Genomic DNA, 502,705 nt, shown 5'->3' on the forward strand with positions numbered 1-502,705 from the left:
ACCTCTTAGGTTTGGCTTACTTGCTCTGCAGTCTGTGACAAAGAAGAATACATGCAGGTATTCTCATTTGCTGTGCCCCTGAACTTGTGAATTCTCTGGTCTTTCCTAAGGCATCTGTCAGGTTTCACAGGTTCAAAATGAATTACAACTAGAGCAGAAAAAGAAGAAAAATATTTTTCCACCACTCTGAGTTTCTCAGAAGTCAATTACCAGTAAAAATCTGAAATTAGGAATGAGATGGAAAAAATAGCATCTTGTTTCTTAGTGAACCATATACAAAGACTGAATTTTATTATGATACAAAAGGAAAGAATTGGTCATCATTAACTGTAATATTTTTGGGAAGGAGGTTAGATGGGAGACTTAGCATCATTAGATGTTTTTATCTAAAGATTTCCTGCTTTAAGTCATTGTTCTGAAGAAGTAAGCACACAGAAATTATACAGTTTGTTCTCTTTATTGAAGCTCTATGGTGTTTTTTTATAGGCTCTCTTGAAGGATTATAACAGAACATCTGGGGTTTTATTTATTTACTTATTTTGCAGATGTTTTGCAAAACTGGGACTAAATAATATATATTTAGTGTTCATTGCATTGCTACTAGCTCAGTCCTTTGAAATTTAGTTGCAAATATACTTCTTTTGTAATGTTAATTTCCATGCCTAAGTGGCTTGTCAACTGATAGCTGTATCTCTATGCTGCTATACTCTGTGATCTATACAAAGTATTTATAATGGACTATCTGGTCAAATACAACCAGAATTGGTTATCTTGTTATTCTAAATACTCTTCCTGTTCTCTGTTCTTTAGTGTTACACCATCCTGCATTCTGCAAGAAGCGGAATTAAAACCAAAAGCATATGAGCTTTTTTTTTTTATAAGAATGTATAAAATGGGAACTATATTTTAGGTAAATACATAGACATTTGTGCACACACCTGAGCAGGTGAGCACTATTTTGGGAACTAATAACAACATTCAACTATTCTTATAAGAAAAGTCCATTTTCAACTGTTTATACTTCTATTAAATTTGAATTGTTAAAATAGCCCCTGTGGAAAATGTTTTTGATATTAACAAAATTAGGATTTTTTTTTTTTTTTTTTTTTTTTTTTTTTTTTTTTTTTTTTTTTGCAAGTCCTACTCATCTCTCCACTTACGTTATGGCCTAAGGGCTTAAATTACTCTCTGAAATTGAGCCTTCTGCTTTCCATACAAATACTTATTCACTCAGTTTTAGGTATCATACAGGCAGTTGCCAAAGACACTTCTGGCCTCAAAACAGGTAGAGCATGGATCCCATAAGGCACCTTATGAAACAACCCCAGCTCTTCTCTGGGTCGTGCTGAAAAGGCAACGTAAGTCTTTCTGATGGAAGAATGGATTGCTGCATACGTGTTTTGAGGAACTGAACTGAAGCTATGCTGATGGTACCTTTCGCATTTCATTGGCAGAGCATAGCTTTCCAGTCTCTGCTTGTTCTGAGAGTTTGTGAAGGTTTTACACTCAGCCATAAGGAAATTTCTATAGGTACTCTTCTATCAGTTAAGCCAGTATTTTTCTCTTTGTCTTACCCGGTTGTACAAAATTCTATTTGTGAATGGAATTTTAAAGAGTTTTCCCAAACCATTTTCTCCTTCAGTATCCTTCAGTAAGACATTTCTCTAGAAGAACCTTATGAGAATTTATCTGTTCTTATACGTCAGGCATGGTCTATTAGAAATTAATGTTAAACTTACTTTCCTGTTTGGAGAAGCATTTTAGCAGCTATTAGGGTGCAAATAAGAATTTTGCCACCAACTAATTGTCTGATTACAGAATTTGAGTCGTTCACAACTGGAAAAAATCACAAACACCAGAAGGTGTGCATTGCTGATGTTTTCAAAACATCTTGCTGTACTCACAGAGGCTTATTCTGCTGGGGAGATAGTGCCTCGCAACACAAATTAACCAACAAAGGAATTTCATGTGCATTATCTGTATTTCCTGCTGTTCTCCGTTCTTGTAGTATTAGTACTTTTCAATGCTATCTGATAATTTACCTTTCTAAGCTTACCCTATTCACCGTGAGCCCTGAATACCTTGCAGGATCTTTAAGTCTCCATTTTCTAATCTGTTTTTCAGCACATTTGTTTGCTTCCTGTATGATTAATCTCTGGTCAATAAATTAAATCTATTTTTCTTTTCTGTCCTAAGGCTAGAACTTTATCTTCCAAAAAAGATTTGGTCCTCCCTATTCTGCAGAGTAGTACAAGACTAATTTTTACTGCCTTTATTATATTACTTCTCACCCATAGCTCTCATCCGAGTTTGACAACCAGAAAAGTGCGGGAAAGTAATCTGCCACTTGCTTTCTCACTAAGAGATTTTAATCTGGTTTGGTGTCCAGACAAGCCATAGAGGAACTGCTGGAAAGGAATCTAATAGTTTGTGAATCATTTTGACCACGCTTCCACCTTCTTCAAAATTTTCGTTGAATGCTTTTTCTTTTTCCACATTTACATCTGTGGCAAACTGCAGAAAACTTGGTGAAAGAAACTATAAAATCTTTTACAACTTAGGAAAGTATATATTTTCCAGTATGCTACTACAGAACTTGAAAATAAAATCTTGTTAAACTTAAAAAAAAAAAATAATAGCAATGTAACCTCCTGCTAGAATTCAGTGTGATGCAGTTCAGCACAAAAAACATTCTTTCCCCCTTGGAAATTTACACATGCCTTAGGGGAATAACACCAGAAAATGACTTTCCTGATCATTTTCAGCTGATTCTGCAATAAATATGAGGACTCGGTGCAATACACAGAAACTGATGCCTTCAGAAGATTCCTGGTTTCCAGTATAAGCAGTGAAGATTTAATCCACAGCATAGGAATGCATGCTGGTGTGGCACTGGAATGTGAAACACTTTGCCATTTTACTCCTGCTCTAAAATGCCTGTGTCAGACCTGTGCCACTCCAGAAGAGAGGGCAGCAGAAAGGAAAGCTGTGTGAGGATGGCAGAAGAAGCACTGTTCTTCCTTTTTGAAGAGCTTCCTTCATCATTCCTCCCTTTTGAAGATCCTAGGATCCTCTGCTTCCAATCTGTCTACTTCCCTACTTCATTGGGAATGGCACATTATAGAAAAGGGAGTGTTCTGTGTCTGTTCCTTTCTGAACAGTGAACAATTCTTTCTACTACACCATACAAACTTAAGGAAAATATTATTTAGTGTTGAATACCTCAGATAACACAGGTGCTTGACAGTATGTTTTGGGAAAACTACCTCAAATATTGCATCTGTGGGCATGTGAAGGTCAGTAATAGTGGTTCTGGGCACAAGTATTCTCAAGATAAAACCCATTGCTTGTGCAGTATCTTGGGATTATGTTTGCAGAAGCCAAAAAACTACAGGTCCCTGATCTCTGAGATAACACTGCTTTGGAAAAATACAGTACTCTACTTGAGGTTTCTTTTTTAATAGCATCAAAGCACACAGGTGGGATGTATCTCTCCTCCTACAAAGCAAAAATACACAAATGATTAATAAAAGGTCTAGAATTCGGGGGATTATTCTGCCTGTGACTTAAGCCTGAGGAGGATCATTATCACCAACAAGCAGAGGATCTAAAAATAACCCATGGGGCTGAGTTTAAAGCAGTAGATTAGCCTTCAGTGGAAATTCAGTGCATTCTGTTAGTATGGTTAGAGGCAAATATTATCTTAAAGCAACTTATTGTTTTACTTCACAGTGGTAAGAAAACAAGCGTTTCTTATTATTGGGACAACTGATGTTATTTCAACCCGTCCTTAAGACTCATGACAGAAGAAGAAGAAAGAATGAGGGAAAGCTGCTATTCCCCAGCAAGAACTTTTTCTTGGAAATGGGAAGAAGTAGATGAATTAATTCTGAAAGGCCTGACTAGTAGCGCTGGAAATCAATTCACTCTACCCACACATGGGCAGGTAGAGCAGAATCATCAGCTATGCAGGCGGCCCCACACTGCTGTGAGCTGCCAGCAAGGTGCCCAGAAGTAGTGCTGGGAGAAGAGCTCACACTCCGTCACTCAGCTACTTCTGCAGGGCTGCCAGCAGATCTGCTGGGCAGTGCAAGACTGGGTTTTTTGTCAGGTGGGCATTCTGCAATAGAGAGCTGAACTCACTGCTGCCTATTTTTGCACAGAGAATTAAACAGCTTCCTGTCACCGATGTCTTTAGCCAAACTGGAGCAGGGACAGCCATCGTATGCCTGCATCTTTATGAATCTGGCTATCAAGGCAGACAGTCTCCTCCCCTACTTTAGATTCTGAAGCAATGTTTTCTTAAAATAAGTTCCTTTTAATATGTTTCTATAAAGGATGTGCATACATTCTATCTGACCAGATATACTGCGTTTCATTCATCTAGCTGGTTATCATGTAATGTAAGTGCTTGTGAGCTTTATCAGATGGTAAGTTCTACTGTTGATAGTTTTACATGTTACTCTCTCATGAATACTGAGAAACATTGGACAAAATTCTATTATTAGGTGATTGTTGAAAGCTCATACTCAAAAGAGTTTCAAAGTTGCATCTTGACTGTGCCATATCTGGATGTGGGCTTATTTAGTATTTTAATTAACAGCTTAAAAGCATAAGGAATGCATTTATGTAACACTCTTTCCAAAATAAAGGTAGAATCTAAGTGAGATACACTGTTGTACTTGAAAATTGATGTAAGCTAGTTTGGAACACAATACTTACATATTTGAATACCAATCTCAGTCTGAAAAAGGACTAGGATGGATTAGACTGGTGGACAAGTGAAAATATGGCCTATGCAGAAGAGTTGAAAAAACTGACTATTTATTTTTAGAATGGAGAAGTGAAGATGCAGAGAAAGTAAGATGTCACAGAATGGAGAAAAAAAAAGTATAAAGAGTATGGTGACCAACTGGTCACCATAAGTATCCTCTATTCTCCATGCCTTCAAGAGCAGAACAAGAATTAATCTACTCTCTTTATAGCAAAGGAAAAATCCATCTTGAATAATAACTTTCTAATTGTATGTTATCACTAAGAGGGAATATTTACACACTTTGTAGAATTTGTGGATCCCTATTTCCTGACATGCTCAAGAAGAGATTACAAGTATCTGTGGCAGATACATTCCCAGGGAATGGAAGCCCTGGTACTTCATTCCTGAGGTTATGAGAACTCTGTTACTGAAGCGGTGTCCTCTATATTGCACCTTCTAGCAACACAGTGACCCACAGATATCATCAACCCCAGCTATACCTTATTACCTTAAATTGGTCATTGAATATTTTGTTAGGTAAGGAAGTTTAATGCATAACTGACAAGTTATGCTGCACACTAGTAACGGATGTACACGGACATGCATTTTCTACAGTCAGGCTGAGAAACTCTTATCACATTTGGCAAACCTATTTACCTTGCTGCCTAAAAACACAGGGAAGAAAATGCATTTACAAAGTGGCAAGCACTAAGTGGGGTGAGCTGTACACATGCTGTATTTCATAATCAGAAAGAACAGTTGTATTTACTGTTATTGCAATCACAAGACAAAAACACATTCCCAGAAGTGTTCCCTGGAATAGAGCAGGGTCTGTTAATACAGCCGCAAGACGGCCAATCCAAATTCAGGGCAGAAGGAGCTGGGCAACGACCCAAATAGATCTTCCTGAGCTGTGAATTAGTGAACGAGAAACGCATGTTATGGTTGTTTGAGATCAGCTCTCACACAGAATGTTTTATTTGCCTTATCCCCAGCCTGCTCTGATTTTAAATGTATGTTGAATTTGTTTTTTAATCCTTAAAAATTAATTAAAATAGTTTAATTTCTCATGCAGATATTAAGATACATATTTTATATCAGCTTATATAGAAATATTTGCAAATGCTTTATTAAACAGCTCAGTTAATTAATGTTTTTGTTCCAATAAACAGGAAAGAACAAGGCATAAATCCTCTGAGACATCATATTCCCTGTCTGCTCAGAAATGCACAGCTGTGGGCAAGCCCTCACATCAATTTCTGTAACCTGAAAACTGTAGTAAACCTTAGGTTTAACTGTGTTCTGGAAGACAGAAGGAGTTTATGGGCATATGCAGCTTCAAGGGATGTATCTCTGCTTGCCCACATGCTCCATAGAGACAGATTCAGAAAGCAGAAGGCATTAGGTCAGGCAATTTGGGAATCAACCTCTACATGTAACTGTCTTGGCTCATTATTCACAGCCTCCTTTGTTATCCCCACTTTCATCATCAGAGGTTTCTGAAATGACTCAGGTTTGTGCCCAAGCTGTCAGTGGGAAAAGTTATTGTTTTGCTCATTGTTTTCTGCCTCTCCAAAATCTTACAGCTGTAACATCTGTACAAAGAACTCTGCAAGCGTGGAACATGAATTGCAACGACAAAAGAAAAACAAAAGCCAAAAAACAAACAAACAGAAGTCTTCTCATCTTCCTTTTGGATTAGTCAATACAATCTAGGTGACTTTTTTTTTTTTTTTTTTTTTTTTCACTGAGTCCCCCTACAAAAGGAAGGTCTCAAAAGTTTTTCTCTACTATTTGGGTCTTAGAAGAAAAAACTGACAGCTGTTACACTGCAAAAACTTCAGCAATTGGGTGGCCTGGAGCTCCACATACAGAAGTATTATACAAAGAACACCTCATAGCAGTGTAAAAAAGCTTATGATGTTGGTATGCATTCTGTAAAGAAAATGAGTGTTGCCGCTGCATTCAAAAGAATAAATTCCCAGCTTTCAAATCATGGTACCTAAAGTGATTTCCCAATGGAGCTGTTGAAAGGGGAAAACAAAAAGAATCTATTTGTTACCTCTCAGCTGGCTGTGAAACTGTTTCTATCCTCATTCAACACACTGAGACATGTAACAGTTAACACCCTGAGTGCAGGCTAGCAGAGTGATTCTATCAGGGCAGTTTTCTCCTGCCTAAATGCCATCCGGCTACGTTATCTCTGCTTTTCTTAACAGCATCAGCCCGATAACTAGTAGTATAGATTGCAGTTCTTAATGTCCAGAGGAGAGGGAAAGTGTCCGAATATAGTTTTAGTTTTCAAATATACTGTATAATTTTATACTGGAAAGAAGCCACATATTGAAACAATAAAGATGCTTTTGAGTGGTCTGATCGAAACTGACACTTATAGAGTGTCAGTGGAGAGCTCATAAAGCAATACAAAACCAGAATTTTCATGCAGTTTCCAAACTGATCACTGGAAGCTTACCTTTATTATTAGATGTAATGAGAAATGACCAACACATTATTGAATCTTTCACTAATACAAAACCAAAAGAATTCCATGTAGGGATCACAACGCTGTAGGAAAGTATCCTGACAGATAACCTGCTCAAATGCAAATGTTGAAGCAGATGCCATCAGCATTTTCCTGACATTTCTGTCAAATGATGACTATCTCAAATACTCTTTCTAGGACACATTTCTTTTTCATCTCCTCTATTTTGTTCTCTTTACTTCCTTCTCCCAAGATAGTATCCAAGTGTGCCAAAAGGCAGAACAAATCACGGCTAACTTTGTGGCATCTGAAAATCAACTTCCAGAAATGGATTGTAGAATGGCTGGTGTCAATATAATTAGTCTCAGATTGTACAAAAGAACTTAGATAAAGCTAGAAAAACAAAACTTCTTTTCCTGTTTTCTATGATTTAACAACGGATGGAGTGCAAGCACCACTGACATAACACTTTTTTTTCTTCACTTCTGATAGCTTTTGGCTTATTTCTTTCTGGTTTTGTAATTTTTTTTTCAATTGAAAGACAAACAAGCAATCTTAAAACAAAACAAAACAAAAACAACAAGAACTGAGCTTGAAAAGAAAGAAAGAAAGAAAGAAAGAAAGAAAGAAAGAAAGAAAGAAAGAAAGAAAGAAAGAAAGAAAGAAAGAAAGAAAGAAAGAAAGAAAGAAAGAAAGAAAGAAAGGAGGAAAGAGAAATTTTGAAGCTGAACTGCTCCCTTTCCCAGCAAAAGGTGTTTGATACCAACTCTGAGGCTGTCAGACAAGATTGTTCTTTTAAAACCTCTGCTTAATTATATATATACAGTACATATAGAATAATTGTATATATAGTTTTTTTCTTTTTCAAAAAAAGGAGAACAGCACAAGCAAAAAAGAATTATTGAGAATAACACACACATTTGATCTGTACATTTCTTTCTTTCTTTTCATATCACTCAAATTAAGGCATGATTGACAACGTACATATTGGAGAAAAGAAACCAAGAGGTTGGAAAGTGAGCTCTGGACCCAAATAATTTCCTTTGTGTTTCAGCTCTGGCTTCAATTCTGTCCATATTTCAAGATTTTAAAATATGATTTGTTATTGAAAAGGGACAAGGCATAATCATAAGTTGACAGCATTTATTCATTATTCACATCAAATCACATGGTTCATTTATTATATCACATCAAATCCATATTAAAATACAGTAACTTCGGCACTTCTTGTTTCACAGAATTCTAGAATTTCTCCATCTTTTTTTTTTCTTTCTTTTTTTGCCAGTGCAAAGCTATATTCACTGTCACGGCAAAGATTTACAACTTCTTTAAGAGCTTCCACTTCATGAATACAATGCCCCAACAATCTTCAGGGACCAAATACAGATGGTTAAATTAGAAAGCTCTTGCTAGTCTTCCTAATGTAGGCATTTAGAATGAGTGTTCAGAGGAGTGTCTCTTCACTGACATGTAATGAAGCAAGGAAGACAGAGTCTCAATAACTCAGTTAAATTAGATAGCACAAGTTAGGCAGTGTGATATTCTCCTTCACTCCTATTACTGTTCGCTTGGAAGGTGCTCACCTGAGCTCTGAAGTAATTTGATCATTATGATGTAAAGAACTTGGAGGCAGATAGATTTTAAAGGCTCTTTGCATTTATTACTGTGATTGCTTTGTAATATGTGCTCCCTTAAAAAATGATGCGCTCAGATTAGCCATACACTGCAGTGTTACTTCACTGAGAGCTGTAGTCACTGGACTACAATGGCAGTGCTCAGCAGGGATCTGGCCATGGCAAATGATAAAGAGGTAATATTCTACAACAGCTTTCTAACAGAGGAGGAGAGAGATGTGGGTAAAACATCCAATTACTTTCAAGGCAAGTCCTTGTAAATGTAGGGAGGGGATTTTCTATCACTAAGCAGCAGATGGGCAGTCACACTGCATGTCCTGCCTTGGCCTTCTTCTAGTGTGGACTCTCCTCAAAGAAGACAGGAGAATTATGTAATTCTGAGATATTTATCTAATGCATACCTGCCTTTACCTGTAAAAAGGTTTGCATGGTTTTTATGTCTTAATGCTTGGTTCATTCTGAGAAGCTTTACGGCTGTGAGGTAAATATGTGGCATTATATTCCTGAATAATGGAGACAGATTGAACTGCATCTCTACTTTCCCAAGACTACTCCCTTCATATTACCCACAAGCACTTTCTACATCACTGAAACATCTCTCAGCTACATGGATCTTAAGACCTCATTTGCTTTTTTAACATGGCCATTTAGAAAAGCCACCTCGACCAACCCCATTCAAGCAAACCAAGTCAGAAATGCAACTCAGATAAAATAACTCATCATCAGTGGAACTTTTTCCTTTTAGATTGCAGAAGAGTTCTTTATCTTCATATTCAGTCTCAGTAATAAATCATTGTTATTCTGAGGTCATCTGTAAAGCAGACTGTTTCACTGAAACCACAAGGATACACAGAATAAATATCCTTTAACATAAATCTTATAACTTAAATATAGGGAAGTTCAGAAGGACACGTACATTTGTTTTAATACCAAATTAGAATTTGGAACAGTGCCCTCCTCCAGTCAGTTTTAATTGGAACATAGAATCTGCCACAGCACATTAAGCCAATGAGCCAGCAAGTCCAATATTCTCTACTCTGCTTGGCAAATGCAAGATGCTTCACAGGAAGGCAAATTTCTCATCATGCTCTTGGCCAATTTTTCAATTTGAATAGTCCATTGTGCAAAAAAAAAACTCCATTCTTCATGTTAAGGCCTTGTTCCATACAGCTACAAAAGTTGAAGTAATCAAATGATATGCATGACCCAACGTACAATTACAATAACTTTTAAGCCTATGTTTATGCTCGGATCCAGCCTGTTTCTCTTGAACTGTCAATTGCTTTTGTGTACAAAGTTGCTCACATTCATTCTCATTACATCTCCGGTTTCTACTATACTTCAATTTAGCAGTAAAGCATATCAAGTGTATTCACAAATCTTCACAAATTTGCCTCTGTTAAAAAATCAGCTGTGGTTCGTAAATAGCCATTCAGGGATATTTCTGTTAGAGTTACTTGGTGTAACACAACATCATGCACCAATCAGAACATTACAAAAATACATAACTTACATTCTGCATTCCATGCTGATTTGCTTCATTACTCTGCAGTAGAGGAAAACAGTCTCTATGGCACAGCCACTGTAATGCATTTGAAAAAACAGAACCCAAAATTTTTCGGTGTAAGTACATGAAAAGAGATGATGCATCAATTCAAATAACATGCAGGTTTTTCTTTTCTAATCTAGGCTATTTCGGGGTGCAGCAGTGAATGACAGAGAATATCTGAGGGACTTGATGACTCTAAGGGGACCAGGGGAGACAAAAATGTAGGAATAAAATACTAGGGGAAGGGAAAGCTAGAGGAGACAAATGAAGAAAATATTCATACATGCATACAGTTAGCTGAGAACACAGAAGAGAATAACCACAATTTTGACTGCAGTCCATAAAAACAGTGTAAAATCTAGCAAGGACTGATCAAAATGGCCTGGTGGCATTTCTCTTGACATCTCTTCCCACAGTCTCAGAAAGAATTTATGGCAGTTACAGGCATTTGCTGTCAGGGCTTTGCTGCTGAACTGAGATTTAAATGCCTGGGCTAATAGTTGTTTCTTTGCTACATGGGGATGGCAGAGTAGGGGGGGGGAGAAAAAGGATGGGTAAAGTAAAGGACTGTCAGTAGGAAACTTACACGAATACAGGAAGCGTTATGTGACTTTGTACACAACATTTCCCACTTCTTTTTCTTCTGGGATGAAGAGTCAGGCTTAAAATCTAATGTATCTTGTAGATCTTTCAGATCCTGTAGAAATCAAAGGCAACCTCATGCCATTTAGCTGGATATCATTTGTGGTTTCCTCAAAACTGAATGCTGATTATTGAACTGACATGGCATAATCAGACAATGAGGAATGCAATAGATCTACAGAGGGACACTGTTAAGGAAAGTGTCTAGCAGTCCTTTCAGATCTAATGAGTTGCAGAGTAATAACTGTGGGGTTTTTCATGGGAAGAAGATGCCCAGACACTCGTGCTTTCTCCCCTTCATTCCATCTCAATATCTACTTAAATTGGTTAAACAAAAATATTGCGTCTTCCTCAAATATTTTTCATTTTTCCTTATGTATCTCACTGTTTCGGACAGGACAATAATTGGCTTTTTTAGAACTCTGCTTGTATTCACAATTCTTTTCACCCTCCTCTTTAAAAAATGCATAGGTATCATTTGGGGTAATTTTTGTCTGATACAAGTATCTTCATTACAAAGCATCCAGAAGAAGCAGCAGGTAAGCCAAGACACGTTTCTGTCACTCATGTATTCCTGAGACACCATTTTCATTAGACAGTCATGTGGTCATTTGCAACCAATCTTTCCATTTTTGAGTGTCGTACAGAACAAGTAACACAAAAGATTTGCTCTCATTAAAAGGTTTGCTCAAATTATCCTGAATTATGTTCAGCACTAAAGTTGAACCCCAAAACAGACTGCTCAACAAGGACAAAATCAAGTTTCTTTTAAATGAAAGTGACTCAACTGTTATGAAATTAGAGGGTCCCTGTTTGACAGATTATGATGCAACTTCAAAACATAATTGCATCCAATACTAATAGGTTAGATGTTTTTTGATGACTACATGTGTAAAAGTGAATTTATTAATTTCAGAATCCATCATTAGCCAGATCCTTATCTCTGCAATTAAAAAAAATACTCCCTCATGCCTTTTAACAGTTTTACACCTTGGAGGATATTTGAATTTTTCACAAGCCCCTGTAAGAAGCCTTTGGATCTCCCCACATGAATTCCATGGCTTTCACAAGATGCCCACATGTAAGTCCCATTTATGCAGATTCCTAGTTTTTCAAAATCTCTGATTTGCCAGACTTACATTTCTATCAGTAGCTATTTCATCTCATAGAGAAACCATTTATATCAGCATTTGCTCATAGGCTAATATTAATGCTCAATATTCTGTTTTTGTTTTGTTTTGTTTTGTTTTGTTTTCCCAGTGTTTGCCTCTTTCTTTTAAGAAGAAATGGTATTTAAGCACTCTACAAATCCCTTTTAGTTGAATCTATAAGGCTTGCAGGGAGGTATTCCTAGACATAGAGTTCATTGTTGCATGCTGCTTCCACACAGAAGTTGTGTCAGCGTAGTGAAAAATAATGTGGGAGGTGGAAATACCTCTGCCGTGATCAAATAAATGCTTTCTATGTGAAAGATACTTCTTTATGTCTGACACATTATTGCAAAATAGTCTGCATTCTACTGCTCTTCTGGTGAATAAGCATCTCTGGTTTCATTTCTAACAGGAACCGGATTTGCTATTTACTCCTAAAAACCAGGACGTGGGTATTTTAAAAATTAATGTGACCTGACCTGCATGGATCTTCCGAGATTTCCTTTTTCTCCTTTATTTATCTGAGGTACCAATCCAGCTGAATTCAGGGGTGAAAACCCTAGGAAAATGTCTTCCATGTTTTCATGAACTTGGGATATTTTTTCTATGAGAAGCAAAATAGGAAATTCAAACTCCATTGACAGTGACTGCAACATTTCCATTGATCTGAACTCATCGAAAACTGATGAGATCCTTCTAGATTTTGTTTTCTAAATAATTCCTGAAGTTCCGAAGTGAAGTCCTGAGAACAGAACGCCAGGGGGAAATCAAAACTCCATCTCTGTGTCAGCACGTGGCCATCTGTGGGGGGGTACACAGGGCCTGCAGAAAGTCTGCAGTGCTCTCTAACCCTACTGTCACCTTTCCAACCATCTTCCTCCCCAAAATATGTACTAACTGACAGGACATCCATCTGTTACTGACAGCAGTGGAGTTTTTCCAATTTTCATGGCAAAATATATTGCATTTTCAAAGTATTTTAAATATGCTTCTGGGAATTCTTTATAAATAGTCCTATCTCCCTTTTTTCACACTTTCCCTGTCAGTCCCTTTGAAGATTGTTGCCACCAAATAATTTGTTTACACTGTAATATCCTGTTTCTTTTTTTTTTTTAATAATTGAGCACCTCTCAGCTACCAGAAACTTTTGCATCACTCCAGTTTCCAAAAAATGTGTTCTCTCATGTACAAGGCAGGAAGGCTGTAACAATGATGGTTACAGGAACTTCTTTTATTTCATAAAACACAATACATAGATGCAACCTTGCCTTGTAGGACACCTGAACTTGGAGGGAACTAAAGATGTTGTGTGCTGTACTGCCAAAGCAGGCAGCTGGTATCTGGTGGCTGCTTTGATCAGAGAAGTATGCAGCTTCATATGTCATCTCACACGGATTCTCACTGCTTCCTGTTGAGCGTCTCAGAGCACATATTACTTCTGAGATAAGATTTGGCCTTTTCATACTAAGTTTATTACCAGTAGGTTTAAGACTAATCCACCAGTTGCCAAAATTATCTCCCAGCAAGCTGGGAATAATTATATTCAAAGTGGTCCTTATCCACTGAACAGTAAAACATTTCAAGAATAAGAATTATTTGGAAGAGCAAATGTAATTTTTGCCTTACCAGACACTGAACAATTTTTTACTTAGTCACAGATGACCATGAAGGAGTATATACACCCATTCACTGTGTGCTACAGTACTTGCCAGGATCCTTTAACCTACTCCCCACTCCTCAAATATAGGAGCTAGCAGGTTTCAGGAGACCCATGGAGTTGCTGTCACTCAGACAGCAGCAGAGTCTGAATGTTATCGCCTGTTCCACAGCTCACGGAAGGAAGGATTATATTTGCAATCAGCATAGTGTGCTGTGGTATTTTCTCCTCTTCCACCAAGAGAAATTTGATGCTTTGCAGTATGTTCAGTAGTCAGTACCAGTCAGCATTCATCCCAAGTTCTGAAGCAGTTTAGGAAAACCATGCTCTGAACTACGACAGTCAGGTAGTTTTTCCATTACAATTGCCAGCCACCCTGAGCAAAAGAGTTTTGAATAGTAGAAACCAGGAGGAAGGACATTTTCCTTCTCAGGAATCTAAAAACCACTGCAACCTGTTTTTATTTGTTATGTGGCCTGCTTGTCTTTTGCTATTAGTTTTAATATGTCCTGCTTCTCCTGTTCTCATCCCCACAATGACTCAAATCCTTCCCTCCAACCAGAGAAAGATCAAATTGTGTTCGAATATATTCAGACTTAATTCCTTGCACTAGACAGAAATCGTTGCTAATTTGCTAACAGAGGAGCTGCTCTGCACTCCATACATCCGCTAGGATACTCCATCTCAGTAGCAGTTATATAATATATCCTGCAAAAAAAATACACACTGTTCAAAAAAAAAAAAAAATACACTGTTCAAAAAAACCCCACATTCAGCTGTTGTCCTGTGACATGAATTTTGCCTATCGTCTGGTTGCCAGCATTCACTTAGTGATAGAGTAACACTCTTTTTATTTTCAGGAAATACTAAATGAGACGAAAAAAGAAACTAATTTAAGGAAGAAAATCCAGCTTTACATAAAAATGATAAGTAAAGCAAATCTTACAAGAGATGGAAGTATGCTTTTCTTAAGTTTATAAGTAGAGTTCTCAGGGCATTGTACAGATAAGAGAATTGATCTGTAATCCCTTTCATAGTAGCCCAGCCATTAACTTCTAATTTCCCCTCGCAGGAAAGAAAGAGGGAACAAAATTTTACTGGTTTAGGCTCAGAATCCTGTGGACTTCTTCAAAAGTGTGCAAACACACTGGATTTGTTTAAAGAAATATCCATCTTGCCTTAGAGAAATGGAAATAATGAGTGCAAATACGTAAATGTACACACAATTGCCACTTAATGTATAAAGAAAGAAAGAAACATAATTGTGTATTTTGTGTGAACAGCCAATTTGCAGACCTTTGAAAATGTAGCTAGTATCTATCTAATGGTTGTATTGGCAGGAGACTTCAGAAGCCTTTATAACATCACGAGGTACAACTGCAGTGCACAGCTCTGAGGCTTGGTGTCCACCAGGAGATCTGACAGCATTTTATAGCCCTTCACGTCGCCTGGGCCTGAATGGCTGCACAGTGTGTGTGAAAGCACAGCCTCGAGTGTCAGGAATTTATTTTTTCATCTACTTTAAAAACATTAAATCGCAATATTAGTTCTGAGGCTGAGATCTGCTTACAGATCAGTGACATCACATCACTCTTTTCTTCATGCTGATTAACCTGTTTAGACTTCCATAGAAGTCCTTGGTGTAGGAACTAAATGTCCTTGAAAACGCCGGGTTCTTGGCAAGTAGGCAAATTCCCAGTATGAGGCAAAGAAGGCCAATTTTGCTTTCATTACACTGTTGCTATTCCCACCAACTTCCCAATTTTCATGAAAGTAGTACAGACACGTTAGACAAGGGTTGGGCGCACTGCACGACCTGGATTCTATTTCTAGCCTTACTGTGCCTCTCTTTACTCGTCTCTTCAAGCAAATAAAAACCGCTGTTTTGTCTCCTGAGAGAATATTCTCCCACTTTTTAATAAAGCTCCAAAATAATCATTTGACATAATTGTATGACATGCAAGGTTACTCTGTAGGGGAAACTGTTGCTACAAGTTCCTTGTACCTTGCTTATTCCTGTATCTACATCACTTCGTTTCAACAAGGGGATCTTACTATCGACAATCGCACCCTCAATAAGTAGGGTATGTTTATTTTAAAATTAACACTTTTTAATTACCTCTCAGAACAATTCTGCTAAATGAAAAACCCGGAGTATATTCATTAAATGACCCTTTCCCCTATCCCTTGTCACATTGCTGACATGCTAGTTCAGCCTAAAATTCTGAACGTATTTCCTGATCACTTCAGATATCAAATGCCAACTGTGGTAACTGCTTTTGTATTTCAGAGCTTTACTCCATTCAACTGCCTACTTTAAAGAAACTAACTAACTAACTAACTAAATAAAGGAAAGATAAATATGGAACTCATGTTTTCAACAATAAATTTCAAGGAAATTTATTACTGTAGGCTGACACCTTACTTCAATATAGAAATGCTATTTTTGATGACTTATTTCCAGCTGAAGAACACTGCAGCAGCTATTTTTAAATCAAAGTTGTACATTTTTTGTAATTTTGAGGTCAGAAGAATTCCATCACAGATCAGTTGATCCATACAAACAAAACGCCACTCCAATCTCACTCCAACCTGACATGAACAAATCAGCCTGGTTAAAAAAACGGAGGGATTATATACTGGCTGTGGATCCAATGGGAACATGAAACACTGACGGATTTGTACTGTGGATTTAATGTTCCAAACAAACAGGAGCATGGGGAATAACCTACCAAACAGCACCTCCAGTAATACCATATTGTGTCTGCTATGCTTCACTATGTTCTGTAAATATTTCCAGCCTTTCCACTCAGTCTCAGTCCTTACAATAGCATAACTTTTTTTTTCTTTTTTTTTTTTTTTCCTGTCTAAGGAATTTCCAAGAATCGGTTTTCTAAATTACAGCATCATCATTCCAGAACTCCATAAATTCAAGTCAGCTTTCACAAAATGTATTAGACTGGAAGCCACTGACTGTAGTCTTCAACCAGCTAAAGAACAGAAACTTGGACAGAACAAGCCTCCCTGTGCTGGCCTGCCTGGTACTTCACTCACTGTTAACATCTACCCGATACTTTAATAGTATTGAATATTTTGGGAAAGAACGATGACTTCAGAACATTACGGCTACCGGAATTATTAACATTTTCAAAAATGTGTAAATGATTCATGAAACAAAAAAATCCTTTTTTGGATTTGGCCGTGTCTGGATCTAAGGTGTGTTTTCAGTAGACTCAGATTCTTCGCTCGTTCTGGTGATTCCAAAATATCATTTAATGCATTTTATTTGTTTGACTCTGGAACTTTGGAGCCTCAACCACAATTCTTACATTCCTGCCATCAAAGAGGCAGTGATGGCTGAAGTCTAATCAAGAATTCTCATATCCTTGTTCTGATACTGTGTTCTGGTAGCAGCTATTTCAGACTGTGTCTGAATGTATTATGATGACTGAGATTGTTTTCTTACATGTTTCTGTGGGAAAGACAAAATATTTCTAAAGCTACAACCATACAAAGTACACCCGAAATGTATAATATGTTCTTTTGCTGCTATCCCAATTGTTTTTCAGGTAGGATTTCCTCCAAAAAAGCAAAAAAAAAAAAACCAAAACAAAACCAAAATCCTTCTCCATTGTTACTGGAGAGCTCAGATGCAAGGAAGTGCTGGCCAAAAGTGGCCAGACAGCAAGTAAAGCAGGATGGGCAGGATGAAGAAGAGTACTTAATCTAACTGTACATTAGGAACATTCTTTCTTGGCTTGGTGGCTTTGGAACACTATGATGAGAAAGATTATTTGTTTGCTCAGTTCTTTTTTTATTATCTTTTTCCTTCAGAATCAAGACAAAAAGCTTCCCTCTCTAAAAAAAACTTGACAATCATTTCCCCTGCAACACTGGCAGTGAGGAGAATACAGTCACAGCAGTGAGGTGACAGATCTGTCACAAGTCCCTTTTGCTGGGGAATTGTGTAGTGGAGAAAGTGGCTTTCTACACAGTGGTCACAGTGCTGAAACAGGTCTTTTGAAAGCCACTATCTCACATGGCATTCTCAAAAGCAAACTGCAGACACAGTTCAGGTGTAAGTTCTATGAGATCAAATATATACTGTTATAAATAGGATTGTAATTGCTTGGAGAGTTATGGGCCTATTAGCCCTTAAAATGGAGGGATGTGTCAAGATGGCTTCTGCACTTCCAAGCTCAGTATCGTAGTAGCTTGGATAATGCAATAGATTGTAGTCATTAACCATGATTGTAGAAACAGCGAACCAATTTCTATTTAGATAACACTCATACCATGAAAAGTACAGCTCATGGAACACCTGATACAAATCAGCAATACAGAGAGCAACAGAAGAAGCAGGAATGCGCCTTTCTTACAGCTAAGAGCTGATATTAAATAACTCTTTTATTCATTTCTGAAAAGAAAATAAGCTGTGATAATGTGGAGGCCTTGCTTTGAGCTTACATTTGGCAAGCAAGCATTCCTCATCTACTTTCAGCTCTACTTTTATATTTTGATCTTAGGGGGAAATTCTAGAGGCAAAAGAATGCCCATTCATGCAACCCACTGTGATAACAGAGGATTTCTTCTTTTTTTTTTTTTTTGTGAAATGGAATACAATATGGGCAGTATTATTATAATTATTAAGCCAAAGGGGCCCTTCAAGAATACAAATTTTGATGCAAATGGATTGTTGCATTCTTATGCTTTAAAATATTTAATACTGTTATGATATATATATATATATCATATATGCTGTACACCTATATATATACATATATATATCATATATGCTGTACACCTAGATTGTCCTAAATGGGGGACTCCCAGCAGCTCAAAGCTACAGTAGCTACATGATACCATCAGCTTCCTAGAAAGCAAAATTTGCTCAACCATGCATGTAATTCCACTGAAACTAAATGGGATTTTCAAATGACAAAAGACACAAGAAAGCACCTCCCTAAATAGTTAAGATGCAAACAAAACAGACAAAAACAGCCTTTCAAAGCTGCAGCAGTAATTTATCTCTGTGAACCTCTTGGTCAGTTGTTGGTTGTTTTTTTTTTTTTTCTTTTCCTGGGCTTCATCAGTACAAATTTTAGATGTATGGAAAAATTAAAGGCAGAACCTTGGCTGACACCAAAAGCATGAGGTAATGAGCACCTTGTATGGACAGCCCGCATTGCTGGCTCAGCAGTGAGAGCTCTATCTAGGCACTTGTATTACGAGTTAGAGCCCACTTCCTCTGCAGCAATTGGAACACCTCAAAAATTTCAATTTCGGTAGGATCCAAGTTTTGGAATTCGGGCAAATTCACCACATAATGCTTAGGAAAAGTTTAAAGCAAGAGAATAACATCACCTCAGTTGGATGTAGACAAAGGAATAGATGTATTGCATACGTAAACCAACACACAGTCCCTGCATACCTACTGTTCTGCATATTCTGCATGTAAAAATGTATGTTCTGCCTTCATTTTGTTGTGGCTGCAGTTTTGTGATGGAGTATTTTCCCTATCGCACTACAAAATCTCTCAGCACAAGAAGATGCAATGCATCTCTGTACAGCAAGAATCGTTGTGGCTGTTATCTATAGAGTGTAATTACTTCTGATTACACGCAATAGGCATCTCAACATCCTCCCACTGCTTTTAGCTCGACACCACGCAGCATTAAACCAGCCGTTCTCAGGTACTGACACCTGGAACCCTTTGGGAACTTGGACGCCTTCATCCTTGGTAAGCCACTCAAAATACACTTTTTTTATTTTTCTTCACTTTAAAATCTTCATCAAACTGCTCCCAGAGCAGAGGGAAGCTGTTTCCGAATGCCATGCATGAGCTGTCCGTGGCTGCGACGGGGCCGGGCACCGAGGCCAGCTGACCCCGCGCCCCACGGCCCGCCTCACGCCGCCGGCCCCGTCCCGACCCCCAGAGTCGGCCGCTGCCCTCGGGGACCGCGTGCCCAAGGCGGCCGGCCGCGTGCTCCCCCCGAGGAGCGCAGGCGGACGGCGGTTGGCATCCCCGCCCATCCCCTGCCTCCCTTTTCCTTCTCCCCCTCCTTTCTCTTCCCCCTGAGCCGAGGCTGCCGCCGGGCGGGGGCGGTCCCGATGCCGGCAGGTGGGAGCGGCGGCCCCTCCTCGGCGGGGTGCCCGCGGCGGCAGGCGGCCGCCCCGCTCCGCCGCGATGCTGCCCTAGCGAGGGATAATGACAAGGAGAGGCGAGGGGCAGAGCCGCCGCCGAGAGCCCCGTCTCTCGCTCGCCTCCCCGCTCGCCGGCGCTCCCCGGCTCCCGCTGTCGGGCCGCCTCGCTGACGGGCGGCGGGCGGAGAGGGCAGAGGGGCGGCGAGGGGATCGCGGTGCGGCCGCCGTTCCCTCCGGGCGCTCCGTGCCCGGCCGGGCAGCGCCGCCCGCCTCTTCCTCCTCCTCCCGCCTCCTTTGCCGCGCGCGCTGCCCGACGAGGCCGGCCGGGAGCAGCAGCGGCCGCCGCCGCCGGCGGAGGAGACCCCGACCATGTCCAGCAAGAGCCGGAAGAGCAAGGAGCAGGGGAGAGTGACCTTCCCGCCGCAGCAGCAGCAGCAGCAGCAGCAAGAGGAGGAGGAGGAGGAGGCAGAGGAAGAAGAGCGGCAGCGCCGGCGCCGCGGCTGGAGAGGCGTCAACGGTGGGCTGGAGCCCCCGCCGCCGCCGCTGCGCGCCGTGAAGACCCTCCGGGAGCCCTACGGCTACTACCCGCCGCCGCCCTTCGCCAGCACCATGTAAGTCAGGCCCGGGGGCCGCCAACTTCCCCAAGACGGCCGCGGGGCGGGCTGCGGCACCCGGCCTCCGGCTGCCGGACCGTCTCCGCCCCGTCGAGCCGAGCTCAGGTGCGGGGCAGGGCTCGGAGGGGCCGGGCGCCGCGCGCCACTTGTCCGGCCGTCGTTTTGCAGCCGGGGCTGGCCGAAGGGAGAGGCGGGGCCCGAGCCGGGGCTGGCGGGAGCTTCTGCCGCCGGGACCCTGCGGGCTGCGCACCGTCGGGCTGCGGGGCTGAAGCCGAGGGTGAAGCCGGAGCCCCTCGTCCCCCCGCGCCCCCTGGCGGTCCCCGCCGCGCCGCCCGGCCTTTCGTCTCCGCTTGCGGTAGGACGTGCGGCTGAGATCCCCGCAGGCTGAGGCTTCGCCAAACTTTATTAGTTGCTCGGTAGGGCTTTGAGACATTAGTCCGCTCGTAGTCAGAAGCGTGCCTGATGCGCTTTGTGTGTTGAGTTGTTCCCTGCCTGCTGATATAGGTGCCGAGAAAACCCAGTCACTGATATAGGTATGGTTTGCTGAACCCGGTGTGCCCTTTTTTCCCTTAGTGTCTTCAGAGTCCTCGGGGTGGTGCCTGAAGGCAGCCACTCGCAGAGATCTGAGACACCTGCACTGGGACATCCGTGCGTGAGGTCCTGCTCCTCCATTTACGTGTCATGTCTTGGAGAGTTGCTGTTCCTCGTTCTTAAAGACACCGTCATGTCTCTGAGTCCCAGCTCTGCCTGGTGTTTGCTGCAGGATAAAAAATGCAGTTTTACTGATAGGAATATTAATTTTCATTTCTCTGATTGACTGAGTGTGTCATGTCCGTGACATCACTCCTCGTGTATCACTCTCCGTGGTTATTTCTTGAGCATTTGATACTTAGGGGCAATAGTTGATTATTAATTAAATAACTTGTTTACTAAATGACAAACACATTGAGTTTTAAGTTAACGCATTCAGCATTTACGGAAGAAGCCTTGAATAAAATCACCTCAGAGACAGCGGTGAAGTACAGGAGTAACGATCACAATCAAAGCCCTGCTTTAATCAGAAATAATGCTTTCTGCCATCCCAGTGCAGAATTTCTTTGCAAACGTTTGTACCCAGCAATCCAGGCTCTGAGTGAAAGGATCATTCTCTTCTTTGAGCTGCCTGAAACTCATGCTGAAGTTGTTTGCCTGAGCTGCGTGTGGAGTCAGTGAGATGAGAGAGGACATGGCAGTGGGCTTGCCAGCCTCAGTCATCAGTCTTCTTGAGGTGCTCATCTCTCCTCATTCCCCACAAAAAGAGCCTGGAAGATTAGTTCAGGCTCATACATTCGCTTTTTAGACAGGTCAAGCTAGGCAGATGAATTGAATTTGGTAGCTCTTCTGGGTTCCTGCCCTTGGAACTGCTTTCTTTAGCAAACTGATGTTACACCAACGTGGACTAAAACTGAGTTCAGTTTGCACAGCAATATGCTTTTGGACCTGTGGAAGCTCTTTGAACTGGCAGGACATTGGGTCTGCCTTGGGGCTGTCTATCTTCATATACAGTGGGCTTTTCTGGAGTAACACTGTGATTCTTGCTAGAGCCTAAAACTGTAGCATCTACGAACAAGATAAGTGAGCATCAGATTGCTCGTAATGTACTTAGATGGATATGCATAAGGCTTTGGCTTGCATGCAGTAGTCATGAGAATCCTTGCCTGAAAAAATTCATGATCTAAACTACAAGGATATAGAGGCGAAAGGATGTGGAGAGGTTTGCAGAGGGAGGTGCACTTGGTATTTGAGAAGTATTCTTTCTAAAAGCATGTAACCCATGCAAGGTACCTGTCAGTGTGTGTCTCCTCCTGTGCAAATATTGCTGGAAAAATTAATTAACCTGGGATTTCCAGCAGGACAGAAGGCCAGAGGTAATACTTCTGTTTCACATGGCCCCGTATGTCCTTCTGGTGAAGGAAAAAAAGGGCTAACATTGCACATTAATGTGGTGGGCACTGTGTGCCTGATTTCCTGGGGCCCTCTGAAAGCCCAGCTGTTTTTCCTGAGTAGAACACCAGGGCACAAATGAAAGGCAGTGTAAAAGCAGCTTTACAATTCCGTGCGCGTTGCTGCAGCCCTATGAGCTTGGTTCTCTCCTGGTGAGACCCCTTTGCCTTTTTCTCTGTGTGCACCAATATGATCCTCTCATCAAAACATGGTGCTTTAATTCCACTGGGATTCAGACAGGTGGTATTTCATTTGTTAGTGATGTGCAGTGGTAGGGAAAAGCTCTGTGTAGTTTTGGGGTTTTTTTTAGGAGGCTGGAACGAACAAACAAAGTGTGTATATACCTCCTCCTGATGCCTTGTGGTGTTTTGCTCCTTTTTTGACTGTAGTTCTTTCCAGCTCTGTGCCAGAACTTCTGTGAGCTGACATGAGGGCATTTTGGATGATGGATTATGTCATTTCAGAGCAGTGGGAGAGCACAGACCGGGGTCAGATGTTGCAGCTGGCCTGATTTATGTTCTGTGTTGGGCTGAATCTGTCTCCATCTGATACGAACTACTGCCTAGGCTCTCCAGAAGGGAGAAGGAAGCTGTCATTTCATACGTTTTAGCTTTGGTGCAGATTCCTACATTGTGTGAAGTACATGTGGGCTTCCTCAAGATGCAGTATGCATGCATGCATGTAACACCATTTCTTTCGGGGGAAAAAACAAAGCAGGCATTTAGTAGTGGCCTCTTTTGGCCCATGCCCATAGCTGAGCTTGGAGGGCAGGCACAGATTTTGCTTGAGAGAGGTCAGGGAAGAATCACCTGTCCAGCACTGTATGGCCCTGCCTGAGATGGGAACAAAGCAAATGTTTGAGATTGCTTGGTTTAAGAGATCTTGGGAGTCACGGGCTAAAATGCTGCACGTACATATGTGTGTGTTTGAGCACATTCTGGGTGTAAGGCAATGTGTCATTCTGTAATTTCAGAGCAGGACCTCAGAGGTTACTTTTGGCAGCACTGGAGGCACAGTGTGTGAGTGCTGCATGGCAGACTACAGCATGGCTGCCTTGGAGGTGGGCATGCTGCTGCTCTGTGATGTACTTGTCTGATCTGCCTGTAATCACCGGGCTGCATTTCAGGGCTGCCATAGGTTCAAGACTGCTCTTGTACTGCAGTTTATTAGTGGGGTGCTTGTAAATTGTGGGTGCCATCCTTTATTGCAATTAATAGTTCAGGAAGAGTAACTGCTTATTCTTCAGCATGAAAGGTGTAAAATTACTCTATAGGTTTGGGGAGTCTGAGAATGAAACTTCTTTTTTTTAAACTCCTCTCTAGTTTTAATTATTTCATACGTAATTTTCAGAAATAAATATATATTAAATAAAAGACTTGGGAGATGTGATTACAGATCTTCTCAAATGCATCATCCCATATTTCTGTCCTTCTATGACAATTCTGAAAGCCAGAATGTGAAGAGATTTAGCAGAGGTTAGCACGGCAGATTGAAGTAATTCATGGTAGAAGCAGAGGATTTGTACTGCATACTCTGGTCCTTAGGAGCTGTTGCTCTGCTGAAGTTTCTAGTATTGTACTTAGAAATAACTCTGCCCGAGGGAAGTAAAGTCAATTTCAAGAATACTCTCCAGTGACAGGCAGCACTGCAGTGTAGTACGAGGTCACAGCGTATGTGATGTATGCAGGACACAAGGGACACACAAGGGCATTGCTTGCTTAACAGGAAAAGAAATACGTTTTTTAAAGCACATATGAAAGTCAGACTTGTATTTTACATGTTTACTTGTATTTTACAACTGCTTTGTGGAGTTTTCTTAAGGCTGGGGAAACATGCCCTGATGGGGTGAGGGCTATTTCACTTAAAGTGACTGCTCTTTTCCAGTTCCATCTTTCTTATTTGTGCTGAGCAACGCACAGAGGCTTGAGGCTTTATCAGCTCCCTCCCTGTTTTCCTGCTGTGAATTGTGAATAGTACTGGTGCAGAATGATGGAGGGGCTCAGCTTCACACAATGTTGTGGCGCACCGCTGATGCAACATTAACATGTAGTAAGTCTACATTTTTCTTGTTTGGCATTTTTCTGTATTTTTTCACCTTACATTCTCTGGATTCTTTTTATTTTATTTTATTTTATTTTATTTTATTTTATTTTATTTTATTTTATTTTATTTATTTTTATTTTTTAACTATTGGGAACAAAGGTGAAGAAGAACATCATAATTTTCATCTCTTCTTCCCTCTGTTAATATAGGTTGTCACCTCCTTATGGAGCCAAGGATGAGAAGATAAACTTTAAGGCTCTAGGAAACAGAGCATGATACAAATTTGCTTTTATTTTAGTCACATTTTTAAGACAGTCTAACAATGATCAGAGAGCTGGAGCACCTCCCCTATGAGGACAGGCTGAGAGAGCTGGGGTTCTTCAGCCTGGAGAAGAGAAGGCTCCAAGGAGACCTTATAGCAGCCTTCCAGTACCTGATGGGGACCTACAGAAAAGCTGGGGGTGGACTTTTTGCAAGGGCATGGAGTAACAGGATGAGGGGAAATGGTTTTAAACTGGAAGAGAGTAGATTCAGACTAGGTATCAGGCAGAAATTCATCACTGTGAGGGTGGTGAGACGCTGCAACAGGTGGGCCCAGAGAGGCTGCGAATGTCCCCTCCCTGGAACCATTCAAGGCTAGGCTGGATGGGGCTTTGAGCAACCTGGTCTAGTGGGAGGTGTCCCAGCCTTATAGCAGGGGGCTGGAACTAGATAATCTTAAAGGTGCCTTCCAACCCAAGCCATTCTATGATTCTATGTTTAGAGATAGGACTTGAGATTGTTTTGATTACTTAAGTTGACAAATATGGCATATAAATTTTACCAAAAAAGTTTGTGTTTGTTTTGAGCCATTTAGACCATTTTCTTGATGGTTTGGGACAGCTTAAACATCTTAGTTATAGGAAAAGGGGAGCAAAGAATGGCACAGTGGCCTTGTACTTGACCCTTCCTGCTTACAACGCTCTGACTGGAGCTGCTCAGCCTTCAGGGCCTTGCTGCGCCATGAGGGGAGGAGGAGCGCAGGGAGGTACGGGTGACCCTGACAGAGCAGCACGTTGTCAGCACACTACAAGACTTTTTGCACTTTATTTTTTCAGAAGGCCTTGACAATATTTTAGTCATGAAAATACCAAGCAACTTTCATCTTTGTTTAGAGAAGATATTGCAGTCACTTCAAATACATCATTTCTGTAACAAGATTTATAGCGAAGGAAATTTTCCTTATTGAGTATGGACATTCTAGTGTAACACCTTTGGAAAGATATATTCCTTTTTACAGAAGTCAAATGAGTCACCTCAGTCACACAGTGTGTTTTGAAACAAGTAGATAAAACAGAAAATAAAAGTGACATGTTTCAAATTATACTGAAAAATTGCCCCGAATATATGGGGGAAAATGTGGTATGTATTTCATAAAAAGATAAATGAGATTCAAGGTGACTGTTTAGAATCTTCTTTAATCAAGAAGTCAGCACGAGTCAATCTGTTCTGTCTTTCATTTTGGTATACTTGATTTTTTTTTCTTTATACTATTACAGTGAACAATTACATTTCTGTACCTGTATGTTTTAAGATGTGGAAGAGGAACAGAAGCCTAATAGCACAGCAGACAATAAGATCTTGTTATCTTGTTTAAAAGGTAACAATAAGATGGCAGTATTTCTTGCTTTATGTCTGATTATTTTGGGAATAAGGCAGTTGCGTAGTGTGGCTGTTCACTGTGTTCTCTGGGCCAAAGTCATCATATCTGAGTATTTCCAAACATGAAACATGTTTATGCTTTACATGGTAAATCAATCCCGTGGTTAATGCAGTTGCAAATTTCATCTCCTACACAAACATTTTCATAGATAGAAGGAAGGTTGTATGGGATTGAAAAGCAATGGACGTGTCGTGTGTAGCAAAGCAGCTTTGGCACATATTTCAAGAAGTACCAGACAGCATAACGTATGCTCCAGTGCCACCCAGGTCACTTCTAGCAGTACAGAAATACCGATCCCACATGAAAATATCAGAGAGTTCAGATGCTACGGACAGTCCTGCCTTTGGTAATGAGTCACTTCATTCAGTTTTCCGTCTCCAGTGAAACTTCTCGTCTGTGTCACCTGCAACTCCCTATGTGCAAACCAGCTTTTACAGTGCTTGTAGCTTTGATAAAGTGAGTAAGATTTAATGTTCTGCTGAATGTATTACAACTGATGCAGACAGCTGGAAAACCAGGCGTATTCTTGTAATCTGAATAGGATTAGGTCTGCCAAGTGAAAACCAGTAGGGCTGACATGGCAATGTATGGGGAAATCCAGGGATATCAACCATTACATTTTGTGTAGTAGCAGCATAGCTGAGCTCTTTGCTGGAAGGTCACGCACAAAAATAAAAAAGATTGCATTTAAGGGAAGGTTGCTCACATTGTGGATTTGGTCCTGCAGCACTTAGGATTTGTAACTTTTGGAGCTGCCCTTCAGCTTCCACTGCATTTCCCTGAATGGTGGTTATGCATGCCCAAGGTGTCATTTCTTCCCTTGGTTCTGTTCTGTTGCAGAGTGACAGGGTCTGCTTAAAAAGAACCTTTAACTATTTAGTTATGCCCTCCATCTCTTCAGGTGCACCTTACTTGGCTTTTGCAATGAGGGCAGATGAATTAATTTTCTCTGTAGCTGTTTATTCTCATGTCTGAATTTTTCATTGAGATGAATGAATTAATTTTCACAGTGCTCCTGTAAAATTGGAGGCAATTGTTCTTTTTTCAGTAGATGAGAAATGGAGACACAGAGGACTTATTTTACCAGCTTATAATTTCAGTGTGTGTTTCTTCAGTTAGCTAGTTCACTCATTCTTTTCTCCTGTGCCCTTCTTGTTTGTCCCTCTTTCTGCTTTTACAGCCAGTGTTGCAGGGACTTCACAACTTCTCCAGTTAGTTTCTTGTTTCCTTTCCCAGACAATCTTGTCCTCCTACACCCAAGTTTCTTCTTCACTGTATGCCTGCCATCCCATTTTTCATTAATTAAATATTTGGCTTTTATACTGTTTTGCTGATATTACAAGAAGGCACAGGTGTGGTTTTTTTGTTTTGTTTTGTTTTTTAAACATGACTCAGTGATACTCCTTTCAGCTCCTGGAATGGCAGGGTGTATAGTAGAGGTAGGCTCAGCACAGCGCACAGCATTGCAGAACTCCAGTTACAGGGAGAGCTCATCCCAGTCTAGACTGAATCATGTCTGTTGTCAGGAATCTGAGTAGCTTAGCTACTAGTATCCAGAAAGTCTGCTGAACACATATGCACTTGTGTTTTTCAAAGACGTGCAATGTGACCAGATTCACTTGTGAGTAGACCCTCCCACATTTGGTTAGTGTTCTTCATAGTGAGCACTAATGGGCATGAGATCAGGCTTCACTCTATACTGTACGCAGTCTATGGGGCACTCCCAGGTTCAATTCCAGAGGCCCTTTCTGTTTTGCTGGCGTGTTTTTTTTTCCCCTTAATATCAGGTGTCACTTCTCTTCAGAAATCCCTCCCAGCACACTATTACGTATAAAATGAAAATCCATCTACAGTATCAATGGCAATTAAATACCATCCACCACAGGGACTCAATCTGATTGTTCAAAGAAGGCAATATTTACACTTACAGTATCATACTTTCCATAAGTCAAAGATGAAGGAAAATTTTCTTTGCATTGCCTGCCGTAAGGGCAGAAAGATCCTAAGAAAGAATGCTTCTAGGTAATAGATGGGCAAATGGTAAGGATCAGAATGAGGTAAGTGCTCATTTTTGTAGCCACAGGAGAGCTTGAAACTACGAATAACCAAGACTGAAATTTTGTTACTTTTTTATTTTTGTCCCCATCAGGTACATTGAAGAAAGTCCGTCTCTGAGGCGTATGACTATGATGAGGGAAAAGGGAAGGCGCCAGGCCATTAGAGGCCCAGCATTCATGTTCAACAACAGAGGCACTAGTCTCACTGCTGAGGAAGAGCGCTTTCTAGATGCAGCAGAGTATGGGAACATACCTGTGGTGCGCAAAATGCTGGAAGAGTCAAAAACACTGAATGTCAACTGTGTTGACTACATGGGCCAAAACGCCTTGCAGCTTGCTGTAGGGAATGAACATTTGGAAGTGACAGAACTTCTGTTAAAAAAAGAGAACTTGGCACGGATTGGAGATGCCCTGCTGCTTGCAATCAGCAAGGGCTACATTAGGATAGTGGAAGCAATTTTAAATCATCCTGGGTTTTCAGTAAATAAGCGACTGACTCTGAGCCCTTGTGAGCAGGAGCTCCAGGATGACGATTTTTATTCCTATGACGAAGACGGCACCCGCTTTTCTCCAGATATCACTCCCATCATTTTAGCTGCTCACTGCCAAAAGTACGAAGTCGTGCATATGCTGTTGATGAAAGGAGCAAGGATAGAAAGGCCTCATGATTATTTCTGCAAATGTAATGACTGTACAGAGAAACAAAAGCATGATTCCTTCAGTCACTCCAGGTCAAGAATAAATGCCTACAAAGGACTGGCCAGTCCAGCTTACCTGTCCCTCTCCAGTGAAGATCCTGTGCTCACTGCGCTGGAACTCAGCAATGAGCTTGCCAAATTGGCTAACATTGAAAAAGAATTCAAGGTAATGGTAGTTTTCTATTTCTTACTGTCTTTGTTGTTTGTTTTAATGTTGATGCTACCTTATAATGTCCTTAGATACTTGAAATTATTTCCTGTGTCAACTTTTTCAATTGCAAATGCTTTTATATTTATCCTCTGTAGCTCTTGATTTTGCATTCTGAATACTTAAGTCTTTGAAAAGGATTTTTAAAGTGAAATGGAAATGCTTCAGTACCTGCTGCATATGGAGAAAACTGGAAAAAGAGGTGGTGTGTATTCTGCTAAACTTGAAGAAGATTAAAAACAGCTCAATTTGCTGTAGCAAATAGTGTTTTAGTTACAGATGCTTTGTAGCACAGGTGTAGAAAGCAGAAACATTAAGCCTACTGCAGCAGTGACCTTATTCGCATTTTGTTATTCATACTAATTTTGAATAATGTCTCCAAATTGTTAAGAATGCAGGCAGTGTTCTTTTAATGCACCTTTTAGAACTGTCGCTTGTTCGGAACTGTCTGTTAAGCTGATTACGGATGTCTGCTGTTACCTGCATCCGAGATATATCTGGTTTAGTTTGTCAGTATCTCAACTTTTCTGCGCATTTCAGCTTCTCCATTGGACAGCTAATGACTTAGTTAACTGTTGTACAGTGGTGGTTCGTGGACCTGCATTTTTTTTTAATGCCTTGAAAAGTATATCCTCTCTGTGCACCTCTCTCAAAAAAAAACCTCACCACCAACAAATTGGAACCAAACACACAAACCTCAATGCCAGTAGCAGCAGAGTACTATACGTGCTAAGATAAGCTTGTCCTGGGGAATGTGACAGGTTATTCTCAGTGGGTGGTGATGTTAATAGTACCATGTCTAGTCATAGCAAAGTCAGTGTTGGATGCCACTTTTTTTCATTAATATCTTCATAAGCGATCTGAGAGAGGCAAGAGATGTATTCATCTTTTAAAACAACAGCAAGCATTGCTAATGCAAGGTCTTCTTCCCAGAAGAAATATGCAACAACTTGCAGGAGAATAGGCAGAAATGCAAAAAGTGAACCTTATCACAGGAGAACAAATGATTCCAGATATAGCTAAGTGGGTTAAAATACAATTTAAAAAGAAAGCTGCTGCGCTGAGGAAGATTCAAGTATTATATCGCTCACTAATAAAGTACAAAAGTCAGCTTAAACCTTTTCTCTCCCTCCTTTGCTAAAGGAACCTTCTCATACTGTGCAATTTTGCAAATGGATTGAGAATTTACTGAAATGTATTTATTCAGTACAGAAAAAATGTCAGATTTTTCTTATCCTCTGCTGAGGAACCTCTTAGTGAACATAAAATTGAGGAATTTGAGATTTTCATCAGATGTGTTGAACTTGTTGGCTTCTGTGCTTCCCACAGTGAATCAATCATAGTTACATGCCTCATTTAGAGATCATTACAGAAGGTTGTATTTCTGGTGTGTGCAGCTCAGTCTGGTTTAGTATTGATTTCTTTTCAACAAGGCCAACTTCTGAAGAGCCACAAAGTGTCCCAGAATCATGCACCTAAGATGGAGATGTGTGAATTTTCTGAGTAATGCTTTGGTGGTCGAGGATGCAGCCTCTGTCTGTCTATCTATCTTATTGATAATGCTTGCAACGTGTGTTATTAAAACTGTGCACAGAAACACTGTTGGATTCAGGGCCTAAATTTAAGCATCATGCAACTTGTAAGGCCCACAACGGCCTCAAAAGGTAAATTATGGAAAGCCTCTATTTATTTATGTATGTATGTATTTATTTATTTATTTAATGGGGATGATGTAGATTATTAGAACTGAACAGAAGAGTCTCAGTAGTTACAAAATTCTGGTAAGCTCCCATGTCCCAGGCCCTAATATCATAAACACGACTTCAGTCTAACAAATAGCTCAACCTTTTGGAGGTGGTGAAGATGCATGTTTGGGTTGGGCTTATTTCAAAGTAAAACTTAAAGAATTAACTTTTCAAACATTAAGTTGTCATACAATAAAGGCATTCTGGTCTTCAGTAATTTTTTGTTTTGTTTTGTATTGTTTTTTTCCTGAACTGTTCAGCCTCTGTTGGCGTTTTTGGGATGCATAAGAACCCAAGAAATCCACTACATGCACAATTTTCTCTTTTTGTAAGTAGTATTTACATGTCAGCTAGCCTTCATAGGTGTACATGATAATTCAGTTTTGGATCCTGCTGTAGGAACTGATGTTGGCTCTTGTCTAGCCTGGAAATTCCATCTTCTCATCAAAGCCACAATATTCCAGTGAGGTTTTCCTCATTAACCTCACATTGCTCCCTTTTCATTCTTTCTTGTGAGAGTCCAAGCATTCATTCTTTTCTCTCAGGCTGGGTAGCAGAGGCGCGTCTTTTTCTCTGACATCTTTTGTTGGTTGACTTTCTTGGGGGGAGAGGAAATAGGAAAGGAGGAAGGAGGAAGGAGGAAAATGAGGCGAGGAATTTTTTAGCATCACTGTCAAACTGAGGTTCCAGAAAGGGACAACTGACAGCAAGGCTGTGTGCTCCAGTGGGGCTGTGCATGGGTGTCTTGGACTGCTGGCAGCATGAACGTTGCACAAGATGCTGCACTGACAGCCTCGCATGGAGGTAGGTTTAGGAGAAAGTGCTTCTGTGGCTGATGGAAGTTAGTTGTGAGATCTGCTTAAAAGGATTTTTAATGATATTAATTATTTATTTGTAAAACCTATGGGACATTAAGGCCCATAGCATTTCCTCTGCATGCTTACAGCAATGCACTTCTTAGGTGCAGAGCAGGAAATACCTCTCTAGGTATTTCCCACAGAGAATGAATGTGGGATGAAGCTGCATTAAAATGCCTGAGGACAAAGCTTCTGAGTATATGCTTGCTGAACTGAACTTTACATCTTCTGCATATGCAAAGTCCAGTCTGCCCCTATCTCTTAGCATTTACACTAACAAATTCACTAACCAGAGTTTGCACAAAAGCACTGAAGATGTGGGAAAATTACTTAGGACATTCATTCATGACAGTCAGCTCTGCATTAAGTTCTCTAGTGTAATTAAAAAACTATTCTATTTTTTCCTCAGAACTAACGAGACAGGATTCGAAGAAACAAATGAACTCACATTTTGCTAGGAAGATGCAAGACATAGACAAAGGAAAGTTACTGAAAATGAGTAAATAAAAAGAGAAGAAGGGGAAACTAGAACCCTGAAGGCCACTGTACTCATTCTCTTACTCTCTTGTGAAATCCATTTTCCAAGCTCCAGTTGCTTCCTTTGCTATTCTTCACCTATTTCACTGTAGTTCTTGATCGTGTTACTCCCTTTTGTTCTTTGCTTCTGCTCATCTCCTTTTCAGTTATTCATTTACCTCTTCAGATTTCCTTCTTTTCACCTCTTTTCTTAATTGCTCTTCTATATATATATATTTGTTATTCTCTAATCTCTCTTTCTTTTTTTTTTTTTTTTTTCTTATTAATTTCTATCATCCTCCCATTAGATTCATGATTTATTCTTGCATTTTCTAATCCTAGTAAAGCCTGGTTGGCTTGTGTGTATCTGCAGGTGGCTCTTCTTTAGATCTGGGAACTGGCAAAGGGAACATCAGAGGTGGTCGGTGCTTGGCAGTCAAAGCAGCAAGGTACTATTTTAGTGCAGCATATCACCCCTTTGGCCAGGGCAGGAACTGCAGTGTTTCTTTTCTTTAGTGATTCTAATCCTCATTAAAGGAGTTGACAGCAGGATGTCAGATCGAGTCACGAATTTTGGTTTGTTTTGTCCAAGTCAAGGCTGCTACCAAAGCCTAAAAAACCCACCCTTTGTTCTAATTTACCTACTGCTTTCACATTAAATATTGGTCTATGAAAGGAGCTGATTAGATTCTCAGATGTTATGTTTTCAGATTGTTTTATGTGTGATAGAGATGATTAGAAAGAAATCAGCATGAATTTCTGTGTTTAAGATGCAAGACTAGGATTCTACATCACTCTGCTGATGTAGAAGTTCGTAAGTAACTTTATAATGAACGTGCTCGTTTAGGGAATGTTTTTAAGGTTTATTAAAACTGCTGGTTTGATTATTTTCTTAGATAGGTCAAGGCCCACTCTACTGTAATCTCTGAATCTCTGTAATGTCTCTGGCTGGAGACTGCAGGATGTGCTGTGTTGCGTCTGATAGCCTGGCTAGAGAAGCTCAGTCTGGAACCGTATCTTCTCTAACGTAAAGAAGTATTCATTACTACAGTTTGACAATTGCATTTTCTAATCCCAGCAGCGCTACAAATCACTTTGCAATACAAATATTCCCAATTTTTGTGTGTTCTTACTCTGTTTTTAGCAAATCTGGCCACTGCAGCTGCCATGAGCTATTGAAGTAAATTGTTACTTACGATCTTCCTTGAGACCTCTGAAAATGTCACTGCACAGTGATGGGAGAGTTTCTAGTGGATAGAACAGCTGATGGAACTTCTCTTTGGAGTGAGCAGAGAGAGAAACAGGACAAGGGAACATGAATGGCGTGTGTCCCCCCCTCTCAGCTGAATAGAGTTTTGTGTGAGAGAACTGTGTGAGCGAGAATTGCAGAAGCTCATGTCACATCAGAATTTGGTCCATTGGAGCAAGTATCCAAAAGGTCCTCGTCTTGCTTTATATAGGATAAATCCCCATTCTCAGCTTTGCTAAAACTCCTACTGAAAGCAGTGGAAGGCATGGACGTGCATCTAAAAGCAGCATTTGTCACTGATCCAAGTAAATTTACATAGTGTTATCTCAGCTGAACTAACAAAGAGCATTCAAGCTTGAGCTACGTTTAGGTCCAGCTTTTAAACAACAGAGCTCAGATCCATGATTGTTAGTGCAATTATCTGCTTGATTTGCATATACAGTTCCTACAGTTCTGTATGCAAACTGTCTAGCTATATTTGATCTCAAAGCAGCCATTTAATACTTAATGCATGTGTGATTGTGTGCAATGCCTTTGAAGTAGTGATGCCGGTGAGTATAGTCATGAATTGTGGAGCTTATGGAAATGCAGCTCCTGTTTAATAGGAAACAGATTCATATGTTTTGCCTAACTATATGTAATTACTTGTTATAACATTTCTTCAGAATAGTTAGATGTTATTGATTAAATCATTGCAATATTTTCATTCATAAACTTCATTCTTTACACACAGATGGCTATTTTCTTTGTCCATAATCCTGCATAAGCTCATGAGATAGCCTCTAATATTCTCTTCTTGCTAAGAATAGGCAGGCTTGGACAGGCTGAGATATAGCAGCCAATGTGTGATGGGACTACTGGAGAGGCACTGCAGTCCCACTCCTCATCAGTTGTCTGTTACCTTCTGGTGTCAACTGTCTGTGGGCTGATGTTTTCGATGGGATAAAGATGCCTATGCAGCCATTAGGGGCTTTTGAAAGAGATGGTTTAATATGGTATAGCAAGGAAAACCGGCTGAGTCAGGCTGTGAATTAATTGAAGAGGCACTTTGATCAGGGCGGCAGAGTGCCTGTGTTATCATGAGAAACAGGCTGAGAGCCCCACTGTGTAAGCAGGTCTGTTGGTGCCTCATTCTTTGTTTGGCATTCCCCTGAAAAATAGCTTCACCTTATTAAATTGGCAGCGTGTGCAGGATGTAGCAGGGTTTTTCTATGTGGAGTTGGATGTATCAGACAGAGTTCTGATGGCATTTCTTAGGGCAGGGAAGAGATAAGTGATCTGGTGGCTTTATTTGCTCTCAGTGTCTTCTCAAGAAAGCAAAGACGTGTGTGGGTGACTGAGACCATGGATCTGGTTTCTGCTACTCATGCAATGCCCTAGAGACAGAAGATTGCTAGAGAATTGGATCCCGTGATTACAGTACGGGTAGCATTTGGCTGTTTAATTCTATCAAGCAATCAAATATCCTGAGAGAAATTTGATTTTACTAATATGTAAGTAAGGACCCGGAGATGGAAATCTGATGTGCTCTCCCAGCCTAAGATTCAAAACCTGAATCAGATATTAGCAATGCACAGACTGTTCTTCACTTCTCAAAAACAGCATCCATAAGCAATACAGCCTATATTTAATCCTTGGCTTTGCAGAATTAAGCTTAATCCATCATATATCCAGTGTTGCTTAGCAATAAGCATAGCTGTTATAGGAAAGTGGTCTATCCACCTATGAAGAAATGTTGCAGCACTGTTAACTTCTCAGTAGAAATTCAGGTAACTCCTCATAGTGGGCAAGTTGTCCCTGCAAAGCAGTCTGTCCTTCAGCAACTAGCGGGGCTGCTCACAGAGAAAACAAGTGTACTTCTGTGTGAATAGTGTTATTCCCTCACTCTCAGAAGCACACTACTTCTCCTGATGTTTCTTCGCAGTTAGCAAAGGAACGAGAAGGAGCATTTTAAGTGAAGGTGATTTCCTGTGAATGGACAGTACGCTCATCCATGTGGGGACTAAATTTGGGTTGTGATATAAAACACTTGAATAATATCAAGCCATCTAAACTAAATTTCATTAAACCTTAATGAGATGTCACCTTTGAGCCTAGGATAGATAAACATAATACTAAAACAGGGAGTTATTTTTCTCGCGTAAATTTATGAATGACTGCAAATTCAGGTGAAAATGAACATTGTTTATTTTAGCTGAATAAAACTTTAGCTGAGTAAAACTGAAGTCATGTGAATTGGCAACAGCAACTTCCAAGTGTTAAAGAAAAAGTTGATTATCAGTCTTATTCCCGTTGAACTGACATTATGCTATATCTGATAATTAGTCTGCTGTTAGTCTGATAATTTGCTTGTCTCCAGCCGTGTTTCGTTTGGATTCTTATCTGAATCTGACCTATGGGATTGTTGGCTGATTCCCACAGTTGTCCTTTTTTCCCATCTTTCCCCAAGATAATTGGATACTTCTGAGTGTGTATTTGTACCTCTATCCCATTTTGTAGATGCTAAGTGAAAAAACAACAAAACTAGCAGTAAAAGCAGGGAAAAGTAATATACTTAGGCAAAGGTGAGGAAGGTAAGTTTTACAGGAAAAAAAAAAAAAGGAAATGTAGAGATGATAAAGACAGGGAAGTAGAGCAGTAGAGAAACATTTTTGAGAAAGTGAGAGCCATAAAGGAAAAATTTTAATAGCCAGAAAATTATTTTAAAAAGATAATGTATGAAAATGAACAGTTCACTGAGGAACAGGGAATGTAGGAAAAACAGAGGCGGAGGACTCAGACTGGCATTTTGATGGCTGGGGCAGGGGAGAGAACATTGAGAAGAGCTATAGAATAAATGAAAAAGGAGGCTACGGAAATGGAGTTGGACACTGGAACACTTGATGCAACAAGGTAAGACAAGCAGATGCAGTAAAACTTCCTCTTCCACCTATAGCTTGTTGTGGGGAAATTGAAGGCTGCATCTCAGATAAAGTCATAGAGACCTGTCTGAGAGGTCATGGACAGATGAATGAAGACATTCCATTGATGACAGACCAAGGTAAATAGCAGATATGAGTTTGCAGGTAACAGCGCAGAGGTGATGGAAGACATAGAAGCATAAACAGAAGTGTGAACAAAAACTCAGATTTAAGTGCTTGACGGTTGGCTAAAATTTTTGAAGTGTAGCCACAAATGTTTTGTCAGTAGAGACAGGAGATAAATTAAAGTCTTTGCAATATTGACAGATGCAAACAACCAAGAAGATTAAAGGTCGTGCTTGAAAAACATGCATAATCTTGCTTATAGGGAGACAGCCCGAAGCTACATGTTCTTTTTTTCCTGTATTGTTAACTCTTAAGCCTGTTCCTCACATGTCATTTTCTCTAACCCTTCTGTTTCAGAATGACTATCGTAAGCTGTCTATGCAATGCAAAGATTTTGTGGTTGGAGTTCTTGATCTCTGCCGAGACTCAGAAGAAGTGGAGGCCATCCTTAATGGGGATTTGAATTCAGAGCCAGTTGAAACGCAGAGACACAGAGCATCACTGAGCCGTGTGAAACTGGCCATTAAGTATGAAGTCAAAAAGGTAAGTAAGCGCTTTTGGGTGATGTAATCTGAACAGTGTCATCTCACTGTGCCATGGGTATTATGAACTGATGCTCAGTTGTGCATTAATGAGATGGTGCATGTAATTGAAACACTCACAAGGTGGAAGCTGGCAGAAGGGAGCTGCAGCGAAGAAGTTCTGTTTAATCTGTTTTACGCTTTTGAGAATTGGCAGGAGATTTTAATTACATAAATCAGTTATGCTAGCAAGACTATACACGGTTGTTCAGATCTTTCTCTTGATTAAATAAATTAAAAAAAAAAAAAGAAAAAAAAAAGGGTGGAGCCAGATTTCCACTTAGTGAAAGTAAAGGATGTGCCTTCCTGCCAGCCTGTGATAGCCTTCTCTTTTGAGTAGGCATTGTTTTTATGAACAGTTGGCTTCAGCAAACAAATGGACTGATTTATCCCTTATTTTTTCTCTTACCTTTGCTTTCTGCCTCAAATAACTGAATAGGGAAAGTAAATTCTGGAAAGTAAATTTTTGAAAGTCTGGCAGCTTTCTACTAGTGAGCACACACACATCTTTTTTTGAAAGAGAAGTGTTTTTTTTCCTACTTTGAAAGGAAAAGCGAACATTTCAGTTGCCATCAAATGTATGGTTCTTTCATTGATTCTAAAATACGACAGTAACATAAACAGCTTATCTGCAACTGTGTGGATATAATAAAAAGTGGTATTGTAGTGAGAAATCTTAAATGATTTACTTTCCTGTTCCTTCTAGAAGATTTTTAAAAATCAGTCCTGAAAATGTTGGGGATGTGTTTGTAGGTGGTTAATCTGTTATTTTCGGTTCTGCATTTATACACCTGTATCTGTCAGTAGTTTGTAAAGTGCAATGTATTTCCTATTGGTGCCTGTAGGTATTTTTAATGAACAGTTACTTTTGTGAATGAATGCTACACTTGAAAAATGAAGCTCAGTATCAAACATTCAACATAATTATATCCATTTGCTGTGGCAATTTTCGCTATATGGCCATGCTGTTCTTTTCCACAGCACTAGCACAGAAAGTAGTTATCATTGTGTCCTGCTGTGATAAGACTCAAGAAATACTGTAACACCTATGTATTATTTACATGGATACGTCATTTCTGTTCTTAATAGCCATTACAGGTTCATCATCTCTGCCAAGAAGTCAGGTGTCTTTCAGAATAAATAACACTCTATTACATGGCCACCTGTTGAGCCAATCTGCCATATACAATGAATTGTAAGCAACCTGCTAGAACATCTGGGGAATATTTATGTTTATCATATCCCCAGAATGCAGTGACAGAAATGGTAAACAGATTTCAAACAACAAATTTCTGTTTCCAGTATAGAATTATTCTATAGCAGATAGATACATATCAATTGCCAAAATTTGAAGTAAATATTTGAAATTAATTAAAAGAATGGAATGGGGGAAAATCAAAGCATATGGACGTGTAATCATATCTAAATAACATATGGATTCTTTATGCTTTTGCATTTCAAAATTCAAAATCTCAGCAAACCTTTGCTGAGAACTCACGGCTCTGCTTTCCTACTGAGAACTGTGGTTTTCTTCTAAGAGTTGTCATCAGTGAAATTTATTTCTGAGCAAAGGACCACACAGATCTGCTAAGAATAACAGTGCAAAAAAGACAATTTCATGTAGCAAACTTGTTCTCTTCTTCTGTGAGAGATTAGTTATTTGTAGATGAACTCAAGCTTTTGGCTTCAGTTCCTGACAAATGCAGTTCAGAACCTATGAGACTAATGATCTTGGTGGGAGGACATAAACAGATGGTGCAGAGTTGTTACCATATACATACATGTTCTGTACTGTGTAAGTGTCCATTGCAGAGGGCGTGACAAAGGTTGAGCCAGAACATTTCTCTGCTGTGGTGGTCTTTTGATGCTGGGGTTGGCTCTATCCAACTGTGGCAGATGGCTGTGATATTCTGACTTCAGAACAGAATCACATGTGGGAACTTCACAAGGGTTACTCTGAATGCTAAAACTTCAGAAAGCAGGCAAGGATGTGGCTTACATTTCTTAGCTTTTGGAATTTCTAGCTATGCTTCCAGACCAGGTACGCTAAGGTCAGTACACTGTTGTAAGAATGATAATACAGCAAAACAGAGCAGCAATTCTGTGAATTGATTAATGACCCGTATGTCCTTTGTGGGGAGAGGAGAGACAGGAGAGAGCGCATGATAAGTGAGCAAATCAGAAGTTCACTGTTGGGAAAGGGAGATTTTGCTTCTATTACTAAGGAAACTCTTGCACTTAATACCTAGGCTCTGGATCAAAGGGCAGCCCATCCTTGTAAACAGGACTTAATTTTTGAGATAAGGTTCAGACTAAAACTGCAGGCCCAAAAGTGAATGTCTAAGGGGATCACAAGCCCAGAAAAGGTGATTACAAGTATTCTTGCTTTCTCTGCTGAATTGTTGCTGTCGTATTGCTTTTAGTATTGCATCTTAACTCTGTCTGCAGACTGCCAGCAAAATTTGAGAGGACTTGCTGACAAGTTGCTGACAAGAGCCAAATTCTGCAGCTCTGCTGAAATGAGAATCAAAATGGAATTTCTAAGTGAAATCAATAAGGTTTGAGTAAAATCACATGACTTAATTCTCAAATATTGAAGTTTCTAATAGATATGAAAGAGGATTCAAAATTCTCTGTGTTGTGTGCTTGTGAATCAGATTACGCCAGGATCAGCTTCTGCCAGATCTGAACTCAGTCATTAGGATGTTAGGAATAAAGAACATTCTAATTACTCGTAGTCATACAGAAAAATAATTCCATGCTGATCACTTGATTCATGGTCATGGAACTGAATGCCTCTGAAAAGCCATAGTCAGTTATGTGCTGTAAAGCAGATAAATTACATTTTGGAATTCCTTAGTAATCGGATGTGGTCCTTGTGCATCTCTTTGTGTGCTTGGGTTTGGGCTGTGTCCTAATATGTTAGACAAATGTGATAATAATGTGAAATCAGCATATGTAATGAGAAGCTAGAGACTGCATGGAAAGTAGGTTGAGAGAAGAGAAATATGGAAGGAAAGGAAGAAGTTGTAGGATGGTGTGATTGGTAGGTGAAAGATAGTGTGTTTTCTTAGGAGATGATGCTGGGAACAGGTGGATATACAGGAAAAGTACCAGAATAGGCTGGAGATGCATTAAAAAAAAATAAAAAATCAAGTATTTCAGCAATGCCAAAGAGAAGGATAAGTTGCAGAGTTTTCTGGATGAGACAAATGCCATGAGTTGCTGTGAGGGATTGGAAGTGGTGCGTATTGTGCAATTACCAGCAATTAAATAAATTACTAAGATCTTAAAAGCCCTCAGACTTATTGCCAAAGAACTTGCCATAACAATTGGCATTTCACTTGCTAACTCCCCCTTTGGCTGGGGAAAGTAGCAGCACGGACTGATGCCCTCTTAGCATTGCTGCAGAATGTTGATGGACCCAGAGAAATAAAGGAGTGCACAGCTTTGGGTGAGAAGTAAGGGGGCCCTCAGGCTGATTCCTAGCCTTGGGCGAGCTCCCTGACAACTCCTTTGCCATTTTTTTTTGCAGCCCTCTGGCAATAGGAGATATGATGCATGTGTTCCTTTCTTCTCGTCTTCCCTACAGGTTTAAGCCTGTTTTTTAAAAAAGTCTTTGTAATTTTGAAATGATTACTTTCCTATCTTTATCTGCTGAGTTTATCTGCTGAGATGTTTGTCCTTTGGCCTGACTTGAGGATGAAATATATGCTATAAAAGAAGAGACAGGGGCATATGTCAGAATGCATAGTTTACATAAACACACAGAGCTTCTTTTTCCTCTGAGCCAGCCTGGCAGTTTTTATGGTGCACAAGCTCAAAAAGTGACAGCCTATTAGAGAGAATAAAAATATTATTTTAATTGTCACTAATTTCTGAAAGGTTTTTGAGACCTTTTTTATTTATTGCTGTAGGCCATTCCATCATATCAACAAACTGTGCCAGTGTGTGATCTAACTAGCTAAGAAATAGCACATCAAAATACTTAGGGATTTTTGTTTTAAAGAAAAGTGGATTAGAATATGAAGATACTTCCCACTTTAGAGTTAATGCAACAGCTTCAGATCCTTCCTCCTGAGAGATTTAAGGTTCCCTGTTTTCATTCCCAATGATTCAATTTGGTTTTTTTTGAAGAAGTCTGCCCTCTTGTACTACTGTATGCTCATATTAATGATTTTGGGAGTATAAATAGAGTTTTGCAGGCAAGACCTGGCATACAGCAGTGTATATGGTACATTGTGATCTCAGCAGAGTACAAAGCCTAATAAAATTGATACACAACATTTACAGTATTTTTTTAACTGTGAGTAACTCAAATCTCTCTTAAACCAACATACATTTATCAGAATTATTTTCTAAACCTTTTTGTGAAACCAGCTAACATTCTTCACTCCAATTTACCAGTAATTGTTGATTCATTTGAGAAACATGTTATCCAATTGCTTCAAATGGCTGTGATTTACTAGGTTCCTTACCCTGCTGCTCAACCAAGACCCCATGTGCTCTTGTAATGCAGCAGTCTTGTGGAACACGGGGTAATTACAGTAATAGCAATAATGATGAGTGTGACAGTACTTTGGAAATGGACTTGACCAGAAATGTAAATATAATGAGAAGGGAGCAGAGGGAGCTGCAGCATTCTCCCCTCCAACCTCTTATGTTTCTTCTGCACTCTCTTGGTTACATGACATGATCCTAACAGCAGTGGCTGTACAATCTTTGTCCATGTAGCAGATGGCTTCATTCTACGGAAATACAACAGTGCTTTAAGAATGGGGCAAGACATATTTTCAGCCTATGCAACCCTGTCCTCGAAGTGCTTATTTTAGTGAACTCAGCAGTTTCTTCTTTATTAACATTTCTTTTAAAAGAAAGGAGAAGGCATGTTTTTAAGGTCTACATTAACCACGAACGTTTAAGATTTGCTGATCATCTATGCAGCAGTCATGTCACTCATTAAAAATGTTAAATTTTTACTTGTTTTCTTTGCAGTTTGTGGCTCATCCAAACTGTCAGCAACAGCTACTGACTATCTGGTATGAAAATCTCTCAGGACTGCGGGAGCAAACCATAGCCATCAAGTGTCTGGTTGTGCTGGTTGTGGCGTTGGGCCTTCCGTTTCTAGCCATCGGTTATTGGATTGCACCATGTAGCAGGGTACTGACTTTTAAACATTACAGATCTTGTACTGTTCTGGGTACTGTTTTTCTGGCATTCCAAGCATAATAATGTGCCTCTAATTCTGCTGCTTCCAAATTTAACTAATTAATGATATTTTTAGTTATCTGTGGTCTCGAGCCAAATTATGCTACTTGTTTCATTCACGCTGTAAAGAGAGGACCATGTGAGGAAGCATGAAAATACTGTTAAGTTTATAGAAAGAAAGAAAAAAGCCCTTCTCTGTGAGGTGAATGATCTACAGAAATTTAAAGAAAGAAAACACAAAATTCCATCTGTGCTGTGTAATTACATTCTCGTATTTGTGGTAGTATGGTGCATTTTGTTTTTTAATCTCCACCCAGTTGGCCAGAAGATTCTGTAGTTGGTCTCCTTTGGTAGCAACTGAAGATCTGATGCTGCTTCCATATAAACAAATAGCAGAACATCTGTTGATTTTATTCATGCAGAATTTAATCTTAAGTAAAATATTTGTTATTAGTCTGTTTGCCAGGTGAACCATATAATAGAAATCAAATTAAACAGTTTTTCAACCATGTGCTAGAGCATATTCATAAGAGCCTGTAAATGTAAAGACTTACCTTCGAAAATGATAGGAGAATGTGGCTTTCTTGGTGATATCAAAATGAAATCCTTACATTCTTTTGCATGTCAAGTGTTTGAAAATTAAGTACATTAATATCTCTTATTGAATCAGAAGGAAAAATATTTTTCCAAGTTACATAAACGTTATTTTTCTAATTTTTTTTTTTTTAAATAATTTTTTTTTGCAGAATGTTGGTCTTTTAGTTTTCTTTCCTTAGCGAGACTGCTAAATGAGAGAAATGTGTTCGGCTCATTTATACTTTTTTTAGCTTATCTCGAAAAGGAAAATAATCTGCCCCTCTCCTGCATATTTCAAGGGAAGCTGTATTTCTTCTTGGTTCAATATTTATTTACTTCTAAGATAAACCTTCATGATACAATATAATTATTATTCTAATTATTTTCTGAAATCACTTTGTGATTATCTTTAGTGAAGATATTCCTCACATCTCCATGTTATAGAAATATATTAGTATTTTTTTAGGTAGTGTCTAATATGAAGAAGTGACAATTGTCCTTGAGCTTTAGTTCTCAGTACCAGAAACGCCTGACATTTTTCACAGTGCCCGTGTCAAATAAATGTGCTGTACATTCAGATCAGTTATTTGATATTGTAATTTCAAAATGCTTTATAAAGGTCAGGAACAGGAAAGGAACCTGGGATTGTTTGCACAGGTAGCAAATGCAGTTCAGTGTGTGCTGGTCTTAGTTCACAGCGTGTGCTTAGTTCACAGTAGTTGACCCCGGTTTCAGGAAAACCATTCCTTGAAATAAGAAAGCTACTTACAGTTCCCCATCTGCTGAACTCAGTCTTTTTCTTCTAACACAATACACAACGCTGCTGATAATGCAGCACTTCACATGTGGTTTTAGGATGCTGCGTAATGTTTGTTAATGTATGTGATAATGTATCACATCAGAACTGGATATTAACATCAACAAAGATGGGACATTATGTGTGCAGCAGCATGTTCTGCTCATGGGGGAGATGGGAGAGACCTTTAACATTAAGAGATGTGCTGCAGCTAAATCGAAGAAGTCTGTCTGGCATCCAGCTTGCCACACATAGACTAGAGGTGGAACGAGCCTTGCATTCTGAAACAGTAGTATAACAGGGAGTAAACAGGGAGTATATTCTGAAGATGTAACTCCTTCCTTCCAAAGAGAAGTAGTCTGAAAGGGACAGTTAAACTCAACTGTGCAATCCTACCCAGAGATCTCCAAACAGGGCCTTTGGAGAACCTCAGTACAGTCATAGAATCATAGAATCACCAAGGTTGGAAAAGACCTTCAAGATCACCCAGTCCAACCGTTCACCTATTCCCAGTAGCTCCCACTAAACCATGTCCCTCAACACAACATCCAGCCTTTCCTTGAACACCCCCAGGCTCGGTGATTCCACCACCTCCCTGGGCAGTCCATTCCAGTGCCTGACCACCCTTTCTGAAAAGTAATACTTCCTCATGTCCAGCCTGAATCTCCCCTGCCGTAGCTTGAAGCCATTCCCTCTGGTCCTATCACTAATGACACGAGAGAAGAGGCCGACCCCCAGCTCACTACAACCTCCCTTCAGGTAGTTATAGAGAGCAATGAGGTCTCCCCTGAGCCTCCTCTTCTCCTACAGTCTCCAAATAGTGAGTAACAGCAACAGGCTCATTGCTCTTTCCAGTGTAGTCTTCTAGAGGTAATTGTTCCTCTCGTGAGCTGTGGAAAAACTGCCTGTACATATGCTGTTCTGTCTTTCTGCCAGGTGCAGACTTTGAATGCATCAGCTTAATTTATTTGAAAAAGCATTTTTTTTCTGTTATTTTCATTCTTAGTCCACTGTGATGGAATAGTCATTAGTTTTAGTAGACATTTACAGGTTATTTATCTGGGACTGTCTTCTCTGAAAATACGTTCTCCAGCCTGTCATTGGCAAATCTGTGGGCATTAGAGATTATTTTCTGTGACTGCCATTGTACAGTCGTAATTCCTTGGGGCTTCTCGATAAGTATTGCCATCTAGAGTTTGTTGACTAGCATAAATGTTCATTAACAGGGCAACACGTCCCATGTGACTGCCTTTGGGAGAGTTTTGTCTGAAATGCCAAACCATCACAATTCAGTGCATTTGGAAGAGTACCCTTTGATAGCAGCGTTTGACTGTCCTGAGCACTGAGCGCAATGCTTCTGAAATACTTGACGTAAGAGTTTGTTACTTCGAACAAAAAAAATATGTCTGCTGTCATTCTGTCTCTGCAGCTTGGAAGAATTCTTCGAAGCCCATTTATGAAATTTGTGGCACATGCAGCATCCTTCATCATTTTCCTAGGCCTGCTGGTGTTCAATGCTTCTGATAGATTTGAAGGTATAACAACGCTACCGAATGTCACTGTTACTGATTACCCTAAGCAGATCTTTAGGGTGAAGACTACTCAGTTCACTTGGACAGAAATGCTGATCATGGTATGGGTACTTGGTAGGTATATTGCCCCTTTGTCTGTATGTCACTGTTTATCTGCAGTTGTTAAGAAATAACTTAAAAGAAAGGAGAGAAGCCCAGGTCCTAAACCTTCACTCCAGCTGTTGCGTTGTTCCAGTGAGCCTGCACAGCAGAGCAACACATCAGAACCAGTGAAAGCATCTCTGTGCCTGCCCCCTCTTGTGCAGAGCAAAACCCTTGATTTGCAATGACTTCGCTGCGCTATTTGGTAATTCTGACGTTTGTAGCAGGAACACAGACTTGCTGAAGAGAACACAATAGAAATTTTGCTTTGAAGTGGTTTACTTAAGTAGGATTAAGAAGTCTACTGTGTTGCTGTATGTATGAGAAGATCAGGAGTTCTCACTGCTCGGAGTTACTGTGCTGATACATCAGTGCTTATGTACCATTGCTGCTTAGGTAGCATTTGGAGAAATCACTGTTTCTACCAAGGGACTAATGAGTCAGTTCTCATTATTTAGTATTCATCACATAACCTGATTAAATATCAGCCTGTTAGAAACTGTGTGGCAGAAAGTGCCATCTTCTAACTTTCCATCAGTCAGATTCTTTATGTAGGAAAACATCAGGTAGCCACATAATAACGTAGCATTCTCAGCTTTTACAGGCTGCAAAAGAGAAAAGTGTAACTGTGGCTGGACACAAAGGTGCCTCACTTTGCCTTTTGAATCACCTGTATGTCCTGGCTTAAGCACTCTCTTTTTGTCAGACTCCGTTGGAGCAGGGAGATCATTGCACCTGATGTGGTGCCTTGCTGTCATCCCTAACAGGGATAACAAAACGAGGGAGTTTTTTTTTTCCACATTTAACTTTTTTATTCTTTTAAACAGAGCATCTTAGGCCATAAAGCTTTCAGAACAAAGTTATGACTCTCTACTTTCCTGTATGGAGATGTTTGAACTCTGTCCTTGTGTGTTTATTTCTGTCTTGCCGTTTGATCAATCCTGTTGAAACCAAGTCAGCCTTGCTCAAGGTGTATCACAACCCTGTGACACTGCAAATCATGGAATTTAAATGAAAGTATTCTGGCTGACTTAGCTATAGTTTTAAATTTCTTGTTGCAGGTATGATGTGGTCAGAATGCAAAGAGCTGTGGCTGGAAGGACCCAGGGAATATATTTTGCAGTTATGGAATGTTTTGGATTTTGGGATGTTGTCCATTTTCATTGCTGCTTTCACAGCGAGGCTTCTAGCATTCCTGCAGGCAACAAAAGCACAACAGTATGTGGACAACTACATTGAAGAGAGTGACCTCTCTGAGGTCACACTTCCTCCAGAAATAGAATATTTTACCTATGGTGAGTTTAAATTTTCTGCAACACAAATCTTATAATGAAGAAACTGGTAAGATGCCAGTAGCATTTGAAGACTTAAAATGAGTATTTTCATGTGTTTGTATTCATAGCATTATTTAGTCAGTTCTGCATCTGTATTTTTCATTCTCATTCGCTTAGCTATAATCATTACAATGCTAATTTGGCAAATGTTTGCCAATGTATTAAAACCAAGCAATGGGCCTAAGTAAGGACAAAAGTTCAAATAACTGCATGCTATTTAACTGCCTTTTGTTGTAACTGTTTATACAGAGCTAAATTTCGCTGTCATGATATTAAACATTTGTGAGCTATATTTTGCTCTCAATGTTCTGTGCAACAGATACAATTATGATGAGAATCTCTTTTCTGCTTACTTCACTTGTTCAGTACCGTCATTCGTAGTGTGAAGAGCTGTCAATATTTCATGCTAAAGGAAGGGTGCCAGACTCAGAAATCTGTTCAAATAGAGTGAAAGTACTAAATAGTTGTTGCAGTGCAGAAACTGTAACCAGAGATGTGATGAGGCTGTTTGCAATGTCAGTAAAGACTGCATTTGCTCCTGACAGTATGTTTTAGTATATGCTTTTTTAATGCCTATATAGTACAGTAGTAGAAGTGGCTTTGTTTACTTCAAGTGCTATATAATTGATTTGAATTTGGACATATGGAAATACATACTTAGAAATACTTGGTATTTTGATATCAAATACTAAGATAGCAGTGTTGTGCTAAAATACTGCAATTAAAAAATTATGAATCTATAAGTAACAATTGTTTCTGTGAATATTATGGGTAAAAAATCATTGTCCTCCTTCCACTGAGGTCAGTGGCAAAATTCTCCATGACCTCAGAAGGAACTAGGTTATATCCTAGATTTTCAGCATGGCAAAATTTTGGTTGTTAGTAAGTGGTAATTACTCATCAGCCAACACTGTTCACTTTTCATTAACATTACTTAAAATATGGATAAATTTCTGGCATAGTGTTTACTAACATAGCTAATATTGTAATCATGCTAAGAAAAGCACTTAGAATTGCTTATTGTTATGTAGTTCAGGCTGAAGTACAAATTGTAGAAGATGATGCCTTTTTTTTTTTTCCCAAGTATAATTTTTCTCCTAGCAAAAAGTAAGGTAATTTACATCCATCATTTGTGACTTGCAGGAAATAGGAATAGACTCTCCAAATATTTGCTTTAACTAAATTCAGACATGTTCATGGCAAGTCTTATCAAGATTTATTTTTAACCACAGTGATAAATGAGTAACACTTCATGTTTGCCCCTCTATTTTGTATCTTCCAGCTAGAGATAAATGGCTTCCATCTGATCCTCAGATAATATCTGAAGGCCTTTATGCAATTGCTGTTGTTCTTAGCTTTTCTCGGATTGCGTATATCCTGCCTGCGAATGAGAGTTTTGGACCCTTGCAGATTTCTCTTGGAAGGACTGTTAAAGACATCTTCAAGTTTATGGTCCTTTTTATTATGGTATTTCTTGCATTTATGATTGGAATGTTCATACTGTATTCCTACTATCTTGGAGCTAAGCTAAACCCAGCCTTTACAACGTAAGTATGAAGTTATGTTTAAGTAAAAAGCAGCTATGAAACTCAGTTTTCCACTGTGGTAACAGTCTGTCAAACTACATACCCTCTTCCTAGTGTTAAGATAAAACCTTAGAAAAGGAATACAAAGAACCAATTCTTTCCTACTTGTACATCGGAAACTGTTGTCTCACTATAAAATAATTTTACCTGTATTTTGTGATAATCAAACAGGCTTGTGAACAACTGATGGCGAGGAAATACTACTGATTTCTCCTAAATTACATTAAAGCTGTTTCTAGAATTGTAATCCTCAGCTGAGCTCTGTCGAGTTAATATGGTAAACTGAGAGATTGAGCCTAGGTGTCAGTAACAGGTCTCCAAACAACACTTCTGTTTTTCAAGAAAGGGACTTACAGGTTATGTAGATGGCATATTTCTTTCTTAGTTCTGTATTGAACAACTCATGAGCTGCACTGGATTCTTTCAGATCAGACTTACAGTGTATGTGCTAACTTCTTTTGTTTTATTTGGATGAATACAGAACGATGGCACTTAAACCTGTTTTCACACAATGTGATGGTTTGCCATGATCTCTGAAGCTTCCATTTTTTCTTTTCTTTATTCATTTTACTTCCTGAAACAAAATAGTGCAGGAAGTGATAATTATTAAGGGCATTTCAAACTGGAGGTAGTTGCACAGGATGGTGAAATTTAGAAGTCTTCCTTTCCTTCCATCTTCCTGTAGGAGACATGACCTCGCTTCCATATTTTTCTGTGGCCAATTCCATGACTTTTTCTTAAACTGAATATGTCTTTTCCTCTAGCTCATTGTCTTTTCTTTGGATAAGTAAGTTATGAAATACTGCAACAAAAATATCATTGTATCAGATGTCTAATATGCTTAACGTTTGAATGCTTATTAGCATAGTTAATTGTTTTAACAGCAATGTGATTCTACTAAACAATATACCCGTTCATATATTATTTTTATATAAAATTATTTAGCAGTGTTAAAACAGGTAACTCAATATATGCATACTGGCTTGTTTTTGTTATGCTGCCTGGGACACAGCAGTCAGTTTGCTTTCTAGTGACCCAGAGTAAGAAGTCATTTACAATAACTTATGTAGAGTACAATAAAAAGCACATTTTAAAGGGAGGGTCAGCATTTTAATGAATATCTGTCTCTTAGCTTGCGTTTGTAAGTCTAGTTCTCAGGGAGGTGGACTGTGTATTGCAGTGAGCTGCATCCCCATGGTGTGACAAGTCAACCTGCAGCAAAATTACGCTGATGGAAAGCCGAACTCAGTTGTCTGTCCTTCGATGCCAGCAGCAGATCTGTCTGACCTATCTGATAGAAGCAAGGGCTAAACATCTGACCTGTGGGCCAAGCACAACAGTCATTTTCCAACACGATTCAGAAGGTTTCGTGATGCCGAGTCACAGTAATCTGCTCTCAGACTCCCTGAAGGTCTGCAGAGCTGTCTGGCAGCTGTCCCAGAGCCTTGGCAGCTCAGGAGTTGCCCTGACCAAGACAGGAGTATAGAGGCACTGTGTCCTGGACCCAGAGCCTTGAGTATTTAGGTGTCTGCATCCTATTGAGTGTCTGATTTCCACTGATTTCAATAGCAGTCTTGAACAAATCCCATTAAAATCTGTTTGGATTCTGAGTTTTGTTGCTGAACTTTGTGCTACCTGTTTTTGAATGTACCATTCCTCATATTAGGCTTAATCAGAAGCTGTCAAAAGAAGCGCAGTAGTTTTCTTCCTATTAGCCCCACTGTTAGAGTAGGGAAGGTCTGCCCCCTGCAGAATTAGATCGGAAAATAATGAGAATATCCTTTATCTCGAAACCTGAAAATATGATAGCTTTATAATTCCTGGACCATTCTTTTGCATGCTTTACTGGTGTTTGCACCTATGTTATCTACAATGTATAGTTGCAGCACGGTGGGGAAACTGAGCATGCCACGAAAAATACTTCCTTATATCTTTGCTTTAATCATCTCTCTACAAAGCTGATTCATGAACCAATTGCTTGAGATTTTTTATCACTTGCTGTAAGCACAGATTATGTATTTGCTTGTGTAGTTAGTAATAATGGCTTCCTTATTTATTTATTTATGTTCTCTCACTTCCTCAGAGTTGAAGAAAGTTTCAAAACCTTATTTTGGTCAATATTTGGCTTGTCTGAAGTAACCTCTGTTGTCCTGAAATATGATCATAAATTCATTGAGAACATTGGATATGTTCTCTATGGCATATACAATGTCACAATGGTGGTAGTTCTGCTCAACATGCTGATTGCTATGATCAACAGTTCATATCAAGAAATCGAGGTAGGACTCTGTTCTCAAATGGTTCTCGTTTGCTGTCATAGAATCAAAGAATCATAGAATTGCTCAGGTTGGAAAACATCTTAAAGATCACTGAGTCACAACCTAACCATACTGCCCTAACTCTTACTACCCTAAATCATGTCCCTGAGTTCCAATATCTGAAAGGTGCTTACAGCGAGAGCGGGGTTGGTCTCTTCTCACTGGTGACAGGTGACAGGATGAGGGGAAATGACCTCAAGTTGTGCAACGGCAAGTTTAGGTTGGAAAAACTGCTTTACAGAAAGGGTTGTTAAGCACTGGAATAGGCTCCCCAGGGAGGAGGTTGAGTCACCATCCCTGGATGTGTTTAAAAACTGGATGTAGTGCTATGTTGAAACAGGGCAACGTTATTACGAATTATTTTAATGATTGCACCTAGATGTGCAGAAGTACGATCAAGGTATTGATTCTCAGTAAAGGAGATCACAAAAAATACCGTGTTCTACAACTAACAGAAAATCTCTGCAAAATCTTACAGAGTCTGTATTACATCTTAAGGCAGATGTATGCATCTGATGAGGCGCTATCCATCCAGAAATCTTAAAATCTAAAGTTATGTTCAAATGAAGACTGCTGTGAAACAGAAAACAAAGCTACTGAGCTTAAGATCTTAGACGTGGCTACATTCCTAGCTTCATTAAAGTGCATGCTGCATGTTTTCTTTATGTAGCACACTTCAATCTTTGATGGACCACTCAGATATGGTTTAAATGTATTTTGATGTGTTCTTTAATGGAAACCTGGCTTTCAGTTCCACTTGTTAAGCTTTTTAGCTAACTGTGCAGGAGTTAGACACTTTGGTCCTTACTCTACTGCTGTGCACACTTTATTACATTTATTTGCATCTGTACTTGGAGTATGATATAGGTGTTTATCTTCAGGACTTAGGACTGACTTGCACTTTGCAGTGTTTAAAAGATTTGATTGTAACGTGTTGGGTTCTTTTTTTCTGCTTTAAGTACGTTATTAGAACTTGATTGTAGGTTTCCTGCGCTTTGCCATATGCCCTGAAAACACTGATGCAGATTTCTCCAAATCTGGCAAATGGCTTGGTCAAATGAATGTTTGAATGTCACACAGTGTTCTTGGCTGCACTGCTGATTAAAGAGAGATATTTTATTTGAATTGCATAAGGGTGACAAAGTGTCTTGAAAATTGAAGATAATCAGGGTGTTTATTGGACCTGAATGCTAAAAATTTGGGAAAACTCAAACTGGGGAAGATAACTGCTTTTATAAATCAAACACAGGTTACAAACTGCACACACCCCAACACACACACACACACACAGCAGGTTACAGGATATGGTGTACAGTTGGTTATGATACTTCACTGACTTTTGGATGTCAGGGACTTCAGCAGGAGAAAGCTACTTATGTTAAAGCAACTTTTTGCCCTTTAAATTAACCCAATTAAGCCTTTCAGTACAATTTGTCAGTTTGTAATGTGATTTCTTCATGACAGCGAAGCTTCTGTTTCATGTATTCCTTTATAAATCAGTTACTTCTCATGGTTATGTAAAAAGCTGTGAATACTAATGCTATAATCCATGTCTGCTTGGAAGCCAGTGAGTACTTCATCACTTTTTTGAGTACCATGTTCATGTGACCGACTAAATTTAAAAAAACTTCCACTTTAAATAACAAGTTTATATGTTAGCCTTCACGTGGTGCAAAAATAGCATTTGTTTAAATTGTTCACGTGCTTGAACTAAGTACTGACAATGAGATGTTGACATAAAGTGACAGCTGAAATTTGTTTAAAATAGTCTTGATAGAATAGTCACATTTTTGCACAACTATTTTGCAGCCTTCATAGCAAACAAATAATATTTATATAAAAACAGAAAGGGTAGTTATTTCTTTTGGAGGAAGTTTTTACATTTCTATAAATGAAGTATATATCTGTTTTTATGCCTTAAAACAGGACGACAGTGATGTGGAGTGGAAGTTTGCTCGTTCAAAACTTTGGTTATCATATTTTGATGACGGAAAAACATTACCTCCACCATTTAGTCTTGTACCAAGCCCTAAATCATTTTTCTATTTCATCATGAGGATCATTAACTTTTCTAAGTGCAGGAGGAGACGGCTACAGAAGGACATTGAAATGGGAATGGGCAATTCCAAATCGAGGGTAGGTACTGAAATTTTTTGTTGTTTTCAAGAATAGTTTCCATTCCAGCAGTTTACTTTTGTTTAAACGTTAGGGTATAATCTGTACGTCTGGAGATAGTACAGTAATAAATCAAGTACTTGTATTTACAGATCCATAATTCAGATTGGTTTTATGCAGTACATTTAGGCAAATAATAGCAATAAATTTTATGAAGACAACAAGGTCCAATGACTGGAAAAACACAGGTAAAACAAAAATAACTGACTGTTCAAAGATGCAGATAATTCCCACAAGCGATGACCTAAATACTGAATGCTTTCAGCCTCAACTAGAAAGACTTCTAGTTGACGATTAAAAAGAAAAAGAAAATCGCAACAACAACTGAGGGTATGGAGAGAGGTTTTTGTTTTATTAGGCAGGTAAGGGAAAAATGTGGCCAGTATGATGCCTTACTTCCTACTGTCAAAAGTGTGTTCGCAACAAAAGACAACATAAAGAGGGGGGAAGATTGGTGGTCATAATCTTTAGCATTTGCACAACATTCTCAATTTGGGTATCAAAATATTCCTTACAAAAATTAATTAATGCAGTGTCACCTCATTCTTATGAGGATTAGGTAACAATTTCTCTGTTTTCCTGATATGGCAACTGGGGCACTAACAGATGAAAGAAGAAGCACATGGCCCTTTTCTCCACATCCTCTTTTTTTTTTTTTTTTAAATCAGGTCTTGTATATTACAAAGACTGAAAAAAAAAAAAATTATTTGCTTTACTGTAAATTCCCAGAAATGGCAAGTCCAGTTATCTTTCCTGTAAGTGTTTTCTAGAGCCTAGGATGTTTTGAGCTGTTTCTGCTACTGATTTTTATGCAAAGAAAATATTTTCTCTAATTTTCTGTAGGCAGTGAAAGAAGATAAATGTTTTTAAAATGTCAGGTTCAAACAGTTTAGCTAAAAGCAATATTCTGGTATTAACTACTCACTTTTTGTTAGGATACACTTTCAGAACAAAGCATTTAGTGCTTACAGATAGTACAGCAGCAGCTTAGAATGTTACTCAGTAAAGAACAAAAGTTCTGTCTGGGTCTCTGGTGGCAGATTAGGTGGAGCTAGGTTTTTGTTTGTTCATTTTTTAACTACAAACCAAATTATTTTTCTGTGGGAAAAGCAGCCCAGAGCCTTGTCTGAGTCAGGCTGAGCAGGCGCACTCTTCTGCACAGTGCACAAAGATAGACTGTGGCCTAATCCATAGCCAAAAGTATGTCTGATTGCCTGCAGGAAAGCAGCAGCCTGGAGTAGGCAGAAATCCCCTACCTAGGGACCAGCTGAAGTGACAGGCTGTGTGTAGAGGCGCAATACATGTATCAGTTACAGAAAGCGTCCCACTGACTACATAGATGCAGGCTGACTTCAGTTAGCTCCCTTTGCTCACCAGAGAGATCAGCCATCATCAATTCAATGACTAACTGAAAACAACTGTGAACTAATGACAGATTCACATGAGGAGGCTATGCCTTTACTTCACTCACACTAGGTATATCTGAGGGAAGTGGGTCTCTGATTTGGTAGTAGCAAACCTTTGGCCTTAGTCAAAAAGCATCTTGTCCAAAGTAGCTCTTTTCCCTTCTGTTTCTGGCCTGCTAGTACAAAGATGGTGAATTATTTGGGACCTAATAAATTTATGGTGGAATCTGCTGATCCAGAGCAATATTTCCAACTGTATTGCGATTCCTGAAAACTGTACTTAAGCAAAACACTTTTTACTTAAAAGGAATGGCTTTGAGCATGTATTTGTAATTAAATATATGCCTACGAGTGCAGAAGTGCAGCAGCTCTGTTAAACCCTCTCCTTGTTGTGGCCACTTATCCCCACCACCAAGGTGTAACTCATCTCCTCAGCTGTGTGAGCGCAACTGTTTTGGAGCTGTAAAGTGACAAGTGCACTTTTCACATGGCTAAAATAATCAGCTTTTCAAATAAATAAAAATCAGGCCTATCTTGGTGTTTTTTTGGAAATAGTATTCTGATTTAGTGACTATGGAGACATCCAAAGGGGGAAAAAAACTGAACTGATTTCTGAATGTGAATTCTATCATGTGTGAACTTCTTATTGCTTCCTAGTTAAACCTTTTCACTCAGTCGAACTCCCGAGTTTTTGAATCGCACAGTTTTAACAGCATTCTCAATCAGCCGACACGCTATCAGGTAAGTACATCCCTGGTCTCTGTTCTGAGCCATAGAAGTGTGTGAATGTACTAGCAGAATCTTTTCTCAGGAACACATTGCCTTCTCCAGATGAACAAAACCTCCTGTAGAAAACAAACTCTGGGATGCTACTGAGAAAAAAAAAAAGGCTGCTCTTGTTCAGGCCTGATTTTTGGAAGCATTTAAAGAAGCGAACCCAAATAAAACGTAGTTGTTGCCTTGATATCCCAGTTCTGAAAATCCAAGAAGCACACTTTGAAAACTGATTTCTAGAGATGTGAAAGCTCAGTGGGCTGACGAAATTAGCATCCTTTTTCCTTCCTTTCTTCTTGTGCTGTGACATTTGAAACTCCTACAGACGAGAATTTTCCTCTCTTTTAAGAGGAGCCTGTCAGATATTACCTTCATGACTTCTTTTCTGTTCAGAAATAAGAGTAAATAGGAGCTTTTGTTCCTGTAGTGAAAATATGAAAGCTACGTAATCCACCTGTACAAATTCTGTAAGGCAAGTTGCATTAATTTTGATAACACTATGTTTTAGAAAGTAGATATGTATTGCTATTACAGACGAATCCTCACATGTGTGCTGAGTTTATCAAAGAGTAGACCTATTTTTGTAGCTACTTAATGCCTAAATTACTTGTGCTTAGACACCAGGCTTCTGGCATCGGTTCTGACAGATACTTATGTACATAGCTGTCTGCAGCAAATTTGAATAATTTGATAGTTTGGTCTGCATCAGAAAGGGCTTAGTGCAAAATTACATTATTTTGCATTTGCTTTGCTGACAGTTTGCGTGAAGATTACTTTAGTGCAGGTGACATGAGGTAACATGTTGAATTGCAATACTCTATATGTGTGGAACCTCAGAAGTTAGGAATTCATTATACTAGAAATTCATTACAAGCTTTAACAGCCTGACAGCATCAACGTTATTTCACTGCCAATCACTTTGATGTACAGAATCAATAGTGATGTTTAAAGGGCAAAAAAAACCCCTTTGTCCCTGGGGATAGTGGGTAGAGGATGCTTGTGAGGTAGAGAGAAATGAGAAGAGAGGAGGAAAAGGAAGAGAATTAAGGAAAAGGAACAGAAATAAGCTAAAGAAGGTACTGTCTTTCAAATGGAATATATTTCAGTATGTAATGATGCTGACTGATAGAAAGGTGATAAAATAATAAAAGATTAAAGCTTAAAGGCTGTGCTTGCACTTTGTCTTGAAAAGCCTTGTAGGAAGGCTACGTGCATAACAAGTAAAATGGAAATTTTGTCCCCTTATTAATGAGTTGAGCCCACTGCTGCCTGTCCAGTATCTTCTCATGCACTTGAATAGTGGAAGTATTATGGTAGTGGTGGCACAAAATATTTTTGCTGTTTTTGTTTAGCTCTCCAGCAGTAGTTGAAGAAAATGGCAAAACAAGGTAACAAGCGAGGGACAGCATGGGAATCTCTTAGAAAACTGTTAGAAAAGTGAGATTAATGATGGTCCTAGTGTAACTGTTCCAAATACGAAATTGTGAAACAGAACTGACATTGGTTAACACTTTGAGTACTAAACAATGATAATACCTGAAGCTAAATGTTGTTTTTTCTATGGTTAAAATGTCTGAGCCTGTGGTTTTTATACATGTTGCCACAGCCTTATGAGTAATTACTTTCAAACACCTTTTGATGTTTTTATAGAATCATAGAATACTGAGGTTGAAAGGGTCTCACGTGGGTAGTCTGGTCCAACCTCCTGCTTAACTTAGGTGAGGATGGCCTGGGGTCTGGCAGGTGCAAGTTTGAAGAGCTCCGGAGATGGTGATACTACAGCCTCTCTAGGCAGCCTGTTCCATAGAAACTGCAGGAATAAAGACACCAAAGCCTATGCCAAAAAAGGACAGACACAGCTAATACTCAGCCAAGCTGCAGCATTCTTTCTTGGTTTGTTACGCAGAGTGGGCTCCTTATCAGCATAACTGTACCAGACTGAGCAGCATTTTCTAGGTATAGCTTTGTGTCTTTAGGGGCTTTGCTTAGGTAATAGTTCTGTGTTGTGTTAATAACTGTCATTATACAGGTGGCTGCATAAGTGCCAAAGGCATTTTGAAGTCATGGCATCAAAGCACTGGAGAGAAAACACAGAGTCCTTAACTAATGCAATTTTGTCTTAATTTTGATGGGGGTAATAAATCTTGAGATTGGGTGTGCGTATGCCTCTAAATCCTGATGGTGCGTCTGACGACTTCTCACAAAGCTAATTGGTGACAGGAAGCCAACCTTTCTTGTCTACACCTGCTAGCTGTATAAAAAGAAACAAAATAACATTCTATATTTCCCTGTTGTCCTATTCTCTCCTAACAGCAGCAGTGTTCTGTAAATTAAGAGGTAATTGGGTGAGAGAGATGCTTTGTTGTAATGATGAATCCCTGCGTGCCACCAAAAAAAGCCCATATGAGGCAACTACTTGATCTGGGGCTGCTCTTTCACTTGCTTATATATTTTCTGTCCTTGTAAGAAGTGAATAAAGTTTTACTATACGTGCTAACCATGTCACTGTTTTAATCTGACAGCAAATAATGAAAAGACTGATAAAACGTTATGTTCTGAAAGCACAAGTGGACAAAGAAAATGATGAAGTAAATGAAGGTAAGAAGCTGTACTTTTTCACATTTCAGAGAGAATTTTTGTCATATTTATTAGAAATTGGTATTACAGTGGTGCATGGGGCCTTCAATTAAAATGAGTTTATTTCTACTTCATGTGCATTGAAGTCAGATAGCAATGGAAGTATGCACAATAAAACTGCACAAGTAGGACCAAAAAAGAGGAACTGAGAAAGTTTATGGGCCCCATTTACAGAAGGAGAGTTGGGATGCAGACATGATGCACCCGCAGGCACAGAGGAAGTTTGTGAGGAAGCCACTAACTGTATTGATGCTTTCGGAGTCCTAGTCAGAGCTGCAGGGTGTCTTTCTGTTTCATTCAGTTGAACACACAGTTTGCACTCAACAGAATGAACCACTTGTATTCCCTTCTTTGATAAATCTGTGTGGAATACTAATCTGCAAAGTTGCATATCATTTAAAACAAACAAACAAACAAAAACCAGCCTAGTTAACTGTATGGTGAAAAAAAAGGTGAGAACTGTAGCCACTGTTCTAGTGTACAACCAGAGGTCATTTCAGGGATGATGCACCTGAGCACTGTGTCCACATCAGGACTGGTGGGCTCTTAGGAGCATCTCTAATTGCAGTGAGAGGTGCATGCTCCAGGCACAGAACCCCACCTCCCCACTGTGGGTTGTGTACAGGTCTTTCCAGTTCCCTGATACCTGTTTGGGTATTTGCAACATGTGTTTAGGTAAGTGCAGAGGAATCATGATTCACGTACTTCACAGTTCTTGCTTATCACCAATCTTCCTGGTGTCCACTTGGGACAAGGTGGCGAGCCCCTGAACCTGTCTGCATCAATCGTTAGATAATATAGGTATTCTTTCATATTTTTCGTATGTGACAGCTGATTTCCTGCAGTGGGTTCTGTGCAAGAACTAAAATGCCTTATACTTGCAGAAGTAGTATTTGAGTATTTTTAAAAGCTTATACTCTTGATCTGGGTATCTTATACTGGGAAATGTGATGTATCTTGTTACAAGGCTGACCTTGCCTATTGTTTCCATTTAAATGTTGCTGTTGTCCTTGTGTCAAACTGTACCAATTTTAAATTGGCTGACTCTTTCTGATTCAAAGGATGTTGGTAAGGAAGAGGAGAGAGACTCAGAAGCTGTGAGTTTTGTTGCCAGCTCTACCACATTTTCCCTGTGTGACCTTGGCATATCACTTCAGAAACAAATCTCTTTTGCCTTTTCTCTCTCCAAGGGGGTACTAACATTTACCAGCTGTTTAGCAGTGTTGCCTTGATTAATTCATTAACCTATGTGGAGGGCTTTTTGAGTCTTTGATGTTCTGTGTACGTGTGAAGCACAACACTGGAGTTTGTTGGATTCTTACAACACCTTTGGTTCTGTCCAGGGGTGGACACACTCGCATCTTATAGAGAATGAGGAACAGATAAAGCCTTCTGCCCCCTTCCCCAGCTCTCATGAATGTTCTGAATGATCAGGGGATCATCTGAAATAGGCACTAATGTGACTTGTTACTTAATAAACGTTTAACAGACTTTGCTAATAGTATTTCTTTCCATGGTTAATACAGGTGAATTAAAAGAAATCAAACAAGATATCTCCAGTCTTCGCTATGAACTTTTGGAGGACAAGTCCCAGGCGACAGAAGAATTAGCGATTTTAATACATAAACTCAGCGAGAAACTCAATCCCAATATGTTGAGATGTGAATGATGCAACAAAGGAACCGTGGCTTCGACTACAGCACAACTATTTATTGGCAATAATATTTCAGTATCTCATACTTGAAAAATGTATTGTAGATTTTTAGCACTAAATAACTTTATGTACAGCTTCTCTGGAATTTAGTCATAGGAAATTTTATTAACTCATCACCAAAACATTGTTGTCTTCATCTTAAACATCTGAAAGTTAAGAACTATCAAACATTTTTTTTTTTTTTGCATTGATGCATTAAGAGGGTATAGTGATACAAATTACTGATATTTTAACAGGTTTATGAATACATGCTGAAAATTCTTTGAACTGAATTTGCAAGAAGAAATGAACAGATACAATGTAGTATTCTGCTCCTTGCAGCAGCGAGGTGGGAACAGGATCTTTCAGAGTGTGGTGAATCAGGTAGAGTGGCGGGGGATTGCCTGTGATCCAGATCCTCTCTAGTGATGCTGATCCCAGGCAGGAGCTGAGGAGGGGCAGGTGAGGGTGAATGCAGCTCACAGGTACGTCCACACGCTTCCCCACAGCTGCTGTTTCACAATTCAGCATATTGATTTCCTCTGGCAAGGTTTGGTGGTTGGCTGTTCTTTTTCTAACAACTTTTGAAGGTAACGTGATCTCAGTCCAAAGCTCCTCTTTATGTGGTAGAAATGATTTTTTAAAATTCAGACTCTGTGCAGGGCCGGTATTTTGTTACTCGATGCCTCAGATGCTTCATTGTTAAATAAAATATTCCGACTTTACTGATACTTCGCCTCATCCTGATAGCGCGGCGCCGACTAGCCCGTCTGGGGGCGGCCCCGCGGTCGTTGCTCACGGCACTAACGACGCCGCAGCTCCGCCCTGCAGCGCCGCCCAATGGCGGCGCGCAGATCGCCTCTGTCCCGCCCTCTCACCGTCGAGCTCGGCCAATGGGAAGTGGGCTGGGAGCGCCGCCGTCCGCGGGCGACGGTTGCCGCGGTGACGGGTAACGGCAGCTCGGAGCCGCGCTCGGCCGAGCTCGCGCCGCGGGGCGGCTGCCGGCTGAGCCATGGAAGTCAGCCTGGCCCGCGTGGACTACCTGCAGGTAACGGGCCGCGCCGCTCCCGGCCGCGCTCGGGGCCGAGGGGCCGGACGAGGTGACTGAGGGCCGTGCTTTCCTCTGCAGGTGGGCGTCACGGCGCAGAAGACCATGAGGCTGCTCCCCGCGTCGGGCCGCAGGGCCACCCAGAAGGTACGGGGCGGCGGGGCGCGCGCGGCCCTCGCGGCTCCTCTGGCGGAACGTGACGTACCGACGTACGGAACTGCGCTCAGTGGTGTTTGAAACCCGTGCGATGACGTAACGCTGTGTCTGCTTTCGAAGGTGGTGGTGGGCGATCAGGACGGAGTGATTACCTGTTTCGGCATGAAAAAGGGGGAACCTGTGGTAAGTGAGAACGTGCCGCTTCAAAACGGGCTTTTTAAAGCTTTTTTCCTTAGGAGTGCGGAAGGCGTGCAGTCAGTGTCGCTTTCTGTCCCTACACGCTCTGTAGCACCCTTAGTTTTGCCGGAGATTGTAAAGCAGATTTAGTATCCTTTGCGCGAAAAGTTGACTGTAAACACAAAACATTATTGCGACTGCTTTTCTTCTTTACAGACGGTGTTCAAAACACTGCCTGGCCCCAAAATCGCACGCCTGGAGTTGGGAGGAGCTCTTAACACACCCCAAGAGAAAGTCTTTGTGGCCACGGGATCAGAAGTCAGAGGTTTCACAAAAAGAGGGAAGCAGTTCCTCTCCTTTGAAACTAACCTCACCGAAGACATCAAAGCTATGTGTGTACAGTGCTTGGTGTTTGTCATCTCCCTGAAGTTATTCTCAATCTATACTTTTATGGTTTGGGTGGGTTTTTTTTTTGAACCTTATTGTATGCATGTAGGCAGTGTTCAGTGCTGCTCTAACTTAAGATTGTGCCTTGGCATGTAGTAAGGAATCTAGAAAGGAACAGTGCGATTGGAAGAGTGTGTGTGGGGGGGGGGGGGGCTTGGGGGAAACCTGGAGGCCTTCCCAGCAGTGCATGTGCAGGTGAGTGTAACTGGGGTTATTGGGTTTTTAGTAGTGTATTCTGTCCCTCTGTCCTTCCTGTAGGAGATCAGGAAGATTTTTCTGTGTTTTTTTTTTTTTTGTATGGTCTTGGTTTAAGGTGTTTGCCTTACAAAAGCTGATGTGTGGAATCTGCAAGCAATAGCGCACATGTATACTAACCTAAAAAAGATGTGACTGAAATATTCTGGCAAAATGCTACAGTGTTTTCTTTTTCTCAGGCACATTTCAGGAGCAGATCTCTTTCTTTGTGCAAGTTATATCTATAACCACTACTGCGACTGCAAAGACAAACACTACTACCTATCAAGAGATAAAATCAATGATGTTCTCTGCCTTCCTGTAGATAAAGTGAATTGCATTACCCCAGTGCTTGCGTGTCAGGATAGAGTCCTCAGAGTTTTACAGGTTAAAATATTTGCTTGTTTTATGTGTTGATGCCATAGCATTAGATTAATTCTTATGGAATAAGCATAAGCATAGTGTATCTCATTTGTCAGTGTTACTGTCTACAGTGCTGGTACTTTTTTTAAATTAGAAAATCATGATTGTGAACTTGCAAAACTAGTATCGATAACACTACTACTACTACAAATAGACTTTGGATTTCATGGATAGAGGAAGTAAAGAAATTCTTCCATTTTCCACTTCAAATTAAAAATGCTTACATAAGGAAATGAAATATCTAAGTCATCATATGTTTGAAAATTTGCATATTATTTTTGTAGCAATACTGAATGATATCAAATGTTTTAGCACAATTGTTTCTTAGTGTCAGATTATTTTGTCATAACTTTTTAAAGTGGTAACACATGGCAAGATTTGTTTAAGTCATGTTTTAGTTACATAAAATTTCTTCTGGCTTAGAAGTGATTTTATGCAAGAAAATCTGTGTAAATGAAGCATGTCCATATTAAAAAAACCAATTTTGTCTTTATTCTTGATTTCTCCTTTTGAACAAGAACTCATTCAAGGTAATTCTATTTGTCTCTAGGGATCTGATCTACTGTATGAAGTAGAAGTTCCTGGACCACCTACTGTTCTTGCTTTAAACAATGGAGATGGAGGTAACAGAATTTTGTATATACACATAGCTAAGTAGTGTACTTCTGCTGCATTTTGAGATTTCAACACTCATATTTGTTAACTACATTTCATCTTGATTTTGAAACTGATTAAAAAAATGTAGTAGAAAACTCTGTGAAGCCATATCTTACTACCCATTCTATTTATAGAGTACAGATACAGAATATCTGTATTATGGTGGGAATGGTAGTTTGTTGTACATATACTGAATTAATGAACAACCAGTAACTCTGTAAGGGGGGGGAAGAGGGGGGAAGGCTAAATGTTGAAGATATTTGCTTAAATTATTCCTATCTAGAAAATTGGAGGGAAAAAAACCCAACACTTTTAGCAGTATTAAGGGATTTTGCTGCTAGTTTTCTGGTAGAAAAGGTTTGTATGTGGATAACTGGATAAAAAGCCTGTTGGCAGTAACAGAAATAACACAAAATCTGTTTCTGAGACAGAGATTACGGGTGAGGCAAGAGTAAGAGGCTAGTAGGATTTCAGGTGAAAGTTGGGGAGAGGGCAACCATGGGAGTGTTAGGTTGGGATAGCATAGGGGTTATTAGCTTTGTTTTTAAACTGCTTCGGATTTTCATTTATATGCATTTAGAGGTGTTATTTGTTTACAAACATACAGTATATACATGTATGCACTTAACTGTTTTAGTTCTAAATAATGTTTACATTGGATGAAAGCCTCGTACATAGCAGTGAGTTGTGAGGTGATCTTGTGTGTAAATGAGAGCTGGACTGTTGGGGGTCCCATTCAGGTGCTGGGTTGGGTTTCTCTTGTGTCTGGATTTCTGTAAGTAGAATCACTACTTCCATCCATCCATGGATTGATGAGAATATTGAGTAGAGCTCAAGTCAGAAGACTGTGGAAGGATCCAACTTAAAATAGTTTGATAATCCTTTTTGCTAATCTCTTCTAACCTGATATAAATCCCTTTAGTATGTGCTTAATTTAGTTTCTGTTAGATTATTTGACAGTTCTCAGATCTAGTTTCAAGAAGCAGTTCTTATTTGCTTAAGGTGCAGTACAGCATTCACAATTAGATGTGTGTTCTGAATAAATAATAATGAATGATTTCTTCTGTAAAGACCGTTAAATAACCTGCCTTTTCCTAAATTTAAAGTACTGGAAAAGTTTGCAAGCAGAGCTCCAGAGCAAGAAGGCATTTGTTGCGAAGCCTGACAGTTCTGTTATACAGCTCTAACGTTAGGATTTTCTTTTTCCTCTGGTGGGATGAATATTTTCAAGACTTTTAAATATGTCTGTTTTTATTATTCTGAATTTGCTGAATATTTTTTTTTTTAGGTGATTCTGGAGAAGAAATTGTATATGGAACTTCTGATGGCAAACTGGGGCTTATCCAGATTACTGGTTCTGCTTCTGTACCTAAGTGGGAAATTGACAATGAAAAAAAGAGAGGAGGTACGTGTCCCAGTATCTCCCTCTTTAGTTTTTGAGCACAGCTGAGGCTTTGTTGCAATGTAATCATTAGGAAATAAATTTCTTGGGTATTTTAATATTGTCGATACGTGATATTAATGTGTTAATTCTCTTCCATTCTTAAAAGTGATTCTAATCAGTTTGCCCTGTATGTTGTTGCCTGTACATTTTCATTTTTACAGTACAATGTTAAAGTGCCATTTGTAAAGCAGTTTCTTTGTACATCATCGCTTGGGATTTTTATAATTTTGGTGATTTTAAAATGCAAACATACATGCTAGATGTTTTCAGATGTGCAGTGACCTTAAAGCCCCTTCAAATTAAAGTCAGGCATCTACACTGCAAGACAAAAAAAGAAACAAACAAAAAAACAACAAAAAAAACAGAGTAAGGAATTTTTTCTGAAGATGGAATAATGCTCTCCTTATTGCTCCATAATATGGTGTAACTTGTTTGGGCATAGTACAGTATTTTTCCCTGCTATAGCCTTGGTATGCTGTTTCTGCAGCATGTATTAGTACTTACTTTTGTGTAAAGGAGAAGAGCAGTGATGTATGTTTTTTTTTCTAAGCTTTCATGAGGTAATTAGATTACTTAATTCTTTTGTTAAAAATCCTCTTGGTATGTCTAAACTCCAAATATGAAATGTGAAGGAGTTTAATTCTTTTGCAGGTTCTCTTGCTTCCTTCTCCATCTTCCATACTGTAACTCTGTGTCCAGTCTAGCCATGGTTAGCTGTTAGATCATCTGGGGAATCTTAATCAACGGGTGGGTTTGTCCATTAAGGTGTTGTGTAGCAGCACAAACCTAAGGCAGGTCTGGTGCAAATCAGGGTCCTGCGTCTGCCACATCAGCTGAAATTCACAGCAGTCCAGTTGGCTTTCTGTCAGCTATAGGAGATAAAATGTGCTTGCCTCTTCAGCTGGCAGAGCTGGTCAGACAAATAGTCTGGGAAAAAAAAGTGGACTTCAGTCACGGGAGAGACACTTCAGCCCTCTAGAGGACTCTTCCAGAAATAGCATCAATAAAATCATAAAATCCCAGCAAAAATCTCTTCCTATGCAATTTAATGTGGCCTTCGTATTAATGTGTCATGAACAACCAAAGATGTAGTAGACAGTTTGTTTTCTTTTTCATTAGGTATCTTATGCATTGATAGTTTTGACATTCTGAGAGATGGAGTTAAAGAGTTACTCGTTGGGCGAGATGATGGAGTGCTGGAAATCTACAGCTTTGAGAGCGCAGATGATCCCGTCCTTCGGTATGATTATGTAAGCCCACATCCAGTATCATCTTCTTTGCTGGACAGATGAATTTAAAAACTCCGTATTTCAAAGTAACAAATGTTCACATGATTATTACAGCTAAAATATATTTTTTGGCTTTGTTTTTAACTTTATATGCTCTGTAATGTTGATAACACAAACGTCAAAGTGGTATCTAAGTATTTAAGAACGAGGCATTACAGAGGTCTTGATTAGAGCAAAAAATCAAAACAGTGCAGAGAGTATGTTAAAGCTCTGACTCTGCTCTTACTAAGGTCTCTCCTGGATCAAACCTAATGCAGTGCTTCTCTCTCAGGAAAAAGAAAACAAGGCAAAAAACCCACCATCACATTGTGTGAGGTTTGTTTTGCACGTAAAATTTTAAGTGTAGCTTTTACGACTTTAAGAACTGATAGACAAAGTAATTATGCTCAGTAAGGAAGTGGATTTGATCCGTAGTAATGATCATCCTTCAGACAGACTGTAAATCTGGCTGGAAGAGTGTTTTCCTTTAAGCCACATTTTACTGTCTGTATTACTCAGGGTTAATTCAGAGTGCATTGGTTAAAAGATCTTGCTTTAGCTGTGGTAGTCATCAACTAGCTTACTCTTGTGGATCTAGATATTTTGCATCTATGTAGATACATTGTGATGTAGGTAACAGTCCCCTCCCCCTTTCCCCACTGCCCCCCAAGCAAAAATAACAACATAAAAAACCCCAAAACAGGTATTTAAAACAAGTGCAGTAATATTTTCCTCTGCTTGAATGTGTTTTGAAGGTTTTATCAGAGAGCATTTCATCAATCCAGGGTGGCTGTGTAGGAAAAGATGGTTATGATGAAGTTTTAGCATGCACATATTCAGGTAAACTTTGTATTATTTACTCAATAAGGTCTAAATAGGTAGATACTGATAGCATACTGATAGATAGAACTGAAGCAGGCTCCATTGATAGCACAGCTCATTTCTTCAAAGTTTTGCTATGATTGGAATTAGGGTGCTTTGTTGAAAATATTTGTTTGAATATGGTATTTACTCGTCAGGATACAATCAAGTGGTTTTTGCTTTTATAAGTAAATGGAATTAAGAAGTTTTAAAAATATATATCTATATATATATATAAATAATATATATATATATAATTTAATAATTTTATAAATTTATAAAATTTATAAAATTAATATATTAAATTATATATATATATAATTTAATATATATGAATATATATACATATATATATATGTTCAGCCAGAGCATTCTGTCTCAAAACGCACCGTGCAATTTGTACTGTGCTGCATACACATCACACATCTTTTTTTGTTTTCAACTGTAGTACTGGTTGGCAATCACAAACTATTCAAGGTATTTATAGAACTTATTTGTCAGAAGCAGAGGTAGAAAAAACGAAACTCATAAAAAAAATGATACAGAGGTGTTTATTGCACAAAGTGCTTCATACAAAAGTAACATTTTCCAATTTGTAAAACAAGAATGACCGCCTACTCATAGAATTTTATGCCTGTTGTCTAGCTTAGTCCTCCAAGATAGGGTAAAATTAAGTCTTAAATCTTAAATTAGTACCTGAAACAAACATCGTTGCACACATACAAATACTGAGGGAAGATTTTTACTTATAGCTTGTAATGAATATGAATTTCATATGTTGGTTTAGGCTGGCTGACAGGACTGACTACAGAACTTGCCTATAGAGAAGGTGGATCAGGTGAAGAGCTAAAACTAAGTCAAGAAATGCAGAGCAAGATTTCATCCTTGAGGTAATTTCACTAGATAGAAATTGAATTGGAAGAATTGAAGCGTTACAAACTGAAATGCCATCTTTCCTTCCTCTGTCATTAGATTTTCTGTATCATTAGTGTATACAGAAGGACATATGAGAACAGCGTTCTCATTCCATAATCCTTTCCTATATTGCCTTCTAGTGGTTATGTTTTATTTCCTTCTTCCTTGGCTTCATCAAGATAAGATTCCCTTCTCCTGTGCTACCTATAGCTTCTGAATGATGACAGGCAAGTTTTTCACCAGCATGTCTTTAAAAATACATGGTGCTCTTGAGGGAAAAAGTTGCCCCCTCCTGTAACTCATGGATATTTCCTTTGTGAAAGTACAGTAAAATCTACATTTTCATGTGATACAGTTTGTATTTTATCCTTGATGTGTTGGGTATGGAAGGGGAATTAACAGTCACTTCTTGTTGGAAAATCCTGAACAGAAGTGAAGAAAGATTGCCTTGAAGCATCATTGACTTATTTCCTATGGTAGCTGTTACTGTTAATTTTATGGTGACATTATACCTGGTTTGTCTTTTCTAGGAATGAAGTGGAACACTTACAGATGAAAGTACTTGGAGAACGTGAAAAGTATCAGCAGTCTTCTCAGTCCAGTTCTGCTGTTTCGTCAGTACCTGCATTCAGTGTGAATGATAAGTTTACATTAAATAAAGATGATGCTAGCTACAGTCTCATCTTGGAGGTGCAAGCAGCTATAGATATTATCCTGGTGCAGGTGAGATAAATGACAGGTAATTTGCAGCTCTGTAGTATCTGTGGTTTCTTTAGCGAAGTGAGGAATAATGAAGTTGGTTGGTCTAGGCTTGAATTTAATGTAGAGTTCAGAACAAATGGCTTTTTCTGTAAAGAAAAAGGCCTGGCTTCCTTCTGTTGTTGGAGAAGGCAATAAAACCATCTATAAACTTCTTATTTTTGTTTTTAGAAAGCGTGCTTAATTTTTATCAGTGTTTCCTTCCACTGCTGTGAAATTAAAAGCAGTACCATATCAAGTAATTAATCATTCAGAAGCCTTTTAATTTTGTTTTCATAACAATCTTAGATTTAATTACACAAAAAACACATCTATGTAAGAAGTAGTCTGTGTCAGAAGCGTAAATTTTAGTAAAGGAATCATTAATAGACCTCTAACTTGATCCTTGGTTTCATGAATGAGCATTGTAATCCCCTTGTTACAATAGAGAAATGCTTCAGTCGTGAATATACTTCATGCATGTCTGAAAGACAAAGTTGCATATCTTACATTAAAGTTGTTGTAAGCCACCTGCACAGGAGTTCAGGACACTGCATGAGAATAAGAGAAAGATCACAGTGTTAATCTGGGATTAAATGTTCAGGTGTAAGATGCTTATCTACTAGGATTTTATCACTTGAATATAAATGATGAAGCAGTCTTTGCTTCTCACTTATTAAAACAATTGGTGACAGTAGTTGAATGCATTAGAAGCTGCTCAGGAACTTAAGCTCTACGTTTTTCCTTCTGTTCTGCAGAGTGATGTCCCTGTAGACTTGCTGGATGTGGATAAAAATTCTGCTGTTGTTAGTTTTAGCAACTGCGATTCTGATGTAAGTGAAACAAAAGATATAATGATGTTTCTGGAGACTGCATGATGAAAAGCTCTCAATGCAGTATATGCAAAATAGAATTTGGATTTATATGTTTGTAATTTGAAATGCATAGAACTAAACTATTTGGCAATCTTTAGAGCTCAGATTCAATAGAGTTTACAGAATTAGGTATCAGTGACAAGTCATGGCATAGGGCAAAGCCAACTGTGCATAAAGGGATTTGGGAGATACTGCTGTAGGGCTTTTTTCTTGACCAATTAGGAATGTTGCAGGCACGCTCAGTGATGTTCTCTAGTTTGAATTTGTCAGTATCTCTTTACTTCAATGTAATTTAGGTGAAGAACATCGTATCCTTTCCTTAGTGTATCTCAGGAAAATCAGACCATTAAAAAATTCTGTTGCCTGGAAAGTCATATGTTTGCATTTTTTAATATAGTGTTTATAAACTTAACTACTTGTAGAATTACTCATGGTGCTTCTTTGGGAAGGGCAGGTAGGATGGGAGACTTGAAACTACTTTAGCACTGTGAAAATATTTATAATGTCTTCTTAGCGGTCCTCAGAGTATTTTAGTCTTAAAAACTAAATTTGCACATCATTTCTGAAAGCTTCAGCATATATCAGTTGCCATTCATGATCACTAATTTAATTAAAAAAAAATCTGCTTGTATTTTCTTAACAATTTCCTTTTTGTTTCTGGATGTCAGGCTATTTTTGCAGATAAATGAGCAAGGCTGATAGATGCGTTCTTGAGGTGAAAAGTTTCTATCTGTGTAATTTTAATGATGGTATTAAGGAAAACAAGAATCTTAGTTGATTTCTATTTATGTAGAGAATTGTTTTTAAGTTCTGACACAGTTAACAATAATTGGAACATTGCAGGGAACTGATGGCTGCATTTTTGTTTTGTTTTGTTTTTTTTTAACTTCTGTGAAGGAGCTGTGCATAAATACTAACAACTTTACAGTGCATGTCTTCAGTTAAAAACGGCCTGTTCTGTATTATTTTTCCTCTTTTATTGCTGTTCACAGCCAAATGGCAACTGTCTTCTTGCCACTTACAGATGCCAAGCAAATACTACAAGACTTGAACTTAAGGTAAAGTGCTCTAAGTTATTTTCCATAAGAAATTGTAACATGGATGTTTGCTGCAACGTGAAGGAATCTTGCTTGACCTAGAGCTAGTATTCCTTTCTCACTGGTGTAAGGTTTCTAAAGGCTTCTAAAATCGTGTTACATCAGAGGTGAGCTTGGGATCCTTCCTCGAGTTCCCCTAAAATGAAAGCAGTTGAGAAATCGTCAGTAGTGAATGTACTTGATTCTGGTGGCTGTGCGTGGAACTGAAATTGGAGAAATGTGGGAAGGAAAGCACTGGCACTTTTTGCCCTGAGAAGTGTTTGAAAAAAGTTACACTGATGAGGGAATGTGGCACGTATTTATATTTTGGAGGAAGCAAATCCTGTAATTTTATGCTTATGCTAAATAAATGCACATGGCTATTCTCAGTTTTGTGGTCTCTTGTTAACAGTCTAACACATTCAGGCATTTTTGTAATTACCACTGGGGAAAATAAGAAAAGAAATCAAGATTATTGAAGTCAATCCTCAAGATAAATTGGACTCTAGATTTTCTTTTCATGCAATCACCTCACACTGCAGCCTCCTACCCTGGTATCTGTTGACTGCACATTTTAAAGGAAAAGATTATGGTTAGATATTTAAGCCTGAATAAAATGCATCAAATGTGGGGAAATTTGTGTTTTTTTGTTGTTGTTTTTTTTGTATGAGGGCAGTTATGGACCTAGTGGGCAAGGGTAAGACTCTTATTTCCTGGGTCCCCTTCCTAAGCATTTCTATTGGTGTCCATTTTGACTCTTGAGGAGGTTGCTTACTCTGACTCTATCTTTGTTTTTTATTTAGGGATATGTCCCTGGTTGCTATCTAATGTATTTTTATTATAAAAAAAAAGTAACAGTAATGGGGTCCTGAAGAGTTAGACTTCTTATTTTAACTAATCAGAAAGTAAGTTAGTGGCTTTTTTAAATTAATTCTACATTCATCTATTATTACAGCATTTCATTAGGCAGCATTTCCCCTAGTTTTAAAACATCTTGATCTGCTCTTTTTACAGTGGTTCTATCAAATAAATATAGTACTCTAAATACTTCTGTAGTACCGCAGAAAATCTACAGATTTGTTTATTATATTTTGAATAATAACAAGTTCTCCAAATCTCAGTAAATCATTCAGTTCACTCTTGTTCTTTTTTGTGGCTTCTACGTTTTCTTCTTCAGATTCGATCAATTGAAGGACGGTATGGGACACTTCAAGCATATGTAACTCCAAGAATTCAACCAAAAACCTGCCAAGTTTATCAATACCAAATTAAACCCCTTTCTCTGCATCAGAGAACTCATGCTATTGACCATGACAGGTATTTGCAACAACAACAAAAGCCTATTTCTTTTCAAAAAACTGACACAATCCAGTAAAAAAATTTACTCTATAGACTTAAGCATGTCATTCCTAACCTATATTTTTGAGCCTGTATGAGTTTATGGGCTTTGTAGGTTTGACATAAAATGCACATTTAACAGGTTCCCACATCCCTTGCTGCTCTTTACCTGTTTTCAAAGCCCATGTATTTTTCACTTTACAGACCTTGGCTACAGAGCAGTCCAACGTATTACCAGAGCTGAGGGTGTGGTAGAAAGGAAACTCTGCTGTGGTAGTAACCGCAGCCTTTTCAGTTTCAGCCTCAGTCCCTCCTTTACCCCTTTAATGTAATTCTTTCCCACAACTAATTTGACTCTAAAATGGAGCCAAGATTTTTCTTCCTTATCTCTGAATTTGAAATCTATTTTATGCAATTTCTACTGGATTACTCTGTCCTTAATTAACATGTTATGTTGCTTGCATTGAAACAAAACTGAAGAGTTGAAGGAATTGAAGGCCAAATGCAAATGTGTTCTATTCTTTTATGCCTCATTCTTGAAATGAGGCCTGAAATGAGGCTTGAAATGAAAACCTGTTTGTGGTTTACAGGAGGGGAAACTGTTCAAGCTTAGGCATATTTCCTGTGTTTTTAGCTACTATTCAGGTTTAACAACTTGAAATGGTATTTGTCAAACACCTTCAGTTACTTACCCATTTCTGACACACCTGCTATAAGATAAAAGTGGAATGTACAAATAAGTTTTTGTTCAGAAATATGGAAAACTAACAGTAATCTGTGCTGCACAACTACTTAGCGGGATACCTAATTCATGCACAGAGTTAATGAAAAAAAGACTACTTGGAACTCAATATTTTTTTCTCATATGGGTTACCAGTGCACTATCAGTGTCCATCCTTTGGAACTAATACTGATTTTTATATTTTTTATGTTTTAACTTTCATCCTGTCATAGGCCAATGAATACACTGATGCTCAAAGGACAATTCAGTTTCGCTGAAATTCACTCTTGGGTTGTCTTTTGCTTGCCTGAAGTCCCTGAAAGGACTCCACCTGGAGAGAGTGTCACCTTTTATTTTCAAAACACCTTCCTGGGTACCCAGCTTGAAAGTACTTACAGGTGAAATACCATTACTAAAGCACTGTGTTTTGATGATTTTTTTTTTTCTTTTTCATTCTCAACTGCTCTGTGAATATCTTTTCATGCACATACTACTGTTCCTCTCCAATTTGTTTCTAGAGTTTGAAGAACATAAATAATACAGTCAAATTACTTTGTGACAAGCATTAGTTTCTACTTTCCAATGTTTGTTGTTTTTTTTTTTTTGTACTGAGAAATGGAAACAACTTGAAAAGCATTTAATATTCATGCAGACAAAATGTGAATAAGCATTTTTCTGAAAACCTATTGCTGCAACTTAGATTAAATGTGTCTAAGATCAGTACTCTGTTTATGACTTAATTAGTTATATCTTCCTTCAGCAAAGAAGGCATTAATTTGTAGGTCTTATCTCTTAAAACATGGACACATCTAATGCTTGCATGTGCTCATAACTTAACTTTTGTTCAACAAAGTTTTTTTCCCTTTATAGAATAGGTGAGGGATGTTTCAAGTCTGACAATATTTCTACAATATCCATCCTAAAAGATGTACTTTCCAAAGAGGCTACTAAAAGGAAGATCAATCTCAACATATCATTTGGTAAATTTTTTTCTATTTTATTGTCCTTTGCATCATTTTATATTCTCATAAATGGAATACGTATTGCTCATTCATTTGTTGGGGTGTGTTGTTTTGTTTTCTGCTACTAGATATAAATGAAGAATCTGTGAGGCATACGTTAAAGCTCATCCACCCCAAATTAGAGTATCAGCAGCTGTTGGCCAAGAAGGTTCATTTAATAGATGCTTTGAGAGTAAGTATCTGAGCTCCCCTGGAAGGATTTTGTTAGGGATTGTGCTGTCAGATATCAGACTCATGTTGTGGCTCAAGTCAGAGGCATGTCACACCGGTATGCGTATCTCTGTTCCCAGGACATGTACTTCAGTTACCTAGGAGACAGCTTCCTTGAAGAAAATTCCTATTGGTGCTGTATCATTATTGTATAACGTGGGATTACTGACAGATGTTGAGGATGCATAAGTCAAACAGTATAAGGCAGCCAGCTTTGCCATTTTACGTTCTTTTTGCTACTGTTATTTTCCAGTTCCATCTTCATCTCTCTGCACTAACCTTTTAAAGTGTTTTAGCTCTAGATATGATGGTCCATGCCAGATGAGACTTCTTGCTTTGGACTGTCATCCCAGTGTGTCATCGTTTCTGAAGCTTCTCTATTCATAATTAATCTCTGCCTAATCTCTTCAATGGTTAATCTCTGAGAGATGTCACTTTGTCAGCTTGTCTGAGTTTTTGAATTTCTCCAACAGCCAGGATTTTATAATCCAGAACCTGCTGTAATCTTTTGTTGTGTTTTCTGGAGGGAAGAGGGGGGATATAAATGTACTCCTTGCCCTTTTGTGGAATCAAATGCTGGTTTTAGACCTCTTTCATCAGCAGAAAAACTTCCAGTGAGCACAGTGATCTGACAATTGTTGGGAGCACTTTAGGAGTGTGTAGAACATTTTGCTAAGTATAGCGATGCCTTTTATGTTCAGACTGTTAACGTGTTATGCTTTCTAGGAATTTCCTTATTCTAAAGCTGAAGTGTGGTGAAGGCTTTTAGCCTTCATTAGGCTTCGTTCTGTAAGGGCTGAGCTGTGGAGGATTTTGTAAATCTAATGTATGAAGTGACAAGCAGCATCTGATGTTCTGTTAGAAGACCTAAAAGAGGCTCTTTGAAAATAGCTCTTCCTAGTTTAGAAGGGGATTGTCTTGCTTCTGAAATGCTTCCTCCTGTCAAACCCAAGCTTAATTTCTTTATACTTCTATGTTCTTAAGCTACCTAACTGCCTTTGATTTTTATGATGTAAAATATCTTTGAGGAATTACAAGTTCAAGAAGGAAACGTGGACTTCTTGGTGCCAGAATACCGCAGTATTTTGGAAGAGGCAGATCAACTGCTTGAGGAATACAAGAAACAACCTGCACATCTTGAGAGACTTTATGGTTTGTTGATTGATTAAACTTCTTGTCCTAACTGCAAATTAATGCTCAGAGAGTGCACCCTGGATGCCACTGAAGTAGTTATGAAATCAGCGTTAGTAGATCTGAAATGATTTGATAGGTAGGTACACCTCAGTAGCTTCAGAACTTCTGTACATTTTACTCTAGCTTTTTAGATCTGTACAATGCTTGTCTTTTTTGGCAAGATTAAGGGACATGATTCAGAGTGGAATTTAAGAATGTATGGGTGACTGATGAGGTTCCCAGTGGTGAAGTGTTACACAATAACAGGAAAATGAACATGGGGTAGACGGAGAGAATCTTAGGAGAAGATCTGATTTAGCGAAGGAAATTCTGTAACCTCCAGTGTTCCCCATATAGCTTTCAGCTCAGGGATTCCCTGCCAGTCACCAACTTTAACATACAGTGCCTACTCTGTGAGGTCAGTTCCTTTCTCAGTTCAGAGATAGGTACATGTCAAGCAGAAATAACCACGTGGAAATTAAGCTGGTTGCTGGGCTGTTGTAACATGACACCAGTTTAAGAAGTCTTGTCTCTAAAACCCAAACCAGCTGGAAGAGTTGGTACACAAGGAGGAGCTCAAAGCAGAGATACTCCTGAAAATAGGGCCAAGTGTAAGTCTTGGAATTTTAACTTTGCAGGTATGATCACAGATCTCTTCATAGATAAATTTAAATTTCGAGGCACCAACGTGAAGAGCAGAGTTCCTCTCCTGCTGGAGCTGCTGGATGGCTGTGAGCAGGACCGGCTGATCGCATTCTTTGAGGCTGCATCCTGAGCGGGAAGCGATGAGCAGAGAGCGTACACTGCTGCTTGTCCTCCTTTGGCTCCTTTCTTTGGTTACATCGAAGTGGTTACATGCAGGTTTTGTTGGAAGGAAAAGTCCTCTTTTTTTGTAAAGCCAGTTTGTTCCTCTGTGTGCTCTGTATTGCTGTTCTGAATGCAGTAGTCACTTGCAGTTCGTGCAGATTGCTCCCGGGTGAAGCCTGCACACACGTTCCTATGCACGCAGCTGATCTTTGCACCTCCAGCGAATACACAGAAACAGCCGTAACCACCTGCTTTTTTTCAAAATGTATTTTCAGTACTGTTAAAAGTTATGCACGGAGAGCAAGGGGGCAGGAATGTAAGAACGATGTTTTTATAAAAGCATGTTTAGAAGCCTGTATGCCTGAAATTCCGAGCTGTAAGTTTTTAATTAAAGCTTAATTGAAGTTTTAACCCAACTTGTGCTGGAGGAGCGCGGTGCGCCTGCGCGGTAACGGGGGCGGGGGACCGGTGGGGCGGGGCCAAATGGTGCGCGGGGGGCGCGGCGCAGGAGCGGCGCGACGCTCTGGCTCCGCCCGCCGCGTCGCATGGAACCGCGTGACGCGCCGCGGGCCGCCGCCGCTCATTGGGCGATTCAATAGTCGCGGGCTGCTCGAACGGAGAGAGCGGCGCCGCGGCGCGAGACTCCGCGGCGGCGGGACGCCGGCACGAGCCGCCCATCCGCGTCCCCGCGCTCCGCGGCCGCCCCCGGCTCTTTCCCCTTCCCCTCTTCTCTTCCCCCCCCAACCCCGGCCGCCACCATGCTGGCGGAGCAGGAGAACCAGGAGAACGTCCCTCCGGCCGCCAAAGCCCCGCCGCCAGCCGCCGGCACCCGCGTGGCGCTGGGGCTGCTGCGGGGCGGCCCGGCGCGGCCGGGGCTGGCGCCGCAGGTGAGCGGCGAGGCGCGGGGGGCGGCGGACGGGCGGGCGCCATCTTGGGGCGGCGGGCGGCTGTCAGGGCGGCTGTCACGGCGCGCTGACGGACCGCTTCCGCAGGCGGCGCGGAACGGAGAGGGCCGCGGCGCGGCGGCGGGGCAGCAGCAGCAGCTGCAGCAGCAACCCTTCAGCGTCTACGTGGACGAGCCCGACGGGGAGCGGCGGCGGCCCCAGAGGAAGAAGGAGCGGGATGAGGACGCGGCGGCGGACGCGCCGGGGCTGCGGGCCGCTCTCGGGACCCTGGGGGAGCGGCGGCCCCTGGCGCCCCTGGGCAACGCCATGGAGCTCAGCCTCGGTAAGCGGCGGCCCTGCCCCCCTCGGCGCCCGGGGCGAGCGCCCGGCTTGCGGAATGCGGCGCCGGCAGCGGGCCGGCCTGCGGCTGCGGGACGGAACTGGGGAGTCGGGATGGGACTGGGGAGCGGGACGAGACTGTGGAGCGCGGCGTGCGTCAGGCGGCTGGGGAAGGGCCGCTTAGTGGGGAGAGTGGGCCGCTTCCTGCTCTTGAGCCGTGCCTCGGCTTCCCCACGGCCTGCTCGGCTCCCGGATGGCCGCCCGCCGGCCAGCAGCATCGCCCCAGCCGGTGGGGGGTTCTGCCGGGCCCCGTGTTATCGCGGCCCTTGCCTTCCTCCTAGATTCCCCGAGTATCATGGATATCTCCATCACTTCAGAAGCAGAAGAGAGACCAAACGTTAACAATGTACCAGACTACGTCAGCGATATCCACACATACCTCAGGGAAATGGAGGTGAGGTACCACATGTTCTCGTGTTTGCTTATTTGGGCTGAGTGCATCTGAGGATAAGTTACTGCTGCAGTGACTGAGGTAAAGCTAGGAATAAGTCAGTCCTCCTGCTTCCTGTTGGGAGGTTGGCTGTGCTCTGCACGGAGTGCAAGCTGCGAAGAAGATGATGAGAATGTAGCTTTCTGAGTCCAGATTTACTGTTGCTTATTTGTGACCAGTTAAAAATAATCTAGATATGGCAAATTGAGCGTGAGTGACTGCTTCCCTACAGGCATCCAGTCCAAACTCAGTCTTGTCTGTCATCTGAACCTGCAGGTAAAATGCAAGCCTAAAATAGGCTACATGAAGAAGCAGCCTGACATCACCAACAACATGCGGGCTATTCTGGTGGACTGGCTGGTGGAAGTTGGAGAAGAGTACAAGCTCCAGAATGAAACTCTGCACTTAGCTGTAAATTACATTGACAGGTTTCTTTCTTCAATGTCTGTTTTGAGAGGAAAGCTTCAGCTTGTGGGTACCGCAGCCATGTTGCTTGCATCGTAAGTGAAATTTCTTGATTGAAAATTCCACCTGCTGGTTTCATACTATTGGAAATCACATAGCTTTCATAAGATAAGTCTGTAGTTGTATTGTCTAGCAAGGGCTTCATAATAGGTTAAAAAATATAAAAGTGTGGCAGTCCACATGAAACTTTGCAGGTGAGATTGCAGGCTGTCTTTCTAGATTGGCTTAACGTGAAGATTTCCAGATGCAGGAGTGAAAGGCTTCTCAACAGTAATTAAGGCAATAGTAAGAAAGTGTATGAAAAGACAACTTGGTTTTCTTCTGGAATTTCAGCAACTCTTAAGTCCTAAATTACTTAATCCCCAAATAACAGAATGTTGAAACTCTAACTTCAAATTCAGCTGATTCAAAACCTACCAAACTGAGTGCAGCAAACTTGCTTGGTCACTGTATCCAGTTACTTTGGGAGTCAGAAGATAATTTAGCACAGTGGTTTTCATGAAGTGTTGCTGGCTACGTGATTCTCTAGTCCCTAACTGTTTCTGTTTCTCATGGCAGGAAGTTTGAGGAAATCTACCCCCCTGAAGTAGCAGAGTTTGTGTACATTACAGATGACACCTACAACAAGAAGCAAGTTCTGAGGATGGAGCACTTAATTTTGAAGGTTTTGTCATTTGATTTGGCAGCTCCAACAATCAACCAGTTCCTCACTCAGTATTTCCTGCACCAGCAGACAAATGCTAAAGTTGAGAGCTTATCAATGGTAAGGCTTGCTAGCTCTGTCTGTGGAACTGTAGAGTTCTGTCGTTAATACGCTTTACAAGAGCTGTATTTGTACAGACAAGAAGTAACGGACTTTTTAGACTGGACTTTTCAATCTCCTAATATGTTTAAGCATGTAATCTCTCTGGGAGACATCTGAAAAGTGCACATGATATGCCGCGGGCTCCTCCAGAAGCAGTTCTGTACTGCTGGAAGCAAAGTGCTGTTGCTGCTGTTTGAGATATTCCATTACTATTACAGTCTTGTGCTCCACCTGGCTCCATATGAGTGCTTACTCGAAGCAGGCCAAGACTGCTGAATTGTAGTTTGGGATTTGTTTCCCTGCTACATATTTCTCATGTTCCTGTCTAAAATTGCCATACATGCACCTGCCCTCTCGCTTGGGCAGAAAGGATTTTTATTTTTCCCCTCAAGCACTGAGCTGTACATCCAGAGGCCTGTTTCTCAGCAGAGCACAGGCAGTGCCTCAGCTGATGTTATCTTAAAGCCTAACCGCATTGCAGGTACCGGAGTTCCTATATGAATGCCTTTGTCGCATTGTGCAAAGGTCAGACCAAAGATTCTTCTTGACTTCAGGTGCCTCTAAGGATGAAATACATTGAAAAAGCTTGTATGAGAACAGTGTTGGACACTAGCTAACAGTAGATGCTATAAGATAAATATTTGGGGGTATACTCCTTGTGTTCTGCTGCTGTTCTGTGACTCTCAGAATCACAAGTGGTAGTATAGCGTACTCTCAAATTTTCTGCGTCATTGCCTGTTTAATATGACAATGAGTCATATTAAATGACTTATGAGTAAGCTTTTTCTCAAAGAGTATCAGCAGTAATCCAATGGAACAAATCTGTGGGCTAAGAGTAAGTGGGAACTGGTAGAAACTGTTCCTCCATTTCATGGCAAGATTTAGAAGCTTAAATTCCTATCTAAATGAAGCTGCTTAAATGCTCTTCTACATCTTTTTGGAAGCGGATGATTCACTTTCCCTTGTCTCCCTTGCAGTATCTTGGAGAGTTGACTCTAATTGATGCTGATCCTTACTTGAAATACTTGCCATCAGTAATTGCTGCTGCAGCATTTCATCTAGCAAGCTATACGATCACTGGACAAACTTGGGTATGTAACACTAAGACTTGAGCCTTCACATACCTTTATGCATGCTTAGTGTAATTGAAGGAAGTTTTGAGTGCTGGGGCCTACACTGTTGAGTTTTGGGCTGCTGCAGCTGGCAGCCCTTCCATACGAGTAACCTGTTAATGAAGGACTGTGGTATTTGAAAGATAGGGATGTACCTTTTTTGGGAAGGCAGGAGGCGTCTATGATTGCACTGTGTTCTGTTCATCCTCCTCAAAGCTGTAAACAGCTTCCTTGGGATGAGGGAGCGGGCAGAAAGCCTAAGTAATGGAGACAAGGAATACTTGTGCCCTGCAAAGAATACAGTAGTTCTCAGGATTCCTGTAGACCCACAGGAACGCTTCAAATCTTGGCAGTGATTATTGAGCTGCTTTGTTCTTGAGATAATAACACTGCCAGTATACTGGGACAACACTGTTTCAACAGGGAAGCTTGAAAACCTCCACCAGAGTGACATGAACATATTTCAGTGTTCCTCCTTTTTCCTCAGCCTGAATCTCTGTGCAAGGTGACGGGCTACACCCTTGAACACATTAAGCCTTGCCTCATGGACCTTCACAAGACCTACCTCAAAGCAGCACAGCACACACAACAGTCCATAAGGGAAAAGTACAAGAGCACAAAGTAAGTATCTGCAGAGACGTGTGGTAAGCCAGTCTGCTCTGCCTGAGCTTAACTGGGGCTCTGGGTGGGTTAACTTGGGGAGTCTAAAGTCACACCAAAGTGGTGTAAGTGAAATGGTTGAAGAGACCCTCAAGGTCTTGCACAGTGCTTTGTTGAGCAGTGTTTCATGTTCACCAGGCCTAGTGCCACTACTCAAACCGCTGCCTGAACTGGGTAGGTAGAAACTAGAAGACTTGACTTGGAAATTCCTACCATTGCTAGGCAGGAGAGCGTATGTAATGCTTCAAAAAATCCATGCTGGTGTGGTGGCTGACATGCTCCGAAATGTCTCCAGCTGGCTGTGCCTTGTAAGCAATGTGCTTTACTGCAGTATCCATGTTATCTTTTACAGCAGAGAGCACTTCAGCAAGATTCCATCTTGCATCTCTTTGTGTTTTTTTTTTTCCCTTCTCTAGGTACCATGCAGTATCGCTTATTGACCCACCAGAGACACTAGATTTGTAATAATCAAGAGACTTATCTTTTAAATACGTAGATGTATATTACAAGAAAATGATGTACAGTTTTTAAACGTGGTTCAAAGTTCTAGGTATGATTACTCAGAATATTAATGCAGGTTTTGATGAGCTTAATTCTGAAGTTTGTTTTATGTGGTTTTAATGTAAATCTTTTGTACATGCAGTCTTCTTAAAATATGTAGCTATGTTTTTATAAGAATGTTCTCTTGAAGCACAGAAGTAACCATGAAGACCAAGTCAAGTCTGAGACTTACCTAATTATAGACTTAACAGTAATACTAGCAGTGCATTATTATTACAGGACTTTTTCTCCTTCCAAGTAAGAGAGACTTGAACTCCACAGAGGTATTTGTAGCATTTTTATACTCCCTAATCTAAGCTGAGACTTACTATGACTAAACAGCTACAGTACTGGAAGAAACTGTATTGCTATGAGGAGAACACCTTGCTGAAATTGACTTTTGTGAGGCTCTCTGGGATGTGCCGGTTACTGGAAGCCCTGATTTGTCTTTAATGGATTACCTGCTCTTCATCATTAAAGGTTCAGTACTCTGCTGCAGGAACTGCACAGCTGAAACTAGTGAACTGCATATAGAAAGTGGTCTTACTATAGTTATTTTCTAGTTAAAGTGTAAAACTGATACTAATTTTAAACCTGTGGAGTTCCCACTAATCCTTTAGCTTTCCCAATAGCCCATCAATGTAGTAAATAGACCTGCAGCCTGCTGACCTCTTTAGGGGTGGTGGAACGATTATACTGCAGGAGAGTGAATTCCTGCTCTATGCCCGGGAGAGGAGGCAATGTCTTCTAGGGTGTGTGGGCTGTGTGCAGAATGGCACTAATTCTGTACATCCCTCTCAACTGGGAAGGATTCCTTCTGAGGCACGCAGCAAAAATGTAAACCAAGTGATCTTACTTTTCCTTAGTTACTGGAACGGCTACATGAACAATCTAGCGTGTGTCATTGGATAGAAATGAACATCTACCTTCAACCTGTATAAATGGAGTGATGCTCCTTGTACCTACTGTTCTTTGTGTATGTAAAGAAGTGAGCGCAAGGAGGTGTTGGATTTAACTGAGCCATTTCTAGGTTGGCAAATAAACAAGTTTTATACCTGCTCTTAGCAGTCTTGCCCAATACCTTAAAGTCACTACCTCCTAGTAATACCATCTTAAATCAGCATTGTTTTTGATTCTTTTTGGCAAGGGCTGCCCCTTGCCAAACGTGCCCCTTAAACTTCAAGTTGATTCAACGCTGGTTATCTGCACACCTAGCAGTATAAATTCTATGTGTGTGTGAAGCAGTGGGTGTGAGCTATTTAAAAAAAAAGAAAAAGGAGATAAAATCAGCAGCCATCTATCAAGCTACCATCTATGCATTACTGTGAGACCATTCACAACACGTCTAGATTCAGTTACTGAACGCTTGCTGTTCTGTCCCACCCTACTCTGTGGTTCAAGCCCTACATGAACCAATTCAGTTACTAAACTGCTCTAGCCAAGTGAATCATCCAGTCAAGGCAAAAGTATGCAACAGAGGCTGCTCTTTAGCTAAATGTAAGCTTTTAGGATGTACTTTAACTCTTCCACATATTCTAAAGTTTAACAAAGCCGTATTCTGCTGGTCGACCATGTTCTTCAGTAGTCTTCAGTTAGTTTAATTTCAATATCTTGCCACTGGAAAAGCTAAAATCAGTTGGGGAAGACCGCAGTATATCATGTCTACTGCTTAGTATTAGAAATGCTCTACCCTTGCAGGACAGGGAATATGTATATACAGGAACATGTGTGCCACAGTTGTGATATGAGCTTGTGACCTTGGAAGGTTAAATCAAAAAGCTGCATTGGTCAGTATCCCTTGAAGATCACAGTGCTCTTTGTGAGAAACAGGCTTCTGCTTTCACCCTCCTGTGGCTTCTACTGGGTAACTTTCAAGACCGCTAAGAAGCATGAACAGTGGAAGAGGAGTTAATTTTAGAGAAGCATATGAATTACTTTCTGCAAATAAAAGGTATCACTGAAGTGAATAGACATCAGTATTATAGTGTTAATTTACTGCTTAATGAAATGTCACCTTTTTGGTGACATTTGAATGGAAGCCATTCTCTTACTGTTCCCATAGCACTGAAAAAATTTCTCCTTTGCTCCCTCAACTTTGCTTTCAGCAGCCAGTATCTGATACGACTTCCTTTACAGCCTTAATAATGCCTTAGTCACAGGCTGCCATCTCTGCCTGGTATGCCTGTGTTCCTCTATGCTCGCTGACAGATGCAGTAATGTTCTTTTCCCTCTTTTCATTCTCTAAAGCTAACATGGGGGAATATTCTAGCTCTCACTTCCACATTTTGATTTAAAAAAAAATAAAAAATCCCAGGTTGTGCTGTATTACTGTTTTGCCTATCCCCTGTACTTTCTCCCATTCTGAAATAAAGCTTCTTGGAATAGAGGATGTCAGCTGTTAAATAGGAAAAGAAGATAAGTAGTAGTGGCAAAGTATACTACTTGTGTTCTTTAAAAAGCTTAGGGGCTTGTTGGAGAAAAAGAAACAACTGGTGTGCAGAATATGTTGCAGAAGAACAACCAACCTTCACTCGCATCTGTGCTCTACAGTAACTTCGGTAGGGAAGAATTTACACTAAGAAAATGCACTGATTTAGCTCCTGCAGGGACAGGGCTTTCTGTGTTTGTCTCTTCCTACATCTTATTACAGCTTTGGTGGGGAGCAGTATTTTTTTTCTTCCACTATTCATTTCTAAAAGTGATGCTGAGAAGTAACATCTGTGACAGCTACTTCTCTCCTGTTCATGTCATATAAAACTGAAAAAATAGTCCTACATTACTCTTGTACATATGTGCATGTTTCTAATTTACTTGGTTTTCAAAACAAAGCAGGCAGGTTTGAGACATCCACTGTTTTGCCAGATATTAAATTCAGAGCCTAATTCTTTGAATATAATTCAAGAAAAATTCATGTCTGTGCATGTAATATTTAATTAAACTTTTTAAAAAACTACTGAGGTATGAGCTGCCTCTGTGTGGAAGTTCTACAGCCTCTCTTCTGACCAGAACTATGCATCGTGTATGAGTGATTCACGTTGGAATGGTGAGTAGTCTGTGCTGCAGATGGACACTACCACACTTTCACTTACATTAACTTTTTATTTTAAGCTGTATACAATTACATAAAATATACAAAGATGCAGGATGAGAGTTGGGGTGGGAGGAAATAAAATTATCTACAACTATAAGTTCAGTAATAAAAAAAATGTCACATTCTATGGCATTACTGAAGGGGATGGCTTCAACGTGAAGCTCTCTTCTTTCTCCTCTTTTTGTTAAATGCTTTCTTACTTGCATTTTCTTGTTTCAAGTTGGTCTGTGGTCTGAGAGTAAACAACACTGTTTATCAAATGTCTGTACTATGGCATTCCATCTCAAAAGAACGGGCTTGTCATCTTTAACAGGACAACCACTCACTGTACTCAGTGCAAAGTTCAGTTTCTAGAAAGCACTCTAAATACAAGGAGGGTTACCATGGCTAAAGTAAGGATACAACAGTAAAACTAACTTACTTGAGATAAAACTTAAGATTAGTTATAACGTAGCAGCTCAAATTCACCTTTAAGCTGTGGTTCCTTTTGGAGTGATTAAGACAAGTCAAATATCTGAAGAGCACAGGAGGCTGTGTGCCCCTGTGGTACCGCCATGCTCAGGCAGGCCCAGGTCACACAAGTGCTCAGTGTGGTGGGGCTGTGCCCCAGCCAGCAGTGCTGCTATGGAGCTGGGCCAGCGTATTTTTAAGAGAAACACACACTAACTTCTTACCCCGTCACTCCTTATTTTATTCAAAGATGACTGCCTGAACTGGAGGTTGCCAGGTTGGATGGGACCCCAGGCAACTTCATGTAATGAGTGGCAACCCTGCCCCAGGCAGGGGGTTGGAACTAAATGATTTTTAAGGTCCCTTCTGACCTAAGCCTTTCTAGGAGTCTGTGATCCACAATCATCTCAGACTGCAGATCAGCCACAATGACTGGTCACCTAGGAGAGGAGCAAACTAGCACAGCTTTTAACTTCCTCACTCTGCTACATAATCTCCTTGATCAACCAAAACCTCTCTTGGCATGGGCAAAGTTCTGAGCATAGGCCGTGAACATCCTGTTGCCAAGTATCCCTTACCAACTCCTTCCCCCTCTTAATTTCATATGGTGTTTACCTTGTTTTCTTTGGTTGTTCCTGTGGTTCCAGAATGACAACTTCTTCCTCTTCACTGTCAGACAGTACAATAGGTTCATCTAGAAGAAAAAATAATTAAAAACTGATCCAATATGTACAAACACCTTCTGTGACCATTAACTCCTGTGCTTTTTAAAGTGATACTCAGAAGTGGAAAAACAGGCTTACAACTACCAGTGCTTATTCTGGAGCTCTTCAATATACTACAGAAAACAAGCTTTCTTTTCAAGAAAGCAGATGTACAGGTGAAGTGAAAGTACCAAACAAGTATAACTTCCAAAAAGAAGGTGACTACAATGGTTCTTTCTTCACAAGGGCATCTTGCACTTTTTAATAATTTACACTTGAAGTGATATAAATAAATGCATGTGGTATCACGATAAATAAATACCTTTAACTTCACTCATCATACTTGTATCCTCTGTTTCTGTTCTCTGGCATTCAAAAGCAGTAGCGCTGCTTTCACCTTCCTCTTCTGCTGCTTCTTCCCTCTCAGATTCTTCAAGGTCTCCCCATGCATTCTCTATTCCTTCCCCAATTTGGGCTGTGCCGGCAGTGTGCAATATTGGTTTGGCAAAACTGAAGCAGTTAAGAAAATCTTGGAGTTAGTAATTTCACTGTATAAAGGCAAAATAGCAGGTTTTCAGCTATAACTTTTCTCCCCAGGCCTTCAGTGAAAGTTAAGAAAGAGTACTCTTTCTCCAGATAGTGTGACAACTAGTCACTTCAGCCCTGTTTTGCACTTTATGTTAAGAATTAATTTAACTAAAAGCAGTCAGAACTAAAATCAGTGTAAGGTTAATGTTTCCTCTGAAGGCTATGAGGCTACCCTCAGATAGAACCATCAGATAGCTTGGTTGTTATACTAGCTTCTAGAAGTGCTAATGCAGATAACAGGAAAGAGTGTTTTGGTTTTTTTGTTTTTTTCTCCTGGAATAATAAATAGAAAACATACACTTCTGAAGGAGGGTCAGCTTTAGTTATGATCTCTTCTGCTTGTTCTTCCACATCGTTGGTATCTACAGCAGCACTGTCCATTTTGAAGGCAGTGATCTTTTGATTTGGTATAGATTCTGCAAAGCCAAACTTCCCACCTTCTTTCCTAGTCATTCAACAACAGACAGTATTTCAGGATATTTCACATTTATGAACATTTTTCAGGTAAGGAAATACTTGCTATTTTAAATGATTACAAACAGAAACAACTTGCTGTGTTATTACAAACTGGCATTAACTTTTAAATTATTTCTTAAAAACATTTATCTCCATTTCTTCCCAAAAAAACTCACCTAACTTTCTGGTCGTTTTCCAAAGCTTTCTGAATTAATTCTGTTATTTCTGCAACCTTAACAGCTGTTATTTTGCTGCATCTCAGAACCTGTAGTACGTTACATATACAATAACAGTTTAGAATCATGAAAACAAGACTTTTAAAATAGAGCCATAGAACAGATCCTAAGAGTAACAGATACTTAAATGTTTTCCTTGACTTTTACCTGATCTTTTAATAGCATAATCCCTCCACTAGACTGGATGGTACAAATTTCACGATGTTTATTCATGGCAATTACAAGGAGGCCATCCATTACACGTTCCTCTCGTTCATTTGGATCCACCAACAAATAAGTCCTAGAATCAAGTTTTTAGCATAAGATGACAACAGAAGTTTGAGGCTGACCTTGACTCCCCCATTACAATTTTCCGCCTATCTCTGGAAGCTGTTGAAGAACAGCAGAACACATACAAATGTGTTAAGAAATCTGTCTGTCAACATGAGTATTTTCACAATGTTATTGTCAGTTCTGTGAAATTGTTGTTACATAGGTTGTTTCTGTCAAGAAAGGCGTTAAAAAAAAATAAATCTTACCCCTGCTGGAAGAAGGCAAAACTGACACAAATAGGCATGTGGTGGATGCTCAGGGGCACAGGGTCACGCTCCTCAGGAGAGTACTTAGAAAAGAATTGGTCCAGAAGACAGTTACTTATGACATTCTATTTTAAAAGGATGTATTGTACAAGAGAGATTTAAAGAAACAGAAAGAAAACCTAAATATTAATAAAAAAACCTTTTTTGTTCTTGCATAATACTTTCTGTTTACTACTTATGGAGATAAACAGAATATTGCCATAAATTGAAACCGAAATAGTCTTACACTCAGCAGGCTTGCTTCACTATCCTTTTACATTTTGAATAGGAACACATTTATCCTACAGCTCTTTAAGCATCTTGAGTTTATCTGATTACATCAGTATATAATTCCTCCCTTTTATAAACCAACAGCTACCGGCAGTACGAGGCTTACTGCAACCTGGTATGACTTACCACTGTTACTTCTTTTCCTTGCACAGAAACATCTGGTCTGCGAAAATGGCACAGGGCCACGATTCCTGCTATGCTGGCAGCATCAATAATGTTACCATCATGATTTAACAGGTGCAGGTCCACACGAATTTGCCAGACCTGAGGGAAAACACGCATAACTGCTTGGTAATGTGTAACATGATTCCACAGAAGCTATTGCTTTTCCAAGCCACTTCCAGTTTTTGAATACAAAAAGGAGCAGTTTACATTCCTCAAGTATTTGCTTAAGAAGTTAGGATGAAAAACCTTGGTATACTCAAGGTACGAGTCTGCTAGATTTAAAATGCTGGTTAATTTTGACAAAATAAACAACAGTTAAGTACAATTTAAGCTTTGTTTTACAAAGAAATACGTTCAAGTATGCACATCCCAACTATTCCAAAAGCACGTGTAGATCGTTAAGTTAAAAATACCCATGAAGCAAGAAAAAAATATTCAAGTCAAAAGTCCAGTATTCAAAACAAGATAGAGCACCTGAAAAAGTGACTTATGTTTAAAGTCATGAAATACAGTTACACATTATTAAATTCAAGAAGTGCTTAGATGTTGTACTAAGGGACGTGGCTTAGTGGGCAAATATTGGTGATATGTGGAAGGTTGGACTGGGTTATCTTGGAAGTCTTCTCCAACCTTGGTGATTCTATGAAATGATCTGAAACTGGTAGTTTTTTTCCCCTACCTTTTCACCAGCAACAACGCAGAGGGATTCAGTATCTATACATTTGGAATTTCTCAGACATCGTTCTATAAGTCTGTTCACTTTCACCAATAACTCAGATTGCCTGTTCAAACAAAATTAAACATAATTATGCTATGCACTTGTGTGTGTCAGAACAGTGGTTCATATGTCATTCTCACCTGGACTTTTTAAGAAAGCTACATACCTGCCAGGTTCAAAGCCAGGCGCAGCCATCGGTGAGAGCTCAAGGTTACAGAAGAGTATACCTTCTGTAGCCCGATTTGGCTTCGGGGGAACAAGTTCACATGAGACTTGCCCAAGAACCCTGCAGAAGAAATAAACAGCTAGGCTACAAAGTTTAGCAGGAAAACACCTTACAGTGAAAACAAAATAGATACAAAAGGAAAACACAAGTGGATGTTTTCCCAACACATTTCTCATTGCTCAACTCAAGTTTCTCACTCAAACACTGTATTTGAACACTAGTCAAAGATGAAAATAACTACATCTAGAAATCAGAACATTCTTCTAACATCTAGAATTAAAGCAAGCCTCAAAATACTGGAGAACTGGAGTACTGCACCCAGACCTGGGGCCCCAGCATAGAGAGGATGTAGTTGCTGCAGTGGGTCTAGCAGAGGACCACGAAGATGATCATTGTACTGGAGCACCTCTCTTACAAAGACAGGCCGAGGGGAGAAGAGAAGGCTCCACGGAGCCCTCGCTATAGCCTTCAACTACTTGATAGAAACATAAACAGTTGTTTATGTTTATTGTTTATTGTTTATGTTTAAAAATTGTTTACACAGTCTGATAGCGACAGTCAAGAGGAACAGCTTTAAACTAAAAGTGGGGAGACCGACGTTATTTGTCAGAAGTAAATTCCTCACTCCAAGAGTTGCAAGGCGCCGGCACGGGCTGCCCATGGACAGTGGATGCCCTACCCCCGGAGACCGCAAGGCGCGGACTTCCCGCCAGCCGGCCGCTCCCACCTGGTCTTCCCCAGCTCCACCACGCAGCAGCCGTTCTCGGGCCCGAAGGAGATGCGCACATTGCGGTAGTCGTAGCACTGCCGCCCGTCCAGCCGCTGCGGGGACACACACACACACAACACGGGGCGGTCACCGCATCACGCCGGGCCGGATGCGGCCGCAACGAGAGGCCGCGCCGCCTCGCACATGAGGCGAGAAAGGACCGGGGCAGAGTACAGGGAGGAGAGCCCGGCACCGCACCTTCCTCTCCTGGATGGCGCGCAGCAGGAAGCGCCGCTCGCAGTTCGACAGCGGCGTCTCCTTCATGGCGGAACGCGACCACACATACAGCGCGAGCTCGGCCCGTCTCCCGCGCGCTGTGATTACGTCATCAGCACGCGGCGGCTGAAAGGCGGCAGCGCGCAAGCGCGGGACTTCAACCTCCCGCCTCGAGCCGCCTCGCGGCAGTGTGCGGCCAACGGACCTACCAACGGGCGCCCCCTGGCGGTGAGCGGGCTCGCGGTACTTCGGTGAAGGCGTCCACAAAAGGGCCGATCATCAGGGAAATCAGCCGGAATCAAAAAACCTGCATGTCAGAACCCAGGCAATCAGATTTTTCTCACGCAGAATTGTGGAGACATCTTAATTATGCTAGCTTGTATCTTTTAAAATCTTACTAACACACTTAAGAAATCTTAGTGTGAACAAAAACACGAGGGATGCTTCAGAAAGATCAAGTTTTGGTGAGCAGGGACACGTGTTGCCAATTTCTGTGCTGGTTTTAAATTTGCAGAGTAGGATACACGAGTAGCATAAAAACGTTTAGTCAAAAAGAATAGGAGAATCTTGGCATAAGATTGCAAAGGCCATCTTTCTCTGATGACAAATGTAAGTAGTTTTATCAAACGGTACAACATGCGAAGCAATACAAAGGAACAAAGTGATTTAACACTTGCAACTTTCCCTATAGCCAAAAATACGGTAACATTTTGAGTGTCTCATTGCGGCTATATTTCTGATTATCATAGACCCATTAAGGTTGGAAGAACCTCTGAGATCATTTAGTCCAACCACCAATCCATGCCTGTGACAGCTCTAGAGCACAGCCCTCAGTGCCACATCCGTCCTTTTCTTGAACAACTCTGGGGATGATGACTCCACCACCTCCCTGGGCAGCCTGTGCCAATGCGTCACTACTCTTTCTGAGAGAAAATGTTTTCCTCATACCCAACCTGAACCTCCCCCTGTGCAACTTGAGGACATTCCTTCTTGTCGTATCACTGTTACCCAGAAGAGGCTCACTCCACCTCACCACAACCTCCCTAGAGGCAATTGTAGAGAGCCATAAGGTCTCCTGAGCATCCTCCAGATGAACACCCCCAGTTCCCTTAGCTGCTCCTCATAAGACTTGTGCTTCAGATCCCTCACCAGCTCCATTGCCCTTCTTTGGGCATGCTCTAGAGCCCCAGTGTCTTTCTTGTAGTGAGGGCCCTAAGACTGAACAGAATACTCAAGGTGCAGCCTCACCAGGACTGAGAGAGAGGGTCGATCACCTCCCTGTTCCCATTGGCTGCACTATTTTGGATACAAACCAGGTTGCTGTTGGTACACCGCTGGCTGTCAACTAACATCCCCAAGTCTTCTTTCTTCCATGCAGCTTTCTAGCATCTCCACCTCCAAGCCTGTAGTGTAACGTAGAGTTGTTGTAACTGAAACTCAGGATGTGGCACTTGGGCTTGTTGGAGCTCTTAGCATTGGTCACAGCCACTGACTCAGCCCATCCAGATCCCTCTGTAGAACCTTCCTACTGCCAGGCAGATCGACATTGAAATAAACACTTCTCTTCAGTGAGAAATCTTCACTTTTATTGGAGTAGCCCACGTTAAAGTCAACCTACCCTGCTATTTCTTTCCACGTTTTCAGTGAATCATAGAATGGCCTGGGTTGAAAAGGACCACAGTGATCATCAAGTTTCAACCCCCCTGCTGTGTGCAGGGTCACCAACCACCAGAGCAGGCTGCCCAGAGCCACATCCAGCCTGGCCTTGAATGCCTCCGGGGACGGGGCAATGGGGCATCCACAACCTCCTTGGGCAATCTGTTTCAGTGTGTCACCTCCCTCTGTGTGAAAAACTAAACTTCCTCCTAATACCTAACCTAAACCTCCCCCTCTCAGTTTAAGACCTTGTCCTTTGTGTTTTGTTGCAATAAGTGGTTGCTCAGTAGGGCACCCAAATGAAAACCAGTTTTGTGAAGCATTTTCATTTCAAAATAAAATACCTTTTCACAAAACTGTCTTCAGCTATTAGCATACTAAAAATAGCATTAAAAGGGTTTATTGGATATTTCTAGATCATGCTACTCTAGTTATAGAAATATCAACCCAGACATACACTTAGAATTGCACCTCAAAGGAAAGTAAGAAAAATTCTGATCCTGGGCTTCCATGCTAACTGCCTTGCTCTGCCAGGCTGCAGGCAAAGTGCCTTCTGCTTTTGTGTCTCTTAACAACAGAGATGAGCAACTAACTGGATGCGAGAGGGAGGAGTTGCAATCTTGTTTCTTAGCAAATCACAACAATAACTTTCTTTCCCCCTCAAAGTAGCTGCTATACTCAGAGAGATTAATGCAGTAGAAAGGTGATACAGTAGTGTAATGGCAAAAGTAACAAACAGGAAAGGAATGCTCTCCTGTCTCCAAGGATCCAGGTTTGCAAGGGAAAACTCTACAAGCAAAGAATCTCCAACCAGAGATCCTTCCCCAGTGGCAGTCAGCCCTTAAATGAGGTCTAAGAGAGGTGAAGCCAGGCTCCACCTCTTCTGGTCACACAGCTGAATTGCCTTCACCTGTGCTCCCAGGGCTGACTGGTAGTTCTTTCCCCAAGTGTTCAATCAGTGGTTCAAGCCGTGACTCAACAGTTACTATATAATAGTTTATAACAATTTAAATAAAACAGCTTTTTTTTTTTTTTTTTTTTTTTTTTTAAAAAAAAAAAAAAGAAATTGCATTTGTGGCACAAAGACAGTCAACAGTACTGCGAATCTTTTGTATTAGGTTTTCTTGCACTAATGCATGTTCTGTCAGAAACATTTCCAAAAGCGTTAATTACCTCTGTTGCCTGGGAATAGCAAGGTAGATTTTTTGCTTCCAATATTGATCTTGCTCAAGGTTACTACACTACGGCATTAATAGTGAACTTTAGGAGGAGCTAGATGCGGTTCCATGGGTTTGGTGTTCCTTCCATGCAGAAATCGAGATGTGTGTGGGATGAAAATAAGTTTTGTCATTTGACTCACACCATATTCTTTGCATGAAGTCTACTGTGTAGATTTTATGCCTGTATTTTATGCAAGGAAGGGTGAAGAATTTCTTATGCATTAAGGAGGTATAAAATCCTATAGCACAGGAAACATGAAGCAAGCCACAAAGGAAATAAGGTTACCATCATAGCTTAATGAAATAGAAGTTGAGCTAGTGCACAATTTCTGCAACATTTCTGTGCAATAAAAAGCAGAGTTACAATTGTAATCAGACAATAGAAATACTTTAGTTCTTTGAAGCCAGGAAGAAAAGTCATGAGTGTATTACACTGCAGAGTAAATAAATGAGTGAATAAATCACAGGTGCTCAGGCTGAACAGGAATTTTTAATAAGAAGAGCTTAATGATCTATTGTGCTCACATAGAAATGATTCTTCATTTGAGATGAATGCTCTGTAGACAGAAATGCTTGAATTGGATTATCTTATCAAACTGAACCATGAGTGAAAATCACATTTGAAGACTGATGAAAAGAAAACAAGCCGCATCTGAATCTCGGAATCTTGACTGCAAGCCTCCAGCAGCTGCATTTTCTGGCCTTACAAAAAAACATAAATACTTTATCTTCTCTTTTCATGGTATCCTTAGCTGTCATGTGCCCACACTGCTCAGCTGCAAGCTCTGCTCTCTTGTGTCTCCAGATACATGTTTACACACGAATGAACAACATGATGGATATGGTATTTCAGCACATAAAATTGCTTGGGAGCAATAATTTGCTTTTCTAAGAACCTCAGAGAGCTTGAAATAGATACAGTTTCACTGGAATGGGAAGGTCGGTAACCACTGCGTGCAATCAGCATGCAGGAATAAAACCTGAGCAGTACTGCCTGCTGCCCACAGTGGTGAACCAGGAACTGAGTGTGCTGGCCTTGCTCCAGGAAAACACTTAAATAAGCTCTTTATCTGAAGCACAGCTGTAAGCACATTTGTTCTTTAGTTCTTAGATGGGAGGTATCATAACTTGTGCACAACTAAGATTTAGGAATGTAGTTATATGCTGAAGTCATTTTATTTCAAAAGAGGACCTGGAACAGTCACCAAACTATCTAAGTACCAGGTGAATGCAAGTTGGTAAAAACCTCTAGGCCATCTACTCACTGGATTTTCACTTTAATCATCTTTCATAGGCTAGATATCTCTGAGCACACCCCAGAATATTCTTGCTGTTTCTGCCCATCCTGTAGCCTTCACATGATCTGCTGATTTATGAAGAGTTTTTTTGCACCTAAGAATGAGTCCCACCCGAAATTTAGACCCTGGAGCTCTTGCAATCCCTTTGGGAAAGCAGGAAGTATTTGCAGGGTTGGATTCTAGATCAGCCATGGAGTTGGAGCAAAGAAATGAGATCCCCTTTTTCTTGCTGTTGCTGCCTGTATCTCTGCACTTTTCAAAGACTGACCTGAAATGGCTGAACTGCTGTCCTGTCACTGTGTGAGTGTGCTTAATTAATCTGCAGTGTCGAGTCTCAGCACAATAGCTAAATACCAAGAGGTCTGCCATCTCTACATCACGCGATTTGTCACTGAGCCACAGAAGTAAGCACTTCAGTTTGGCACTGCAAGCAAATTGCACTCTGGAATGTATTGATAAAATTCATAGTGGAAAGCAGTAAGTTTAAAGAGTCATGTTAAGCTGAAATTGTTATAGCCAGCATGGAAGGCTCTGAACAAATAAAAATAAGTCTGCATTAGGATTTTAGTGTTGTTCAAGATTTTAGAAGCATCTTTGAATTCAAAGGAGTCTGACACTTCTTTACACCAAATCTGAATGGGAGCAATTTTCAATCATTTTGGAAAATAACAAATGTCTGTGAAGTAGAAGCTATTGTATACTTTTACATAGAGTAGGCAAAAGTCAATTTAAATGGTTTTTAAAAGAGCACTTGCTCATAACCTGGTCTCGAATATTGCTTGTCAGAAACGTTGAGTTAAACACCGGGTTCTTAGCTTCAACAAGATAAACAACAAGGAGCGAGACTATTGATTTGGATTTTATTTTCCTATGGGAAAAGAAGACAAAATGTTTACTGATATTATGTGTGTTCTTACCCACAGATCAACACTCCCTCAACATAGAGGAAATCCTCTTCTGAAAACACTGCAAGTCACAGCTGATCTGTGAGAGATGGCAGCATTTTTTGTAATACCTAGGGTCATTTTTCTCTTTGGAAAGCTGGATTATTTTGAATAATCAAGTTCAGTGTTGTGCTACCCTTCTCATAATCCACAGTGCTTTCAGGTACGAGTGCCGAATCACACTGCTGATGGAGTATCTGCAAGGTGCTCAGATACTTTAGCCTGGATTTCTGCTGCCAATTAATTGAATGTGCCCACCTTTGCAGCTCCAACCAATCAGTCTCATCCCCATTCCCATATTCTCCAAAATGCTGCTGTGACTCAGACTGATAATTGAATGAATAGGTGTGTTTGGTTACAAATACATGAGGAAAATCTCACTATGCTCTTGTTGCATTGCTGGCTGTGACCAGGCTAGAATAGTGTGTCTTGATGCAGTTACAGGAGAGGTGCTATCTGTCCCAGTTTAAGTAGGATAAATAATAAATAAGCAATTTAAATCATTAAATAAAAGCTGATTTTTTTAAAATTAGTTCTCCTGCTTATTCAGCTTCCCTGTATCTGTTACAAACCAGAAATTAATCTTGATCACATGTTCACTTGAAGCACTGAAAGTCATTGCTTTTTTTCAAGCCACAACAGCTTTCTGTTCTGTCTGGACAGCCTGTTCTGACAGTAATCAATCTTTATACTAAAGTCACAGAATGATAGGATAACCCAAGTTGGAAGGGACCCATAAAGATCACTGATTCCTGGCTCCACATGGGACCAGCCTAAATCCTTCACTCAAATCAGAAGATGTGTTTTTGGAAATGTATGGATATGCCCCTCATATTTACAAATGTATCTTAAAGCATGGTCATTACTGAAGTGTAAAAGCATGATTCAGAAGTACTTGCTGCTGTGCATCACAGCCACCTGGAAGGCATCGTATCACCAGGGTCTGTCATACAGGAACTCCCGTTGGCCTGATCAAATGGTCTGTGCATATTAAATACAAGTATTAGTTCTGCCCTATTTCCCAAAGATACTGATTCTCAATTCCTTGTGAAGAAATGCTGATAAGAAAATTGTGTTTTGAGTAGCTTGGTTCCTCACTGATAATACAAGCGAAAAGGGAGGGTTTGGGTTATTGAGGCTGAGAATGCAGAGCAGGGATGTGTGAGCACTGGGGAATGATGGACTCCGGTGGCTCTCCTTGTTATACCAGGTAATATTTGTTTCAGTATTAATGATGTTAGAGTGAAGTTTTGCTACTTCAAGAAAAGGTAATCATTTTCTCAAATTACTTCAAACTGTTTACTAAACACTGTTATTAACTATAGCGACTAAGATCCAATGAAGATTGAGTATGAAATGGTAACTCAGTGCAAGGTTACCTGCTTGGTTCTAATTTACACTGATGACATACGCATATTGAAGATTTTGGGATGCTTTGTAAAGTAGAATTTATGCATTTATCTTACATCTTACTTCAGGAACTCACACCCTCACTGTGGTCTTGACAAAATACGGAATATACACAGCAATGCCCATATTCACTCTGTTAATTTTCAGATCTGATTGTTGTAAATCCACAGAAGTGTTGGGGATGTGACTTCAGCTGAGATCAGTTGTGTAAGCAAGCAGACAGATGGTGCCCAAAATGTGCATAAGGGGTTTTCTCTGAGGAGCACGGCAAACTGACAGCCCTCCACCCTTTCACCTCCCCTGTGTTCCTGCAGCTTCAGTGCTGGAGAGGAGGTAAAAGAGAGGCCTGATGCACTAGGCTGACAGCTTGGGATGTTTGATTTGGGAGGTATCTGGTTATTTCTCACTTGGTGCCGCTGTCCCTAAAGGAACCTGTGCCACATGCAAGGGTCACCTGAGCTGCTCGGCACAAAGGCAGGCAGGGGAGGGAAATGGTGGTGGAGCCAGCCGAGGCCGTGCTGTAGCAGCTCCTCAGTGATCTGCTCTGGGTGGCTCCTGCTCTCATCTCCGACCTAACTGCTGTGTCCTTGGCTCTAGGGGCAGCACCTCTGGCATCTGACTGACACGTGGTAGTGATACAAGGCAGCAAAGAACAGCTGATTTTGTTTGTTTGTTTGTTTGTTTTTTAATCAGGAGTTGGGTTGAGGCCGTTACAATTATACCAGTCATCAAAATCAGACGGAGCAGTCAAAATTCAGAGGACCCTTTCTACTTCTGTGTTAGCGCTTTTGCTCCTGGCCCAGTGGCTGGCTCTCACACGTTTTCAAGGGGAGAGGTTTTCAGACACCAAGCAAGTTCGGAGCCGGGGTGGCTCAGCGCCTGGGACGCCCGGCCTGGCAGCGGGTCCCTGTGCTACTCCAGGAGCAGGCAGCGAGCGTCGCTCCCGCAACGGACCCCGCGGCGCAGTCCGCAACGCCGGGCCGCCCGCTGGCTACGGGACCCCGCCGGCAGCCCCTCTCCGCCCAGGGGAGGAGGCTCCGGGCGCGGGCAGCCGAGAAGCGACCAGCCCCGGCCCGCCGAGCGAGCCAAGGGCGGCATGGAGCGGGAGCTCGATCTGCTGCTCTACCTGGCGCTCTTCTTCCTCCTCCTTCTCCTGCTGCTGCTGTTGCTCTGCCTGCTCATCCGGCAGCTGCGGAGCTGGCCGCGCGGTGTTCCCTCCGCTCCGCCTCCTCGCAGCCCGCGGGCGGATGCCGGCAGCCGCCTCCGTGAGCCGCGGGAGCCGCCCGCCGCCGCCGCGCAGGTGAGTCCGGGGCTCTGCGGCGTTCCGCTCTGCCGGGGGCTGCCCGCCGTCCCCCGTCCCCTATTGCGGCACGCGCGCTGCGAGCCGCGAACTTTCTCCGCTGAAACTCTGCCCGCCGGTCCACGGCTGAAGTGGCTTCGGCTGCTGGAGAAATTGAGGGGAAATAAGCAGGCTAGCATGGCCCGGTGCCGTTACTCCGTAACAAAGTATCAGAGAAATCCATTCAGACCCTCTTAGCAATAGAGATTATTTAGGTTTGCCTTGGCGAACTGAGATCTGAATTTAACCTGATTCGAGCTTCTTAAAAATGCAGTGTTTTCCTACACTCTCGTGTTTTTAAGACTTCTTATTTTTCTTTGACAGCGTGTAACCCAGTTGTCCTCCACTTGTTCCGCAGGAGTTATTCCCCACAAGTGACCAGAACGCCAAGCCGGTGTCACACCTAGGAGGGGACAGCCTTATCACCATCGCCCCGCTCACCCCCCACTGAGCCCCTGCCTTGTAGTGCTCAGATAGGTGCTGCTCCATGGCCACAGGTGGACAGTTTTGTCCTTCGAGGAGGGGTACACAAGGAGAAGTTAAGGCTAGGTGCCAACAGCTGTGCAGTGAGCTTGGCAAAAGAAAATACACTAGTTACTTAGCCAGTGTTCTGTTCAGGTGCATAAGTTTTATTTTGGACTTCTGTCAGGTCACGTTAGGTGGCAGTGGGGTGTTTTCTGAATGGCACGATGCTGCTGATTCAAATAGGTGCCTTTTGTTGATTCAAACAGGATGCTCTGGTTCACACTTGCTGTGCATTTCTCTTGTGTGTGGTGACATGCTGTGAGGACAAGGCTACTGTTGGAGGCTGCAGCACCTATGCCACATTCCATGAAGTGGACTATTCCCCAGCTCCTCTCTGTCAGTGTATCCTTCCACTTCTTTTTCTGTGCACTGCTGCGTAGTTTGGCATGGAAACCTCCGGTGCGTGGCCTCTGTGTCCATGAGCTAAAGCAGCATGGGGGAAAGAACCTGGTGAGGGTGCAGAAATGATGTTAAAAACAAGAGGAAGAGGCCGTCCTCTGGTCTGCAATGGCTTTGCTGTTATTCCATTTTATTCCAGCCCTGAATTTCAAATAATGTAAATGATTGGGGGCACTTTTCAGAATCATAGGGGTTGAAAGAAACCAATGAAAGCCATCTGGTCTATCTCCCCTGCAATGAACAGGAACACCTACAGCTACATCAGGTGCTCAGAGCCCCCATGCAGTCTGACCTTGAGGTATCTCCAAGGATATGGGCATCCACCACCTCAAGGCAGTCTGTTCCAGTGTCTCACCACCACAACTGTAAAACAAACAAACAAACCTTCTTCCTTATATCCAAGTGTATGGAAACTGTTGAGTCATGGCCTGAACCACTGATTGATCACCTGAGGAAAGGACCTGGTCAGCTCTGGGAGCCCATGCTTTTAATAACTTGGTTTGCTGAAGCTCTTCATGTTTCTATTGCACAGAGTAGAGATAACCTTTTAATTACACTTCAGAAGCATTATAGAGAAGACATAGGCTGTTACATTTATTTGGATGTAGAAAACTTATAGGTGGCATTTCTCTGACACGTATTTTACGCCAATGTGGAAAAGTATGTGGGGTTATTTAGTTAAGCATTTGGAAGCCAGAGAATTAACACACTTTTTGTTTTGTGTTAGTATAGCATCTCAAATGTCCTGGTTTCACGAGTACCTAGGGTGTAGGAATAAATACTCCAAATGTTCAGTGCTGGTCAAATGAGTGCTCCTTGAGAGTTATCTCTGTATTTCAGTCCTATTGCTCACAGCGTAACTTGTAGGGATATCCAGGCATCCAAGGAATTTGTTTGACATCCCTCATACAGAGAGTGCCTCTTCCACTGTCCAGAGCTCTTACTGGAAGTATCTATACCTCCAGTGTCCAACTTTACAACAAAGGATGTGTCTTTTTTTTTTTTTTTAAGCAGTAATGTCAGAAGTAAGTCAAAGACTTGAAAAATATTGTCAGATGAATCATCCTTGGGGATGTAACTAAACTGCAGGATGAGAGAAACGCAAGATATGACCATAAGCAGTAAATTAATCAGGGGTTTGCAAAGCAGCTAAAGTGTCCTGTGTGTTGTTGTACTGCACGCACCTAGATATGCTGTCATGGGGATGGCTACATCTCCTTTTTTTAAGCCCTGATGTGCCAGGAAGTATCTGGACCCTCCATTGTTAGGCTGTTCTTGACTACTGGTGGGAATTCAGATAGAGTATTTTGGGAATTTTGAAGGAAAAATTAAAATAGTTAAATATATCTGCTTTTATTAGCTGGTGGCTAAAGAGGAACATGAGTGCCTACAAACAGAGAAGCCCTGAGGCAGAAGACGACAGCGTAATCTGTAACTAAGCATAATGACACAGAGTGCAGGCAGGGACTAGTAAAACTAATGACAGGAGAATCTACTTGATGATGGTGAAATGTGTTGAATCAAGAAATAATCTCCCAAGGAAAACACATAGAGTTCATTATTTGTGTGTTGAAAACTGGTGTACAAGAGGGAATCAGCCTGTGTTTTATGAAGATGTGCTAACTACGGAGTCAGCTCTTCTCGCATCTTTAGATTATAGGATACAAAGACTCAGTGGACTGAATCTTTTCTCATGAAGCCTGAAGATTTACAGCAGAAATGTCCTACTTCTGGGAAATTCACAAATCCTGTAAAATGAGTAGAATAACCTATTTCTATTCAGATGTTTAATTTGGCATGGGTATTTTCATATTGATGAATAGCATAGCTCTACTTTCAGCCACAGCTGTGCAAGACCTGTGAAGCAGCTTTAATTTCTTAGCATTCCCAAGAAACTCATTCTCTTGCTTCCTTTCAGATATCATTGCATCTTTCAAGTTTTACTTCAGAAATGTACCCCTTTGGAGGGCTATCAGAACTGCAGTCATTTAAGAACTGTGCTGATGCACATTGGTGGGACTTTAGCCAGATGGTTTTTCTGTTCAGGCATGCTGGCACATCTGAACTGTGTGCCTGCTCCTGTGACTAGTGTCATGCTTGGAAAACAAGGTCCTGGCTCAAGAATCCAGGCTCTTGGACTCAGGTAGGTGGATAGAAATCCACTTCCACTTTAGGGAGTTTCTAGATTGAAAAGGTAGAATGTAGTCAGTCAATGTTCTGTGGTTGCATCTTACTGAGAAGACTTGATCCAGTTTTCAGGTATCCAGAAAGGAATTTGACTGCAGAGTGATTTAAATATAGAATATAATGGTCCATAGGATTTAGGCTTACTGGTTGTTGTTGTTAGATTGATTTGTTAGCTTCCTTCACAATAATGACCAGAAACTTTAGAAAACAGGTGATGCTACTTCAAGTAGTTAGAAAAAATTCACTGCCTGTGTTCCACATCCTTCTTGATGCTTTGAATTGGTCTCATCCAAAGGTTTTTCCTCTCATCTGAGTATCTTCTAGCTTTGTACAATTCCAGACTGTGTCTGGCCTGAGACATGAGTGTTCTCTGCTGAAAGTGGAACCTTGCATATACTGAGGTAGTGTGAGTTGCTGTGCTGGGATGTGAGACGCCTGTCATGCCTGCAGTGCTGGGAGGCCACCCTCTTCTAGTATATTTGCAGTCATACAAAGGCAGCTGGAAGATCATCTGAGGGTGCAGACAGTCCTTGAAATGACAGTAATCAAAAGCCATGGACCTTATTTTTGGTTTGTTGAACTGGAGCTCTGTTACTGTAAAGCAGTGTTGACTCACTAAGGTGATATGTTGGTGTTACTCAGACTTAAGTATCTCCTTTCCATTTTTAACTTAGACTTTATTGTGTTTTCTTTCCAGATGAAGTGAGCCTTTTCTTGGGCATCCATATGGACTATATGCCTCTATCAGCTGTTTCTTTATCAGTATTATCCAGGTATCAGAATTCAGTAATCTATATTCCTGATGATAGAGTATAAATTCTAATTTTACAATTGGTACAGGGTTCGTATTTGTAGAAAACTTACAAGGAAGCATGCCAGCCATATCAAAACTTCAACAAGTGATCCATAAGAGACAATACATGGAGATAAAAAGGAAAGACAATTGTAATGCCAGAAATCCATGCGTTCCATGGCTTGGCTGCAATATCAGCCCATATTGATCTAGAAAGCATGGGATGATTTAGGTTTATTTTCCTTATCTCCAAGTACCTGCAAAAAAAAAAAAAAATAAAAATAAAAATCCATTGTTTCTGACCTTAAAACTGTCCCTTTTCAATAGTGTTTTGAGTACTCAGTCAATGACACAAAAACACAATTTGTATTATCTAAGTGACTTCTGTAGCTACTGGTTTGAAACAAGTGATGGATGTAAATTGAAAACCACACCCACATATGCTGCTGTTTCTGTTGCATGTGATTAGCAGCAGAGATTTTCAGCCATATCAGGAGAAGAGGTGGGAAAGTGAGCACTGTTTTTTCCTAGAGACTGGCAGTGCCTGCAAGCTACACTGTATCTGATCAGTGGTGTGTGCCTTATTAATATTTATGCTGCATTGAAGAGATATTAAGAGGCAACTCTTTGTCTTAACGAATGGTAATGAAATGTTCAGAGGTATCCATTTCTTCACAAGAGATCAGCTAGCTATCTGGGCTGGAATGGGTTTTGTTGCTGCCTTGATTGATTACTGAAGCCAAGTTAAGCTGTTCTGTTCTGCAGGAAAGGTTTGCTGGCATATACTTCTCCTGTTTGGTTTTCTCTTTCTTTGAGGTGATTGTACTAAAACCAGTCCTTTCCACATGATGCAAATGCTATGTAAGTTCAAACCTGAGATGAAAACTTAATATTCTCCTGTCAAAATTGAAAAAGCCCAGCTCAGTTTTTGGTATTATGCCTTGCTGACTTCTTGATGGTACAGGCTGGTGCTGCTGGCAGACTTGGCCAAAAGGAGCTGTGTTGGGAGGGGGAAGCAGGCTGGGGTCAGCAGGGAGTGGGGCACAGCACATGCCCTCAGCAGACAGAAGGGAAGAGAAGCTGGCTCCTTTAGCTCATTGCACAAGAGGGTGGAAACTCAGAAAGTAAAAAGCAGTGAGACAGCTATTGGGATGGGTTCCTGAAGTGGGTTGGAAACTGGGAGTGGTGGGTTTTTCTGGTTGACCTGGGTGGTAGGGATGTCCTCTCAAGTGTCGTGGAGTGCATGAACTGGGAGGAGGTGAGGTGGAGGGAGCTCAGGGCAGAGGAGCTGAAGAAGAGATCCAGGAAAAGCAGAAGGATGTATACAGACTTACCACACTTAGTATTGGGTATATAGAAAAAGCAGAAGCCGTCAATTGTGAGGTACCTCTGTGGAAGGAAGGGAAATGCACCTGCGGGATATGTGCCTGATTCAGCCATTTTCCAGGAAACTACTTTACAAGGTGCTAGATCATGAGGCTTCTTTTGCTCTTCTATGAAATACCTGGGCATGAGGCAGATCCTGGGGCCTCACAGGAGACTTGCAGTCTTTCTCTTCAGCTCTAGACCCTCCAACAGGAATTGGCTACCTTGTGCTGGGCACTTGGGGATGCCCCCAACATCCCTGCGTAGCAGGAAGAGCTGAACCAGTGCACATGTTGCTATGAACATGTGAAGGTATGAAGGGGTCTGTTAATGAGCTGCCCAGCACTTCTATAGAACTTTTGGTGTCTGCACAGAGGCTTTGTCTGGCTGTGAGTGCAGCTTAGCACACCGTAAGGCATGTCTTGCCTTACAGGAAGCACCATGTGCTCTTTCTTCCTTGATTTTTTTTTTATTTTTTTTTTTTAAAGCAAGTCTTCGTGGTCTTTTTATAAGCCCCTAATGAAATGATCTTGCCATGAGTCACTTATGGTAATTTGTCAGAAGCTGAAATGATGTAACCTACTTCTGTATCAAAATGCACAATATGCTTAAAATTGAAGTCTTTAAACTTTGTAACTGACTTGGTGAAGTCAGACCTTGTTGGAGACCTCTCTGTGTGCGTTGCCCTGATTCAGATGTGGAATTACTGAAGACTCTTCAGTTGTCAGAAGATTATGGATGATATTTAGGAGAGGAGTTAGAGGATCACAATAAATTATTGCATAAAGAATAAGCGTGGTGGAAAAGGTGATTCATCACTGCTCTATACTGGTCCTATTCTCATATAATTTGTTCAAACTCAGCTGAATTCAATTACCTTGTACAAGGCTAAAGCTGGGAGGGAAATATGCTGCACCTGATCCATGTGTGCCCTCTTCTGAGGGTGGTGGTTAGCTCAACCCCACTGCCTTAATTCCTCAGATGGAAAACATTGGCACAACTGGCTCTGAGAATGCAGGAAGTCAAGGTTACTGGTAGGGATACAAGGCAGGTGAGTGATGGGTTTGTGAGCCTCCCAGGCAGTAGGAGATAGCTTGAGGTGAATGCCTGCCTTCAACCATTTTGCTGGCTGAGGCCAAAATGCTGGAGCAGGACCTGTGAATAAGCTCTAAGTGACTCCTGCATGTACTGTATTTACTGCTTAAACAGTGGTCAGAAAACTAGCAGACTGCCTCGAGTGTGTTTAGAGGGACAGATAAATAAAGTTTGTGATTTGTTCTTCTGAACTGTGGAGACTCAGTATTTATTTTCCTGTGTTCTGTTGCTGCTTGAAAAACAGGTGAAACTGTCTGGGGAAGGGAGTGTTTGCCATGGTGTAGGTTTGTTTTGCCATGTGGGTGGTTGGTTCCTAGGAGATGTGTTGAGCAGACGTGCTCGATGAACCCAGAAGTTTTCTTCCTTCAATAGCATGTTACTAGCTTATGCTGATAGCAATAAGCCCCCACATAAATTCCCTTTCAACCTCCTGTTTTTGCTGCCAGCCCCAGTGTCAGGCTCCATGAAAATCTGAAGGCAGTAGTGCTTCAGAAGATGAAAGATCTCAAGCATAAACAAGTACCTGTGTTAGAGGCAGAGCCACTTGATGCGAGAAGACATAGAACAAATTGATCTGCTTGCTTGTATCAACTTGCAGTCTTGAGAAATGAAGTATTGCTTGTGACCTTCTGTAGGAAACATATCAGCTTTCAAAGTAAATGAATAATTCTGTAACTGCAGTGTTAACTTAAGGAGAAATTGCATTCAAATTAGTTTTTTAAGTTTGGTATCTTTTGGTTTAGTCCAGTTCTTTGAGGATATTCAGTGCATGACCTGATTTCTCACTGACTGCTTGGAAGCTGTTTTGCTTGATGTTCTTTATGAATATCGAAGTTAAAAAGCTTTGCCTGACTGAAATCTGCCTCAACTATACAGAGTTCACAGATGTGAAAATCCTTTCCCCTTTTGCTGTCCCCTGAGGAGGAAGTTATTTGAATGTTAGGAAGTACTGAAAACATACCCATTGCTAGTGCAGCAGGATAAACCAAAGGTTTTCATGAATTGCAATGGTTTTAGTTGCAATCTGCTCTTAAGTAACCAGGCTTATCTATGGGCTTTAGCGTTTTCTCCTTGTTTGTTCATTTTTTTTCCTCATTGCTGTAGGATTTGCTAGTGTATTGTTTCTCTGGCATGAAATCTAATTCCTCAGTGTGTAACATAACAAGACTTTGCATACAAGTTTAGCTCTTAAGGATTGATGACAAAGAACCTAAAACAACTGGACCTTTCATTATTTATCTCCATTTACTGTGCTGTATTTATCTCAGGCCCGCTTCCAACTCAGAAGTCAACTTTCCTAATTCAAATACAAACAGTTTGCTTGAGATGATCTACCAGAACATTTTACTTAGCAATTACTATCAGGATCCTGCTGATGGTTTCATACGGAAAAGATCAGAGCTAGCCTGTGGGCCTGCCTACAGCTGTTGGAAGTAATCAGAAGTTGTGGGATCAATTGCCAGCATGATGTGGGGATGGTGAAAGTCAACAACCCTGTTCTTTTTCTACTCAGTGCCAGAGCTAGCAGCTTTAACTTCCTACAAATGATGTCAGAATCACACTGAGTGTGGATCTGTTACACAGATAATGGTTGAATAGCACTGGTCTTCTCTGTTTTTATAAGAGATGGGATACAAGGTAACAACCAGTAAGTGTATGGTGAAAGAAAAACCATTGAGTATCTATCTGTTTGCATGGGTGCTATTTTATTTCTTTTAATTAATTATTCTGAAAGGGAAATTGTATGCACTTCTGGAATAAAATTTTACCCTAGTGCAGCATTTTAGAGGACTCTTTCATATCATTAGTGTTATTCCTCTATTTCATAACAGACTTAATTTGGGCTCAGAAGTTTTGGATAGCTTCTACTCTGTAGTTTCACTTCCCGGGCGTTGCCACTAGATGTCCCATTTTCCATGCACTTCCTACTGCTTTAAAGTCACTTCCGTTCTTTGTTTGGCATATGGGAAGGTGATTTCAGTATGTCAGCATTTGCATCATATTTTCACTTCCCCTTTGACCATTACTGCAGCTATTTTTGAACAAAATCGATGCTAAGAGTGATTTAACATGGTTTAATAAGCTTCCTACAGGGGTTGGAAGTGAGAATGCAGGTCTGACACAAAATGCAGGCATTTTTCTGTCACCGTATAGTGTACAGTAACTTGCTTCTGAATTACTGTCTAGCAGAGCTGCTATACTGGGATATGTATTTTAGTGAAACCTTGCATAAAGCTCATGCTTTTTGCTCCGTAGCTACTAACAGTGGCAAGTATTCAGCATAAACTATTTCTTTGCTGGTTCCTTTAAAAACAAAAATAAATCTCAAGTAAAGATTTTTGAGTCAAAGTTATATGTGAATTATGCTGTATGCTGCATCTGTATGCAGGTCTGAGCGGAGGGCTTGTGCCTCAGAGATCTGTGAGTTGCACTGTAAAACACAGCCAGTGTACTCTTTGTGCAAGTTATATGCATGTTGGCTCCAAAACTGTGTGTTGATAGCCAGAGTGGCTTCTGGCCTCTGGATCCCAGAGGTCTGTTTTATGACCCTCTTCCATTGATCTGTGGACACTTGTCCTGAGCCTCCTTGCAGTGTGTGGGGAAGCACCTCCATAGTGCAGAGCTGTGATGGGGATTCCTTCCATTAATGACTGTGCAGATGGCGGCTGGTGTTGCTGTGGTGTCTGCATGTTTGCTGGCTTCCTCCTGTGGCTAGAGCTGCTCTCCATTTCCAGAGCCTTGTTCTGCTCACCCTCTCTGAACAGCTGCCCTCTGAAGCAGGAAAGTAGCAAGGTGAAAGCTCACAACTAGAAAGAGAAGTCCTAATTAGCCACAAATATCTATTTATTTTGACTGGTGGAAAGAGGTAATTTGTTTGCAGCTGTCTCTAGCAGATAATATAGTACTGGGAAGTAAACATTTGGTATTAAGAGTAGAATACATCTGCTTCTGTTCATTAGTCTGAATGCATCACACAAGTGTGAACACAATACCTTTTTCAAAAGCTCACAGTGTAACTTTCCCAGATATATAGATATTATCCTCTCATTAGAAGAAGTCAGTGACACTGCCATTTAGGTTCATTAATTACCGCAGCTGTTTCTGGTGATAGCATTTAATATGCATCTCTAGATGTGAACTCTCCTTAATGTTCCTTCTGGTTGTAGGAGCGCTATATGTTCCGTGCTAGGAAGTAGATGAGAAGTTAGGGAAATAAAAGGTGGGAGTAAAGTTCAAGAGAACAGATGGAAGCTCTTTAAGACGCTAGTGTTTCCTGATAAAGCCATTGGGTCATTGAGTGATGTTGGCTGTATGCAGACCAAAACTGAAGTACTGTGTTCTGATGAAAAATAGCTTGGAAGACTGAGATCAACATGTTTTAGAAATGAAATGACAGGCTGAAGAGAAAACAAGTCAATGTGGGCATTGTTTAGTTTTGCCTTCAGACTTATTGGCTCACAAAGTAAGATTCTGTGGGCCTGTTTTTGCTTATTTATGGGAGGCAGTTTGTGCTGTTTCAAGGGAGCATAACCATGCAGAAATGGGAGGGTGTTTCTTATCCTGACACCTTTAAAATAATTTCTGGTTTCTTTTTCTTTGTCAGAGAATACATAAACTAAGGAGGTAGTTTTCAATAACAGAGGCCCTTCAGCAGTGTAAAGGAAGAACAGAGCAGTGCAAATTGGTGGCTTGTGACCTGAAACCTGGCTTCAGTTACCTGTCACCAGTTGTGGCTGTAGCAAAGCCACTGATATTGAGCTTACTTTTATTCTCCATTTGAAAATGGAGGTAAGTGATGCTGCACCTCATGACTCTCATGGGGATGCTAATGGTAGGTCCTTAGATAAGAAAGAAGACTCACTACAGGATCTCGCCCAGAACTGAAAGTAATAAATGCAAAAGCTGCATTTACTTTGTGATGTCAGTTCTTTTCAGCTGAACTCTCATGCTTCTCTTCCCCACAGTGAGGGATACATGTGCTCATGGCTGATTTCTTTTTTTCTTTGGTCAGATTTGTTTGAATTTGCACTAAGCTACACCTCCACTGAATACAACTGAGTGCTTTTGTCTCTGCTCCTCCTTTCAAAGTATAACTAATGGCTTAACTGGCTAAAGGAATTATCTTTTGGACTTGCATTTGTTACTGAGAGGTATCTTCAAGTTATGTAGTTACATTTAAATTCTTTACACAATACTTTAAATGCCTGCAAGGGGAATAAAAAGCAGTGCTCTCTTATGGAAATAGGATACACATCCTGTGTGTGTGTCTCAAAGCATGTAATTTGCTCCAGATAAAGTGTTGTGCAGAACAGCCAGAAATACAGCAATACAACCAAAGCACCTGCCTCCTTTTCTCTCAGTTGCTGGAGGCAAGTCTGTGCTCCCAGCCATCAAGGAGGAATGTTCTGCTTCTTGGGGAGAAGTGGGCAGCCTGGAGAGCAAAGCTTGCCTTAGAATAATGTTGTGGGGCTGTGCTAGTAATGAACATAAGGGTCTGAGATAGGTGTTGGAGCCTGGCTCAAGTGATTTCTTTGTTTGAATTTGGATTATTACATTGATGACATCCTTGTGCTATGTCCTTATATAAAGATAACTTCAAAGAAATCTGCACCTCCTCTGCCTAAAAGAAAATGAAACATTTTTCTGGTGAGATGAATTCAGCTGGCTGATGCTATAATGGCTATTAGTACTCCTAGCTCCCATTAACCTTTTCATATTGTTCCTGGTGTCCCAAGAGAAATCAAGAATCTGTCAGAGCACTGCTCTGTAATGGGCTGTGGATTAAAAGTAATGATTCACTTACAGGATACTGTCTTTGCTGGAATGTAAACCAACATGCAATCTCCAAAGCAAGTCTCAGAGTGCTTTGAAAAAATAAATAAATGCATCTTCCTCTACTTTGTGCTCATAACCTGCCCTTCAGCAACCACTTTGTGCCAGTGCATGCAGCATGAAGTAATTTTATAAACTTTCTGTCAGTATTAGATCAGAACCTTTTCACCCTGCCTGTAAACCAGTATCAGCCTCCCTTCCTCTTATTTTAACAGCATTACTGCTCAGCCTCTGCCTTGTCTCTTCCATCTCAGGTGCCCAAGTGCAGTATAAAGCTCTCTTCATTTGTGCTAGCAACTGAGCAATTTGCTGTGCTCGTGAAAGAGTGGGGTGAAATGAGACACTGAGAAATGGCACTCTTCTGGCTCTCACTTTGAAACAGAACTGTTTCTCCTGTTGGTATTAATCATAACACCAATATGAAATTGCTCTTTTTTTCCTTCCCTTACTTTTCCTCTGGGTTGTGGTTCATCAAGAAATTTTTACTGTTTCCTTTTTGAAGAGACATATAAATGTGAAAAGTACGCAGGATTCATCTTCAGTTACAATATCATAACAAAACTGTGACCACGAGTGTTAGTGCCTGCTTCCTGAAGTTTCCCAGGCCTGAAAATCCTCATTGGTAAGGCTGTTGCTTTTCAGTGATTCTCCAATAGGGTTTTGAAATATTCTGTAATGCTTTTTTTTTTTTTTTTTTTTTTAAGAGCAAATATTACTCTTGATACAGGGTGTCATGGACATTCCTGTATCATGTGAAAGTGTCTCTAATCTGATCACTGTGCTCTGATTTTCGATACGTTGAAGGACCTTTTCCTCTTAGCAGCAATCTGGCATATGGCAAAAAAACAAACTTTCTTTTAATCCTTGATTTTTTTTTTTTTTTTTTTTTGGTGTGTGTGTGTGTGTGTGCTTATGTTTTTGTGATGCTATGTTGCATGTATCTCAGAAATATTATTGGTAGCACAATTATGTACAGTGCTTTTGGGCAGGAGATGACATGGGGTGGAGGACTGCACTAATACAGCAAACGGTCAACTCTTTTATTTAAAACAAGAAACTTGAAGCTCTTGGTCTTTTTGCAGTCCAGCACCGTGCTCTTCACAGCAGCTGTGAGAGGCCATGCTTTTAAAAGTAACTGCTTTTGTGCTAACTTTTCATCCAGTAAGACTTTCACTTTGTTTCTGAGAATAGTAAAAACAAGAACAAAGAAACAAACAAAAAAATCCATGTAGATGTATTTAATATTATAACCAGTCTTTGAAGACTCTTTTCAGTCTGTCAGAATTCCCTAAGTTAATTATTTCACATACCTAGTTATTGTTTTATTGATGCTCTGCTTCCCTTTTACAGCTACGTTGGCAATTTTGAGTAATTGATACGATGGTCGTTGGCCAAGGGAAATCTGCTTGCTTATTTATTTTGAATAAATATGTCTAGGCTGACTTGCACATCTGAATTTCATACAGAAGCCAGAAGGTTTACTGAACTCATGCTTATTTGGGTAGTGTTCTGCAGCCCTGCCTGCAGGTTCTTGATCCTTGGAAGTGTAGGTTACATTGAAGCGGCTCTTGGTTTTGTTTGTTTACTTGTTTTTCTTTAAGAAGAAAAGAGAACTTTGGAGAACAAAAGGTGACTTTTGAAGCCAGAATACAATTACACAATCACAGTGACCAGCTGCCTCAGATTGCCTTGATGCTGATGTTCTTTCAGCTGCCCACCTTGAAGCTGAGCATATCTTTGGGAGGATACAGAGCCCATCTTCTTCCAGTAGGGAATGAGCCTCATCGTAGCCTTCTGTCCTCTTCTGCCACCTCCTCTGCAGGAAGATGTTGTGAATAAAGTGGGCTTTCAAACCAGTCAATGTACTCCACAGGTCCTCACTTTGTAGGAATGGAAATGGGCAGCAAGCAAGAGTTGGTCTGCTTTAGTCACCTGACTTGTTGTTGTTATTGTGCTGTTTTGCATTAATACATAGCTTTTAAAATCCCTTTTCAAGAGCTCAGGTCATGGAAGTGCTAAAGTCTGACAGAGCAGCCAATGTATCTCCAGAATGAAAAATTCAGAATATGTCCCTATATTGATTCATTCCCATCTTTTACTTCTGAAGAAATGTGAGGTTGCAAATATGGTCTGCGCTTCTGAGGTTACTTTGGTTTACAGGCTGCTGAGCACTTGGTTGTTTAACCAAAGCACATGCCACCTCAGACAGGTAGTCCAGCATTTTGTTGCACTTTGAAAGCATGATTTTGAGACCAACTCCAGAATTTCACTCTGTATTGGTAAGACCATACTTAGAAGCACATTATTTTGATTGTTTTGTTTCATTCCAGGTGTTTACAGCTCTGTGCTAAGGGTGGATTGGAATTACCTTGTGCCAGCAGCAGCAGCACTGGGGAGCAGACTGCTACATCCTGGTAAGGTGCTCTAGTGGTTGAAGGAGGGGGAAAGACTGCTTTCTCCTAATATGGTTTTTGGTCATGTGAAAAACAGACTTTATTAAAAAAAAACAAAACAAAAAACAACCAAATCTTATTTGTGGTTTATAGGTGAATGTTATTTATACTAGAGTAGCAGCTAATAGTGTTAAATACTTGCCCATGGTAGCCATAAATGTTCTGATGCTGGGAGTCACCATCTGTTACTCTTCCAGCCTGACTTTTTTTTTCTACTGAAGGTAGTCAGTGTGATTTGCATTCTCTTCTAGCTGTATGTTCATATCTTATGTTCATTCAGGATTTGTTGATACTGCTATTTTCACCTCTTCACTTTGCATTCAAATCAACACAAAGAGAAGAAATCTGTAATTAGGAGAGTTTTTCAGAAATCTGCTCTTGGCAAATAGACTGGCAAATCATTAATAATTTTGTTGCAAAACCCACTAGGCCCAATCACTCCGTGAAGTTATGCAAATATTTACTTGCTTAATCAAATCTTGCTAACATTTTAGTTTTAACTAAAGAAGGTTTTATTCTTAACTTTGTCTCTTGGCAACATTTCTTTATGTTTAGTTTAACCTTTTCCATGGTTGGAGTCACAGTTCATCTTGCAGCATGTATTTCAGACCCTCCAGAGAGGGAAATTGCTCTGCTCTTGCATCCAAGATTCTTTTTCTTGTTCTTCATTAATTTGAAAGTCAGAGGTTATCTCTGTTTGGCTGAACAATACCTCATCTTTGGCTGTGGGTGAGACTGCACAGCAGAACAGAACAACAAGGTACTTTGTGTAAGCTGCTCAAAGGTAGAAGAGATGAAAACTGTTTCCCATAGCTTGAAAAGAATGGTGGTGAACTTCCTCCATGATACGTGATAAGCAAAGTATACACACTTCAGAACAAACAATGTCTTAATTTGTTCCCAGATCCACAGCCTCGAACATGATGTTTATGGATGAAATAGAATGGGAGCATGAATTAGTAAAGGTATTAAATAAGGTACAGGAAACAAAAGACACATAATTAAAAAAAATAAATCTATCCTCCCAAGTTCAGAATACATGAGAAAAGTTGGGAAGTACCATCTTTTGTCTTTTTAAAAAATGTATTATTCCAGGCATAGCAATTTTGCAGCTCCTTCATTAGTCTAGCAGAAATTTGGTGTCATATTGCCTAGTCTAAACCATGCTTGGTGTTATGGAAAGCCAGGAATTCCAAGTGTGCATTGCAGCTCTGTGGGAGCCAGGAGGGGCTTGCTGCAGCATGGGGGTGGGACTGCTGTCTTTCTGAGGTCGTGTGGTGACTTTGTTAGGTGGTCAGATGCTATTGCTAAATTACGTGTTAGACCTACATGCAACTTTTCCTAAATTATTTAGAAGCTGCTTTTATTACTTGTAAAGCTTAATAGATGCATTTATGCCATGAAGGACACTGTATCTGTGCATTGCTGAAACAGAGATTTTACTAACCTATTTCAAAGTGGACTAGAGCTTTATTAGCTTCTAGATACCTGACTAATAGTTCAAATAATACTGATAGAACCTTTAAAAAATGTCTCATTACCCAATAGCTGCTCCTTATCTCATGTCTGAGTCACCAACGAAGTTTGAATTCCTTTTGGCTGTGCTCACATCTGTAGTTTTTGGCACTCAGAATGCAATTAGCTCTGCTCACATGCTTCCGTCTCATTAGCAGGATTGTGGAGTGCATTAAAGAGGGCCCATTTACACCTTTTTGTGCCTGCACATGTGCACTTTCTAGATAGTAAAGCTTGAAATGTGATCCAAGTGTGACCTGTGTCTGCTCTGGATATAATGTGGAGGGAGAAAAGGACTTCTGCTTTCCCAAAAAGGGATGGGTGTGTGCAAGCTCTGTTGTGCTTAACCTGAAAGCAACAAGTCTGAACTTTAGCTATGATTTTTGAAACCATTTCGTAACTCAGTGTTTCCTTGAAAACCCTGATCCCACTTCTAATCTATGTGTACATTTTTAGACGTATGTAATGAGCAACTCACTATTCCCTTCATGCATCTTGCAGCATGTGTAGTGCCACTTCAGTCAGAAAGAAAATCAGGCTCCAGTTAGAAAATCAGGGCATTTTCTCCAACTATTTGGCTTCTGGTTTCTGCAAATAAAGCCAGCTGGGTGGTTTTCATGTTTTTCCTGAACCTTATGTTGCTGGAACAAGAAATGAGAGACAAAAGGTTTAAATTTACCCCGCGATCAGTAAAGTCGGTGTTTTGTGAAGAAAAACACGACCACGGCACGTTAGAAACCTCACATAATGAGATAATAGCGTCTTATTTTGGCAAAGGCGCTAGATTCCATTTGCGTACTTTATTTTTCCTCCCTGCGCCTAACGCCCAGCTGGATCGCATCGGTGCGGGTGAGGGAGCAGCTAATGGAACAGCCGCGCAGCCCGCTTCCTCTATGGGGAAACGTTCAGGCCTCCGAAACACTCCCTCTGTAAGACGTTGCAAAACTAAAAGCCCTTACAGGGAGTTCCACGTCCAAGCTCACGGTATTACCGAATCCGGGGCGATCCCCGCCTTTGTGGCCGCAGTTCGCGGGGCCTCGGGCCGGGCACACGGCGGTCACCGCCCGCTGGAGGCGGCCACGGCTCTCCGCCCGCCTGGGGCGGTCCCTGGCTCGGCCCCCGGGTGGAGCAGGCAGCGGCGGGGCCAGAGCTCGCTGCTGCTTCTGCGTCTCACTCGGCGCTCTGTGCGGCGACTCGACGAACGCTCGCGGTGAGAGAGCTGTCCGCTGTGCGAGGCTCGCAGCCGCTCTGCGGACCGGGCGGCGGCCGGGCGCTCACTGTCGCGTTTCTCTTTGCAGACTCGGACTCGGCTCCAGCCCCGACCCGGCGAACTGCGGAGATGGCGAAGGTGAGACGGGAGGCGTCGCGGAACGGCCGCCCCTGAGCGGCTCCCGTTCCTGGCCGCGGGAACGGCTCTCCTGCAGTCTCTGTTTTTTTTTTTTCTGGTCTTCCTTAAATCATTCCATCCACGAGCCTGGCGGGGGATGTGGAGAGAAGGAGGAGGACGGGGAAAGTGGCCGATCATGTGAGGAACACGTCATACACAGCTTACTCTTTTTTTTTCCGCCAGTTTCCACTAATTTGGCCAACTTTTCGGGGCCGCGGGTTTATGCAGTGCCTGGGCGGAGGCGCTTTCCGCTGAAGGAGGGAGGAGAAAAGTCCCGGGGCGTCCCTTATTCGCTCCGTTCTTCTGCAAGCTTTGCAGCCACGAGTACGGCTCTGCTTTAGCTCTGCCTTCCTTGAACATGCGCTTGAGCCTGGAGCGGGGCTTGCGATACGAGTCAGTCGCATCGGTTTTCTATGCCCCTCGTGCTCTGAGCAGCAAAAGAGAAACTTAGTTGCTCATCTGTGGGCTTTGTACGGCTGTAGAAAGTGTAAGGCACTTCCCCAAGGTCGCGGTGACTGCGGTGCTGTACCGTAGCTCCGTGGCAGTTGGACTGGGTGCTCCGCGAGGTCCCTTTCAACAGAGCTGTTCTATTCCTAAGCAGTAAAATTTTAGCTAGGACAAAGTTAGGTTTAGTTTAGGACAGAGTTTTGAATTTCGTGAATAATGACATCTCATAGGAGTATCGTTAAATGAAAGTGAGCTGAGTCAGTTCTTTATTGTTCATAAAATGATTTATGTTTGGGATTAGGTGCTCTCAGATGAATGTTGAGCTAATTTGATAGAAAGGCTAGCACCTGTTCACAGACACTGAAATGTGTATTTGTGCTCTGATTTGTCTCACTTTTTGAAGGGTTGTTGCATTTAGAGAAGGGAACTTCATAATTTGTTACTTTGCATCCAGTGCATGAACTGAGTATGTGGTGATGAGGATTGCTGGCATTTGATTAAGTGCTTAATGTATGAATAGACAGTTAAGAACTGCTTGATAACATTGAGAAAGAAGGTTCAAAAGTAACTTCCTCTTAGTAAAAGCATGCAAATTTGCAGTTCATTTGTAGTCTGTTCCACCACAGTATTAATTCTTGATCTTTGTTGATGCCCTTGGAGCTCACTGTTCCCACTGGTGTTTGAGAGGTGTCTGGATGAGGCTCTGCAAAATACGGTTTAGTAGCTTAGAGGTAGTAATGGTAATAGGAGGACTGTTGGACCAGATGCTCTTGTAGTTCCTTTCCAACCCTGTGATTCTATGATTCTATTAAGTCTTGTACCAGGGAGGTCTTGCCCTCCAGTTCCCACATTCAGATGACTGCTTCCCCCAACTTCTGTGACACTGCCTGTGAGGTGATGCAGCCAAAAAAGAAAGAGTTTTGAAGCTTTCCAGCCTATCATTCCTTTAAAAAAAAAACAAACAACAAACAAATGAAATATGCTCTGATCCTCATGGCAGATATCTGTTTTTAAATTTGTTGCACCATGGATTAATGCTAAGAAATGAAAATAGACATTAATTAATAACAAAATGTAGAAGGTCAATTATCTGTAGTTATTTATATGTGAAACCAAAGGTTCAACATTTGAAAAGATTGCACAGCACAGTGTACTGAAGTCCCATATAGTCTGGATATATCAACGAAGAATAAAAGCTGAAGAAGGTGAGCTGTCTTTGGAGTATCTTCACGGTAATACTCTTTCTAGCTCAGGAATGGCAACAGTTCTTTTCTTTTTCCGTGTTGTTGAGGGATTTTCCATGATCCGTGTCCAGGAGAAAAAGGTTCATTTATTTTGTGGAAAACTGAAGCGTGCCGTACAGACTGGTCTCTCCATGCCTCTGTATTTTCCCTTTCTTTGGAGGAATAGTGCAGTCCTAAGGCACAATTCTTTTCTTACATATCTCTATGCATAGTGGTCTTTGTTTAATGTGTAGACATGTATGAGGCGGTCCCTTCCCGCTTGATAATCTGCCTTGGAAGTGCTACTTTGTGCTTGCTTACTGAGAAATCTTGTAAGAAGGCTACAAGAATATTTTCTGGACTGGTCTGTTTTGGCCTGTAACTCCCCAGCTTTTTGTACAGACCATTTTCCATCTCCATTTGTAAGCTGCCAGGAAAGGACTGCTTGCAGTAGGTGCAGGTGTGGCTGCTGTGTGCTGTACAACGGTTCCTGTTCTGCCAACCTGTGTGTGACTTGGTCTAGCGGTTGGTGACCCTGCACATAGCAGGGGAGTTGAAACTAGGTGATCACTGTGGTCAACCTGGACCATTCTGTGATTCCATGCTTCTATGATAGTTGGACTTGATCTCAGAGGTGTTTTCTAACCTTAATGTTTCAATAACTTAGAGCATAAGAGTAGTATCGCTAACTTCGTTGTTGGAATGTGGGAAATAATCCTCTAAAGCAAAGTCCAAACACTTTTCCAAGGCTGGATTCTGAGCAGCTTGTTGGCTTTGCTGGGGTTCTTTGTGAGGACAAGTTCTCTAACTGTTTTTGCACATGTCCCTGCGCTGGTTCCCATGTTTCTGTTGCTTGATCTTATCTTTTCTGCTCTCTCTCTTTTCTGCTGTCTCTATCCTCTCTCCCCATCCCCAGCCTTTTTGTGTCTTCCCTGTCCTTGATACCTCTGTGGTATGCTGACTCAGAGTTCAACACAGATGTTGAGTAATTCCCTTTTGTTGTCTAAAGTTTAAATATAGTAGGACAGATGTGAATGCAGCCCGCTGCCCAGAGCTTATTCCTTCCATTCAAGTGGATGATATGAAGCATCACTAAACTTGGAGAAGTGTTTTGTAGAAGTGACTTGGTTGTGGACTGGTACTAGCTATGTGTCTGTATGCATCCACTCATGGCATCGTTTCTGTCCTTACTGCCATTGAAATTTTGGTAGGCACATATAATCTTATTCTTATGTAGTGTTGGCTTTCAAGTATGGTTTTAACAGGTATTTATGTCTGGTCTTCAGTAAGCCCAAAGGCTTTCAATTTACTGATGGGCACTTTGTTGTGCTTTGTCTGCAAGATGAGTATATTTATGTGAAAAAAATCTTGAGTTAGTCTTTCATTTATTCAAGCACATGACATTTCTGGGCTATTTTGGTGTCCTGAAATAGCATGCCCTTTTTGTTTGTTTGGAAGACATTCTCCATTTCCATTCTCACCTCTTCACAGTTCTCCTGTGCTACCTTGTAAACAGATGGAAAGATACAGTAAGAATGCTGCTGCATACCAGCTCCTCTTACTACATGCTGGGCTTTCCAGTAGGAAATTGGTCAGGATCTACTTCTGTAGCTGCTGTGTAACATTGTGAAAGACAGTTAGCTCTTCATGTGTGGGAAACATGGCTATGAGTGGGTTTGGGGCAAGAATAGCTGGAAATAAATCTGGATCTGTTCAAGTATGTTTTTTTGTTTGCTGATAATGACTACTTTTTATTGAATAGTAGGTAAGCACTGTGAATGGGAAATCGTGTGCTTGGTTGGAAAAAAAAAAAAGGGAACCTCATTAGGTGGCTATTGTTGATGTTACAGATAATGCTGTTACCAGGATATGTGGCCACATGGTGCCAAATTGTGAAGTAAGGTTGTCTGTTGGGAAAAATAAAAATAGCTCTGAGGTGCTGCTCAGGAGCAACTTGCCTGATGAATTTGTAACTTTTTGACCTTCTGCAGAGCAGAGTAAACAAAGATGTGAAGAAGCATGGATTTCCTTGCTGGAGGGGTGTGAGCTAGATCTTCTCTTACTTGAATCTTTTGTTTTCTTTCCATCTCTGCCATTTCTTTTCATGCCAACTTTCATTCCAAATATCTAGAAGCTTCACCAGTCCTGCTGGCAAGTGTCTTGAGAACATGGAGGTTGCTTTTCATTTCTAGTGTACCATCTCAAATTGTCTTCTTGCTATCCACGACCGCTTAAAAGTCAGTGCAGTGGGGCATGTAGAAAGAAAAATGTGGTTAGGCTTTGGGTGTTACAATCCTTCAATGTTCTTTCTGTCAAGGTCTTCCCTGTTGTCTTTCCCTTTGTTTTACTGCCCTCTGTATAGAATGCTGATTTTTACTAAGTGATCCAGATTACAGATGGATTTGTATAAAAGTTGATTTGTGTTTTCCTTTCCGTTGTTCTCTGGGTGGAGAGAGGAACTGTCCTGAGGGAGGAAATTACTGACCACAACAATAGTGTCCTATGAGGCTGTAGTGTTACAGTGCATCTAATTTGCACAAAGAGCAAGCTGCTTTCTTAGAGATACTGGAAGGTATGATCATTTATTTATTTCTGTTAAAAGTTGCAAAGTTTGTAAATAAATCTATGGTAGTCTTTCAGTTCACTATTTTTCATGCTATGCCACTAAAGATGGCATAGCAGTTGTGAAGCTGTGATCCATCTGCAAAAATGAGTCTGTTTTTGATAAGGATGAAACTAAGTGTTAACACTAGCTTGGATGTCTGACAAATGAGTCTGGTCTCTGTCAGAAACTCTCTTGTATTGATTTATTATTTTGTTGGAAACATGTGGTTCACAGCTCCTGCTGCTGATTCTCCATGACTGCAAGTTGATTTCAATAGTTCAGACAGTGACGATGGTTGTGAACTGGTGCTTTTTCTTTCTGTGACCCCAAAGTGCTGCATTTGGGAAGGAAGATGCAGCTTTTCTCTTCTTGAGCTCAGTTTCTTGTCAGTGCTGATCTTTCTGCCCCTTCCCATTGATTTTTGCAAATAAGAAGCTGGGACCAGGATAAGTGATGCGGCACTCCTTGGACAGCGGAGTGTTTTGGATGGATTTGCAATTGTTAAACATAACATGAGATCTGCTGCCGTATCTTGACTGCTGAGTCATGTACTGCTCTAAAAAGCTAGGTGAGTGGTTTCTTGACAGGCAGGTTAGCTCAACACTTTCTCAGTGCTGGGGCATGTATTGTCAGCATCAGGCCCGCCCATAGGTGGATTCTGAACGTGCTTTTAGAACTCAGGTCTGACTAGGACCTATAAAGCTATGTTCAAGGTTGTCTTATATGAAATCTCCCTGCTGGTGGTTGTGCTCGATGTGCACTGATGTACAGTATTAAGGTCAGCACATGTAACTGGAGGTTCTGCCACTACAGATGCTGTGTCTGTGGTGCCCAACTGATGAACGTTTCTGTTATCCTGAATGGCAGAGCTGCAGCAGGATTTCTGATTAACAAGTGCCTCTCAAGTATTGCTTAAGGGTGATAGTGTAGCCAAAATCCAGTAAATAATGTGTGCTTGAAGAAAGTGTGTGGAATGCCGATGACATCCAGGCATCAAGATAACATCTATTTTACAGCTGCACCAACAACTGTTCATCAGATTTTGTGTATAGTAAAGTTTTCCCCAGTGTGTTTTGAAAGAGAATTATGGAAGATTGCTTGGTTAATAAAAACAAGAAAGGTAATGCAGAGTGATTTGTAATCTAATGTTTAGTATTTGTACAAACTTTCTCTAGAACAGCCAAAGAGAGATTCTGAGCCATTGTCTCAAGACTAAGGGAATCACTAAGAGTCACAAGACTAAGAATCACTAAGGGAAATGCCACTTGTTTGTAACAACATAAGCCAAGGAAAACTTTAACATAAAAACCATTTTATCTGAGATAGATTGACCTGACAGGGATTTCCAAAGGAGGTAGTTGCATAATGTTGTCTTTATAAGCTGGTATGAGGCAAAGCATCAGGAAATATGCTTTTGAATAACCCCGTGTTGGCTGGTATAGTAATAATGGAGGAGGAGGAAAATATACGCTTTTCAATCTTTGTTCTAGCAGATTAAATTCAATTTTATGAAATTGACACCTAAATCCTTGGGATTTCTTCATGAAAATTTTTGGAGTTATCTAGGAAAAAGACAGTAAGTACAGACTGATGCACCTAAATTTGAAATAGCACCTAAAAACATGCTTGTAATGTTTTTGTTGTAATGTTTTGTTATTGTTGTGATGCTGAAAAAGAGAACACTTGGGGGGAATTGACATTTCTTTGATGTAGGCTGGCTGCTGGAGAGCATTTACCAGAAAGAAGTTTGCTGTTGCTCTCAAACACGGTAATGCTTTGTGTTCTGAATTTCTGATATAGAGTGGGGTAATCCCAACCTATTACTACTTCTGCTCTGGGAGTTCTAAGGATTCTTGGATAATAACACACAGATGGCCTGAGAGGCAGTAGTGATTCAGGGCAGTTTCTGATTAGTGCTTTCCAGTTCTTTTTTCTCTGTGCTTTTCTGCTGACCTACCCTAGATGAGTACATTTACTTGAAACCAAAGCACTGCGAGGCTGAACTTGCTAACTCAAGGGAAAGGGAAAGACTGTGTCACAGAGGCCAGATGGTGGTTCTGCCCGAGAAATAACCTGGCCTCAATTCAGTGGATTTCTTTGCGTTTCTTTTTGCGCACTTTCTTGAGAGTAGGAAAAATGTTCTTCCTATGCTAATTGCTACTTCAGTATGACTACACCTACAATGAAAGTTTTCTCCTTCTGCTGTTAGAGAGCTTCCCTGTTCATAAAAGCCATCTGTTTCCCCTTTTGGCTGTTTCTTGACCTCTGTAGTTCTTTAAATTACCTATATACCTAGAGCACAGTAGATTCTTGAACTGTCACATTTAAATAAAGGCAAGACTTTTCTGTAAGAGTGATAAATATCTTTCTGTGTTTGGCCCAAGCACTAACTCCCTGAAGAATCATTTTCCATGGAAACCTAGTGGAGTTATGTTTGTGTTTGGATGGGCTGATCTTTTCTCTTTCATTTGAATTGTTTTTTTTTCTTTGAATCTGAGTAAAAAGGAGCTCATGCCAAAAGGAACAGGATGAAGAAATTGAATGACATTGCACAGTTTGATGGATCACATTTGCAGCAGGATGGAAGGAATCAGTCTGATACTGACTGAAAGCTCCAGTAGGCTTTGCGTGAGGAAAATAAGTTCTTATTTCCAAACATGTCTTGGATCATTGTGCAGCTTTTCTGGCCCACATGGTTTGTGCAATTTATTTCCCAAATTGTTTTAAGTTATGATAATTTCAGTCATTTTTCTGCATTAAGGCTCCAGTGTTGTCAGAACAAATTCTGCAAACTACCTTTATGCAAATAAACCTGAATTTAGCTGGTCTACTGCTGGATGAAAATACGACAGAACCTTTAGTGAGAACTGCGTTTAAATGCCCACAAATTGCTACTTAGACAGACAAACACATGGAAAATGCTATTTGCTTCTGAGTCTTGGATTCAAATTTAATCTGAGCTCACATGTGAAGAGTTGAAAGGCACTTTATCTTCTATTTCACGGCTTTTTCCCTTTTTCTCACTCTCTTTTTTCTCTAGTATACAAGAGGCACTGTGACAGCATTCTCTCCTTTTGATGCCAGATCTGATGCAGAAGCCCTTCGCAAGGCCATGAAGGGAATGGGTAAGAAGAATTTAATATTTTAGGAAAAGGAAAGGGCTCTCACTCCTGCTTTGAAAACATCCTTTCTGAACTCATTTTTTATACTAGCAGAAAAGGATAAGGCATGTGTCCACATGCTACAAATGATAGACTCAGAACTGCAGAAATCCGGACATGTCCTAGTTCTAACTGTACTGCTCTCAATAACATTTATTTTTAGATCAACACAAGGAAAAAAGATAGCTTGGATAGACCTTATTTAAAACTTAATACTCCACAGGCTTCTCTACACGTGGGATTTTATTGCACAGTTGGACTATAAATTGAAAGGGTATAACTGGAAACTTACTGCAGTGTAATAAAAGCTCTGTGCTTGGAAAACATGTGAGTGTTCCCTTGGTCTGGAAGTAAGTGTGTTACGATTGTGGTTAAATACAAAGCACACAGAATAGAGATAGACTAAGGAGTGGTCTATTAACTCAGGCTGTAGCTTTGTGCCCCAAATCTTTGCCATGACAACAAATCCTAATCAATACTTTAGAAGCCACCTGTATCCGGGAATAAGCAGGAAAGGGGAGAATGGAATGCAGTAAACCTCAGGTGTTGCCAAATTCAGTACAGCTAGCAAGGTGCTGTGCTGCGGGGATCACTTTGTAACCCTATTGTATATAAAATGGATAATAGCTCCATACTTTCCTACCCTGGGACTCCTAGGGGTACTGGACTGAATTTTTCTCAGAGTTGACTGAGCAAACAGTCTTAAATACACATTATGTATACGATGTCTTGATACACTCTTAAGTCTCTTGGAAAGCCTGAAAACAGGGCTCTTCTATAAGCTACAGCCTGAGTCTAAATGTTTTTTACCTGATAGCTGGAGTGCTGGGTGCACTGTTTGGAACTGGGCTCTGATGGAAAGCAATAAATAGCAATACTTAGGTCCTCTGCCACATTTTTGCTGTAGCAAAGCTCCAGACACGGTGGCTCAGCTAGAGGTCTGGTGACACTTGTTGTTTATATGATTATGCTGTTTGTCAGTAGGTTTTTTATTTTCAGAGCATCTTTTATTTCTGAGTTTGTGCTACTTCTGTGTTTGTTTGTTGGGTTTTTTTTTTTTCCTGTTTATTTTCTTTGGAGTTTGTTTATAACTGTTTCTTGTTCTTTCTAACTTCAGGGACTGATGAAGAGACTATTCTGAAGATCCTTACCAGCAGAAATAATGCTCAACGTCAAGAAATTGCATCTGCTTTTAAAACACTATTTGGCAGGGTGAGAAAAAGAAAAAAGAACTGTAGAAATTAGCTGTATGTGTCCTTTGATGATTAGTTACAATAGGGAGGCACATCCATCATGGTTTTTGTAAAAGATTCCTTTGAAGAAAATCTAGTTTCCCCTTCTTCATATCCTTAATGGCTAGCTAGGTTAGAATACTCCATTTAGATTATTAAAAGAAAAAGATGGTTTTTTTCATGTACACTTTTACAGTATGTTTTAGGTTTTAGTGCAAAAGTTTGCATAGTTTCCTGTTAGTATGCTTCTAGTATTGACCTTATCCTCAGTATAGAAAGAATTATCAAATATTTTGACTTAATATGTGTCATATAAATTGACAGCAGGAATATATTTTTTTAGAGCTAGAAAATGTGATAGAAACACATTACTTAAAATAATTAGTGCAGTTAGTTAGTAGCGTTAAATGAATTTCAATGTTAAATAACAATTAAAAAACAAAAAACAAAACAAAAAACCCCCCCCACAACCCAAAGCATAATATCATGCCCCACAAAATCCTTCTCACCAAATTGGAAAGATACAGATTTGGAGGGTGGACTTTCTGGTGGACAAAGCACTGGCTGCACGATTGAGTCCAGAGAGTGGTGGTCAGTGGTTCAGTGTCTGGATGGATATCAGTAACAAGTGGTGTCCCCCAGGGGTCAGTGCTGGAGCAGATACTCATTTAATGTCTTCATCAGTGACATTGACAGTGGGGTGAAGTGCACCCTCAGCAAGTTTGCAGATGACACCCAGCTGTAGGGCGCTGTTGATACACCTGAGGGATGGGATGCTGTTCAGAGGGACCTAGACAGGCTTGAGCAGTGACCCCTCATGAGGTTCAACAAATCCAAGTGCAAGGTCTTGCTCCTTGGCTCCCTACTGCCAAAGTTGGGGGGATGTAAAAGTTGGGGGATGTAAGGATGGAGCACAGCCCTGTTGAAAAGGACCTGGGGGCACTGGTGAGTGGGAGGCTGGATGTGAGCCAGCAATGTGCCCTTGCAGCCCAGAAAGCCATCTGTATCCTTGGGCTGCATCAAAAGAAGTGGCATGGAAGGTGATCCTGCTCCTCTGCTTTGTGCTGGTGAGGCCACACCTGGAGTACTGTGTCCAGATCTGGAGTTCTCAGTAAAGCAGAGATATGGACTTGTTGGTGTGTGTCCAGAGGAGGGCCACAAAAACGGTCTGAGGAACGAAACACCTCTCTCCTATGAGAGCCTGGAGAAAAGAAGCCTCTGAGGCCACCGAAGAGGGGCCTTTTAGTATCTAAAGGGGGACTGTAAGAAAGAAGTGGACTGACTCTTTAGCAGGGTCTGTGGTGAGAGAAGAAGGGGAAATGGATTTAAACTTAAATAGGGTAGACTTAGGTTAGATATAAGGAAAAAGTGTTTTACAGTGAGGGTAGTAGGGCACTGGAACACGTTTCCTGGAGATACAATGGCTACTCCATTCCTACAGACGTTCAAGGCCAGGCTGAGCAGGGCTCTGGGCAGCCTGATTGAGCTGTGGATGTCACTGTTCGTTGCAGGAGAGTTGGACAAGATGACCTTGAAAGGTCCTTTCCAACACTAAGGATTCTATGATTCTGTGATTCAGGTTTGCCAAGTGAACAAGCATCTTTTTCTTTTTTTTTTTTTTTTTTTTTTTTTTTTTTTAAGTCTTTATCTGGTTACGTGTGTTTAGGTCATGTAGCAGTTAAAACAAAAAGAACCCTATCCTGTGTCATTTTCGATGCATCTCCAGAGTCTTCTAACTTGCAGGCACGTGTGGTGTCCATTTGAAGTCTTTAGTCATTATTCATTATGGTGCTTTTGTTCTGCACTAGGATCTTGTGGATGACCTGAAATCAGAACTTACTGGCAAGTTTGAAACATTGATGGTATCTTTGATGAGACCAGCACGTATTTTTGATGCTCATGCACTGAAGCATGCAATCAAGGTAAGAGGGAAAGGACTGAATACGTTTTATAAAATCTTTGTTGGTATTTTTCTGTGTATTGGAATGCACGTTTAGTTGGTAAAGGAAAAGCTGATAAAGTTCTTTTTAAATTCTAGGAAGAATTGTAAATAATATGCTGCAGTAACAAAAATTACAGTATTGTAATCAAGTGTTGCTTTTGTGAAGTCATTCTTTTTGAAGTGTAAACAGCAGTGGCTTTTCTTACAGGCAAAGCAGACTCAGACGTGGTAACAAGATATTTGGCTTTTGTAAATTTTATCCTTGTGACAGGGAGGAATTCCTCTTTTAGCTACATGTAATGAGAGGGCAGCAACTATTTGAGGGTCTGAGTTTACAATTCTGTTGTAAAATGCGCTTATTTGTGGTGGGAAAAGGGGAAGGTTTAAACAGCGCAACTGATAGAAGGGTAAAGATCAATGAAGGACAGCATATGAGCTACAGCTAGGATGGAAACCATTCAGTTACCTTCATGTCATTGATGGTGACAGTGAAGAGCTGAGATGTCTCAGATGGGCTGCAGCAATGCTGCAGCAGTGAGCTTCTTGTAAGTATTGGGTTGGCTTTGCATGTAATCATGCCAGAATTGAAATGAGAAGTTCCCACCTCTCTACTCCCAGTATATGAGATAATAATAAGAAAAAAATTCTGTTTGGTCCAAGTGTATAAAGTAATGCTTGCCTTTTGATTGTCAAAGGGAATAGTTGTTTTCCTATTCTTATCAAATCAGCTGTTTCTACTTGCACCCTAGGGAGCAGGAACCAACGAGAAAGTGTTGACTGAAATTCTTGCCTCCAGAACACCTGCTGAAGTGCAGAATATTAAACAGGTTTATATGCAAGGTAAAATCCAGAATAAAATAAAATTCTGGGCTCTTCTATCAAGTCTTTCAATATGGCTTTAACATGTTTCTTCCAATGAGACCTATCTGTGAATGGAGGTGTGTGCAGCAAGTCTAATTTTGTTCTGCTGAGCTGGGAAACTTCATATTGCTAGAAACTAGTGTTTGGGCTGTAAACAAAAAATCCTTTTTATTTTGGGCCTGTGGCTAGCATATGCAAGGTCTTTTGTGCCTTGTATTTAGAATTCATTCAGATGTATTTCTTTGTTCTACCCAGAAATTTTTGCTTGAAAATTAGAAACCTGGTATTTTTTTAAATTATTTTTTCCTTTATTTATTTATTTAATTATTTTTAACTTATCATTTTGGTAAAATGGATTTATGTTAAAGCAGGTCCAACTTTTTGGTTTTCCACAAGGGTATGAATATGTGTATTCACCCAATGACTGTGGGGATTTATCTTTCTAAGGCAGGCAGTGTTTAATTCAGCACATTATATCTGTCCTGGTTCCCAGCACAGAAGAAATTCTCATGTTTTAATAAAGTGTAGGGTAAAACAGAGTTTTCAAGAACAAAACGTATGGACACAAGATTTTTCTGGGCTTACGCTTGTTGAATAGACTGGCGTATTTCAGTATAATCCCAGAAGTGCGTGGTCTTCAGTTCCTTGAAGAGGAACTGTGTGTGTCATCCTTTATTTCAAAATACTTTTAGCAATTTGCTGGTAACAGGTGTGAGGTACTATCTTTTTATCTTTTTACAATAATGTTATGTTGTAAGGCAGAATACACCCAGGTGTTAAAGCTGTTTCTGATGCGCAATTCCATAAGAGTATTGCTCTTTGGCAGAGTATGAGGCCAACTTGGAGGATAAGATTACAGGAGAGACATCAGGCCATTTCCAGAGACTACTGGTGGTCCTGCTGCAGGTGTGTATCTCTTTGCACGCATGCATGTGTGTATGATTTTCTTTCTGCTTTGACGCCTGACACATGCTAGTTGTTTTCTGCTTACTGACTAGGGTTCATAGGCCAAATGATGGACACGACGGGTACTGAAACTGATTTATTTCCTCTGAACCTAGAATCTTGAGCTCCGTTCCAGGCCATTTCTACAACTCTGGCTTGAAAAGCTTCTGGGGTGTTTATGATATGGATACAGCAGAATGTCTGCTGTGTGGGTTTTTTTTGAAGGTAACAAGCAGAAGGGAGAAATGAAGTTGATTTTGAAGAAGGTACATTATGAATTGACTTCTCACAACAACTTTTACAGGTTTAATGTAACAGTTTGGCTTTTGATTCAACTATAAGTTTAACAGTTTGTAAATTTTTTTTTTTTTTTTTTTTTTAGGGAAATAGAGATCCTGATGGCGGAGTTGATGAGTCTCTTGTTGAGAAGGATGCTCAGGTGGGTGAATGACTTTTTTTGAGGAGAGGAGGGAGTATTTCTACCAGTTCTCTTGTAAAGACCCTATGCAAATATAGTTTGAATGTCAGAGATAATTTTTTAGGATTCTGTGTGTGTTGTTTTGTTGTGGCTTTTTTTTTTTATACATTTTGCTGTGATTTTATGTGTTGTAGGGAAAAGAAGTGAAAAAACTGGAATGTTGGGATCAAATCTTTTGTGTTTCAGTGTAAAGTAAAGTATGACTTGTTTTGATGATTAAGTCACTAGAAGAGAGAATTATGATTGCTGAGACTTTGTAATACTGAGACCCCACTGCTGGAAGACTCAGATGTGTTAACAGTTTATTCTTTAATGTTCAATTTGGGCTTCTTTCTATTTAATCATTTTTTATCAAGTGTTATGTCCTTGTTATGGGGAAATGCTAATGCTAATCAGTGAAGGATGCCTCCAGGGAGTGTGAAACAATAAAAAGAGAAAGTATTCCAAATACCCTATGCTACTGTAACAAAATGGCAATCCAATATTTTTCCTCTATAGAGTTTCTAGGGACACACCTGTTGCCATTTGCGCGTATGTTCCTTTACTGGATTGCTGATCATTAAATTGTGCTGTAAATGGGAAAAGGAATACTGGCAGTAAGCAATATCCTTGAAGTCTTTTGCTAGTTTCTGGCTTTGCTGTAGGTATAGGCACTATTTCAGCAACTGGAGTACAGAATGAATTTAATGCATGTTTCTTCTCAACAGTTTCAAATAGCTCTGGGTTACAGATTTTCTTTCATAAATTGTCAGCTAGGATGGAAGAAAATATATGGATTGTTCAAGATGACAAGGAGGAAAAGCAACATACCAGATCAATTAAACATTCTTTTGATAGTAGAGCACGATGCACAGAGACATTGGCAAAATATCTTCTTGGCACAGGCCTATATTTTCTTATGTAAAATAAGAAAGCATCTTCCTCCTGTTAAAATTTGTCTGGGCCAACCAGAGCCTGGCAATTAGTGAAGCAAATATTTAAATCACTGAAATGACTCTTTCATGAAACTGTGTCAATTTTATCTTTAGTTGGGTTTATGTAGCTGAAGAAAGTCATGAACCACAGTCCTTGCTAGATAGATGCCTTTTTTTGGCTGTCTAAACTTAGTAGGCATCATACCTAAATACAGAAAAATTCCTTCTTTTTTAAAATATTCTTTGTGGTCTGCTGTGTGCATTTGGCTTGAGCTGGGTCCTATACAGAGAGGTATTCTGTCACATTTCTCTGAATGATATCTTTGTGTTCAACAGCTAATGTAGCTGGAATGGATTCAGAGCATTTTCTAATGATTATTGCCAGGTACAGATGGTCAGAACTGAAGTACGTGACTGCAAATGCAAGACTCTTTCTGGCTTCCAGATGTTTCCATTGATTACTATGACATTTTGGGAAGGATATGAAATATTCTACTGTAACATTTTAAATGCAGTGGTAATTTTCTGTTATCTCAGACAAAATTAAAAACAAACAAACAATTTAATTAAAAGTGGTTGGGGAAAGGGTATTTGAGATGTTATGAATATGTAGGGAACTATTAATTTTTTTTTCTGAGAATCCTTAGAGGAGAAAGTTTAACTTTTTGGAAGACGTTTTGTATTGCTTTTTTAATACTAAACTATGCAGTTGAGGCATGTTTTGAGTATTGTGCAGTAGCAAGGCACATGAAAACTTAGTAGTGCAGTTGTAAAAAATTATTTAAGACTTTTTTCTTATTTATGAACTGTTGCTTCTGGCAATGATAAGATCAATAGGAGTAGTACCTGGATATCACCTGTTTTCAGTTTCTTTGTAAATGAGTGGACATATCCCTGGTTGTTGGACTCTGATCTGATTTAGTGGGTATTTGAACCATTATTCAGAGTACTTCTTGGGATAGCTATTAGACCCATTGCTGACTCAACTAAGGGGAAGAGATTTTTTATTTGTGTATCGTGATGGGAGAACGTATTGAGGTCCATGACTTGTAATTAAGAAAACATTTATAGGAGTCTGTGAAATCAGGCTTGATGAGTGTGCTCCAGCTATAAGACATTATTTCTAGAACTTGACATTTGTAACATTGTCTTTACTCCATGGGAAACTAAGGCAGTCTAGTTGTTAACAACCATTAGAGCTAACATAAAATGTCATTCACAACTTCTAGTACCTCTAAACAAATGTATTTTTGGAATTTCAAAATGCTGTAGTGAGACTTCACATTTGCTACTGGATAAAGAGCTTAACATGTTATTTTGAACTGGATATCCTTGCAGTGCTTAAATAACCCTTTTTTTCCCATCCTTTTCCACTCTGTATCAAGTTTAAAATCAGCATTCAGCCGTCACTAATGCACTTTGAATAGGATTGTGGCACAAAGAGAAATAGGAAATTCATAATGTCACATTCAGATTTTACTGTGTGAGCAGACGGTTGGCATACAGTATGGCTAAGGAACAGATGTGGTTCTGTGGGTTTTTCTAGGAGATATTTGATCGCCTTAGTACAGGTGGTAACTGTTTGCCCCTCTGAGGAGGGAGGAAAAAAGCTATATACTCTGATATGCAAAACCTTTTTCCTTACATCCAGTTGAGCGCACAATTTGGAGAAAGGCTTCTGAGTTTGAGACAAAAGAATTAATTTCTTTTTCTGATTTTTTTTTTCTGATTTTTTTTTTTTTCTTCTTCTGTTGCTTATTTGAATTTCTGGAAACATTCTACTTTACTATAGGCTGCTAATAGCATTCAGACATAGCTGAAGAGCAATCGCTGTGCTCTAACACAATTAAAACCTGTTACCAATGTAATTTTATATTGCTTAAGAATTTAGCATCTCACAAATACTGTTTCTGAGAGCTTTTTAATCCATTTTGGCCCCTCTAGTTTGAAAGCTCCTGAGCCAAGTAAACATAGTTGTCCCATTGAGATGAGTCATATTATAATGATGTTTTGCCAGTTTGATTTGAAAAAGGGAAGAGAGAAAACAATATTAGGAAAGGACTTTATCTCTTAGATGATGACAGTTTCAGAAAACTTGAGGCTTATGAAAGGGGCCATGCACACATTCAATTTTAGGGCCTTAAGCAGAATTATTCATGTAAATGCTTTCACAGTCAATTTCAGAACTTATCATTTGTTTCCAAAGTCACGTTAGTATTTTATCTCATCTTTTTCCCTCCAGCTATTGCTTCTCAGATTAAGACAAATGGAACTTTTCAACAAGATGTGTGAACACATTAAAAATTCTGCTGTTTTGTTCTCTTCAATTTACAACAGGTCTTGTTTAGAGCTGGGGAGCTAAAATGGGGTACAGATGAAGAAACATTCATCACCATCTTGGGAACTCGAAGTGTTTCTCATTTAAGGAGGGGTAGGTGATATGGTTCAGGTATGACTGAAAACTTCTGACTGAAGTCCTGGCATTACCCTGATGATGGTAAAAGTGGTAGTTGTTTCTGGTACTACTTCTCCCCTCTTTCAGTTTTGTTTCCTCTAATTTTCCTTCCCTGTAGCAAGAAGCAGAGCTGACCTGCTGCTTGAGGGAGTGGTGCAGTAGATCTGAGGGACAGCTGGAGTGCTTCTTGCTGGATGCATGTTTACATTTTCTTTTGAAAGAGGTCATGGCAATAAAGTGATGATAAGAGTCTGTTATGAGTCACCGTAATCTGAAACGATCAACCATTTCCTAGGTGCCTGTTTTATTAGCTCATAATAAATAAACAATATTTTTTTTCCTGCTACTCACCTGTTTATAAGTCTGTTTTACCAAGCTGCCTAGGCCGCTGGAATTAATGACCAGTAAATTTTTCTTTGGTTCCCCAGTCTTTGTTTTCTCTTTATCTTGGATTCATGGGATTTTCAAAGCTGATTTTATTTGCAGTCTTATTTTTATTTTTTAAACTGCTGTTGCCAATCCTAAAGTTTGTTTACCTAATGCGATGGGAATATAATATTTTTTAACTACTGATAAGACAGCAGTTTTCTTTGAACGCAGAACAGACTGCCAACAGGACAGTTTGGGTGAAGCTAAGTGGATGTAGTAGCCTAGCATAGAAGAGGGCTCAGATTCAACATGATAATAGCATTGCCCTGGGAAAAATGTTTAAGGATTCCTTCAGCTTCTCATCTTCCCTCTTTCTGCACTGTCACTGGGTATGTTCACAGACTCCCAGTATGGCTGAGTTGGAAGGGTCTGCTGGAGGTTATCTTGTCTAAACCCATGCTCAAGCAGGGCCATCTGGAGGAGGCTGCTGAGGCCCCTGTCTAGGTGACTTCTGAAGATCTCCATGGAGATTCCACAGCCTCCCTGAGCAGCCTGTGCCAGCACTCCAGCACCTGCACAATGAAAAAGTATTTCCCAGTGTTGAGATGGAACCCCATGTGTTCTAATTTGTCCTCCCTGACTCTTGTCCTATCACTGGGTGCTACTGAAAAGAGCCTATCTTCTGTGCACCTCCCCTTTAGGTATTTATACACATTGATAAGATTCCCTTGAGGCTTCTTGTTTTTAAGTTGAACAGCTATGTCTCTTTCATACTTTCCTCATAGGAGAGAAGCTCCAAGTCCCTTAATCAGCCAGCATTTCCTTTGCTGGAATCTCTCCAGTATATCTATGTCTGTCTTGTACTGGAGAGCCCAGAATTGGACACAGTACTTCAGGTAGCCCTGAGGAGAGGGAAAGAATCACCTCCCTCTCTTCTGGCAATACTTGTCCTGATGCAGCTTATGATACCGTTGTCTTTCTTTGCAGCCCGGGCACACTGCTGGCTCACATTCAATTTGGTTCTTGGTTTATTAGAACCCCTTGGTCCTTTTCACAAAGCTGCTTTTCCGCTAGGATTCCCCCAGCATGTTCTGGTACACGGCCTTGCTCCTCTCAAAATGTAGGAATGTGCTGTATAACAGCAATCCAGTAAGAAATAAGTAATTAAAATATTTTAGAGCAAAGAAGGAGTGAACAACAGCATTTGAGCAGTGGATAATGAGATACAGATGACATTAACCTGTACTGAGGAGAATTCTGGGAAAAATGCTGACAATATTTGTGACTGTAAGCACGCTTTCTATTTTCCAGTGTTTGACAAATACATGACTATTTCTGGCTTTCAAATTGAAGAAACCATTGACCGTGAAACCTCTGGTGATTTGGAGAAGTTGCTTTTGGCAGTTGGTAATTACAGTCTTAACAGATCTAGAACTGGCCTTCTTGCGTTTACTCCCAAGCCTTCTTAAATTGCAGTTGTTACAGGATTTGGCATGAAAACATGGTTCTATGTTAAGTTACTCACCTGGGGTCTATTTCTGTATTCAGAGAATAAGCTTTTACTCTTCATGAGATGGAAGCAAGGAGGGAGGGTGGGAAAAAGTGGAAACAGTGGAGTTGCTGTGTTCTGTTCAGTAATGCACAGAAATTGAGAAACCACAAAGTGAGACAGAGCTCTGCCTTTGGTTGAATTCTTGGCATTCCGCTTACAATGCCGTAGTAGGTTTGTAACTGGGAGTAGAATTTGGCTAGTGATATTTCTTTTCTATTATAACTTCTAGAACCCAAAGAGTTGTAGTAGGGGAACAGTCTAACTGTATACTTAATAGCCCACATGGGAGAGAATGATACAGAAATGCACAACTTGTCTTGCCAGTTAAAGATTGCGTTGTGATTTAATAACATTCAGTAATTTAATTCTTTGCCCTTTTCCAGTGAAATGCATCCGAAGTGTGCCTGCCTATTTTGCTGAAACCTTATATTATTCCATGAAAGTATGTATGTGTATTTTCATATGTCACTTTCCATCTCCCCTGGCTATTGTTCTCTGTTTCATTTGTTCATCATTTCTTTTTCATTGCAAATGCCAACTGGGTACTGTATCACTAAGCATCTACAAAAGCTTTGGGGTATGCAGATCTGGGGTAGACCAATTCATATGCTGCTTCTTTTTTTTCCCCCTCTAAGTTCCCTGTAAATTTCTCAGACCATATGTATTTTTCAGAAAACATCAGTTTCATCAGCTGCTTTTGCCCTTGATCTTGTTATAAAGGAAAATTTCTGGCTAGATTCACTGAGCACCTTCAGCTAAATAAATAAAGCTAAATAAATAAATTGCCTTCACTTAGGTGGTGGATCTATTTAGGAAGCAAAGATGACCAAAGCTGAACTGCCATTTGTGCAGATCTATTGCTCTTTGCTTTGGACGTATTTAGAGACTAAAGGTGCAGTTAACTTTGAAACACAAACATAATGACTATCCTATTTTGAAAAGGAAAAGGAACTTGTAAGAGAAAAACAAAATTTATCTAAACAGCTATAAAAGCTTTAGCAGGGGAACCCCATCAGTCACATAGTTGTGTTTTTCTTCACCTTATCTTAGATAGAAAGAGATAAGCAGGGAATCTGTGTTACTAACTTAAATTGGTCAATAATAATTAAAACCCTGGGAAAGATGAAGTTGGTGATCTTTTGTTTTCAAGCATGTGATCAGCTTCTCTGAAGAAATCCTTCCTTCCCTTTGCTGAAAAGCACCAAGGTGTGTTTGTTACAAATGGTTGTGGCTGTGAGGTGTCAACATGAGAATTAATGAAAACAGAAGAAATGGTAGCTCAATTTTTAAAAGCTGCTTTACTGCTTTTACCACCATCAGCATAAAATAAGGTTTAGATAGAAAATACAACATATGCTAACAATATGCTGATTACTTTTTCTTATGTTTATTTATTTATTTTTTTTCAAGGAATACAGTAGAAAACTTTTTTTTTTCCTATGGGTTTAATAATCTTTTTAATTTCTATGATGAGATGCTTTACTAAAGCCTACAGATGAGATCCCATATATATATATATTTATATATTATTTATTATATATATTATATATATATTTATATATTATATATATATTATTTATATATAATATAAATAAAATGGTTAACCTCTTTCCGTAAGAAAGAACTTCATTGTTAGTAGATTTGGCAGAAGAATTTATGACTGCAATTTAGCAGTTTGATATGACAAAGTTCTACAATGTCTGCTTTCATGATAAGGTGGGGCAGAGCCTAGCTTTTACCAGATTTTACTATTAAATCCTACTGAGAAACAACTGGACTCATAACATAACTTCTGAGCAGCTTTAGGGCACTTTTAGATGTAAACCAAGAATGTTACACCCAGTCGAAGGATTGAGTGGCCCTGGACATTAGGCTGAAGATGATCGTGGGGACTCTGCCAAGTCCTTCCTTGAGGTGCACTAGCAGGTCAGCATGTGACAATCTGTATTGCTTCAGCTTGCGTGAAGTCTGACATGTCTGAGCAGGAGGGGTCAGGATGTTGGTCTGGCAGTGCTTGCTAGTGCAGAAACTTGGAATATTGGAAACCAGATGAATAAAAGAAATGCATGGTTGGGAAAGGCATAGGAAGTTTGCCTTCTAATAAACAGCTGGATAACTTGTGGAATGGATTGGTCTGCCTGTGCTTGCTGTACAATGTTACATGCTTCCATTTAGCATTGTTGAGATTTATGTACCCACTTCCAGAACTCACTGCAGGTCTACTGCAGTGACCTGAGACTTCACTGAAAAGATGATTTGTGTGTGATTCTGGTTGTAGTGATCAGACGTACTACTGTACAATCTTGGAGCTGGAGGGTTTAAAATTTATCTGGGCATTCACAGTTGGAGTCTGAAGATAAAACACAAAATAAGAGGGCTGATCATATGGCACTTCATAGACTTCTGGGGCTTAGAGCACCTCGCGTTGCTGGTCCTCTGTTCTACACACTGCAGTGTGGATGTCTGTGGTACTGTCCCATAAATCCTGTTTTGGTATAAAAATGTAATGCAGGAGTGTTTTGAGATACCACTTGTTTTTATTTATTTTTTGTTTTGTTTTATTACAATATTTCTCTAGAACAAACGTATAGGGTAATATTTAAACTCTTCTCTTTAGGGGGCTGGCACTGATGATGATACCCTGATCAGAGTCATGGTTTCAAGAAGTGAAATCGATCTGTTGGATATTAGACAAGAATTCAGAAAGAATTTTGCAAAATCGTTGCATCAGGCGATTCAGGTAAAACCACTGTTTTGTTGTCAGGGGAAGCACGGGTACTTAAGAAGTAATTGTTTCTGCTGTAAATGGGAGGGTAGCATTAATGCAGAATAGCCTAGGGCACTCTGGGGACAGCAGAGGTTGGCCTGCAGTTCTGTGAAGTACCAAGCAGCATCATTTAAGTGAGAAGCATTTGTTATGAAAAGCTGAAGTGTGGTTTTTTTTTTTTTTTTTTTTTTTTTTTTTTTTTTTTTTTTTTCCCTCAGTGTTCACTAGGAGAATAGATGTGGTCTTCCCTAGTTACAATTTTTACCACTACAAAATTACAATTGCTCATTTTTTTCCCTACCTTTAGTTACTGCATTTCCTTCTTCTCTGAATTCCCTCTGCTTTTTAGTGCTTTAGAAAGGATGCTGGCTCCAGAGGAATAGCACAGGGGGTTGGAGAGGAAATCTATGATTGTGATGTGGAACCATTAGCACCACTCAAAAGTAGGAAAAAATCTCACAGTGGAATCACTGTCTGTGTCGAAATCTCCTCTGAGTGGATGTGAAGGAGTAGGAAGCGTAGGAGCAAGCAGGAAGTCCAGAGCCAGCTGTGGGAGAATTGTCATGGATTTGCTGCAAAGTTAGATCCCAAATGCTTTTTTTCCTAGTAATGTTTTGGGGAATATTTGCTCTTGCCGCTCCTGAGGTGCTGCTTTATCAATTAGGCTGGGTTACAACATAAAGACTGTTGCTCTTGGTGCTGCTTCCAGATTCTTCTTTGCTCTTCCTCATTTGCAGTTGAATGCTTTCTCACATGCAGTAAGTAGCCCACTTCTGCTAAAGGTTTCAGGAGCATTTATTGTTTCTGAACTTCTTTCTCTGTAAATATAACTCTGACAGAAGAGTCAGAGAATTTCCTTCTGCCGTTCCCAAGTGGAGAGTCATCCACTGATTGGATTTCCTGTGGATGGGACAAGTGTGTAATCTGTTTAGTCTTTCCTTGGCAGCTGCTTTTCCTTGCATTTCTGTGGCTGTGACTCATGGTGACTGGTTTGTTGTATTAACAGAAAGATACATCTGGGGACTACAGGAAGGCACTCCTGCTCCTCTGTGGTGGAGATGATGAGTAATGGTGGCAGAAACATGAAGGATTTCTTGTGCTCCAGCTTTGCAGCCCTTTAGTTAGCATGCCTAGCTAAGATTTTGCATCTTAATGCTTTATGGCTGTTTGAATTTATATTCATATCGCACTTATTAAAAACAAACGTTACTACCCAGCTGATAAATAGTCCCTCCTCCTCCGACATCCCAACCTCTGGGAATTTCAAGTGCCTTCTGAGTGTATGTGAAAGTCTTCGTGGAAGATGAGTACTGAGCACAGAGCCCAGTTATTTGCAAGTGTTTTGCTGAAACGTGGAAAAAAAAAATAATCATGTATTTCTACTAATACTGTATTTTCATTAATAATTTAAAAACTCTTTTTTTGCATTTATTCCTTACATTTCCACTGAATCTTAAACCAGTTCTAACACTGCAAAGAAGAGAAGGTATCCTTTGTATGTAATATTTGAATGAATTTGTAGAACATAATGCAAGCAGTCATTGGAAATCTAAAGAACCAATAAATTTTTTCCCTCTTGGCGCTGTTGTATGTGGTTTTCAATGGGCGAAGATCCATTTTCATTTAATAACACTGCTTGAAAGAGTTGATGTATTTTTCCTACTAGTTTGCAGGTTTGTAAGGATATATAATGCTTTCCAGCTGCACATCATGATTTCCTGCCTAGTAGCAGGCAGTATATTGTTTCTGTAGTGATGCTGCTATTTGGTATAGCTACAATACCGAATTATTGATACCTACTGAGCACTGTATTCTCATGTTGTGCTTTCTTTTCTTCCAAAGCTGAGAAAGGAGGAGAGCTGTTAGCATCAGTGTCAGAGTAGGGCTGATACGCTGCATTTGTAGGATGAGTTGAAGATTTCTGTGATAGGTTCACTGAAGAAGATGGGAGGAAAGTGTTCAGTACTTCAGGGATCTTGCATGAAAAAAGGATCTTGCAACACCATGCTCTCATCGGGTTAGCAGGGAGCAGAGCACAGTTGCTACAGAAACACTAGTCTGCTATTTAAGCTGCTTTAAAATCACTGCTTTCATTTACTGTTTATTAATGGCTCTGAAAATTAAATTGACACGTGTGAAGAAGAATCAGGAGACTGTTTCGTGCATTATGAAGTCTAAACACCGTGGTTTAGCTTAGCTTATCAGTTAGTCACATACAACAGCTGGAGAATCTCCACATTTTAATAGTCCTGATGAAATTGATTCTTTGCAGATTTAGCTTTTAAACTTCCATATTGAATAAATGCGAAGTTTGAAGTTTGGGAAATTATAATTTTGAGTTATTACTGTTGTATCTTGCTAATAAGCACTTGGTTAATCAAGTAAAATATGAAGAATTCTTATAAGTAAATATGTTAACTAAAGCCTAATCCACTCTAAAACCTTTGCTTTCTGTTCTCTTGCAAGTATACACTCTCACTCAATGTCCCACTCACACTGTCTCTATATTCCCTATTTTTTGGGGGTCCAAATTTGGTACTTACGGGCTTAAAACCAACACAAATTATTTTCTAATGGGCAATTAAGTGCTTATTTCAACTCTTCTTGGAAGGTTTGCTGAATTTTCCCTGTCACTGCCTGTACATGAGGATGGCAAGAGGTGTGGTTTGTATCGATGAGATGATCTTAGAGGTCTTTTCCAACTGTAATGATTCTATGATTCCATCTCCACCATAGCTTAAACTGATGTATAATGCTGCTGCTGTAATCCTGCCCTGCCCTGTTTGTCAGCCTGCATGTTCCACTGACCCTGTGGTGAACTACTGCAGGGCTCTGGAATCCAGCCACAGAAATACAGCTGGATGCAAACGGTTCAAAAGCATTTAAAATTCCATTTTGAATTGAGAAACAGAGTCTGAAAACTTGAGCTTTCTCAAAGAAGTGGAAAAACAGTTTATTGATTTATGTTTCCAATATTTGCTACTTAACTTCCCTTTAGGAATACAAAATATAGATTGTTCAGTATACTGCAATTGTAAGACAACCTTGAACTACAACCACCTGAGAATTAATTACTCTCTTTATGTCAATTGCTTATCATAGCTGTGCTTGTTTTTCGCCTCTACATCTTCTGATGTTGATTCATGAAAATTTGTGTTCAGTTTCTGGCGTGGTTGTGAAGTGCTCAGAAGTTGATAGTCCTATCTATTTTTTAGTTAAGTCAAGAGCCAATTATCAGATGAGTAGTAGAATCAAACCTCTTACCTATGGAATTCTATTTCAAAGCTAATTTAAGATTTTGTTGTTTGTGCCTGAAGAGCCTACTGTCCCTCCTTCTTTATCTCTTCCCACCACAAAAAGGTTTTTCTGTTTTCATTGCAGTGTTGTACTGTTGCATATGGTGTATTGGACAATTTTATGTGTATGGAATTTGTTGTCTTATTCACTTGATTTTTTTTCTTCTTCCTTTTTTGTTGATGCATATAGAAATATTATTTTTCTTCACGACAAATGCTTTGTAAAATAAATGGAGCTGTTTAATTTCTTGTTAAATATATAACTCAGTCATTTAGATAAAATATTCTGGTTGAATTCATCAAAGATAAATTAAAATAACAAAAAGGACTTGTGCTGAGATGGAGCTAGTTTTAAACATGAAAGGATTTTGTGGGCCTATATCACCAAATCTCCCACTTTGGTGCTGTTCATATCATTGCTTCTTTATCTTCTTACTCCTTTATGACAGCTGGAAAGAAATGGTTTGACATTTACTCTGAAACTCATCTTGAGAGCAGTAATTTATGAAGAAGGCAATGCTACAAGTGAAAGCCTAACTGATAACATTTTTTAATGTAAAAGCATTTAGAAGTCACGGATCAGCAAAATACACTCAGTGCATTGGTGTATGAGACATTGTACTGAAGAGTATGAATGATAACTTTTGCATTCTGTGTAGGTGTTTTGATCCCCTTTTGAAGGGCACCTTGGCATCTTTCAAAGCTGGTGCTTCATTCCCATTCCCCTGACCTTTGAGGGAGGAGAGGTGGGGACCAGAAACAAGGCAACAGCTTTTGAACTCTACCTTGTTTTCAAGTCAGAGGATGACTGAATCTGAAGAAATGATATTTCATCTGTCCTTAAGTCAGATACAGTTTTTTCTGCTGAAGCTGCTAATAGAAATGCTGATTTCGACCATTTTTTTTTTCTTCTCAGGTATGTAATGAAGTCTCTCAGAAATGGGATGTATTCAGAACTCATATTTTCCTTAATGTCATTGCTATGACCATAGCTATGCATTTATCTGTTCTTTAGATAAATTAATATCTGTTCATAGAAAATCTGTAGTTGGGTGCTCAGATCAGGCAGAACAGTCAGGCACTTACCTTCCTCCTTTTGGCATTCAGAGTGAGGTAAGGTGACCGGTGCAGAACATGCAGCTTCTCTGGGTTGCTATCATCAAAATCAGTGCCTTTCTCCTCTGAAATGAACAGTGGTGGTTTGGTTTAACCTACAGCAGGCAGCTCAGCACCACCCAGCTGCTTTCCTATGCTCCCCAGTTGGTACTGCAGAAAGAACTGGAAAGGGGTAGAAGTGGGGGGAGCTTGTGGGTTGAGACAGTAAAGCAAGAGCTTTGCTGGTAAAGCAAAAGCCGTGCTTGCAGGCAAAGCAAATGCATTCGCTGCTTCTCAGTAGCAGGCAGATGTTCAGCCACTCCCAGAAAAGTAGGGCTCATTACACATAGCTGTTTCTTGGCAAGGCAGGTGGTGTCGCTCTGAACAACCCCCCCTTCCCCCCCCCTCCACTTTTACAGCTGAGCACGTTGCCCTATGGTGCGGGTATGGAATATCGCTTTGGTCAACCTGGGTCAGCCATCCTGGCTGTGTCCTCTCCCAGCTCCTCTCTGCCAGGGCAGCACCAGGAGCAATAAGTATGTACAACTTACACTCTGTGTAAGCCCTGCTCAGCAACTGCTATAACGTGGGGGTGTTAGCATCAATTCTTTTCACCCCAAACCTGAAGCACAGCACCATGCTGCTGGTAAGAAGACACTGAGTTCTATTCTAGCCCAAACAGGATGTGTCTCTCAAGTTTTAAATACAGCAGATGAGGAGAACCTCTTCAAAAAAAGTGCTCTGAAATGTGTTGTTATTGAACAGAATCCAAAGCGCTGAACAGGTCAGTGGGCTGTGACGAAAAAACACTTTGGAGGTAATGTAACTGTCAAGCACTTGTAGTTCATTTCTATCGATGCTGCTTTCCCGGCTTCTAACGAAAGGCTTCACCTTCTGGGCTCAGCGATGCTGTTACTCGTGCTCGCTTCGGGGCCGGCTTACGCAGCGGGTGCGGGCCGGGCCAGGCTGCAGCCGCATCGTTGGTGCCGAGCACGGGGTGGTGCTGCTGCACAAGCGATGGCGGGAGGATAGCGGTGCTGTTTCTCACTTGACTTACTGCTGGCTTTTTTGGTTTCGTTTTGTTTGGGTTTTTGTTTTATTTGCTTGTTCGATTGTTTTGCGCGCCTTCAAGATTGCTTTCTCTGGTGTCCTCAACCTGAAGCGTCGGTTGGACAAACATTCCTGTTTGTTGTTGTTCCTCTGTTTCCAGAATGCTACAGGTTGTTCTTGTTTTCAATAGAAAACAAGTGCGCCTTAGTGTTTCTTGATGAACAAAAATACAGAAGAAATAGTAGCTGGATTTAGGTATAACGTAATTTTTGATGTTGAATGTTGACCTTCTGCAGTGTGAGCCAAACAAAACATCTGCTGCTCCTCCTCAGTCATCATCATGAGAAATAAGAAAACTTTTGTTGAACTCATTCATTTTTCAACTCATTGCTGTGCAGTGCTTCATATACACGCACATTTCTGATTTCTGCTCCCTGAATCACTAACGTGTTTCATGGATCTGTGGTATTCTTTTCTATCTTTCAAGCCCTGATGTAATTGCCCTGCTCTGTGTGTAGAAACTTAGACCTTTAAGGGTCTAATCATGGGATCATAGACTCATAGAATGGCCTGGGTTGATAAGGACCACAATGATCATCTAGTTTCAACACCCCTGCTATGTGCAGGGTCATTAACCATCAGATCAGGTTGCCCAGAGCCACATCCAGCCTGGCCTTGAATGCCTCCGGGAATGGGACATCCACAACCTCCTTGGGCAACTTGTTCCAGTGTGTCACCACCCTCTGTGTGAAAAACTTCCTCCCAGTATCTAACCTAAACCTCCCCATCCCAGTTTAAAACCATTCCTCCTTGTCCTATCACTATCCACCCATGTAGACAGCCGTTCCCCCTCCTGTTTCTATGCTCTCTTCAAGTATTGGAATGCCACAATGAGGTCTCCCTGGAGCCTTCTCTTCTTCATTGCAAGATAACACAATATAATACAATATAATTTAAGCTAATAAACCAAATATAATGAGAGAGAGTGCCTGAGAGCCAAAGGTCTTACTCTATTGCTGAGGCGAGATGTGAGGTCAGGATGAGAAGGGAGGAATGCTAGGCTAAGCAACATAGGTTACATTTATTTTTATTGCTCATTGTTACTACTATTGTTGTTCTGACCAGGGTTCTGTGACTGCCCTGTGATCTTGCTGCTTCAGAAAATAAAATGGATGAAAAGTGGGATTAGTGCTAAAAGTCAGGAGAACATTTGCGTGGGAATTGTGACTTTAAATGCAAGAAGAGAAATAGCTGAGGTAAAGGAGTCATGATCATATTAAAACCTCAGACTGACTTTGGATTTCTAAATCCAAGTGGATAACAATGTTGGGAATTAGTGAAATAGGGAAGCAATTTGGATACTGGTAGGTTTGAGAAAGTTTTAATCGTGTGTATGAATTGTGGCCTGATCCCGTCCTGATTCACTCCTGTGCTTGTGGGTGGAAAATCCACTGACAGTCCCTGGTGTTATCTTGTGATACACTGGTGCAAATGTGCATTGGTTCTTTAGCTTTCTGTATTTCCTTCTAACGACTGGCTACCTGCATAATGACTCTTTCCTCCTGGTTTGTGTGCAGCACTTGCTGTGTTTCAGGAACAGACACCCTTTAAGGAAGGAATAAAGACAAAGAACATTGTGTTGGTAACACTGTTTATAATTAATAGAACTTTAAACTTCAGTGCTGTTGTCATCATTGCTTTAGAAATATGTTGCTAGTTTCTGAGTGTGATGTCACTGGAAGGGAACCTGTAAGTTATAGATACTCAAGCTCAGAAAATCTTGATCTTCTCTAAGCAGAAGCATTAAAAAAAAAAAAAAAAAAAAAAAAAAAAGCAAATACAGAAAATCTACAAAGAAGGTTGTTCAATACTTAATATTTATATTCTGTCATGCCCGTGTAACTTCTCTTTCCAAAACTCAACTGGGGTTTGCAATGGAAGCGTTTCTGTCTCCGCAACCCATGAGAGAATCTTTTGCAAGTGAAAATTGAATCAAACCCTTTCTCTTGTTAGCAAAAAGGAAGCAAAACCCCAGGGATCCTGTCCAAGTCAGTGAGAGTTTCCCCTTTCTGGCATCATGGTTAGTAAACCAACCAGATGCTCAGAACGCTGCACAAATGTTAACTGATAACACATGAGGTGTCAGTATTGCATGTGAGTTGCTAATGGTCATCACGAGGGAACTCTGATTGGAAGCAGAGAAATGGTCAAGGTTTGTCATCCTAGCTATCATTTTAATAGTAACAAATGATAAATAACTACTGAGCTGGAAAATGTATCAAATTGGTACTGATTCATGACATTTTATTCAGCTGTTGACTCACTTAAGCATTAGTTAATCTGATTTTATTCTATGAAATGTAGATAAGTGTAGTATGCTTAGTAGAGCTTGATTGAGCTAAATGGATATTCTACTTCATGGATCTCTGCTGTATGTAATTGGAAAAAATATTAGTAAAGTGTTGAAGAAAATTGTACATCACCAAGTAGAAAATGGAAATGCTGTTTTTGTCATGTGTTTGCCAGCAGAGGGGGGTCTTGAAAATACAATGCTAACATAAAGACAAAATTTCCTGAAAGAGTTGATCATTCTTAGAAGCCATTCAGTGCAAGAAGTGGTAAAAATAGCACGGAGATAGAGGAAAATTTCCAGCAGGGCCCTGCACTTGGAGTAGGTATCACCACCTGCACAATGGGTCAAAATTCTCCTTGTTTTTGATATTGATGACAAGCTCTGAAGCTGTGTAAACAGATGGAACTGATCCAACAAGAAACCATGTAATTTAAACTATTTGGACTTCAGAACTTGCCTGAGTATCTTACAGGAAAAATCAATAGCACATCAATTGGTAGAAATCAGATCTTGACAAACTACCGTTTCTGTTACACCAATACCGTGTATTACACATTTTCATGCATGAACTCTGATAGATCACATATAACAAAATGAGGGAACTAGGATTGTTCAGTCTGGAGAAGAGGAGGCTAAAGGGAGACCTTATCACTCCCTACAACTGCCTGAAAGGAGTTTGTATCTAGGTGGGAGTTGTCCTCTTCTCCCATTTAAGTAGTGATGGAAGAGAAGGATTGGCCTCAAGTTGCACCAGGGGAGATTCAGGTTGGACATTAGAAAACATTTCCACTCTGAAAGAGTGGTGATGCAGTGGCACAGTCTGCCCAGGGAGGTGGTGTCACAGTCCCTGGAGATGTTCACGGGAGGTTTAGATATTGTACTGAGGGACATGGTTTGGTGGGGAAATATTGGTGGTAGGTGAATGGTTGGACTAGATGATCTTGGAGGTCTTTTCCAGCTGTAGTGATTCTATGATTCTGTGATTCTAAGATGGTACAATTTTTTAATGAGATGGAGATTAGTGAGAACTTGGGATCACATGTGCTGAATGCCTAACTTCTATCAAACCTGTACAGGCCGTTTGAACAAAATATTTTTGTAGACACAGTTACTGTTTGGGTATCAATTTTTATAATGAAGCTAAAACTATCTGCTACTCTTCTTTCCCTTCCTCTGGACTGGAGAGGCAAGGCTGGGGTTCTTCCTGCCTCGAGGTTCCTGCCTCTGGCAGTCCTGGCTGCAGGGCCTGAGGGTTCTTTCAGCCTGCCAGTCCCACCAAGACCCCTTAGATCTGTTGTGGGGCCTTCTCCTGGTTAGCTCCTTTAGGATTGCAGGCTTTTCACTGCAACAAATCTCCCAGACTTGCCCCTCCCATTCTGGGGGTAATCTCTATCCCTGTTTTCTGTGCTGTAGAGATGCTCAACCTTCCTCTCTGTTCAAAATTGCATGCTGGTTTTAGTGCTCAAGCTACTGTGAGTCTAGAGATAGCACTTGGGTTTCTGTTTCCTATAATAGCCAGCATCAGAACACTGACTAGCTGGACAAAATGTTCTCAGATATGATGATGACTTTTAAAATCCATGAGAATCTATAGCTAGTTCTATGGCAGTGATTTCATCCCTGTAAGTGAGAGCAGAGATCTAGCCTGCAGCAGCTGCAGTTCCTTATAACTGCTATGATTGGGATGCCTTGAGCTAATTCTGATTTAAATGATCGCATGAAATACAAAAGTGGCTTTTCTTGAAAAGATAAGTGCAGATAATCAATATGGCTTTGCCTGACTTATGGTTGAATTTAATTTCTTTTTTTCCTCTCTATTCTAATATGCAGTCACAATTTATATTTTAAAGCGATTTTTATTCCCTAATGCATAACTCTTGTTCAGATATACAGCCACTTTCAGGGCCTTCAAAGAAGAAAGAGGAAAAGACACAACAGAAAAGATGGGAAGTCATAAAGTAGGTGGAAGAAAAGTGGAGTCCTGGAACACATTGACTTTCATGTCAGGTTGGCAGTCAGACACTAAGGAGTATCAGGCACATCTGTTATCTGAGGGAGCGTGTCCACTTAGCCAGAAGAATTCTTGTTCCTCTAGGCTAGTCAGCTTGACAATCATGTCCTGAGGCCACATAGATGAGGTACAAACACAGAATACACTGTAGCACGACCCAGAACAGCTGCAGGGAGGGGAGTATGCAGCATCAGGACTTGGTATTTGGTCACTGTGGTGCAGGTCAGAAGGGTACACAGAGCAATCTCCCTCACTGTTTACATCGCAGAAGGAGGATCTAAGTGAGAAAAGTGGCTAAGGTTTCTCACCTGGCCCCCCAAGTACTTCAGATATCTTTTGAACAAGCATCTACTTCTAAGGGGCTGCTCTCTATCTTAGATACCTCTGTGCACCTACTGCAAAACTGGCTAAACATAGCATTGCAAGCATAGCAGCCATGAAAGGGGTGCACCTTTCAGAAAGCACCTCTTTTTTGGATATGCTTAAGTCTGGTCTCAGAGTTCCTATGACATCCTTGGATTTGGGATGAGGCTCCTACCTTGCCGTTTTGACAATGAAAAGTTTTCTGGATGGAAGATACAAAAACATCAAAGCACACCATTACTTAATAGTCTGAAAAAATGTGGTAGAATAATGAGTCAAAGCAGGCTTTTTTGTTGTGATGATTGCAACGTATTTTCTGTGCTAGTAATTTGTGCTGTTTTCAGTGAAATACATCAGGGTGTACAGTGGTGCCACAAGCAATGTGTATTCTGTAGCTTTCACCCTTCTGAAATTTTGAATAAGATTTAATTTAATGGATGACATATTTAGCTTGTTTTGTGAAACTTGGCTCAACAAATAAGAACATAGAAAAATGTGAGGGAGACTTCAGTGGAGATTAAGGAAACGTGATGTTGCATAGAATGAAGTGTTAGGGAGGTGATAGGAGGTCTGTGTGTGTCTAGATTGTTATTCTAATATAAAAACAGCTGAAAAACACGAAGTAAAATGCTAACATGCTGGTATGATGCACAATAAGCAAGACCTAAGTATACTTTATGATTAAATATATATGACCTGATATGGTAAATATTAAGAAAATACTTGAAAATCACTTATTGAGGTTTTCCTTCACAATGTTTATTGAGGAAAAACAAAAAGAAAGGCAAACAGTATTATTTGGCTAATTAATTCCTTCAGCATGCCATGCTAAGAATTAGGAAGGCTTCTTCCATTGTAAATATTTGGTTGTTCTAATTTACATTCTTTCTAAAAGTTATGTGTTTTTCATTATAAACTCTCAGAATTTGGATAATTTGGATGAAGCAAATGGATGCGTAATGGAAATAAAAGCAAGAGGCTGAGCAATACCTGTTGCTGGCTCAAATTAGTCCAAACCAGACTCTGACTTGTGAGTTAGTCACTCAGGAGCCCAGAGCAGGTTAATTTGGATACATCTGAACATATTTCTTCAGCTGATTTTATGATAAACTTATTCATAGTTAATTGATTGTTACTGTTTATTACAGAGTGAGTTCATGATCTCTGAAGGAGGAGGCTTGAGGCAATGATTTTGCACTATTATAATCTCTAGCAGAGTTATCAGATGTCAATTGATTCACAGAACTACAACTTCAGAATCCAAAGGGCTGAAAATAGAATAATTATACAGAAAAGCTGTAAGGTCCTGCATTTAACATCACTTGAGTCATGTCATGTCATATTTCTTGAAGGCAGGCAATTTGAATCACGGAGCTAATTGGCACTCAGAACTCTGTTCCCTGCAGGATACATCAGTGGTCCCACAGAGTAGGAATGTAGCAACAGATCAATAGAAAAATCCAAGCTCTTATTTGATGGACAGGTCTGCAGCTGTGTCTTCGGGCACTAAGAATGATTTCTTATATTAAATAAACACCAAAATCTATTGATCCTACTTTATGGATCTGATAAGTTTGAGCTAGGCTCACAAAGAGACCCGTGACAAGAACAATATTCACATCTGCTGAGATGTGGGTGTGACTCTTGTGCACGTCCATGTGGGAAAGGTCAGGGGAGACTCAAATTTGTATTAGGAACAAATTTTTCTCCAAAAGAGTTGCTGGATACTGGAGGAGCTGCCCAGGGAGGTGGTGGAGTAGCCATCCTTGAAGGTGTGCAAGAAAAGGGTGAATATGGCACTGAGAGACATGGTCTAGTGCTGTCACAGGCATGGATAGATGGCTGGATTAGATGATCTTCGTGGTCGTTTCAACCCTTATGATTCTATGCGATCCTCAGCTGATGGCAGGCTGCAGTTAGCTATTGGGATGGAATCCCAAGGAGGGCCACGTGTCTGAAATCTTGCTGTGTTAAGGGTGTCTTTAGTCCCTGACTTGTGTCTGGAGGCCTGGCGCTTCTTGCAGAAAGGATTGAAATGCATGGCCTGGAATCCTAGGAGTCTTCCAAGCGGGAAACCAATTTTTTTCATTAAAAATGTTCCAGACAGATCCCTGCTTTAAAGCTACCTCATGTTTATGTAGTCCTGAAGCAGTTAAATCTGTATGTAGCTGGGGGAAAACCTTTATCAATTCTCTGTACTGTGCAGATGTATTTATGCTTATAAAGTCTGAGTGCAAAAGCTTCTCCTTTCTCAACAGCAGTGAAATGGATTTCTCTACTTGATTTTTATGAGACTTTATTTAGTGTGGAAAGCTGTATGTAGAAGCTATATGGCTTCCTTGCAATAAACTGGGGCTAACAGCTTTCCAGGTCTTCTGTGTTTCACCACTACATTCTAGACTATGTTATATGTCAAATTACAGCATCAGATGCAATGTAAAGCTCTGCTGCACTTTAAAAGGCAAAACCACAATAAATGCCCTTGTGTGTCTGTGTCTCTTGTTTCCCTAAAATGATTTCCCTCTGATCTGCTTCTCAGCAATTTTTGCAGTAATTTGGATTGTGGGTTTCTATTCAGTAAATTGGTTTCTCACTAAGGAGTAGAAACCTTGAAGATTAACCTTGAAGATTTTATTTTAGATGTCTTGTTGAAAATACCATTTCTGTCTGCAATATAGACCAAATGAAAGCTGACGAAAGCATCACCTCAGTCTGGCACACTGCTCATGCTGATGCCACCTTCCTGATGGCAGTGGGGGACCTGCCCTGCTGGTTTGTTCCATCATACAGAGCATGTGTCTTTCTGAAGCTGCTTTTATTCTGTTTTATGAAATGTTAGCCATTTCCCAACACAAAGGGAGACATAACGGGAACAGGCATAGCAGCACATATCAATGGATTAAGTGCCCAGTCTTGTGCCTCATTTTATTTCTTGGACTCTTTTCATACCTCTCAGGTACTCTCATCTCTTCTTTGTCTTGTACCATGCCTCAGTATTGCAGCTAATTGCACTGTTATGCTTCTTTTTCATCAGGATGAAGCCCTCCGGCAGGGAGATGGGTATGTTGGAAAATGTTTGGTGAAAGAGCCCCCCAGCCCCACACATGCTGTGGTGTTCTGGGCACACAATACTTGGCAAGCGCTCGCCTGCACCGGATGTTAGCTGTGGCTGCAGCTGTCATCTGCACAGCGGAGAGGAGATGCTCTGTTACCTACCCATCACAAACATAATCTCTCAATTTGCCCATCTATTTCCTGCTGGACATTTTCATGCAGCAGTCATGGCTTCGTTGCTTTTTCATTTGCTCTTTTTAAGCGGATCTCAGCAGGCTCCATCTCTGCAGAATTTACAGCCTTCCCCTTCGGTGTCCATCCTATCTGTGTACATGGCTAAATTCTTAAAGAGCTAAGGCACTTTTCACCCACCTGGATGACAAGGATGTGGGAAGAACGACTCAGACACCTGACCCTTGTACTGTAAGCGGGATTTGAATCCTGCATGACACATAGATTGGAGGGGAACTCTGGGATCATATCATTGAACACAGGACTAGCTTTACAATTAGGCTGGGTTGGTAGGGGTCATGTCCAGGTTGGTTTTGAACATCTCCAAGGACATCCTGCAGCCATCCTGAGCAGCCTGCTCCTGTGCTTAATTGCTGTCACTGTGAATATTTTCCTATGCCTTATCAGAATTTTCTTGCTGCAGCTTGTGCATCTTAATACTGACTTCTGTTTTTAAATCTTTTACTTCAGAAATCCAAGATCCGCATTCATGTTTTTTGTTAAACGGTGCTCAAGAATGGTTCATGTTATGTTTTTATATCTGCAAAGCACGGCTGCTGTGGAAACCCCAGGACATCATGTTCTCTTGCAGTGTTCCCAGATGGTTTCTGTTGCCCCTGCCCTGCTTGTGCCAGGTCTGTCACACACTGCACCACAACTATGCCACAGTATGACAGAACCTCATGGTGTGAGCAAAATGAGTGGTTCAGGGTTGTCTTCCTTTCTCAGTGTAGGCAGATAGGTTTAATTAAAGAGAAAAAGAAATTATTATTGTTCATTTTGACTCTAATCTTTCTGAAACTGAACAAATTCTAGGAAAAGCTTAGAAGAAGCATTCTGGGTAATTCTGGAGTTTGAAACAGGTAGGACACTATGCAGAAGGTGAGAATTTCAATCAATCCCTTTTCTCCAATCTCCTCCCTGCTGTTTTGTGGTAACATAATTCAGGATTTTATTATATGAGTTTGCAGATGCCTAGAGGAAGGAAAGGTACTTCATACTTTTTACTGGAATAAATTAACTCGAGCTTTCTTAGCTGTCACCATTTTATGGATACCACATAAGGGTATGAGTAATATTGTAATAATGGCACAGTTGGAGAAAGTGGTGAGAAGTGTGATGGTGACAATATAATGTATACTTTGAAAATGCTTCTGCTGTAAGGAGGAAAAACTTGCTTTTTTACCCCCATAAAAGCGTCTGACACCTTCAGACAGGTCTGGCTGGGTTTTTGTTTTTTTTTCTTTGTTTTTTCTTTATTTTTAAGCTGTCAAACGCAAGAGTGCCAATAATTCTTCCTGGTGCCTCGTAGTGGCAATTAGTCATAATCATGTGCCAAGTGTCAGCAAGCATTATTGATGAACAGAGAGAAATTGCTTTCTGCTTGGTGCGTCTCTCAAGCAGATTGCAAATAATGACAACAAATTTCTTTCATTTTCTCCCCAACTTGAATTTCATGGAGTAACTTTTCATGAATTCACGCAGCTTCCATCAATGGAACGGAATAGAAATGGTAAGAATTCTGAATGACTTAATGACTGAATGACACTCCCCAACTTAAAATGCTGATTTGAATGCTGATTCTTAAAGGGACCTCACCAATATACTGCTTTACGTGATAGACACTGTATTCCAGTGACAAATTGCAAAGCATTTGAAGACCTACAGGACTTTATCTCCTGGGATATTGAACTGACATCTGACACCTGACTGTACTGAGCTCTGTGTCCCTGGGATCACCACAGAAGGGCTGTTGGCTGTTTGTCTTTTCTGTAGGTGCCCTCCATTTCTGTGCTGTGCTCATTGTTCTTTTGGTTGGTGTTCTGTCTCCCATCACTGCCTGAGCTGTACTGAATTTAAAAAAAAAAAAAAAAAAAAAGTGGTTACCACTGCAGTTCATTTCATTCAGACAATATAAGGAAATACATTGTGGATTGGCTGACTGGCACAGAATGGGCACAAAGGGATCAGGACAGAAAAGATCTTGGGGAACCTGGCGGATATAAGGCTTTTAGTCTGAAAGGATGTCCTGCAACTGCAAACATTTCACAGAGCAATGGACAGCTTGGTAGGTTCTGCTTCCTTTTATCCACCATGAAAAGCACAGAGTCCTGCTTGATCTCCTCTCCCTTGTGTCAGCTTTGAGCATGGGTTGCCTAGGTTTTGCACTGAACCGAGACCTGCATTTCTGATTTCTGAGTTTCTTTGTGTTTGTTTGTTTGTTTCAATCAGCAAAACCTTGTATTTCTAGGTGTTGGGTTTTTTTTCCCCCCCAGTACTTGTATTCTGGTGTGTAATTTTAGGGAAAGATTGTCTGGAGCCTTTTTATTGAAGCAAAGCAATTTCCTAGTGAGCACACTCTGTGACACTTCATAGTTTACTGAAAATGCCATACTTGCTGGTGTGAAAGTACCAAGGCTTTGTTCTCCCCATCTTCCAGATATTTGCTTTATCCTGTGCCTGTCCAGTCTGAAGAGGCCCTCAGATTTGTGGCAAGTCTCTGTTTTCCCTATGACTTGAGCTAAGGTTGCAATCCAGTATTTAGTGGCTGGATCAGTTTTGCATGCATGTGCTAGGGTTTTTTTTTGTTTTTTTGTTTTTTATTTAGGGGATTTCTTAATAATGTAGGAAGTTGCAATCAAATATTCAGAGATAATTTGTTTGCCAGCCCTACCGAGGAGGCAATGGAGGAAGTCTGCTCTTTAAAATTAGCCCCTGGAGTTTGCATCAGAGACCTTTTGAACTCATTCTGTAATTCAAGACAAACAGAGAGCTGTAGGTGGGAACTGTTGTTTCATGAAAAGCTGCCAGTCTTCTAAGGTGACTGTTATAAAGATGCAGGGTATCTGAGAGTTTTGAGGGCAAGCAAGGGTTGCAAAGACAGCGGTAGAAATTAAGAAATTATATGTATTATAAGCTCTATTTTACTACAACTTTCTAGTGTACTGATTCTCAAATGCTGGCTATCTCAGAGAACATAGTGCAGACCCGTGGTGATGAGGTGTGCTGTGAAGGAAAGCTGACATCACCTAAGACCTTTTTGGGAATCATATCCTGGCTGAGATCCTTTTGCCAATGAGAGCGGTGGCACAGTGTCATGGTTTAGTGGGAACAAAGTCACAGGATTTCTTGTGACTGTGATTAATTAAAAACGCTCCGTGGATATAACTTTACAACACAGGATAAAATGTGGGCTCTTGACATATCAACATAATGGAAAGTGTGAACGTTGGCACATTTGGATTTTTTTGTTCCTTATAGGCACTGGCAGCAATGCATAGAATTAGAGGCCAAACTTGAGACTCATGTATACAAATCCTTATGCTGTCAAGAAGCAATTATAAGGTAGGAAAAACAGACTTCAATTTCACTGCTTATATATCTCTCTAGGATTTCTCAAATTACCTTCTCCAAAGCATCTGTCGGAGCAAAATCCTAATGATTGTGCAAATCACTCATTCTCTGGGTGTGATTGGAGCTGCAAGCAGTTTGCATAGTAAACAAAGTTTTTGCCTTACCCTGTGGCTCTAATTATCTGCTCTGATGCATAAAGTAATGCAACTGTTTGGGTGAAAAATGCTATTTCCATTCTGTGCTGGCTTTTATGGGGGGGGGAGAAAAAAAAAGAGTTCTTATCTTTGTTTTTAGCCTTCCTTTTGTTTGCAACAAGACGTAAGCCATCTGACTTCTCTCTGCATAGAGTAGAAATGGCTGGCCTAGAAACATAGAATCATGGAAAGGCCTGGGTTGAAGAAAGTTTTTGGCTGCTGGCAAAAGGAATTCTTTATACTGGAGCTGTATTACATTCTTTGAAAATGTTAAAAAGTTGCACGTCCACATCTGGAATGATGTGTAGATGTTCAAATTAAATTTTTGGATTTTACTGTGACTAAACTCTTGTGCAAGAGGTGACATTTGTCTTTCACTTGAAATTAAAATGTGACACTGAAGGTATGCCCAGTGCTTGAATACTGAGGAATGCTTGCAAAGCAAAAGGCAGATATGCTAATCTATCTTTTAACTTAGCTTGCAAACTAGTAATGGTAATGAAGATGGCACAGTATGGGCATCCTGGTAAATACTCTAATTTGCCATTTCTATTCATCCAGCAGCGCACACTGAGATCAAGAAAGATAGTGGCTGGTGACTTTTGATTCTCTGGTTATTGTTGCATGGCAGCATTCAGAATCCAGTATACGAAAGCTTCAGAAAAGCTCTGCATAGGATAATGCTAAAAGCAAGATTACAAAGTATTATCCTAACCAATTATCCACTGTGTTTTTTCAGCTTTCATTCTGGCTCTTCAAGACTGACCTGCAGTCTGCTTTGAGAATCTCTCCAGGCATTGGAAAGCAAAGTGCAGTGCATTTGGGATTGGGGAGGGGTAAGACTCTGCAGAGCGAGCTGAGAGAGCTGTGCTTGTCAAGAGGATGTGCAGCCTGGTGAGGTGCAGCCTGGTGAGCTGCAGTCTGCTAGCAGCCCTGCTTTCCTCCCTCACTGTGCTCTGCTATGCAATGCCCACTGTTGAAGTACACTCTGGCTCTGTGCTCCTGCATGTGTGATGAGGTCCCAAGGCTTTAGGGCAGGCCGACCTAGAGCTTGCCCTTAACGGGAGTGAACTGAAGTTTTTAGATTAGGAAGTCACTTTGCATATAGCTAAATGCACATAAACTGGAGCCTTTTAAACTAAGTCTGACTGGCAGAGGTGTGATGTGGAGAACATGCTATCCCACAGAATGGATAGGCAGGTCATAGGCAATACACGACGAGGTTTTCGGGTGAGGTTAGAGCATAACAGAAAGGAGACATTTGAGCTGGTTTTTCCAGAAGGAATGTGCTGACTTCATAAGCTCTTTCTCAGGATTATCTTCATTATCTCTGAAAGTCTGTGATTGCAATAAATGACTGTTTCATAAATCCAGTGTCCCAAAGGCAAATAAACTTCATAATGTGCAGAGGAAATGTGTAAGTATAAACAAATTTATTTTCCCTACAGCTATTGTGATGCAGACAGATTTTGTTCTTTTGTTCTTGTGTAACTAAAGCCATTTCCTTGTGTTTAGCAATGTCTTTGGGCTCCCGGCAGTCCTAGTGGGAGAGAGAATGAGCTTACTGTCTGTTCTGAGCTATTCTCTTCAAAGAACATATCTCTGATTGTTGTACTGCACAAGTACGGACTCCTCAGTCCTCTGAACCTTTCAAGGTCAGATGAGTGACTTTCTTCACTTCAGAAAAGAAATAGTGATGTACTTCAAAGTCTGGTGAGCAGCTTGCTTCTGTGTAAGGATCAGAGCAGTGATATGCAATAACACAACATCCCATTTCCTGAGAAGAGGTGAGGCCGGTAGCCTTTTGCACCCAACACACAGACAGGGCACTTCAGACTATAAGCATGCATGACAATGAGGATCCTACCTAAGCTTGCGTAGCACTGGGAATGCAAACCAAGCTTGAGATGCACAGGTCAGGTTAAAGCTGCTTGTTGAAGAGTGGCAGTGCAGTCTGACAGGTAGTGAGTGAGGAGTTGTGTGTCACCACTCTGGGATAGATGTGTGCTGTACTTCTGCTTGGAGGAACTATTTGGTAAGTGGAAAAGGAATTTTCCAGTCTCTACTCATGTATGCTCAGGTGGCAAAGTGATGGAAAATATTGAGAGTTTTCTTGTTGTTGGAGTCTTCTTATCCCATTTGATCATCTCATTTGGTGTGCTAGAGGAAACTTGAGGAACTCTGTAATAAAAGAAGTAAGCTGGTAAGAAGTACACTGTTTTTCCATGGTAGTTTTGTTTTGATTAATGAAGCAATGAAATAAACAAAAAGTCTTCCCCTTCTTTTTGAACATTCACTAAAATAAAAAAACGATGTTGGAAATATGAAACTTTTGACTACTTTATGACTTACTGATAAGAAATGAAGATGTACTGCTGGATCTCAGAGCCGCTATCTGCTTAGGAGGATCACTCTGAGACAGGGGTAACTGGACTTACTGAAAGAGATCTAGCTATGCAGCCAGAATAGGTATGATATTTAACTGGAAATGTGCAAAGTAGCATGTGAAAAGAATAGTTTAAGTGAGGATATAAAATTGAAGAAAAGTGACATGAAAAGAAGCCTAAGGACAAACCAGAAGACGGTAACTGGTGATGCATCACAGCAATAGGCATCTCATTGGCTTAATCCAGGAGCTTGGTTACTAAGCAGGGAGAAAATCCTTTTCCTAGTAGATGGCAGTTATTTAGAAGATGTCATGGTAGGTGTTTAATAGAAAGATTTTTGAAAATGGGATAGAACAGACAAGATGGTAATGAAAAAATTTATGGATCACAAAGATTAAGCACAGCAGAGATGAAAGTATTTGTAGAGTCTGAAATGATGAGAGATACGGTGTTTAGGTTGAATGTTCGGGATGGTATTTCCTTGTGATGAGAACTACTATATACATGAATGACTTCCTGGGAAGAGCTGACACATCGTTGCTCAGCCTCTTTTAGGATCAGTCTGGATGAGAAGCTGGTAGAGATACTATGAGGAAAACCAAACTCTATTGAGAGAAGGGTGCTATAAGTTCATTATGGGGACTTTTCTCTGATTAGAGTCAGTGAAACAGCCTGAATAAGAGCTTTATTACTGCAGCATAAGCACTTTACTGATCCACCAGCTCCTTCTTTTTCTCTAACTTTTCCTACCTTTTATAAGTTTGCATTAGGAGCAGTTTCAGCTTTTGGAACTCTCCAGTGTGTCTGGAAATCAGCACTGGAGCAGCAGATCTAGACCATCCTGCTGGGCACCTTTCTTGACCATTCTTCCTTCTTAGGTTATCAGTGTTTTCCTCTCAAATACTCTATCACAAAAGTAATGTTTTCTTTTGTAGCTGTATCCCTAAAGCCTGTATCTGGTGCAAGAATGTATCAATCCCTCTGTTCCAGTTCTGCAAGCTGGTACATTTTCCCAGTGCTGTAGTAATGTAATTTGGACAGTCAACAGGATGATACATCCTTTTACCTTCACTTTCTAACCATGATCCAGAAATCTCTTGAAAAGACCCGTGAATCTGTGGATACGGCTCCTGTTGCATCTCATGCTGTGTTTTGTTGAGGATGTTATACCTTTTTTGTTTAAAACGAAATTCCCGACTTGTGTGTGTAATCACATTTTGTGATATTCCATCCTTGAGGGAGAACCCTGGGATTTCAATTATTTGGCAGATGAATGACAAATAAGTGGTTTTAATTCAAGTCACGTGTTTAATTTAATTCTGCAATCATATTAGCTCCCAAGATTAAAAAATAATAATATTTTCCCCAAAGCTATTCTAGGTATACCTTTGTTATTTTGCTTCCTCCTCACACCTCTATTCCTTGTTACTTCTCTTTTCTGATATTGCCTCTTATACACTGGGGCTTAGCAAAGAAACTGTCTGATTGGTTTGATATATTTAAGCAGGTTTTGTAGTAATTTCTCAGAGGATTCAGTCTGCTCTACAGGATTTTTGAGCTGGGCCTACAGCTGCTAAATGTTTACACCTTCCTGTAAAGCTAATGGAGTCCAATGCTTCAGGTTTGGCTGTGTAAAAATACCCAAATGCCTGAAAGGTTCCTCTGTCATGGGCTATTGTCATGGGGCATTATCAATTCAGCCTTGCGGGGGAATTAAGAGACAGTGCTTGGGAATTTAAAGTGAAGAAAATCAAAATCAAAAACTAAGGAATGAGAATTCCCCTAAGAGCTGACAAACTCTGGAAGAAGAGGGGGAGTTTTAGGAATACGAACCATACAGATATTTAGATAAGAATGCAAAATTTATGTAAAAATAAAATAAGCAATCACAAATAGAATTGGGTGTTTGCTTCTAGTAGCTAAAATCCCTCCAAGTCCTCAAAGAGTCTGTTGGATGCTGCCTCATGAGTGAGGACAACACCTTAATTGGCACGGAGTGTTTGGGCTGTGTGGGGAAAACCAAAGGGATTTCAGAGCAGCCTGTGTGCAGCAGCCTGGCTTTGCAGTGGAACAGGATCAGCTCTGCTTTTTCCCCTGTGCCAGAGACAGCTTCCTTTTAGAGGTTTTCAAGGGGCAGGAGGAGACAAAAGCAAGCTTTATGTACAACTTTCTTTGACTAAAGAAAGGAAACCATCAAGTATTCATGAAAGCAGGCCCAGGGTTAGACATACCCCGCTTTCAAAACATCTGCACAAGTTTTGTTCTATTCTTTCAAATCAATCCACAAGTTGCTGGGATTAATCCCAGGGTTTTTGCTCCTCTAAATTCCAATATAAACATATAAATCAGTTCATTCTCAAAGTGTTCTTTCATTAGCAATGAGTTCAATTAAATAGCAAATATCATAACATGTTCTCTGCTCACTCAGGGCTCACTCTGGGGGCAGCTGAACTCTCTGATGTGAGACTGGAGTTGCTCTGTATCTACTGTGATGTGGCTGACACCAGGATCTGGAGCCTGCAGCTTGCAATTGCCTTTAATTTGTTTGTTTGCTGTTTAATTTATGCTTAGTTAATAATTATCTTGTATTTTTTCTAGTGATTTATGTTTGTGCAATGTGGCTGTAAATATTGCAGCTGTTTATGGAACACAGTTGTGCCCCTGTGAATATTATGGCGGGTGTAAAGCAGTGGAGAGTCAGGACAAAATATGTCCCATTCCATCCACTGTGCTGTTGCTTCACATCTGGTTATATGATCCTGAGTTAAACTTGCTGAAGATGAGTGCAGAAACAATGACTCTCAGCTGTGCAATATTTTTCTGCAATAATTAACACAGTTTGATGCTTGCATTCTTCACTTGAATTTAATTTGCATACTTCTATTGGTGCTTTGTGGCTTTTTGTACTGTTTAGCTCAGGTGCAATGTGTTTAGTGGAACATGAAGGGGAAATGAATCAGTGGAGGAGACACTCTTTTAGTGGTTACCATTATAAAAAAGAAAATATTTTGTAGAACTTGTCAATCTTGGAAAAGGTCTGGCTGGGAGAAAGTCCAGTAAACCTGGTCCCATCTGAACTGCATCAAAGAAGTCTCCTGTTCTACGGTTTCAGTGGTGTTCTGATTTATTTTCAGTGTTTTTGTTTCCATTTCTGTAAGGCATTTTCCCTCTCTAGTGAAATGAAGTGCATTTGCAGTTCTGATTTTCAGGAGTTCTGTATTTCAGGAGTTCTGAAAAAAAGAATTGGGTTTTTTTTTTTTTTTTTGGTTGTTTCATTTGCCTGGGGGTGAGGCTGCAGTTGGAGACATTTTCATTTAGAACAAGAAGAGTTTCTGTTGAAATTTCCCATATAGCACAGGATGCAGCCTTTACACAGCTCAAGTAATTATTTAATCTTTCCATGAAGACACTTGTATTATTTGGTAGGTATCAACTATAAATCCTAGCTGTCATGATGGTGTATTTTCTTTAAATGGATAATTGGCATCTTAGCCACATTTTACATGGAATTTGTTTGGGAGTGTCTACACAAGAGACTCGGTAATAGCCAAACAGGGATTAGCAAGGAATGCATGGAACTCATTAGCAGTAGTTGTGTGACTGTCAGAGGCGCAGTAGCTCTCTCCCTGCATATGGGTGCTGCTGTTCCTCTTCTTTTTTTCACTTTGATCATGTGGCAGTTTTCATCTTTGCTCTAGGTTACAGTCAAGACAAGACCTTTTGCAATCACAGCTGTGCTGTCAAGTGGAGGATTGCATTAACAAATACATATTTCATGGCATATTTTATAAAATCTCATGCTTGTCTGGAATGTACAGGGACCACTGTGTACTGACCTGCCATCCAGAGTGTAAGTTTTAATTGCCATTGCTGCTTTATTTTAAAATTCTGCAGAACTGGGGCTTGACAGAAATGCAACTCAAGTTCTGGTTATTATATTATTATATTATTGTAGAATCACCAAGGTTGGAAACAACAATCATCCAGTCCAACTGTCCACCCACCACCTATATTTCCCACTGAACTGCGTCCCCCAGTACAACATCCAAATGGTTCTTGAACATCTCCAGGGATTAAGATTATGATAGTAAACACATGGATTTTTCTTGTTCCAGGTAGCAGAGTAGTTGAGAAAATTGTTCTAGACTGATAACACCTCTCCTTCAGTCAAGACCTCTCTGAATATTTATAGAATGTCAAAAATATAACAAAAAAAAAGGACTTGTATCTTCCTCATTCATCACTATAAATACATCCTAGTCACTGTATCTAAGATACACTTTTACTGAGAACAGAGGCCATTTTTTTTCAGTCGGGAATGCTGAGTCCTATTAAGTTCATACCCACAGATAAAAAGATCTCTGGAGCCTGGTAGGAGTGCAGAAAGCACATAATCTTTGCTTCCTTCCTCACTCCCTGCCTCATGCTGTCAGCAGGCAGTGCTGGGCGATGGTTTTGTCATTAGTCTGGAGTCCTCTGGGCTCCCTGTGTGACCTGAGCATGGGGCCACCTATTAGTTGTTCTGGACAGAACAATCTATCCGTGTGGCTGCTGATGGCAACCCTGATGGGGACAATGACCGTGGATTGCTGGGCCCACACAGAAGTTTATGGGGGACCCAGGTGGAGAGTGAGAAGTTCACTTGACCTTTAATTTTGTTCTCTGCGTGTGAAAGTATTGTTTCTTGCTGTTTTCAATCTTTTTTTTTTTTCCTATTTTTTTTTTTTTTTAATAGAGCTTTCTGTTTCCCCAGTGTTTTATTCCAAGTAGAGAATTTTATTTGGGCAGGCTGTTCCTTCAAAGAAGGGCTGAAGAGCCCAATTCGCCATTATTTTACGACATACAGTCATTTCCATTTGTGACATTAGGATGATACCTAATGCAAATGCAGTGGGCTACACAATTTTGGCCTAAGTATAAACATGTAATGTGAAAGGAAAATTGAAATCCAGCCAGTGCCTGCAACCTTAATGCCTTAATGCATGCTGTGCTTTCTCTTTATGGCAGCTTTAACCTTTGCCTTCAGCAACATGCAAGTATACAGCAGAATGTGATAGCAGTAAGTTGGAACGCCTGATATAGTCTCTATTTGTATTTAATTCTGAAAGTTAGTCCATTATCTATTTAACTAGATATGCAGTGTTTGAAGCTCACATTATGAAGAAGACAAATTGTCCTGGTTTTGTTAATACTTCTGCTATTATGTGAGCCTGTATGGTATTTTTTTGCATGATTGATTAGCTGTGTGGATAGAAGTTTAAAATTTATCCTTTTCTTTCCATTAGCTTTTAAAATTTTACACTGACAGTATGTTCTTTTCACTGCCATTATATTCTTACTGAAAAATTACATACTGTGTTCAGCAGGAAAATGTTTTACTGGTTACTTGTTTTCAGGGGAGGAGTGGTTACTTGTGACAGTGGTACTTAATGTAATGCTTACTCTGTATGAATTAATAGGAACAGTGAGCTGGACAAGCTTTTTGCAGAGGTGGATGGTTAACTGCTGACAGAGTTCTGGAGTGAAAATCTGTTCCAGCAAACTGCAGCAGAAGATGAAGTTGCTTTAGAGCCTTTTGCTGTACTGAATGATGTCTTGACTTGTGAGCAGTGTTGGGGTGGTGGATAGAGCTCTCAATCTGATTGTGAATTGGGACAAATGATTTGTAGCTTAAATGTGGTGAGTTTAGGGGTCACAAAATTTTATCTGGGTCAAGTCAGAGGTGGAAGTGGTTGGACACCAAGTTTGTTGTGGGATCTTGAAAGGTGAGCAGAAGTAGAATGGGGATTTGTGAAGGCCAGACTTTCCAGTTTGTTGTGGTACAGCTGAGGTTGTGTGGTTGTAAAGGTAGGGTTGAGTGAGGGTATGGGTTAAAGTTTTGGGCAGCAGTAACCAGAGCAAGATTTACTGGTGCATTACATACCTCCTGTAAAGTCTGGGGACAAAATGAAGGCCACTGGCAGGTAGTTCAAGGCTCAAAACAGAGCTTGATAGGTGATGACGGTGGAGTTCTAAGGGGTGGAGAAGAGTAGGGGGATGTTGCTTCCCTAAAGTGTCTGTACACTAATGTGCACAGTATGGGAAATAAACAGGAAGAGTTGGAGATCTGCGTGTTGTCACACGGCCATGATCTCACTGCAATCACAGAGACGTGGTGGGACAGCTCACATGACTGGAATGCTGTCATGGAGGGCTATTTGCTTTTTAGGAAAGATCGGCCAGCGAGGTGGGGTGGTGGGGTTGCTCTTTATGTGAGAGAGCAGCTAGAATGTATTGAATTCCACGTGGGGGAGAGTGGCGTAGCAGTAGGGAGTTTGTGGGTGAGAATCAAGTGGCAGGCTGGTATGGGTGGCACTATTGTGGGTGTGTACTTCCGGCCCCCTGATCAGGAGGAGGAGGTTGATGAGGCCTTCCACAAGCAACTGGAAGTAGCGTCACGATCCCAGGCTCTGGTGTTTATGGGGGGCTTCAGTTATCCAGATATTTGCTGGATAAGCAACATGGCCAGGCATGCGCAGTTCAGATGGTTCCTGCAATGTGCTGAAGACAACTTTCTGATGCAGGTGGTGGAGGAACCGATGCGGAGAGGGGTGTTGCTGGACCTTATTCTCACTAATAAGGAAAGGCTTGTCAAAGAAGTAAAAGTTGGGGGCAACTTGGGTTGTAGTGACCACGAGATGGTGGAGTTCAAGATCCTGAGTGGAAGAAGCAAAGCAAAAAAGTAAGATTGCTACCCTGGACTTTAGGAGAGCCAACTTTGATCTCTTCCAGGACCTACTTGGAGCTATCCCATGGGCTAGAGCCTTAGAAGGTAATGGGGCCTGTGAGAGCTGGTCAGCATTTAAAGAACTCTTCCAAGCTCAGGATCAGTGCGTCCCTGTGAGCAAGAGATCAGGAAAGGGTGGCAGGAGACCTGTGTGAATGAGCAAGGAGCTAATGCACAAACTCAAAGGGAAGAAGAAGGTCCATGAAATATGGAAAAAGGGTCTGGCAACTTGGGAAGAATATAGAAATGTTGTCAGGGCCTGCAGGGATGTGACAAGGAAAGCTAAAGCCCGCGTGGAATTAAATCTGGCAAAAGTAATAAAGGATAATAGAAAAGGCTTTTTAAGTATGTTAACAGTAAAAGAAAGCACCTCCCTGTTAAGTGAGGGGCATGTTATGGTAATGAGGGATGCTGAGAAGGTGGAGATACTGAATGCCTTCTTTGTTTCTGTCTTCAGTGAAAAAGCTCTCCCTCAGGAATCCCAGACCCTGGAGGTTAGTGAGAGGGTCTGGAGAATGGAAGACTTCCCTTTAGTCAGGGAAGAGGTGGTCCAAGAGTGCCTAGGCATCACCAATGTTCACAAATCCATGGGACCCAATGGGATGCATCCATGGGTGCTGAAGGAGCTGGCAGAGGTGATTGCTGAACTGCTCTCTATCATCTTTGAGAGGTCTTGGAGAATGAGGGAGGTGCCTGAAGACTGGAGGATAGCCAATGTCACTCCAGTCTTCAAAAAGGGCAAAAAGGAATATCCAGGTAATTACAGGCCAGTCAGTCTCACCTCTGTCCCTGGAAAGGTGATTGAACAGTTTGTACTGGATGCCATCTCCAGACAACTGGGAGAAAAGGAGGTTATCAGGAGTAGTCAGCATGGATTCACCAGGGGGAAGTCATGCTTGACCAACCTGGTAGCCTTCTATGATGTTGTTTCTGGCTGGGTGGATGGGGGGAGAGCAGTGGATGTAGTCTGCCTTGATTTCAGCAGGGTGTTCGATACTATTTCCCACGACATCCTGATAACAAAGCTGAGGAAGTGTGGGAGAGGTGAGTGGAAAGTGAAGTAGGTTGAGAGCTGGCTGACTGGCAGAGCGCAGAGGGTTGTTGTTGGCAGTGCAGATTCTGGTTGGAGACCTGTAACTAGCGGTGTTCCTCACGGGTTGGTACTGGGTCCGGTCTTGTTCAACATCTTCATCAGTGATCATGATGAGAGGATAGTAGCCACCCTCAGCAAGTTTGCTGATGATACAAAGTTGGGAGGATTGGCTGACACGCCTGAAGGCTGTGTTGCCATTCAGCAAGATCTGGACAGGCTGGAGAGCTGGGCAGTAAGAAACCAGATGAGGTTTAACAAAAGCAAGTGTAGAGTTTCGCATCTAGGAAGGAATAATTGCATGCACTGGTACAGATTGGGGGATGAGCTGCTGGAGAGGAGCTTTGCAGAGAGGGACCTGGGTGTCCTGGTGGATGACAGGTTGGCCATAAGCCAGCAGTATGCCCTGGTGGCCAAAAAGGCCAATGACTTTCTGGGGTGCATTAAAAAGAGCGTGGCCAGCAGGTTGAGGGAGGTGATCCTCCCCCTCTACTCTGCCCTGGTAAGACCTCATCTGGAGTACTGCGTCCAGTTCTGGGCTCCCCAGTACAAAAAAGACAGGGATCTCTTGGAAAGAGTCCAGCGGAGGGCCACGAAGATGGTGAAGGGCCTGGAGCATCTCCCCTATGAGGAAAGGCTGAGTGAAATGGGTCTGTTCAGCCTTGAGAAAAGAAGACTGAGAGGGGACCTGATCCAGGTCTATAAATATCTAAGGTGTGGGGGGCAGAATGGGGAGGCCAGACACTTTTCAGCAGTGTGTGGAGACAGGACAAGGGGAAACGACCAGAAACTGGAGCATAGGAAGATTCGCGAAAATGTGTGCAAGAACTTCTTTACAGTGAGGGTGACGGAGCACTGGAACAGGCTGCCCAGTGAGGTTGTGGAGTCTCCTTCTCTGGAGGTATTCAAGACACCTACTTGTGCGACCTGGTGTAGGGAACTGCTTTGGCAGGGGGGTTGGACTTGATGATCTCTGGAGGTCCCTTCCAACCCCTACAATTCTGTGATTCTGTGATTTAGATCACCTGGCAATTCATTGCTGGTTATGTCATTAGGGTTTGTGAAAGCTTGATTGAGACCAAATCAAGGGTGCTACAAAGAACCAGGCTGATGTCTTCAGACTGCATTAAATCCAAATGTCCTAATCAGTTTTTTTACAGGAAAGGATCATGATGGTTTTGCTGAGTGTGGGCTTGGGGGTTTGAGTTTGGCTGTATGTTAGGATCTGAAGAGCTACACTTATTGTTTGTCTTCCAAGCCTACAAGATGAGAATAGTGGTGATCCTGGTCAGCCTGCTAGCAAATGATTAAGAGCTGACAGGTTTGTGTAAGGATGAATATTGTGTTAGGGTTAGAGTGGGGCCTGGAATACCTAACACCTGAAGAGCTTGTTTTTTTTCCTTGAGAGGTATTTTTCAGCAGTAAGATGGGGAGTGTTAACATCCTCTAGGACATGTACAGGTAAGGCTTGGATGCATATGGATGTAAGATTAAAGCTGATGTTAAGGACTGGGACAAGAGTGGCTGAAAAGCTGCATTTGTTGTTGAACTCTCAGGGCTAGGGTAGTGGCTGAGAAGGCAGTTTATTTATGATTTATTATTGAAGTTGAATACTTTGCCTCACTGGTTTGAATGTGAACAGTGGAGTCAGAGCTGGACTTCGAGTAGAGTTCCACCTAGCATTTTATGTAGCTACCAGATTAACTTGATGATTGGCCAAGTATTCTTAGAGGCACAGAGCTGAATCCATACACTCAATTTCGGAGACTCTTGTGAATAGTTGAAGTAAGGTTAAAATACAGACAGATTTAGTGCTAGTTGTCCTTTTGTATAGGCAAAATCAGCAATTTGGGAATTCAAGAAATCCTACTTGCTGAAAATAAAACATCTCAGACAAAATACATTGTATCCTAGTTCCATATGCTTGTGGGAGGGGAATTTGGTAGAATACAGATTTATGTATGAATACTTCAATTTTAAACTGGTACAAATTTTAGCTTCATTTCAGATAGTTTCTCTCTCTTATAATTAGAACTGCCTTGTGAAATGTCTGTGGGAAGGAGCTGGGTAGATAAATAGGAATGAGAGTGAGGGCTGTACAAATGAGACCAAGTGTTATTGCACTGATGAAAGAAAGTAACACTTTCTGTGCTTCCCAAGGTTATATTTTGTTTTTTTAATCTGTTTTCTAGTGGATTAAATCAAAGTTGTATCTTTCTGAAAGCATAGGTAAAAATCAGATTTGCTAGCATGGGCTGTTATTTCAAGAAGATGATGTAACAGAAAATTTTCATTGCTCGGTGCAGCAAAAAAACTAGTGACCATAGTGTCCTTAGTTTCACTACAAATAGGAGCCATTAATTATTTTTGTATGCTTGCTTTCATGCTGCTATTTGAGCACAGGACGGATTTGTACCATGATTTCTTGGCTGTTTCTACCTATTTCAATATAACAACTCCTCTCTTTGGGGTAGTCCTGTTTAGCCTCATGCAGAAACAAACAGCCAGCTTCATCTTTTGCCAAACAGGCATGGATTTTATGATCTTAATAATAATATCAGCAATATGCATCTGTGTAAGGTGTAGTCCTGTGAGTACTGCAGAAAAGGGAATTGCCTCTTCAGTTCAATCTAAGTGCCTTTGGCACAGGTACATGCAGGCCTTCAAAATGTACAGTAATGGGGACCTACTACTCCTTCCAAGCTTTGGGATCAAGGGGAACAAATGCAACAAAAGACAAAGGTGAATTTGTAGGGTTTAGAGGGATGTATATGTTTTTTAATTGTTCAGGCCTACCCTGAAATGTATTCCTAAGGACTCTGTGCAAAACTTGTGCCTACTTAATTGAAACACTTAGAAACACTTAGAAAGTTAGTATCGAGCTTCCAGTAGGAAGAGTGCCATGACCAATCTGAAAATAGGAAACTAGAATAATTTCTAGTTGGTACCTTATGGCAACTCTGTGAGTATCCCCAGCTACTATTTACTGACAGGCTCATTTTTATTGGCTAATAGCAAACTTGAAAAAACAGGCTTTTTCATTTCACCTCTGAGAAGGAATGGAATAAGATACTCGTAACTAAGTAACAGATATTGAAACATGTTTTGTACATATGACTTGAACTGATTCCTCAGGGCAGAGCAACACATTTGTAGAATCAGTTCCAGTCAGCTAATTCTTGTTTTCTAGAAACCAATCATTGACTGATGAACGATGAATGATGAACGATGGGAAGCACTATATAAGGGGGCAGTGCAAACAAGGCTTTTGGTATCGTGGAATACTAGCATCTCTTCCGAGAGAATAAAGTGCAAGGTGAAATGATAGCATGAGGATGTAGAGGTAGAGAAATTATAAATTTCAATAGAATTAAATCATTTTTTTTTTTCTGATACATTTTAACATTTTCAAGAGGATGCATAATTTGAAATTGAGAATTTGTTTCAAGACATAATAACTCAGATGCATTGTGATTCAATGAATTCATTTCTAACCACACTGCCGGCTGCCATTAAACATATTCAGTACTTCTTGTTTCCATTCTGTATAGCTGTTGTTGCTTAACACTGATATACTGAACAAAAGGTGGCGTTATGAGATTAAAGTATTTTGGTATGGAGGGGCTGAAGAAGACAACATCCAGAAATCAGTCCTCCTGCAAAGATCAGAAAAAGCCTTTGAACTCTATTGGGGTTGCTTGATTCCTTTTCCTCTGTAGAAATCTTCTTTATTACTCCAAGCCGTTCAGTACTAAAAAATGGAACAACAGGACTTTGTTTTCTTGCCCCACCTGCATATAAAATCATAGAATCACTCAGATTGGAAAAGACCTTAAAGATCATCAAGTCCAGCCATGACCTAACCATACCACCCTAACAGCCCTCTGCTAAATCATGTCCCTGAGCACCACATCCACATGGTTTTTAAACACATCCAGGGATGGTGACTCAACCACCTCCCAGTGTTGTACAAATTTGTCATTTGCTTAAACATTCAGATGGTCAAACCTGGAAGTGTATGAGACACTACATAACAGAGAGTGATTTCCTGATGTTTGACACCTGATTGTAAGTGTTCATCTCCTGGACTGCACGGATCCAGGCATGGTAAGGAACTCCCTACTGGTTGTGAGAGCTGAAGCAGTGGAGAAGCTGAATGAGTTTGTATTACCAGAGCATGGTTTGTATGGGACTGATATGTCTGAATTGGATTTCCCAGGTATCTATCATCACACTGTTTGAGCAGGAGATTAGAAACCAGCTAGCCTGTTACATAAAGTAGGGTATTATCTGCCTGATCGACCTTGCTTGAACGTAGTTGCCATGGATATACTGGGTAACAGCTGAAGGAGTGTGGTTCAGCTTACGGATGGGAAAGGGCTGGATCTGCACAGAGGTAGGCACTAGTTGTAAGGTGCATAAGTACACAAACTGTCAGGTTTTCCTTTACATACAAAGGGAATTAAGAATACTTAGCAAACCACTTGCATTCTATTAGTTAAGCATCTAATTAGAACTTAAATTTTAATTTGTCAACAGTCGGGGCTAACATCCACTTAGGATTTAAAAAAGAAAAGAAAATAGTTTGTTGGAGTATTTTACTTCTTGGCTGATGTTAATATGCCCTAAGTTCAACAACCATGTGTAGGAAAAAGATGCTTCTTACACTCTGAAAAAAACAACGAGATCTTAAATGCAAATTAAGAAGACCACTACCAGTGAATATGTTTAGTTGCTGTTGACAATCTTGCAGGACGCACGAGGAATAACAGGCACTTTAAAGATAGGTAGCAGGTGCTGAGATAATTAATTGCAGAGAGAGCAGTCTTTCTCGTTGCCTTTGTTGAGTGGAGTGTTCTCTCCTGTTGATTTTTTTTTTCCTTATTCATCATGTAAATTTTTATATTGAGTTCTCAAGAAATGTTGCTGCTTACTTTTTCAGATGTTGGCAAATTTTTTACCCTCACTTTAGAGGAGGAAGGCATTTGCATCAGACTTGACCATCAATATTGTGGCATATTACTTATCAGCTCTTGCAATGTGTCCTTCACTTAGTTCAGGCTTTGGTTGCCCTTCCTGAGCTCCTCACCTTGTGCTGCTGTTGTATTTCATGGAGAGAAATCTGTATGTTTAGGGCATGACTAGGTGTATGCTTCAGGGTGAGATGAACTTCAGTCTAGAAACTGTACTAAAAATATCTTGAGCTCAAGAAAAGCACCTTCAGCCAATCCGAACCACTCTTCCTTTGCAGGCTGGGGTTGCCATAGATTGTGCTGCTCAAGAGCCTCTTGTTCAAGAGAAACCCTGTAGCCTTTATGGTAGTTAAGGAGGTTGTGGGGAAGGCTGCACCAAGTACGTTGAATGTGACCCTTTGATTTTGTGGGTGGGACTCTCCACAGCTGACAAATTCACTTGTCCTGGAAGCTCAGCCATTTTTTGGATGATACAGAACTTTGCTTTTTTTTTTTTTTTTTTTTTTAATTTGCAAATTGTTTATTATCAGGAAACCAGGAATAATTAAATGTGAATTATTTTCATTGTTCAGAGGCATGTTTTTTAAGCTGTTTGAAATACCTAATCTTCCTGATTCACCACAGCCTCTCTAATCACTTGGGAGTGATAATGACTATGAGGAAATACATACCTTTAATCTTGCAATTGGAAATCTGCTATCCTGCTTGCAGGCTGTGGGAACAGTGAGACTGACTGCTGTCAGGGCTGATATCTGCACTTCCAGACAAAGTGAGTTGAAATTGTCCTTCATTATGATGGGCTGGTTTTGTAATTTCCTGACTGACACTTAAAATGCTGTTTATTTCTTAAAATAAAGCATAGCAGAAGAGACAGGGAGGCATGAAACACGAATTGAGATTATGAGCGTTGCACAGACATTAATAGGAATAGATAGCTTGCTGTTCTGATGCAGCTAATTGGTATTTCTGGAAGGTATTTCTACACTGATTGAAATGTTTAAGGTGAAACCTTAAATTATGACTTCTTTTTTAAGCAGACTCACTGTAGGTTTGCAGTCTTTTACTGGAAAAATATTGCAGCTATTTGTGTAGGAAACCTTTTATTTGTACTATATCTAAGCAGGAGGGAGAAACAATTTCTTCTAGTTTTATTTCTATTTGAGAACATGGGATTGGAGAAAAAAAAAAAAATCTTCAGTGACCAAGTCCTATTGCTTGCTGTCACAACCACCACATCATAAAATTCCCTTTGGAAATGTATTCTACTTCACCTTAAAAGTGGTTTACTTGTTTCCATTATCTTCTGTCTCATCTTTCCTGGGACATCATTGCTCTGCTGCTGAGGGATTTCCTGTTTGTTTGTTTTTTTTTATTCAAAATCAACCACTGTGCTCCCGTTTCTTTGGCCAGCACTGTGTTTCAGCTTGAGCAGCCCCTCTTCCCCCCAGTATTTTATTAGTGGGAAGCAGTCACACTGTGCCTCCCACTCTCTAATTTACTGGCCTGATTGCACAAAGGCAATCTCTTACTCTCTAGTAGATGAGATGTTCTGCTTCCCTCTTTGCCATTCCAGTTCTGTTCATCTTTTCTAGCTTGGGTTCATGTTCTCAGGTAAGGATGACCAGAATTGCACATGAGAAGCCAACTTTGAAAGTACTCTGATGAACAAATCACCTTTTATTTCTACAGTGCCTGAGGGCGGTGGTATGTCAGCAGCCATTAGCATATCTGTGCAATCGTACTTGAGTAAATTAGACAAGATCACGCTCCTCAGTGAATGAGTGAGGGTAGAAGAAACAAGCAGAAACTCTCACGTTGGTTTGGATACTTGCTCTGAGATGCTTGAAAAAGGCATGATTATAAAGTAAGCCTTTAGTGTGCCAGGTGCTTTGTACGTGTTGTCTTGTTTGCCAATGTTGCTAGATTTGAGAGCTGCTGCTGCAGAAAAATGCACACATCATGGGAAATAGTTGCATGGCTCGTTGATTCAGACAGTGTAATTGAATTTGCACAAGCATTTCTCACTGCTGGTTGCTGAGAGGGGGATAGTTTTCCCTTTTCATATCAGAGGTGTTGAGTACCAGCTGCCAAGCAGAAAAGGCTGCCCTTGCTGAATAGGAGATAGATTTGAACCATCAGTTAGCTTTCCAATGGCAATTGTAGCAATTAAACCAGATAACATAGACTGTCTTGAAATTAAATTTAAGAAATGAATGCATGGTTTTATCTCCTTGCTGCCAGATTGAGCTTCCCTGCAATTCCTGTTTCCAGAAATGTTATCTGGGTTTTCAGCTGTGCCTTTTGCAGAAGTGCTGAGGAAAGGCACAATCTGATCTTCCCAGGTCCGAAGGTGACTCAAGAGCTCAGCCCAGACCCCAGAAAGGAGCAGCTACCGAGTGTTGCTTGAGTCTGGCTGGCAGGGCCCTGTCTCCAACCTGCCACTGCTCCTCAGCAATGGGAAGAGCTCAGATAAATGATGAATTCATCTGTTATAAAAGCAGATGAGGGTAGTCATTTTGGAATTAAAGTAGAATTAGTTTCCTAGTGCTAGAATTGGGTAGGATGAACTGTTACCTAATCCAGCTGTAGCTCTAGGCTTTAGGCACACTGCCTGAGGGGCAGTCATTGCTCACCCTTTCTTTCCCTTCAAGTGAGCTCAGGCCCAGCAGCTCAGTGATGTCACCAATGCACTGGGGTCGCTGCCATCTTACAGCAGATTGTGTGTGTTTTTTTGGCTAAGCCCTCTATTAAATCAGTGATGTTTAGCTGGAATTTTATCCTGCTGTCCTGTAAGCCCAAACTCCAAGACTACTCCTCATATAAAAAAACAAGACAGTATTTTGCATCAGTTAAATCATGTCAAAGAAATACTTTTTTCCTCCTCTTTGCAACTAAAACTCTTCAGCAGCAGGAGTTTTATTTTACCTATAAAACAAACTCTTTCTCAATCCTGCTAGGATTAGGACAAGAAGTTTGATTTTTTTCAAAGAACAGTGATCCTAATTGGCTGTAGATCGCTTCATATTTTGCATTCTTTCATCAGTTATGCTTCCATTTAGGATTTTGGGATCAGCTCAGAATATCTGACTTTTTTTAAACTAAAGTAAAGATTTCCTTCCTGTAGCTATAAAATTGAAATGATAGGTCAAATAGGCTAAAAAAGAACTTGAAAAAACAAGCAAATGATACAAAGGAACAGAAATCTAAGAGTAGGATAGAACCTAGAATATAGGTGTAGGCAAGCAGGATTTTTGTGTGGTTTTGACAGAGGCCATGAGCATTCACGGGCTGGTAGAAACATGACACAAATTTTGTAGCCAGGTTCCCACAGAAGGACAATCTGTGGGTCTGCTTCTGCAATGTGTTTCCCTTGAAGGGCGGGGGGGGAATTGCAAGAACAGATGTGGTATTTAGCCTACTTCTGCCTTGAGCAGCAGGGCCTGGTAGTCCTGCTTTGGATGTCATATTTACATATGTATGTGAATTGCGTTTAGGACATGGATTTGTTTTTCACTTCTGGTGGCATCTGTTGTATGAATTAGGAAAATTGTCCCTCTCAGTGGCAGTCTACAAATAAGCCGAGAGCTAAATGCAGGAATGAGACCTTTGCTGAGATGGAAATCACTGTCAGCATAACGGCAGTCAGTGAAAGCAGAAGTACTTGCCATTTTCATTACAAACTTATTTCTTCATTTGAATCATCCTTGTGCCAATTTTGCATTAAATTCAGTGAAACTAATTCTAATTTATACAGTTCTGTATAGTATATAATGTACTTTTCTTAAATGGTAGTGAGAATCATAAAGCACCTAAAATCTGAATTGGCTCATCTCTGCATTGCAATTGATTTCTTTTTCTCATTTTTTGTTACATCATCTCACCTAAAAAACATACATTATGCCATAAACTTTATTTAAAAGTTTTTCAGGCTTATGCATGAAAGTAATTTAGTTTGGGAGAAGGCATTAATGCACATTTCTGGATGCTCTTGGCATTATTTAAACTAGATGCAGCATTCATTGTGCAGCACTGGGAAGCGAGCAGTGGAACTGCAGTGGAATTTTCTATTGCATAAAGCTGTGTTTTGGGTGAGATTTTGAAATATAGATGAGGAACCATCTTTCAGAAGTTATTCGTAATTTATATTTTTGTTTGACTGTAAAAATCTTTAATTACTTCTGTCAAGCTTTGGGTTTTAAGAAAGATTATTTCCAAAATTTTAATAGAATAAATTTCATAAAATTAGAATCAACAGCATTATTTTACAATAGTTTTTATTTTCAAATACGGGAGAAATGTCTGAGTTAATTTTCAAGATCAAAATTTAATTAAAGCTCTAAATTTATAGACATCTGGAATGGTTGACTTCTCTGTGTACTGCAAGTAATTATGAATTATGCTTTAATGTGTTTGCTGATATAATCTTAAAAAAAACAAACTGCACACATACAAAATACCACCTCTCCCAAACAACAACATTACACTTATAAAGCATTATACATACAAGCCACCATAAATTTTATTATAAGGCCAAATTCTTTCAGACTGCTTTTAAGTAGAGAGAATAAGGCACAATGTGCTGAAACCATGTTTTTATTATACGAGTATCGTTGTGATACTTATTTGTGACAGTGCTTTATAAAATTTAACACCTTCTGAGAATGGCCACGTGTGTTTAATTCGTGCATGTCGTTTGTGAAAAGATAGTGTTAACCCACAGCAAAGAATTTTGTAACCAACTTGAAAGTAGACCAGCGTTACCTTGAGACTGACCACTGATCTTTCTTGGGGAAATATCTTTGTGTTCTCTATATTGGAGCTATCTATAGCTCCAATATAGAAAGAGCTATCTATATACCAACCACTGTGGTCTTTCTAAAGATTATTTCCTGTCTGGTTTAGAATTTGAGCTATATTATGTTTGACAACTGATTCTTGTCTCAGCATTACGCACACAAGAAAAGCATGGGAACCAAAAATCTCAATTTTTTAAATTGTGGTTGGGTCATTACTCAGCAGCTTGGGTGATCTTTTGGGTGGTTTCAGTAGCTTGGGTAGATTACTTTTGTCAAGTCAAATCAATCTGCTGTAGAGTTTCTGTATTTAATGACAGATGTTTTCATTGGAGTATCTCTTGAGAAAATAGTCCAAAAAATGGTTGTAGACTTGCAAGAAGATCTTGATAGATTCCAATGTGGACATTTCACTTGGGATCTTGACCTCCTTATATTTCTACTGGCTTCAGATTTTAATGGATGGCAGCAGCAAAAGTATGTAATTGAATCTATTACTAGCTACTGTTTTTCACCGCCTGCAAGTTGTGCTTCTTGTCTGTTGGATCATTTCAGATAATCCAATTGTATGGACTGGTGGTAAGCAGCAAGACATGGGCTTCAGTGAGTTATAAAAAGTACTAACTAGCCATAGTAGGAGTTATTATAAAACTACCTGCAACTGCAGTGGTGTGAGTAGGTTCTTATGCATACATTAATGATGCGTTTGTAACAGCAGATGTAAAGCGTTGACTGATGGAACCAAAACATCAAAGGATGTATTAGTCACTGGCCCACAGGTGGGATAAGATAGGAAAGCAAGAAAAGCCAAAATTGGGGTTTTCATGCAAAATAGAGATCAGGAACTTTTTACACACATAATGTTCTCTACTCTTGGGGAGTCTTCAAGCTTTGCAGCGTTAAGCTTGGCATTGTTCTTCATGATTAATATTTACATAAGAAATAGGCATCTTCCCTCTCTGTAAACTGAGGCTCAAGTATCAGCCATGCTGGGGCACTCAGCAGTTAATCAATGGAATGGGAAGATAAAGCAGTGAGACTGCAGAAGAAATGACTAGACAGCAAGATGAAGTTCTGTGCCACAAAAGAGAAAGCCTATCAGTTTTTAAACAAGTATTTTACTGAGACAGATATTGACTTCCTGACTGACTTAAGTTTAAAATCCTTCATCCACCCTGATTTTGAGGGTTAAAATACATTTGATTCTGCAAATGCAGGTACACGAGTACACACACTTGAGCTTGCAACCAGAAGACAGTATTCAATCCTAATTTTTCAATCTTTTGAAAGTAATGCTAAAGCAAGTCAGAGAGATTAAGTACTTGCTCTCTGTCAGTCAGATGTCCAGAAAATGCTCTAAAATCTAGTATCTGTAACCTGAAATAAATAACTTCAAAAGAAAGACTTGCCAAGTACTTACGGATAAGAAGTAATGTAACAGTAACATTAAAAATGTTGGGGAAAAATCCTTTAGGCTGCTAAGACCCTTAGTTACTCTTCTTAAGCCGTACTTGCTTCCCTTTGCACTGGAAAATGTAATAAGAATTGCTTTCAGGTGCAAAGTCTTCCAAATGCCTTTCACAAAGATGAAATCCTACCTACCTACTTCACTGTTACTGCACCATGAATTTTAATTATCTTGACTTCTAATCTGTTAAATACAGGTAAGATTAAAAATATTCTCTACCTTTTAGGGTTTTGTTGTTGTTTTTGTTGTTTTTTTCTGTTTGTTTGTTTTTTACAGTTTCTTCTTGATTAGCTTTGTTCAGTTATTGAATGAATGGAATAATTCATTATATCCATAAAATGTCAACCTATGTGGCATAATGATGCTGAATGAAATTCTGCTGAGAGGCTCATATAAATACTGGAAAAAAAAAACAACCGAGATATAATTTTTCATTCCATTAGTTCATAGATCCATGGAAATAAATTTCAGATTTGTAGCTTCCGTTTTTGATTACAAGAACTCGTCATTCTCACCATGTTAAAATTTCAAGAAAATGTGTGTTAATTTCTTTTCAGTAAAGCTTTTGTAATATCACAAAATAAGTTCAGGGTTGCTTGCATATTGCTTGATGTGTGGACAAAATTTTTGCATAAAACTTGTTTTAATGAGATTGACACAAAGCCCCTTGCAAGTTTGCATGTGTACTACCACTCACAACACAATATTTTGGAGAGTAATATATTGCTAAGTGAAGATAATATTTTTGGACCCTATTTTTATAGCACAGAAATGCTATTAATATTCCTTTGGTCTTTGTGTTTGAAATGTATATTTGATGGAGTCAGTTGATGCAGGTTGAACCTCAACTGGGAGAAGGAAGAATGTCTGGCACAAGCATAGAACAAGTGATTCAAGACCTCTTCTTGAGATGTTCTTGGGATGGGGCACCTAATGCTATACTAGATTTCTGATAAGAGATGTGAAAGAGATGATGCTTGCTTGAAATGTTTTAAAGGGGTATAATCACCTTGGGAAAAACACTTGTGATCCCATGAAGGAAAAATTTTACTTAGACTGAAAATTTTATTTGTGACATTTAGGAGAGTGGATAATGAACTGTACATCTTCAACGAGGAAAATGTTGTAGGAGAATCAGTGATTGAATGTTGATGTTAGGACTTTCAGTTACTGGAAAGTACCAAATACCATGAAAATAAACCTTGAAGTTTTATCAGATTTATTTGATAATAAATTAGATCTTAGTTTGCCATGGTTAGAAAAAGATAAATCAATGATGTTTGAAGCAGTAACCAAAGAGCAATGCAATGCTTACCATGATCCAGATGTATGTATTTGCCTTTCCTTGAGTTGGTACAATCTTCATGTTTCCTATACCATATGGGTGTACATATTTTACAATACTATTTCTGATTCCTTTATTTCTATCTTGAGATTATACTGCAAAACATCAGCCAGCAGTCAAAAACTTCATTTATTGTATGTCACATTGCATGCACAGTATCTCAGTGCTGGCACTAACCACCCACTGAAATGTTTACCTTTAATTACCTTAACAATATAATGTGCTGAAATTCAGGGCACTGTTGAATGTTAAATGCTGCACTTTACTTGCTGGAGCTGATATGGCTCAGGGCAACACTGTAACTTAAAACTAAAGATAATGAGCTTTGCAGCCATTGTGAATGGGTGTGAAGCTAAGTGTTTTGCAGAGGGTGCTGAGATATTAAATATTTGATGTGGTGCAATCAGCCATTGGGGCTCACATTCTGCATCATCAAGAGACAAATTGGGTTCTAAAGATTTCCTCCTTTTTGACTTTAGCTAACATAAAATGCATTTATATGTTTACCATATCTACTGGCAGCCATAGCAGCTTTGGCAAATGTGTGCGACGTGGTCAAACGGTGTGAGCATAAGGTGAATCCACAAGGCAAATATACACTCCTGGCTCAGTCTGCAAAGCAAATTGGTATAAGTTTTTCATAGATAAATTGGACATCAAACAGGACTGTGGGTAGATAAGGCGACTGGAGAAACAGAATCAAGTGAGGAAAAAACCTTATAAATGATGAAAGACTTTCCAAGTGGAAATCAGAGAAGAGTTTTGTGGTTTGGAGTTATGGAAATATGAAATCTAGACTGGTAGAACAAATGGTTGAAAACCTGATGACATTGTACTGCTGGGGGGGAAAATAAGAACAACGCACCTCAGAAATATTGAAATTCAACTAGCGTTGAGCAAAATGGTAAGGGTTTTTAAAGGTTTCAAATGTATGTTGTTGTCTGCAAAATCATGAAGGCTTTCAGACAAACTTTTTTTGTTGTTGTTGTTGGGAATAATGTAGTAATATTCTCCTTCAAAACAGTTTTTTGCCCACGGTTAGAAAAAGATAGAAAAAGATACTGTAGAAAAGTGACTTACTGAATGGAAAAGGAGTGAAGATTTTCTTTACCACGTTGTATGGGAACTGCTGAATCACGGCCTGAACCTCTGATTGATCAGCTGAGGCAAGCAATGAGTCAGCCATGGGAGCACAGGTGAAGGCAATTCACCTGTGCTGCTGGAAGGGGTGGAGCCTGGCTCCACCTCTCCTAGACCCATTTAAGAGCTGACTATGAGTTGAAAGTGATCTCTTCTGGAGATCCTTCCTCTGGAGTTTTGTAGTGAGCCCAGGATGCAGGTAAGCTATCTATTCTCTTTTTGTTATTATAATCTGATTTATCGAACTCTCTTCTTTATTTCATAATTATAACATCTGTATATTAATTGATTATACACGTGTAAAAGTACTGCATGTCAGTCTGATGATGTCAAAGCTTCATTATTACACTGGAGAACATGATTATCTTGAGTAGAAAAAAAAGGAAAAGCAGACTAACAATACAGAATGTGGTGCTTCACAAGAAATACTTCCTCTAGTTGATACTCAGGCTATTCTTTTGAAAGCATCAATTGTCTTCTGCCAAATTCTAAAAATTTTCAAGGTTATGGAATGGGTTATCTTGGAAACCATCATGGACCAATTAAAGGTCAACCAGGGGATCAGGCCCAGTCAGCGTGGGTTTAAAAATGATAGATCCTGTCTGACAAACCTGATTTCATTCTATGACAAGGTGACCTGCTTAGTGGATGAGGGTATGGCTGTTGATGTGGTCTACCTGGACTTCAGTAAAGCCTTTGACCCTCCCCCACAACAATCTTGTGGAAAAGCTATGGTTTGCATGGGTGTACACTCTGCTGGGTGGAACACTGGCTGGATGGCTGGTCCCAAAGGTTTGTGGTCAATAGAGTTAAATCTAATTGGCAGCCAGTCACAAGTGGTGTCCCCCAGAGCTCGGTACTGGGGCCGCTTCTATTTAACATAGAAATCATAGAATGGCCTGGATTGAAAAGGACCATAGTCTAGTTTCAACCCCCCCTGCTACGTGCAGGGTCACTAACCACCAGACCAGGCTGCCCAGAGCCACATCCAGCCTGGCCTGAAGTGCCTCCAGGGATGGGGCATTCACAACCTCCTTAGGCAACCTGTTTTCATGTCCTTATACTACACTGCATAGATGAATGAGTAGCAAAATCCTTCTTTCTTGATGAGGGGGTTGAATGTATCCTTGTAAGTTTGCAGATGTCACCAAGTTGGGAGGGAGTGTTGATCTGCCTGAGGGGAGAAGGGCATTATAGAGGGCCCTGGATAGACTGGATTGATGGGCCAATGTTAACTGCATGAGTTTCAATAGGGCTAAATGTTGGGTCCTCTGTTTTGATCACAAAAACTCCAGGCAACCCTACAGACTTGTGGAGGAGTGGCTGGAAATCTGCCTGATGGAAACAGACCTTGGTGTGCTGATGGACAGTTGGCTGAATATGAGCCAGCATTTTGCCCAGGTGGTTAAGTAGGCCAACGGCATCCTGGCTTGTATCAGGAATGGTGTGGTGAGCAGGACTATGTACAGCATAGGTGAGGCCTCACCTTGAGTACTGTGTTCAGTTTTGGGCACCTCACCTCAGAAAGGACATTAAGGTGCTGGAGCAGGTCCAAAGAAGGGCAACAAGGCGAAGGGTGAAGGGCTTGGAGAATATGCTCTATTGCAGAATCTTCTCTATGAGGAGAGACTGAGGGAACTGGGGTTGTTTAGTTTGGGGAAAAGGAGGCTGAGGGGAAACCTTATTGTAAGAGCCTTTCAGATATTTGAAGAGAGCAATGAGAGCAGGAGTGGTCTCTTCTCACTGGTGACAGGACGAAGGAAAATGGCCTCAAGTTGCACCAGAGTAAGTTTAGATTGCATATCAGGAAAAACTTCTTAACAGAAAGGGTTGTTAAGCACTGGAATAGGCTCCCCAGGGAGGTGGTTGAGTCACCATCCCTGGATATGTTTAAAAACTGTTTGGATGTGGTGTTCAGGGACATGATTTAGTGGAGGGTTGTTAGGGTAGTTTGGTTAGGTTGTGGTTGAACTTGATGACCTTTAAGGTCTTTTCCAATCTGAGTGATTCTGTGATTCTAAATAACAAGCAACTGTGATGAGCAATGCTGAAGATAGACCTTGATACAACATAAAGATTCTCCCTTGAGAACAGAATAGATGTGTTTTATATGGGAACCAAACTCAGTGGTTTCAGATGTGTCATGTGCTAATGATATCTTTCTCATAAAATGATGGAAATTGAATTCCTTTCAAAATTTAGGTCTAGGTTCATTTTTCAGTACTTGTTTATTAGTGTAGAATGACCCAACTCAGAATAGCCAAAAGGCTATCAGTAACCAAGTGTATGGATCTGTGTGTAGAACGTTCAGAGTGCAGCTCTGAAAAATTGCATGTACTTTAAAATATTAGTTAAAATAGTTGGTTGCCCTTTGTTGGTGAGCCAGGTACAGAGACAAAAACTTGGGTAGATACTGTAGCAGATTAGAAGCAACACACATGAAATGAGCAACCAGAATAGCTTTGCTGGCATGGAGCTTCACTGTCCGAGTTTTGCTTTTAAAAAATGTTGGAGACTTAAAACAATATAAAGGAATCCTGGATGTGGGGAAGCTGATGGGAAGAATGTATTTAATTAAGTGATGGCACATGGCTGGGAATGGGATGGGTCAGGCTGTTAATTCCAACTTAATTCCGACAGGCCAGCACAACTTTGGATACAATCACCATTTGTTAATTGGCACAGACTTTGGAAAGCACTATAAAATTCCTTGGTGACTTGCCAGCCTGCTGTGCCTCCAAAAGGAAGAAAACAGAGGCCTGTATTTTATTAATAATTGCAGGCTATGCAAGTAAGAGCCAATTGAATTAAACTGTAAGTAATCAGCTCTCTGTGCTCCGTGTGCCCAAAGGAGCAGGAGAAACCCATTTATAGTACAGTTTGGAAAGTAAAAAGGAAGTTTCTAAGCTGAGTTTGGACTTTTGGGATTTTCCTGGCTTGTCAGCCGTCACAAACATTAGCTTTCATATTGACTTAAATATTTTTTACATTTACTTATTTTGGAGTTACACAGTTCTGTTTTTCACAACCAGTGCTTTAGGAGGAATAAATGTGTGGTAGGACCAGTTGGTGGCAGAGAACTCTAAGGCAGATGTGCTAACAGTTAAAGAAAACGATGTACACTGGGTCCTTTTGAGCAGTTTTCAGTTATTCTTAGCACCCTAGGCAGCTCAGATGAAACAGACGAGGTTCAATGCTTCCCAGTACTGATGCTCAATAAAATGGGATTACAGGACTAGTTTTACAAATAACTTGCTTTGGTCTTTTCATTGGCTTGGAAATATCTCAGGGAAGTTTTATGGTTGCAGTGCCTGTGAAAGCTCATCTGGGGAATTCAGGGAAATAAATGTACTTCGGGGTGTCACCTTGTTAAATGAATGACTTGCGTTTGGTAGTCCAAAAAAACAGTGGGTCAGAAACAATATCTGAATTTTAACAATTAGAAAAAAACATCCATTTAAAAGTGTTTCTAAATCGTTGGGGGTTGTTTTAATATAAAAGCAAGATACTTGAGTAAAAATTAGTACTATCTGTAAGGCTCTATTCAGCTTGGAAAAATGCGACAGATGCAAGGTGAGGTCTTAGCAAACTTCCTTTCAAGCTCAAACTGCCTGGGGCTGACTGATGTATGTGATTCAGCTTTGCCAAGGTTGACCTAAACTGACACTGGGTAAATTGTTCAGGCTGGCAGCCAAAGCATAAATAGAGGAAAATTTATTCAAGGCAAACTGGATAAGTTTAGGTATTTTTCTTTACCACTGTGGTCTTGAAACATGGGGAAGAAGGAGTGGGTAAAGGAGGGATGTGTAACTGTGAGGGATTGTGGTGAGAACTTTTTAGTATATAGCCTGCATTAAGCTACAGTTCTCAGACATCCAACAAACTAAAATTTCTAAATCTGGGTAATTTTTATTTGGGCCTCGTAGTTCCTGAAGCTTTGTCATTTAACTTTCACATGTTTTGTCTTTTTAACCTTACGAGTCACAATGGTACATGTTTGGCATCTGTGGAAGAAACCTTCTTTTTTCCCAACTGCAGTTTTCCCCAGTTCTCCATTCCCTCCTTTTCTTCCCCAATGAAACAGCAGTACCATACAGTCTTACTTTGTTTTTCCTCCTGAGAAGATTTTGGAGATGGGCCTATATTTACTTGGTTGTAGGACTGCCTGGGGTCTTCTGTGTCCAGAAGCAGCTTGTAGATCTGATTTATATTTCACTGTTTGGACATAAAGTGCTAGCAATAAGTTCCTGTGATGTTGATTGATCTGTTTATTACAGGCTTAGTATTGCCTGGCCACTTTGGGCTGGTGTTGCCAAATAGCAGTGTTAGACATCTGCTACCCCTCTCATCAGAAGCAACTGGTAGATAGTTGAAGTTGTGGATGTATTTGGCTTGACTTCACACACTGTGAAGGTCCTCCAGTGTTGCCTTGTCATAAATATTTGTGTCATAAATACTCTAAAATACTCTTCACCTAGGCGAAGGACTGTTGAGCAGTCTTGTTAACTCTCCTCCCTGTACATAGCTGCTGCCTGAGGAGTAAGCAGACTGTGAAATGTCCTGGAAATGCATTCTTCTACTGGGAAACTACTATATCTGTTTCTCCCTGCATGAAAGAGATTATGATTTAGCTGCAATTTATAAACCACCTTGAGAGTCAAAGCTTTCTCTGTTTTGTCATGGCTGTCTTGCAGTAATTTCTAAGCATCTGTAAGACAGCCTTGAGAGAGATTTGGATAAACAGAAAGATTCTTGACAAAGTGCTCTAAGGTGAAATAAAAAAAAAAATCTGAGATGAGAAGAATCTTCAGGAGATGCTTTTCTTACTCTTAAAAAATTGGTGCCATTGTCAGTGAGAAGCTAGCTTCTCCAAACAAATACATATTTGTTTATTAATAGCTATTAGAACTACAGTGTACCAGTGAGGTATTTTTCCAGATAGGGGGTTATACAATAAGGCAGCAGTTCAGTAAGTGGAATGAGAAAGAATAAACATAGAAGTGGAAATGATAAATCATTAAAGGGAGAAATTTTCATAATGAAATATTTGTTTAGTTTTGAAGGAGCTATAATTTCACTGCTGCTGAGAATACCTGAACAAAAGCCTTACAGATTTTAATTTAGAATTCTCAATACAATTACGCATAGGAAAGAGGATCTAAATTCATGTTCAGCTGATCCTGCCTCAATCTGAAAGAACATGGCATAGATGGGAGGATAAAAGAATGAGAACTAGTCAGCGCTTTTGTTAATTACTTGGACAAGGAGCAGAAGAATGGCCTTTTAAAATCCTCAGAGCAGACCAAGCAGAGAGGGAGCCATGAATGTGCTGGAGGACAAGCTTAGGATTTGAAATGGTCTTGATAAACTAGAGGCTTAGTCTGGAATGAATTAAATTTCATCAGAAAGAAGAAATATGAAGACTGGTACTTACGAATAACAATGGCATGGTGAGAGCTGGCTGGGTGACATTTGCACAGAAAGACATGACAGTTTCAGGTGGAAGACTGTAAAAAGTGACATCCCACTAGGGGATATAAATGAGATGTATATTTTGTGAGGAAGATGAATGAGTTCTTCTGCATAAAGGGGGAGCTATAAGAAAGAAAAAGACAGATTCTTTAGCAGGGTCTGCTATGACAGGACAAGGGTAAATGATTTCAAATTAAAAGAAGGGAGATTAGGATTGAATATAAAGAAGTTTTTTACAGTAAGTGTGGTGAGGTACTGGAACATGTTCCCAGATGTGTTGTGAATGCCCCATCCTTGGAGACACTCAAGGTCAGGCTGGAGATCTGAGCACCTGATGTAGGTGCTTCATTGCAGGGGAGTTGTACTAGATGGCCTTTAAAGGTCCCTTCCAAGTCAAAGCAGCTCTGTGATTTTATGTCTTATTCTGGCTACTGCTAGAGCAGTGGAAGGAAGGAAAGAAGGGTGGTGTGGCCTTTTCTATTAAAGACTGTTTTGATGTTGAAGAGCTTTGGGTTGGGAATGAGAAAGTTGAGTGTCTGTGGGTAAGTATCAGGGGGAAGGCCTTCAGGGGTGACATCTTGGTGGGGATCTGTTATAGATCGCCTAATCAGGATGAGGACATGGATGAGGCATTCTGTGAGCAGCTTGTGGAAGTTATATGATCGCCAGCACTCATTCTCATGGGAGACTTCAATTTTCCTGATATATGTTGGAAATATACTACGACACAGAGGAAGCAGTCCAAGAGTTTCTAGAGAGGTTTCTATCTTCTAGTGTGGAAGATAGCTTCCTTACACAGCAGGTAGGAGAGCCTACCAGGCGTGATGCTCTGCTAGACCTGCTCTTCACTAACAGAGAAGGACTGGTGGGAATCTGAAGGCTGGGGGCTGTCTTGGGCAGAGCGATCATGAAATTGTAGAATTCCCTATTCTTGGCGATGTCAGAAGAGTGACTAGCAAAACTGCTATCTTGAACTTCAAGATGATGGACTTTGACATGTTCAGGATGCTTGTATCACGGGTCTTTTGGGAATCACTCCTTAAGGGTAAAGGGGTCCAGGAAGCTTAGATGCTCGTCAAGGTGGAAATCTTAAAGGCACAAGAACAGGTTGCCCCTGAATGCTGTAAGGTGAACCTAGGGGAAGGGGGTGTGGATGAGCTGAGAACTGTTGTTGAAACTCCAGAACAAAAAGAGAGTCTATGTCCTCTGGAAGAAGGGATAAGCCATTTGGGGAGATTACAAGCAAGTTGCCAAGGTATGCAGGGAGGAAGTTAGGAGGGCAAAAGTCCAACTTGAACTCAGATTGGCCACTGCAATAAGAGAGGATAAGAAATCCTTTTATAAATATATCAACGGTAAGAGAAGAACCAGGAGAATTTCCATTCTTTACTTGATGCAGCAGGAAACGTGACCACTGAGGATAAGGAAAAGACTGTGGTCCTCAACGCCTTCTTTACATCTGCCTTTAATAGACAGATCAGTTATCCTCAGGACATTTTATTCCCTGATCTGGAAGTCTGGTATGCTATGCAGAATACACCCCTGGTGACTCAGGTGGAGACGGTTAGAGAGCTCCTCCTCCATCTGGACTGTCACAAGTCCATGGGGCCGGACGGGCTTCATCCTAGGATGCTGAGGGAGCTGATGGGGGTGATTGCTGAGCTGCTCTTGGCTATTAGTGCTCCTGGTTATCTGGAGAGGTGCCAGAGGATTGAAGGCTTGCTGATGTGACTCCAATCTACAAGAAGGGCTGTAAGGAGGATCCAGGGAACTACAGGCCTGTCATCCTGACCTTGGTACCAGAGGAAGTTATGGAACAAATCATCTTGGGTGAGATCTTGGGTCATGTGCATGGCATCCAGGGCATCAGGCCCAGATAGCATGGATTCATGAAAGGCAGGTTGTACTTGACCAACCTCATCTCCTTCTACAACTGTGTGACCAGCCTGGTAGATGAGGAAAAGGCTGGGATTGTTCAGTCTGAAGAAGAGGAGGCTCAGGGGAGACCTCACTGCACTCTACGACTTCCTGAAGGGAGGTTGTGATAACGAGGGGTTTGGCCTCTTCTCCCAGGCAACAAACAGGACCCAGGGAAATGGCTACAAGTTGTACCAGGGGAGGTTTAGGTTAGACATGAGGAAGAACTTTTTCTCTCAGAGAGTGGTCAGGTGCTGGAATGGCTGCCCAGGGAGGTGGTGGAGTCGCCATCCCTGGCAGTGTTCAAGAGGTGTCTGGATGAGGAGCTACAAGATATGGTTTAATTTGTGGTAGCAATGGTAATGAGAAGACTGTTAGACTAGATGATCTTGCAGGTTGTTTCCAACCTTGCAATTCTATGATTCTATGAAATCAAATCCAAGAAATCAGTATAGAGAGAGGAAAAAGAGTTACTGGAAATGTGGAAACACATGTAAAGAAGATGAAGCAAATGATTTTCTTTAGCCTGAAGAAGAGAGGATTAAGTGGATCTTTTGCATCTGTTTTAACATCTGTTGTAGGGTTGGAGGAAACAGCCTGTTCTGTCTGTCTGCAGTTGGTAAACTGAGAATGAACAAGCTTAAGCTGAACATTAAAAAGTTCAGATACATATCAGGACTTTTCAACAAAGATACTGAAGTGCTAGTCTACATTAGGAAGGCAGTAAATTCTCTGTCACTTTAAGTCTTCAAGACTAGCCTGGAGAAACACATCAGGAACGTATGGCTGGTCTTGCTGTAGGACACAACTCTGTCTTTGGCCCTGTAGTGTGGTTACTTTTCTGTCCGTAGCTTTCATGTATATTAAGCAACAGTGTAATAACCATACCTTTCCAACCCAAATTACATTACAAGAGTGAATAAAATCAGTGGTGTTTGAGAGGCTTATAGAAAATGCAGGGCAAGCAAGTAGAGGTTGAACAGAAGCTTTGTTCCGTCTGTAGGTGCTTGGTGTTTAGTTTTGATCAGCAGTCTTTCCCATTTTAATCAGCTGGAGTGGTGAAGAGAGGAACAAGGAGGCCAGGCATCACTGTGTGTAGGTGGCAGAATTTATAGTCTCCTGCCACAGAATAATCTTTCTAGCACTGCATAAACACACCTTTGATCCCCTCCTCAAAACCTGCTCTTTTCCACACGTCTTGGCTTTTTGCATTTTTACCTACTTTCACATGAGGAAACTCAAATTGCTTGCATTGTCAGCGACCAGACATTCCAAATGGATTTTCTAATTTGTCTCATAAAACCAAGATGGTGATGGTGACTCATTAAAAATAAAGATTAAAAACAACGTGTGAATGGGAAAGCTGAGAAAGGGTTAAAAATCAGTTTGCAACAGAGCAATCATTATGGCCCTTTCCACCTTTCCTGTTGAAACAAGTTAAATCTTGTGTTTGAATTGAAAATTTTAAAGATGTTCCCAAGCTTCTTACACGGGAAGTGTAAAGACTGGAACAAACAAGTGGACTGGTGTAGTTTGTGTGCTGTCTGCTTGCTGCTGGCAGCTGCTTGCCAGTTAGTTGAAGGAACAAAGGTGCTATGTTCCCAAAGATGTGCATTTTCTTTGAATCAAATTAAATGGCTTCTGTTGTTCTTGTAGTTTTATTCCTTGCTAAAATGCCAATTACTTCCTCTTTGTCTACCTACCTACTAGGTGTGGGATTTCCAATTTCATTAGTTGAGAATCTTTTGAAAGTTACTTTCTAGTGGTACAGTGAATTTAATGTGAATATTTGCTGGAATAAACAAATCTACTGGGTAGTGCTTTCCATTTGATAGATAAAGTGTCTTTCTTCAGGCATTTGGTATTAGAAATTTTCTTTTGTTGTCTTTTTATTTAAGCTTTACAGTACTTCAAGCTTCTTAGCTTCAAGCTCTGTGCAAGAACTGTCGATCAGTTTCTATATTTAGAATTTATTATAAAATATGTGCATGGCCTTAAAATGCAGAGTAAGTGTCGGACAAGTCATTCACTAAAATACCAAATTGTTAATGCTTTACTATTTAGATGTATTTTGGTCATGTGTTAAAAGCATACATAGCCCATATTTAGTTACCCACATTGTAAATTCATTAAAACACAAAGACTCACGATTTTCAAAACAGAACCTTAACAGTGTGGGATTCATGGGTCACCAGAAAGGGTACATGAAAATCAGGCTGTATTTTCACTCTGCGGTTGGCCAAACCCCTGCAAATTGTGCCCTAGTTGGTTCAAGGTTTTGTGTGGAAGTTTGTCACCTATTTGGATTCCATCAGGTTGAAGGAATCAAGGAATGAACTGAGAAGCATCCATTCTAATTGTTGCAGAAATACAGGCCTGGGATAAACAAAGCCCTGACTTGGAAGGAGACACAACTGGTCATCTCAAAGTGTGTTGCATCACAGAATTTTGCCTCTTGTATGAAAACATCCCCTTTGTGAATAAACATTTCTGGCAAGTATCTGTTCACTCAGCCTTCATGTTCTGCAGAGAAATAGTTGGAGAAAAGGATAATGAAGTCAGGTAGAGAGTAGCTCTGTAATTACTACTGTGAAGTAGGCTATGTATCAAAGTAATTTGTTTCTTATTCTAAGTTTATTCAGACCAGGAGTTCTCTAAATAGAGAAAGGGAAGCAGTGCAATCACTTACAAAGCCTTCTGTTTTGGAGCTTGAAAAGACTGCTAAATTCAGTGGCTTATGGTGGGTGAGGAGTCACCTATCCAGGGAGAAGAAAAAGCTGAAATTGAAAGGAGTAACTTTGTCTTTCTTAAACCAGCGGTAAAACTGATACAGGTTTTTGACTTGCCAAAACCAGTTCATCTGCCTTGAAGTTAAATCTTCATCTCTGAACACCTGATGAAATCACATGTCAGAAGGTGAGCTGAATCTTGACATAAGAACTTCTTTCCTCTGTCAGCTTGCTTTTGAGTTATCTTGCCTAGCCTTGTTTCGTGACACTTGCATAAAGTTCACATACGCTTTATTCTAGCACTGCTGTTACTCTAAGCAGTACACAGGACTTCAGAAGGCTTGAATATTTTTCTCCTCTGGTGCTCAGCAAGATGCCTGCTAGTTCTTTTCATGATTTCGTGACAGATAATAGCTAGCGTTCCCTTTTTTTTAATACCCGTCGAAGCTTATTAAATGCTGTTTCTTTATAACAGATATTGCTTTCACAGAGGAAATGGTTTCAGACTCCTTTGAAAAGCTGACTTTCAACATGAGGCTTCACCCCAGCCACAACTTCAATTTTGACTCGTTTTTAGTATCAAATTTACCTGAAACTTCTCCTGAGGTTCTAAAATGCTCCAAAAAATTATGTACCCTGCCTACAAATCTGCTATCAGTGCTGAACAAAGTAGATGTAGTGCAATATCATGAAGGACTGCTTTTGCAAGATTCACTTAGATCAGAAGTGAAAGTTTCTGAAAGAGTGACTAGGAAGCTGTCAAGAGCTTTTAGTCAAGTACTGAAAACAGAGGCAACTGAGTAACAGAACAGGTGCTTACACTTGTCAGTACTGAGTTGGTTTCTAATTTTCTCTAAAAGAGGATTAGAAGAAGTTTGATTTTAATATTTTCAAAATGTTGGCATTTTATGCGTGGTTAACAACCTGAATTAGCAGGCCTCCTATTGCCTTTCTCTGAATAGTGCCTCACTTCAATCTGCATTTTCCAGTTGCTTACACCTTTCTACCTTTGTCAGGATGAGGTGTCCCACACGCCTCTGTGTGGCAGCTGATGGGAAAAGACTAGTTTGCAAAAATCACACCCTCCTCCCTGAGGAAGAAAATACTAGTTGAATGTCTTTCTGTGCTGAAATATAGTTTTCTCTCTAGCAGCATCATGGTTTTAAACCAGTCACTGTTTTTCTAGCCACAGTAATGTAACACAAATGCCAACGGTGCAATAACAATACAAATATGATTGACACCACTGAAAGAATTAGGGTAAATATAACAATTTACTACTTGCATACTACTTGCAGAATGAACTATTTGATAACTTCTCAGCAACAGTTAAACTAAGGCATTTCTATAGCTTTTATGGACTACTATTAAGAAAGTATCCTAATCTGTACTCCTTCATTCCCTGTGTATTGTTGATTCTATAATTAAAACAAATGAAAATTAAGCACTAAACCAACCATAGCCTGTCTCTAAAAAAGGCAGGCTATCCATGGTGACATTTACAGAGGATGTTCACAGCATCTCATTTACTGGCTTTTCCTCTTTTTAATAGGAATCTTTTGCTTTACCTTCTGGGGGCACTGGGACATACAGATAAGCTATGACATAGCTAAAGTGATATTGTTTCCTCCTGCCCAGCACTTTGACTGTTGAATTTAAATATTTTTCTAGGACTTTAAACAGGAATAAAACATGAGGGAGTGGTGTCATATTGCCCTGAGGGCTTCAGGTTGGATATTAGGAACTCTTTCAGCTCTGAAAGAGTGGTGATATGTTGGCATGGGCTGCCGAGGGAGGTGGTGGCTGGAATCACCATCCCTGGAGGTGTTCAAGAACCGTGGAGATGTGGCACTGAGGTACATGCTTTAGAGGGCAGTATTGGTGGTACATAGATGCTTGGAGATGATGATCTTAAAGGTCTTTCCAATATTAATGATTCTATCATTCTAAAAAAATCCAAAGTATTGCTTCTGGTACTTATTTCAGGAGAATGTTGTTGTTTTAAGGAAGAACAGTTACTTTTTTTTTCTTGATAATAAATTCATACACAAGCTGTAGTATATTTTGTATCACTACACTGCATGATCACTGGTTCAAAAATGAAATTGCTTCTTTGTTAATTATTGTTCAAATTTGATATTATTTAAATGAAAGATTAAGGAACTGTTTCAGGAAAAAAAAAAAACACCAACTTGAAAGTGAATTAAAGCCTTAGATTTTGATTAAATAAATGTCGTTAAACATCTCAGAATCTTGTAGAAGGGGAATGTTCATAGCCAAATATTTTGAAATTTGCATTTTTTCCATGGCAGAGTGAAATGAGTGGAAAAAACCCAATTATTGGTGTTTATTTTCAGGGTTGTTATCTCATGTTGATTGAAAACATTTTTGTTCTGGGTTAAAAGAGCCTTGGCAAAGCTTCCTATTATATTTTTCAAAAGAGAAATGAAAGGGTGACATTGAAACAACAACCATATAAAATATTCGTCTCATGTGAAACACAGATGGAAAATATTTCTGCTTGGATGGCTGAGCTGTGTGTGCTGCAGGATTTCTGAGTGACATGATTTTACCTTTTCCTCTCCCTAATATCGGAATTTTCCAAGAATTTGTGTGCTTCACATGTTACAGTTGGGGTAGCTCCACAATTGCTAGCATACGCTTGGCTGTCCAAGGTATCTATAGTGGTGAATAATGGCTGGAGAATGCATTTCCCAGGTTGGTCTTAAAGTCGTGGGTATTTTTTTGACAGGGTCAGAAATAAAAATATTACCTGCTGTCTAGAAGGCGGCAGCAACCAGGGGCAGTTTGGAAAGTTATTCCAGTTGCTCTGAACAGTAGAAGCAGTGTAAAGTGATCAGCGATAGAGACTGAGGAGTGGAGAGGAATATGCAAGAAAATTTAAGCAAAGACTTCTTTGTCAACAAAAGGAACTGTATATTTTTATCATAATGCTATCTTCTATGCTCTTTATTTTCCCCAGCAATAGAAAAAGCTTGAAGAAAGGATTGAACGACTCTCAAGGTAACTTTTTCATCAGGTAATACAAATTGCCATGAAAGCTGGAGAAGTACAGCTGACAATAAAGGAACTAAGATTCCTTCAACCCACACAGAGATATAAAACTGAATTTTGAAGTGTGGATAAAAATATATACAGAAGGAATGAAAAACAATGAGTGCTAACACTTCCTACATTATTTCCCACATTGTTTTTCTTTTTGTTGATTGCAGCTGTGATCTTTTCTTTACAATTTTGAAGTCAAACTCTAAGAAAAACGTAACAACTTTTTTTTTTTTTTTGCTTGTTTGTTTTGAACTCACTAGGCTTCTAAGCTGAAGGTGTTACTGCTGGGCACTACAGTAAGTTTGCAATGGTAACTTCTCAGTCAGTGTGTACCTTTGTGCTTTTACAGAAAAACATGTACCTCAGAGAGTAGAAAATACATTTTTAAATCATTTTTTGATGCATTTTCACTTGCTTGCAATTCATTCTTGCACTTTCTTGATTGAATTATTTATTAATCTCTGGCTGTTTTGTTGATGGGATTATACAGGCATCACTGAAGACATTCTATGAAGAAACTGAACAAAGCTATCCTGGAGAGACAAGGCTCCACAAATCAATTAGCTCTTTGTTGCCAGTAGTGATAGAGAGGGAAAGCCTGTCTTGAGCTTGCATGCTTGGTAATGGTGCCAGCTGTTGCTTATAAGCGGTGTGATGATGATTGCTGATTGCCTTGTGTTGCTGCCTGTGGAATTATGTGAGAGTGGTGGGAAGGGAAAAAGATGTGGCTCTTCTCCTTGAGAGTGGTAGCTCATGTTACAGATTGTTATTAACCAGTCCCTGCTGGTATGTTTTTTATTTAGATTTAATATTAAACAAAACACCTGTGCAAAAGCCCAAGATCCACTTTAGAAGTAATTAGATTTGCAATTGCTGCCCAGCAGCACAAGGATGAATGTACCAATAAATAAACTCTGGCAGCCTATGCCAGTGAAAACAGCAATTTAGCCCAGCAGATGAAAATGGGAGAATTGCAATGAAGCCTCTCATTTCCAAAGCCATCTAGGAAGAGGCATTCAGCCTTTTTCAAATGCCTTGGCCAAGGTAGGTGTTGTTCCTGGCAAAGGATCTGCACTGGATTGTTTCAGGTGAGTGGAGGATGCCCCATGTTTCTGGGGCTCTCCTGGAGAGCGTCCTGCAGGCCAAACTTGCTCTTCTTTCTCCAGAGATCTCTGCTGAGCTCAGCTATGGCTGGGGCAGTAATAGAGGGAAATAACCTGCTGAGCTGTTTGTCTCTTGAAAGCACTCTGAGTGCCAGCATCCAGAGACATATACGGTCCTGTATCATACACAGTGTTCCCTTTACTTGGTGCATTTTCTGCTCTATAATGTAGTTATCTTCATTGCTGAGGCCAAGAAATGGAGTGATCTCCTTTAGATTTCAGCACAGTTGTACTTCTGACAGCCAAAGGACTGGAGGGGTGACAGACATGCCAAGCTCTACAGCAGTTTCTAAAGTTTTGGGCTTGAACTATGCTAACTGAAGTTCAGATGTCATCCAACAAACACGTTGGAAGGCTCTCATGTGCTTTTATTGTCACTATCTATCAATAAATGTGAAAGGATACTACTTTTTAGGCCTTGGAATTACTTGTGTTTTACAAACCACACCTTCTCTAAAAAATGGCAGGGGTAATGTATATGTGTGTGAGAGATTTTTGCAGACTCCAAATGCAGAGAAGTATCTGAATTCATTGAAGTGTGAATACTTCATGTTTTATGAAGGCTATCAGCAGGAAAAAAAAACCAAACAACCACATCATTGGCATTCTTAAAAGTAGTAATATGAAGAAATTCATTTTGGCAAAAAGAAAAATAAGTACCTTGAAGTTGAATGTAAATATAGACAGTTATTTTTCAACTGGTTTTCCTAACAATTACCTTGTTTATATGCAAATGTAGTATTTATACAAACTGGGGTAAGATCTCCTTGAGAGCAGCCCTGTAGAGAAGGACTTCGGTGTCCTGGAGGATGAGAAGCTGGACATGAGCCAGCAGTGTACGCTTGCAGCCTGGATGCCCAACTGTGTTCTGGGCTGCATTAAAAAAGAGGTGGCCAGCAGGGAGAGGGAGGTGACTGTCCCCCTGTACTCGGCTCTTGTGAGGCCCCATCTGCAGTACTGCATCTAGGTCTGGGGCTTCCAGTACAGGAAGGATGTGGAGCTCTTGGAGCGGGTCCAGAGGAGGGCTACTAAGATGATCAGAGGGCTGGAGCACCTCTCCTATGAGGAAAGGTTGAGGGAACTGAGCTTGTTTATCTTGGAAAAGAGAAGGCTCCAGGGAGACCTCATTGCAGCCTTCCAGTACTTGAAGGGAGCACATAAACAGGAAGGAGAACAGCTGTTCATGAGGGTGGATAGTGATAGGACAAGAGGGAATGGTTTTAAACTGAGACAGTGGAGGTTTAGTTTAGAAATTAGTTTAGAACAGGTTGCCCAAGGAGGTTGTGGATGCCCCATCCCTGGAGGCATTCAAGGCCAGGCTGGATGTGGCTCTGGGCAGCCTGGTCTGGTGGTTGGAGACCCTGCATGTAGCAGGGGGTTGAAACTAGGTGATCATTGTGGTCCTTTCCAACCCAGGCCATTCTATGATTCTATGAAATGAACTACATAATTTATACGTGGATTATTTACATAGATTGGAGAGTGGATGGGTGGCTTGTAGGCATGGAATAACTCTGGAAAACGTATCTTACATTTTAAAAGCTGGTTTATATCTTGGATTCCTTCCTCCCCTTTTCCTTCCTTTCTTCCTTTCATCTTGTAGTCTGAAAATAAATGAGGTACAGGGGATGCACAGTGGCTGCTTGTGTGCTCTCTTAACCCGAGGCAAATATGAGGTAACTGAGTTACCTCAGGCCTCAATAAAAGCAAGCTGAGATGATCCAGGTGACCTTGTAGCTGATGAGGGCTGCGAGTGAGTCCATATGAAGTATGTGCTCATTTAGAAAGAGCAGCAAGAAAGCAAGCTTAAGAACAGATTGCTGGAGAGTTGTGTAAGCAGTTGTGTCTTCTGAAATAAGATATCACCTAATTGCACAGTAAATAAGTATTGAGTTTCATGATTAATTTTGTTATGCAGCCTGCTCTGCTTTTTGGGGGAGAAATAGCATTGATTTTAATGAAGTGGCTATATATTCTACACGCAAATCCAAATGGTTTCCATGAAAATTGAAAACAAAAAAAAAAAAGCTAAACAGCACAAAGATTGGAATTCATTATTTGAATCAAACACTTATGATTGAAAAATATCATTAAATCTGGTAATTGGAGTTGCTTCCACTGTCTGCCTGCTCTTCACTTTGGTCAGTGTAGTGTTGTAGTAAGACAAACTCTTCTACAAGGTCTCCTGCTGTGGCTAGGAAGGATTCATTCCTCAGCCCTCGTTTGTACAAAATCCGTTTTACTCCCTTCCTCTGATGCATCAGGACTGATGTGAGGCTGTAAGTGAGGCTCAAGAATTGTAAGGGCCAGTCCTTTGATCTGGCAGAAAGGATAGTTTTTCTGATTTTTTGCCTGATGTTTTTGCTTCATTTGTATTTGGTTTGGAGATGTAAATGAGTTTGCTCAGCAGGGATCTTACAGATTTCCACCTTTCTCTGTAGCCTGGGGGATGTTTTTCCTGTCTGGATTGTCAAGGCTCATCTCACTCAACCACTTCCCTGCTACTACCAACATCTCAGAATAATTGTCTCTCTGGTAAGTCTTGTTCTCTCTGGGCAGCAGATGTAACCTGGTAACTGCAGCCTCTTAGATTGACTAAATTCTCTGGACTTTGTAAGGGGGTGCAAATATAAAGGCAACTTTTGTGAGAGGACGTGACTGAAATAAAAATTTTGCAGCAGAAAAGATTTTTAAAACTCCTTTTCCTAAAGGCAACCAGTACGCTGTCACTGAGCACTCTTTCTACAGAATCCTCCCCAGGAAGGTTATCCATAGCCTGTAGTCTACCGCTGCAACCTCCTCCTCTGTTCCAGCAGTGGTAGGTCTGCTCCATATAGCAGCCATACCTCTTTCAGTGCAGCAGCTGAGCATGATAAGCCAGCAGATCTAGTTAAAGTGAAAGTAGCAATCCCCACCTCACCTCAGACCTGCTGACAACTTACAGGGGTTGATGTGTTGCTCTTACAATGTCACATACTGGTGCAGTGGAAATGTCACTTACGGGTGAATGCAAGTGGTGGTTAGCAGAGGAAAGCAATCAGAAATTAATGTTTCCATGAGTTTTACTGGGATTGCATTTGAAGTGACATCTAATTATTTTGAGCAGCTGTTAAGTCTTTTCCAAAATTTGATAATTCTACACATCCTCTTTACAGTATGATGAATAACTACAGTTGAATTTTTAAAAGGGTATAGAGATTAGACTGATCTGTGGGCCACGTTGAACATCCCCCATTAGGATGTATTCTAAAATGTAAGAAAAATGGCCTCATATCTAGCACTAACTTTCCCTTTTAAAAAGTTCTTAATGAAATTGTATTCCTAATTAATATTTCAAATTAAGAAACAAGTGATTTTTTTTTCCTTGATGGAAACCTTTTTTCTTTTTTTTTTTTTTTTTTCTTTACAACAGAGATGGATGACTAAAAGTAAACTTATTTGTTCTATTTTCTTTTCATTTGGCCCTTGGTTGCCTTTTCTTGTTGCTCTTAACCCAATAATATCTATTTTCTCTGCTTTTAACAATCCATTCTTGGTCTTCACAGTGGATTCCTATTTTATCACATACCTCTTTTTTTTTTTTTCTTAAGCATCAAAATCTAGCTGGATACATATGCATGCATTTCTATGTGTGCTGAATTATAATTATCGTGGAAAAATGTTTTTTGTCATTACGTCTATCTAATCAAGGCTTTTTAAACATGGGTTAGAGTGTATACAGTAATTACAAAGATGGTGCCTCTCATCGTCTTCGTGGCCCTCTGCTGAGCTCTCTCTAGAAGTTCCCTGTCTAGAAAGACAATGAATCAAGAATGATCTGAGGAGCCCAGAACAGGACATGGTACTCCAAATGCAACCTCACCAGGGCAGAGTAAAGGGGGGGAAGAACTTGTCTCAACCTGCTGACCATGCTATTTATAATGCACTCCAGGATACCGTTGGCCTTCTTGGCCACAGGGGCATACTGCTGACTAGTAGTCAACTTGTTGAACACCAGGACACACAGGTCCTTCTCTGCAAAGCTCCTTTTCAGCAGGTCAGCCTCTAATCTGTACTGGTGCAAGTTATTTCTTCATAGCCACAAATATTCTCAGGCTCCTCACCCCATCCCTATCTGCCCAGTAGCATTTCTTCCCCCTCCTGATACAGATGAGCAGATATGGGAAGAAGCCATGGCGCTACACATCTGCTGGGCAACGTGTTTCTCTGCAGGCCAATATGTATGCTATAATGGGATGTGGGAAACTTTCCCTTTCATGTGACTCAAGGCAGACTCAAACGGGACAAGATATCTGTGGCGTTCCCACTCTTTTTATACCATATATTTTAAGCTAGTTCAAGCTGAACATGATTTATTTTTACAGTTGTGAAAATATGTGCTGTTTATGAACCTTAATTTTCACCTACTTGTATTGATGGTGGTTTTCTGCTACTTGGTCTATATAAGAATATTGCAAGTGCCAACTCTCTGACAAGATAGGTCTGGTGCTTTTAGTACTCTAGTGGGCAGACCAGCATGCTCACGTTGATAAAGGGCATTTCCTGACTGGGATTTAGCTGGGATAGAGATCAAGGAATATTGTAGGGGGTATCATGCTCAAATTGCAAATATGATGTTGTACATCAACTCTAGACAGTAAAACTGAAAGAGTACAACAACTTTTTTTTTTTTTTTTGGCTCAGTGATCTGGGCAAGCCAGGATATTGAATGCTATGGTCACAGTTTATAATAAATCCTTCATTCTAAAGCTCATTATTGTCAGTTGATTGGCAATACAGTGTCTACACTGATTCTGTGAACATAATAATTACATAATGCCCTGACATTCTTTGTCTGTAAGGCTACTTCATGTGTTGCTTGATCACTATTGTTTGGTTCTTTTGGTGAGAATTATGTATTAGACAGTAGGGTAATGCAAGACAGTCGATGTGTTGCTTTTGTGTATAACAGCAGTGGGACAGTTAGAACCAATTCCACATACCACTTCCCAAGTGTTGCACTTAATCCATGCCTGACAAGTTAAAACATGTCTTGTTCTCTGGTTTTATTGAGGTGTATGTTCTTAAACACAGATGAAATTTTGATTGAAGCCGTCTGAGGCTGAAACAATTTTATATTTCTGATGTATTCGTAGTCATACCCCATAAGCAGAAAAAGTTTTCAGACTTACTTTGATCTGCTGAGTCCTGTTGCTTGTGCTGACTGGGATGTTGGCAAAGAGCTATGACACTTTGCTATATTCTGATAATACTTGCATTTAATGATTGTTTCCAACTCAACTTCTTCTGACTGGATCAAATACTAGTACACAGAGCTTTCCATAAGATGATACAATACAGAAAAAACTTCATTAGAGTCTCCTTTAAGCAGGAGAGAGACATTAATCTCATACATTTCCCGAGAAGTTCTTTATCCCAGTCAGCTGGCGTGAAGGTGGAATGGCCTTCATTCCACCATTCCAGTTTGGCAGGGGCATGCACCCAATAGGGTTGTGGGCAAATCAGAGCTGTTGGAATATGTTAACAACCAAATGTCGAAGAGAAGATGAGGTCTGGGTATGGTGGCCCTCTGAGCTGAAGGAGTCCGCTCCAGGCAACGCTGCTGTCTGGAGTCTGGTACTACACTGAGGTGTCCAAGCCAAGGAAGTTCTCTGCTGTACAAAAGAGGGCTAAGCAAAAGTATTGCTGCAACTTCTGCCTGAGCAGGAGTGAGTGAAAGGTTTCTGAAGCTTGTTGCAGTTTCATTTTTCTCACTTATTCCTGGAGTAAAAGTGTCTGCAATTCCAGAGTGAGTAGCTGTTGAATGTCAGGATAATCTTTTAGTGCACAGATTAGAGAAGAAGTGCTTCTTTTTTGATAGGCTGGTTTGAATTGTTTTAAGACATATATTTCCTAATGCTCCATTAGTGACTTAAAATATACAGATGTGGTCATAAAGCAGGATAGCCCTGTTAATTTATCCGTTATTTGGGGAAAAAGGAACACTTCATTGGGATGGAAGATATTCTTTTAACAGTTCAGAAATCACTCTGCCATTTTGTGACTGAAATTTTGAGAAATAGCTGGTAAAGTCTTCCCTTTCAGGAATCTATCAGCACCTAATAATCTCAAAAGTAAAAGTGCTGATCTTTGAACTCAGCAGAAAGAAGGATGGAATCTGGTTCAAAATGAAAAGAGCTCCATGTTAAAATTAAATGCCTTTTTCAGGAAAAGGAATCTTTCCTGAAATAAGTAAGTTCATTGGAATATGAGATTACCGTAGCAGGAGTAACCTGGTCTGTCACATTATGTGATGGCAAACTTTATTTACTGTCTTGTACCTTACCCTTCATACTCTGCCATTGCCCTCTTCATGTACAGGATCAGGAACCAACGCTTTCTAAAACATGCATGGCCAAAATTCTGTTGGGAACCCTTCAGAGCAAGTACCCAAACTCGGCAACTTTTCTGCACTTTCACAGCCACTGAGCGAATTAGATCACTGTGATCTCTTGGGCAGCTTTGTAACCTGTTGCTGTAGAGATAAACAAGGGAATTAATCAGCAGGGGAGTTAATTGTAGCCATGTCAGAGCAATGCTTCATCTGAGAAATGAACTTGACTTTACAAAAAGCCCTCTGACATTTCAGCTCTAGGAATAATCTCTGCTTGTTGATGCAAACAGTTCCTTGTTAGAGGGGGTTGGTGTTTCTCTGAGGTGTAATATGAAACACGAATTGCTTAGGCTCTGTGAGGTTAACTCAGTGGTGCCTTTTTCTGCTGCATAATTCTGCTGAAGCAGAGTAAAGGAGTTGCTCTTGAAATGAAATAAATTCAAAGAGTAGGAAACTGGAAGCCCTGAGAAATGTCCATGTCTTAGTTGAGGATTGCTCTTTCACATGAGGGACATGATCTGTGACAGTGGTGTGGAGTGGTACAGGGCAGTGGTAAGAAGGTTTGGCTGTGAAAGCTTGCTCTTCTCTATCAGGTCAACTGTTCTGTGGCCCTTCCTCTTTTCAGAGCTTCTCCATGCCTGCCCCCGAGAAACAGTGCTTCTCAGAATGCAATTTCCCCAATGTGTGCTTGACAAAAGTAGCAGATCCCCTTTTAAATATGTTCTGGATTTGTTTATTTTTAAGTATTTAAGTATAAGTATTAAGGAAGATGTATTCCTGCTTGTAATGATGCTTTTCTTCTGTAGAATGTGTTTTCGTATTATTCTTCAGCTTTCTTCCTCCTACTGTTTTAGCTGTTAGTGCTATGCAAAAAAGCTTGAAAAAGCCCCAGCAAACCAAAAACTAGAGAGGATGCAGCCTTTCTAAACTTCCTTTGCCCTCACAATCAATTTAAGTACTTTTGTCTAACTGTTCAAAACCAGTTTGATTCAGTAAAGCAAGAAAAAAAATCATCTAGAATAATGCAAATACAGTGCTCTGTGTTGTTCCTGCTCCTGCTGACAAGTGAAAGCATGAAGAGTTATAATAATTCATGATATTTTCCCCTTTTCAGTTCATCTTCGTTTCCCTCAGTAGGGATCATTCTAAGCTCAGAAGCATTTAAGATAGCTTATCTCCTGTGTTCTTTATCTTTGGCTGGATGACTTTTCATATGTGGACTTCTGCAACTGAGGCTTGCTTTCACAGAATCACTAATGTTGGAAAAGGTCTTCAAGATCACCCAGTCCAACCATCCATCATCACTAGCATCTCCCACTACTGTCATCCCTCAGTACATCTAAATGTTTCTTGAACATCTTCAGGGTTAGTGACTCCAACACTTCCCTGGGCAGCCCGTTCCAGTGCCTGACTGCTCCTTTGGAGAAAAAGTATTTCCTAATGTCCAACCTATCCTCAGTTTCAGATATTGCTTTGGGAGTTGATGCAGCAGGGTTATTAATCAGCTCAGAGGTGAGGACGGCACTTTGCTGAGCTGTGAGGTTAACAGTGGCTGATTGCTTCCTTTTAGATCCTTTCTGCTACCTAGCCCTGAGTAGGCTTCGATGCCAAACAGTCAAGTGAAACATTTCTGAAAAACTGGCATATCAATCCTACACTATATGAACGTTAAAAGCCTATCTGGTGGAGAACATGTGACTGCCCCAGCTGGCTGGGAAGATGGAAAGTCATCCTTTCACAGGTTAAACTGGATTTCAGCTTGTGGAAATTGGCATGGCTCTGACTGCTTTAGCCATTGGTCTTGGACAGATATCAGCCAATTCTGGCAACCTGCATGCAAGGTGACCCATTTCTGAGGTACTTCATGTTGAAATGATTGCTCCATGGGGACAATAGGATGATGTGAAACAAAAACATTTTTTAATGAACTCATAAATCCATATGTGCCCATTATTTTTATTCTGTGTGCTTAGATTCAGAGAAATTTGTTTCAGTACCTGCGCTATTTTGGCAGCCTTCAGCCTGCAAACACATAATGTAAGGAAAGGATTACAGATTAGGAATGCCAGTGAAGGTGTACACCCTTTTTTCAATTTTTTTTGTCCAAACTACCTCTCAAGATTTATGATGAATTTACTAAAAACAAAACAAACAAACAAACAAAAAAACAGCCAAAACAAACAAACAAAAAGCAAAAACAAACAAACAAAAAAAAGCCAAAAAAAAAGAAACAAAGAAAACACCCTATCCAACAACACCTAAAATAACCCACTAGAAATTCCTTCTTTTTTTCCTAGTAATTAGGAGAAAAATCTCTGGCAATGCAAACTGTTGTTGTACTTAGTTACAATTTTTATTTATTTATTTATTTACTAATCTGTGGCTATTTTTTGGATATGAAAGGCTGCATGCATGCTTTCAGTATGTCAGGGACTTCCCTGGGAGCTGTAGATAGCCTGCTCTTCACAATGACAGAAGTGAAGATATCAGATCTGTGGAAATGGAGCCTGTGCACTAATCCGATTGTTATATTTTAGAGTTATAAATGTCCAGCTGACCTAAATGAGGCACTAACAATACTGTTAAATTGATAATTTTAGCTGTGGGTCTTTAATTTTATCTAGAAACTTTATGTTGTTTTTGAAGACTTTTATTTATGTTGTCACTGCTTAAATGTAATTTAAAATGTTGGGCACTTTGCCTAATATAATAGTCCAGTAGCCACAGATCTGCAGAAACACACCACTTTGGGCAGTGAACTCTTCTAATTAGCAAAGAGTAATAGTTTATCAAATTAATTACTAATTAACAGTCTTTCTAGCAATAGCAGCTTTTAATGTGCTGTGATAATGCACAGACTCAAATCACGTTTTCAAGGATCTGTTATATAGTATTTTGACCATACAGTCCTTCGTAATTTTTAATTATAGTCAAAGCTTTTTATTATGATGGCTTTTCTTTTGAATCTTCTATTTTCTTACGGATGTTGTCTCTCTCACTTGAGAGGATGAGTGTAAATACAAAGGAGGGCAAAATGTTTTCATGGATATTCTTTAAATTATTTTATCATAAAAAAAAAAAAAAGAAAAATGTGTAAAAGCATGGGACAGATGCTGAAATTAAAGGTTGTTATCCTCTGTGTCTATAGACAGATTTATCTGCTTTGAATTCAGTACAAATACAAAGCACAAACAAGTTCTGCTGACTGCCTTTTAAGCGAGTTCAAACACTTACTGAATGCATAAAACTCTTCTGCTTTCTAAGGAGATTATTTTGGTATACATAAAATCAGCGTTAAGGGGAACAAGCATAGATAATACACACCTGAAAAATGTGAGTGTAGTGTGAGGAAAATCTTCCAGTGAAGAACAGAACAACAATTAGTTCTAGAAGCAGTTGCTTTTGGGTACATACAAGCAAGTGCAGAATAAGAAGCCTGTTTTTTAACGAAATGATATCCACTAAAATCAAATCAAGGAATACCTCCAAATAAGCCTGTAATAATGATTTTTGTTAGCTGTTTTCAAAAGTTTGAAAACTTGTACATCGCCTCAAGGATCATGTTGCTACTGAGAAACTGGTCTATGAAACCCCTGCAAGCCACACCAAACACTTAAAGCTTTCATTAAAGAAGTTGTTGCTGAGAGTAAAAGCAGGAATGATTTTCTCTTGGGGCACATATTATCCAAGTCTGCTCTCTAATTTATTCTAAACTGCTTTCTCTTAGTGAAAAATAATAACGTGAAGCTTGGAAGAAAAGGTATTATGGAAATGGAAAGGTTTCACATTTACGAAACGGTTATTTCCAGTTTCCATACAGAAATGGCGTCTGCACATACACAAATAAGAAAATGTTTTCTTTTTTTTCATCTTCCAATTCTGATTGTAACATTTCTGGATCTAATTGTGACACTCCTTTAATTCCTGTTGAGTTCACTGCTAGCCACAGGTGATCAGCTACCCTTGCTCTTCCCTGATTTCTGCACTCTAGGAATCCTCACTGTTTGGACCTGACAGCCATCATACAGCTATTTGTCACCTCCAGTTGCATTACTAGACTTCTTTAGGAAAAATGAAGTCCCTTGTCCACTGGAACAAAACAAAACTGTCTGACTCTTTCACCTCTGTCTCCCAAGAGCATATCACTGCCATATACACAGTCCTGGTCAGCTTCTAATGCTCCTAGCCATTAACAAAACTGGTAACTCGAGACAAAGATTACTCAGGTAAAGACAAACTTAAAGTTATGAACCTTTCCCACAGCTATGTGCATTGAAAAGTGCAGACTACAAACCTCAGAAGTCAAGGGTGTGAAGGTGTAGCTTAGTAAATAATGGCTTCAGGCAGGCTCCATCCTGATCATTTAAATCTTTGTTCTTTTGCTCACTCTTTGGCAGGTGGCGGGTTATTTCTCAAGTGTGTTGTTTCAGTGGTAAGGTTTGTAGTGTGAAGTCAGAAGCTCTTTTACTGCTACAAATGAGAGGATGGTAAACTGAAATCAAGAGGAAAGATCAAGAATGCCTTATGCTAAGTTTGCCACCAAGGCAATTGGTTTTTGAAAGCTAAAGAGAAAGTGATCTTGAATTGCCTGTCAACAAACGTTACCAAATCTTTTTGATATGTAAAATGGAAATGTTGTTGAGGTTTGTTTTTGTTGTTGATTTTATCTCTTGAGTGTTTTTCATGTCTTCTTGACAATAACACAAATTACCACATGGTAATTTAGGTAGAGTTTTGAGAGGCTTTAGAAGTTTATGCATACAGTTGTTACCCATAAAGGTGCCTAAGTATTTTTGAATTGGCTTGAAAGATAAGCCAGTATTGTAGTGGTTACATGGCACTTGAATACATGTATGTTCATGTGAGTTTTATCTTAAAGCTTCCATGTGAATCCCATTCAAAATTAGATTTTCTCTTTAAGTGCTATTTTTTCACTTAAAAAATTCATGAAGAACCTAAGAAATAAAATCAATATCATTTTCAAGGCTGGTTGGAAAACAGCCTTGGATCAAAATTGATCAATCCTATCACTCTTTGTAACCCATAGGAAAAAGCTTGAAGTGAGAATGAAATCCATCTGGCATTAGAAACTAGTAATGAGCTGTAAGAACAATTTTTTCCAAATCTTGGGTGAAATATTCACTGTTAGATAGCTAGAGTTGCTTCCACTGTTCCCTAAGAATATTCTACTGATAAGTACAGATTGTGTATTTTGGGCAATTATACGAGATCATAATCATTAGTTCTGGAGTTATAAACAAGATGACTGAGACAATTTTGATTATTTAGAAAAGGGCTTCTAGCACAGCTACTGAAATCGAACCATGTTCTGCAACCAGCAGTTTCTGGCACACAGAATCATAGAGTAATTTGGGTTGGAAGGAACTTTTAAGATCATCTAGTTCCAACCCCCTGCTATAGGCAGGGGCACCTCACATTAGACCAGACTGCTCAAAGCCCTGTCTAGCCTGGCCTTGAATGCCTCCAGGATAGGGGGCATTCACAGCCCCTGTGGGTAACCTGTTCTAGTGTCTCACCACTCTTACAGTAAAGAATTTCTACCTAATATCTAGTCTAAATCTACCCTCTTCCAGTTTAAAGCCATTCCCCTTCATTCTGTTGATACATGTTCTTATAAGAAGTCCCTCTTTAGTTTTCTGTAGACGCCCTTCAGGTATTGGAAAGCTGCTCTAAGTTTCCCCCAGAGCCTTCTCTTTTCCACCCTGAAGAGCCCCAAGTCTCTCAGCCTGTCCCCCCCAGGGAGGTGCTCTCCTCTGATAATCTACATGGCCCTCCTCTGGACCTGCTCTGACAGCTTGATGTCCTTCTTGTTTTGGGAGCCCTAGAATTAGATGCAATACTTCTGGTGGGGTCTCACAAGAGCAGAATAGCGAGGCAGAATCACCTCTCTTGACCAGCTGTCACACTTCTTCTGATGCAACCCAGGATATGGTTGATCTTCTGAGCTGCAAACTCACATTGCCAGCTTATGTTTAGGCTTTCATCTACCGATACCCCCAAAATCATTCTTGTTAGGGCTGCTTTCCAGCCATTCTCACCCCAGCATGTATTTGTACTTGAGATTGCCCACACTCAGTTGCAAGACCTTGCACTTGACCTTGTTGAACGTCATGAGGTTGACATGGGCCCACCTCTCACACCTGTCTGGCTCCTTCTGGATCTCTTCCTTCTAGTATATTATCTGCATCACTCAGCTTGGTGCCATCAGAGACGTAGAAGAACCCAGTGGCTCCTGAAGAGACGTTGCATTCAAAATTGCCCAAAGAAAGTGTCTGTTGAAAATGTACTAATTTTGAAGCATTACAAGCTTTCAGTGAAGCTCCTATCCCCTTCAAATCTCCTTCTGCTTGATGTCATATGGTATGGAGTATCTCTTTGGCCAGTTTTAGTCAGGTGCCTTAATTCTGTTCCCTCCCAGCTCCTTGAGCCCTTCGCTGTGTGTGTCCTTTTCTCTGTACAACACTGCTTAGCAGACAACTATAGACACTGGTGTGTTATCAACATTGTTGATTTTGATAACCAAAACAGAGCACCATGCCAGACACTCGGAAGAAAACCACTATGTCCCTGCTGAAATGAAGACAGAGATAATTCAAGTTTTAGGCATTCTTTTCTCTTGTGCCTTTGCCATTACTGACTGCAACACCTGATTCTAGCACTCAAATGGGGCAGCCTGTGCAATAGAAACCAGCTAGCTTGTGGTCTGGGGGCAGCCTGTGCAATAGAAACCAGCTAGCTTGTGGTCTGGGGGCAGCCTGTGCAATAGAAACCAGCTAGCTTGTGGTCTGGGGGCTGCCTGTTAGATGTCTGCAAAAGAACAACAGGACTATTGTTGCTCTTCCACTATTTATGTATGCCAAGTTCCCAAAGGGCTGCAGTTCTTCTGGAAAATGTTCAAGGGCTCTCTAATTCCCTGAAGGCTGAAAGCTGCCCTGTGGTCAGAACAAAGTAAGACTTCTGTGATTTAAGTGTCAGGAAGAAAAGGACAAAAAGGATGCCCAGCCAACCTACCACCTGACATGCCATTTATTCATGTTTTGTACCTCAGCTGAATGACTCATGACATTAAATAATAAGAAAAAGAGAACTGACAAATGATAGATGTGACATTCCCCTTGGAGTTGACTTTCCCACAAATAACCAGCAAAACAATGGCTGAGGAAGTGATTGCTCTTCTAACATCCAAAGAACAATAACTTGTAAAGGAAATAAGTTATTTTAAGGTGGGAAAATAATGTGGACCATGAGCAATCCAAACAGGTACTGCTTTCTCCTGGAATGTTTCTAATGTATCTACTTGTCCTCTGTATTTCAGATTTTCTGCTTATTATAGTAGTGTTTCCAGAGAAAAACATTAAAGTGGAAAAGAGTTCTTGGAAAAGACTGTGTGAGATCATCACGTATGGTAAGAAAAAATCATACATGTTTGTCTAAAATTTTCTGCTGTATTCTTCTCAGGCAGTGTGCCTGGCAAGAATGGATAATCTGTGAAGTTAGCAGAGTTTGGTATAGCTAAGAAAAGAGAGGAATGTTCCTCTCGAAAGAAATCTCAAAATCTAACAATTTGTTCTCTGAGGGTCTCCAATATTATTATCAAATACTAAACATTGAGTATTAATTTTCATAGTACACATATTTCCTCTTTAAAACATAGTACGCGTATTTCCTCATTAAAAACATGAGTGTTCTGGAAAAAAAATTTGGCATGGAAATAAAAAAAGGCCACAATAATATTTTCCAAAGGGCAAAATACGGGAATAAATAATCACGACTGACATAAACCAGTGTGATTCAAAGTGAGAAGCAAGCAATCATATCTTAATAATTGAATTTACTTTCGTTTTACATTCATACTTCATTATTCTCTAAAGAAAGTCTGATCCCATGGAATGATCGCTGTTATGGTAAGTTGATTTGCGAAGCTCAGCTGAATACTATTCATTTTGACAGCTATAAAAAAACTCAATTAGCAATTCCTCAGTTAGAAACTTTCCCCATTCAGTGGGTTTCCTTCTCTACAACTTTGGTGCTAAGTATGCAATTCTGAAAAGTCTAAGTTATTTTTGTAAAATGAAATATAATTCATATATAATTCATAATTCATAATAATTCAATTCATATATAATTTTAAAATTGTTTCAAAGGTGATATCACGTAGAAAATGTATTAAGGAAACACCAGCTAAGATGCTTTTTTCTTTTTTTTTTTTTTTTCAAATGCAATAACTTACATTCTTCCAGTTAAGCAGAAACAAGTGTGGGTTAAAAAATAATTTTGTTTGAGTTGTGCACTGAAACATCTTGACTGCCATTAACTCAGGGACATTAAAGACAGAGAAATTGGAAAATGTCATGTTCATCTTGAACATAGTAAAAAATTAGCTAGAAAAGTATGATTTCAGCTGTGTCATATATAATCAGCAATAATTTAAAATCGTTTTTCCATGCTGGTAACTACTTTTTGCTCACTCTCTTACCCATTCCCATCCTGCCCTGACCAGGGAATCCAAGGTCAGGAAGGCTTCTGCTATTGCTGAGGTAATGCATAAATGGCTCTCCAGTCTGCCTTGAGCCTTAGACCATGAAAGAAGTTCAGCTGGAACTGACACAGGTGAAAAGGCTACTTTAGGTGTTCAGCTTTTCCTTCAGTCTTCCTCTCTTTGAATGGTTAATATACCTTTTCAATCTGTTTTCCAGTAGTTGATCTGTATCCATTTCCATAGATGTTATCTAGTGGACAAATCTTTCTCAGTTTGCTGTGCTAGACTCTCAGAATAAGGTGGAAGCTGATGTCAGGTGGGTTAGCCAATGACATGAAAGAGGAAGCAATTATGGTGATGGCACTCTGTCCTCACTTTACCCTGAGCCTCTGGAGAAGGGTGATGAGTACTTGTGCATATTCATAGCCTGTCACTCCTCTCTGTCCCTCCTGAGGTCACTGGATCTACTTCTTTTTCATGTCCTTCTCTTTAGGTGAGGTTGTGCTTCCTTTCACTGTTTCTTTGCAGATTGCCCAGATCACTATTTCTGGTAATAGAGAAATGTCCCACAAATGATGGGACAGGAGAAGAGTTTGGCAGCTGGGGTACACTGCTGCTGCTCTGGACCCTGTCTAAAGGGCACCTTGCCCCCAAGCACTCCATGGCACCTAAGGAGTTTGGCTTCTGTTGTGGGGAACAGAACCACCTCTGAGTTGAACATAGTGATGTTCTAAGCTTTTATTCTGAATTTAGTGACTGTCATAGGAAGCAGAAAGCTTTTTTACAGCTCCTGGTTTGGGTTAATTTTTACTTTTCTGTTGTGGGAAAGCAATTTCCAAAGTTTGTCAAGCGTGGTCAGCCTGGAACCTGGAGTTTGAAGTGAGTGAATACTGGATTGAACAGAATTTGGCAGCTTTCCAGAGAAGTGAATGAATTTTACAAACAACCATTTCTATTTTCTGATATGTGTCATGTTATTTATTTTTTTGCTGATACATTTAATATTTCAACACAATAGACTTAATAATAACCTAGGAAACTAAACACTGTCTTCTCAGAATTGTGTTGTTTTTTTTTTTTTTTTAATGCCTTTGCCTGCTTCAAAATAGAAAATATAACTAGGAAAATTTTTCAGAAAAAAGACCGAGCTTTGTGAATAGTATAATTGCTGGTGAGGTGTTACACTATTCAAACATGCAGGCAAATAAGCAAGGTACCTGTTGAATCAATGATAGAATTAATCAGAAGATATAGATGTATATAATTGGAAGAAATTGGGACAACGATCTTTACATTGTAGCATGTCTGGGATTCTGTATCTGCCACATTAAATAATTCCTTAAAGATGCTCCCGCATTCCTATTTTTGAAGGTTCCCATCAGGAAGATTTTGGGACCATTGCTTTGAGAAATGTTATAAGTGGAGAATGGCCATAGTGCGTGAAATTGAAATTCCATCCAGATTATTAGTTCTATGTGAGAGCAGCCTAGGCAAAAGCATGGTGAATTAGAGCAAACATGGCCAGGTGAAGTCCCTGGTGACTGGAAAAAAGGCAATGTCACACCTATTTTTAAGAAGGGTAGAAAAGATGACCCAGAGAACTATTGACCTGTCAGCCTCACCTCTATGCCAAGGAAAATCCTTGAGCAAATTTTCCTGAAAGCTATACTAAAGCTAATGGAAGAGAGGGAGGTGATCTGGGAGAACCAGTGTGACTTTACCAAGGGCAGGTCCTGTCTGACCAACCTTGTCTCTTTTTATGATGGTGTAACTGTGTCAGTGGAGAAAGGAATTGCTACTTATGTCATCTGGCTGAACATCAGTAAAGCCTTCTGCATGGTGCTCCATAACGTCCTTCTCTCCCAATTGGAAAGATATGGATTTGACAGCTGGACTATCCAATGGATCAGGAGCTGGTTATGAGATCATACCCAGAGAGTGGTTGTCAGTAGCTCAATGTCCAGATGGAAATCTGTGACAAGCTGTGTCCCTCAGGAGTCAGTACTGGAACTGGTGCTCTTTAATGTTTTCATCAATGACGCTGACAGTGGGATCCAGTGAACTCTCAGCAAGTTTGTGGAAGGCACCAAGCTGTGTGGTGTGTCAGTACAGCCAATGGACAGGATGTCATCCAGAGGGACCTTGGCAGGCTGAGCAATGGACCGAGGTGAACCTCATGAGGTTCAACAAATCCAAGTGCAAGATCTTGTACCTGGGTCAAGACAACTCCCACTACCAGAACAAGCTGGGGGATGGCCTGCCAATAAAGATTTGGGAATACTGGCAGATGGCAAGCTTAACAGGAGGCAAGAATGTGCCTGCTCACAGGCTCAGAAAGACAACTGTACCCTGGGCTGAATCAAAAGAAGTGTGGTCAGCAGGGCAAGGGAGGTGATCCTGCCCCCCTGCTCTGTGCTGGGAAGATCTCACCTGCAGTATTGTGACCAGACGTGGAATCCTCAGTACAGAGAGATGTGGACCTGTTGGAGTGTGGTCAGAGGATGGCCACAAAAATGATCCCAGGGATGGAACACCTTTCCAATAAGGACAGGTTGAATGAGCTGGGGCTGTGCTGCTTGGCAAAGAAGAGGCAGCAAGGAGATCTCAGAGCAGCCTTCCAGTATCTAAATGGGAGCTATAAGAAAGAAGTGGACAGACTCTTTAAAAGGTCTGCTGTGATAGGACAAGGGGAGATGTTTTCAAACTAAAAGAAGGGAGATTGAGACTGGATATAAAGAAGTTTGTTACAGTAAGAGTGTGAGGAACTAGCACATGTTGCCCAAATATATAGTCGATGCCCTGTTCCTGGAGACACTCAAGGTCAGGCTGGAGCTCTGACCATCTGATATAGTTGTAGGTGTCCCTGTTCACTGCAGGGGAGTTGGAGTAGATGACCTTTAAGGGTCCCTTCCAACTCAAAAGTTTCTATCTATGAAATATATCCTGATACTATCTTAAATGAATTTTCCACTCCAGTAATAAGCACTTCAAGTAATAACTTTAAGCACAGTGAAGCTCTTATCTCCACGGTTGCTCTGGTCACCCTTGGAACTAGTGTAAATGTGTCACAGAAAAGGTTTTTTTTTTGTTTGTTTGTTTTTTCACTTAGTGTTCTTTTCTTCCGTTGTTTTTTATTTATTTATTTATTTTTTCTTATTGCTTAGTGGTCGCTTCATTATTTTTGTTTGTTTGTTTTAAGGAATAAACACACTCACCTCTCTCACTCAGCATTCCTCTTTCAGACTTCTGTTTTTTTCATCACTTATTTATTACTTTCCAAATCGAACAGTTTTGGACATGACAGAACTGTTCAGTATTGTCAGTCATCCTTCTCTTTGCCTTTTCCTCATTGGCTCGACTCCTTTTTTAACTGAGAGGAGTCAGAACTGCATGACGTGGTCAAGACACCAGCGTAGCATAAGCTGATGCAGTGGCAAGATTTTATAAAGCTGCTGATTACTCTTGACTCTTAAAGTTGTTAAATTTTTTTTGGCTCAGGTGAGTTTTCCAGCCTAAATAACTGTTCCTCCACTGTCATAATCTGGTGGAAAAACTACTGACATAACACTGGTTTTGGTTACATAACAATCCTTAGCAAATCATATCTCTGTGTACTTCCTCTCTCTCCTCAGTAAGATTTTAATGGTCTCTTGCTTCAAGCATTTGAATGTCAGGAGGTGATTAAGTTTGTGGGCTGTGCTGTATTGCATTCTGCAGCTGTCCCAAGCACTTGCACAGGGAAATAATAACTGCTGCTATGATTTTGTCTTCCTTAATCAAGAAGGTTGCCTTATTAAAAACATTCTAAGCACATATATCTGCAGCCTTGTTCACTGAAGTTGCTCTTGCCAGTTGTGTGTTCTGGATATGGGAGAAATAGGAAATCTCTATCCTTAGGAAACCTTGCCTGTTGTGCCTGACTGCACCTCTACATGGCAGCATAATTTGCTGCATCACCTGTGGTCCATTGTATTTATCTTGATTAAAATGGATTGATGAATGGTATGCTTATAAACACTGACTATAAATTTGATTTTCTTGAGTGTGTATGAAAATGCAGTAACACTTAAAGGAAAAAATTAACATAATGAGTTTTCCTGGGGACCAATTCTGCTTATCTCCCCACTCCTAGGGAATATGCTTTGGTAGTGCATATGAATAGGGAGCCAGTGATATGGTGAAGTCACCTTCCCTGGAAGCATTTAAGATTCATACGGATACAGTACTTTAGGGCTTGGTTTTGATGATCTTAAGAGTCTTTTCCAGCCTAAATATCTCTACGATTTTAAACAGGATTAACTAGAAAATTGTCTAAGGCTGCTATACATCAGTTTTTCTAGAAAACTCTGCACTGGCAGAGGAAGAGGTACTTAATAGTTGGGTGATTTACCTTTTGAGGATTTGGGAAACCTCAAACTTGTGTTTAGATGTAAGACTTTCTGATTTAGTGGATTTTTTGACAAAACGTCTTTACCTGTTTCAGCTAAGTACTTCCTTCACGAAATAAAGAATGAGAACAGTGCGTGGAGCCATGGTCGAAACAACATGTGAAAAACTGCAAATTTCTCTGCCCTTAATTCCTCAATAGGCAGAATATTTTCTGAACATATTTCTTTTTCATAGCTAAAATCATCCAAAATCACATAAACCATATAAAAAGCCATGTTGAGCAACCCACAATATAATGACATCTGTGAAATATGGAGTGGTGAAGATTTGACTCACTGCTCCATTTTTCTTGTCTCCATTAATTTAGAAAAAAAAAAAATTCATTTTGTGGTGCTTACTCTATAAACTTTGCTTGTTTGTGGTCCTCGGTGAATGCATCTGCCTAAGACAGGTTTTTGGCTTTTCAGCCTTAGGCTGAAATTCTGTAACAATGGAAATGCTACATCCCTCTTCCTAGTTAATTATGGCATGTAGTTATTTAATCATTTAGTATTATTTGTAATTCTGTTGGAACTAGATCCACTTATAACCTATTATGCAAAACTGAAGTATAAAAGAGTGCTCAGGTGGTGCTTGATGAGGGGAAATTTCTCACTTACAAGGACCTTGAGAGTGAGACTCCTGTCTCTTTCTGTGCCTATCCTTTCCATGCTGCCTCATTTTTAACACTTCATTAGTCTCATATGACTAATTGCTCCTACTCCTCTTCCATATCCGTTTCCTAAAGAAAGTGATAACTGGTAGCCTCTTCATGTCTGGACATCTTTATTTTTCTACCTCCCAGTTCATAACCCTTAGGATGGTAACAAATCCTTATTTGAACAATAACCCATATTTTATGAATTATTGTGTACTCTTGCAGATGTAGATCCACACATACATTGGTTCCTATTTCATTGGCTAATGATGACATGTATGTGTTGACATTGTATGTTGTGACACTCAATTCATGGGGATACATTTCCTGAAAAAACATATGTACATAGCAGAAAACCTGTCACAGAAGTGATCATCATCTTTTAGACAAGACCAAAAATTACCCCAAACCCCTAAGAGCACAAAATTCGATTGTTTCTCTACGTTGTTGGTCCTGGCATTTTCTGTTATATAGCCTAAGACAATTTATTCGTAAGTACTATATCCTGGAACATGCCTCTACCTTGAAATCTGTGTTTCTGTAGATATATACACTTCTGAAATATTTTAGCGGTGAACAGTTGGTGGTAGCAGGAATAAAAATGGTAGAAATGTTCAAAAACGAGCCCCTTGCTGCTAAGCACATTGTGCTACCCTGTCTAGCTGAAGTTATGAAAAATACTGAAAAAGGAGAATGATTTAATATACTAATTGAAAGAAAGAAATGACTCCTTCAGAGCAAGTTAACCTAATTTGCAATAATGTGCATTTGATTAAATTAATCATGCATAAAAATCTTGTGGTGCAGCCGTATCTTAGCAGGGTCACCAGTCACTATAGAATACTTCAAAGATACAGAAGTTACAGCCAAGAACCCAATTACCATTCACATGTACTTCACACTGCTTGTTCTGACCATATTCAAGGGGCCTGTAATTTTTCCCTATTTAGATAATGTCTGCATTGTTTAAAATAGAGGTGTATAATGTGTGGTTTTTCATAAACTGATTTTTTCTTCCTTCTGAAATATTTTGATTATCTTTAAGATAGAAAACTGCAGCTAATCAGGCCAAACATCCAAGAGACAGAACATGTTTTGTTGTAATGAAGTCTTTTGGAGTTTAGAGGGACTGATCCAGCTGCTACTGAAATCATAGCAAAGTAACAAACACACAGATCAAAAAGTGTAGGTTTAGCCACTTCCTGATATTTTTGAAAGTGGCTGTGCACACTGACCTTCATGGAGACTTTTGCTCATTATATCATCAGATGTTTTTTGACCGTCTAGTTCATGTCTTCCATAGAAGTATGATTGTTTTAATTACCTCCTCAAAGAAAAGTGAAGATTAATCACAGTAGGGAGAGACTAACATGAAAAAAAAAAAAAAGGCCATGAATGAGTCTAAATCTAAATTTCAAAAAGGATAAGAAATATCTGCAGGTGAGCAGCTTCCATTTCACTCCATCTGCAAATTTGCTCTGGAAGCTCTATTGTGGGAGGGAAATATGTAGCCAAGCAATACTACCAATTGCAGTTCATGCTTTCATGCTGGTTTCCCCTAGTTACTTCTGTTGCAGTCTCTCTTTCCAGTGTTTCGTGCTCTGTGCGTTAGCTTTATTCCCCGAGATGTTTTTCAGCAACCATGTCTTGTATTTATAGTGATTTTTTCCTTTGTAATTCCTTAGTCATTTACCAAAGGATTTCTGAGGATTTGAAGTGTCAGTGTTATATAGAAAAGTTCATCAAATAGAAGTAGATAGAGCACCTGTGGTTTGTTACTGCTTCCATTTGGTGTAACAGTGGCTATGACTTTAAAAAATTGAGTGAGGTTTAGACTGGTGTTTTTCCAAGATGCTAAGGGTAAAAAGGCAGTTGTTCAATTGATTTGTTCCACAATATCCATCCTTTAAAGCTTGTGAAATGTCAGAATAGACAATATTTTTCAAGCATCTTTTTCAGAGAGCAGAAGATGTTCTACAAGATGTAGCACTATAAAGTATGAAATGCTCTGTCCTAAAGTGAAGCGTGGATCATTGTAAAGACCTGTGACATAAATTGTTCTGAATTCCTTCAGGGAGTAAGTAAGGCTTTCCTAAGTGCATGTGGGCATGAGTAGACTATTCTCTACTGTTCACTGTCAGTATGGAATGGCTTCAGGTCACTACTACTAGTATCAGAATACAAAAGCCAGAATAGTCTGCCAGTTGCTGAGCCCATGCTGCAGATCTCAACCTTTTTGGTGAACTGAGCATGTGTACTGCAGTATGACCTCCTGGAAGCCAGCCATAAGCTATTGGCTTGAGGTTTTAAGTTAAAAATAGTGCTTTTTCAACCACTGGTTCTTTCCATATACTGAACAGGACAGATTGTCTCTCCTCTCTGGAAATCACTGAATTATATGGAGTAGAGCTCCATTCTGTTGCACATGAAAAAGTGGAAAAATTTATGTTTGTCACTGGTTGTCATTAAGTGATTCCCCTGCAGAGCGCAGACTTATTGGAGAAGCTACCTAAAGCCAATGATTACCAGTGCCCAGTATGAGGTGAATTCCAGAGGTTGAGCTCTACAGGCTGTGTTGAATATTGCTTCCACCAGCTGTGCTGATACTTAATGGAACCAGGGAGAAGAGCTGAGGGAGAGAAAACACTAACATTAATATTTTCTTCCTTGTCCACTTCTGGTGGCAGAGTTTGTATTGCAAAGAGAGACTGATATATCATGTGGAAGAGAAAGTAGATTTTGAGTTTTGAGTCAGTGCTCTCACTGGAGGTGGCAGAAGGCAGGGCTACAGTTTTTACCATGTGCTTCTTCTGAATCATCTACTGCCTGCAATTTGTGGTTTCTGCAGTAGCAAAAGAAATAATTAACATGTCTAAGGCAAGTTACAGGATGACTTTAACCTGTATTTGAATTTTTGAAACTATGTCCCTGTGCAGTTCTTTGATAACCTGAGGTGATCAAACAAACAAAACAACTGCATTTTTGCTTTCAGAGACTGGCATTTGTCCATGCAACTGGACCAACCCCAGTAAGATTTTCTCTCAAGCTGATGTATATGTAATTTTGAGAACTCTGTCCTTTAGAATAATTCTGAGGGACTTTGACTTTCTTGTACAGCTCAGACATGGGAGGCAGGGTTGGTAGGAAAATATAAGTACTCTTATGGACTCAGAATATGGCATCTGACACTTCTTTTCAGTGCAGTTGTAGTTAATTTGAAATGGCTTGTGCCTTCCACACAGAAATGCTGTGGATTTAATAATCTTTCATTAGTTGTGTGGTTAATCTTGGCTGGATCACAAGCTGACTTGTTTTCTATTGTGAAGTTAATGGAAGCTTCCACCTGTAGACCATCAGCAATTGAGAAACAATTGAGCTCTTAGAAGAGTGAATGCTCTTTGATGCCAGGGCTGCTACCAAAATTGCAACTATGTTTGGTAATGATTTTCAGTGCTCCACTTAGCCAACACTATTGATGTTGATATTAACACCGAGGTCACCCGCTGTAAGATCACCACACCAGGACTGATACTCATGCTTATATTAACACTGATACTATTCAGCATAGCAATTACCTGACTATCAACAGATGTTTTAGAACTTGTTTTGTGACTCTGTTTCTCAAACCAGACAGTGGACCATCAGTAACATTTGTGTCTTGTAATTCCTCACAGGAAATACAGGCAACATGGGCACCTTTGCATCATGTTGGCAGCTGCCTGTTAAAGAAAATTAGTGTATGAGTTGGACCCAGTGATGCACAGTTCTGAGGCTGGGGAGGTTGCTTGACTGCAGGCATGGTTTAGAGTTTGCACAAAAGCTTTCTCCTTCTTGTTTATCAACATATTGTGTTTATTACTTTTTTTTTCTTATAGCTTAAGCGATTATCTGGTGATACCTGATACAAATGCAAAAATTGAGAAAATTGTCCTACTTTCCAGTAAGATTTTCAAAAGATGACTGATGAATAAGTTTTCACTTGGAAAAAAAGAAGGATCATAGGATCTCAATTGCAGATGAGGAGTGAGCTCGTTTCACTTTTTAAAGTACATTTTCTAATAGAAATCTCTCTTTCAGAAAAAAATCTAGGGCAACTTATGTAACTGAATATGTGAGAAGAAATAAAATTATAGCATTACATTATTTAGGAAGGAACTTTCTCTGAGGTGTATGTGATACTTGAATATGAGTGACAGAATTTTTGTTGGATAGTCACTGAAAGTCAAACAGTTCAAATTCCTACTTGACAACATCAAACTAATTGTGATAAACAGAAATATTTAAAGTGTCTGAGAGTTTTACATTATGATAATCCTCATATCAAAGCACTTTAATAATATTCAATGCACAAAACTATCAGTTTAACTTAAATTTAAATCCAAAGATTCACTCTGCTTTTGGTTTTGCTAGCCATGTAGTAGTTTTGTCACAGATGTCGCTTTCTTCAAGAAGGAAAAGAGAGAAGATACTGGAGTACAGACATTATATTATAAATGTTTTGCAAATAACAAGGCTGAATATTAGTGCCAATAGAAAGAAAGAGAGAAAGAGAGAAAGGAAGAAAATGAGAATTTGACTATCAGGAAATGAAACAACTTCTATATTTTATATCCTGAATGAAAGCATGGAAATTACTCTGACTGCTTCTAGATGGAGAATTCAGTGTAGTGCAAGCTGAATAGAGGGCTAACTACTAAAAATGCTACAAGTTAATAAGTCTTTTACACTTAAATAAAGCTTTGTGTAATAGTTAAACCAAAGTCCCAAAAATGGATACAAATCTCATCATTTCAAATGAAAGGAGTGGCAAGAGGCATTTGGGATTTTTGTTGTATTTGCAGCTAACCAGGCAGCTAGCTGAAACATTTCTGATCAAAGACAATGTTTCCTATTGAAACCCTTTGCCTTTAATTGTAAATGAGGTTTACATGAAGGTTTGAACTGATTTTTGGATACATGTTTTCTGGAAATCATTGAAAGAAATGAAAAGGGCAAGGATGTCTGCATCACAGGGCTCTCCCTGTTGCTTTCTGACATTCGTTACAACCGATCAAAGGATAACAGAAACAGATTTGTGACTGACCTTGGCAAAAATGGTTAGCTGAGGAATGTGTGAGAGTTTCCAATGAATGGGACATGGTTTAGACTTGATATTGAATTGGAAGATGAGGAAATTTAATGTCACATTGGAGGGAACTGTGGCATTTGACAACTATCTGCAAAAGGTAGCTCACTTTATGCATATGTGAATAAAACAGAATACTGATTAGAGCTGCCACTGAAAAAGAAAAGATTCAGAGAAATGAAGACAGGTGAACTGCTTCTCAGCACAAGTGTAGAAGGAACTGGAGAAATGTATGTGGTAGCAGGTAGGAAAGAAAGAAAAAGAAGTATCTAAAGGAAAATGTAAAGTGATACAACTACTTCAAATGCTAATCAAGGCCCTAGGGATTCTGCATTTATACTTGCACATATGAACGTAATGGCTATTTAGTATTTTAGAATAAACCCAATCTTCAAATAAAAATGAAAAAAAAGAAACACACCAGTTGAAAAATTGTACTTTTTTTTAATCGGTGGAGCGGCGTTTGCTTGTTTGTTTGTTTGTTTTGTGTGTGTCCTCATTCCTACAACAAGATAGGATAGGGGAGGAAAGGAAGGAATAAAGCAATCCCACAGTCATTTTTTTCGTTGAGTATTCTGCTTGCTGCAGCTTAGTTCTGATTCCTTAAGTTCCTCATTAAACGTTTCTGGTAACAAATGGTAAGACAAGTCAAATACATATCAGGAAGACTGCTGGAAACATCTTCATCTGTGGTAGGAAGAAAGGTCAAGAAGGAGCCTAAGGGGAGGCTGACAGAAAGTGAGGTAAAAAGTAAATCTAAGTATTATATGTACTGGGGCTTGTTAGACATGTGCTGTTTTGAGGGAGAGAAACTCAACTTCTCAAGAAGATTTTACAAGTTTCTTGCTCAATAAAACAATTTCTGTGCCACCTGTAAAGTTTGAGGGGGTGGGATGCAGCACAGAGCATAGAAGCTATAAAGCAAGTAATGTCAAAACAGCTCTAGTAACAAAGTCTTTGTTTAAATAAGGAACTATAATGGGGATGGTTGTTATTTTTTTCTGTAATAAATAAACTTTGTCTCTATGTTAAGATGTATTGGTGTTACCTATCTCCCTTGCCTGCATTAGAGAATGTGAGTAAAGATTTGAGAAAAAAAAGGGTTCTTTTAAAATTTCTATTTAAGAATTACACAATAAATATCTGTTTGTTCACCTGTTCAAAATATTTGCTAATCATAGTTTTAAGTCACAAACTTAAGATATGCAAATCCTTTTTTTATTCCACAGCAGCCACGTACTTAGCTTTTTGCTTGCTATTACAAGTAGAAAAGTTACAGTGCAATTATAGCTTCTTCTGGCATCAGCTGGCATTCACCTGTGCATCAGCTGAGTGACAGTATTTCTCACTCTGCCAAAAAGTCACTGTCCTTTTTGAATGAGAAGGAAGTGTCATGCGGATGGATTCTCTGGGGAAAAAACAAAGCATATGGCAGCATGAAGTGAGTGTTTTTGAAAGAGAGCAATCTTACTTCAGTTCTTTCTATGCTTTATCAATATGTAGGTTTGTGACAAAGGAATATGTAACTTACTACTTATAATTAGTTAAATAAAAACTGTTGGAAAACTCAAGACTTGACCTTTGCTCAAGTAGCAAGGCTGTGGCACCAGGACGCAGATACAGAACTAAAATATTTCTAGCCTTTTTTTTTTTTTTTTTCGGTAGGAGGATTAATTTTTTCAGTTAAGTGTAATGAAAAATGTGCTGTTTCTGTATAGCCAATTATTTGTTAGAATATTTGTTTTCAATACCTGATTTATATTTGTAAACATCAGTTTCGTGAGTGATAATCAGAGGAACAGAGAAGTACCTTGTAAATTACAATAATATGCAAAGGTATGTACATGCTAGCAATGGCTTTTATGCTACATCATTGTACAGCTTACATCATTGTACAGCTTCTCACAGTATGTAGACATGAATGTATTAAGCAGAAAGAAGGTCATGTAGTGACAGGATCTATGTTCCATAGAAGTAAAAAGCAAAATTCCATAGATTTCAGTGGAACCAGAAGCAGATTTGGAGGCAGAAGATAAAAGGTATAGAGAATGATCGGTAAATCTGGGAAACGTTATGTAGCAGAGTGTAAGATACATGCATATCTGTATTTGGCAAGTGAGGCAGCAGTTAAGTTACCGAAAAGTGAGAAAGCCAATTAAGGAAAAAGAAATCAGGTTTCTAGAAAAGGCTGTCTTACTCCTCTTCTATTAAGAACTGAAGTAGTACTGCCTCCTTACACAAGCATACACTATTTTCAGTTCTGGAGAAAAGCCATTGTATGACAGGATGTTATACTGAGGAGCTGAATGTCAGGGGAGAGAATCAGAGCACCCCACACCTGAAGAGACCTATGGCTGAGGGAGCTAAGCCATGGGGTGCAGGATAAGGCAGAACACTGAGATGCAGTACTTCTCCCTACCTATAAATCATTTATAGCTCAGAGAAGCAGAGAAGTCATTTCAGTAATTTCAGCAGGTTTTAGAGGAGGTCACCTTTTGTAACTCAGCCCTATTTACTCCAAATATAATTTAATTCAGGTCAAGGAGCTGGGTAATACTATTACTAGTGATTTGCCATATCACTCTTTTGATGTCCATGCTGCTATTGCTTCAGCCAGGAAGATCAATAATGCTCACAGAGAATGAAAATGTCTCTAAATCCTACATTTATCTTCTTCTCCTACTAAATACTCACCACCAATCTTATCTGAAAAATTACCTGTATCACAACGTTGGGTGTTTTTTTTTTAATTTTTAAAAAATTTTTATTTTATTCAGAAAGCAGCTAAATCTACAGCAGTTGTACCAGCACACTTCTATGGCCTCCAGCTTCAAGATTTGTTTATATTAGACAGAATAACCATTCAGATGTTTTTCATTTTTAATGCAACTCTTTATTACTTGTAATGAGCACCCATAGTAATTACATTAGGATAGATGGGAAACAAATGTCCGAGTTAACCATAAAAAAGGATTATTTGCAGTAGTTAGGTGAGAGCTTATTCTTGTGTGTTTGTTAAGTTCCTGATACACTCGGATGCTTTTGCAATCAATAATAAAACACTGCAATCTGCAAACACAAAGACTGCTCTTCTCTAAGTTTGGCCCTTCTTTATTTGTAATTGAAATGACATCTGCTGAAATGCATCGAGTTTGTTTGTTAATAGAAGAGCTTCTAAATGAGGTTTCTGATGCTAATGCAATGAGTGGAAATTGGAAAGGGAAAAGAGGTGTGGGAAAGGATGTATGAGTGATGTAAAGAACAATTTGCTACCTAGCTTAAGGCTGGAATGATTGTATAAGCACCAACAGAAAGGCTGGCTGGAAGAAGCTGGTTTTAGGCTATACCTGTTAGTGTATAGACCAGGGAAAAGTGCTGAGAAAATTGAATTTTGGGAACAGAGTCTGTCTAATGAGCATTTCTCCTCCAGAACAAGCCTTAGAAAGTCAGTGTGGGAACCTTTTTAAGTACATTGGTCTCAAGAGGAAAATGCACCAATGACTGGTGGCAGGGACCTTTCACACTGGGCTAATGAAGAGAATCTTAATTCTTTGCTGTGAAGGTATTATCACAAAAGATTTTCGTAGCAATTTGGAGGATAGAATTCCGCAATAAAGAATTGGAAACTTTTCTCCACTAATTAACACTTAAGCATTTTTTCAAATACAACACAAAACATGTTTGCTATTGTTGAGAACATTCATATCACTAAGAGCCACCTGGTGATGAACTCCTTCGTCTTGATTGTTTCTTAGCACACCAACAACCTAATACCTAATAGATGGCTTTTGCTAGGCTTCTCTTAGTACTGTTTTATATTTCCCTGGCACAGGCACCAAGGGCAAGGAACACCCCTTCAGCAACAAAGCTGATTTTGCAGCTCTCTCCCAGGCAATGCTGTCTCTTCGTGAAACACCTACCACTACAGCGAGAGAGATGCGTATCTGGAAATATTCTCTGCAATTACTGCCCACACCTTGATAATTCATGGTGTGACTGGTGAAAAACAAACTCTTGATACTAAATATATTGTCATATGGTACTGGGTAAGGTGTACTAGGCAATGTGAAAAAGGCTGTAAGACAAATCAATGCAGTTTTCCATCTATGCTCTCCACTGTTCTCTACATTTGAACAACAGTGGCATTTTCTTGAGCACTGTTGCAGCCATTTAACTGAAGTGCATTTTTATAGACCATGCAGCCCCACCTAAGTAAGCTACTAGCTAGCTGGACTGCTTTCTGAGCAGACAGATGGGATTTTGCAAAGTTTGAGTGGTTTCGGTGCTAAACGACTCCCTGGGCCAGCTATCCCCAGGAGTCTCTTGCGTTTCGGTGAGCTTCTTATCCAAAAGCTTGGAAAATGTTATTGTTGCCACATGAGAGTCAGGCAGCTGAATGCCAAGAGTGGATAAACTGCCCACATTGCCTATCCATTATCCATGCTGGGCTCCAGCCATCAGCAACGGAACCAACCGAGGCAGCAGCAGATGAGGCCCGACCAGCGCCGTAAGCTCTTTTATTTCTCTGTCAGCCTGATACGGATGCGCCAGGAGGCTGAGCGGGCGCTTCAGCTCCCACCCGGGGCAGCCGGAGCCTTTGGGGCAGACGGGACCAGCGCCTGCTTCAGAGCAGCCCCGCTCAGGGGAGCAGCGCGTGGAGCAGCCGGGGGGCGGGGGCGGCCGCGAGCTGCGCGCTGATTGGTAGCCGCGCCTCCCCCCGCCCCGGGGCGCTGGCCGCGGCGGAGCCTGCAGGCGGCGCCTCCGCCTCAAAGTTTGTCCCCGCGGGCAGCGCCCGTCTCTGCGCGCTTCTCCGGGCGCCCGGGCGGAGCGGTGGGGGGCGGTGATGGCGGGGCGCGACCGGGCGCGCTGATGAACGAGCGGACGGAGAGCGAGGGGAGGAGGGCACCATGCGCTCTCTGAACATCACCCCGGAGCAGTTCGCGCAGCTCCTGCGGAACAACAACGTGACGCGAGAGCAGTTCATCGCCCTGTACGGGCTGCAGCCGCTGGTGTACGTCCCGGAGCTGCCGGGCCGCACCAAGGTGGCCTTCGTCCTCATCTGCGCGCTCATCTTCGCCCTGGCGCTTTTCGGCAACTGCTTGGTGCTCTACGTGGTGACCCGCAGCAGGGCCATGAGGACCGTCACCAACATCTTCATCTGCTCCCTGGCGCTCAGCGACCTCCTCATCGCCTTCTTCTGCGTCCCCTTCACCATGCTGCAGAACATCTCCTCCGAGTGGCTGGGCGGTGCGTGCCGGGCGGGTGCGGCGGTCCCCTCGGGTTGGATGCCGCCCGGCTGAGAAGCTCCCTGGGGCGGACAGCGGTCTGCCGCTCCCGAGCCCTGGGCGGTGTGCTGCTCGAAGCCCTGGGCACGCTCAGGGTGGAGGGGGTTGCGCTCCACAACTTGCGCTGCTGGTCGCGTTCGGGTGCTTGCACGCTTTGCGCGGTCGGGGTTTGATCTGTGAGCGCTGAATGCGGCAACTTCAAACTAATGCACATTAAGTGGAGTTAAGTAATGGCTACGCCGTTCCCTCGGGTTGTGTTAAAAGCGCTGCGCTTTCATGCTGGTGTTCGTTAAAAGTTGTGGTGGTTTGTAAGTTCGTGGAGTAGTCTTGCAGTGGTGTTATTTTTTCTTTCTTCGAAACCTGAAGTTAGAACTCTTTAACCCTTGATGGGGAAAAGGAACATCTCCTCAGAGAGCACAGGCAGAATTTACCTTTGTAGTAACGTGCCATTTCAAGATACGATTTTTTCTTGGGAATTTTGTTATCTGGAGTCTTACACGGGGCGGTTGAAGGAGCTTGGGATTGTTCAGCCGGGAGAAGAGAAGGCTCAGGGCAGACCTCAGGCTCTCTGCAACTGCCTGAAAAGAGGTTGTGGTGAGATGGGGTCTGCCTCTGCCCCCAGGTAACAGTGCACCAGGGGAGCTTCAGGTTGGGGATTAGGAAGCATTTATTCTCAGAAAGGGAGGTGATGCACTGCTACAGGCTGCTCAGGGAGGTGGTGGAATCACCATCCTTGGAGTTGTTCAAGAAACATGTAGGTACGGCACCGAGGGTCATGAGCAGTAGGCATGGTGGGGTGGGTTAGAGGTTGGACTGCATGATCTCAGTGGTCTTTTCTGACATAAATGATTCTGTGTTGTGTTGCCATTAGTCTGAAAGACTTGTGTATAAGGCCTCTGATACCTAGCAAGCACTTTAAAATGCATCCCAGGTCCAAAGAAGTATAGTGACGAAAAGACAGAGGTGATGTAATGTTAGTTAAAGGGCATTTACCTTCCTTTTCTTGCTCCTAAAACGCGGTGTTGAATGAATACAATAAAAGGGATGGTTTTGCAACAAGGAGCAGGTAAGGTCTTTGTACAACAGCAGATTGAACTGTTTCTTAAAAAAAAAAAAAAAAAAAAAAAAGTGTCCATAAAGTGACTCCATTAATTTCAGTTCCCGAGGCTTGCTGTGCTGCTGGGAGGTACTGAACTGAAGCTATCTTCAGAGCATTAAGATTTAATTTCAGTACATTTGATGGATGAGAATGCAGGATAAGAATTGGCAGATCAGAGGAGACTTGAAAAGCAGAGATTTGAAACATGGATACCTAACACAGTGAGAAGTAGGTTTGATTTTTTTTTTTTCTTTTTTTTTTTTTTGTCTCAAAATCAAGAAGTTCCTAGGAAAAGTGATAAATATGAAACTACAGGAGCAACTAATAAGTTAAATGAGAAAAACTGTTTTTGCAGCTGTTTTATTTTCTTACAAGATGACTTTGGGGAAGGAACTATTGTTTTTAAGATGGTGCACCTTAATATTGATATTGAGCCCCCAGATTAACATGGGTATGTCATAAAAATAATAGGGAAACTGTTAGCTATACAACTGTTCCTTCTTTTGTACTACTACTTCTCCTTGCTCAGAGAAGAATACAGCAGTAAGAAACACCAAGAGATCCCACACAAAAGGGAAAGGACTGAACTGATGTACCTTCCCCTGAATGTTAGAGTTGTGAATCTTCTCTCTTGATGGGGAGAATACCTATCTGTCAGTTTGAGACTGAACATTTGATCAGAGCCATCTGAAAGCTTGGTGGCATGAAGCTTCTGCCCGAGGTGGAATTGCAGCAGACATGCCAGAGATGTGCTTTATCCCAATTGTTCTGCACACACATCTTCATTTATCTTATTGAGGATGCTTGACAAAATCTAGAAGTCAGTATACAATTACAGCATAGTTGAAACATGTATCTTCACTATTTGGATATTTTGAGGTATACTGTTGTATGAGTTTTACTGTATTTTTTGTTGATGCTCTGATGTCTTAGAGCTTCTTTACTACAAGTCGGATTCATAGTTTCTATGATTTTGATGTTGATATTAATTGTCCTGTTAGGATAATTGGATTTAACTAACATTATAATGTTGGAAGTGCATAATAAGTAACATAATTGATGAATGTTTGCCTTGACTGGGAATGGAAGAGAAGGAAGGGAAACAAATGAAATGTAAAATGATGGTACCCCAGGGGTATCTGGTTCCTGAGGATCATACTGTAAAGCATGAATGGTTATTACATTTATATATTATCTGAGGCTGCCAGACTGGGAGGGCTTTTCCTTGCTAGTTTTATTGGTTCAGTTTTCCTTTTGCCTTCCATTTTCTAGCCTGAGAAAGTTTAGTTCATCCATCTTAATGCAACATGTCTGTTCTGGGTTGTTCTAACTCCCATCTACTGAGAAGAAGGTGACTTGACTATGTAGTATATTTCTGCTGGGAGAAGTACTTTGTCCTGAAGTGCTTGATACTAGAAATATCATTGAGTTTCTGGACATCTGATCTCTTCCCTTCTTGATCTAGCTGCATTTGAATCACTAAAATGAGCACTAGGTATACTAGGTATACTGAAATGCAAGTATGTTTCGTACTGACCTTTGTGTTGGAATTATTTATTTCCATTTTTGTATATATGTGTTTTATTTATCTTCTTTCCCCCCACAAAAATCAAGAGGAAGAGGTGAGGGCAGAACTGCAGTCACTCCAGGCTGTAGATACCGAAGTACAAATGTAATAACAGCCGCGGCTTTAATGTAGCCATTAACATTTTAGCCATTCAGTGTTATCTCTATGATTGGATGCTATCAGGAAAGAATCGTTCCTGTTTTGTTTCTTCTGAAATGAAGGGTGAAGTACTTCCACTGAAAAAGCCTCCAGGTGTACATAGTTTAAAGTAGGACCTCAAGGAAAATGTTCATAATTGACAGTGTAAAATAATTCAAATTGTCAATGGTAGAGTCACTCCTTTGTAATAGGTAGCATTCCATTGTTACAAATCTGAAAGGCACTGGCATGACTTTTTCCACAATACATTCTTCAACAATTTCTAACTTCACCTACAATTCAGCGATTGAAATCTCAAGAAACTGAGTGTGTAGTGCTTTGCCTGATTATTATGTAGTTCTAACACATATGCAGCAACTGGGAGGAGCACCATCTTGACCCAAAATGGGTGAATCTGTCTTGCTTTTGATTCTTAGATCTGTTAAGAATCTATTCAACTGCATGAGACTGTGGAAGTGACAGTGTAACCCATTTCTTGTTTATAATTTGCTACTGAAAAGGCTGTAACATTCTAGAAGACCTTTAAGTAGAAATTCTGCAATCTCTCAGTAATATGAAAGAAAACTAAAATTGCAGCTTTGGTGTAAGTGATCACTGATAATATATTTAGTTGTAAGAAGGCGATGTAACTGGGGCTTGACTAAAAGATGAATTGATGCATACAGCAAGGAGTGGTTTTGGCAAAGAGTGGCACAATTGAGGATTTGCTTTCTTCTGGTCGTAGGTGGGAGATAGCAGTGGGGTCTTGTGATCACACCGATGGCCAGCACTATGAAGGGTAAATCTGTGCTTTCATCTGCTGGCCAAATTTTACAGGATTTGTTTTATTTTCCAAAAACTGGTAGTTAGCTGTTAGCTAACTGGATGCTGGTGTTAGCTAACACCAGCATCTTTGCTGAACTGGAGAACTACTGTTTTATTTTGTGCAACACAATACCCCTAGTAAAAGATAAGGCAAAAAACAAAAAAAAACAAAAAAACAAAAACAAAAACAAACAAACAAAAAAAACAGGTTACCAGAGACCTAGTATTATGCTTTGTCTGTCTTTTTGATCTTGTGGATTTTGATCTTATCAGATATGCAAAAGGCATCAGAATGCATCTTACGGCTGGTGTCAGAAGCAGTTTTTTTCTCATCATCTAGGGAGTGCTGGGTCACCTAAAGCACTACTGAATGCACAGTGGCATTTGGGATGGCTGTGCTCAGTTGCATCCAAGCTGCTGGCCGCATGCAGCCCAATGCAGCTTACAGTGCAGCAGCTCCCTGCTCCATGGTAGCTCTGCCCCACTGTGTGACCCGGCCCACCCCCTCAGCACCAAACGCCATCTGGGCTGAAACCAGAGTGCAATTAATTGCTAATTCAAGTTGTGGCAGGTAAGTTTATGGAGTTTGATACATTGGCTGAACAGAGTCCTGTGAACAGCAAAACATATGCAGCCATGCTTTCTATTTTGATAAAGGAATCTGAAAGTAAGTTTCAGGATTAGCAAAAAATTGCTGTCTTTACCCTGCATATATACTACTCCATTTTCAGTTGACATTAATAGATTACATGAGAATTTTCAAATGGAATGTATAGAGTTACAACCCAGAATTTGATTATGTCTCTTTACCAGTCTTTTATAAGCCCTATATTTCCAGACAGAAATATCCATCAGTATACAGTCACATTTTATTCACTACACCACCTTTTGGTAGTATGACTATTTGTGAGCAACAGTTTTTAAGGTTGAAGCACAGGAATAGTAAAATTTCAGCAAAGATCTTTACTGAACAGCTTGAGAGCTCATTGAGAATTGCAACCACTGCAGCTGAACTAGCCTGGTATGTTTGTTTCAGAAAAGCAAGGTCACATATTCCACTAGTTTTATGTTTTAATTGCACTTTTTTTTTTTTTTAATTAAAAAACAACATTTAAAGACTTGTTTTTGTTACTTGTATACATTAACTATGTAGTATAATTTATGAAGGATGTTCTGAAAGTAATGCCTCCTATTTTATTATGTTGGCCCATGATATCAGAGGCAGATGTTGGAGGTATGGCAGTAGAGATTGAACCTTCCCACCATTATTCCATCAAGTTTTGTTGTCGTGCAACAGATGGCAGCAGAGAGGCAGTCTGACAGAATGGTGTCTGATATGGAAGTGCAAATGAAGCAAAAGTGTAGAATTAATTCTTTCATGTGGAAACAGTGGCACCCACTGACATTAGTTGACTCTTGTTGAACATTTATGAAAACCAAACAGTGGATGTGAGCACAGGGAGGCAGTGGGTGATGCATTTCAGCAGTGGCAACAGTGGGTCACCTTTGCTGGAGCAGATTTTTACAAGTGTGGCATGCAGACTCTCATTCATCACTGATGAAAATACACAGCTAATGCTGGTGATGGATGAAAAATAGTGTTTTGTAGCTGAGGATTTACTCTATCAAATAGTGTATTGTGTTCTTTTATCTGTTGTTTTTTTTCATGGAAGTAATTAGGAGGCATTACTTCAGGAGCAACCTTCACAGATACAGCCCTGGACAATTCCTCTTGACTCCATGTGGCCCAGGCCCAACAGATTGGACACCCATGCCTTTAGTTATCTCGTCTGTCCTACCTCTACCATTTCAGAAAGGTGTGGGTCTTCTGTACATATCTTCAGATATTCAGACATTTTGTAACAAGTAGTATTAATACTTTTTTTTTGTATGAGTATGGATAAACATTCCTTTCTGACAAAATGTTACTGAATAAAATCAGTGGGCCCTTTGTGTCTGATACTTGGAGATACCTCTGTAAGCTCTCGTTCCTGTTCTTCAGTGTAACTTAAGAAACTTCTTCATTCTGTCTCACTTTAATAATGCTCTCATACTCTGCTTACTGGGATAATACTCGACAGTGTGAAACCTGGAGTGAAACCAGGCAGTTATCAGAGGCTTTTTTTTTTTTTTTTTTTTTTAGCTTTTTGTTGAAATTTCCAATTTAAGTTTTATCTAGACTTACTGTAAAGATGACTAGAGAAAGGGTTATCCTAAGTACAGGGAATAATGGGCTTAGGGTTTTTTATTATGTAATATATTGATGGGATGACATTTGAAGAAAGCAGTAAAAGAATGCTGATATAAGGAAGCTTCTAGTTACATTTTCAGGGAATTTCTGCAAGCTGTGCATCACATTAATTTGTATGAACATTCAACAGAGTGACTGATGTGAAGTGTTCGTTGCATTGATTAAGCAAAGTAAGCAAGTTTGAAGGATATGGATGGATTGGTTAGAGCAATTTAAAATTATTTCATTATTATTATTATTATTATTAGTATTATTAGTATTATTAGTATTATTATTATTATTATTTGTGAGGTCATTATTGTATTCTTGGTAGAAGTACTTGACAATTTCTGTCTTATATTGTGTGAATTGAGACTCTTTACCATGTCTCATTTGCTCCCTGCTAGCAAGTCCCATTTGTCTCTTCAGTAGAGATCTGTATCCTTGATCTCTATCCCTGCCCAAACACCCCAAACTGAATTACTTTCTACCACAATAGCAAGTGAAATGGTATCCTGTGGTGGTTTGGTGTTCTTGTAGCAATGTTTTGCTGCACAGTTTTAATGCAACCTTGCATGTTTGTATTTGTTTTTATTCATTGATTGCTTTGTTTTGAAATAGACTGCTTTTTTTTTTTTTTAATTGCCTGAAGATTGCAATGCCTGTTTGGGAGGCTTTGCCAAACTGTGGGCGAAGCTGAATACGAGCCTTGGTAGGGAAGGAGAGCGGACAGTGTGCAGACAGAATTCTTTGGTCTACCTACTGTAGTTTGTGTTCACACTTTCCAATCACAGCACAGATTTAATTCTGTGGACTCCGGTATTCATTGATAAATCATGTATGGCTATTCAAGGCATGTGGTCTAAATGAGCTCACACCATACAATTTCCTCAGTGGCTGTAATTGACCGTAAATAGTCAGACTTACTGCAGACCTACTATCATCTGCTAGACTTGTACATTTTTGGTCAGAGCAATATATATGTTTGTTGTCTTCTCTAGGTAATAGGTGAGAGACAATTACCTTTCTCTTAGTAGTTTAATTACTAAGGCTACAAAATACTTATATGCCCAAGAATTGATTTAAAATGTACTTTGTTCAGTCTAGTCTGAAGTACCTTTAAGGATATTTTCTGTATAATTGCAGCAGACTTGTTTTCTGCAGTGAGGTTACGAAATACAAGGAAACAGGACATGCTTGCATCAAGCAAGCTGAAGAGAGCTATTTTACAAGCTGAGATAAAGACTTTCAGTGGAAGGGCTTAGTCAATAACACTTCAACAGAGGAAGGAGCAATTTAACTTTTATCAGAGAATAGTTTTAGAATTTTGCCTTTCTTTTATTAAGGAAATATTGATGTTTGAAACGGGGGATGAAACAGCAAACTCATCGGAACAATGATCGTGATAATGAAGACATGAAGAATTGTTTAAGGACATACAGTTCATATTTACAGACTTCCGAATATGCTGTTGTTTGGGAGCACTCATAATGGATTGAATAAACCATGCAGTTTTCATCAGTGCATAAGGGGATACTTTTGGGGGCCTCTTAATGTCTTGAGAAGAAGAAACAATTAGTTATTTTCATTCCCAGTAATCCTCTGGAAATTTTCTTTCTCCATTGGAAATGATTGGCATTTAAATGCTTCAGTGTTGTCTTCAGTAACAAGCTATTGGAAGGTTTCCTGGAAATTTTTTAGAAAGTTTTGCGTTTTGATAATTTAAAGATACTGATATTATCTTAAATATGTATGTTTTAAAGTATTCAAAAATAGTTTCATCTTTCTGTATAGCAGGAAAACTAATTGTAAAATGAGGAGGTAGGAAGGGAGATACTTTCCTAGCAGTTTTCTCTTTAAAAATTAATGATTGAATGGCCTTTAAAAAATCCTCGAAAAATATTTATCAGATTATTTCTGCTGCATATGAGATTAGTAAGGCCTCTTGACGGTTTGCAGAAGACCGAAAAGAAAACGGCTCTGGAAGATTTAGTATAGGCACAGCTAAAACAAAACGAACGAAACAAAAGCAGAAACCTCTGAGAATCTAATAAATAGGGATAAGTTTTCTGTGCTTCTCAGTTATAGCAGAAAACTATTTCAGTGCCTGGAATCATATCAAAACATTTGATGTATAGGAGCAGATATCATGTTATCCAATATAATTTACTAATGTTCCTGGTGCTTTTAAGACCTGAAATAGGTCTAGCTGTGTACAGAAGGTAGTCAATGCCAATCTTTTTATTGAGTTCTGACTTTATAGAACCTTAGCTTGGCTTATTTTGTGTTAATAACCTCAGGTAGCTAATGTTTGCACAGGTTTTGGAGTCAGGCTTAAGTGTCTTCAGTTTAATTAGCTTCAGTTTAAGTGAGTGTCTAGCCAGGCTTCTAATATGGATCAGAGGAAGAAGTGGAAAATGCCTTCCTCGTCCTCTGAAAATAGCTAGAAATCTCCTTAATTCAAGGATGTGATGCACACAAGCAGAAAATAGATGATTTTCTCTTTTAAAGTTTTTCCTTCTTTGCTCTCTTTTCCTGTGTTTACCAGATGATCTATCAGTATAAGGCCTGATAGAAAGTAGCCAATTTTGGTCAGTTAACAGAATAAATACACAGGGAAGCAAAGCAGTTTGTGTAGATGGATGAGGATGTGAGGTTGCTATGTCAAGTAGGCCTTTATTTCCAGAATTCTGCTGTAACATTATATTCTGTCTGCGTTGTCTACTTTTTTCGTACTTCACATATTTGAAAGGCAAATAATGACATCTTAGTGAGTTTTGTTTTCAATGATTTAAAGGCTTCAGGTAAACATTTAGTAATAACAGTGATGCTTAGCTTGGAAATAAGGTGAATGATGGAGCTTTTCATAAACTTACTAAAGTTACCTTTGGTGCCAAGTGAAATTAATGACAATCTCAGAGAGTCCCCAAAACTGTTGTACTTGGGTGTATTTGGGACCCTTGTGATAAGACTTTCTTCTTGAAGTTGGAAAGCAAGGATTCCAGGCACCTTTTTTTTGCATTTCAATTGTTCAGTGATTACATCTGTTAGTCAGTGAAGGGTAAGGAGTAAGAGGCATCATCTGCATTATGAGGAGACTTAGATGCTGCAAAATCTACCTCACCTGTCTTGGCCCATCAAGTCAATGTGTTCAGAATGTTCACTTCTGAATATAGTGTAACAAATATAAGAAAGCTATTCTGATATGAATTCAGCGGAGGGCCATTTAAATGTCAGTGTGGGGAGCACCTCTCCTGGGTGGGTGGAAAAGCTGAGGGAGTAGGACTTCTTCAGCCTGAAGAAGAGAGTTTTGTAGTGACCTGGCTGCCATTCTCTGTACATTCAAATATATTACTGAGAAGATGCATTCAGGCTCTTTACAACATTGCATGAAAACAGCCTTTGGCTTAAAGAAGGAAGGCAATCTGAATATAAGGAAGATTTTTCCCTGTGACTGCAGTCAAACAGAGGAAGAGATCCTTCCAGAGATGGTTGTGCTGTCTTCAGCCTTGGAAGTTTTCAAGATTGGAATCTTCTGGGTTTTTATCTAATTTGGTTTGGCTTTGTTCCTAATTCTGCTGTGAGTCAGGAGGCCAGAGTAGAGACCTGCTGAGTTTGTTTTCAACCAGCATTATTCCCTGATTCTCTGATTCTCTTCTGTGCTTATCAAAAACTGCCTGAGACCTACGGCCTATTTCCAGACTACATACAATGCTTGAGATATTAGGCAGCTAAATCTCCCCCGAATTAAATCACACCTGGACTTCAATAGCTGTGCAAACTCCTTTCAGTAATTTACTTGAAACTCAACAGCAGCAAAATTTCTGTTAAGAAAAAAAAGATTGATTTAGGGTTTATGGGTTTGAAAACAGTATTTTAGAAAGATCTACTGAAGAGTTTATCTCCATGTAGATACTCTATTTCGGAATATTCCTGGAGTAACTGGTGTTGCACTGAGATATCTAGTGCCCTGAAATAATGGTTCCAGACTGTCTTTCTCTTTTTAATTTATTACCAGCCATTGTAATCCAACTGCCACTGTTCTGAAATAATTACCTTATTTAAAAGTGAATAATCGTCATTTTTCTTGCATACGAAAGCTGTTATTGTCTATAACATGAAAACATAAGCTATATAATTTGATGTATTAAAAGACTTGCATAAAATCTTCATCTATCATCAAGCAATTTGGAATGTCTTATATCTATTTGTAAATAATATAATGGAACATTAGAAAAATAAGAACAGGCTTAATGTGGAAACACACTGGGGACATTAAATTTGACGGAATAGGTTATCTAACAAAGGATTGAATCCAATTCAAACATAATCAAGGATACTGGAGCTGGATCTCAGTTCTGACATCAGATTTCCATTGAAGTTGATGACTCTAATGCTGGTTGTGACATTCAAAGTGCTTTTTTTCCTTTTCTTTCTGTTGAACAATTTCAAATGCTTCTGCATACTAGAAAGGATTTCCTTGTTACTGTTACTTAAATCTGGTGAAGTTTTATATGTGAAACGCTGGAGTATCTAATAGCTTCTGAAGGTAGGAAGCTTTTGTATAGCAAGCAACAATTCAAGGCATGCAGAAGAGCTGTAAAATGATATGGTAGTGTTAGTGCAAGTTGGTGTTTAGAGACCCATGCCTTAATGGTATGAGAAGCCTTGGAGTTGATACACTGTTCTATTTTCACTGTTGATATGCAGAGGCTTTTCTAGTAGTTTTTAACTACTGTGCATTGGAAAACTGTGGGTGTTTTTGTTTTTTTTTTGTTTTGTTTTGTTTTGTTTTTTGTTACTGAGGTGCATATGGCTGCTGTTTTGCTTTGGTTGCAAAGACTGAATCCATCAAGGACTTGAAATGTGTCCCATGTGGCTGAGCAAGTGTTTCTATTTCAGCTGTTTATCTGCCATGAGAAGTATATTTTTACTACTTTTTAAGATTTAGTTACATTAGTTTAGTTCATCTGTTCCTGTGAATTTTTCTTCAGAGACAAGAAATCAGAAAATTCAGCTTTTTTTTTTTTTTTATCTTGAACTTTCAACTGAAAGTATGACGATAGCCTGCGTTCTTTCCCAGTTAGTCAGTGGGAAGAAAATGAGAATGTATCAGTAAAGGCAAGGAAAATCTGATTTTAGTGAAATTCTTTTTCTACTCTCAATATGGAAGTTGCCACTCATTGAACTCAGGTTTTCTGTTTCCTCTATGAATAGACACGAGCTGAAAATTTTATGTCTCATAACTTTAGTGAATGTCACTGTTTCACCTTGTTACCATAAAGTAATACACTGATGCCTCTTTGCTTCCTAAGAATATTTTGGTGTTCTGGGACTTTGGTGAAAGGGCGGTATATGACAGTAAAGCCGATACAGTGGAGTATGGTTCAAGTGATTGACAATTCTAACATGCAAACTTGGGCTTATCTTGTGAAAGAGGAGCTTAAACATTTTTCTTTCCTTCAAAATTTTGCTTTTCTGCTTGTATGGTTTCCTTTTTTTTTTTTTTTAAATGAGTGTCTTCTACCTTAACTTTGTTACTGAGAGGGAAAGAAAACTAAATAGTGAAAGCTGTTGAAACCAACCAAAAATGAAAAACTTCATTTTGATTCAAGGGATTTGGATCTGACTGAAGATCCTTTTAGCTCTGTTTTACTCATGACAGCAGGCTGAGTTTTAGAAGAAATCAGGGATTGTAAGCTGTAACTTCTTATTTGGTTATATTTAGCATTTAACATGTGTGAAGATGTGACATGAGCTTTCTTCTTATCATCCCAGTGTGGAAGTTTTAATGCACTCTGGTTGAAGGGCTCTGAATTTTACAGACTAGGTCTGGTGATTGTATGTGTAGTGCATCCTGTATTGTTCTGGGTCTAGTAAGAAACTGATAAGATGTCAAATTTGTGTAAGAATGACCTTTATACATGTGGGACTTTCTTTGTGCTTATTTTGCCAGCACCTTGGCAACGTACTTAAATCAGAAACTATTATGAGTAACAAACAGGCAGCCTAGAACATAGTGCATTTCCTGCTGAGCACGCTAGGATTTCCTCCAGATAGCTTGAAACTAGCCTTCGCTTCATATATGTATATGTGTATGTGTGTGTATGTGTATATATGTGTATATATAGCAGAATAGGAGAGCTGATGTAGAGCAGGTGAACGTAGAATTGTAGAATATCCTGAGTTGGAAAGGACCCACAGAGTTCAACAAGTCCAACTCCAAGGACCAGTCAAAGCCACTCAGAGTTCAAATGTTATATCTGAGAGCATTGCCCAAATGTTTTTTGAACCCTGGCAGAATTGGGGCTGTGACTACTGCCCTGGGCAGCCTGCTCCAGTGTGCAGTCACCCTCTGGCAAAGAACCTTTTCCTAACACCCAACCTGACCCTCCCCTGATGCAGCTGCATGCCATTCCCTTGGGTGCTGTCACTGTCACCAGAGAGCAGAGATCAGCACCTGTCCCTCTGTTCCCTTCTAGAGGAGCTGTAGACTGCCATGAGGCTGCCCCTCAGTCTCACTGCCCTCTTGTCTGAGCTGAACAAACCAAGGAACCTCAGCCGCTCTTCAAATGTCTTGCCCTCCAAATCCTTCCCCATCTTTGTAGCCCTCCTTACGTTAATCCCTAGGTTATGTCCTACTGTCATTACATCCAAAAGGACACATAGTGCTCAAGGTGAGGCTGCACCAGTGCAGAGTGGGAACAATAGGCATTAAAATGTCCTTAGAATGCTTGTTTTCACAGGTGTAGCACACAACACTATGACTATTGAAAACTGCACTTGATGAGTTGTTTTGCTTGATAGTACTTTAGTGACAAGACTACTGTAAACTATTATTTTACCATGATCTGCAACAGTTGCATGTTTTACCTTCTGACTATTATAGGTGCCTTCGCTTGCAAGATGGTACCATTTGTTCAATCCACTGCCATTGTAACTGAGATTCTTACAATGACCTGCATCGCTGTGGAAAGACACCAGGGAATTGTGCATCCACTAAAAATGAAATGGCAGTACACCAATAAAAGGGCTTTCACGATGCTTGGTAAGATCTTAGGTGTCTCCAGTAACTGTGCGTGTAGTTGGTGCAGATGGCACGATGAGCAGAATGCATTGATAAGGCAAGTGATTTTGAGATAGAGATGATATATATGTTTATAAGACAGGGAAAGTGCCTATGCATAGAGTAACTACTTGCCAAAATCCTGGCAATAAATCTAGAATGTGAAGTTAAATATTTACTTAACTGAGACTCTAAAACATCTGGCAGCCATTTTTTTTTTTTGTGAGAAGAGGTTCAAAATGTGCAAGCGCTGCTAAAGGATTGTCATGGGAGTAAATAATCCTTCTGTTTTAATATTAAAAGAATACAGATAACACTGCTCTTACAAATTAATTTTTGTTTGTATGTGGATGCTGATAAATGAAGACATTTTTGAGAAAAATTGAACTGGTAATGAAAGGTCATGCTGTTACACATCTGATTGTTGACTGTTATATATCGTATACTGAAAACTGCTATTTAATAGTCTACTTTGACTTTTAAAGATGAAGCTGTAGAACTATTAATTCTAAAACTTATGCTTCATGTTAAAAGATGTATTTGTTTACAGGCATAGTCTGGTTGCTGGCTGTTATTGTTGGGTCACCTATGTGGCATGTGCAACGGCTTGAGGTACGTTAGGTGAAATGGCAATTCATGTTTTCAACTCAGTAATTCCTGGATCTTTTTGCACATCTAACTATGAAATTGACTAAGCTCCTGAGAAACATAAGAGGGAAATAACAAAAATTGGAGCTTTTTTTCTGTGTGCCTGCATGAGAAAGAGGAATAATTAAGTCTTGCATTTGCTGCAAGAAAGACTGCCAGCAGGGACTAGTCATGTCCCTGTTTCTATAAAAAAGCATTATTTGCATTTGAGATTTGCCCAGTAGCTGACTTTTTTTTTTTTTTTTTTTTTTAGGGGATGCAGACGCAGCAGTTGTAGGGCTTAGGTTGTATTTCAGTATGGCATAGTCTTCTCCAAGATTTTGAAGAATTGTGTCTAGATGAAAGTGTAATTCACTGCCCATCATAGTTTAAGATGATACTGTACTTTTTTTTTTAGGGAAAAAAGTGGCTTATCAGAATCTGCTACTTGTGAGTCTGAATGTTTACCAATTCATTTTGTTGTTATTTTTTAAAATGGAACAATATGTGAAGTGTCTAGATACTTGTCTCTACTTGAAAAATACATAGCAAAGATTTCTTTTGAAAATCGTGATGCAAAAAAGCTTTGAGGAGGAGTGCAAATCAGCATCTCCTGACCTCTCTCTGCCAACTTGGTTCAACACAACACTTGGTGTGAAAAAGTGCTTGGAAGAATTTTCTCACTTCAGAAAAATTCTCTGATGAATTCCAGTTGCTGTAATAAGAGCAAGGAATATTTGAATATTATATATTCAATATACAATGCAATAATATGAATGTGCTTTGTTTTTATGTTTGGGATTATTATTATTGTGGTGACTCATCTCCTTTACACTTGTTACAGGTTAAATATGACTTCCTGTATGAAAAAGTGCACATCTGTTGCTTGGAAGAATGGGCCAGTCCAACTTATCAGAAGATATATACCACTTTTATACTTGTTATACTCTTTCTTTTTCCATTGATATTGATGCTTTTCTTGTACACTAAAATTGGTTATGAACTCTGGATTAAGAAACGAGTGGGAGATGCTTCAGTTCTTCAAACCATTCATGGGAGTGAAATGTCTAAAATATCGAGGTTTGTAAAGTGAAATGCACTTGAAACTTTGACTTTTAGAAAGCTATTTTTTCTGTTGTATTTTGAGAACCAGTGCAGAGAAATATTTCTTAGGAAAGTCTGCAGGCATAGCCCAGATTTCTAATGCTAGCTAGTTACTTAAACAAGATACTGAAAAGAAGGCAACTTAAACATTTTTCATCAAAATGCAGAATTGCCATACTGTGAATGTCAAGTCTCAATAAATCTGATACTACACATGATGTAGTGTTTGAAATTCTTGTGTTTGGAAGAAGTAGGCCACGAATTGGAAAATAACTTCTACGTTATTTCCATATGGTCTGTGGAGAATTCTTTATATAATTTTAAAATTATGAATGCTGCTTTATGATCCCTTTATAAATTAGATCGGTACTTGGGGGGAAGGGGGGGAAGGGGGAACAGAGTTCTGAAAAGTTATAAATACCCAATAATTATCAATTGAAGAGAAAGGTAAATTGGTTTACATTTATAACAACTTCATTATTTAATAGTGTACATGGGCTACCTTTTTATGTTACTTCACATCTTTGCCCTTAATTGACAGATCAAGCTGATTCAAGCTGATGATGTGATAGAAACCTCGAATAGGTCTGCTCATTGAGGAGTTTATCACCTTAAGAAAGGAGAAGACTGGCAAGCAGCTTGGAACTAAATGATTCATTAGACATTTATATAACAAAGTACCTAAGGAAGTGAGCCATTATCAGTCAAAACTGGAAGAGGGTGCAATCTTACATGAGTTATGTTGAGATGAACTTTGGGCTACTCCCTAGCTTAGCAAGCGTTTCCCATAGTGAAGATCCTATAACTCCTACCAGTCAAGTGTTAACTTTTCAGTTTAAGTGAGAGATCTATCTTGCAATCTATAAATCTAGTTATATGAATAAAATGTGATTTTGAGAACAATGAGAATTTAATTAATACCTTGAGTTTTGAGGAAGTGCATTTCATGCTCTCATTCCAGCATTTAACCTACCAGTGAAGTCTGAACGTTGCTCTGCCAACTCTGTCAACTAATTTTTTTCCCCCTTTATAATCGGGTGCTGCAGCCACAAGATCCCTTGCTTTCCTGACAGAGAAATAAAAGATGTTATTTATTTACTACATTTATATGCTGCTGCAGTTCTTGTTTCAAAAGGAATTATGTACTTCTGATAATTTTTCCAGGGTTTTATTTGCATCTGCAACCATCAGAACATCTTGGCAAATCTAACTTAATGAGACATATATAAACTACAAATCAATTCATAGTGATTCAGTATGAAATGTCTTGATGCAATTTCAGGAAGAAGAAGCGAGCAATTGTTATGATGGTGACAGTGGTGTTTCTCTTTGCAGTCTGTTGGGCCCCTTTCCACATTATTCACATGATGATGGAATACAGTGAGTATTTGCAATGTGTCATAAAATAAAGCCTTTCCTAGGTTGGTTGTGTTTTTTTTTTTTATAATGAAACTAGAGATGATGAAAGGCTAGTGCTGCTCAGATATAATATAATCCTGCTAGCAAAGGTTAACATTCTGCTTCTAAATCCTGGGTCACTGTCTTGTAAGAGTTGCATAATCAACAACAGATGGATTACTCCAAAATCTGGATTGTACACAGTTCTGCAGTGCTCACAGAAAATTTAAATACATTAGAAGTATTATTGGATGTAGTGTTGTCTTGTATCTTAGATACACTTGTGTGTCAGCCACATCTGGTCTTTCCTACTTTACGAATTAAGAAAAGAAAAATGTCTCTACCAAGCTTTATTGCTGAAAGAGTGAAAGGGAACTTGAAATCTCTACAGCTCTTTTAGAATGTGTAAGTTCTTAGAGAGAAGATGGCTTTTTTTTTTTTTTTCTTCTGAATTTGTGCTGCAGATAATCCAGCTTTGAAAAGGAGTTTTATGAGGTATAACAAGATTCCAGAAATGGCAGACTTGAATACTGGGGTGGTGAACGTATCACTGTGGATTATTTTGTCTGTTACACTATTCTCATTCACCTCAAGGTGAAAGTTATTTCCAAGTAGAAAAATCTCTTGAACAAGTAATTTTGAATAAGGACTTCTACTTGCATCAACGTACGTTCTCATACTGGTTTGAGTGAAGCCAATGTGAAATATTTATCCTTGCACTTGCCCTGGTTTTAGTGATGTAGGTATGTATTTTGAAAGTATAAATACTTGGACAACAGGGATTAATATCCCCATTTTATCTGCTAATCCATTTGAACTTGCCCAGTGCTCTGGGTTAGATGCTGTTTTTTGAAGCACCATCTTGTCTTTTGCTTTTTGCTGTTTGCCTAAATTCACTTGGGTCTTGCATTGTTTGTCTCCCATCTTCTACATGAGTACTGTGACAACATGTGGAGCTATGCAGTTGGCTATTTGTAGGAGCAGTAACTGTTGTACTCTACTTTCCAAATGCAGCAGGCATTTATTTGCGTTGTGTTGCAGGTAAGATAATAGCAGATAACTCAGCAGTCTATAACCAGTTGGCCAAAAGAAAAAATGTTTGTATTTGGGCAGAATAAAAGATGCAAAGATGTAACTATTAAAATGGTCTGGATTGTCTCATGATAAGGTCACCCATAATGCTTGGTGTACTAGGTTCTCTGAAATAATCTTGTGGATTATTTCAGCTGCTGAAAGGGCTTTACTTGCCATATGCCTTTGTACTTGTTATTCCATAGTTTGGTAGCCAAGTATTTGAAATCAAGGAATTCAGAGTCCTGTATGATTTAATAATTTAAGAAATATGAGATGTATCCAGATGATGTATTTTAACTCCATAAGATGATCTCCATAAAGTGAAGAATCCATTTCTGGTCTAGTGACAAGACAGGGATTTGTGTTATGTTGTAGTACTTACTTGGATATGGATGTGAATGGCAGAGCCAGCTGAACAATAAACATGGCATGTATTTAAGGAACAGGAAGCTTTCTGCTTCTTGGCTATCAAGTGAGTTTTTCGGCTGGTAGTTTTCCTCTTCTGGACTAGTCTGTCTTTCACTACTTCTATACACTGCATATGCATGGGTTGGGTAAGATAGACTGTGATATTTGCTTGCTGATTAATTCCTATTACTAATATGAATAAGTTCTACCGAGGTCTTTTATTGACATTAAACAAAAGTTTCTGATGCTGGACTGCATGTATACGGGTTAAGTAGTAGGTGCTGTTCTGTGCTTTTAGCATGTTTTGTTTTTCCTTTCAGGTAACTTTGAAAAGCAGTATGATGATGTGACAATCAAAATGATCTTTGCAATCGTTCAAATCGTGGGATTCTTCAATTCTATTTGCAACCCTATTGTGTATGCTTTCATGAACGAGAACTTCAAGAAAAATTTTCTATCTGCCATTTGCTTCTGCATTGTCAAAGAAAATGCATCACCAACAAGGCAAGTTGGGAACTCAGGGATTACTATGAGGCGGCAAAAGGCAAGTGATTCTCAGAGAGTTCCCACTGACTCGGATGAGGCTAGGAGAGAGGCATTCAGTGATGGCAACATTGAAGTGAAGTTCTGTGATCAACCGTCTTCAAAAAGAAATTTGAAAAGGCACCTCACTTTATTCAGCTCTGAGCTTCCTGTGCATTCTGCAAGCGTACAGTAGCATCACAAAGGCTTTGAGAATGGAATAAAATATTCTCTTTATGAAACATTGAAAAAGCCATTTAAAATAGTTTTCTAATTTGAATGCTGAAAATGAAAGGGGGAAAATATTTTGATTATAGTAATGTTGGAATAGTAGTTCAGAAAATGTAATATATTTTATAAGGATGAAGAATAAAACTTTGGAAAAATGTTACTGTGTGATTTCAAGGAAAATATTTTTCTTTCTAAGCTAATTTAGGGCTTGCCTTGCTCTTTGCTTTAAGTAGAACAAAAACCAATTGCTTGCCAGTTTATTCTGTCCAGATGTTGGCACACTGCTGGACTGTATTCAGGTGAATGCCAGAAGAGAAGCACTATGGAGAGTGTGCACACTTCCTTTGGACAGCTTGGGAAGCTCACATGGGTCTAACATTGTCTGCATGATCTACTGTCTGTGTAGCTCTGAGGACCGAGAGACTTCAGATTTGAGTTCAGAGAAAATGTAGACTGAGATGAAATTCGGTTTGCAGAGACAGAGAGAGAGAGACAGAGAGAGAGAGACAGAGAGAGAGAGACAGAGAGAGTCAGCAATAATTTGGTTGTGATGAGATTTAGATGCATTTGTGTGTGAATGTTATTAACAGGAAACATATTAGAAATTAACAATGCATGCATAACTAATGTGCTGTTTTTACAGGTTACTTAGTGGATACAAAATTAAATGCCAGTGTACTGCCCTGTAAAATGCATTATTCCTGCTGAAAAATGTGGAACTTTAAAGTGCCGTACAAATCAAGGGTCTACAGAAGAGTAATCTGTAGATAAACTCAGTGTTTACTCTTAGTCATGCTTTGACAAATAGCTTATGGGTTGGAATTGTTGCCACTTCCTGGAAGTATATAAGGGCCAGTCCCAGAACTTGTTGGACTCTAGATAAGACTTTCAGTTGAGTATTATTGTCTTCTGACTAGATGCTTATCTGAAGATAATCTGAAGACAAACTGTGTCCGTCTTCTAAGTGTGTTAATCACTGTGGAAGAACAGGGCTGGTATTACAGAATTGAAATCCATATAAATTATTAAACAAAAACAAAGGAAAAGCAACAACAACCCTCCCCCCCAAAACAAACAAACCAAAACAAGAACAACAAAAAGCAAAAACAAAAAAACCCCACCAAGCTTGCTATCACTGGGTCAAGCTGAGAGACTGGAAAATCAAAGGTTTCTTATGAACATGGGAATGGAGAAAGAGTGTGATCTATTATGGTATACTGTGATCTGACCCCATAAATGATGCTTTGAAATATATAATTTGCAGCTCCAGATGAGATTAGGCTGGATCCTTTAATAGCCTGTGAGATATGGGTGCTTTTTTGTTATCTCTCACTTTCTATAATAGACCTTGGTGTTCCCTTGATGGTGACCTTTAAGTTTCTTTGATATTGCTGCTTATGTTTTGTTGTCAATTAAGATTTAAATTATTCATGAATAAATTGGAACTAAACTGATCCTTACCTAATATTTACAAATACTTGGATAATTTATTCTGATGCTGGCTTATGATGTACTCATTATTTAATTTTCTATTTATTATTATTTTTACTGTATATGACATAATTTATTATAATTATAGAGGAAGATTCCCAGCTTGACCTGGCAGCCAGGAATTAAGAGCACTCTTAGTCAATCTAGCTTATGTATTAGATAAAATGCTGATTTCAGAGAGCTATGTCTGGCTAAAACAGAATGAGTGAAGTCAGTTACTGTTTTAGTCATACAAAGGTGCCCTTTTGCATTACCTTTGAATAATGCTGGCAAACAGCTGCAGCAATTTTTGCCTGCAATTACAGCTGTGATTGCCTTTGCTTTTCTGTCTTAGTTTGTCTTTCTGGAAACAGGTCTGTAGTTAAGTTCCCTGCCCTGAAGAAAAGGGCCTCAGAAAGGTCAGTTATGACAGCTTTCCTCAGATGACACACAGTTTATCCAGCTGATGTAACCATATGGCTTGACAGATCCGTAAAAAGCACTTTATTTTAAGCTTTTTTGTACTGCTAATTTTAGTAACATACTTCAGCAAAGGTGATAGCTTTTTTAAAAAGCTTCCAAACGTTGTATGTGTTTTTGTCTTACCTGCTTGTTGTCTCATGTCCACAAGTGACTGTATTAACTTTTTTCATTAAAATTGCATTTTGACATTTCTTGGAGCATCTACTATGAACTTGGAGTCTATTTTTGTTTAAAGACTTGTGTAACTTTATATGTGCATTTCTAGTGATTAATTTCCAGTCATGTTAGAAGTACCAGCTGCTACTGTAATCCTGAGAAATGTGATTTAAAAGGCATTTTTTTTAACAGAAAAGTTAAGAGAAAAGAAATAAACAATATAGTAAAAGAGAAGTGATATTTCAACATAATTTATGCTTACAGTTAAGTATAAATAAAACAAAGATGGTTATGGTACATCTTTGTAAACTATATTATTAGTGCCTTTTGAATCAACAGTTTTCTCAATGTGTTAAGAACAGCTGTGCTCTCCTCCTGGCTTGCTTGCTTTTTCCTTTTGGTGTTACTAGAATTGCATAATGAATCTCATCAGAAGACATTCTGGATAGTGATTTACTGGTCAACAGAGAAGATAACTGACTTCCCTGAACTGAGAGTATTTATCAGTGGATTTGTTCTTCAAGAAAAAATGCTCCTGAAAAGATCCTTTCTGTTAACTTCAGATCAGTTACATTGTGAAACAGCTTGAAGAAACTTAGTTTGACTGCTCAAAGTATTTATTTTTTTTTATTCTCAGCTGTGTTATGCCTTTAAAGTTACCATGCAATTATGCCAGCAACTGGTACAGAAGTGAAGCCATGAATCTGAAAGGATGCATTCAAGAGAATGAAGTCTGGTAATATGAATGGACTAGAAAAAAAAACATCAGATGTATGTTGTCTGAATTCAGAGGGTGTAAACATGAAGAACAGTGAGTAGAAGGGAATGATTGCAGTTGTGCAGCTGTTACAGAAATTTTTGGGGTTGAGGGTGAGGTTTGGGGGAGGGCAGATATTGCATAAAATTGCTTCCTAGGAGAATTTTAATGTTATTTCTGGGGAAGAGTTTCAAAGAAGATCAGATGGATTCATTTGTGGCTGTATTTCTAAGCTGTAGCAATATATACTGGGCTGTGCTTTGAAGGAGCTATACTTTTACTGCAGACATGGATTCTGTTATGGACTAGCATAATGGTTTGTAGGCACAAAAAAAATCTGAATGTAATGAGCAGTTGAACAGAGAGCACTTACAGCTCCTTGCAATACAAACAGCTTGTCATGATATATTAGTGGTACTGAGCACAGGGATCATCTAGGTGCAGACCATGAGATGTCCATTTAGAGCCTCATGGTAGAAGATCTGAGCACGTGGCACGATGCTTGAGGGCACACATTTGTGTGGGACAATGAACTGATGCAGCTTAGCACAGTACTTACTGATGAGGACATACGGTCTGTTTTATGAGGTGCTGGTATTTAAATGGATACAGGAGAGCCACAGGTTGACCTCTTCATTTAGGGTGTCTGGTCTGCTCTGTTTGCAGTTCAGTTACTAGTAGACATCTGTTTTGAGTTTGTGTCAAGGTGCTGGAGGGGGCTGCTGGGCTGCTTTGAGAGGAGAGGCCAGAACTGTTATGCTGAATATGGCTGATTCCAATGGCACAGCCAGCTGGCATGGCTGAACCCCTCAGCAGGACTTGGCAGTGCCTCAGGCACATTTAAGAAAGAGTGGAAAACACCAGAGGAGAGAGGAGGAGAAAACAATGAATAAGGAGCAGAGGAGGGAACACCAGGGTCAGAAGGAGGTGGTCTCTGTAGCCCTTGGAAAGCCTTGGCTGTTACTTTTCTGAACGACTGCTCTTGTGGAGGAGACACAGCATAGCAGGGAAAGAGAGAGGGGAGTGATAGGGATGAACTGCTGTGTGCTGACCACATGCTGCAGCTCATTACCTAAATCTATTGGCAATAAAGTAACTGACCCACAAAACCAATGGGTAAGCACTCTTCCTGTTTTCATCTTGACCCCTGGGCTTTCTCATTCATGTTTGTTTGCCTTGTTTTGTATTCTCCTCATCTCCTGCAGAGAGTAGAAAGTAAATGAAGATTAATTTAGTTATTTGATGGAGATAAGCAGTCATTTATCAGGTGATCTTAATAAAGGAATCTGAGGAGTCTTATCTAATGTTGAGATGAGGTTATTTGGGCTGCGGAGTCTTGTCCCTGAAAAGGATAGATGGAGAAACTGACTCTGAGGTACTTGGCCCTTGTGGGGCAAGCAACACAGGCTGGAATGCTAGTAGAGGCAGTGCTTAGGGTAACAGGGCAGGATGCAGAACCTGGAAGAGGCAGCCAGCAGCTGGTATCTTAGGAGTATGGCTTGTGGGAAGGGAAGTGAGAACAATGTTTGTATGTGCATCTGTTCTTAATAGTTTCTTTTTGAAGCGAGTCACCTGTTGCTTTGCAGTCAGATGGAGATAAATACTCCTTTTGTGGAAGACCATGTAATACAAGTACCTAATTCTGCAAAGATGCACACTGGAAACATTTTCCTCATTGAAACAGTGCCTGTGAGAGTGGCTTAGTTTAGAAGTAATAGTTCAACTAAGGGAAGTCATAAAAAAACTGATGGACAGGATTTATTTAGCTGTGTTTTGGGAAGGAAGACTTAAGTAGCAATTAAGCAATGATCTCATTTTTAGAGGGATATCTAGGGTGACTGAGACAGCTCAGTAAAATCAAACACTGCATTTCATTATTCCTTCTGAGTTCACTTAGGTTTTTCTCAGATACTATTTTAAGTGGTGATTGCTGTTTATTAGTTATTGTTGTATGACACTGGTATTGGAACTACTTTGAGAAATGGTTTAATATATTGCAGTTTGGTGTTTACCCCCTTTCAGAAGTGCTATAGACTTCTGACAGTAGAGTTTGCACTTGAATATATTAGCCATAATTTATGTAATCTATATCTTAACACATACTCTACTAAAGAGAGAAAATACCACAATTAGTGCTTTGACTTTAAGGTTCTATTTGTGCTAAATATCAAAATGAGAAAAATCTGTTCATAGCAGCATCATCCAATTATAGCATTGCTTGTATTAAAGAAGCATCCAAGTGTGCTTGTTTGGGATTTCCTTGGTCAAGCTGATCTGGAAACACAACCTGAGGGTAAAATTCCTGTTTCTAGGTTCCTATCTTAACTTAGTGGCCAAACTTCTCATGGTTTATGTCCAAGTTTCCTGATCATGTTGCAATCAGATTTGTAACTGTGTGGTAAAAGCTGGAATCAGTTCTTGTTAAACATGAACTTTTTTTTTTTTTTTTTTTTTTCAAGTAGGCTTTGATTATTATAGTAGGCAAGCATTACAAATGGTAACAGAGAAGATGGCATGCCTTAGTTTGGCACTGTATGCTTGCAGCATCTCAGGCCAAATTCTCAAAAAGAAACCGAAACAAACACATCAACAAAAACCAAGCAACCAACGCATCAATCTACAACCCTGAAAGAAAATGCAAAAAAAAAACCAACAACAAAAAAAAACTCTTAAAACTCTCAAACCAATAGCAACAAAGAAGTGAACAAATAAAAACAGCCCTGAAGATGATAATGTAAGGCATTGGATTATGGTTAGTGTTTTGGGGAGTGCTGCCTGGATATTTATTGAGATTTTGCAAGACAAGTTTGTATAATAAAGTTTGTAGGTAGAAAGTAAACCTGCAAGTTGCTTGTCTTCAGTCAAGAAGGAAAAACTTAAGTTGAAATTACATAGCTAATAATATAACTGTCTCTTGCTGAAGCTGTATTGCTCTGGTAGAATACCCATTAGAAATCTGTTTTGAGAGGGTAATAATAGGGATAGGGGTTTTAAAGGGAAGCATGCCCCAAATGTTGGATTGCTGGGCTGAGGTGAATGGGATGAGGTTCAAAAAGACCAAGTGTGGGGTCCTGCACTTTGGCCACAACACCCCCATGCAGCACTATAGGCTTGGGGATAAGTGGCTGGATGACTGTGAAGAGGAAAGGGACCTGGGGGTGTTGGTTGATGCTCGGCTGAACATGAGCCAACAGTGTGCCCAGGTGGCCAAGAGGGCCAATGGCATCCTGGCCTGCATCAGAAACAGTGTGGACAGCAGGAGCAGGGAGGTGATCATCCCCCTGTACTCAGCACTGGTGAAGCTGCACCTGGAGTATTGTGTGCAGTTTGGGGCCCCTCACTACAAAAAAGACATTGAGGCCCTGGAGCGTGTCCAGAGAAGGGCAACGAAACTGGTGAGGGGTCTGGAGCACAAGTCTTATGAGGAGCAGTTGAGGGAGCTGGGATTGTTCAGTCTGGAGAAGAGGAGGCTTCTTCAGTTGTAGCTGCACTCTACAACTTCCTGAAGGGAGGTTGTGGTGAGGAGGGGTTTCCTCTTCTCCCAGGCAACAAACAGGACCTGGGGAAACGGCCACAAATTGTACCAGAGAAGATTTAGATTGGACATAAGGAAGAACTTTTTCTCTCAGAGAGTGGTCAGGTGCTGGAATGGCTGCCCAGGGAGGTGGTGGAGTCGCCATCCCTGGCAGTGTTCAAGAGGTGTCTGGATGAGGAGCTACAAGATATGGTTTAATTTGTGGTAGCAATGGTAATGAGAAGACTGTTAGACTAGATGATCTAACAGGTTATTTCCAACCTTGTGATTCTATGATTCTATAAAATGAAAGGGAGCTGTCAGAGCAGAAAGTGGATGAATGCTGACGTGAGCAAAGCAGAGATGGTCAGCTGAAAGATGCTCTTAAGTACATATAAACCTTGTCCAGAATTCAGCTGTCCAAGGCTTAGTTCCATGAAGTATGAATATAAGCATTTGGCTTAGCTTTAAAAAATCACTGAGCTGAGAGTGTCTGGCAAAGCCATGAAGAAAAATGTCCACAATTTTGTTTGGATTTGTTTCTTACTATGATAGAAATAGCAACTCATGAACATGAAGGAAAAATCAAATTATGAGGTATGAGGAGGAAAAAATTGAGATTTAAAAGACAGCAATTAGAAAATATTGAGTATTGGCTTGGTCCAAGGAGTAACAGGAGGCAGCCTCCCTTTTCACATTTCATGATTGCCATGCCAGTAGGGACGAGAAATGTTTGACCTTTCTGTATACTGATTAAATTTTTAACAAATATATAAAAGTCATCTGTTATGCTGCTTGCAAAATGGTAGAAGCTGTTTAAACAGTAGGGAGGAGGGGATACATAAGATGTGGGAGGAAAATGAAAAGAGCTTTGAGATAGGGAACTAGATTATTATTGTCTGGAAAACAAAGGACCAAGTAGGTGAAAGGAGGAGACCTAAAAGCTCTATTTTATGTATGTATGTGTGTGTGAATATATAAAAAGGGTAGACTGAGTGTTAACTGAGTCTACCCTTTTTATATATTCACATACACACACATATAACCAAGAAAATTCAGAAATGTATTAGAGAGCAATTCTGGAAACCAGCAGCATCTAAAGGAACAGGACAAAGAGCTAGGAAGGGTGCAAGATGCCCTTTGATGTTCTTTAGAAAGGAAGTGGTGGAGTGTAGTGGGAGCTCAGGATGAAAGCAGGGCATCAACAGCAGCCACCCAAGTGGATTGTGTTACATTTGCCCAGTGAGAACAGGAGAAGGCTTTCCTGAAACAAATGGAGAAGGAGAGAGAGAGAATTCTCTGCGTTGTTCTTAGCTCGTTGCATCAGGCTTGTTTTAAGGTTTTGCAAGGCACGTTTTCATTTAATATCATAAGTGGGGTGTTCTTGTAGATTCTGTTTAATAGCAGTGTTTTAAAGCTTATGTCTTTGACAAACAGATTTAATCCACAAACAAAGCAGGCTTAAACTGCTTATGGCCCTTCAGAGATGTCTAATTTTTAATTTTATTTATTTATTCTGTCTATACCAGAAGTCCTGCTTTGGATGCTTTAAAACTGGCTTTTGGAGATCTTGCTGGAAGTTCTGGGCATCATTATTTTACTCTGTTGAAGCTCCAGTGGAGTTAACAGTTTGAAGTTATTTTAGAAGTGCCTTTGGTGACTTGAGGCAAGAAGGAATATATGCTATTACTATTCAGTTAATAATCTATTACAAGTGACTCTAGTTCTTGAAATCACTAATACATGAAGACCTGTTGAAAACATATGTAGATGTTCTCCAATGCCGTGATAAATTCTGGTCTGATTGGCTATCTCTAGTTCTGTTGTTAGGAAGTGATAATGTCTTTACCAGTTTGTGAATACTGCTGCTTGCAGGGGATTGTTATGGGATTTCTGGTCTTTTTTGCTTGTTTGTTTCTCCCCTCTGTCTTGCCAAGAGTGGAAGTTTTCCCCTTTCTGACTTGTTTGCAAGCAGCTGCAGTGATCAAAACTACCTCTCCAAGCCTTCATTTTTATAGAGTTGTGAATGTCTGCTTAAAAAATATTAAATGCAGGCATAAATATATAAATATAAGTAGCAATATCAAAAATTAAATCTGGAATAAATTAATGTTTAAGGTATTTGATATCATGTATGTGTAGATGAAGCTGTACATCAGAACTAATGGTGAAAATGCTTAATTTAGATTCACTGACTGCATTGTAATTCTGTAATAGGAACATCTGCAGGAATAAATTACAAATGTAGTAGGCTACTCTCCTCCAGAGTCGCTTAATAGTTTGTCATGAGAGCTTAAACACATATCCCTCCACAGCTTTCCAGCTGCAACAGGGAGTACAACAAAAACACTGTCAATCCAAAGCAGTAAAACTTGGTTTCTCTCACTCATAGAAATACAGATGAACAGTTCTGCAAATCAAGCTGATTTGCAGCAGAAATGCTACCCTGTAAGCCAGGATTGTTTTTGAGAAAGTCTAAAGGTATCTACAGCTAACATATGCATGCATAATAAGCTTCTAGAAATTTAGTAGAGATGCAAACAAACTTCTAGACTTGGGTCTGTGCACTGTGGGGTGCTTGAAGATCAAATGAAATCTTGGAAGAGATCTGCTGCATGGAGAAGATTCAAGTAATCTTACTGACACATCAGCCTCTTCCATTTCTAAGACAACATCTTGTCTTGCTGATTGTGGTCAGATATTTTAACAGGTGTTCTCTTGTTAGACATCCTGTTTCTTACATGCACTGACCACAACTTTTCCCTCTTCGTCCAAAATATATCCCTTTAGTTATGAATTACACTAGCTTTCTGGTCCCAATCCATCTTACCCTTACCAATTTTTCATTACTTTTTGGTGAGGCATAATCAAGTTAACCCCAAGTTACCAAGTAGCATCATGAGTAGCATTGCAGATCTATATACATATCTTTTTTTTAGTTTGTATGTATTTTTTATTTTCCATTGAACAAAGTCTTAATGTTATAAGTTAAAATTGAAGGTATAATGTTAACCATTTTGTTATGTGTGGTCTAAACAAAAAGGCTGTCAGGCATTTACTTGTATATCACTATAATTTTCCCTCTTGAAATTGGTATCCTGGCTATCACAGAACCACAGAATGGCCTGGATTGGAAGGGACCTTGAGGATCATGAGTCTCCAACCCCCCTGCCACATGCAGGGCCACCAACCTCCACATTTAATACTAGACAAGGGCCCCATCCAACCTGGCCTTGAACGCCTCCAGGGACGGGGATCCACAACCTCTCTGGGCAGCCTGTTCCAGCACCTCACCATTCTCATAGTAAAGAACTTCCCCCTGACATCCAACCTAAATCTCCCATCCCTCAACTTAAAACCATTTCCCCTTGTCCTGCAGTTATCTACCCTTTCAAAGAGTTGATTCCCCTCCTGTCTGTAAGCTCCCTTTAGGTACTAAAAGGCCACAATAAAGTCATCTCACAGCCTTCTTTTCTCCATTCTCCAGCTCCCTCAGCCTGTCTTTGTAGGAGAGGTGCTCCAGTCCCCTGATTATCTTCAGCTACTTCTGTTTATGCTACTTCCATAAATATTCTACTGTTACATATATATAACCTACTGCAGAATCAGACTTAGTTTTCCTGTAGTATCATGGATGTACTGTTTTAATTTAACTTTTTGCTTCAACAGTTCATTGAAGCAAAAATTAGTCAAGGTTAAACTGCATTTTCCAGAAAGAAATGATGAACTCTTTGCTGTATAAATGAAGCAGAAGTGCATCGACTTTCACATCCATCTCACATGAGGGGAAAAAGACTTTGAGGTGCTTTATTTTAAATGTTGTGCAAGCCAGTTGTTTTGCAGGCAAATACTTGCTGATGAAATTATGTTAGTAAACTTGCCTGCAATTTTAGGGAAAAAAAGTTCTGCTTGTAAAAGGAAAACATCAATAGCTTTTTAATTTATTTACTCTAACATTACTTTGCTTCTTCGTTATCATTTTTGACTGTACTCCACTGGGACTCTTCCAGATGAACTCCATGAAGTCTATCTAACAAAATTTGTCTTGAAGGTATATTTAACTTGGTTCATAACTCCTCGGCTTTGCTGATTTAAATACTCTTCAGTGGTTACCGTGAATAAGATTTTGCTTCTGAGATCGCATTTGGGAAGGTGAGAAAGCAGCCTGAAGGGTTCTTAAACCTTTACAAAAAGGCAACTTGCAGACTTGTCCCTCTGTTTACTGGTACTCAGCTGCTAGTGTACAATGTCAGTACCAAAATCCCTGCTGATTTCAGAGCAATAAGTAGAATTTGAGATAAACTCCACCATAAACCAAACCTGAATGATCACTATTTGCAGCGAAGTCTGAAGTAGAGCGTTTGGTGGTGTGATGAAGGGCTCCCATTGTGAATGCTGGGAAGGTTATTGGCTAGGCTGCAGCTTATGTGCTTTCTGCTGTGGAATGGATTTGTTTGCAGAACATGTGGTGGAAGGGATACAGCTGTGTTTACTAAATGTCCTAAGAAGTATATACTAAGATTGTATTTAGATGGAGGCAATCTTTTGGCATGAAAATGTGCAGCCATGTTAAAATTCTGAGGTAGACAAATAGAAATAGGTAATAAAACAAATTAAAAAATACCAAGTTATATGAAAAGTTCTCCCCTCGGGAAAGTATATATAGCTGTCAGATACGTTTGATATCAAGGCTGGATGTGGCCATCATATCATGAATGGCTTAGGTTGGAAGGGACTTTAAAGATCAGCTAGTTCCAACTGCTTGCCATGGGCAGGGTTGCCAGCCATTAGGTCAGACTGCTCAGAAACCTTGAATGCCTCATCGTAACAGGGAAGGGGGTGAGATGGGGGTAACATGGAGAAATGTGCAGTAATTTATGTCATGGACCAAGTCAGGCAGCACTGATGAACTTGTTGAGGCCGCTGTGGTAAAATAGATCATCTGCGTTTGACATTATTGGGCTAAACAGAAGATATTTCATCCCTTTCTACCTGGCCTTGAATTAGCTTAAGCTTCCAGGTGCTTATCAATGTTCTCAAGGTAGCTTGCTTGTACTATATGTTGTTATTTCTGAATCTGACTTTGCATACTTACAGTTTGTAGGAATTTAGATAGAGGTTTCTCAGAAATGTGCCAATTGACCTGGAACTGATGATTTTCTTGCTTCAAATAACAAGTGCTAATGTCTGCCTTGACTGTAAAAATAACATCTGAACTATGACTTATAAAAAGGACAGTAATTTTCTTCTGTGAGTCTTGTGTATGTGTGACAATGGAAATCTCTTGTTCATATATTTCTCACCTCTTGCCTCAAACGTGGCTTTCATAGATGCATCTGCTAGGCACCAAAACTCCCCCTAAAATGTAAGTATCATTGTTTCTTTCATAACTGAAGAGACTTAGAGACCATGCAGTCTATAGCAAGAAAATATGAAGAGTCTCCATGACTAAAGTATTACAAGATGTCCTACTAAATGTCATTTTAAAGCTGCGTCCTCGCTCAGGCTTGATTTGTAGCAGAAACGTTCAAAAAAGTCCCGTCCATCTGCAGAACTCCGAATGGCTGTGTTGTGGCACAAATCAGGCTGTAGATGGCAGCGTTGCTGCATGCCAAAGGCCATCCCCTGCTCGCTCAGCTCTGAAAGGGTTTGATCGGAGCTTTTGAAAACATGTATTTGGTATAGGATATGGCAAGGGTTTGATAGCGCTCATTTCTCCATAGAATTGAATATCAGGAAGATACAACGTGAGAAGGGTTAAAATGTGCATGCAATGGTGCTTCCAAATGCATTGGTTGCGTGGTTTCCTCTCTTGTAGGAACAGTAAAAGCTGGGTCTCTTTCAGCTCCCTATGAGACCTGCACTGACAAATAATTTCTTAAAGAATTTCCTTATTTTCATCTTTGGGGGGTTTGGATATCTTCTAAGAGATTTCTAAAAATACTACTACAGCAATGATGTTCTGGAAGACACTGAAAAACCACAGAAGCTGGTAGAAATAAGTCTGGATTTGTAGCCTCCTGGCCTTATGTGGAAGACATCCCTATACAGGGATACAGGCCAGCAGTTTGACTTTGTGTAGTGGATACGCTTGTTATTTTTATGGTAGTCCTACTGAAAGACATGACAGTAAATAAAAGCAGGTTTTTGAGGTAGTGTTTTCCTTTCCTTTATTAATTGTTTGGCTGTTTCTGATAGTAATTACACCTTGAATAATTCCAGGAATTAGGGTTGAGGTGAAAAACAGATGGGATGAGCTTGATGTGACAGCTAAATTGCAGAGACTGATAGAAGCATTCGTGTAAGGCAAGGCAGGCTGTGCATCACTTCTTTAGCTGTCCTGCCTGGCTTGGCTACCTTCCAGATCGGAAGCCAAGTACAATAAGATTTAAAAAATGATAATAATTAAGAAAGTATCCAGTGACTATGCTGGGAGGTTTTAATTACAAATTTACAGGGATTATCGGCCATAGTCTCTGTAATACAGTCTTTTCTTGGTACTGCCAGCTGCACTGAGGCCACTGGTCAGGTCTGCAGTTTGCAAAGAATCATTATACTGTCCCTTGCCTGCACATAGGTGTACTAACAAGGTTTCCATCTTTCCAGTCAACATTGTTTTTGCATCTTGATCAGGTAATGGTCTAGCTCGGTATGCCTGTCTAAGACATGAATTAAACCATATTGCTGAAGTAAGTCTGAAACAAAGTCCTTGGCCCATACTTCTGTAGCTCTTGTAGGCAGCTGTTCATTTGGCACATTGCCCCACAGTCCTCTTCCCATGCTGGATGCTTGTTTATATTCTCTGTCCCCCGCTGTGTGAGGCTGGCCTGTTCCCTGCGCATCTAAGTCACAAGAAAGATGAGGACCATGGTGCCTTCAGGGTCGAATTGTGTATGAGATGGACCTTGAAGGAGTAACTAAAAGGACATCTTTGAGCCACAGGTATGTAGTGGAACAGCCAATTCTCAGTGAGGTTTTGGCCCAGTTTCTGGAGATGGTCCAGAGCAAAGCAGATTCTGATAATTACGCTATTTCTAAGGTAGCAGCAAGTGGAGGCTGCTTTTAAGCCTCAGATCTACAGAGAAGTTTAGCTCTCTGACTGAAATTCTGTGGAAGTGAAATATATCTGAAGGAAAGAGAGCTCAAGGAGCAGCAAGATGGAAGAATGTGTTTGAGAATGTGTTTGAGGGGTGTAAGGGAATGAGAAGTTCTACTCTTGAGAATGTATAACTTTTTAAAAATCTTGAGTGGTATGGCACAGGAAAGAAGTATATTTATTAAAATTAAAACACATGAAAAATGTTTCATGAATATGTAAAGTAAAAAGGCAGATAAACTTGCTGAGTTTACAGTAATCAATCAGCTATTTTGAAAAGACTTAGGTGGCAGTCATGTGAAAGAGAAGGCAAAGCACTCTTTTAAGAGGCATATTACTGAACTACCGAACTACTGAATTTTTCTTAGCATATCATGTTTCATTTTTTTCACTTTACACGGTGCTGAGCTTGGAAAGGAAAATATCAAGAAAGCATCATTAATTCATCAGCTAGAAACAGAGACTGAAATATAGCTGGCAGTAAAAGCATCTTCAGTCTTATTAGGACAAATTTTGATTGACTGTTCTTGGAAAGGAGTGCTATTTCAGTTTGTCACAGTTATTCTGGGTAAATGGTTATGGGCAATACTGCTTTCACTTCATGTTTTTGATTCCACAAAATTATGTCTACTGCTTTTGCAGTAACCATCTTATAACTTCCTGGGTTTTTTGTTTTTAATAATACATTTTAGCAATTACAAATGCTCCTAGAGCTTTTGTTCTTAGAAATTGTACTGCAGTTACTGTTATCTGCTTTATTTCTCCGATAGATGACCCTAAGCCATTGTGAAATTACTTCTGCATGAAATACAAAAACCTTAGAATAAATATTCTTATTTATACTTAGCCATGCAGAATAATTTCTTTGCTTATTCTGGGAAATGTAAGATGGCTACTTCTTATGGATTGCATTTGAACCTACTAGTGCCAGCATTCTAATGTACAAATCAAGCAGATAAAACACTTGAACTCCAATTGGGACCAGTTGTATTTTGTGCTCTTGTATTAACTGTGTACAGGCTAATAGAAACAGTATTGATATTTTATACTTGCTGTATTTTTTGTTTTTATTATATACTTTCTATGTTATAATAACATGTGTACTCAACTTTTTGTTCCTTAAAGCCAGTAACTGGATGTTTCTCATACCTAAACTAGTTAGAACTGTGTTCCAAATTCTGATGAATTTTTTTTTAAGGCTAAGAAATCCACTTTGTGGTTTCACTTTTAAGAGTCTCTCTGCCTCAGCTGGTCTCTGTAATGAGGACAGGGTTCATTAGCAGCTGCATTGAATGCTATTGCTCTGAAAAGATTTGATAGATCGTCTCAGCCTTGCTGGTTCTTGTGGAGAATGAAATAAGGGAGATGTGATCATTTACAAGATTCTCTCAAAAAATAAGGAACAGTCCCTATTACAAATAAATTTGGATGAATCCTACAGATAGCCTGAGCACATGGGATTTGATTGCTTGTATTTCTGGGAGTGCCCTTTGGAATTTGGCCATTGGCATGCAGATATAGGAAGTTGAGTAATTTCTGCAATAATTAGCTAATCACCATGCATTGGCTGCTAGGCAATAAGCAATGTAAGTCATTAAACCTGGTGTTCATTAAATCTGGTCTTTCTGGAGCAAGTGAGTAGATCAATGATACATCTCTGCGCTGTTCAGTTGTGAGTAAATATAGCATCTGCTAAGATGTAAACTATTGTTTACATACTGTAAACTATTATTTTTCATATAATAATAAAAAAAAGGCACTGGAATGTAACCTTCAGTGATAGGCATTGAGTTAAAAGATGGGTTTAAAACTGAGTGATGAAAATGAAATGAGACATTATCATTAGCACTAATGTGGGACTGTGGCAGATCTGATAGTTGATTTTTCTTTTTTTTCCCCTCTTTCTATATTAGGAGTCTTAAAAGGGGGGCAACACAGCTTCTTTTGATTCTTCTGTAAAACACAAAACCTGCTGCAAACTTCTGAGCTATTTCCTTGTAAGTTGTTGCCTAATTACACTCCCTGTTAATCAGCGTTTACTTGGTTCATTCGCTGTTTGAATTATTGCTTAATAGGCCACATCTTAAGTGACAGAGGTGTGCAAGTAAGTATGTTTTTGTCCAGTTGTCTTTGTTTTTATGATTTCCAATCTGTCTGTAACATCTTCGAGGAACAGGAAGCAAAGGTAGGGAAGGGTGTTTCAGGAGGCTTTTGGCTGCTGCATCTCTAGTGACACCTTGTGGGATGTTTTGCAGGATCTTCAATTTCTCTTCAAGGAATAAATAAACTGAAATACTTATTTGACAAAAACTTGTCCAGACACTCCACAGTGGGATATGGTTAAGTTTTTACACCGGTCTGGAGTGTTGCTCTCCCCAACCTCAGGAATGGCATTTTAACTGGGAGTTGGTAGGATGAAATGCAAAACCAAGATGCTATTTGGCAACTAAGGACAGCAAAGAACTGAAAGATGGTACTTGGTTCATCATATTCTGATTATGTTGGATTTTCCTTCACAACATTTTTTAGGTTTGCTACGCTCTAGGTCAGATCTTCACCCAAGTGATGACACCAAGCTGAGTGATGTGGTAGACACATTTAGAAGGAGGAGATGCCATACAGATGGATGGATCTTGACAAACTTGAAAGATTGGCCTGTGTGAACCCCATGAGGCTCTGCATAGCAAAGTGCAAGTTTTTGTACTTAAGTTGGAGTAATCCCAGATATGCAAACAGACTGGGAGAAGAACTCCTTGAGAGTAGCCTTGTTGAGAAGGACCCAGGGGTCCTGGTGGATGAAAAACTGAACAAGAGCTGTGCTTTTGCAGCTCAGGAGGCCAGTGGTACCATTGGCTCTATCAGAAGAGGGGTAGCCAGCAGGGGCAGGGAGGTGATTGTCGTTCTCTACTCTGCCCTTGTGAGGCCCCATCTGCATCCAAGTCTGGGCCCCCAATACAGAAAAGACAGAGAGTTGTTGGAGAGGGTCCAGAGGAGCCACAGAGATGATCAGGAGGCTGGAGCACCTCCCCTATGAGGACAATCTGAGGGAGCTGGGCTTGTTCAGCCTGGAGAAGACTGCTGGGTGACCTTATTGCAGCCTTCCAGTACCTAAAAGGAGCCTCTAAACAGGAGGGAAGCCAACTCTTTACAAGGGTAGATAATGGCAGAACAAGTGGAAGTGGTTTTCAGTTGAAGCAGGGAAGATTTAGGCTGGATGTCAGGGGGAAGTTCTTTACAGAGTGAGTGGTGAGGTGCTGGAACAGGCTGCCCAGAGAGGTTGTGGATGCCCCATTCCCGGAGGTGTTCAATGCCAGGTTGGATGGGGCCCTGGGCAACCTGGTCTAGAACCAGATCTGAGATTGGTGGCCCTGCCTGTGGCAGGGCAGTTGGAACTTAGTGATCCTTGGGGTCCCTTCCAACCCAAACCATTCTATGATGATTCTGTGATTCAGGTTTAGAGCTGAGGTTTCAGAACTGAGATAGCAAATTAACTGAAGTATCTTTTCTCAGCATACTGTATGTGTTTCTCTGTTTGTTTGTTTGTTTGTTTTAACTGATATATAAGTGGTCTTTACTTGAAAATAATTGCTAATCTTTCTGAATTATTTGGCAGTATAATCAGACTTTTAGTCCTGCTTCTGGAACAAGAAACAAGTACCACAGCACTCTAGCTGATCTTTTGCAAACAGCAGTTAAAATGGAATCTCCATTAACAGAGTCCTGGCTTATGATTTTTGTTTTGCTAGTTTTTCCCCAGTGTGAAAGGATGAAGCCTATTGAAGTAACCTCACCTTGCTGACTCAGCTAGTCATAAATGCAACAGAGCTTCACATCAGACTGTTCCTCTGAACTACTCTAGGCAAAAAGGGATGGAGGTAATGCACTTGAAATAAGCAGGTCCTTTGGGCTATAACTAACACCTTAGCTTATTTTTTTTCTTGAAACATTAATCACACTACAAACAACACCTTCCTCCCCCCCTCCTCCCACCCCCATAACCTATTTGACTATTTGGCATGCTTTTAACATTCCATTTTGTGTTGCACCAGGTAAGACAGTAACTTCTTTATTTAGCTTTGAGTTCTGGGTATGTAGCAGCTTTAAAAGTAACATCTATACAGTTTCACATTCTGTGGCTACATGCCACTAAGAGTTGTTCCTGGAACTTGAGGACTTCCAGTGATATGTAGTCTATATGAAGGTTCCAGGGTGAAAGTTGTCATTTTCATCAGTGAGATTTGTGAATGTCATGAAAAATAAGTATTGGATGTTTTTTCTTCTGCTCCATTGAAGGCATCAAGACCTTTCAGTTCAGTGAGTTCAGAACCTTACTGTAGATGCAGGGCAGATGTAAGGTGAAAGGAGAGAGCTGGGGAAGACCTTTCCCAAAGGTGCTCAGAACCCAAGTATGAGTAGGCGGTGAGGTGAGCTGAGGCAGTGGAGAGAACTAAGTGGTTTTTTTCTTCAGATGTATGACTTGTTATTTTCAACAGAATTTTGAAGCCAGTAGCGATGATTTTCCAGAAGTGAAGTAGTAATATTAGGCTGGAGAAGAACGACCAAGCAGAGTCTGTTCTACATCAGCACTCTAAAGCAGATAGACTACTGGGAATACAAGGTGTGATGCTGCCTGAAGGACAGGCACATAGACATTCAGGCCATACATCTGATGTGTGTCCAGCATAAAGTCCAGGGTACTGATCTTTAGTGTGTCAGCAACTGCTTGTGATACAAACACAGCACAAGCACCAATGCTTGCGGAGTAGGCTGTTCCTCTATGACATTTGTCTTTCCTTGTGCTTGTGGGTGAGGCCAGGGTGTCCAGCTGTGCAGAGGGTGGAATGGAGAGCAAATGGGCAACGGATTTTGGTAATCCTCTGTGTCTCGCCTTGCCTGAAAGCATAGGCTCCATTCTACAAGGAGGACTCCTCTGCAAATGAGGATGAAGCTGAAGTTTTTGCCCAGTGCCTGGGAACAGTGGCAAAGGGAAGACAAGCTGTTGCTGAAGTTGGATATTGATTGATTGAGGGGCAGTAATTACACATCCTTCTCCTTTCCTTTGGTGCACAGTATTTTTACTCTTGTCATTTTCATCAGAAACTTAATTTTGCAATTAATATGACTGTTGTAACTAGTGGTTTTAATTAACTATTATTTTCAAATGGGTCACTTCTTAGAAAATTTCTAACCAGATTCATTGCTGTGCTTATAAGGGAGGAGACTATAATGTGAGAAATGTAGCAAAATAAATCTCTTGAAAAGTGGTTGGAAAACAATACCAATATTTAAAAAAAGATTTACTGTTGCTGCCTTGCCTAGCAGAATGTTTTATCTGTGTTTTTATAAATACCATGAACATAAATTTAACTTTGTCCTTTACTGACTGCAAAGGAGGAATCAGAGACTTGTCTTCAAGAAACTGTTATGAATTCTCTTCCAATAAGGCAGAGCTGAGTTGATTTTTGCTTTGTCTAAACACATAGCTTCTCCTTCCTTTGAGTGCTATTTTTCATTCTCCTTGTCCACCCCAAGGCATTCTGCTTTTGTGGAGTTGCATGATTAGGCCTTCAACTGATGTGCTTGATTCTATTACTAGTGTTTTTGTTTCCTGTGTCACTGCAGACACATGAGCATGAGGAAAGTAAATGGGTCACTGAGACATGAGCATGAGGAAAGTAAACAGGGGTCTCTAATATCTGGAAAGAATCTCTAGCATCTAGAAGAAAAATCTGGTAATTCCCATTCCAATAAAAAGCCATTCATAAAATCAATTTATGAATGAAAAACAGTTTTGCAAAGAGGAGTACTAATTTAATAGTCTAATTTTACTAATTTTTCACAAGCAAGTTGGTGGAAGTGTTGTACAGCAACTTATCTGGAGAAAGGAAGCTATTGATGCGCTCCATATTTCTTTCACCTCGACTGTCATACTCTGTACCAATAAAACCTCTGTTGTCAGAGGACGGAATTCACTATGAGCAGTAAGCTGTACAAGTTTCTTATGCCTCTTGCATGGAAGTAGACAGCATGACTTGGTGAGGAAGCAGTGTGATTCAATGGCAGATCAGCCTCCAGTTTTATCCTGCAGATTTCTACCTCGGATTTCTACCTTTCTACCTCTACCTGCAGATTTCTACCTCGGTGGGAATCTTGCAGTCAGTTACTAAAAACCCTATCTCCTGGTGTTTCACATTCAAGGCAGAAGGTGTCCCGTGTTCTCACAGCCTACATACGAAACATCCTACGTAGTTCCTAACCACCCTCCTACTTTCACTCTGCGGGGGAGTTTGTCTTTACTAGAAACAGTAATTGCAAACGTGAACTTCATATTTACTGAAAGCGGTAGACTGCTTCACCCTGACTCATGGAAAGGAGCCCAGGTATTGGGTAATGGCTCGCTTCTTGATAATCCATTTCTCATCTTGCACAATCTTTGAAACGAAGGCCAGACTTCTGTGCCAGATTCAATGGTAGAGGTGATGCATAGGGCTGCTCCGTCTTCGCCAGGATATAGGATGGAGCGATGAACTGCAGGAGTGTTGCTGACTGGTGAAAGCAGCCTAGTATTGGCTCAGCTGGGTTTCAGAGTGAAGGCTCAAATATCAGCATGTCTTCTAGTTTCAGTTTTAGAATAACAAATCCAGTTTGCTTCTTGTACCTCCAGCTGAAATAAAAACTGTTACTTTTGTGCTCTCCTTGTTTCACCTCCCTAATGAATCTTTGGCTCCCTTTTTATTTTTTTCTTACCTACTATTTTTAATTTTTTTTTTTAATGTACATTGATGTTTTACTTCAGCAGGAAATCCCCTTTTTTAATGCAATGTAATGAGTCATAACTGCTGTTTGCTTCAAGCTGTTTGCTTCAAGCTGAAGGGGATTCCAACTATTTAGTTGTATTACTGCTATATATAATCCTGTTCCACTGTGTAGGTTGTAGCTTTGCAAGAGAGAAAGGTTTGACAGAGCTGTAGGTTGAACAAGCCATGTTGCCACCAGTTTTGTTTAATAAATTGGAGATTAATAGTTATTCCAGTGAGTAGTAAGCAGCTTAGGAATTCAATAGGTCAAAATACATCTCAAATTGAAAAAAGATGCTGAGCATTTTAGTATCTTGAAAGGTCTGTAGGGGTGCAGGGAGGTTGGAGGTTGGGGGAGGGGGGGAATAGGGGAACAATACATGATAGCTTGTGAGTCCAGTAACAAATATTATTATTTCTTCAGCAAGAAGCGCAGTCTGGTTTGACTTTTTGTGTGTGCTTGGAATCAAAAGTGAATTGCTCAAATTTTTTTTTTTTTTTTTCTGGTATGGAAGAACGGTTTGAAATTCTTTCACTATAAATGTGTTGATCTTTGTGTCAGCATTACTGTTGTTTTAGCACATGTTACTTTAAGCTGCTGTCTTCTGAAACCTCCCTCTACCATATTCTGTTATCTGGAGTGACTGTACTGATACTGTGTGCCAGAGTATTAATCACCTTTCAAAACTTCGTGTGCCTGCAGGAGATGGAAATTTTTGTTTGCAATAGCCTTTGGTCCTTTGCTTTTCTCTGCTATTTAAACAGAATTCAGCAACACCAGTTATCTAGGAACAAAATGAAATATAACCTGAAGTCACCATTTAAAAGCAAGCTGTGGCAGTATCTTCAGTATTAAGATGTGTAAGGGAGTGGTTGTATGTTGAGATATGGTGGTTATTAACCATTGAAAGGGACCACGAGATTGCTGAAGGTACCACAGTAACACTCTTGAGTTTAGAAAGAGTCATATTACTGGTTTTACAGCATATTGCTGTAAAGGAAATAAGTTAATAAAAGCCACAGAGATGTACAATTTCCCATTGCCTTTGACTAATGTTTTTAGAGAAAGAACGTATAAAAATGATCTTAGTTGAAGATGAGGGGATTTCCTTAGGAAGAACACTTCTAAAATGCATTCAAGAAGGTCTTGCTCCAATCCAGTGACCTCAGGTTGTTTTCTAAGAGTGAGAAATGTCAGCCCAGATGAATGGGAGACCAGAGAGCAAAATGCCCAAGCCACTTCTGGGACTTAATGTTTTGTGGGTTTTTATTTATTTATTTATTTTTTGAAGGAATTCAATTGCTAAAGATTCTGAATCTCATAGCAATGCTCACAGATAATTACTTAGCTTAGCTGCAGCCCACTTGAGGTAGCTGGACCCAAAAGAGCTGGGCTACCCAGCAGGACAGAAAAACTCAAACTGCACAACTTGCACCAGGGTGATGTGGTGAGGAGGCCGTTGGGTGAGTCTGTCTCAAATCACTCTAGGTCTGGGAACTGACTAGAATGGCTTCACCACTGCACTGGTGAAGGTAATGCTATCTGAGTAACACTTGGCTTCCCATTTAGCAAGTGCAGGTGAGGTTGTCTTAGGGCCCAATGTCATAACCATATGATGCTGAACAGAAACTGCTAAGCCCCCCACAGCATAACACCCACACGGATCTAGAGCACAAACTTTGAAAATACTCCATTTCTGTCTTGTCTGGATAGTCCTCTCATACAGGTTGCATTTTCCTTCACTATTTCTCTCTGATTTGCAGAAGCTGGATACGTCTTTTCAGGAACATAGGGTGAGCTAAACTTGAATGTCTGCTAGCACTTGAAAAACTAATAGTGATGGGACATCTATTAGACTAACTGGCTGTCTGCTGTGATTTAAGGCAGCTTGAAAAGTAAGATGCACAGAAATGTATTGCACAGAGTAAGATTGTAATTCATAGGTAGATACATACACCTAGGTTATAAACTAATCTTCAGTACTTAATGCTTTTGTTTGTTTGTTTTCTTTTTAAGGTTATTATTGCAGGGGAAGCACACAAGGGAAGTAAAGCTATTTGCTATAGCCTCCTACTGCTCCAAGCACTTGTCTCTTTTTTTTCCCTTAATAAAAAAAAGAATAAAAAGAGCAACCTTATCTCCACTACAGCAAATGGCTTTTCCTTGCATCATTTAAAACATTTAACAACCTTTTCCTTTACCATTCAATGAATTTTTACATTTTTTTTATTGTTCCCCAGTGCCTATACATTGCCTCTGTCTATGTTTTATGAGTAAAATCTGAATAACACAAAGGTGCTTTTTCCATAAAATTAAGGTCATATGAGGTGGAAATAGCAGCCTTAGATCAGGAGAGCCTTCATTTTTATTACCCTTTCTTTTGGTAACAGGAAACAGTTCTAAGGTGGTTTTCTTAAAGGATGTTGTATGGGAATTCTTGCCTTTACAAATTTTTGTTGATGTTGTCCGATTGCTTATGTAATAGGGAACTGTATTAGAAATGATTGGATCTAGCTTCTAATGGTGAACTCCCTCTCCATTGTGGGTTTTAACTTTGCCACACTCACTTCTATGTCTTGCACAATCATACAGTGAAGTAGATATTATTCTTGATTTTACAAAGAGGGAAAATTCATATATCTTATAGTAGAAGGGGGTGATTGTTTTGACTGTTATGATGTTATGTTATGTACTGGGAGAAGAACTCTTTGAGGAGTATCCCTGCTGAGAAGGACCTAGGGGTTCTGGTAGATGAAAAATTTAACATGAGCCAGCAGCATGCTCTCACAGACTGGAAGGCCAATGGTATTCTGGGTTCCATCAGAAGAGGGGTGGCCAGCAGGGACAGTGAGTTGATTGTCCCTCTCTGTTCTGCCCTCATGAGATCCTGGCTGGAGTAATGCATCCAAGTCTGGGCCCCGACACAAGAAAGATGTGGAGCTATTGGAGAGGGTCCAGAGAACGGTATTAGTGGTGGTGAAAAAAAGATCATCAGATTATCCAGAGAGCCTAGAAAATACATTTATCTTCTGAAATGCAGTGGAGGCGTCACCCTTCACTGTCTTTTTCTCCTATAAGATACATTTTTTTCCTTGTCCACTGACAATCAGGATAGCTCCTATGAAATATCTGCATTTCCACTGTTTTCCCTTGGTCACCTGCAAGCGTGACCCAGGAGAAGGGATCTCTCTATATTCAACTCAGTGCCAATAGCAAAGCAGTTCTTACTGGGTACATTAGGTCTTACTTTGTGTTTTCTTCCATTTTTTAAATCCAGGACCTCTTGTGTCTTGTGCTTAGTTGGCTATTTACAGTCCACAGTTGAGGTGTTAGTTGACAATGACATTGATAAGCTTACTTATCAATGGAGGGAGGGGCATTTTTACACAATACTGTTTGATATCATTCGGTTTTCCTCTATTCGGTATCATTTGCCACCATGATCATCCAGTTCCAATAATGCTTTAGGTAATGTAGCCTAACATTTGCTGTACTTGAATTCCACTCCCTATACAGAGGGACAAGTAACTGTAGTGAAGAGTGGTTACTTTCTGTGAATTTTTCTTTATATTTTAAAACATTTTAGCATGATTTATTTTAAAAACATAGGGAAATGTCATGCATATGCCTTATGGACAGCAACTATAGTCTTTGTGATGATCCTTCATTTTTTCCACAATATTCAGCTCATCCTTGAATCTTGGAATTTTTCCTTGGCCTTAACTATAGAGATGTTCAATGTTTCAGGTGAACTTGCAGTTTTTGGCAGTCCTTGAATCTGGAAGAAATATGCTTTGTCTCGTCCAAAAAAACCCTAACTGTCTCTATTGTATAAAGGTCATTTTTCCAACAAATTATTAGATGTTTCCTTAAGACTTCATTGTCATATAGTGTGGGAAACATATTATGACTGCAGGGTTTACTTTTTCCTCTTGTTAACTGACAAACACATTAAACTATGTATGGATAGGAAAGAATTCTTTCTGAAGCTAATGCAGAAAGAAAAAATCCTTTCATGGAGGATTCAGACACTGCCAAAATTAGATTTAATTCCAGTTCAGGACAAAACTCAGAATTTAGAGCCTGAAATATTTCAGTAAGTATAACTATAATGGCAGAAACCAATGGGTGGGCAGACAGCTGGGGTACGGGGTGGACTTTTTGGCCAGTAAAAGAGTTTCTATTCAGACTTCATTGACATTAAACTGTGTGCTTAATGTTCATTGAATTGACAAACATCAAGGAAGCACTGTTGTGTTGAAACTTGTTTTAAACTGCTTTAAAACCCGTTTTCAAATTCTGGCTTCTGTTCTCTGTGCTGTGGAGGTAGTAATGAAAAGCCAGGTCCACTGAAATATGTGACAGCATGCTAACTGATTTCAAAAGGGCTAGGCAGCAGTGGAAGTTGATAGGAAGAATGTTGGATGAGAATGGTGGGCTGGGGAGGAGGACCACTAACAATTCTGCCTGACCAGAATCTGAGGTAGTAATAGGAAGTGGTGGAAGTTAATAGATTTGTGATTGGATGGAGGCGAGATCATTGCCTTTTCTTTCCTTACTTTGATACCACATTGACTTCATAAACATCTTGGTGAAAATCCAGTGAAAATACATAAAAATGTGTTTTAGTTATAATAAAAAATTAATTGAATTGCTGTACAAGACCTCATAAAGTTGCTGTGGCATTTCCAGATTTTCTGTAAGGGAGGGAGAATTTCTTTTGTGTGATCTTTCATTTGTGTCTAAGCAGTAAGCCACACAGTGAGCAGGAACAGAATGGGTAGGAAGTGCCTTGACTTCTCATACATCTCAGGCCCAACTGAGTCCAAACTTCAATCAAAGTTCATAAAATTAAGAGCAGAAGTGGGTAACAGTATCTTCCCCTTGCAAAAGCCATTTCTGTGAGCGCAAAAATGTGTTTCAACTCTGTATCAAGCGTAGTCAAGATATGGACTGCATCATAGCTGTTTACATCAAAAAACATGACAGTTTGAACCAACTGCTTTGTACAACTACTTCTTGATCTGGACCAGTTGAGACTGTAAAAAATGTGGTAATGAAAACAAAAATAGTGGCCATTCTGTTTCTGTGAGAGAAGCAGAAGAGCATTTCAGCTTGGCAAACATGTAAGTGCGTAGGTGGGCTTCTCACTCATGCAGCAAAAAGAGAACAGCTGTAGGTAGCCAGTGAGTTACTTCTGCGTCGACAATGGCAGGCTTCTTTTTTTTTCCAATGGGATGAAATCATTCATAATGCCCTAAGTGTGGTATCAAAGTATAACCTTGAAACTAAGTCTCAGAAACTTCCCGAACAGCAAAAATATATCTTCAACTTCCTCTCCAGAATACTGGAGTTGTGAACTGTTTTGAGCACTTCCAAAATTGCCTTTTATTTCCCTGTTTCCTTTCTTCCTTGTAGTGGTCTTTTCTCTCCTCAATAATACTTACATGGCAATTAAGCCCTTCACAAGTCACCAAGGATCCGGTACTTTAAGCTGCTGTCTTTACATTATATTAAATTTTCTCTAACTCATTTCCTTATTTTTCCCTTATGGAAAAACCCTATACAAACAATTCTTAAGTGAACAATAAAACGATTTGAATGGCAGCCATCCAATTTGGTCCTTCTATAGATAAGTGCCTTGGATATGCATGAGAAGCAATGAAATTTTTATTATTCAGACATGTTATGGTGTAGCCAAAGGGGTTTTCCTCTTGTGAATGGGGGGAGTGGGTAGGTCAGGTGAAAAGATGTATGTGTGACTTCTGCTGTACCCCTACAAATTTCCACTGAAGGCTAAGAAAAAGGATTCCCCCCCTTCAATTTTTCCATTGACTACATCTATCTACCTCCACAGCATTTTTCTTATGCCTGCCTTGCTGTGATGAAAATGGCATTACATGAATGTCGCTAACGTTTGCAAGGGTTCAAAATGAAACAGTATGATTGCTTGATTTAAGGTGGCTGGCAAACTGGAAGAGCATGGGCAGTCTGATGTAATGACTGGCAACCCTGCCTATGGCAGAGGGGATAGAACCGGATGATCATTGAGGTCCCTTTCTACCCAAGCCACTCTATGTTTTCACTGCCAATTCTTAAGAATCATCAATGATCCTGTTCCATATTAGAGTTTTTTAAGCAAGTAGCTGGTCCTGCAGTGAGCAGAGCAATGCACCCCTACCTGTGCCTGCTTTGGGCTTAGTCGTTAAAAGGCTCTGTAAACAGCCCAGTACTTCAGTGAATGTGTGTGATTCAAAATGACTTAGAGGTGTTTGTAAACGTTTTACCTTTAGTCTGGGGGAATGCTTCGCAGAACATACGTATTTTGTTTGCTACTCATGGGATGTCATGCAGCCTTACAGATAAGAAGGGATGTGATCTTAAAGGTTTAGCAATGCTGGCTTTGCCTGGTCCTGGATTAGGAAAAATCTTATTATTCCTGGTTTCCTTGGCAGAAATCATGATAGTGTTGAACAGGTGATGGATATTAAACTCAGGAACAGCACACATGGAAAGATTTAATTTAGCTCCTTCATTGCTGCTGAGCTGACAGATGACAACAACATAACAACAAACTGCTGAACTGTTTCCAGTCCCAAAGAAATTAAGCTTGTTGGTGAGTCCAAATTCAAAAGCTGTGTGTTAGTGAGGTGAAAGCCAAAAATATAGAAAGCTGTATTCACTGTACTTCTTGTGAATGCATTACAGGGGAAGAAGTGATGTTATTCCCTTGTTACTTGTCTGTCCAGTGGAAAAAGTATTTCTCCTCAGATGCGCATCTCTTGGCTTCAGTTTCTTTTGCTGCTTGGAAGGATTTGAGTACATGGCATTTGTCTCCCAAGATGGTGCTCTAACAGTTTGCTACTGAGCTGGTAGATTGCTATCAGCTTCTCCTGTCCAGAACGTTCTGCTTTTTTATTAGCACTTAGATAGGACTAAACAAGAGATCAGAACTAGAGATTGTAAGGGGTCTGATGTAGAGCTGAGTGAATACAAAGCGTTGTTCTGAAAAGGAGATGATGTTTCTGCCTTTTATTCATTTTAATCAGGCAGACAGTAATTCTGAGCTCCATAGGTAATAGTTTGAACCATCAAGCTGAAGTCATTAATGTTTTCTTTAACAAAGAGAGAGTAAATACTTAATATGCAGTGGAATAGATATGTATTGCAAAAGACTGGAGAAATCACCATGCAAATCCAGCAGTGAAATGCTTGTCCTGGAGATACAAACACAGTTAAGCTCCCTTCAGGCAGGAGAGACATTTGAGCCTTGGTCTCCCACATCCTGACCCTGGCCTGTTGCCTTCTGTGCTATTATTGCAAGTGTTTCCAGAATAGTTTTGTTTAAACAAAACCACAGTGAATTAGATGTGAATTTGCAGATGATTACTGTGTGAGTGTGAGAGGCAGAGGCTAAAATGGTGTGATAAACAAAGATCTACCCTGCTCTACTGAGCAGCTCTGATATTTCTACTAGGAGCATGAAAATATTTCCAGGGCACCTGAATCACTGGTATTTCCAGTACAGAAGACAACAGGAGCTTCATAAACATGTTTTAACTGCTGCTTCTCCTTGGTGGAAAGCTGCGCAGGTTTTGTTGTTATCAAAACTGAAACCAATACAAGAGTCAGGCTGAAAGATCTTAATGTGCCTAGAAATGAGATTCGTAGTAAGTAACATAATGACAGCGTTAACTTTTATCGACTGTGAAACTTGATTAACGAGCTATTATGTGCAGTGGAATGCAGCCTGAGATGAACAGTGTGTCCTGAAACTGCTGCATCACTTCTTGTCTGGGTGAAGGGGAAGATGTTTCTGCAGACTCCTCCTCTGTACACCCCCTTCCTCAAAAGAAAATCCGAAACGATAACGTGATATTTCTTGCCTGGGTAGAGCACTGAAAGTCACTTCTGATGAAGGGACTTTGACAGGTTGGGCTGAGTGCTATTTCTGTAGGGAAACCTTTAAAACAAATTCTAATTAAAAAGCATTCCTAGAAATGGTTCCCTGACCTATCTACTCCTTACAGTAAATTATTCTACTTCTAGATTAAAACTTGCGTTTCGTACCCTTTGAGTTGATACAACTTTTCCACCATGCTCGACCACCACTTTTCCCATCACGCACCTCTTGCTGGTGAGTGGGTGTGCCATTGTGTTCCATGGCCATTAGAAGAGTGAGAGGGAATCCTCTGTGGTCTCTGATAAGCAGTGCTTTCAAGTAGATCTGTGTGGGCTGTGTTTATTCGTGAGAGATGAGTGTGTCCTAAACGCTACAGTGACTTTAAGAAAGGGGTTTCCCTAAGACTGGTGTGTAGGTTAAATCTTGAGATAGGTATATATTTGCTTCCAAACCACTTAGTTCTTATTTGATTCAGAGAGCCTTGATTGAGACAAGTGCATACCAGCCCAGCAGCACAGAGATGAGCACCTTGCCTAAAATGGTGAGTAACTGTTGCGTTTGAAGCTGTCATCTCTAGGTCTCTGTCTAGCCTCAGGGTGAAGTCATGTGCCTCTTTGCCCTTTTCATTTGCCAAAAAGATCTCAAATCCCAAGCCTGATGTCTTAATAGCTTTTTTTTTTTTTTTTTAATTACATCTTAATTTTTTAATAATTATTGTGTATAAATCATGTAATTTATGAACATTTATACTCTGTTATAGCAGAGCTTCTACACTTTTTCTGCACGAAGATGGACAGTGAAAGGTAAAGGATTATTGCCAGGTAGAGGATTAGGGCTATGTCAAACATTTAAGTAAATCTAATGATACAAAGATTCAGTGCATGTCTGTTGGTTGCACCTGGACTTCCTTGGATAGCATTTCTGCTGAAACCTTTGCACGTTTTACAAGATCTGTAGACCATGATATATCTGTGCAGTGTCCCTGCACTACTGCTGAGACTTGTTGAGCAGGCAGAGCATTCCTGTGGTTGGATTTGTGACTAGATGGAGGAGGGACTTTATCCAGATTTGCTATTGTTTTTTCCATCATGTGTAGCCTTTGAGAGAGGTCCATGTCCCTGGCTTTGTAGCATTCCAGCCCTGAAAAAGGAATGTTTGTATCCACATAGCTAGAAATTTCAAGTGGTAAGTTTGGGGTTAACAAGCATAAGCAGGACGAACTATGAGACGAGATTTGTATAGGGAGAGAAGGAAGCAAAAATTTTTTAACTACTTGTCTGACAAAAGGCAAAGCTGCAGCACTTCTGTCTGCTGCAGTGAGAATTAGCCCTTTTGTTTTCAGAGCCAAAGGTGCTCGCTACCAGAGGACCTGCACACTCCTTGCACTGGGGCAGCTGTAGGAAACTCCCTGCTCTTGTTCCCCCATTTTGAAATAAAGTAGAAGTTGTAGATATACCTGTGATAATGAGAAAATACTCACAGTACCCCACTAAGATGCCTGGGGAAAGAGATTTTCTTAAAGGGCCATCTTTCCTAGACTTGCTGCTGGATCTGCATTATGCCAAGATGTACAACTAGCAAAGTCCTAATTTCTAGTAGCAACAGCAGTTTTCAGGAGGGTGGGTACACTGAGTGTACCCAAGGCAACATGCGTTTCATGGGTTTCTGAGTTGCTCAGCACTGGTTCTCCTTCCAGTTAAGAAACACTGAGCTTTTTTGGGCGACTGTTTTTTCAGATTGTTCCTATCTTACTATGTACTCCTCTCCTTTCTCATTATTTTGTCCTGATATTTTGAAGCTTACTTGGAAAATACAAAATTTAAATATATTGGAGCTGAACTCCTAATCCAAATCAGATTTTTTTTTACCTTCTCAACATTAGACTTTTGCTCCCACAGCTGTACATCTTTTTTTGTGGGTAGGTCTGCCTCTATCTAGAATGCTTTTATCATAAACTCCTTCCCAGTCACATGGGCCCTGCCCTTGGAGTGATCTCCTTTCTGTTACTATGGCAAGTTACCTATTTGTACTCCAGAGTACAATTTCCAAAGTCATTGAGCTTAATAGATCTTTAATATTTTTCTTCTTGGCATGAATTGCACAAGGAAGTTCCATTGTTTCTTTCTCCTTTCTTAACGTTACGGTTGCACTGTAGTGAGAGCTCCATTGGAAATCCTTCAGGAAAAAAACAAAGCCATTTATATAAAATATGTACTTAATTTTGCTTTTACCTTACAGCACACTTCCTTTCTAGCTCTGTATGCTTTGTAATGACTGCTGTCTCTACTTTAGTGATTAGTATTCACAAAAAAATCTATTTTTTCACTGCATTGTTTAAAGCTGACATTTAACAACCAGTAGTTCTGTCCCATCCTGCCCACCCGCAAGTAAATTGTCATGCTAATTGAATTTAGATAGAGATACTGAGAGCAACTGGAAAGCCTTCACAATGTGCTCTTGCGGGAAGGATGCTTCGTTTATAAATGTTCTTCCAAAGAACTGTCTGTTTGGCAGATTTTTGTTTCACTTATCTATGGTTTCTTGACTAAAAATACAAAACAAAAACTTTTAAACAAATCAAATATATTTATTGTTGAAGACTTTATTTTATTTCAACAGTGTATTTTTGGAACTAAACCTTATTCTTTTAATAACAATTTGCTTCCGTAGACTTTGACTACAGTAAGTATCTTCAGAGTATCACTGACAGCCACCAACTCTGCTGTGCAGTGACAGGCTTACATTAAACAAACCTACCGTTTTCTAGAAATGATCTAACAGCATTAAACATGAGGAGTGGTGTCTGAAAATCAGTGACAGGTTGCATATAAATATCAGAGAGTCTTAAATAAATGGAAGTTAAATTTTGTTTTGAAACACAGAAAAATTTGTGATGTTTTGGGTTGCAGTTGCCATACATCTTCTAGCACTTTCCAAGTGTGTTGTAAAGCTCTCCAAATCGAAAAAGCTCAGCTGCCCACCCCCTTCAGCTGCCCACCCCCTTCACCAATCTCCCAACCTTATAATAATTACAAATTAGTCTTTTTTTTTTTTTTTTTTTTTTACTTTTATGGCTTCCAATGAGGGTAGGGAAACAGAGAATGACTTTGCAGAATTTTAAGAAAACACTGAGGTCATTTTGAGGCATACTGTGTATGGCTATGGCAGCTTGGTGATGTTTGACTTCTACTGGTCACTTCTTAGGTGGCTCTTGCACATTAGAAGCATAGTCATAATATTCTTAGCATGGAATGTATCTTTTGAAGCCTTTCAAATAATATTCTGTGCTTCAGATTCATCTGTGCAGATGCACACACCCTGGGCAAGACACTGTCTGGTTTTGGTAGCTTTTGTGCCTTGATTTCTGCTTGGTGTGGTTTATGTTCACCTGGGAATGTTTTTCTCACTTTAAAGACCTTGAGAAACTGCATTTAAATCTGAAAATGTTTGGAAATAGCAAAATGGACCAGTTTTCAAACAAATAAACACGTCTAACAGTTTTTCTTCTCTTTTAATGCACTGTAAAAGTGATACATTGATACATTTTTTATTATTTTTATTTATTTATTTTAGCCAAGTCATGTACTTAGAAACAGCAATCTGTACTCCCCGCTTCAACTCATTTGTGTGTATGGCAGTGGAAACATTTTCAGACCCCCTGATGTGGAAAGCCAGTACTCGTAAGACCAAATAACTAAACAGCAAATACTGCCTATCAGTGCAAAGTCATTGCCCCATATCACGTATGAGAAAGCCAATGCAGAGATTACGCTGTGCGTTTTATTTCCTGGACAAGTGCTAAACAGCTTACAGTGCAGAGCTTCTCCAGAATCACACTGACTTGATGCTGAAATCCAGACATTTATTTCTGGGTAGAAATAGCATAGTCAGCCTTTAATTGCTTCATTCCTCAGTCAGGTCCACTGCAATGGCTTTCTGCTGTTTAGGGTTTTAATTTATCTTTCTGCTGTTTGGGGTTTACTTTATTTTGTTTACTGAATAATTTGTGATTATTTCAGGAAATGTAAATAGGCTACTTACTAAGTTCTGGCTATCATGGATTTGTGGGACAGCATCTACAAATTAGGGTATTTTGCATATTTATCATTCTTATGCTGTGCTACCCTAACCAAGAATAACTGCACTTAATGGTGAGATCACATTTAACTATTACATTTTCCTGCATCACATATTGCAGGTACCAGCTTCATTGTATCAGAGTCAAGCTGAGCAAAACAGAGCTGAGAAACCTAGGAACTTGTCATTTTTGACACAGATGAAGCATCAGATTTATTTTTTTTTTTAGTTACAAGCTGTCTAATATTGAATTTTCAGTACTTTACAAGGGAATGACCAGGAAGGAGGAAAGAGGACTGGGAGATGTTGGGGCTTTTTATGCTGTGCTTGTATGGCTGAAGCTGCATTTTCAGCAGTGGATACAGAAGCAGAAAGACATACAGTGTCTGGTTCGGGGCTGACTGCACTGAACATTACTGCTGTTGACAAGTATTAAACCTGGAGCAATCCAGGGAGGAAGGCATTGCAGAAATATTATTTCATATTTTACTTCTTCAGAGCTACAGGGCAAACAAACAAATTTGAAGGCTTTATTCATTTTTTAGATTAGTTTCAGTTTGGATGTCTTTCATGAAATTTTGTTGGACTTTTTTTCCCCCTGGTTGCTCTGCCATTTTGATCATGTTTACAGTAACGATCTCTTTCTTTCCCCCCTACTCCTCCCACACAGCAGCCATGCACTGATAATGTGTAACCTGCCAGTTGTTTATCTGTGGGCTTGTTTGTGATTACATATGTTCCATTTTGTTTTGGAGCTATTTTGCAATCTGGGTATTACTTAAAGGTGGTGATTTTGCTTAGTCTGTCTATGACAGCTAGCCCTAGGTCTTCTACAGTACAAAAAGTACAAATCAGTGAGAAGGTAACATATCCATCAGTTTGTTCCTCGGGTGTAATTTGCTAGCATGTGCTTCTGTTTATTTTTGTGTGTGTGTTTTCTGCTCCCTGCAGCACTGTGACAATGCCAGTTTATGGTGGTGTTTTCTATAACTGAATCAGTGAGCCAACCCAGACAAGGTGTGCAGAGGGAACACAAAATCCCTTTCCCTTCTCTGCCTCCTTTCAGCCAGTTCATTTCTGGGAGCCATCTTGCATTGCATCCCCACAGAATGCTGCTTTGGTACAACAGAAGAATAAGTTAGTTACGGCATGTGTTTGGGGAAAATGAGGAAAGGTTCAGGAAAATAGGATGCTCTTAAGATAGTGGTAGGCTTGGAGGGCAAAAGAGAATGTGGCAGGAGGCAAAGCAAAAATGCAGATGTTTGTGAAATGCATTTTAATTAACGGTTTGAAATCCTAGATTGATAAATGCCTGGGTGGCTGTTATTATTTTTATAATTAATATTTTACAGGAATTAGTGAGTCTTGTCCCTCTTTGGGGAGCTTTTTCTCTCAAAGTGCATTTTACACATGGAAATCTTCCTTGTTAATGCATGTTAGTACTCCAAACAAAAAAGTCTCTTACAGCCTGTTCAGGTATATTAAGGAAGTACTTAGGTCTTGAGTTATTCTTGGAGGGCTGATAAACTTTTGTATGCTTTTTACTAAACATTTTCAATTACAGCTAGAACACAAATATGTGAGAAAAATGATCCTCTTTTTCTTCATCGTGTTCCTATTTATTTTTTAATAGCCTTGACAGAAAGCAGAAAATTTATGTAATTCTGAGCAATCCTTGCCATGACAATTATAACCCCCTATTTTCTACAGAGCCTTAATTCTTTGAAGTAGCTGAATTTTTATCCAACTCAACTTCAATTTGTCTGATCTACTAAAAGCCTTACAGCATTAAATTTCATGGTATCACTGAAAAAGCTTCTAGTTCCTTTCGCAACAAAAATGTGCATGTTTTGTGCAATTGTCCAGATGACTCTTGCTCAGATATGTAACTGTAGATTTAGATGTAGGACAATTAGTGCTGTCAACACGGATTGGACTCATTTTGTCAAGAAGAACCAAATTGATTAAAAAAAAAAAAAAATTAAAAGCCATTCAGAACTGACATACTGATATTACTGGCAACTGGTAATATCAAAAAGCCATGAGAAATGAAAGGCAAAGACATTACCCTGCATCAACACAGTCATCCATTCATTTGGAGGTCAAGGGAAACAGATCAAAGCAGGTGGCCACGCTGCACTGTTGTTTGGTTGGCAGCAGCCTGGCCATGATTTGCAGTGTAGATCACGCTGCTCTTAGCAGTATTGAACTGTCTGCTGCTTTTATGCCAGAGCCTCTGCTGTTTAGGTGAACAGGTCTGTCACTGCAAAATCATGCAACAATCTTTTCCTTTATTCTTCATTCCTTCTGCCCACACCCCCAAACATGCTTTATTTTCTGCTGCATACATTTTACCAACATTGGTCAGTAACTTTTAACTTTTATCTCTTTAACATGGCATATTTATTTAGTATGTGGGCTGTCCTACTGTGTCTAACTTTGCATGTGGATCTGAGACTTGATCTAAGTCCATAGAATGAATTAAGGAAGGAATGGTAGTTTGAATTATGGCACTAGTTTGTTTGTTTGTTTGTTTGTGCATGTTCATTTTACTTTTTGTTGGGACTGTTTATTCCAGGTCAACATTTTTTCAAAATTGGTATCTTATTAAACACCTAAATGCCAAGTATTATAGTCACAGATTTGCAGGCGTTGGAAGGGACCTCTGGTGGTCATAGAGCCAAGATAAAATCTAATCCCCTAGTATTCCAATTACAACTACAATAATGCTATTCTTCTGTCACTTTCTCCTAAAGAAAAGAATAAGACTCATGAACTCCTTTCCTGGTGAAATAGAGGTGTCCCGCATACCGTGAAGAAACATATTCTGGGATGATGTTGGCCTGCAGTACAGGCACTGGGATGACTTCTAGGGATGAGGTGGCATGACTTGGTCCCTCTGTACTATCTGTTCTCTCATTTGTAATGGAGAGGTGATTGTACTTCCAATATCTGTCCTTTCCTCTGGGAACAATGTTTTTTCTTCTCTTTGGAAATACAATGCTAGACAGCAGCTAGCCCTGACCAGAGGGAAGCTTATGGAAGCTTGTATAGTTTGTGAACAGTGCATTTGTGCACATTAACTTAAGCAAGGCTCCTACTCTTTTCTCTCCAAGTTATTTATATCAGGCCCCTCTTAAACTTGAGAGTAGTAGTTTTACTTTATAATTCCATGAAATGTTAATTTTCTGGTTAATCTGAGGATATACATGAACTCCAAGCATTTAAAACAATTGATTACTTTAGGATGAATAATAATAGTCGCAAAAATACCTTTCCCATCATTTCCAATATTTGCGTGAGTACTGGCAGCTTTGCTTCTTGGGAGATACCCGCTACCACAGCTGGAGAATGCTGTTGCTTCTGCTGTTGCAAAACTGCTCCTGTTACAATGATGGATTTAAGAGATTATAATGGTGAGCTAGGAGAAAGTAGATTCCTGGCCTACGTTAGCTCTTTATGGGACACAAAGAGAAAACAGGAATGCAGACAATGCGTGATTATGTCTTCTTGTGATTGGACAATTGAATTTCTTCTGAGATTATTAACCTGTTTATTTCCACTCTGAATACACTCTTTTTGTTCTTTTTCCTTCTCCCTAATAGATTCACTGTGAAAAGTTCAAAATGAAGAATAAAGAGGCAGAGAATCTTCTAGAATTGTGTTCCCATCAGCATGTTGAGATGGAAAGGTATGACCAGTTTCATATCTTTATTTTTCTTGTGGAGAAACTTCTCCTTTTATTTTATTTTTATTTTTTACTTTTTGTCATTTGTATTATGCTACTAGAACTGTATAATCAAGCTTTTCCTGCATTTTTCAGTCTATTTTTCTTTCAGAAACTCAGCCTAATACAATAATTTTTTCTCACATTAATCTGTCCAGTGGAGATCTGAGTCATTTCTGTTTAAACGAGTAAAACATGGGCATATTATGTACTGAAAGAATCATAAAATAGTGTAGGTTGGAAATGACTTGAATATTGTCTGGACCAGTGGGTTTAGTCTGATCAGATGGCTTAGAGCCTATCTAGGCAAGTTTTTAGTATTTCTGACTACAGAGATTTTGTGGCTTCTTGGGTCTGCTTGCTTCTTTGTGAAGTAAAACTAGTTCTACTGATAATGGCAGGAAAAGAGGTTGTACGGTAGGATGGAGAGATACTTCATTCAGATAAGGAGGTCACAGTATGGTTAAGAGTGAGGCTGTGATGATGACAACCCATTTCTAAGATTCAGTGAGTCATTAGGAGATTAAAGAAAACAAATAGTGCTGAGAATTTAAATGAATAGCTGTAACCGGTAAGGTAAGTTCTGACAATAATGATGATAATAAATATTTCAGGTAGTTGAGGATGGTTAATACCTTTTAAAGCTACCTTTTAATCGTAACATGCAAGTGTGAGAGAGGAAAATAAGCAAAATGAAAGGAAAGTGTAGATGTTTTTGTAACGTTTAGGAAATACATAGTCCTGTATCCATCTGTTCTTCTGGAAAGAAACGCTTTTTTCTTCAAGTTAGTTTGTGAAATAAGTGGATTTTGAAATTGCTTGGGATTTCTCATTTGCTGAAGACACTGTGTGCTACTGCTAATGTAGTTTGACTCTAATCCATCTGCGATGGCAGGGATGTGTCAGATTCCTTTCAGACAGTGGCATCCCTGGTGAAAGCAGATGCCAGGTGCTGGCAGTTCAAGCACTGGATCTGTGACACAGACAGCTGTGCAATGAGCTTCCTCTGTGTTTCATTTGGCTGCCTAACAGCTACCACAGGCAAGAAGTTGACTTGAGTCAACAGAGCTGATTATCCTCCTCAGCTACTGTAAGTTAATTTCCTGCTGAAATTCCAAGTGGTGCTCTGTTTATTTTGCTTGCATTGTTAGTAGACAATGGGAAATACATAAGATCTATGGGGGGGAAACTGACCCAAATGAATTCTGGGCTTGTTTTGCTCCAAAGGTGCCCTGATTAGTGAGGGTTTTGGTGATGCATCTACATCCTGACTGAGGGTGAGCTAGGAGGCAGAACAGGCAGCGCGTAGGTCTTGTTTGGTTTGCAGTGATGCCTGATTGAGGAAGAGAGAGAGCAGAGGTGTAAAACACCAGTTAAAATCATCATCCATACAATTGCACCAGGGTGACAGTTTTCCAGGGAAACGTGTGCCTGTGAGGCCTGAATGTACACCTGGTGCTTATGGTGTGGCTGTGGAGCAAGCAGGCAGTGCAGAAAGTACTGCTGGAGGGTAACTGTTTCAAAAAGGTGCCTGCCGAGGCCAGGAATGTGCCCTAACAGGGGCTCCAGCTTTTACTGCTATTGGTCTTCACAGAAAGAGAGCACTGAAAACATTAATTTTTGCTCTGCTGTAGATTTTTCTCCCTTTTTGTTGTTAACTCTTAGTTTTCGACTCTTTCAACACTTTCCTGCTGTCTCCCACCAGCTTTCTGCAGGTGTGAGTTTCAGCAGAGTAAGGAGTTGATCTACTCAGAAAGCACACACTTGGCTGAGCTTTCTGCTTCGGGTGAATTTCAGAGAAAAACTTCAATTCCCTTTCAATTCCCTCTCCCTTCCCCCCCATGGTCCACATACAGCTGCATGAGCCCTGCGAGGGGAGTCTGGGTGACAGTGCTCCATGTGCTGCTTCTCCTGGGGTCTTCTGTCACTCGAGGCTTGCGTGAAACCTGACAAACTTAGTGAAACTCAGTCCATGACTTCCCAGGGGTTTGAATTTCTCCCAAATTCTGTCCATTGTGAAGAACTTGAATTACGGTTTTGATATTGTAATTAAGGAGAAGATCCTAGTAAAAGGGGAATGATGCAACCAGTTTAGCTGTTGTCTTCTTGCATGTCCCATATTTGTTGAAGGGAACAGCCAACCACTGGAAAATACGGAGTGCCTGCATATCGGTAGCTTTGCTTCTCTCTTCATTGAGGAGGGACAGATTACGTGAGCAGCTTCAGTTAATCACCAGACCAATTTTTTGGCTTCTTTTCAGAGAAACCAGATGTGTTTCCATTAAGAACATGCACCTCTTTTGTTGTTGCGATTTGTGTAATTCTTAAAATTAAGCAAAACTATTAAAGAATAATTGTTTCTGTTCACATTTATGGCACAGCTTCTCCAGATGTGGCATTTGACAGCCAAACAGCTGCTGGCTATTAAATGTTCCTTAAAAGCTCCATTCCTTTGTCGTAAAGGGAACAGAAGTGTAGGGACGTTTATGGGGTGACAGGCAGATGTTTTGGCTGAATCGCATTTGAGCAAAAGTTTAAGTGGTTTCTCTGCTGTAGTCTCAGTGTACACACTCGTTATAATCCATATCATACAGCTTGCCTTGTGGAGCTCTCTCCTTGGGAGTGGAGCAAGATTAGGTATAATCTTGTACTTAGCTCCCAAGTACCAGTGCCAGCCCCTTTTTCCCAGCATCTGCGACCTCTCACTCTAAAGACAGTACAGTTCTGTGAGGTGGAGCTCAGCTGCTGCTGGTGCCTGGCTTTCCAGGCATAGCAAAAGCTACACTTTTGAAATACCAGATGAACTTTGTTGTTCCTTTTCTCTCCCTCTTTCTTGTTTATTTATATCCTCACATTCAACAAAGGCAGGGTCTTTCTGCACGCTTGCACTGGTGCAGAGCGCTTCATGTCTAATAGATGTCTCTTATGGTGGTGTGTGAGAAGAGAAATGCAGAATGCGTGCAGTTCCATCCCAGGAGATGAGGCTTGGATTCCCAGCCCTAAGCTCCAACTGGAGATTTGCTTGCTGGGTGTTGAGTACTGGAATAGCACCGCTGATTCTTAGGGAGCTGCACTACATTGTAACTATTGTTTATCAGCTCAGGAACCCATGGTTTGCTAATGGCTTACTAAAGCTCTAAGAGTTCATGAGGTTATGAAAGAGAACAAAAACAACAATAATGAAAAACACACCCAGTTCTATAGCAAAAGTCTTGTTTTCTTGGCGAAAGATTTTTCTCTCTGTTGTTTATTAGATTGGCAATTCTTTGTCATTTAGTCTTGGGTGGGTAAGATGTTAATATAAAAATCTTAAGATATGTGCATGGAAAAAAGCCTAGAAATTATTATACAAAACTGAATTAAGAGAACAAAAAGCTTTCAAAATTGCAGAACATAAGATAATAGCATAGTTCTATGAATAAACTGTCATTGTGAAGAAGTATATGCCTGATGAGCACTGTATCAAAAATAGGGGAAATATTAGTTGAAATTGTTTGCCTTGAAATTTGCTGCCAATTTTAACTTATCAGAACCAGTTTGTCCTTCGTAATTCAAATTCAGATGTTTACATCTTTCTAAGGATCAGCTCTCTAGACTTGGTCTGAAATGTCTGAAAATGTCTGAAATGCCCACCCAAGGGGATATAGCATGTGTTTAACCCCTACACTCTGGAATTCATTTCCTGTCAAAATAGGGCTCTGTGCTGTTGGTGTCTGGCTGTAAATCCTGGCTTAAAAACTTTTCTCACAACTGCTTATGGTGTTTATTTTTGCTTTTGCCAATACAGGAGAATGACCCCAGCACACCAACCTATAAATTATTATTACAAATAGTTATATAGTTAATTTAATGAAAGAACGCATAATTCTGGTCAAATAATCAAACAGTCAATTCAGAATTTTGCAGTTTATTCCCTGAGACTCATTGTATTTATGTCACCGTTTCCACGTAGCCATTAGTAACTAATAATACTAATAACGTTAGCATATAATAACACTGGAAAAGACAATAATACTACCTAGTCTTTCCCAGTGAAAACCAGACAAGAGCTCACAAAAGATACCAGCAGCAACACTGGGACTCTTCCCAGGATTCATGCCCAACTATTTAAATAAAGTATGTATTTCTTAGCTATGAATCTATGCAATCTATTGCAAGATGGCTCATGAAATGACCATGGAGCAGGCCATCAGGAGCTGGATATGGTTGCTACTCCATTAGAGAAATGGGAGTTAATGAGGAGCTGTGCTGCTGCTTTTGACCAGAAGAAGCTTGACTACAAAGAAGTGCACTTGACTCTATTAGCTGTTCATTTCCACACCTTATGTTTTCTTTCTGCTGCCATAACTTTCCAACTTTAGTAGTTTTGGGCCAAAACTTTGCTCTGATTATACTACATGTATAATTTAATAAAACTGTGCATGCATAATCAGCACTTCATAGCATAACTCTTTGAGGATATAATTGAATAGTTTATTTGATTGAATGGCTTTGATCTAGCTAGGAATTTTAGTTCCAGTCACAGACAAAGCATGTGTCGGTCACATTTTTATGCTGACTCTCAGCTGAGAAACTGAGTCGCTATAAAAAGTATGCAGCAATTTATAAGAAATTAACCACAAAAGGCGTTTAAGTCCTGGATTTAAAATAGCATAAAGATACGTCATGAAGCAAAAAGAGAAAAACATTTTAAGACAGTAAGGAAATACAAAGGGGGAATGAAAACATCTTTGTTACACAGCTCTAGCAGCGAAATTCTGCATGGAGATGGTAACTTTCAAAAGGAAGAAAACACATCTGAGGAATTTCTTGTTTTTGGAGATCACACCTGGAAGGATATTGACTACTACTTCACGTGTTCATGACATGGAAATTATGAGTAAAGTTGTGCTCTCTCCTTTTCTCCTGTAAGTTGCTAAAACTTACAGTGAACCACCACCTGGCTTTGTATATCTGTCAGTGCTGCTTCCATCTCAAATGTTTTAATTTTCCCATCAAACAAAATTGAGCACGTAACTCACAATTTACAGAGAGGATTTACCATAATACCTTACTATTGTCTTCTTTAACCGTAACATGCCATGTAAATGGGATAGGTTTTATATTTTTTATCTTCCTATTTTTACATTTCAGAAAGCTTTTATACCCAGAAGAGATATACTTTGCCCTCTACTGCAGCATGAAAATATTTTTAACATTTTCCGATGGTCTGCCCAGGAAGGTGGTTGAGTCACTGTCCCTGGAGGTGTTCAAGAAATGTTTAGTTGTGGTACTGAGGGACATGGTTTAGTAGGGAAATATTGGTGATAGGTAGACAGTTGAACTGAGTGATCTTGGAGGTCTTTTCCAGCCTTGGTGATTTTATGATTCTACGATGACTGATTTTACACAACATGCATCTCTAAAATTTGAATTTCTGTTCTGTTTTTTTGTTCTTCTAGTGGATTGTCTATTTTCTCTCCTTACAAGAAACATTATTAATGAAAAACAAAATACCCAACTTTAGGAAATGTTGATAGTGATGTAACGTAATAAAGATGCTAATGGTGCACAGATATGTCTGCAAACTCCGCGATACCAAAAGTAGTTGAGGAAGAATTGCTTTCTGTGGCAGCTCTGTGCTGTGTGCCCTCTGCTGCTCACCAAGGGAAGCTCATGTTATCATCCAAAGCTGCCTTGTGCTGTGGTACTTCTAATCATGTCTTGGAGAGGTATTCAAACGCTTTGGTCATCTGTGTGCTCTGAAAGTATGGTCTGTAAAATGCATCTACATCACAGATATGGTTAATTAACATTTTACATAATTCATGATAAATATACCCTTCCAAGTACTGAAGTGGCTAGTGATCTTTTGAAATGCACATAAACAGAGGGATAGTTTCTGGTCAAAATACCCTAGTTTAAAGGCTGAGAGGAGAAATAAGTGCACTGAGAAACATGTCCAAAGAAATAGTTTTCTAACTTTCATGGTGGTGTTGAAACACATGGATATTACAGAGCAGCAACATTTGCAAGGGTTTGAGTCTTTCCCAGCCTTTTTCACTAGCATTGCTGGATCTTAATCCTTCTCTTGCCTAGACTCTGCTAAGCCTAAGAAGGAGAATGCAGAGTGAGAAAGGGAATTGCAGGAAGTATCAGGAACAGCACTCTGTCAGGCAAGCTGCAGGAAACAGAGCAGAGTGATGTGAGCTTCCTGACTGAGAAGAAGTACTTAAAGCCAACCCCCATCTTTACAGGGGATTTCCCAGGTCTATTCATGCTCTGATCTCAGGAGGCTGTGGTCAGACATCTCTTGCTGTTGCTGAGCAGCGGAGATGTGTGCAGCCTACCTCAGTGCACACTGCTGCCAGGCTGCTCCTCTTTTGGTTTCTTTGGAGCTGCCCCTGGAAATTGCCCTTTGCCTTTTAGCAGTTGTTTTATTCTGAGTTGCTTTATTTCACTTGAAGGAAACACTGACTGCACTGACCCAGCCAGAGAGGTGGGTTGCGCCAGCAGTGAAGGGTGGCCATTTGCAGCAGAGTGGTTATGAGAGGTGAAAAGTGATGTGCATGTGACTGCAACCCTGGGCAACGAGCAGAACAGTCTTTGCGAGAAGCTACATATAGGCAAGAGGTTTTTTCTCTCAGCTCTGTAAGCTAAGTGGAGCAACAAAGGAGAGCAGCTCTCACCTTCATTTGGTTGTCCAAGCACAGAATAGAAACAGAAGTTCTGACAGCTCAGCCTGAAAGTGTTGGTCAGTGGTTTTAACAGCTGTCCTAAATCCCTCAGTGCTGCTCAGTTACATTTCCCTTCGCTGTACTTAACCTCTTCTCGACTCTTCCCACATTGTTAGGGCTTCTGAGGAGGCTATAATAGCAATTTCTCCCCTATTATGTAAATATCATATAATGCATTTTTCCTAAAACTGCACCGTGAGTGTTTGCTTCAATGCCATAATTTCTCAGTTCTCTCAAGCACCCTTAAGTGCACTCAGCCCTCTGCATGGCATAAATCCGAGCTCTTAGATAAAGCAAGTCCCGTGTTAGGCCAGGTGTGGAATTCCTAATGAGTTGAAGCTGCTGTTTTTCAGGGAGGTGCACTTAGACGAAAGGGGGGTACTGATGGGCAGAGCTGGTTTTGTGTAGCTGCTTGAAAGCAAAGCCTCCAAAGAGAACTGTTGGTTGTGCCACCACCCCTCAACTTATTGTCTGAGAAGCTTAGCAAACAGTTGCTTAAAAAGGAGGAAAATGCCACTTGCACTGCTATCTGGGATTTTGCAACTTTTTAGCAGTACAGAAAAGGGCTGGTTTTCTTTCTCCAGGTTCCTTGTTTTCCTCCTGAGGTTTTCTTCTTGATTTACATGCGTTTGTGCTGACAAGGCTTTGTGGGTCCTTCCCTGTGAGCACTAAAAGCCCTGCACATCTCCTCAGACCAGAAGTGGAAGGGAAGCTAAGGAGTGCCAGGTTGTGTGCTTGCTCTGTGGAGCTGACTTTGCTCACAAAGCCAGCTCATGTGCCCATGTCGCCAGGGCTGGCTGTGCCACCCATGCAGCAGGGAGGCTTTGAAAACCGCAGGCATTTGGAGCAGCTTATGAAAATGTGTGCCAAGAAAGCCCTCCTTTTGTTCATTGTGACTTTAGCTGGCCACAATTCCCTTTCCAAGCGGTCTAACAAAATGCAGGGACTCTTTTCTGTCGGGTAGTCTCTTCCTTTGAACTCACTCTAGCTACCGTATTGGTTTAATACAAACAACAAAGAAGTCAGTACAAGGAAATATCTTTCTGTATAAGAGAAAAGTCATGTGATGTGTTCTAGTGAATGAGAACGTTCCATGATTGAAATGAAATATCGTGGTTCTGTTCCCTGTGCAAAAGTCTAATTGCCTACTGTGGAAGTCTAGCTCTCAAATTACACCCAAATATCCTGACATTACATTTGGTTTTTTTTCTTCCTCCATGCTGTGGCTCTACAAAAGTAAGACAGTTTGAAGAGGCTGGATTATAAAGAGGAGGGAAATGAACTTTATGCATAGTGAGATAGTGATAGGACAAGGGAAAATGGTTTAAAACTAAAGGAGGAGAGATTTAGGTTAGATACTGGAGGAAGTTTTTCACAGAGAGGCTGATGAGGTGCTGGAACAGGCTAACCAGAAAGGTTGTGGATGCCCCATCCCTGGAGGTGTTCAAGGCCAGGCTGGATGGGGCCCTGGGCAGCCTGAGCTGGTAGGGGATGACCAGCCCATCATGGCTGGGGGTTGGAACTAGATGATCTTTGAGGTCCATTCCAACCCAACCCATTTTGTGATTACATACATTTAGAGTTGGTTTAATCTGCTCAGGAAATGAAGAAAATATGTCCCGAAAGCTTGGCTTGGAGGTAGGTTTTTAGGGGGGTCTTCTTTTGCTTATGGCCAGGTCAGTCCTCTGAAAGTTGTGTTCCACCACTGCAACCCTAATTGCTAGCTCTCAGGACTTAAGTCCTGAGTGTCCTTAGTAGAGACTGAAAGAGAACGATTTTCCCACAAATATTTTTGCATTAAGAACAGATCTTTTTTTTCCTATTTTTTGCAAGTTACATTTGGGGGGGGGGGGAGACAGGGAAGAGGAGGGGGAGGGAATGGAAGGGCCTGTTGGGAATTTATTATGAAGTATTACAGAAAACAAAGTGTGCAATTTAAAAAAAAAAAAAACAAAAAAAAAACACCAAACCAAAACAAAAAACAAAACAAACAAACAAAAAAAACACCTGAAGATTTGGTTTTGGAATTCAAATCCAATTTTAACTATTTTGAGAACACTTGCGCTATATTTTAACATTCTTGCAGCTGGAGGTGGGGGTGAGGGTGCATGGTAGCAATCAGACAGCACCCAGGAGGGCTTGCTTGGTTTTTCTATATACAAAGTAATACAATTGGTCAAGAGCACTGGCTTAAATATTTTGCATGAATTTCTGTCACAAAGCACAACATGTGTGAGGCTGCCCGAGTGCTCTCTGACTGTATTCCTGGAAGGAAGGCAGCAGGAGCTTGTGGCTCTGCTCTGTCTGTTTTCATGTTCAGAAGACAACAGACAGATCTCCCTTCTCTGTGCTTTAAGTCTTTCTGCAATTTCTTTTTAAGCAGGTGTGAAAGTAAAGAGCTTGATGTTGAAATAAGGAACCTGATAGAGAGGAGTGGTGTTTCCAAGTCGTGTGAGGACTCTGAACTTATTGCCCAAGGGAGTCTGAACCACCAGAGGACTTCATGTTCCCCTAAGGTAAACACACTTTCGCAATTGTTATCTGTGAGAGCAGAACGTTCCAGGCACGTTCCCTGCGTTGGTTATGCAGGAAACTGCTTGATTTCTGAAATGATGCACTGAACACGCTCTGTATTTTTTTTTTCTGATACTGCTACTTTGTGCAATGAAGAAGTTAAAATGAGAAGGTGCTTTTCATGTTTTAGAAGGTCAGCTATAGCTGCTGGTTCTGTGAAGAGCCATCCCGTGTAGCCAGCTGTACCTCTTTGGTATCATGGATCCATGAGACCTCGTGCATGCAGAGCACTGATAGTTGTAGATAGAGCCCTTTTAGTTGTTGTGATTGGTAGCTCTGATTTAACCTAGAATGTAAAGAGATGTGAGGAAGAGAGAGCTCTGGGAGGATCAAAGGCATTTAGATAAACAGGAAGAAGATGCTGAAGAGGGAAAATGATTATTTAAGCCTGCATTTCTGTGATTTTATAAACAGAAACATAAAGCCACCTGCCAGAGCAGTCTTTGCTGCTTGTAGCTGAAGCAGCAGTTAACAAACAGGGCAAACATGTTTCCTTCCTCTCCCCTTGAACAGCAAGCTGCTTTTACCATTCAGGAGGAGTAGAAAAGGAAATCCCTGCTTTCTGCTAACTGGGAAAGGAAGGAGAGGTAGGTGTGAAGGAGAGCAGTGCTGAAGGTGTGAATGCCAGTGCTCTGCTGGAGGGAGGGATGGCACGCTTACCCACCGGTGCAGGTGCGCCAGGAGGAAAAAGAGATCTCTGAAGGCAGTTCCTCTTGGTGTGATACAGGAACTTCACGAGGAGGTGAAGGAGAGATAACTCTTCTATGAAATACAGGATTACACACAGCTCTTTTCACATGTGAACTGCTATTTCCAAAATGACTCATGACTTTGGGGCATGCACCAGGGCTAAGCCTGAGGAGATGCTGCAGCATTGGGCCAGTGGGATTAGAAACAGAGAGAGAGAGAAACTACATGGAGAAATGGGGATTCCCAGTCCAGGGCTGGAACAAGAAGGTAAAGCAGAAGTCAGTACCAAACTGAGTAGTAATCAGGCTGTGGAACTGCTGGTCTGAACAGCATGCACAGCTGGTCTGTGGGAATGCATAGCTCCCATGTTATTCTCTGTGACAGAAGGAGATGCAGGAAAGGATTTATGGGGTGTGTGGGAGAAAAAAAAGTGGTTGCACTCACTTCAATCACTTCTATGGGGTGCTTCAGTGCTTCACTCAGAACACTGTGGCAACATTCCATCTGTCGTATTTTTATACTTTTTGCATTTATAGGACCTTTTCCCACTTGTGACTCTTTTCCCACTCATGTAGCTTAAAGAACAAAGTTTTATGATATTTTCACGGTAGCAATACATTGGCTGTTTATTCTTTGTACTTATAAGTCAAAGAGGTTTTCACTAGGCTGGTTACTGACTTCAAGTGAGTGAGGCTCCAGTAATGTCAGATGAACTGATTCCATGAAATATATTGTAATACAGGAGAATTAAACTGCTAAAGCATCTGAATTCTTTTGAGTGGAAAGTCAGAAAAAGTTTAATGTAAAGACTCTCCACACTTGTAGCAACTTTGTTTTAAACGTCAAAATGGTCTACTTGCTACAGGGAAAAATTATTAACCAATTGTTGTAACATGAAATTGGCATTTTCACCTTTAGAACTGAGTTTGCAAATGCTTAGGTACCTGAGTAGCCGTGCCTCTGTGGTTAGCCTCACTGCTGATGACAGAAAATAGTGAATAAAAGGAGATCCTTTTATTCTATTCTAAAACAGAAGCCTATGCTTCTGTGTTTTGCTTGCTCTGAAGACACATCTTGCTCTAATTTTGTTTCCTGTGCATTAGGGAACTTATATGAATCTACAAGTGTTAGAGGGAGTACCTATCTGAATAATGAAAAATGTTGAGGCTGACATGCTTATTTAAGGGAAAATCCCTTTCTAGTGCATTTCTCCTGGTGAAGCACATGGACCAGCTTGAGACAGGAAGAGATTCTTCTGGTTTAAGAGCCAATTTTATTCTTCAACTAAAATTCCTTAATTTCTATCCTTTCATTATGTGCACGAGAATGGAGGAAAAAGGGCTACAAAAGGGTTGCAATAATGTGCCAAACGTTGCTGATTAAGTAACAGCTTCCAGAATAAAGCATTTATTTTAGACAGTTTTGCCCAAAGCAGAGTAGAAGATGTCAGAATGCTTTTAGAAGTGATTCAGATACAAAAGAAAAGCTTGACCCAAACGTAAGCAAACAGAAGATTTCTCAGAAGCCACCAAATTTTAGCCAAAGTTCATCTCAAAGTAAATGTCACGTCTACCATTCTGAAGCAGTACAATTTAAAAGAATCTCAGCATATATCTGATTGATAGAGTAGGAAGGAAAAAAGGGAGATAATTTTACTGTTTTCTTACAGTCAAGGGAAGGTTTGCTTTAGCTTGACTGGAGCAATTTAATGGTTTTTGGTTTCACTGCAGTGACTGAACAGAGTTTTCAGAAGTGACGAGGCTTTCATTACCTTAATTTGTGTGCCTATTTTGTAATACTTTTCCCAGAATAAAGATCCAGCACTCTCCAAAAATGAGAACTTCTAACTTCTTCTAGTGCTGATGCTTTCAAGAGGACTCAGCAGTGGCCAGAGTTCCAAGGTTCCTATTTAAATCTTGTTGCAAGATTCCTACTGATGACTAAAAGGCTTTTATAATCAGAAATGTTGGATGTTGCTAGAATAAGAACTACAAATAATCCTTAATTCAAAATGGGGGTGAGGAAGATGCCTTAAGGCTGTTAATAACAGAAAGTACATCATTTCCTAGAAACAGAATAGTCATTAGTAGAGGACTCCTGAGCAGATCAGCCCTTTCTGTAACTCTGGGGGTCAGCAGATTCTGCCCACCCCATTTGGTCACTGGAAAGCTTTTTCCACACATGGTAGATAGCAGGATTATTCCTGCTCCACACAGCTGTTGGTTTGCAGGAGCTTCTGGCTTCCACCTCACTGCCAGCCATTCCTGGCAGCTGTGCTCTGAAGTCTCTGAGAATGGGGAAATACCCTTTCCCCATTCACCTTAGCTCTTAAAATAAGGCAGCTGTGACCAAACATGGAGATGAGACGAGCGCTGGCTATCACATTCATCAGGGCTGCTAAGTGGTTTTTGAGGAATAGAGGGCCAGTTGTGGTTGTTGCCATTGCTTGTAGCACAGACAATATTCATAAGTGCCAAGGATAAGCACATGGGTGTGGATGGAGAGGAGAACAGGAGTGTGAAGGGAGGGAGAAAGAAGGGCAAAGGTCTTACTAAGAATTCTTGCTGATTCGGAGAACATAAACATTTTAAATTATGATTCACTAACCTTACAGAAGGTTTCAGGCTTACTCAAGCACCCTGCAGGGGGAGGTTCCCTCACTACTTTGTTTTCTTAGTATGTTTCATCATGTTCTGGTCTGTCATTTTAAGGGAGTTATAGTGGGGGAGGGGAGGGATTCAAGAAGCAGAATGGCATGTGTGGGCATGAAGAAAGCATTCCTACTATATGCATAGGCAGAGAGGAAACTACCAGCTCTCTGCAGAAAGAAAATGACCATTCTTGCACCCAATTCTTAAGCCACTGCACTGACTGTTTTGAAGAGCAAAACCTGCACCAATTCTGTTTTCCATATTTTCTTGAACTATATTTAAATGTAAGGAAAAGATTATTTGTATTCGGTCTCAGCCCAGCAGCAGGAATAGTGACATTTTGTTTTCTTATGTGGGTCAGGTGTAAGAAATGTGCAAAGGGACTGCCTTTCTGGAAAGAGTGGGTATAGAAGGAAAGGGTGAAACAGGTGAAAGAAGCATGCAATTCTAGAGGAGGTTCTTTCTCTAGAACCTGTCAATCAACCTGGCTAGATAAAGGCCTGTATGGCATACTGTAGGGAGGTTGTAAGAAGTAACATGACGCTGACTGCTGCGGATGGGGACGTGGATTTGCGCATATGTGGAGAAGTCAGAGGTAGTAATACTGTAAGAGGTTACTAAATTTGGACTTCTGCACTCACAGACTATTCCCTGCAGCCTGCTTACTGGAGGTTTTTAAAGTGTAGCCAGTAAAGGGCATGACAAAAGCTTCAGAGGAAGAGAAGAAATAGGGAAATTAAGGTTTGTGTAAGCATTAGACAGGGATTTGTTGCACTTGCTGACCAGTTTGTTACTGCTGTTATGTCACATTTAGTGAATTAAGTTTTTGCATGTCAGTGGCTGAAGTACAAATGATTTTGCCACAGTAAAATCTGATTTTTGTTAGTCTCTATTCCAAGGGACTTGTTTTCTCTGCAAGCCCTTTACTGCAGTGCTGCACAGAGTGCTGATTTGCACGCTGTTGCCCATGTGTATGTGGCCTGATGTCCTGTCCGTGTCTGAAGTCCTATTCCAGTCCTCACTGTGAGAGTTGCTCGGGCAGCCTCCAAAATTTACTCTCACAGTATTTTGTGCAGATGTGCTTACACTTTGCAGACCCCCTCTTCAGCTGTCATTTTCTGCTGCCTCTGAGCTTCTTGTGGCTGTGTTGCATGAAGTCAAATTTCACCCCCAACTCTTTAACTGCTCTGAGTGTATTGTGCAGGCTGGCAAATTTGAACAGCGTATTTAAAACATTGCTTGAATCTATGAACACTCTGCTTTTGTTTTAGCTTTGTTACTGCATTTACTGTCTGGTCTTGAACTAGAATTTTCCAGGCGATCAACAATAGCTTATTTGACTCAACAGTTTCAAGCTGCTTGTAAATATGTTAAAAATTTATTGGGGTTTTGTTTTGTTTTGGTTTTTTTATACTCCTAAAGTCCCATAGCTCTCAAGAGCCTTTCTTTCAAGGAGTTTTATAAATACATCTCAAATTTCTGCAGTGCTATCATGTAATTAGGTTGTTTTACATTGACTGATTGCAATAGACTGATAAACAAATTTAGTAGCTTTCTCTCAGCAAAAGAAGATGAATGTCATCCCCTCATCTTTTTTTCCAGAGCCATTAAATGTTTTCAAGGAGAGAAAAATACTTTGCTTCAACTTCTCCCAAGTTTTGCTGGAATAAAACCAGTACCTCCGAAGGGCTGAACTTCTGTTCCCTATTCACTGGCTTTTCTTCTGTTCTTACAGATTCCAGAGACACTTCTCTTTCCAATGCCCACTACTGTTCTTATGTGGTAATGGGAGCAGAAGAGCATTTGTGAGGGAGGGGCCAAGACACCTATCATCTCCCATCAAACCACTTGCACCACTGACCAGAACCATTGCCTTTCAGCAGCGCCTTGGGCTGGTTTTGGCCCCTGAGTTGGATTTCCTATCATGTCTTTTAAAAGGCCAGTTGGCTTAAAGCAGTGCCTGAAGGGGCACTGGCATTATCCATAAGAATGCTGTGCTTGCCTAGCTACGTACTAAAGAAAACTTAATGTCATTTCTATTCTGTCATGTATTGAATGAAATCCCTGCAGTGGAAAGTGATAGCTAAGAGTAAGATGGTACAAGTACAATTGGAAACATTTTTAATATGTATGCACAGGCTGCAAAATCTATAGATTTCTGCTTGCATGAAGATGTTTCTTGTTCCACTGAAATCTGCATTTTTCACAAAGTAATACTAAAAAAATATTAACTTTGGACAGATTTTCATTAGTTGAGGCAGAAGAGGACTTTAAAAGAATGAAAATTATATGAGCTTTCCCATAGCCTCCATGAGGTCACAGCCCTGCACTATGATATAACACGGCAGACTCTGAAAAGCTTCGAATCCTCCAGTCTAAGAGATAACCAATCACTTTCAGTGGTCATTAATGAGATCACTGTGGTATTAACAATTAAGGATTTAGGGCCCTAATGTCCACCCAGCTTTCCACATAACTGTTTTGAATTAATCAGTGGTAACAACAACCGTGTGAACTCCAGGGTCTTAGCCTCACCCTCTCTTTGGAATGATTTGAGCCCCAGCATTTTTCAAGTGGGAGCTGTGATTCACAAGCAGGTCTATGCCCTCAGTTTGCTCTTCTGTCCCCACGGCAGGAAATGCTTAGCACCTCACCTGGCACTTTGCAGGTTGTTTTTCCATGAGTTTATAATGTTTGGCTGTGGCAGGCACACTAGAAGGTACTGGGACATGATGAGGAGATGAGAGGTAGTGGCTGTTCATGTCATTTGTGTTGAGTGACATTACTCTCTCAGTCAGCAGCTAACTTTTGACTATTCATGTGCAGTAATTTCAGTCTGGAAAATTGTTTTCCTCTGTCTTGGGTGTGAGAACACAAAATTATACAGATACCCAATTAATGGATGCTGCAGAAGTGACTGGGACAGCCCCAGACTGTGGGTGAAAGGGAGATATTATTCACTCGCCAATCTGACACCACCATCTGCCTTATCTTTAGAGCTCAGTTGGTCTGTTTCCCCTCATGTATGATAGGGCTATTACCTAGGCTTTTGCTTCGAAATCCTAAGCTTTGATATGACATAAATGTCTGACAGTGCTATTGCAATACTGGGTCTTGTTCTAAAAATGTGTGATGCTTCCTTCCTCTTCCTACCTCACTGTGGGCATTTTACAGTTTTACTATTACTACTTTACTCATGTAGTGCGGTGTGTTTATTCATTTTAGAAGCTGGCCTTGTCACAAACCTGTTTCCAGAGGATAACATTCTTGTTTCCCTTAATTTGGCTTTGGACTAAATTTTGCTTAGATGGTGGAGAGATTTACTTTGTTTGGCAGCCTGAAAATTACTGGCATATATCAATTACATTATATGGATTATAGGAGAAATTTCAAGAACCACAATTGTGGAAATTGCTGCTGTGTTATTCATCATACCTAGTTTTTCCTTTTTTTAAACCAGCGCTGTACGTGGAAGGGATATGTACTCAAAAGCTGGTTTTGCCAAATGTACAGATGAAATGCTTTTGTTTTTTGATGGGTAGAAGTGCTTCCATGTATAATCTAAAGTATCTTTACTAAAATAAAATGTGTCTTTTAACTTCTTTATTTTATAACCCACAAGTTTTGCAGCCACTCCACAAAAGAGAAGACTTGAGAACTACGTCAGAGTTGGGAGGATATATTTCATGTGCAAATGTTTTCAAACAGTAGTTCTCTCCCAGATTGGGTTTTGTATTTTGGAAAACAGAATTTGCCTAGTCACACATTATGAACCAGAAAGCTGGAATGTGGCTAGCAAATTCTACCAATTCACAGGATTACTTGAGTTTGATTAATGCTGTTTTCCAAATTCAAAGATCTCCTGAAGAATTATATTATTCTGTGTCACATTTCACAGGCCAGTCTTTGTTTATTTGCTTTTCAAGCAATGGAATGACTTCTGTCCTCACTGAAAAGAGACTTCAGGTCTGGGGATCTATCCACAATAAGGAGAACTATTTTTCTTTCATCTTTCCTTCTTGAATTCATAACCAGTCAGAATTCCAAGACTAGAGACAGTGATGCTTTGTGCTTTTATATTTTCTCTTCACTTTGCATGTGAAGTCTGTGGAAACTTTTTTCATTGTTGATCTTTTCTGTGAGTTTAACTTCGTAATATCAGCTGCTTTTCCCAAATGGGAAACTAAGACCTAAGTTCAAACTATTAAGACTTGAGTACCTTGACTCTAGAACCATGCTTAGAGTTACTGACTAAAACTACAAGTCCTTGTGATGAGAACAAAATCTGCTGCCCTTCTTCATCTTTGTGCCACCCTTCTTCAAGGAATGTAAATCAGTTTTCCAGTTAAGATGCTCCCCCTGACATCCTGGTATTTGTATGGATGTCCTCTTCCTCATAGCTGTTAACATCACAGCCTTTCTAAGCATGATTCACTAATTTTAGCTATCGTGATAGTTCACGCTGTCTTACTGTCACTTAATATTTACCGTACTTACGTAAGTGCTTTGTTACACCTGGAAGCAGGGATAGAAAACCCTGCTGTCCTACTTGCTGAGAAAAATGTACCCTTCTTTCCCTTACACATGTAACTTCCTCTCAGGGGGCAAACTGTCCGGTCAATTGCAATTTATGTACGGAGCATTCAGTGCTGCCTTGCCTGGTGCATTAGTCATAGGCAGTGTGCTTGAACCATTCTGGGAAGTCCCAGATAGGAAGGAGGAAAAGCTTAAAATCAAAATTCCACCACCTAGTGCTTAGTCCCCACTGCTTCCACAGGCAGCACTCGTGTTTCTGTGCATTTCTGTGCATTTTCCATCATCTTTCATTGCCCTTATTTCAAAGATCTGCTGTGAGACGAATGCTCAAGGCCGTCTTGGAAGCACATGGGCAGACATGAGTGAGATGGAAGCTCCAGGAGACCTGCCAGAAGTAAGTGAATGTTTTGGCTCCTTCTGAAGTGCTGTTTGAATTGAAAAACAATTGAAAACAATTCAACGCATGAATAACTCAATTGATGGACATGTAATTGTTTTAGATGCTTTAATTTAAACATGTTGGTGAGTTTCTACAGGAAGAGGGAGAAATCGTTTTCTTGAAGTCAAGTGCTCCAATGTTAGAATTCAGCAGGACTGGCCATGGGGTAAATACATGGTCAGGATTTGTACTATGAAAAAAATCTACAGAGATATTCTATAATTTTCTTCATTGGCATTAGCATTAAATTCTCTAAATGAAGAAAATAAATTTACTTCAGGAGCCATAATATCTCAGAAGTGCTCTACTTTTATTCTACATTTTGCTCATTTATTGATTAGAATTCAGACTAGGGAGAGAAAAATATCCCTGATCTGATGTAGTATATTTATATGAACATGAACATTTTTTCCAGGCCAATTGTCTTATACATATATATCACATGTATACCTTTGTAAAAACCCATGGAAGCTTCTTGAAAATTAAATTGGGCATTGCCATTACAGAAATGAGGACATAGCTGCTGTTGTCCTGCATGGGTACGAGATTTATGGAAGAACCGCAGATTGGACTGATTTCCCTAATTTCTTCAAATAGCCAATTCATTTTCTGTGTTGCCTGTTTTGAACCATTGTTTTAAAGATTATTGCTCCAGGCCTGCAAACACTTACCGGGTGCAACATTACTTAATATTCTAGTTCTTGTAAATGAAGGAATCGCTTGCACCCACTTATGCTCAACTTCCCTGGCTCACACTGTTTGTTTGTAGTACCATCTGTAAGATGATTAAAAGCCTTTTTTGTGTTCTGCATCTGAGATGGTGTGAATAGTCATAATTCTGTTTATTTTGGGATCCATTTGCAAAATAGCTGTAAAGCACAGGCCAAGCAGGGTTAAAGCAGATGCATACTTTAGAATCCACTGCCAGAGAGTGTTGAGGTACCGAAATCAAATACAGTGAAAGAAAATGTTGCTGCTTCAAATTCTTTACATGAACGTAGCAGGGTGGATGGGAGTTTTATTTGATAATATTGACTTGAAGAGAGGATGCTGAAAACATTCATTTTAAGCACTTTTTTCCTCCAGTCAAAGCAAGGATTACCAAACAAACAGAAGACTCTATTAGCCAACTCTCAGGAACGACATATCCTCTCACTGGAAAGACAGAGACAAGAGGTAATCTTGAATTTACCTATCCTTTACCTTTACAGTTATAATCTTTATAGTATAATACTTTGAGTACCGCCTCCAAAATCAAATTATCATCTATTATAACATAAATACGAATCCAGAAGAGCAAAGATTTTTATGTCATAAAGGGCAGATTTTCTTAATTTGGTGAAGGCCTAAGAATCACTATGAGTACTAGCAAATGGAGTCTTATTCACAGGTAGCAGCAAACTGGGCAAACTCTAGCTGAGCATCCCAAAGTGCGATCCTGTATCCTAAAAATCAAAATTTCTGAGACCTATTTGGCTTTCTTCAATAAAAATGCACACATGCTGATTTCAGTTGTAATACTTGCATTAAAGTTGTTTGCTAGGGTTCCCTGTCTTGCATGCCTGCTATTTTTCAGTTTAGTGGTAATGAGAAAGGCAAGAAAGCTCTGCACTCAGTAGTAATTGCAGTTAATAGACATGTTCTTTCACTTCTTGAAGCCAGTGACCTTCTAATTGCAAATACATTTATGTAACTTAAAGCAGACTAACAAAAAGTCCTTGGTCATGTAGGAACTGCATCTTGGGGGTTTGTTCAGTCTTGCTAGTGATTCACCTGTAATTTATTGTATATTTGCATGTTTTCTGATTTCCACTTCCTGAACATTCATGTTCTGTAACTGAAATAGCAAATAACTGACAGATGGGCCATAAAGCTTGCAAAACTTTCCATTTGCTTTCTTGGATATGAACTGGCCAGATAACAAGGAGACTGTGAACACACAGTTTGAGTACCAGAATGCCAGTCTTTTTTTATGTATTGACAGTGTTGAAATAAGACTTATTTACAGTAACTTCCTGATCATTACAGCTTCTGGAGGTGAACAAGCAATGGGATCATCAATTTAGAACCATGAAACAGCTTTATGAAAAACAGGTAACGATGCTGATTACTTCTATTGGAATATGAATGTCACCTGCTGCTAGTTAGTTAATTCAGCTTAAAAACTAGGTGCCATATCTGTAGTGAGTATCTTTTGAGTGGATGGGGGCAGGAAGCATAATATTTACTTTGTCTTTAGCTTACATAGGTAAAAATACTTCATCGCATACAAGTAAAGATAATGCATGCACAATCTTCAGTGGGATAAAATAACAAGAGAGTACAGAAGTAGCCCATCTCTCCAAGTAGGGAACCGGGCTGGACATGACAGCAGAGAACATCATATCCTCCAAAAGGGCACACTTCAGAGCACAGATGACTGAAAAGTAACTTGTGGTGTCTGATGCATCCAGCCACTGATCCACATCACTATGTGTCTTTTGGTTCTTGTCCCACCTTTCATGGTACTTACCACTCTGGTTTATTAATGGAGTGCTAGCAATTTCTTTTGATACTCCAAAAACCAAATCTCTTTGTAAGCTGACACTTCTCATCTCTTATTTCCTTCTACGGGAAGGAAGTTGGATGAGTGACCTCATGTACTTATCAGGAAAATTTTCTCTCTAATATGTTCCAGTAAGTTTTACTGAGATCCAGATAATTTCTTCCTTGATTTTTCTTCCCCCTCTCCCTCCAAAGGAGGAGAATTCAAATGACTCTTCCTCATTTAATATAACACATTTTTGTGCCTCTGTCTACATTGCTTTGGATGTGTACTAGAGCAGACCTGGTCCATGTTGCAAAGAGAAAAGAGAAAAGAACATTAAAATGAATTCATACAGAGTAACAACCCCTTAGTAGCTGTGCTTTGGCAGCAAAATCAGTGCAAGAGTCAGCTGATTGAGCACCATGAAAGCAATTGCCCAGAGTTACTAAGACTTCAAACAGAGCAGCAAAGCTTGGAGTCAGGGAGGTGGGGGGAGAAATAAGCAATTGGGAACTTTACAGCCAAACAGACCCACTCCTTTACACCAGTCTACTGAGAGCTGAAGGGATGCCATGGCGCTTTTGGTGTGCTGAGCCCCTTAGGATGGACAGGCAGCCCACCATGGTATGTTACTTGCCTTTCAGCTGGCAGAAGTGAAAGCAAAACTGCACGTGTCAGAGAAGAGAGTCAGTGAGCTGGAGGAAGAAAGACATCGACATCCTCCAGAGAAGGAGAGATTGCAGATCCTGGACAGAGACACACCATCACAGGAAATGGTAGGAGGGTGCATTCTCTTACCCAGCGCTGAACGCTGTCCTGCCTTTTCTCTCTTCTAGCGAGGTGCATGGCGTGGGTTGTTGTACAACCAGTAGATGGAGTTGTGGTGTTGGGCTCTTCAGTACTGGACTCAAGGCAGTGTCTGATCAGAGAACTACGTGGTGAGACAGTCGTTTGCATAAAGATTGTCAGACTGCACAGCAGTAGTCTGTGTGTGGGAATAAAGGACGGATTGATGTGCGCAGTGCAGAGGTGTTCTGCCTAAGTGTTAATTTCAGGGTAAATTTCTTTGAGCGCTCAGTGAAAGAAAGTACTACAGAGACTTTCAGTGGAAAAGCTGCAGGTTTATTTAAAATGCTTGGCAGTAATGAACTGAACTCCATACCCCACTTTTTGATACATATTTTTACATGTGGGCTAGCGTCAACAGTTTACAACTAGCTGTCTTAGGTCCCCTTAAAGATTAAGGTATTAAGTGCTGAAAGCAATGGGGCTGATCGGTTGTAGCTCTCTGTTCTAGAGAAGCATTCACCTTACCCTGAGAATAGTCAGGCACCTCTCTCAGGAGTCCTTAGGCAGTGGCATAGAGATGCACACTGGCAGTCAGATCCCTGAAGCGTTCCCTCTAAAGTAAATCCACAAACCATTTCCAGGCTTTAAAGCAAACTGTGCCATAATGAATGTGCTGAATCACTGCCTGTGTTTACCCTCAGTGTGCAGACAAGGTGAGACAGTTCATCTTCTTCCTTGTATTACTACAGCTTTTATTGCCCACCCTTTACAATGTGATAGCTGTGAAAAATACCTAGCTTTCTAAAAGGGTGTGCTCTCCATTTATATTTTTATTTTTCTAACTACATACGCAAATAATGAACAAAATAACTCTGTACTCCAGAAACCTCTTACATGTGCCAGTCTCAGTTCAGCAGTTTCTTTACAAATTATACAGTCAACCAGAAAGTGCTTCTCTTCCCTTTGAATTTCTTTACCTGCTGGACGAGCTGCAGGGATGCAGAAGATCTGTACCCTTGCAGATGTAGCTGATAAAAGCAGTGGATTTTGAATGAGCGACATGATTTTTAATACCCACATCAACCCAGGCTGCCCATGGGGTTAGATGAAGAAAAAGCAATTCCAGGGGATGATCCAAAGAAATGCTTAAAGTTATTCAGCTTGAAAGCACATGAACAAGATCTGTCTTTATTGTTCAGCAGTCTGAAGGGACCCAGGCTGATAAATTTACCAAGGTTAGATTTGTAGGGCTATATATTTTTTTTCTAAAGCATCTAACATTCTTCATAACAGCATTTATATTTTGTTAAATGCATGCATGCATACATACATATATATATATATATAAATAATATATATGTACATGTAAAATTTCTTAGAAGTTAGCAGTAGTTTCTTTTTCAAAGGTTCCACATCCCATCCCATAGCCACAGAGCTGGGAGAAGCTGCAGAAAGCTATTGCCAGGGAAGAGTGTTGTTTGCTCTCTAATTGCTTATCTAATCCCACAGCCATAGTAGAGTAGCAGCAGAGAAGCCATTCTCTGCATGCTTTCCTGACCCATTTAAGAAAGCCAGCAGCAGCTAATAGTCCCGGGGTAGATTATCCACTACTGCTGTCTTAGAGGGCTGTTTCCTTTTTTGATGAATCTGAAAGTATGTCTCAGAAAGACAACGTTGTGAACTTAGCTATCTGTTCCCATGACCTCTGTGGCCCACAGAGGAAAACCGATTCTTTTGGAAATGCACATTTTTTGGCTCCTTTTGGGCTTGACTATATGGCCATAGGCAGCGACCAAAGACTTATGGTAAAATCTAGGTGCCAGAACGCCTAAAATTCAGAGTTGAATAAGAAGAATGTGAATGGTTCAAAAACCTCAACAAACTGGAAATCTTTACTTGCAAATAGCCATTTCTCTAAGCTATCAATCCTGGAGAAGAATGTGTGCCAGGAGCTAGGGAAAGAGGGTGGTAATGGTGAAGCATAGAATATAATAAAAGCCTATCAGAAATTTAATTTTTGCCATTGTTTTTTATTTTAATATCTTCAAGCATACCAACTTGAGCAAGCTCCTGAGTTCCTATGCGGAACAAAGAAAAATAAAGCTACCTCGTGCATAAGTGGCAGTTTCTCAAGGGTGTTTCTCAATGACTTGATATGTACACTGCGATTCATATCTCATGAGCTCAAACATGAATGCCTCGTAGCTGCACAGAGGTATGCCTATTGCACAGAGCATTCATATAATATCACGTGTGTGATTGTTGGATTTCATTTCTTTATTACATAAGGCAACTGCAGAGGTATATTTGAAATATTTGTTTTTAGTAGAACAGACAGTTCTGTTCAATGCATGTAACCAGCAGACAACGCGATAAAAGCAGGTTAGCAAGGAAGCTTTTCCCTTGGAGAGAAAGGAGGAAATCTTAAACGTCACCAGCTACTTCAGGCTGTGATCTGAATCTTAGCTCCCTTCACTGTAAACTGAAAATTATTGAAAGCAATAGGAAAAGGGAATCAAACTTAATTTGGCAAATCTGTCCTAATAATTCCTACGATACTATCTTGAAAGGCTACTGTAGGCCTTGTTGCAAATAGGAACATCTTCATGGTAGCTTACTTGAAGGAAACAGTGTGGACAGACATACCAAGAAGGGTCAAGTTCAAGGCACCAACAACTGTGATGGGGTGAAAAAGTGGGTTTCTGTAAGCCTTCGTTGGTAGCATGGTAATTTTTGAGCAGGGTTAGGCTTGCTTGCCTTAATTTCTCAAGCCCTCAGACTATTTAACACTGAGAAGTGGTTTTATCTTCAATGTTACATAATACTGAGAATGACTGGGACTCCACAAGCCTCTATCCCTGGTATGGGTAGATGAGCCTGAAGCAGGATTGGGATGGTCATTTGTATGCAACTGTTTGCCTTGGCCTGCCAGCTTTTTCATGCCTTTGTGCAACAGCAGATCGTAGAGAATTTAGTCTGCTATTTTGCCTCTATCTCATCATATGGTGAGTGGTCAAAATGGTTTCAACAGACTTTATCATATTTGGGTTTTACTAACCACCCGTCTTCCTGTTGCTTTCCTTCACAGCTATGTTTGGGACACCAGAAATTCAGCACATCTGCCAGACAGCAGATATTCTGAAAACTGTTCTTGAAAAATGATTCCATCTGCATTTCAACAGCATTTCTCTGTGTTTTTGCATCCCAGAAAGAAACAAAGGTCCTCAGTGAAGCCCTGCATGAAATGAAGGAAGAAAACAAGCTCCTGAAGCAGAAGAATGCATCAATGATAAGAAAACAAGAGCACTATGAGTGTGAAATAAGTCGTCTCAACAAGGTAGGAACAAAAATGAGGCACTGGTCAGAAAATCACTTCTCCCTTTAATTCTAGGGCCTCTACTATCAAGCACTGACGCTACCTGATGATCTTCTTCTCAATCCTGAGTGGACAGTCTGTTCATGGCAGCAAACTAATCTCTGTTAATCTGTAAATGGCTGATTCAGGGAGCTGGGGAAACAAGCATGAACTGAATTTAGCAAATACCTGGGCATGCTGCTTTGGCAGGCAGCAGAGTTTGCACTGCAAAGATTAAAGAAAGAAAATCTCTGGCTTCATCTGTGAAACTTCTCTGTACCACACTTAAGCTCTTTCTAGGTTTCTCCTTGTTAGAACAGAAGAGAAGTAGGAAATTGCTTTCGTATGCATCTAATGAAACACTGCTTTAAAAAAGTTAGTTTATAAACTTGTTTTACATATGTTTTGTTAGAGAATGGCTTCTCTTTACAAGACAAATGCTCCTGTTCTTGTGTGCATACATATACACATGTGTATGCATATTCTCATGTACGTGTGTATATATTTTTGAAGAAATTGCCATAATATAACTCAAGGTTTTTTGTTTTTTGTTTTTTGTTTAAATTTTCCACTGGAGGGAAACTAATAAATGTAACTTAGTTTGATCAGAAGATCGTGTGAAGCAGTGGGTGTTTCCTAACAATTCTATATTTCATGGTGAACCACAAACGCTTCCTGAGGAAATGCACTGCAGTAACCATTGCTGTGTGTCTTTAAGTGCAGCATAAGCTAGAGGACCTGCAAAAGTCAGGGTAAAAAAGCAACGCTGTCATATTAAAATCTGACAGAATTCATGATTTCTAACTCATTCTGAAATGCTTTAGCAAGACTTGCTCAAAACCTTACTGTATTTTCATTTTTTTTTTTTGGTAAAAACAGCTCACTTCAATGTTTTGTTTTGCTTTCTTATCTTATAATGTTATTGGAACTAAGATGTAGGTGAGTAAAGCGTACTTTTAAATGAAACATCAATTTCATGCAATGTGTTTTCTAACATGAGTGATGCTGATTTCCTGTGTAACTGCATCCTTCACACCTCATGTCGTGAATGTATATAAAACTGTGCTATTGCAATTTCAGTGACATGAAGTTCTTACAAATTCTAATCAAACTTCTGTATTAAAAGTACTTGAAACTCCTTCCACTGCATCTTTTGGAAGGTTGTTCTGGAACTCTGTCTCTGTTTTCATTAGACACTTCATCTCTTTCAATTGGGAGGAGTATATTCTGGCCAATTGATACTCATTTGTTCTTATGGTACCAGATCTCCTTCACTCCTACTGTTACCCCTACTTTTACATTTAGCTACACAGGGCAGTCATATTTTCACTAGAGGACAGTTTAGTTAAGCTGACCCAGTTCTTTTGATCTCTTAATACGCAGCTATACTTGCTCATTTGTATGATTTTGCACCTCAGTCATTTCAGTTGCTTAGTTCCCTTTTTATTGAAGACATTAGTACTGTGTCCAAGTACATTTACTTCGGGCTTCATGTTGATCCAGTCATCTGGAGAGCCCATGGTGCAGGGTTTGGTCTGATCCTGCTTTGATGTTTGTATTATGAAACTGATTCTGTAATGCCAGAATAGTTTGCAATACCATGTCCCAGTATTGACTTTCCTGTTCACCATACAGTAAAAGTATTAGACCAATTTCTCTCTAACTTAATGGATAATTTTGCTGTATTACCATCTCAGTTATGTTTTTCAACCATAGACTGGAATGTATTTCCCCATTAAGAAAATCTGTGAATTTTTGTATTTTTTATTTTGTATTTTTATTTGTATTTTGTATTTTATTTTGTATTTTTTATTTATTTACTTATTTTTAATGAAAGATATCAGGTTAAACTGTGCTTTGCTTCATCCCTTTTTTCTTGTCTCTATGACTACTCTCTTCAGAATTTATTCTCAGGCCTAAAAATGCATTCTGGTTTGATTAAGGTATTTCTAGATGCATGGACTATTTATCCTTCTCATAACTATGAGAATAAAGTTAGATATTTTTTGGTCACACATTTCCCTTTTTGACATAGAAAATTTCAGGAGAACTCTGTGTGGCTAATTTTGCAATTTCAGGTTGTGGTTTTCAGTATTTCTGAATGAACAATATTTGACACTGCATGAAGTTAAGCTGAATTTAACTCAGTGAGCCGTGAGATCGTCCTCATTTTAGGTGTTCCTTGCATGGAGCTGGTCTCTGTTATTCTTCTTCTTGGGTAATATGATCTTTAGTCTTGCTCAGAGCATCACTGCGTAATACTTTTGTCCTTATTTTTATGATGAAAGAAGCTTTTATGATTTAGTTTATTGTGCAACATACAGCTCACGATACATTCTATCTTCCATTCCTTGTGGCTGCTAGTGAACAACTTCCAGTCTAAATGCCAATGTGAAGTTTGTTTTTATTTGTTTTGCTATTTGTGCAGAATGCTGAAGTGTCATATGCTGAGAGAGATTAGCAGAGGCCAGAATAGACAAAAGGAAGATCAACCAGTGAGCTATTAGTATCTTTATCCTCCCATATCTATGTTCAATCTTATTCACGTATGACACGGTACACAAACTTTACCATTATATGCCTATTTATCTTCTGCAGTATCCCTTTGATACTAGCTCATCAAATGAAAGGCCTCCCTTTTCTCTTCTGCATTCTTTGCAGGAAGCGCTGTTGTTGTTGTTGTTGTTCTCCTTTTGGTACTTCATTGAAAATGAAGTCCGTAATGCTACTAATCCTTGTGTTACATTATATGCTGTTGATTTTTTTTTCCCTGCCTATTTCTTCTTCCTCTTCCAAAATGATCTTCCCCCTTCTCTTAAGACACGAATAGTATGTGGCCAGCCATGAGGAGCTGGGGAACATAAGCAAGAATGGAGCCTTCTGAAATGAATGAAATTAGCCGAGTCTATACGTCCTGAGAGAGACGTGGAAAAGTACTGAAACTGCAGTATTTGTGCTACAGTAAACAAATACATGAGCATAGTGTGTGGTTATAGACAAAAAGTGGTAAGAGTAGTTTAAAAACTATTCCAGTCCAAGGGACTGCTGTGGAATACTACTAAATAAAACATTCTAAGTAGCAGAATTTGACTGAAAAATAGCATGTAAGAACATTCTGTGCAGTGTGCGTATACATAACTCCCTCTAGTGACAAATTACAGAGACTACATAACTTCCTTTCAAAAGGAGTTTTCCCTTTGGTTCTAGTTGGAAGAAGTCTGGGCTCCTTCTGCAGAGGGTGTTTTGATCAGGCTTTACTATAGTTACATGTATAGGAGGATATGGCAGAATGCTTCTTTATACAGTCTTGGGTTGTTTGTTTTTGGACCCAGATGAATTTAGACACCTCCCTTGGTTTTCCCAAATTCTGATTTACACAGGTAAAATGACATTTCTGGATGAGAATTGCAGCTGTGATGTTCACTGTTATTTGTTGGTTATAGCTGTAAGTAAGAACACAGTCTTCTAAACTGTGCTGTCTCAGATTCATGAATGCAGTGTGGGCACTTGGAAAATTTGGACTTAGGCATGCATACACGTTATTGTTAGTGAGTTAACATTGTGTGTATAACTGAAGCAACTGTAAGTGAAGGAAAATGCTGTGACTCACTCTAATCTGTTTATTTAAAGAGAAAACATTATAATGGATTGAAATAACTTTTTCTGATGTGGTGAGTCTCAGTAGTAAGTGTCATGTTTTATGTTGCAGGCCCTTCTGGATGTGTTGAAAAAGAACTCGTCTGTTCTTAGGACTCCTTCAGAGACTGGTGACAAGAACAGCTTTGGTGACATGAGAACCCAACTTGAAGTTCTCAGACAACAGGTAAGAATGGCTAAGAGAAAGCCTGGCAGAATTTCATGCTATGTGGTTTTGCCTTCACTCCCAAGAGCAGTGTCTAGTTGACTCATTATATAGTACTTTTGGAAGGAAGCTGTAGGAGCTCTACGCTATTAAAACTGGTTTTTCCTAAAATGCTGTCATCACAGCAGAGTCCATAAAGTGAAACTGAGTCCTTGCAAAGATCTGGAGCAAAGCCTTGTCTTGGACCTCAGGCGGCAAAATGGCGTTTGTGGTTCTTGGAGCTGTCCTGGCAGCCTCTTGCTATGGGCTGAATTCATCCAGAGAGACTGATGTACTTCATCAGTTACTGATGGATTGGTCACTTGTGTCTTCTGTTTCTTATTTTGTTGAAGTTGAAAGCTTAATTTGCTAAGACCAGGATTCTCAAAACAATTCATTAGTGCTGGTCTTGCAGTGTTTTCAAGTATGAGGCAAAACATTTGCATCCATAACTTGTATGCCTGTGACTATAGGGAAGTGTATTTATTTTTTTTAATGTTCATTTTAAGCTATTCAAGTGCTTTGTGCACTCTCTGTCTGCACATGAAAGAATCTCGTTAAAGCATGATACTTTACAGATAGTTCTGCAGTTTAGGTCAGTCATTCTGGACAGTGTTAAGGTTAACATTATTGACACACAAATGGATATGATCAGAATGGAAATTTTATTCAATAGAAATAAAATACTTGTTTCTGTCACGTTTGACAGCAGAGCCAGAGTTTGCTCTCTAATGTAATGCTTGCCACATGCTGGAAAATAAAATCCTGTACTTGATTGTACAGTAATGAGTTATTTCATTCTCCACAATAAAATAGAGTAAACCAAATTTTTTCAGAATTCTCATGGGGTAACCATTTTATGAATTTATTTTTCTGGTTCTATAAATCAGTACAGTGAATCCAAACTTCCTTTTGCACAGAGTGGAGCAGGAGGCTTTAGCTTTACAGGGAAAGGCATCCTTGGGATGAAAAGTGATGTGACAGTCTCACCAGATCTTGGCTGTCATCAGCCAAGATGGCCATTACGGACGAGTTGAAGGCATTCATTCCTTGGGAGGTGTCCCTCCCTTTCTCTGTGCAAGAGAATATTGACAAAACCGTGACAAAGTTTGCTCTCTTGCAGCTTCAACAGATCCCTACAGCTGAGAGGGAAGTGTGAGAGCAGAGAGCAAAGCAGGAAAGAAGAAATGAGGAAACGCTGAGATGTGTGTAGATGGACAGGGATACAGGAAACCTACACGTCAGTAGCTGACAGCTTTGCATCTGTTTCAGGGGATCACAGCACTCATACCTCCTTCAGCCACAGGCAGTGGAGCTGAGACTCCACGTGGCCACACAGAAAGCCTTTGTTCGTTTTTACACCGTGTTATTCAGGAAAGGGATTATATCTAGTGGGGGGCCTCTGGGCCCTAAAAACCTTGCAAAAATTAGCTGCAACAGGCAAGTCATGAAAATAATTTATGGAGCCCTATGTTGACTTTTTTTGTTCCCTGAGGCATTAACATTTCTTTAGTCTTCCTGTGAAGTCATAATACTGCTGCCAGCAAAAAGCAAACTAGGTCTGTGCTGTGGGCAGAGCTTGACCTGCAGCAAAGAAACTCTGCAAGTAGACTGTTAGCAGACTTTAGTGGCCAACTGCAAGGACACAAAAGGACTCCTGGAAGCTCTGATGGTCATTCCCACTCCAGTGTATTTCTGCTGTATTTCTGTATTGTCTGTGGAAGTACCACCGACCTCTAAGTTCACACCAGGTGGATGTCTGTCCATTAGCTGAGGAACTAAAGTCAGCCAGCTTGATATCAATTAACTTATGGACTTGTATTTTGCTTCTGAATACGTTTGCTGTCTGTGCCCTGGGAGGTCGGATGTTTTTTAAACAGGATGCGGAGCTATGACCCCATATGACATAAGAAGAGAAAAGATATTGTATTCCTCAGTATCAAAAGACAGTTTGTCTTCTAGGAACTGGGTCAAACCCCCATGTTTGCATTCTGAATTATGTGTCAATGATCCCCTCTGCCTCTTTGCTGAGATGGGTAGGTTCTTTGGGCAGCTGTTTGAGAGGGGGGATCAGAGGTCCCATATCACAGACAAAAGGTACACTGGCCAATTATTTTTTCTCATCCCTTTTCAAGCTTCTAGGGCAAGGCATCCTCCTACAGATTTCTTCCTACAGTGTTTCAGGCAAGGTCTAAACTTCTTGACAGTCCTGACTTGTCCAGGTCTTCTGGTCACAGCTCTAAATAGTACCAGTATTTCTGTGCAGCTTAATCCTTTGATCTGCACCAATGTTAGATGGTTAGAGCAACATATAAAGTAAAACTACAGGGCGTAAAACAAGACAGGCACAAGGCTGATCTTGTCATGTGGTGTTCAGTGGTGTTTAATGGCTATGGAAAAGGCAGGACATTATTTAATCATAGCTGTTCATTGATAGGTTGAATAAAATGATAATGTTATGTCGGACTGTGTGCTGGAAGTTGTTTTTTTGTGCTATGCCGACACCTTTTGCCTCCACCATGATACTCACTGAGGTACAAGGGGGAGTTGCAAGGGCTTGTAATTGAAAAGAAGATTGATGGAAAAAAGGGATTTTTTTTTTTTTTGAACTACTGTTTATTCCCTAAAAATATCCATGTCTTTAATCATTGCAATCCTATTTATAGTCTTTAAAATGGATATTCCCCAGTAATTACATGTGTCTATGAACAATGAAGCTGTGGACTGTTTCAGTTGATATGTGCCACTGGAGACTCTTCATTTGCTATTTTTAATTTAAAAAAAAAGATGGGGGAAAGTATTTTGGTTGCAGGATTGTAAGGATCCTTTTCGGATGCAACCCTCTGGTTGACAAGTGTTTAAAAAGCAACCACACACACACAAAAAAAGTGGATTAAAATTTCTGTGTGGCTCTGCTGAAATTCACAGACTTGGTCATAATGATTGCAGGTACAAATATATGAAGAGGACTTCAGAAAGGAGAGATCTGACAGAGAAAGACTTAATGAGGAGAAAGAAGCATTGCAGAAGGCTAATGAGAGATTACAGACTCAACTGAATAAACTAAACTCACAGGTATGAGTCAAAAGAAAGATGCTCTTGCCAACACATGCGTATTTTATTTTTATTTTCTCACTCTCCACACAACCCAAGGCTTTCTGGCTCCTATTAATTGACATTGAATTTTATGTGAGGTCACCACCTGGGATGAAATCATTCTGAAGTAATGAGTTAAGAAGATGAGAAATGATTAGAGACAACTTCCAAATTAAGCAGATGAGGGGAGTGTTTACTGCAAAAAATCCTCAAACATATCTTAAAATGGAGAGGAAAATCGAAAACAAATCCAGAGGGCTCCTGATTGTTTTTCTGGCACTTGATATTAGAGTCATGACATTGAACCAGCTTTTGAAATGAGAAATGTCTGTAAAGTGTCCTGACCTCTGTCTTGGAATTACGGAGTAATATTAATATCACTGAGGAAAAAAAATAAATGTCTCCATGCAAATTATCTGAGCAGCCTCTAGAATAATTTGTTATTGCAACATCCTTTTTATCTCTTCGGAGTAGTGTCAGTATTCTGTTCACAGACATTCAGGAAGCCAAGGCGAAGTCATGGCATGTAAAACTTTAAGCTTTCTCAACCCCATTTAAAAATGATGAAATGCTGAGGTTTCCTCTCTCAACAAAATTGTGCAATAGCTTAAAAGAACGGCTGATTACCAAAATGTTCTGTGATGATTTTTTTGTCTGCCCCAACTTTGTTGTGAAACAGAAACTGCAACATTGCCTTGTTCTCAGCCCAGGCATGAGCCAGCATTAGTATTAGGGCCTCTGGCTAGTGAATGCTTTTATAGGTGCTTCAAAGCACTTCATGCAAGTGTGGAAAAAAAAAAAAAAAGAAATCCTCCTAGGCATGCAGAAAGACCTAGGACAAATCTGTTAGTATTGCATGCAAACACATTTTAATTACATTTCTCCCACTCCAGCCTACTCCTGGATGGTTTGATAAAGTAATTATTATTATTTTTTTTGGTAGAACGCACTCAGACACATTCTTCCTATGTATTTTCGCTTTGTCTGGAGACCATAAATACATAACTTGCATGGCCCCAGCTGGTCAGTGGATGCTGTGAAAATAGGGAACTACAAACAATGCTGCATGGGCTCTTCCACCCTCCCCAGCTCTCTGAGCAAGAAGTGTTTCCACAGTGCACACGTGAACATACTCTATGGGTGGTGCATGTGCTTGCATGGTGTTTGTGTAAAACTTGGTTGTTGCTGCATTGCAATGACAGGAACAGCTTTGGATGTGGCTTTTAGAGAGTTGGTTTATTAGGGTGAATATTTCATTTCTTCACAGATGAAGACCTGTCTGAAAGGAAAGGAACCACAAGAAAGGCAGTTACAGCAGCAGGTACGCTCTCTTTTCCTGTTCCTTATTGCTGGATGTAACTGAAATGCTGGCCCTTGGGCTCACTGAGGAGTATCTCCATTTCTTAAGAGCCTAGCCTCTCCCTTTGCTTGCCAGCCACAACAGCTAGTGGCATTGCACATGGCAAGACAGCCTGAAGGGTTCAGGTTCTTTACACTGGGAGAACAAGTGCACTCCTTCCTTCTTCCTCTCTCCCCCTGCCAGAAGGTCAGATCTGCTGTAGCTGGGGATTACCTGTGGCTCACTGGTGTGTTCTAGAGGAAACAGAGGCTAGTGGAGGATTACTTGAGGCTTGCCCACATAAAAAGGCTTGGTACCGAGCTTTAAACTATCCCCCTCGTGTGATCAGCTGCAGTTGCTTACAAAAATCCATTCCACATGTTATCTGTGGCTATGAGCAGATGAGAGGGACCAGGTAGGGTGTGAAATTTCCAGTGCATTGGCTCCTCCATATTTGCCCTTGCACAACTCTTCCTTTTGCACTTGGCTTTTCACATTTCCACAGGAAATTTTTGAGGCAGATAGGTAGTGGGAACTTACACTTGGATTCATCTTGTTTGTCTCTTTCTGCCTTGGGATATGATTAAACAGAGCTTGTGAAGGACTTTAAATATGGGAACAGTCATACAGTCATGCAGCATATTTATTAGTTTATTTTCTGAAGTCAAAATATTTAGTTCTGACTCATCTGTCATTCCTCCTTGTTCTGTCCCTTGGTGAATTCCTATTGATTCTACTGACACGCAGCCTGAAATAAGACTCAACCAAATCTCAATACCACAGACTTCAGTTCATTATCAAAGGACCAGAAGTTGATTTTTTTCTCATTGCATGAGTACCTGTCTGTGTAGGTTTACTTCAAGCTATTGAAAGCTATGGCATGAGATGAAAAACTCTTGAAGACAGAAGACACCCAGAAATGTGCTTGCCATATATAGGAGAAAAATTCTAATATAAAAAGTGTCAAAACGTGTCATGGCAAAGATCAAATTTCTTCATTTATTTTTTTAATCATAAACAGACTTGAGAGAATAAACTGAACATTGTGACACACACTGAGAGAGGTTTTTTTCTTTCCTGTTCCTTTTCACCAAGGCATTTGGAATGTGGATATTCTACTGTTTGTCGTATGCTGTTAGTAATGCATTTCTTCTTGTTTTGTTTATTTTTTGACAGACAAAAGATATTCCGGTACAGTCCGAGAGGCTCACCTACCCACCTCCGCTATTTCTCTCCCCGTGTGTTAATTATGGGAGTTGTGGGTTGCTTCTTCACTATCAAGATCCTCGAGTCCACCGAGTGTCTCGCAGAGCACAAGAACAGCAGCAGCACTCGGTAAGGTTTCCACCTTCTCCAGTTTCACAAAGGTGCTGATTTTCTCACAGCGTGGTGACCATGGAAGAATTAACACAGTGCTGCCATACTGCTATCCTCACCAGTATCCAAATTTGTTGGTTTTCCATTTGTTTTTGGCACCAGATCAAGATTTCATGCAGGTTTTAGAATTACCTCAAGATTCTGAAGAGTCTGAGTTCTGCACAGTCTCTCTTCCATAATTGTCTTTCTCAACATGCTGGTTTCCTTTTATGAGCATGTTCTGTTCTTCCTTTTTGTTCCAGCATCTTTGGTACTAAATTGCACAGATTGCTGCCATGTCTCATTTGAAGCATAGCCAACTGAAATCTGTGTGTAGAGGAAAAAAATTACAGCAATTTAAGCCTGTAAATAATTATATACCTTAAGTATATATCCTTGTAAATTTTAAAATAATTTTAGCAAATACTAATTATTTTTAAATTGCTGAGAAGAAAAAGGGGACTATTATCCATTTGATTTCAGTCATAATGGTGGTCATCCTATAATTAAAAAAAAAAAAAAAAAAAGATTGTCTGATTAAGCTCTTGCTGGTTTCTCAGATTAATTTACATCCATGTAAATTCAGAGCCTTTTCTAGCTGGATCCCAGTTCTGGGCATTCAGAATAAATCATAGTGACAACAATAAGTATTTAGCTGCAGCCAATATTATTTTGTTCTCTTCTGTCTAGTCTGCCTAAGAAAGCTTGTTGGCTAATGGCTTATTTCCATGTCCTACCCTGAGTATTTCTTTCTTTGGCCTTGTCACTGGAAAATAACTTCTGTGCTTCACTTACGATTTCTGCATTCGTGGATAATACAGCTGTCCTACCTTCAGGCAATACTCCTGTAGACAGATGCACAGTCACACATTCCCCGTCCCCATTCCCACACGCTGACAAGCCAGCTGTAGGATTCACAGAGCTGCTGTTAAACTGTAAGGGTGAAATTCCAGATGCTATCTCTTGTACCAAGTAGTACCTTCCTTCTGGTCCTCTGATGTAAAGTAGGATTATGTGAGGAATGAGGTTCTACTAGAGTTGAGCCACTCTGACCATGAATGCTCTAGGAATGCAGTTTTCCCAAGCAAGCCTGTGTACTGGGAGAAGAGAGGGGAAAAAAAAGAAGTATAAGTGGGAGTTACATTTGTATGTAGATAACACAGCAGGAAATTGGCCTTTTTCCTGTAATCCTCAGCATGAAGTGAAATCTTTTTCTTTAGGCCAGATTATGTCAGGTGGAGTTGTCTATTTCAATGAAAATACTGCTTCAAAGACTGATATTTTTGAAGTGCTCTGGGTTATCTAAAAAGAAGGCTGTACCCCTTCAAAACCAGTGAAGATCCATTTAAACATGGTTAATGTCATTTTAGATATACAGTATCTGTTTCTGCCTATAAAGCTATCGCCTACTAAAGATGTTCATTTATTTGAGAAATTCAAGCTTAGTTCTTGCAAAATACATATAAGGCTGCAGAAACAAGCAGAAGGCTGTGGTCAAACCTCATTTCCATACTTCAGGAGTGTGCTCATCTACCTGCTTATCAGAATTTGAAGCATTGGGGAATGTTTTTCACTTCAATTTGGACACTGTCCCAGATTATTTTGGCTCTTCTCCCTGAACTTTCATCATCTGGATTTCTAATTCTGTAAAGGATCACTGGGTTTACAGTTTAACCGTTCCTGCCGGAGCACTGGGGTCACTTTGACTGGTCACTTTGTAACTCCTTGTTTCATTCTGAGCTTTCTTTGAAATTCTCTGCCTGTGTGAGTGCAGCGTTACTGCTCTGAGCTTTTGATAGCTCCCTGAGCAATTTGTTAGCAATGAGGAAAGGTGTTAGAATTTAATGGGTGTCCTGAGTTAACGTATGTAACCCTGTGTGTTTAGTCTGTGCTTTTGCTTTTTCAGTCTTTTTATATCTTGTGCCTTTTTGTTCATTTTACTTGTCAATAGAAAAAATCTGTTTAGTCTAACATGAAATACATCTCTTTTCTCTGAAATGCATTCCACTCTGCATTGTGTACGCGTGAAAGAAAACAGTAAATCAGAGAACAAAAAAGGGAGTAGAAATTCAGAAGAGCAATGCAGATAAATACATTTTGAACCATTAGAGGGGAAAACTAACGGTGCATAAAGTAAAGCACAGTCTTGCATTGTATCAAAGCCTGTTTGTTTGTCCTCAAACACAGAATTAGTTAATTCCTGTGAACGATGTTCTTCAAGTGAAAATAGGATACTTCCTTTTCCCTGGCAACATATGATAATGATCACTGCTATGTGACTGAATGAAAGCACACATAGAAGCTGAATCTCTTTTCTGTATCTGCAGCTTCATCTTGCCATCTTAATTGAGGCAAAACTTCTTGAGACATTAATGGCATTTCTCTCTACAAGTTGAAGTCTGTAAGAGTCTCCTTGGACTACTCAGGGTTTTGTTAGAGTAATTTCTGCAAAACAGCAATTATTTAACTAATTTGAAGCCTGGAAGTAATTTGATGAGCTTGAATGCAGTGCTCAAATCACACTGCTGGTTTAACAGAGCTTCAGATAAACAGCCTGGTCCCTGGATTGTTTTCTCTAGTTGTAACACTCACTTACCACAGTGCACAATATAAACTACGACACAATTTTGCTTTCTTCATTACTGTTCCTTACCATGAAGAATTTCCATGTACTATGCTTGTAGGCACACAACCTTCTCAATAGTGCTTCTTATAAGAAAGATGGGGAATCTTCTCATCCCACAGTATTTTCAATAGATTATCAAACAACAGCTAATGTGATTGCAGCAGAAATGCTAATTTGTGGGAAAGGGAAAAGGGAGAGAACTTTATTCAAAAGGATTTTCCTGTTGTGCAAAGCAATGTGTTACCTGTACTGAAAGTAGAACAGGTTCACCTGTCATGTCACAGTGCACACCAGGCTTCTCTGGCTTGCTAAGTATAGAGGATGGAGCCAGTCATATCTTCTGATATGTTTTATTTCTTTATTCCTAGCTGTAGTGTACTATAAAGTCCATTTAAATTTGAACTAGCTTCTGTTAATGTTTTTTGATTTGAAGGATCTAGAAAGGTTTACAACAATGTTTCTAATTGGTGCAGCAACTAAACCATACATCACAAAGATGGAAGCAAGCAGAAAGTCTCAACTGGTAGAAAATCAAGCTAGATAGAAGATTTTTGTAAGCTACTTCTGTATGACTAATAAAAAGCTTCACAGCACAATTATGTTTTTAACATGCCACTATTCTCTTGTTTGAAGTGTCTGTGAAGTCCATATTGCTGTAATAATGTTTTATTGTTCTGTGCAGCCAGACTATCAGTGGTATGTTCCTGACCAGTTTCCTCCAGATGTTCAGCACAAGGCAAAGGGTAAGACAACAGCTGTACTATTTTTTTAAAATGGGGGCTTTCGAGGGATATATAGTAAACTTTCCTATTTATCTGTTGAGTGCTTACATGACAGCTTTGCTTCAGCAAGATGAGATTGGTGTATGTGCAACACAGGTGATGTTTCTAATGTAATATCATCTATGTCACAGCTTTCGACTTTGTTGCAATCGGTAAAATATCTCTGTTACACATTATGGGATCATGGATTTGCCTCATTAAATGCCTGTGAAGTCCTAAAGAGTAGATATCCTCAGAATTGTCTTTAGAGGTTCTGCTGCTTCAGCTAAAACTAAATTCAATGATGAGCCGAACTTGGGAGCCAAGATGGGGCAGGTTTTAGGAGTCCTTGATAACAAAGTGCAGGATTTAGAACGTTATTTCACTTTAAAGTGAAAATGCCTGTTCTTGATCAGTTCTGGTAGTTTAGTGTGCTGGGTCTAAAAATAAAACTATTTAAACAGACCAAATTAATTGCTTGCTGAAGTGTTGATGTAAGCTATCTGTTGGAAACCAGGAGGATCATTTAATATTTGTAGCTGCATTTGAAGTCATGCAAAGTTCCTTGGAATTTTGAAGTGCTTGGCGGCCTCTTAAAAGACCGCCAGGGAGCACAAAGAAAGGACTTTGTTCTGGGTGCAAATCCAGAATTTCCCCAGTCCACTGCTTTTCTCTCTTAAGTTTCATGTTTTTCTCTGTTCTCATGTCTAAATGGTCCTTTTATATCAATACTGTCTCAAACAAATGATGCATCATCCAGTGCACCACTAGGGGAGTGACCAGGTTAGCTGGTGTACACTGCCGGAGTATGTACACTCCATCTGAGCACCATTTCATGGGGTGAGTGGGTTCCATATGGACTGGGAGGGAGTCACCAGCAAAAACTGCATAGTAACATCTGGAAGAAGATGGCTGCAGAGTAACTCTTCTGTTGTTTATAGTCCCCCACATTTGTACAGAAGAGAGGGTGCGGTGGGAACATAGCTTGCCAAAACAGAGGACAAGCTTCCCATAATTACATGGCAACTGCTTGGAGGGTTCTGATGTGGTTGCAGGGAAAGTAGTGCTGTGACTGCAAGAGAGGACAGGAGATTAATTTTGTAGTTCCTCCCACTTAAACTCAGAGTGATTTATTGCACCAGAGAATACTGAGAGGATGTTTATACCAGTGTATGAAACGTCCGGCCACCAACTGCAGCTGTGGTCCAGGGCAGTACACTTAGGGGATCTGAAGAAAAGCAAATTATTTTTCACTGTTTGATTATAATGACTTCTGCCTCCTTGAAAATCTTTTTTAAACCCCATGTTCTGTCTTTCTTTAACTGTTCCTTGTCCAGAACATCCAAATGCCACCTCCTCAGTGAAACAGTGAGTAGGAAACTCACAGACTTTTCCCTTTCTTTTTTTAGTGTCCATAATGAAGAATTCTCAGCTAGTACCATCATGGTGCTATGTAGGGTATGTCTGTAGTGTATCTTCAGGGCTCTTTTTATCTTTGCTAATAAAACAGTGTTTTATTAGCCATTGGTCACAGAGAAGTCCAATGTCTACTATCAATTAAAATGCACTAGCCTGGATTTATATGTTATATATAGTCACTTAAATTAAATCTGTATTTAAGCCATTTGTTTTAAGAAATGTTTCAAATTTAGAATCTCCAAGAATATATGATGAAAGTGTTCTTAATGTTTTCCAATTTCTTTGTTCTCTTTTTGACTACTTCTAATTGCAATTCTGAGTTTAAATGAGTTAGTATGTGTGGCAGCATTCCTGAGTCTCATTTCTCAGCTTTCATTTCCTCATTAGGTGATAAACTGACCAATAAATCTCATCTCTTCTGAGCTAGTGCTTCATTATAGAAAAACCAAACACCAGTGCAGCAACTCTGAGCATGAGGCAGTTGCCTTTAGAAATGCTGTTTTGGTAGATTGATGTTTCTAGGGCAAACCTTTAGATTTTCCCTATCTGAACGTAGTTTCCTTCAATACTGGTATTTTTTCTTTGAGAAATAATTACTAAGTATGTTTCACAGATTGTGGCATTAGAACTGAAGACAAATGAGGTGAATCAGAAGACAGATCTTTTCAATGACATGCTGTAAAAAAAAACTCCAACCCAGTTTTAAACGCCTCTCAAATCTGAGAGTGTCTGTGCTGGCAGTAACTAGCTCTGTGATACAGAATAGATAGAGGTGCTCCTATCTGTGCACCATTTATGGATTTAATCTGGGTGAAAAGAAGGGTCTGTAGGCTTTGCAGTAAGATGAAGTTACTGTACAGTGAGAGTGGGTGCTGCGGCTTGGGAGACTAGTTCTCAGCCTTGAAATGACAGCAGTGTGACCTTGAACACAGAGTTCAAAGCCTAATGCAACAGTGTTCTCAAGTGTCTTGCACCTGCCTTTGTTTGTGTAGAGCATGAGAATTTGAAGGCTGGCGTGTGTGCAAGCAGGTATGAGTATCTGGATGTGACCAAGCACAACTAGTAATCTTGGTATACATTTATGAGTACTTAAAATTTTGATCTCCCTATGTGTCTGAATAGGTAAAACAAAAGCTATTGACTGTTATAGACATGATGTTGTCCAAGACTAGCTACTGAGAATAATATGTGGCCTCTCTATATTTTTGATTCAGTAATCAGGATTTAAATTACTTAATCCATTTTTATTCACAGATGCCCACGGCTATTTTTGAAATGCTTTCTTTAATAAAAGTTAATGCTTCCCCAAGGAAAATGACAGTCAATCTGAAAGGACAAAGCAATGAATGTTTCAAACTATAGTGATTGTAGCCATAAAGAGCTCTTAAAGTAGCAAGAGACAATATATGTGCATCTCCTGGCTGAGGAAATGAATCAGGGGAAATGGAAGACTTTAAAGAAAAACAACTAAAATCTAGAACTCCCAGATAAGAAAGGGAGGGTGGAAAAACCTCAAGACCTCAGGAATTTAAGGGCAGAAATCGATATGGGGTAGGAAGAGGAAGCCCAAGTGAGGCAAGCTGCAATTGAACTGCATTTGCTATGTTGAAATGAGAGAAATGAGACATCCTACAGTAAAGTCAGAAAGAGGAGGAAGAACTTCTTGGGATAAATTGTCCTGCAAAAAAGAGTAAGAAAGAGTCCTGGCTAGTAATACTTGTAGTGGTCTACCAAAAACAAACAAACAAACAAACAAAAAAGCCTAAAGACACTGCCAAACAAAGGTAGAGGAAGAGGTGGTTTATGTTAGCTTTGGTGTCTCTAAAAGCTGTCTGCTTAGTGGATCAGAAATAGTTGCATTAGGGTGCAAATCTGTCCTGAAATGAATTTACCTTTTCTGCAAGTATTTGTGATAGAGGCATCTGTGCTGTTGTAAGCTGACATTTTTTTTCTTTAGACTACTTTGTATTGACTACTAAACTTGCTTCATATAAATAAATTTCTGGCAATAGAGCATTTAGTTAAATATTATCAAAGTACCATTCAGGCCTTTGAGACCTTAGAAACAGTTTCAGTGGGCCTCATATATTAAGAAAGATGGTACTGCCATTGGTAATCATAGGAGCTTGGAGACTCTTTGACCTGTGAGGGGTTGCGTGGAACAGTGAAGATTTACTTACCACATAAAATATAACTTCCAGAAAGGTTGGGATCCAAGCCGAATCCAGAAATATTCAACAGACATTTGCAAAGAGGAGCATGTGGACTGTATCCAAACTTACAGATCTGATTTCCTTGCTTTTTCTTCCTACTAGTATCCCAGAAGTTTCACGTTGCACGTGTTGTTGAACAGCTCAAAACAAGTCAGATGACTCATATCAGAGCACAGCTTGTCTGTAAGAACAAAGATGTCTTCTCCTTCTCTTCCCAAACATGAAACACTCCATCTGAAGGCAGGCTGCATGGGGAATTAGGCAGGAGCACTCTGTGCCTTGCCATGCCCCATAGATGGGTGGTAGTAGAGACTAGGCTATTAAGTAATGGGCGTTCATGGTTTGCAGGGCAGGGTTAGGACAAATCACTTCGCTTCCAAAAATGTGAGGCTATTTGCTTGAGGGTCACAATAAAGAGAGAAGGGCAGTGTGTAATGATAAATGGTAGGAGGTGGGTAGAGGTTAAGGAAGAGGCTAAGGAAGAAGAGAGATGACTCATTGCATGAGCAATGGGTTTCTGAGAAGTTAACTTCTCCTGTCTGCCTCTGGGATGATCCCATCCCCAGTTCTTCACTCTTTGGAAATCCTGCTCTTACAGCGTGCTTAAATCCTTCCAGCTCAGCCTTGTTCTGCCAGCTGTGCTGCTTTCAGAGGGACATTAGCTCCTAAATATCTGTGCTTTGTCACTCAGAATTGTTGGAACAAGTTTCCCCTTTTTTTTCCCCTCCTTTCTAGGGAGCAAGGCAGAAAGAATTCCAGCAAGTGCATTTAATGTCACTTTTTTTGGCAAATAGTGTTGACTTCCTTCCTTATCCAACTGCGTAACATTGAAAAGGCAGTTTAGGGAAGAAAAAAAAAAAAAAAAAAAGACTAATATTTGGACATTTTCCCCGAACTCAGTTTTTAATGGAAAATTGTCTGGAAAAGAGGTTTATAGCACAAAGCCTACTCTGAGCAATGCCACAACTGCTGGCACATACTGATTTCTTCACATCCAAAGTTAATGTTACTGTATTTGTTTTCTTGGCAGAAAGAGTCTCAATACATGTTTGAGAACCCCAATTGCCCCCGTTTGATACAACTACTGGATTTCTTTCACCTAAACTGTACATTTTAGTTTTGGATCCAGTTATGCTGGGCACAGGCAGCTCTTAGCGAGGCAACTGGCATTCCTTGGAAAGCAGAAACCAACCTGTGAAGCCCTAGTGATGCCCAAAAGAGTACGTGTAGCAGCTTGATATGTCCACTTACTTTCATTATAATATCATCTCCTGTTCCCCTCTGCACTGCGCTGCTTTCCAGATTTTGGCCTCAAGGGTACCTACTTTGCGGCTAATGTTGTTATAATTACAGCTAATTGGAAGAAGAGGGGGGAAGTGTGGGGTTTTCCATTGAAAATAATGGCATCTGCAGGGAGGGGAAAAATGTGAAATGGAAAAATTTATTTGCGGAGATCTTCAACGAAAAACAGAACAAAAGTCAATTAACTGACATCTTAATTTTCCTGGAGAGGGAAAAAAAAAAAAAAAAAGAAAGAAACACTGTTGGTATTTACCCTGTCTTCAGTGCATACATTTCATTAGAAAAGTCAAGACAGTTATTTAATTAACAGCTTGCCCTCCCTCGGGTGTGTATACGTGATTATTTCCAGGATTTTCACTGATACAACTTGAGTTTTGCTGCTGCAATATAAAGAAAAGACCACTCTGTACCCCTCTAAGATTTAACATCAAAAACATGAGAAGTATTTCTTTTTGAAGTCAGTTTGAGATAGAGATCACAGAAAAATTTTTAATTTTCTACAGTACAATCCGAAAGTGTCTAATGTGAAGAGAAACAGTATATATATCTGTATATCTCTGGATATAATTTCATTTCTATTGAACACCATATTGTGATTTATCTAGATCTTGTTTTGCTTTCAGTGGACGTTGGATATTAAATTTGGTGTGAAGTTTTTGAAAGATGGTGCTTGGTAGAAAAGTTGTGTTTCATCATCCTTGCTGTTGCAGGGGGCTATGTGTATGAAATTACTCCGCTGCATATCTGTAAGGTTTATTTGCATCTCTGCCCAGAGATACTACCTGACCCTGTTCTGACTGGGGAAGGATTTGTGTTCTATCTTCATGGAGTCATGTGAGCAGAAAAGAGGATGCTGGAAAAGTAGGACCAGACTGGACATCTTGCTCTTGCTGCCGAATCATGGAAGCTTTTGGTCTTCCTCTACACTCATTTCTATGGCAGACTGTTGGTGCCATGCTGTTATGTGACCTTGGGGCTGGGAGCAGAAGAGGCTTTTGTGCAGTGATGGACCAGAGCTGCCTGGAACTCTCAAAATGCAAGTCAGAGGCTCAAGGCCAAAGAGTCAGTGTTTCACATTTTCATCAAATTGTTTTCTTTGGAAAAGGTTTTGCTTCAAAAGCTGAGGTGTTCCCTATGTGGTAGAAGAGTACAATATTCCACTGGATGGATGAACTGTAAATTATTGATTTATCTTACGTGCACATAATGCACAAATATTTATATTTATATATTTGTATTTCTTTCTGTCTACCTTAAATATGTACAAAGAACCAATCTGCTAATGGTTGCATTTCCTGGCTTTTCTGAACAAGGAACGTGAATTTTAGCTCTGATAATACCTGAAAGGAAAAATTTAGCCAAAATCAATGATTTGTGTGGTGCTGTGCCTTGTCACAGATGTGGATACTTTGGTTAACTTTCTTTCATCTGCATTTGGATATCATCAACCCCATGTGTTCAGACATGAAAGATGGGGTTACTGCATAGTAGCTGCAGAGCAATTCTCCTAGGCAAATTCAAATCCCTGTTAGAGGTATTTCACTCCTAATATTTCTCTTGTAAGCGAAGTGGTGTGAGCACCAGTGTATGTGCTACTAGCAACAAGTTACAGCATTTCAAGAATCTTTTGAAGCTTCAGGAAGGAAGGACATATTACATTGGCCATAGTACATTTCCTTTCTCTGATCATTTTTTGTTTTCCTAGCTTGAATGAGTTACTGATAAACACATCCAAAGTGCAGACACCTACTTAACAGTTGTATTATTACTGAATTCTTCTCTCTGTTGTACTTTTGTACTTACCTACTCTCTTGGGTGCACCTACTGTTAATGTACACCTAATGAGCACTGCTGAATGTCAGTTGCTCTTTTTAGAGATCTAGAAGGGTTTTATATAGGGAATGGAGGTTAATAGAACCTCCGAATTGCACTGTACCATGATTATTCAGGACTAGATAGAGAATGCTGGTGCACTGCAGTATGTCCCCACACTCCTTTGCTTCTTCATGCTCACTATTATTTGTATTGGGTTGATTACTGGCTTGTAAGGATGTGTGATATTGGCTCCAAGGGAAGGGGAGGAGAGAAAACATTGAGATAAATGAATCATTAGCAGATTGGATTTCTCAGTGTCAGAATCATGCTATTGATTTACTTTTGCAGATTCATCATCAGAGAAAGGAGCCCATCACTGACAGCCTTTGACCTGAAGATGTGTACACCCAAGACTGCAAGCTAGTCTTGCAATTTCATTATTTGGTTTTGTTCTGTTTTTCTTTTGGTGTTTTTTTTTTTTTGGGTCCCAGCTCCTTATCTCTTCAGGCATGTTATTTATGCCTTGTGAAATCCCTGTGAGGACAATAGAAAAGCTGATTGTTCAGGCTAGAGATCCTCACGATCCACTTAAAACTCCACTGGGAAGCGTTAATGCCCTTTGTTCTGAAAATGCTGTTTGTGCAGGCTATTTGTTAAGAAGCCTTGTGATAAAAGATGGAGCTGTTGCTGGGGCTTTGGAAGACAGTTGCATCTGGTTTGAATTCAAGAGTTTCCAGCTCTATAGCGTTGTGATTCTTTCTGTTTAACGATTGTAATTGTTTTTATTTGATTCCTGGGAATGATTTGTTTATGGTACCATCTTGAATTCTGTAGGTTTTCTTGGTTGTGTGTAAAAAAGGAAATGCACTTCACTGTTTTAACATGTGCAATTGGAATCAGGTGCCATTGATGTAAGGCCAGGCACATGGTGCCTATTCCCATTCTGAGTCCAGGCCAGCCCTCCTTTCAAAACAATAATTCTTTTTCTATTCATACTTATTTGTATCTGTATAGTTTTTGTGTAAGTATTTCATGAGCTTAACTTCACAGTGAAAGCAGATTTATATTTCCAAAGACTTCTTGCAAAGAATCCCCCTGCAATGAATCTGAACATTGTCATGTGACTTCCAATCAGAGAATAAAGCCTGGATTTCTAAACAAAATTGTATTACGACTATGAGACTTTTCTAAAACTCCGGTCAATGCCTGTTCATCAAGTACTGCCTCGTAACCCACTTGCCAGACTGCCTCTTCCCTTCAGGCTCTTGGTGAAGGAGGTACCCCAAGCTGCTGGGACCCCATCTAAAGGAATAAGTGGGGACTTAGTGCCAGGAGCCATATGAGATGTCCTGTGTGCTTTCCTGCTATCAAGAAGTAGTTAATATGAGTTGAAATTCTTACTCAAGCAGATTATTGATCTATATGTAGACAGAGAGGAATCAGCTAGAGAAGGTTTGTGTGTCATTTCTGCATTTAGAACAGATACTTTAATTCCCATCAACATACACAGGCATTTAAATAATAACCATATAGGATGAAACATGTTGCGAGTTTGATTTTAGACACACTAGGGAAGAGTCCATGGGAAAGAACTTTTCTATTGTTAAATTTTACTGCAATGCTGCTCTTGCCTATGCTGATTAAAGAAAAGCTTTCCTAACTTACAGTAAAGAACTGGGAAGAGCCTAAGCGAAGCGCCAAGTGAACTGAGCACTGGAGAGAAATTGCTTTTTCACGATCTATTGAAAATTAGAGTTTTAATTGCAAGACTAGCCCCAGAACAAACTCCCTGCCTGCTAGATAAAGAGGAGTTTTTATCGCTGTGTGAATTTGCAGTTGGCTTGCAGACAGTATAGCAGTGGATCGCTTAACTAGCAAACAGTGTAAGAGCGCGACTCCGATTAGCTATTTGGCTAATAAGGGTGAGATCATGGAAAATGCTAATGCAGTGCCTTCGGAAAATCCAATTATAATGTAGCCCGGCTCAATGCAGGCTCCCAGCAGGTGACCAGTGTTGTGGGCAGGGCACCCTGCACTCAAAGGCGCCGTGCCTTCCCCAAACAGACCAGCTTCTGTGTAGCTGCTGTGGGAGGCAACAAACCTCGCTTCATTCATTTCGATGTTTTCCCCAACACACTTCGAAGGTTTGTGCCTTCCATTGGTGGAGCTTAACTCATTATCTTGCAACTTGTGCAGGCATTATTTGGCCCAAGCAGATGATTCAACGCGAGCCATTCACCGTAAGAAAATAGAGCTTGCAGGGCTACCTTTTTCTCAGTTTAGTCACAGGCTTTTAGTGTCTGGCTGGCTTGGGCACAAGGCGATAAACCTTGACTCAAGCAGATCCCAATCACGCTAAGTGTGAGGTAGTCTTTGTGTTATATGGTAGAAAAACCACATATTTTTGGATGTGCCTAAAATGTCCATAGAGTTCTTTCTTATTTTCTGGTACAGATGCATGTTTCCTAAATGCAGGCCCTGTTCTCTATTTGAGTTAGTGTTATCAGGTTCAGGTACCCCCAATGGATATGCTTTCTTCAGTGGCCTGGACAAATTTGGGGAGGTGAGTTATTCTAGTTGAAGATCAACCAAAACTGCTCATAGCAAGCAATTGTTCCTTCCTCTAGTTTTGCCAAAACTGGGCACCAGCACCTTTAAAAAAAAATTCTGCCAGTCCCCAATCTCTCTTTCATGTTTTATTTTCCAGACACCTGCCAGATTTTCCATCTGAGCCTTTCAATTGAACTTTCTCCAATATTTTTGTGTACTGGTGGTGAGCGTATTTTTGCAGTTAAGAGCTCATGTCTTGTATTTGTGAAAGGCCTTTTCTTTTTACCTCCCTTTTTCTGTAGGAACTGCTGAGGGTTTGGGAATGCTGGAATTACTATGCAAATTGCCAAAGGAGCAATTCGCACAGACAGAGTAACTCTATTTAATAATGGACCCGAAACTTATTTGAATACCTGAATCTTTAATGAGCTCTGCTAAGGTTTGTAGGCCCTCTTTTCCTCTCTTTCATGCTGGCTTGGGAAAACAAGGCAAGCACAGAGTGAGCTCCTGTCAAAACCCTTCAGCCATTTAAAGGGATGTTTACTAGCCTTTGCACTTCCTCTTTTACTGCAGGACTCTGACTTGCAGCCTGCATGCTTCTTCTTGTTTGTCTAGCAGAGCCACTGCCGTGCCTTGTTCAATCTCCGTCCATGCTGCCCACCACTCAGCTGCACTGTTAAAAGTGGTAAACTTTGATGGTTACGATGAGGAACTGACCCGTGGTGAAACTGATTACTCACTGAGTTAACATGATGGGGCTCCCAGATGTCTCCTTGCTGGTTGTGGCCAGCTCACCATCTTCCTTCTGCTGGGCATGCTCCAGCTGTCATCACAGAACTGTGCAGATTCTGAGTGGCAAGCCGTGGAATCTAATGGACACACAATTTTACTAAATAACACTAAATAATTTAGTAAAAAAAAAAAATCTAATTTACTGAAATCTAAAAATGTGCTTTTTGGCATAGGTTTCTATAGATTTTTTTTTCAAAACTGAACTTTTTCCATACAGCTACAGTGTTACATACTTAACATGCTGTGAAGAAATTTTCATTTCAATGAATGAGAGCAAGTCTTCATATGTCAGGTTAAATTATCCGCTTCTAATATTATCCTTATGTTATTTACAACATGATATGCTGGGTTCACTAAATGATGTTTTGATTATCATAACAGTAATTATCCAACATTAAAGTAGGAGCACATGTTTGAATGCATGGAGTGATTAATGCAAATGAGACACTGGAAAGCTTGAGGTCTTTGGGGAATTTTCGTCCTTTTGTGTGTGTGTGTGTGCTTGTGTGTGTGGAGCCAGCAGATGTGACACCAGCATTTTGCTTGCATGAAATTTTAGGTTTGGGTTTACTTACCAGGTATTTAAAACACCATGTTTGTCTAAAATAATGTAGTTCTAAAAGCGCTTTTCTTTTCTGAAAGAATTAGGTGCAATCGGGGACAGTCATGCTAATGATTATTCCATTCTGTTTCTATAGATATATTTTTCTACTTTCTTACATAGATACTCTGTGGCACACTATGAGGATTTAATTGATGATAAGTAAGTTGTTACATAAGTGTTTATAAATCACTAAATAGTATCCCTCCTTAGTCTCTCTCAGTCTTAAATTTCATTTCTTTCAAGAAGGAAAAATTGCCAGTAGAAGCTGGGAGCTGTTCTAATTGCCTTGCGAGCCCTGGATAAAAGAAAAAGTGGGCAAACTATGCAGGGTTTCCCAGATAAACATATATCCTATCCTATAAAAGGGAGGCTAGGTATTCCAGCTCAGAATGATTTGAGAGAATACAAGCAAAATTTTTGATCAACTTACCTTCCCTGAATCCATAATTTTTGATCTTTTGCTGCATTGATATTTAATTTCTTGTCCAAACAATGAATCTTTATCTCATTCTATTTCCCTTATAATGTTTCACTGTTTCTCCTAGCTTCTTACCTTTCTTTCGCTTTCCAGAGTATGACTTTTCATCCTATATGATAAGATGTTTCTATTGTAGCCTTCATTATTTGCCTGTCAGAAATATTTCTGTTATTGTTCAAACTCCTTAACCTCATTTCCCATCTTCTCTGTGTGATTGATTTCTAAATCCTTCTATACATGCTATGGCCTTTCAAACTGTGGTGTACCATCCTTGTTTGTTTTTAATAATTGCTAAGAAGTTCAGTGCTTTGTTTTCTAGATCTCTTGGCAAGGAATGTTATCCCTGTAGGAGAGATTAGTCTGTTATCCTCTGCAATGCAAAGTGTTCTATTGTTATACATAATCCTACGAATTATAATAAGAACATTTTCAAAACAAAATATTTTCTTCTTAGATAAAATGAATATAAACAGTAAAACTAGAAGTGCATTATTAATGCTAGGGATAGCAGGACCCTTTGCCTCTGTTTGTCCACACCCGACTGCAGTAGCTCTGTGTCATACTTTCAGTCTCCTTCCCTGTGTTGTTGCTCTGTTTGCTTTCATTTCTTTATGTTTTGGAGGAATTAGGATTATGAGATGCCCAAAAGTTCTTGTCATTGTCCTCCTCTTTCTCTGCAGTTTGGAATAGGAATAGAAGCTAGTGTTGTATGACAAAAACTTTTGATCAGACTCATCTCAGCTCTCCATCCGCCCCAGAACATCCTGGAAATGCAGCTTTACCCTAATGAGATGAAATTCTGCTACAGCCATTCCTGTAGCACTCTGTGCTGAACTGAGAGAGCATTTCTACTCACGCTAGAGTACTCTCCCTTGTTTAAAAAAAAAAAAGCAAAACAACAACAACAAAAACCCCTCAAGATTTAAAAACAATTTCTGTATTTTGACTTTGTTATGAGAATGACAGGAGAATTTCTCTGTGTTTTGCAGATGCGAGTGTAAAGGTCTGTGAGACACCGCAGGGTGGAAAGTATTGTTCTGATTAGTGAAACACTTTCCCACCAGGAGCCAGGATACGGGCTAATTCTGCATTTCCACTTAGGGCAGCAGCAACCCCTCTCCACCATCCCTGCAGGTGGGAACCCCCAGGTGCTTCCTGCCTCAGGGCTGCTCGTGCAAAGGGCCCACACCAGCTGCAGGGCATGCAACACGGCTTAGGACAACGAGGGCAGGCAGATAGGGTGTATAACAGAGTATGTTCACTGATGCTAGATCGTTGCAAAAGCTGAGATCTGGTGAGGCTGAGACTGTAGGTTACAGCATTGTTGATCTAGTGGAAGGCATCAGAATAGGGAGCTTTGCAGCTCTCTCCACCGCTAAAGAAGGATTTGGAGAAGGGAATTGTTGTGGACTGGGAAGCAGAATGTATGCTACTGGTATTTATATGGCATAACCTGATTGAGAGATTACTTACAGCTTTGATGAAAACTAGAACACTTTGGTTGGCATTTTCATCTTCAGGTTGCTTTATTTCATTTAGTTGCTTGGTTTAATTGAGGAGACAGAGGGAAATGCTTTAATTATCTTGGAGGAAATTTTCATTTTGTTCCTACCTGTTCTGGCATCCTGAGCCTCAGCTCTTAGCAGCATAAATACCAAATTAATCCATTTAATGGAGGCACACAGAACTGGCATGTACTTAGGTCCACTGCAAGTTACTCACAAAATCACCTCTCGTTGACTAAGTATGCTGCTCACTTAGCAATGATACTGAAGGCAAGGCATAAAGCATCAGCCAGATTATTTCATTATGATTAAAACTTATAAAGAACTTTACTGAAACTTGAAATATGAGCTGGTCTGTCCCTTCTAATTGTGATCCAGCAGGGAACCTGTTGTAACAAAATATCAGAAGAAACTCTCTTGGTTTTGCTGAAGAGCTGATAATGAGAGCAGAAAACATGGTCAACAACCAAAGAATGGAATACTTCAAATAATATTCTTTTTGCATAAATGACAGGGCAAACACCAAATCAACTTTGGAAGAACAATTTGCCCCATATTTTCAGTCTTCATGTGGAAGTCAGCACTTTGATACACTCAAAGAACAAGCTCCAAAAGCAGAACACCTCACCATAAAGGCAAGCCTGCTGCTGTCGAATGACCCCCGTGAGTTGCAGCTCTGCATTACAAGGTACCTGTTGGGTGGCTGGGAGGAAAATTTCCAGAATAAAACAGTGATTAATCGGAATGTGCTGTTAATTTAATCGCATTCCCACGGGGAACCTCAGACAGTGCTACCATTCACAGGCTTGCCATAACTTCCTACTGTTCCACAGATGCCTGTGGCAGGCTCCACTTTTCATGCTCGTTGCTCTGAAGTCCTTTACTCCTGAGTCGCACAAACCATCTATTTTGTGTTTTATGAGCCAAATGAGGTATGTGGATAGTAAAATTTCTGCTGGATGAGAACTGAGGAGGTTAATGCTCAACAAGCAGGAAGCTTTTCCAAATAATTGAATTCTTATTAATGAAAGTTCTCTCCCTGATGAATGCAAATATTCAAGCGATAGCATATTGTGAGACACTTCGTATCTGGATGCACAGATAAGAGACGTGGGAAAGGCAAACAAAAACCTTTGAGCAGCACCAGGGAGGAGTAGGATGCTGAAGAAGGAAGAAACATTCTCTATAGCTTCCACTTTGGTTCTGACTCACCCAGCTTGCTCAGTTTTGTTTGATTTCTATATGTAAACTCTGTAACTGCTGATGAGGATAATTTAATTTTGTTTTAAAACAGCTTAATTTTATGAAGACCATAAGCCTTTCTTCATCTGAATAGAAACTGATGCAAGCATTGCACCTTGATTTATGTATCCTAGACAGTGCTCAGGCTCAAATGTGTTAGGACTGCTCAGCAGCTGTCTTTCATCCTGGCCCCTCTTTCTCAAGAAAGAGCACAGTCGCACTCCCGTTGCATTGCAGTCATATAAATCTCCATTAACTTCTTTGGGCTGCTTTGAATTGCTGCAGATCATTCCATGAAATTCTGCAGACATTCCACCTCTGGAGTCCACAGACACCTGGTGGGGATCTGCAGAGCCATGTCAATTCTGTCTCTGTTAAACTGCATGGGTGTTCCATGATCTACGGGAAAAATGCATGCAGTCAACCCACGTGCTTCCAGGTGGCTGAGGGATGGCGTGTGAGCTGTGAAGCTCCTGCACGTGTGAACACATCCACTTTGTGCTCTAAAAGCTTGGTCTCAGCTTGAGAGCAGAGACTTACTGCTATAACTTCCAGACAGGTTATGCAGCAAGGGTCAGGGTGCCATGTCCCCAGGGCAGAGATTTAAAGTAACAGAAAATGAAGGCTTCTTTTTAACCAGGTCTGTCCAGTCCGGGAAACTTTACCTGTGCTGAGAAGGCTTTATATGAATCTGGGTGGCAGAAGAGAGTTTCCTGCCACCAGCTTTTTGAAAATCTGCCACCATGCTGGTGCTTCCTTAGCGCTTACTTTTTGTTTATACACTGGTAGGGCGAAAGTGCATTTCCATTTATTTTATTTACTCTTTTATAAGGGCACTTTGAGTTTACTAGGACAGTTTAATTGGGCTCCAAAGCAGCCTGTCCTGCTTACACAAGTTGTGCTGTTTTTTCCATTGCTGTTTTTCCTGTTGGGATCAGGGGCCTCTGAAGCTAAACGTTGTCTCTTTTTTGCCTTCAGGCTGCAGAAAGGCTTATTGTGCCTTTTGGCATTGCTCATATGCTGCCAGGTGATGGCTGTTGGACATCTATTTCTTCCTTAGACGCCTTTACTGAGCCAGAGTGGGGTGTTTCAGCAGGACGGAGAAGGTCAGTGCCCCTTTAGCAGAATTAGCTCGAAGAAATCTCAGTATGCAAGATCAGAGAATCGACTCATGCCCTCATCCAGGTGAGATCTACCCCGTAAACCTGATTTTAAAGACTCAAGTCTGCTGCTCATGTCAGAGCCTCTTTAATCTCCACCCTGACTCCTCAGCTAACAGAGCTATGGGGCTTTCTGAGGGATGGTGGCAAGCCACAAAGAATAAAAACAGGACATTTGGACAGACAATGTTGTCAGTGCTGTACAACGTTGGCATTTAGATAATGTTTTTCCTTGCTAGTACAGTCTGCATGATCTGAACTTTGGAATGTTAGCCATGTGATGAACTGCTGTCTGAGTGGTTATACTGCAGACTATGCAGATATTTTGCTGATGTTACCATAAGTGTGCTGTTTCATATTTCTCATTTTTAGTAGGAGCAATTGTCTTTCAGAAAGTTGTTTGATAAAGCCATAACAGGTAGAAATGTAGTTGAGAGTGACCAGCTTGGATTTCCTTTATGATCATACTCACATATCTCTGAAAGAATGTTCCACCTTTATTCACTACTTTGGAAAATACCTCTAAGATTATCCAGTCTAACTGTCCACCCAAGCTCACCATGCCTTCTATCCACATCCGTCAGTACCCCATCTTCATGTTTTTTGAACACCTTCAGGGACAGTAACTCCACCACCTTCTGGGGTTGCCCATTCCAATGCAATGTACTTTTATTGGAGAAGAATTTTTCCCCAGTATCTGACCTGAACATCCCCTAGCATAATATATGACCGTTACCTCTTGTTCTACTTTGCCTTAATAAGAATATCAAAATATGGTCAATGGTGTACAGTCATCCAACTTGGTGCTGCGGTAGGGTCAGCTATGGCTCTGCCCTCTCTGCCTATATGCTCTGTCTAATGCACCACATAAAGTTTGGAGTAATGGTTTCCTCTTCAAGGAAATGCATTTGCCACAGGGATCACTGTTCCAATGTTTGGATTCTGATCATCCCCAGAAAGCTGAGAAAAAGTGCTACCTGTGGAGCCTAGAAGAATGTAGATTTCAGTGAGAAACTGGGGTCTTGTGAAATTTTTGCCTGCATGTTTCTTGTATTTAGTTTAGGTGTTTTCCAAGCAGTAATCTTGGTAAAAATTCCTCAGAGTCCTCTGGCACAGTGGGTAGTGGTGTTTACAGACAATAAATGTTGATTCTGTGTGGAGGGATGGGAAGTGAAACTGCGGTTGGAGAATGCTTGTTGGCTTGTACAATAGCCTTAAAGCTGGTGTTGAGAAAAAATAATTATCTTCAAGCAAACAACTCCATTTGGAACAGTAATACCCCAAATGTATTTCCAGCCACTTAATCCAGAGATGCTCTTTCCACTCTGAATCTCTGGCTTAGCTGGCTCCCTGTGTTCCTCCAGCTGGTGTTGTAAAAATGAGAGGCAAGATTAAATAAATGTATCCAGTCAATTCCTCCTTGGCTCTTATGGCTTTAGAAGTAAGCTCATCTGCACAGATTTCTTAATGTCTTGAGGCAAACTCTCCCATGGACTTTCGTTAGGACCACACACAAACATTCAGTTCTCTCATTTTTCTCGTAATTGCCCATCTTCTAATGAGCAGTCCTTGCTCTTATCAAGGGTTGCAAATAACTTCTTTTGAATAGCTCTGATGTACTTAGCTACAAGGAAATTGTAAACAGTGAGCATCTCCGCTGTGCCTTTTGCTCTTCACAACATATGAATAGTGTGAAAAAACAGACCAGCTAGCTGGGCTTGTTGGGTGTCTGCAGAACTGTGCAAGCCATTCACGCAGCCGTGTGAGTCCTGCTACCTCCTGAGTTGTGGAAGCTCCTCTTTGTGCCAGAGGGAGCATGGAGAGTGCTCTGGAAGGCAGACAAGTTAGTTATGTGCGTTCCCACATGCGGCATTCCTTAATCACAGACAAATTTCTGCTGTTACAGAAGATGTTGGTTTTTAAGCTTTGCATAATTGTATTTAATATCATTTCAATCTCAAATGTTTTTAAATTTTGCTTTCCTAGCCAATGCAGTTTATTACGGTTAGCTTTTAATCTTCCACAGTGGTCTCTATTATCAGTTCACTTGAGATGGGAAGCAATTAATAGATCTTTGAAACAGATGTTCTACTTAGACTGAGTGAAATATCTTTACATGATCCAGTATTTAGTAACAAAGGATTCAAAATGATGATAACACCCTTAGAAGAGGGAACCGTGTGGCTCTGGAGCTGTGCTGTCTCCCATCAATACACCCATAAATCCACTACAGTTTCCATCCAGATGTCCCCAGCATGCGTGCGCGAGGAGGACCGCAGAACGTCCAGACCCAGAGGCGAGCCCTGCCAGCCCTGAGGGCCCCAGTCTGTCTCTGGGATGCAGAAACGGCCATTTGCCCTCGGAGCAGCCGGGTTGAACCGTGCTGGCGTTCCGGGCAGGCCCACGAGATGGCGCTCGTGTGTGAAGGATGGGGCTCCTCGGGCCGCGGCCGGGGCCAGGAGGGGACATCGGCCTCGCTTTTAGCGCATTTTTTGTTTGTATTGAGCAAGCCTGGCTTCCCGAGCGCTTGCTGCTAACTGGCAACGCTCAGCAGGAAAGGTGGGGGAAATGGGAATGTGTTCTTGCGGCTAGAAGTGCTTGAAACTTCCCTTGGTGTGTTCGTTGTCCTGTCGCTCGCTTGTCTGGCGAAGCTGTTCCAGCTCTCGCTCTCTCCGATCTTTCTATCCCCTAGCATGCTTCCCATGTGTAATTACAACTCTTCCATCCCTTAGCTATTAAACCCAAATAAAATCACGGCACTGGAAAACTTGCTTAATGGTTTAGAGGAAAATATGTGCAATGGGGGTGTGAGGAGGAAAAGCATTCAACCTGACACATAGTTACCCAGTGTAAAGCTGATCGAACTTCCCAGTGAGGCAAAGAAAGCAGCATTAGCTGTGTCTTACGCTCTGTGCACTTCGCCTCACAGATTTCGTGTCTCAAATGCTTTAAAAAAAATCCATTTATAGAAGTGCATTAGTTACTCGTGTAACCAAACAAGTACACTAATTCATCACATAATGGCAGCATAAGGCAGCATAATAAAGGGCAGCATAAACACTCCACCCTGCAGGACGTTGTGCTTCTCTTCAACATGGGTGGTACGAGCAGCAAAGAGGTTTGGGTTCCGCTTCTCGTGGTGTAATGCAACCATGTTCCACCTTCTTTGGGGAAGGCAGAATGAATGATCATCACTAATTCCACTTTCTAATAAGTTAAGTAATCATGACCCACCTTTGTTAAGCAGCATGGCCATCCGGACTGTGCTGAGAATCTTACTGGGCAATGTAAACCTGAGATTGGTTTGCTATCAGATTCATTTTAATCTTCATCAACCAACCAACAAGTGCAGTCACACCGAACGGCCACTGGCTTCAAACAATGCAAAGATGGCCTACTGCCCCGTAGTGTGTGTGTTTGTGAGAAGGGAAAAACCTACAGTCAGGTGGGCTTTTATTCTAAGCCATGTAGGATGAGATTCTTTTCTATCATGCTTTTAGCAGAAGCAGAAGCATTACTATACTACTCTGCCATTATCAGATCTCTTTTCCATAGAAGTGGATGTGAGATCACAAAGCGTTGGTGCCAGCTGCAGGGTGCTACTGGGTACACTTAGATAAGAGCTAATATATCTGGATTTATGCTTCTAATGCTGTATGACTAGTTGTGCCAGGTGTTCTAGCTTAATGTGATCTCTTTCTGCATTGTTAAAGCCCACAGTGTGGGCTTTGAAAATGGATCAAATCAGAACCTGTGCCTCCCCAGTTCGTTTCCTCATTGGTCTATGTCAGTAATTATGGGGAATCAAACCCTAGCTCAGATGTGTTTCCGTTTCTCCCAGCTATGGTGTATTTCTGCTTCCCATGATTGGGCTTATGACCAACAGTTCCTTTTTAATCTCTTCCTTTTTCCTGTCTATTAAATAAATTACATGTTCACATTTCCTAGGAATAACAAGTGTTTGCCAGTTATATACACACAGTGAGATGGGCCATCGTGTTCACAGAGGTAGCCATATCTAAAACACAGCAATATTATATGCTACAGATATACACAGATATTAAGGATTCTGAACATCTTCGTATCAAACTCTCAGCTGGGGATCCTGGATCTTCTGGGAAAGGGGTAAAGGAAGAAATATAATCATCATACGTGCAGTTGGGGTATTTCTGTGGAGTCTGCAATTTTGTTTTCTTCTTATCACTGGTTATCCAAAAGGGAAATCTCAAGTCTTGAAATGGGAGAGGAGGAGGATATCAAAGGCCGCTCATCCCCTTGAGGTAAGAAGGAGAGGAAGAGGAGGAAGAGGCTGATGCCATGGACTTTTCAGTGGCCTGGAGGGAACTGCGTAGGGCATCTCCAAGCTGCCTTTCATGAAAATGAATCCTTCTCAGTGAGGCGTCACCACATTAAACCCAAATCAGTTTGTCAAATCTGTTCTGATTTGCTGCCAAGCAAGTTGAAATCTTTTGCGTTTTACAGATGAATGCTTTAGGAGTCACCAAGTTGGCCATCAGAATCACAATTACTGTTTACAGTTTTGCACTGAGGTTTTATAGTGAGCAGAATGTCCTGTTTCTCGATAAGAGCTGCTTGCAAAAACTGTATGTGCAGCTGAATCTTGCTGCTCAGACAAGAATTTGTGGCTCTGTGGTGTGAGTTTGTAATGCTGTGATTGAAAACAGCAACTTGAACAAACACTGCAGTAACGTGTTGAAAACAATTTTTTTTTTAAAGACAGGAATATAATGAGAATTTAGAGCTGGGATGTGTCTGTGGGAACACCTAGCCACATAAGAATTAAAGAGTGCATGTTCTAGATCAAAGCAGCCTGTAGTTTGTATTACTTCTAATTATTGTACCATTCTCTTTTATTAAATTCATTTGTTTTAATTAGCAGAATAGATAATTTGCATCAGAGTTTAAGAGGTCTATTGGACACTTGAGATTAAATCAATGATTTGTTAACAATTTTATCTGGGAAGTAGATTAGATTATTTAAATTATGTGAAATAGCACCAATTTTCTTTTCTCAGTGGAATAAAATCATGATTAAGAAATAATGCTTGGAGCATGAGAGCTCTGCTCATCATTATTTTGAACATGCAGATGTGGGACTTTACAGTAAAATTGTCATCTTTAATTTGTTTTTCTAATATTATATAAAATTTGACAAAATCAAACAAGTGGTGTTTAATGGCAAATGATTTCCAGCAACAGTATGGGAAACTCTGGTGTTTGCCACTTGACTCAATACAACTGTATTTTAGGTTTTTGCTTTGGATTTGTGGTCTTGGAGCAAAAAGTCTTATTAATCAGTTCATAAAACAGTAGGATTAAGAAGAATGTACCGGAGGTGTAAAACAGTCGACACTAAGAGATTTTAAAATTAGCTTAATAAATAAATCATAATTGGATAAAATAGGTGAGTAATGAGTTCAGAGCGGCCCAAATGTGCAATTTCTCAAGCTCAGTGGCAGCGTGGCAGCTCGCACCACAGCTGGGCAAAGCCTGGAGGGCGCGTGGCAGGGGGCTGCAATGTTGCATTAGCTGCACTTTGCCATCGAGGTGTCTCAGTTGGTCCCTCTCACAGCAGTGCTTTTAAGTGATGCGGAAGAAGCTGAGCTAACTCGCAAGATGCATGCCAACTGCTGCGTTTGCTTTTGATTTTTCTTCCTCTTGAGATGGGGTAAAGGAAATGTCCTTCATTACAGCAAGAAGCCAGGAAGGGAGGCAGGTCCCTGCGGCTCTGACTCTCTGTGGGTGTGTGTGGGACACCCACTGGCAAGTGCTGTCCCTCAGAGCCCTGCTGCCCTGCCCATCCACGACCCTGCAGGGCTGGGAGCTGAAGCCATCGCAGCCTTATCACTGATCAATATGTCCAGCATAACGTTGCGCTTTCTGAGGTTAATAGATAACAATACCCTTTCCCTACCAGCAAACATAAATCGATTACTGAGGGCAGATCTTCAGATCTGCACCACAATGAGAGTCACATAATCGGGTGAAAAAAAAGATAGATACACACAATTAAACACGCACATGCAGGCACACAGTGTCATCTGTCCTCTATTCTGAATGCGCAGCAGTGCTGGGTGCTAAAATTTGCAATGAATTATTTATACGATGAATTAGCCCTCTTCTCTGCTTCTAGAATATCCAATTGCAGGTTTCCATTTTGGTTCCAGAAAGATTTATTATTCAGATTTATTCATGGGACAGATTATTAAACATTTCCTCCCCTTTTCCCTCTGTAATGCATAACATACATCTTGTTTCTGGTAGCACCTCTCTGCTCAGGCAGGGGCTCCCAGCATGGAGAAACAGCACACAACGCAGAGAATTTGCTGCCTTTCTTGTGAACCAATTACAGATGTTCCAAATTTTGGATATTGGTTTGCTCAACTTAAGTCAAAACAGTTTCAGTCCCTAAGTAAATGAACCATGGCTGCATGAAAGATCACAGCTAGATGTGAGTGAGTGATTTGGCTCTCATCACTATTTTGACATTCGGTTTTGTGCTCATTCTTTTTTTCCTGGTAAAACTCCATTCTTCGGAATTCTTTGATAGATGGAAAAGAGAAGCCAATGGCTGAAGTCATCTGCTCAGAAGTTTCCTGATCTCCTTCCCCTGGAGTGTCTCAGTTTTGCTGCCTTGGCACAAGAAGCTGCCCTTTACCACCTTCCCTCTTGCTATGGGCGCTGTGAGCTGCTCAGCCTGCTGGTGGCTGCTCGCACAGAAGCCCGAGCTCGGAGCTCTGCACTAAGTGTAAGTCTCCCCTGTGCTTTGACAGTGCCCATGACAGCCAAGTGGATTCAAGTGGAAATCGCCAGCTTTCTTTCAAATACCCCTGGCTGCCTTAGTACCTCCCAGACTGCTCCCCTGGCTCAGCGTGGTTCTCAGCCATGCCCTAAATCGCAGCAGGGATCTACACTTCTGACAGAGATTAATCTGTAGCATCCAAGCACGAGTGACCCACACACAGAAGCATTGCTGCTTGCATGGCTCGGTAAATAACATTAAGGGGATGTGGTTCTGCTTGTACTGAAATCACATGCAGCAGTACCCTGTAAGAACAATAGCACTAAAGCTGTCCTCAGGTTAGAAATAATCTGTGTGCCTGTGTGCAAAGTGCACGCTCTCACAAGCTCTTGGCTGGGCAGCAATATTTTACCTCTAATGACCTCACGCCAGAGCCAGCCATTTTTGCTGGCTTTCCAGAGCAATATTTTGCCACGAGGTGACCCTAAATGTAAACACATCCCCTAAACCAAGTGCAGAACTCCCCACTGGCTCCTGCATGTTACGAAGGCTTGGGAAAAAGCTAATTTCCCTTGTTTTTCTTCACTAATTTGGACTTATTTCGTTAGTTTCTCGCATTTGATATCGAGTGCCTGCGTCTTCTGCAGGAGAGGAGAAACGTGCCGTGAGCAGAGCTTTTGTTTGTACTTCTTCCCGAAGTGTTGCAGTTGGAGGCAAGCATTCCTCTTGGAAGGAAGAAGCAGGGATGCTGCATGCGAGCACCAGGTATTTGTAAGTTCTCCCCTGATATGCATACATTAATTCTAAACTTCCACATCTTTCCTCTCTGCCCCATGCTCCTACCCTCGAACCTGTTTGAAAATGAGGAATACCGTTGCACAATGTGTAAAAATAAGGGCATGAGAGCAGAACAATGTCTGAACTTGGCTGCCGTGGGGTTCTTTCTCTTGATTCTGGGCTTCTTTGGGTAAACTTATATTTCGAGCAGTCTGTCCGGCAGTGTTTGCCGTGTTGTGGCGAGAAACTGCCGCTCCGTACTGGAAGAAGCAGCGCCGATGGCCCTCAGCAGCTCCGGGCAGCTGCGTGTCCGCAGACGGGAGCTCTTCTGGGCTCTTTGCCTTCGCAAAGCGAAGCTGATTGCTGCCTACAGCCGAGGGCAATTTGTGTCCCTTCCCCAGGGTATTGCTGTCAGTTTTGCTCAGCAGTTTTGCTGGGGAAAAGGAGGTTTTATTTTATTTTTGCCCTCGAGGTCTCCGGAAGATAGGATGTGGCGTGCAGGGAGGGAACGGGTACTTCCAGGAGAATTGCCGAGCGGCTGCTGTCGGTGATCACTTGTTTAATGCTTGTGGAGTGCTTGACATCTTTATGAGTTATGTGCCAAAAACAGAAACAGAAAGAGGCTGGCTCCCCGATGACAAATACTTTCTACCTTTTCGTCGCAGGTAAGGGTAGAAACATCTGTCACTGCCCAAACCCGAGAGCCGCTTCCGAGCGAAACGTGGCGAGGAAGAAGGTGAGGGACAGCATACATTACGCGGGGCTGTCCGCAGAGCTGCAGGAGCCGCGATAAACCCCATCCATTGCCCTCTCCCCGCCGGGACGCCGCTGCCCCGTCGCCGCCGGGGAACAGCCCGGACCCATCCCGCTGCATACAGCCATTCCCGCGCCCCCCCTCTCCCCCGGGGGCCGGGGCTCCCGGTACCGCCCCTCGGCCCGGAGCGGCGCGGCGGGGCGGGGCGGCCGCGGGGCTCCCCTGCCGCCCGCCCCGGCGGCAGCAGCGAGACACGCCGGGCGCCGCCGGTCCGCGCCCTCCGCGCCCCAAACTTTGCCCTCCGCTCCCCCCTCATACCCCCGGTTCTGGCACCCCCTTTTAAGTGTTTGGGTTTTTTTTGGGTTTTTTTTTTTTTTTTTTTTTTTTCCTCGCAGGAGGGGTGGGAGGGGAAGGGGCTATAAAGCGCGGAGGGACGGGCAGGACGCAGTCCCCGCTGCAGCCCGTCCCTGCCAGAGAGGGGGTTCGCCAAACACCTCCCCCCCTCCCGAAAAAGCCGGGCCCCGAGGGAGCTCCGTGACGGGACGCAGCAAGGTAAGGCACCGGCACCGGCCACCGGGAGGGAAGGAGGGAGCACCGATCGCCGGCCCCGCCGCCGGCCCCGCCGCCGGCCCCGCCGCCCTCGGCTCCTCCGGGCTCTGCCGCCCTCCCCGCCCGCTGCCAGCCCGGTGCCGCTGCAGCCCCGCCGGGCGGAGCGCATCGGGAGCGCGGCGTTGGAGCGAAAAAGGGAGTTGGGAGGGAACAAAAAAAAGTGACGACCGAAAAAAGTGAGCGCTGGGATGTGAGCTCGAGGATTTGCGTGGATTGCGTTTTTATTTCGGCAGCGCCCAGACAATAGCTACAAAGCGTCGTTTAATCACTTGCAGATACCATTTTGATGCTTCAAACCGCTAAAGCCCGGCACGGCTCCGTGCTCTCTCCGTGTCCCGCTCCCGCCGCCTCCGAGGGGCTCCCGAGCGTCCGCTGCCTCCCCACGAGGGCTTCGTTGTAACACTGCAGGGTATCGCTGCTGTGCGGCGGCCGGGGGAGGGAGCAGTCACAGCCCGCGTCCCGCTGGCAGGCAGAGCGGGTGGTACTGGGCGAGCAGCCGGGCAGCGCGCTGCCGTTCTGCACTGGGCTGCACTGTAGCACCGCTCAGGGCTTCGTGACTCGGTTTGTGTTAGGCGGAGCCGGCAGAATTATGCGTATGTAAAAGAAGCGTGAGGTGTGGGGTTGAAGTTTTCCCTACCCCAAGTGATTTGTGTGCTCGCAGGGCCCGGCTGGCTGGGGCATAGCCCGGTTCCCATGAGGATAGTGCAGGAGTGTGGGACGTGGGCGGCCCGCACCGCGCTGCGAGGAAGCGGGAGACAGCTCAGAGGGTCCGGTTTGCCTGCTAGGAACTCGCTGCTCCCAGCTTTCAGAAAAATGGCATTTTGCAGCACTCCTCATCAGGAGTCTTGTCCTGTGCTGCTGCCATGCAGCAATCAGAGCTGTGGGAGAGGGCTGCCTCCTGCACCACCAAACTCTGGAGCACATAGTGGTGTGGTCAGGGTTCAAAACTTCTTCCTGTTCAAGAAGGAGAAAGCTTTTAAAAGCAGATTTTATGTTCTATTTTCAACATTACCAATCAGAAGTGCTGTTTTGCATGTCCCGCACATAGTGTGCGGGTGTATTTGGGATCCCACAGTTGCAGTTCCTCCCCCATTATCAGCTCCTCACATGCTGGATCTCACCTCTCACAGATGAGAAGCCCCTCTTAATTTAAGAGACCTTTGTAATGCTGCCGATAAAACCTTTCCCACTGCAGCCCAGCCGAACCCTCCCGCTCCCAACATCCCTGTGGCACCTGGCAGCCAGCAGCCTGTGACAAGCACTGGGTGCCACTGGCTCCTGTCACCCCACAGTGCCTCCCCCGCGGAGGTGCCATCGGTCCCGTCATGCCAGGAATGCAGGTCTGGGTGGCAGCAGGCGTGATGTGCCGGGCAGTCCTACGCCACGTGGAATCCCAAGCAATTACTTGCCTGAGCGACCCCGCTGAAATTAATAGGGCCTCTTTTTTTAATTGGAGCCGGCTTTGCGCTGGGATCACCCTGCAGGACTGTTGTGTTGTGGATTGCTCCTTTGGAAGCACAGAGGAGAAGCATTTCACGTTCCTCAGTGTTTATAAATACAATATGGTGCGAGCTGTCAAGCAAGCTGCTCCGAATCACGCAACGCCTGCGCCCTGCCGGGCTCCACGGCCTGTGCAAGGCCTCGCTCTGTGTCTGACAATCAGTGCTGCCCTGCAGCCCTGCTCAGTTCAGCCCGGCTCATTGGCCACAGTTGGTGGGACTCATGCTCTCAGCAGAAAGCTCATCCCAGTCTTGGGGGGGTCCTGGCCCTGGAACGAGGAGATCAGGGCCTCTGGAGTGTGAAGGCTCTGTGAGGCACGGGGGCTGCCTGGCTCCATGGTGTGCCAGGGTTGCCAGTATGGCAGGATGAGATGTTTATTAAACTCAGCCCCTGCTTTGTCTTCTGCAATTTATGTTCCGAAAGGCTCGTAATAAACAGTTTATTAAAGAGAAATCCTGATTTATTTCTGCAAGTGGTTACACCTCGAGGTGGTATCAAACGGTTTTGCAGGAGACCGGCTTGTATGCTTCCTCTGGCAGTTTCAAAGATTGCTAGGAAAATAACCCAGAGCCTACGTGGGTTTGGACAAAGCCAGCCACAATCAGATGTCAGGGTGCATGGGGCTGTCCTGCGGTGGGGCAGTGGGTTCTGTTGCAGAACATCTGTGCACAGGCACAGGTTATGGTATGGCTTTCAGGGATAGCACGTCGTGTTTGGTCTCGTCTCTGTCTTGAAGTCACTAAACTTTATGTGAATAATAAAACCGTAAGCCCATTACTTCACTATTTTCAGGGGGCTATTTTATGGCCTTCTTCGGTATCTTGCCTCTTTCTAGAGCTGGTTTTATTTTGTGTGCTGGGTATTTGTCTTTTCACTCCCCAACTTTTTCTATTTTCATTTCTGCGGGAGGCAATTTGCTCATTCATGCCGACAGACACCCTCTGGGTGCCAGCTCTCTGTGCAACCCCGCTGCATATTTTCTGCATTGTAGGTCTAATGAGGGCTGCACACCTCTCATTCAGCCCACTCAGACATTCAGCCCATGTCATTAGTGTGGGGCACTATGGAGCTGCTGCCATTCGGCCACTAATAGTTAACGTGACAGCAGAGCTTGGCTCTCTTTTTTCTGCTTGCTTATAAGCTGTAGAGAAGAAGGGAATGGTGCTCAACAGGAGCACACAGAGAGCCCTAAGTGTGATGTTTCCAGCCAGTACAGTGCTGTGAGGCACTGCACTTTGCTGTCCATTGGGGCATGGTTCTGTGGAATGAAGGGGAAGGAGAAAACCGAGTTATGTCCAAGCGATGCAAATTTTTGGGGTATGACTCGAGTTGTGCTGGAGCTCTATCATGGAGAAGTGAGCATCCTCCTGGAGAAAAGGCAAAAGCCCCACAGAAACTATCCCCAAACTTCGTTTTGCATTGTGACTGAGAATACATTGCTTCCATGGCAGAAATCCTTGTTAGGTCCAGCAGCGATCGTGTCTGTCCAAGAAAACTGCTCCACGGAGTTAATGCTGCTGAGAGAAGCTGGAGGGTCAGGAGAGGTTGCGGCTGAAAATTTCAGTGAGGTGTCATCAGGAGAGGAAGCATTTGCCTTTCGATCAAGAAAAGGGTCAGGAAAATAAATCTGAACTCCGAGAGATCGTGTCTGAAGGCAGAGGTAAATTGAGAAGAACCGGGATGGTAAATATTAAAAACAAGTTTTCTCCTTCAGAATTCATTTTCTGATGTGCAGCATACAGAGACGGCTGCTATGCTGACGAGAGCTGAACGTGAGCACTGAGCTGTGACAGGGGCTGCCAGAAAATCCGCATGGATGGCTTTCGGCAGGGCATGGCAGTCTGTGCAAGATGGCTAATGTTGTGACTCCAGCCTAAAATGTGTTGGTTTTACTGGGCTGGTCTGGGGATTGTGCTTATCCTGTGAGTGCTGTGCAAGCAGGCAGCAGGCAAAGTGCTCTGAATGCCCAGGTCTGCCAGTCCAGAAAGTGTCTGTGCTGTTGGGCTGTTAGAGGGATGCACTCATGGGATGCTCAAGGGCATGTGGGGCTGACTGTTCTTGGGACGTGGAGCTGTATGGCTGCACTGCCTGTGGGCTAATTAAACCGTGTCATGGGAGAGACGTTTGCTGATTGTGTGACAGCTGAGATAAGGAGCCATGGTCCTTGCTGAGAGCACCTGGAAGGCGAGAAGCAATAATTTCTCCTTCCCACGTCATTCCCTACTCTGCAGGTCCGGATATGAGTGCCCCTCCATATGACCCCTGCGCGCCCACGAGGTGACACACCACGAGAGCTGCGCTTCTGCTGCAACTTACAGGGGGAGAGCATTGTGCATCTAATTAAGTGAAGTGCATTGGTACCTGGCTTTTTTTTTTTTAATTATTTTTATTTTTATTTAAGGAAAGGTAGTGTTAGAGGGGTTGTAACTTTATTAGGGTGAGAAGAATGATACTTTGCAGCTTCCTCACTTCTACCCTTGTCAGTGCCAAAGCACTTCTGCCACAGAGCCTGGTGATGAGAATTGCGGGTTTGGATTACAGAGATTGGGCAGAGTGATGTCCTGGCTGCTGCCTTTTTTTTTAGGGTACGTGGGGAAGCAGCGTTCCTGCTGCTCCTTGTGCTGTTATAGCTGCAGTCAGTTCTCTGTGAGCTTTACCCCCTGAGTAATACTTAACTTGAATATGATTTGTAGGGCTAATAGGATCTCCTTCTTTGGGAAAGACCCTAGGGGCTCTCTCTGACTGATTTTTTCAGTAATGAAGAATAATCATTTAAAACTTACCATTTTGCAGGGAAGATTTAATGTCAGCCCATTAAAACTTTTTAAGACCATTAGAGCACAATTGTTGAAATAATACGTCCTGTGAAAAATAAGCAGTTTCTAAGACCGTTTCACACCATGTGAACAAAGCAGAGCTCGAGTTTAAAGTCCTCTAACTTACAGTTTGAACTGAGCAAGAATAAACATTTTAAAGCAAGATGCAAACACTCCTTGCAGGCACATGGAGCAGGGCTGCAGGCTCAAGGTGGGAGCTGTGCTGCCTTAATTCATGGTGCACACTCCCATCCTCACTGACTTAAGAAAAAGCATTTGCAGGGCTATAAGAAAATGCCTACAATTAGCACTTCAATTCCAGATGCATTCTGTTCCTTCTTTCTCCTATTCTTTCCTGCCAGGCGAGGAGGGACGCTGACCCCAAGAGGGTCTGAGGGCCAGTGTCTGTTTGGACGTCTGCTCATCCGTGGCAGCCTGGCCTGCCACGTGCTCCCTGGGCGGTTGTGGGATGAAGGGCCAGCCTTTGGCCTGCCGGCTGCACAAACAGCCTCTGCTGAGCTGGGATGTGGGACTGAGGCCTGCCTATCAGTAAGCTGTTCCCAAAACCCTGCATCACAGCTCTGCAGCTGACCCAGGTGGGGCCGTGGTGGTAATGAAGCAGGGTGCAGGGATCTCTGGGAGCCAGAGCCCAAGATGATGGAGAGCCATCTGTGTCCCATGGGTCCTTAGCCGTTGGAGGTGCTAAATGATGATTATGAGCTATGCCGTGGTGTATGTCTGCTCTTCTTCCTGAGGGGCCCTGCTTCCTCCTGAGCATCGGGTGCCTTTGCTGCTCACATTTGTCCCAGTAGTTGATGAGAGAATGGGGAAATCAGGGCTGGTGTCTTCCTGCTTCTCTCTGGGCAAAATTAACCTCACCTGATGGACACTGCATGAAGGTTGGACATATAGGGGAAGCAAAGATCAGGTTTTTTCTGGAATTGTTGGATTGACAGAACAAAGTGACTGCAGGTAGTTGAGTTGGGTGACTCAGAGCTGTTGGCTTCCTGGACCAGCAATTTTCAGAAGTTCACTGAGCTACCTTCTATAGAAACCTGCCTTTTCATTTTCTTTCTTTCTTCCTTCTTTTTTTTTTTTTTTTTAAAAAAAAAAAAAAAAGCAAGATCCTAGTGAAATAAACATTAGCCCCTGAAAGAAGACAGCAGAGCTGATGAAGCTGTGCCCATGTAGCCATGTGTGAGGTCTGCCAGCTCCTATTTCGCGTCACTGTAGAAATACGTCAATACATCAATATCCATCCCCATAGCACTACATTTCATACTTTCCATTTTCAAACATTATACAAATGTTTACACATTAGCAGCAAGCTTTCTCCAGCTAGGGAAAATTGGACACAGGATGTGAGTGTTGATGTGCTATGTAGCAAGTCCTTGTGAGAGCACCTGAATGGTGCAGCATTCAGGATTTCTACTGTTCTCTTTGCTTGCCTTTAAAGCAGATGATATTAAAAAGGAATTCAATTTTGGCCAGTAAATCCCACTGGAAAACTTGGATTCTGATGTTATTTAAGGAGCTGGAAATTTTAGGGGTTCAGCATAATCTATGTCACTGCAACTATGGAGTTGGCTTTTGCCACGCCATCACTCTGAGGCACCACTCTGAGGCATCACTCTGTGCCAGCACCACAGATGATCATGGTTGCCTGCTGGGCTCGAGCGTCACAGCAGCTGTCCAGCTGTGCGCTCACAGCCGCACTGGGTGTTTGGGAAGCTGCTGCAGCATTTTGTGCCGCTTCAGGTATCTGTAGGGGCAGTTGTTAGCTGAGAACCCTAGTCAGTAAGAAGGAGTACATGGTGTACCTGAAAATGAGGTTTTCTGAGAAGATCTCACAGGAAAACTGTATTTGTGGAGGTCAGGAAGCTGGCATGAAAACTGGCTGTGGCTCGTAACCGTGTGTATACATTTGCTGTTCTCGATGCTGAAGAAACTGTGTTTCTAGTGAAAGGAACTGCAAAGCAATGAGTGATTTTTCCCTTTTGTTAATCATCTACCAAAAAGCAGAAAGAAAAGAACACACAAACAATTCCAGTGTCCTCCCCTGACGCTCCAGTCATCCTTGTCCCGTGTGGATTTTGGCAGGAGCTGCAGCTTGTAATGTCATTTGGGGCTATTATAGGGAAGCAGTGGGAAACATGGTACCAAACGGCAATGTGCTGGCGTTGGTTGTCATCTGTAATTGTGTGAGTGTGCTCCTCCCCGCTAATCCTCTTGCTGAAATCCATTACAGGGCGGCAGCAGCACCCACGCACAGAGCCCTGCTGCAGGCAGAGGGAATTGGCCCCGGGAAGTGGCTATTGTGTTGTGATTAAAGGGAAGGATTAGATTGGGATTTCCTCGAACAAGGAATTCAGTGCCCCACTTTTATTGCTTGTAATAAGGGGATAGTAATTGCTCTCCATTACAAAACACCTCAGGATCTTGTGATGGAAGATTTGTTGTAGAGCTAGGTAGTGTTTAGAGTCAGTTATCTTCAATGGGCTAGAGGCGTACAAACTCAAGTTTCTCTGCCCCATTTGATTCTTCCTACTAGAGCTCAAAACCTGCTGAGATGATAGAAAAATTCCCTGAGTTTAGCTTTGAGTCTGGGGCCTAATATTGGTGCTTCGTATTGAAGATGCTGTAGTGGTGTCATTCTATGAGAGTGACGTGTGGTCCCACTGGAAGACATTCAGCCACATGGGCACACTGGGAGGGCTGGGGAGGTTGAACAGGAGTGGTGCCAGTCACAAGGCCTGCTGATACTGGAACTATGAGGGGAAGAAAGAGTTGTGTTGGAGCAGCCAGCAGGCTTCAGCCACTGGACCAAAGGGAACAACTGGACGTTGTGCCAGAGGTCTCTAGGACTCGTATTTTGTTCTTTATGCTCACCCATGGATTGTGTGGAGGGAAGTGGCTGTAAAGGAGAGAGGAGCTGTTTAGTGGGCAGTGGATGGCAGGAGGAGGGGAACTGCCAAGCCTCTCCCTAGACTGGGATCTCCTGGCCCTGCTGGGTTTTTGAAGCATCCCGCTTCCATGTGCTGCATGACAGAGATTTCAAGCTCGAATCTGTTTCCACTAAAAGTGGAAAAATAAATATGGCTCAGTTTGGAAACAGAATATTCCATGTAAAATTTGATTTTTGATACCATATCTCCCTAGTATGTTTGCTTTTCAACATGTCTAATTTGAGACAGCTCCACGTTTCACAGTATTCCCCCTTCGGAGTTAACCTCTCCCACAAGTTGCGATTCGTCACCACTGTTGTTCATTAAGAGTTGGTGGAAACATACCCTTAACTTCTTAATACAGCCCTATTTCTGCAGAGCTGAACAGTTTCCCATGCTACTGCCATTTGCTTTACTGCCACAATATTTCAAGTGAAGGGGAACTGTGGTTTGAATTGGGATTGCAAGGGGTAATCAGCGAACCCCCAGGTTATCAACAGGTTGGGCCCTAACAGCTTCAGAGGCATCATCACGCCATGTCTTTGCATGCTGAGCGATAAGGGCACAATGGAGCATGGATATTTCCTCTCAGGGTGGGCAATGGGCCCAGCCCCCTCCTAGGTGAGGTCTGCAGGCACAAGGCTGCAGCCAGCAATGGGCCCGCCAGATCGCAGCTTGTTCTTTCTAAAGAAAAACAAACAGACAAAAAAAAAAAGCAACAAAACCAACAAATGAAAGGCATACCAAACGTTTTCCAGATCCTTCAGGGAATCCTGAGTATTAAATGCAGTGCCTTCGCTGCTCCCCTCGGGTCTCCATTTGAAAAAACAAATTGACCCACTTCCAGTAAATACTTAAAATTTCTAAGGCGTTGTTGTTTATCCTTTGCACATTAAATATGATTAATTATATTACAATTGAAATTGGTAGGTGGTTTTAAATTGCTTTGTGTCTGTGGTGATAACTCTACATGCCAAGGCACATGCATTTGTGTTGTTTATCTCTGGAAATGAAGGCTATAATGGCAAAGCTCGCAAACTTGCAGTGTTCCTATAATAAGTCAGAGAAGTTTGGCAGTGCACTTTCGTTTTCAAAGCTAGACCTGAATCAAGTCAATAAATCTGCAGACTTATTACGAGATACAGTGTGGGTTATGCAAACAACCAAAAAAAACCCAAAACCCAGAATTTAAAAATAGGGAATAAGGAGGAAAAAAAGTTAACCAACCATATAAGAAAAAGAAATGCAACACAAAGCTACTGTGGCAGATGGTGCCTTGAAATGTTCCTCACTAAATTGCAGTCGTGCATTTTCCACTCTTTCTAATTAAACATTAGGTTTCATTTATTCCAGATGTGTTTGCTTCAAATAAACTCAGATCTCTTGTTTTGTTTTGGTATTGCAAATTCTTCTTGGGTTCCTGTGATCTGCAGACAGTGGTAAGGACGTGTAGTGGGGGCCATGATGATCTCTCTCCGTTCTGGCTTATGGTTGCAGTCTCCCTAGATATTCACAGTTCTTTGTACAGATGGAGTTAGGTGTGCAGATGTCTTAGGGACCATGCAGAGAGTGAGTGAATGGGATATGGGGAGGGCTGGGAAGCTGCTTGAACGTGATGTGCTCAGAAGGAAGGAGGAAATGGGAATTACTGTGAAATCTCTGATACAATGTAATGATTTTCATCTATGTGCTCACAGCTCAAGTTTATAAAATGGCCAGACTGCAGCCTTGATTTATTTGTACTTTCAGAAAGAAAAACCACACCTATGTCAAGGCTGAAGCACTTGAGGTCATCACATCCCACTCCCAGCTCACTGCCTGTGCTTCTGCTCTCCTGATCCTTTTGCATAACCATGTGTGCCTGTGGCTGTCTCCTTGGGCTGGTGGCTGGGGCTGGGGAGGGGGCCAGCGGGAAGGACGGGCCATCAGAGGGCAGTTGTGCACTCTGGAGAAGGCAAGCGATGCTTATTATTTCACTTAGGACTGTTTGCTTTGGCTCACTCTTAAATTCAGTGATAAACAGCAAGCAAATCCCTCCAGTCAGCGGGAATATATCAATAAAATATTGACTCCGAGTTGAAAAGAAAAGAAGGCGAACTTATGGAAAAGGGAACAAAAGGCATGTGGAAAGCGGCACAGTCTGGAGAATGAAAATCACAAAGCATACTTCACATCATTCGTGTGGTGTTGGAGGGCAGGGTGCTGGCCTCATCCTGTGCATGCGGTTAGAAAATAAAACAGGCTTGGGCTGCAAGGCACCGCGAAAGCAGAAACATTTGCGGGAGAGGGATGGGAGAGCACGTGTACATGTGCCCACAGGCACAGTGTGCAAATCTGGGGAGACGCCATGAGAGTGAGCTCAGACGGGAGCTTGTCCAGGAGAAAACATGGAGTGACAAATTCTTTTTGCTTTTCTCCTGGTGTTTGGTATGAGCGAACTGTAGGGATTTTAACTTTAAAATTGTGCCAAATTAACCAATGCACTGAAAAAAAAAAGAAAAAGAAAGAAAATCTGTTTATTAACTCATGTGAAGAAGCGCTGTAAGGCTGACAAAAGGTTTTTCCAAAACCGCTAGTGAATTTTTAGTGTCTCTGCTACTTAGATGTTCCACTTTTAAAAGTGTCATGCATAAAAATTGGGCCTGTTTTAGGCCTGTAAGGTTGGATATGTGAAAATGAAGGCACTCAAAGCGCCATTTGCTTGTAAAGTAACAAAGCTTATAAAACATTTATCTTTTATTAACAGTTAACAGCTTTGCAAGCTATTTCATGTATAAAATGGTCTGGTGCTGGCCTGAGTAGGGAGTATGGAACTAACCTTGAAGTCTCTTGTTATTTTTAAGCTGAAATGATTTTCCAATTAGATACAGAAATCACAGACAAATCCCTACCTTTCTACTACACCACAGTAGTTCATGGGGACACAAATGCTGTCTACCAAAGTTTTTAAAGTGGATTAGCTAGTGGAATTATTTAAGAACTGAAGCTTAGCCTGGGTAGTCCTATAATCAAAAGTAGTTTATTTTGGTAACGGTTGCACTGCAGTGGAGTGGGCTACAAGAATATATGATACTGCAGTTTCAGGGGGTTCACGCAGAGGACGCTGTCTGTAGAAAGTGTCCGTGTTTCTTACCTAACCAAATAATCTGCTGTAGCTGCATGATTAAGTTAGAAAGAATTTCTTCACTGTTGGCCAACGATAATACATGAAAAGTCAATAAACAGCACGGCATAGCACACAGAGCTCATCCTGCATCCTGAGAGAAGGGATTTCTGCTGACTTGGGTGGCTCGAGTCAGCCAGTATTTTGAGTTAGGATCTTTGCTCCCAAAGGCCAAATGTCATTAGCTGTGATGATAAGCATCAACGCTTTGGTCTGAATTCAAGAAAATGTGTCTGCTGTTGTCAAAACCTAGGCAAGGAATCTGGTTGGGATAAACTTTGACAAACCCTGGGAGAGCCAGCTCATAACTAAGATTGCAAGTTGCAGCTCCATATCCTAGATAAAGCCAGGTACACTGAAGTAAGCTCTCAAATAATAACAAAATAGCAATTTAAAATCTGCAAGTGATGGAGATGAAGCATTACATGCCCTGCAAATGGGGAATTGCTTCCACGGAACCTCCCTGCCCTGGGGACCTGCATTGCTGTTGTGAGGTTATCACTGAATAAATAACGGGGCTGCAGCTCTTTTTGAGTTTTCAGAAGGTAACTGCAGGAGGGAGAAGGAGGCAGACACTGACGCTTCCCTTGGGGATGTGCTTATATTTTTGTTAAGAGCTTGAAAGGGAAAAGTGATTTTATTATGGCTTAAACTACATCATGCCACTTCTCAGTGAGCCCTGTATTTACTGTTTTTGTGTAAAAGCCTGGAGAAGGTTCATGGTGAGGGAAAGAAAAATCAACAGGAATTTGTTATGAAGCAGTAATCAGCTTATCCTGCAGTGTAAGGACCAGGGCATGCCCTCACATTCGAAGAAATAATAAGAAGAAAAGTACTATAAAACTGTTCCATCCAGCTTAGTGTTTTTATTGTGCTTTTCCCCAAAGCTGGTGGCTAACACGGCTTAGGTAATGGCCTAACACTCTTTTTCCTAATTTTAGGAATGTAATCATCTAGCGGTTTAAACTCACTGTACTCATACCAGAAATGGGCTGCATTTCCCCCCACCCTATACCAGAGCCATTATGTGTGAGATCATCTGCTGTACTGAGAGGAGATTTGCAGTCCATCCTGCTGTATATGTTAGTGTAGTCATTACTGACCTAGTTGTAGACATAATAATGAAAGGCTGAGATTATGAATTATTATGCCTAATTTGTAAGGGATTCACTGCTTTTGTGTTTTGCAATTCCCATCAGGCTTGAGGATTAAGGCCTGCTGAATTGCATGTTAATACCAATGTGCTTCAAATATATGTGGGCTTATATCACATATTTTCCTAATTCACTATTTTTATAAACAGCAATTTTACTGGAAATATTTACTTTTCAAAGACTTGTTGGAAGCCCAACCAAACTCTGCTGAGCAAAGTGAGCTTGCTGTACCCTCCATTTGCTCTGATCCCACATTCAGCAAGCTCTCCTATGGCAGAACACCAACCTGTAGCTCTACCAAAAGATGTGCAAGGCTTTTGCTCTTTGTTAAAAGGAGGGAGATACACCAATTTCAAACCACTGTGTGGGCTTGCTTTCAATTACAGCTTGAGATGAAAACAACTTATTTACGTATTTCATCCAAATGCTCTGAAGGTGCAAGCTTGGTCCTAACAACACACATTCCCAGTGCTTGCGTGGTAATACTGTGAAGGTTCCTATAAAATATAAAGGGCATGCAACATCATTGTGTGTATGCATGAGCTTCAGTGGCAGAATAAGCCTTTCAAAATCATTTCTCTTAGTTGCCTTCTGCAACTAAGGGTTCGCAGAAGACTGTACTAAGCTCCTTGGCAGCCTTAAATCAATGTGTAGGATCTACATGAGTTGGCAACTTGCTGAGTTTGTGAACAAATAGGTCACTACTAGACCCTGTTCGTGCCTTGCTGCAGTCTCTTGAGCAGCTCCTGTTGAGTGCATGGCTCAGTCCTCGCCAATCTGGAATCCGTGTCATTCCTGCAGGATGCTCCTGCTCCACTGCCCGCTGATCTTGCTGCTGCTGCCACTCAGCTCCAGGATGCAGAAGCTGCCTACCAGAGATGAGGAGCTCTTCCAGATGCAGATCCGGGACAAAGCGTTTTTTCATGATTCATCAGTCATCCCAGATGGAGCCGAAATTAGCAGCTACCTCTTCAGAGACACACCTAAAAGGTATTGCTGCCCAGATTAAGTGAGAACTTAATTGGTCTGGGAAAGACCTTATTTGTTGTTTTGAATCAAAGCTGGATCTGAGTAAGAGAAATGCAAATGCCAGCACCCTGTCTGGTGAAGTAAGTAACGATGTGAGCTGCATCCCAGTCTGGCCTCCCAGCTGAAGGTCCATGCAGTTTGTGTGATTTCTGCTACAATGCCAGTGCCCCCACAGAGCACAGAAGTTCCCTGAAGCAGGGTCACTACCATGTCTGCAGGAAAAGGGAGGGGAAGGAAAAACTACAAGCTGACACCACCATACTTACTTCTCTTTTTTATTTCATAGTGTGCTTTAAAGAAGCAGCTCAAGCCGGTCTGGCCTGATCACCCACTTCCCAGCCTCAACCTTGGGGTTAGAAAATACTGAGGCTAGGTAGGAGAAGGAATTGAGTCAAAGAATTTAGGGAAGAGTAGCACTGCCACCATCCTCCGTGAGTACGTGAATGTATGTGCTTCTAGGGCCTTCATCTGGACACACTGAAAAGCATACCCTGCTTTGAAGAGCATAAACCTAAATCCCAGGAAAGGCCCTGTTTCCCTCATTTGTACTTTCGTGACAATTTTGTTACCATTTATACTGTCTGTGGTTAGTGTAGCGGCAAAAGGTGAAGCTGATGGAGGGGAGGGCAGGTGGCCAAAACCTCCTGTGCTATGATGTCTTGGCAGCACTGTGCAGCTGGAGGTTTTAGCCCCTCATCTCCTTAGCTCATGCCAACTAGCCTTTCGGCATTTCCTCTTATTCCCTGTAAGTTACATTTTTGTCTCTGCTGCCCCATACGGTCAAACACAATAATGTAAATTCAGTCCCTGACAGTTGGTGCCAATAGAATTTATTGATGATGAAGGTCTGTTAACCTTCCTCTAGGTACTTTTTTGTGGTGGAAGAGGACAACACACCCCTAGCAGTAACAGTGACACCCTGTGATGCTCCCCTGGAGTGGAAACTGAGTGTGCAGGAGCTCCCAGAGGAAGCCAGTGGAGAAGGTTCAGGTAACAACTCATCCAAGGCTTTCCTTACCCCTCCAGCTTTCACTTTTCTCCTGGATTCAAAGTTCCTCAAGCCACTGTCAACACAGTGCTGAGTCTCTCAGCAGTCCCATTGCTATGACCTTTGGATCTTCAGCCTAGTCCTGCCTTTGTGTACAAATGTGGCAGTAGGTAGCAACATAAGAAGGAAAAGAGATGTAAAAAGTGAAAACAAAACCTAAAGTGAATAGGAGAGGCAAGATTTGCTTTCCTGTAGGGCTCAGTTGGCCCCTTTGTGAGCCCATCTATTGACAAGGAATTTATTTGGAGACTGCAATATAATTCCTTCTCAGAAGAGGAACAGTCTCTGATTCCCAGAGGTTCTTACACAAGTTCCAAATGTCATCTACGCTGGACTGGGGGATAGTCACATTTGGGCCTCATTGTATTTAGGCAGGCAGCTTTAGAGTGACTCAATAGGGCCAAATGTGAGGACCCAAGCCTGAAAACAGGGAGCAGAGTCAGTTTCTCTGGGAGCAGTATGGCATATCCAAACTAGGTGTTGGGCATAGTCTGGTGAAGGGTATAGCTGCCATCTGCCAGACTCTGGTAACACTGGTCAGGTGTGGTTCCTATTGCCTTTGTTAACCTGAGTGCCAAGCCCTGCTTTATTTGACAGAACTATTGGTAATACCTTCCTAAGAAGGTAAAACCTTTCTTTTTTCACCTCACATTTGCATTTTATGTAGAAGTGCAGTTTTCTTTTCTCATATTCTTGGATCGTGTATGTACAAATGTTTTTCTTTGCTTATAATTTAGGTGAACCTGAACCTCTCGAGCAACAGAAACAGCAGATTACTAATGAAGAAGGCACAGAGCTGTTCTCTTACAAAGGCAACGATGTTGAGTATTTTGTGTCCTCTAGTTCTCCTTCTGGTTTGTACCAATTAGATTTGCTGTCAACAGAGAAGGATACACATTTTAAAGTGTATGCAACTACTACTCCAGAATCCGACCAACCTTACCCTGAATTACCTTATGATCCAAGAATTGATGTTACTTCTCTGGGACGTACAACAATAACACTGGCATGGAAGCCAAGTCCCACGGCCTCATTGCTGAAACAGCCAATTCAGTATTGCATAGTCATCAATAAAGAGCACAATTTCAAAAGCCTCTGTGCTGTTGAAGCCAAGCTTAGTTCTGATGATGCCTTCATGATGGCTCCAAAACCAGGTCTGGATTTCAGTCCATTTGACTTCGCCCATTTTGGCTTCCCCTCGGACAACAATGCTGGCAAAGAACGTGGTTTCCTAAAATCACCATCAAAATTTGGGCGCCAAGCATCCTCAAAGCCAAGAGTTGACCTGCATAAAGTTTGTATTGGGAACAAGAACATCTTCACAGTGTCTGACCTGAAGCCTGACACGCAGTACTACTTTGACATGTTTGCAGTCAACACTAACACGAACCTGAGCACCGCATATGTTGGCACCTTTGCCAGAACGAAGGAGGAGGCCAAGCAGAAAACAGTTGAGCTGAAGGATGGCAAAGTTACAGATGTGTTCATCAAGAGAAAGGGAGCCAAATTTCTGCGGTTTGCTCCTGTTTCATCTCATCAGAAGGTCACCTTTTCTGTTCATTCGTGCCTAGATGCTGTTCAGATCCAAGTTAGAAGAGATGGCAAACTACTCTTGTCTCAAAATGTGGAAGGAGTACGGCAGTTCCAGCTGCGAGGGAAAGCAAAAGCTAAGTATCTGATTAGGCTGAAAGGGAACAAAAAAGGTGCTTCTATGCTGAAGATTCTGGCAACAACGAGGCCAAACAAGCAGTTATTTCCTTCTCTTCCTGAAGATACAAGAATCAAAGCTTTTGACAAACTCCGCACATGTTCTTCAGTCACAGTGGCATGGCTTGGCACACAGGAGAGAAACAAATTCTGCATCTACAAAAAGGAGGTGGATGACAACTACAATGAGGAACAGAAGAAAAGAGAACAGAACCAGTGCTTAGGTCCAGATACAAGGAAGAAATCAGAAAAGGTTCTCTGTAAATACTTTCACAGCCAGAATATACAGAAAGCAGTTACCACAGAAACAGTTCGGGGCCTGCAGTCTGGCAAGTCCTACTTGCTGGATGTGTATGTTATTGGGCATGGAGGGCACTCTGTCAAATACCAGAGCAAATTGGTGAAAACAAGGAAGTTCTGTTAGTGCACCTGTAAATAGAGATGTATGGAACTCCACTCTGAACATTATCCTACTTCCCGGTATACAGTTTGACTACTTGCACAGCTGAGAAGTTGTGGCCTGTATTTGTACTGTGTAGAAAAGATATCAACTTGTATATTTATGTTTACATAAATGATTGTTTGGAGAAACTGAGGCTGGTGCTCTCTGGCAGCATCTGATAGCTGTACTATCATGTGTCTGGTGAACCACATTCGATGCTCAGTAGATGTCTGAGGCAGCAGTAAACCTTGCAGGAACTGACACTCCTTTGCTTCCACATTGCATGAACTGCTTCTAAATTATTTTATACTTAAAAGGCTGAGATAAATCATTCATTCACCTTGTTACTCACACACAAAAACAAACAGGAGTACACCCTTTCTCTGAGTGTAGATGGTAGAGTTTCTGTAAATTATTTTATAGAGTCTTGTTTTAAATGTTTATGTTTCTATGATTGTAAACTATTAAAATCTTTCCCAATAAAAATACAGATCTAAACTAAATATTAACTGAGCTGCACATGAATCAGTTTCATTGCTAATGTAAATTCTTACCTAGCTGATTTTTGCATTTAAATACTGTATGTATTTCATGTACAAAATTGCCATAACATTATATTCCTGTACAGAAAATTAAAAATAATATTAGATTATATATTGTTTCTTTTTTTTTTTTTTGGTCATTTTAAGGGAGAAAACAGAGTTAGAGACAGAAGATGCAGGCTGCAACTTGAACTGAATTCAGTTAGCGCACACTTATTTTTTATGTTCTTCATCTTTTGGAGAAAGGTGTCCAAAGTTCAGGAGAAGGAATTACTGATGTTACAGAGAGAGAGATTAAAATATATAAGGGAGCCATTGGAAGAGGGGCATTTGTGACATGTTCTGCATCTGCTCTGATAAGAGCGCTAAAGGAACAGGACAGCATGGAAACATTTTGTCCCAGATAAAAAAAGGATTCTGCTTTGTCATGGTTGCAAGTACTTCTGATGTATAGTGTTCCTTAGAAGTTCACAGTCTGAGTTAGAGCAAGCATACAATTCAAAACAATAACTCTTCAGAGAGCTAGACGTTATTTTTGTTAGATTATCATTGAAAATATTTGCTTTCTGAATGCTGCTGATTTTGACCACGGCAATTGTAAATGGAGAGAATTTTTTCCATTGACAAGAATGGTAGTGCTAAAGAAAAAAAAAGAGTAATTTAAAAGGCAGTTATTTCCATTGTGTAAATTTCTTTTAGATATTAAGTGTCTGGATCTCATCTTTTCTAAATTTTCTTATTTCTTTGTTTTTGCACGTGTCACCTTCACTGACTCAGAAACTTGTATAGAGCTGCTTAATGGGAAACACACTTCTCAAAAGCAGCTAAAGCAACCCTGTTTCAAGTGGCTAAGAGCAGGATACACACTGCATCACTCTTGATACTGTAGTGTGCTTCAGGGCCTCAGGGCGGGTAACCAAGACTTTTTTTCTCAGTCTCATTTATACATCAGTGCAAACTGCAGGGTGCAGTACCTAGGCAGTGAATGTTGGGTCTCTTCCTTAGGTGTCCATCAGACTCCTGGTGTTTATAGTCCCCTTGGGAATCTGATAATACACTTAAAGAAACTGGGGAATGAGAAGGAAAATCAAAGAGAAAGAGGCCCAAGCCTGCAGAAAACAGGGTTCTCTTAGACTTCTCACAGGGGAGACAAAAGCTCGATCCCTGTGTAAATGCTCTCCTGTTTCCTTTGGCTTCTTAGTGCTGAGCTCTTCAAGGTTTCCCTTCTGCTGCTCCCAGCAATTTCAATCTGCAGACTGAGAGGTAGCAGCAAGGTTTCGTAGCTGTACAAGCTCCTGCCTCATTCCATACGTAGTTTGTTTTGCAATTCTTGAAGATGCAAATACTCTATTATGAAGTCTAACAAGAAAAAAGCTGTTGTGTTTGATTATATAGTAAACCTAATAATTGAAATTTAGATTTTCCTGGAGATGATCCCTCCTCCTCATTCAAAAACATCTGTGATCTCTTAAGCTGGATGACTTTGGTAACACAGGGTAAACCTGCTGGATTATGGTAACAGGGCACAGGTGAGAAGTCACTACAGGTAGGAATCCCTCAAGGACCAGTCTGATACCAGCGTTGACTCAGTGGTTGCAAAGGATATATATTTCCCACTTTCCCCTACCCAAAAAGCCACTGAATCCTGTAGGTAAAGGTGATGCTTGCTCTTCTGTAAGCTTTACATTAGTGATATTATTTATTTATTTGTTTAGTTACTTATTTATGTCAGGGAATGGTATTCCTTCCACTGATATGTTACATTATTTGCTTCAAAATGTGCATTTTGCAGCCATTCCAGCTCTATTTGTTCTGTTTTTCCACGTTTCTCTGTTGGTTATTCATCCAGTTTGCTTGGCTTTTCTGCCTTTAGTCACTTCTGTTCACATGAGGTAACAAAATGAAAAAATTCCCCAAAATGCATTCATCTTCTATATCTGAATGCTGAATGAATTCAAAGAAAAAGGTCACATCTAGCTTTTCTCCTACAGGAATTCTTTTCCCTTTCTAGCTTTATTTTTTCTGGATGAAACTGAGGTCATACTAGTATCACATTTACTGATAATGCTATTATCATTCAGGTCTTAACAAAGTCAATTGGATCTGAGAGAGGCCTGAGGGATGCAGTTCTTTTAGAGGATGGAATGGAAGGGCACCAGGATCTGTATGGAAAAAACAGCCACTACCCTTAAGCAGGAAGTGTCTAAAGTGGATTTTAAAGTTAAACGGGTACCTAAAAGGTAAGTTTTAGGCTGGGTGTTTGTGGTTTTTTTAAGCACAAGGTTTGAGAAGTGATAAAACTGAAACACGAGCTTGGAAATAGAGGGTTAAGTGGAGTTTGGTGTGTATGTCTCACTGAGAACAAATGCTGTGCTGCGGTCTGCAGCTGAGGAACGTGCGGGAAGCAGTGCATGGTGGCCCACACTGATGGTAGCTCCTCGTAAATGCATATCAGATTACTGTGACTTCAGAGTTATTTGAGAACTTAAGACACATTTAAGAACTAAAGACACATTTCAATAAAGCAAATTGCTTACACTTGATTGTGCTGAGAACTCTTGAAGCTGAAGGCTGGTCTACACTATAAAAAGCCCTTACTACAGGTTAAAGGACCAGCACTGTCAAATATGGTGGCGCTATTGGTCTTTGACAGAGCCCTAGGCATGGTTATTTCCCACCTGCCATCGCATCCTGCATGTGGCAGCGTTACAGACATCGGCTTCTCTGTTTTCCACAAGTGGTACTCATTTTTATCTTATCTTGTAAAAAAAAAAAATACTGCTACTAATAAAATCAGCAACAGACTTTGTACTAGTGAGTGCAGCATTTAGTTCCAAATCCAGACTGTCACACAGTGATGCTAATCTGGTCAACAGTCCTGCTCAGTTTTAAAGCCACTTTCAACAAGCACTTCAGGTTACAGAGTTACTCCAGGGGAACTTCCTTTTACTTCTCAGATAACAGAATTCAAACTCCCCAGTTTAGATACAGGTGTGTATTTCATTGTCCTGCTTGTCCAGTTCCAGTAATGTAATGGTTGAAAAGTGTGATGTCTGCTTGCTGTGTTTTTGTCTGCTTTAGAAGCGCAAGCCTATTTCCCAGAGAAATAAACTCAATCTTGTCAGTGAATGAAATTAGTAAACAAAGAAACTATGCTGCTGATGGGTTTCGGTCCAGAGGGCTATTCTCATAGCAGTTTGGTATATCCCCTGGTGCTTGCATTGACTTTATTAGTAGCTACCTGGTGCAGTTTGTGTCAGCTGGTTCCCTGTCTATAATGCAATGCTCTGTGTCTGCAGAGGGACCTGCTGTGGCTGGAAGTTAGCAGAGGGTTCTTCAAAGCAGATCACATTTCAGGGCCCGGGCTTTAAAATATGGTGCTCTCTAGAGAGTACAAGGACAATGTGGATTGACAGCATTTGATAAATAATGTGCGCAGTAAATTAAAGTTGTTTCTTTGTCCAATAATTTATTTTAATATTTGGGAAAGGGAGGGTGTTTGGCTTTTTTTTTTCCCTCCCAGTTGTAATCTGCATTCTTCTTAACCACAAACTAATTGCTTACAATGGAGTAAGGCAAACCATTTCACTCTATTTTGATTCATTTCCCTTTTGCAATTTCACTGTACAAGCATTCTTGCAGGTCCAAGCTAAAAAGTACAGATAAAGTCTCAGCACATACAAAGAAAATATTTGGTAAGATTCTGGATGCCAGAGTGCACATAAAGTTCTTGCCCTGGTGCAGAAAGTTAGGAAGGAGTATTTAGAGATATTAACATTTTTCTTATGTCCTCTTTCATTTCACAATGTTTACTATTAATAAAAAGGCCTCCTAGCAATTCAGTGATTGTAGGAGTTTAGAGGAATGTGAAAGTTTTTTCTTGCCTGTTATACACCTTTTATTTTTCTTACTCTTAACTTCTTGCCCCTTGTTTTCACTCAAACACTCCTGCTTAGAAAGCACAACAGAATAGGCTGTACAGTTTTGGCTAGTGAACCAACTGACCAATTTAACTTCCTCTTCTGGGAAACAAGCAATGATATTGCTAAAATACACAGGGCTATGGCATGTCAACACAGTCACTGATGAGGCTATGGAAACCTGAGAAATACCCATAAGAACTCTTTTCTCTGCCAGCCTTCCCTCTTGCATAGTTGTTTTATAGCAGTATGGGTACAAAATAAAACTACACTGAAGAAGATGACTTTTTTTCCCATCTGCTTTTACCTCACTGAATTTCACTGATTTGAGCATCTGCATCAAGTGCAAGCCCATAGGGATAAGTCAGTGTCTTCCTCAGGTGTGCAGCTCCATCTCAGCTCTGAGAGCATGCAGCTGAGCTCCATTACTAGCCCACTGCTGCAGCCAAGTGACCCTGCTTCCTTTAACAAGCCTTCTAACATGAGCTGTAAAGTGCACCACTCCTGCCTTGGAGGTAAGATAAGAGTGAGTTTGTACAAGTACTTCTCCTTGCTTGTGTCTGACACAAAAGTTTTTTAATTTATGAAGGTTAAACTATGATGCTTGCTTAATACTAGTCAGGAGGAGAAGTCTTCCTCTGCTCTCTGAGGAAGCAGTGAATAAGCCATTATTACAAGCATGCCTTAATGATGTAGTGGTAAAGATAAAAATACAGTTAATTACTGGCTTTCTGGGTACTAATGCAGTGTTGATGTATATGTTGATCTCATTACCTGTTTTGTCCATTTCTGCTATGCCTTTATTTTAAGACTGGTTTAATATGGCAGTTTGTGCTGTTTTTATGTGGTAGCATGGATTGACTGTAAGCTGCTTCAAGCTACAGGTATTCAGAGTCTTTAATGTTCTGATCTTAATGGATGCTCTACACCTGTGTGCTAGTATTCATATTACTTGCTTAATTACAACACTAGCTACATACTTAGTGCTTGAAATATGATAGAAAAATCTGAAATAAATTTTCTTAAATGTAAAATTTGCCTTAGCTTTTGCTGTATCATCAGGGAGAACATTTGCACCTGTATGTGATAGCGCCTCTATGCATCACTGGGAAACAATCTCAAGCAACTGAAGTGGAATCTTCCTCCTTTTGAAGTCAACAAATTTCTGTTTTGACTCAGTCAATACTTCTGTAAATGAGTTAAATGCAGGCAATTTAAGAGAAGGCCATATCCTAAATTTTGCGTGTGCTAATTCATCTTTCAATTACAATAAGCAAAGCTTGGTATTATGTGGATAAGCTTCAGGTGATGATTTTCCAGAAGGCAGTAATTCTCATCAAGCTTACTCCTATTAATTTAAGGGACAGGAGGGTCTAGCCATCCCTGAGCACTCTTGAAGAACCTACACTAGGCACTCTGTTTGCCAGGCAACTGATGCAGGCACAGAATTTGATGGAGTGATTCTCATGTTGTATGGGGCGCTTTCAGTTCTTAGTAATATCTAATATAACACCTACTAGAAATATTTGGTAGTGCTTAGTTGTCTTACTTTATTGAGAGAAGCATATGTAGCAACAGGCAGCTGAAGTAACTGTACCTTTCTGCTCCAAGGGCTTAGTTTTAATAAACTATTGTCTGTTAATCTTATAATGAATACCTTTCTACCAAACTTGAATTCTCATTTTAATTGTCAAAACTTCTCAGTTTTGTAAGTCTGTCAATGAGGAGTCTGACTGACTGGAAGATAAAAGTAGGACCGCCTAACATTTAATCACAAATCCGAAATACTGTATTATCTTGCTTTGCTTCTAAATTGAGAGACAAGTAATTTTCTGCGCACCCTTTAAGAAAAATGATGGGCATTTTGGATGAGAGGTCAGGGAGGTCAGAGTCCAGGTTAGAAAGCGATCAGATGTTTAGTTATTAGTGGTTCAACTTAGTTGCTGACCTGTTCATGCCTATTTGATACTTGTGCTGTTCTAAACCTGAGATTGCTCAGTACTTTGGGTGAAACAGAGTGTTGCAGAATTAAAAATAAGATTATGAAGTTTTTGTAGAGTATAAGATTTTAGTTGTTTTTTTTTTTTTTTTTTTTTTTCTCCCCCCCATACTTTGTTGATGCTTACAGTACTCTAATCTCTGCTTGATTTCCCTATCTCCCCTGCTTTCAAAATGCTCTCTGGCAAAAATTGCATTCTTCTGTTGAACTGCTGCAGCTGTTTCTGGCTGTGTAGGTTCTACCTGTATGTCTGTACATGTAGAGGAGAAGCTGGGCTTCATGTGTCACTTCCATACTACATTTTTTTTCCCCAGTAGTGTTTTTTTGAGGAGAGCCTTTCATTTGTTGTCTTTGAGTATGGTATGGATTTTGGAGCCTGTTTAGAGTGAAGCAGTGAAAATTTAAGATAGCAACTGGTAGAATTCAGAGATGGGTTAGTCTTCTAAACAAGTGTCTAGACTGGTTTATAAGCTTGTGTTATTAATTCTGTTAGAAATGCAAATTCTCCATTTAAGCTGTTCAGTAGTTTCAAATTCTTCTTTTTAGAAGAATGCTTTTATGACTTGTCTAAGGTCTGCATAGTTGGTTAGCTTACATGAGCAACTAATGCTGACATCAGAGTATGTAGGACATTTTCCCTCCCCTACTGCACTACTTCTTTAAAACCTTGTATTTTAACGGAAAAATGTTTTAAAATGCAAGTTCAGGTGAACAGATAACTGGCATTTGAAAACCTATTTGTGTCATTTCTTTTCAGTACAACTTGCTCTTTAATGATAAATCTCTGCCCATTTAACAAAAAGACTAATTTATCTCATATTGCAATCATGATTAAATAATGGGTGTATAGTTGGCGTTCTGATCTTGTAATCAGTGTATAATGAAAATCTACTGATTTAGGGTATGTTTCTGCCTGCTGAAAATTGTACAGTTAAGATTTGCTTTGAGATAGATGAATGTTTATCATGCACTTCGAAAAGGTGCTCTTTCCTCCTCTGAAAACTTCTCTTCCTGAGCAAATCTACTATGAAAAACTGGAAAAGAACATGTGTGAATCTTGGGTGAATAGTCGCTCTTAATAGCCATACTGTTTGCCTATAAAGAGGGAAATTTAATCTCAAAGCCAGGTAACTTACTATCTCACTAGGGTGTGGTGATGTTGGTGGATGTTTCAAGTAATTAAGAGTGGTCCGTCCTTTTGTTCTTTCTTGGAATTAGATCTTATTCCCCAGGATAGAGAAGATGAGTTAATGTTTTGAGGACTCAAGGAAGAAAACTCTGCTGGTGTAAGCAGGACTTGTGTGTGGGCTGTCGGCACTCTGGCTACTTTTTCCTCTCACACAACCACGCATATGCCAGCTGCAGTCTGCCCCTATCATTATTACTGTGCTCATTCTCCTCAACTGCCTATCACACATCTGGGAAGCTGAATGGGAAATAAATACAAATACATTACTTCAAGGTCTTTTTTTTTTCCATGGCGTTATAATTAGAAGCTGGAGGCATAAATTTCTCGCCGGAGTTTAACATTGAGGCATTGTTCCTCTTCTTTTCTCTTTTCATGAGTTCTGTATCTTTGTAGCCATTCTTCTACAGAACAAAAGATTGTTTTAATGGGTGACATATTTAAAACTAATGGGTAGGTACACTGAGCTAGCGTATTTATTGTGCTGTTCTAAAGAGCTGGTATTGCCTGCCTTTAGAGCAGGAGAGGCTGCAGGCTGCCTGCAGATGTTGACTGGACAGACAAGTTGCTCATGAGTGATTCCATTATGTTTCCTCACATCCCTTTCTGAGTAATGTTGGGCAACTGCTCCTAACCTCTAATGGCTTCCTTATGTTCTTTCACCCTCCTTTGTTCAAATGGTGTAGCTGGCTGCTGAGGAGGACAGCACATGACAATGGCCAGTGCAATACAGTTAGCAGGCACATGGCACGTGACAGTTTATAGACAATGCACTGGTTCTGTTTCTTCTGTAATTGTTGACTGAGTGCTGGGTAATTTGGCTCATGCCCTCATCACAGAGGGTGGAACAAGCCCAAATGACATGAAGAAAATACAATGCCTGATTGAAGTGAGTTACAAGTTTCCGGATCCTATTCAGTTGCAGGTTACTTGTTGTTATTGATAGTCAGTCCCCTTCTGTCATTGTGCTTGGGATGTTTGATCGCTTTCCTCCAGCCTTGTGCACTCAGCGTTACAGATGATTGTATAATTACTCAGTCTAGCAGTCACAGCAAGTTTTGCTGTGCCTGGAAGTTTTGATCAGCAGCTCCTACTTTGGGTGAAGAATGAGAGAAGTGGGAAAGACTGGAAAGTTATGACATGCTTTTTACCAGATCCTCATGTTGATTTTTTTATACCAAAGTGTGAGGGAAACGCTTTTGAGATCATTGCTGTTTCTGGTATAAGTATGTGTACATAGCACATGAAATTGTCACTTGACCTCCCTTCTCCAAGAAGTACAGCATGATAAATGCACTACTAATATGCTGCACGTAGTAAATTAGTGTTGTCATGATTAAGTGAAATACTAAAATACCTTCATTAGTGGAAAAAAGTAATGAGCCCTGGCCAGGGCTCTGAGGTAAGTTGATCTGGACCTCTTTCCTCAGTTGATATGTCCTGGCAGCTAAAAAGGCTGACAGTACCCTGGGATGCATCAGGCAAAATTAGAGAGCATCCAAAGGAGGGCCATGAATATGGGGAAAAGTCTGAAGGGCAAAGTGGCTGAAGTCCCTCAGTTTGTTCATATCAGAGCAGAGGCTGAGAGGAGGCTTCATGGCAGCCTACAGTTTATCACAGGAAATGGAGGGGCAGCGCGGAGCTCTGCTTGCTGGTGGCAGTGACAGGACTTGAGGGAACAGCATGGAGCTGCATCAAGGGGAAGACAGGCTGGGTGTTAGGAAAAGGTTCTTCACCAGACGGCAGTGGGCATGGCCCTGAACTGCCAGTGTTCAACCAGTGATTGAACAGCGCTCTCAAACATAGGGTTTGAGTTTTGGGTGGTCCTTTGTGGAGGTAGGATTTGGCCTTGATGATCCTTCTGGACCATATCCACTTGGGATATTCTCTGAAACCTCAGGTTTTCACTGAACAAAGCCTACATCAGACAAACCTCTTACTGCAGAGACGAGAGAAAAGACAAACTAGACATGGGGAAGGGCTTGTAAACAAATCTCCTGCTGCTCCCTTTGTCATTGCTTCCAGCTTTGGTTTCAGTCAGATCTGTGGCTTTTGTAATTGAAGCAGACTGGGTTTGCTTTGGTCCCTATCATTTTTTTTCCTTTGCTACTGGGGCTTGTTTCTATATTCTCCCACAGCTCTCAGCCATCTTGAAAGCCTGCACTGCAACTCACACACTCTCTGGGAGATTAATACAGTACAAATGTCTGCTGCTTGGACAAGGCCAGTGGGTATATGTGAGTGAGCAAGTATACGCTTGCAGGTTACTCAGGCTAGTCACAATATCTGGAGATGATTTATGTTTCTTCTCTCCATTTGAATGTGAATTTTGTTCACTTGACATTTTCTATATCCTTGTCTTCATTTCTGTTGGGAGAAGAAATGTGGAAGAAAGATTTTTAGTATGTGATCTATGTCATAAAACTTAGAGTTGGCTAAGAATGTGTTGCCTTTGAATTTTGCTCATGCTATCTCTAGTCCTACTGACCCTGGGCTGCTGTAGCACTCAGTATCATATTGTGTTTGAAAACCATAAATGTCTTTATTTATGATTATTAGAATTCTGTTTGTTTTGTGCAATTACTATGACCTGGAAATGGTGGGGGAGTACTGTGAGATGATACTACAGATGCCATAATCAGTAGCTACTGGTTCTTAAATTTCTCAAAGTGTACATTTCTTACGCAGAAAGTACTTCAGGTTTACTTTTATTAGTTTATTGAAACCTTTTTAATTAGCACTTCTTGCTAATAGCTTTCATCATAGGCATATATTGGGTCAAATAGCCATCTGGTTATTGCGTGAGGGAGTTATGTGACTTTAATCTGATATAACAGTAACTATTAATAATAAATTTTCAAAAGCCAACCCAAGAGTATTAGTTAGATTAATTGCATTCAACCAAGCGTAGGCTATTAAGAGTTGAAATCTTTGCAATGAACAAACGCAACATGTCTGCTTAATGTTTTGCTCCCAATCTTTTAGGTTTTTCATTTTTTTTCTTATCATTGTTCAAGGTTAGTTATTATACACATCTACCCAATAACTTTTACTTCAGTTTCTAAACTAAACTAACTGGAAGCAAAGCACTGTTAAATACTATCTCACAAATGACTAGATAGAATGACTCCATCTTGAGAAATGATAGTTTCTTTCTAAGAAAGCATGAGAAGGGAAATGGAGACTGTGCTTGTGCTGTTATTTGCTGAGAGCTCAGTGAATAAATGTGTGCCTGTACCTATGTGAGGAGTGGGATGGATGGGTTCCAAAAGCCACTGGTTAGACAGGGAGGACCTCAGGAGCTGCGTACTGAGTGCTCTGCATAGAGTGTCTCCTCTCTCCTGCTCCTTGTTTAGAGTATCTTCATACTGTAAGAATAATCTTAGGTCAGGTAAAACCATGTTAGTCACTCTGTAGCCTGTGACTGTGCAGGTTGCTTTGCCCAAATGAAGTGTATTCAGCATGCAGGTTGACCACAGCCATATTGTACAACAATGGCTAACTGTGGCGACAGCATTTCATTCAGCTTTTCTGTGATGAATTATTATAGCTTGGACAGACTTCAATATAATATTGTAAAGGCATGTTAATGTCTTGTACTTCTTGAAAGACACGCTTTTTAAATAAGATGCAGCTGCATTGTATTTTCAGTCTGTTCTCTTGCTGCTTTATGACAAAAGATGACTAACTCATTTACGGCAATACTGAGCAGTAATAACCTTGAATGTATAAAGCATCCAATAAATAGATGTCTAGATGCCTTAGGGTGCCTGACAGGCTATAACTTAAAACATAGCTTCTAAAAAAGTGGTATGATGTAACACAATGGAACTGATGGAGAAACAGCAATCCTATTGTGTGATAAACAGAGTCGTGTCCCACAAACAATATCAAATCCAAACTCTTTGCAGCCTGACCCAGGAGGGTGCCATTGTTTCCTCTGAAATGTCAGAAGAGTGTACACTTGAGCTTAGAGAAAGCATTTTCATAGATGCGCATGGTAAAAGAAAACCAGCCACAGCTGTAGGATTTGTTGGTCTTGTTAACCCAAGATGAGTACTTTGGAAAGGAAGCAACGCAGAGGCTGACTTAGTTTCAAAATACGCTTGTCTTATGTCTATAAGTGTACAAATTAGTCTAACAATTTTTCAGTTTGTTTCTCTTTACCAACTTCATGTAGTTACACCTCTTTAAGTCAGTAAGCAGTTCTTAAACTGCTCTTGAAATTGACTAATGTCCCAACGTGTGGGTTTACAAGGCTGTATCAGGTTCTGTGTCAGGTTCTCGGTGAAGAGCAAAAGTAGTTCCTGAAAGTGTGTTGCATGAAATTCTTTTCCCCAATTATTCCAGACGTCTCTGCTTTGTGAAGCCAAGTAGACTCATGAAGGTTTAGACAAGACAAGGCTTTGTTTAAGAGTTGTTTGGCTCATTTTACCATTGCATGTAGAGAACACAAAAGTATTTATTCTTTCCCAGTTTTGGGAGTAAAAAAACATATTATTATCTTAAATCCTTCCAATCCTTTCAAGATTGAGTAACTCGACTAAGCAACATTGAGCCACATAAGATATTTGTAATCATATAACTTAATCTTTGAGATAACTATGGGTTTTCTTAATTTTTCTTATTTTCTTTTCTTACTAGTTATTCTGCAGTTGATCCTTATACACCTCGGAAACAATATCTGAAAATTGTTTGAATTGTGTACTTGATTACTGAATCTTGTTACATCTTTTATAGTTGGAAAGGATTGTACTGAAGATCTAGCCTTCCATCTTGTGTAAAGAAGATTTGGAAATATGACTCCTAAAGTTAAACAAATTATCCTATTAAGTATAGTGAAAGACCACTTTGTGTACCTTTTCTTACTAATAACAATACAATGGCCTGTGTTCGTAGTTCTCTTATTTGATGTTGTGACTGTCAAAAGGGGAAGAAATGGGCAATTAAGTATTCTCTGGAGACGGGCAGTTTGGCCAATTTCCAAAACAGCACATTTCAGACTTGTATCTGTCATGTCGTCCTAGCTAAATAATGCAAGAATACAGTGCCCCCAGAAGCACACTAGCCAGAAATTTACACATCAGAGCAACAAAAAATTTGTTTGTCAAAAGGACTTTGAATTTTTTTTTTTTTTTTTTAGATTGTGGCTATTTAAAAATGAGCATTTCTCATAAAGATTAGTAGAGCATATGAGAAAGCACAACTTAATTTATGGAAATTGATGCTATTCAGTAGATGTTCATAACTCAGAATATTAGTTATTGAAATGCAATGCTGCAAAAGTTGTTGACAACACAATCTAGTTTTTAAGATGCAAAAAGAGAAATGGAAACATTAATTCCAGTGAGCATTGGGTTGGTGTAAAGCCTCCAGATTGTGTTGTTTTTTTTTTTTTAAGCTTATATCAACAGGCACCTTGCAGTTCTTTTTGTCTCTGATTGTACATTTTCAGCAGACTTTACTTCGAATTCTGAACATCTGAGAGAGAATTATTAAGTACCCCTGGTGTCAGATGGAAAATAATGGAGGATTACAGTTTTCAAATGGAAGCACTCAGATGAAAAGCTATTTATTTACAAACATTCATCCTGCCTAGTATAATGAAAAACTAATTCCTGACATTTGTTGGTGTGTGTAGTAGCTTAAGTCTGAATATCCTGCACCACATGGCAGACCTCAAATGTAGAGGTTTGTGATGAAATATATCATCCATCTGCTATGAAAATATTAACAAGTCACTGCAAGTTCATAGTACAGTATGGTCAGCTGTCTTCTGGCTACAGGAAAACTCAGCACGATGTTCCATGGCCATGTTCCTTTTTCCGTGATGGGAAAAATACCTTACAACATTCAAGGATCAATAAAGAATTTATGGCATGGTTGAACTGCTATATATAATAAGCTAAATGATAAAGCATAAGACAGGTATGGAGAGGGAGCCCCAACTTCTGGTGAGTTTTGTTTGTTTTTCAACAAATAAAAATAATTGTATAGAGTAGGAATTGGCTTGGGGACAAAATTTGTTACAAGAAAATCTCTCAATATTAGCTTGCAAGTAGGAGAGGAAGTATGTAAATGTAAGACTTAATGCTCCCAGAAAGAGTATATGATCAGCTCAACGCAAGGCCTAATGAGAAGTAGGGTCTAACTAAGTCTGGCCTCTAAGCAGTAGGGCATGTATGTGAATGGTTAGTGTTGAAAGAAGTAGTTTAGTAGAGAGAAGCTGAATCTGGAATGTGATTTACCATTAATGAAGAGAGAAAAGTGGATCAGAATGTGAAGGGGCTGAAAGGGGAAAAAAACAGGGTGGGTGAGATCAGTTTAGGAAGTCACACTTAAACTGAAATAGTATGCTAACGAAATAATTAGCTGAGGAAGACATTTTTAGGATGCTTAAGGATGTGGCCCAGAACTTCATTTACTATTGGAAAAAATGATTCTGACAGTTCTTATTACTAAAGAAAATAGTGGCTTACACTAAATGTTTTTGTTGTTGTTTTCCTGAGTGGAAGAAGGATTTGACAGGGAAGTAATTTCTAGGTTGAAATGTTTACCGAATTAAAAAAATACTGAACTAGAAGAATTAGCGTAGAAGAAGTAAAAAAAGAAAGCGGTCCCTAAAAATAGCTTTGAAAGGAATCTTTCTCAGCAAATCAAAATACATTAGGGAAAGAATAACTTTGGTTTTTCAGAGACAAGCAAACAGACAAAACGCTGTCGGAACTGGGGAGAAAAACAGACACTGAGTAGATGGGGCTTGTCATACTCTCAATAACCAAGTTTAATTGCTTAGGAAAGTATATTATTCCATCTAAGAGTTTGAGGTTTTAAGTGGTAATACAATATATGCCTTAAGCTGACTCTGTGTCAACACAATTTGTTCTAGGTACTTTCAGTGGCCCTACCTGGTGATTACTCATAGAAAGGGTGCCATTGTCCCCAAAGCAAGGAGAGCTGTAAAGGCATACACAACTCTTGCTAAGCTCTGCTCTTTGATTCTAATGGTTTAATTTGATGGTACTACACTTCTCATGCCTGCATACACCAGTATGTCGTGTGGACTAAAGCAATATGGTTTCACATTCGGCTTCTTAATATTGCATACCAAAATCACAGTTTTTGGTTTTAAAATGCCACATGCATTTGGTTTCTTTGGGAAAGAGAGTAGTGGAAGAAAAAATAGCAAGTCTTTTTTTTTTTTTTTTTTTTTTTTAGCCTGAACTCTGTAGAACTCAGAAATAGAACAAGAAACCTGACTAGTCAGTATGCTATTCCTCTAGCCATTTTCTCCTTAAATAATGTGATTACTTGAGCTGAAAGCTCCCTGAGAACTCCAATGCAAAATATGAACAGGCAAAGGTCTTTTTCAAGCTGGTTTGGATACTGCAGTGTAGAAAGGTTGGGAAGTCATTTGCAATGAACCCATACAAAGTTAATGACATTGTACCTAGTCAGAGAAACTGTCTTGGCAAACTAGGAATATCTGACAAAAATTCTTGCTCTCTGATCAAAACTAAACCCTACTGGCATGCTGGAAAAGTGTGGACATACATGAACAAAGAAGAGAGAGGCTGACAATGTTGCAAGCATTCTGCAAATGGTCTACTATCTACACTAGTCAAAGACTACTCTTAAAATGCTGGTCCTATTCTAACTGCATTGAAGGGAAGTGGATGAGGTTGGAAAAGAGATGTATAGATCCAGGAGGCAAGTTTTCAAAACGGTGCAAACTTGATTAAACTTCAGTGACAAAACCTTTTGTGGAAGAGTGAATGTACAAACTGGGAATGAAGAATCATTATCATGAGTAGCAACCCTTCTAGGATCTCTGTCAGCTACCAGAACCAAATTCTGATATTGCTAAGGGTGCTGCAACAGGCTAATATTCTAATACTTAGGATGCAAGAACTACTAAAAGGAGAAAATAGTATTTGCCTTTCTGATTTCAGTTGGCTGCGAGAGGGAAGAAGGAGGAGAGGAAAGAAATGTCAAGTAAACTTTTAAGGATAATGGCATACCATCTAATCCAAGAGTGTCCAACCTGCTGGTTTTATGATTTTATTGCCCTCATTTTTATGTTTTAATAAGGAGTATTAAAAGTAGTTTGTTACTTAAAGGCATAAACCACAGTATGTATTTTATATGTGACCTAAGACAATACTTCACACAATATGGCCAAGCCAAGCCAAGATGTTGGATGCTCATAATTCTAAACAAAGAATTACCAATTAAAAACCATTCTGTTTTCTGGAGAACAGATTTTTTTCTCCTCTAAGCTGTGGCATGCTTCAGGGGTTGGCATGCACACTTCAGGAATCTTGAAGATCATTTTGTCCTTAAATCTTTCTATTTTGTCTTAGAATATGACATATTAACTTATTAAGTCTGACCCTTAATTAACTGTTCCTTGGGTGGAGAGAGCATCTTAACATGCTTCGGGTGTGATGTTGCAATAAGTATTAGAACTCCAGATGAGGAACTTGTAATTGTTTTGTTTGTTGCAACACATGGATTTCTTCCATGGAATTCCATTTGGGACACACCAGCTTCCATGACTGTGTTAAAGCTTTCTCCTGAAAATACCTCATGCCTTTACAACGAAGTTATGTAAGTTCCTGACGCTATCAGACATCAAATCTGGAGGCTGTTAGATATCTTAGTGTTTTTCAATGCTTCACATAGTTCTAAACAAGTAACTACAGTCTAACGTAGAAACATATTTAGTTTCTCTTTGTGCTAGATTGCCAATGAGTTAACACCTACTATTTGCATTTTGGGGTTGGGGTGAAGAGTGAAGTGTTGTTGGTTTTTTTTTTTTTTTTTTGTTTCCTTTTTTCAAATAGCTCAGCTTTGAATAGACTACGGGTATGCCCTAGAATAGGCCATAGGAAACACATTAGAAAGAAAACACCTGACAGTATCTACCTTGGTGTGTGCACAAGCAATTCAGAAAGTAAAAAACAGAGCAACAGGAATACAAAATATATGAAAGGCACCTCCTGTTCAGTCAATCTGAAGTAGTTTGGCTGCAAGAGAACATCTATTTAGCTATTATATAAAAAGCATAGTTACCCTTATGTAAAAGTAAGACAATGAAAGATGAAATTAAGAATAGGAAACTTTAAAAGAATTATCATTTGTGTTATAACAGTCCAAATTTGAATGTTATCCCTTTTATATAACTTAATAGATTACTTGTCCTTCATTATTCACTGCGTTATGTGTTGCAGGTTAAAACTAAATATGTGGATTTGATTTACTTCATTTTATTTGTAATGTATTACTTCAGAATGAATTATTATACTTCGAGATATATTCCTCAGACTGTTTTGGTCCACAACAATTAATTTGAATTACTCGGTTGAAATTAACGCCAGAAGTTTCAAAACATTCTTCTTGAAAGTATTAGGCCAATGAAAATGGAACACAGCTGCCATTTTGTATTTCTTTCCATATTTTTTTGCAAGTACATTTTGTGAATAGCAACCAAAGTATTCATAGCTGGTTAAAAATGTAAAGCAAAAATGACGAAGTTATGACAATACTAGGAAACAAAACATAAAGTAACTGTACATGTGTTAATTAAAACTGTGGTGAATCAGATAAAGCAGAAACACTGCAAATTATAATAGCAACTGGGAAAGAATAATGGAACTTATCTCAAAGTCTTTTCCGCAAATCCTATCCTGGTTGTGATACAAATGTGTGTGTGGGGAGTGGGAACAAACCATGAGCCCTCAGTGCTAAAAGCTTGTTTAGGGGGTGGTGCTAAGCTTGATATGTCCTTTTTGTAATTTTTTCCCTATCTTTAAACTTCCTTGTTGGGTTGATTTAAATAAAAATTATGCTCATGTACATGCTAGTGTAGTCTCACTATTGCAATCAAGTATGTTCCGTGCAGTGGAGCAGAAAACATGAATCTCATTTACACTTCCTTATAAACTCAGTGCTCCCTCAGGAAGAGGAAGGGACTGACTGAGCTTTCCTACACCTGGATCGTTGTGAAAGAAAGTAAAGTTTTCAATTATTTATATATAGTTTTATACTGCCATTTCAACAGTGTTATCTTCTTTTTTCAATGCTCTGATTAATTAAAGTTCTCAACTTTAGGTAAAGCCAGCATGTTTCATATTCAGACTCCACTCTACTCTTCAACCTCTCTGTAGTCCTTTTTTTCCAGGACTCTTACTAAAGAGAGCTGTTATTTGAAATCTCATGGGATCCTTTTGATACACCTTTTCTTAATTATATGAGCAAATAATTTCATATTGTGTACATAGTGTAACTGTTTTCTTCTTATTCTTCGAGCGTCATGTACTGCTGTTTAGCCCAGCTGTGGCAGATCAACTTTCTTGAGTAATAACAGTATTGCCATTAATCTGGGCTGAGGACTTTCATACAAGCCACTTATTTTCTCTGGGTGACTGTGGTTTTCTGCATGTGATCTTTGTTCGAGTTGTGCACGCAAACCAGTTTCTCAGGCATGGTTTTAGAACACGAGTGCCACTCATTAGTTCAGTTAAGCCATCTAGACAACACTGAATAGTTCTTGGCAATGGAGTTGTTTCTGTGAACGCAAACATTCCTGGACTGATTGTTACCCTCCCCTCAATTGCACCTGTCTTAGTGCAAGTGCCAAGAAAAACTATCTGAATACAAAGTAAAGAGAGAAACACCTTGGCAGGTGTTTCTGAGGGAGTGGAGAACTTGAAGATAGCAAATCATTATGTGTGGTGATTTCTCTGTAAAAACAGATAACACTTTCTGAAATATCAAGTGCAGCGAATGTTTGGTAGTGACTTTCTAAGAAGAAATCAGTTGATCTAAGAAGAGATCAATGCAGATCACAGTACATAGGCTTGTTGGTAAGAGGCTTTGGGAAGTGGACACAAAAGCATAGTTCTCAGTCTCAGAAAATGGCCTTAACAATGGACTAACACAAATGTTTTCCATGCTTGTTTGTTAGTGCCTTAACTCAGAAAGATATCTGATCGTTCTGCACTTTCTTTTATTTGGTGGTTGCTTGTATATGTGGACGGGGCCTCGGAGGCATCCCTGCCTGACTGCTGCAGACTGATGGTTCATGAGACTGAGACAGCGAAGTTAATTCTGTCACTGTAGTTATATAACATGGTATGAATGCTTCATGCCTTCAAACTGCTTCCAGTTATCCCAGCAAAACCTACTGTACACGTAGCTTTTGTGGAAGTGTTCTTTTATTTGTTCAATTGGTCATTTTGGAGATGACTTTGCTGTGCCAGCAAGAAAATTCCTTTCTCTGGTGTATTCAGCATTCTCAGTCGAATAGTGTTCATGTCAGAGGACAACAGCAGGCTATATGCACCCACGTTACATATGCATCAAATACAAAACAGTAACTCAAAAACATAATGCTCCACTCTTATTGCTGATTAATGATGAACAAGCATGCATCTTGATATGAGCCTTTCATCATATGAGCCTTTCATCATTCTTGTCTAATCTGAGTCATTTGGAGTTTTGAGATCTCACCCTCCTTGCATATAGGACAAAATAGAAGAGCTGTAACACATCTCTGCATGAATTACAGTGTTACTTTTATGTTCAACAAGGCTGACTTTATCCCTTGCAACGTCCTTTCTATGAACCATTAAGGGTAATATCAACAGCAGATGAAACTTATATATATGGATGACTAATTAAACTCTGAAATCTGTAATGGTGCCAGGGCAGTTGTGAATATCCAATTCACATGATAACATGCATAGTGCTACAAAAGGAGAGATTGTTTCGGCATCAGTTTTGTGCAAAAGCTTCTCTCTTATTTTTCTTAAACTGAAGGAGGCGCAACCAGCTGTACTTCATGCTAGAATAATAATGGATGGAGTTTATAAATGAAAGCAACTATACCTGCTTCTGGAGCTTAAAAGCAAAAGATGTAAGCACATAGCAAGTTATGTTGCAGTATTTCTATAAAGTTATTTTAAGGTGAAATATGGTGTATCACTAAGTCTTTTTATTTTATTTTATTTTATTTTATTTTATTTTTGTTTTTGTTTTGGTGGAGAAAAATACTGAGGACTTCCTAAAGTGAAAATTACTTTTAAAATATTCATAGTCCTTGGAAAATGTCAGAAAATTATGCTAATATTTTAATTTTATATGAACTAAGACAGATTGGCCTCAATTCCATAAAGTGTTATAGTCTAGGAAGGTGTTCAGTTACGCATGTTGCTTTGACACTGGATCTTAATTAAAAGATTAGTTAAGTTTTGCTGTTATTCTTAACGCTGCAACTGTAGGCCCAGACAACTTGTTTCCTCTCTGTTCAATGTAATTGTTTTTAAGGTGTTACAGTTCTTATTTACATATATACCTTTTAAAAATTGTTAATTGTTTAGTTAATCAAATCTAGGTTTTAAAGCTGCATGCCCAATTATTCTTTTCATTCCCAAAGTCATTCTTGCAACAATGTTTTTTGACTCTTGGGACATTTTTCATACCAGTACAGGATTTTTTTCTCTACTTTTTTGAGAATTAGAAACTTTGAATACTGAACTTCTACTACTTATCCATTTGTTAATGTCTCTGGAAGAATACCAAGCAGAGGACCACCATGCTCCAGGGGTCTGCTTTTGAGTACTGAAGCATCTTTAACTGTTTATAAATGTACCTTTTTTTTTTCTTCTGATGTTTTCCCTGTGCTTGCCACACAAGCCTTTGTACTTGCTTCTAACTGCATAATCAGATGCAAACAAATCCCTTTTCTAATACAGCAGTCTCTACTTCAACTTATTGTATGAGCATGGCAATGTGTATGATGTGGACAGAAATCCCAACTGAAATTAATCAGCTTTCTAGAAAAAAAAAATCAGTGCTGGGCATTGTGGCTTTTGAAAAGGAAGCACTCTGGTGAGATCAGAGCAAACAACTGAAGTGCAACAACTTTTTCCCTGTTCAAACTAGATTGTGCGTAGCGCTGGTCAGCACACAATACCCCTGCTGGATATGTCACCAGATATTGGAAAGTTTGCTTTCTCAACAGAAAACAGTGTTACTTTTGGGTTCCTTTAGGGTTGCTAAATTTCTGGCATTCATTGAAAACTATCTGCCTAAGTGAAGAATTACATGATTTCCAAAGTCTGCATTCCTAAGCTAAGGCGAGAGGTGGTGAGGGTAAACCCGAGTGATATTGAACAAATGCAGTGCTTGCGGAAAGTACTTCGTAGCAAGGAAGATCTTTGGGCCCTAGGCCCAGAGAGAATACTTCTGACCTGCTCAGAACAGCCGAGCCCCGACCCAGAAGGCTGCACCAGTCGCTGCGGAAGCGGAGCCAGCCCCTCGACGGCGCGAATCCCTCGAATGGTTCCCAACGACCGCTGCCCCGCCGGGCGCGCGCGCCCCCTGCCGGCGCCCCGCCGCCTCTGCCAGGTCGTGGCGGGTAGGCTCCTCCCTCCTCCTCCTCGGGAGCGGGACGAGCCCCGCACCCAGCCCCTCTTCCTGCCCCCTCCCCCGGTGCAATGGAAGTCCCCGGGAATCTTCCTCCTCCCCGCTAACAGGCGGCGGCCCGGCCCGGTGCAAAATGCTGGGCATGTACGTGCCGGACAGGTTTGCCCTGAAGTCGTCCAAAGTGCAGGACGGGATGGGGCTCTACACGGCCCGCAAAGTGAAGAAGGTGGGTGACGGCCTGGGAGCGGCGGCGCGGCCCGGCGGGGAGCCGCTGCCACGTATCCCGGCAGAGCGGGGCGGCTCAGCCCTGTTCGCTCGGCGCTCGCCCCACTTCCGCCCGGCCAGGCTCCCTCTGCCCGGAGCCGGCCGGTGCCCAGCGGGGCGGCGTGCCTGGGCGGGAATGGGGAGCGGGACGGCCGGCCCGGCTACCTGTGGCGGTTGTGCTCTGCGGGCTGCTGCTTTCCCAGCTTGTCACGACTTTATTTCGTGCTTCTGGGTTCGCCTAGTCCTCCCGGGGACGGACGTGCCCGTCTGTCGTGCGCAGGCTCCTGCCTCATCCGAGTCGCTGCAGCCCGGCGGGCTAAGGGTTAATTCCTCACTACGGGGCCGCGTCCCCAGAACTGGGGAGGGTGTGATCCCCCTGACTGCAGCTACCCGAAATCCCTCCTGTCCCAAACAGGACGTGGCTCCTTGTGCTCAATGACTGAAGGGAAAACCTCTTAATCGTTTGGAGTCCCTATTAAAACTGTTCAGTTGACACGTTTAACAACTTGTTTCAACCGCTAGAGGCATACCTGAAGTTGTGAACCCTGCATTTCTGTGCACTTCTACTTACTGTAAATGTCTTGCTTTACATCTTTGGCCAGGTTTTGGTGCTGACTTGGTTGGGAGGACTGCCAGGTGTTGCAGTGTCCACCGGGCATAAACACCGTAGGGTAGATGTGCCTCATCTCTGAGGCCTCCTTTAGGGATAAAAGGAGGAGAAGGGGATCGAGGTTTTTATCAGTTGGCTTAATGGCTTTTTTTTCCACTGACGGTCTGAACGCTCATATTAAACCTTTGGGAATTCACACATGAAGGAAAGTTGTAGACTGCTATCACACATGCATCCCTGGACTCTGAAATGGAATGAACTTGAGAGTGAAAGTGACCAAAATTAATATCTGCGTGTCAGTATCAGCTGAAAGTCTGAATCCTCTTCCTTTATACTGTTCTAAATCAAGCCCTTAGATCTGCATGCTAGGAAAAATAGATCTTTTTTCTTGCTAGAACTGCTCCATATCGTTTCTGAATTGTTTTTTTTTTTTTTTTTTACAGAGCAGGTATATGCTGTCAGAGCTCTGCCTGCACAGCTGTGTCAGTGTGAGCTCCTTGTTCAGGACGTCCTAGCAAAACCCACAAGTTGCCAGTGGGACGTGTACTGCATGTGAAAAGCAGAAAGGAAAGGCAGAGACACTGACTGTAAGATCTTTCAGAGTTTTAGGAGCATGTTGTGAAGTGCTTATTGTGGATTTGGTTTTTGTTTGGCATTGAATCCTCTGTGCTTTTAGCACCAACAGATGTGGTATGCAAAGCCCTGGTCAGAACTATGTGCCTGACTTTGCTTCTCAGCAAGATGAGGAATCAGCTTCTGAGTCGCCCTATGAAAACTGGGCGTTGTTTAGAACAAGAATTCCTAAAAATGGTTAAAGAGCTAAGCACAATGTGTGGCCTCAGCTGTTCAGAGAACAGTAGATGTATAAAAAGCACAAATAATACACTGGATATTACCAGGCTATGTGTTACTTTTTTCCCATGGAAAAAAAATCACATCTGAAGTGCTTTCAACTTTCCCCCTGCCCAGTCATGAGTGAGGCAGCAGTACTATGCTTCATGGCTTTGATACAGAGTAGTTAACAGCTGTCAAACAAGTAATTAATTGGTAATTAATTCTTCGGAACTCTGAGACTGAGAGTAGTTGCTGAATATGACGCTGATTGAAAAATAAAATCTGTGTTCTTGAGCTGCACCCCAGCCTGGATAAAAGAAGGCTGTGGAGTGACCTCATTGCAGCCTTTCAGTGCCTAAAGGGAGCTTATAAGCAGGAAGGGAGTCAGCTCTTTACAAGGGTAGATAATGGAGGGACAAGGGAAAGTGGTTTTAAGTTGAGGGAGGGAAGATTTTGGTTGGATGTCAGGGGAAAGTTCTTTACAGAGAGAGTGGTGAGGTGCTGGAACAGGCTGCCCAGAGAGGTTGTGGATGCCCCGTCCCTTGGAGAAGTTCAAGGCCAGATTGGATGGGGCCCTGAGCAGCCTGGTCTGGTATTAAATGTGGAGGTTGGTGGCCCTGCCTGTGGCGGGGAGGTCGGAGATTCATGATCCTTGAAGTCTCTTCCAACCTGGGCCATTCTGTAATTCTGTAATTCTGGGCCTGGAGCATCTCCCCTATGAGGAAAGGCTGAGTGAACTGGGTCTGTTCAGCCTTGAGAAAAGGAGACTGAGAGGGAACCTGATCCAGGTCTATAAATATCTAAGGTATGGGGGGCAGAATGGCGAGGCCGGACTCTTTTCAGTGGTGAGTGGAGACAGGACAAGGGGAAACGGCCAGAAACTGGAGCATAGGAAGTTCCGCACAAACATGCGCAAGAACTTCTTTACAGTGAGGGTGACGGAGCACTGGAACAGGCTGCCCAGGGAGGTGGTGGAGTCTCCTTCTCTGGAGATGTTCAAGACCTGCCTGGATGCCTACCTGTGCGACCTGGTGTAGGGAACCTGCTTTGGCAGGGGGGTTGGACTCGATGATCTCTGGAGGTCCCTTCCAACCCCTACAATTCTGTGATTTTGTGATTCTGTGATTCTTTTATTTCCCATGAATAGGATATAATACACAGCTGTATTTGAAAGTCAAACACACTTCAGATGATCTTATATCAGAAATTGCAGTAACAACTGTCCAAATGTTAAATACTCATGAAGAATGCTCTGAATATTAAAGTGTTTGCAAAATTTTGGAAATGGTATGTTTTGAACTGCTGTTACCTACCATCTGCCTTTGTGCCTTCAGGCATTATGCTATGTTTCCAATTTTTAAATTTTTTTTTTTTTTGTCTGAAGGTGTAAAAGTGAAATCTGTTTGGTTTGTTTTGTGACCTTTATAAAAGCTGTCATTTTCTTGTAATTTTTTTTTCTCCAGCATCTGGAGTTTGGTTGCAGCACCAGTATGATAAGACCCCTGGTATAATAATGAGAGCTATTGCATTTCTCAGTGTTCTGCTGAGATCGGAACAAGATTTGTCACGTTCTGAAAAGCAGCTTTTTTTGAATGATGTGCCTTTCATAACTTCAGACTGCTTTATTGATCTGTGAGGAAGTCTTACTATGTTTCTGATCTATATGTTCAGTATGACAGTGCGCTTATTGGCTAGGACTAATTGATGTATTGGAAAAAAAGATCATCTTTAAGGCTGAATTAATAATGGTGCTTATCCCCATGGGCCTTTGTGTTGTTAGATCCCAGGTTTTGTGTTTCTAATTTCTGCTTTCTGTCCAAGTTTGAGGAGCTGTAAAAAGCACTTGGAAGTTTGAATCATCTCCAGTTCACGTTATGTTCTCTTTATATTAGAGGTGGGCATCTTGCCTTTTGCTTTCTCTATTGTTCTGAGCTTCCAGAAGGGCTCAAACATATTGCAGTAGAGGTTTATTACCTTGGAGTAGTTGAGCTAGGAATGACATATGGTGTTTCATGTTTTCAGTCAGCATGCACTACTAAGCTGTTGCTGTGTTTCACCCCAGAGGCGATGCAGGGTTCAGCGATGGGTAAAATTAATCCTGTAGGTGCTTTATCTGGTAGCTAGGCATCTTTTCGGTTATGAGGATGAAAGTATTACTGAGGTGAGGGTTGTGGAAACTTCCAAAGTAGCTAAGGAATTAATTCATCACTTTCTGCTCACTGAAGTGTTATTCTGCTGCTGAAGTGAGTCTGGGAGACCAGTTATTGAAAGTTCTGTATTCATTATGTGCTTAAATTATTTCTGTATTAAATTTATGGAGAATTTATCTTTTTCTTTCCATAGAAGAGAAGTAATCCATATTATAGTCAAACAATAGTTCTTTTCATCTTGATAATTGCTACAAGTAACCGGAGATTCTGCAGATGCAATTTTGCCCTTCTTCAGAGCTCAGCAGTTGTAGTGAGCTATTTTCCTTTCTGCACTAAAACTACTTGATGCTTTGTAAAAAAGTGGGAAAAGCAAGTTCAGCTTGGCATGAGGTATCTTCTCCAGAAGGGCCTACCTTATCTTCACTGACCCTAGAAAGGACCATACAGCTCTAGAACAGAATTACTCTGCTCTCATCTTGACTTCTTCCTTAACCTAAGTGAACAACACAGCAAATTGCCCCCCTTGTAACATCTGCATGGCCTCTGTTAGACAGTGCTGTGCTTCTGGAGGGCATTCAGGAGAAGATGAGGACATTGGTGTCTGTGCACAGGTAATTGTAGTGACCAAATTTCACCTTCATTGCAAATAGAGTGAAAGAAGAAGGGAATATCAGTTTGAACGTTAAATCCTAGGATTTGTGAGCTGACAGGAGAGACCATTGACTTCTTATGATTAGCTGGAATGGAAAACACAGGGAAGTGAAGGAGCTGAAGCCTCGCAGTGCCAATATTTGCTATCCCTGCTAATATTTGCTAACCCTGCCCATGTTTGCGTCCCCATTCATGATTTGGGCTCCAATTGTTCTCTGGTGCTCTTGTCTTTTTAGCTCCTTTATTTGCTGGTCTTTCTAATGATATCTTTGTTGAGCACATTTCAAACTATTGCTTCTCAATTCTGTGTCATTAGTATTCAATGCCTATTTTGTTTTTCTTTGTTACCTCCTCAGATTATTATTATTATTATTATTTTAAATTTAATTGGTTGTTTCTAGGAGGAATTATCCTGTAGGTCTTCCATGCCACTTCTTCATTGACACTGTATGCACTGGCAAGGAAGGAAGAGGGCAAATGTGCAGCAGACTGTTCCTAGGATTGTGGAATGTGCCTGCGGGAGGATATTTTCAGAGAAGACCGATCCTTTTATTAGCCAAAATGTTGTAAAGATGAAACAAATTTGTTTCTTATTGTGTAGTTATAACTTGTAATGCCTTAAAGTATATTAGAGCCTTTCTATTTCAATACTGCCTAAAGGAAAGTAGTATTCTGCATTCCAGTTTGTATGGTTTATGATTGCAAATAAGAACGAGTGGAAAAAAAAACGTTAGACCTATATAAGCCCTGGGTATAGAATTTACCCTGCTGCTGACATGACATCTGGAAAGGAAAAAAGAAAAAAACCAAAACACTGAACACCAAACCCCAAGACATTTGGAAGGACATATCAGTGGATGTTTTCACAGTATGTGTTAGCGCTAGCAGGTGTTAGAATATTTTAATTCTGTTTTTGAAGGCTTGAATTAATTCACAGAAGTGTGCATACTCCTACTTTTAAAAATAAATCCCTCTGTGTGTTCAAAACCTCAAAACTATTTAGTGATTTGATTTGTGGCACTTCAAAAAGTAGTGTTGCAAATAATCCTGCAAATAAATCTAATGAAAGCTTTGTGCTTACCAGATGTCAGATACTTTGCATTTAGTAGGATGTCTACTGCAAGGTGATTCCTGAGAATCCTAGAAGAAATCTGACTTGTAAATATAACCCTTATTTAATATCTGAAAAAATGCTATTTGCAAAATTGGAAATTAAGTGTGAAGAAGAAATATGGTTTCAGGAGATTCACCAAGCTGTAAAAAGTGTGAATGAGCTTGAAGTTGAACTCACAGTGTGTTTCTGTCAGATAGTGGGTTTCCAAAGGAAAACTGCCCTTTTCCACTTGAAGCTAAAATTGAGACCTCTGCTGGAGCTTGGAAATTCACTGGCTATTTATTTTATTTTATTTTTTTGTGTGTGTGCGTCCACTGATTCATTTTCTTTAATAATCATTTCTTAGGGTGAAAAATTTGGCCCCTTTGCAGGGGAGAAGCGAATGCCTCAGGAACTGGATGAGAACACAGACTGCAGGCTCATGTGGGAGGTGAGTAGTCCACAGTGACATCATCACACTTAGGAAAAACTGCTCCCAGAATTAATTTTTAATCTAACTTTTTTTTTTTTTTTTTTTTTTTTTGAAGTTAAGGATACTTAAGGATACTGTAACTAGTCTTTGTACTTACTGCCAATGTTCATGGACTTTATTTTGAGAATGAGAAATTGCTTCTTTTAAGAAGAAAATGGCAAATAGTAATTTCTTATCAGTGAAATGTGAAGATATGAAAGCATAACTGTGCTGTGAAAAATTGTTGAATAATGTGAAAGAAAATGAAAATGATTCAAGTCATTTGAATATGGGAAGGTGGTTGTCAGTTACGAGATACTGATGTATGCTTACCAACAGCTGCCAGCTCATATAGCACACTGTCTACTGTGATGCTTTTAGTAGCATTTGGTAATTCTATGATAATTGCAAGATAAATAGTATGATGAAAGTTTTTGTATTTACCAGCATTTGTAATTCTTTGTGTAGGTATGAGATCTTTAGCAAAATAAAAACCTGGTGCTATGCGCAAATGAAGGTACAGGGGTTTTCAGGGCTATTCTAAACTTGTTTGAAGCACCTGCTTTTGTACTTCTGTTCCATCCTTATAATCTTTCTTTTCTGCTGTAGTTCTTTGAGCCTAATTTCACTCCCTCCTCCCCCCCCCCGTTTTAATTTTTTTCTTTCTGGATGAACACTTTGAACTGAAAGCACATTTAGTCCTCACTGATACCTGAAAAGATACTCATTTTCAAGGTTCTTGAAGCTTCTTGGTTTTCAGTGGTTAGGCATGGAAGAATGATGGTTATTTGGATGTTGTATGGTGTTGTATGGCATGGTGCAAAAACTTAGGCTTGACATCTGCCTTAGAGGATTATCCATGCATTTATTGAAAAAAAAAAATATCAACCCACATTACAGCAAACCAAACTTATTTATAAAAACCAAACAAAAAAAACCAAAACCATTAACATCATTGAGAACCTTGTAAGAGAGCACAGTGTTGTTACAGTCTTAGCAGAGCTATAAATAGATTCAATGCAGTAGAATGACATGTGAAAGAATACTAAGAGCTGAATGCACATTTTGTTAAACACAGTCTCAGCTTAAATCCAGTGATGGAGTGGCAAAAATATCCCTAGATGAGTATTAACTCAAGTCTATGAATTCCTGTACCTTTGTTTATCTCTCTCTCTTTTTTTTTTTATTTTTTATTATTTTTTTTTACTTTAGGGACTTACCCAAAATATCTGTTCCCATAGAGGTGTGGGACAATTCATTCCCCTGATTCCTTTGGTTATGTATCAAGAGCAACTGTTCTTATCTTGTTTGTTCTCAGCTGAAAAAACAACAATAATACATGTGCTTTTATTACAGATGTTTGCTGAATATGTGTTAATAGGCCATGGCTTACTTGCCTTTTCATAATGTTTCTGCAGTTGATTTTAAATTAATAAAATATTTGAGCTAGAACAAGGTTTTTAGAAGGGATGGTATAGGTGGATTATGGGAGCTTTCTAGCTCCTATAGGTTTTTAAGTTGGTTGGAAAGCCATATGAGTTTCCAGATGTCTCATTGCTGATGATTAAATGAGATTTATCTGTTTCTGTAAGTCAGAAAATAAAAGGGAAATACATGTATTTATTGATGACACTAATATGACCCCATTGACAGCAAACCAGAAAATAAGATTTTTATGAGCTGTTCTAAAACCGTTCCATAATATCTTGTTGTAACCTAGTTTTGAAAGCCTTGAAAAGATTCCTGCATACCAAATTTTATGACTTCCTGAATGTTTGAGCCTAAGTTGTTCATGTTTACTGAAGTTGATCTGAACACGAACTTTATATTATAATTTGAATCATGCTGGGAGTAGTCTTAAGTTGAAAATTGAGACCAGGAATGCAGAAAGTAAAAAGTAAAACAGTCCAAGTAAATGGTTATTCCAGAGACTGTGGGAGGCAGTCATAGCAACCAGCCAAGTTTGTGTGTAGTCAGCTGTACCAAATATATTAAAAATAATTAAGTTGATGAGTATTGGATGAAGGAACTTTAAGGCCTGAACTTGTGGTCCGACTGCATTAAAAAAAAATATACTTTCAGAGAGGGCACCTTAAGAAAGAAAGCTAAATAGCAGAATCTTTTCAAAGCTCAACTGAAAATGAACCTTAAAGGAGCATTTAAAAGCTGGTCTTATGAGGAGTGGCTGAAGGAGCTGGGATTGTTCAGTCTGGAGAAGAGGAGGCTTGGAGGAGACCTTATTGCTCTCTATAACTATCTGAAGGGAGGTTGCAGTGAGCTGGGGGTCGGCCTCTTCTCTCATGTAACTAGTGATAGGACTAGAGGAATGGCTTCAAGCTGCACCAGAGGAGATTTAGGCTGGACGTTAGGAAATACTACTTCTCTCAAAGAGTGGTCAAGCACTGGAATGGGCTGCCCAGGGAGGTGGTGGAGTCACCAACCCTGGAGGTGTTCAAGGAACGTTTGGATTTTGTGTTGAGGGACATGGTTTAGTGAGAACTATTGGTGATAGGTGGATGGTTGGACTGGATGATCTTGAAGGTCTTTTCCAACCTTGTTGATTCTGTGATTCTGTGATTTTTTTTTCTTGGTATGTGATTTTTGAGTTCTTCAACATTGTGAAATGATTTTCTGTAAGGAAGTTTACTGCATGCATTTCTAGTGGTGTAGAATAGTGGTCTATTCAGGTGACGTGACCTGTCTTGAGCAAGCTCTTTCTCCAAGACCAGTATTGTGAGTTGGCATCTTTAAGACATCATGTTGAGATGGAATTCATGAATCATAGAATCCTTTTAGTTGGAAGGGACCTTCAAAGGTCATCTTGCCCAACCTCTCTGCAGGGACACCTGCAGATACATCAGCTTGCCCCATCCAGCCTGAATTGTTTGTGTTATGCTTTTCTTTGGTCTTTGGGAAAACATGGAACCTGAAGGAATTGATTGAGTCAAATGATTTTAAAAACGGTTCTAAAAACAGTAAGATTTGTGTTTAAATAAAATGTAGCATAGTGGTACTTGTCTGCCCCTGAGCTGTCCATTCAAAAGGCTGCAGAAGATTGGGGTGGGATTGAGGGATCATACATGGTGTTACTGCTACCTTTGTAAATAGTTACTTGCTGAAATATTTTATTTACAGGTTGATGGACAAATGAAAACCATTTGATGCTGCAGTAACCATTTAGTTAGGAATAATAAAAAAGACCAGAAAATGTTTGGATGACTTTGTGCTTTTTCTTTCTTGCTGTTGATAAGCCACCTTCCGACTGTGCTTCAGCCCCTGTGCAACTATATCTGAATGGAATTGCATGTTGTACTAGTTAGAAGTGTAGCTAGTTACAACTGATGATTTGTGAGTTTTGTGAGATTTCTTAGCATCCCACTAGTGCCTTGATTAAGTACTTCTTTGTTGGTCTTTATTAGTGTAACTGAAGAGCAATTTGAAATTATGTGCATTTGCTTGAAGATAAAGTTCTCTGGGGCAAGAACAGAATAATCTTTAGGTATTAAATTTCATGGAGGTTTTTATCTCTGGAGGATCAAATGTCCTTTTTAATATTTATTGTTCCCTTCAGGATGGAAAGGGAGGATATCTACTCAGTTTATTTTGTTTACTATTCCTAACTGAGAAAGTGGTATTCTTTTCAAAACTGTTGGATTGTGACGAACATAACTTTTTGGTTTGGTAAATGTTAAAACAGGAAAGACTGGAAAGACCTAGTCCTTCTTCAGATACTCTGACTTTCTGAGAAGGAATGTTCAGGATAGGGGTGGCACTTAACACATCGTGTAACACTGAGTGATACACATCTCACATTTGGTTATTGTGTATCTGCCAAGATGGTTGTCTTCATTGGTACATCGAATCCAAGAGCAGAAAAATGCAAGCAAAAAGATTTTCCAGGGAAACTAATACTTATGTTTATTTATATTAAAAAGTGAAATGAAGGTATGTTTCTGCTACTTCCAATTGCAGTGACAGTTAACAACTTTTCAGTTAATAGCAACAACAAAAACCACCAGACTACTATGAAGGTAGCATAAAGCCTTCTATTAACTGCAACTAGCTTTTGGTCGAAGCTTTAATATTTGCTACTTGAGGTATGAGAAATCGAGTGATTGAAACTAATGACATTGCTTTTTTCTTTCATATCTGGGTAGTAGAGTGTGGTTCTGGCATATGAAAGCTTTTACATATAGGGCATTAAGTTGAATTTGCTCAAAATTTCATGGCAAAGTAAATAATAATTTGAAGATTTTTGAATTTACTCTCAAGATTAATGTTGTTTGGAAATCTAGTTCCTAGCAATATGGTCTTTATTTTTTTTTCAGTGTGAAGACTAGCTTCCCGGTAAATATTTTTAAAGTTGTTTGCTTTTAGTACTTTTTGGGGGATCTTGAAAGTAAGTTAATTTAAGACAACTTCTGCCAAACAAAAGTAGGACATGGATGTTGGGATTTCCAGAGATATTTCCCCTCTATCAGTTGCGATTTTGTGTCATAGATTCTTGGTATTATTGAATTAATACCAATTGAGATAGATGGGTATCTAAAAATAGTCATTAATATTTTTACTAGTTTGTTTATGTAGCTAGATTTCATAAATGACCTATTTTAAACCTTACTGTAGTCATCTTTATCATTGTTAAGTGTGTGACTTTGAAGTCTTTATAGTGATTTTTGAAACAAGCCCATTGTAGGACCTTAATGGTCAAAATAGGACCTTAGTGATCTTTTTGTGATGAGAAGCTCTGAAAGTGTCTGAGAATGTTAGGATCACTGCTTCAGTTAAGTGATGTCTTCAACTTCTTAGAAAGTCCATTTTGATAGTTTGAGGTGCTAGCACTCAGATTTGAATTCATAATAGAAGGTCAGACCAAAATTGCTTCAGGAGACTTGGATATCTTCACAGTAAGCGTGAAGCTCAACCCTTGTGAAAGTCTAAGAGTGAAAACTTGTGAACCATTCTGTCTTTTTCAAAAGTCAAATAATGTCATGAACCAGCAGGAGATTCATTAGTATGAAAAAAATGTTGCTCTGTGTTTTGGTTGGAGGAAAACGTGTATCACCTATGAGCCAATATTTCTTCATCACATCACAGCAGCTGCTGTGTTAAGTTTCTCTTTCAATTATTACTTCAATACTTTCAATAGTGACATTAAAATGTGAGTTTCTATTCCGTGAAGTAGGTCTGAAACTCAGGATGCAGAAGCATTGCAACTAGCTGTTTCACACCATTAACAATAAAAATAATGTTTTCATTATTATTAACAAAAAAAAAAAAAAAAAAAAAAAAAAAAAAAACCAAAAAATGAGAATACAGAACTTGAGTGAACATAGATTTTTTTTTTTTAATTTATAAACATTTAGAAAATGGTTTCCCAGAAAGCAGGTAACATGTTAACTGCCTTCAGCAAGGATGACCATCTGCTTATTTTCAATGAAGTTTTTTTTCTTCTTTTCTTGACAGATGTGCATAATATGGTGCAATTGCACTCACGAACATTTCTACATAGCACATGTAACACCTTGAATGCATTTTGAAAGTCTGTAGATAATTCCAGTGCATCATGAAATACTGGCAGATGGAGTAGTGATGGTGTGGATGGGCACTACAAGCATCTTAGGCATTACTGAGATGTTTGTAGGGTTTCATCTGGTAGCTTATACAATTTTTGTTCCCCCTAATGCTTTTATAGTGATACAGTATTTGCTATTGCAGTATAGTCTGGTGCTATCCTTGTTGATCTTGAGGTAAACCCACCTGTATGGTAGCAGTGAATGTCAGATATTTCATCTTACTGTAAAGATATTTGACTGAACTGACATCTTATGTGTTAATTGTCAAGGGGACAATTCTCAAATACATCCTATTTAGGTGTTTTGTTGGGTGCTTTTGTAACGTGAATGCAGTTTAGATGCTGAATTGTAGTGGTGACCAAATTTTAGTAAATTGTAAAGTGTTGTAGTAAAACAGATATCTTGCCATGAATTGAGTCATGAAATTTGAACCTTGTTCTGGATTCATGCCACTTTGCCTGTACTTAAATTTGAAGGGAATTGCTACTTAATTATTTGGCCTGTGAAACGAAGGATGACTGCATGTCTGTTAACATTACTCCCTGGTAGTAAATGGAACCTCCAACTTATCTCCATTGGCTACAGAAATCTCAGGAACATCTTGACCAAGATTGTCAAAAGGGCCTTAGAATTAAATGGATCCTAGAATAGGGTGGTCTACTGAACTACAGCAGACATGATCAACCTTTTTGGATTTATACCTCTTCATTTAGAGGAATGAAGGATAAGGTCCTGTTTCTATATAAAAATGAAACAACCAAGAAACAAACAAACAAAAGACCACAGAACAAAGTGCCATCATCTGTTTGTGCCCAGGCTTTTCAGTTCTATTTCTAGCTCTTTTAACAGCTTTCACATGTTGATCATCAGCATATTATATACTTCTAGGTCTTTGTCAACCTATGAAGATGGCTAAATTCTCTATTATTTAGAAGCTGTCTAATATAGACAGGTGGCAGGTTCAAATATAACAATATTAAAATAGGAATATGTTCACAAGCATTAAAAAATCAATCCTACTTAAGAAAAATTTCAGGGAACCTCAATGTTGTAAAAATCTTGTGCCTCTTTTCTAAATTTTTGATAGCCATTAAGAAAGAAACACTATAATCGTTCAGATTTCTGGGGAAAATGCAGCTATTTGCTTGGAGATTATTTAAGAAAAGACTCCTTAAAACATTTTCTGCTTTAGTTTGTGATATACAAAAGTGTTTTTCACTTCCTTCCCCAGTAAGGTATCCTTTGTTTTCCAACAGTTTCCTACAAGAAATAGTTGTGGTAGGGAAGTAGCCCTGAAGATTCTTGGAGTGGTTCAGTGATGGGAAAGGAGATTGGGAGCAGACTGGAGTTCTGTGGCAGAATGATTTCTGTTTAGTTCTTCAGGTCTCATGAGCAGTAAGTGGTAAGGATATGCGTCTGAATACTTGTAAAAGAGGGTTAACAGATATAAACAAGGCCAAGAAAGCTTATTTATAATGGAGAGTTGGCTTGTTGTGTTCTGGAAAATTAATTGCTGAGTCTTTATTCTGTGGGAGTAGAGAGAGAAATTGCAGTATCTTTAAGTTTCTTGTGGAGCACATAAGCAGCTTGACAGTCTTCCTATTTTCTTTTTCTCTTGCTGTTACAGCTTGCATAACTGCCAGGATTGTGGTGATAAACTGAAGCTATTATCATACATGCTTTTCAGTGCTTCTGATGGGGAATGCAGAAAGAAATTTCCAGTCACTGTGGCTAGCAGAATTTTGTGGTCCAGTAGAGCAATAACTGTCTTTAGTGACAGCCATTTTTGATCCTGTCTCCTTCTAAGTATGAAAAAGTATGAAAAAGTATGAGCCAAGTGAAAGTGTTTTATTTTTTTATTTGTTTGTCTGATTTCACTAGTCTGATTTTTCTTGTTTGGTGGTTGTGTCACAAAGCAAAAGGCTGGCTGAGGACTCAAGTGAGCTGCTGTTGGAGAGTGCGTCCTTTGGGACATACTCCAGTTGTCATTGCAATTCATTAATAGTTCAGTATGGATAATATTTAAGTACACTTACTTTCAACTGAATATATTATAGAGTCTAACTATTTATTTTGTTTAACCACCATGATTAGTTTGTACTGCCTTTTAGTTTGAAGAGTATACTTGCAAAGCAGGAGCTAGTCTGTTTGTTGGATTTTAAAAAATAAATAGATAAAGTTTGATATTCTCTGCTGTGGTGCTCAAAGACCATTTACACATTTTAAAACACACACTTGTCCATCTAATTGGTGAGGAAAGGAATGGTAAATATCACCAATCCAGTCTGTGTTAAGTATGATGTTTTGACTGTGTTTATTTTTTTTTCCCTTCCTCACCTTTGTGCATTTAATGCAATATTTCTTTATGAGGTGGAAAAAAAGCTATAGAAAATATAGCATGTTTTTGAAGAATTTATTGTATTCTTTTATCAATAGTTTCCTTCTGTGTTAAGTCTTTTTGTATTTGGCATCTCTTCATGGATTGGCAGAGATGACTACATATCGCTGCTGTGAATGTAAGTCATTGCTACATAGTTTAAGAATCAAGCTAATGCAGGAGAATGGATGAAAAGCTAGTTGTGTAACGTATGCTTTTCATAATAGGATCTTGATTGTTTTTCTAATCCCAAGATCTGATGGAAACCTTTATAGGACATGCATGGTGGGCCTCCCTAATGCAGTCTTTAGTAGCTGTAGTTAAGTCATAGAGCCATTAGCTTGACTTCAATTGCTCACAGATGTTCATCTTCACTGTTAACCAGGCCAAGTGAAATTTTGCTCTGTGGGTGCTTCGAAGAGGGTGGTTATTACAATATAATTGGTGCAATACTTCTGTGAGGAAGGGGGTGGGAACTTTTCAAAAGGTAAATACACCATTTACATGTATTTTTGTGTAAAGTTGGGACTCACTTTTATGGTTTGCAGTTATTCTGCCCAAATTACTGGTGAACCCAAGAGTTTCAGCAAGGAGCAGATATTATTTCCTAGTGGAATAATCAGCAAATTGCAGAATAGCTAAGCCAGGAAAGGACCTCTGGAGGTTATCTGGTCCAACTCCCTTTTTCTGGCAGATCCACTTAGAGCCAGTTTTCTAGGACTGTGTCTAGACAACTCTTGACTAGTTTCAAGAAAGATGATCCAGCAGCCTCTCTAGAGAAGGTGTTCTACCACTTAGTGTTAAATAATATTGTTTCCAGGTGTGTTTAAGTCTGTAGATTTGACACTTTTGGCTTTGGTTAATCTGTGCATTTGAAAGTTGAATAACTTTTAAAATTTAAAATATTGGCACCTTTTCATGATATGTGCTTCTTAAGATACGTCTTCCTTTAAAACAACAGTAATATATTTCAAAGACTTATATTTGTTTGCAGAGCCACAGTAGGTTTCTTGTATTAATATGAGAACAACATGCTGTCATCAGCAATTATGATAATTAAATACAGTTCTTTTTTCTAACGATATCTTAAAAGTGTAGGTAACTTAAGCAGACATACTGAAGACATATTGCATCTGTAAAAAACAAATACAGCAAGAATGTGAACAATTTAAATACAAAGCCATGATGACAATCTAATTTTGATCTTGCATAGCTGAAATCCCTAGCTCTTAGGAAATACTTACTCTGGAAACTTCTTGTTGATGGATGAAAATATGTTCCTCATATAAATAAATCATATGGAATTTTTGTAGTTCCTGTGACCTTTCTTCATGGCTTTCTGTCTTCTGTTTCAGAGAGATTCAAGTGATACACTATTTAAAAGAAAACAAGGAAGCCATTTTTAAATGTCATAAATGGAGCTGTATTATTTCAGCAGTATTTCTTTGTGTTTTAAGAGCAAAGAATCGATTAAAATTAGGTGTCTTTCTATTCCTAGTTTTGACAATGCAAACTAGTATTTTGTCACAATCATAGAAATTCTGTGGGTCTGTGATGATATGCAAAAGCTCCTGATGTGGAGATTGTGTCTTAAGTAATTCTTTCTTTAAAACATTTGCTAACAGAAATACCAGATAATTTGTTAGATTTGGTGTTACGATTATTAGTAAATATTATTTGAAGACATTGGTTCTACTACTGCTGATGCTCTGGAGTGGGAACAGTGCAATGACTCATTCATCTGTTAAAGCTGTTGTGCTTACATGTGCCTTCAGTTCTACAGCGCTACTTTTAAAAGTTGATTCTTCACTTAGTGAACAAAATCTGAGCGTGTTTGTTTGCCATACCAAATAATTTATGCCCCTTCACCTATTTAGTATGTCAGTTTGTTGTTACTGAAATCGTTATTTCAGGCCAGCATATAATCATAGAATGCTTTGGTTTAGAAGGAGCCTTAAAAATCATCTAGTTGCAATCCTTATGCTGTTGATTGCCATCCATTAGATCGGGCTACCCAGGGCTCCATCCAACCTGGCTTTGAACACCTCCAGACATCCACAGATTCTCTGGGTCTCACTACCCTCATCGTGAAGGATTTATTTCTAATATCTAATCTAAATCAACCATCTTTTAGTGTTAAGCTTGTCCTTAACCCTTGTCCTGTTGCTACACTCTGCAAAAAGAATTTCTTTCTAGCTTTCCTGTAGGCCCCCCTTAGGTACCAGATGGCTGGTACAAGGTGTTCTTGGAGCTCTCTCTTCTCTGACTGAAAAAATTAAGACTGACTGATAATCACTGGGGCTACATATTTATATTTCTCTTGAATAGGTGTATATGAAAGATGTTCAGCTGAATTGTAAAATAGGGTATGCGAAATGGTTAAATGCATTTGTACTGTTCTGAAGATAGTTTTTCTGATGTGTGTAAGAAAAAAAAAAACAACTGAAAAAACACTATGGGAGACTTAGGAGGGAAGTTCACATCACAAAATACAGTTTCGAAAAAATAAGAGTTTCTGGGATATTTAGTATTTATGTGGTACAGTTATGTTAGCAGTAGTGCTGACAACACTGAAATGGTATTTTCTGGATTTGGAATTACACACAACCACGGGGGTTGGAAAGGACCTCAATAGATATTGAATTCAATCCCCATGCTGAAGAAGGTACTGCATAATAAGTTGTATAGATAAGTATCCAGATGGGTCTTGAATATCTCCATAGAAGGAGATTCCACGATCTCTCTGGGCAATCTGTTCCAGTGCTCCATTGCTCTTCTTATTGTGAAAAGCTCTTCCACACGTTACTACAGAACTTCCTATGTTCAATTTTAGGCCATTGTTCCTTGTCATATTGCTATGCACCACTGAGAAGAGCTTGGCCTCATCTATTTGCCTCCCATCTCTCTTTAGATAATCATGAATATTTCTCAGCTCCCCTCCCAGTCTTCTTTTTCCCTAGCAGAACAGACCTCATAGGGGAGATACTCCAGGCCACTTATCATCCTTGTGGCCCTCTGCTGGACTTCTTCTTGGAGATCCCTTTTCTTTTTGAATTGAGAAGCCCAGAACTGGACACAGTACTCCAGATGTGACCTCACCAGGGCAGAAGAAAGGGGGAGGATCGCTTCCCTCAACCTACTGGCTCCGCTCTTCTTAACTCACCCCAGAATACCATTAGCCTTCTTGGGTACAAGGCTACACTGCTGGCTTAAGGCCAACCTGTTGACCACCAGGACCCCAAGGCCTTTCTCCATGGAGCTCATCTCCAGCAGATTATTTCTTATCCACGAGGTTATTCCTTCTTAGGCTCAAGACACTACACTTGCTCTTGTTAATTCTCATCTGGTTTTTCCCTGCCAACTCTCCAGTCCGTTCAAGTCTTGTTGAATGGTAGCACAACCTTCCATAGTGTCAGCAACTCCTCCCAGTTTTGTATCATCAGCAGACTTGCTGAGGGAGGACTCAATCAACAACCTGGATGAAGGGATAAAAATGTTGAACAAGACCAGACCCAGAACCCCGCTGGGGAACACCGCTAGTTACAGGCCTCCAACCAGACTCTATGCTGCTGATAACAACTCTCTGAGCTCTGCCAGTCAGCCATTTCACAGTCCACCTCACTGTCCAGTTATCTATTCCACACTTATATATATATATACTCTATATAACACTTATATATATATACTCTATATTTCATAACAAGGATGTTGTGGGAGATGATGTCAAATGCCTTGCTGAAGTCAAGGTACACAACATTCTTTGCTCTCTTCCCATCTACCTACCCAATGATGATGTCATAGATGGCTACCAGGTTGGTCAAGCATAATTTCCCCTTGTTGAATCTATGTTGACTCCTCCTGATAAGTTTCTTTTCTTTCAATTGCTTGGAGGTGGCATCTGAAACAGGTTGCTCTGTCGCTTTTCCAGGGATGCAGGTGATACTAACTGCCCTGTAGTTTCCCAAATTCTCCTTCTTGCCCATTTTGAAGACTAGAGTGATGTTGGCTGTTCTCCAGTCTTCAGGCACCGATCCTGTTTGCCAAGATCTTTCAAAGATGATAGAAGGTGGCTCAGCAATCACCTCTGCCAATACACATACTCTCTCAGTACATGTGGGTGCATCCCATTGAGGCCCATGAGTTTCTTGTATGAGGAATAATTGTATTTGGTATAAAGAAGCATAAAGAGGAATACTTGTTTTATGCGAGATTCATTTGCTGAATACCAGCAAGCCTTAATATTTTGTATGTTAGTGTGTTTGGTAGATGTGCTAGATGTTAATTTTCCTTATTTTGAAATGTTTCAGGTTCGTGGCAGTAAAGGTGAAGTCCTTTATATCCTGGATGCAAGCAATCCACGCCATTCTAACTGGCTGCGTTTTGTCCATGAAGCTCCATCACAGGAACAAAAGAATCTGGCTGCAATCCAGGTAGATTTCGTACATTCCTACCCTTTGCTTTCTAACTTGATCTCCTGTTCAATCTTTATCTTGTGCAGAAAAAAGATTTGAGAAACATAACTTTCCTTTTCTTATCTTTCCTCTTTGGAGGTGAACACTTGTGCTTAAATATGGTACCATAAATAAAAGATATAAAGACTGAAGGGGTTGTTAGTTCAAATCTGATATTCTTTGAAAGATTTATATTAATCCACTGAGATGAAAGTGCACTAAGTAAATTATATGAGCTATTTCTCATTTATAGTAAAATGAACAGTTTACATTTAGAAAAAGTCATTTCCGGAGTAGTTCGTACACTTCTATAATGACAGCCTAATTTTCTCACTACAGCCTTTCTCAGTCCAATTAAGTTTTTGCCTGAATGCAGTTGTTTCTTCTCATGATGGAAATTAGAAACGTAACTATGTAGCTCTATGGCTGTCTAAATCAAGATTAGTGATTCAGAGATCTTTTGTGCTGAATTCAGGTATGGACTTAGATGTGAGAAAAGCAAAATCTTACCTTTGCTTTATAGTTAGTTTAAAACATAATGCAGCTTTTGGCAAAATTGATAGCAAGCATGATGCTTAAATTATTCCAGTAGAAAACAGAGAATTCAAGAATCTAATTATCTGATAGGATGATCATCCAGTGCTTGAGGATAAGTTAATAAAAGCAGATCATTTTCTTTTTCTAGTCTTGGCAGCAGATCTGAATTTATCCAGCTTATTTTTTATTTTTATATTTCTCATTTGCAACGTTGTGTGGTAATGAGTTCCATTGTTTTAATTACATATTATGTGAAACATGCTTATGCTTTTCTTTTAGCAACTTTTTAATTTCACTTGATTTCTCTTCATCCATGTGTGACAGTGAATAGTCACTTTGTTCCTTATCCCGTGCCATCCCTGATTTTATAGAACACTATTATATCCTTTCCATTTTATTTGACAACTCTTTTCTCAAGCTGAAGAATCTTAATCTGTAAATTTTTGGAAGCATTCTGTGACTTTGCAGAATGATAACAAAGGCAGCCATATTTTTCTAGTTATAGCTATTGTCCTCTTAGAGATCATGAAGTAAACAAGCTCTTGGAGCTTTTTTTTTTTTTTTTTTTTGCACAGCTCAGTAAAATAATTTTCAATCCCCCGTAAGCAAAAATTACTATGCTGTTATTTTTTTTTTTGTCTCAAGACATATTCTTGCCAAAAAGCTGTTCCAAGTTAAAACAACTTGTACTCTAATGTAATCAAAATCTGCATGTGTATATGCATATATATATATTTATGCAGATTTTTTATATATACATATATAACAAAGGAGCCTCAAAGACCATCCAATTCCAACCTCCTTACTGTGGACAGAGTTCCCACTGTCAAGGTAAGGCTTTCCAAGGCCCCATCCAACCTGTCTTGAACGCCTCCAGATATGGGGCATCCAAAGCTTCTCTGGGCAACTTGTTCTAATGGCTCCCCACCCTCTGAATAAAGAACATCTCCCTAACGTGCAATCTAAATCTTCCTTTTAGTTTAAAAACATTCCCCCTTGTTATATCACTATATGCCTGTGTAAAAATCAGTAAAAAGGAGAAACATTAGAAAAACAGTATAAATGTTTATCAGCATTTCTTAAAATTATAGTTCTGCTTTTTTGTCTTGAAATGATTTTTTTTTTTTCTCCAGGATTTCCCGGCAGATCCCTGAGAAAATGATTAAAAAGAAGTTTATTCTGAAGCCAATCAGAAATATTTTTAGATACCTTTATTTGCTGAGAAACAAATGAAGTAAAACAAGAAAAGTGTTTAATAATAATAATAATAAAAGATTAGTTAAGTTCCAGGATGTAGTTTTGTGGAAGGTGCACACTGATGGCACTCAGTACTGGTTACTTCAATTTTTGTGCTGAAGATCTGATGCTTCCTTGAATATCATGTTCTCTAGAGGGGCTCTTTGCTTGTTTGGTTTTTAAGCAAGCACTGTCCAGTGAGATTTCTGCTGCCAGTTCTTAGAGACTTCATACGTCCTTCCTCTTTTTGTTTCAGCAGTGAGCCTTTCTACGATTTCCTTTCTGCTGTTCTACTGCATCTCTTCTCCCTAGCAATTTGATTTGTTATCTGCCTTCACTTGATTTGCACCTCCTACTTTCTAAAGCTCTAGTTCTACTGAATGGCAGTCTGCAGTTTACATCTGCAGCTTTTTTTCATGGTGATCCTGTGTAAATGAAAATTCAAGGATGATCTCTCTAGAAACTAAAGGTATATCTACTGCTGTCTTCCAGACCAATTTGTTTCTCTCCAAGTAATAATCTTCACATATCTCTGGCATACCATTGCTAGCTGAAAATATCTGCAATTTTGCTTCTGATATTGTTTCTTTGTACTTTGTTATTGTTCCTGTTTTACTTTGCTACTGACAGCTTTATCATCAGTTTATCCTTTGGATCTGTATGCTTTAATCTTTGGATCAGACTTCTTTAGGTCTTTACGTCCAGGCTGCAGTTTAGTTTTGAGTAGTGTTAAGGGTGTTCACTATTCGCCCATTCAGCAAAACCTCTTGTCAATAATTGACTGAGTGAGTGCTTTGCTATGATTTTTCATGATGTTTGTGGCAAGTCAATGGGTAATTCAGCATGATCACTGTCTGTGAAATTATTTCTGTATTTTTTTCCTTCTGTCTTGTTCTTTCTGTTATATCAAGACTTCAAACTTGAAGATTTCTGGCATGACCTGTTGTCCTGCTTACAGCACTAACTATGAAAGACCCTCATATGTGGTCATCAGTCCTCAGCATTAGTCAAGTATGTATTATAATCACTGAATAGTCAGTGTGATATTAATTACAGTCAGTGTTGGCAAATGTGAGGTAAGCTTCACAAGAGGGAGCAGTGTGAACAATTAATGTTTGTTATTACATTTTAAATAAAACATTCAGTAAAATAACCTGAATTTCTGAACAAGTCTTAATAGAATGTCACATCCAGTGTTTTCATTAATGAAAATGGTCATTTAAAGAAAGGAAAAGTATCATGAACACAAATTAATGAACACAAACAAAAATTTACTGAGTCATCACTTTTTTAGTGCCATTGATTAACAACTGACAACACTTGTATATTCTTTATGAGTGAAATTTTGTGTGTGTGTATATATATATACATGCATTTAACTACAGGTAGCATGATTAGGTACAGCTTATGTTAAGTAAAGCTAAATATGCACATATTTCCTTTCAGGGTTTTGTTTCACTTTAGCAGATGGAGGTGCAAATCCCAAAGCACCTCTATTTCTCTTGGGAAGAAAAAAGCCCACAAATCCATGAGTATTTTAATTCCATAATCTTTGTATCTTTGTACTTAATAATAGGCAGTAGCACTTTGCTTTGTGAAATCAGAGGACAATATGCAAGTGGAAAATTTCCAGTATTCTTTATTTGGAATTGTGAGTTGCCTGCTTGCCACAAAGACAACATGTTTTACAAAGAGGGGAAAGGTATAAACTTTGTTAAAATGCTTCATTACAACTACGTTGTGAAGTTGCATTTCAAAACAAATACCTAGATAATTAAAAGGTTAAAAGAATTCAAAATAGAGATTACTACATCAAACAAAATAAAAGCTTTATCTTAAAGAATGATTATGCTTTATATAATAAAGTAGAATATGTCTGCGTAATTACAGAAAACCAATTATCTAACTAAGAAAAGAAAATAGAATAGTTAGAAGTGGTTAAAGAAATTGTGTTCTCAGCAGCACGTTATAATTACCCTGGAGAAATGTAAAACTCTTCAAGATGCTTTTATTAGTGAAGAATTTTTATGAGTTTGGTGGGGAGTTTTAAGGGAGTATTTGACTTCTCTCTTTTAGTTTTGCTTACTTTTTGAGGTGAATTTTTACTAGTGAATCTCACAAATCAACAATGATTACTTAAAAATAATTGACCATTTATGCTACTAGCCTATAAAATGAGAAAATAAAGCTTGTACGCTTCACAGGTCCCCTTTCAAAATTTCCTAGGAGACTTTGTATGAACTAACAAATGTGCGAATGGAAGCCAAATGAGTCCTTTTGTTTTTGAATTCCCTCTACAGCTAATTTTCACTAATTCTCTTTCCCACTAGTTTTCTTTAGCAGTCTCCAAACACTCCAACAGGAGCTTTTTGGTCTGCTGTGAAAACACATTGTTTCACTCCAGTATTGATAAACGTTATAACCTTATATTCAAAATAAAGTTATCAGTTCACTGTTTGCTGCTTAGTGCTTGGTATTCTGTTTAAAGGAAAAAAAAAAAATGGAATCCTATGCCTCTGTATACAAATAAGGTAAACCACACCCTTAGGTTGACTGGAAAATATGATTAATTCATCACAGGTTAATAGTATGCAGTGATTAAATTTAGATCTTGTACGAAATGCTTACTCTGTGGTAAAAAGGCATGGGAATTACTTTATATAATGGTGCTTTTTTTTTTTTAATGCAATACTTAGTGAAACATGTAGTAAAATGTTCTGGAGAAATCTTCTGGTGACACTGTGGGGTGTGTGTTGGTCTGACTTCTGGCATTGCTCGATGGTGGAGCAGTGATGTTTAAGTATTCTTTGACTAGAAACATCCAGCATGTATCATTAACAGCTCTTTTGTCAGTTGTGCCAATATGCTGCTAGAAAATAACAAAAGAGATTGGAGGGCAGCAGCATGGATTGTTTTTCTAGGCATTTTGCGGTTGAATTGCTGCAGGGCTCTCTAACTTGTTTCAAGTATTTATTAAATGAATTAATTCCTTATTATATTTAAAATAGCTTCAGGTTTACAACTTCTGCATTAACAGAAACTGTACTATTTGTAATCTTTTTTTGCCTTGGGTTACTCCTTATCTATTTACTTACAAATATGACTTCTGATATGTAGCAAAAAATACATTGTAATTATAATAATCTAAGGAAAATGGCTCCTATGAAAAAAAAAAAAATCTGTATTTTTTCCCCCATTTTTTGGAGTGATTAGTATTACATCTTCATTATTCTTTTATACTGAATGCATAAACTTATCTGTTTTTCAGTTGTATTTTTATTAAACGCTCTGTGCTAGAGATTACTTTGCGAAAAAGATTCTGTTGTTAACACAAAAACTGTTTTACTAACAGAATCGCAGACAGAATTTTAAATTCAAATATTATTTCATTAATAAGCAAGCAATGAGTCGGTCTAATGTAGCTCAGAAAATAATGAGTTAGTTGCAGGTCCCCAGCAGCAACTTTGCAAGGCTCTTGATTCACCCAAGCACTTTCAGAGGCAGCTGATCCACTCTTTCTACTGGAAGGTGTTGTTATTTTGATTGTGCTTTCCTAGTACTTTTTTGACCTTTCCTGTGTCTGAACATGTGGCTTTGTCTTCCTCTGCTAATCTCTCCATAAAATCACCTCCACCCATTTGCTGTCTTGGAGTTTCTGCCCTCACAGACCTTGCCTGGTTGTACTCTGGCAAGCATAAAGCCTTGAATCTGCTTGAACCTGCTCAAGGAAGAGGGTGTGCGAGTTTTTTAATTTAATTTAATTTTATTTTATTTATTTTATTTTATTTATTTTTCTTTTTTGAAGAGCTACCAAAGGAGAACTGGCATTACAAGGAGGCTGAAGAGCTTCCATGCAGGAAATTGGGTGTGGAGGAAAGCCAACTCCAACTAACACTGCTTTAAGAGCAGTGATTGTGGTCACTGTGTTTTCAGCTTTGAGGAAGTGATCATATATGCAGACTTGAGAAGTGAGTCCATGTGAATCTAATGAGACTCACTAAGGCTAAGTGCAAGGTTGCAGCAATTGCAGATTTGTGTACAGACTGGGAGAAGAATTCACTGAAAGAAGACCTGTGGACTTGGGGGTCCTGCTGGAAAAAAGCTGAACATGAGCCAGGAGTGTGTTCTTGCAGCCCCAAAGGCCCACTGTATTTCGGGCTGCATCAACAAAGAGTGGTGGCAGCAGGGAGAGAGATAGATGATTGTCCCCCTCTACTCTGCCCTCTTCTCATCTGGAGTAATATGTTTAGATTTGGGGCCCCCAGTGCAAGAAAAATGTACAGTTGTTGGAGTGGGTACAGAGGAGGATCATGAAAATGATCAGAGGGCTGGAGCACCTCTGTTATGAAAAAAGGTTAGGGGAGCTGAGCTTGTTTAGCTTGGAGTATAAAAGACTCCAAGGAGACCTCATTGCAGCCTTCCAGTACTTGAGGATAAGCAAAAGGAAGACATGAACAGATAGTGATAGTAAAGGCAGAATTGCTTTAAACTAAAAGATGGGAGATTTAGGTTAGTTGTTAGGAGGAAATTCTTTACTCAGAGAGCAGTGATACACTGGAATATGTTACCCAGAAGAGAAGCTGTAGATGCCCCATCCCTGGAGTGTTCAAAGCCAAGTTGGTTGGGACCCTGAGCAACCTGATCTACTGCTTGATATAGTAGTTGGCAACCCTGCCTATGGCATGGGAGGTAGAATCAGATGATTTTTAAGGTCCCTTAAAGCTTAAGTCAATCTATGATTCTATTATGTATTCTGTGATGCAACTGTCTTATGCTTCTTGCATGAAACAGTATGGTGCGCTGTCAGTGCTTGCTGGGCCTTGTTTCCTGCCAGCTTCCTCTACTACAAAACACAGATGTTGTTAGTAAATTGAAGAGCTATTAACAGTTTTTTAATGATTTTTTAACTTCTTCCACCCTATATTTGTGCATATAGATAAATATGCTGGTGGAGGGAGAGATTTAAATTCCTTTTTGGTTTCTGGAGAACTCTCACTGCAGCCTGAGGAGCTTCTACAGTGGGGATACGTCTATTAAGTAGCACTCCAAATACATGACACTTAGCATAGATTGAAAAGCTGAACAAATTAGCTTTGGAGGAAGAATGAGAATGAACTTGAGCTGTGATTTAGGTTGGGTTAGAACTGAAGCTGATTGAGAGTCCTTAATACTTCTTTGTTATATTTTTTAATTGACCAAAGGTACGCCAACAGGACAGAACCATGATGCCTTTTGATATACTGTAAAAGATGTCCCAGATGTACACTGGGGAGGTAGAGAGATGGTGAGGATGCAGCAATATTGATAAGGTCTTGATTGCTAGGATTCATGCACTTGGTATAGATTATCAAAAAATCCTTAGTTCTGGTTGCTATACTTCTAGATTTACTTTGTGGTGTAAGATGTGTCATGTGATGTAACTGAAAGGTGCACTATTGCTTCTGTAATTCATAAGTTCTAGGACACTATTTTTGCCTGTGATACGTATCAAAAAATTAAAAATAAAAATTTAAGAGAAGTTAATAATTGATGTAAGCTTATGCATGCATTTATAAGATTGTCTTGATTTCTAATATGATTGGCATGGACAGGGATGCTTATCCTCTATGGAGGCTGAGTATAGGCAGACCTTTTCTCTTTCCCCACATTAGAGTTGCAGGAGATTATTTGTAAATTTAAGTATTTAAGTATTCTGACATTATTGACAGTCGTGGAAAACAGCCACTCTTAGATGTACAAATAAGTTAGTAATGTGCTGTTAGATACGTGGACTGTGCAATGTATCTTTAAAAAGCACATAATTAGTTTTGATTTCAAATGTGATTGGTGAGATGAGAAAAGAAGTGGTGAATCCTGGAAGGCAGCAGCACCTATGAGTCCATTGAATTAAATAGGTTTCACTGTTGTGTGACAATAACATCTGTAATATTTAACAGACCTTCTAAATAAGAGGAACCCTACATCTCTGTTGACAGTTTAAATTAATCTTAATATATTATGAGAATTAAAAATCATTATCTTGTGTGCTGTGAGGCTTGTTATAAAGTCTACAGCTAATGTACATTAAAGAAGCTGCAATTAACTTCCCTGGATGTAAATCAAATAAACTTTAAGATTTATGGTACTATTGGAAAATTTTATTGCATAAACATGGTTCTACTTTTGGTGCTTTGAGTAACACCCAACACAGTTGGTTCATATACACCAAAAAAAGCAGCTCTATATATCAGCTTAGGAATACAACTGTTTTTGCTACTGCTTCCATCCCAATCTACCTTGGTAACATTAATTACACACTGTTGAACAATAAAGATGTTGGGTTATGTATCTGTTTGAAAGCTTATTTGTTCATTTTGGTGAAGATTTTGCATCTTATTATTATGTAGTTTGTTCTTTCATGTGGAATCTGGGCTTGTCTTCTGTAATTTAAACCAGCAGAGGGTTTTGATGAGATGGTTTAAAGTACATTATTTTAATAGATGTTCTTGCTAAACTGATAGTGAGGATAACTGACAAGGGTTGAAGATCTGTTCACGAAGTGAGCTGGGAATCTTGGAAATACCATAAAAAGCAGTAGGTAAACATGCTCCTGAAAGCTGGATTCTAACTCACGTATCCTATCCAACAGAGGACCTAGCTAAAGCTTATTCATTATTCAAATTGAATTATTTTTCTAATATTTGGACTTTTCATTTTCAAACTCTGAAGTTCTTGTTAGGTAGAGTGTGGCAAGAGAGGGCAATTTCAGCACCAGCTTTTTTACCTTGGTCAAGACTACAGTCCTAATTGAAAAAGCTTCCTAGGTGAGACAGAACATATTTCTGAATCACGAAAGCACCTTATCCATGCAACCATGCTGGGAAAGAAATCCTAGGTGGGTGTTCCAGCTTTGTGCCCTCTGGGGAATGGAGCCAGTCCTGTCATAGTTCTAGGGTCCCAGACTTGACTTTAAATTTTACTTTTTCTAAAGTAATTATTTATTCTTGTTCTACTTATGGTTTGCAACAGGAAGGAGAAAATATTTTCTATCTTGCTGTGGACGATATTGAAACAGACACAGAACTTCTGATTGGTTACTTGGACAGTGACATGGAAGAAGAGGAGGAGGATGAGGAGGAAGTAACTGTTATTCAGGAAGATGAAGACAGTGGCAACAATAAAGAAGTGCAACCAGCTAGTGAAAAGATTGCAGGTGAGCAATATGTGAAAACTAGTATAGCTTGGGAGCTTAAAATATAGTCATAGGTAGTGTAATGTTGCAGATTGGCTAATAAGATTAAAAATCTAAGAAGCCCTTGATAATAAATATTGAGTATAATACCACTATTAATACTAGTATGCAAGAAAGGAGGCAAGATGGTTTCAAAAATGTGCAAGGCTGTAACTCTGAAGTATTCTTGTACTGAAGACTAGCTCAAAAAGTAGACAGTGTAAACGAGCTGAGATTTTACATAGCTGATTTGCTATAATCTGTATTCAGTTAACTAAGCATCTTCCTTTTGGAAGAAGAAAATCTTGTTAGGTAATGTAAATCTGTACAGATTTGGAGAGTTGAAAATAAGTGGTATCTGTGGCAGGAGGAGTTATAAGCAGTTTCATTCATGATGCCGAGAAGTTGATGGGATATGATGACCCTGAATTTGCTTGATAGAGGAAGGGCAGGTAGGTCTGTTGCCTATTGTGTCACATGAGTGTCATACTGAAAAGAGTATGGGCAAACGTTGTCCATCAGTGATTGATTCTGTCCTCTTGCAACTAACATCAGCTAAGATGCATTAGATTATGCAAGTTTTCCTCTTAACACAGAACTAATATAGTGCAATTATTTCTTATGTCACTTTCACAGATGGCTTTGTAAGATGTCTTGTGCTAATTGTAAAACTTTTATAAACTTTTTAAATATTATGGTAACTGCAAGCTTGTCTTTTTAATATTTTGAATCAGTCTCACTTGGAACTTTGATGTAGTCATAGTATGCCAGGATTAGAAGTGATAATGTTTGTTCCAAGCTACATAGATTTGTATTCTGTATTTGCTCACAAAAATTATGGGAGAGGATGTGAGACAGTTCCCTGTAAGGAAAAGGTTGTTAATGTGAAGTCTTTTTGTTTTCTTTAAACGGAATTTGCTTAAAATAGATTTGTCTTGCATCCTGGTTCAAAGTGAATCTAGAATCACTAACTCAGAAAAGTATGTCTGCATTGTATCTAAGCAGTCTACAGAGATGGTATTCTCTGCCCCTCCTAGAGCCTGCATAACAGGAGAATCAACTCGTATTAGACCTTTATTTTGTAATATGAAGAAGTCTTTAAACAACTGCTGAAGTGAATAAGGGTGCACAGCTAAACCTGTGGTCAAAATCTTTACTGTTGTCAGATGCCTTAAGTAGGAAAGAGCATAATTTGCTTAAGTATTGGCATTAAATGCCTATTCTTTTTTTTATTTTCTTTTTTTCTGGCATTTTGGTTTTTCAGTCCGTTGAAAGACATAGTCTCTTGTGAATTTCATGACGCTGTTGTGCATAATCAGTTTCTATAAAGGAGTATCTCTTAACATAACCAAAATATTCTTGAAAGTATTACTGTTTTCTCCTCCAATCATTCAGATCCCCTCACTTGTAAAGAGGATCATGCATGCCCAAACTGTGAGTCCAGTTTTGCAAGCCAGGAGATTCTAGCTGAACATCTTCAGACATTGCACCAAAAACCCAGTGAGGAAAAGGAATTTAAGTGCCGAAACTGTGGAAAGAAGTTCCCTGTTAAACAAGCTCTACAAAGACAGTAAGTAGAAACAAGAATGTTTTTCAGAGTTCCTTTTCATTCAATTGTTTATATCCCTTGGCTTAATCACAACAATTTTTATGCCTTTGTATTTGTATTCTCATTCTTCTAATAAATTCCTGATATGTTAGTTTCTTGTATTTGTTGAAGACTTCAATTTGAATAAAAAAATGTCACTACTTTTTAATATTTTCAAATCATATACTGTAAGCCCAATTAAAGCTACTGATTGGTGCAAAGCCCTTGATCTCCATCTCGAGTGGGTTATTTAATAGTGTAGGAGGTCTATTATAGCTGGAATTGCCATTACTGAATTAGAATGAGATTTAGAAAAAAAAAAAGAACGATATTCTAAAAAGAAATAGAAAGGAAAAGCAATACTTTATTTTGATTTAATTAAATATTTGGATGAAAAAAAAAAATAGAAGATAGCAGATAGGTAGTCTGACATGCTTTTATACAAAAATATAACCATTTTTTTTTCTTTTCTTGTTTATGTATATAAATTTGCTTGCAATTAAATAGTTATATTACTTTTTATTATATATTCAATTATAGTAGTACATTGGATGTCCAAATATCTTGTTATAAGTAGTTAATTTAATCTAATTCATGTCAGAAAGAGACTCATATTGCATTGTGCATTACAAGACTTTTTCTTATGTCTGAATAGCAATAATGTTTGTTAAACTGCTAGTTCTTTATGCGCTCTATGTTCCTTCATGGAAATAGTTAAAAAAAACATAGTAGAGAAATATTTAAGTTATCTAATAGATATTTAAATAATTTTTTTAATTGAATATAGACATGTTTTGCCCAGTCTGAAGTGGGAGTTGGATTTGTATTGTGTAGTTGGTTAAATAAATCACAGAATCACAGAATCACAGAATTGTAGGGGTTGGAAGGGACCTCCAGAGATCATCGAGTCCAACCCCCCTGCCAAAGCAGGTTCCCTACAGCAGGTCGCACAGGTAGGCATCCAGGCAGGTCTTGAACATCTCCAGAGAAGGAGACTCCACCACCTCCCTGGGCAGCCTGTTCCAGTGCTCCGTCACCTCACTGTAAAGAAGTTCTTGTGCATGTTTGTGCGGAACTTCCTATGCTCCAGTTTCTGGCCGTTTCCCCTTGTCCTGTCTCCACTCACCACTGAAAAGAGTCCGGCCTCGCCATTCTGCCCCCCACACCTTAGATATTTATAGACCTGGATCAGGTCCCCTCTCAGTCTCCTTTTCTCAAGGCTGAACAGACCCAGTTCACTCAGCCTTTCCTCATAGGGGAGATGCTCCAGGCCCTTCACCATCTTTGTGGCCCTCCGCTGGACTCTTTCCAAGAGATCCCTGTCTTTTTTGTACTGGGGAGCCCAGAACTGGACGCAGTACTCCAGATGAGGTCTTACCAGGGCAGAGTAGAGGGGGAGGATCACCTCCTTTGACCTGCTGGCCACGCTCTTTTTAATGCACCCCAGTAAGCCATTGGCCTTTTTGGCCACCAGGGCACACTGCTGGCTCATGGCCAACCTGTCGTCCACCAGGAAATCTTTATATTATGCAGAGTAAAATTATAAGGATACAGCAATAGGACTACAACTCTTGATGTTCATGCATTTGATTAGTCTCCCTAAATTCCAGGATACCTCTCATGTTGCACTGGTTACTCACATACCAAAATGTTTGTATTTTGATCTATTGCTGCTTCAATTCTGTGTAAGTTGTAAAATGGTCACCTTACTTTTATTTTATTTATTTTTTTCTTTAGTGTACTTCAGTGCACAGAGAATATCAACCCAGGAGACTCTTCAAGAAGTTTTCAGTGTTCTGTTTGCAATACTTCCTTCAGCTCAGAATCGAGGTTTTGTGTCCAAGTTACTGGACTGCTGTCATACCATTGCTGGCCTTCCTTTGCATGTTAGCTTTCAAGCTTGTTAGTGTATGTGAATCCTAACAATGAAAGAAGTCAAATGCTTTCATTCTTATTTGCTGTAAGTAATGCATGAGGTGGCCTTGGAACTCTGCAGTGTAGCATGTCTAGAGCTCAGAGTACTTACTATATGTCTAGTTTCTGCATATACTGCTTCATGTGTTGTTTTTATTTGCTGGTTATCCCATATAGTTATGAACAGCACAAGGAGGCATGCAGAGGGGATGCCAGATTCATATGCAAGGCAGATAGCTGCGGGAAGAGGTTCAAGAGTAAGGATGCCCTGAAAAAACATAAAGAAAATGTTCATAGTGGTAAGAAAGAATTTAATGTTTCTTTGGCAAAAAAATAAAAACCAAAAAAGTTCTAACACATTGCTAGCCTTAAATGTGCAAATCCAAATCACCATTGTCTTTGGTTTCTTTTTTAATGGATTCATTTGTATCAGAAAGAAAATTAAGTAGTAACTAATTGCAAGGGTAAAGTATTCCTTCTCACCCAGGGAGAAATTACTGTATACCAGATGAATCATTAGTTGGTGCAGGAAACGTAAGGGAATCTGGGTAAGTTTGAATTAGACAAGTGTCAGATGAAGCGCAACATTTCAGTAGTGAGGAAAATCAAAATCAGTGGTGCAAATGACTACAGGAAGCTGTGAGTTCTTGATCTTTTGCTATTTTCAGGACACAATGGGATGTCTTTCTGGAAGACATGCTTCACAAATGGTTAGACTTGATGAGGATATTGCAGGAAATTCTATAGCCTCTGTTGTACAGGAAGCCAAATCAGGCAATTGGCTAGTCCCTCTAGGCCCTAGCTGTTTTATATCTGTGCACTGTGAATCAATACTTTTCAATCAAACACCAGTCTGTTTTCATGAAAGGGCAAAATGCTTCTTTCAGGTCCACAATGCAGATCTCAACTGTCACTCTGCTCTCTCTGCATGTCCCCTCTCAGTGTCACTGGCAGATCAGTATGTATGGGGACAGTAGAATACTACAGTGCAGAGAAAACAGTCTTTACTTGATGAGAACACTGAGATGCTTTGTAAGATTTTCATTACATGAAGTCTCTTTCTTCTGCCAAACTCTTACAGTGTACGGAAGCCCTTCCATAACAATTTTTATAGAAGTTTATCTACTTTTTTTTTTAATTTATTGTTGTCAATAAGGTATTTTTTCAGCTGTGAATGTTATGTTTAGGCTCAACTTCGGTTAGTTATATACAGGTATACAAATCCCACAATTACTCTCTTGTATGATCAGTCCAGACATGACTGAGGTCAGGCGCCTGGAGGATATTTTATTTCCACCTATATAGTGAGCAGAGCTTTTATTTTACCATTTGGGAGTCATAGAAATCACAACTGGTGTCAATACAGGAGGGAAAATAGCCTACTATTGTTGAGGGAGATTTCTAGTATTCCTTCACGCCTTGCAAAACCTGGAGGCAAGGGAAAGTAGAAAGGACTGCTACATATGTAGTTCATTATGCAAAGCTATGAACAGAGACATAGATATTCATTATCACCTTCCTCTTCTGAATGCTCTTGTAAGTTAAGGTATTAAGTTCCCATATTTATATGTGCATCAGCATATGCCAATACTTAAATTTTACAATAGCAAATGTAGTTATGAGATGAAGTACTTATGTAATACTATGAGTCAAAGTGTTGAACTGATTGACATGGTATAATGAAGTGAGAAACATACCTTGTATTATGTTTTCACAGTCTGCTCACTATGCATAGGCAGCTTTGCTCATGATTATTTCTCTTTCAGTCCTCTGATCCATTGTGGTAGTATGACCTGAGCTAGGCATACTGAGTTTACATTCAAAGTCTTTGAAATCCTATATGTTCTTGAAGCCTGCTATTAGATTCTTTCATTTCTTTGTACAAATATTTGTTGGAAATAAAATTCTTTACTTGGAAATAAAACTGTGGGCAGTAAAATAGTTTAGCAATGAATAACATTCTATCCAAATTCCTCCATTAACAGCAGGCTATGATATATCAAGATGAAATACATAACCTTTGTTTTCCAGTTTAGCTGCTTTAGTTTTAATCTTATCAATCATCAACAGTATGGAAACAATGAAGACTGAGACACGTTTTGCTAGTCTCAGAGGGCTTAGAAATGCTAATGTTTCTAGTTACAGCCCCAATGGGCCATTTGAGATTAGAAGTCATTTCAACATGTTTTAGCAAAATGCTGTGTGTGTGTTTGCATTGAATTTTCAAAAAGTAGTTTTATTTTAACAACATACATAATAAATATGTCTTGTTATCAGTGTCATTTGAAAGTCTGTACTTTTGCATGAGAAATTACTTTTCCTGAAGTGGTATGAGATGTTCCTTTTAAATTTGCCGTGTTTACATTCATGCACACTGTTGGCATCAATGGATGGAAAAAATGCCAGTTAGGAAGATATGTTATAGTTTCAGTTAGACAAAAGACCTTCTTTTTAACCTCTCATGTTAGTAAACAAAAGGAGTAATTTATCTGCTTGTATTGTGTGCCAACTAAGCGGATGTAGTTAACTATGGCATCATTGTTTTTAAGTGAACTCAAGAAGAAGAGTTCCTTTATTCAGGGGCAATTCCTGGTGTCCTGGGTGATTTATTCTTTGGCCATTTCAGCAAAAATAAGTGATTTCCTTTTGATTGCATTTGAAAGTAGAAATTCGGTGTACACACTGCTCTGCAGCCACAGACTACTGGTGTTCTTGCCTCATTTACTTAATACACAAAATTTTGAGTGCCCCACATGCATCTTGAGGTGAGGGATTTTTACTAACCATCTTTAATTGACTATTTTGTTTGTATGTAGGCTTTAATATATAGTCTAGAGCAGTACATGTGATCTTATAGAGCTGTTTTTTAGTACTAAAATAGATGGGGAGAGAGATTATAATTATTTATTAAAACTTACTACTTTGGAAGGGAAGACAAAAGTAAGGTGAAGCTTAATGTTTTCTTTCTGAAAATTCCTCCCAAGAAATAAAGTGGAAAAGCAAGTCATATCATATTAATTCTTTAGGACAGCAAGATTGGGAAAGATACACAATACCAAGAGTCTGAAAAGTAGAGCTGAAAACCATCGATGATTTTGATTAGGATCCAGTTCCTCTGTGCTTGAATAAACAATGCTTGCCTTTCTTTGGTTCTGAGTTCATTCTTTTTAGTGTTCAATGCAGTTTCAACATTTTTTCATATAAGCTGTGAAATATCTTGCATGAACGTATAATTATAAACAAATAATCAGGTTTGTGGTGTCTTTGCTTTGTAATAACATAACTTTGTAGGTTACTAATATAAATTTTAAATCATAGAGAAACCCAATTAAATGCTCTGTCAATTTTTAAAGCAACTGTGAAAAAGGAAGGAAAATATATTTGGTAGCTGACCACTTGTAGTTTGAACTGTGATTTATATTACAAATTACACTTGAATTCATGATCTGGTATAATACAAATTTCCTATCTTGTTCAGTTAAACACCATTAATGTATGTTATTTTATTCAGTAGCAATCTTAATGCTTTTTGAATAAAGAAAATTGGGAAATAGTTGTTTGGGATTTTTTTTTTTTTTTTTTTTGTCATTGTTGCACTAACTCCTTTCAGGAACACTTCTATTAAAATTATAGTATACAGTTCTTGAAGATATTAGTTGTATTGGCTTCTGGAAGGATACAGCTCTTCAGTTCTAAAGTGAAATGCTCTTAGTTGTGAATTGTGCTCTTCATTCTTCGTACTGATCTACATTCCTTTAGTAACTGACTAGTTGGACACCCACAGAGAACTCCTGATACTGAATACTTTCAAGATGGGGTACAAATGTAAAGATCTTATGTCAGTGAAATGACCCATGAAAAGTCACAAGCTCAGTAGAAATATTTAGGTTCTTTCTTAGCACTTCCTTTTTAAGATGTTGGTGGTATTTTGTTTCTGTTTCAGGAAATTCTAGGAAAAAGCTGACGTGTTCAGTGTGCAATAAGAAATGTTCCTCAACAACAAATCTCCAAGAGCATCGAAAGGTCAGTAAGATGAAGGCTAACCCACAGCAGGCTTTGACTTCCCTGAGATGTAATAGTGTGGTGCTTAGGTCACTTAAAAGATGCTGTAATGCAAACCTTTGGCAAGTATCTGTCGTGGTTAGAAAATCAATGTGTTTTGTGGTGGGTATTTATTTTTGTAATCACAGTTGATTACATCAAAAGTCTTCCTAGTGTTGCAGTGCATCTTTTACCAAATACAAAAATGTTTGTGCTTGTATTTTCTGTGGTTTTCAACATAAAGTCAAGTGTGCATGCTGTTCTTTAACACTAAGCTAAATGTAAATGTGTTATATAACTTTATGATACACACAGGCCTTAAAATAGGTTTGTGAGCCTTCAGTTTTTTCTGCAAAATGCATTCAGTCTTTCTTATTACCTTCTGACACAACAGTAAGGTTATTATTTGTAATTTAGTTATGAGGTAGTTTAAAAAAAAAAAAAAATTGCAGTGGTTTTTTGTTTTGTGTATTACCAGATCAGGAAGAGTTAACAGTTTTAAAAGCATCAATTGGAAATAAGGGGTTTCATACAGAAATGCAGATGGTCTAAGAATATGAGATTCTGAATCCATTATACCCAAAGGAAGTCCATGCAAGATTAATTTGATAAATCGCTAAAACCCAGGAGATCCTGTTTTTGCAAAAAGCTGCATTTTACTGTTTATCAGATTAACTGTAAGTCTTTAATAATGTCTTGGGTACAACCTGAGTCCATTGAGGATATAGGTTATATCAATTAAAATATGTTGTTGCACAGGAAATGATGGGGCCTCTCCTTTTTTTCTTTAATTTCTCTATTTATTTATTTACTTATTTTCCTTTTCCTGCTGCCCCCTTAGTTGTGTTAACGTGCCTTGCATTTCTTGGCTAACAGAACTTCAATTTGTTCCTCCCCATACAAACTGTGATATGCCACGCCACTCATAATTACAGATTTTATGTGTCATTGTGCCTTTTGATGGCCTCTGGGAATGTAAAACATCATGGGCAATGTGTTCATTTTATGAAAAGGTTTACTTTGGTTCTGCATAGTGCAGGCACTAGGACACAAGCTTCTCTTTTAAGACATCCAGAAAATAGATATTACAGTTTCACACATTTGTATTACATAGTGAAGGAAACTGCATGTAGGACTCATACCTTCTGTTGTTTGAACTACTTTGCTTTTGTATGAAGTATGTGTTATCAAAGATAGTTAGGTAAGAAAACAGTAATTGAAATGGAGAGGAAACACTTTTTTCACCCAATTTCCTCTCAATGTAGAGAAATAAAAATAGGAAGGAGGTAAAATGTAACAGGAAATAAGTCTGAACCACTGATAGTTCTGACTGTCACAGAAAAAGAAGATAAAAAGGATGACTGGAGGGGAGAGTGAGATCAATTCACTCTGTGAAGGCTTGGTCAGTCACTTCTGTAGCTTTCATGTCATTGTTGATTTAAACTTATTTTAGCTTTGTGTGATTTCCCATTTGTTTCTGCCTTAAATGTCTAAAGATAAGACCTTTCTTAGCCATTCACAATTAAACTCTGGTGTCATGTTCAGTCCCTTAGTCTTACCATTTTGTTTTCCAGACTGTTGCTTGTGCCACACTAATCTTTGGTGGCATCACTTTTTTCTTTTTTTTTTTTTTTTTTTTTTAAATCACAATGCATTCAATGAAAGGTCAGGCTGAAAGAGATCCTAGAAAGTTTTTGTACCCTTTCTGCTCTGATGAAAAATTTACCACATCTGTTGTCATCTTTTTTAATTCTGTCTCGCAACTTAGGTGCCGTGAACTTTCTTGAAATGTGTCAAGTGTTTGGTTTCTTTCTTTTTTTTTTTTCAGATAACTTTCTTAAATCTTCTTTGATACAAATTGATTTAATAACTTTTTCCACAATTTCCTGACAATTTCCACAATTATCTGAACCTTTATTCATGCATCTGTTCTCCTGAACTATTTAGTTTTTGTAAGTGTTCTCATCTTCTGCCCAAGGAAGTTGGGATGCCACAAAGGAGTCGTGATGCTTAGTTGAGCCCTTACAATTCCAGGTAGAGGGGAATGATTATCCTGAGATCATCCCTACTAAGAACATGTCCATTAATACATCTCAAAATGGCAGTGCTTTTTGAACAGCAGAATCAAACTGTTTTTTCATTTTTGGGGGGGAATTAATTATTATTCTCTTTAAGGTGCTAGGTAAACTCATTATTGTATGGCTTTCATTTCTTTGATTTCTCCACCCAAACATTTGAGTGTATTAGAGCTTCATTCAGAGCGTAGAAATAGTTTTGGACTCTTACCTTGAATTAGTGGTTACTGTCCTACCGAGAACAGTCTCATATCATGTTTTTACTTCATATATGTTTTCCAAAACTACGTATGCTACTACAGCACTCATCCTGCATGGTGCTTGCAAATCTTTAACAACACTTATTATATCAATCCACCAATATTACTGCTTGTTGAGGTCATCCTTATCTTCTTATTTTCTTATTTTCCTTTTTGTCTATATCTACTTGTTTTCTTTTTGTATTGTCCTCCAATTGAAAAGTGGTGACCTTCTACCTGATATTTATTTTAGTCCATGATTTGGACTGCTGAATTACATAATAATGTTAAAAAAAAAAAAAAAAAAAAAAAAAAAAGAAAAAAAGAATCCCAGCAACATTTGACTCAGCAAATGCACTACAGGAACTTACAGTACACTGAGTAATGGAAGTGTTATAAAACACTATGTGAGATGCAGGACTGTACTTGACTGCTAAGACTTGTTGTGGTGTAGTGTCTTGGAGATAAATTGAGAGAAACAAGGAAAAGCCACTAGTTTTGTTCTAAGAAATTATATGGAAAAAAAACACCAAACCTTGACTCCTTCTTACCTTAGTGCTCTTTCTGTCTTACAGAGAGGGATTTCCTGCAAAAGTGTGCCAGGGAAAGTTGCATCTAAACATTCTCTGTGATTTTCTTTTTCATGCCTGTTTTTCTGTCTTTCTTCACCTGGCAGTTTCATATGCCTCCCATTATTTTTTTCTATCCTTTTTCATTTGAACACCAGCCAACACACTGTTTTTACTGTGTAGTCTTTGTTGTGATCACTGTAAAGTCACAGAAATGTAGTGAAAATCAAATGTCAAACACTATTTTAAAAATGTTGAATCATGGAGTAATTTCAGTTGAATGTAATACGCTGGTATCTTTTGCTCTTTTAAAACTCTGTTTTCCAGTGCAGAGTCTTATCCAGTTCTTGGATTGGTAGACTGAAATTCAGATTAGTTTTTGGAAATGTTTATCATGGGTGACTTGTACCTTGAAAGTTTTACTTCATTTGCTTCCCCAAAGCTCCTTTGAATAACCTTTTGCTTTTCAGTTACCTTGTGAAAAGTTTAAGGTTGTTGGTCTTGTTAATGAAAGCATATATTTTTCTGAATAAACAGTAATTTTGTTCACATGCTTGCTAGTTCCTGTAGCACCTAGCAAGCTGTTGTCTGAAGAGGAAGCTCTTCAAAGCTATGTGAAACAATTTGTAAGGATGTTCTGACTGTAATTAAACTGATGTTTACGGTGATAGCTGTTACAGTCCCCTAATGGGAGTAATTTTGTTATACTAATAAATCTTTGTGCAATCACTTGTCTATAATATTACAGGCTGACTGAATTTGCATAGTGTACTCATAAATACTTTACTTCACAAGTTTTCTTAATGAAAATTTGGTTGAACATTTTTATTCATAACAATATTTGCTGTATTTATATTTATATTATCTTTTACTGTTTTACTATGAATTTGAGTAGTTTTTTAAATAATTGATTGAAGAGTGACAGCTATAGATATATGCTTGATAACTGCAGCTATTTAATGCATATGCACATCAGACTGTGCCTGATTTCTGAAGAATTGATTAGAGTACTAGCTATAGAATATATATTTGATAGCTGTAGCTTTTTAATGTGTGCACACAAGCCTCTGTCTGAACACAGATATGTTCAGTGCGGCTATTTATAAAACTGGTCATAAATTAAAATCAGACAGCTGGATAGAAGTACAGCACAACCTTAGGTTCTGATCTGTTAAATAATAGATTTTAAGGTGCCTTACAAGTCGTTTTGAATAGCACCAAAACATTGCTGTGCTATTAACACTTGCTAAGCTGAAACCAGGAGACTCTAGCAGGATTCTGATAGTACTTGGTTGCAGAGTTAGTGTAAGCTTCAGTCAACAATCTGAGTCAAAATTGAGATAATTTTGGAAAAGGTAGAATAGTGGACTGTATATATCAACCTGTGATGCAGGTGGGTAGACAGGGTATTTCAAATGACTGATTGTTATTTGAGTTTACCACCTGGTTCTGGGTAAGTATTTGGTTGAACATCGCTGTCCAAGGTATGCAAGTTTGTAGAGATTGGAGGAAACAGCACAACTACTTGTTAGAGCAAAATTTTTAATAAACTAATGTTATGTTAGCATAGAACACAAGAGGTTCTTATGGAGAATTTCGTTGGTTTTTTGTTTGTTTTTTTCCTATGTTTGTTTTAAGTGGAAGTCATTACTGTGCTGTCTGAACTGTGCTAATGTTTTTTTCCTCCAAATGTTGTGTTGAAGCTTTAATGTTTGTTATTTTTAGCTGCTAGATTCTTCTACAGAAAGTTTAGAGATCTTCAAAAGTGCTTCATGAAATGTGATCTCTGCCTGGAAGTTTTGCTGTCTAAGGCTGCAGTTGTGAAAAGCTGAAATGAATGTTCAGTTGCACTGTGACTAGGTTAAGATGAGGCTGCTGAAAGGAAGTGTAACGCAGAGGGGAGAGTGAATTGTTATCTGAATAGTTGGAGAACTGGTGTATATCTTGTGATTTTGGTAAACAAAAGCACAGGTTTAATTTTTATGTAGTTGAGTATCAGAGATTGCAGCTCTCAACTGCAACTTCTAATTTTTTTTCCAGCATGTAGTCCTTGATGACAGTATGTGCTGTGATGTTGAAATCCTGCTCAGGCTTACTATGTTTACAACTTAAGAACTACTGCTGCCCCTCCACTGTCTTGCCCTTAAAGCTCTTAAGACAAGCAGTATCACCTTTTGCCTCAACTTGGAAGAGACTTTGGTGTTGTAAAGAGTGCTGCAGGAGTTGCCTCAGCTCCCCCAGATTAAATAAGAAAGAGAGTAAAATAATTTATTTTGCCCGTGTGGTTACTTCAGTTTTTGTTTGTTTGTTTGTTTTGTTTTTGTTTTTGTTTTTCCTTAAAGAGCTTGATTTTTGCCATGTTCTTGAGCAGACAGCACATATTGCCAACAAAAAGGGTAGATGATTGCTAGTTATGTCTGTGTATATCTTTTGTGCATGCATTATGTGTACGTTATAGAAGTGGAAATGCACTGTGCTGTGTGAATCTAAGAACTGTTAAATTCTCAACAGAAGTGTCTCTAAGCAATTTGACGAAGTGCAGTCATTTTTAAACCACACCTGTATTTAATGAGATTACAAGTAGAGATAAGTCCTAATAGAGTTTGATTGTACTGGTATTTTAAAACTATTATGGTAGTTAGTAAGTAGTTATTGTGTTATTTTTACTTATGTTTAGTTCATTACAAGGAAATATTCTGAAAAGATATTCTGCATCTGTTGTTTTATTCTTTCACATTAATGATATTTTAAATGGATCCAATATTGTGATTTTGCATAGTCTTTGTTTCTGAATATTGTTTCAGGGATTTTTTTGTTCCTAGTTCTGAATATTAGTTTTGAGAGATTTTGTTCCTTAGGGGACTAACAAAGGGAAAATCACAGAATAACCCCGCGTATTAGTGTAACTAGTGAATTAGAAATAGCCACAGTCTGTTGGAGAACTTAGATGTATGTAAGATATGTGATCTTGTTTGAGACAGGTATTTAATTATCATTAAACACTCATTTTGCAGGTTCATGAGACCTTTGAGTGTCAGGAATGTGACAAGAGATTTATTTCAGCTAACCAGCTAAAACGCCATATGATAACTCATTCAGGTAACATATTAAAATGACACAAACCTATGTATGTGTGGGTGATATATTTAGCATATATTCAGTTTTACATTAATCACTTAGAAATAGAATGTTTGGCGAATTCTATGTTGTCCTGGGCTGTTCAAGCAAATCTCATGTTCCAAGGAAAACATCTAAGTTATTGTTTGTAAGCCTTTCAAAATTCCAAGTGTAATGCTGTATACTTTCTTCTATTGCTGCTTTGTCAAGATTCTATTTCGTGCTATCTGGGGTACGTGATTTCAACTATCTGGGATGGGGAAAAAGATTGTTGCTTGGCATATAGAGGCTGTGAAGAACTGCTGAGTGGGATTTTATGTTAAAAAAAAAAGAGGATGGGAGCTGGGTTATGCTGTCAGCCAGAGATCTGTGATAAAAGGGCAGATATGCGTATATATATATGTGGGCTCATGTGCACAGAATTATCATTCAGAGGAAAATGTATCATTCCCCACACCATTTTGTAGATGACACAAGTACCTCATTATGCCTGTCCTCCTCTGCCAGAACAGATCACTGTGAGCAGGGAGTTCCCTGTTCATAAGCTTGGCAGCAGGACACAAACTGGCTCTGCCAGAATTTCTGATCACTGCAAATCTAGTGTTTCTATTCTTTCATCAGTGGTTAGAAACATCAGCTGACACAATGGAAACACAGGCATTGTTGTCTCATACGTTGACATTTAAAAATGCAGGTTTTTGCAACTGCACAGGCTTGTAAATAAATATATATATTTTTTTGTATCAGTCCACACCAAAAGTTCTTTTCTCATAACGTAATCTATATTTCAGGGCTCTTAGCTTGCTTTTGACACTTTTGGATGAGTGTTAATGTAGTTAAGTTGCAGTCACCAGTTGAAACACAAAGGCTTTTTGCATAGCAACTTTTAGTTTTGGAAGCTAATATGTATATTGTTAATTAAGTTTTAAAACATTTAAAAACTGTCATGCCCTCCTTCACATTTCTAATCTGGAAACAGTGTTTTCCTCTTTGAAGTCATTCTCTTTTGATTTAAGCTAATTAATCAGAATTTAGTTTTAGCAATGATTATTGCAAAGAATGTGCCAATTTCTTTAGATACACCATGGCTCATCTTTTGTGAAGTGACTTAACTGTCTAACATAAAGGGCATTAGATGTCTTTCTAATTGGTTTAATCTTAATTGGGTTGACTTAATTGCAGAAATCTCTCTGAGGAGATGACTGTCTCTGCCTTTCATCTTCTCCCCCTGTATAAACAGGAGATTAAATGTCCCCCACTCATTTTCTGCAGAAAAACGCCCCTACACCTGCGAGGTTTGCAATAAGTCCTTCAAACGACTTGATCAAGTGACTGCACACAAAATAATACACAGTGAAGATAAACCTTATAAATGCAAGCTTTGTGGAAAGGGATTTGCCCACAGAAATGTTTACAAGAATCACAAGAAGGTAAAGCACTCTGCTGTTGTTGTTTACAGATCTGCCAGCCTCAGATTTGCAGATTTTTTTCTTTTAAAATGTTGATCATTAAGCTCTGGCATGCTTATAAACATGGGAGTAAAGTATTGAAAAATGTATATATATATATATATATATTTATATATATATATATATATTCTAGTGAATGTTGTTATAACCAAAATCTCAAGATAAGATATGAGTTCCAGATAAAGCAAAACAAGCAAACAAAAAAAGGGAAATTAGAGGGAAATCACAGTTGCTTGGTTAAAAGCATTAAATACTTTTCCATTTTGACTTTCCCAGTATTTTTATTTTTTTACATTAAGATATCAAATTAAATTTTTATCTAATCTAAAATGTCTTCAATTTTAAATTAAAGAAAAAAAAGATAGTATTTGAACAAAACAAATTTTAGTCTTGTTGTAATCATTTCTCACTGTTGGACTATTTGACCAAATTTTCATAGTGCCTGCCATTAATTTTAACTCGAACTTACGTTTTTAATGGCAAGTCTGTATCCATGACTGCTGTTTCAGAATTAATAGACAGAATAAACCCCTCTAGTTTTATGCCCAGTATTTGGCACTATTTTTATTTTTATATTTTTTTATACTCCCACTTTTTTTTTACCCCTCTTGCTGAAACTGATATACCCTTACTTAGAAGTCTTTTTCAGTTTGGCTCATGTTGTATTCCATCTGGGATTTTGGCACAGGATCTTTACACCATCTTTTGCACTTTCAGCCATAAATCATGTAAGAATAATAATAATGCCTCTCATAGGGTGAAATGGTGATGATGGTCTAAAAGAGAAAGCATGGAGAAATCTGCTGAAAGACAAGATTAGCTCCCATATATGCCATGGTATATGCTATCTTGTTTTAGAGTTATTAATAAAATGTGGCAGAATCTCACAAATTGGATATGTTCTAAGGAAATACATAGAATATTATCTGGAAAGATAGTGCTATATCTTCAATGAATACTTGTAACATATTTCCTTAGGTTAATTTGCAGTTGATGACTGATACAGAATTTTGGCTGAGAACAGACTTCAGGCTTAAGTATGAATAATGAGCAAACATTTTGACCCAGTTCAGTATTCAAAACAGCTTCACCACTAATATAAGCAAGGACTGCATACGAGAATGTTGCAGAATTGGTTCTTGTGTCTGACAAGGATTAGAGGCTTCACTTAATGGAAGAAATAGTAAAATTTATACAAATGTAGCAAGTACCCAATTTTGACAGAATTCTTCAAAGCATGTTGGAATACTTATTTCCTGAACCTATCTGCCCATGGTACTGGCTGTGAATCAACCCTGAAAGAAACTTTTACCTGCGTTTATATACCCAAACAGCTGTGCATATTCACCCATCCACAATTAGTTCTTTGATTGTGCTTGCTGAACAAAGAGATGAGCCTGAGAGATGAGAGATGGATGTAGATTTCCTGAAATGCTTTTCTGAAACGCCTGTCTCTATACTCAGTATCAAGATTTTAAAGATATCAACTAGCATAACTATGCACCTAGATTTGGGCTAATCTGGCTCTCCCGTTTTCAGTCCCCAGATTACCTTTAACAAAGTAATCAAGGAGAGATAGTAGATAATGGAGGACATTATGTATATATGTATGTGTATATATATATATATATATACACACACAAATAAAGCTTAAGGTGCAAGTCAAGTATGTGGAGTTTGAGATGCAAAAACAGTTTAAAGTGCCGTGATTTTGGGAGGGCTATACTACTGCAAGGGGTACAGAACAAGAGTTCTGTTGCTTGGTCACAGATAAGTCGAATGAGTAAGAGCAGAAATTTAATTCTTTATTGATTATCTTTCTTCCATGTATTTCTGCTACTCAGGTTTTTAATGAATCTTTAGATGTGTATTCCTTTAAGCCCACACTCTGTGGTTTTTTTTTTCTTTTGGAGGAAGAAAAAATCAGACTGAATAATTAGACTACTTTCAGAATACAGTGACTGTGCTGGTAACGGAACTTTGCAGTAGGAATGGTGGGTATTGTAGTTAAAAACAGTTAAATCAACAGTGTTTGACAGAAGACAAATTTTCAAGTTTGATAGCATCACACTTGTAAGATCTCTTAAGATATTACATTGGTTTTTATATTTTATTCATAATAAGAAACAGGATATGCATTTTGTACCTTTGAATTCTTGTTGTTTGAGATGGAAACTTGTTGCTGTTGTTTGCTACTCCTTTATGGAAGCTAATTTGATTTTTTTTTTACTTTGGAAGTATCAGAATCAAAATGAAATTTGGCTCTCACAACATGTATTTTTAAATCTCTCTCAAAGTGCAGAGGAGATTAGATCCTTGCATTTCACAGGATCTTGCTGGAGGATAGACAGTGGGTTAGCTATGAGAGCATCTAGTCTTTCAGTAGAGCACTGAAATGTAAACCCTAACTTGGTACTCATTGCAGCCTTGCAGGTGTGGATCTGAGAGGCAGGAACTGTTATTGCCTTTGTGGTAGTTCTCCGGTGTACTGCTGCTGCAGACAAGTACTACACTGCTCTGTGTAGGTGCATGTGCAAGTTTGCTTTGTCACTTGCTTGAAGATGTCAGTGCTGAGAATTGTTATGCAGGATGGAACTAGTTCAGATGTGTTTTGAAAAAGCTCAGACTAAATGTCTGAGTGAACATGGGAAGAAAATTATTTCATTTTTTCTGGAAATAATAGTATAAATAGCATTATACAATAATAGCTGAAATTAGGAGATGGGCATTGTGTTACAGATAGAGTCGTTTTTCATCCAGGTCAGGCTGAATGAAGGTACATCTTCTATGCCGTATAATTCAGGTTACTTCTGTACAGGACAATGCTAAGTTCTTCTTCCATCTGCTCCTTTGCTATGTATAGAGAATGAATTCAGAGAATAAAATATGAGCTATGACAGTGAGAAGAAGTATGTCACCAGACACGGGATTTTAAAGGGTTTACTGTTAATCCAAGGTTATTTGTTCTTGGAGTGCATGATGAATTGAAACAATTGCACTCCCTCATCTTCTCTATTGGGAATGGGTAGCCTTGGGCTGGGTTTAAACTTTTACAGATGCTATTATAGAAAAGGCTGCCATGAGATATTCCATAACAACCCATTCATAGTTACTTCGATCATACAACTGTCCAAAAAGTGCACATGACCTCTTAGTTTAGTACAGTTTCTCATGATAGATGTCAGTGTCTGCACTGTTTCCGAGTGAGCATAATCCAGCAACTACAATTTCTATACCTTTCAAAATACTGTAATCACTGTCCAAGAGAAAACAAGGAAATTTAAAAAGAAATCATTACTCTATTTTCAAGTATTTAAGTGGAATTCAAAAATTATGTTTTTCTTCTGCCTAATGAATATTCAAGTAGAGGGAAATGTGTAAATTAATGTTGTTTTCTTTTTTGGCTTTATACTGTTGTTCATAGTCCTGCTGGTATTTTAACAGTGAAAAGATTTATTCAACAATTTGGACCTGCTGTAAAGGAGATACATCAATTTTTGTTTTGTGCTTTATTTTCCTTTCCCCAGCTTGATCAAAAGGTCTGATGAAATAGTAGCAGAAGATAATGGTATTTTTGTGGTGTAGATATAATCTTTCCCATCACACTATGATTATAAGGAGTTGCAGTACTGCATCCAAACATTTAATTCATTGCAAGACTCAGCTTGCTACTGATTTACAGTAAAAGCTTTAGACAGTTTTGAAAGCTGTCTAAAGTTGGTTTTCAGTTGTAGAACATCAAGTTACTGAAACTAAGTGCAATATTGGCAACATGTACTGCTTATATTCCGCTCTGAATCAGGTCATAAAATGAGAGTTCAACTCAGATTGTTTAGTATGACCACCTTTCTTTATGAATTCTGATGCTGTAGACTTTAGCAAATCTTATTTGAGTGGAAGACCATTCTAGAATACTTCTTATATGAGAACAGTCTTTTTTGTATTCAAAGCCAGATCAATCTACTGCATTTTACAAGCTGCTAGTAGGGCCCTTTTCTGAAAATAAAATCACATATATAATTGTATAAGTGTGGACTAGTCTATTGCTTTGTATTGCTATGTACATATTAATTATGTAACTTAGACCCAAGCTAATCTGTGTGTGCACTGTATGCCTGCTTCCCAGATATATACATATCCTATTATATAGAAAATTATATGTATATATTTAGTGTATGATGACTCTTCAAGCAGCTTTTAGTGAAATTGTTAGCTGTATTTTGAGATCTAATGTAAGCTTGACAAGTATACTTAGCCCACCTTGTAGTTTCTATAGTTGATCGCAAACTTGCATAACTGAATGAAGAGTGAAGAGCTGTGGTGTTACGCATCTCAAGATTTGCCTTGAACATAGAATCATAGAATATCTTGAGTTGGAAGGGAACCATGCAAGGATCATCGAGTCTAACTCCTGGCTCCTGAATTTTTCCCACCATACTCTTACTGGAAGCCATCTCTTTTCTGGAACCTGTCAGTAGGAAAAAGGTGGATAGTATCAGAATTAATATGCTTGTTTGCTGATATACCTCTGCTCATTAAGATTTTCATTGCTTTTTGTGATATATGTAGCTTGTTTCTGGACTGGTCATAAGTAGAGCAAATGAGTTTCACCTTTTTTGTGGGTATGACTAGTTAAACATTTGAAGTTCAGAAATATGGATGAATTCTTTTATTTTGGTCAAAAGACTAGAACTGGCAAGAGAATGCTAAGAATTTATATACAAATGACTGCACTCTTCAGAACTATCACTCAAGTGGTGAGTGTTCTAAAATAGGGCATTTTTTTAAGTAAATGACATGAACTTTGCGCTCGTGAAAGGTGCCAGATTGACAGCCCTAGAGACTGAACCCTTCTATTTATCCACAGAACAGGTACAGCACAGACATCAGCACTGCGAGCTTCCCCACAGTGTCTCGTCAATATGTCTCAACCCTGTTCTGGAGGAACCACCTGTTGAGGTGAGAAGGTAGTTCAGTCTCTTCATGTCCTGTCAATCCTTGGTCTGACCGCTGAGACTGCCAATCAGGGTGTCAACTAATGCAGATTGTGATGTAAACCTCCAAGAGCTGGACTGAAACTTTCAGCATATTTTTTATAATGCATAATATATTCCACACATTTGACAGTGCTCCATTTGATTTTTTGTTTTAAGTAACATCGACTGGACTCAAGTAATTTACTTTGAATCTAAAACCTCTGTATAACATTGCAAGTACTCTAATGTTTTTCTACTTCTGTTTACGTGAGAGGACATTTGTGTTAAAATCAGTCTGAGTTTGAGGCCAGGAGTCTACATCTAAATATTTGTGCTGGCTTCTCATAGTCCTTTTTTCTCCTTATTTTAAAGGATATCTCCATATGTCTTATGGTATTACGAATTTTTCTGCCATAAGCAGAAATGTATAATGTACATATGTATTACATCAATATTTACTCTTAACCTACAAAATGAATTTGTTTAATATCATGCATATTATAAAACACTGTCCATCCCCATTTGCCCTTGGCACTATAGTTGCCCCCTCAAGGTTCTTGTTAGCTAAAACAATGTTCAGACATGGATGCTTTAAAAACATTATTCCCTTAATGAAAAATTGTAGCAAATTAAGTAGATAAGAGATTGTACAGATGAATTTACTATCTGAACTTACTATGGGGATAGAACCAGGGAAATAAGGAGTGGAAAAGAAAAATTTACAACAGTAGGTTGAAGCTGGATGTTTCCCAAGCTCCAGAAAAGAAATGTGCTTCAGCAACTCTGCTGTTTGTGAGATTCATCCAATCTTAGCCTTTTCTTTTATTTATGGCTTTGAAGGCTATTTCTACTTATCTCTTTTTGAAGTCTATTGATGCTGCTTCTTAGCTATGGTATATTTTTACTACAGCAAACAAAAATCAATTCTGATGCTTCTGTGCGCTTTTTATTTCTTTTTAAACATGAAGCTGAAATAAAGATAAGCAAGAGTAGTCATATAATTTAAGAAATTTTTGCTAAATTTTAGACTACTGTCCTGAGGTAGATCAGTTCTACTGTTAAGTGAAAAAAATGCAGGGTTTTGTGTACATGTATTTTTATATGTTTTTTCACGTTAGAAAGTATTTAAGGTCAATATTAGTTCTGATACAGAAATGAAACTGAACTTTAAAGTTTTCCTCCTGGTTATTCCTTAATTTTATTTCTATTTGCATACAACATTTCTGAGGTGGTACATTAATTCAGAGGCAGCTTTGTTGGCTTTTAGGGTTCAGGATAATGGCATAAAGATTGTTTTAATTTTCTGTCCCCTGATATTTCAAATTGTTAATATATCCCCCTCCTGAATTCAGTTTGGAAAATTAAGTATAATTACTGTAATGACAGCTAATTGATTTCTCTGAGCCTTTCTTCTGACATGTTGTCTTTCATCTGCAGACCCATTCTGAAGAGAGACCATTCCAGTGTGAGGAATGCAAAGCTTTGTTCCGAACTCCATTCTCTCTACAAAGACATCTACTAATTCATAACAGTAAGTGCTAAGTCACAGAGGAAAAAGAGCAGTTCTCTTGTCTGACAGAGAAAAAATAGACCCCTAGCACCTTGTTCCAATACACAACTTGCTATATTAAATGAGACTTAAAATTCAACTCTATTCACTAGGAATTAGAAAATTCAGAGCAAATTCAAACCTTGCCTTTGAATGCACTTAAATGCAAATACAAATGCACTGTGGAAAATTGACCGTGGTTTGAGATTATAAGATTTTCTTCTGCGTTAAATGTGTTAGTATCCTTCATTTTAAGAAATGGAAATTGGGAGCAAATATAAGTAGGTATCTTACTCAGCTTTTGTAGGTGATCCATTTCAGAGCTTGAAAATGAAATTGAAAATGAAATCCAGTGCCAGTCCCGACTTCACTATATGCTAGTGTTTCCTGCCAATACTGTAGAATTAGCAGCCCAGAAAAAATTCTGTGGCCGTTTTCCATTTTGACTAATGTGTTCATGGCATACTGTACTGTTGTGTGCAGATTTATTTTTTGTGGAATTTTCTCAATATTTACAGAGCTCTGAATGACCATTCAGCCATGTTAGCGTTAGTAATTGAAATTAAAAAAAAATATTACTGATCTAAAATCCTGGTAGCATAGAAGACAGTGCTTTGATTTGAGGAATATTTACATTGGTTGAATTAAAAAAAAAGAAACTTACATTTTTTGATCCAGTAGAACTTTAATTCTAGAATTAAAGAAGAATGGAGAGAGAGAGAGAGAGAGAGAGAGAGAGAGAGAGAGAGAACCATCTCCTGCAGTAATTGGAGGAAGACACCAATGCCAAGTACAGGGGAGGATGACTTCCCTAGTCCTGCTCACCACACCATTTCTGATACAAGCCAGGATACCATTGGCCTTCTTGGCCATGTGGATACACTGCTGGCTCATACTCAGCCGACTGTCCACCAAGGTCCATTTCTATCAGGCAGCTTTCCAGCCACTCCTCCCCAAGCCCGTAGAGTTGCCTGGTGTTGTTGTGGCCAAAATGCAGGACAAGACATTTGGCCTTATTGAAACTCATTTGGTTTACTTTGGCCCATCGCTATCTAGGCTCTTCCGTAATGCCTTTCTACCCTCTAGCAGATAAGACGTAATTTCCTTTAATGGAAATTACTTCGATATTTTCTTTTGTTAAAGCACTAAAAAATTTAATGTTATTTAGTAAAAATAGTAATGACTTCACTTCGTTTGCAAAGTAGTTTCATATTTCCAAGACGAGAACTGAAGAGGTTCACTAGAAACTTAGAAGTGTTAATCCTCCACATAGCAGCATATTAAATTCTATCTCTGTTGACCTTAAAAATTTTTCTGGATTGCTAGACTGCAAGTACTTTAGGGCGAGACAACTTATTCTAGCATCTTTTAGCATATTTCAGTGTCATCAAAGACAAAACAGCTTTTGTTACCAAAGTGAAAGGGAGTAAGTGTTTTGAGAGTTGGAGAGAAGAGGGCAATTTTGGCTGATTTATAGTGGACAGAAATAATTTTTCTAGGCTTTATAATGTCTGTGGGCATTTGTTGCACCACTGTGTTGGTAAGCCTTACTTATAGGTATTACATCTATAAATTGTGATAAAGAAATAATGTTTTTGAATGCCTCAACATGCAGCATCAGATGGGCTTTAATATGCAGCATACTGATATCAATTTGCATTCATTTTGGACTAGAACTATGATTATTTTAGGATCTGTGGATCTGTATCAAGAAAATAAGTTATCTTTCTCCATATATCATCGCTACTGGAAAAATTAGTTAATGCATATGCAAGTCTGTGTCTTACTCGGATCTGGAGGCTGCAAGTCAGAGCTCTGTCTTGAAAAGTAAGAAGCGAGCAACAGTCCTGAGATTATGGTTGTCTTTTTTTTTTCTTTTTTTTTTTTTTTGTATTAGAATTGCTGCCTGGCAAGTTTTTTGGGATATAAAAAGCCAATTTCAAGTTTAGACTGTTACTCTGGTTATAACCCTAAGCACATTGATTTCTGAATGTGTGCCACATTGCAGATAATTTAATCTTTAATTCTTTAATTCTTCCTTTCTCAGAGGTATTTAATTTAATTTACAAAGTAATATTAACTTTCTGTCATAATCTTAACCTTATAGTTTGAACAGTAACATGGCTATAGCATTTTTCATCTTTTTTATGTGAGTTTGTTTATATTGACATGAATGAGAAGCAAGTATTTCTTATTTTGAGAATTCCTCTGTATTCAGAAAGATCTTTCTTAGCATTTAAGTTTCAAATGAAGTCTATTACTCCTTTATTTTTTTTTCATACAGTTTATTACTGGAGGTGCTGGAGAATAAAACCATGTTCCTTTTCACTCGTAGCCATTTCATCCTTAGCTATACTTAATCTCACATTTCTGGCTATCTTATTGTCAGAGCTACTTTCTACTTTCATAATTTCCCTATGGTATTTTTACCTGATTTGAGATTATCTTTCTGTTCTCAGGATGAAGCTCTTCAATTCCATTAATTTTATGAAATGATAAGCATTAATGTACTTACACAGAAAGCTAGTATGTTCAAACCTGATTTTCTTCTTCATAAGGTGAGAGGACCTTCAAGTGTGATCACTGTGATGCTACTTTCAAAAGAAAGGACACCTTAAATGTTCATATTCAAGTTGTACATGATGGACATAAGAAATACAAGTGCGATCTCTGTGACAAAGCTTTTGTGACACCTTCAGTCCTGAAAAGTCATAAAAAAGTGAGTAAAATCAATTATTTCATACTTATTCCTTCCATGGCCTTAAGTGTAGTAGAGTAACTAGTACATTATATTCAGTGCACGATTAAGACAAATACTACGTATTATTCCACCAATCTGTTTTCAGAATTGAGGGTAAAATGTAGAGGAGTCTTGACTTGCCCCTCCAACTTTACCATATCTTATAGATGTGGGAACTAATGCTTATCTTTGTATAAATCTTCCTTCAACTGCAGCAATAACATGTACCATGTGAAAGAAGGGTTTTATAATCTAATGAAGAACTTTGTATCAGTTCCTTTTGTTAAATAAAAAAATATGTATATATATTCTTTCTATGAGAAGGTCATTAAAAACCTCTAAAAAGCTGTCGTGACTATAAGGAGAAATTATTCAATAGGCTGATAAATCTTCAATTTAGAATTGGGAAGTATTGCATAAAAAGTAAGGAGAATCTTTGCATATAACTTACTTGAAGGTGGTCTTGCTTTTGACTGTAGAAAGTGGATGGGAGAATTTGAAATAATTCTTTTTATAAAAGGCAGTTTAGCCCTAAAAGGTTGATTTGAAAAGACAGGCTCAGTTTATGAGCTTTTTTATTAGCTTATTTAGTGACAAGCACAATATCCTTCTTATGATTAGTTCTGTAAATACAATCTGATTCTAGCATTTATTATAAACCAGACAGGATCCAATATGCAGTGTGTATTGACTGAAATCAATGAGAACTTGCACTTTGGAGCATTGCTGTCTATCATGTTTCAGATGAACTGATGTCTGTGATTCATTCGTATGAAAGTGTCACAAATCATTTACACAAATCTCCATAGAGACATTTTGAAGCTCCTGTTCAAGTTGTCAGTGGAAAAAGCTGTACTACATTTGGCAAAATTCTGAACTACGTTTAATAATGAAGTAAAATTCAGAGAAATTACAAGCTTTTAAAAATAGTCCCATTTCAGTTAATTTTATTTAGGTGATCAAGTTTCTGTTTTCTAGTTTATAAACTGCTATCAGAGAAATTAATCTGAAAAATGGGTTTATTATTATTTTAATGATGAAAATATACGAGGATGAATTAGAAATTTGTTATAACTATTGAGGAAATTGTAAACTTATGAACTATGAAAACATTTTTTAAATATTAATAATGAGATTAGTTTAGAAATTTAAGAAGAAAATAAAAAGAACATTCTAATTTCTTTAAATCTCTATCTGATATGATGGAATGACATGACTAATGGTTGTTGGAGAGAATAGTGGTCAATGTGAAATACAGTTAAACTGTTCCATATTCTACTAATTGAAGGCAATGCTGTAACTTTCTTTCTCATCTTTCGTCACTTCATGTAGACTCACACCGGCGAAAAAGAAAAAATTTGCCCATATTGTGGACAGAAATTTGCAAGCAATGGAACACTGAGAGTTCATATTCGAAGCCATACAGGTACAGTGATACTTACTATAAGGAACTGGAAAAAAATGTCTAAATTGAATACCAAGATATTTGTAAGTTTGTCTAGAAATGCTTAGCTTATCTAGAAACAGATATTTATAGGTAGGCCCAACAGCCCTTTTTTCAGACATTTTGCTTGCATAATGTGTAAAACCAGGTTCTGTTTTGAACTGTGATTATATATACACATATATGTGTTTATTTATATGAACATTCAGTGTGAATTCATTCATTTCTATGACTTCTGAGGTGTTTTGAAACTCCAGACTCAAGTTATTGTATCTTCTGACTTTATTACAGCCTACATGTTAGCCAAATTAGAATGTTTTACTTTTAGAACACTTTAGCTCCAAATTTATTTTCAGTTGCAACATCTGAATCATTCTGCTGTTCTGTTAGTATTCCTAAGTTTGAGTTATGTAACTTGTTTTATATTGTCACCCAGATTGTGCTGCTGTTTCCTTATGTGCTTCTGTAAACACACTGAAAACAAATTAGTCGTGTCATTTACATAGGTTTCACTTTCTGAGCTTATGTTTTCATTTCATATAATTGGCAGGCAAATGAAAGGAGCCGCTTTGTGATAATTTGTTTCCAACATAAAATTGTGTAGATTTGCTTTTCGCAGCCAAAGCATCTATTAACAAGTAGTCTTTCTGTGACATTCCATTTACTTCATATAAGCATATTTGGTTTGCAGGAAAATGACAGAATTGGTGTTTCTAATAACTCAGCTTCATGTGATTTTTGTCATAAGTATTAATCACTTCAGTGTATCAGGACCACCTGTTGGGATTACAGGTTTTTATTAGTTTGATGTATTTCATGATTTTGGATTTGAGTACCACTAACAAATTTTGTGATCCTGTAGTCAATTTAAAAGACTAAACTTCAGTTTAATAGTTACCTCTTCATCTTTGCTAAATTTCATGCTAGGAACATTTTTCACTCATGAAAACTTTATAAAACATGCTTATGAGCCTGCATATAAGCTCAGGTGGTTAGTGTATAATGTAATCATAGACACAAAAGACCCTGAAAGTCAAAGCTGATAAGACAGAACCACTGTGCAACAGTTCTCTCTTCTGTCTATTCCTCTTCCTTACGCTTGTTCTTTCTTCTAGAACTGCACTTCCGCGACCTCTTTCAAAGTCCTCCCTTCATGTTGTGTCTTTTCTGTCTTCTATCACATAAGCTGTTATTTGTTCTTTTTTTTTTTTTTTTTGACTTCCTCAAGATGCACAGAAGAGGAAAGAGAAGAAAAACAAACATGAAAACACAAAATACCATTCATGGAGCATATGATATGAGAACTGAGAGAATTCTTGGGTACTGTGCAATCAGAAGGACCAGCCACTTACTCACTTGGGCTGTGTATACATTAAAGAACCACGTTTTCAGGAGTGAAAGGAAGCAATCTGATAGCGCTGGTAGTCACTCTGCCCATCAGTCCAGATTTCTAGGATCACAACTGCCTCAATTCCAATTATCTGAGTTTTTTTGTTTGTTTGTTTTGTTTTGCTTTTTGTTTGTTTGTTTGTTTTTTTGAGGATTATTTTGTTACTTTATTTATGGATGTTTCTTACCATCTCATGAGCAAACCATTAGCCTTTAATTTTCTTGTTTTTATGTACTAGACTTCCATGGAAATTAGAACTTATATTTTTTTTGTTCTGTTTTGTTTTCTTTCTCATTTCATAGGTCCTTTTCTGAAACCTTAGGTACGGTTTCTGTGTACTGTGCATGTTACACATCAGTTTGCACAGTAGAGAGGCTATAGTTTTACAAGCTGATAGTGCAGATAGATCTCGGGAAAAGTATTATAGATGTCCAAGTGAAAATGCTTTTCACACCTATTCTCCTACCAGTTGCATTTAATGTTTCGCTGCTCTCAAGCAGATTTTTCCAAAATTTGGAGTTATGCTATGGTGAGTTTAATGAAACATCACACCGGAGAACTCTAATCTTGGGGATAGAGGCTTGCAATATTTTTAACCACTATTATACCAGAAGCTGTAAACAACGATGTTTTAAACTTTGGAGAAGTTGAAAGGCACTGAGGTTTTTTATTATGTTTGTGGATTAAATATGGTGGGAGGAAGTTCTGTGTCAGGAGATGGTGCATATTTCAGTTAGTGGAATATCCATTCAGTGTGATAGTACCTCATGAAGAATCTCACTGCAGATAAAAATGAGGAAAACTTTCAAGTCCCCTATATAAAAAGCTTAAAGTACTACTTTTAAAGAGAACTACAAATTAAAGAAAATATCTTGCTGAATTAATTTATAACGACCTGCAACTGATCCTTTCCTCTTCCAGTCCAGTTCCTATATTGATGTCAATGGGATTTTTGTTAGAGGGATTTTTTATTTGCATCCTTCACTCTAAAACTGATATGCATTTTCACATATATGTATTGTGACGTCATTCTCATACAGCTCCTGATCATTTCATGGTAATTATGATGAAAGGTGGAAAAAAGGGAGCAGGAGGAAATTGCCTCTAAGTTTTGACTTCCCAGTGGTTAAAAAAATAGTAATCAGTAAGTTATACAGTGCAGTACTTTATACTAAGTTTAGTGAGAAAATGCCTCTGTAGATTTGTGTTTCACTTCAGAAGGAGAGGTTTTGACTTGTCTTGTGGCTGAAGACTTCAGCTAACTTGTTTGAGATCATAATGTATGCAGATAATTTGCTTTGTATGCAGACACTTTGCTTTGGTGTGAGAAAACTGTGCTGTATTCAGGGGATCTGAGTGCAGCACAGCTTTCTGAAGGATATTTTGCATCATTTCAAAAGAATGTCAGGATAGTTGGTAAAAGAAATTAATCTTATCTGGAAACAGTACAAAGAATACTCATTTGAAGGCTTTTAGTAATAAAGTTATCAATATTGTGGAAATTGTTGACAACTTGTCAGGCTTTTTCAGAAAACTCTTCATTTCACCAGAAGAGAGCCACAAACTTGTTAAATTTAGGGGAATATTTGGTTTTGAAACGTCGCTGTGTTGAGTACCTCATACTCTTGGTATCTGTTAAAATTATCGACTTTAAATTACTGAATTCAAAACTGTGGACTCCTTTTTTTAGCCAGACTTCAAAGAATCACTTTTCATTCTTAGTTAGAAGTGAGTCAGCCACTGTCCATTTGCAAGAGATTATTTGTAAATAAGTCTGGGGATAAGTTCTCAGTGCAGCTGAACAGCACATTCTAAGTGTAAAGACTGCAAAGAGCTTCATGTCTTAGAGATTAGTTTTGAGGTCCTACTGCAGATATTTGTATTATCGCATTTGCTGTGCATGTGGTCAGCTAGACTTTATTAGCTACTTTATATAAGAGGCTTTGTTCTGTGTTTACCAAATGAAACTAGGCAGAAGTCTTTTAAAAAGAGTTGTGTATCTTTTTTTTTTTTTTTTTTTTTTTTTTTTGATAAGGCTGTTTGAGCTAAGTTTCTTGGAATCCTGCTCATTCTGCTTTGGACTTGTGCTTTTGTCATACTTAATAATCTATGTACAAAAAACCAAGCTTTTATTCAATACGCAGCACGCGTTCCTAAATACTGTTAATCACAGATGGATGCATGCTTCTTCAATAAGCAATTTTCTTCCCTCTTTTATCTTAGAATAAGACTCTGTAAATGAGCCCTAACAGTACTTGGCCTTTTGCAGAAACTGAGATGGTTTGGGGTGAGTGAACATGTCTGCATGTGCATGTGTGGAGGGAAGTGGTCGATGTTTGCATCTGAACCTAGCATTTTGCTCTGTAATTCATCATCTCAATTTCCAGCCTTGGAATGACAGAGACAGCTCTCTGTAGGTCAGCTGAAACACTATAGCACATTCTCCCTCTGCTGTATCCTGTTGGTTTATGGCTTCTTAGGGTCAGAGGGAGATGGGGTTAATTCAGCAAAAGAATCCTCTGACTGTGATGTAAATTCCTTGGCTTGTTCATAACTTGTAGAAAAAATTCAATGGACTGCTCCTTGGGCTGGAAGGCTGTGAGCTGGGAGGTTAATTATATGCTTAAATTTTCAAGCAGCTTTCAGTGCTAAAAGTTACTGACTGGTTTGTGCAGTTTTGCAGTTCCTTATGCATAGGTATTAAAGTCCTGTTAATTGCTGTCTTACATGTGTTTCTATGTGTGTGTATATATGTATTTGTGTATGTGTCTGTGCTATTTGTATACATACATTTTATCTGCCTGATACCAGCACTTGCCTCATTAGTTGCATCCTAATCCCTTCCATCTTTGGGATGTAGCACATCAAGTTGTGGAACAGTGAAAGTTGCAGTAAAGTAGTCAATATTTGCAGGTTCATTTATTTTTGATCAAAGATAACTGAGTCTATTTAAACTGTAACTATCCTCTCCATGATATGTTTTTTCTATTCCATTACACAGGGACTAGTGAGGGATAGCTAACGATCATACATGTATTTCAGAAAATGCTTGAGCATTAAAATGTACGTGGCTATGCAGCCTTATTCTGTTTAGTTTTTTTTTGTTTTTTTTTTTCCCATGGTATTTGTTCAAAGTCTGTTAAGACAGTTAAAATAATGATTTCACGTATCCTAAATGTTTTCTGAAAGGATTAATGTTTTCATTCTATACCTTTTTAGAAGTTACTTGATGTGTCATTCTTCCATATAGTATTCTCTGATATTTGAAAAAAAGTTGCTTTGTTTTTTTAAGAGTTGAGGTGATTGTTGGAAATTAATTTCCATGTGCATGAATTAAAGGTAATACCACAAATCTACATGAAAGTATAAAAAATGATTCAGGCCATCAACTTCACTGTCCTTTGTGTCAACACAGCTAAGCTTACTTTTTAAAATTTCCATCCCCTTTATAAAAACTGTTTTAAAAACTCTTTGAAACATTTTATCATAATTGTCCCTTATAACTTTAGGTGCTTATTTGTTCTTGGAATATCTCTTGCTCTGCACTGACAGCGTGAAACAATCCAAACTTTACCATGGTAGTCACACTTCTGCAATTTGATTAATTAGACCATGGGAGCATATTTCAAATCATGTTTAATGTACAACTGTATAAAAGTCTAGGTCCAAATTTTGCACTCACATGTCAAAATTCCTGAGTAACCATACCAAACTTTAATTATGGAATTACAATAAATTTTTTGCTTATTAACAGTTATTCGGACATCTCTGAAAACCAAGTCTTCAAAATATTTGAGGAAAATAGAGTCCAAGCACATTGTGACTACCGCTTGTGTCTCCAAAATTTTAATAGCTAAGCAGGAACTATTTATACATAAGAAAAGATGTACAGCGAGGATCATCATTATAGCAAATTGTCAGGCAGATTGCCATTGAGTTATATATAATTTCTCACATCAAAAAATAAAAAGGTAGAAGAGGGGATTGAAGGAACTCTCATATCTGAATCAAGTATTTGAAAAAATGCATCTGTATCTAGTCTGCAAACAGCTTGCGAATGTCTGCAGATAGGTTTCTATTCAGTAAGTTATAGATGATCTCTCTTTTATCTACTGAATTTAAAAAGAAGCTTGCAGAAGGCCTCAAAGGTAAGGATTCTGCATTTCTAAGCCTTTCAGTTTATACATCATTGTCCCATTTATTTCCAGACAACAGTTAAATCTTCAAAAGTACCTATAAAGTTTTATGCAGCTGTCAGCTTCTTCTTGTCTTCATGAGTGAAGAAATGTTCTTATAAAAGATAGATTATTTGGATGGTAGTGACATCTTTAGATCAAATGAATTATACCACCTGATATACTTGAAAAGATTTCGTTGACCTGAAGTCATAGATGTTAATGCTCCATTCACAGTGAAACCAAATTGCTTACATCTGCTGACAGATGCAAATAATCAAACTGCTTTACTCTTTAAAGTAATGGTATAGGGTTTTTGTGATTAAGAATCCCTATACCACTAAAAGTGTTAAGAGTGTAAGTAATTAATATTGGTAGTTCTATTGTCTCTCTGCAGGTAACAGTTATATTTAGGAACAAAGATAATAACCTTAGATTTGATAAACTTGTTTACTAATCTTAATGGTTTATTTAGTTACAAAGAGCTAAAACCTCAATTACATAATAATCATGATGAGTCAGATAGGACAAATATTTAGCCCTAGTTAGACCTATAGTCAAATCTGTATTCTCTGAGTAAATCCTAAACTTCGTACCACACAAGCTTTCTTAACAGTGAAAGCATTGCTGTTGTGCCTCAAAGAAAAAACTACGTATGAGAAGGAGTACTAAAAACAAGTTTGTTAAAGCAATCTGGTTTTATTTTAAAAGAGCATTAAATTTGTGTTTGGTTGTTTCTTTTTTCCTTATTGAATGTGTCATTAGCAGTGACTGGAAAATGTATTTGGTTGAATCACATAAAAGAAATTCTAATTCTCCCTTGTGCCTACAAAATACATAAGTACTGTTGAGCTTGGTTAGAAAGCGTTCAGAAGTACATAGACTTAGTATTATTAATCATCAAGGAAGAAAAACAATTACAGAAATATTTGACTTTTTGTCTACAGAGTCTGCAAAGTTTGCATGTTTCTTAAATGTGAAGAAATTTCTCCAGTCAACCCATACCTGAGTACTGTTTTTCTGTTTCTCTCAAGCAATAATAGCAGCCTGCACAGAACTATTCTCTTCAGACCAATCAAAGAATCCTGTCCCTTTCTTTATCTGACTGAGTGTAGAATTACAGGTGTTTTGGTGTTTCTGGGTCTTGTCTCAACTGACATCCGCAAGTATTTTATCTTTCAGATCATGAAGTTATTTAGATCTTGGCATGTGAAAGCTACCCCTATGTGGTACTTTTGTACTTCTCTAGTGCTTATTTTGAATGTTAAGCTTAATGGTTGAAAATCAAGCAGGTCAGAATTTTGTATTAGCCAGATCACTGTGTGCGTTGACTAGTCCAGATTAGTGGTGAGGCTTGTAAAAGCAGCTAGCTGCTGCAGTTGCCCTGTTTCTTGGTTACTGCACTGTTATTTTCCATTCATACAGCCCTTGGTTAGAACTATAAAAATTCCTTAAGAGAGCTTAAGCATTAAAAGACCGTAACATTTAGGACTATTCGACACTTTCAAAAATACTTTTCTGTATCTAGAAAACAGCCACCTCCACACAAGAGGAGATTTATTATTTTGAGGAAGTGTTTCTCTTTCTCAAAAACCATTTGACATGCCATACAGCACAGAGGTGATTTAATTTACTGAATATTTTCTTAAAATGGAAGTATTTAATCTTCACTAAATAATAATTTTTCAGGCATTTTCTACTTTAAGTTCTGTCAAACTCGGTTTGTTTCTTCAGTTCGTATTTAACTTAATCTTAGTTCTTAATGAAATTAATTTCATTTGGAAGAAATTAAGTGCTTGCATTTTAGGTTTATTTCTCTGTGTGCATACATTGCAAAAACTGAACTTCTGTATGGTTAAGGACACAACCTTCCCTCTTTATTTGATAGAAAACTTCATATACAGAGAAACAGCAACTAAGGATAGATATGTAAGCTTGCCCTTATGACCCTCTTGCAGTTCTCTTTCTGGGCTGCCCTGTTGATCACCTGGTATGAAGTGTTGTATGTGTGATCCAGATGGCCCCTTTGCCTCCAAATTCTTCCTCAGGTGAACTGTTATTTTCCACGAAAATTGGTGGAATTCTCCCATTTTCCCCTCTCACCTACGCCAATCTTAAGTTAGGTGTTTAATTGGGGTTATATTTTAGCCTGAATATTGACATTTTAAAATAATAAATGCACATTTTTATTTTTATAAATCTTCTTTAAGTCTTTACAATTCAACATCTGAAAAGGAGCAGTGTTTACAAGATTGTAAAGGATCTGCAAAAGATTCAAATGGACCGCATTGCCATGATTGTCTGTTATCCTGCTAACGAAAGCAAACTTTTAGGTTGCACACAGTGCACTTGGTCTGATGCTCAGTGCAGTCGTTTTCTAATGCTAGTGAGTGTTGACCAAGATTGATGGTGCTGAATGACAGCATAAAATATTAAAATGCTTTTTTTGTTTTTAAAATTAGAAAAGTAACAACCTGATACATTCACTCTATAATTCTCATCCCTCAGTGTAGTGGTTTCAATAAAGACAGAAAGACAGAAATTTGTATATGAAGGGTAATGTACACAACTGAGAATTTCATAGCAGTGACCAAGCCACATGGGAAAGGAGACAGTAAATATGACTCAAAATTAAACAGAATCATGGAATCATAGAATTGCTCAGGTTGGAAAAGACCTTAAAAATCATCGAGTCTAACTGCAATCTGACCATACTGCCCTAACTCTAACAACCCTCTGCTAAATCATGTCCCTGAGCACCACATCCAAACAGTTTTTAAACACATTTAGGGATGGTGACTCAACCACCTCCCTGGGGAGCCTATTCCAGTGCTTAACAACCCTTTCAGTAAAGAAGTTTTTCCTGAGAATGATCAGACATGGTTTGATAGATTGCTCCCAAAACTCAGTGTAAGAGCTCATTGAATGCATACTTTTGTATGCTGTTGACCATCTTTTTTAGGCCTCTATCTCCTTTTGTTAGTGTCTCCAGGCTTTTATTATAGTTTTCAGGTTAGGATTATTTCTCTGTTACGTTTGTAAATTACAGTAGCTTTCTCTCATTTGATATAAATGTGTTCATAACCTGTAAATTGTGATCTACCTTAGTTGAGGTCATTGTTTCAAATCTTTTTGTTGATTGTAGGTTTTTTGTTTGTTTGTTTGTTTGTTTGTTTTTTAAAATTGATTTTCCACCTGATTTTGTAATTAGTTGCAAACTACAGTTTGGAAATAACAGCATGTTGGACTCACTTGATCTATTATGTCTTCAGATCTTTCTTAAATGTGTTGCTTTAGCCACAGAAAACTAGCAATAAGAGTTTGGTTTTGCTTCTTAATTGTTTTACTTGCTGAGGTATCTGAGTTCGGAAAATTTGAGTTTTCAGCTCATTCAAAGTATTGCCTCATGGCACCTTTGATTGCAAACATCTCATAGAAAACTGTCTGAAGTTGAACTGGAATGGAAGAGCCTGGTCTTTACATTTAACTTTTTATGCCATATATGAAATCCAGCGGACATTATGATCCCAAGCTAGAGATGTACACACTTCAGAGGAAAAAAGAAGATACCAATTCTATCATGGCATCTTTTCAAATCAAAATCCCATATGGTTTTCCATCGTGGAATTGTTTTTCATAATCCATGTATTAGGGTTAAACTTATTACGTTAAAAGCTTTGTTTTTATTCATACAATATCTGGAAGTAGAATGTCTAGACTTTGAATTATATTAAATCCACTGCAGTTTATCTAAGGATTATTTATTTGGGGTTATTTGTACAGAAGTGCCCTTAATGTGTTGACCAGTTTGTTCTTGGCTAGCAGGAACATGACAGTAGGCTGTAACTCGACAATAATCAAAGCACTTATTACTACCATCTTACTTGAATGCTTTGCTATTTTGATATAAGTTGTTCTTAGTTATTTTTACATTTACAACATTACTTCTGGGCATGTTGTCTGAACAAGCTGAATTGAATAGGCTTAGTGGATTTTGATGCTGTACTGTAATAGCCTGTTTAAGTGCAGGTCATATTCTCAATTGCAGTTTAGTGGCAGAGCTGTGAACAGCAGCATAGGAGGTGGACCTTCTTCACATATTTTCCAAATGTGAACTTTCAAGATCAGTTCATGGTAGTATACTTGAATGTTGATGATTTTTTTCTGCATGTTATCAGTATATTTAATAAGTAAAATTTAAAACAAAACCCAAACCAACTCTCGCTGGGTGAAATGACACTGCTTTTGAAAACTTACCTTCATATCCAGGAGAAGGCCACAAAAATAATTCCAGGGATGGAACACCTCTCCTATGAGGACAGGCTGATACAGCTGGAGCTTTTCAGCCTGGAGAGGAGAAGGTCCAGAGGAGACCTGAGAGTGGCCTTTCAGTATCTAAAAGGGAGCTATAAGAAGGAATGGGACAAACTCTTTAGCAGGGGCTGTTGTGATAAGACAAGAGAAATGGTTTCAAACTAAAACTGAAGATTTGGACTGAATATAAGGAAGAAATTTTTTTACAGTAAAGATAGTCAGGCACAGGAACAGGCTGCACAGAGGTATGGTGGTTGCCCTGTACCTGGAGACATTCAAGAAAACTTGACTGTTGTATGCACTGGTTTATCTCAAGTGACCCAGCTTTCATCTTGTAAAATCCTAAAACCTGATGAGATAGAACATAAGTTTTATATATATATAAAAGATGTGTGTAGACAGAGGAAACAGTTAATAATGTAAGTACAAAGGCACATATATATATATATATATATATATATATATATATATATAGGGAGTTGAACTTACAGGCTACAAAGAGTAACTTAAATGAAGTCAAATAAGAGCAGCAGTAAATTTATTTGGGATCATCTTTTAAGTTGTTCGTCTAACAATTATTAATGACACAAATGTGTGAGAAGTTGTTTGTGTAATTTAGAAAAATAGGGTGTCACCAAATGTCAAGTCAGAGATCAATCTTTGTTATGTGGTAAACTCAATTTCTGGAACAGTAGAGATTTTTGAAAACTTACAGTGCATAATAGCTGCTTGAAGTTGGTCTTTTTCAGGTGTAACAAGTTGATATGAAGTCATGCTGGTGCCCTCTGCTGGCATCTGCTGAAAGCTCTTAAGGCCTTGCTCAAATCAGACATGATCTTCATGGTTAGTATCTGAAGGATGCTGTTTATCTGTTAATTGAGTGTCAGACAAGCTCAAAACCATCTCTTGAATGTAAAATGATTTCTATTTAAAGCAGCTCGGGGCCAGGCAGAGTGAGGGAGGAGAGGTACAACTACTACCTGTGACTCCTCATCTACTTACAAATCACCAAAAGCTTTAACTTCTACATCCAAAAGCCCTAAAACATAAAAATGTCTGCTTAATTAAATATTTGAACACTGACAACTGTTGGACAGTTTGAAAGGCTGAGGCATGGATTAAAGACATCAAGGGTCGTAAGAGAGTCATATTTCAAGCTACTCAATGAAAACACAACTATGATTCAGCAATTATTATTTTAAAAATACATGTATTCATGTAACTTTGCTTACTGACAGAGTACAAAGAGAAAAAAAATATTTCTATTTCACAGTTACTGAACTGCAAAGATTTGCTGCTATCACTGAGAGTTGTCTGAACAGTAAGGAAAGAGAAAATAACAGAATATTCCACAAAAGAGAGTTTGTATCCCCTTACTTAAATAATCATCTAATCTCAACTGTCCTCAAATCTTTGCATACCCTGTGGCTGTATGGAAATTTTAAGTACACTGTTGACTATCAATCAGCTTTACTATGTTCACAACTGGGCCTTCTGAAAAGCTGTTTCTGTAAGGTATCTCCATTATGTACTTTCTGTGATCCTTTTAATCTTGTTCAGAGGAAGGAATACATCCTTTATTTTCTCTCTGAATAACCAAGGACGAACACCTTATGTAGGGAAAAGATTAGAGAAGGCATGAGGCTTCACTTTTCAAGGGAAGTTTAATATCAGTGTTAGAAGGGACTTGAGGAACTTTAAATGCTAATCTCTCTTACTATCATCCACGTAAATTCTTTACATTGGATAATCAATGAAAGATGTCTGAGGATTTTTAATTGTGATTGAGTGTTAGTAAGCGTTCATCAGACATTTGAACTATGTTGATTTTCTCTATATATGCAAAAGTTCTTTCTTGAGCAGAATCCTTTGCATTGGCTTGGTAGAACAAGCTTTGCTTCACCTGCATTTTCACATAAGGGTTTGTTGCATCTTCACCATTGTGATTGTGTAGAGCAGATTCAAATGTGTTAGTAGAACAAGTTATTGTATCTTGAGATGTTGAACTGTGTTTTTAGAATCATCATTATAGGAAAGAGCAGGTGATAGAGTGAGATTCCAGTACATAGGCTAAAGAATTCAAAATTAAAAGATCTTTGAGATATTACAGAGACTTAAAATTTTTTATGTATTATTGAGCTATCTTAAAAACTTTTAATCTTGTGATTCTGAATAGCTTTGTATCCACATTACACTGGGTTTGGGAAAATCAGCCAGATCATTGCTAATCTACACTAATTTAATTTAGCATTAAACTAAATACTTTTAAGATAAGAGAACTGCAAGGGAGATGCAAAGAACATTCTGCTTCTGTTTTGGTTACAGACTGTGGCAGGAAAAATTGCAGAAACTTTCATGGAAAAATAGTTTATGGGATAGTTTAGACGTAGCATTAAAAAGAGTGTATTTCATATTTAGATTACATTCTACCTCCTAGAAAGTGACCACTTGCAGAATGTGGTTTGGTTAAAAACTGTAGTTTTTTTTAAAAATATTTTATTGATATTTTTGTTTGTTTATTTGTTTTTGTTTCTCTCTGCACAATGGAATCTTGTTAAAACAAAACTAAGCAATGAAGAGTAATATTTTGAACCAGTCCTGCATCTTGCCCAGGTAGACCTTAATTTATAATTTTGCAGATGCTTATCTTTCTTTTTATTTGAATTGTGAAGACAAGGTCAGAAAAAAAGTGCCTCATTTTGTCAAATAACCATGGTGTAAGACCTTCATGTACTGACACCATACTTACGCATTCTTATTCTTTCCTTAATTTCAGGCGAGCGTCCTTACCAGTGTCCTTACTGTGACAAAGCTTTCAGCAAGAATGATGGACTGAAGATGCATATTCGCACCCACACAAGGGTAAGTGCTTTGGTGGCTATTGAGAATTATTTATAAATCACTTGAGGGGAAAAGTAAATATCTCCTGTTTACACAGAAGTAAGGCTATACTCATCAAGGTATTTTATGCTTACCCAAGTGAGAAGCAAAGACTTAAATCATTAACTGTCAAATTCTCTTAGTAGCCTTCTGTTTTTCTTTTGTTAACTGTCTTTTGTTAAAATAATAACAGTATGGTTTTCTTCTTGTAATTTGTGGTTATTTATAAACTAATATTTGTGATTGTTTCCTAACAAAGCAATTCTAAAAAGGCCTCACCATCTTTTAAACTTCAGTATCCAGTATTTTGATTCTTATTGTTTCCGTAAAAACCGGTTACAGTAAGCTTTAGTAGAGGCTGCAGTTTATTAATGAGTGACAAACATTAAGCTGGAAAGAATTGTAGAATCATTTGACTTGGAAGGGACCATTAAAGATCATCTGGTCCAACTCCCTTGCAGCAAACAGGCACATTTACAGGTAGATCAAGTTGCTCAGAGGTGAGGTGAAACTGCAGCAATACTCAGCTTTCCTTTCTTTTCTAGCAAAGATATGCAGAGCTGTCCTAAAACAGTCAGATGTGAATTCCCATAGGAAAGGGTGATCTCTGGCAAAGTCAAGGAGGTCTAACAGTCTCTGTGTTAACTGCCTCTATAAGCCTTCTGCTATAAGGAAAAAAAAAAAAAAAGTAAAAAAAAAAAAAAAAAAAAAAAAAGTAAAAAAAAAAAGTAATCTAGCTTTTACTGGTAATTGCATGGGAGATGTTGCTGCTTATGGAAATCAAGGCTGCCTGGAGGCCAAACCAATGAACTTCGTTATCAGTTAGGATATGAGGGGAGGGGAGTGAAAGTGACTTTTGTGGTTCCCATATGCAAACCTGCACTCAGAATAGCTTTTTGAGAACATGAAGATAATATCAAAGCCGCATGTTTTATTTTCTAGCATTTTACCCAGGTCTTCAAGGCATTAACTTGAGGACTTACATTAAGTTGTAGCTAATGGTATAGCTTCCTGGTGTTTCACTGAGAACAGACTAATTCCATGTTGTTCATTACTTCTCCCTGTTTTTGACTGTTGAATCACTTTAAGAATTGCAGTGAAACCTTTTTCTTTTTTTTAAAAAATTACTGTCTCTTATTATTATTATTTCTTCATAAGGAAAAATTTCATTACCACATATGTGACTGAATGGGAGGAGCAGTAAATAAAACCTTCTATGTCATAATAAAAGTTTAATTTTTTTCCTGATTTCCATATATTTTGAGTAAAAACAGAAAAACCAATACCCAAAAAAAACCAACTCCAAACCAACAAACAAAAAATCAAACCACCTCAAAACCACTGACATCCTATGTAGAAAAATAGAGGAGAAAAAAAAAAAAAAAAAGAGTTAGAATAAGCCTTTAAAGCCTATATGCCTTTAAAGCCTATGAATAGATGCATCTCTGTTGAATATAATACTTTGCAACAGGTGGTGCTTTCTTTCTTCAGAACGCATGATTGTGAGTGAGGCTTGAGAGCTTTACAGACATTATCTTCATTGCTTTAAAATGGTAAATAGACTGTAGAGTGTTTACTTTTAACAGAACTGCTTATCCTTCTGCCTTAGCAAATGAAGTGTTTCAATGAAGGAAAGTTGTGTGGTTCCTTCTTGATAATTCTATATTTTTCTGATTTTTGTATATGTATCAAAGTATTTCAAAAGTTATTTCAAATTGTGCTGAATGGAGTGCTGAATAGAAATGCTCTTCAGCTGAGTGTGCTTGTACTTTTGTAGGATGTTTCTTGCCCTCAGCTATACTTTGAAAAGTAATTGTACACCTTAGTAGAGAATTGTTGGCTTTTAGTTACTTGCTACCATCTCTTTTACGTAATTTATTGTTATATATTTAATAAATATATTTAATAATATATTGTTATATATTTCCATATGTCATCACATTTTGCCACTCTTACATATAAGCAGAAAAAAAAAATCTTAGAAATTTACCATCTGATTCAAAATGCTTCAAATAGAACTGAAAGGCAAACTGAGAACTCACATTGATGTGAGAATAAGAGGAAAAAGAAAATAATTGAAACTGCTTATGAGCGATGGAAGAAAAATTCAACCAGTGCTTATTATTTAGGTAATAGGACAGGGAAGAGTTAGAAAACAGCTTTTACAGACTCGAGATTTTTTTCTTAATAAGTGTAGACTTTATAATCAGAGAAACTGAAATTTTATTACACTAAGAGGGTAATAAAATCTGATTTTAAATGTATCAAACAATGTGCTGTTACAGTATCCTTACAGAAGGAAAGAATGAGATATTATGTACAGCTCAGTTCATGCCAAATGTGATTTGAGTGTTTCCATATACTTAGACTGTAGTGATTGTCTATATGCAGTTTGTATTTCAGTTTTTTTCTTTTTTTTTTCCTATGTGTAAGTGTGCTAAGCAGATGACTAGAAATCTTTACCATTTCATTAGATAATTAAAAATATGCAGGCAAAACCACGAAAGGAATTCTAAACAATCATGTTATGCTTCTTTTTCTGTCATGTTGTTTACATGTTACTCCTTTTACGAAGCTTCACAGAGAAGCTAATTTACATAGAAATGGCATGTTATATTAATTTTTCCCCAAATTCCATTTTTTTAAATTAGATATACATTGACTGCTATAGAAGAGGTGCTAATTCTCCAGCATTCCTGTTCATTTTTTCAGACTATCTCTTCATTCTAGTTTTCTGGGTGTGATCAAGACTTAAAAAGATTAAGATGGTTTCCTTTACAAGGCTGATATCTTTACAAATTTGTATGTTAATGATAAGCTGGATTGCTAGTTTTGAGCATCTTAGATCTTTAACTGAACATAGATTGAAAATTCTGAGCTACTCATGTCAGTTGTTTCTGAAGCCTCTCTTTAGGTGCTTGCAGTGTTTGTGGTGGAGTTCTTCATTCTGGAACTCAGAGACTGCATCTATGGTAGCAAGTAGCAGTGCAGTAGCAGTTACATAAAGTGAAACAATTGGGCCTGAAGACCTGCTGTCACATTGTATGTGTTTCGAGGATTTTATTGAGGATTTTGTATAGTCTTGTCATTCTCTGCTACAACACCCCCTGCTATGCATCTTCAGCTATAGCTAGCAACATGGAATAAGCATAATTTTAGCACCCTTCCTCAAGAGCTTTTCCTGCAGATATCTTGAAAAAAAAAAAAAAAAAAAAAAAAAGTTTTGTCTTTTGGCCAGAAAAATTGTTACATGTAATAATATGACATTTAACAATTCAAATTTAGGCATGTTTTACTAGTGGGATAAAATGCCAAACCTGATCCTGTGGATCTGGGAAGACTGCTGGAAAAATCATTTTAGAAAGTTAAAGTCTGGCAGCTGCTAAACTTGGTACAACCTGGGTGGCCACAGGTGTCAGCTCAAACTCTAGAGTAAGCAGGGAGGGTAAGCCAAAATTCCTACTGACGATGTAAGGAGAAGAAAATACCATATAATATTAAAATTTCACTGGAGTGTCAATTTGCTTCTTTAAAAGCAGATGTGCCTGATTTGTTTGGTTTTCTTAAGAAGAAGTATAACAGCCTAAGAAAACATAAATGAGAAACTCAGTGAATTTCTTAATGAAGTATATTTATAAACTACAAGCTGTATTGAGGAAATATGCATCCACTCTTTGCTGTACAGTAAAGTTTACCTTTTCCCTAAGGCTCTGTTCAGCAGGAGGCACAATATTATGTAGTATAAAGTTAAACAGGGAGAAAATACTGCAATGTAATTGTTAATGTTTGGAAATTTAGTGGTTGATAGGTGCCCACAACATTTGACACGACAGTAATTATTGCTCTGTCCAATGGATATTTTCAGTACTTTTGAAAATGTAGATTTATTACATTGTTTCAGTTAAATACATGGCAGTGATGGAAAACAGGTAGCATAGAAGTCATTCCCAAATGCTCTTTCATCATTTGGTTAGAATATTTCACATTTATGCTTCTAATGTGTAACAGATAGATCTGACTTCTGTAGTTTGCTTAAAAATCTGATTTCTGATGGTTGAAAGGCTGCTGGCTTTAATTCTTGTTGTCTGTTTCTGAGTTAGTAGTTGAAAAGTAGAGAAATTGCAGTATATTCTTAGCTACATTTCCTTTTTTTTCTTTATGCATAGATTCCTACTATTTTAAAAAAAATGTATAAATGTTGAACTATGTTTTTAAAAGTTCAGAAATGTAAGAAATGAACAAATCAGGTGGCATTTTTCTTGTAGTTTTGCCACTAACTTTTCCACACATGGAATACATGGCTGGCTATTTCCACATACACAGACATTAAGTGGAACTGGACTGTAGATTGCAATTGATGTTGTGTATTTTTGGATACATAGAATCATAGTATATCACAAGCTGAAAGTAACCTACAAGGGATGATCATCAAATCCAACTTCTGGCTCAGTAATTCCATATATTTCTATGATTTTAAAGTCAACTCTTGAATTCCTAAATTCTGCAATTATTTTTTCAATGATGGCTGAGAGAATTAGTCTCACTGAAGCTTGAATGAATATATTTGTATGGGTTGCAATCATATGAGTGGGTTCAGTGTAAATATATGCTTAGAATTTAATCACTCACTGGATTGTCTTCTACCCTTCTTAAAAATGGGACTTCACCTGACTGCCATGACTTTTCAAATATCATCGAGAGTGACTTTATGATTGTGTCAGCCAGTTCCCTCAGGACTCTGGAGTGCATCTCAAGACCCATAGACTTACAGATGTTCAGGTTTCCCAGTTGGTTGTGAACCTGATATTTGTGTACAGCAGGAGGGACACTGCTCCTTCCCCCCCTCCCCCTCCAAATTGCCATTGTCCTCTCCACCCACAAAAAAAAAAGGAAAAAAAAAAGAAAGCTTTGGGTACTAAATATAGTCTTCTATGAACAAAACTATCAATGAAATAATATATAAGGTGTTGATTGAATTTCTCATTTTTTTTCATTATATTTTCTCTATATTTCCCCACTGGTGTAACATGAGTGAGTTCTAAACATCTGTGCCTGAGGATGATGACTTTGCCAGTGCTGTGATTTTCTTTTCATGCAAGATCTCTATTTGTATACAGAAAATAGGATGATTGAATCCCAATGCAACTGTATTTTCACACTTACAAAAAATAAAATAAAATAAATTTAAAGAAGTAATTTTGACTAATGCCCTTTTTCCTATTAGAGGGAGAACATATCTTTGGTATTGATATTGTTATTCTTCCAAAAGCAGATCAACATCTGTTTGGTTCTCATCATGGCTGGTCAACGAATCTCCTCTTTCTCTAAATATTAGGATAAAATGGTTTCAGCAGTTTAAAACAAAGAGAAAAAAAAAAAAAAAAAAAGTAAAACTTCACAATTAATTGTAGATAGCAAATGGGTAGAACTACTGTGGAAAGAAACATGTTAATGGTATAGTAAAGACAAACTAAGTGCAAATAGTAGAGTTTTTGAAGAAATGCACCTTATTACTTCTGACAGGCATTTAAATGAAGATGTGCGTTTTTATGTTCTCTGTAGCTGTCTTTAGAAGATTGCAGAATTTTTTCAAAAACCCCAAAACTGAAGTAATACAGAACTTTCCTAATAAATAATTTTGCTTAAATTTGCTGGGAGCATTTCACTATTGTTTCAACAGGAAGATTACTGTGCCTGTTGTAGCCACTGGAAATATTTTTAGAAGAATTTTACTTCTCAGTGGAGGAAGTGTGTATTTCTAAAGTGATTTATTAACTGCCTAACTTTCTCTTGCTTATTGAGCTTTAATCATTATAAGATTCAAAGCCCTACTACTTCTGGAGAGTTATAAATTCTCATCAGCCTTTGTCTTCCTGTGTCAACATTTCTTCAGTAATTTAATGCAAGTTTAAGTGGACCTTTGTCTGTGGGAGATCTGCTTGCTATGACTTCTAAACCCCCCCCCAATTACTAAGAGAGCATCTTGTTAGTTCTTTCACATTTTTCAAACTTACATACAAAACTGGATTCCATTAACTTGCACCATCTGTGATCTGAAGTGACTTAGTCTCTCTTCTCAACGGGGGATGTGTTGCTAGTGGTGATGACCTAGAAGAACGTGTCACTGATGTTTTTTTCCTGACATTAATCAGCTTAATGGTTTGTTTTAAGGGCTGAAGTGTAACTACATAAGCCACAGTAGACACTTTACTGTCTTTCATACTGCACTGTTTCTCAATTTCCTACCCTTCAATGAAGATGAAAGCTGATCTTTTTAACAGAATTGATTGTTACATTATATGTCACCGCTTCATTGATGGTGAAACTACCCATCACTCTTTCTCTGTATGGAAAAAAATGTGTATTGACACTGGAATTTGCTGAGGCTTAACAGTCTGTTAACACAGCTGCTGTCTAACATGTCTTCTTATGAAAAGCTACCTGCTTGGCCTGGCTCCCTCAGCATGGTCTGACACTATCTGTTGAGGGGTTTCTAGGCCAAGCAGAAGGATCCTTCAGGTTCTCTGTGTCTTCTTATTCATTGAAGTTCTCTTTTACTTTTGGTAGACATTTGCTGTTACTCACAGCTCACCTTGCAGTTTTAGTAGTTTACAGGTATGCATTATGAACCCTGTGTAGGCTACCTCAGGTTGAACTCCTTCCAGGCTCTTGTGGTTCTGTGTCTTCAGCTCCCTTTCAGATGGGACTGTTGACCAAAATGGTACCTATTCTGGTCACCTTTTTTAGTAGATGTCATCTGCAGTTGGCCAAAGAGCTTCTGACTGTAGTTTGAGGGACACATCAGCATTTATAATCAGTAATGAATAAAATAGGCTGTAACAAGTGTTAGCAAAAGGTTTAAAGCATACAAAGAAACGGTGCATGTGAAATATAAAACATTTATGTCTTAAACTTCTCTGAATGCTTAAGATGACCTTTAAATAACGCTTGCAGAAGTCAGTGTATGTCTGTCCTAAATTCTACAGTAGGTTACACCACTGCTTTTCCTATGTTGTTCAGAGTGACTGAGCTTCTGGATTTCCAGGGATGCTAGTTGAGATGTCAGTTGTTGGTAGCTGCAAGCCTGGCTGATATACTTTAATGTTTTCTGAGTGATCGTGTTTGTTTGTTCTAGTCCACGTTTTTCCATTCTTGCTAATATTTTCAACAACACTTTATTCTTTTAGCTCTTATGTTTCCTTCAGTAAGAGTAAATGACACCCCTTAAAGTTCTATATTTGCTGTTTACTAAGGAACTTGGATTGAGATCTTTTCAAAATTATTCTGGCTTTACCAAGAAGATTTGTTTGTGTAATATGATAACAGGTAGCAACCTTATTGTTCATTTTCCCCAAATATGTCATGTTTGCCTCTAGACTAGTGTGTTATAAAGATAAGAATTTAAAATGTTTCCAGAGGAAAAAAAAAATTCTTTTACTATCTTTTACTATTATTTAAGTAATATAAGATGTAATATGTTTTTCCATGTTTCTCTTGGCTTCCCTGAATGTTCAGTTGTCAGCACAAAGAAAATTCACATCCGGCTCATAGATTGTCGTGTAACACTTAAGATGGTCAGTGTATTTCACCCTGACATTCTAGTAACTCTCATGAATGCTTTGATGTATGAACATGATCTACAAAAAGAGATGAGCAATAGGTGGATTTTTGATAGGAAGTAAATCAGCTGAATTCAGATTTAAAAAATGAGCACAGTTCTGGATAGCAGTGGTATGTTAAGCATGCTCTGTATGTCAGTTACAATTCTAAGCTCTGAAAAAGATTATTGAGTAATGTTTCTGTAGTCAACAAGTTCACTTTGAGTAGTATAACTCTGCAATCACTGTAGAAAATTACTCAAAAAAGTAAAGAATAGGATCTCTTGAGTATGGGTTTATCCCAGTTTTAGCTTGCGCTTGCCATCTTTGAAAGGGTTGCCAGAACTATTCTTAACTCTTTACACTCTTAATTCTTTACACTCTTAACTTTGAATCTTGAGTTGTATTTTATTTGGAAGTACTGTCTTCTGGATTGTGTTTTTTCTTGTTGCTGATGATGAACTCGTGATAGTTCCAGGGTCAGATTTAAATGGTTGCTTGGAAAGGGTCATACCAAAATCATTAATGCTTTTCCTTTGCAATCAATTTTAGCAAGTTTACACAGCAACAACTGCAGCAACAGACAACTACAGCAGCAGTTAGCAGTTCAGATACTATGCATGTAAGTATTTCCATCTGCTGTTGTTGCAGGATACACTGTACACATGTTCCACCAATCTGTTGAGGCTGGCATCAAATGGCCTTTAAAATTTGTCCTGTTCTCATTTTTTTCAGTGCAATGCACACTTTGTGTTGAATCCAAGGTTGTTATTTATGATTCTGCCATCCAAAGGCAGAGAAGGTGTGCACTGAAGAGAAGATTCTGTTTTATTTATCATGGTTGTTAAAATTCCTCTCTCCCTTTTTATTTTATTTTTTTTATTTTTTTTATTTGATAAACTGAAAACCATCAAAGATGGGTGCTTCTACGTTAGAATACCATTTTTACAGAGAAACACCTTCCAGAATGGCAAGTCTCATTTAGGCTCTCCTAGACCTTTCTTGCCTTTCTGTGTTTAGAGGCAGAGGCGTTATAAATCCCCATCTATATATTTCTATTTAGACCTGGTATACTTAAAAGAGTAATATGATATACTTAAAAGAGTAATATTGAATCACTTACTTATCAGCCAAATCTTGTCTCTCTTGATCTCCCAGCTCCCTTCCTCACTTGAATCATCAATAAAAGGAAACACATGTAGTCCTTTGGCTGTGCTGCCACCATAACCATGGACTGGCAAATGCCTTTAGAACTGAGGGTAGAGTTATTCTACTAGCAGCTGCTAACTCTTCTGAAGCCAAACTTATATGATCCTTTCACTGACTTCCTGTTTTGTTGACAGTTAGCTGGTTATTCCCTTTTCCAACTTTATTCAAATCTCATAATTGTCGATGTTGTCCTTTTGTGGTGGCATTTCAATTTCTTCAGACTTCTTGCTGTGTTTTTAAATACATACATACATACATATATATGTGTGTATATATATAACTGGATAACACAGCTTTTTTATTATAATTTATCTTATGCTTTTTTTAATGGACATAGTTATGAATGAAGGGCAGCTTAATGGAGAGAGCAGGCTAATGTGAATCAAAACTGTGACTGCTGAAGTCAATGATATATACAGATGTAAGAGATCTAAAAATAAGATCAAAGACTTCTTTGGATATCATTTCATACACTACATATGCGAATTTGAATGTAAATACCAAGAGAATAAATAGATATGCCTTTTTGCTTCCCCCCCCCCCCTCCCCGCAGTAAGGAATTATACAGATCATACAAATAAATGCATATAACCTCAGGGGCAATATTTCTGCCCAGGCTTGTGACTAACTTCCTGGTGTTCATATTGGTTTTCTCTCTAGAATGGAACCTGGGCAACTCTGAAGCCCATTTGGATCTGAAATGGTGAAGTTAATCATAATCAAGTTTTACCCTTCAGTTTCCTTTAGAACAAGATAATAAAATGGAAGCAAATGCACCTGACACTGTTCTCAATAATTGAATTTTTTTAGAGGTGTTTTATGTATACACATCATATATTTTACATTTTCCCATGCAAAGAAACCTTTCTTTACAACCCATGCAAAGAAAGGTTGTTTTCTGAGAACTCACAGAAAATATGGTTTATATTAACCACAATGCTGAGCCAATTAAAGTGTTGCAGTTTAACCTGCTTTTCATATGGCTTATCCATGTATTGCCTTAAAAAATAATGCTTCATGAAGTCTTCAGGCAGTCCAGAGAAATTTTTCATTAAAAGTTTTTAGTCTAGATGGCAATTTAAGATCAGATCATTTATAAGTAATTTATGTTTTACTATACACTAAAGTGTTATGGAAATTACAAAATTAAGTTATTGTTGAAAAAAACACAAAGAAGAATCTCTTACAAAGGAGAATCTTATATAGAAAACTTTGTTAAGGGCTTCTATTAGGCCTATTTAATGATGTGCAGCTGGACACCATATAGTCAGGCTGTGTCAGCAGACAGTTTTGTCTTGCATCAAACTAGAATGTACTTTTAAAAATTTCATAATACTAAAATGTAAAATTGATACTGCTAAAGAACTACTTTTCTGTGTTGATACATATTCCTGTCACTGCAAGCTGAGACATTTCTTTGACAGAACCTTTTCTAGGGAACTTCATGGGGAGCTCACTCTCATAGCTTGCAACAGAAGAACTCTGGATACTGCAAAGAGCGGCCCTAAAGAAAGAGCTTGGGATTTACCCAAAGCAGCACTGGTTGATATTCTGTTTGTTTAATTTATACAGTTTATGCTGAGCACCTGGCAGGATTAAGCAATATATAGAGATTTATTTTCCCCTACATACTCAGAATAGGAATTCAATATCAGTTTTTAGCTTCAAAACCTTACCTGAATTGTTCTTTCTCCCTTAGCATAGATCTCCCACTATCTCCCAAAAGACCATATAAGGTTAATTACTATTATTTGTTAAATCATGGAGTTAACATTTTTATTGCCTCTTGATTGTCAGTCTTTATTTCCAATTTTACCTAGTAGAAAATCCTTAGTGGTTATTTTAACATCTGTCTTTTGATTTCAAGCGATATGTAATTAGGGAACACAGGAAAAAAAAAAAAGTAGGGTGAAAACGGAAGAAGTACAATTGACTGAAAATAAAAGTGCCTCTAGACCTTCAGAGTCATCAGTGGAACAATTTGTAGTGCCATAATGCTTATGTTCATATTTAATTACTTTATTTAGATGTTGTTTTCCATGCAGTTCTTTCGTAAATGTAGTGGAATAAAGGAGGAATTACCTATATGTAGATTTATAAATTACGGAAGAAATTTGAAGAAGGAAATCTCTATATAAGTGATTTTCCGTACATACCTCTAATATTTAAGTATTTGAGGTCAGTGAACTTGCTACTTTTATAACATTGTGTGTTACAGTAGCTGCTAACCAATAGTTCTAAAAAAATGCAGATGGCTAGATTGCCATCTGTACTTTTGGGATTCTGCATTGAATATGTTATTAACCTTCTGTCATCACTTTATTCAAAATAAGCTTTTTTTCCTCTACTGCAACCTTTTCTTGTACCCCCAGTTCTTCCCTTCATTTCTTTCCTTGCTTGGAAACCTGGTAAAGAATGTGAGGTTTTATAGACATCTTACTAGTCTTTTTTTCTTTAAGCTTTTGTGGTGGATGAAGGAAAACACATTGAAATTTTACGTTTTCATACCTTTCATGTTACAAAAAACAGATTTCCAAAATGGCTGGGTTTTAAAGACTGGAACAGATAATTAATTCATAAGTGGGTGTTGAAGTGGAAACTGTCAGGCCACAGCTTTCCCAGCTTTCACTTAATCATCTGAAAGTCGTTTTCTGTTGTTTTCACTGACTGTAATCCCTTAGAGAAAATATAAAACTTGCACCATCATCCAGCATGGAATTCCACTCCTTTAATGACTTGGGCTCTGTGTTGACTCACTTTCACTCACTGTTGTCATTTCATACAGGAAAAGCCATACCAATGTTCTGAATGTAACAAGGCTTTCAGTCAAAAACGAGGCCTAGATGAGCACATGAGAACCCACACCGGAGAGAAGCCGTTTCAGTGTGATGTGAGTTGATCTATCCCTTTGTTTTCTTGATTTCAGTGCAGGAGCAAGGCTTATCTTCGGTGAGAATATGGCCTTGCATCCATTAGCTGTGGCATAAAGTTACCCGTAATAGGGTCTTTGCCTAACTCATGAAAGACCATTCTGGTGAATTTTACGTAGCCTCTGCTGTTGCCAAGAGCGTTGCACTCACTTTTTTAATGGTTTTGACTCCCAAAAGTGCTATTTTCACTGTTCTTAATGCGATTTAGGTATTGCAAGTTACAAATTCATGCTAGTTGGGTTTCCCTCTGATTGTTTGACAGGTTAATAGTTGGAGAGAGCAGCTTATACAGAAAAAGTTATTAAAGACATTACATGGAATCTGAATGCTTCTGATGTTGTTCAGTAACACAAGTATAAATTTAGAATTTCTTATTTTTGTTTAATGAAATCTGGTGTGTTATTTTCAATAACTATCCATGTGTTTTCTTTGAACAATGAAGAAATCACAGATGCTGTGTATGTTTGCAATTCTGAATTGCGGAATACTGTATTACAGCTCATAGATCACTGTCAATTACAGTATGCCCCATTCTATACGATGTGTCTCATCACTTCCAGGATGTGTGGAAAGGTTGATTGTGCAGAAACAATTGGAAAGAAATGACATTCAGAATTACCAAATACAGGATTGAAAATTGTTGTTCAAAGATTTAGTGAGGGTATCAATTCAGGGAAGAAAATGAGTGCAGGTTCTTTGTTTTGTGATTCTAGTACTGATTGAATTAGTCTTATGTACCTTCACTTATTGCAGATGTTTTTAATGCTTTCAATTACAGTCATGTTTCACTAAAATCATTCTTCAGCATGCATGTTTGGCCAAGAACACACTACAGAGATTGCTGAGTTTTCAGGGTTTTAACATGCACAGCAGTTGCCACTACTGCTCATTCATGCAATATTCAGTTGCCCAAGTGTTTACAGTGCTTTCCTGTTTCATGTAATACAGGCTTGTGCTACATGTAAAAGTAATCCATATAGTCCATATGAAGGTGCCGCACTTTCTTTACATGGTCATTTCTGTGTATTATCAGTCATCAAAAGCAATTTTAGATCTTTTAATCAATCAAAGACTTCACTTTCCATTGATAACAGTGGAAATTGAATATTACTATTTTAAACTTCTAATATTTCACAAGGGAAAATGAAAACTGAAATACAGAAACACAAAATATGTTTATCCTAGTATATTGGCTTTCTGTCCTCTGAAGACTTGCCTGTTTTTAACTGGAAGGCCAGTTCAACTTCAGTTTCCTCAGAGACGAGATGTTATTCTTTTGGGACAGAAAGATCAAGCGCTACTTATCCTGGTTTATTTCCAGTGCAGTATTTCCCACCACTCCATCTTTAGTTGACTCTGCACTTATTTTTACACGTCAGTTGTCTCCATCCTCCCTATTCAATCAAAACTTTTTTATTATAAGCACAAGATATGTCACTTTAGGTAATGCATTCCCTGTTTTCTTTTTGAAGAAGTCTGATAGTAAAATATCCTAGAGCCTTAAAGCAACAGCAGGACATGTGGTTCTAGATCCAGTTGTTTAGTGAGCATTATAAATGAAAAAAATTACCATGAGACTGTGCTATAAGCAGTTCATCTTAAAAATCAAGAGATTTATCTTTAATAATATTCATAAGAATAGTTTATTTTTAATACTAAGAACTACTGAGGAAATCTCTAAAGCTGATTGGCCTACTGCATCATAAAGAGGTTTATGTTATATTTGCCCTGCTCCTTAGCCTTTTTTGCTATTGAAAACTTTTGGAGGAAGGTTAATGCTGGTCTGAATGGCTCTTAGGCTGTTTTTTTTTTTGTTCTGTGGTTTTATGTTCTGACATTTTTGTCATATTCAAAGTGGATACTACAGATTCTCCTTCTACCTTGGAGTGTTTCTGCAAACTGTCTGTCTTCTCTTTTTGTAAATGCAATATGCAATTTCATGCTGAAATTTTTATAAGTTAGCTTAGCGGAAGCTTAATCTGGCATCTTGAACTCTACCTCTTACTATATTCTCATTGTTTTTTTTCTTTGTTTGTTTTTGTTTTTTAAATTGTGAGGTGTATGTAAGATGCACAGAATACATGCAGCTTGTGTGTGTATATCCATGATTGACTTCCTAGCTTTCAGTAAATGTGTGTTTACAAAGACATGACACTTCTAACACATTCAAATGTGAGGGCAAGTGTGATGGTAGTGATTAGGTACATGAGTTTCTCTGTGGAAGAGAAATAGAAAATGGTACTTGACAAAAGAAGTATTAAGACCCAACCAGTGAATTCTGTAAGTAACATTCATCATCCCTTAACAAAGAGTGACTGTTGCTTGGGGCTGAAACAGGTAATTATATGCTTAAGGAAAAAAGTTGGAGAGTTACAGTTGCTGTATAATAGTTCTCTCTGTTACATCATGTCATAAATTCAGAAATGTTCCATCGCAATAGCACATACAATGTTCTTGTCTGGGGAAAAATATTTTTGGTACAAAACTTGCCTCAGGCTGTTGCCTTTTTTATGGTCATTGTATGGTTTTGCCTTAGCTGGCATTTATAGAATCGTAGAATTGTTCAGGTTGGAAAAGACCTTAAAGATCATCGAGTCCAACCTCAACCTGACCATACCACCCTAACTCTAACAACCCTCTGCTAAATCATGTCCCTGAGCACCACATCCAAATGGCTTTTAAACACATCCAGGGACGGTGACTCAACCACCTCCCTGGGGAGCCTACTCCAGTGCTTAACAACCCTTTCTGTAAAAAACTTTTTCCCGATGCCCAACCTAACCTTACCCTGGTGCAACTTCAAGCCATTTTCCCTCATCCTGTCACCAGTGAGAAGAAACCAACCCCATTTTCGCTGTAAGCACCTTTCAGATATTTGAAGAGAGCAATAAGGTCTCCCCTCAGCCTCCTTTTCCCTAGACTAAACAGCCCTTGTTCCTTCAGTCTCTCCTCATAGGGCATATTCTCCAAGCCCTTCACAAGCCTTGTTGCCCTTCTCTGGACCTACTCCATCATATCAGTGTCCCCTCTGTACTGAGGTGTCCAAAACTGAAGATAGTACTTGAGGTGGTGCCTCACCAATGCTGAGTACAGGGGCAGGATTACTTCCCTAGTCCTACACACCACACCATTCCTGATACAAGCCAGAATGACACTGGCATTCCTGGCCACCTGGTCACACTGCTGGCTCATATTCATCTGACTGTCTATCAGTATACCAAAAGTATATGTATTCTGCAAGTCACAATTATCTGTTTGTATAGTCAATTCTGTTTGTATACTTTGCTTTTAAAAAGAGCCATCCAGCACTTTCATTACTAGTTTGATACCAATATAAATTTAAAATTCTGTTTTACATCAGAGAGATTCTGCTGGATTCTCTTGAGTTTCCTCTGCACAAGACTTGTTTTTGTCTGGAATTCCAAGATTGCAAGCCTGTACATGTTCATCTACTGATATGATCGCTGACTGTTTCATTTGTCAAATCAGGAGCATACATTCTAAAAATATTTTTTTCTGGGAAATTCATGCCTACAGTATATACTTGGATGGAAGTTGAATGTGACAGCATTAACTACATGATATCAAGTAACTTGATGTCTTGCCTACAGATTCTTACTTTTCTTTCTTTTCTAACTTCTCCTAGCTGAACTTATTGTTAACCTTTCATTTTAACTGCAATACAGAAATTTGTGTAAGAAATGATTGTTTTAGCATAGCAGAGTATCTATTATATATATCTATTATATAATATCTATTCAAATAGCAGAGTGGACTTGAAAGCATGGAGTGCAGAGGAGGAAGGGAAGAAACAGCCGGTTATAAAGCAAAGGAAATGCACTTTAATTTGCAACTATTGTCTTTTTCCTTGGCCAGGCAAAAGAACACCACGACAGTTGGGCTTCCTCTTTTATTGTTATTAAGCTTTGTTGCAGTACTGAGAACCCCCTCTTTCTCATTTCTGCCTCCTCATAACTGAGCAATTTGAACTGATTTTTGTGATTCCACGGATCTCATTCTGCTGATCAGAAAGAAAGCGTTTCCCTTGACGTTAAATTGACAGATGCTTGTGAGATTTTTGTCTAAATTTTTGTTGTGTCCAGAGAGAAAAATAGGTTTTCAAAAAGTAATGTTACTGGAATACCTCCATGTGTTGCAGATCGTTAAGGTACAGCATTGAAAGACAGAGTAATAATCTTAGAAGTGTTCTCTGAAGTGTTATTCTTTTGAAGACAAACTCATTTATTTAGTCTTGCAGGCATGCATAGCTGTGACGTCAGTGATGTAAAATTGTACATATTTAAAGTTTTAAGATCTCTGTTGTTGTCTTTGTATTGTCTTCTCTGGCCTAGGTTTGTGATTTGTCCTTCAGCCTGAAGAAAATGCTGATTCGACATAAGCTGACTCACAACCCCAATCGACCAATGGCAGAATGCCAGCTTTGCCACAAGAAGTTTACAAGAAATGACTACCTCAAAGTGCACATGGAAAATGTCCATGGTGAAACTGACAGCTAATTATGATGTGTGAGAAGAATGGATCTCATGTTCCAAAGTGTTCCACTTGTATGTGTACATACTCCAGACTTCTCACCTGACTAGTAGGCATAGTCAGGAGAAACAACTGTGTTCGCATGTTATTTTTCTCACTTTTTTATATGGTAGCAGGACAGAAAAAAAGGCAATCACTTGAAGGAAAATAAGAAGTTGAAAATAAGAAGTTGAAGAGACAATTTAAAAGAAACAAACTAAAAAATCCAACCAGCTCTAAATAAATTTTGCTTTCTCAGCTCCTGCCTTAGAAACCTAGATATTAGTGATGCTGCCTGGAAAGCTTGGACATTTCAACCCCTGGCTGTCTGCAACTATTTCTATATCTAAGCTTCACGCTCCATTACAAATCTTGAAGTGGAAGCCAGACAGAATTTGTCTATGTGATTGATTGCTGATTCTATTCAGGCATATTTTATTCAATTCTTATAATGCCGCATTTTATTGTGACATGACTTTATCTCACTTTATTTACAGCTTTCTTATTACTAGATGGAACTGATTAACTTGAATTGATTCTTGAGATGTCAGGATGTATGGACATAGAAACTGTGGAAATCTGTCAACTTAGGTTCTAGACAATGACAGAAATGCTTGTGGTTGCGTGTAACATGACAGTAGTAAAAAAAATAAATAAACAATTTAGTTCAACTATTATATTCATACTCATCACTGTAACTGGCAAGGTAAGTGGAAAGACTTCCTGAGTGAGTGGCTTGAGCAGCTCCAGCTGTCTGGTTAATATGTATTTGATTTTCTGGTGAACAGCTGGTTCCCAGTCTTTCCTACTACTAAAACAGATGCCCTTGTTTTCTTCATCCCATTTAACTACCTTTGTTTTGTTAATCTTGTTAATGAGCCATGGGAGAAATAAACCTAGGTAACAAAATGAAATTCTCCCAAATATCACATTGAGTTGTTTACTGGAGTAAAACTCTGGAAAAGAATTGCTGCAGGTCTTCTTTATATCATATCTAGATAACTAAGAAATTGTTATCTACAAGAGTGGAAAAAATGTAACTTCAGAGAGTGATTGGATTTGAAAATCCTGAGATATCAGCAGTTAATATTAAGACTGTCACTGGCCAATTTTTCGTATTTATTTTAGACAATGTTTTATAAAATGAACTAGTGTTGAAACACCCTGGTTCTAGTTTTTATGGGAAGAGAGTTCAGGTTTTCTGAACTGCAGTGGGAACAACTAAATGAACAGCATGATTTATTTTTTTTTAATCTCTCTTCTCAGATCTGTCTTTTGTGATAGATTTTTCAACCACCACAGCACCAGCACAGAAATAGCAATAGATCTTTCCTGAGCTACATGTGACCAGTTTGGCTTTAATGAGTTACCTGCAAGGTTTCTGCTGGCAATGGTGTGATCTTTAGCTGAATCTGCAAATTTGAAATTAGAACCATGTCCCCTAGATATTTAAAAGGAATAAGGCATAGTTAGGCAATAGGCGTAGTCTGCCAGACTGTATTGTAAGTGTGTAAAATAATCCATGGCATTTACATACTGAGATAAATTCATATGAAGAGGGTTCTGAAAGAGAATTGCATGTGAAGAACAGTTAATATTCTGTTGTTCCTTAACATACCAGTTCAGTGTAGAACAAGTTGCATAGATGTCATGCTGGTGTGTGAAAGTTGTAACACTACATGTATGTGTTATGTAATCTTGTGTCATGTTATAATCTCTACTGTGTAAAGTTATAAAGTCTCTGTTCTTTTTAACTTCAATTAAATGTAGAACGTTTTTTCCTGTGTTTTAGTCGTTTTTCAGAATATTAGTTCTGAAGACAAACTGCATGGCTAATACTTCACAAATTAAAATTATTCAGTAACACTTCACTATTTTGTTCCATTCGACTTGTGTATTTAAAATGCATATACTTAATTGATTCTGATTGTTTAGGATTCCTGCAGACTTTAAAGAAGTGCGATTATAAAGATTTAGTACTTTGCATCTCCGATCTGTGTGTGAAAATATACAAAGTCCTCTTTCTTCCCTTTTTGGTACTTGTGAGTTATATGAAAATTGGAGTCTTTGATAGTTCTATATAAATGCTTTTCCATATAAATCAAATATGTTGTACACATCTAAGATTAATACAATAGAAACAGTTATTACCAGGCTGATTGAAAAATACTTCTCAACTTATTTGAGAATGTTATTTTTCAGACTTGTAAGTCCAGAGAAATTTAATTTATTCTTGCAGTTATAAAAAATCATGTAGTTAACCTGTTCAGACAGCAGAATCAATATCAAATACTGAGATGTCTGACAATGTATTTGAGGCTTTTAATTTAACTGTTATTAATGATCTGCAAAGATGATTAATGTGGCTGGGATAGGAGGACATCACAAAGGAGACTTCTCTTTTTTTGTTTTGCCTTTTTGACGAAAATAAAATCAAGAATTAAATCACATAAAAATAAGCAGATTTTTAAAATATTTTTCTTCCTTTACATTTTTTCTTCCCTGTAGTCAGTGCAAACTAAAGCACAGGGAATAGCAGAAGAAAATAAGAAAAAAAAAAAAAAGAGTTTAAAGTTTTTCTAAACAGTTCTTAAGTGACTACACTAAAGAAACACTAAGAAGAGAATCAATCACCTTGCAAAAAGAAAAAAATCTTAGCTAATCTTAGAATCTTAGCTAATTACTGAAAGTCGGTGGATGAAAATGATAAGTTACTCATTTTGCTGCTGGGAAAATTACCTTATATGTATTAGTAGTAATCATGTGTTTACTCAATAGCAGCAGCTAACTGACTGGAGTACTGATCTTCTTAATGCTTTCAGTGCTTCATGGAAAAGACAGATAGGCGCAGCAGCCCAGTTCCACCTCATAGCTGTAGTTATGTAAGAAGACAAGGATCTTCCCTTGTGGACTAAGGTGGTTACAAATCTGCCTGAGCCCCTACAGAACCAGCACCTGGCTCAGCTAGGAACTGCCCTGTTCTTTCCATGAGGTGCTTGTGTTTCATGCAGAAGGTAATATGATCTCGGTGAATTCCTGGTGTTGAACTGTATAATGGAGTTTATATGCAATGCAGACTTACCTTTGTATACTTCTACTCGGTCATACCTTTCTTATGCAAATAAACAAAAATAAAACATAAAAAACCTCAAACTTTTTCCTTTGAGTAAAAATCTTCAATTGGCAAATATTCCCTTCAGGTGATTTTGAGAAGTGAGAAATTGAAATATTTTGGTTTAAAGGTAATTGTTGATATTTTTTGTGTATGTGTTCATATGTTCATTTTGCTTTGTTAACTGTTGTTGCAACATAACAAAAAAAATCATCATTAATTAAAATATTGACTCCTCCACAGTGAGCTGTATAATGCAGACCGATATGAAGAGTTAGAAATCCTCCCAAAAAAACAAGTGCCACTGTTATTTTAGAAGGCTGTGTTTTCTTTTTATTGCCTGGTTTTCTCCAGATCATGACATTGAATTTGTTCTCTTTATTTTTCTATTACAGTTAACATTGAGAAAGTTCCATCTCTAATGTTGGGAACAGCAGCAAACTCCTTCCTTTGCTTTCCAGTCTGATCAGATGTACAGCCAGAAGCTGGTACAAATCTTTAACATGATAATAACAGCAAACACAAAAGATATTTGTAATTCTTTTTGTCTGTAAGATTTTCAAAATTTTGATGGATCCTTCATGTCAGCAAGTTCTAATTCAAAATCAGAAAGAGGAAGAAATACGGTAAGTTAATAAATGTATTCTGGATGATTTTGTTGTTGTGTTTAAATGTTTTTAACACATTTAAATGTTTAAATGTGTTTAAACAGACATAGTATTCTCAAAGCATTTTATGTGTTCTGCGGCAAAACTTGTGATTCTGTTACAATAATATAGATTTCTGGTCTGTGTTTTAACTTGTGACCTTTAATATTCTGCATTTGCATCAATATGTACCAATGCCGTTATTCTTCAAAGACCTCTTACTGTAGTTTATTTTAACTTAGAGCTATTTGCAGTGCACAACAATGACATTTTATGGAGCTGATGACATAATATGCAATTATATAAATTATTCTCAGAGTCTGAAGAAATAAGACTATTTTGTCACTTGTTTATACTGCTAGATTCACCAACTCAATTTGTATTTCCTGCAAAAACAAACAAACAAACAAACAAACAAAAAACTATAATCAGCTCTACCCAGTTAGCTCTACTCTCTGCCTCCTTTCCTCCATCTCACCAGTGCTTTCAGTGAGTGTGCGAGTTATAGGGAAGAAAGTCTAAGAGTATTTCAACCTAGGAAAAACATTTTGATCTACTGAGATGTTTTTCCTTCCTGAAGGCTGGGAAAAGTAAAGGAATTCTGAATCCAAACCAGAAATTGATTTATTTTCTTTTATTGCTTTACATTAAAAGAGGGGAGAATATTCTTTTGCTGTCTGCCTTGTGGCAGCTTATGAAGAAACTCACTGTGTTGAATGATTTCTGCTCTAAGTAGTTGTGATATGGTAGTCCAGCCTGGAGTTTAAATGCTGATGTATAAACCATGCCTTCTCTGCAAAATATAGTCTGAGATCCACTGATCTCTTGTGTGTGGCTTAGATACCATTCACAAATGAATCTGTCTGTTGTTTGGCAGCCACTCATAGAAAGTTCAATTTAGAAGACACAGTGTAATCAGACCCTCTGAACAGTCACTTTTAGAGTTCAAGTGATATTAAAGTGTTACAAATGCAGTTACATAAATATTTGTGGCATAACTGAACTGTTTATCAGTGACAACCTTTCAGATGTTACTTTGCATCCCTAAGTTATTCCATCTTCTCAATGTGCCTTGGTATATACAAAAGACAAAAATAATTTGACAAAATTGAAACGTGTTCAGTGAATACAGCTCTACAGCTCTAATTCCTACCATATTCTAAGCTATAACTAGCCTAACAGAGCTGGCTTCATGACTATCCATTATTAACATTATATAGCCAAAAATCTCTCTGTTAGAGAGAATGATACCTGGCCACAGTATTACCAATCACCTTTGGCCAGCAGAAGACAGTGTTTGTATTTCTTCATCTCTGAAAACATCTATTTAATGCTTTGGAACACTAGCACCCTCCATCTGCAACAGTCAGGCAAGTGAATGTAAGAGTGTGCACACTTAAGTTTCCTTAGGATTTATTTATCATTTATTTATTTATTTTTATATAGAGAATTACATTAGAAACAAACAAACAAAACAATATAAAAAATAGGCAGAGTTCAAGTTTTAGTCTGAAGGAAATTCTTATACACTTAACTTGGAGAATTGTTCACTGAATGTTTTAGGCTACCTGTCCTAGTTTTATTTAATAGCTGGTTTTGTTTTAGTCTGTTGTTTCATAATGCCAGTAGCTTGTAAACTGGTAGTGAATCTGTAATACCCTGTAAACAAGGGCAGACAGTATATTAGCAGACTCAGTGTTTTCAGAATACTAGCTGTTATGTTGCATCATCTGTTTAATGCCCTATTTGTTATGTTCAAGTTGCATGCATCCCTTAGTTTGCTAACATCACCTGCATCTCATATTACAACAGGAGTGAGATCAGATGCTGTATATTACATGCAAAATGTCACCACTCTCCAGTGACAAAAGAAACAAGGACGAAATAACCACTCATGCCTTGTGTGGATGAGAGATTGAGAGCTCTGATGACCCGTATGTGTTTCTGGAATTCAGCTAAGGTAGGAAAAAAGATTATTATTGGATCTCCATTATTGCACGTATTCTCGGCCTGATCTTAAAAAAAAAAGGTGGAAAGAATGAGCAGCAGAAACAAAAGTGCAGTGTTTCACTTATTAGTAGAAATGTATGCAGTGATATGTTTTGATGCAGTCCTTGAAAGTGATGGGCAAATGCTTTGTGGTTAAACAAAAAATTGTTTGAAATGAGCTTGTGGCTGGAGTGAGCATGAAGTGTGTTATCAGGAGATATATGTCATTTTGAAGTGAAACTTCAATCACTTGAATTGAATTTTGGTTAATGAAGTCATGTGCCGCACTGAATGCTCAGTGATCTCTTGTAACCAGTGTCAACTGAGTGCTGAGAGGGTTCCTGTTGTGTCAGTCTTAGTGCAGCCTAAGTGGAGTTGGACTTGGAGAAATGGCATATGCAATATATTTAAGAAATGTATTTGAGATGTGCTGGTTGAATAAACTGCAACTCTTCTATTGAGATGATTTATAAATGTACTTGTAAATAATTTAGATGCCTTCTACGCCTACTATTTTTCTGTCATACGCAACTGAAATCTCAGATGGAATGTTTTTTGAAGGACAAAAAACTAGTGTTGTTGTATTAGTCCATCAGATTGCGTGATCCTTAGAAAAATTAACCAAATAAAACTTGGATTTTCACATTATTCTTCAATTTTAATAAAGAGAAAAGCAGTAAGAGGTGCTACCTAGATTTTTGAAACAATGCAGTCTTGCAAGTGTTTCACAGACATGCATACGTACATATGCATAAACTGATATATAGGTCAGATCTGTAAGACACAGTCTAGTAGGAAAATATGAGATCATGTTGTTGTAGTGATCTAAAGGCTGATTCTGTGTATGCTCCTGTCTCGCTCCAATTTATAGGAGGGGGAGGATGTTCTTCGATATCTGTATACTTGGCGTGAGATTAAGAAACAATGATTCAAATTTTGATCTGAACAGTTTATTACAAATCTTAATCAGGGAGATGGGGAAGGGGAGGATGGACACTATTATGAATTAGGGTAATGGGGAAGGGAAGGAGGGCAATAGAAAAGATAGGAAAGAAGAAGCAAGGAGTCTTTATAGGAAGCAAGAGGGGGATAGTCACCACTGTGGATCCAGTGTGGTTTGTAATTCAGTCACTGATCTTCAGTAGTGGTGGGTTGTCAGGCATTGTTGTTCTGTTGACAACGACGGTGACCACAGCGATGATGGCCACTTTTCAATGGTAGTGTATATAGAAGTCCAAAGTGGTCGAGTCAGCTCTCTTTGGAGTGACAGCTCAAATCCAAAGTGATCAAGGAAGGTGTTTTCAAATGTTCACAAAGTGATGTTGAAGTCTTTGTCTTTAAAAATTGAACGTTACAAAGAATGTTTTCATTTTTATTTGTCTTTGAGAAGGGCATTCTGCAAAAAAAGCACCATTAATAAAAATTTGGTGTGTTGTTGTTTTGTTATTGTTATTTTGTCCTTCTTTAATGAGAAGACTCTAAGCTCTTATATCCACAAGTTCATTTTTGATTTGACAGCTGTTCAAACAAAACTGGGAGTAAATACTACAACAGGTAATGTTGCTGTTGGATTAGACATCTTCAGTGCAATGTTATTCAGGTTAAATCTTTGGTGCCAGTATTGCAGTTATTGTCTATCTGTGTCATGCCTCATCCTTCAAAATGTTCTTTAACAAATTTTTAACAAATTATATCTGCTAAATTCAAGGTAGGTCACAAATCCATTGTGAAAGAGAAGTATTTCTAGACATATGAAGACTTGGGAAACCAATTCGCTTTTTAAAATATATATACTCATTTTTCTAAGAAGTTATTTATGCTGTGGTAAAACTCAAAAAGATTGTTTTCTCTAAATCATCTACATCTGTATATAGTTTTTTAGTTTCATAGTGGGTAGATGTGATTGTAGAATCACATAGAATGACTTGGGTTGGAAGGGACCTCAAAGAACATGTAGTTTCAACTCCCCTGCCTTGGGCAGGATTGTCAACAACTAAATCAGGACAAGATTGGGCTGCCCAGGACTCCATCCAACCTGGCCTTGAACACCTCCAGGGATGGAGCCCCCAAAGCTTCTCCAGGCAGCCTGTGCCAGTGCCTCTCCACTCTCTTGGTGAAAAATTTACCCCCAACATCTAACCTAAATATCTTCTCTTTTAGTTTAAAACCATTCCCCCTTGTCCTGTCACCATCTTCCCATGTAAAAAGTTGATTTTCCTCCTGCTTATAAGCATTAGCAGCCTCTTTGAAGCCTTCTCTTCTCCAGACCAAACAAGTCCAGCTCCCTCAGTCTGTCTTCACAGAAGCGGTGTTCCAGCCCTCTGACCATTTCGTGGCCCTCCTCTAGACCCACTCCAACAGCTCTCCATCTTTCTTGTGTTGGAGTCCCCAGGCCTGGATACAGTACTCAGATAGGGCCTCATGAGGGCAGAGTAGAGAGCAACACTGCCTTTCCTCTTTCTTCTTGCCTCCTTTGATGCAGCCCAGCATATACTGCTAGCTCATGTCCAGTTTGTCATCTGCCATGATCCCCAGCTTCTTCTCCACCGGCTGCTCTCAGTGAGTTCATCTCTCAGTCTATACTCATATCTGGGATTGCCCCAAGCCAAATGCAACACTTTGGCCTTGTTAAACCTCATTAGGTTCACATGGGTTCATTTTTCAATCCAGTTTCTTTCAGTGCTTTGTGAAAAGTCAAGACGCATCTTTTTTTGTTTTTTTCTTTGTTGGATCTTGCTGTTTCTAACCAGGGCTATGTGCTACTTTCCTTTTATTTTGGGGTACAGGGTTCAATTTGTGTTGACTCTGGCAGCTTACATGTATAAAATCTGCTATTGTTTTGTTTTTACACTGAAGAAAATGTTGAATTACACAGATATTCTGGATAAAGAGTCCCAAGTCTTGAGCTTTCATATCCTTGTGTGCAGTTTGAGCAGCCTTGAACCGTGCAAGAACCCCTTCTATTTAATCTTTTTCTATACTTCTGTTTTCAAAACTCACTGTGTGCATCTGAGTATCCATAGTATCATAAGATATAATATATCTTATAAGATATATAAGATATGGTATCATAAGATACCATAGTATCTTATGGTTGTTTTCAGTGGCATGATCTAGGGGTGTTTCTCAGAGGAATGCAATAGGAGGTTCCTTCTGCCTTGGAAGTAGTTTTGGGTAAGGCCAAACAGGTGAGGTTGTCCCTTCCTAAAACATCCCCTCACGGGCTTCCAAAACAATTGTGTGAGTTAACAGGGCTATGTTTAGCTTTTACATATAGAGAAAGACTGTAAGATCAAGAAACCTTTTCCTGGAGCTATAAGGGAATTCAGCTATACTGACCTAAAAAGCAGAGCTGCTGTTAATTTGTCTGTTCACTCCCTTAGAGTGGAATTAGGCTGGCTGGTAAGCAGCAGATTTCTTCTTTCTGTTTGCATACTTTTCATCAAGTCAATAATTATAGTAGCAAAACAATTTAGGTTGAATATTGCCTTAGAATTGAAATGAGGATTAGAGTGAAAAAAGATGTATAATTCGTTATTTGGATTTCATTTTTATTTTCCTGATTCTAGAAATTTGTCATTCAAAGGAAGGCTTTTCATGTTGCTGTAGAACTCTGAAGGTCCTCCATTCAGCTGCCCATGGAGAGGTGGCAAAGGAGTTGCCAGTTGGTTAGAAGTTAGCTGTTCTCAGTCAGATGGAAAAATCATTGCGATTGCTCTACACATTTAATGGTTTCTTTTAAAACTCAGAGATAGCAACCCCCTGTTTCAGAAGTAAAACTGCTGTTCATTTCCCTTGTGTCAATTAGTACATTTGTTTCTGTATCAAAATGGCAGCTTACTTCTGTATATTTGAGTGACTAAAAGAAATCTATCAGCTGAGTGGGGTTTTTTTGTTTTTGTTGTTGTTGTTTTTTTTTTGTTGTTGTTGTTGTTAATTGATAAGTCTTACAATCAATCATCCTGCTTAGGTTTTGGTTTACCAGTTACTAGTCCTGTGCTTGTTTGCTATGTACTGTGAACTAGGTTCTATTTTCTGAGTCTTTCAGTATTATAACAACTTCATCCTTTAGGATTAGCATATGCTTTGTGTTTTTTTTTATGAAAGACTATCAGCAGAAGTCAGTATTTTCTTATTCAAATATGTACATATTAATCCAAATTAACATGCTGTCAGTAAGCAGAAATATAGTTCCTAGGCAGTAGAGCTAGGAGTAAAGTCTTTTAAAATAAATGCAAAATTAATAAAGAGTCCTTAGTCATGGTTGTAGGCTGTTACTCCTCAGCACAGTACTAATCATTTTAAGTTATTAGTAAGGGGAATAATACATTAAACTTTGGAAAGTTCAATGTATATGTTTCCTTGCAGACTTCTTTCCTAATTGTGGATAGGTTCCTTTATAAATACAAAAGCCCAGTCAGTAGTCAACTTTGTAATTGCAAGTTTCCAGTGGTTATTTGTGCTGCTTCTCAAATTAGAATCCAGCGAGTTCTGCTCAGGGTATGGTCTACTATAATGTCCACAAGGATGTGGTTTAGCAGTAGTTCTTCATCATTAAAGGATAAATACTTACATGCTTTGCTTCAAAATATATTTTCAGAAAGATAAAAACAACTTTTGAAGTCATTCACTGAAGTCTAGAATTTAGAGCTGTGTATTTGGTATGCACTGGAAATGGCTGTGGCATTTGCCTTTGCTTTTTCTGTAAGCAGATCCTGGCTGGATAATGTGACTGTTCTTACCATCTCTTTTCCCACTCAGTATTCATCATTACATATTTTGAGAAGACCCAGACATAAAGAACAACATTTTCTACAAAGTCAGCAAAATAAATCACGGATGAATTCTTGGGTCTCTATTCCATTTCAGACTTAACCATAGGTGAATCCACAGCTGCAGTAGATTTTAGCAATGTGTTCACAGAGGCACCTCCTCTTTTCAGAGGAGTCTGAGAAAATTGAAAATGTTTTCTTGTTCTTATCTCATACTTTCTCAATTTTACTTTGGGAGCATGATTTATACTGGTGTAAGAAAATGAAATGCTATGGCCAATACAGATGCAAGAAATTGTATGGAGTTTTTATTTAAGTTAAAAAGTTTGTGTATGTATGCATGCATGTGCATACATAGATCAAAATGTGTACACAGAAAGAAGTGAATGTTATAAATAGAACAAAAGTTTTACATAATGATAAAACAGTACAATTTGGGTCCACTTTTATGTGTGGAAGGATGAAAACCTGGTCTGCATATTAGGCAGAAAACTGTCTATCTCTACATAGTGTCTGTGAGAAAAAACTGACACCAGTATGGAGATCCGTCATTGATAAGGTTCATTGAACAACCTGCTGATGAGCCACAGGACATTGCTTCCATGTCCAACAACTAGTAGAGGCATCTCTGTGTATGAGTAGATTTCTCTGAAGTGTGAGAATCCCTTATGCTTAAAAGTACTTAACTGCTGAGCTCACACAGATGTTGCTCATGTCCCTGTGTATCAGTGTGAGAGTATGTACTTGATCAGTGGCAAAAATTGAAAGGCATTTTCCCATGCAAGCATTGTAGAAGTAGTTGGTAAGTCAGATGGCAACTTAGCATATGTTTATTTGCAAACCTGAATGTTTATTTCACAACCTGAATAGTTATGCATCTAATTTGTATTGAACTTGTGGCAAAAATTCCCGAAGTTGCTACATTTGGGTACCTTTGTTAGTGGAGAAGAGTGAGAACTGAAAACAGACTGCTCATCTTGCAAGTAATGATAATATTAGTAGAGAGGTTGTGGTGGGCAAGTTTGTTTTATGCATAATTTTATTCTTGCTTGTGTACTGTGGAGGAGAGAATTTAGGGTAGACAATCTCTAATCAGATAGGTAGTTACCTGCCTTAAAATGAAAGACCACATCATTCTTCTGACTTTATACTGATTACGTGAGCCAACTTCCCTCCTGTATTTTGTCATCTTATACTTTCCATATGTTTTACAAGATGGATCTTGGCATCTAATTTGGCAGCATAAGCTCCACTGGTTAAAAGGATATCTAAGAGTACGTCTATTTATGGTTGTAGCCCCACGTACTCAAATATCTTTTGAAGTTGTAGGCTTCCAAGTAGAGCAACTTTGTCCTGTCCTGTCAGGGAACAGTATGAAGTACTATATGTGAGAAGCAAATCTCTCCAGTTGCAGCTTTGAGTTGAGGTAGCTTTTGTACAAATTGATCATAACACTGCCAAGCTGAGAATGCTGGCTTCCTCTGTGTGATTTTTAAGTCATTATATCATTGGCAGTGACGAATGGTGCTCCAGCTGAAATCAGTGAATACATATGAATAACTGAGTTGTGGTAATTTTGATTCTGTGGAACCAAACCAAAGCAGGCCAGTTTCAGAACAAATGAAGAATTGTTTGAAACTATTTAATAGGTTTCATATTTTCACCATATGGCGAGTTTTTATGTTTAAGTAAATGCAACTATGATTTCCTCTAGTAAATCATGAAATTCTCCTTTTAAAAAAATAAATAAATAAAGCAAAACGAACACCAACCACACCAAAGTAAACAAAACACACAACCAAACAATAGGAATAAGAATGTACACAAAACACACTGTATTTCAGAATGCTAAAATCTTGAGCAAGATATGATATGGCCTAGCTTTTATTAATCTGGTGTCTACGTGTATGTCTTTTTTACATTCAGTAGTTTACCTGTTCTTCTGCCCTCTTGTGGATTTCTAATGTATTAAGTACTATAGATCTATATTTTAAGATTTTAAGACTATAGGCCTTTGTAAAGATCTTATAACTAATGTAAATTTTCTCAAAAAAAAACCCTGGAGTGTATGCTTTAGGACTCTGCTCCTTTTCTTCTTAGTGCACTGTCTGACTTGAAGAGTTGTTCTGTCTACCCTTTGTTTTGGGAGTCTTTTATTCTGATTCCAAACTACATTTGTCAAGGCACAGCTACCAGATCTATACACTGTTCGCATATCTTATCCCTGCACTGTCACACAACTGTTCTTCAAATGTGGCTGTTTAAGGAAACGGTGAAATGAAAGATAACAACAATATATATGAAATATCATGGATTTAATCAAAATTTTGGGGACTTTTTCTAAGGTCAGAAGGTGAAGATCACAAGTTAAATAAATTAGAGCCTTCTACAGTACAACATCTTGCTAATGCAACCTATAGCTTCTATTTAGAATGTTGCTTGTGTGCAGAAATAGTAAATTGCTTCAAAACTGAAGGCCAGGGATTACTCCCTATGTAAATACGTGCAGGAGGATCAGTGTACATAAACCTATAGTACAGGTTTATACAATATATAATGCATAAACACGGATCTCTTGATATTCGTTGTGTGTACAAGTGGCATTTCCCCCAAATCATTCAAATTTATCAATTTGTGTTTCTGTTTTTTTAAGCCAATGTAGTTTTAAATTTCACTATGCAAATAAGAGAAAGTATGGTATGTTCATAGTGTGTAGACACAGAAAAACACAGCTAATAAAAAATGACCTATTAGTATAGATGTGGCTATATAATGGTCAATGCAAAATTTGGTAGCCTCCTCTTGTATCTTGTGAAATACAACAGTAACAGGATAAGAAAGTAGAAATAAATAGCACGGGATTAAAGTAGGGAATTAAAAATAAGTTTGAAAAGTGAATTCTCAGATAGGAATATGAAATATATTGCTAGTTTCCTTAGGGTAGGCAGTGGTCTGAAGGGAGAGCATTCTGAAAGAGCCGTCTTAGGAACTTTGCAACAAAATGGAGGTAAAAATTAAAGCCTGATCTAGTCCTACTTTTCTTCTCTTAGATTTTTGTATTTGTTTGTTTTACCACTTGCTATCAGCATTTACTGGCAAGAGCTTGCATCAATAGCATTATTTTTTGGAATCCTGTTCTCTTTCGGGTTGCACTGGTTGCTGACCACTGAAGAATTGCAATGTGTCTGGTGAAAATTTGTCCAAGGGCCGTGTTAAAAATATCCCTAGGCCACTATAGCCTGTAGGTGAGCACGGGGGTTGCTTTCTCTGCGGTTCCCATTGGGGTTGCAGCACGTGCCACTCGCTCCGTCCGGACTCACCCTGTCCAAGGTGCTGATGGCACCTCGGAAGCATCGGAGAGCCTCTGTACCAGAGGATTACATACCTCCCTTCTGGAATCAGTAAGCCTTCAGGTAAAGAACAGATCCATCAAATGCAGGCTTTTTTTCTGTTCTATACAGCAACACGGGAAGGTAACCATCATAGCCTGTCTTGCCACCCCATAACGGCAGTACTGTGAGAATCTCTACTCAGATATGGCATGTAGCCTGACAAAAGTACACCTAACTGCGTTTTGGCCTGAATATTCAGTAGTTGTTTTGTGTGTGTGTGTGTTTGTTTTTGGGTTTGTTTTTTTTTTACGCTTTTTCCTCCGTACTTCCATCTGCATCATTACTATGAAGTTACACAATATTTTTTTCTATCTTCGAGAAAGTAACAAAAATATTCAGAGCCTTTGGAGATTTATTTCTTGTTGGAAACTAAACTTTTATCATGCAGTGTTGTTGTCTGATTTAACTCTGGTTATCTGATCTGGTTACCTTAGTTTATCTGATCAAAAACTATATTGTTTTTTCCTTACTTCTTTTTTCATTTGTTTTTATAGTTTGTGGTCTTTTCCTTGAAGACAGAGTTTTAAGAAATTTTACTAAAACATAGTTTCTTTACAGTGGAAACGGGAGTAAAATATGTGAATTTTTTGGCACTTGGGACTGTTACCAGCTTCCTTTTCTGATTATATCATGGACAAGTGCTATCAATGCAGAATTACTAGCATATGGTCCGGTAATTATGAAACACTTTTAGTTACACTCTGTACTATTTTCATGATTCTGATCTTGGCAGCTAAAGCAACAAAAAAGCAAGGCTATTATAGTGTAAATATTTGCTGAGTGCTTCAGATGGTCAGACAGTCAGGAAGTGTGAAAGGGCAAGCATAATTCTCATGTAAAGAAATAGTGTTCCTCATGGCATCTTCTGAACTGGATCTTGTGGTTCTAGGGGGGTGGATTATAAAAACAGCCTTCTGGATGCTGAAAATGATTTCATATATTGCACCTTTTTTTCAGGTAAGAGAGAAAATAGTGTTTTAAGGAAGATTCTAAAAATGGCACAATTTCTGAGTAAAAGATCTCAGAAAGATAATATATCACAAGATATATTAAATGTCCTGATGACTATCAAGACTAGGCTGGAAATAACGTTTAGCTACTTCTTTTTTTAAAATACATTCATCTCTGCAGATGACAGGAAAATAAAACAAAACAAAGCAAACCAAAAACCTACGTAGAAATTAAATATGCTTTGACTTTATTATAGCCATAAGTTGATGATTTAGCATATTTTTTCCTTCTATACTGCTCTTTATTACATGTATGAGACTGTTTTTACCCTCTATCTATCATGTACATGTGTATTTCTTCACCATAAGACTCCAAGAGAACATGTCAATGCATGGTCTGGCTTCTGTGAGAATGTTCAAACAGCATCTTAAATAGTATGTGAGGAACTGAAAGTTTAGGATTTTTTGACATTGACATTTTGTTCTTGCTAAGTAACAATTTACTTTGTACATGCCTTGGGGTTTTTTTTAAAGTGCTATTTTCTCTGAAGAAGTGAAAAAAAAAACTTTTGCACATATTTTAGTCCTGACAACAAATTCCTTTATTCTGCCAATATAACAGTCTCATTTTGCTGAAGAAGGCTTAAAGTCTGTTGCTCTTTTTTTTTCATCTCCACGTGAAATCCTACTAAATCTTTCAATCTCTTCTCTTTACATCTTTATTTTCAGCACATCTAGGTGAACTGTAGGGTTTTAAGTTGTTTTAGCTTGTGTCCGTTGTGAGACATTATTATATTTTTGACAAGGTACATGGTGTGGAACGTTTTGGGCTGTAACACCAATAAAAACAGATGGGGAAACAGAGTTGCATGTGACGTAAGGCACGCAAAAATGTGGATCTCACCAATTAATCATGTCATACTGCTGACAAATAAGTGACAGTAATTGATGCAGCCCTTTGAGAGACAATCTGGAACTACTGCAGCCTGGAAAAGCTCATTCATTCATTTTCCTTTGTTAAGTTAGTGGTGAATAACAGCCCTATTTAATTGCTGTCCAGTGTTGCTTTAGAAGGTAACAGTGTCACTGACAAGGCAGGAAGTAAGAATCTAGCAGTTAGTGCTATTTAGTAGCTAATTCTTTATGCATTCTGTTTCTGCAAACTATTGATGTTTCCTGTTCAGTATATTAGCCACCAAAGGGCTGTGCATGTAAAGTGCACTTGAATATCTGAGTGTGTTCCATTAGGTTTTCTGCTTTTCAGATTTGTACCGTTTTCGACTTGTCAATCTAATTAGCTGATTGTTTTAATTACTTATATTCATGTTATGCTTTTAGACCTTAGACCAGGATTTCTAAGATGCCCAGCAGATTCCAGAACTAAAATGTATGCAATCAGACTAGATCTACCTTGCACCCTGTGCTTTGTTTTATGTAAACTTGTCTGACCCAAAGTAAAGTCAGAGGGTCTATATGCAAGCAAATGACTGGCTGTTTTAATAGGCATTCTGGCAGCCCAAAGCAACGTGTATTCTTACCACTGTCTGCTCCTAAAATCTCCTTTACAAAGTATCTCCCCACCCGTTGTCCCCTTCTCTCCCCCTCCCCCTCCCCCCCCCCCCCCTTTTTTTTTTTTTTTTTTTTTTTGCTATCAAGGAGAAAAATCAAAACTCAGTCTAGAATATTAGAACTCAATTAGAACTGAATATTTCTACAGAATTTTCTCTCCCGTAGACAGTGGCTGCTTCTATCACATTGAACAATTTTTTTTTTTTTTCCAGAGACAATAACCTGCCTTAGTCATTACTGAAATGAGGCCAGAGAATTTCACTTTTATGCAATAATAATTTGCAGTAAAAGAACTGCTGAATGGGGCTTGCTAGGGCTACCAGATTTACTGGTAGAGCCACTCCTACCCAATCATGATTTAGATCTGCCACCATTTCCTTGTAATTATCAGGCAGAGGAAGGTAGTATTCGAATCTCTGTTACTATTGCCATATGCTTTCTTACACTTCCCTTTTTGACATTTTTACTTCTTTTTTGTTGCAGCAGAACATGTGTCCTCAGCTCACAGAAAAGGAGGGGTAACGAGACAGGTGGCACAAATAGTCATATGGGGAGAACTGTGAAGAGTGTTGAGGACATCCAGCTCATTGCTCTGTCTGTTTCATTAATTGGAAGTGCAGCTAGTCAGCTGATAACAGGGGATAAAGCAATCAGCATAATGACAGACCGCTGTTGTCTGTGGGAAATAGGAATAATCATACTATCCCAGCAGTTTCCTTCTAACATTCTGCTGGCACCGTAAGAAAAAAGAATAATTCCTCCCATTTTATGGAGGTGAGAATTGAAGCATAAGGCAGTTAATTGTCCTTTGTGCTGATAATCCAAATACTTCTACCATCCATTGACTGGAATAGGAACTGCAGATACTTATGATCTCCAAGAACCACAATAGTTGCATCTGATTTGCCCAACCTTTGTAGTAGTTCAGCAGTAGGACAGAATGGACATGTAGATATAGACTTAAGGAGAAAACAGATAAATATGCTAATTAATTATGAGCTTCTTTACGCTAAACTCCATGGCAGTGTCTGTTTGAATCATCCTACATCTACACATCAGTTTCTCTGTGGCTGCAAATGGCTGATGTGAAAGCTGCAGAGAACTGGAAATGCTGCACAGAGCTGAGAAATGTGGATGTATTCATCTTCACGTGAAGTAACATGGGAGGAGAGACAGCTCCCATGTTGCCAGAGGGGCTCTACCTATTATAGTCTAATTATCTATAGCCCCACAATGCATCATAGGTAATGCACACTTCGCACTGGTGTAAGTGAATGTGTACTGAAACGCTGCCTGTAGTATCCTGATCATTTTCATCCCTGTCACCAGGTTTGTAGCCGAACCTCAGAGAATCTCAGCATAGCAGTACTGCTGGACACTTGACAAATTGGAAACATCTATGAAAATGTTTTATAGATTTAACTGCTCCTACAAGTTCTTTTCAGGTGATATACAGATCTGCTTTTGTGGAACAAAGACTTCAGAAATAAATGTCCATTCCTTAAAATACTTCATAATTTTGTGCTGACACTGCCGTCAATCAATAAGCACTACCATGTGTGTCCACTCCGAAGGGCATTGAAGCATAGATGTGCCAAGAAAGAAATAATCACAGGGGCTTTTGTTCAGCCTTGGAAATCGTAAATCTTTCTGCTGAGTAGTGGGCTTACAGTATTGGCATACCCACAAATAAACTTGTAGCGAAAGCAGAGATGGGCAAAATTGCACATTTGGGAGTGCCTATGGAGATGGCTTGTTCAATGTATCATTGCAGAGGTTGGTCAGTAATAATTCCCGTCTTGTTGATGTATGAAATGTAAATGCCTTTTTGGACATGCTCCAAGCTTTTCTGGATTTGGCTTCAGATTGGCCGACAGCATTTAGTCCATTTATCATTGCAAACTGTGCTTTATATTTTCCATGCAACTCATTGTCCAGCCTTTTCTTCTGGAAATACTTTAAATGGTGCTTTGCTTCCTTTTGCAAAATCTCTAACTCCTGATTTATTTTTTATCTAGGTTGTAGTGTGTTGTGGGTTTTTTTTCTCCTTTTTATTTTGAATCTTTTTTTTTTTTTCCCTCTTCTGAGTTTCTAAGTGCTCTTGGCATTCTTGACTGAAAAGAAGTCTTATTTATTTATTTATTTAACTTCACTTTGGCTGTATTATCAAATCTATATCATTAGTGGCTGGAATTTTTCCCCACATCACTGTTATTGCTCTGATATTGCAGTGCTGTTGCTAGAAATGCTAGCAGCAGACTACTAGAGAATGTTAATTTTTTCTAGCAGAACTAGACAAAATTTGAGGTTTTGCAAATTATTTACTTCAAGACAGGAAACTAATGGCAATGTAAAGAAAATCACAAATGAGATCTTGCTTGTTTACAAAATGGGTACCAGATTTCTTTTCTGAGGGGGAAAAAAAGTCATATTTGGGTGCAGTTCCAGGAATTTCTTTGTAAAGGTAATTATAAAAATCTAAAAAGCTGTCATTACATCCTTCCTTGGAACCATCCTTTTCACACACCCACAATGCTTGCTCTGGCTTCCTGTCTGGCTTCTTTATTGTTGAGGCTATTCTTAGATGCACAGATGCACTTCTGCCTTCGAAAATATGCAGTGAAGTACTTCTACCTGCATAGCTTTGGTATGTATAAATACATACATACATACATATATATGTAGTTTCGTAAATCTGACTGACGGAACTATAATAGCTTTATACAACTATCTTAAGTGAAAGGCACATCCATCCTTTCCATCTTAATGAAGTTTAATACAGTCTGCCACCTGTTTACTCTACACAGTAAATAAACATCTGCAGTAAAAGAATGGCTTTTCCTCTTCTTGCAGCTCAGTCTATTTGCACCATTTGCCACTGCTGCTCTGTTATCTGCCCCAGATTGCTGATTTTATTAAAATAGCTTTTGCTGGCTAATACCAGAGAGGCCACAAGTGTTCTTGTTGTTGAGTCTGGAGGAAGAGCAGCAGTGATTCACAGTATCTGCAGGACATTTTGGATTTGGTGTCTTACTGTCTTAGTAAAAGTATGTACACCTTTGTGTGAAAGACTTTGGGGTAAACCTAGGCTATGAGCAGAAAGGCTATGGAAAACCAGATTTTGTGCAATTTCAGGTAGATTTCCCTTGCTTTTTATGCAAACAGGTGGAACAATATCTAAGAGACTGGGATTAAAGGAAATGAGACTCAGAAAGAACTCATCATTTCATGGAAGTTAGAGTGGTATTACATGTGAAATATAGAGAACTGGAATTTTGGTTGTTGCTAAAGTCCTAGCAAACGCCAGTGCTTCTCTGTTATATTTTGCTGTTGTGTTTTTAGTTTCTCCAAACCTTTTCTGTTACTTCAGTAGAATTCCTGGAGTGGATTAGGTGTGATGCGAAATCTGTTTCCCTAGAAGTGTTTTCTCTTCTTTGCCTTTTCCCCTTAGATATTGCTGTTACATGTCAATTTCTCAACCTTTCCTTGCCTGGCTTGCTTGTTCTTGGTGTTTAGATCTTTCTCCAAGAAATCTGGAAAGATGTGCTCATCTATATTCCTTCCAAGTAGAAGAAAGAAAGCACAAAATGAGTGGAGATTCCCTGCTGATTTCACAACTTGAAACAATATTTTTCACAATGTTTATGGTAGTCTTCCTCCAGAAATACCTGCCAGATCTTGATCCCTGCTCAAGATCTCACTGCTGTGGCTGTGCACTGCTGTGGATTACTGGGATAAGATACAACCTGGGAAAATGTGAAAGTCAGGAGCTTTTTCTGTAGAGAGAAGTTAACACTTCCTTTACATAGGAGTTTGTTATAACATGAGTAACTACACTCAATTCAAGGTTCTTAGAAAACTATTTTCTGTTATCTTTGTCATGTCTTATAAAGTATTCTAAACTTTGACACAGTGTGGCTGGCACTGTTCCCTGAATGCTGTATTTTACTGGGCAGCTCAGGTTCTGTTGGTTTTGTTTTGTTTGTTTGTTTGTTTAAACTGAGTTTTTCTGATGCTTTCAGGGCTGTGTGAGTAGAGGCAGTCAGCATAACTCAATTCATTCAGAAAAGCACTTGAGTCTGGCTGCTTGTGATAGTGTCCAAGCAGTGGGACTTGGAATACACATACTGAGACAAAGTTCTGAAAACCTTGTTTTCAGTGTATAACAACGACTGGATGTTACATGAATGGTCAGCATTTTCCTGTCAGACCTTATGGAGAGTGGGATTTTTCATAATGTGAGAGCAATTCATTACTACAGTGAAATACTTTGATTTGGCAAAAGTCATTTCCTGATCTGTGAATTTACAACTCATTGACTTCCAATTGGAAATCGTACTCTTAAGAACTACAATTTTGTTTAAGGTTATTAATGTGTTTACAGGGATGTTCTGCTTGTTCTCAGTCACAGATGAGTCTCGTATTTTTTTTTCACTGTTTTGCACCTGCCCCAAACAGGCGAGCTTATACTTAAGATCAGTAGCTCAGAAAAGGGATGAAAAGTATTTTCTAGTTTATGATGATAAATGAGGAATTAAATAATGAATTGTCTCGGCCACGCTCTGAAGTCTGTAGAAAGCTAGAATTTGGAACAGTATTCTGAGGGAGTTATTAGATCTAATTCCTTAGATGAGTGTTCAGCTGTACAAAAACATTTTTATATTGAGTAGATTGGATGTCACCTAGCAAACCAGGTCCTCTTCTCTTTTGACATGTGCAATTGAGATTTCCTCTTTTGCTGGCAGACTTCATTAACCATGTGGTGTTTTTGATCACTAAGCACACACCAAAAATAGCCTACATATTGTTCAAGTGTCCTAACTGGTAGGAAGCATGACCTTCTCTCTAATACTGGGCCACCAAAAAAGAAGGTAGTAAATTTGGATGTGATTGTAATTTAGCCAGCATTTACATAAAAGAAAACAATGATCTTCTTGTTATGGAGATCATTAATGAAACATCAGCACTGGTCTGCAAATGCTGCCATGCTGTGATCCAGCTGAAAAAACAGCCTTGTGTAACTGGAGTACGTTGCATAACACAGGAAGTGGAAAAACAAACTAAATTTTCACGGGCTATTTGCATTTTAATTACAGCTGAATAAAAAGTCTACATTGAGTAACTCTTTTAATCAAATGTACATATCCGCTGAAGGTACATCTATGAGGCTGCATATATTTTCTTGTTGGAATTTGCAGCTGCATTTTTCAGTTAATCTAATATATGAAATTTCAGAGATCATTGAATTTCAGATATGTCACATGGCACTGTTTCTGTTTCCCATTGGATAAGGTATGATTGCTCTGCAACTAGGATTTATAGGTAATTCAAAAATCATCTTCCTTGCTTAGTCAGGCATGTAACTTTGAAATTTGTTTACCAATTAGACTCTTGAAAGATAAGTGCAGTAAAACGTGTTGTGATAGGCAAACTCATGTTCCAATACATTCATAGAAGCAGAATAATTTGTAGAACTTACTGGGCATTATTTATGTAGCTATAGTTCAAGTATTTTAATGCATGTTTGTTCAAGACAAATTCATTTCTCTCAGATGGTATTCTCTGGTTATATCTCACTGTAGAACAACAAAATGCAAAACTCAGCAAGATTTCAGGAGGCAGCAGTCAATGAAGAAACTCATCAGCTGTTTCTTATAAGGTCTGCCATGTTCAGTATTGTTAAATTCCCCTGAGAATCAAGTGTACCAACACTGATCTGAACCCAGCTTTTGGCATTCAAGTCTGAAACATATGTTAACAGTGTTAAAAGTTTTCCCCTGATATTTTCTGGCTTCTCAGATCAGAGATTTTTTTAGGATGAGTTACTGTCTGAAGAAGTTTATTTTGTTATAAAGTTATTCAAGGAAATTGCATCTAGGCAAATAGGTAAAAATCAAATTTAAAGATTCAAAAATAAGAAAACTGAATTGCAAACTCTCAGCTTTTGCTGTGGGTGGTGTGTAAACAAACACATGCACAGAAGTTCAAGAGAGTTATGTTGACTTTTAGTTAGATGAAGATCTATTTCTCTGGCCCACTGATGGGACACAGACACTGCTGACCAAAAAAAGTTGTTCAGCATTGCCAGCAGACTGAGATCGACCCACTTATGAATTCATAGTAAATAGAACAACCGTGCTTCAAATTGTATTTTTTCTTCTTTTCATGGAAGAAGAGGGTCAGAGAGTGGTGTACTGGCTTGTTTTAGAAAACTGCTTGAGCTGTAAACTTTAAATTTCTTTTATGCATTGAACTGAATTGTGAGGCACATCCTCATCATAGTTTCCTTTGTTATTATTCAAATTAATAGCCATCTGGTGAAGATCAACCTTAGTATAAAGAAGATGTTCTTTAGCTTGGTTGGCCTTCAGTGGAGAAGTGTGGGGCATGTAGGACCTGCATTTTCTCAGGCATTACTTTGGCATTTGATATTTTCTGCCATCAGGACTTAAGAGTAGATGATGAGAAAGCACATCACATGGTTTTAATTGCCGTATACCATGGAGCTGAAGCAACATTCTCAGCCTACGTTATTTGCTCAAATAAACTCTGTAATACTAAGCAAGCATTAAGTTATTGTGGTTTATTTGATCAGCAGAACTCTCCCACCTCCTCCATCCCTTCTTGTAGCAGTGGCTTTTCAATTGAATGAGGACACACATAATTTATGGTTGCCTGGGGGTGATTCTTTGGATTTGAGGTTAACTTAAAATTGGGCTATGTTTTCGTAATTATTTTTTCCTTAATTTTATTTTCCCCATGTGAAAAAAAAAAAAAAATAAATCTTGATATTTAAACTATGTGATGATATGCAAACTGTATATTAAATGGTGCAGCACTGGCCAATTTCCAAGCTGACTTGTATTTATAGGATAACAGTATATATAGTATTATTTTGTGCCAAAATCTTGAACTGACATGACACTTAATTTTAGCTGACGCATGCACTGCTACCTTTAATTCTCTATATAACATCTTGTGCAATGCAGTAGATGAAAGATGCATGCCTCTTTAAAGAGATGAAAGGGAAAATATTTTATTTAGAAGTTTGTTGAGATGAAACTATTTGCCTTCTACTTTCTTGTTTGTCCTCTGTTTTTCAGTAAAGTGTAGAGGAAATTCCCTATCTTGTACTGCGCAGATGTAAGAATAAAAGTGGTCTTTAGCCCTTCTTGTGAGAAACCACATGTGACAAGAAACATTTGTGAAGGTCTGACCTCACTCAGGCCAAAGACTCGTCTGCCATTTCTTTTGTTGCAATGTAGCAGGGAAGATCTCCGAGTTAAATATTTTTCAAGTATGCCAAGAAATAAATGTCTTCTTTTTTTTCCCTTCTGCACTTATGAGCTGACATATCAACACTTAAACTTGAAAAGAAAGATCCTAACACAAGTAGTTATTTCTGAATTCACTGATATTTCCAGTGCAATGTGATGTGAAATTCTTGTGGACTAATAGGGAATGAACATTTTGTTAGCAATAAGAAAATATTTCTTCTTGCTATAAAATTAATGTCTTTTATTATTATTATTTTATTATTATTTTGTAAAAAGACTCACCAGAGCTTACACCACTACCTCAGTCATAACTTGTTCATACTTAGGTTTTGAAGAAGCAAGTTTCAACAGTATTTCTTGCTCAAGTGTGCTTATATGGACCTGAACAAGTCATAGTTGAATATGTGTGTGGCAAAAATTATTTGTATCTTGGAGATTATTTGATTACCTGTTTGCAGAATGTATAACCTGCATATTAGTAAAGGCAGCAAACATGGATATTTTCAATTGCACATACATGGCTGGTTGTTCATTTAAATATAAAAAGGAATTATATTAGATTTACTGTGATGCTCTAGTGATGTACTGAAGTCCTGTTCAATTGCTTCCTAAGCCTGGAAGGATGATAGTTGTTAGTAATACCATTCCAGAAATAAGTAGAGTTTTGCAACTCTTTCCTTGCAGAAGGCACCATTATGCATGATGGGACTGATCATTTGTCTCTTGCTTCCAACCTGTCGGATGCCTATGTTTGGCTTGTAATTTCCTATGTCTCTTGCATGCTCATTTCCCTGCAATGTAACTAACAGAAAAAAAGTTCTATGTTAATCACAGCAGTGTCTGCCACTTTCACTTAGAACAGGTACAGGGAGTTCACCTCTGTTCCTTTGATGCACTGATTCAGTGAATGGAGCTCACACACTGAATTTAGGAAAATTAGATGGTGCTTTTTCCTCTGGATTTCCTTTTTTGCATAGCACTGGCCTACAGTGGAGGAGTTTGCTACAATCTGGAATGTGCCTCTCTGGAGTGGGAGGGAGGCAGATTCATCAGCATCTTCAAAAGATGATTTTTGTGGGTCCTATTCTGAGTGGCTGTCTTTCTCCTTGGAAAAGCTGGATTTATAATTCAAGGCTCTGAGGCCCAGAATAGCAAAGAAATGAGCCCTGAGTCTGTTTATGAACCATGACTTGTGACACTGCAGACCAAACAGTATCTTAACACCCAGACAGGATAGAGACAATTTTCAGTTAAAAAACTTGCATCGTTTTTGCACTGCACTCACTTCCTTTATATGTTGGGTTTTTTTTTTTGTTTTTTGTTTGTTTGTTTGTTTGTTTTGGGGGTTTTTGTTTTTGTTTTTTTTGTCTAGTCCTTTGTTCATTCTTGTGTTTCTCCATTTAATCTGAATAAGAAAAGAAAACCCTAAATGTTTGCCACACTGGGGCAGCTTAGAAATTGGAAAATAAAAAATGGTTGCATGGTTTATTTTTTTTTCTCCTAATAAAGAGATGATTTTTTCAGAAATTCAAAAGAAAACAAAGGTATTTTCAGTGCAAAATATTGTTTGAGAACTGTCAGCTACTGGATGTGTTATATACTCAAGTTCAGTTGGGAATGCTTTGGAATCATGTATACTCAGTTCTGGACAATTTACTGTAGTTATTTTATTATGCGTTCTATCAAATTTGGGCTGCAGTAATTGAAGGTGAAGTAGCTGAGCCACTGAAACTGAATAAGACAATAGGGGTGAATGTATTTCCACAGAGCCTAAAGGTTTGATCAAAGCTTTTTTTGTTATCAAAAGTAATTCACTATTGTAACAGAAGATTGCCTGCTGATGCAAATGTTTTTAACAGATACCAACGCTTATTTTCGGTTATTTTTTCAGGAGGGTGAACTTCTGTTCAACAGTCCATTCCTTAGTAGAAGTAAGTTCAAAGAAATATCAAGCAAATGTCACTAATCTTTTGAATTAGTGGTGCATGGTCATGAAGTCACTTGTGAAAAACTTGAAAAACTGAATATACTTTGTATGTGAAGCAAGAAGCAAGGTAAACTGGAACAGTGAAATGAAACCAAGTGGCATGCATCCTGTATCCACATCTATGGTCTGGAAAAAAAGCCTTAAAAACAAGGTAATGTCAATTTTTTGGTCTTCAGCATCATATAGAAATTGCACATTGTGTTGCAGCCACTCTGGGCTTATGCCGCTTAGCATGAGGTTTGGATTTAATAAGGATTAATATCAGTGGGACAGTTGCAAACTGTTGGGGGTATTTTGCTTGTTTGTTTATTTACCTTCATGATCAAATACATTACATTTATGGATCCGGTAATATCATTTGGTGAAGCCCATGTATTAATTATCTGTTAAAAAAAATAATGTGTTTTTATGAAACAATTTTTTTGTAAACAATGTGGAATGAGAAAGAAAAATGGTACTGGTCACATATGCTAACATCTTCATGAAATTATAGCCAAACAACTAAAATGCTTTTAGAAGCTAAGCTAATGATAGCTTCTGTCACAAATAATTTTGTAATTCTTTCAGACACAGTGGAACTCAGATCTTACTTTTTGTCAATGCTTTTTTATTGGAACAGCATTACAATAATAGTAAATGAAGACAAAGTTCTAGAGATCACACTCCTTTTTAAGGCATTGCACTGTATTTAATATTGCACAAATTATTAAAAGATTGATATTGTGTCTGTTAGAAAATTATCCATGTTTAGTGAGTTAAAGATCAATGAGAAGAGGACAGAAAAAAATGGGAATATCAACTACCAGGACTTACTAGCTATTAGTCATATTGCATAGGAGAAAAATCATCATTACCATTCTATTTCTGTTTTCTTTTTAAGTACTGGCTATTAGTGAAGCAAGATAACGTTTAGGATATGTCTCAAAATTGTGTTAACCTGAAGAGGAATATTTTCTGTCTAGCTATAAATTCTATTTTGATATGACAGGTTTTGTCTGTGATTTTTGATACTCAGGAGCATGGTTTTAAATTATGAAGAACACCTAAAAAGACTGTCCTTTGGACTTTGTAAGAACTGTCTATCACTGAATAACTAAGTGGAACTTTTTTGGCTCTGGGCTACACCTGACAATTTTTCTGTGATGTCCATAAATACATCCTCTGCTTGGGAAGCCCACTGAAATGAGTTGGCTAAGGAACCAGTATCACTGAGATGTTGGGCAGGATGCAGACACTGACATAGGATATTTTTCATTCTGGAACTTCATGCAGAGTGCGCAGTATTTCCCCTCTAATCAGAAGCATGTACTTGCATCTCAGCTGTCCCCTGTTCACGTTCTGTCATTAGGAACGTAGGGTAGGCAGTGAAAACTTCATTTCCCGTAGTATCTTCAAGGAAATCTGTGGGATTATCGCCACCTGTTACCACTGTGCAGCACTCAGATGCTGTTCCACTTTGTGAGGTGAGATGGAAAGTGAATGCAAATGTGAAAGACAATTGTGAGGATGGATGGCTGCAAAAGAGGTAGGCTGACCTGCCTCAGGATCTATGTCTGGCTATCCTGGGACTCTGCATTTCAGTACTACTTCCATGATCTTTCTCTGATGCTTGTTCTCCCTCTGTTTATTTTCCTACTTCATCTCTTTTCGACTTTTCTGGTTTCTCAGTGCTTCACCAGTGCTTTTTGCTCCCTTGCTTTCAAATTGCATCCATTCAGAAAAAGAAAAAATGAACAACTGAATTTATTTTAACAGATTCAAACATGCGCACTAATGCTGGTGAGACACACACTACACAAACTCTGGTAGAGTGCAGTTGCCGAAGTGTAGCTGTATTGTGCTCTTGAGGATGCCTTTGTACAGCTGGAGTCTTCAATCTTTGATTAACCTCCTGGGGACGTCCTCGCATATCACGTTAAAGAGCTGGGGACAAAACAGTTTGCATGTTTTCAATAATTCTTAATGACTCTGTAGTGGCCTGTGCTTCCCTCCTGTCTCCAGGTTGGTGATTTTCAAAAATGCTTTGTTGACTGATGGATGTTCCAATTAAGGACAGTAGAAAGGCGCTTTTGAGTGTAGTAGAAGTTGAGACTGAATAATCGCAATCACGCATTTTGAAAATCTCATCATTCATAATTTTGTAGTATAGAAGCTGAGTGTAAAATAAATGCTGAGAACTCAGGTGCTTGCAAGCAGATGACAGCTAGTCTTTGGCTTGTTATTTGTCTATAGGTATTCTTCAGTTCAACATTCCCTTGTCCTTGTCCTAGTTCTTATCCTTTCCATCTCACTACAATTTATTCACCCTTAGACATTGCAATACATGGTTGAAAAACATTATTGTAATTTGTACAGTACATGAATAAAGGTTGTTGCTGGGGAGTCCATCTAAGTGAGTAGCAAAGGGTAAAGTATAGAAGACATCTGAAAATGTGTCTCCAGTTTCTTCTCAGTCAGTTCATATTAGCTGTGATATTGATTGTAGCTATTCTGATTGCCTGAAGGGCATGCTTGCAATATTTCTTCTATAGCATAAAAAGTAATATGGATGTATTAAGCACATGCAGTGTGTTTCTGCAAGGAGAGGTTGAAAGGAAAGGACATAAACATCCATGAAGTGCTCAAGGTTTTTACTGGAAGGGGCAAGATTATTGTCTACCTGTCTTTCTGTATGGCACTGCAAGCCTTTTGGATGATGTCATTCGACTACAAGATCTTGTAAGGGCTATTCAATGCTATCACATACTTTTCTGGCAAACTTTGTTCAAACGGTTGAAGAATATTCATATAATTAGGCTTCAGGTGTTAAATATGTTATTCCTCAAACATTGGTTTTAACTCCTGTTTTTTGAAACCTGGTTGACCTTTCTCTATATTCACAGGATTCTGTTAGTGCAGTATTACAGCCATGAGTTTTTGCTGCTTTTTGTAATGCATAGCTAGGAAAGCTATTTGCTGGAAATCCCAGATTTGATTGGATTCCTATTCTATCTATTTTGAGATTTTTGTAGTTAGGTGAGTTTTTAAATTGCCTTGTGCATGGCCAGTATTGAAGTATTTCTCCTACTAGTATCAGCATTATTTTGTATTATGGGTTTATAAATATGACCCAAAACTCTAAACCCACAAAAAGAAAGGAAAATGGGCCTGTAATTAGTGAGTTTCTCTTTAATGTGATACTGGATTTCTAACTTCTCCCTTTGTTCTCTGCCCTTTCCACATGTAAAACAATGTGCATTTCAGCTGTTTCTTTCATATTGTTTTGTTAAAAATGGTATATTTATTAATCTATGTGAGTAGATTTCTTGATACAAAAATGAAGAGGGGAAGAGTCTAGGGCTTACAGATGTTGCTCTTTCAGGATTTTATTTTTTTTCTACTTCCTTTAAGGAAGTAGGAGGAAGAAGTGATCATTGAATTTCAGATTTGCTCTGTCATATTTATCAGAAAAAAAGTTTCTGCACTTGACTAGAATGTGCTGTGACAAATATGAATAAAAGAAGGAGGGATAATTGCTATTTCTTAGTAGTGAAAAATGCAATTGCAGAGTCAGTGCTACTGACCAAGCTAAATGAGAGCCAAAAAAAATTGTTATTGCTGCAGAGTTTGATTCTGGATGCCAAAATTAAATTTGATCTTTCCCATTGGTATTCTAGTGTATTCTAATCCAGCCTAGTTTCAAGGCTATGAGCTTTTGAATTACTTTTGATATACAAATCTACATTTTCTGCATAAGCAAATTCCTGGGGAAGGTTGTGGAGTCTCTGTCAGAGGATGCTGTTCCCAAGTCCCGGGCTGGTTTTTGGCTTACAGAAGTGGACATGACCTGCTCTGACATCCAAATCCTTTTTCACTAGGCCTTATGGAAATAATCATGTTCTACCTCTGTCAGGAAAAAAACAGAATTCCAAATCCACATTTGTTCAAAACAGCCTCAGCTGTAGGTCCTTCCTGAGGTTTAATAAGCTGTTTAATACAAAAGCTGTCAAGATTATTTTCACTGTAATGTGGCTAAGCTAGAATTGGAGGATCCTATTTTATCAATGATCTCCTGCTTGTATTGCTCTGGGAGTCCTGGCTGTGATTTAAATCTTCCTTGTTCTGGTGACAGCTTTGTCCATTATCAGTGGCTGCAGTCTCTGGGAATAGTTCCTCCATGTTCACCAGAGCTGTTTCTTCCCGAGAATTAATTGCATTAAAGTGAGCTAAGTAAAGCAGTGCCCAGCAAGGAAACACACTCCTCTTAAAAAAGGACAAAAAGTTCACTCGTAATTTATACCAATCCACTGTGAGAATCCCTACTAATGCTTAAGTACTTAAATAATCCATATCCTAGGTCTAAGCTACTCATGACTTGTCATGTATTAGGGACATAGAGCATCTTTGGGATGAGGCACTTGTGACCTGTACAGTGATGTACTGACCAACACTGGGAAAAGGAGATTTTTGTGTTCTTTGACCCATTTATATGCTTATGGAGACTATAGAACTAATGGTACTGACTAGTGAAAACATGTGGCCCTTTTCACAGAACTGATAGAGTAGTTTCAATATTTCACTAAAAGCCTTCTGTTTTGGAATGAATAAAAATCAGAGTCCTTACGTATCCAGTAAAAATATTGTTAATTAAACAATTTAACTGAGTTTGCACAAGCCATGCAACTCAGAGAATGAACAACTTGTGCATAATTTATGTTTAAACTTTATGCTTCCTCCCTTTTTTATTTGTGTGTCTGTGTGATTTTGTTGAATATAAACATCTAAAAATGAAACAGGTGCCAGTGAAAACAATTCCAGATGGGTTCTGTGTTGCAGGTGGGAATATACTCTGCAGGATATGTGTGAGAGGGGTATATGCTGATGTACAGGAATAAAGAGTATCCCTATGGCTTGAAAGTACATTTAGCATAGGCACTTAGAGTAAGTCCCAAAATACTGCTGAAGAAGTGGAAAGCACTCTGAAAATGATGCTTCATCATCATTGCATATCTTTGCTGCTAATGCCTCCCCCACAATTAAATTTTCAAGGATACAGGAAATGTGGAATGATATTGCAGTAAGGAACACATTGCTACCTCTCAAGTCACATAGCATCTGCTGCGGAGATGATCTGTTTTGCTTCTAATCTTATATGTGTAGAGCTGGGCAATGCATACAAAGAGTATTACAGAATACAGCATCAAAAGAAAACCCTGATGTGTTGGCTCTATCTGATTCCCCTCAGGGGGATTTGACAGAATCCATAGCTTCATCTCTCATTGCACATGTCTAAATAAATATTAAAGGCAGGCATTTTGCATAAGATATGCTAGGGTACAACACCAAGAATATTTATGCATTTGCTCCTGGCAAAAGCATTTCATGGCTATAGTAATCATCTCTAATTACTTGTTGGTGTCGTGACTTTTTGGCTATTGTTTATCTAACAGCATTTAAACAGAAGCACATTTGTGATAAATTTTTTAAAGGTTGAAGTTAGTATGTGTTTAACATACATGCAAATTATTGGACACACAAATCAGAACTTCCACTGAATTTGCAACAGGGAGTTGAACTTACATAGGTTTAATGCTTCAGATTCCTCCTCAGTCCTTTCCTTTCCCATGTAGCAATTTCCAGCAAAAATGCATCTTATTTCCATGTGCTGAGAAAGACCTAGGCATTCCCTGTCTTTGAAAACATCCAAATCCTCTTAGGCAAATACCCAGGAATGTGTAAATATTGGGGGTGGAGAGAGGTTGCCAGGGTAATCCTGCATTCATAACCAATTCCAGAAAATATATAGGCAAATATGCAATATCCTCTGAGTGTATAAACATATTAAGGTAGATATTTGTGCATATGCATATTTAGTACATAAACATTTGATTTGCACCTCATACATGTAAATCCCTCTAAAGGGTTTGTATTTTTCTATCTTGTTTTGCAGCAAATACTGCTCAGTGGAGATGGCAAATGGATAAATCTCACAGATTCTCTCATCAGAAAAAGAATTCTCAGGTATTTTTCTGTATCTTCAAGAAGAAATTAAATATTCTTTCACTGAGCATCCTGTAAATGGAAAAGGCAACACTTCTAGGGTGTGTAAGTTCCCATTTGTTATGGAAGATGCTGGGTTCCTTGTTCTTTTCTGTAGCTATCTCCTTTCTGTCAGCAAATCCCAGCACCACTCTTAAATGTTTTTAGAAATTAACCTTATGTCCTGTCCTCCTGCCTTTCCCTCCGGAGGTCAAACGGTAGGATATGTCTTTAGGTAGGGAAGAAGGGATGCCAAATTCACAGCTGTGCAAATATCCTGTGCCCGTGTGTGAAGAACATTTCAAACAGACAACTCAGGATGTGCCAGAGTTGGTTCAAGATGGAGCAAAAATAATTCACACCACTTCAGTGTGTACTGCCAGGCCTGGGCAAATAATTGATGTTATCCTGAGGCGGATGCAGCTGGTCATTGATCAAAACGTAGCTCAATTTTCAAGGTCAGTTCATGTAATCTAAAAGTGTAGGATGAACAGGAGCTAGAATTATTTTTTGTCTCATCACTCGCACTTTCTAATTATGATCTAAACAGCAGATAAAGGGCTGAAGTTTTGTGGAGAATCCTGCCATTAAAAATTCGGTAATAATTTGATACAAATTAATCTTTAAATATTGCTGACTGATCTATTAAGAAGGGAGTGTTAGCAGAGAGAAAAAGTAGAGAGAACATTAAAATAGCAAGACTGCCATTTATTATGTTATGTGAAGAAAGGACTAATTAGGGTCTCCCTCCACTGTACCTGTGCAGACCTGGAAGAGCCACAATGGCAAAGATCCTAAGATCATCCAAAAAGTCATTGAAACGGCAGGGCAGTAGTTGTTCTATCTCTAACAAAGGCCAAGATGTTGGATTATAATATAGGCCCTAACATTTAGTGTTTCCTCTCTTTAAAACCATCAAATTAGGTCATACCACCATTGTATCCTTTCAAAAATCTTTATGACTGAAACCCTTCCAGAAGGCAAAAAATTAAATTTCCTGCCTGAGAAGTATGGAAATAGAAAATCTGCCTTGTTTCCTGTTTCTCTTCAGGTAGTTCTACTATTGGATACAAAAATGTCAATTGCACTGTAGTTGGTAATATTGGCACTGTGAACTGTTAAATGAAAGTTTTAATTCTTTAGCCTCTGTTAGTAATTCTGGTAGAAAAAGAAGCAGATTTATAAATCAAACTAAAAAGAAAAATTGGTATGATGATTAGAAATGCATGTGCAATATTTATGTAAGCAGTTCATCTATAACTCCAGACATATTCCCGAAGCTTGAATTCTTCCTGTGTAATGCTGCTCCTTGTCTGTCATGAGAAACATGAGAAGCAAGATTTCCAAGAAAAAAAACATTTATCTCATATATGTAAAGCACTGGCCAAACTAGAAGCACTTCAACAACTCTATAAATAGTGGCAAACATTAAGAAATGTCATGTAATGAAATGGTTAAGATTCTGTTGGGTTGTTTTTAATTTAATTTCAAATTCTGTGGTCTGCATTTTTTGTATTGTATTCTGCTGGGCTTTCATGAGCAGCATGCTATAAAACAATTCCATTAAAATAAAGTAATTAAAAGTCTTAATTAGCCATCTATGTATAGAGTTATAGGCAGAACAAAATTTTTGAGTTTTAGCTGCTGAAAAAAACTCTGTACTACAGTTTTACTATAGAAGAATGAAGTAATATTTGAATCTGACAAAACTGACCTTGTATTTTTTAAGACACACTTTTAATTTATATGCTATTAGAAAGGATTTTGATCTTGGGAATAAAACAGTAATGTGTGGTGAACACATAAGAGTGTTTTGGCTCTCACTTGGTTCTGGAATTCTAATTCTATGATATGATCCTAGTTTCTCCATAGTGCGAGACATATGTCACAAAGATGTTTTGCTTCCAGCAAGTTTTCAGCTTGAAATTATACAGGAGAAGTTGAGGTGCATTGGAGGATGAGTCAAAGAATGATTAAAGCTTCCATTACTGAATCTGATCCAGATTTGCAAGCAAAATAAAAAATGTTTTTCCAAAGCTAAAAAAAATTCAGATTTTCTAAAAATATTCCTTTAGATGTGATTTTGTGAAGCAGAAGTATAAAGCAGAGAAATTCAAAAACAATTAGAGAAGTTCAAAACAATTAGTAACATAATAGCAGGAGCAAGTGTGGAGGAAAAGACTCCTCTATGTCAGCGATATTCCTGAAATAATGGTAGGTGCAGTTGTTCTTATATGCCCAAGTTATTAATGTTTCTGAAGTGGCGAAAGCAACTGACCTCGCTCTAATGTAATGTACTATTTGGAATTATGGGTGGTTTGGGTTTTTTTTTTTTTTTTTGTTTTGTTTTTTTTTGTTTTGTTTTTTTCCTAGTCTGGTTTTACTCAGACAAACTGAAATAAACCTCCAATTCAAAGATATGACATATGCTAGTCCCATTGTGATTACTGTACCTTCATTGCTTGTGACCTTGCTGTTTGATGATGTGGCACAATGCCACAGCATAATTCAGTGATCCACTCAATATCATGATTCTTTCATGCAGAAAACAATAAAAAGCATATGGTATCAATTATACTTCACTGTTTCCCTGAGAATTCAAGCACTAGGAATAAAAAACACTGTCTGAAGACTTTGAATTTCCATTAACTGGCAACAGTTGGTATGAATTATTTTTACTGAAGCTGCTCTACCAGCCCTGGGTAATAAAAGAAAAATAGCAATGACATTTGATTGACTTCATTGGTGTGGAATATGTCATGCTTAGAGGGAGCATAAAATTCCAAGTCAGGCAGAGGAATCATTTTATCGAGTTTCATATTTATCATGGAGAAGTTTGGAAGAATGAGTTTCATATTAGTTCAGTTTCTACAGCATCAGTACTTAGCAGGGTGATTTGTGTGATAAAACAAATATGCCAGATAACATATATACAAATATAAATTCAGCTACAGTAAAAGTAGGACATGAAAAGGGAGTATTCTAGATTAATAGGACTTTTTGTGTCATTGCAAATGTGTAAATTCTTGCATGTGTCCATTAATACGTTGTAGGGAATTTAAATAACTTAATTGTCATTTCTCAGCAGAGTTCTGTGGGCACCATCCATGTTGAACTGAAGTTCTCAATAGAATTTTTGCACTCTTTCTCTGAGGCAGAGAGGACCTTTCTTTAGAAGTATGTCAGTGCCTATAAAGACACATGTTGGACTTAAGTTTTCAGCTCAGAAATGCATTTATGTGCTTTAGAAATCAAAGCTGAACTGTTAAAACAAAACAATGAATTTTTACTAGAAGCGTATTTCCAAAGCATGGCTTGGACCCAAGTGTTAGAGACTTTGGAGCTGTGCGTATTTTCATGCCTTACTGTCTCTGTGAGAACTTTCTTTATAATTGATCTTATAGAAATCAACTACTATACAAAGGAGGCAGCTTTTGTTCCTTTGTACCTTGGTGTAAGGTACAATTACTCTGCACAGTCTGGGCTAATTCTGATGTGGTAACATCTCTGGGAAACTGCAATCAAATTTATATTACACATCCGTCTTAACTTCCAGGATTTATCTGTTTTGCCTACTACCACATTATGTAAATGTGTTTTTTTTTCCCTATAATTTTCATAACAGGAAAAACTCTATAAAAGCAATAGCTGTTCAGGTAGAAACTTAAGCTGAACTAATAGTAGCTTTCAAAAACTTATACGTAACTCGTCTGGAATTACCATGATAAAGAAAACATCAATAAAGTACTTGTTAACCAGAAAAACAAAACAAAACAAAAACACAGGAAATCAAGTTAACTTCTAGACTTCTGAATTTTGTTCATGATAAATAGGCATTTATCCATGTTAAATATGACTTAATAGACAGGCTTGCTTGTATACCACCTAGCATTGCAAGTTTATGTGCTATGGATTTACAGCTTAGGTTTATTACGCAATATTTATTACTTTCTATTTTTATTCTAGAATTGGAGTTGCAGGAAATGGGGAATGGAATTTAACCTTCAAAGTCTGTAAGTTTCACTGGATGGCTTTACAGAGGAGGTGAACAAATCAGTGTGCTAACGTGAGTGAAGTTCAGAAGCAACAATATAATTGCAAAATTGCTAAACCAGCAGTATGAAGTAAGGAATCACCAGTAGACTGAAGTCTTTCATCTTTGATATTTGATATCTGTAAAGGTAAGAAATTTGTGATTAATGAAAAACAAAAAATTATGGTCAAAGGAGCCAGTAAGTCCCTGAAAACTCCAGATGGATCTTTGTGGCTTTTGTTAGCATCTGCTTACCAGCAAGGCTTTGTTTCATGTCTTTAATGTTGCAGTTTGAATCACTGCTCCTTTAAAATACAGTATATTATATATCTCTGAGAGTAACAGTGGCACTGGGACAGTAGATGAAAGAATGGTGTCCAAGGTATTTGAGAGGAAATATCACATTTAAAATGTTGTCTTGTAGAGGCTCTTTTAAGACCCATGTACACACAAGGAGGCCTTTTGGTTTAGGGTCTCATAACTGCATAATCCTGGAAATATTAGTGGTAGGAACCTGGACCTCTTCCTCAAAGCATGAGGTCTGTCAGCCCGTCCTGTTGTTGACCCTTGGTGCTGGTCTGTTATCCTCAGTGTGGACTGTTATTTTTCTTGTTGTCCAAATGCAAGTGTTTTGCCTGATGTCACTTCCAGTAGCCTGTTTTTGGAACGGTGACAAGGCATCCCTTCAAAGCCCTGCTCTATGCTCTCCCTTATTTGGGTCTGTTAACTTCTATGCCTGTGTCTGGTTCACCAGGAAGGAGTATTTCCATAAAGCACTTCCAGTTAACTGGACAGTCATGAAGGTCCAAAGTTGCTCTGTCTTCCCTCTTCTGAAAAATGGTGGAAACTGTTCTGATGGGAAGCAAAGAATTTTCTCTTTCTTGATGTCTATGATGACAGAGTTTTCCTAAAGTTAAATAACTGTACTTACTTTCTGTGAATAGTCTTATTTTCAGTATCACTAGCTCAGTATACAATTTTTTAAATGGCATAGTCAAATTTAGTAATGTTAAGAAAATCATATATATTTGGAAAACCTTACGATTTATTGTTATGAAATAGCATCTAGTAGTTACACTACCATATTTTTTCCAGGCATCTTTCACTAGAGAGACTGATGACTGTTACTACAAATATCCCACAGAGTAGTCGATTGTGCCGGAAGGAGAATAAAATGACGTGCCAGAAGCTACGCGAGAGAGATGATGTGCATTATACTGATTTTATGAGGTTGTAGATCTTGGGAAAAGGAGAGATTTATAATGCCACTCCCTACCATAATTAAGAAAGCGTGTATATGATTTATATGTACGTAGTGGAAAGATGAGGCAATTTGCTGAAAACATCACAGAAAATACAATCTCTGAATAAAACTGATCTATGCAATATGTGCCTTCTATGCCTCAAAAACTCCATTTATTCTACACTAGTTATGAGGCAAACGTTCATTTTTCAAATTGAAAAATGTCTTTCTTTGCTGCATAAGTCAGCCATTATTTTCTCTTTCATATTCAGTGATTTGAAGCTGGCTTAGAAAATACATGCCATGTTAAATGCCGCATAATCTCAAAAACACCACTGATCAACTGTCAACATAACGTTTTATAAATCTTGTCTTCAGAATGAGAACAGGAATTAGGCAGGGATTTTACTTTTAACCAAGCAAAGGCCTGATTTGGCTGATCACATAAGTGTAGGCTTACTGGTTTTGCATAAATGCCATTGAAATCACCTCCAGGATTAAAAAAAAAATAATCTTTGTCTTATAGCTGATTCAGGAACTAAACAATGGCTTGCATGCTTTGCGTTGACTTGATGTCAGGGACTGCACACGTGTACATGCAGTTCTTGAGGTAGAGTTTGTTAAGGCAGTTTATTTTAAAAGTGTGTGTGTATTTATGTGTCTCTATATATTAATGTATATATATATATAAAACTTTGATACTAGAATTTGTGATTTTTTTTCTTACCTTCAATAGCAACTAAAAATTCAGCTATCAAACAACTGCGGGAAGTGAAATAGTCCAACTCATTTGAAAGAAGTGTGAGGGCTGCTCTGAAAGTAATGCCTCCTATTTTATGATGTTTGCCCACAATATGAGAGGTGGATGTTGGTGGTGTGGCAGTAGAGACCAAACCTTCCCAACAATACTCAATTACAAGTTATTGCTTTGTGACAGATGGCAGCAGAGAGGCAGACTGATGGAATGGTGTCTGACATGGAAGTGCATATGGAGCAAAAGTGTGATGTTGAATTTCTCCATGTGAAAAAAATTGCACCCACTAACATTCATCAACACTCGCTGAGCACTGATGGAAACCAAGCAGCGGATGTGAGCACAGTGATGTGGGTGGTGTGTTTCAGTAGTGGTGACAGTAGTGGGCCATCTCCACTGTCAGATTCTTACACGGTACAGAGGCAAAGCATGCAGGATCTTATTCATTGCTAGCAAAAATGCATAACTAATGGTGGAGACTGTACTGAGGAGTAGTGTTTTGAAGCTGAGTATTTGCTCTATCAAATAATGTTGTATCTGTTGTAGTTTCCACGGAAATAAATAGGAGCTTTTACTTTCAGAGTGATCAATTTATGAATATTACTTTCTGTGATATTTTACTGTTTGCACATGTTCCAAGAGTGCACAGGGAAAGCAAGCTCTCAGTAAGCATATAATACAATTTCTAGGGAATATTATAGATAAAATCTGTTTTTAAGAGAAAGTGTAGGGATAATAATTTAATTCATCATATTCTCATAACTGTTAGCTAACATGTCAGTTTATGTTTTGGGAATGAAGAGACTCTCATCTGGCAACTTTATCGAGGGAAAATTAAGTCTTAAGTTTTCTTCTTAAGTCATCTCCGTTTTCTCCAGCAACATCTGGCTTTGACTCTAATCTTATTTCTAGTTAGGCTAGTGGAATCACGATGGCAGAATAATAATCTTTTTTTTTTCAAATACAGAATTGCATCAGAAAATTAAAAGTGGCTCTGTTATGTTTCTTATATGTCCTGTTGTTTATATTCAGGGTAACTATTAGAAACACGGGTTTGATTTTTTGCTACTTTCCATAAAGCATTAATGGACTGCTTATTAATTTGGAGTCAGAATTAATGTGGAAATAGGATTCATTGCCTGATTAAAAATTCATTGATATCAGTGGTGAAATACCCACTAATGACATCAACCTGTTGCCCCTCACAGTTGTTGCTAACCTAGTGCTTAAAATATCAGAATGGTTAGCAAGCTGGGTTCATACAAAAGTGTTTGGATATTTTTTGCCCTCAGAAGATAAAAGGAAACAACAAATATAAAAAAGGTTTTGTTTGCCAGTTAATAAAAAAGCAAAAAAGATAAAAGCAGCAGAATTCAAATTGTGTGTATTGTCTACATACAAATGTGGCAATATAACACCTGAGGGGTCAGTCCTTTCTAAAAGTAATTTAGTTTGTATGCTAATATATTTACAAAATACTACTTATGTTCTAAAGCAAAAATCTATGGTTGGCAGATACAGATTATACTAATATGGCTAATTTTTTTTTAAACTCAAGAATAACCATCTAATTACAGTTAAACAAGAAACAAGTTAAACCATCTAATTACAGTTAAACAAGAACAAAACACTTGCCTCTGCAAGTGAATTATCTTATGTGCTTCTCTAAAGAAAGGAAGTAATCAGTAAATTTATCTCGAATATGTGATGTGATGCTCTTAATTGAAGTTCTTTACCTCAAATTTGCGCTTTCATAATGATATTGTTGGGCTGTCCTGCAGAGAACTTGGGGCTGGCTCTCAGCCTCTTACTTCAAGGTTGCAGCAGAAGACCATTAATCATCTTTCTTTATCCAGAATTGCTTTACGTATGGTAGAAAATGTACAAAGTGGTAATGCAGCATGTTATTCAAAAGCAACGTTTGTATAAAGCCATGTCAAATGCATGCATGCTCTGTGTTTCAGCGTGGCAGAGGAGGAGCCTCTCATCTCCAGGCAGTCCAGTCCTTCTCACAGTCACATTGAGTAACAAAGGCCTGCAGTTAGAAAAACTTTGCAGAGCACAAACGAATAATTACCAGTTTTTGTATCAGGATCCCAGGATGGCGTGGGACAAGAAGAAGGCCTCCTGCACTGCCTGGAACAAGGCTGCACATGCACACACATGCACGCCACTCTGGGTAAGAAGGAAGGACTCCAAGAACTGGTAAAGTACATATTTGTCTGCTTCTATGAAATCACACACAAGATTTTTGCTGCTAAGTGGTATTTTTTTTTTCCTCTTTCTGAAAAAGTTCCTTCTAACTATTGCAGGTGGCAAGACCCTATTTTCTAAGCTTGAATTCATGTGTGTCCAGAGACATCAGAGGGAAATATCTGAGGTGGGGCAAGGAACTGAAGAGAGACAGGAATGCTGTGCAAGTGTGAGGAGATTGTTATGTTCAACTACTCTGAGGCAGAGAAACTACTGAGAAGGATGAGGCGTGGGGCTTTGTCAGTGCTGCATGTATGTGCAGTTGTGGGAAAGAAGGGTGTCTCAGTGAACAGTCACATCAAAACAAGTCTGTCTCATTCCTTTTTTGTTTATTTACATATGTGTCAGAAGTTTGTTTATTTGGACAGCTTGCAATTCTGTTTTTAGCAGGAAAAGTACAGCTAAATCCTTGAATAATGTGAATTGGCACCACTGCACTGAAATCAAGAAAGCTTCATTGATGTATATCAGTCGTTGCATATTCTAAACTAGAAAGAAGTATAATGTAATGCATGTTGTAAATGTCCATATCCAATATTTTTTCAAGCAGATTCTTCAGCTTGCATGCCTGGATGGCTGAGATATCCTGGCAGGTATATTAGAAAAAAACTTAGTAAATGAAAACTAATATACAATGCTATTTCTAATATGGTTATATGCTGTTCCATGGTAATCTTAAATAATACTTCTTTCCTATGTGTGCACTAAACATTTCATTGTTCAGTATAGCTTCTTAAGGGACAATACTCTTTATGCTTACCCTTGCATAGAAAAAGCATAAACAAGATTTATTTAAGCTGGGGATACGCGCTCCATCTAACCATAGTACAAGAGGAGGAAAACTGCTTAGAAACTAGTTTCTCAGCTTAATGGAGTTACTCAGTGGAACAAGTGTGTTGTACCAAACAAACTGTCTGATGCAATGCCAAAGCTCAGAGGCACAGAGGCAGATCTCAAATTGCCTGGCACAAGGCTGTTTTGGCCAGAAGTTTGGAGCATTTGAAGGAAGTGACTGTGAGAGGCAGTGCCCCCCACACCTTGCCAGCTCAGAGCTCCGGGGAAAGCAGAAGCCGTTGGCCTTGAACACAATGGATGTGTAATTGGTCTCATGTTGGGAGGAAAAACTGTTTTTGTTGGCATGTCTTCCCTTTAACTTGGCAAAACCTTGGAAGATTGTATACCACTGAACAGTCTGTGGGCTGCTGCCCATCTTTCATATGATCTGTCTTTGATATCACATTTTTTCTTCACAAGATAACAGGGCTTTACAGATAGGATCTTTCTCTGCCACTGAAATGATTCCACATCCTTTTCTCCAGGACAAGTCACCTCTCAAGCCAAGAATGTTTCAGTTCAGGTGCGTGGAGCCAGACACGCACTTCTTTGAGCTGCATTTGCCAAGGTTTGGCACTTACATTTCTGTCTGATTTTTTTGCCTCCAGTTTCAGCTTTTCCTTTTCTTACATTTGCATATGAAATGTACTCTAGGGTTTGCTTCTCTCCTGTACCTTGGGTTTACAGTGGCCCAGAAAGAGTGTAAAAGAGGCTTTCTTGGCATAACGGATCACCTAAACTGTGCTGCCAGAGCTGACCCACCAGTGACAGATATGCAGAAGGTATCTGTGTCTTTACCTGTTTAGCCATAACTTCAGAACATCTTTGTTTCTCTGTCCCTAAGAGAAAGGAATGTGGGCTTGCAATGCCTTGACACCGATTCCTATTTCTGAAAGACTCCCAGGAGGAAATGAAGTCAAGAGAAGTAGGGATAGGGTAAAGTATGAAGTGTTGTGAAAGGATGGCAGCAGTTGTTGGAGAAGGCTTTATTTTAACATATCAGTGAATTATGAATTGCAATTTCATCCTCTTTTTATTCCCCAGAGTGAAAAGTGGAAGTCTAATTTTCTATTGATACAAAAGGCTTATGTATAATGTTCTATATCAGATAGTAGGCATTGGGTTGGAGAGCATGTCTCAGTAACAACTTGCTGTGCCCATAGAAATAGTAAAGGATACATGATCACATCCCTTATGGGTAAGAATGTAATGTACAAAGAATATTGAAGATATGGCATTGAAAAAAACAAATACAGAAGAAACTGCTTCTGGAGACCTTATGTGAAATAACAGTTAACTCTACTGTTCAACAGAAATCCCTCTGGCAGGTTGTTTAAACTGCAGTCTCTTATCCAACAGTAGAACTATAAGAGGAAAAAAAGAGCGTTGAGAAGGACAAGGGTTTGGGGTTTTTCTGCCATGTCAAGACTGCAGAGCTTCATCTTAGCAACTTACTGTTGTCATCAGGCAAACAAATAAGCAAAACCTACCTTGTGTACCTGGAAAGCTGAAAAATAGTTCATCATTGCTAGTCACACAGGAAAGGAGGGATTGGCATGTGCATAAGAATTACTGGTCAGCTGGATTTTCAAACTTCAAGAAAAAGCTGGGCTTGCATTTTGAGTAAGGTTTCTTCTTTTAACTCAGCAATGTCCTTATTGCAAATTTATTTTGGCATGCTGCTCATTAAGTAATATGATTCTTGTCTGTGAGAGTTTATATAAAGTATCCTGCATTCCTGAGCACCCAACACTGACTGGCTTTAATGCAGGTTTGTGTTATACCTGCACTTCATGATTGAACTTCATTGTGAGTACCTAAATTTAGCTACTGTAGAGCACTCCTGAGGGAAAGAAAATCTACCCAAATAATACATACCCAGATAACATATTCCCAGCAAATGCTGCTAGTGAGAAGCACGGTGTTTATTGAATAACTTAGCACGACAGACCAGATCAGTGCTAGCTACAAAAATGTACAGCTCTGTAAATTATATGCTACGCTAAGCAACAAGATGATGCGTTGCATCTGTATGCCATCATTCTATCTTGAATGTTACGATCATATCTGCCAATTGTAGTACAGTCAGAAATTGGGGGAAAAAAAATTAGGTATAATACAAGGTCTTGTGGTTGTATTTAACCAACCCCAAAAATCAGATGTATTTATAATTAAATATCAGGTATTATCAAGTATTTCTCAAATTTAAGATTTAGTGGGCTCTTAAAACATGTTAACAACAATAAATTCTAGTCACGAGGCTCAAAATACACTTAATTTTATTCAGGAATCGCATTGAGTCATGCTTATCATTGAATTATAAATGAGATGGATGTGAACTCCTGAAAGGCCCACCACAATGTGACGAAATGCACATGCATGGAGATGCTAGATGAGCTTTCTAAGAACTGCATATAAAATTCAATTTCTGATATTCTATGAGATGAGAAGGTTTTTTTTTTTTTGCAAAAATTGTAATGTGAATATTTGAATTTGAATCAAATCCAGGTTCTATGCCAACACAGATATCTTTAATGCTCTCAGTTTTTTAATTCCTATCTATACGATTTCAGGCGGAAAAGTGTCACATGGCAATTCAGTGTTAGTAGTAAACAGATGAGGGTAACCTGGAACAAGTTATTGAAAGTTATATCCATGTTGGAATGTATTCCTTTTATTTTGCATGACTTATAAAGGGAAGAATAAACAAAATTACATTTATCATTTTGCATCCAAGTGGCTTCTACAATTGAAAATGCGCTCGCAGAATGACATGGCATGATTTTACTCCTTTGTAAGTAAGTAGTTACACATTCCTCTATTTGCACCTTTTCTCTGATTGTCAACTGCAGACCCAAAAATGCAGGCTCTGATTATTGTTATTGTGCAAAAGAGACTGCTGAGCACAGGAATGCAAGTTCAAATAATGGAAATAGTCTGTATCCATCTTTTGTCTTTTTGTATGTCATTTCTTTCAGGTTCTCATCTTGACAGAGTAGAAAGAGCTTATTATCAATTAACAGTGATGTACTTTGTTATGCTGTAGTTCAGTGCATACATCAAAAGACCAACCTGAAGGTTCTGGTCAATAATGTGATGCAAACAACTGTTACATTTCCCTGACTACCTTTTCACTTACATATAATTTGTGTTTGTTTCTGGAAGTTGAGGTCTGGGTTTGATAACATCCATGGACAACCCATGCAAAATAAGAAACAGCAGAAAAGAGCGTACTTTGACGAGCAAAATATTTGGGTGAATTTCCTCCTGTATATTTGGAGAAGCTCAGGACTTGGAATTCTCTGAAGCATAAACTAGCTCTTCTTCCTCTCCCCAGAGAACCCGTGAGTAAGTGGTGTGCAAAAGTTGTAATTATATTCAGGTGTTTAATCCACAGTATGTTGGGCCACATGGCACTTCCCTGTGCTTATGTCTTGTCTTGGATAAGCTATGTGAAAAATTAACTTAAACCGTGGGAGTCCTTGAACATACCTATAGCACTCTGAAAAATGTGTTTTCCAAAAGGGCTGGGGAAGAGCATGCTGCCAATGACTGCCTGTGGATCACATAACCACCTTGGCCAGTGGGCCAAGCTCCAGGGCACCCAGGCCAGACAAGATTTCCTGAGCTGTGAAATAATTCTTTTGTAATCTCATCAAACCCTGCAGCATGAATCTGCTCTTCATGGGCAGTCTGCAGGCTGCTCTTACTGGAGTGTGAAGCCCACAGTCACTGAGGGGCTGCACAGGACTGCGCATCCTCCTGCCCACATCAGGCAAAACTGATCCCTCCAGTCCATGAGCTTGCTAATACAGAAACCTTCCTGACTACTCAGACTTACATTTCAAGCAGAAATCTCTCTTAACAGAGCAAGGTTACTATGTCAGGCTGTGTCCCAAAACAGTAAGGGTTGCCAGGAAAAAATTATAGATAATTCTCTCAACTGGAGAACCACGTGTTCCATGCAAATAAAAGCAAATAATCTCACTTGTCATTGAGCAAAACAAAGCATTTGAAGCTAATTCAGGAATTTTCATTCCATCAAAATGCAAGCTTTGCTGATCTGCTTACCTGTGTAGGGCTTACCCATAGACACATAAATACGTTAGCATTGCCATAACTCCAGATGTAACAAACATATCCTGATAGAGATATATTGGAGGTCAGTGGAAATCAGCACTGAATCCAGATTTCCCAGTTCACTTTGAAATAACTTCCTGAATAGATGTGCCAAGAGTGGGAATACTTGGGTCATTTGTGGAAAACTGCCTCTGTGCTATTTAACAACAAGCCCTGCTTTTCATTCTGTGACCCTTTCCTGGCTCTGGTACAACTTCTCAACCTACTACTTTTATCATCTTCAGTCACTTTTCAGTGCAGATGCGTTTATATCTGAGATATGAAAGAAACGCAATTTAAAAAGCAAAGGATGTTCTTTCAGAAGACTCATCAACAATGCCTGTTCTCTTCAAGAAGCTCAAAGCATTTCACTACCTTTAAATTGCAATGCTTTTTATCTGTCACCCTACCTGTCATTATCTCATTTTTGGGCTTTGTATGTTGTTAGTAACACATGCTCATTTGCCTGATTAGCACCAGGCTTTAATTTCTTTTAATAAGTATGCTTTAGAGTCAGGATGATCTTTATCAAGCTGAATAATTTAACTTTGTCGTGTAGAATTAATTGAGATGAAGACTGTCAAATGAAATGTAAAAAATAATCAGTAGTTCTCATTAGGAGATAATAACAAGATATTTTTTGTTTATCACCGTTGTTTTGGCCCCAGAGTCAAATTTTATTATTTATTTAATGTTCATTTAAGTACATTTGATCTCATCTGGCACTGTGCAAATAAATAAAATCCTTAACCCTCTTTTGATGGCCAATAATCAAGAGCACAAAATAAATACTAAGAAAGAGATTTAAGAATAGGTTGCTAATTTAAGTACACAATAAATATGTAACAACTGAGGAATGAGCTGAGGCAGTCACTGTTAGAAATCAGTTATCATCTCCAAGAACATACTGAGTAGTCCTAATACAATGTGGAGAGGTTTGAAAAAGGAATTAAGGGGAAAAAGGGAGGGCCAGGGTAGCTGTAGTCATTAAAGAAATGACTGCTTTCTGTTCCCCTTCAAGAATGTCCTACTTTGGGGATCATAACATCACCTAATCATGTTCAAGTCTTTGCCTGCTCTCTGCTCATCAAAATACTATGCACTGTGTTGCCTAGCACACTGCCTATGTGTCCGTACTGAATACACCTACTGTAGCATCTAGAACTTTTTACCAAGGGCCGGTGCAATGTGTATAGGCAACAAGGCTGTGTGACTGATGTAGAGGTCAATTGGAATGCTGTTACAAACTGGGACCTAGGGAAGCATTTCAAATGCACAAGGACCGCTCCAGAAGTAATACCTTCTTTTTTATGGTGTCAGCCCACGGCTTCAGAAGCTGATGGTGGTGGTATGGCAGTAAAGGCTGAACCTTCCCACCAATATTCCATTACATGCTGTTGCTACATGACAGATGGCAGCAGCAGGGCAGCCTGACAGAGTAGGATCTGACATAGAAGTGCATATCAAGCAAAAGTGTGACGTTGAATTCCCCCATGTGAAAAAAATTGCAATGAGTAGCATTCAACAGTTGCTGAGTGTTGATGGAGATCATGGATGTGAGTGCAGTGTGAGGTGGTGGGTGGTGCAGTTCAGTGACAGCGGGTCACCTTCCCTGGTGCAGATTCCTACAAGCACAGCATGCAGGCTCTTGTTCATCACTGACACAAATGCATAGCTAATAGTGATGTCTATGCTGTGGAGTAGTGCTCTGTAGCTGAGAATTTGCTCTATCAAACAATGTTATGGTGCTCTTAGTATCTGTTGTAGTTTCCGTGGGAAAAAAAAAAGGAGGCATTACTCTTAAATCAACCTATGCCATTCTTTTCAGCGTTTCCATTAATAAGTATAAAAGTGAAGACTGGATAAATTGGTGAAATATCTTAAGTAAACCACATGAAATTGAATGCAAAAATACAAATTATGATGTGTGGATGGAAAAATATTACATACAAATATAAAGAAGTGGCCATGTAAGTAGGCAATAATCTCATGGATTAGAATGGAAGTAGAATGGAAAGGAAATTTTAATTTGGGTCCAAAAATGAGTCAACAATGTAATACTATTACAAAAAGAAATAAATAATTCTGGATGTTTGTGCATTTGTTAGGTTGTATACATATCTATTTGCAATATTGTAGAAACTCATTGGGAACATGATATATAAAATTTAAGGTAAAAGAATGGTAAGAGGAGAATGTAAGGCCAATAGAAAAACTGGAGGATTTCAATTTGTTATGTAGAGGATAGAAGACTTGGTCCAACTTTTCTCTTTTGAAAAACCTGGTGGGGAGGAGTATGGTTCTGGCTCATCCTATCCCTGCTAGGGATAGTGTGGGGAATAGTTTGGTTAATGTGCAGCAACAGGATTTTGATATCTGGAAGAGCTGTTCAAGGTGGCTATGAAGTCTTCTCCCTTGGAGATTTTTAAGAGTAGGGCAGTTAAATATCTCCCATACTGGGAAAACTTCTCAATGATTTCCTTCTGTCCATGTTTCTGTTTTCTTCCAGAGTATTTACAGAGCATGGAGAAAGGCAGTGAAGAGTCATAAGGAGGGCATTTGCGTCAAGGTATTGCCTCAGCCAAGGAGACCCAAAGCATTCTCATAGTTCTAAGGTGATAAGACGTGGGTTAAAACAGGGATCCATGCTGAGCTAGTACAGACATTGTGAAATGGAAAATAATTCTACAACTGCAAAATATTGGCAGTGTTTCAAATCAAGCAAATTCTTCCTGCTTAAATGATCAGTTTCTACATGATGGCAGCATTATTTGCCTCCTGGATTTTCTTTGTGTTGTCTCATATTTCTAGGACTGTGGTAAACATGAAGGTCATAATGAACTGTTCAACGAACGTGAGGTTTGTGGGGTTAGAGATGTCATCCCTGTTGCCTACAATTGAATTTGAGAAATAGAAATCTCACCCTTTCCAGCTCATTATTTGGCAGTGTGCCCAATGAAGTAATTTTCCTTTGATTATGCAGCCAGTCATGAACTTATGAATAGATCTGATGATTGCATGCTGTATTTATTTATTTATTTTCACTGTATGGATTTTATTCTGACTAGAGGCTATACAGTATGTTATGCTACCCATCAGACTTGGCTCCACAGTCAAGCTTAAAGAACAGTTTTGATCTTGCCAATTTGTTCAGCCTACAGTCACTCAGCCCACAACATATTGTCAGCTCTGCTGAAAAGAGCCAAATAAGACTTTACCATAATGTTTCCTCCCTGCTTCCCCACA

At 39.3% G+C, this 502,705-nt stretch overlaps 9 protein-coding genes across 26 annotated transcripts; 8 read left to right on the forward strand and 1 right to left on the reverse strand.

The window, feature by feature from the left end:
- Positions 1-20,090: 20,090 nt before the first annotated feature.
- Positions 20,091-60,195, forward strand: TRPC3 (transient receptor potential cation channel subfamily C member 3). 4 transcript variants are annotated; one of them, XM_048942124.1, is made up of 13 exons: positions 20,091-20,626; positions 28,507-29,278; positions 37,071-37,256; positions 42,290-42,454; positions 45,304-45,520; positions 46,609-46,842; positions 48,164-48,428; positions 50,551-50,746; positions 52,712-52,921; positions 55,024-55,107; positions 57,663-57,738; positions 58,839-58,874; positions 59,304-59,418. In XM_048942124.1, exons 1-12 carry the CDS (start codon positions 20,385-20,387, stop codon positions 58,847-58,849), a joined length of 2,658 nt encoding a protein of 885 aa, XP_048798081.1. In that variant the 5' UTR covers positions 20,091-20,384; the 3' UTR covers positions 58,850-58,874; positions 59,304-59,418. The 4 variants fall into 4 exon arrangements, with proteins under 4 accessions (XP_048798081.1, XP_048798079.1, XP_048798080.1 ...); XM_048942122.1 differs by lacking the exon at positions 58,839-58,874 and having other exon boundaries at positions 59,304-60,195; XM_048942123.1 differs by lacking the exon at positions 58,839-58,874 and having other exon boundaries at positions 45,304-45,409; positions 59,304-60,195.
- Positions 60,196-60,323: 128 nt separating this feature from the next.
- Positions 60,324-75,455, forward strand: BBS7 (Bardet-Biedl syndrome 7). Its single transcript, XM_048942127.1, has 19 exons — positions 60,324-60,518; positions 60,600-60,665; positions 60,795-60,857; positions 61,068-61,243; positions 61,733-61,919; positions 62,506-62,578; positions 63,901-64,017; positions 65,176-65,306; positions 66,080-66,164; positions 66,973-67,075; positions 67,631-67,823; positions 68,597-68,671; positions 69,706-69,771; positions 70,967-71,106; positions 72,082-72,246; positions 72,719-72,828; positions 72,939-73,042; positions 74,109-74,232; positions 74,892-75,455. The coding sequence occupies exons 1-19, from the start codon at positions 60,483-60,485 to the stop codon at positions 75,026-75,028; spliced, it is 2,151 nt and encodes a 716-aa protein (XP_048798084.1). The 5' UTR covers positions 60,324-60,482; the 3' UTR covers positions 75,029-75,455.
- A 153-nt stretch (positions 75,456-75,608) lies between these two features.
- Positions 75,609-83,343, forward strand: CCNA2 (cyclin A2). The gene is made up of 7 exons (XM_048942537.1): positions 75,609-76,287; positions 76,625-76,737; positions 77,050-77,273; positions 77,797-78,001; positions 79,021-79,134; positions 79,643-79,776; positions 80,232-83,343. The coding sequence occupies exons 1-7, from the start codon at positions 75,819-75,821 to the stop codon at positions 80,278-80,280; spliced, it is 1,308 nt and encodes a 435-aa protein (XP_048798494.1). The 5' UTR covers positions 75,609-75,818; the 3' UTR covers positions 80,281-83,343.
- A 97-nt stretch (positions 83,344-83,440) lies between these two features.
- EXOSC9 (exosome component 9) lies at positions 83,441-88,949 on the reverse strand. The gene is made up of 12 exons (XM_048942536.1): positions 88,805-88,949; positions 88,565-88,659; positions 87,778-87,897; positions 87,573-87,675; positions 86,855-86,992; positions 86,399-86,481; positions 86,028-86,160; positions 85,821-85,909; positions 85,487-85,633; positions 84,923-85,110; positions 84,512-84,590; positions 83,441-83,678 (listed from the first exon to the last, which is right to left on the reverse strand). The coding sequence occupies exons 1-12, from the start codon at positions 88,868-88,870 to the stop codon at positions 83,597-83,599; spliced, it is 1,323 nt and encodes a 440-aa protein (XP_048798493.1). The 5' UTR covers positions 88,871-88,949; the 3' UTR covers positions 83,441-83,596.
- Positions 88,950-110,064: 21,115 nt separating this feature from the next.
- ANXA5 (annexin A5) lies at positions 110,065-135,772 on the forward strand. Of its 2 annotated transcripts, XM_048941289.1 has the most exons (14): positions 110,065-110,095; positions 110,217-110,300; positions 113,153-113,202; positions 120,557-120,641; positions 121,795-121,889; positions 123,718-123,831; positions 124,601-124,691; positions 125,539-125,618; positions 126,040-126,096; positions 129,387-129,480; positions 131,185-131,280; positions 131,809-131,867; positions 134,043-134,165; positions 135,199-135,772. In XM_048941289.1, exons 1-14 carry the CDS (start codon positions 110,080-110,082, stop codon positions 135,259-135,261), a joined length of 1,107 nt encoding a protein of 368 aa, XP_048797246.1. In that variant the 5' UTR covers positions 110,065-110,079; the 3' UTR covers positions 135,262-135,772. The 2 variants fall into 2 exon arrangements, with proteins under 2 accessions (XP_048797246.1, XP_048797247.1); XM_048941290.1 differs by lacking the exons at positions 110,065-110,095; positions 110,217-110,300 and adding an exon at positions 112,931-113,064.
- Positions 135,773-219,371: 83,599 nt separating this feature from the next.
- On the forward strand, positions 219,372-238,128 carry QRFPR (pyroglutamylated RFamide peptide receptor). Of its 2 annotated transcripts, none has more exons than XM_048941286.1 (6): positions 219,372-219,833; positions 232,620-232,778; positions 233,347-233,408; positions 234,268-234,503; positions 235,810-235,907; positions 237,728-238,128. In XM_048941286.1, the coding sequence occupies exons 1-6, from the start codon at positions 219,494-219,496 to the stop codon at positions 238,123-238,125; spliced, it is 1,293 nt and encodes a 430-aa protein (XP_048797243.1). In that variant the 5' UTR covers positions 219,372-219,493; the 3' UTR covers positions 238,126-238,128. The 2 variants fall into 2 exon arrangements, with proteins under 2 accessions (XP_048797243.1, XP_048797244.1); XM_048941287.1 differs by having other exon boundaries at positions 235,863-235,907; positions 237,728-237,842.
- A 3,826-nt stretch (positions 238,129-241,954) lies between these two features.
- Positions 241,955-327,484, forward strand: TNIP3 (TNFAIP3 interacting protein 3). 6 transcript variants are annotated; one of them, XR_007376221.1, is made up of 15 exons: positions 266,824-266,878; positions 274,020-274,105; positions 283,238-283,373; positions 291,616-291,702; positions 292,834-292,923; positions 293,776-293,841; positions 294,919-295,050; positions 298,272-298,400; positions 302,128-302,241; positions 305,209-305,334; positions 306,623-306,676; positions 307,871-308,029; positions 311,359-311,419; positions 324,630-324,803; positions 326,336-327,484. XR_007376221.1 is itself a non-coding variant. In XM_048941282.1 (14 exons), the coding sequence occupies exons 1-14, from the start codon at positions 242,059-242,061 to the stop codon at positions 324,702-324,704; spliced, it is 1,395 nt and encodes a 464-aa protein (XP_048797239.1). In that variant the 5' UTR covers positions 241,955-242,058; the 3' UTR covers positions 324,705-324,797. The 6 variants fall into 6 exon arrangements, 3 of the variants coding, with proteins under 3 accessions (XP_048797239.1, XP_048797240.1, XP_048797242.1); XR_007376222.1 differs by having other exon boundaries at positions 283,241-283,373; XM_048941282.1 differs by lacking the exons at positions 266,824-266,878; positions 326,336-327,484 and adding an exon at positions 241,955-242,142 and having other exon boundaries at positions 311,363-311,419; positions 324,630-324,797.
- A 6,264-nt stretch (positions 327,485-333,748) lies between these two features.
- Positions 333,749-351,861, forward strand: NDNF (neuron derived neurotrophic factor). 3 transcript variants are annotated; one of them, XM_048941281.1, is made up of 5 exons: positions 333,749-334,051; positions 334,723-334,793; positions 347,800-347,988; positions 348,893-349,017; positions 349,813-351,861. In XM_048941281.1, the coding sequence occupies exons 3-5, from the start codon at positions 347,801-347,803 to the stop codon at positions 351,204-351,206; spliced, it is 1,707 nt and encodes a 568-aa protein (XP_048797238.1). In that variant the 5' UTR covers positions 333,749-334,051; positions 334,723-334,793; position 347,800; the 3' UTR covers positions 351,207-351,861. The 3 variants fall into 3 exon arrangements, with proteins under 3 accessions (XP_048797238.1, XP_048797237.1, XP_048797235.1); XM_048941280.1 differs by having other exon boundaries at positions 333,749-334,045; XM_048941278.1 differs by lacking the exons at positions 333,749-334,051; positions 334,723-334,793 and adding an exon at positions 335,029-335,363.
- Positions 351,862-353,417: 1,556 nt separating this feature from the next.
- Positions 353,418-457,298, forward strand: PRDM5 (PR/SET domain 5). 6 transcript variants are annotated; one of them, XM_048942675.1, is made up of 17 exons: positions 353,418-353,440; positions 353,848-354,006; positions 378,272-378,355; positions 390,637-390,759; positions 399,562-399,745; positions 401,159-401,333; positions 403,089-403,181; positions 403,443-403,564; positions 407,209-407,288; positions 413,204-413,288; positions 414,579-414,736; positions 421,189-421,282; positions 423,859-424,019; positions 425,373-425,466; positions 438,140-438,225; positions 449,836-449,940; positions 454,333-457,298. In XM_048942675.1, the coding sequence occupies exons 3-17, from the start codon at positions 378,308-378,310 to the stop codon at positions 454,495-454,497; spliced, it is 1,773 nt and encodes a 590-aa protein (XP_048798632.1). In that variant the 5' UTR covers positions 353,418-353,440; positions 353,848-354,006; positions 378,272-378,307; the 3' UTR covers positions 454,498-457,298. The 6 variants fall into 6 exon arrangements, with proteins under 6 accessions (XP_048798632.1, XP_048798633.1, XP_048798630.1 ...); XM_048942676.1 differs by lacking the exons at positions 353,418-353,440; positions 353,848-354,006 and adding an exon at positions 355,308-356,201; XM_048942673.1 differs by lacking the exons at positions 353,418-353,440; positions 353,848-354,006 and adding an exon at positions 372,309-372,528.
- Positions 457,299-502,705: the final 45,407 nt, after the last annotated feature.

The sequence above is a fragment of the Lagopus muta genome, chromosome 4 (genome assembly GCF_023343835.1).
Source record: "Lagopus muta isolate bLagMut1 chromosome 4, bLagMut1 primary, whole genome shotgun sequence".
In the NCBI taxonomy this organism is placed as follows: domain Eukaryota; kingdom Metazoa; phylum Chordata; class Aves; order Galliformes; family Phasianidae; genus Lagopus; species Lagopus muta.

Excerpts from the sequence above, each read along its gene's own strand:
- PRDM5 (XM_048942673.1), top strand. The coding sequence starts at position 372,436 with ATGCTGGGCATGTACGTGCCGGACAGGTTTGCCCTGAAGTCGTCCAAA. Across the intron at positions 372,529-378,271 it reads CGGCCCGCAAAGTGAAGAAG|GGTGAAAAATTTGGCCCCTT; the intron begins GTGGGTGACGGC and ends ATCATTTCTTAG. Across the intron at positions 401,334-403,088 it reads AAACAAGCTCTACAAAGACA|TGTACTTCAGTGCACAGAGA; the intron begins GTAAGTAGAAAC and ends TTTTTTCTTTAG.
- TNIP3 (XM_048941282.1), top strand. The coding sequence starts at position 242,059 with ATGAACTGCTGTGTGCTGACCACATGCTGCAGCTCATTACCTAAATCT. Across the intron at positions 242,143-274,019 it reads CTGACCCACAAAACCAATGG|ATTCACTGTGAAAAGTTCAA; the intron begins GTAAGCACTCTT and ends TCTCCCTAATAG. Across the intron at positions 295,051-298,271 it reads ACACACCATCACAGGAAATG|AAAGAAACAAAGGTCCTCAG; the intron begins GTAGGAGGGTGC and ends TTTGCATCCCAG.
- TRPC3 (XM_048942122.1), top strand. The coding sequence starts at position 20,385 with ATGTCCAGCAAGAGCCGGAAGAGCAAGGAGCAGGGGAGAGTGACCTTC. Across the intron at positions 20,627-28,506 it reads CCGCCCTTCGCCAGCACCAT|GTACATTGAAGAAAGTCCGT; the intron begins GTAAGTCAGGCC and ends TGTCCCCATCAG. Across the intron at positions 52,922-55,023 it reads TGGGCAATTCCAAATCGAGG|TTAAACCTTTTCACTCAGTC; the intron begins GTAGGTACTGAA and ends ATTGCTTCCTAG.
- QRFPR (XM_048941286.1), top strand. The coding sequence starts at position 219,494 with ATGCGCTCTCTGAACATCACCCCGGAGCAGTTCGCGCAGCTCCTGCGG. Across the intron at positions 232,779-233,346 it reads AAGGGCTTTCACGATGCTTG|GCATAGTCTGGTTGCTGGCT; the intron begins GTAAGATCTTAG and ends ATTTGTTTACAG. Across the intron at positions 233,409-234,267 it reads GGCATGTGCAACGGCTTGAG|GTTAAATATGACTTCCTGTA; the intron begins GTACGTTAGGTG and ends CACTTGTTACAG.
- EXOSC9 (XM_048942536.1), bottom strand. The coding sequence starts at position 88,870 with ATGAAGGAGACGCCGCTGTCGAACTGCGAGCGGCGCTTCCTGCTGCGC. Across the intron at positions 87,676-87,777 it reads CCTGGCTTTGAACCTGGCAG|GCAATCTGAGTTATTGGTGA; the intron begins GTATGTAGCTTT and ends TTGTTTGAACAG. Across the intron at positions 83,679-84,511 it reads GAACAACCAAAGAAAACAAG|ACCACAGACCAACTTGAAAC; the intron begins GTAAACACCATA and ends GTTTACTCTCAG.
- ANXA5 (XM_048941289.1), top strand. Across the intron at positions 123,832-124,600 it reads CACTGAAGCATGCAATCAAG|GGAGCAGGAACCAACGAGAA; the intron begins GTAAGAGGGAAA and ends CTTGCACCCTAG. Across the intron at positions 129,481-131,184 it reads TGTTTCTCATTTAAGGAGGG|TGTTTGACAAATACATGACT; the intron begins GTAGGTGATATG and ends TCTATTTTCCAG.
- CCNA2 (XM_048942537.1), top strand. The coding sequence starts at position 75,819 with ATGCTGGCGGAGCAGGAGAACCAGGAGAACGTCCCTCCGGCCGCCAAA. Across the intron at positions 78,002-79,020 it reads AAGTTGAGAGCTTATCAATG|TATCTTGGAGAGTTGACTCT; the intron begins GTAAGGCTTGCT and ends TCTCCCTTGCAG. Across the intron at positions 79,135-79,642 it reads CGATCACTGGACAAACTTGG|CCTGAATCTCTGTGCAAGGT; the intron begins GTATGTAACACT and ends CTTTTTCCTCAG.
- BBS7 (XM_048942127.1), top strand. The coding sequence starts at position 60,483 with ATGGAAGTCAGCCTGGCCCGCGTGGACTACCTGCAG. Across the intron at positions 66,165-66,972 it reads TTTAGCATGCACATATTCAG|GCTGGCTGACAGGACTGACT; the intron begins GTAAACTTTGTA and ends ATGTTGGTTTAG. Across the intron at positions 73,043-74,108 it reads ATTTAATAGATGCTTTGAGA|GAATTACAAGTTCAAGAAGG; the intron begins GTAAGTATCTGA and ends AATATCTTTGAG.
- NDNF (XM_048941281.1), top strand. The coding sequence starts at position 347,801 with ATGCTCCTGCTCCACTGCCCGCTGATCTTGCTGCTGCTGCCACTCAGC. Across the intron at positions 347,989-348,892 it reads TTCAGAGACACACCTAAAAG|GTACTTTTTTGTGGTGGAAG; the intron begins GTATTGCTGCCC and ends ACCTTCCTCTAG. Across the intron at positions 349,018-349,812 it reads AGCCAGTGGAGAAGGTTCAG|GTGAACCTGAACCTCTCGAG; the intron begins GTAACAACTCAT and ends CTTATAATTTAG.